The 576,716-nt window shown below is 34.9% G+C and overlaps 14 protein-coding genes and 2 long non-coding RNA genes across 34 annotated transcripts in view; 5 read left to right on the forward strand and 11 right to left on the reverse strand.

The window, feature by feature from the left end:
• Window positions 1-5,506: 5,506 nt before the first annotated feature.
• On the reverse strand, window positions 5,507-9,178 carry LOC127965284 (zinc finger MYM-type protein 1-like). Its single transcript, XM_052566031.1, has 4 exons — window positions 8,245-9,178; window positions 8,057-8,127; window positions 7,816-7,881; window positions 5,507-7,586 (listed from the first exon to the last, which is right to left on the reverse strand). Exons 1-4 carry the CDS (start codon window positions 8,297-8,299, stop codon window positions 6,636-6,638), a joined length of 1,143 nt encoding a protein of 380 aa, XP_052421991.1. The 5' UTR covers window positions 8,300-9,178; the 3' UTR covers window positions 5,507-6,635.
• Window positions 9,179-9,351: 173 nt separating this feature from the next.
• Window positions 9,352-76,844, reverse strand: slc4a10b (solute carrier family 4 member 10b). Its single transcript, XM_052566028.1, has 27 exons — window positions 76,674-76,844; window positions 69,192-69,221; window positions 57,597-57,678; window positions 50,632-50,775; window positions 49,532-49,670; window positions 45,061-45,221; window positions 43,138-43,326; window positions 30,912-31,000; window positions 28,834-28,991; window positions 28,666-28,753; window positions 24,828-24,974; window positions 23,617-23,711; window positions 20,690-20,864; window positions 20,431-20,564; window positions 18,658-18,903; window positions 18,437-18,542; window positions 16,929-17,090; window positions 16,671-16,784; window positions 15,432-15,593; window positions 15,102-15,353; window positions 13,814-13,882; window positions 13,536-13,709; window positions 13,097-13,219; window positions 11,863-11,927; window positions 11,399-11,491; window positions 10,971-11,007; window positions 9,352-9,977 (listed from the first exon to the last, which is right to left on the reverse strand). The coding sequence occupies exons 1-26, from the start codon at window positions 76,719-76,721 to the stop codon at window positions 10,995-10,997; spliced, it is 3,258 nt and encodes a 1,085-aa protein (XP_052421988.1). The 5' UTR covers window positions 76,722-76,844; the 3' UTR covers window positions 9,352-9,977; window positions 10,971-10,994.
• Window positions 76,845-79,653: 2,809 nt separating this feature from the next.
• LOC127965283 (T-box brain protein 1) lies at window positions 79,654-95,160 on the reverse strand. Of its 2 annotated transcripts, XM_052566030.1 has the most exons (7): window positions 94,814-95,160; window positions 94,191-94,303; window positions 83,035-83,189; window positions 82,730-82,851; window positions 82,058-82,216; window positions 81,913-81,974; window positions 79,654-81,208 (listed from the first exon to the last, which is right to left on the reverse strand). In XM_052566030.1, the coding sequence occupies exons 2-7, from the start codon at window positions 94,199-94,201 to the stop codon at window positions 80,362-80,364; spliced, it is 1,356 nt and encodes a 451-aa protein (XP_052421990.1). In that variant the 5' UTR covers window positions 94,202-94,303; window positions 94,814-95,160; the 3' UTR covers window positions 79,654-80,361. The 2 variants fall into 2 exon arrangements, with proteins under 2 accessions (XP_052421990.1, XP_052421989.1); XM_052566029.1 differs by lacking the exons at window positions 94,191-94,303; window positions 94,814-95,160 and adding an exon at window positions 83,941-85,238.
• Window positions 95,161-110,893: 15,733 nt separating this feature from the next.
• LOC127965150 (TRAF family member-associated NF-kappa-B activator) lies at window positions 110,894-130,271 on the reverse strand. Of its 3 annotated transcripts, none has more exons than XM_052565755.1 (8): window positions 130,048-130,271; window positions 128,386-128,527; window positions 128,173-128,284; window positions 125,694-125,800; window positions 122,622-122,680; window positions 120,157-120,275; window positions 116,860-117,239; window positions 110,894-111,750 (listed from the first exon to the last, which is right to left on the reverse strand). In XM_052565755.1, exons 2-8 carry the CDS (start codon window positions 128,482-128,484, stop codon window positions 111,586-111,588), a joined length of 1,041 nt encoding a protein of 346 aa, XP_052421715.1. In that variant the 5' UTR covers window positions 128,485-128,527; window positions 130,048-130,271; the 3' UTR covers window positions 110,894-111,585. The 3 variants fall into 3 exon arrangements, with proteins under 3 accessions (XP_052421715.1, XP_052421714.1, XP_052421716.1); XM_052565754.1 differs by having other exon boundaries at window positions 128,386-128,610; window positions 130,048-130,234; XM_052565756.1 differs by lacking the exon at window positions 110,894-111,750 and adding an exon at window positions 114,580-116,370 and having other exon boundaries at window positions 128,386-128,610; window positions 130,048-130,237.
• Window positions 130,272-147,241: 16,970 nt separating this feature from the next.
• Window positions 147,242-207,525, forward strand: LOC127964711 (RNA-binding motif, single-stranded-interacting protein 1). Of its 3 annotated transcripts, none has more exons than XM_052565004.1 (14): window positions 147,242-147,474; window positions 168,406-168,584; window positions 178,943-179,001; window positions 182,693-182,784; window positions 189,735-189,892; window positions 191,632-191,711; window positions 193,827-193,942; window positions 195,582-195,631; window positions 196,548-196,635; window positions 196,715-196,765; window positions 199,096-199,206; window positions 200,514-200,594; window positions 201,816-201,894; window positions 203,214-207,525. In XM_052565004.1, exons 1-13 carry the CDS (start codon window positions 147,406-147,408, stop codon window positions 201,885-201,887), a joined length of 1,206 nt encoding a protein of 401 aa, XP_052420964.1. In that variant the 5' UTR covers window positions 147,242-147,405; the 3' UTR covers window positions 201,888-201,894; window positions 203,214-207,525. The 3 variants fall into 3 exon arrangements, with proteins under 3 accessions (XP_052420964.1, XP_052420963.1, XP_052420965.1); XM_052565003.1 differs by lacking the exon at window positions 147,242-147,474 and adding an exon at window positions 155,008-155,168; XM_052565005.1 differs by lacking the exon at window positions 147,242-147,474 and adding an exon at window positions 160,250-160,567.
• Window positions 207,526-212,399: 4,874 nt separating this feature from the next.
• LOC127965524 (CD302 antigen) lies at window positions 212,400-219,688 on the forward strand. Its single transcript, XM_052566352.1, has 6 exons — window positions 212,400-212,563; window positions 213,715-213,840; window positions 213,951-214,061; window positions 217,362-217,544; window positions 218,815-218,838; window positions 219,017-219,688. Exons 1-6 carry the CDS (start codon window positions 212,476-212,478, stop codon window positions 219,217-219,219), a joined length of 735 nt encoding a protein of 244 aa, XP_052422312.1. The 5' UTR covers window positions 212,400-212,475; the 3' UTR covers window positions 219,220-219,688.
• A 12,158-nt stretch (window positions 219,689-231,846) lies between these two features.
• LOC127965115 (uncharacterized) lies at window positions 231,847-233,845 on the reverse strand. The gene is made up of 3 exons (XR_008155258.1): window positions 233,740-233,845; window positions 232,850-232,882; window positions 231,847-232,711 (listed from the first exon to the last, which is right to left on the reverse strand). It is a non-coding gene; the product is annotated as an uncharacterized LOC127965115 (long non-coding RNA).
• A 6-nt stretch (window positions 233,846-233,851) lies between these two features.
• LOC127965113 (bromodomain adjacent to zinc finger domain protein 2B) lies at window positions 233,852-304,805 on the forward strand. Of its 8 annotated transcripts, XM_052565683.1 has the most exons (39): window positions 233,922-234,039; window positions 245,636-245,702; window positions 246,794-246,853; window positions 267,786-267,890; window positions 270,866-271,054; window positions 273,592-273,741; window positions 274,817-274,980; window positions 275,309-275,512; window positions 276,051-276,440; window positions 277,625-277,991; window positions 279,148-279,438; window positions 279,618-279,672; window positions 280,755-280,863; window positions 280,947-281,048; window positions 281,963-282,140; window positions 282,758-282,850; window positions 282,927-282,988; window positions 283,159-283,224; window positions 284,531-284,596; window positions 285,184-285,228; window positions 285,470-285,496; window positions 287,017-287,082; window positions 287,251-287,391; window positions 288,476-288,730; window positions 290,369-290,592; window positions 291,306-291,380; window positions 291,693-291,924; window positions 292,747-292,809; window positions 293,506-293,650; window positions 295,001-295,545; window positions 296,809-297,046; window positions 297,971-298,126; window positions 298,197-298,357; window positions 298,692-298,975; window positions 300,433-300,568; window positions 300,675-300,821; window positions 302,027-302,289; window positions 302,366-302,509; window positions 303,770-304,805. In XM_052565683.1, the coding sequence occupies exons 4-39, from the start codon at window positions 267,788-267,790 to the stop codon at window positions 303,921-303,923; spliced, it is 6,090 nt and encodes a 2,029-aa protein (XP_052421643.1). In that variant the 5' UTR covers window positions 233,922-234,039; window positions 245,636-245,702; window positions 246,794-246,853; window positions 267,786-267,787; the 3' UTR covers window positions 303,924-304,805. The 8 variants fall into 8 exon arrangements, with proteins under 8 accessions (XP_052421649.1, XP_052421642.1, XP_052421647.1 ...); XM_052565682.1 differs by lacking the exon at window positions 245,636-245,702 and having other exon boundaries at window positions 233,890-234,039; XM_052565687.1 differs by lacking the exon at window positions 245,636-245,702 and having other exon boundaries at window positions 233,890-234,039; window positions 298,692-298,867.
• Window positions 304,806-315,046: 10,241 nt separating this feature from the next.
• Window positions 315,047-479,205, reverse strand: tanc1b (tetratricopeptide repeat, ankyrin repeat and coiled-coil containing 1b). 4 transcript variants are annotated; one of them, XM_052565546.1, is made up of 27 exons: window positions 479,089-479,205; window positions 460,718-460,807; window positions 419,117-419,317; window positions 403,306-403,389; window positions 387,262-387,383; window positions 385,373-385,541; window positions 382,484-382,753; window positions 365,749-365,868; window positions 362,200-362,487; window positions 361,191-361,342; window positions 352,536-352,767; window positions 348,936-349,102; window positions 344,981-345,588; window positions 336,722-336,830; window positions 334,148-334,270; window positions 331,922-332,158; window positions 330,495-330,677; window positions 327,737-327,815; window positions 324,108-324,241; window positions 323,907-324,030; window positions 323,607-323,782; window positions 322,411-322,543; window positions 321,413-321,442; window positions 321,216-321,307; window positions 319,082-319,228; window positions 317,800-317,900; window positions 315,047-317,687 (listed from the first exon to the last, which is right to left on the reverse strand). In XM_052565546.1, exons 2-27 carry the CDS (start codon window positions 460,773-460,775, stop codon window positions 316,586-316,588), a joined length of 5,241 nt encoding a protein of 1,746 aa, XP_052421506.1. In that variant the 5' UTR covers window positions 460,776-460,807; window positions 479,089-479,205; the 3' UTR covers window positions 315,047-316,585. The 4 variants fall into 4 exon arrangements, with proteins under 4 accessions (XP_052421506.1, XP_052421505.1, XP_052421507.1 ...); XM_052565545.1 differs by having other exon boundaries at window positions 403,297-403,389; XM_052565547.1 differs by lacking the exon at window positions 321,413-321,442 and having other exon boundaries at window positions 403,297-403,389.
• LOC127965020 (uncharacterized) lies at window positions 433,609-436,634 on the reverse strand. Its single transcript, XR_008155237.1, has 3 exons — window positions 436,237-436,634; window positions 436,030-436,124; window positions 433,609-434,210 (listed from the first exon to the last, which is right to left on the reverse strand). It is a non-coding gene; the product is annotated as an uncharacterized LOC127965020 (long non-coding RNA).
• A 5,477-nt stretch (window positions 479,206-484,682) lies between the features above and the next one.
• Window positions 484,683-488,372, reverse strand: LOC127965565 (death-associated protein-like 1-B). The gene is made up of 4 exons (XM_052566389.1): window positions 488,215-488,372; window positions 486,631-486,718; window positions 485,711-485,774; window positions 484,683-485,181 (listed from the first exon to the last, which is right to left on the reverse strand). The coding sequence occupies exons 1-4, from the start codon at window positions 488,273-488,275 to the stop codon at window positions 485,062-485,064; spliced, it is 333 nt and encodes a 110-aa protein (XP_052422349.1). The 5' UTR covers window positions 488,276-488,372; the 3' UTR covers window positions 484,683-485,061.
• An 8,514-nt stretch (window positions 488,373-496,886) lies between these two features.
• On the forward strand, window positions 496,887-526,934 carry marchf4b (membrane associated ring-CH-type finger 4b). Its single transcript, XM_052564694.1, has 4 exons — window positions 496,887-498,124; window positions 517,898-518,053; window positions 519,080-519,272; window positions 523,614-526,934. Exons 1-4 carry the CDS (start codon window positions 497,801-497,803, stop codon window positions 524,063-524,065), a joined length of 1,125 nt encoding a protein of 374 aa, XP_052420654.1. The 5' UTR covers window positions 496,887-497,800; the 3' UTR covers window positions 524,066-526,934.
• A 4,593-nt stretch (window positions 526,935-531,527) lies between these two features.
• On the reverse strand, window positions 531,528-548,187 carry xrcc5 (X-ray repair complementing defective repair in Chinese hamster cells 5). The gene is made up of 21 exons (XM_052566289.1): window positions 548,086-548,187; window positions 546,632-546,745; window positions 546,371-546,554; window positions 545,259-545,307; window positions 545,048-545,170; window positions 544,618-544,803; window positions 544,415-544,529; window positions 544,190-544,328; window positions 540,267-540,379; window positions 539,877-539,939; window positions 539,041-539,178; window positions 538,875-538,965; window positions 537,188-537,318; window positions 536,160-536,356; window positions 535,041-535,128; window positions 534,178-534,247; window positions 533,829-533,938; window positions 532,741-532,837; window positions 532,603-532,670; window positions 531,978-532,052; window positions 531,528-531,810 (listed from the first exon to the last, which is right to left on the reverse strand). Exons 1-21 carry the CDS (start codon window positions 548,101-548,103, stop codon window positions 531,796-531,798), a joined length of 2,184 nt encoding a protein of 727 aa, XP_052422249.1. The 5' UTR covers window positions 548,104-548,187; the 3' UTR covers window positions 531,528-531,795.
• An 889-nt stretch (window positions 548,188-549,076) lies between these two features.
• LOC127964503 (transmembrane protein 169-like) lies at window positions 549,077-555,288 on the reverse strand. Of its 3 annotated transcripts, none has more exons than XM_052564723.1 (3): window positions 555,175-555,288; window positions 553,587-553,913; window positions 549,077-551,476 (listed from the first exon to the last, which is right to left on the reverse strand). In XM_052564723.1, exons 2-3 carry the CDS (start codon window positions 553,828-553,830, stop codon window positions 550,860-550,862), a joined length of 861 nt encoding a protein of 286 aa, XP_052420683.1. In that variant the 5' UTR covers window positions 553,831-553,913; window positions 555,175-555,288; the 3' UTR covers window positions 549,077-550,859. The 3 variants fall into 3 exon arrangements, with proteins under 3 accessions (XP_052420683.1, XP_052420682.1, XP_052420681.1); XM_052564722.1 differs by having other exon boundaries at window positions 555,179-555,282; XM_052564721.1 differs by having other exon boundaries at window positions 555,102-555,256.
• Window positions 555,289-559,741: 4,453 nt separating this feature from the next.
• On the forward strand, window positions 559,742-563,320 carry LOC127965577 (uncharacterized). Its single transcript, XM_052566415.1, has 10 exons — window positions 559,742-560,193; window positions 560,298-560,331; window positions 560,421-560,505; window positions 560,626-560,764; window positions 560,857-560,906; window positions 561,498-561,685; window positions 562,136-562,268; window positions 562,359-562,400; window positions 562,488-562,518; window positions 562,837-563,320. The coding sequence occupies exons 1-10, from the start codon at window positions 560,025-560,027 to the stop codon at window positions 562,980-562,982; spliced, it is 1,017 nt and encodes a 338-aa protein (XP_052422375.1). The 5' UTR covers window positions 559,742-560,024; the 3' UTR covers window positions 562,983-563,320.
• Window positions 563,321-565,669: 2,349 nt separating this feature from the next.
• The window catches only part of LOC127965402 (mitogen-activated protein kinase kinase kinase 13), a 55,979-nt gene continuing 44,932 nt past the window's right edge, over window positions 565,670-576,716 (reverse strand). For both annotated transcript variants that reach the window (XM_052566212.1, XM_052566211.1), the window contains exons 11-16: window positions 576,449-576,592; window positions 575,235-575,457; window positions 573,998-574,474; window positions 572,056-572,126; window positions 571,154-571,445; window positions 565,670-569,730 (exon numbers count right to left, since the gene is read on the reverse strand). In XM_052566212.1, coding sequence (XP_052422172.1) covers window positions 569,629-569,730; window positions 571,154-571,445; window positions 572,056-572,126; window positions 573,998-574,474; window positions 575,235-575,457; window positions 576,449-576,592 — 1,309 coding nt within the window. In that variant the 3' untranslated portion in view covers window positions 565,670-569,628. The remainder of the gene's footprint in view (window positions 569,731-571,153; window positions 571,446-572,055; window positions 572,127-573,997; window positions 574,475-575,234; window positions 575,458-576,448; window positions 576,593-576,716) is intronic.

Here is a 576,716-nt window from a genome sequence, read left to right on the forward strand (position 1 = left end):
AAAACTATATATTGATAATATAACATATAGTTAGTTTTTACCATCGGAAAATCATAACAGGTGCGCCCCCCGCTGTTTCGTACTGGAACTTACACAAAGCGACGAGTGATCCTCGTCACCTACATAACATATATTTCTAAGAAATACTCTCCGCTCGTCCTCAAATGCATAAAATGTAGTAAAACATGGTTTTACTACAGTAATGTAGTAGTAACTAAAATAAAATTACAGATCACTGTGAAATCTTTATATTTTATCATGCAGAATGTAATTCATGATTCATTCCAAGGCTTCATTTATTTGATCCAAAATACAGCAAAAACAGTAATATTGTGTAATATTTTTACAATTTTAAATAACTGTTTTCTATTTGAATATATTTTAAAATGTAATTTATTTTTGTGATCAAAGCTGAATTTTCAGCATCATTACTCCAGTTCAGTACTCTTTAGTGTCACGTGATCCTTCAGAAATGCTTTTCACTGCAACTGTACTTTTCACACTATTTTTATTTATTTTTTCATTGCTGGCTTATTTTAGGGAAAGTGTAGTGAATAAGAGACCAACATCCCTGGTCCACCACAGTATCAAATTTTTGCCAGGTAGGCGGATACATGTTGGATATGTTATTGTAACGGTATGGCTATAGTTTCTTATAATCTGGAATTGAGTTGGACATAATTACTTAAATTATATTTCAAAAAAGTTTGTCAAAAATACTTGACTCATTGCTCACCTTCCCCTCTTCTCAATGTCATTCATAATCATGTTAACCAAATAATACAAATAAGCTTATAAAACCAAACAGAATAGCTAAAAAAGAGAATATATATAATTGATATAAAAAAGGGAGGGGGGTGCCCTTTTTCAGTTTCAGCACATGCCCCTCAAAAGGTCTGTGCACGGCCCTGATAGACAGTAAAAGAAATGGACACAGTGACCCCATTGGAACTCAATTGAGACAAGTGAAGCCCATTTTTAGAGTTTTTTAGCACTTCCATTTCTGACGCGCAGACTCAAACTAAGCTTGATGACGTCAGCAACTTGTCTGAAAGGATGTAAATCTTCTAGTAGCTGTGCGTGCAAACTGCCATCGTTGATCTTGCAGAGACGGCGAGCTTGAGCGGGGAGTTCTTTGGCGTGAGTGAGCAGGAGTAAGTATTCTGATCCTATTTTTACAAAAACTGTTCCTACGGGGCCATAATGTAACATAGAAGGTAATGGAGCCCTTTATACATTGTTGTGTATCTATAGAAATAAATAATGGACAAATGGAGTCTTTAAACGCCTCAGATGTAAAGTTATTCGCTGTCAAAGTGACACCAAAATGAATGGGAGTCAATGGGAATGCTAACCTAAGTGAAGTTCTGCTACAAGATGGCAGCACCCGGCCGACTTCAACTTCCGGTCGACTTCCTTGCCGCCTGGTTCACGAATCATTTGAGTCAGTGCGGGGATCGCAAATCATTTGAATCATTTCGGGAGTTCGTAGCGGGTTCGCAAATCATTTGAGTCAGTTCGGGAATCGCGAATCATTTGAATCATTTCGGGAGTTTGTAGCGGGTTCGCGATTCATTTGAGTCAGTTCGGGGATCGCAAATCATTTGAATCATTTCGGGAGTTCGTAGCAGGTTCGCAAATCATTTGAGTGAGTTCGGGAGTTCAAAGCGGGTTCGCGTTCACTTTTATCATCATGGAAATTTGTCTCCCGCACTTTTTCGGGCAAGGGTGTTCTTATAGAGTTTTTCAAGAGCTGGTGTGAATAAATATATATTTAAACTTAAAGAGACAGGATAGTCTGCGCATTACATGATGTTTTATTCGGACTAAGAAGGCGAAATGAACATCACGGACCGCTAAACTCTCCTGCAGTGTGTGTTTCATTCATACTCAAAGCCGGAGGGCGCTCTCGCGCAGAAAGTCATAACAGGAAACTCCTAATATGGACAACAGTGTCCAGCTATCGCTGTTAGAAAACAGTTGTTCTTGGTTTTGTTTTGTTTTTTCCAAAAAATCTCCAGCAGGTGATAAATAAAGTATATGAACCATGTAGTGCTAATTGCAGTGCAATAGCATTTATAACAGTATAGAAACTATTCTGCCTTATTATGTGATAAAAAGTGTTTGTAGTGTATAAACAAATCATTATTATTTGTTATTGTCCAGCAGTTACAGATTTCTAAGCCAATTAAAAGCTAGAAATTAGAGAAAAATGAAAGTTGCCTATAGTATCCACTACCAGTCAAATGTTTTTGAACAGTAAGCTTGTTAATGTTTTTAAAGAAGTTTCTTCTGTTCACCAAGCCTGCATTTATTTGATCCAAGTTCTGCAAATCAGTACAATTTTGAAATATGTTTACTAGCCTATTTAAAATAGCTGTTTTCTATTTGAAAATATTTCAAAATGTAATTTATTGAGAATTCAAAGCTGAATTTTTTTGCATCATTACTCCAGTCACACAATCCTTCAGAAATAATTTTGATATACTTATTTGCTGCTAAAAAAAAAAAAAGATGAAAAAAAGAAAAACTTATATTATGATAATGTTGAAAACAGCTGAGTAGAATTTTTTCAGGTTCCTTTTATGGATAGAAAGTTCAGAAGAACAGCCTTTATCTCAAATAGAAATCTCTTGTAAAATGATGTCTTTTGATCAATTTAATGAATCCTTTGCAAAAAAACATATATACATACTGACTACGATTTTGAATGATATAGTCTAATATTGCAAAAGCTTTTTATTTTACATAAATGCTGATCTGTGGATCCTTCTGTTCATCAAAGAATGCTGAAACAATTCTCATCTATTTTGAATATTGATAATCAGCAAATCGGCATATTAAGAATGATTTCTGATTAATGTGACACTGAAGGAGGAGGAATGATGCTGAAAATTCACCTTTGATAACAGGAATACATTACATTTAAAATATATTCAGACAGAAAACAGTTATTTTAACTAGTATAAATATTTCACAATATTACTGCTTTTGCTGTACTTTGGATCAAATAAATGATGGCTTGGTGACTTCTTTCAAAACATTAAAAATCTTACTGTTAAAAAACTGTTGACTACTAGGCTATATAGATTACAGAAATGTTATATCGTAATGTTATCGTATCATACCGTAATATATATGTGTGTGTGTGTAATATCTGTCCTCCTCACTTCTGAAAAAAATGGCTATGCCCCTGAAACAAACGATGAGAGGCCAGATGTTATGGGTTATATAGTTGGTGGAAAGTAAATAATTTATTTGAAATACAATACACGAGTGGAACAAAGCAAAGCAAAAGGACAATGCTTTAGTGGACATGATAACCATGGATTCACAGCCATTTTCAGTGGTGGAGGATGAGGGCTTCAGGGCATTTGTGAAAAAGCTTGGGTCACTATATGCTTCCCACAAGGCATGCACTGAAGGACATAGTTGCTGTATGGTATGAAGATACTTTTTATTTCACTGTAGAAGAAATAGCAGGAACAAAATCTCCAGAAAAGTCTTAATTAGTTCCCACACAGTTCATGAAATACAAGTTCAAATGAAGGTAATGCTTATTTCATAACCCCCCCCAAAAAAGCATATAAATAAAAGATCCCAAAGTCACACCATACAGAGGATATAGTGAAAGTTCATTCAAGTTAATTTACAGAAACATCAAAGCAGTCAAAAGAACCAGATATTATAATAATACAATAGGACTTAAGCGTAAATCAACATTTTAATAAACTGTTAAAATATTTTCTTGATAACAATCACTCTTGTCTTTCAAAATCAAGCCATCTTTGTGTGAAGATTAAAGTCATACAAAACAAATATACATATTAATAAAAGCCAAACATTTGAATCAGTTTATGGTAATATTACAACAATATGTACAGTATTGTTCAAAATAATAGCAGTACAATGTGACTAACCAGAATAATCAAGGTTTTTAGTATATTTTTTATTGCTACGTGGCAAACAAGTAACCAGTAGGTTCAGTAGATTCTCAGAAAACAAATGAGACCCAGCATTCATGATATGCACGCTCTTAAGGCTGTGCAATTGGGCAATTAGTTGAAAGGGGTGTGTTCAAAAAAATAGCAGTGTCTACCTTTGACTGTACAAACTCAAAACTATTTTGTACAAACATTTTTTTTTTAGCAATCCTGTGAATCACTAAACTAATATTTAGTTGTATGACCACAGTTTTTTAAAACTGCTTGACATCTGTGTGGCATGGAGTCAACCAACTTGTGGCACCTCTCAGCTGTTATTCCACTCCATGATTCTTTAACAACATTCCACAATTCATTCACATTTCTTGGTTTTGCTTCAGAAACAGCATTTTTGATATCACCCCACAAGTTCTCAATTGGATTAAGGTCTGGAGATTGGGCTGGCCACTCCATAACATTAATTTTGTTGGTTTGGAACCAAGACTTTGCCCGTTTACTAGTGTGTTTTGGGTCATTGTCTTGTTGAAACAACCATTTCAAGGGCATTTCCTCTTAAGCATAGGGCAACATGACCTCTTCAAGTATTTTAACATATGCAAACTGATCCATGATCCCTGGTATGCGATAAATAGGCCCAACACCATAGTAGGAGAAACATGCCCATATCATGATGCTTGCACCTCCATGCTTCACTGTCTTCACTGTGTACTGTGGCTTGAATTCAGAGTTTGGGGGTCGTCTCACAAACTGCCTGTGGCCCTTGGACCCAAAAAGAACAATTTTACTCTCATCAGTCCACAAAATGTTCCTCCATTTCTCTTTAGGCCAGTTGATGTGTTCTTTGGCAAATTGTAACCTCTTCTGCACATGCCTTTTTTTTAACAGAGGGACTTTGCGGGGGATTCTTGAAAATAGATTAGCTTCACACAGACGTCTTCTAACTGTCACAGTACTTACAGGTAACTCCAGACTGTCTTTGATCATCCTGGAGGTGATCATTGGCTGAGCCTTTGCCATTCTGGTTATTCTTCTATCCATTTTGATGGTTGTCTTCAGTTTTCTTCCACGTCTCTCTGGTTTTGCTCTCCATTTTAAGGCATTGGAGATCATTTTAGCTGAACAGCCTATCATTTTTTGCACCTCTTTATAGGTTTTCCCCTCTCTAATCAACTTTTTAATCAAAGTACGCTGTTCTTCTGAACAATGTCTTGAACGACCCATTTTCCTCAGCTTTCAAATGCATGTTCAACAAGTGTTGGCTTCATCCTTAAATAGGGGCCACCTGATTCACACCTGTTTCTTCACAAAATTGATGACCTCAGTGATTGAATGCCACACTGCTATTTTTTTGAACACACCCCTTTCAACTAATTCAACTAATTGCCCAATTGCACAGCCTTAAGAGCGTGCATATCATGAATGCTGGGTCTCGTTTGTTTTCTGAGAATCTACTGAACCTACTGGTAACTTGTTTGCCACGTAGCATTAAAAAAATATACGAAAAACCTTGATTATTCTGGTTAGTCACATTGTACTGCTATTATTTTGAACAATACTGTATGATTTTAAAATGATTTCTCATCTATTTTGTTCTAAATGATATTATAAATGGCAGACGTTAAAGGTTTTAAATGGAAATTATTAATTGCATGATGACCTCAACATGCAAAACCTTCATTATTAGATGGACCTGCACTTCTAAAACACTATTGTTCTATTTTGTGAAAAGGTAATGTAGTCTGTATCTACAGTATCCAGTGAATGCTTTCATTCACTTACAAGAGAGGTATAAACTCTGATGGAAATAATATTTACAGAGGCAGCATTCTACATTTTTGTGCAAAAAAAAATAAAAAAAAAATAAAAATAATGTATATTATTAGCTAAAATTAATTTTCTATGATTAACACTGCATTAATGCAAAGGTCTTAAGCAAAATATAACAATTTTCTGATATTGCATGTGTATCAAAAATCTACAGGAGCCTATGTTTCATGCTTTTTAAGCATCTCAAAAGTAAACTCACTGTCTATAATAATACTGACCCTCAAGCAACCTGGAGTAAAGTGTCTTGCTTAAGGACAAAATATGGAAATGGTAAATCTAGTTGTGAATATACCAAGTATCATCAAAAAGCTGTAACTTTATACAGAGGCGTAGGTTTGATTTTGAGATTGGTGGGGACATTCCCGGAAGCTGAGGATTCAGGAAATGAATAGTATAACAAATAATGACAAGGAGGCAGTTTGGCTGACTTATTAACTTTACTCCGCTTATAGTGTAATGCAATAATTAATTATGTAATGTTACAGGTAACAAATGACAAGGAGGCAGTTTAACATACTTATTAACTTTACTCCGCTTATAGTGTAATGCAATAATTAATTATGTAATGTTACAGGTAACAAATAATGACAAGAAAGCCGTTTAACATACTTATTAACTTTACTCTGCTTATAGTGTAATGCAATAACTAATTCTGTAATGTTACAGGTAACAAATAATGACAAGGAGGCAGTTTGACAGAGACTTAACTTCACTTAACTTTGTGTCTACTGTCTTGTTCCGAATCCTTACTATTTGAAGTAGCCAAACACATGTCTGTCATTAACAGAAATGAACTGTTGGCATATTTGTTTTACATCAACTTTGTCCAGTTTGTCCTGGTGGACATGGCACACAGCAATACTGTTAAGTCTGACCACTTAGACAACTCATAGGAATATTTAGCCTCAAGAGGACATCCGCAGCCACCCTAGCAATTTCTACTCCAGTTGTCCCTGGAACTTCATATAAACCGACAAAAACCTCTTGTGGTATCAGGTCATGGTCCACATATCTAAAACAGATAGATTCTTGCTCTACTCCTGAGACATCTTGAGTGCCATCTATGATGAGTGAGTACTGCAAAACTGGTAGAGACTGGATAGAGACTGCAATACTTCTGACAATACAATTTCCTAACAATTGCAAAATCTCATTTTGCACTGGAGGAGAGGTATAGTCATGACAACGGGATAGCCAACTAGAGAGACTAGCATCATCTTTGGCTTTAAATTTCAAAAGCTGAAATAGATTCCCATCTTGGGTCTCATGGCCTCGCAGTGCCAGACCCTGCCTAGCTAGGTACTGTACTGAACTTACAATATTTTGCAGGCAGTGCCTAGCATTATCTTGTTGCTTTGCCCAGGCACTTGAGAGTTGTGAATCTACTGGGTTTGCTTCTTGAGCACTAACTGTGACTGCATGATGATGCGATTTGCTATTCTGGTGGCGTTCAAAGCTAACAAGAGCATTCTTCCAGTTACTAAATCCCTTAGAGGAAAACGCAGGGTCTGCTTTTTTGGACAGTGTATTTTTCTTTATTGTGTATGTTTTCACACAGTAAAAACAGAGAATTCCCTTCACAGTGGGGCTATAGTGAAGCCATGGATACTGCTTGTACCAATTTTCCTGAAAATGGAGGACCCTATTTGACAGCTTTTGAACTGCAATGTTCTTGGGGTGAGGTTGGTTTGGCTTGATGTCAAAGTCCATAATATCTCCAGTTCTACACTGTTCTTCATTGTTGTCACTCTGTTCTTCGATGTCGTCACTTTCACAGTTACTCTGTCTATTGCTGTCTACAGATGGATCAGCATCCTTAAAAATACACCACAGTACACAATTAACCACTCTGTATCAACTACCGCATATGAAAAATACATCTACACTATGATAAGGCTAGTAACCACTTTATGCCCATATTATTAAAACCATGTATGATGAGTGATTAATAAACCTCTAAATATACCAGTGCAATATCAATGTAATACAAAACAAATATCTACATTTACTCTTATGATTACATTGTTACCAGCCTAGCCCTCACCTGTGACCCTGCCTCTCCACTTGCCTCTCTTCCTGAGCTACTACCTAGCAGGACTGTTTCTGTCACCTGATAAAATGAAACAATGCATACAAATGAACAATGCAACAACTTGTGCCTGATCAAAGCGCTCATTTCAAACTCACATTGACGAACTATATAGCAGATCATCTGCCTAACAATTGTCTCAATAATAAATCTCACTATACTAACATGTCAACATCATGTCAAAACTTGACCTCACCTGTGACCCTGCCTCTCCACTTGCCTCTCTTCCTGAGCAACTACCTAGCAGGACTGTTTCTGTCACCTCAGCTGGCAAAACAACACATTGACAGAATTAACAGGGAGAGAAATCTTAGAAAAAAAATGTTTTACAATTGCCGATGACTCTACCCTTTAGCAATTGAGAAAATATTTTAAATGACTTACTTGTATTTGTTTTAAAGTAGCTCCTAATATCTAACTTTCTTTTTTTAGCTGCCATCCTGACTCAGCACATCAAAAAAAAAGCCTAATTGACAAACACATTTGTTTCACTATATTAGTAAGCTCAGGACATTGCAGACTTCCACTTTTTTATCAAGTTCAAAATTCATATTTTACACAACCCTTACAGAAACTTGTGCAAAACACTAGACTTAAATAGAAACATGATTTGTCAGATTTATAAATCTTTTTAAATAGCAAATATAAAATAGTTGTCATGATCTTTTAGTGTAAGTGCCCATCACAAAGTGTACATACACACACACGCACACATTTTTTGTACTGTACAAACTGTGTAAAAAAAAGTCTACACGAACCCTACCCATCACAGAAAACTTTTTTGCATTTTCAAAAACATCAGTTAGATAATTTATAAGCTGTTTTCCTCATGTGAATAAAAAAATCCTTGTCCCCATAAGGATTTCAAATATTGCCATCGTTGTGGGGCATTTTACCCCCACAAGGGTTTACCAGGACATACAGAGACAGAGACAGACAGACAGACACACACACACACACACACACACACAAAACACCCAACCCCACACACACACAGTTTGGGTTGGCTACTTATCCCGCGATTGTCATACATTGAAAAAAAACTGCACTGTCCCAGAATCAATATTTGACGCGATTTGTCCCGTATTTTGGTTCACATAGCTGTTGTTTTCTTTCTCCCTCACTTACCGCATCTAGGTTTCGGAGGAATTTTGCCGCTTCTCACAACCGAATTAAGCTACAGCCTCTCACAAGTTAGAAAGAAAAAGCACAGCCAATCGGATTAGCGATGTGGGTTCGCGAGGCGGGACTTCTACGAGATCACCAATTGTTGTGTACCAGGAATTGCGCTTTTTTCACAGAACGCTCTTGTAAGAGTGGTTTTATATATAAATATATTTTAATTTATATATAAAATTTGTTTTATATAAATATATATATTTTAAAAATCTAAATTATTGCAAGGGACAAATCAGTGGTCATTGGATATTGGTAGGGACACGTCCCTAGCGTCCCTACTAAATTCTACGCCCCTGACTTTATATGAACAGTAAGTTTCTTTGCCACCCCAAAACATGAATACAAAAACTGGTGCATGTGATTTAATGATAAAATACCTATTAATTGCTTACCTACAGTAGATATTCTCTATATATTTAAAACTGTACCTTTAGGGATGTGAAAATTGTGCAGTAATGCTATTTAAAAAAAAAAAATACAAAACATATAAAATACTTAAAAGAGCATTTAAAATAAAAAATTTAAAATAATTTCCATTTCTGTCACATTTTCTTCTAATTTCTCACACAACAATCGCCACTTTGCTGGTATTACTATATGTACAGGATTTACATCTAGAAGCTAAAAAGCTTATCATTGTGATGTAATTTTAAAATACAGAAACGCAAGACAGGGAGCTGAGGTGTCAAGTTATTAGACTGTGCGTTTACTTGTAAACTAGCAATACTTTAAGTTAAAAACTGCAACAACAACAACAAAAAGTCTTCATAAGTTAATTAAATCTGTAAAAACTTACAGATAAATTAATTACTGTTAATTTAAACAATACATCTATTTGGATAGCTAGGTGTGTGTGTGTGTGTGTGTGTGTGTGTGTGTGTGAACACAGTGAATCTTCTTTCCATCAATGCTCCATGTGCACGTTCTTATTAGACAGGCTGCAAAATGACATAAAAAGGGAATTAGTTCACTTGTTTTATCCTAAACTACAAAAGCTCTTTAATGCACAATGACTATATTAAAATGATTAAATGTTTATCAGTTTAGCTAATTCTGTTTATTTACTCCACAGAGAAACTGATTTTCAACAGTACTATACAAGTCTATTAAGACAGACATCTCATGAGCTTGGAAAAAGTGTTATTGATTATGGACTTGTATTTTAGCCGGAAGCAACAGTTGTTAAAATGCCTTGATGGATTTGTTTCTTACAAACACACACACAGCTTTTTACATCATAAAACATTAATTGATGGACTGGAGTGGTGTGTATTGTAGATTAGTGTGATGTTTTTATCAGCTGTTTGGACTCTCATTCTGACGGCACCCATTCACTGCAGAGCATCCATTGATGAGCAAGTGATGCAATGCTACATTTCTCCAAATATTCTTTTTGATGTAGAAACAAACTCATCTACATCTTGGATGGCCTTAGGCTAAGTACATTTTTGGATTAACTTTTCCTTTAAGTATTTATGTCGAAAATTATTTTTGTGCATAATATTTCCTTCTGATTGCATTGAACACATGATGATCTCAATAATAATCCATGTTTAGCAGCTAGCAGACCAGCTTACATTCACACATTACAATTTCACAGCTGATTAAACATTTTTCCTGTCTGAGTAGTAAAAAAAAAAACACGACAACAACAACCAAAGACGATCACATGCTGTCTATCTTTGTCTGACACTTACAGAGAGATGTGAATGATTTATTGTTTTCGACTGAGTAACTGGATGGAAAAATTGGGCTGAATTCAAACATTCTTGGAGAGACTCATAATGTAAATGTCTGTTCCAGATGGATCACAATCAAATCTGTCTAACGCCGCAAATTTGGTCAAAATAGCTGTTGCCATGCAAAGAAAGACACAATGAGATCTTAAAGTGACGTGGGACATTGCTATGAGAGCAGTCCAGTGTGCGTACCTTTGGGGATCAGCATCTGCGAGCTTAGGAAAGGGGACTAAAGAAAAAAAGTAATTAAATCAAAATGTGTTAAATGCTGAGTAAATGGATAAAAAACGAAATTACATATTTATTGTACATGTGTGTTTCCAAACTATCACAATGACATTTAAAGGTGCAGGACAACATTGTTTGATAGCTAGTGTACAGAAATTGTCCACAATCCTTCTAAATACTAAAGTAGAGTAATACAATTGTTTTAAAAACACTTAAAGTATTGATACATATTATTGGTTTGACTATTATTGATTGATTAACACTATCGGATAAAAAAAAAAACTTGTCTATGGCTGAAAGTTGTCAGTATTATCTTCTGTAGAGCTGCTTTATGTCTAAACATTACTACTGTACCAAATATCGAATATCGAAAATATCGAATAAATCAGAACCTTTTTGTGTTTAGATCAATTTTGGAGTTCCAAGTGCTTCCAAAGGAGCCTTTAGACATTTCATCAGTGATGTTTATAGTAGAAGGATCATCTCTGAAAAATAACCAATACAAAAAAATCATTCATATCAATAAAATATAACATAAATAATCATAACCAATCGTAAAACATAATTTGACTCGGCAATGGTGAATGCTTGACAACAACTGCTTATTCCAGTTATTCATAAATGCCAGTATATATAATTTATTGCCTTAACATATTAATTCTACTTCTTAAGTTTTTCTAAATGTATAGCAAGTCTCAAGCTAATTCTACTTCTCTATAATTACAGCATGTATTATAAAAAAATACATAACCTGTGGTGCCATTGCTGTCAAGTATTGGCCTATTGTTTTAATAAACTAACAAAACCTAGTATCGCTTGCTGTTGTGAGAATTAGTTTAGAAAATCTGGTCCATACTTGTAATGTCCCTCCAATGGCACTTGAACGATTCCTTCTTCCTCTGCCAAAATACTTTGCTCCTCCTGGCAGTAAACACAGGGAGAAGGAGCGAGAGAGAGTTTTATTCCCATCCAGCCAAAGAGAACTTCTGAGACCCTTTGAGATTAAATAACTTTGCTGAAGGACATTTTGGCAGATCAATTCATGTTCCATTTGTTTGGCATGAAATGAATGCATTCAGATGCTGAGGTGGGTGAATCGGGGTCTCTCTATAAGAAACGTATCATGGCAATTTTAGCAAGAGTAAAACATCAGATTATGTGCCAGGGGGTCAGAAAGTCTCTGAATGCAGGAAAAACAAACTGCAAAACTGGAGCACAAATCAGCCCTCCTCATTAAAGCAAAAACTCGCAGAAGAAAACTCATGCTTTTTCTTTCATTCAGCTTGCATAAATAGACTCAAGTCGTATCATTCACTTATACGGACATTGTCTTCCAAATGCTAATTACTCGTGTTTTTAGGGGTCGAACCAGTGCCGTTTTTGAAGCAGATCTTTATTTGTTCCTTTTTAAAAACAGCTCTAACTTTGTTGCTGTTTGGCAAGAAGTCACCAAATTTTGCATGGAGGTTATTTCGATGCCATGCTTTAATAATCTCAATTATGTGATGGATTAGTGCTGCCTAGCAACCAGAGGACCGAAATATTAAATATAATCACTCAGTGCATGCTGCTGGTCCATTTGAACAACAGATGTGAGATTTATGTTTCTTTGCTTAGATCCTTTGCCTAGATTTTTGTTTAAAACATGGACCACATAACTGATTTCCACAAAACTGTGCATGCATGCTATTTGGACATATTGGTAACTAAATGTGAAGTAATTATTTTTTTTTATGTTTCTTAAGCAGCATATCAGAATGATTTCTGAAGAATCATTTTAAAGCGTAATAATAATTCACATTATGTTTTTGATGTGTTTTTTACCTTAGTGACCAACTTCAAAATAATTTCCCATTTTACCAACCCAAAACTTTTCTGTTTACTTTTCAGGATTTGATTAGAGAAGTCTTGTCTATGTACAGTGTTTCCATTAAAATTCCTCTTCTGATCTTTGATGTCAGGCACATCTGTGCATTGCATTTGTTCTCTCCGCTTTCTGCTTGGACCTTGCAAACTGCCGCTTGCAGCCATGTTTCCAAGAGCTTATTCACAGTGAACATTGCATTTAGATAATAAACTGTGTAGCTCACCTCTCGCTCAGCGTCCTCCAGCTTCTTCTTCTTGCTCTCGGGCATGAGGTCATCGAGCCAGCTGAGCTCCCGCTTTGTGAAGATAAAATCCAGCAGCTTTCTAATGAAAACCAGTGCCAACACCTGCCGCGAACAAATCACTAATTCAATTATCACATATTACTCGAAAAATCAAATGGTTAAGAGATGCTTCATGAGGAAATTGCATGTACAAAGACGTGTTTGGACGACTATATGTCTACATGATCTTTCTGATTAGTATTGTGCCAACCTACAATAGATTTTTTTTTTTTACAAAACTACAAATATTTAAAAAAAAATGTTGCCTTAAAATGAGTTTAGACAAGGCTGAATAAGTAGACGTTTGACAACTAGTGTAATTTAAATGTGTACATAAATGACAGATAAAGCTGGGTTATATTAAGAAATAAATGTGTACCATCATGGGAAAGACGATGGCGGCTCTGGAGGTCTTGATGACCCAGAGGAGAACCAGGCAGCTGAGCTGGATGATGGTGAAGAGATGAACCTTTCGGAGTGGAACGTGCCTCAGGTAAATGAAGTCTGGCTGGTGTTTAGCTGGCATCCCGAACAATCTCAAACGATCGAAAAACTAAAACGGGAAATATACAGTAATCACATTTTCTCAATTTGGCAAGTTTAAAACGTTGCAAATGCTTTGATACTGTAAAGAGACATTGTCTATAATGTTTTTACCTGTATTCCTCTCAGTGAAGATGCACCCATGTAAAGGAAAACTCCATACAGCACCGGCATTGGAATAAACTAAGCAATACACAAAATAAACATTTTAATACCCAATTTATTTTACCCTGAGATTTTGTGCAAAAAATAAAAAGTACTTATTATAATTTTTAGCATTATATGACCATGCTTGAGTTTTAAAAGTGTTTTTAGTGTATAATGATCGCTTTTTAAATAATCAAGTAAAATTTCATTCTTGTTTTTATTATTTTTATTTTTTATTTTTTTATAAAATAGCCCTTCTACCATATAATTCAAAATTCATAATGCTAGCAAAACCCATGATGTGATTTCGATTCCCAAGGACATGCATGGACTACCCTTGTGAAAAAGAAGTACATTTTAGTACTTATAACGGCAATAATAACAATACTTAAGTGTGAACTTAATGCACACCTTAATGTTAGAACTGTCCCTCAATTTCCTAAATCGTGCACACAATTTATAAATCGAGGGAACTAAATAGTAAATCGTGCTCAAGATTTAACCTACTATTTTTTTCCTGCATGCCATGTGCGGAGTTTCATACTTAAATGCATCTTTGTATGTCATTTTCTAATTGTTTTTATAGTTTTATAATTTTTTTTGCTAATTCGTTCCCTCGATTTGCTCAATCATTAAAAAAAAATTAATATATATATATATATATATATATATATATATATATATATATATATATATATATATATATATATACACACACACTTTAATGTAATTTCTATTAAAACTGTATGTTCGCAGTTCGCAAAACATCTGTAATAATAAAGTTGCAATTGAGTACATATGAAATAATTGGCTTTAAATGTAATATTGAATAACACGCTACCTCTTAAATTAATCAAGTACTTTACATGTCAGTCAAACAGCAGTACTTCTTAAAAGCACAAAAAATAAAGATATAAAAAATATAAAAACAATAATGATTAAAAAGTGAAACTTTTAATTAAAACTTTGCTTTTTAAAAGTGTACTTAAGAAACATAGTGACCTAAGTGGCCTTCTATTTAAGTAATATTATATTATTTAAAAAAAATGGATGGATGGATGGATGGATGGATATAATTTGAATATTTGAATTAACTACAAGTTTAAATTAATTATATTTAAGCACACTTCTTTCACAAGGGTTTATGCATGACATGTAGAGCTTGAATGCAATGCAAATAATTTTGCATAAAAGCAGCAGCCAAATGCACAAATCTAAATGCGATTATGGATATCTTGATCCCCGAGCTCCAGACCTTCAGCACTGAGGTCATGAATACAGAGCAGCCCATGAGGAGGAAGATCATGAGGCCGGTGACCCGCTGCTCTCTGATCCCAAGGAACTTGGGCTGTTCTCCGGGCGCCGAACACTCGGACTCCAGCTTCAGACTGTTGACGTGACTGATGGACAGAACCGTCGCTGCCACGAACCACGGAAGCCCCATCAGAGAACAGACACCCAGCATCACGCCCACCACGAAAAGGTCCAGATGATAGCCACAGCCTTTCTGTAGAAGCAAGACGTCAAGCCGAGGGTTAACTCATTTCATTCAGACTTGAAGGCAGTTTGAAGGAACTAGCAGCACCTTCAGCTTGTGCTCCTTCCTGTTGATGATCACAGCTGTGATCTGCTGGTCCATAAAGATGAGGATGGTGCAGAGGAGGGCGGGAACGACTGTTATCACACACGTCCACCACGGGTTCGGACCCAGCGGGTTAATGAACCACCCACGATCGTCACGAGTTGGCTGGAAACATATTGCAAACTTATTCAAACATATTAAACTGGCCAAATCTATTCTTATCAACTCTATTAATACTTGTACACATATACATAGACTGTTATGTTACAGTTAACATATGGCTAACATAAAAAAAAACTTTTAACATTGTTTGGTTTTTTGTGAAGTTAGTGCATTGAACTTAATTTAGTTCAGTTGTGCATAACACTGCATGTTTCATTTTATTTTTACAGTATTCTGGGGGTTTTTTTCCACACACATTTTTAACTCAAATTTTATAATGCTATATTGTATATAAGGGTTGGGAATTGAAAATCAATTCCAATTACAGAATCGGATACCTGTTGCAAAATGTAAATTTCAATTCCACCGATCTATTTCTGTGTGTGCATCTTTTTTCTCTTTCTTTTTTTTCTTAGTTGTTAAAAATGTACTTGCCTTTGAATCATTCATTCAAGAGATTTATTCGAAAACACTGATTCATCCAATAATGAAACATATATACCTTGAGTAAGCCACTGAATCATTGCATTTTGTTTAGTTGTCTAATATATTTTTCTTAAGAATAAAAGCCCAATTTATCATGCATCTGTATTTTGCACACATTTTTATGGAGTCAGCTGATTTTAGTTCATGGTAATCAGCAGCAATTAAATGTTTTGCAAAAACAGCCATTGAATAAATCTGTTTAATATCTAAATGTTAGTTACCCTACTCTAATTGTATATTCCTTAATATATTCCCTTGACAACCCTTTGTATATTTTCTAAAAAGTTTTATTTCTATCACTTATTCTACTTTTACAGCCCTCAGTATCTCATTTGTGTTAATTAAATTTGATTAATATCAAAATAAATGTAATTAAATGAAATATTAGTGAACTAGAGTCCGATGTTAGCCTGAGAAAGCCTAGTCTGAAAGTTTAAAATGGTTTGAAAATTTTAAAATGGAAATTAAAAGCTTGAAGTTTGAAGGTTTTTAGATTAAAGTAGTTTGAAAAGCCTGGAGTTTAAATAACAGACAGACAGGCAGATAGATAGCTTTCTCAAGCCAACATCATAATAACTGAAACCGTAAACAAACCTTAAACACATTAGGGACCTTCAGTTTGGGGGAAGGCACTCCTAAAGCGTAATCCACCAGAACCATGGTAGCAATAGTGATGAAGACTGCAAAGTCACTGATGATGGCTCTGACCTGGAGGAACAGGATTTACAATCGTTATTCTCCTCCTCTCAGCAGCTGCAGAGACTCCACAGCATCACTAGAGAGCACCAGAGCGCACAGAACTACAGCATCGTGACAAACACAGCAGACGGTGGCTGGGAATGACTGCAGTACCTTGGTGGGGAAGTAGCGGCTGGTCTTGAACTCTTTGAGGAACGCTGACATGGCCACAGTAGAGAAGAAAAGGACTGTAGACCAGAAGAGAACGTCAGGAACGTACGGACCATGAGGCCCACAAGCCGACCCCACGAATTCTCCTTTCTTCTCAATGCAGTCCTGAAATGAAAAATGGGTTAGGCTTGCTATTTTATTTCTTAAAGCAATTGTTCACTCGCAACGACAGGATGGTGAGTATATGATAACAAATGATAAAATGAAAAAAATGCTGTGCATTACTGAATTTCTAAATCACACACACACACACACACACACACACACACACACACACACACACACACACACACACATCTGCTTAACATGCTGCTATTTTCACTCTTGCCCATTAAAAGATGAGCAGCAGCGATGATCTTTTTTTAGCTTTTACAGTGATTTATCAGATGTAATCCAGCTCAGATTTTCTTAATCTCACATAATAGCCCTGCTCCATCATGCCACTCAAACAAGACATTTTTAATTCCAATAAATCATAACATGCTTGGAATAACTTTGTTTAAATGTAAAGCAAATGTGGAGTTGATGCAATGCAGGTTATAAGACTAAAATAACAGTTGGCCTTATTCTCAAAATGTCTCATTTGTGAACAATTAGCTGATTTTGATTTTGTTGTTTTCACAAAATTATAGATCATTCAAATGAAATCATACACACGTGGTCAATGTTATGAATATTATGAGTATTTGATTCATCAGGCTTTGATGGCTCATAAAGTACAATATATTGAGAATATAAAGCTCAAACTTGATATTCAGAGCCCTAAAGTGATCAAAAATATCCAGTTATTGATACTGATATTTATATGGCCAAAAATAATAGAAATAGAATAGAAAGATACATTTCTGATTCCTGTAATTTAAATCAATAAGATATTATTATTATAGCAAATACTTACATAAAATGACAAATATCAGTTTATATGTATATAATAATATGTCTTCGTACTGTAGGTTTATTTATGATTAAAGCTCTGTAGTTTAAAACATATAATGGAGTGCAATAAAATTACAAAGAAATGTTCCTCAAAAGCCTGATGATCATGTTTGAAACTCACATTTGAACAGTATTCTTCTGAAAAAATCAGGAAAATCAAGTGAACTGAAGCTACTTTACTAAGTAAGTGACCAGAAAGTGCTCATCTTCAAATATTAATAACAAAAATAATGTTATTCTTATGGTTACATTATAAAATTCAGTACAGATTTTACAGCAAAACATCTGTACAGTTATACTAAAATACTAAAAAGTATAAAATATCAATCAAAAAACAGAAGGCATGAAGTAGATTGTGCACACGTGCACATCATGATTTTAGTAACGCTTTGATTGTGCTGAAAATTTATAGGCCTTAGAAATTTGATACAAATATCATACAGCAGGCTTTACAGGGTTAAAATTAGTTGTAAACCAGGTCAGGGATTCTCAAAAGACACAAATGCAACCCTGACCTGAACTTCCAGAGCCTCCCAGAAGATCTCCGGAGCTGAGATGTTGTTCTGCTCCCAGTATTGAAGAGTGGCATTGCTGGGGTTTGCAGGCTCAATACAGGAACATCTACAAGAACAGATTATTGAGGGGTTGTGTACGACAGAATACTGATCTTCTGTAGAGCACTGTAATCTACAGTATATTACTTTGGGTCTTTCATGCCATTCCAGCCAGTGTTCACCTGTAAGTGGTGAGTTTCTCCAGATTGTTGTTCATGTTAATGGGATACGTCTCTCCGAGATGAATGAGCTTCTCCAAGGCCTCGTAGATGAAGATGATGCAGATGAGAGAGGCGAAGGCTTCCTCCGTGAAGCGTGTGATGTAACAGACGAGGGAGCTGGCGTCAGTGGCCACCAGCAGCAGACAGAGGAAGGCCGTCCACAGCCCGATACACGCCCTGAGGGACAGGTACGACAGCCCATACTCCCTGCACACAGACACACATCTTAACACAGGCTGAGGCTTTGAGTCACTGGACAGTCTGGAGAGAGATTTCAAGTCTGAAGAGATGTTGGCCATGGTTAGGGGTTACTAAGATATTCTGAGTGGTTGCTAAGTGGTTTCTAGTCTGTTCTGGGTTCAAGAGCAGTGCTTGGCATTCCAGCTGTTTGCTAGATGAGATGATTGAACAAATGAACGAACGATAAACACACTATGAATGAACATTCGATGGATGGATGGATGGATGGATAGAACAAACGAATGAATGAATGAATGATGGATGGATGGATGGAAACAACAAACAAATGATGGATGGATGGATGGATAGAACAAACGAACGATGGATGGATAGAATGAACGAACGAACGAGGGATGGATGAATTTATGGATTGAAGGATGGATGGCTAGAACAAACGAGCAAACAACAGATGGATCGATGGATGAATAGAACAATTGAACGAACAATGGATGGATGATAGAACAAATGAATGAACGATGGATGGATGATGGATGGATGGGCAGAACAAATGAACAAACGATGGATGGGTGGATGGATGGATTGATGGGTTGATGGATTGATGGATGGATGAATAGAACAAATGAATGAACGATGGATGATGATAGAACAAATGAACAAATGATGGATGGATGGATGGATGGATGGATGAATAGAACAAAATCGAACGAACAATGGATGGAGGGGTAGAACAAATGAACAAACGATGGATGGATGGATGGATGAATAGAACAAACGAACGAATGATGGATGATGATAGAACAAATGAACAAACGATGGATGGATGGATAGAACAAACGAACGAACAATGGATGGATGGATGGATGGAAGGAATGAACGATGGATGGATGGATAGATGAATAGAACAAACGAACGGACGATGGATGGATGATAGAACAAATGAATGAATGACGGATGGATGGATGGATAGAACAAACGAACAACGGATGCATGGATGGATGGATGGATAGAACAAACGAACGAATGATGGATGAATGATAGAACAAACGAATGAACGATGGATGGAGGGGTAGAACAAATGAACAAACGATGGATGGATGGATGGATGAATAGAACAAACGAACGAATGATGGATGATGATAGAACAAATGAACAAACGATGGATGGATGGATAGAACAAACGAACGAACAATGGATGGATGGATGGATGGAAGGAATGAACGATGGATGGATGGATAGATGAATAGAACAAACGAACGGACGATGGATGGATGATAGAACAAATGAATGAACGATGGATGGATGGATGATGAATGAATAATGAATGGATGGATGGATAGAACAAACGAACAATGGATGGATGGATGGATGGATGGATAGAACAAACGAACGAATGAACAATGGATCGATGATAGAACAAACAATAGATAGATAGATATTATAAGTGTTTTCACTAAGCAATATAAAACAGTTTTTTTTATATATGTTTATTAATTTAAATATTATTAATAATATTTGTATAAATAATAGGCATACTTGCAGAATTTGAATAATATTTTCTCAAACACAAGGACAGGTCCAGTGCTGCCCAGAATAGTGAGAGGCTGGCCGGCAAAAAGCGAGTAAGCAATTCCAGTCATGGAGGCTCCAAACAGAGATTCTATTGCACTCTGGGAAGAAGGGAGAATGTGTCACAAAGAATCATGTTTACATGACTACACTAATACAGATTCAAATATTAATGACTAGCCAGCTAGGCCAATTAGATGAGCCTGATGCGTGCAGGTGTTCTTACTATGCGTCCCTCTGTGGCTTCTCCCAGCAGTCCTCCGAAGGTGATAACAGGGGACATGCAGGCGCAGTACAGGAACAGGAAAGAGGCCAAACACTGCAGGCTGAGCGCATCTGTGAAATCTGACAGGAAGTGAGGAGCCTTCCTCTTCACATCCAGAACCAATCCACCAAAAATCCTGACAAAAAACACCAGACACTGGATTACTGCCATCTGAGCTGCGCAAAGAGGTGGAAAACTGGCTTAGTCCGAATTCACAGTGTTACATTCCACAGAGAATTACATGCTAAATAAACACTCACCAGGCGATTTCATTTCACCAGGCAATTATTTTCAGGAAAATGTAACATTTTTCTTTCAAACTGTGAGTAACTGCCATGCAAAAAAATAATTTTTATAATAATGTATTACAGTACTGAAAATTATAGGAATTGAAAAAAAAAAAAAAAAAAACTTATGCATTGAATATGAGTTATTCTCCTGAAAACAATGTCACGGTGCAAAATTATTTTAATGCACCTAAAAATATGCTTTATTTACAACCTATTATTATTGATTTATAGATAATTTTATTTCATATTGTTTTTTGAGTGCAAATAATGTCTTGCATGTCTACCGACAGAAAGAGAAGTTGATCTATAGAATAGCTGGAGGTTTTTCTCCGTGTGCCGACACATGTGAAATATTCATCACATGAAGTCATGGTTTTCAGACCAGTGTTGCTTCACAGTAAGAAAGTCTGGCGTGTCTTGCATATGAGAAAACAGTTGCACTGTCATCGGGACAAAAATATATATTTCAATTTAGTTAATGCTAAATACAATTTTATAGCCTATATTAAATATTGTAAACAGTCAATGCGGGTGAATTGTGGAAATTTGCTTTCAACAAACATCAAAATAAGACAAAAAAAGAGATGTTAAACTAAAAACAGATCTGTCGCTCTGATAATACAAGGTCAAATCGAGACCATTGCATTCTGGTATACAGTATTTTCTGTAGCACAATTTGGCAAATATCAACCAGATATTTCATGCATATAGAAAAACTACATTTTTTTAAGGCATAAGTCTTTAAACAGAAATAAATATTAATTAAGACTGATCAGATATGATCGCCGTGAACCATTTGGGAGAAAAGAGCCATCTGAGAACAGAAGGGGGTTATTGTTGTGAAAGTCACTCAAAGTTGTGAAAACTGTCACTCAACAGGAAGAGTGTGACCAAATGTCAATCATGGCGTCTGTCCAGTTCACTGGAGAGTCGAAAACCTGGTCTTCGGTGGCACGGCTCTCGGTTACATTGTAGCACAGAACAAAAGCACCGTCCTAAATGATCTGCATTATTACGGTACGTGCCTTTTAACTGTCATAATGAACGCAACGGTGAGCCATCTGACCTTTTACAGCCATTTGACTTGGAACGTTTTATTTACATTTTAGAGGCTGTTCTTTCAAAGTTCATGCAATTAAGCCGTTGTGTTTAAGGCAAGACACTACAGCCAAAAATATTGTGCTTTCATGCAATGGTTAATTTTGAGCGTCTGGAGTATTTGGCTTTTCATAACGTATTGTTTCAGACTAATGGACAGAAAACATCCAGCATGCACTTTCAAGTGTTTTTTACTGCACTTTACTTATTTGCATCTGTAAAATTAATTTACAATACATATCCAAATTAGTTTTTAGTCATACACCAAACTTCAGTATTACTCCGATCTGTATTCTGGTGTTTTACAGAAGGGTTTGCTTAAATATAATTTTCCTGATTTTATACAATACATTTTTCCTAAAAGTTTTTTTTTTTTTTTTTTTCTGTCTGTTGACAATATTTTCTGATTTGAAGAGCGATAAAAAGAAAAGTTTTGAAAATGGCATTATTCAACGTTCAGATTTCTGTTCCAAAATGAAAGCAAATTAGTGCATATTTAACTAGATAATACTTTATAATTCATAATAAAACATTATTTTTACACAAAATAATTACACAAAACTATTATTATTTTGAATTAGTTTTTATTTTTTACATCTGTTTTATTTTCATATTCAGGTTTTAGTACTTGTGTTGTATTTTGCAATTTTTTTTATTAGTTTTTGTGGGGGATTTTTATGTCTACATGGTTTTTAATCACTTTTATTTAAACTAAATGAAAATTTATTTCGGTTTAAATGTATTTTATTTCAAATAGCATATATTTTTTAATTATTAAGGTTTTAGCTTTAACTAACTAAAATAACCCTGATAATTAGTGCTGTCAAAAATCCAAAATAAAAGTTTTAGTTTACATAATATATGTGTGTGTTCTATGTATATGTATTATATATACATAAAGCACACATGCACAGTTTCTATTTTGAAAATATTTACATTCATTTACATGTCTGCATTTAAATTAATATAATTTATATTATTTTTAAATATATATAATTCCTATATAAACATAACCTATTTTTCTGATATATATACACATGCATGAGTGTGTATTTATATACATAATAAATATACCCAGTACACACACATATATATATTATGTAAACAATAACTTTTATTTTGGATGCATTTAATCATTTAACAGCACTACTGATAATACAAAAATGTGTCAACTTGGTCTTAGATGTTTCTTCTTAAATTACTATAAAGAAAAATGAATACAGATCAATAAAATGTGAATAACAGCTCAGATAATTTGATAAATGTTTTCACATTGATTAAGGATTTCATATTGATTTTCATAAAATCTCTTTTGAGATTCTAGAAGACACAGGAAAAAAGTAAAGCATCTAAAAAGCAGGAGACTTCGGCAAACACCTCCATTTCCTCTAAATGGAGATATTAAAATGATCTCATCTTTGATATTTGGAAGGCTTTCACACAAACTGACATGTGATTGTGATGTGTCTACACACACACACACACACAGTCCAGACTGACCTCCCGGTGCGCTGCAGCTCAGGGCCTCCGTGTCCACCATGTTCCTTCGGCTCTGCCAGCTCTCCATTAGGCACTGCAGGGATCTTTCTCTTCTCCTGTCATATCAGACACACAGACAGAGAAGAGTGTTTGCCGTGATATTGCTCAGCCGTTCTGCTCAGTGTTGGTTCTGAATCTGTGACTGTACATGTTAAACTACTGCGATTATTTCAGTCCGCTTAACATGCAAACATTTGTTTTTAGACAGCTATGAAGTCATCATAACATCTGCATACTGAATTATGATCGATCTTGTGTTACGTGCATTTATTTAGATAATTTATTAGAATTACTTCATAATCAAATCATTTACTGTTCTAAACCTATACTTACATTCAGACATTTTGGCTGGTAACATATATATATTGCCCCTTCTCAAGGCTGAATGATTGATCAGACATACAGTAAAATTGTGAAATAATATTACATTTGAAAATAACTGTTTTATATGTTAATATACTGTAAAATGTAATTTATTCCTGTGATCAAAGCTGTATTTTAAGTGTCACAGTGTCACATGATTCTTCAGAAATCATTTTAATATGCTGATTTGCTGCTTAGAAATGGATTTACTATCACTTGTGACTAATTTAATTCATCCTTGCTTAATGTAAGTGTTAAAAAGTAGTGTAAAGGATTTTATTGTGCTTTTTTTAGCGAGAGAAGCTCCCCAAAAAGTCTTCTTTTTGTTTTCCGTGATAGAAACAAGTCATGCTGGTTTGGGACAGCATTACAGCAAGTCAGAATTGTAATTTTGAGGTCAGTTATCTCATTAAGGGGCATGACAAACAAATCATTTAGATCCTCAGGTTTCAGATGAAACACTGTATGCTCAGTCTGCAGGCTGCTCTTATATCACTGAACAGTCTTAATCCTCTCCTCAATATTTTCTAGATAGAGATTCAACAGCAAATGCTCCGTTTTAATCTTTAAAACCAGATGGAGACTCGTGGCCAGCTGTGCTTTTATAAATCATGTGCATTACATAAGTAAATGACTTACTGTACATACTGTACAAGTGGAAGAAAACACTGAATTTGACAGTTTTTCATTTTATATTAACCACAACAAAGGAGGAATATGTGTGATGAGCACTTCATGATGCTTTTCTATCCTACGTTTTCTTACTGTAAGTTTTTTCTGGTTCATACAGTCGTTTCTGTTCCACTGACCTGGGACGGAACGTTTTTTGGTGGCTCTATCCTGATGGACGGGTCCCATTCTCCTGGTGGCAGGACTGTAACTTGGTCAAGAAATTCATCAATTCCAGCAATCAGATCATTGCGGTCTTTAGCTTTATAGGCCACATCATGGAAAACCTATAACAAACAAAACCAGAACATTCTTGGTCAAAAAATCTATGGATATCGACTTCCACTACAAAAAAAAAAAAAAAAAAAAATATATATATATATATATATATATATTAGGGGTGTAACGATACGCGTATTCGTATTGAACCGTTCGGTACGACGCTTTCGGTTCGGTACGCGGTACGCATTATGCATACCGAACGGTTCGTTGGACTAATTAATTATATTTGGAAAAAAAAAAGAGAAATATAATGATATGCGTTCAACAAGGTAGCCCAATAACCCAAACGACGTAACAGGCAACGCCCCTGACACTCCCGAAGAAGAAAAAAACACCATCTTATATGTTTATGTTAGGCTACTCGCAGGCGCTCGCTCACTCAGTACGCGCTGAAGGCTCGTTGCAAAATGGCCAATGCGTTTAACAGACTAGAAAAAGAAGATGACTCTCAAACATATTGTTTGAGATGCATGATTCCATCTATGAGCTGCTCGATCAGAGTGACATGAGAGCCCCTCCTTAGAACATTATTTGTAAATCCATGTTATGGTAAGTGTGCACGTGAAGTCTTTGCACACTTTCTGAAATCCACACTGTGGTAAGTTTGCACACTACACTAGTGCTCTGCATTCTTTCTAAAATCCTATATAGTGAGGGCTTCGCGCGGTTGCTTCATTGCTTTAAAAAAAAAAAAAACACCAGCGTGAATACTTGAAACATGTCAACTCATTTACGCCGACATCACCTTATTGTGTCAGTATCTGGGAAAAGACGCAAAAAAAGAGAAACATGCACGCAACAAACTATGCCTGCAGCATTTAGACACCAGTATTATAGCTTACAGGGAATCCAAAGTGCACCCAAACACCAGACCTGTTGGTTATTTTAGGATCTTATATTTCTGGTCTGTTAAATGCATTAGACATTTTGCAATGAGCCTTCAGCGCGTGCTGAGTGAGCGAGCGCCTTAGGGGCCGTTCACATATCGTGCCTAAAAACGCATGGAAAACGCTAAGCGCGTCTTTCTCCTCCTTTCCAAAGCGCTCGGGCAGAAGCGCTCATGAGGCGTCTGTCTTTGCTAAGCAACAATGACGTGCTCTCTCCATGAGACGCGGAAATTTCAGCGAAGGATAAATGGATTTGCAGCTCTAAAAATCGCTTGCAGTAGCTCTGCTACTGAATTTATTTCAAAATTGCAATCCATATACAACTATGATCAGCTGTTCCTTCATCTTGGCTGAGTTTTCAACGTTGTTATGGGAAAGGATGAAGCTGATTGGTTAGTTCTTGTCACATGACCCGCGGTGCGCTTGCGGCATTCTGAAAAGTTGAGATGTTTTTGCATTTTGCTGTATCTAAAACGTATCGAACCAAACCGAACCGAACCGTGACATCAGTGTATCGTATCGAACCGAACCGTGAATTTTGTGAACCGTTACACCCCTAATATATATATATATATGTATATATATATATATATATATATATATATATATATATATATATATATATATATATATATATATATATATATATATAATAAAATAAAATAAAAAATTCTGACCTTTTTTTATATACATATTTATATTTTTCATGTATATTTATATTTATATAAATATATAACTTTGATTCTGGGAGGGAAAAAAGGTCATTTATTACATATACTTACAACTGCAATGAAAAAGATTTTTATCAGATTTTTTTCAGAATTGTATGATAAAAAGTGTGAATTACTTTTTATATTTCATGGCATAAACAAAATTGAGAAATACAGTAATTTCAGAAATTGGATGGAAAAAAGTCTTTGAATTAAAACAATTAATAATGAAAAAAGATTAGAACTGCGAGATGTACAAATTTATAAAATTTGATAATAAAAAGTCAGAATTATAAGATTTAAATTCTTAATTAAGAGAAAAGTCAGAATTGTGGGATGTAAACTCATAATTCAAAGGGAAAAAGTCAAATTTGAAAGATATAAACTCAACAAAAAAAAAAGTTAGAATTGAAAGATATAAACCCCAAAAAAGTCAGAATTGAAAGACATAACCTCAAAAAAGTCAGAATTGTAATATATAAACCCAAAAAGTCTGAATTGCAAGATGTAAATTCTTAATTATAAGAAAAGTCTGAATTGCAAGATGTAAACTCAGAGCTCTCACACACACACACACACACACAAAATTTAATTAAAAGATATAAGCTCAAAATTGCGAGATCTAAACTCAGAATTCAGAGAAAAATGCACTGAAACATTTTTGACACTATTATTCCATTATTCCTTTTGTGTTTCATGAAAACAATTTGGTAAATAAATGATTTACATTTTAAGATTAGCTATTTCTCTGAGACTTCTTATACTGGAAACCTGGTAGAAAAGTACATATTCACATTTTCACACTCTTCGATAATGTCTTAAGATGTTGCCTTAGCAACATCGAGCAGCAGCTTGGCACTAGGGTGGTTTTCTGGCTAATTAGCAGTCATTTGCATGTTATTAGGGCTGTTCTGGAAGTCTCCTCTGCACCTCCAAGACTAAGTGAGAGAGAATGTGCTGAGCTGTGAAAGACCTCAGGAGTCTCCAGCGCTCTCATCTCTGTGAGAACGCTTCAGTCCGCATCAGATCCAGTTAATTCAAGCTATAAATGTGAGGTGTTTTTACAGACAATTACATGATAATAGATGGAAATATTCAATTTTGAGATATATTTATTAATCTTAATAGATCATTCCTTCCATGTAGGACATTCCTTCTATTCATTCCTTAATTAATAAAAGCCAGTTCCTAAATAACATAATCTTACATATCATCTTACATCATTTTTGATACATTTGATGAATGCTGGTATTAATCGTTTTGTATCTCTCTAAAATTTCCTGTTAAATCAAATTACAGAAATTGGGATGATACAATTTTAGAAAGTATAAAATTCTGAATATATAACAAAAATTAAATATATATATTTTTTATTGAGATTTATGCATCATCTGAAAGCTAAAGCTAAAGCTAAATAAGCTTTCCATTGATGTATGGTTTGTTAGGATCAGACAATATTCCATTGATGTATGGTTTGTTAGGATCAGACAATATTTGACTGAAATACAACTTTTTGAAAATCTGGAATCTGAGGGTGCAAAAACATCTAAATGTTGAGAAAATCACATTTAAAGTTGTTCAAATGAAGCAATGCATATTACTGATACATTTATGGAAGGACATTTACTAAATATCTTCATGGAACATGATCTTAATATCCTAATGATTTTTGGCTTAAAAGAATTGATCAATGCTATGAATTGTTGTCTATTGCTACAAATATACCCATGCAACTTATGGTCCAGCGTCACATATTAAAAAATAAAAAAATGACTGAATCAAATGTTTTCAAGTTGACAACTTCATGTAAGAAGACTTTCCTTTTGAATATCTAGCCAGTTGGATTGTGTCACTCTGATTCCTGTTAGATCAAATGACATAACAACTTTTTTTTTTTTTAAATACATTTTTCAAAAATATTATACATTTTTTGATCAAATAATTTCATGTTGACACCTCAGACGTTCATTTTCATAAATGCAGCTCAATTAATCAGAGTTTAGAATTAGAACTCTTCAACTGATTTCAAAATATTCTGAATGCCAAAAAGTGAAAACGAGAACTTTGTTAAACTGTAAAACAAGTTCTTGCCCTCTTACCTCATCTGTCATTAAAGTAGCAATTGATCTGCCAATCTCGTGATATTGTGGTCCTTTACCCAGAGGCCCCAGCAGGATGAACAGGAACCTGACAGATCAGCCACAAAACACTAATGTCACTGCTGTCAGGTTATCAGTATGGACTACGCTGTCCAGTTCTATGCTCACCTGGTGGTGATGGGCACCTCTGCCAGGCCGTTCAGCAGTACAGCAGGAGAGAGGCGGACAAATGCCACGACAGGCCTGTCCAGAAACTCCAGCTCTCCAACCAAAACATTAGAGGCCTCTGCACCCGGAGGAATCTTCTTCATGAAGTGCAGGTCTATCTGCACACAAATCATCATGCAGAGTCATCTTACTGCAGCACTACTGTAGATGAGAAATGCACATGCACACCGAGACTAAAGCCGGGCATGGATATTTTCAACAGGTTTATTATACAGACCAAATAGATGTAAAAAATTTGAGCCATCTGTAAACTGAAAAAAAAAAAAACATTACTCAAATTACTACAATTAACTACAATTTTAATGAAAATGCAAAAAAAAAAAAAAAAAAAATTACTTAAAATAAAATTTTCTAAATATAAATAGAAACAGTACCTCAATAATATAAAAAAGCCATAATTATGCAACCCATCCATATCTAGGATTCTAAGTGATTATCACATCTGGATATGGAATATTAAAAAGCATGAGAAACAAATCCATAAAGCTTGTGGAATTCTGGTTCCTATGGAAATGAGTTCTTAGACTGGTTTCGGGTCAAAGGTCAAATGATGTACAGAACCACAGAGATTATGTATGTTTGCATAACGCAAAAGGCCATGTGCTGTGTAAGATTTCAAAATATTACTCTCTCTGTTATTGCAGCATTTCATCATGACCCCTGTGACCCCTGACAGCACTGCAGCCGCTCTCTCGTCTGTTCATGGGATCACAACATAATACTCACTTAATGCAAGAAACAGAACAGTCTGATGTCAGGTAAAGAGGGTTTCAAGCACAGTGTGTTTGAAGCGTAATCCCTCTTCACAGAGCAGGTCACACTGTAAAAGTCTGAAAACTTTAAGCTGCTAAACTAAATATGGTGAAATATTTATATGCAGTAGAATTAACAGGACATTTCACTAGAAAATGCAGTAAGATTCTTGTTATTGCAAAGAAAATTTAAGAACGTCCATGAAATGTATGGAAATAAATGCATGCTTGTGGAATTTTTCATTATATATTACATTTAGCAAGAACATGCATGTACTTTTAAGGGGGAAAAAAAGATTACTATTATATATATTGCGTTATACCATTATATACCAATTCCCTTAAAAGTACATGCATGTTCATGCATGCATGCTTATATATATATATATATATATATATATATATATATATATATATATATATATATATATATATATATATATATATATATATATATATTTTTTTTTTTTTTTTTTTTTTTTTTTTTTTTTCACAATAAAATAATCTGGTTATTTAAACTTCATTTTAAAAGTTGAGGGTTAAGTTTTTTTATGCTTTTGAAAGAAGTCTCCTATGCTCAAAAATCCTGAATTTATTTGCTCAAAAATACAGTAAAAATATTAATATTGTGAAATATTATTACAATTTAAAATAGATGATCTCTGCTTGAATATATATTTAATATGGAATTTATTCTTGTGAATTTTCATCATCATTACTCCAGTCTTCAGTGTCACATCATTCATGTTAAAAGCTGTTTTTGCTGCATGATATTTTTTTGGAAACATTTTATTTTCAGCTTTCTTGATGAATAGATTTTTTTTTAATCAATTTAATACATATTTACTGAATAAACGCCTTTATTTCTAATAAACACACATCCAACATATTTGAAATGTTGTATATCATGGTTTCTGCATAAATATTAAGCAGTACAACTGTTTTATAATTGATGATAATCACAAATGTGTCTATCACTGCATATTAGAATGATTTCAGGAGGATCATGTGACAATGAAGTACTGGGGTAATGATGATGAAAATTCAGCTTTGCATCTCAATAACAAATTGCATTTTAAAATATATTAAAATAGAAAACACTTAATTTAAACTGCAATAATATTTCACATTATTTCAGCTTTAGTTTGTATATTTTAGGACATGCATGCAGCTTTGGTGAGCAAAAGAGACTTCATTAAAAACATAAAAAAATGGTAATCCTTCCAAACGTTTAACACATAGTGTAGTTTAATTGTGCATCATTACCTTGCTGAAGTCCACAGCACTGTTTTCACGGCTCACGTCATTCTTGCCCTCTGTGGTCAGCGTTTGAGACTGCGGTGGAATCATCTGACCTGCAGACAGAGAGACTATCAATCAATCAATACTAATCAGCGTTAATCAGCCGATGAATGGAACGCAGCATAAGCATGGGAAGATTGAAATGATTGTGTTTATGAATTGGTGGGAGAGAATGATTTTAATGGAGGTCTGTCATGATCTCAGATGTGTTTGGACCATCACTATTGATCACTACATCCATAAAGAGACATGGCTCCTACTCATTTCACATTTTTGCCTCCAAAAATGGATATAAATAAATCACCAATCTTCAATTAATGGAAACTCAATTGCACTCTACTCTAAAGGCAGCTAAAGCAGCTTTCAGCACATGAAGTAGCACCAAAGCCCTCAGTTAAGAGAGCATCTCACATGGCATGAACAGATTTGAGTTTATTAGTCATGCTCGCTGCTGTTTTATGCAGCTTTGGCTCAGCGCTGCATGAATTACAGTACTAATGATGCTCTGTGCATCTGCACGGCACAGAACGAAGGGTCTGGTACACTTCATGCGTCAGCGTTAGCGTGTGGGAAGCTGGCAATCTTCCTAAACATAAGCCCTGTATAAAGGTGTTGAATATTATATTAGCATTCACCTTCCTCACACAGTGCAATCATCATTTATCTGCAAAATCACACTGCTTATCTACTGAGGCAAATCGTATAACATAACTGTATTACTATAATATCTGTTTACATTTGCTTTTATTTTGTAAATTCCTTTGGGAAAAATGCACAATGCATAAATGTAAATGAATCAATTTAAGCATCAGTCTTAAGTAAACTAAACAAACTAAAAGAAACAATAACTTGGCCTACATTTATTGAGTAGCATAAATGTAAGCAAGATATTGCTGCGTTCAAGTACTTAAACGCCATAGCTAGTTATGTTTTTGTGCAGAAAAAAAAAACTATGAAGTTTTTTTTTTTGGCATCTGTGCTAAAACCTAGAGGAAATGATGCCTAATTGACACTTAACTTTTACATTTTATCCTTGTATAGCCAAAGAGAATCATGGGAAATGTAGTTATGTCATCCAATAGAATGCAACAATCACAGTAATTTTCTCCATAAAGGAACTGATTTTAAAGCTAACAGATCATACAAGGCTGTTAATCGATGGTATACGCTTTTGTTGAAACCATCTACCTTCATTAATTTAACAACAATTGTGTTTAAAAGTGGAAATTTGAAAAACTACCTTACCCATGATTCTTCAGATAAATTTCTATCAGTCAGAGAATTCAAATAAGCAAATTGCACCAAAAAAACCCTCTTTAGCACTCCAAAGTTTCCCTATGCTCTCAAACGTCCTAAATATTTGTAAATATATACATACTACGCAATAAACATAACATATTTGTCTCGTAACTTTGAATGCCTCTCTGGTTTCAGTTGTGTTTTTGTTTATTTTGGTGATGTATAAATGAAGTCTTCCCATCTGCCTGCACTTGAGTCTTTGCCTCTTGCGATCTGTGACACTACGTCCTTAATAACAATGGATGAAAAGTTTAGAGCCCTACTGATGATTAAGTCTAGAGTGTGTCCACCTTTGTGTGTGGGTCCATGTACATGCTGAATTCTCCAATTAAATTTGGATAAGACAGAGATATTAATTATTGGACCAAAAAACACTACACAGGATCTTGCAGATTACAATTTGCAACTAGACGGATGTACTGTTACTTCCTCTACAGTCAGAAATCTGGGTGTCATATTAGACAGCAATTTGTCTTTTGAAAATCATATTTCCAATGTTACAAAAACTGCATTCTTCCATCTTAGAAACATTGCCAAGCGACGAAACATGTTATCCGTTTCTGATGCAGAAAAGCTAGTTCATGCATTTATGACCTCTAGACTGGACTATTGTAATGCACTTCTAGATGGTTGTCCTGCTTCTTCAATAAACAAGCTACAGGTCGTCCAAAATGCAGCAGTTAGAGTCCTTACCAGGTCAAGAAAATATGATCATATTACCCCAATTTTACAGTCTCTGCACTGGCTACCTATTAAGTTCCGTATCAGTTACAAATTATCATTACTTACCTATAAGGCCCTAAATGGTTTAGCTCCTGCGTACCTAACTAGCCTTCTACCACGCTACAATCCTTCACGCTCCCTAAGGTCACAAAACGCTGGACTTTTGGTCGTTCCTAGGATAGCAAAGTCCACTAAAGGTGTTAGAGCTTTTTCACATTTGGCTCCCAAACTCTGGAATAGCTTCCTGATAATGTTCGGGGTTCAGACACACTCTCTCTGTTTAAATCTAGATTAAAAACGCATCTCTTTCGCCAAGCATTCGAATAATGTATCTCTTAAATTGTGAGTGTAGTTGCATCTGATCAAATGAGCATTTTTATTAATTCGCTTGGGTTAAACTAATTTTAGTTTTAGTTTGTTGGATCAGCAGCTATGCTAATGATGTCTCTATTTTGTTTCTATGTTTTGCTACGGGAACTAGGATTTACACAAGCTCCAGTCTGGACCCAGAACAACTGAGAAGAGATGATGCTGACCCTCAGAGGACCTCAGATGATGCTAACCCTGAATCAACAAACAGAACTAACAATTATTGCTACATGTGTGACTACATCATATAACAATTATTAATCAATAATATTAATAATGTTCATCATCTTGCTGACTACCTCTTGTAATATTTTTTTCTAAAATTCCTGTCAAACGTGCACAAACTGACAGTCACCACCATAAGCTACTACTAAATATTGTAGAAACATTATTTTCTGTAAAGTTGCTTTGTAACGATTCGTATTGTAAAAAGCCCTATACAAATAAACTTGAATTGAACTGAATTGAATCGACAGGTAAAAAAAAAAAGCCTCAAGTCCAAATATTCTTTTATCACCAATTAACTGTTTGACAAACACTTCCTGCTTCGATGTCCAGATCTGAATAAAAAAAATTCTCAAACATGCTCCGAAGTGCCGATCTGAATCAACCGAGTGGCGAAGAGGCTCCGAAGTGCCGATCTGAATCAACCGAGTCGCGAACAGGCTCCGAAGTGCCGATCTGAATCAACCGAGTCGCGAACAGGCTCCGAAGTGCCGATCTGAATCAACCGAGTCGCGAACAGGCTCCGAAGTGCCGATCTGAATCAACCGAGTCGCGAACATGCTCCGAAGTCCCCATCTGAATCAACCGAGTCGCGAACAGGCTCCGAAGTCCCCATCTGAATCAACCGAGTCGCGAACATGCTCCGAAGTCCCGATCTAAATCAACCGAGTCGCGAACAGTCTCCGAAGTGCCGATCTGAATCAACCGAGTCGCGAACATGCTCCGAAGTCCCGATCTGAATCAACCGAGTCGCGAAGATGCTCCGAAGTCCCGATCTGAATCAACCGAGTCACGAACATGCTCCGAAGTCCCGATCTGAATCAACCGAGTCGCGAACAGGCTCCGAAGTCCCGATCTGAATCAACCGAGTCCCGAAAATGCTCCGAAGTGCCGATCTGAATCAACGGAGTCGCGAAAAGGCTCCGAAGTGCCGATCTGAAAACTTCGACCAAAGAATGTAAAAATGACTCTATTTCTCTAATAACTCTAATAACTCTACAACTCTATGAAAGACTCAGATCACGTATCTAAAAATAAATCTCTATAGTAAAAGAGAAATAATAAGAGGAGTGAAGTTTCCTACCATTCCGCTGTGTTTGGTCCTCACGCGCGTCTGACGCTCCACAGCGCATCTCCGCCCATCACACGCGCGTTTACAGCGCTAAATTAATCATCTTTGCTAATTATTATACATTTACTTCATTGTCAGCTTCATGTACTTCATTTATTATTGTTCAATGAACTGTTTGAAACAAAAAAAAGGTTTCAGTAATAATTCTAAATTATCAAAATCAATTATATAAAATAATGGTTTCTTTTTTAATATCCTTTAAAATATAATCTATTTCTGTGATGTGCAGCTGTATTTTCAGCATCATTCCTCCAGTCTTCAGTGTCAGATGATCTTTAGAAATCATGAAAATATGATGATTTATTATTAGAACTATTAATAGTTGTGCTATCAAATATTATTTTGGAATCTGCTATACTTTTTTCAGGATTCTTCGATATATAATTTAATTTAATTTTTATTATTAGAATTATCAGCAGTTTTGCTGCTAAATATTATTTTGGAACCTGTGATACTTTTTTCAGGATTCTTTGATGAAGAAAAAGTTAAAATTAAATAAATAAACTTGAGTAAAAGTACAGATACGCATAGTAAAATATTACTCCAGTAAGAGAAAAAGTACTCCTTTTTCAATTTTAATCAAGTGAAAGTACAAAAGTACTAAAAAATTTTATGTACTTAAGTAAAAATATATATATAGGTGGTTGAATACAAATATTTGTACATTATTTATAAAAATTACCTCAAGTTAGCACCAGCAAGCTTGTTAGCTAGACATTTAGCATCAGCTACAATATTTACTTATTTTCAGTACGGTTATGAATAAACATTCGTGTCTGTCTAACGTTACTCGTCTAGTTAATCCAAACAATATAACGTTACTGTTGATATAAAAACAGACGTCATGGTAGCATTTTAATAAAACTGTTAATATTACGGCAGCGGGGAATTTGGACATGCATGAGTTATTTTATTTAATCTGTGTTAGTTTAAGGTTATTTTATTTTATTTATTAACCTAAAACACAGAGACGCTGATTGATGTGTCTGCATCGTTTGCAGTGGAGCATTTCAGTGGGCTTAAACAGATCACAGCGGATTTAGTTCCCAAAATACTGACAATTTTGACCTAAATATGATTTTCAGTTACAATAATTAATCCTAAATTTCGACATTAATAACTTAGGGGAGAGCGGGGTCGAAAGTAACGTGGGACGAAAGTAACGAAGTGATTTTCTCCGAGCCTATTACTACATTTGCATGCCAAGCTATGACAGCTTGTTCAACACGCAACCCTTCAAAGAGCTGAGAAATATCACGTGATTTCGTCATCATTTCCCGCAGTTAGGTCCATAAAACTGTTTTCGACAACAAAAAGTAAATTATTGAAGTGGTAATTTTTTTTAATTAGTTGTGTTGTTTTTCTTGTTTCATGTGTCACAGTAATGATCAATCTACAGGTTATTTAGTGCTTTAACACATCCTAAAGTTTGCATTATCAAAGTTTTTTAGTATAGAAGTAAATCAGGTTTAAATGCCGAAAGTAACAGTTGTTACTTTTGTCCCGCTACAGTGGCAAGAAGTATTTATTTTGTTCCGGTACATGCTATTCTGTAAATTTATGTGTCTTGCATCGTTAATTAAAAAGTTAATGTCATATTATACCAAAAGAATATGTCTGAGTGAGGATCCGAAAGACAAACAGAGGTATGGTTTTATCCAGATGTTTATGAGAGGTCGTTTCTGGACATAGAGGAACATCTGGGCAGCTCCTACCTCACACTTACCTTAGTTATGTTTAGGTTTTAGCCATATCTAGCCTTTACACCTCCACTTATGAATTTGCAGTGTTTCCAGATGTTTTATTGCACATTTTCAATTTATGCATAAAAACAACTGGATGGAAACATGAATAGGCCTACTGTTACATTATGTTTAGAATTTATATTATGCTAATATAATTTAATTATTATATTGTTAATTCTAATGAAATTTTTTTATAAAAATACACTGAAAAAACAAATCAAGTTTGTACAGTCGGGTTTTGAGACATTTAATGAAACTTAAATTTAAAATAAAAATCTAAAAATGTAATTAAAATTTTTTTGCAAAACTAAAGGTCAAAATATGTTTGCAGTTACATATTAACAAGGCCATAGTCAGGTTTACTTAATAAAAATAAGAGTAACAGAAAAAAAATCTAGCTTATATTGTTGTGTTACTTTTGACCCACCTGTGTGTTACTTTCGTCCCAACCGATGGGGTCGAAAGTAACAATGTGCAACTTATGTTCAAAGTGAAATTATACTGAAGTCTTTCTACATTTCTACAAAATACCACCTGGTATTGTTAGACCACACTTATGAGTTACTGACCACAGCAAAAATAAATCTCTGTCTACAACGTTATCTTTTAAAATTATGTTTTTCTGAAAAATGGTACTTTCGCCCCTGCTCCCCTACTTTTAGCAACACCAGACGCACGCGTGCTCACAAGATCTGCCGGTTCTTACTTCTGGAGACTCGCACTAAACGGTTCATTTGAATCAGTGAGTGGTCGACTCCAGAACAGCTGCAATCGGATCGTTCGCATTTGTAAACGAATCGTTTGGTGCAATTCGCGATCCGATTTAAAAGTATATTTTGAAAAGACTCAGTTTGTTCATGATGAATCAGACACCGCTTCTGCGTGTCGGAGCAAGTGATATATTATAGGGAGTAACGATATGTTTTATGAAATGTAGTGAAGTTAAAAGTACGATCTTATGCTTTGGAACGTAGTGAAGTAAAAGTAAAAGTTACTCAAAATAAAACTACTCCAGTAAAGTACAGATAATTGAAAAATGTACTTAAGTACAGTAACGAAGTAAAGCTACTCCGTTACTGTCCACAACTGGTCTATGTCTCGTAACTTTGAATGCTCCTCTGGTTTCAGTTGTGTTTTTGTTTATTTTGGTGACGTATAAATAAAGTCTTCCCATCTGCCTGCACTTGAGTCTTTGCCTCTTGCGATCTGTGACACTACGTCCTTAATAACAATGGATGAAAAGTTTAGAGCCCTACTGATGATTAAGTCTAGAGTGTGTCCACCTTTGTGTGTGGGTCCATGTACATGCTGAATCTAACAGAGTGTGTTAAAAATGTAAAAGATTGGATGACAAATAGTTTTCTCCAATTAAATTCGGATAAGACGGAGATATTAATTATTGGACCAAAAAACACTACACAGAATCTTGTAGATTACAATTTGCAACTAGACGGATGTATTGCTACTTCCTCTACAGTCAGAAATCTGGGTGTCATATTAGACAGCAATTTGTCTTTTGAAAATCATATTTCCAATGTTACAAAAACTGCATTCTTCCATCTTAGAAACATTGCCAAGCTACGAAACATGTTATCCGTTTCTGATGCAGAAAAGCTAGTTCCTGGATTCATGACCTCTAGACTGGACTATTGTAATGCACTTCTAGGTGGTTGTCCTGCTTCTTCAATAAAAAAGCTACAGGTAGACCAAAATGCAGCAGTTAGAGTCCTTACCAGGTCAAGAAAATATGATCATATTACCCCAATTTTACAGTCTCTGCACTGGCTACCTATTAAGTTCCTATAAGGCCCTAAATGGTTTAGCTCCTAAGTACCTAACTAGCCTTCTACCACACTACAACCCATCACGCACCCTAAGGTCACAAAACGCTGGACTTTTGGTAGTTCTTAGGATAGCAAAGTCCACTAAAGGAGGTAGAGCTTTTTCACATTTGGCTCCCAAACTCTGGAATAGCCTTCCTGATAATGTTCGGGGTTCAGACACACTCTCTCTGTTTAAATCTAGATTAAAAACGCATCTCTTTCGCCAAGCATTCGAATATCTCTTAAATTGTGAGTGTAGTTGCATCTGATCAAATGAGCATTTTTATTCATTCGCTTGGGTTAAACTAATTTTAGTTTGTTGGATCAGCATCTATGCTAATGATGTCTCTATTTTGTTCGTGTTTTGACTAGGATTTACACAAGCTCCAGTCTGGACCCAGAACACCTGAGAAGAGATGATGCTGACCCTCAGAGGACCTCAGATGATGCTAACCCTGAATCAACAAACATAACTAACAATTATTGCTACATGTGTGACTGCATCATATAACAATTATTAATTAATAATATTAATAATGTTCATCGTCTTGCTGACTACCTCTTGTATTAATTTTTTCTAAAAATCCTGTCAAACTTGCACAAACTGACAGTCACCACCATAAGCTACTACTAAGTATTGCAGAAACATTATTTTCTGTAAAGTTGCTATGTAACGATTCGTATTGTAAAATGCGCTATACAAATAAACTTGAATTGAATTGAATTGAATCGACAGGTAAAAAAAAAAGCCTCAAGTCCAAATATTCATTTATCAACAATTAACTGTTTGACAAACACTTCCTGCTTCGATGTCCAGATCTGAATTAAAAAAATTCTCAAACATGCTCCGAAGTCCCGTTCTGAATCAACCTAGTCGCGAACAGGCTCCGAAGTGCCAATCTGAATCAACCGAGTCGCGAACATGCTCCGAAGTGCCGATCTGAATCAACCGAGTCGCGAACAGGCTCCGAAGTGCCGATCTGAATCACCTAGTCGCGAACAGGCTCCGAAGTGCCGATCTGAATCAACCGAGTCGCGAACAGGCTCCGAAGTCCCGATCTGAATCAACCGAGTCGCGAACAGGCTCCGAAGTGCCGATCTGAATCAACCGAGTCGCGAACATGCTCCGAAGTCCCGATCTGAATCAACCGAGTCGCGAACAGGCTCCGAAGTGCCGATCTGAATTCACCGAGTCGCGAACATGCTCTGAAGTCCCGATCTGAATCAACCAAGTCGCGAACATGCTCCGAAGTCCCGATCTGAATCAACCGAGTCGCGAACATGCTCCGAAGTCCCGATCTGAATCAACCGAGTCGCGAACATGCTCCGAAGTGCCGATCTGAATCAACCGAGTCGCGAACATGCTCCGAAGTGCCGATCTGAATCAACCGAGTCCCGAACATGCTCCGAAGTGCCGATCTGAATCAAAGGAGTCGCGAAAAGGCTCCGAAGTGCCGATCTGAATCAACCGAGTCCCGAACATGCTCCGAAGTGCCGATCTGAATCAAAGGAGTCGCGAAAAGGCTCCGAAGTGCCGATCTGAAAACTTCGACCAAAGAATGTAAAAAAATAACTCTATTTCTCTAATAACTCTAATAACTCTACAACTCTATGAAAGACTCAGATCACGTTTCTAAAAATAAATCGCTATAGTAAAAGAGAAATAATAAGAGGAGTGAAGTTTCCATTCTGCTGTGTTTGGTCCTCACGTGTCTGACGCTCCGCGGCGCGTCTCCGCCCCTCACACGCGCCTTTACAGCGCTAAATTAATCATCTTTGCTAATTATTATACATTTATTTCATTGTCAGCTTCATGTACTTCATTTATTGTTGTTCAATGAACTGTTTGAAACAAAAAAAGGTTTCAGTAATAATTCTAAATTATCAAAATCAATGATATAAAATAATGGTTTCTATTTTAATATCCTTTAAAATATAATCTATTTCTGTGATGTGCAGCTGTATTTTCAGCATCATTCCTCCAGTCTTCAGTGTAATATGATCTTTAGAAATCATGAAAATATGATGACTTATTATTAGAACTATTAATAGTGGTGCTATCAAGTATTATTTTGGAATCTGCCATACTTTTTTCAGGATTCTTCGTTGTATAATTTAATTTAATTTGTATTATTAGAATTGTCAACAGTTTTGCTGCTAAATATTATTTTCGAATCTGTGATACTTTTTTCATGATTCTTTGATGAAGAAAAAGTTAAAATTAAATAAATAAACTTGAGTAAAAGTACAGATAGGTATAATAAAACATTACTCCAGTAAGAGTAAAAGTACTCCTTTTTAAATTTTACTCAAGTGAAAGTACAAAAGTACTAAATTTTGTATGTACTTAAGTAAAAATATATATATATAGGTGGTTGAATAAAAATATTTGGACATTATTTATAAAAATTACCTCAAGTTAGCACCAGCAAGCTTGTTAGCTAGACATTTAGCATCAGCTACAATATTTACTTATTTTCAGTACGGTTATGAATAAACATTCATGTCTGTCTAACGTTACTCCTCTAGTTAATCCAAACAATATAACGTTACTGTTGATAAACAATATAAAAACAGACGTCATGGTAGCATTTTAATAAAACTGTTAGCTAATATTATGGCAGTGGGGAATTTGGACATGCATGAGTTATTTTATTTAATCTGTGTTAGTTTAAGGTTATTTTATTTTATTTTTTAACCGGATCATTCTCATTCGTAAACAAATCGTTTGGTGCGATTCGCGATCCGATTAAAGTTTATTTTGAAAAGACTCAGTTCGTTCATGATGAATCAGACACAGCTTCTGCGTGTCGGAGCACGTGATATATTATAGGGAGTAACGATATGTTTTATGAAATGTAGTGAAGTTAAAAGTACGATCTTATGCTTTGGAACGTAGTGAAGTAAAAGTAAAAGTTACTCAAAATAAAACTACTCCAGTAAAGTAGCCTACAGATACTTGAAAAATGTACTTAAGTACAGTAACGAAGTAAAGCTACTCCGTTACTGTCCACCACTGCATATTTTGTTTCTATAAACTACACATAAATTCATAGTTTTATATTTTCTTATGATTTTAAATGTCTAATTCACAAAAAAGGTACCAGCGATTATAACATTTGGATGTTCATATGTATTTGTCTCTGCAATGACATGAATGAAAACTTAAAGGAAAGCGTATCATCAGTGATTATTATTTTGGTGCCGTTTATGTGCACTCATCTAATAACTATGATCATTCTGACATTATCTGAATCCAGTATCTTATCAATATCTCCCTCCCAAAAAAATAAAATAAATAAATAATTACAGATTCAATACATTCAGAGAGTTCATTTTAATGAACTGGTTCAGCAAAATGATTCATTTGAATCATCACATAGTTCCTAGAACTTCTTGTATATCATTGTATGCTTATAAAGTATGTATTTTAACATAAGAATGTCACTAACTCCCTAAAATTTATCCTTGTTTTTGTGTCACAAATATGTTCATTTAATCATAATTTTCATTATATAATTATAATAAAATATATTACTTCTTAAGATTGATTTTTACATTTGTAAAAGTTGTAAATACTGGAGTACATTCAACAAGAAAACACTATTTCATGTTTATCATGTCTTACTTGCTTAATTGTGAAATTCTCCAGCAATTTCTGAGAGAAAACTAATTCTACATCATATTTATTCCAGTGTACTGTAAATTATGTGTGGCTTGTTGCTTCGGCAAAACTTCACAATCATCTTTAAAGGAACAAGCAACTAAAGGAATCCAGCCATGGCTAATGAAGAGGTTTTTAGCTTTACAACTTTTGCTAGTTGTTATTAATATAATCTCGGAGAACCATGCATTCTCAGAGCCTGTCTCAACATTTTAGACTACATGAATTTACTACGTGCATCCTATCCACTGAGATAACCACCTTCACACATTATGTTTTAGGAAGCGCTAGAGCAGAAGGGAAAGTCTCTCAAGGTAAACGTTGCCTGGATCCGGATCCAAGCCGTCGTCTCTGTCCAGGCTGAAGGAGGCAGTGGGGTTCTGGTTTGGGTGGGTGGATGTGGAGGATGGAGGAGGGAGAGGTGAGGTGAGGGACGCACTGGACGAGCAGCACAGAGGCCAACATGGAGAACAGGATGAGACCTGCCCATCACTCCCATCACAAACAACTGATCGCCACAGAGGACACTTAAAGAGATGAGATGAAGTGCCTGTCACACACACACACACACACACATATAGAGAGCAGACAAGACACTGAAACTCTGAGATGTGTGAGTTGATTTTTGGAAGTGACAGATCTGCAACATCATACAAAATCAGTCAGATGGATATGAACTGGACAATTTCAAAGTCTCAGAAGTGACAACCGCATTAAATAAGTAAACAGCCTAAATTATTGTTCCATTTACAACTCGTCTTTTTTTTTACAATTTGCAATCAATAAATAAATATTTTTAAAACAAATATTTATAAATATAAATATATGATTACATTTAAATACTTTTTTTTTTAAATGGTTAAGTTTTATGCTCATCAAGGCTACATTTATATGATCAAGAATACTTAAAAATCTTTTATATTGTGACATATTGTTACAATCTAAAAGTATGTTTTCTATTTTAATATACTGTAAGGTGTAATTTATTGCTGTGATCAAAGCTGGATTTTCAGCATCATTACTCCAGTCACATGATCATTCAATAATGTTTATTGATCATTATAAATGTTATAAATGTTTTTATTGTCACTTTTGATCAATTTAATGCATCCTTGCTCATAATAATACACTTTTAACCTATAATAGTATATAGTATTGATGCTATTTGCATATTGCATAATCAGACCTGCAACCTCCTTTATTTGAATACCGTTCTTGTCCATGCAGTTTGTCTCAGACTGTCTCTTGCCGATGTCGGCGAAAGAGCGGACGATGGGAATCCGATTGGCCAGTTTCTTCTGGTTCTGATGATGGTGCTGCTTCAGAAGAGCTTCTTTGACCTTCTTCCTGACATCCTCTTCAAGATGCCCAGCCACTTCCTGCTGGTCCAGCACCATTTCTGAGAAATCCAACATAAAGCATCACAAATGATCAGCAGCAGAAGAAAAAATGCTTTATTATCACAAGCCTAAAACACACACACCTTATTTTTAAAAAAAATGTTGATACAAAATATTTTTAAAATTAAAATACTTAAACTTTTATGGATATAATCAATATAAATATCACACTTGTAACATCACCATGGCATATTAACAAGTTGGCTATAATCTGATGTCATTTAGATGATCTTTTTACATTAATTGTAATTTTATACTAAAACGTGAATAGTGGCACAGATGTGCAGCAGAATAGATCCGCCAAATGCTATATTCTTCTTCATATGTGCCACCAAAGTGTTAATTATTCACTTCGAACCTGAATAATAAATAGAATGATAAATTCTTAACACAGCATATGTCTGGCCAGTGCTTGATACAGAGCTGGTGTAATCTTTAAATGGTTAATCTGTGCTAAATGTTTGGCAAGAACCTCATCTGTGTCTATTTTACAGATGTTCCTTGAACTCTGCATCAAGAAACTGACATTGATGTTGATGACGAGCGATGGAGCATCTGCTCAGAGATCAGGAAGATGCAGAACAGCTTTGAGTAATGCAAAACTCACACGCATAAGAGAGTGAGGTGCATACACTGTATAATTCATGACTGAAGAACATTTACACAGTGCAGTCACCTCTGGAGGCTTGTTCTATTGCATTGAAATGACAGAAAAAATACAGTTTGTATACAAACAGAATGATGAATTCTTCAACACACTTTGACCTTTTGTGACAACATGCCCCGATATTGTCCAGGTTACACACACACACACACACACACATATATATATATTCTCCTCTGTATCAAAGTGAAAATGCAATGCTCTCTCATGCTTAACTCATGAAATACTGAACACTAGAACCTTGTACATATGTGCTAATTACCTGAGTTTTAAACATTGCAGGTCTGTACACATGGCTCGAGCTCTCTTACACAAATCCCACAGAGATTAAAGTGTAAAACTCAGTTAAAGGTGCTCCTCAGTGGCATATGAGCACTGACACATCCTATTAGAACGTGCTAATTTGACAACGGAAGCTCATTTGACCAGAAATAGCAAACGTCTTATGAGAACAGGAAAGAATGAAAGGGTACATCTCATTTAAAACACGCTCAGGTCACAGTTCGCCCATGCAATCAAAACAGGAAAAACAACAAATTATATTTACAGAAAGAATATTAAGTCTATTTCTATGACCATTCTTTTGTTATTTGCATTTTTTAATGATTTTGCAATCACATTTTCCAAAAACTCTCATTATCCATATTGCATGTTTTATTTTTACATTTTCTAGAATGAATCATTCTCAATAGAGATTCTCATTTGTCCACTGCAGTTTTTACTGTTTTACAGTAAAAGATGCTATAATACAATGATTTCATTTTTTAAAAGTTAAATTAGTGTAAAGACAGTTCAGCAAATACTACAATGGTGTTGAAACGGTTTACACATTTTTAATTCACATTACAGTACTAAACTTTTTGCATTAATGAGAATTACTTGGGGATCTGCAATTCTCATTAAAATTATGTCTCAATGCAAACATTAAGCAAACCATTTCCTTTTTTTAAAATAGATTTTTCGGTTAAATGTGACCTAGAAATGACAGATTTCACCCAAAAGCCCAGTGTGTTTGTATTGAAATCAGTTTTACGATGATATGTTGCACTTCTTTAATATAAAACCCGACCTGCGATCTCCTCCAGAGAGCTGGCTCTCATGTCCAGCATGACGGTGCCGTTGATGATGCAGCTCCGCAGCTCAAAGAGACTGTGTAGAGAGAGCGTCGCAACGTACGGTTTACTCCAGCGCTCCCCTCCGTCCTCCACGTCCTCTTCAAACTTCAGCCACCTGGACAAAGAGACACAGGAGTAGTTCACTCAAAATATAAACATTTGCTGTAATCCTCAGGCCATTTAAGATGTAGATGAGTTTGTTTCTTCATCAGAACAGATTTGGAGAAATGTAGCATTCCATCACTGTTCACCAATGGATGCTCTGCAGTGAATGGGTGCCGTCAGAATGAGAGTCCAAACATCTGATAAAAACATCATAATAATCCACAAGTAATCCACACCACTCCAGTCCATCAGTTAATGTCTTGTGAAGTGAAAAGCTGTATGTTTGTAAGAAACACATCCATCATTAAGACATTTTTAACCTTTAAGCAAACCTTTCCTTCAGGACAAAATATGAGTTCATAGTTCCATCTCCACCCACATATTGGTTTAGAGCTGTTTGTTCAGAGTGGTGTGGATTACTTGTGGATTATTGTGATGTTTTTTATCAGCTGTTTGGACTCTCATTCTGGTGGCACCCATTCACTGCAGAGCATCCACTGATGAGACACTGATGCAATGATACATTTCTCTAAATCTGATGAAGAAACAAATTCATCTAGGTCTTGGATGGCCTGAATGTGAATGAATTGTCAGCAATTTTTTTTATTTGAAAACAACCATAAATGCCACCAGAATACCAATGTCTGTCGAAAATAAGAGCTGCAAGATAAATTTCAGAAATAACTGCACAACTTTCGTATGAAGTCCTTGTACAAATCCAGAAGAACCATAGTGCATTAGATGTACAATTCAGACTTTATTTCATGTGCCAAATATATCATATTTGTCCTTTTTTCGGAGCTTGACAGCACTATGAACTGTCATGAACATTACGCAGATGAATAAGTAATAACATAAATAAATATAATTCCTTATAACTTCTACTGAATAAGAAAATGGGAATTTGTGTTACCTCATTTGAATTTTATATATAAAGTAGTACAGTCTAAATGTTGTCTTTTCTTACTGAAGAAAAAATGAAAGAAAATCTCATGCTCAGTGGGCTTGCATTTAGATGTGATGCCATATGACAATGCAGAAACCATTATCATTATAATCGCATTATTTAGCCTTTCTGTTTGATCACACGCACACAAATATTATATAACAAAGCTTCTTTATATAACCTCAGCTCTCTTGGAATAATGCTGCTCAACAGATTTAATGCATTAAACATCACTCATGCTCAAACACATGAGAGCAGCCAGGAGTCAGTCTCTGAAAAACACTGAGCATTAACGCGTGATGTCAAAATATTGATTCATTATTTGTGCGCTAATAACAAATAAAGATTGCTGAGATGAAGAAAAGCAGATATCTTTTAAAAATAGATTAAAGCTTATGTGTCAAGTGCTTTCAAATGTAATTTGTGCCTTTATTATGAATCTGAAATAAACCATGCTGTGTTCTAAACAAGCGGAAATATCTTTCTTTTTCTTTTTTACAGATTTGCATGCATTGACCTATAGGTACATTTCCATATTTTGTGATGTCATTTCCTGTTCTTGGGGTTTCTTTTCACATGCATTGGTCATATGACAAAATATGTAAATTGCCTCGTGTGTGTTGTTTTTATTTTAAATTGATAGCAAAATTCTGGAAGACATAGTGCAGCAACTAAAATCGTCAACCTGTTGTCTTGACACACTTCCCACATCTTTTTTCAAAAGTGTGCTTGACTGCTTAAAAGCAGATCTCTTAGAAGTGGTGAATGCCTCACTTCTTTCTGGGACATTTCCAAACTCCCTAAAAACTGCAGTTGTTAAGCCCCTCCTGAAAAAGAGCTGGTATTGCTAGATCTCAGTGCTGCGTTTGAAACTGTCGATCATAACATACTACTAGAGAGACAGGAAAACTGGGTCGGGCTTTCTGGGATGGTACTTAAATGGTTCAGATCATACTTAGAAGGGAGAGGCTATTATGTGAGTCTAGGAGAGCATAAGTCTAAGTGGACGTCCATGACATGCGGAGTCCCACAAGGCTCAATTCTTGCACCGCTCTTGTTTAGCCTGTATATGCTTCCACTAAGTCAAATAATGAGAAAGAACCAAATTGCCTACCACAGCTATACTGATGATACCCAGATTTACTTAGCCTTATTAGCCTCATCTCCAAATGACTACAGCCCCATTGACTCCCTCTGCCAATACACTGATGAAATTAATAGTTGGATGTGCCAGAATTATCTTCAGTTAAATAAGGAAAAAACTGGAGTCATTGCATTTGGAAACAAAGATGAAGTGTTCAAGGTGAATGCATACCTTGACTCTAGGGGTCAAACAACTAAAAATCAAGTCAGGAATCTTGGTGTGATTCTGGAGACAGACCTTAGTTTCAGTAGTCATGTCAAAGCAGTAACTAAATCAGCATACTATCATTTAAAAAACATTGCAAGAATTAGATGTTTTGTTTCCAGTCAAGACTTGGAGAAACTTGTCCATGCCTTTATCACCAGCAGTGTGGACTATTGTAATGGGCTCCTCACTGGCCTTCCCAAAAAGACCATTAGACAGCTGCATCTCATCCAGAACACTGCTGCCAGGATTCTGACTAGAACCAGAAAATCTGAGCATATCACACCAGTCCTCAGGTCCTTACACTGGCTTCCAGTTACATTTAGGATTGATTTTAAAGTACTTTTACTCGTATATAAGTCACTAAATGACCTAGGACCGAAATATATTGCAGATATGTTCACTGAATATAAACCTAACAGAGCACTCACATCACTAGGATCGAGTCAGTTAGAAATACCAAGGGTCCACACAAAACAAGGGGAGTCCGCCTTTAGTTACTGTGCCGCCCGCAGTTGGAATCAGCTTCCAGAAGAGATCAGATGTGCTAAAACACTAGTAACATTTAAATCTAGACTCAAAACCCATCTGTTTAGCTGTGCATTTATTGAATGAGCACTGTGCAATGTCCAAACAGATTGCACTATATTTTCACTGTTTTATTTTTATTTTATTTTTTTTAATCATTTTTCTAACTGTTTTTAAATGTTTTAATCATTTTAAAAGTTTTAAAATTGCTTGTTTTATTCTTGTTATTTTTTTTTCTTCATGATTATTTTACTTTCTTGTATGTAAAGCACTTTGAATTACCATTGTGTACGAAATGTGCTATATAAATAAACTTGCCTTTCCTTGCCTTTATTACACTTCCCCAGTATAAAAGTACTGGGGAAGTCGTGGCCTAATGGTTAGAGGGTTGGACTCCCAATCGAAGGGTTGTGGGTTCTAGTCTCAGGCCGGCAGGAATTGTGGGTGGGGGGAGTGCATGTACAGTTCTCTCTCCACCTTCAATACCACGACTTAGGTGCCCTTGAGCAAGGCATCGAATCCCCAACTGCTCCCCGGGCGCCGCAGCATAAATGGCTGCCCACTGCTCTGGGTGTGTGCTCACAGTGTGTGTGTGTGTGTGTGTTCACTGCTCTGTGTGTGTGCATTTCAGATGGGTTAAATGCAGAGCACAAATTCTGAGTATGGGTCACCATACTTGGCTGAATGTCACTTCACTTTCTTAGTTGTTGTTGTTGTTGTTGTTGTTGTAATAGGGTTTTTTCATTTTAATTTTTATCTAGATTTTAGTTTGTGTTAATAATATGTTACAAATTTTTGTCATTTGTCATTTATTTGTTTTATTATTTTTATTTCTATTATACCATAGTTTTTGTTTGTTTTAATTTGACTTTTTTTGAAATCCTATCTTTTTTATTGTCAAATCAAATAACATAAAAAAAATAAATAAATAAAAATACTTTGGAAAATAATTATTTGGATATGTATTAGGATCATATTCTATGCAATGTTTACAGAAAATCACTTTTTACTATATGATTATTAGTTTTTATATTATTTATGTGCCATATTTACAAACACAAACACACATTTCTATATTTGTCATTTTTGTTTTCATTTTAGCTTAAGTTTTAGTAATATTTTAGTAAAGTTTTTATTATTATTATATTTGCCTATATGTTTATTTTTTATTTCATTTTAATTCCTAATTCAACTTTTTTATGACAGAAGATCTTTAACTGTCAAATCAAATAACCCCTCGAAAAAAAAGTTATATATAGAAATATTTAAATGAATTAATAAATAAATATACACTCATATTCTGTTCACTTTTTACTAGATGATTGCACAACTTTTTTTAGAAACATCTGATAAAATCAGGATGAAAGATTATGTTTTTATTTTCTTTAAAAAATCTGTATTTTATCTTATTAGACATTATTATATGTCCCATAAGTGCATACTGAATGACTGAATCCAGACAGATGAAGTCACATGACCGAGTCACATGGGTCAGTACCTGGCGGTCTCTCTCCACTCAGCATCCTCTCCGTCACGCAGGCAGATCTCATCCAGCTCGGTGAAGAGGTCATGCGGTATGTGCTCTTCATCCTCATCCTCAGTGCCCAGCAGAAACTGAACCCTCTGGGAGGGAGTATCTGTCACACAGCATTTCAGTGACTTCAATAAACCACCAAGATCAGTTCAAAAGCTCACATGGATAAAACAGGCAGCTAAAAGCTTCAGAGACCCCAAAACTGTTCTGTGTTCAACACACGTTTTGTGGATAATAATAATAAAGCATAGAAAAGAAGCAGCTGCTCTCTAGCAGGACTGAGTCATCATGATGAGCTGCTAAAAGAGCAACACACTGCCAAGAGCTAGAGAGAGAGGGAGACAGAGAGAGAGAGAGGGAGAGAGAGAGAGAGAGAGAGAGAGAGAGAGGGAGAGAGAGAGACAGAGAGAGAGAGAGGGAGAGAGAGAGAGAGAGCTTCAAAGAAACATAATACAACAGGACAGACCATCAAAGGGAAACAGAAATGATGAAAGGATATCAGAAGGAAAAGAGGAAGACAGCAAATAAACTGAAAAAAGGAAGGACAGAAAAGAAAGATACCTAAAAAAAAAGGTTCTTACTCAGTGTTTTTGTTTTTGCAAAACATCAAAATATTTTTAATTCAAGATAAATTTGCTTGCGATAAAAAGGACATGCATATTTAAATAAATTAATTACATTTATTTACATTTATTCAAAATATAATTTGCTTACCACACTGGCAAATCTTTTTCAATTTATTTTATTTCTGGGGTTTTTTATTTTATTTTATTTTTTATTTTTGCATAAATTTGATTAATTCTTTTTTATTTCTTTTTTTACATTTTAAATCATTTTGTGTCTCATATAAATGTACCTTTACTTAACCCTGTAAAAACATGTTAATAGAACAGTTTATTAAACCTTTTACTTGCTAAAAATGTATAAAATATCAATAAGATGACAGAAGTACAGTAGATTGTGTATGAAAGTTTTTTTTATCAGTTTTGTTCTGGGCTTTTATAGGGTTAAGAAGGAGAAAAACACTGAGTAAGACAGTCACTGAAGGAAGGATGGATGGCTACTGTATGAAGGCGATTCGTGTCCGTCTTCGACGCCCGAGTCTCTCTCCCTGCTCCTCTTTCTGTGTCGGTGTCCATGATGCCGATGACGGCGACGGGTTCTTCTGCCCAGAGGAACATGAACCCCGATATACAGAGTCCTGTGACCTGTCCGTCAAACACAAACACAAGCACTCAGAGACGGTGGGAAAACATAGAAAATGATTTCTGAGGTCACTTGCTAATCACCATTTTTTCAATGAAAGAAAACAGCACAGATCTCAACATAACTTTCCCTGAAGTTAAACCCCATACACACTGTAAAAACAGTGCAATCTATAAAAACTAAATATTTTAATAAGACATCCTTTTAAAAATGCTGGTAACAAATACTGGGCAAAATCATTTCCATATATTTTTAGAGCAATGTTTTCCAGCAGTGAATTAATTGCTTTGATCAAAAACACCACATTAAGTTTTTATTTTAATTTATTTATTTATTTATTATGTTTTATTTAGTTTGTTTATTTATAATTTAATACATTTGTGTTTTTTCTTTTTTTCTCTTGGGGTGGGGAAAATATTTTGTCATGATTCCCCTTGTATCTGCATCTGATTGTTTTTCTAAAAGTTCAATAAACAGGAAAAAAAAGAAACATTATTTTACTTTTATTTATATACTGTATTATTTATACTATAATTTATAGTATTTAAAATATAATTCCTGTATTATTTCTTTTGTAGTATTCTATTTATTTTAGTATTATAGTATTCTATTTTTATAGTATTTATAGTTTTTGCTTTTTATTTTTTATATCAGATTTCATTTAAATTTTAGTTTAGGATTTAGTAATACATTGTGTTTTTGTCATTTTTATTACTTTTTTATTACTCCTATTTTTTTATTATTATTTGATTTAGTTTTATTTAGTTATTTTAAATTATATAGTTTTTTAAATTATTTTAAGAAAATAATCAAATTTTCATCTAATATTCATATTTTATTTTAGCTTTATTTCAATAAGTGTTATTTCAGTAACAGTTACATACTATTATGTGTTCTGTTTTTCTATTAAAGCATTAGCTTTTATTTTCTATTTTAGTTCAAGTTTAAGTTTAAGTATGTTATGTACTTTCATCATTTTTTTTTTTTTGTTTTTTGTTTTTAATGTTTCTGTTTTCTATTTTATTTAATAATAATAATAATAAAGAAAGTTTTTTCAGACAATTTTTAAGTAATATTTTCCACCATTGAATCAAAAAAATATATACATTAATAATCAACATTTATAATTAACTGTGTTCATTCCTGGATGGGTTTTCTTTTTAATGACTCTGAGTTGCAATGCATGATGGGATTGTATTTTCCATAAATGCAGTGCTGCTTTAGTTTTCAGTCTTAAGAAAGCTGCATAATTATGCTGTGACTCATTTGGAATAATTTTCCTTCATAATTATGAATTATAAAGCACAATTATAAAATAATTACACAGTGCCTACTTTTTGAAACAGATGCTGCCTTAAACATATGAAACCTGCTGTCTAGGTTTTGAAGTGGATAATTGACTCGAAACACTTTGGTGTACTATTTTTTGGTTCAATAATTACATTTGCTAAACATATTTAACCCATACAGTTATTCATCTTTTTAACAAGGCTTAAATAACAGACATCACTCAGTTTAATTTACGTGCTGGGAAAACATAGCATATATTTATAATATATTATTATATATCATCTGTCTGAAAACATAACACAGCTACACACCTTTAATATACAGTAATTAAATGTTTACAATATGGTCAAAAACAGTGTTATTTTCAGATTCCATATTAATGTTAAGTTTGTTATGTGCTTAAGAAATGTAATTCAGTTTCATTATTTTATTATTATTTGCCTAGATTCGTATTTGTTTAATTTATGTCAGTTTTACTTTTATTTAATTTAGTTTTAGGAAACCTTTCAAATTGGTGTTTCATCTAATTATGTTATGTGCTTTTGAAATTCATATTAGTTTTTAATCCTTCTAAATTTATTTATTTGGGCTTTACATTATCGAACAACAGTGTTATTTAAGTATTATTTATATACTTTTATAATATTTATACTATTATTTATATCATTTTAATTTTAGTTAAAAGTTTTTTGTAATATTATGTTATGTGCTTTTGCCATTTTTATTAGTTGCTTCTTTTTTTACATTTAAATTTGATTTAATTTGTTTGTCTACATTTAAATTAGACTTACTGAAGATGTAGCTTTTTATACATTTATATACTATTTCAGTAAACAAAAATGATTTTTATTAGTTTAGTTTTCGTTAAACACCATATCAGACTTGATGGTGAGCTCCTAACCATGCAGATCACTATAGCAACTGCCTAGCAACGCTTTAGCAGTGAATTAGCAAGTAGTGGGAAAATTGCCACTTTTTCTCACATTTTCTTCTTTATGCACAAAACATCCTCCATGCAAAAACATGTTTTTTTTTTGTTTTTGTGTTAGTTTTTTTTAGCTTTTACCATTTTGTAATATTATTATATTATATTATATACTATAAATTATATTTATATTAATTTGCTTTGAAAGTGGGCTCATTATTACATGGAATTGTGGGTAATATCCTCACAACACCAGCCTGTGCACTCAGTGAAACAATGTTTGAACAGTGAATCTATGGAGTCAATTTAACACCGTATATATATATATATATATATATATATATATATATATATATATATATATATATATATATATATATATATATATATATATACGCAAAACAATTAACGTTTTGCAAAAGAAAATAAAGTTTTGCAAACAAAAATTCAAGTATTGCGAAAAATACATTTGCTTTTTGCAAACAAAAATTAAGAATTGCAAAACATAAATGAAACAGCACGAAAGCAATGATTTTGCAATAAATATTTTCCATGGTCATATCTATTAATTTATTTGCAACGCTGCTTTTATTTTGCGTGTCAGTCTAGTTTGAGCTTGCAATACCATTTTTCCTTTGCACTTCACTTTTGTGCACGTCACTCTTTGTGGCACTGTTTTGACGTGGGAGCAGAGTCAAGGGACGGGGCGTGTACAACATGACTCCCTGGAAGTGACGTCATCGGCCCGAGACGCAGCTCACTGATCCAGGTCCTGTCATGATGAGAAGAGACTTTCGAGTTGTTTATTTCAATTCAGTAGCATCCCAAACTGACTCAAATGATTCGCAAACCCACTACGAACTCCCGAACTGACTCAAGTGATTCGCGAACCTGCTACGAACTCCCAAACTGACTCAAGTGATTCGCGATTCCGCTACGAACTCCCGAACTGATTCAAATGATTTTCGATTCCGCTCTGAACTCTCGAATTGATTCAAATGATCCGCGAAGCCGCTCCGAACTCCCGAACTGATTCAAATAATTTGCGATCCCCAAACTGACTCAAATGATTCGCGAACCCGTTACGAACTCCTGAACTGATTCAAATGATTCGCGAACCCGTTTTGAACTCCCGAACTGACTCAAATGTTTCGCGAACCCGCTTTGAACTCCCGAACTGATTCAAATGATTCGCGAACCCGCTTTGAACTCCCGAACTGACTCAAATGATTCGCGAACCCGCTTTGAACTCCCGAACCGATTCAAATGATTTGCGATCCCGCTCCGAACTCCCGAACTGACTCAAATGAACGCTTCTGTGCGCTGGCTAAACTTACACTTGCAGTTAACCAAATGAAACAATACACATTTTAATGCTATAAAACTGTGCACATAGAGAGAAATAGCCTAAACAGCAGATGTTTATGTTAACAACTTCTTTAATTTGAGAAAATGCTGCTAATACACATATACATTTGTTAATAAATTAAATAAAACAAAAACATGAATGTTTAAATGCTACCGAATAAAAATAAACGATCCACTCCAAAGTCTCTGCTCATCATGACAGGACCTGGATCAGTGAGCTGCGTCTCGGGCCGATGACGTCACTTCCAGGGAGTCATGTTGTACACGCCCTGTCCCTTGACTCCGCCCCCACGTCAAAGCAGTGCCACAAAGAGAGATGTGCAGAAAAGTGAAGCACAAAGGAAAAATGGTATCTCAAGCTCAAACTAGACTGACACTCAAAATAAAATCAGCATTGCAAATAAATTAATAGATATGACCATGGAAAATATTTATTGCAAAATCATTGCTTTCGCGCTGTTTCATTTATGTTTTGCAATTCTTAATTTTTGTTTGCAAAAAGCAAATGTATTTTCCTCAATACTTTAATTTTCGTTATATAATTTTTGCAAAACGTAAATTTTTTGCGTATATATATATATATATATATATATATATATATATATATATATATATATATATATATATATATATATATATATATATATATATATATACGGTGTTAAATTGACTCCATGTGAATCTGCCTGCTGCTGTCACACATCATGAAGACTGAAATCTGGAAAGCTGCTTTCACATTTGCATTTGCATCCTGTCAACACACTATAATGCTGAGTGATGAACTAGTGATGTTTTCTTGACCAAACATAGTATATTCATAACCCTCATGAAATCAACATTGTGGCTTTTAGTTAATGTCTGTTAGATATAAAGTCAAATAAATACACATTTAAAAAGTGAAAAATTTACATTCTGTTGACTTTTTCCAAATAATCAAATTAAATATATTAAAATATTAACTAAAATATTATCTAACATAATTATTATACAATTAATGCCTATATTAGGCCCCTGCAACAATTAATATTCACAATTAAAATAAACATTCTCTTTACTTTTAAAAGTATTTTCATGATTAATATTAATATTATAAAATAATATATAATATTATTAGCATGTTACTCCAAATGCACATTCTTTTACTTAAATAAATATTATATTATTACAAAAAAATACTATAATATTGATATTAAAGTGCATCCCCTTAACAATTAGTTAAAATTAATATTACAGAAATTCTATTTACCTTAAAATATGTAAATGATTAATAAAATAAAATGATATAAAATAAAATATTCTATATTATTAAAATACTTTTACTATTTTTTTTACACCCATGTAAAAGTCATTAGATTAATATAATGAATAACTATATTATAACATTAATTATATTATTGATATCAAAGTGAACAAAATAACATTTAAAATGTAAATTATATTTGCTTACAAAAACATAATTATTATTAAAATTAAAATATTATATAAAATATTTATTAGTAATAGTAATTATTAGTAGTATGCTACACACCTGTGACAATTATTATAGATAAATTCTAAATATTTAAAATGTACATAAAAAAAAATATTATCATTATTAAAAATATTATACAATGTTAGTAGTAAGTTACACACCTGTAACATACATTTATTTATTCTTTATTCATTTATTTTTTAATTACGATCTGACAAAATGTAAAAACCGAGCTCACTTTGGATAAAACACCTGACAATTACATACAAACATATCATCCTGCTTCAATAGAAAATATATGAACGCAAAAAAAAAGAAGCCTACACTCATCAAGACATGAGGTCTTCAAGTTCATCAGCTAAAATTAGAGATGCATGTTCACAATTAATGCAAATAAAGCAGGCACAAACATAAACAGAAGAGCGTGTGATTATTTATGACGTGTGTAGGACATGGAGCCTCTATTTAGACACTAAAAGACTTGATGACCCATTTATTATTTTAATTTGGATACTGTAATTATTCTCTGCCTCTTTCTCACCAACAAACACAGTAGGATGTAAAAATAGGGGCTGACGTCATCCTTGCTTCCAGTAGCTGCTCTTTTCCCCCGTGAAATGCTCTCAAATACTAGCTCTCCGTCCTCCCACAGTCTTTTCTATTCATGACATCTCAGAGGCAGATAAACACACACACCCACAGACTTTCCTCTCCAACTAACATGAAGCTGCTCTGAAACAGCTGGTTATTATTGTGTGTGAGAGGCTGAGCAGTACATCTGTACATGACTGATGAAGCATCACAGCTGATCATTTAATACACTGGAAGCTGTTTAACTGATGCTAGACTTCAGCAACGGGACAATGAAAGAATCGGTTAGAAAATCCTGCCTTCTGAGGATTTACCCTTTATGTGTGGATTTATTAAAAGACCTTTACCTTCTTTCATCTTCTTTGTTTGCTTATTTCACACCATGCCAAGACAAACTGGTAGTTTTAATATTAATTGCAATTAATATGTATATTTATATCAATGTTAATATTAAAGTTAATTCAATTGAGGAATTTTTATCAATATTGTCTGGTTATATGCGTGTACAGTATATGCAGATTAAATATATTGGACATTTTTCGTCCACTCTCTTGATCTGCCACATTTGATATATTTTTTCCTCTAAAGTTGCTCTGTGTACAGTAAAAATGATTTTTCTTAAGTAAAAAAAAAAAAAAAAAAAAATGAATAATACTAATATTTTGTGCTGTTTTCTATGTAAACATATTTTAAAATGTGATTCACTCCTGTGATGCACAGCTGTATTTTCAGCATCATTACTACAGTCTTCAGAGTCACATGATCTTCAGAAATCATTCTAATAAGATGATTTACTGCTCAAGAAACATTCTATTCATCAAAAAGAATCATGAAAAAAAAAAAAAATATATATATATATATATATATATATATATATATATATATATATATATATATATATATATATATATATATAATATATATATATAATCCATAAGTGATTGATGAATAGAATGTTCAAAATAACATTATGAACTTCATCAGTTCCTCCCAGGAATTCCTTTAAATTCTTCTAAAAAACTTTAGAATGTTAATGCCTTAGAATTTGGGGCAAATAAATTAATACTTGCAAGACAAATAAAATTAACAGCAAAAAACTAAATCGCACGTATGATATTTTATAGATTTAAAATATCTCCAAAAACATGATTTTGATTAAATTCTTAGTATGTATTTACCTTCTAGCTCCTCCTTCTCCAGTCCAGCTTTAAGCATGGAGCGAGTCCCTCCTCTGTCCACCACGGCCTCCTCATCGTTCCTCTGTGTGGAGAGAGAGAGAGAGAGAGAGAGAGAGAGAGATGTCAGTGTGAAGGTCTGTCTCAGAGTGACAGGTGCAATGGATGAGTGTCACTGACAGATGCATTTGTCCCGGACTGTCATACAGACACACTCAGACCACACACATGATGTCTTAAAGTCTTAAAACTATTAACACAATTTCAAAATATTAATAAAAACTATAATATCTCAATGATGTTAAAATAACACTGGCAGTATGTGATTATTATTAATACTAAATTACTAAAACTAATAAAGAGACAAAAATCACATTTAAAATGTGCATTCTATTTACTACTAAAATTATTTAAATTATTGTTTTTATATTATTAGTTGAAAAAATTTGATGAGACAATCTAATAATTTAAGGGTGATTATGGGTAGTTGCTAGGACATTGTCATATAGTGTGCTGAGCTCCATACAGGTTTGAAATAAAAAGTGAGTATCTAATGATAAACAAAGAAATATGATTCCCATTCATATGCATTGCTTGAGGACACTGCTGCATTTTCATCCAGGCCCTGGATGTTTTATTTTCTATTAGGAAATGAAAAAGTAATCCAATTACAATCCAGTTACCATGGTATTAATGCAGCCAATAGCAGCAGCCCCTCCATGAAATCAAACCGACTCATGTTCTTCAACAAAGGCGATGTTTTCTTGTGAGTTTCATATTGAAAGCTTCACCAAATGTGACAGCGTAACTTCACCTTCTCTTTAAAATCAAATAACAAAAAGTCAGTGCTAGACAGGTATCGGGACAACATGAGCACCTTAACATGAACAGCATTTATTTAAAAAAAATATTCTAACATCATGAATATCTTTAGAGTCACTTCTGGTCAATTTAATGAATCCTTGCTGAATAAAAATACTAATTTCTTTCTTTTCTTTTTTTTTACTAACCCCAGAATGTTGAAATGACGATACATTTTGCTTTGAATGCAAACAATCGCATACATATCAAACTGCTTTTCCTCAAGTTAATCAATCAATGTTGGTTTGATTGTTAACAGTATAAGAGTTTCAATGTGATTATTTAATGCAGGTTTTAAATGTAGCAAACTTCAAATCATTCACTCATGGTATCATATATTTCATGCAGAAATACAACTAGATTACAATTACTCATCGCTCAGCTTCAGCACAAAACAAATTAGTGTCATAATGAGCTCTTGAGGGAATCTTTAATTAGTGCAAAAGAATATCTGCAAGTCTAATAAACAAGGTTAAAGCAGTTTCTAGTCAAGATTCTCTTCATGTCAGTGCATAACGAAAGCAGGCTGGATTTGTGCATTTGTCCTCAACAGAGAGAATAACTGACCAGCTGCTAATCGCAACAAGCTGGTGTTTTAGCGCCTCATTACTGAGAAACACGCAGCATTAAAACAGATGGTGCCGAGCCAAGATCAACCCTCAGAGCAATTACATTCAAGCAGAAATACGCCAAAAAACAACATGCAATAGTGTTGCACACATACACGCAAACTATGCTGGAATAGTCATTTTCAATATGTCAACATTTACACGAGCACTCAAAAGTTTACAATGATTTTGTTTTTAAAAGAAGTTAAAACTTTTCTTCTGTAAGGATGCATGAAATTGATCAAAGGTGACAGTAAAGACATTTGTAAAAAAAATATTTAGATTTTAAATAAATGCTGTTGTTTTTTTACTTTACATTTATAAAGTATCCTGTAAAAATAAAATAATAATAATATCACGCATGCTGTGTTTAAGATTTAAAACTATGGGCATAAAAAAATAAATACACAACAAAATGTCTAAAACTTGGACTAAAACTAAAATGAAAACAGAAATATAAAAACAAATTAAAAAATATTAATAAAAACTATAATATCTCAATTATATTAAAATAACACTGGCAGTATGTCATTATTATTAATACTAATTTACTAATATTAATAAATAGACAAAAATCACATTTAAAACGTACATTCTGTTCACTAATAAAATATTTAAATTATTGTTTTTATATTATTATTTGTAAAAAATTTGAAGAGACAATCTAATAATTTATGGGTGATAATGGGTAGTTGCTAGGACATTGATCAAAGGTGACAGTAAAGACATTTACAATGTTACAACATATTTATATTTCAAATAAATGCTATTTTTTTTACTTTACATTCATAAAGTATCCTGTCAAAAACTTTTTTTTATATATATATAATAATAATCAGAAATGTTTCTTGAGCAGCAAATCAGTATATTAAGATGATTTCTGAAGATCATGTGACACTGAAGACTGGAATGATGATGAAGATAGTAATACAGCTGTGCATCACAGAAATAAATTGTGTTTTTTGTACTGGCCTTTTCAGTGCTGCCTTTGCATTTTATAATATACATTTTTTATATATTATTATTTTCTTGTATATCTCCAACAATTACATTTTTTTCTTTTTTTTTTTTTAACTAAGAATAGCCTACGTTAGAAGTTATTTTTTAAATGCATTTTTCCCTCTCTATCCACTGGTGGAGGATGAGGAGATACCCCCTGACTATGTAAGCGCTTTGAGTGTCTAGAAAAGCGCTATATAAATGTAAGGAATTATTAATTATTAATTATTTAACAGCATTAACTTAAAATGCAAGACAGTCCCCCAGTTATTTTAAATTTTAATGTTATTTAGCAATTTTTACTGTATTTTTTTGATCAAATAAATGCAGACTTGGTGAGCAAAACAGATATTAAAAAACATTTAAATTCTTATTGACCTTAATCATTTTAATGGTATAAGGTATGCATTTTCTTGGAATTATTGAATAAACTTCATTAGAAATTTTTAATACAGGACTGAAATCAGGGCACAATATAATCTTCATTTATATGCATCAATAGCAATAATCACACCTTTTTCTTAAACATTTTAACATGAAAAATTGCTCTACATTGGCACAGTTTTATTGATAACAGAAATTAATCAGAGACTGAATCTGAGTTTTTAATCAAAGTGATTCACTGAATCAGGCATTCTGAACTGACTCCAACACAAAACTCTAGCAGTATTTTAGCTAATGATGTTTAAATCAAAGATGTTATTAACTCAAGTTAACCTTGACTTCTCAAGTAGGACCAGATACATGCTTTTACTTTAATTCTGACATTAATATAAAAGATTGGCACCAGACTGCTTCTAAAAATAAAAATAAAAAGATAATGCGTGTGATTCACTTTAGATGAAAGTATCTGCCAAATGCACAAACATAAATGAGATGCAAATCATTTCAAATCCATTCATCGTTTCACCTGCTCTGACAGCAGCTCACTAAAATCCATCCTAAATGTCAAAACTAGCAGCCTAAAGTCACGTTCCCCAGGGCCTCCAGGTAATACAGTGTGTGTGTGTGTGTGTGTGTGTGTGTGTGCAGTCAGTTGATGGTAGCTACAGTAATTCACACAGACGAGAGCTCAAGCCTCACACCCACACACTGAAGTATTGAAGGAACAAACCCAAGGGCACCTTCTTCCTAGACGAGGGAGTGTGTGTGTGTGTGTGTGTGTGTGTGTGTGTGTGTGCGTGCGTGTGTGTGTGTGTGTGTGTGTGTGTGTGTGTGCACGCATATGCACACGTGTGCGAGTGTAATTGTGTATTATTCTTGTGAACTTATGTAAATGTGTGTAAATGAGCACAGAACTGTAACTTTGAATCATATTCACTTACAGCACAATCATACTGAGACATGCTCTTTTGTTTGTGTCTAAACGCTGGTCTGTGGTTAACACGGTTTAAAGAGACGTTCCAATTTTCCCCTAAAACATAAAAAAATAATCCTGGCATATTTTGCATCTGTTATTTTATGTCAATAATCATATTTTCTAAATTGTTTAGAATCAGCACGAATCTGTTCATTGTAAAAACAAATCCATAAATCTGGCTTATTATGGAAAAGCAAGACTGAATGATTAGGGGATTGAAACAAATGGATTAAACTGATGATAGTGATAAACTGGTATATACATAGACCAATATATATGCATATATATATTTAAAACTGTGTAATCCAAATGCATCAACATTTTATTTGCAATTAAAATAGACATTTTAAATTTAGATTTAAAGACACTCCACAGATGTGAATTTTGAAAAACATTTTGCACTTTAAAAATATAAGTTTGTGAGCATGTTGCTAAATAACAACCGGATACAATAGCTTAAAGCTTTATTAATGACTATGAATCATTAGCTAAGCTAGTAAATTCAAATAAAGTCTTATAAAAAAGAGATTTCACTCTCTTTCACTTAAGGGGTTCAATCAGATGAGTGCTTTTTGCCCTGCCTAAAATATGAAAAGCATGTAATCTGCATGAGGTCTAACTTCTTTATTCTGAATCCTCTCTTTTTATGATAAAACTGCCACACGCTCTCCTTCTGCTGCACACATCCTACACTGTAATCCTGTAAAGAGACGACACACTACACACACTCACAGGTTCATGTGAGGGAACAGAGCAGACACAAGCCTCAATACTGTAAAATAAAAACGAGATCTCTTTAAAGCGGAAGTGATGAGCAAAAATAATGACACTGTCCATCTGCCATTGGTCAAACGAACAAACAGTCCCACACCAAACTCACACCAGGTGCTCACAGAGTTTCAGAGTCACAATATTTACATTTTTGAAGTTTAAAAATATGAGGGAGTCAGTACTGAAATACAAAACAAGTATTTTAAAAAGTCCCTAAAACTCCAGGCTAAGCTTTAATATCTCAATTACAAGAACAAAAAGTGATTAAATAGAGAGGAAATAGAGATCCTTGCTAAATTCCTCCCAGATGTTTCCCCGTGACGAAAAAGCCCATAATTAACAAAACAGTGAGAAATGTCTATATCGTAATATATGATGTCAAATGTTTCTTATCCAATTTTTCAAAGATCTGAACTGCTATCCACATTAATTTTTTACAATATCTCTATATTATTACAACAGGACGACTTTTATATTTAGTTATATTCTTAATTAATTCAGGAAATGCACTACCGTCCAACATTTGGGGGTTGGTAAGTATCCAAAAAAAGAAGTGTCTTCTGCTTCTGCAAGGCTGCATTTATCTGAGCAAAAATACAGTAAAATTTTTAAATAGATTTTAAAATGTTATATATTTCTGTGATGCAAAGCTGAATTTTCAGCATCATTACTCCAGTCTTCAGTGTCACATGATCCTTCAGAAATCATGCTGATTTACTGCTCAAGACACAGTTCTGATTATTATCAGTGTTGAAAACCGCAATGTATTGAAGAATAATGTCAAAACTTGAAAGAATCATAAGCCTCTATTAAATACCCCTGAGCTATGACAGAATAACCTCTGAGCAATGAAATGTGGGTCTCATAAAGCTGGTCTGTGAGAAGGCTATAAATAACAGCAGTATGTTCTGCATCCAGCAGTCAATACAAGTCTCCAAGCGCTTAAAATAAGCACTTTCCTGTCAGATCGATACACAGTGCAGGTTCCATGTCACCGAGCCAGTACTTCAGGATGCCTGCACACTCAGATCAATGCAGCTGCCGGCAGCAAAGCCCTGCAATGTCATGTTTACAAGGCACCGGGCTGTTATGAAGAACACTTCTGGACCACACCTTTCACTCTACTGACTTTGCAAAGGTTCATATGAATATCCAGAAACACAATGAAGATTTGATCTAAGAACATTTTGCTAATGTTCACATTCAATTAAGAGAACATTCAGAATGTTTAAAACAATTTTTTAAATTTTTGCAAATGTAACCAAATGTTCCATTTTGTCATATGGAAAAAACTTTATGGAAATCTTATTTTATAATGATGTTTCAACCTAAAACAAGTAACATCTAAAAGAAAAAAAAAAATATATATATATATATATATATATATATATATATATATATATATATATATATATATATATATATATATATATATATATATATATATATATATATATATATATATATATATATATATATATATATATAATTTGTGTGCACATTTCCAGAACATTTTTCAAGACCAGATTAACTCTGTTAATCTCAAGATTTGTCGATTAAAACTTTCAGAAAACCTTTTTCAGAACATTGGCCGAAGTTCAAACATTCTTTTTAAGTTTTGAAAACATTCTGAATATATATTTTATGTTTATATTTAATGTTTGTTTAGCAAACGTTACGACAAATGTTACATTTTGATCATTTCGCAAACATAATGAGAATTGTACTTTTAAATATTACCTGAACATTCTAAATCAAGTAACATTTAAAAATGGAATTCAAACAACGTTCTGTGAACATTGCATAACATTACTGCGCTAATATTTTTCAACAATTTTAGGACGATTTTTAAAGTTATATTAATTCTACTGGTATAAAATAGTTCAAAGAACCTGGTCAGAAGTTTAAAAACTATTTTGACATCCAGCTTTTAAATTATTATTATTATTTTTTTTTTTTTTTTTTGCAAATTTTGTTTCTGCCAGCATTATGGAATCATTCAATTTAAAATTTTGCAAATACTATGGGAATGTTACATTTTAATGTACTCTGTACATTTTGAAAAAAAAGTTACATTTAGAAAATGGAATTCAAAAAAGTTCTGTTAATAAAATTTTTGCACTTAAATTCTGAGAACCAGAAACTAATAATATTATTAATAACTATGTTGCCACTTTCCAGAAGTACACTTGTTCATCATTTTCAAAAGAAAAAAACATTTTGTGAGAATGTTCCGTGTTAGCTTGGAATAAAACAAACTAAACATACAGTTCATAGGCAGAATTGTAGATTTTACTTCACTATATTTCAGAAAAACCCTACCATAAACGACACATAAAAAACTAAACTCAGATTGCCCTGTTAACATGTCAGTCACAGACGTTTCATTTCTTGGCCAGATGAAGCTGCAAAGTGGACGAGACTGATCGTCTGGTCTCGTTCTTCATGGCTATATTCTCTTGTGGATCAGATAGATTCCAGCTGGCTGAAAGAGACTGCTTTGGGATAATTTTAGAAGCAACGTATCTGCAAAATAACACATGAATAATTACAGCTTTTGTTTTCTTAGTATTCAGGTCCATTATTACTGAATATAATCTCATTTTTTATGGAAATTTCCAAAGAAAAGAACTTTGGATTTTTCCCAAGATAACAGGAGCAATCAGCTTAATTTTAATGCTGTTTACTAACAGAAAATGGACACAAATTGACATGAAATCCTCTTAGCCACAGGAAAAAATACTTTTGTGCACTTGAACCTCGTGAAAGCATAAACTCACAGAAGATTGTGGGAAAAGTAAAATCTTTTGGACCCCAACGTTCCTCAAAACACATTCCACAATATAAAGAAACTCACACAAGCTTGGACTGACATGAGGGTAAGTATATGACGACAGACTTTTCATTTTTGGTGGAGCTATCTCTTTAAAGCAGCATGAGGGCAGTCAGAAAGCGGAGAGATTAGCAAACATCCTGTGATGGTTCACATTGATTTAATTGGATGAAGCAGATAATCATCCTGAACATCCTCAAAGGGCAGATGGAGGAGAATATCACTATAAGCTGCAGCACAGCAAATCCACAGAGAGCAGTTCAGTGTAGTAAATGCTGAAGCAGCCCAAAGCATGAGGAAAGCACGTTCACTCCTGGCCATATTTGCAACACCTCCAGCCACATGGGCATCCAAGACCAAGTCTTATATACTTCAATGGATAAAATCTCAAAAACTGCTTGCCAAACTGTCCCATATATTGTTTCCTGACACCATAGCATTAAAAAGGCGTAAACTGTATAATATAACATGAAGTCAATTTGCAAACTTTAACTAACATTTATTAAAAGTTACAGTATATAAATGTTAGGATATAATGTTTATGAAACATTCTTATAACTTTATTAATATGATATACATTCTCTTAGAACAACATCCTCACAATGTCCTCATAATGTTATTTGTACTTGTTGAATGCTCTAAGAAAAGTTTTTTGTAGCCATCAAATGACATTCTATATTCTAATAACAAAACCATAATGCATTGCTACAAGCTTTTAGTTATGCAAGACTAAATACGATGCAGAACTATATACAGTAAACATAAAGTCCCATCCCTAACCCGACCACTCAACATAAGACAAGCAAATGAAAATATTTAAATAAGATACAATGGACAAATTAATATGAATTAGCCACCGATTAGCAACTTAAAATATTTCCGTTACTTGAAATACAATTTTCAAAAGTTGCATTTATTTTTACTTCAGATCATTGCCAAAGTAACATTTTTCATTTTCGTTCAGTTTAACTAGAAGAGCACAAATAAAACGAATTAATAGAAATGAATACATTTTATATAGACAAAAAGTTATAAAAATTACAAATACACATATCAGCGATACTGAAATAACATTGGTGTTGGCTTAATGTTTGTAAAATAGTAAATTTTTCATTTAACTGAAGCATTTTTTACCTATAATTTTCAGCATTTAATGACATATATTTTTAGTTACCATTTCTTTCACTTTGTATGTCATCAAAAAAATATATATTTTTTGCATTATGGCATTATTGTGTTTTCCATAAAAGAAAATGTTTTACCAGAAGAAGGCTTCTTAGAACATTTTGGAATATTATAATATTTGGAATAATGCCTTAAAATGCTGTGTAGTTAATATTTACACTCTCAGCTATTTTTTTAGAAGGCAAGGGACGAAGCAGTGTCAGAGATCTGTGCAGGATTTATGGGAGGTCTTGACCGACATCTGCCGCATGTAACCTGCTTCTGACTGTAGCAGCAGAGGCTTCCTACACCCCTCCTCCACAGCACTAACCATGCATCTGATCAATGACATTCAGCCTGCAGAAAACACGCTGCATCCTCTGCAATAAACAGACTACATCACCCACAATTCTGTAGTGCACTGCTGCAGTTTGCACTATTGCACACTGTTCAAACAACAGCTAAATGTGATTATCTAAATCACACATATCATCTGGCAATATTAGTACTGCAATACCAAAATCAAAGGCATCATAAAAATCCATGCATTTTGTAAATCCTAGAACTTGGGAGTGTTTGCATTGAGCAGATGCCACTAGAACCTGAACTCCAGTAAAAACCAGTATACGGCTCATACCTGAGAGTCCAGTCGGCTGTAAAGATCCAAATTCTGCATATCCCTGGTGTTTTTCACTCCAGACTGAGTCAGGACGGTTTCACCTCATGCAGCATGCGCTTCAGCTGATGTCCAACTTCAGCGCATTCCCACACAAACACACACTCATGCACACACACCACACACAGCGATTACAGCAGTGACATCAGCAGTGTCTCTCCCATTCAAACACACTGTCTTTATCTCATTCTGTCTCTTTCTCTCTATAGGGAGGAACTGCTTCTCATCCCGGTGTTGCACCAGTGTATTCTGCTCGCCTCCTCCCCAGAGGCATGCTGGGAGTGGACTGCTGACCTTGTTCTCTTGCTCTCTATCTCTCTTTATCTCACCTATGAGATCTAATATACCTGGAGAAAACTATCTGCTAGCATTTCCATTCATATCAGTGGCAGTTCTTGACTCCCTGGAATAATTGTTTGATCCAAAAATAAGACTCGTCAATCTAAAGTCACAGGAACACAACAACTGACTGATTGACCCTTCATAGTGACTATCCTGAGCTGTGACATCACAGCAATCGATCTTTGTTTTTTTTTCTAAGACATGATAAAGTTAAATAATAGCACAAAATCAAGAATGGCATTTTCCCGGATATATATAATATAATTAATATATAATATAAATTATTGAATATAAATATATACATGTAAATACTCACAAACATTTTCAAAATATATACTGTATGTGTGTGTATTTATATACACATGATAAATATAGGATACATATAACACACAGATGTATCACATAAATAAAAGCTTCTATTTTGGATGCGATTAGGGCTGCCCTCGACTAAAGATTTTTCTGGTAAACTAGTAATCATTCATTTTAAGCATTATAGTTGTCTAATCGCATGTTTATTAATAATCCATTTAAATAATTATAATAAACCTTTAATTGCCTACATATCCTAATAAGCGCTCAAGCACACGCATAAAGCGTGCCACAGTAACACAAGTAATGATTATGAATGTGTGTCAGGGCAAAACAGTAAGAAGGCATTTGAATAACTCGCTAATAAACAAGTGCTTTCTTTGTTCAGGGTTTAAGAGATGAAGTCGGTGACACTGAATCGTCATCTCAAAAGCACATTTGTATGTCCTGCCGGATGTACTGGATTACCACAGAGACCAGCTGTTAACGATCTGCGTGACTTCGCCAATGTGGATTTTTTTTTCTGCGATATAGTGCATCTACATATAGTGCATCCAATATTGACTAGTAATATATTTGTATTTCATTCAATACTTTTTATGAAATTTAAAGTGGCGAGAGTTCTTCAGATATGTCACGGGCTTCGTTTTTGTGTTTAAAACCAGTGAGAAATGTGATGATTTGTGATACGGAGAACTTGAGACAAGTTCAACTTTTAACATGATGTTATATATGAGTTCTTCTGAGTACGTTTTAATACATACAGCAGGAATGATGTCTAGCTGATAAATTATAACTACAAAATTGTGTTTCCACAGCTGTTCCAGGTCCACAATTTGTAAAAAACCCTACTATCCTGTGTGTGGAAAGCAATACTCTGTAAACTGTTCATCCTTCACCTTTGTGTGCCCCTGTCTGAGGAAAGTACAAGGCGTTTGCTTGTGTAACACAGATTCAGCACAAATATAGAAGCAGATCAAACGCTCTCAGACGAGAGGAGATGTCAGTGTGGTGCATTTCGCTGATCTTCTGCCGGGATTTTCCTCATTTCAAAAATGTGCTGTCTACCAAAACAATACATAAATGATACATTTCATGAAAATAACCTCCAAAAAGCCAACGCAGCTCATCTAATAATTCTTCATTGTAAGATCAAAGGAGAATGATTTGGAAGCATGCCATAAAGCTCTTATAAGCTACTAGATTACTGTATCTACGCATCTGGTGATTTTTCAAGGTCTTTTCTGAGTAAAATCCTGCAGATTTGAGCATGTGGTGAGCAGATTGACAGATGACAGATTTATAACTTTTATAACTGTCTAGAAGCTTCAGTGCTGCTGAATCCATGAGCTGCAAACTGAGAAACAAATGACACGAGGAAGAAACTGCTGCAGCAGGAATTCATACTGTGATTTTAAGCTTTGACTGAGTTTTGGATTGGCAGTGATTTCTCCTTACTCATTCACTGTGATTAGATTGAATAATGTGAGATGCATTGAAACTTATTTATGCTGACAGCAGGTTCTGGAACAGCATTCAAGGACCTTCGGATCCTAATATTTTGGCAGTTTCATTGTCAGTCCAATTCATCCATCCATTTATGTTCCAGTCCGGTATGTGTGATATATCAACCATCATAATAAACCAACAAAGTGTATTAAATATTTCAACTCACCACACTTTGTCTTCCAGGAGACGTGACCTCCTGCAAAACACAAATATTTACAGATCAAATTCCTGTCATTTGTTTTGACTCACTCTAATAATTGCTGTTAATTAATTAACACATTACAGCATTTACACATATACAGGACTTCTTCATAATCTTCTGGATTGTGTCAGCACAATGATCTATGTGCACACTGTTAAGTAATATTTACATGTTGTTGCTTTGTTTTTACAGTATGCATTAGGGCTGCACTCTTTAGGGGAAATCATTTTTTTTTTAATAATAATAATAAAAATAATAATGATTAAAAATATAGTAATATTTCTTATTTGTTTTTGTCTAGTCATTTTAATACTTCTACTACTAATAATAATAATACAGTTATAATTTTTTAATAATAATAATTGTTATTATTGTTATTATTATTATATATATTATTTGGCTTTTATCTAGTAATTTAAAAAGTATTAATACATTACAAGACATAAAAAACTGTAAGAAATATTACTAAGTTGCTTACGTGTAAATGAACACAGTGCTGCGTTTTACTCTGACACATGCAGTGCATATATTTATTTATTTATTAAATCACAGTTTCTGTGATTTAATAATCACACTATATTGTGATTTCAGTTTTACTTTGACTAATCATCTGGCCCTACTATGCATTTAATTTTTTTATATATTATTTTTAAGTAAAAACACAGTAATGAGGGGTTAGTAACTTAAGTGTATTTTAAAATATAACCCATAACATCCCTGATTAATCAACATTAACTTTACAGTTAAAAACCAAAGTGAATCAAAATGATGCAAATGCATTTAATTCAGATTTAAAATGACGTTTGCATGCTTTCATTTGCATCTTAACTGACAAAAGCATATTACAGGAACACCATGTAGTTGAGCATTCACAATCACGCATATATCTGGCATTTTGGACAGCAATGAGTGAATTTCTTCTGGTTTTAAGTTTATTTTACCCCATAAAAAAGAGAGAACATGTTTAACAGAGGAAGTGCCAGGACATCTTCCCTTTCAAACACAATAATCCTGAATATCCAAAGAGCACCTATTAGTTTTAAAACAACCTCAGAAGCCTTGCGTACATGCTTAATCTCTGCTAAAGGCCATTATATGAGCATCTAGTGGATTATCCAAAAACACTGCTAGAAGACTAAGGATAGAGTTTTATTCTACTATTTCATACATATCAGTACATTCATACTGAGATTACGAGCTCTAGACTGCAACAACCGATTAGTCTAAACAATATGCTTAATTGAATCTCATCTATCATCGTCTCAGAGGCACAATTTACCTGCTTCAGAGTGACATAATCGCTATCAACAGTTTCACGTTTATTTTACATTAAGCAAAATTAAGCAGCTTTGTCCGTCTGCTCAGGACTCACGCTAAGTGGGAAATATTCTTCAGTGTAATCTGAATAATAAAGCTTAGCTTTGTTTTAGCAAAGAGCTTTGCAAAAGCCATCATTATATTGTCCAGTGATACATGACAGATGAAACCTTTGAAAGATCTTCTTCATGTGCTAAACTTTCATATATTTGTGGTTTAGACATATACAGTTTAAAATGCAATAACTGTTTATAAGTTCATAAATCATGAAATGCGCTCAATAAATATAGTAAATTAAGACCAAGTACTAAATTACTTAATTACCTTAAATACATGTCTACATGTTCATGACTAGTTTTTATTACATTTTTTGACCTTAAATATCATGAATATCAATACTTTAACATCACACTCCATTTAACATTTCAACTAACCTAATATAATATATATAAAAGATATTTTAAAGTAAATTACTGACCTTTACACATAATCATAAGAGTCTACAGGGGTCCTTTTTATGATGTCATTTCCTGGTTTCTGCCTTTGAGACATGACCCCAAAAAATTACATCACGCTTTGATTCAGCAGACAAAAGTTTTAATATTAATAATATTATAAATGTACATAAAATTATATTTGATATTATAATATTGAATAATATAACAATTATTAAATATTTAAATATTTATATTTAATTTGTATTCTATTATATTATTTGTATTATATGTATATATATATATATATATATATATATATATATATATATATATATATATATATATATGTTATAAAATATTTTACAGCATATATAAAATTGTCTTTCTGCTTTGATTTGGCAGACAAAAGTTCTAATAAAGATATGATGTATTTACAAAATTATATAAACAATTAATCAGTTGATAAATAAAATATGATACATTTATATTGAATAATATTTCATATTGTCACAAAGCGGTAAGGGAGCTCTGTGGAAAAACAGGATCTGGGTCCAAATGTAGGTGAAATGACATTTATTTAACAGAAAGGCAGACAATAAAAAAAAACAGATCAGAACGTATAAACAAAACAGTATCAGGTGAGGGATACAAATTCAGCACCAACGTGCTTGCATCAACCTACACACAACAAATAACTACAATTACAATTCAGCCAGGCAGAGTGGTGGGAGTGTGGTGTATAAATAGTCCGATAAGGAACAGCTGAAGGTGTAATAAGTTACAGGTGTGTGGAGTTTGGGGAATGGAGTCCGGGAGGATGGGAGATGGCAGTTTCTGATTGTGAGAGGGAAAAATGCAGGGACTGGACTCATGACAAATATAATATTTTAATAATTAAAAATATTTATATATTAAAATTTTAAAATATATATTTATAGAGAAAAAATATTTGAAAATGTTATATATTATAACAAAATTATTATATTTTACATGTATATGAATTTGTTTTACTGCTTTTACCCCAAATTATAAAAAAATATATAATAACAATAATAAAATAATAACAATAATTAAAAAAAAATACACCAAACAACTTAATTTACTATCAAATAAAAAAATTAATTGTTTATATATTTTGAACAATTTAATAGATAAAGATAGAAAGAGTCACAAATCCTTAAATAGCACTTGCTGTAAATGAAAAGCATCACACAAATGACTGATACTGCAGATAATCCTAATTACACATGTGCTGATGTGCTTTAAAGGGGTCATATGATGCGATTTCAAGCTTTCCTGTCTCTTTGGAGTGTTACAAGCTGTTCGTGAATAGATAAGATCCCTAAAGTTGCAAAGACTAAAGTCTCAAACCCAAAGAGATATTCTTTATTAAAGTTAAAGCTGCGGTAGGGAACTTTTGACGCTCTAGCGGTTAATAAGCAGAACTGCTTGCGTCTAGCTGAAGAACATCGTAGCCGGAACTACTTCTCTCTGTTTATGTCTATGAAGAATCACAAAGGTACTGGGTTACTCCGCCGCGGTATCCCCGAAGCAATCTAAAATAGTCCGAATATAAACACTTATTATAGGTGCACCCTAGTGATTCAGGACAAGCTAAAAACACGGTTTGGAAAATGGATTCATGGTGTACTCGCTTATTATATACATTTTTCTACATTTTGAACACAAACAAAGTTACGGACCGCAGCTCTGATTGGTTATTTTTTACCGGGAGCGATGTATTTCTGCAAATGGCAATAGGACAACTGGGAGGAGCCAGAGGAGCTCGATTTTTTTCACAGATTATCCGTCTCATATTCTACTGTCAGGACATAATGACAGGTTTAATAAATATGTAAAAAATATATTTTTACAAAAGTTCCCTACAGCACCTTTAAGACCTGTCCACACCCTCCTAAAACACCTTGTTTAAACACGCCCCCACATGTCTACGTCACGATGTGGGAAAAATTTGCATACTGCTGCCCAAATGTTCACACAAAGAAAGAAGGCGTACCTTTGATTCTCGCTGTGGTCACTGGTGCCAATGTCATGGAGAAACTGTTTCATTGTGAAAGCTAAACTACTTTGTTTGGCCTTCCAAAAGAGAACATGGTTTTATGTTTATGCGGCACGATGCAACACAATGCGTAAAAACACAGTATAAGTCATTATAATCCGTAATTATATCCCCACTGGATGCAACAAATGTCTTGTTTTTAATGGGTTTTATTGTTTTTTCTTGTTGCGCCAGTGTTCTGACCGGGACACAGCATCACAGTATGTTAAGGGCCATAACATTTCCGTCACACGCTTGAGGCATTCGGCCAATCACAAAGCACTGGATCACTGGCCAATCAGAGCACACCTTGCTTTTCAGAATGATGAGCTTTGTAAAAATCTACGTGTTTCAGAAAGGCGGAGCATAGAGGAAAAACAATAAAGTACAGTATGTGAAAAATAATGTTTTTTTTTTTACCTTAAACCACATAAACACATTTCATTACGCCAAATACAAAATAATGTTCTTTTCAGCAACGTCATATGACCCCTTTAAACACAAACCTGATCAAGACTGTATAAGGGTCATTCAAAAGCTGCTTTTCTGCCATCACTGGATTACTAAATAAAAGAAACGTTCTGAGCTGATTAGAGGTGCTTGTTTGAATGATTAAACATATACTTTCTGCATTTTCTGGTGTAGAAAGCACAAGTCTCCAACAAACACAGACACACTCAGTATTTCAGGGTCACTGGATTTGGCCTAAACGGACTTTGAATTCAGTGCGGTTTTACTTCTCTAATATCTTAAGATCATAAGTCCTTACTCTAAATCTTTAGTTATATATCATGGTATACTAAAGTTAAAACTGTAAAGCCTGACATAAATAATAGTCAGAAAAATCCTTTTTTTCTTTTTTTTTTTTACTCAACAGTTTATTTTTTGTTGATTTTCATTATAGATAGATACATCAGGATTTTATGACTCATATACTCTGTGATAGTGAGAATACAGAGGAAGAACACCTCAATTTTATTCAGAGGCCCAAAATGAGCCAAAATATTTGGTACAGAAGAAGAATTTCTGAGATCTTCATAACAGCATAACAGAATATTTACATAAAATGATACAAATATCAGTTTTCACACTGAATCCCCAATAATATGTCTTAGTAAGATGATATTTCAGTTCTTAGTTTTATGATCAATTCCATACAATACAATAATTCAGAGAAGCCTGATGATCACATTTGATAATCACATTTCAACTTGATTTTTGAAAAAAAAAAAAAGATCAATGGATAATCAAGTAAACCAAAACGTCTTCAGTCCAGTAAGTGTTCATCTTCTTGCATTTACTTCTGTAAGTTAATGGTGGGATTCATCCGTGATTTAAGCCCTTTCTGTATCATACTAGCTGAAATACATATTCAGAAACTTCTTCATCTCACACAGTCAGAAACCTGTCTCAGAAATGAACCACAGCCAGGCTTGGAAGCAATTTGTCACGTCTAACAAAAATAGAGTCCACTGCATGTGGACAAGTGCAAATGAGCTCTGGCCTGAGATCTGGACTGCTATTATGAAGCAAACAGGGTTTATTGATGCAGGAATAATGTTTTACTGTTCTACGTTTAACTAAGCCACATTTATATATCTGTGTGGTGATCTCACAATCTACCGAAACCCACTTTAGATCAGGTGCTCAACTGGTAAGTTTTTAACCCTATATTAATAAATATAAATATATCTGGTTTTAAGAAAATTTTGGGTCACAGTTTGATGCCCAAAGGAAAATGAGCCAAAACCAGTTGACTAGCATCTGTTAAATGCATTTAAGACTTTCCTGATCTTGGGTTGTTGAGCTCATATAATTCACTGATATTATATGTAACTGATGGGATGTCATCATTAAAACCTTATATACCATTATATATCTGATCTTTGGCTCCGGGGTCACAGCGAGTCTCATCTGACTTGCAACATAAAAACGACACTGACACTGCTGCTCACATGTTTGGGATCAGTAGGATTTTTATTGTTTTTTTTTTTTTTAATTCTGCTACTCAATGATGCATTTATTTGATCAAAAATACAGAAAAATATAATAATATTGTGAAATATTATTGGAATTTAAAATAACAGTTTTCTTTCTTAATATACTTTAAAATGTAATTTATTCATGTGATGCAAAGCTGTATTTTCAGCATCATTACTCCAGTCTTCAGTATCACATGATCTTCAGAAATCATTCTTATATGCTTATTCATAATCAGTGATTAAAACAGTTGTGCTGCTTAATTTTTTTTTATTTTTTTGGAACCTGTGATACCTTTGTCAGGATTGTTTTGTTTAATAAAAAGTTTAAAAGAATAGAATGTATTTAAAATATAATTATTTCGCAACAATATAAGTATTTGCTATACCTTTGTATCAATTAGCACATCCTTGCTGAATAAAAGCATACATTTCTTTTAAAAAAGAAATGAAATAATTTTACTGACCCCAAACTTATGAAAAGTAGTGTATATTGTGACAAAATATATATTTTTCTTTATTTCTGTATTTTTGATCAATTAAAAGCAGCCTTGATGAGCAGAAGAAACTACTTTTAAAAAATATATAATAATAAAAATCCTTCTAATCCTGAACTTTTGAGTTGTAGTGAATGATGTATGTGTAATGCTAAATTTAAATACTAAATATTGAATACTAAATAAATATAATGAATAATAATAATATCATAAACATATTATTATTATTATATTAACAAAACATTTTATATATTTAAAAAAAATTTTTAAAAACAAAATATATCAAATGAAAATTCTAAATATTTGAATTTGAATAACAATTATAAAAAATAACAGTAAAATATCTGTACATTTTGAGGAATAAATGTACTTATTTGATATGAAAATCTAACAATGCAAGAAAAAAATATCATAATCCTATTATGAAGCCCATTAAAAGTACAATAATTACGTAGTTATACTTATATTTGTTTTTACATTTAATCAAGTTATCATGACAACAGCGTCTCATTACTGTACTAAAGTATTATTTTTACTGTACTACAGCAAAAAGTTACTGAATTACAATCAATTATTGTATTGCAGTAAGAGTATTATAATTATTAAAATAAAATTAAAAATTAATAAAAGTCCTTCAAATATTTTCATGATGTAGGCTACTGTATAAATATTTTTCAAATTCACATTACAGTAATTAGAATATAGCAGGAAAGTTGGCCTATGCTTAATCGTTATGAAAAATACAATGTAGACTTCAATAGGCTTCTTTTTTCATGCATAATACAATCTTTTATTTCTGCTGAAGTTCACTTATGGTACAAAACCACTTTCTCATCAAGATCTAATTTAATGATGTTTAATTCATCTTGCATGTAAAAACGTTAAAATAATGTAAGATGAACCTCTGAAAGTATTAGTAAAATGCGTCCTGATCTGCAACGTGTACTGCAGCAGAATGCAACTGTAACATGCGTGTCGATCTCTTTCGAACTGCAGAGGCGCATAACATGCACGAGCGTAATAAGTCATTCATTCACAGTCAAGGTCTGTCGCGCAAAAAAAATGCGCAATACACACCTCATACACGCACGCATCATACGATCTTACACGACGACGCGCGCTGCAGTGCTAACACGGCTGATTAAAGAGCGTCTTACCGCGGGCAGCAGAGGTTCCATTTGTGCGCCTTGGTCCTTCAAGTCCATCTTCTGTACCTGTAGATCAGCTCCAGTGTGTGTAGTGCGCAGTGCGTGCAGCGTCGCCGATCAGCGCAGATGATGTGCTCACATATTTAGTGCAGTCATATTATAACAGTGCTCACTCATAAGGGCGCGTGTAGCTGCTGTGTGACGCAGAAGTGGGTAGTAGCACTTAAACTCCACAGAGGAGAGGGCATTATGTTATAGTGCCTCGAAATTTGTCAGGACTGGGCCTTATGAGAGCGATTACAAAGGCATTTTCAACAAATAACTTCTAGTGCTCACGTGTGTTTGCATCTTAATAACTTGGAGATTTTAAGTCAACAGTCTAATTGCACAATTGATTATCTGAATACCAGTTTCTAAAAGGGATAGTACATGGAAAACTACATTTTTTGTCATTTCCTGGCTTATTTCAAATAGAAAAATATTAATAAAAGATGCGTTTTTGTCCATATGAGAGTTTCAGAAAGTTTTTATGCATCACAGAGATTAAGAAAGTCAGAAGTTTGGAAGATTGTGGTTTAGCAATTGGCAATTTTCATTAGCTTATTTGGTTTGCATCCCAGCGTAAATAGTAAAATGATTAGCATTTTTATTTTATTCGGTTGACTAGATGGTTTACACCTGTTCTGAGAAAAGTCTTGTGAGATTTACATGCGATAGTGAGTGAATAGATTTAACAAATAAATAAATATTTTCAGGAAATTTCTAGTTCCGGTGATTCCCAGTTTACCGTTTCATGACTATATTGCTTTGTTTATGTATAATGACAACATCCCATACTGACAACTTACCTCTATAGTGTGACAACATGCCCCCTTGTGAGATCAGTATTTAGTGAGCACCTTTTTTTCCTGGAAAGTAATGGTAAAAATGTTCAATAGCTTTTTTTTACTAGACTTTAAGGTTTGATTGTACACAGAAACTGACTTTCAAATATACAGTAAATCTACTCTGAGAAATACTGGAGTAAAACTGTGCAAACAGGTCTCCCCTTATAATACAATGTCTCATTATTAAATATTTACACTTTCTTCTTTACAATAACTCAGTGCAGTGGTTTCACATTTTTAGCCAACAAAACTACCGCTGTGCTTTTAAATCTGTCATCTGCACTGTCATTGTGAGACCTGCACTAGGACTCAACTTATTTATAATTTAGGTGAAGCCGAAATAATAGAAATCCTGGACCATCTTAAAGCATCTACAGTAAAAGCCACCTGCTCATATACAGGATTTGGACATTTAAGTCAAACTTGTGTTTCAGTTTAACTGCATTAGACAGTACATTCAAACCAGTTATCATTTGTGCTCCAATGCTGTATTGGTACTTCTCTGGTAAATTTTCTTTTATAACTTTTGCAAAGATTGAGGTGTTAACTTTTCTTCTTTTTTAAATAAATGCCTCATTTTTGTATATTATATAGATATACTAGCATTCAATAATATTGCATAGTACATTGATAATAAAAGTGTATAATCACATATGCAACCATATAACACAAGTGTGTTTTGGTTTCATAAATACGATGATGTCGCCATCTAGAGTTCGCAGTTGTGTAATACAGGTTTACAGCGGCTGATCTAAGAACGTAAGATATGGCGGCCTTTTCCTTGAAGATTCGGTTTTTGAATCAAATAATGAACTGTAAATTAATATCATATTTAGTCTATATTTAGGAAGTCTAAAGGAACGGTTTTAAAATGTTGCTTTACTAGGCAGCGTCTCACTGAACCACAGGGAGGCAGCAAACTATCAAAAAGCATTTCTCAAAACGATGGCATACGGTCACACTACTCTTAGCCTACTTTTAATGCTATATATCTGTGCATGGCTAAAAAAGTAAGAGTGGTATGGCAGTATGTTATCCTGAATTATTGCTCATGAGAAGAATTAGAGGAGCAGGAAAAATGTGCAGTACTGCATACTCAGGGCCAAGATTAAGGTGTAGTCTTTTATAACACACATTTTATAAATCTGTTCAAAACTCCTTAAAAATAGCTTGTGAAATGTTGATGGTGATTGCAAAATTGTGTGGTATGTACTTATGTGAATCACGATATTGTACACAATGTGTGCTTTTGGCAATAGTTGAGTGCTCATTTAGATTCATAGATATATGCACGCCCATCAAGGTTAGAGATTTGTGTGAAACAAGACACTATTATTACATGTAGTCATGTTTTAATGTGTGTGTAACATACGCTACTGTGGCCCCAAAAGGTAATGTATGTGGCTGCAAGACATGCTTAAATTCATAAACGCAATAAAATATTATATCTAAGATATTATTTTACTAATTTTCAGGCGCAGTTTATATATTTATGAGAGTAGGTTATATAGTTAATGCATGCCAAATAATGTTCTTTTAAAAATCAGTTAACTAAAAAGATCACTACACTGTCTAACTAAATTAGACAGGCCCATTTTTTAAAAATAAATAAATCCAGGGCATTTCTGTCCGGACAACAGGTTAATTTCTGGCCCTAATTATACAAGAGCAACTACATGGCTATGCACTAAATAAACTGCACAAATATTACATTCTTAACATTGAATATCTTATTTTACAAATTTGTGCTACATTTAATGCATGGCAGTTGGTTTGATGTGTATTTAATATAATGACACTGATACATTAACCTTATGTCTACTGTAAATATATAGTAGCCAACTGCATTTTTCCCCATTTAAAAAACGCATTAAATAGTAGCTTATGAATAGGGTAGCTTATCTAAAGCTACTAAAAATTTTGTTATGATCGATTTTCTGATTTGTTGCATTGCACGACTATATTTTATTATGAAAATGCATCGTAGGCCTACAAGCAACAAAATTGACATTGTGACTGTGGTTATCGATATGCCTCTCTCAGACATGTGGCCTAGAGAGAAATTAAACATATTCGGTTTCGAAATCAGCTTAGTTGGAGTCTTGTGTACTTCGCCCGGGGTTTCACATTCTGTCATATTTATTGCAGTTAAGCACACAAACAGTTACATGACCTTTACACATTAGCAGCTTATGAAATACAAATGAATGGCTGGGTTGGTAATAGGCAAACGTGAAATGATAGCCTATGTTTTTATCTCTTAAAAACAAAATTGTACGCAGGTGTGGTTAAAAATATACGTCCACAAAATGAAACCACGAACTATGATATTTACGAACAGACGACGCGACTCTAAAAGCAACATCAATATAAGCTTACATAAAACCCGACATGCGTCCGCCATATTTCCAGTCAGAGGGACTATACGACTTGTATCCTTATTTTTTCAAACATCAAAATATTTAATAGGCCTATATGTAGCTATTCGAACGAACGAACGTCTAACTAAGTACATTAAACAAACCTAACCCGGTTTTCTCTAGGCAGGCCTATTGTACATCAACATTCAACGAGAAGAATCACAAACGGATAGATAAATACAAATATGTACAGTACTTTCATACTTACAATAGGTTTGACAGTTAGAACCTTAAAAATGTCATTTGGGAACGAAAACCGCTTACATCTCTGCTCGAGTCACAGGTTTTCGACGCGACCAAGATAGTATAGGAATAAATAAACAAGCACATAAATAGGAATAAATAGATTATAAGTCACTCGTGAATCCTTTGGGCCATGCACGAGTTTTTCTAACTGTGGGGGTAAAAGCTGTAGTAGCCGATGTCCTTGGAGCAGTTTTTCTCGCATTCCCTCGGCGTCAACATTTCGGATTTTAATGGAGACGATGTCTCGGAAACCGGCGTGGCAGATGGCGAAATCCTCCTCCGCTTGGCTTGCTCAAAAATCCCAGAATCGCTCGAATCGATGGATTTAATTGAGGACGGGGTTTCTATCCAGCTGGATTCAGACAGGTCTTTGGGTTTGGACTCGTCCGCGCCGCCTAGCGGTGACCTCTCGGGCGCGATGGCGTCTCCGTCCTCGAGACCAGGGACCAGGTAACCGGAGGAGGTTCGGCTTCCCACGGAGTTGGACGGCCAGCATGACAGGACCGAGCTGGACTTGCTGCAATATTGCGGTGGCGTGCGGGGACCCCACCCCGGCGGCTCGCCGTAATACCCCAGGGGTCTGTTCGAGCACCCCGCGCCGGGCAAGGGCAGCGCTTTCACTCCAGCAGCTGCGTACGACAGAAGGGTGGCCGCGTTACCGGCGAAATCGGCAGCCGCTGCAGCATCGTATGCCGAGGCGGCAAAGTCCAGTCGGTTGTTGGCAGGGGTGACAAACCATCGCTGCGGGGAGGCCACCGTGGTCTCCTCGGTTTGTTGCGGGGAGAGCAAGCTGTTACTAAGTGGGACGCTGCGGTCCGTGCCAGGAGCGCCTCCGACGCCAGGGTGAAAGCGGGACTTGGCATACGAGCTGACAAATTGGTCCTGCAGGAAAGAACCAGCCATGGCATATCTTGCGCTAGGCATGATCTGAGAGCGCGGAGAGTCACCCGGGGACGGCGTCAACCGATCGATGTCGCACCCTGTGTAGACACTGGAGAAAGATGGTGGACAAACACGTTAATGTTGCATATGAGAAGCGTAGATAAGCGTAAATAAAGCGTTGCAAATATGCACGAGAGCATACGATTTTTCCCCCCCTCACAATTTTCCGTTCTGTGCGTAATTGCGCGAATAAACAAATTAGCACTGCGCACGATCAATCCACTGCACCAAATTATAATTATTAAAAACAAAATAACTAAACTGTTGTTTTTCTCAAAACTTTTCAAAATAAACATTGCTGGCCAAAACACACAGCAAGCGTTAATGCCACACTGAGATGCTGTGAAGGGAAATTCAGATTGTAGTCTAGAGATTTCGCCAGGCCAACGCACGAAACGCACGCAAATGGTTATTAATACATCAGCCAATGGGAATTAAGAGTCAAAAAAGAGTCATATTTCATAAGAAATCCCAGCAGGACTTAAAAGAGGACATAAAACAAAAATCACACACGATTTCTAGATCTTGCAAGAATAATAACCTGCCAGAGTTATATGATCTTTATTACTGAGAAATGGAAATTCGCACGCATGCACATATGCGGAATATATTTTGGTTAAGATCATAGAAGAAAAATGTATTTCACGTGTTATTTAATATTTTTTTTTAGTATTTGATTAACCCTGATAACATTTTTTATTGGTGAGACAGGATAGAAGGGTCACTATTTAAACAAGAGAAATCGAAACTTACGTGTCATAATTGTCACGGAATCCCTTGGCAAATGGATTGTGGTCGATTTTTAGCTGCGTGATCTATAAATGACAGGAGATTCAAACACTTAAGAACGTCTTACCTCATCAAAACATTCGAATTTTCAGAAATCAAACTTTCTTACGTCAGTATTTTGATATGCGGTGACCGCAATAAACTGCGTCTCCGGGAACGTGAACGTCTGCACGCGCCCTGGTTGGCTCGTGTCCTCGGTTCCGTCCTCGTTCACCTGCACCACATGCAGTCGAGGCTGGTATTTATGCAGAGACTGCAGTACGACCATCTGCAGGAATTCAAGCGAAAAAACGAGTGTCAGGGAACATCTCCTCACGCGTCTTTACGCGTCTGTTGTTCCGTTTCGAACAGCAACATTAAACTAATTTAACAACATTTTACCAAGTTTTGTCAGCTTATTACAATGTAATTCATGGCTAAATGTAAATTACCCCGTTTAACTAAATTAATTCAGAAATATAATATTATGGCTGGAAAATAACGTTTCTACATGGTTACAACAAAGAATGTTAAGGTAACATTTTCATTTTAAAATGATCCTGCCACAAAATCACACATTTTTATATAACACTAAAAAATGTTTTTGGAGCGGATTGTAATTCAACACGATTTTAGCCTAATTTGCAACTGCAAGAATAGCTAACAATCATTAATTTTTCTCTAGACATGAAACGCACAGCATTGTGGTTAATATTTTATATTCGCAGTCTGAATGCATGACACATTAGGAAAACTAAAAAAAAAAAAACTTTTTTTTTTAATCTATCGATAAATAACTAACCTGTCCCGTGTTGTTCGTTGCTCCTTTATTGTTGGTTAGTTTCAGTTTTCCAAAGGATATCTCTTGACGCATCCAGTGCGCACCAGTGTTTGGCGAATCCGGGTGCATGTACACCCTGTTCCCTGATTACAATATAATTGCAATGTCAGTTCTGAGCCAGGACAACAACGAAAATAATAAATAATTAAAAATAAACTCAAATCAATTTTAATCAGACAGACAGATAATAATAATAATAACAACATTTCTAATTATATAAACAAAGGCAAAAAAAAAGAAGAAGAAATAAAACCATATTTGTTTACCTGTAACATTGGTGTCCGCTTTGCCGCACGGGACCCATTTTCCTCCTTGAAAGCGCCAGTGGTTCGGATCCGCGAGAATCACGTCCACAAAGATATTGTAATGCGCCGTTGGGTCGAGGCCAGATATGTTGAAACTCAAAAACGGGAACATTCGCCTGAGGGTGTAGAAAATGTAAAGTTTCAGTGCACAATACTGCAGGTCTGCTAGCCAACGCGGGTTTGCAATCTTTAATATGGAATATAGTACATTTTCTAAGAACATTTAATCGAAGGACAATTAATAATAAAAAAAGAATAATTAAGTACTAAACGAATGTAAATATTTTGGAATAGCATATCTAAAAATAATATTTGATTATTAAAAGACGACACTCTTAAAAATAAAAAGGTGTTTCACGATGCGATAGAAGAACCTTTTTGTCTAAACATCTAAAAGAGCCTTTCTGTTTCACAAAAGTATCTTTGTGGCGAAAGAATGTTTTTCAGATTATAAAAAGGTAAGAAAGAGATGGTTCTCTACAGAACCTTTGATTGAATGGTTCTCCTATGGCATCGCTGTGAAGAACCTTTTAAAGCACCTTTATTTTTAAGAGTGAAGGATACAGCAGGAAAATTAAATGGATTTAAATACCTAAATAAATAAAACGAATAATAAAGAAATACAAATGCATTAATGAAAATAAACAGGCGGATCAAATTAAAAACATTTAATTTTTTTTTTTCTTGGAAAAACAAACTACAATAAAAAAATAATTTAAATATCTTAAACCTCTTTCGGAAGGAAAAAAAAGTGCATTCCATGTAATTTGCCCACCTTAATTTGTTCCATTGATATTTCCGATACGAAAACATAAATATGTGCAAAATAGCCTAGTAGTTTCAAACGGACAATTGCCCATCACCTACCGTCCCTGCTTGGTAATAATCATCTCCGTTTGATGTCTGTGAAATTTAATCCACAGGGCCCTGTTGCAGAGGTAAACCTGCGCTTTGCCGGGCACGAGCCCAGCCTGAGCGGAGGAAAACTGGTAGAAAGCCGTGCCTTGGTACGCGTGTCCGTACTGCTGCGCGTATGGGTAGCCCGCAGTCGGATAGCCTTGCGGAGAAGAGTTGCTCAGCAGACTGTTGTAGGCTCCGTTCGTGATGACCGGGTGGTGAGCCATGTACCGGCTCGGGCTGCCGATGGAGAAAGCCGGGTGCGTCGGTGCATGCTGACCCGGGTAAGGAAACATGGTGGTGGGACTCGGCTGCACTTGACTGGACTGAGACAGGAGATACCTTTCTCCCGCAGATCCATCGAAAGTGTGACGACTGTCGCCGACTCCGTCAAGATCAGGAGAGAGTTTGCCTCGCTGGACGTCCCCTGATGAGTCCTTGGAGTCCGCGAAATTGTCTGCCTCTGACTGATTCGTCATCCCAGCGGAGTTTTTTTTCAGAGGTGAACTTCTCTCCAGGTTGTCGCCGATAGATATAATAGGATAGTCCTGCAAGGCGAGCTCAGATGCTTGTGCGTTTGGGTAGCCACTGCCCACAATCATGCATTTCTTGGAGCGCGCGAGAGCTGGCGAGATGCAACGCTCGAGCTGCATCGCTCGATGACAAATAGCAATTAACGCGAGCGCGAGAGAAAACTAACGCCTTCCTGCGGTTCGAGCTACTTTGTGCAAGTCGGCAAATTAGCCAATTGACACTAGCCTGCAATCAGGAAAGGCTTTGCTTTTCAGTCCTCGGTCTGCATGGTTAATGAATCAACTTTTGCTATTGGTTAACACGAGACGGTAATTTAATTAGACAGCACTTAATTAGTGTAATCAAGGAGGCTTACACGCCACAGTGTATTCACTTCTGCTGGTCATCCATGTTTGTATACTATAGTCTGTGAAAATTTGGGCTCTCGTGATTCTTCAGGAGCGCACTAAGTAGTGCAAATAAACCCTATTGTCTTCCCTTCGAGGCCATTGTGTGAATACGGTGGAAGTCGGCAGGTTTAGCACAAAAACTTAATTATTCATTATTTTAAGCACTTGAAATGACACGCCTCGCGCACTACCTAAAATGTTTGCGTTATGGCGTGAAATATTGGCTTTTTCTTGAAGATCTGTTTACTGCTCCCAAGACATGTAAATATTTGATGTGGATGGACTACTTCAAGTTGCGCATTCAACGCTTTACGCTTCAAAACATGCCAGAAACAATCAAATCAGGCAGGAGTCGAACACATTTTGGGGGAAAAAATGTGTTTGTCAAAATTTCTTTCATAATATATATATATATATATATATATATATATATATATATATTGAAATGATTTGTTATGTCTAATAAAGCACATAGAATAATTAAATGTCTGTTTTCCCAAATGCTTGGGAGCAAAGCAATAACAGTTCTATTTTGCATCTTGTAAGATGCTGCCAATACAAGGTACGATCAATTACAATTATTTAGATGTTCATTTAATTGCAGACGCTGTAATTAGTTCTAAAATGCATGCAAATGGAATCTGGATAATATTACCTTTAAATGGCACTACCTTTTTTTAATATATTTTTTTTCCTTCATATATACATATATATGTATACTGTATGAATTATTATATTGGCAGCGAGAGAGAGAGACGTGATCTTGGGTGTTTATATGTTGGCTGATGGACACTTCTGAGGTTTGTGGATCAGAGCCAAGCGAGTTTTAAAGAACCTTTCATGGAGACATACATTTAATGAGATTTGAATGACTGTCGCTCTCTCCCTCTCTCTCTTTACATAAGGAGACGTCCGTTTCCATAAATATCCAGTCTTTATGCATGTTGGCTAGTAACGATGTAATGTCATTATTCGAGGAAAAAATAATGCATGCAGTGTAAGCAGGGAAAATGATTTTGCAATTGTTTAACGCTTTTCCAAAACGCGATGGTTGGTGGCGTGCATTTATTTCCCTCACAAATCAGAGCCTACAGTTAGCTTTCAAAGTTTTACCTAATCACCTCTCAGTTGTGCCTTATTCTAGAGTAACACGTATGTCAGCATCCCAGCGGTCATCTGATAGGAGTCAGATCGTCCTCCCCCTCAGCAGCCTGAAATAGGCTCTTCTTATCAGAGCATCTCACCTGTCTCACTGGCACAACCGACTCTCCCCATGCACGACCGATTAGAAAGCACTGCTGAAGTCTCTGATGATGAGTCTCGGAGACCTCGCTCTAGCACCGCGTCACGTTATCCCTCGCGTTCTGGCCCTTTAAATAACGCAAAAACACACTTAACGTCGCAGCATCAGGTTGAAACATTTTAAGAACTGACTGTAAACAAAAATATATCAAAAACAAAAGTTACATCAGCGGTTTTCAACTGCCTTTGATTCAGATTTTACCGAATGCATGCAACAAAAGTGTCCTTAAAATCAAAACACTCAAATTTATTAATATTCCCATTAACTGCACATGCCCAACAATATTCACAATTAAGATGAATAGGGAAAATTAAAATTTTGTAGATGCATCTGATTTACAAAATGATGGATGAATTTGCCCCAAAATATTATAGAGTTTGATTGGGTGGCATCCACAACAAAAGAAATGACAACTAGTTTCTCATCACTAAGAAAGGCTGGTTATGCTAAATGTGCTCAATTATGCTTCAGTGCATGTTATTATTTGCATTAAGCATGTTTTTGTTCCCTGCTGTTGCAACCCACTGATCGTATTACTTCTGTTTGGGGGTCGAAAAACATGATTAAACGGTTACGCATTAACACGATTTGATATATAGTCACATATATAAAGTCACATTTTTATTACTTTATTACACAGGGTTTAATGTCTGTCAAATGGAATCAGATGAGTAAAAGTAATCTGAGGGCGTTACATAATGTACGATTGCTATTAATTTTTACTAGTGCTGTCAAACGATTAATTGCGATTAATCGCATCCAAAATAAAGGTTTTTGTTTACATGATATACTTTAGTGTATATTTTTATGTATATATAAAAACACACATACAGCACATATTTATAAAATGTTTACATGTATATATTTACAGTCATATAAATTATATGATATATAAATATTTAATATAGAAACATAACACATTTTTCTTAAATATATACATGTAGTATATATATATATATATAATAAAATGTATATATACACACATATTATATAAACAAAAACTTTTATTTTGGATACAATTTATCAAGATTAATCGTTTGACAGCACTCATTTTTACACATAAATCACAGAGGACCCAAAACATAGTGGAGTTACTAACAAGCTCCTCGCATTATTTCCTTTCATCTCTGTTGATGAAATCTTTCTGTATTAAAGCCTACCTGCCATATTTAGCCACACAGGTTTATACTGTGAACCTTATAATATCCCATCTTATTCGCAAGGCAAAGAAACCATGTGTTTAGGGGTGCAAAACAGCTCCTGTCTCCCAGAAAGGATGCAGGCAGAGGTGAGTTGCTCTGAGATCTAATGAAGAGGCTTCCATCTCCGAGGCTAACAAGAAGGGTCATTATAACAGGGCAATGGGGTCCAGTAATCTATTCTCCTGAAACATGCATGCACGGACTTGTCTGCACCCTACCAGCAGGGCGAGCGGCCATCATCTCATCCTCATTACCGGATTATTTGCCTTTCCTCCCTTTCTCCTTCTCTTTAATAGGCTACCGGCAGGCTTTACTCTGAGGCCTTATTGTTGAATTAACCGTGTATGCGCCTGCCTGAAGAGTTTGTTTTTCTCCCCCTACTTGTTTTTGTCCTCTCCTTTTGTTGTGTATTAGCCCCCTGTACTTTGCACTTATTAGCACAGTCAGTGGCCACAATCGCCGAGGGGCCGTCGTGATTAGGAACGGTAAGGCCAGCCGCTCCCTCGGGGGGTCATTGTGTTGGATGGAGAGCTTTTCCATCATCAGGTGGGTACAAACATACTGCGCTGACCCAGGCGAGCAGCTGTTGCACGTGCGCGCCTCTAACGAATTTCACTAAATGCTTTTCTGTTATATACCAAAACAGATTTGGCAAGAAGATCCGGAGAAGATGATAATCTAATGACCTGGAGGTGATGATATTGAAAGAACCTCTAATAAAGCCTCACCTGCGAAAACAGCTTGTATAGATGACATCAATCTGGAGGTGTTTACCTGAGGTCACGTCGCAGATACTTCACCACGGCGTTCATTAGTCGTGCAATGTCTAGACTGAAACACAATGCAAATCTGATGCGACCTAAATCAAGACAATGCCAAGGACGAAATATTATTACCTGAAAATCACATATTAAAGTTCTCAAAGGTCGGGTCACATCACAGATTCTTCATCACAGCATTTATTAGTCATGCAATGCCAACAACTGGCTTGATGAAAAAGCCAAACATCTGATTGAAGCTTAAGGCAATCAAAATCAAGACGATGCCAAGGACAAAATATGAAAATCTTATATTAAAGTTTTTAGTTTTTAAAAATTGGGTCATATTGGAGATTCCTCACCACAGCGTTAATTAGCTGTGCAACGCCTAGATGAACATGGCCTACATCGGCCTTAACAAAATGCATGCAATTTAATCTAAACCAAGACAATTATAATGACAAAATATTATTATGCATGCAAATCAAATATTTAAGTTCTTGCAGGATCTTCACCATTGCATTTATTATTCGTGCAATGCCAACAGTTACCTAGATGAACATCGGACTGAAACACAATGCAATCCGATGCAGCCTAAATCAAGACAATGGCAAGGACAAAATATAAAAATCACATAGTTCATGAAGATTAGGTAATGTTGCAGAATATTCACCAAAGCATTTATTAGTCATGCAATGCCAACAAAGGCCTAGATGAAAAAGCCAAACAATGGATTCAAATGCAATGCATCTATTGCAACCTGATTCAACACAAAGCCAAGGACAACATTTTGAAAATCACATATTGCAGTTCTTGAAATCTGAGTGATATTGCAGATTCCTCACCACTGCATTTATTAGTTGTGCAATTACAACAAACGCCTAAATGAACAAGCCAAAAATAAGATTGATGAAAAATACATCTATTGCCTCCTAAACCTAAATTGCAGATTCTTCACAATGGCATTCATTAGTCGTGCAATGCCTAGATGAAAAGCCAGATTTAAATACAATGCATCTGATGCAAACTAAATTATATTAAGACATGGGCAAAATATTATTACCTGAAAATTATTTTCATGCTTGTAGCAACACAAGGTCATGAGTTTAGATTCCCAGGGAATGCTTGAACTGATTAAATGTATACCTTTAATTTAAGTCACTTTAAATGTATCTGCCAAATGCATGAATGCTAATGTAAAAAAAAAAGATAATATATTAAAGTTTTTGAAGGTTGGTTAAGGACCGCACAAATCAAGAGGCCATGTCACCAAGGAACGTGTTTGCCAGCCAGGTCTAATCGAATCACTGTCAATGACAGATCGAGGCAGCTTCTGTAAGTGAGCACTAGTCTGGGGACTTTACCTAATGCCCGGCACTGTCACATCAATGATGTGGTCACCGCACAGCAAATGACAACGAAATTATTGCCAGCCTGGATACAGGGACAGTGAAGGCCGTCCCAGTCAGAACAGATTGCTTTCTTTGGAGAATATAAGAGGAAGGCGGTGAGCTGATGGACAAACACGTCGAGAGGCCGAGGTTATTTGCCATTCATGACAGGTAGTGGCTTACATTACAGTGGCACTAAAAATTTCATGGGAATGCATTTAAGATGGCCCTTGAGTTATTTATAAGTTGTTTGCCAGATGCCAGATGAAATTCATACGAAGAAGTCAAGCCGAAATATGACGTCTTTCTTTGTCGAATTGGGAGAATATTCAGAGGGCACGTTCTAATCAACGCCTCGGCTCTCTAATAGGCGCGGGCTGCATTGTTTGATGCTGACATAACCACTGACCGCCGCGGTCCCCCGCGGTCGCAGCTGAGGCCTGTCAGAAAGCATCAGCCAGCTCTTTGGAAAAGAAAGACGGCTGGTGGGCTGGCGTGGGCTGTGTGGACAGTTGTGGCTTTTAAACCCTTATTAGCCTCTGTGCAGACGACTCCGGGCCCATGTCGTCCCTTGAGAAGCACTCCCACACCTCTCATTATTGATGTCCTTTTAGGTCTCCTGCTCAGGTGTCACTGATGTTCTCCTTGTCATACCTAGCCCTGCCTAGTAAAGGAGCCAGATTTACCTGGACTTTGAATATATCTTTTTGCTCTCGAATTGATGCAAAATCGACATTTATGCTGCCCTGATTGGCGTTTCACCCAATTATCTGTGTGTGGCCTTGTTTTCGAGTTATTATGCGTACAGCATTCTGTTATTTACGAGCGAACAATGAGTTTTACGCACAATAAGTTCCTCAAGTTTTTAAGAGGTGTTAATTGAACAAATGCACCTAATTAAAGTAAATCAATAAAAGTTCTTTAATACAAAAGGTGCCTCGGAGAGAGTAAATTAGAGCGATTTATTGGCTTTATTTCCACACCTGACACCACAAAAGCAATGCTAATGAGGACAGTGGCCTTTCAGGTAGGCAAAAGGTCTGTTCGGTTCACTTTGCGACAGTATAGCTTTCCTGAACTTGAACCTTGTCTAATTATGATGTCCACATAATCTGCAATAACAGACCAGTGCACGCCAAATTAATTCACATTTTAATTAAGAATTCTAATAAAAAATAGATAGCTGTTGCTTCCAGCATTGGCTTGTTCTACTTTTAGCTTTCCCTGTAGCAAGTCACTCCAGAGGTGATGCACCATGAAGGGAAAAAAACAATGAGCACCTTGACTTTTCCAGATGAAAACATCTCAGATAATGAACATTTTCACATGAATACTCTTCTGTATGCATTCACTCTTTTTTTAATAGTGAATACATTACACTGGTTCTGATCCAAAAACTAGTGAGCACCTACAGTATGGAGAATTTTAAGGCATTATATGCACGTCCAACTCAAATATGACATGCTGAACAGCAACCAAAAAAACCTTTTGTTTTAAATCTGTATTTTTTTGTAGTGTTCTGAAAGAGCAAAGCTGAACCAAAATGTTTTTTGTTGTCAAATAAAAAAAAAAAAAATAGAAAATTTCAATATTAGATATTAAGACTTTTTTTTAAATATTGTGTGAATCATGTTTATATTTTGTACTCCATAGGCAAATATGTTTCTTCTTTTAAGCACAAGCCTTGCTCAAATGTTGCAAGTTTCATGCTTAAAAACAAGACAAATATTTCCGAAGGGGGTTAAAAATTAAAAATGTAAAAAATCCAGATTAAGATGTATTTTACAGCACAGAATGAACAGTGGATTGGTGATACTGTTATATTAACATCATGCAAACACAGGGTTTTTTTTACACGGTGTCTAAAAATTCAGTTCAAAATATACTATTGAATGCTCTATATTTTTTTAGAATTTTACTCAACTTGGGTGATACGTATTTTAAACTACAAGAAAAAAAAAAGTAGAAATATTGTTTAAAGCATTGGTCATTTTCGTCCAGGACATTATATGTGCATTTCCTTTAAAGCTCTAAAACAAAACACAATGCAATGCATATTTCAAAATATGATTAAAACACCTGTGAAAAACCAATACAGAAACTCTATTACAGCCCTATTTTTACAGCCTTTTCTTAGACTGTAATGTTTATTAGAGCGTTGGCTCAGCAACATGTCAAACTACTGAAATAAATTTGGCTTTCTAGGTTTTCGGAGCTCCTGTGACATTTTAAAAACGCTATAGGTGTTCGTTTCATTTTTACAGACGTGCTTTACCAGTTTAGCATGATGTAGTATAAAACTCAAGCGTGCCTGCTGTTTGCCAGATCAGCGGTTTGATAATCATCATAGCTGTTAAGATGCACAGTTACATTTATTTCTCACATCTCTCGCACTGTCAGTCAACCTACTGTACAGGGCATGCGAAGCTAAATCACTGATGTGTAATACAAGGCTAAATGATATCACACACTGAAGAAAAGGCCTAATGTCCCAACTAAAACTGACTTTTATCACCTGCAACTGACCTGTTATCAGCCGCTCAGTGTGTCGCTAGTCTCTTGAAATATTTATCAGGCCGTATGACCCAGGAAGTGCAACGGGGGTTTGTGACCATTTTGTTGTTGACGCTGCCACGTGCTGTCAGACGTCTACAAGTGAAGAACATCAGCCACTGTCCCCTGCAAGCCCCAAGTCATGAAAGATTCAGAGCAGGTCTACTTTTTAAGCCATTTCTGATGAAAAGCTCGGAAAAATGAAACTGACTTATGCCAAATGAATATCACTGAGTCGCTGTGATTGTGGCCTTTGATGTTTGTGGGGTCGAAATTATTTATAAAACATCAATTTTAGCTTAAGACATGCGATGGCTCAAAGCAGCTGCATTTTTCATCAGCCTCCTCGGAGGATTTCAACATACTTGCCCAGACCCTAAACGATAGAAAGACCTTTCTAGTCTCTGTGTTGTGCTGAGTTTCCCCAGTAATACACCGATCCTAGAATATATAGGTGTTCAGTTCTAGCTGTCCTGAGTGCTGCAAACTTTGACTGGTTGTCAGAACTGCACATAAGATAAAACAGTAATGCACCAAACAATTAATGGCTGGCAAAGATTTTGCATTCATAGTCTCTGCAGACTTGCTGTTCAGTGCATCATGCATGCTTATGTAGAATAGCATTGTTGCATCACAAAAAAAGCAAGAAAAAATTGAAAGAATCTTCATGCATACATGCAATACTTTATGCATGCAAACTTAGACACAAAAGTTTACTCAATGCATTACAACCACGCAATTTTGTGGTTCAACTTTTATGTGCATTTTCACATTACTGTGGTTGCACGAAGCAGCAGCAATCAAATGCATAATAGGACATTTCTGTGTTATAATTGAACTTACTATACTAACTAAGAAAACTGACTGTAGAAGAAAACTATTTGTGCTGATAGAAACCATAGCGCATCATGTGGCAATGGCAAGAGTGCAACGTGTCCTTCAAGTGCAGTTTTACATGTTTCTGACATATAGCAATGCACAAAATCAAGACTGCAAAACTACTTCAAATACTTGCATAAAGCATGTATTTGGATTATGGAATAATCAATCACACCAAAGTGAAAATTAGAAACGGTCTTTGCATCAATCAAAGCAATGTGCAATATTTGAATGCTGTGGTACCTCTCTGATGAAAACAGTCTTGATTTGTGCACCTGTAAAATACTTATATTGTACAATCATGGTATCTATCATAACTAGTTTGAATACTTGAATGAAGTATTTGTTTTGATTTAAACAAATTATAGAAGAATCAAGCAAACTAAATTGAACCATGCATCAATCAGATAGCAATGCTAGAAACATAAATATATAAATAAATGACTCTGTGTGTAATACTTGAGTGCAATGTCACCTATGAAACAAACAGTCTTGATCTGTGCACCTCTCAATATTAAACCATTTTCACAATAGCAATCGTGACATGCAATCAATGCAGTACATTTAAAAACCTCCAAAGCAGAAAATCAAGGAACTAGTTGAAATAATTGCATAAACCATGTTTTAGTTCAAACAAACCGAAGAGAAAATTAAAGAACGGCCGTGCATCAATAGCAATCTATATGAATAAATGGCTGGATGTGCAATATTTAAATGCAGTGACACCTCTCTGATGCAAACAAACAGTTTTGATCCATGCACCTGTCAAAACCCATATTGAGCAATTTTCACCATAGCAATCGTAGCATTAGTGTAGTACATTTGAAACCCTCAGTAACACAAGAGGAAAAGCGTTGTCCTTGCACTCCGTCTATAAAAATGAACCCTTAGCCAATTTCTTTGAGCTGGGTAGTACGCCTGCCTCCTCCTCCCCGTGGCAAAGTGAAATGGAATTGCCTCTCACATTCAAAGACAGCTCAGTGGAGGTGATAATAGAGCTACTCCCTGCTGTCTACAGCCAGGAAATAGGAAAGTGGCATATGGGGCCAGGAACCAAACAGAACAGGAGATACAGCCTGGCAAGGAGGAGGGAGGGGGACCAAAGGAAAGGTTAATGATCATTCCAGAATTCTAGTGGGAGAAAGTCTTCTTGAAGTTGAGAGAGTGGGGGACGGGGAAGAAAGAATCGAGTGCTTATTTCAGAAACTTACCTTCGCCGCATGCTTCATACACACAGTCGTCAAATTGGATGCAACTTCTGAACGCAATGTGAGGACGTTGTGATGAATATTTTGCAGCCAAAAGTGTGATGCATTTTGTCCACCTTAGGCAGAGAAACAGTTTCAGTTAGTTAAGCATGCATTTGTTGTACCATTTATGAAAATTGTTTTATATAGTGCTTTATACAATACAGATTGTTTAAAATCAGCTTCACTGGAAAATAGCAGAACCAATGATACAGACCTCTTCAAAAAAAACTCAAATTATGCTCTAAAGCAAAAAATATGATAATTATTCAGCTCAAGTCTGTTCAGTGTTGATTCAGTTCAGTTAAATCAAGTTCATCAAACATTATAAAACAAGTTCAGTTTAGATATAAGCAGCTCTACAGAGGTGAGTTTAGTGTGATTCAATTCAGTTCAAAAATAGCATGGTAAAATTAATCAATTATGAGATCTGATTCAACTTGAAAGGGAAACTGAAAGTGGAATTATGCTTGCAACTTTTTGGATTACTTTGAAAAACGATCATTATTTTCCCATTTGGTGATGCAAGTGGGATTGCAATTACATACTTCATCTTTCCAGTACAACAAAAGAAACACAAAACTTACCTTGAATCGCATGCAATGCTTCCAAAGCAACCACATCACCATCTGAAACCATTCTGCTCATTTGTGCATGCAAACCTCCACAGGTAACACTGCCCAGCTCTGCCTGTCAACACACAACAACACTCTGGACTCATGCTGCCCTGCGAGTGACAAGACACCGTCTGAGACAACTGGTATAATGCGGACGAACAAGGTCTGAGGTTTCACCAGGGTGCGAAAAGAAAGCCCAAAACAATAGACAGTGATTAAAATGGCTCTATTATGCACTGCTGCAAACAGGAGCGAGCTGAGACTGCAGAGGACGGCAAGAGAGCATTAGCAGACAGAGAACTCGCTTGCAGTTACTCACCCTGTTACCACACCTTGGCGAAGGCGGTTTGTAGCCTCTCAGCACTTCAGAGCGGATAGCAGGCCTTTAAGTATCAATTAAACTAGCAGTGGGATTAGCCACCTCATCATCAGGCAATTTGCACTGTGTTGCTCCTCTGCTGTGCCTTTGTTCGTATTCAACTGAGGCGTTTTTTAATCTCTCTTCAATGACAAAGATATTTGAAGAAGCAAATGACAACTGTTGAAGGGCACAGTTGAACTGTTGAGGTGCTTGAACAGATTAGAGTTCGCTCTTTCTCTGTTCTTATATGTGTGTATGCATGAACACCCACATGCATGCTAACAGGCCAGATGTGCTAAAATGCAGATAATCGATGGTGCGCATGAAGCGAGCACACAAATACAATATGCATGCATATATGCATATATAGAACAAATGCCCACATGCATGTCTCTGTACATTTTACATTTATGCATTTGCATCACTTATCTAAGGTAACTTGCACTGCATTCAAGGTGATCTTTAACCTTAAGTTTATGAAAATCTAAATAGATTTCACAACTAAGAAAGAAATCATCCACACAATAAAGCTTGAAATGAGCCTGTATGTACAATTATATGCTGAAGACAAAGGTAAACATGCTTCAATGGTACATAAGCACATTAACATTTGAGGTGATAACATGAATACTACTGTACATGCATGCATATTTCAGCTTTTGGTGTACTATTGATTTTGTTTTTTTGTGAGATCAGTCTTTTCTTTCTTACAGCTATTTAACCAAAAGATACTTTGTGAAAGCATGTTTTTTGAAAGCAAGCAAGTTGTGAAAGGGTTGTGATAAACTTACATGCCAAAGGTCATGGGTTCGATTCCCAGATAATGCATGTACTAATAACCAGTGCTGTGGGCCGGTACGCACTGGTACTTAGTACCGGCACTTCCAAATATAGCTCTTGAGCGTACTGCCACCTCCCCATGCGCCAAGAACGTGCTTTTAGTGTACCGGTATGTTCATTTGGACATCTGTTTTAATAGAGGTTTTAATCCTTTGCCTGCGCGGCCGCTTTTCAGAGCACAATGCACGCTTCCTAATTCTTCCTAGTTCGGAGTATGAAGCGTGAATCATTTGAACGAGTTTGGGAGTTCGGAGGGGGTTCGCGAATCATTTGAGTCAGTTTGGGGATCGCAAATCATTTGAATCAGTTCGGTAGTTCGGAGCGGCTTCGCGGATCATTTGAATCAATTCGAGAGTTTGTAGCGGGTTCGCGAATCATTTGAGTCAGTTCGGGAGTTTGGAGCGGGATCGCGAATCATTTGAGTCAGTTTGGGGATCGTAAATCATTTGAATCAGTTCGGGAGTTTGTAGCGGCTTCGCGGATCATTGAATCAATTCAAGAGTTCGGAGCGGGTTCGCGAATCATTTGAATCAGTTCGGTAGTTCGGAACGGCTTCGCGGATCATTTGAATCAATTCGAGAGTTCGTAGCGGGTTCGCGAATCATTTGAGTCAGTTCGGGAGTTCGGAGCAGGATCGCGAATCATTTGAAACAGTTCGGGAATTCGTAGCGGGTTTGCGAATCATTTGAGTCAGTTCGGGAGTTCGTAGCTGGTTCGCGAATCATTTGAGTCAGTTCGTGAGTTCAAAGCGGGTTCGCGAATCATTTGAGTCAGTTTGGGAGTTCGGAGCGTGAATCATTTGAGTCAGTTCGGGAGTTCGGAGCGTGAATTATTTGAGTCAGTTCAGGAGTTTGAATGCAGTAGGCCTAATGCAGTAGCTCTTTCTAATGGTATTTTTTCTAAATCCTTTTGCACATTTTATATATGTTCAGTATTTCTTTCTAGCTCAAGCAAATCCACAAACTAATAAAAGGATTTATTATTAAGGTTGCCTGTTGACTGCTGTATATAAAACCCCTTCAGTATAGTTGTTGTTACCTCAGGGGATGAGGGGAGTCATCAAAAAAAAAAAAGAAAAACAGAAAAGAATATAATAGAGTACCGGCACCTTTTTTGGGCCACTTAAAGCACTGCTAATTACTAATAAAACAATGAATTCAATGGAAGTCACTTTAGGTAAAAGTGTATTGTGAATGCATGAATTTAATGTAAACAGACAGGCATGTGAGCATTTGCATTCAAGGTAATCTTGGATCCTAAGTTTATGAAAACACACCCAATAGCACACCTAAGACTGAAAATATTCACAATAATGTCTGAATGTTGTATGCGCTCAGTTACTTGCCATAGACATGCACACATGCAAATACAGATAATGTATGGTGTAAAAGCACATACAAGCATTGCAACACTTTTAAGAAAACTTTAATGCGAGTTCATGCTTTCACTGGGGATTGAACATGATTTTGGCTGCCATTTGTACTACAGATTTAAAATATCACAACTCTTTCATGACATCCTTTTACAGTGCAATCACTAGTTACATAAAACGAGCACATACATATGTACAAAGAGAACACATATTCAAACATGCATCGCTTTTTTTCAGGCTATACTTTCACATTAGATTTTATTGGTGCAGAACTTTTAAAGGCAATTTTCTCAAAACACATGATAGTAATTTGTATGTTGATGATGAAAAAGTAGCATTGACCCAAATAATACAATGTGAAAAGAGGCCTGCTTGGGCAGGGTGGTGGAATCGAACTCAGGTCCAGACCAAGCAATCGAGCCAAGTGTGAAAACAGCCTCTAAGACTTGCATTTCACTGTAAGGCTTTGCAATCAGGTTTCAGGCCACCTGCAGCAGCAGACATGGGGCACAGGTGACATATAAGTCATAGAGACAACATTCATCTTTCAGGAGCCAAATCTCACCACAACGAGTTATCACCAGAACGCAGAGGTGACATGACAGGGCCTTCAGAGGCAGATCGATCAATAACCTTCAGAGCTCATATGCTTTCCATTTCAGTGAGATCAGAGTCTGGCAGATGTCAGTGCTGGATGTTGCTCTGAGATGCTCCAAAACTGAGATTTAACTTCAGTGCACTGCAAAATAGGGAATTTAAACAAAAACTATTAACAGTATGTTATCTCGAATGGGTGCCGTCAGAATGAGAGTCCAAACAGCTGATAAAAACATCACAAAATCCACACCACTCCAGTACATCAATAATTGTTCTGTGAAGTGAAAGGCTACATGTTTGTAAGAAACAAATTCATCATTAATGCACTTATTTATTTATTTTTAAATGTGCTTTTCCAGTGATAAAGTCCATCCCATGTTGTCCTCTCACATTAAATCCCACGTATTTGTTTAGAACTGGTTTGCACTGTTTAAGCTTGTAAACCTGATTCAGACTAGATTAAAAAAAATATTGCATGGCTTAATCAATATTATGGATAGAGGAAGCAACAGTTCAAAGTTAGAAACACCTTGATGGATTTGGTTTTTTGCAAACAAACATGCAGCTTTTCACTTCTCAAGACATTAACCGATGGACTGGAGTAGTGTGGTGTAATTTCTTCTGAATTATTGTGATGTTTTTATCAGCTTTTAGGACTCTCATTCTGACGTTACCCATTCACTGCAGAGCATCCATTGATGAGCAAGTGATGCAATGCTATATTTCTCTAAATCTGTTCTGATGAAGAAACAAACCCATCAACCAGTTTTACCTGAATGTGTCAAACATTTTGACAATGCAAAGGTTTCTACAACATTTGTTTTTATTTTAACACTGATGTTCAAATGTTAAGAAATATATATGTGATATTAATGAGGTAGGAAGAAAGTGTAATCAAACTTTTCACGACCTGGCTAAATGTAGTCAAAACCAATCATATACAATGAAATGCAAATATCATAGTTTACATTTTCAATGTGGAAAGTTAATGTTAGATTGTCACATTTCAATCATAAATGTCTTAGATATAATGTGGCTCTTTTTAACTTCTAAAACTGGCAATCTACAAAATTAAGTTTGAATGGAGTCTGTAGATTACATGATTCAGGTTGAATTTTCTGCCAAATTGTAATGCTCTTAGAGTGTTTTGAAAAAAAAAAATACAGTGCTGCCATGCAAGAGTAAAAATAAATGAATGATTAAAAACTGCTCTTGCATTACTAATAGTGAGGCTACTAAACCAGTCTCATGTCATTGGCTTTAGGTTTAGCATCTTTTTGGCTCCTCTATCAATATTGTCAGGCCTACACATGATGAAATCCAAGCCGTTGCTGAAATATTCAGCACTGAGGTTTTTATTTGTCCCTGTAGAGAGACAGTGTATGATTTAGTAATGCAGATGGAAGAGGCTGCCAGCACACGTCTCTCTCTCTCTTTCTGCCATCATGGCTGAGGAGCTGAGATTTCTGGATGGCACTAACATAAGCCGTGTTTGATAGCTGTCCAGCGTCTGTGTGCCGTTCAGATATCTGCAATCATTCAAACTCAAAAATATAAAGTAGGCACAAACATTTTAAGATCCCTTCTACTGCTTTATTTTTGCTCTTATTTATTTTAAGTCAGTTCCACTTGAATGCTGCTATTATGCAACATTATTAAATGTTCATCCATAGAATAGTTGTATACCATATACTGTATTTAACATGCATATGGTAGATGATTTTATCTAAGTTAACTTAGATCAGAAAGTTAATGCAAATGCATGAATGCATTTGGGAATGTTTGCAATCACAAAGAACAGTTTCCTTAAATTGTCTAAACCAGATGTGTTTTTATAAAAAAAAATATGACCTTGACATACCTGTTTAGAGTGTGGCTCCGCTATGACAGTTGATCTGAAAGAGAACACTGACCACACTTGCATTGCATTACCAATTACAAATTATGCACACAATGCATTACTGAATGGTGGACAACTTAGGTAGTATGTATTTTGTGCTTAACAGTGCATTTTAAAGCAATCGTTTGCCCAATTGTTCTCAAAATGTACTCACACTCAGGACATCCCAAATGTAGATGGGTTTGTCTTTTATGGGAAAAGATTTGGATAAATGTAGCATTTACATCACTTGCTCAGCAATGGGTGCTCTGCAGTGAATGGGTGCCGTCAGAATGAGAGTCCAACGGCTGATAAAAACATCACAATAATCCACAAGTAATCCACACCACTTCCAGTTCATCTAATAAAATACTGTGAAGTGGAAAACTGCATGTTTGAAACAATCCATAATTAAGGCATTTTAACTTCAATCTAACTTCATTCTATTCATAATGAAACAGGAGAGAAATCTGCACAGATAACGCACCGTTTACAAGCAAAGACAGTCCAAACCCAAACCCTAAACAAATATGTGGGTGGATTTTAATGTGAGCGACAACATTAAAATAGACTGTTTTCACCGGAGAAAGCATTATTATGGATCATGGAGTCATATTTTGGTCAGAAGCAGTGGTTTGAAGCTAAAAACGCTTTGATGGTTTCACAACTTTTGGTTCCAAAAGATATTAACTGAATGACTGGACTGGATTATTGGATTATTGTGATGTTTTTATGAGCTGTTTGGACTCTCATTCTGACGGCATCCATTCACTGCAGAGCGTCCACTGGTGAGCAAGTGATGTAAGTATATTTTTGTTGCCTGGTAATTGAACCCACAACCTTGGCATTGCCAGCTTTATGCTCTACAGTAAAAGGAACCAGAAAAGTGCTAATTTAAATTTAGAGAAATCAGAGGTCCTTAAAAGGCACTTCAGATGGGAAATAATGGATTTCTCAGTACTTTTCACACCTGCTTCTCTGCTTTAAATCCAAACTTGGCATTTATATCACCACAACAGCAAGACTAGTGAAATGACCACAACTCTTGCACACGCATCCGCTCTATTGTGTGCACAGCCAACGACTGTGCAATGAATCTGACGTGACCTACAGGACGCAAACACAACAGAACGAAAGCAGGACTCACAGGAAAACAACAGAAACCGTGGGTGCTCAGGAGGTGTGGGGTCCCTGACGTGCAGATTAGGGTTGTGGGAGCACTTTGCAGGTTGTTGTCGCAGAAAAGCCAGCGGAGAATTGCACTAGCTCATCCCTAGATAGACGAGTGTGTTAGCAGAGTAGGCAACACATTTGTTTTGCACTAAATTAAAAGACCTTAAGAAAAGGAAAAAGGCAAATGAATTCGGTCTTTATAATCTTCGGTAAATCAATGCATCTAAAAAATATTTTAAAATACATATAGCAAAATAAAACAATTTGAGTAACATGCATTTTTTTCTGAATACGTTTATACTCATTAAAAGAAATGCATCTGTTTATAATATTGTTTAATTTTGCTATAATTTTGCTTTTTTGTTGTTGTTTTTGCATATGCACAAATCAACTGTTTCTTTCAAACAGGATTATTTGATTTTGATGATATACAAACACTTATAATAAAAAAGAAAGCTGTGGCCCTGAATTCTCCCGGTTGTGAGTTTTTATGTCAAGACTAGAGTTTCCAGCAAAGAGATTGCACTTAATTTGAATAATAAAATAAAACAGGCCTAAAATACTTTTATCTGATAGTTAATGCTGAATGTACTTAAGGCTGTGCTTTATTGTCTAAAACAACAACAACCTTGTTTACAGTCACAATATAACACAGCCTCTCTTGATAATCTATTGAGACACAATTATTTGCTTTCCACTTGTTTCTAAAACACTTTTGTGTCAAACTTCATCTGAATCAATTTAAAGTTATACAAAGAAAGACTTGTGTGTTTCTTCACGAAACTGAAAAAGCCTCATCACTGAATCCCTTTAATTAAACAAAAAAGCAACAGGCTCATGTCACGAGGAATTAAAATCTCCTCAATCTTATTCTTTACAGAAACACTGTAACTTTCGGAACTCTTAAAGAAAAACTTACCACCGAAAAAGAGCATTTGCTGAAACTAAACTGCAAACATCAGCCATCCTGAAGATTTAGGTTACTGACATCAGATGCATACATTAGCACATGTGATACATCCTGAGAAAGAAGTAGGACAGATATTCCTCAGTAGGCCTTGGCCTACCTGAAGAACTAACAATAGGCCTAATAGTCAAATTAAAGAGCGAAAGACTAGAGATTACAGTCTAAGATTGGAGCATGGGGCATTTCAATAAACCAGTTAATGTGTAAAAACTATTTTTTGAGTCTTTTGGGGGCAGAAAGAGAGCGTAAGTGCAGCTCCGGGAATCAAAATAAAGTGTCCAGCTTCTGACTCACTGCGAGTAAATCTGACCTGGCCTGTAGTAGGCCTATTTTTTGATTCATCATTGTCTGGGAGACTTTCAAGGAACTGAAGGTTTGTGATAGTCAGTCGTTTAATGGCCTGTGCCGGTTCAGACAGAGCATTAATGATTTTGTCCTCCCACTAATACCACATGAGGTGTCAGTCATACACTCCGCCGCCTGCCAGCTCTTCATCCGAGCGCCACTCGCACCTCGGAGTGTTATACTCGTAGTTGTAGTTTAAGGCACACATTTGCGCACGCTGTTAGACAGCTCGCATCACCTTTGGCTGCGGTGTGAACCTCTATCAATTATGCATCTTTCCTTTGATGATTGCATTCCGTTAGAATAGCTGCTAATGAATCGCGAAACGACGCAGTCGCGCGCACGTGTGCTATTCAATTTCGCCAAGCTTGATGTGAGGACGCGGGCCGAAGAAGGTGTTTCAGATGGGCTTCCAGTCATTAGGACCTGGCAGCGGTGCTTCTCTCCTTCTTTCTCTCTCCTACCTGTAAATGGACTCGGAGGAAAAACAGTGACGGGGCCCGGTGAGAATTTCACTGGGGGCCTGAAAATTCACACCCGCCCAAGGTGTTGTTTAGGCGTCTGATAAACATGTGAGAAAATAATAGGATGGGGAGGAGAGGGTGCTTTAACCAAGGAGACCAGAGTCAAGATCTAGATTTCTGAATAATTAACTTTGTGATCAAGACGATATCAGTCTGTTAGTCTTCATTTGTTCAATAGGAGCAACAAAAGAGAGGAAGAGGGAGAGGGAGCCAGGCATGAGAGAGAAAGAGAGAGTGTCTTGGAAACCAGAGTTGTGGATCTAATTGAGGCTGCAAGCGGCCATATGGACTAGTGTGAAAATAGCAAACGCTATCAGTAACGGAGAAATACGAAAGGGGAAAAAAAGAAGAACAAGTCGAAGAATATCTTCGATGCAGCCGGAGCCAAAAATCCCTCCAGCTGTAGGGAAAAAAACGAACATGTTTCTCCAAGCCATCTTTGCTATTCTGATCGCGGCGTTCTTCGCGTTCGACGCACGATGAATGACTGAAGCGGCCTTAAGATGCTGAAACGCACGCATGCCAGCTATAGGAGGCAGGCCAAGAATGAAAAACAAAGTGCATGTGAGCCTCTCCTCCCAACGCGCCTGATGTTCCGAGGCTGCCTGTTATCCGAGGTGTTAATTGGCAAATTCGGTACAAGTCAAGAGCGTGTTCCCTGCCGTCCTCGCCCAGCTAGGCTAGGTCATTAAGCCGAGAATGGATTCTCTCATGCTGCCTTAACCCTTGCGGCGCATTGCATCTCTCCCTTCCCTTCACTTCCTCCTCTTTTAAGCACCTAGAAAGCTAAGGGAAAAGCCATATTATATATATATATATATATATATATATATGTGTGTGTGTGTGTGTGTGTGTGTGTGTGTGTGTGTGTACAATGTTATGAGTACATTTGCATGAAAATAATAGATTAATAATAATAATAATAATAATAATAATAATAATAATAATAATAATAACAATAATATAGATGGATCGCAGTGCGCCTTGCAATGCATTTGATCAGGGAGCACAAATACTGGCAATCGAACCCATCTTTACTGGTATATGTGGCTTCATAAAGAACATTTAACCCAGTAAACGTTCTCAGAATGTTCTGACGAGGTTCTCTCAAACTTGGCTTATAATCAGACCGTTACAGAGCATTCGTTCTACATAAATCCGTTTTGGTTACTAGCCTATTTGTTTGTTTTGGAACATTCACAGAACATTGAAAATGTTCTGAAAACGTGACGTCAAAGTTATGAACAAACGTTTTTCCAGTAACATTAATAAAATATTTATTACGAATTATCTGGTCGTTTTTTAAAACCCGTTTGTTACGTTCATTGAACATTCCAAACGAACGTTCCAATAGTTGCAACATGATAATGCAATGTTCCCTTAAAATGTATATAGCCAAAAAATGTTTTCGAACATTCAATAATTAACGTTTTGGTAGCTCAATTGGAACGTTTTTAAAAGGTTCCAAGAACTTATTATCGTTGGCTGTATGGGGAAATCCATGGAACCTTTTTGCACAAAATGTTCTATATAATGGAAAACTGTTAAGGTTACCTTTAGGTTATAAAATGTTCTACATAATAAGAAAAAATACATTCAAAAACGGTGCTTCTATCCATGGCATCGCTGCGAAAAGCTCATTTTGGAAGGTTTATTTTTAAAGCATCGAACCGCATGACTTTAACAAGCTTGAAGCGAAGCCTGAGACGGTGTAAGAGGCCTTCCTTTCTGCTTTAGGCTGCTTCCTCACAAACGGTGGCGTCCTCTGGGGTTCCGGGTGCGATCTCACCAATGCCTCTGTCATCACTTGCTGTGACTGCCAAATCCGTGCTCCAGAATCGGGGGGCTCGAAACAAACACACACAGCAGACAGGACTGCTCAGAGACCTACGGAAGGCAGCCTTTCGCTTCAACACATTTCGCCTGACATGAGGAGGCTTCGCGTCGCATCCTGAACCGAGAGGGACCGGCGCGTTGCTTGTTGGGTAACATGTAAACCGCGGGGTGGCCCTCTCCTCTCTTGCCCTTACATTTGGTCTGCATCCCATGCATTCACATGTGTTTATGTAGGAAGTTGTTGATTGTCTGCACGACTTTGATATCCATGGAGAGATGGCCATCGAGGCTAGAAAATATCGGCCAGCTGACCTGCGACACCTGTTGAGATCGACTCTTCTTATAATGCAGATTTCTCACAGATGCATGACCGCACTAGATGTAATACGCAATTCTCATAATAGATACACTCTTAAAAATAAGAGTTCTTTCCATGGACATCCATTGAACTTTATAGCGAAAAAAAAGTTAGGCCTGTTTAGATTTTTTTATGTTCTTCAGTCTAAGAAAAAATAAGTATTTTTTTGTTTGTTTGTTTGTTTGATTTTGGGACAACCAATTCCTCCATGCAATTTTATTTATTTTTAAGAGCGTTTCTAAAAATAAATAAATAAATAAAAGCCAATCTGAGATATAGCTGTCCTTTTCTTTTTCTTTTTTTTTTTTGCAAATAGAGAAATGCAAATATTTTACAGATGTAGAACTAAAAAGTCCCGAGAAAAAAGCAAAATAAAATGCATGCCAAATGCAAGGAAAAGTGACAAGAGAATAGCAGTCAAACATGACCCTAGATTTCACAACAAACATAAATTGACACTGCGATTGAATCCTCAATTTTCAGGTGTTTGCAAAAAAAGGCAACAACACCGAGCAGTCATTATAAACACTGCATACAATACTGTGGGAATATACTTCCTCTGATCAAACTTTGTCAGTGGTGATGCTGAGACTGCCTCTGACTTCCTGTTAATTAACACTACATATTAATTCCTCCATCTTTTTCCCCCTCTCCTCTCCAGACTGTTATTTGGCAATAGTCTGGCAGTGCTGCAGACACCGAGTTATACTCAGCTTTCCAAGTTTGGTTGTTCAAAAAGAAATAATCAAGATCACGTTGATAAGTAATTTTTTCTTTAATAGGGGAATGTGTAAACGAAAGGTTTTCTGATTCTTAAAATGCCTATTATTATTATTTACGATTTATTTTACTATCTTTTTATGCACGATCTGCATAAACGAAACTTAAAAAAAAAACTATGGATTCTATTTTTGATATAGCCTACGCATGTTTTCATTAATCACGTCATAGAAGCCGAACGAATAAATTCAATAAATACATCCTCTATGTGACGTCATAACGATTTCGATGCAGGAATATTATTCCTGCTATTTTTAAAGATGTTGTAAAAGTTATGATGTCGCAATAATGCAATTAAAGTCGTGCAGTGACTCAATTAAACGTGTTAACAGTTGGCGAGTTTATTCGCGAAACGAGCAAATCTAAGACAGGTCTATAATCTGGTTTGTAATTTCCGTTTGCATATTAAACATTTTAGTATTTTAGAGAAGTGCTGTTTTCTTCCTGGGTTGATGTATTATTAATAAATGAAACACAAATTCTGTATTGTTCTCATAACAAGTTTTTATTAGTAGTAGTAGTAGTAGTATTTATGTGGTAGCCATTCAGGCCTTAAAACAATCCATATCTCCCAAGAAACATGAACGATGTTCTACTGCTATAGGACATAAGGAAACATTAATTGAGGAAAGATTAGACACAAATGAAACAGCAACAGATGTTTCAAATGATGCTAATTTAATGTCATTATCCATGTCCCCATTTCTGTACTTAGCGATAATAGCATCGAAATTAATTAAATTAGAATGCTCTACATTTCCAACATGGCTTTATAGTTTATGTCATTAATATAAAATATATCCCATAAGCATAGACATAGATAGATAGACAGACAGACAGACAGATAGATAGATAGATAACCTTAAGGTGTAGATTGATTCATTCATATTAAATATTTTTTCGACTAATACAAAATAAAAGCAGTTTAGATGCATAGCTACATGCATATATATATATATATATATATATATATATATATATATATATATATATATATATATACACACACACATATGTACATTATGTATATGTGTGTGTTTTTATATACAGACAAAATCTTTAAATGAGATATATTTTAAATTAGTATTCAAGCAGTGCAGTCCTTTTGGTGCAGTCCTTTTACTTGAGGAACCTTTTGGCTCGTTCACGCGTTTTGGTGGAGCTTGGGCCAACACCAGGTCTCTGTCTCTGTCTCAGTGTTTTCCTCGCGCTGGAATGAAGCTGTTCTCCGCTGAACTGCGCGGCGGCGCGCGGCGCGTCTGATTAGCATGCGGCAATAATGAGGGTGAGCCGGGTTCCATTGTTCTAACACCTCCCCTCTCCTCCGCACCAATCTGTCAGCGTTCAGCCTCAAATGCTGCTCTCCACAAATGAATTGGATAATTAGTTGCCCCTCACGAATGCTGCACTCTTCTCACCCCTGATTGCTTTCACCTTTTTGCTCCTGGCAATTTTGACACCTCGTAATCAGCCTGCTGCTTCTCCTTCTCAATCTATATAACCCTCGTCTTCCTCCTCCTTCTCTTTTTTGGGGACTTTAATCCAAATACGCCGTGTAGCCTAGCTATATTGCAAGAAAGTGCGCAGATGAATGGAAGGCCTGCTTTACTGCACATAATGGACGCGAGGTCTATAGATCCTTTGAATAATCAATGATATTTCTGTCGACATTATGCTGTCAAAATTGAGTGAACAGCAAGGACAAAAAAAAAAAGAAGAAAAAAAAAACAGAAAAAAAACACATGGACCCAGACACTGTCAGTACAGCTTTCCTCTTCCAAATAACGAGCACTGACAACGTAATTATGTACAAGCATCTGTCCACGACTCCATAGAGAGAGAGAGAGAGAGAGAGAGAGAGAGAGAGATCATTAGGGAGAGACGAGTTCATATTTGCTGCCTTTTAGAATAAATTCATGCTTTGATGTGAGAGATGAGAATTTGAACGCTCTGTTTATCCAAGTTGGGTCGTGTATTATGCGCAACACATTGTGTGCTTTCGACATGCAATATTCAGCATTGCAAATAGAGCAAGAGCACGTCGCGTGCCTCGGTTGTTGTGTTGTTTTTGCAGTAGCAAAACAACGTGTCGTGCAAGACATTGCAAAATTATGTTTCATTGAAGCGAGAGGAATTATGGAGGACATGGATGAAAGAACATGTTTGTGATGACTTCCTATGTTACAGGCTACCTTAAAAAGTTTCCTGATCGCAGATTAATCCGATAAATTAATCACTAAGCAGTTCACTATGGCTGAAAGGGAAATAGCATACTAGGCCTAGACTATTCGTACTATTTTGTGCATATAAAGATATATTTTTTAAAAAAAAAGTTGGTATGCTAGTATTCCATTTTGCACCGAAGTAGGCTAAGCAATTTTCTTTGAATGTGCGAGACTTCCGGTTCATTAGCTGCTCTAGGTAGCCTAAATAACTAAGAGTAAAGTCCAGTAGGCTATAAACAGTCAGTTTGCCCTACAAGCCATTATGTTTATGATTATGGTAACATAATACAATAATAACAAATAACATTTTGTAATATCAAGAAGCATAAAGGACGTAGCATAACCGGAAGTCTCGCATATTTCAGTTACAAATCGCCTCACTGCTCTTACTCATAGCTATTTATTCAGATACTGCTAGATTAAAATATTGAATTTGTTTAATAAAGTAACTCTCTAATATTAATTTAAAATATGTCAAGATGCTGTATTTTTAATCTTTTTTATTATTATTATGGTGTTTATTAATGATACTGTGAGAGTACATTAACTTTACTTTTTTATAATCCATATGTTTCAAGAAGTGTACATTATTTATTATTTAATGTATTATTTAATAGAACAACAGTAATAATATTAATAATATGCATATTGTTTAAAAATGACAAAACACTAATTTTACATATTTTTAAGTTAGATCATTTTAATATTGAATACTAATATGTTAATGTATAATATTATATACGTTATATTCTATAATAATAGTTTCAGTTATTTTAATTGATCCCACAGCGAAATGCTTGAGAAATAAGGCCTTAGTGACAAAATATAGATATTTTATGTTCATTTATTTATATATTTGGCAACTAGCAGTAAATAGAGCTGTTCATTCATGACATCAATTTGTAGGCTGACCTGACCTGGATAAGTCATCATGGCTTCCTTAGGGAATATCCTATGGGTTTGCAAAAACAGCCTTCCTCAGATTAAAGCTGCTAAATAAGAACTACAACAGTTTTCAGATTTGCAAAGCATGCAAACTCACATTCTTCTAAGAAGATGTGTATTATTTATGTTGCAGAACAAAACCTTTAAAAGATTGTTAACCACAGATCTTATTTTATTCCTAAACCAAAAACCCAAGGGACTTGAAAAAGCTGATTCTCTTTCAGGTTTTAGATCCACAAACTGAACAGCTCTAGAAGCAAGATAATGTACAGGAAGCTGGTCATGATCTCAAAATAAAACCTGCTTTGTGTTGTTGTGTTTATTTTGCGATGATGACCAGCTAGTTGTGCATTATCTCTCAAATCAATATTTTTAGGTAATCTTTTCTTCAGCGAATCAGCGAACCAGTCTGCAGTGTGAAAAACAACAGCTAATAGTTCCTGTTCGTCACACCAGCTCATCTATGCAGTGTGTGTGTGTGTGTGTGTTAGCAGGCTTTAATTTGAGTTGCTGTGAGGTCTTCACTGCACACATGTGCGACTACACACATTTCTGCTCAACGCATCGTCATTGGAATTAGTGAAAATTATTACATTTGTTTACAAGACTGCTAATTATCCACACACACACACACACACACACACACACACAAAGTCCAGTGCAGCATCAAGGACATGGTTTAAGATCCTTTAAGATGGTTTAAGTTTATGCATTTGTTAAGCTGGCATCAGATAACGATGGGGAAATAAAAGCTAAGATTAAACTGTTCCACATGCATCCATAGCTCGACTAGAGAGAAGAGCTCAAGATGAAGGATGGAATGTGTTAAATGCTATAAAAATAATGTAAAAATAAATATTTTGCAAATTAAATGCTAAATCTAATGATTTTAAGTTGGGTAGTAATAATAATAATAATAATAATAATAATAATAAAAGCAGTAATTATTATTATCAATAATAAAAATAATAATAATAAAATTATTATTATTATTATTAATAATAGCAATATAACAATAATATATATATATATATATATATATGCTTTTCAGCTAGTGTGAAAAAGCATTGTTAGAATTACATATTACTAATAAAAAATAATATAAATAATAATTATTATTATTATTACTACAAAAAAAGATTATCAGAAAATATATTTGCATATTTGTTGTACTTATACATTTAATAAACAACAACAACAACAACATTATTATAATAATACAATTATCTAATTTTCTGCTAGTGATCAAATATTTTTTATTATCTTATAGGTTTAATGTGATCGTATGAAAACAAAATGAGAGATTGTTTTTGTTATTTAAGCAGCTAATTCGCTCTTTGCGTTAGAAAACATTCAGTTCATATTTCTCCATTCATCTCAGTGCTTTTCGCTCATGTTCATTCATGTGAATAAACCACATGACCTTAAAACAGGCCTAACAGCGATCAGGCCGCAAAATAATGCATTATAATTCATAAGATAATTGTGCATGCAATCACAAATTGAGCTTATATTGGATACTGCGTGTAGAAACAAAGTTTCAATTAACCCGAAATACCTGTGCAGAAGTGCTTTCGTAAACCAGATGGTGTTTATCGTCGAAATAATTATCCAAGATTATTCTCATTCTGAACAGATTCCCTCATACAGGTGGTATGCATTAAAATTAAGTGATCAAATTTAAGCAATTAGGAGTTATATCTTCCACAATGCTTCAATGGAACATTTTTCCAGCGATTGCTAAATTTACCAGCTAAAACTAAAACGAGTGCTAAAAAAAAAAAAAAAATGCCCCAGCCTGACATTTGTCCTGAGGACACAGGTTTTCAATTATATAGTGACTCTTAATGTGTGTCAGTGTGGTTTTATTGCATTCACTTTAAACAGAAATATAAAAAAAATATGATATTACAACTTAGTTTGGAGGAAAGGATGCATAGAATGATTCTAATTTAAAAAAGCTTTGCTACAGAAGAAAAGCATTTGTGTAACTGGATTTAAACTCAATTTAAGTGGCTCCAGTGACAGTTTCACTTATTCCTGAACATTGCAATAAAAAAATGTAACATATTCATAAACAGGGCTTGAAGCTGCCTGAAATCCGTAGAACTGTAAAATAATTCTAGAAATTGATATTTGGTTTTTAATGTGACATAGCACAGATGAGAGCTGCGTTTCCTTTAGGTTGCATTTGAAGAAAAGTACAACGGTGAGATGTTTAGCTCACGTAAACAGCGTTTGCATCTCTTAGGTTGCCACATCAACTTAAATGGCTTTCAAAAGGAAGCACGTCTTAACTCTACAGAGTCATCGGAACGCCTCCAAACTAATATGTGGCTAAAAAGATTAATTAAAGACATAAACACCCTAAAATGAACCGTTTAAAGTTCTCCTAATTAAATAAAGGCTGTGCTCTCTTCATCGTGTCACTGGTGGACGTGAGCAAATGTGTTCAGACGGCCAGCACGCTACTCAACAAAGCCATGAATAAAGGCTGCTTCAGTCCGGCGGTGGCCCTTGTCTGTGTGTGTGTGTGTGTGTCAATCGCCAGCTTTGTTCTTGAAGTGTGAATTGAGGTGGCTATACATGTGATTCGGGGGGACATCATCCTCGCAAAAGGCACACTTCTCTCGGCTGTTCATCTGCTGAGTGTCTGTCCCCGGCGCCTGGGCGGACAAGTCCTGGAGGTCTGGAGTCCAAAAGAGCTGGACACAGACAAAGGACATTAGACAGCAATGAGGGCAACTATCCATTTGTTACTCTGGCATCAGATAATGATTAAACTATTCAGCATGCATCCGTAACTCGACTAGAGAAACACACTCAAAGTGCAGGATAAAATACCTGAAGATGATACAAATAAATAAATAAATAAGTGTGCAAAAGATTTGCAAAAGATAATGGCTTTATGTGGCATAGTTGTGTAATAATAATAATAATAATAATAATAATAATAATAATAATAATAATAATAATAAAACAATATAATATTTATTATAATATTACATTTCTTCCAGAATCCTCAGCATATTTATTTAATAATAAGATATATATAATATATATAAATAAACATACACAAACACACATTAAAATGATAAAATTATGAAGAAACAATAATGATACAATGTAATAAAATTATTCAGCATGCATCAGTATCTAGACTACAGAAATATACTGAAATTTCAGGATAAAATTCCCTGTTATAGTAAAATTATATTAAATAAAATTATACAAAAGAATTATATATAAGAAATGTAAAAAAAATATTGTGTAATGAAATACAGAGGCTAATGCCTTCTCGTGATGTAGGTGTGTAATAATAATAATAATAGTAAAAGTATACATACATACACTTTTGTTACTGATAATACACACACACACACACACACACACATATATATATATATATATATATATATATATATAGATATATAGATATAAAATAATACTGAAAATGAAACACAAAAGCGAATACCTTTGAATGATGTAGTTGTGTAATAATAAAAATATTTTTTTATTTTAATTTATTTACATTTTTTTTTTATTTCTTCCATAATCTTCATTTTATTTTATTTATTTCTATGTATCTATCTAACTATCTATCTATCTATCTATCTATCTATCTATCTATCTATCTATCTATCTGTTAACAACAATAAATATAACACAACGATGGTAATAAATCATCAGATATTCTACAAGTGAAAGAAAGCATTTTTTGACATTCTGCACAGGCATATGACAAACAAAACAACTGTTTATAATCAGTCTGTTATCGTGTATTAAGGTCTGCCCATGTGTAAACAATTCATTTAGCCATTTCCTTCAAAATGTCTGTTTTGCCAACACTATACATTTTTCCCTTGCTCTTAACAGACGAGCTCAGGTATCTGCCATGCTTTTAGGCTCAAAGACTGCAGAAAAGAACAGTCCAGAAACCAGTGTAATAGTAAGACAAACACAGAAGACGAGGTAATATGTGATTCACAGCTCTCGGTGGTCTTAGCACATCCTAATTGACATCCTAAATGGAATAGCACCATATTCCTGTGCAGATGTGAGCCTTACACCATAGGTGTGAGTTTCACCGTTCTCCGTATGGCCAGGTAAAAACAATACGCTTCTTTTAGGTTTTCCTTATATGCGTTAAATTAGATTTCCTCTGCAGTTTCGCGAGCTGCAAAATATGCAAAGTTTGCACACCCCTTCTAGAATCTGTAAGATGTTTAGCATTTAAAAGCAAAGCTGCATTCAGATATTAACATTTATTCCACAAGACTAAAACCATTTGATTTGAACAGGATCATAGAGTTCACATTCCCTTGATTCTTAATATCAGTGACTCTTTGTGTTCGATTCGCACAATTGTTCTCGATCTCAGCATCACTGTTCAGAAGACGCACACAGAACGTCAAGAAACTGAAGGATTTCGGTCTTCGGGACAAACCAGGGACTCATACAGCTACAAACGGCTAAAACAGTCAATGATGCTCAAAGCAGCAACATATGATGTTAAGAACCAAGAGCGTGGAAACATCTGAGCAGCATTTTTGAAGAAATTCACATTTTGTCCGGTGTAATAAATTCAAAATATATGTTGACCAATAATAATAATAATAATAATAATTATAATTCATTTTTAAATGTTAATAATAAAAATAATTATTACGATTATATTAACAATATTTTATTAATGCATATTTAAAATATTTATAATAACAGACATTATAATTCTATATTAAAAAGAGTTCACAAGGAGTATATAAACTTGAGCAGAACTGTATATAATGTTTATCTTGTCAATTTTGCATGTATTATGCTTTTAAATAATTACATTTTATATCTACCACTACTATTAACAATAACAATAATAATGGCATTAATAATAATAATAATAATAAATATTTTATGATATTACTTATAATAAATAAGTAATATTTAATGACAGTAATATATAATATTTTACATTTAAATAATCCCTTTTACATTCACCTATAATAATACCAATAATTAATACATAATCAATATTTTAAATTAACAATACACATTTAATATTTAATAACAATAATAAATACACATTTTACATTAAATAACAGAATTAAATAATATATATATATATATATATATATAATTATTAATTATGAAAATAATTGTAATAATAAATTATGATCCCCATCTATGAAAAAAGTAAGTATGTGAACTTGAATGAATAATTAATTATGCATAATAATGTTGCCAATTTTTGTGTAGTATAAGTTTATATTTATATATATATATAATATATGTTTTATAGATATTAACCTGTAGTGTAAATGTCTCCCCATATACACACTATAACCCAGTGAGCTGCCTTCTGTCTACATAGACAGCTGACTTTTAAGGGCTTGTCACTGAAATGAGCCTCACAAGTGACCAATGGTGAACACTCTGCAAACACTAGGTAACAAATACCACACTTGCATTACTAAACTAACTACACAATGTCCCCTATAAAATAAGCATAAACTTAAATAGCAAACACTGGGTAAAGCAGGTTAAAGTAGATTGAAGTCATTTTTATCAACACTTTTAGTTTTAAATGAAATGCATTTAATGCTCATCACAATGCTTTTTCAATAAGCCTTTAACAACTTGGATAGCAAAGACATTATGCTTTCTTTTAGTAAAAATGGCAAAACCTATAGACATTTCAGCATTTTAAGGCATCATAAACATTTGCCTTTTAAAAAAGATAAGCAGAATTACTGGTGACATTTTATACAGACTTCTATGCAGAGATGAATAATGATTTAAGGAACAAAAACTGAAAACAACGGAACAGAAAACTGGAATTTCTCCTAAAAACCAGCGACCAACATTTTCCACGGTAAACTTTCAGACTGACACCACTTCCTGTTGCATGAATCCGGTCTTTCCCCACACACTCTTATGAGGGGAAAAGTTCACCGGTCCAGTACTGTACTGTACAATACTGACATTATTAATGCAATGTTGTCTGAACATACTGTAAATACGAGCTTGCACCTTACTACAGCACAGTGATCTCTCGTTTTTAAAAAGAACATTACTAGCCACTTTTTCCATTTCATTCAAAACCAGTTACCATTTGGGAAGGAGGCCTCAAAACACCAGAGCTGAAAATATGGCTTCTGCTCACAAATGACCAAAATTAAAAACATTGTTTGTATTGAATCCCTTCTAAAATATATCCTAAGATATTTTATGGCAAAGTTGCATTTGTCCTTTGCGGACAATCTGCGATAAGCTCTTTGTTTTCCGTGTTATTTTAATATAACTGGACTAATATTATAGTTTGTGTTAATATTTACAATTAGATTTTTTTTTAAATATATTTTCTGATTTTATTTAATAAAAAAATATTTATATAATTTATTGTTGTCGTTTTTTATTTAGATTTTTCAATATGTTAATACAGTTTTTATTATATTCCAACTAACAAAAATGTATTTTATTTTATTTATTAATTTTTTAGATTACGGGTTTAGTTTTTTTAATGCCATGCCAGGTATTTTTGTATTTTCTTTTTAGGCTATTTTCATGGCCAAAACCGTACTTGAGTTAAGATTTAAGATGTATTTTTTACCCCAAAAATATTACATTTAATTTCGATTAACTTGATTAAAAACCTTTTCAGGGGTTCCAAGTCAAGATAAATCCTAATTATAACAGTACCTTCTGGTACTTATTGAAATGCATTCGTATTAAAAATGAAGTGCTGTGTATTTCTATTGTAAAGAATCGTCTCCTGTGCACTTCACATAAGGAACACTATTTATGTGTCACATGGATTAGCATTTGAAACGAGTCACTTCTGAGGCTCCACTGTAGTTAGAATGCTGCCTAGGTAGTAAACATGAAGGCAGCTCACTAGGGTTTGGATTTTAAAATGCTCCAAAAAAGAAAAAGTCTATCTCTTTTATGAGTGGCATTGGCCAAATTCAATGTAATGTTTCAAAATTTAAACTCGACTGGGTGAGAAAATCTTAAAAATGACTGCTGTTACAGCAATTTTCTTAAGCAGATGTCTCTCACATCACTTAGATAACATTTTTTACAATTTAAGATGGCCTAAAATGTTGCACTTCTTATGGAACAGTTCAAACAAAAATGAAACGTTACACAATCTCGGGCCATCCAAGATGTAGATGAGTTTGTTTCTTCGTCAGATTTAGAGAAATGTAGCATTGCATCACTAGTTCATCTGCAGTGAATGGGTGCCGTCAGAATGAGAGTCCAAACAGCTGATGAAAACATCACAAGTAATCCACAGCACTCCAGTCCATCAGTTAATGTCTTGAGAAAAGCTGTGTTTATAAGAAACAAATCCATCAAGATGTCAAATCTGCACAGATCAAGCACCGTTTACAAGCCAAAACAGCTCTAAACAAATATGGGGATGGATTATGATGTGAGAGACAACAGGAGATTTATAATGCATTATAACAGATTATGGACTTTTATCCATAGCTTTAGCCAGAAGTAATAGCTTACAGTCAAAATGCCTTGATGGATTTGTTTATTAAAAACACACAGCTTTTGTCTCCTCAAGATATTAACTGATGGACTGGAGTGCTGTGGATTATTGTGATGTTTTTATCAGACTCTCATTCTGACGGCACCCATTCACTGCAGAGCATCCATTGATGAGAGAGTGATGTAATGCTACATTTCTACAAATCTGATGAAGAAACAAACTCATCTACATCATCTACATCTATTTTTGGGTGAACTTTTCCTTTAATAAAGTTACCAATCAGCTTTCAATGCCTCCTGTCTGTGAGACTTCATCTTACCTGTTGGGGTCCTCGTACATTTTCGTGTGATGCAGAAGATGCAGATGTGTGAGCGGATGAAGAGGGTGCGGTGTATGAGGGATAAGACTCCTCCCTCATCGTGTGCATGCTGTCTCCCAGGTCCGGCCTGTGCAGGGGCAGGTCCACCCGTTTATCCGGCGTACTGTTGAGGAAGTCGTACTCATCGTCTGTGCTCGGGGGAAACTTCACACTCAGGCCTCTTAGGGAATCAAAAAAGGGTCCGTCTGGACCGGCGCCGCGTGACGCGAGGGATGTGGAGGTCGAAGAATCGACGGCTTCTGACCTCAGCGGTGAGGAAAAAGGAGCCTCGGCCTGTTCTGCTGTGTCTTCAGTGCACTGGATGGGCATGGAAAACTGCTCTGGAAACAGAGAGGAAATCAAAAAAACCTTTATGCCTTTAACCAACACCAGCGCTCGTATCATGAAAAATATATTTGCATTGATCTTTTGAACTAAGAGAGTAATGCAACATTTCTGTTAACCACAGCTACACAAAAGGTCCTGCTGAATGCATACTGTAAAAACTTATTTTTGAAAGGTGCAAATAATACAAATAACAAAATGCTTTAAAATATTATGCTTGCTTAAATGCATTACTTGCCGATTCTTTCTATCTATTTGGGGGAAATACTAGCAATTTCTAATTGAGAACTTTTTCAATGCCTTTTAAAAAATTATAATAATAAAATAAAAATGCATATTAAAATCAAGAACTAATCATTGCAGTTTTTGCCAAAGCTTTCCAGGAAAGTGGCATCAAATCTTTGGAAGAGTCTGTGAAATAATCATGTGGTGTCATAAACAAACACTTTTTTGTGTTTAATTTAATGTCAAAGTCACATTGCATAGAAATGTTGGGTAAATGTACAAAATAATGCAAATGCATCAAGCAGGAACTCAAATGGAAAAGGGCCTCATGTAACTTATGCAGAATAATCTCAAATTTTCCTTGCATTCAGAACCCGAATATAAACCGGCTGTGGTTTAATATTAAGACATCAAGCATTTTCTCTCATCAATCTCTTGATCATATATGTGTATATATATACACATTAGTATGCAAAAGCAAAAGAAAGCACAGCAGTGATATGCACACCATGTAACGCTGACTATTAATGAGGAACTCTGTCAATTTTAGCACCAAACAATGCAGTGAGAATTGCTCTACCATAACAACTGTGTCAGCCGCTGCCATTGCAAGGCAACACCGGCCAATTAAAATCAACTACAGAGCTTGAAATTCAGCATCCTGATCCAAGTCTGTGATCACACCGTGAAGGCAAGTGGACCTAGCATCAGATTCAGGTACTACATTCATAAAGATTATTATATTACAACTATTCTAACTATTTTTGTATTCTTTCTTCAGTGAAACAAATAGATGTTTTGTGGAATCTCTGAGCTGCTCTTTTCCATATAACAAAAGTGAATGGTGATATTTACTTTAACGCCCCAGATAGCCAAAAAAAAAAAAAAAAAAAGCACCATAAAAGTATGATATTCTAATATTTAACCTATCTTTAACTGTTATTTGTCTTTATCCGCTTGGGCATTGTTCCAACTTCCGACTGCAAAAAGCATTCATTATTGCAGACTGCAATGCATCAATATTAAATATGCACAACTGCAAATTTGACAACTACAGAAGAGGAAACGTTCATATGGCTTAAGACGACAGAAAATACAGAAAACAAGTCATACTGTCTGCTCGAATTTATTTATCACCCTCCTCGATCATTGTCTAGAAAACAGCAGCTTACACATTCTGCATAACATCTTTTGCAGAATAACTACTATACATATGTTTTGATATGGCTGAAGTCTAAAATCTAGTCAGGTAGCTTGTTTATTTGTTCTCTTCTCAAAAGCACTCAAAAGATTGGTGGTTATTATTTCAGTAATAACTAAACCGGTAACACTTTTGAATGACGGTCCATTAGTTAATGTTAGTTCACTACTTTAGTTAACATGATCAAAGCAAGAACAATCCTTCTACAGCATTTATTAATCGTAGTTGATGTTCATTTCAACATTTACTAATGTATTATTCAAATCAAAAGCTGTGCTTGTTAACCTGAACCTGACAGGTGCCAATAAATCTGTTATTTTGACTGTTCTTGTATTGTGATGTAACCAAAAGGACTTTTCTTTTGTAAAATCAGAATTATTAAATCCAGTGTTGTATGTGGTTGACAAGTTTAGCTTTTTTGGTCCTTAAAGTGTTCTTATTTTACATGACAGAGTTTAATTAACCCTTTGAAGAATGAGTAAAGAACAACTTCCAACAGATTTCCATTGCATTTGAATTCATTTTACAAAAAAAAATAAAAATCCGCTCCCAGCCACTAGAATACGGAAATCATTTTTACTGTACCCTTTGATTACTCCTCAGCATTTTTGTCTTGTTTTCAAGTGCAAATGTCTGGAGATTCGTTAATCAAGATGCATTTATTTGAGACGCAAATCAACTTAATTCATAAATGCAAACTGTTTTTCATGCACTACTGACAGATATGAACTAATATATATATATAATTTTATTTTTTATATTTTTTATATATATATTTTTTTTTTGCAGTGCATGCAACATCTAATGCCTTGACTTTGTTCATTTAAGGCTTTCTGACCTAATGCAAGAATTTTAAAACACTTGCATTGCGATTACTGATATATTTAGGGTTTTCCTGAAGCCCTAACCCTGAGTATAAGCAATCTGCTATTATTAATGCTTTCTTTAGCAAACACCCCTAATTAGGTTTAATATGTCCTATATGGACTTTCCATGGGGCAAAAACACTGTCTTTTCCATCATGCAACCATGTCCAAAAATACATCTCACTGCCGTACTGTTTTCCAAGTGATTTCACCAAGGACATATAATTGTGTAATAGTGTGCTGCTTCAAAATAACATTTATCAAAGTGATAATTGAACATGCTTATCTGCTCGGTCTATTTTAATGCTGCGTGGAGGTCAGAGGTCATTGGAGCAAAAGGCCCTTACACCATAGCTTTGCGTCAAGTATTTCTGCTTTTAATTGTGGGAAGGAACAAACAATGAAATGTATAATTACTAGTATGCTGTATTAGTCTACTAGCTATATAATTACTAATTTGTTGTGACATTTCGAAAGTAATTGTAACTCCAGTTTTTATTTTACCTAATTTAATTAGAAATGGAAAGAAACAGACTTGGGTGGTGAGGTGGTATAACAGCTATAATTTAATAAAGCATATTAGTCTGAAATCTCAAATTAGGTTCTAAAACATGACTTTACCATTAGCGGTCTCGTTCCCTCTGTGGATTCGCTTCAGGTGATCTTTCTGCTTTCTGGTTAAAGTCTGAATCCTCTGGAAAGTCCCCTGGAGTTCCTGCCAAGTGTCCAGTGCATTCTCACTAATCCAAAGAGAAACAGAAAGCACATGTCTGATGGGGTCTTTCAAAATGATACTGATCTAAAAACAACAACATCAGTGTTAAGATTAGAAAAGAGAGAGAAAAACACTTTTATCCAGAATATCTAATGACTCAGACTCCACCGGGAACTTTTTTTTACTTGTGCCAAAATGCAAACTTTAAAAAGCAAACTCTTAATTTTTTTGACTTTTTGGGAACAGTTTTATAGTCTTTACTATCACTTGTTATCAGTTAAACACATGCTTGCTGAATATGATTGCTTTTTTTCTGTATTTCTGATCAAATAAATGCAGGTTTGATGAGCATAAGAAATTCCTTTAAAAAAAATGAAGCTTAGTTATGTGTACAAACTGAACCGTCCTGTATGTACATATTAATATCTAAGGTAATCTTAATGGATGAAAATGTTATTTTTATTGTTGTTAATATTATTTTACTGTTTTATTTAATTTTAATCTCACAGTTACACTTCAGTAGATGAACAGAAGTGCTTTTATCATTTTTTTCCTAGTTTGATATGAGCAAGATTTCCCGCACCCATTTAATCAATATTGACTACAGATATTGTCATATTATTAATATCAACAATATAATATTATGTATTGCACTGTTGCCATAAATTATGACATATACACTTCAGTTCAAAAGTTTGGCATTAGTAAGACTTGTAATGTTTTTTTTAAAGAAGCCTCTTATAATCACCAGGGCTGCATTTATTTGATCAAAAGCACAGAAAAATAAACAGTAATATTGCAAAATGTTATTACAGTATTAAAAAATGTTTATATTTTAACATTTTAAAATATTATTTATTACTATGATGCAAAGCTGAATTTTCAGCATCATTACTCCAGTATAAAGCGAAAACGATCCTAAAAAAAATATTTTAATATGCTGATTTATTATTTTTAATTATTAACGTTGGCAACAGTTGTGCTGCCAAATATTTTTTTCAGGATTCTTAGATTTTATTTTTATTTTTTAAAGAACAGCATTTATTCAAAAATAAATAAATAAATAAATATATATATATATATATATATATATATATATATATATATATATATATATATATATATATATATATTTTTTTTTTTTTTTTTTTTTTTTTTAAACAATATGAACAAATATTTCACCCACCACCACCACAAAAAAAAAATAATAATAATAATAATAATATTCCGAGGATCATTTTACCACCATCTTTTAAAGGGTACCTATTATGCAAAATGCACTTTTCCATGTTGTTTGAACATAAATGTGTGTTGGCAGTGTTTGTACACAACCCCCCTATAATGATAAAAATCCACCTGCTCCTTTGTTTTTAAATATAAATCTCTATAAATCATGAGCAGTGTCTCCGAGTTTACTGATCACAGGATCTGTAAAGTGTGACATCACACTTCACAAGCCCCGCCCATATGTTGACTGACAGCCATGACTCCGCCCTGAGTGAGCCATATATATCTCCACGCCAGAGCATTTCAAAGCAGCATTCAAGTAAGAAATGTCTTCTTATTAGAGCTATAGAAGCTGTTCAGTCCAGTATTTTATTGTTTGGGTCATATTTACAGTGTAGTCTCAAAAAGCGGCCAGTATAGGGACTGTACATTATGCTGCTGTCACTTAATACACCGATCTAATATAGACATTCGATTTCTTTCCCAGCTGTTTAACTTCACAGACATAACCGACTGTGTTTTTGTAACTTAAGTGTGTTTTTAACATAAACGTGGTTGTAAAAAGAGGTATTTTAGTACTCACATTAGTGTTTGAGCCACTCTATGTTTCGGATGTGTGTGTCCAGAAAAACATATCAGGAATGTAATCTGATATGGCTCTAAAACATGTGATTTCAGCACAATATACATATTAATCAAAACCAAACCTATGTTTTTTTGGCAGAGATCTGGGATATTTCAGAGACATTTTCCCCTAGTTAACTTATAATAAACCATCAAGTTTAACTTCTCTCCTTCTAAATGTCATATAACATGACATTTACAAACATGTAGACATGTCCACCTCCCCTTTTTCCAAACTGACCCCAGATCAGTGGAAAGGCAGACGTATTTAATGAGCACGGGGCATCAGGGGGGTTTTTACTGGATCAGTTTTGCTCTTTCCTTTAATGTTTTTTAGACATTATACAAGACATACTCTGCAGGAACAATACTGACCTGCTAATTCCAATAAACAAACTCCTCCGAGCTGTTAATCAGTTGTTTTAGTTCAAGATTAAACCCTTTGTCTGGGTGCCCATGGGACTGGAGTGTAAAATCCTTCATTAAAAGTGGACTTTTTAAAGCGATATGATTTATGTACCTTTTCATCTCGCAGGCAGCAGATATTGTATGCGGAAGCATCCTGGAGGATTCGTTTATCTGCACAAGAACAAAAAGATGCACAGAATGACAAAACGGTTTCATAACATTAGTTATGTTATTATTGGTTTCATAACATTAGTTCTAAATATAATACAGTATGTTCAAACACACACACACACACATATACATACAAATACACTCAAACGCACTTATTTTTAAAATGAAAATTAAATTAAAATTAAAATATCTACATAAATATATATATATATATTTAATTTTACTAATTAAAATGAAGCCTATTTTTAAGACCATTATGATTTTGTGACATTATTTTTCTTTGTTTGTTTTTTTTTTGTTGCATAATACTTTCCTGTGCTCGACCAGATCTCTAAACAGTCTAATATTTATTTTTATAGTGTATTAAGCAAACCATTAAGTTATGTTTTTTTTTTTATTTTATTTTTTTATGTATCTATCTTTATTTTTTCCCTTCACATCAGCAAAGGCTATGTTCATGGCAAACTAAAAAAATATTTAAAATTGTCTTAATTTTTCAGTACTTTAATGAATTGTATACAATAACTTTAAAATACTCTTTAAAAAATAAAAAATAAATAACATTCCCCCCATCCCCCAAATTACCATAATGGATTTTTATTTTTTTACATATGAAAAAATAATAAATTAAAATTATATATATATATATATATATATATATATATATATATATATATATATATATATATATATATATATATATATATATATATATATATATATTAGGGGTGTAACGGTTCACAAAATTCACGGTTCGGTTCGATACGATACACTGATGTCACGGTTCGGTTCGGTTCGGTTCGATACGTTTTAGATACAGCAAAATGTAAAAACATCTCAACTTTTCAGAATGCCGCAAGCGCACCGCGGGTCATGTGACAAGAACCAACCAATCAGCTTCATCCTTTTCCGTAACAACGTTGAGAGCTCAGCCAAGATGAAGGAACAGCTGATCATAGTTGTATATGGATTGCAATTTTGAAATAAATTCAGTAGCAGAGCTACTGCAAGCGATTTTTAGAGCTGCAAATCCATTTATCCTTCGCTGAAATTTCCGCGTCTCATGGAGAGAGCACGTCATTGTTGCTTAGCAAAGACAGACGCCTCAGGAGAAAGACGCGCTTAGCGTTTTCCATGCGTTTTTAGGCACGATATGTGAACGGCCCCTAAGGCGCTCGCTCACTCAGCACGCGCTGAAGGCTCGTTGCAAAATGTCTAATACATTTAACAGACCAGAAATATAAGATCCTAAAATAACCAACAGGTCTGGTGTTTGGGTTGGATTCCCTGTAAGCTATAGTGTCTAAATGCTGCAGGGATAGTTTGCTGCGTGCATGTTTCTCCTTTTTTTCGTCTTTTCCCAGATAGTACTGACGCATATATCCCAGATATTCCCGCTGTTTTTTTTTTGTTTTTTTTTTGTAATCCCGCTGGTGTACCCTGTCATGTTGCAGATGCGACATACCGTTGTTTATTTATCCACCACTCTCTTGCCATCACCATTATAGCTTAAAGGGAATCCAAAGTGCACCCAAACACCAGACCTGTTGGTTATTGGAGGATCTTCTCATTTCTAGTCTGTTAAACGCATTGGCTATTTTGCAACGAGCCTTCAGCGTGTACTGAGTGAGCGAGCGCCTGCTGAGTAGCCTAACATAAACATATAAGATGGTGTTTTTTTCTTCTTCGGGAGTGTCAGAGGTGTTGCCTGTTACGTTGTTTGGGTTATTGGGCTACCTTGTTGAACGCATATCATTATATTTCTTTCTCTCTCTCTTTTTTTTTTTTTCAAATATAATTAATTACTCCAACGAACCGTTCGGTATACATAATGCGTACCGCGTACCGAACCGAAAGCGTCGTACCGAACGGTTCAATACGAATACACGTATCGTTACACCCCTAATATATATATATATATATATATATATATATATATATATATATATATATATATATATATATATATATATATACACTGTAATGCAGTAAAATAACAATTAATAATATGTGCATTATTATATTAAATTTTTATATTAAAATAATTACTTAATACATTATAATATATTATTAATAACATATGTACATATATATATTTAACCATCAAGTAAAGGCAAAACAACAAATTCTACCATGATATATAGATATTTTACAATTCATAAACAAAAAAAATGTTTTTCAGCTTTAAGAGAACTGGGTGGATAATATGTGCTTAATTGTTGTGAAAATAATGTCTCAACCAAAAGGGTTTTGTATGACTCAACTAGCAGAAAATACTTCTAAAAAGACCATTAATAAGCTCCAAAGTCTGTACAAGTTCACAAAAAAACTTCTTGCTTCCTTAATTATGGTGCCTTTGAATGCATTTGCTATAGAATAGCATGCTTCGTTACATTTACAGGTCAAGCTCACTACAGATCTTGAATGGAGGCCATTATCTACCCAAGATTAAGTTCAGGAAAAGGAGAAAGTAGCCATTTCAAACTGTTATGTCTATATCTTTCAGTAACAGTCATCTAAAATAAAAAGTGACACCTCCTTTCATAAGAGAGAGCTCTACTCCACTGTTGTGCTCTAGTGCCCCCTGTGGGTCACAACGTGCATAGATTAAAACAATTGAGAAGAATTATCACACTGGATTCAATTAGAGAAACATTCTCACTATGGACAGATAGCGATGAAAAATGATATCAAACTGTGAAGAGAGAGAACTACATCTTTTTCACACATTTCTCACAACTTAACCCTCGAGTGAACTGTGCATAACTAGCAAAGCGCGGCAAACTCAGCTATTAGGTTTGTCTGTGCTTACAGGCGGGTAACGATGATAACACAATATAAATGCTGGGAGGTCTGAGGTCACGGTCCGTTCGGAACAATTACATCACAACCAAAAGTGCATTTGCACAATAACTGGGAAAAGAAAGTGGGTGCATGCATTTGGACAAAGAGAGGAAATGCAAAACTCTGAAATCAAACAGAGTCACATCTCTGTATAAGATAAATCACCCACCAGGAAATGGTTAGTCCTGTGGGAACTGGATGAGAGGTCAGAGCGATGATCGCTTGGTGACAAGGTTTCTGCTTCCTGTTTTCTGTGCGCAGGCCCACAGTCCTCCCCTGAAAAAATACAAAAAAAGCACGGTTATCACAGTCAAATCAACAATAACAAGAGTAGTATATATTTATTTAATGCCACGTCAGAATCGAAGGCTAATTTGATGGAAAAAAACTAAATAAAGTTACATAACACAAGATTTTTTACTTTAACATACGATACTTTTTCTGCCAAAATGATTGTAAATAACTCTTTAAAGCGGGTTCACTTCATAAATAGTTTTCTACATACATTAAAAGCTGGACGGTGCAATAAAATGTGCAATAAAAAAAGGGGAATCTTGAGTAGGATCTTCACCTTTACGCAAAAATGCATGAGTCAGTCTTGGCTAAATGCCACTTGATCAAATCTAGTTTTCAAAGAAATTGATGCATTTCACGTAGCCTAATTTATTACTTGTACATCTGTACACTCTTCTTTCCACTAATTTAATATATAACGATTAATAATAGATCCCATCTCTGAGGGATGTGTTTACTTCCTGATTAAAAGCCTCCTTTGTATCAGCATCAGCTCATTTCCTGAAAGCTCAACATGGCCTGGAACCCAGCAAAAAATACTACTATCTATCAAAGCGTGATCCGTTTATAAAGAGTGCGTTACTTGAACGCATGACTTCGAATCCTTTTCTTGTGCATTTTTAATATATTTTCAAAGCAAAGCACGTATTTCAGCTGTGAAAACTGAACACACTTTCGAAATACGAATTGCATAACATTGCTGTCCGGTCACCATTGCTGCAGTTACACCATTTTCCACCTTCGAACCATCTGTAAATATAGGTGAGTGTAAAGGAAATTGACTCTTTATGTCCAAATACTGCTGTGTATACATTAGGATGAGTCGTGACCTGAATCCATGTTTAATTTCCAACAGTAACAAGAACACTCATCACATCGAAGCATGCATGTGATCGGTAACCTCAGCTAAAATAACATTTGACTCTCACACGAAGACTACTATCACATCTAATGATCTGATATGTGTATTAAAAATACTTAATTTTCATATGCATTATGCATTTTGTCGGATGCTTTTATCTTAGTTTATACAACAAATTTGTTAATTTTTGTACAATTTATAAATAGAACAAAGACATTCAATTGGCATAAAACACTATCAAATTTAATCATGCCTTATTAAAATGTGCCAAACAAAATGAATGCTAATAAAAGTATTACATTTTTAGGAATGCATTTTATATTTATACATTAAATAAATGTTTATGCATAAAAAAAATTATATAATATATTAATAAATAAATAAATATATATATATATATATATATATATATATATATATATATATATATATATATATTTTTTTTTTTTGTAGATAAAAATAAATTGTGTCTAAAAAAAAAAGAAAAAAAAAAGTTAAAAACACCTCATAAAGTTTCTCTGTCCAATGAATCTAGACAAAGGGAATTAAGTTTGAAGAAGTTTGAGCATCAGATAGTTCCCATATTTACATCTGTGTTACTTTACAGTTTAAACGACTTATCTATTATATGAAAATGTGGAAATAGTCCTAATAAACATACGAGATGTGTGTACCGCATCGTTGGTTGATTTACAAGACAGTCTTATCTTAGTATTTATTGTGTATACTAGGCAAACCATTTAGTTTTGAGTTATTTATATTAATTTATTAATTATTGTATCCCATCTCAGAACCAAAAGCTATATTTAAGGCAAAGAAATAAGATTTAAAATAGTCTTAATAACAATACTTCCAATCAACTGTATACAATAATTATTTTTACAAATATAATAAAAGATAATAAACAATTATATACAATACAAACTTAAAAAAAGAAAAGTTCATTAATGTATTATTAAGTAAAAACCTAGTCTTTGCTAGTCTTCCTCATTTTAAAGCAGGGCACTTTAATAAAATGTTTTTCAGTCAGGGACGACTTACACAAATCAATAAAGGCAATAAAACACAAAAAATAGTCATAAGGGTCAATTTTTCGAGATTTAGTTTTATGCATCATCCAAAAGCTAAATACATAAGCTCTTCATTGATGTATGGTTATGTTATGATTAGACAATATTGGTCAGAGATACAACTATTTGAAAATCTGGATTCTGAGGGTGCAAAAAATACTGAGAAATCACCTTTAAAGTTGTCCAAATTAAGTTATTAGCAATGCATATTACGAATATATGAATATATTCACGGTAGGAAGCCTTCGATGACCAAATATGGTCATGGAACATGATCTTTACTTAATATCCTAATGATTCTGGCATAAAAGAAAAATCTATACTTTTGACCCATACAATGTTTTTTTTGGCTATTGCTAGAAATATTCCCCAGCGAGTTAAGACTTCTTTTGTGTCGTTTAGTTCTGAATGTAATTTCCAACCTGCTGCATGTTTACGCAGGGAGTTGACCTCAGTTTTAAGATGCGAGATGGTCTTGGCCTGCTCCTCTATCTGTCTCTCCAGCTGCTGAGTGTGTCGCTGATACTGCTCGGTCTGCAAAAGCAATAGGTTAGTGTTTGCACGCTCTCACGCAGGCAAGAGCCATTCAAATACAACGCTTCTGATGGCACCAACCGATCCTTCACAAACAGCACCTTGTGCTGAAGCTCCTTTCTGGCCAACTCTTTCTCGATGGACGCGTTGCGGTACGCTTCGAAGGCTTTGTTGAGCTGCTCACTGATGGTCCTGTCCATTCCGGGGCCTTCAGTAACATCCCGAACAGGGCGGTCCCGGGCCCTAGTCCCAGGCACACACAAACACTTACACACCCCTTCTTTAACTCAGAGGAGCGAGATTAGCCCTGCACCTGTCAGTGACGGCTACAAACACACACAAGCTTCATCAACACACAGAGACACTAAAAGCAGAAAATCTCATGCAATGCAAACATTACATGAATGTGATAAACATCATTCACTATAATATTAAATTGCAAATCATTGTAGATCTCCGTTAATGTAACACACCTAGGCTGTGGGGTAAGTTGTCACAATGGAAACTTGATATTTAACATCCTATCGTAAGCTTTTCTTACACATTTTTTTTAATCTCAAAAAAGCATGTAACATGCAAAAACAAATGTATTTTATTTAAACACATTTACACTTATGAATGCACTACATGCATTATATTTTTCTTTCAATCTTTTAATTGCACAGCCAGTCCGAAGTTTAACACGTGTGTTTAAACTCTTTGACCTAAAGGATTTTGGATGAACTTTTGAGATTTATTTTATTCAGTTTTTCCTCTTTTCTATCTTCTTTTTACATTTCACACTGGCTTTGGTGAAGAATAAACTATTTTAGTTTTTTTTCTGCATATTTTAAGTAACATTCATGCCTTTTAATAACAATAACAATGTTAGATTCAGTTTAAGTGTAGTATAGTCTTGCCAAACACTGCAGAGATGGAAAGAAATGTCAAACATGACTAGGCTCAATCACTTATAAATGCATGAGAAATCATTTGAAATGCCTAAATGAATTTGTTTAAAATAAACTTTAATATCTGTCTCTACAGCGAGCCCGGGGCTGATTGTCACATGTTTGCTTCTTCAAGCCAATTTCTATATAGATTCAGCCCTTAAAGTCTTATCTACAAAAACATATTGAACATTAATTCCACCATTATTACCCAGGACAAAACATTCGGCTCATTTAACACACACATATTGGCTATATGGGGCAAGTTGTCCCAAAGGGAACTTGACATTTAAGACACTATTGTAAGCTTTCCACACATAAAATTATTCTTTAAAATGCGGAAATGTAACAGGCAACATGCCACAATGACACACCATTGCTTTAGCCGCTTAATATTGTATAAAATCCCAATATATCTGCCCTAATCTGACTGATTTATACAAAATACTTTGAGTTCAAACTCATTTTCTTGTCTATTGTGTTCACTTGTTACTCAACAGATGAGAAGGTGATGATCACGTAAACCAAGCATTTGTATAACTGGAGTTTTGACTTTAAATGAATATATAGACCTTGTGACAACTAGCCCCGGCGTAGATACCAATGGAGTGCTTCAAAACAAAGTTTTCCAGTAAGCTTGAACACTTTCAGTTTTAGTAAAACAAGTCAGAAACAGAAATATAACAGCTAACACAATCACACTTCCTAATGACAGACAACCTGGGGCGTTTTCGAGCAACTAAAAGTAAAAACATGCTCATATCTGAACATCACCATATCACAGTGAGTGAATGGAGTAAGTGCACTCATTAGTGTGCAGCACTGGCGTCTTACCTTCACTCCGAAACAGTCCAGACTCATAAAGCTGAGCGCAGTCTGGACATCGCGACGCTGCTACACGTATATCTACGCGTTCAACGAGAGGAAATGAACTATTTCGTACAACCGAACATTTTGTATCTTTTACAATGAGCTGGAACTTCCCTCGGGGAATCCCCGCGCGCCTTCGACTTCCGCCTGCAGCCGCTCCAGCCAATCAGCGGCGAGCGTGCGTCTGTGCCTGTGTTTGCGCGCATTTGGCTTGTTATAAATATCACTGTGCTCGTGCATCCAGTCTGATCTGTTGAAACACACAATAGCATATTCATATGCGTGTTTGTTGTTGGCATGCATGATGTGTTTTGCACTGTTTGGACATTACAAATGTTCAACTGTGGACATGAAATGTATATTATTTTTAGTGCGTAATTTGCAGTTTTTTTTTTTCAGAGGTCAAATGTAGGCCTATTTTCTTTTGTTTCTTTCTTGTGATGTCCCTCACAGTTGTTAGTATGAAACATGTCTTTTACAACGCATAGGCTATCCAATGCCAGGAACACATAAACTTAATATATGGTCAATTTATTGTATTAATATATGATTTATATTCTTTTGTCATGAAGATGCTTTTTGGCCTTTGCACATGCTTGTATATCCAAGTTTGCATTGCTTGCATATGTTTTTATAAATGCATATTTAATGAGAAGATTAATTAAAATAGCACTTTATTTATTCTATAAACATCTCTGTATACTATCTATCTATCTATCAATCTATCTATATCTATATATATCTATATCTATATCTATATATATATATATATATATATATATATATATATATATATATAGATAGATAGATAGATAGATAGATAGATAGATAGATAGATAGATAGATAGATAGATAGATAGATAGATAGATAAGCTTATTTGCCAAAGCAAATGTTTGTTATTTTCATTTAATTTGCCATGATGGACTAAAATTACTAGAATAAAATAAAATAAAAATATATTGTTTTTTTTATTTATTTAGTAAAACTACATTAAAATGAAAACATAAAAGATATAAATAAAACCTAATTAAAAATAGTAATAAAAACATTACTGTAACTGTACAGGCTACTGAGATAAACTATATGTTGCTTAAAATCCTGTATAACTTATTTAAAGTTTTATATCATTTATCACTTTCACACTTTTAACATTAAATATTTCATCAAAATCAACAAAAGTGTCAAAACGACATCATCATCCTGTCAGGAAGGGAACTTATTCAGTACAAATAGATGTAAACTCTCTGATATTTTATTGATTTTTTCAGTAGGAGGCGATTTAAAAAAAAAAAAAAGTCAAAAGATCTGAAAGCACAATTATGTCACAACATACTGCATATCACAGTGCTTAGCTACAACATGGCATGATATAATCTGTTAACCCTATAATGTTTCAAATGCTACAGAATTGCAGAATCGGCTCTTCTAATTATAGATGAACCCTGGAGAGGATGGTGAGATTTCCCCTTGCAGCCATCCGTACAGTCAGAATATAGGGCTCAGGTAACGAGAGCCACATCCTGTCAACTTACCCCACTGACAGCTTCGTCATCCACTGCACTGTCAAATCACACAGATGAAGGTTTTTAATAATGAAGCCATTTTGCTGCTGTCATCATAAAGTGACTCTAAAAGCCTAAAGAGGCTCATAGAGGGATGATTGAGTTCATAACTGTTGGTCTTAGTCAGATGGGGGTTTTAACTTATGCAAATAGCATGCATTTCATTGCATTTGCACTTCTTTGGCCTGCTGAACTTTCAGCTTCTCGTGATTCAGAATGTAAATAAAACTGGCCCGAGTTGTGATGCGATGCCAGTCACATGACCTCTAGAGGGCAGTGTTGCTCATGTTAGCGTCACAGAACTAAAACTAAATCCACTTGTTTCTTGAAATATATAATATACTTTAATTGAACTGAAATACAATTAAACTTCCACTTATTTAATTTCAGTTTATTTAATTCCCAAGGCAATATTTCCAATTTTCATATAGTTTAACTTGATGTACTAAAGTAACAAAAACAGAAATAAAATCAATAAAAATAAAAAAATAAAAACTATACAGACATAATAATAATAATTGACAAAAACACACAGCACAATTACTAAAACTTTAACTAAAATTAAAATGAAAACAAATAAATAAAGTATTAAAATCTGAAATATTAAGATAACCTAATCATAATTTAAAATAATAAGATCAAACATAATAATAATAATAATAATAATAATAATTTTAGGGTATAAGACTATGGGTATAGAAGCCACTGTTATTTTTGGAGGCTAATATTGTTATTCATTAATGTTTTGAATCAGTTTTTATTTTTTCTGTTCATTATAAAGGTTTTAGTCATTTTGATTAATGTTTTAATATGTCTATAGTTTTAAATAATATATATTAAATAAACAATAACATTTATTATTATTTTCTTTTCTTTTTAAAGCTGAAATAAAAAAGGGTTTAAGTAGTTTTTTATTTTACTTTAATATATTTTTAATATATTACAAATATAAATTTAATGAAATTTTTACATATTAAATATATTCATTATTATATATTTTATTTAATTATTGTTTATTTATTTTTATGGTTTTAAAAAACATGAGCAAAAAATGGTTTTAAAGTCTTCAGGGGGCTTTAGCCCCACTGTACCCTATAAGAAAAGTATTGCATTTAGTTAAAAGTGCATGTTTGGAAATCAATTTTTGGTTTTTGCTGCCTAGCGTTTCTCCTTTCCTTTTTTTCTGGAGAGTATAACATCCCTCTTTTGCTTTGTTAATGTTTTAGCAGCTGCATATTAATTGGCTTTTCAGGTGTATTTCCCATCTCTGTTCTCCCAGGGCCAGATGCAGAGCCTAAGGCCACTGTTTAGACAAGTGTTTGCTGTGTATGTAGTTACAACTTGTTAAATAATTCAACATCCAGCTTTCATATTCAGAAAATTTTTGCAGCTCTGATGTTGGTGCACACTCAGAAAAAAAAGGTACAAAAGTTGTCACTGGTGCTGTACTTTTTCAAAAGGCCCACTTTTGTACATTTTAGGTACTACTGTTCCTTTAGTGTGGTTTTGCAAAGAAAATGCACTTTTTTATCACATTGAATTAAAACTAAAAGTTTTTTTTTTTTTTGCTAGCACAGCGTATAACGACAAAAATGTTTTGATGATTGTACTTTTTTGGGATGTTTTCCCCCACCTTGTTACACTTGTGCAGTTGCCTTTCAGAAAAACTGCTATACATTACTTCTGAGAGTATATTATTATGTATTATCTTGGAGTCAATCTTTTTGTCTACTTGTTTTCTTTCAGTTAGCGCAGGTTTTGTATTTATTTTTTGGAACTGATCGATCTTAGGCCTCAATGATCTGAGCTTATGCATCTCAGTTTTTGAATGAACATGTCTAAAATTATCCAAAAATAATCTTTAAAAAAAAAAAAATTATGTCAAAAGATCTGAAAGCACATTTTTTCCAAACTGAGGTGCACGTCTACAGCCAATCAATGACAAAAAGAAAAACAAACATTCCAAACATTATTGGAATTGGTTACTTTGGTCTCTGAATATTTAGAATGTTCAGTTTTTAAAGGTTTTAAGAATGCCTTTTTTCTGGTTATACAAACATTAGCATTGCATTTTGGAATGTTACATTTGACTGACCTCTGAATGTTCTGAAACAAGTAGTAGCTATAACATTTAAAAAAATTAGAAAAAAAAACACTCCATGAATGACGTACACAGTGTTTTTTAAGCTAGTGTTTTGAGAACATTATTGAAAAACAGATAACTTTTAAACAACATTCTATTAATGTTACTGAAAATAAGTTTTTCAGAGGACGTTCTCTGTTAGCAGTTTCAAGTTTCATTCAGAACTTTTAACAGCCATAGAACTTTTCAGATGCACAAAAGGTTCTTTAAAGTGGAACCATTTTCTTCAGATCATAGAAATGTTCTTCACACTAAGAAATAACACTTATTTTAAGGAGTGTTCACTAATACTTTAAAAAGCAAAAACAGTCTTTTAATGGCATTCCTGCGAAACCTCACTTTTGTCAGCTTTCAATAGAAGTGTCTCACACAATCAGCTTTTGAAGGAATGTACGATGAAGATGAAGAATGTGCCCCACCTCAGCGGCACGCAGAACACCACCTTAAGAGAAACGTTTAAACAGCACACACTCCTCACATGCTTGACATTCCTGTCACACACTGACATGGATCTGTTTACTGACAGGAAGTGTGAGTCAATCATAAAAGCTGCTGTTAGAAAACATTCCCCTGTAGACACCTGCATTCAGGCGACAGACGTCTCAGTTTCAGTGATCGATCCAGGTGGATGCGAGTTACTATAAATGCCCAGGTGTTTGAATTATTTTTAATGCAAACAGAGACAGGCTGCAGAAATGACACCATTTGCTTTCCTTGTGAAAAAGAAGTGCACTTAATTGCAGTGAATATGCACTTGTAGTGTACTTCAGATCTTGCAGCTATATTTTTTAAAAGCTGTGCAGATCACGCATAATATTAATAAAATGAGAAGCCACTTTCATTACACTTAAAATACATTTTGTGCAATAATGTCTAATTGAAAGTATTGTTTTAAAAATGTGTTTTAAATCTTTTCATTTTAAGAATTAAGCTTATTTGGATGTGTTGACTGACATAGCTACTACTGTAAATACAAAAGTGTGCGAAATGTAACTACTTTTAAATGTACTAAATTGCAACTTCATCATTACAAATATATTTAAGTGCATGGCACAAAAGTTTCAAATGCAAATAGTTATAGTCTATTTTAGTTGATTATAAATTTTCGTCAGTACATTCAACTGCACACTTATTTTAAAGACAATAGAAGTAATTATAATAAAGATATACTATAAGAAGAAGTGGGCACTCTGTCTTATGCATAAAAGTTTAAGTTTAGCTAACTGGATTTAATCATGTAAAACATGATCATTTATTTGTAAATAACATCACTTAAGCGTCTGAAACACATTACATTCAGTTTTCAGTAAAGTATATGCAACAAAAGCATGTTATTTACATAATAAATAATCATTTTAAACATATACAAAAGTGTACTTTTTGACAGCTGAAAAAGGGGGTATTTTGCATGATTTTTCCCCCTTGTGGTTCAGAGTGTTTTAGGGCTCCTTGCAGATGCAGTACTGATGCAGTGTAAGTGAAGATCAGTTTAGGAGTCTGACACCTGGGCTACTGTCTGAGACACCATCCTGAATAATTCATTACAGTACTGGGATAAAATTTGAGGTGAACTGGCTGGTCTGGCTCTCTGAAGCAGCTGTATTTCTCTTTGTGTTGGCATTAATTTTAATGTGTCCAAATGACCGTTTGAGCACTGCTCTATGATTATATGGGACTTGCATTAGTGTGAATACATTTGTTGCATGTGTGCAAGTGGCTCAATGGTTTTATTTACACCTAGAAATAATGTACACAAAAATATTTATTTCACGGTATTAATTTTTTTATTAAACACAACAAAATGTTAATACAAAATTGTAAAAATGTAAAAAAAAAAAAAAAAAGATCAATTCATTAAAAACATTTAAATCACTTTATTTATGCATATAAGTAAATAAACACATTTTGAAAAATTAGTTTTTATAATGTACAAATATACATTATTTACATAATTACTGTATACAGTAAATATATAACATGCATAAGTAATGATATTCTTAATGAATATTCTAAGAAAGTTTTTAAAAATGCATTATATTGAGGATGTCATCAAATAAATGCATAAATAGAGGGACAAATGTATTTTTATACTGCATAAATCTATTACAATATTCATAAAAATATACCATAACTAGAATATACATTATATGTAGGTTGAAAAAGATTTAAAAAAAAAAAAAAAAAAAAAAGGAAAAGCATTTGATTGTATATGAGCCACAGAAATTAATTCCATGCATTAAATAAATAAATAAATAAATACATTTATATTATGACTATTATTTATGAAGCATGCAATAAAGATGGTTTAAGATGGAAACTGCATACTGTAAATTAAATATTGACGGAGCAATATATTGTCTAATTGTTGTATCTAATCGTTGTGCTAAAATGAAACTAATCTAATTCCTTTAAAACTTGAACTCATCAGGTACATTCAGTCTGTTTTGGCAGTCAACCAATCCAGCTGACCTGCATTAGCACACAGTAACCTGAATCTACAGTGATTATCAACGAGGCCTGTCAATCATTAATCCACGGGCATTAAGAGCCATTAATCGGGGTTGAATTGGGCGATGGACGGTACAGACAGACTGCTGCAAAGAGTCCTGACAGAGAGAACAGTGCTGGGTCACCAGGTTCAACTTCAGCATTTGGCACTACATTCTGGCAGCATGAGAGGTTAGCAGGACAAAGGCCAGGACTTGGCTTCACAAAATTGGCAATAAAATGCACCTTGCATGAAATGGGCCACCGAAGTCTGTTTTGAGCTTTAAAACTGAGACGTTCACTGCCTTTGTACATCATAGATCAAGTCAGGAATTTGTCCATGTCACATTTCACCTATTAGAAAACAAGAAATCATATTGTGTATAGATAAAATGATGGGTCATTCATGATTTTGAAGACAAATTGCAAATGAACATTTGCTGTGAATTAACTAATTCTCATGCCATCCAAAATCAGATTTAGAGAAATGTAGCATTTCATCACTGTTCATCAATGGATCCTCTGCAGTGAATGGGTGCCGTCAGAATGAGTGCTGATAAAAACATCACAATTATCCACAAGTACTCCACAGCACTCCAGTCCATCAGTTAACATCTTGAGAAGTGAAAAGCCATGTGGTTGGAAGAAACAAATCTATCAGGCATTAGACTGAAGCTTCTGGCAAGAATTTGAGTCCATAATTCATAATAACACTTCCTCCAGTAAAAAAGTCTCCTGTTTTCCCTCACATTAAACTCCACCCACACGTTTGTTTAGAGCTGTTTTTAACTGATTTGGCTTGTAAACGGTGCTTGATCTGTGCAGATTTCTCTCCTGATTCAGACGAGATTACCTTTTCACTGGAGAAAGCAATATTATGGATAGAGGAAACAATGGCTTGAAGTAAAAATGCTGGATTAGTTTCTTATAAACAGACAGCTTTTCACTTTTCAAGACATTAACTGCTGAACTGGAGTGGCGTGGAGTACTTCTGGATTATTGTGATGTTTTTATCAGCTCTCATTCTGACGGCACCCATTCACTGCAGAGCATCCACTGGTGAGACACTGATGCAATGCTACATTTCTACAAATCTCGTCCCATTTTCATCTTGGACGGCCCAAGAGTGTGTTCACTTTCAGCAAATTTTCATATATGGCCGAACTATTCTATTAAGCAATTCTTGCAATTCACATTTACTCTAATGCCGTAAAACATTTAAATTTTTGTCATAATGAAATACAGCACTGCTGCAAGCTGTGGCAGGAAGCTGTAGGCAGAATAAGTACTGATGAAGAATTTCCCTTAGCTTCTAGATGCAAAGCTCCTGTGTGACACTCAATGCCTCTCTGCTAAAAATCACTCATAAGCATTTTTGTGGCCTGAATCGCTTTGACTGCTTCATCTGAAGATCTGTCGTGAAAGGTGACATTCTTCTGGCTGCCAAGAACCTTTGAGGAACTATCCATATATAACATCCACATAACCTCTGAACTAGTGACAGGATTTAGTATAATTCACAAGAAGAAGAATTCCTGAAAAACTACTGAGGGAAGAGTTAAAGGGACAGTGCAAACAAATATGACAACAACAGCAATGTTTGTTTCTGTGCTATAGGAAGATATAAATATAAATCAAATATATAGTACATGCAATGAATATTTTAACTACATACAATGATATAAGAATTATGCAATGTATTGAGGATGGCATCAAAGTAATATAAACATGTGACAACATGTTTGTTTCCATGCAAGGAATATTGCAAGATTTGGCCGTATTGCATGCATGTCGTATGAGAAAACATTAAATAGGAAAAACATTGAAATGTATGTGGGTCACATTTTTCTTTTCTTTTTTTTTTGGTGGAACACAAAAAGACACATTTTGAAAGAACAAGAGGTCAGGTACCCTTACGAAATATATTTACCAATATATTTCTTAAAATATATTGTGATATATTGTAATATATTATTTTCCCTTTTTATTTTCTAATATTTTATATATTTGAATACATTTAATAATATATTGATGATACGTATATTATATAATATATTGCAAAATATACAAATGATTGCATCTTTCAATATATTGCAATATATTGGAAAAAATAAATATATATAAGAATATATGCCTAATATATTACATGATATTTTCCAATATACTGCAATATATTTTTGTTTCATAAGGGTAATTACATAATTTTCATTTCTGGATTAAATAAATATCTAAATAGACTATTTATAGACTAAATCTTCTGCATGTTCTTCTAGGTTTACCTAGAATTACAATCTGAATTCTCCCTTTTGGACGAGTTTAAAGAAAACACAAATTTTCCTCTAATAAAGGTTTGCCATTATGAGTATTTTTAACATTATACACCACATTTTACTAACCATTAAAATCAGCTAAGCATCTCCAACACACTGTAGTGTGAATTTGACCTAATTTTAAAGAATAAGCTCCATCTGCCAGGATAAATCAGCAACACATGCTCTTAAAATCAACTTTAAATTTACATTATAAGCAGTTTCAGTATTAAGCAGAACTTCAATGCATTTAGTCTGCATGGTCCATAAGTGCTGAACTAAGGCCAAAACTTAAAAAGATGCATAACCTGGAGTTTAAACACAGTTTTCTCTCTTCTTACCTAAAACTCAGCTTAAAATGACTTTGCAATGATTGAAATGTATGAACGGCTTATTTTATTTCAGTTTTTTATCTCTGATAAACTGTGAAAGAAACATTTAAGTTGCACTTATGACTGATCCAAGGTCTTAGATGTCAATACATTTAGGAAACATCACTAACTGCTCTCCTTTAGTCGGATTTGAGAATCTCACAAAAGCAGCATCCCTCAACACTTTCTGCTCAAACTGTAGAAACTAAAGACTAGAGAGAGCTGATGAGAGGCAGTGATGTTTTCTGTAAGAGTATAGCTTGAATTTTTTTGCACTGGTGTGGACATAACAGCAGACAAAATACATTAGGCCCAATTGTTTGATCCAAATCTTTGTTGGATATTGGTAGGGATATGTCACAGCATGTCTACTACATTCTACACCCTTTAATAATCATTACAATCAATGTCCGACGGTCCGATTGTAAGTGAATTTTTTTTGTTTTAGGCTCCGAAGTCATGAATCAAAAGATTCACAAACCCACTCAGAAGTTCTGATCTAAGTCAAATGATTCGGGAATTCAAAGCAGGTATCGCAAACCATAATTTCAGACTTCGTAGCGCAGATGGCGAATCATTCGATTCATGAAATGATTCACAAACCTGCTCCAAAGTCCCTGTCTGAATCAAATGAATCATGCTTCATGCTCCGATGTCCCGGTCTGAATCGTACTTGACGTGCTTCAAAACAGTGAATCATTTTGTGTCGCAATGGTTCAGCTGATTCAGAGTTTCGTAAAGCCCTGTTTCACCCATCATTATTGGCTACATGCTTTTTTATAAATCATTACAAGCGTTGTTTTAATTCGAAGATGAAATGCACTTTCAAATTTTGTAAAGGAATCAATTAATTAAATGATGAAATCCATGGTGTAAACAACTCACTCAACTGAATCATTTTGTCCCTTGCTCTTTACCACATCTTCAGCCATGCTTACATGACACTGTCAGTACTAATACTGGCTCAGCTCTCTAGTTTTATGACATTAAATTAATTAAGCAAAACAAAATTTTAACAAAAATCCATATTTCTATTCTAAAGATACATCTACATATAGTTGAGCAGCTTAGGCTACTGCTAACTAAACGAGATGCACCTCAAAAAACGTGCTAAATGACAAGCAGATAAACATTAATCATAACAAAGAGAGTAAACTTTATCATTCAACCGAACTGTGCTTTTATATAGAAAGAGTTTTTCCTGGAAATTTCTTGTCATAAGCTCTGCGTAAATGCTAACTCATAATTTGCACCAGTGTATTTGTGAAGTGACGTTTTAGTGGGTGTGAAACCACGACCACAGCCTGAGACCACCAGCTCTCCTTACCGCTCTCCGTCCACGTGTCACATTTCTTTGGCATGCAATTATTATGCACGTGGAGCTGAATTTATACTCTGTAAGATGACATGTTTTCAAGTGCCTGGTCCGGTGATGACGAATCAGCCTGTAATTGCTCTTAGGTATTTTCCAGGGGAAATCTTAATTATTCAAACATGGAGACATCACAGATCTCAAAAGTGGATCAAAATTACATGCAATGCTTTTTTTTTTTTTTTTTACTCTTCGCTAGTTGAACTGTTTCGTGCATGGAACTCAGTTTTTGTTGAGTCCGTGTTAGTGTTATGATTTCATGGGTAGACATGAGTGTAAGCAATGGGTCACGCCTGACTGCTGTTATCTCCAGTCATCTAGAGTTACACATTTTGTCAATGCCTGTTCAGTCAGACACTGAGCAAAGTCAACTAACAATACTAACAATAAACCAATAGTGCAAATAAAACCACTCTCATGCCATCCAAGATGTAGATGAGTTTTTCTTCATCAGATTCTGAGAAACGTAGCATTGCATCACTTCCTAACCAAATGATGCTCTGCAGTGAATGGGTGCCGTCAGAAGGAGAGCTGATAAAAACATCACAATAATCCACAAGTAATCCACAGCACTACAGTCCATCAGTTAATGTCTTATAAAGCAAAAAACTGTGTGTCTGTATGAAACAAATCAATTAAGGCAATTTTAACTTTTCAATTTTTAACAAAAACAAGAAGAGATGACTCAACAGTTTGATAAAAAAAAATAGTTAATAGTAAACCTGGAATCTGTTCTGATGCAGAAACAAACTCATCTACAACTTGGATGGCATGAGGGTCAGTACATTTTAAGCAAAGGTAATTTTTTATTTATAAATTTTTTAGGTGAAATAGTCCATTAACATAAGCAAATAAGAAATTTAGATTTAAATGAATAAAAAGTAATATTAAAAAAGTTAACTTTAACATATAATAAGTAGTAGCATAAAAAAGTAAACAAAAATGACTATTGACAGACATATTGGCTGATAAATTCTTCAATATCAAGTAACTTTCGTTCAGTGGTTATAAAGAAAAAAAATCTTGTACAATTTTATTTTGTATATCAGCATAATCTCTAGTTAGATTGTTTATTTAAGAAGAAAATGCATATTAATTAACACTACTGTAAATATGCAAGTATTATGCAAATTGTCAACTGTAGTCTGCTGGCCAGATGTTATATCATTAGTGTATAAACATTAAAATAAAAACAGAAAATTACAAACATACAGCCATTTTAATAAAAAACTGTCCTCCCTATTTTTTTTTATTGCAAAGCCAAACCTTTAAGCATCAAGTGAAGAAGTTATTTTAATAAATATAACAATCTTACAAAAAAAAAAAAAAACAGAACTGACTAAAGGAAGTACGCCTGAGTGACATCGTGGCATCAGCCACTGAAAAATGCAGAGTTAGTGAAGAAAGCAGCAATTAATGTGTTTAGAAATGAAAGGGTCTCTATCTCTGTTTCTCTTGTCTTTCTCTAGACAGTCAGGGTGATGCAGAACGACACGCTGACATGCCAGAGCCGGCTCTTTCCCCCACATGCCTCTGAGAGCGCAGAATAAACAGACTGCTGTAGGTCTGGGATCAGACAAAGGGCACGGCTGAGAGCCGGCTGTCCCACGGGAGCGAGACGTAAAGAGGAATCTTGCTCTGGAATGCAGAGGAAACACATAAGATCGTATTTCACGGAGGCACAGGATGAGCCGAGGGAATGTTACAGCTCTCCCGCTGTTCAGGAATAATAGTGTCTATCTAGTTTCTGAACGCTGAATAGACACTGATGTGTAAATGTGGGCAGCCGTGTGTTAATGTTTCGGGTTCGGAAATACAGAAACACACTAGAAACCACTGAGAACATCTATCAACACCTTGGTTATAGTCGTGGTGGGGAATTGTGTATACAAGTCGCTTATAAAGAGAAGATAAAGATTTGACTTAGGTGGACATTTAAGTACACACAACAGAGAAAGAGACAAAGAAAAAAAACATTTTAAGGAACTTAGTCATTTGGCTTGGATTTGAACGTCTATTTTTGGTGATGACTCAACTGGCGTCATATTGCTGAGAAGTTTCATTTCTTTGTGTCATAATTAGAGTATACTGTGCTAACATGCCCAAAACTAAAGCCCAGATCACACAATATATGTACTAATAAGTCATTTAATTTACTGTTTACACATGCACATATATGTGTGTATGTGTGAGAGAGAGAGAGAGTGTGTGTGTGTGTGTGTGAGAGAGAGAGAGAGAGAGAGAGAGAGAGAGAGAGAGTGTGTGTGTGTGTGTGTGTGAGAGAGAGAGAGAGAGAGAGAGAGAGAGAGAGAGAGTGTGTGTGTGTGAGAGAGAGAGAGAGAGAGAGAGAGAGTGTGTGTGCTCTTGTTTTTGTGACATATCAGGACACAACTCTGTATAATGACATGGGTATGACACAGGTATTACAAGGAGAGGGTGACTTATGAGGACATAACCCTTGTCCCCATTTTTCAAAATGCTTATGAATCATACAGAATGAGTTTTTTTGAGAAAGTAAAAATGCACAAAGTTTCCTGTGAGGGTTAGGGTTGGTGTAGGGCCATAGAAGATACAGTTTGTACAGTATAAAAACCATTACGCCTATTGGATGAACCCATAGTGTGTATGTGTGTGTGTGTGTGTGTGTGTGTGTGTGTGTGTGTGTGTGTACTGTAAGAGACAATCACAGCTTTTGCTGTATGCCGGCTTGGTGAGCAGAAGATATTTCTTTAAAACCATAAAAAATCTTACTGTCCAAAGATATATTTATATATAGAAACACAATTATTTGTTCAGCTGATGTTTCATGTCCACAGTGAGTTAATTTTCATGGGGTTTCATGGCTGGAAATTACCATTTTGAAGTTCCCTGATATATAACGCAACACAATGGGAAACATAGGAATGCAACCAAGGCTACTCAGAAAATCTTTGGTACTTTTTGCAGGTATTTTCCCCCATTGTTCTTCTGCTTAGGGATTTAAAAAACATCAGTAGTTTTGTCATGAACCAAAACAATCAGATCTGAGATAAATCATATTTGATTTGAAGCAAAATTTATATGAAACAGCATTAAAAAGTCTTTTGCATTTAAATTATATTATGAATGAATGCAGTGTGGCTTTGGCACTGAATTTTCATGTTGGTGCACACACAGACAGACACACACACACACAAACACACATATATATATATGTATAATTTGACTTGCTGAATTATGACTTTTGTTAAAGTGAAACTTGAGCAGTCAGAGCTTTCTTCTGAGATTTTCCCTATACGGTCATTTCCTGTCACACGAATGTGTCACAGATTCTTAAATCAACTGATTCTTGTGTCATTGACATTGTTCTATTGTCCAAAGATGTTGCTGCTGTTTTCTAAACTTCCTGGGGGTGTGGCCTTATGGAGTGGGCCGACCAATGAGCTTGCACCATCACAAAGGTCACAAAGCTGATGGACAAGAGAGAAAAACAAGCTGAAGAATGAGAGCTCTGCAAAAAGCCATGACAACACAAAGCACAGGTCAGCAGAATGAACACATGCGTTCACTGAGCCGTTTCTTCATGTGAACCTTGACACTTAATATGTTCCTGCATTTGCCCCCAAATCAAGGGAGATTTATATAACGGTGTCCATAAACAGGAAGAAAATCACTAACAAGATCAGCAGTGACAGTAACTGAAGATCAAACCGAGATCTTTGCACAACTTCAGCTGAGGAAAAACGCCCTAGTAATGTCATGTCTCAAAAATGATCTGTGTTCAGTTCAAAAGTAATTTCTCATTCAGTTTTTCCACTACCAACTCATCTTTTATTCATATGTTACGTCTATATTATATGACAACAGTTTTTTCTTATGGGTCTATTTTGGTATTTTTTAAACATAAAGAAGAACGCCATCAAGTCAGCAACTATTAAATGTGTTTAAACTTATATTTAGATGTGCTTTTATTCATTTAGTTCAGTGGCCCACAGCTGATTTTACTTTGGACATTATGTGGTGGAACCAACGAGCTACAAAAATAGTTTATAATACAACAAAAAAAAAAAGTCCTTTAAAATTATGACATTATATTTATATTTACCACAAACTGCAAAGCCCCTACACCATTCAAAATTACCAATGACATGAGCTGAATTATTTAATATGATGCAGTTTTTTGTATGGTTTTAATATGCCTGTTGTGTTGTGTTCATGTGAAGTCCTTGTTTCAGGACCATGTGATATCTTTGTTCCCTGACTGTGTCCAGATGTCTAGCATATTCACACCCATGTGATTGTGTTTGTTATGCTGTTTATTTGGTAAATTTTGGGGTTTCCTTTTGCTGTGCATTTCTTTTTTTTTTTATTAAATATAATTTTTAGAAAAAATAAAAAAGATTTAAGGCCTTAGAATATAGAAGCATGTTTCTGTACCAAGATTATTGCAATTATTTATTTATTGCAATTTTTGACTTTTTTGAAGTCATACATGTGAAATATAAAGTAATTCAGAGAAAAAAAGATTGCAATATATAAACTCATATAAGATGTATAAGAAATATAAAAGTATAAAAAATGTGTAAGACTTAAAAAATTATAAATAAGATATAAAAATGTATTTAAATTCTAAGTTTGCATTTTTACTGAATTAAATTCTGTTTACACTTTGTTTATTTGTTTGTTTGTTTTTCTGCCATGGAATAAAAAATGTAAATGGTATTTGCAACTTGTTATCTCACAGTTATGCATCTATATCACACAGTGCTTACTATTTTGTTGCAATTTTGAAATATAAAGTCAGAAAAAGAATTGCAACAAATAAACTCAGAATTCTAACTTTTTTCTCGCAATTCTGAGTTTGCATCTAGAAAATAGTTTTTTGTTTCATGCAAAAAAAAGGGGGTAGTTGTGACTTTTTTGAGTTAAAATCTCACAATTTTGACTTTTCGTCTCAGGATTGCAAGTTTATATCTCACAATTCTGACTTTAGAACTTGCATTTTTTTATTTACTGTATTGTATAGAAATATATCTCAGAATTGTGAGAAAAACATTTGCAAATACATTTCTATTTTTATTTTTTTTTATATTGTGGCAGAAACAGGCTTCAATGTTTAACTCTACTCACCTGAACTATTACATCAAACACTTTGCCATGTATTGTATAAGCATTATCAAAGATGGTCCATATACATTTATGAATGGAGAAATCGTCCCTTTACAAATAAAAGACCTGCATATTAGCTGGACCCAGCTGATAAATACAGATTGTTGGGTTATTTGAATTTAACAGTAAACACAATATACGTATAACACCATGAGTGTGAACTGGCCTTCAAGCAGCTTTCCACAATCCAATCCATTCAAAATGGACAAGATTAACATTTATCTTGTTAGATGTTCTGTTTCACTCAGAAATTACTAACAATTTGTTGTTGAACAAAGGATATATACATCTGACTGCAATAAATGAGTGTATGTGTGTGTTCTATCTTAACGACGAGTGTTTCTATGATAAATGACTGCGTCACGCGCTCCATCTGGATGCTGGTATCAGGACAGAAAAACAGCAGCAGGACAAGAACAAAAAAAACTCAAGGTGACCTGAAGAGGCCTTTCCCACGCCATCACATCCTATTTTGTGATTACTGTGCATTCAACAAAAACATGCATGCAATAGCAAGAGCTACAGATGAAGAGCTACTGGTTTCGTGCATTTCAAATAAGTATAACAGAAGTTTGCAACAATGGTTTGAAGTCCCATTTTTTTGCACAATGTGCATCTGATAAGTTTGTAGGAGCACCGTCTGAGACTAATTGCAATGCAATTGAGACAATGGTCACATGTAAACTTGGAAAGGGGCAGCTATTCATTGAAACATTCAATTTCAGTTGCATAATGCGCCTGATTATATGACTATAGCTTTAGTCATCTTTTTCGCTTCTCTTTATCTCTGTCGTCTAGATTAAGGGGATTCACTAGCTCATGGCTTTTTACAGCAGGCTTTGGTCCAACCCTTCTTCGAAGGGCGCTCAGATATGTGTGATGCTTCCTGTCTCCTGAAGCTGAACAGGAAGCATCACTCACATGAGCATCTGGCCGGACTCAAAAATAGAGGCCTGCAGAAATGTTGCGAAAGCTGCATGTAACCTTCAGAGTTTAATTCACTGGCATTCAAAACCAGCCATGCTTCTAAAATGTAGCCAGTCTTTAAAAAACAGTGATTTGATTTCAATTAAAGTTATTATTTAATAAAGATGATGACAAAAATCTCAAGCTTTATATATTGTATAACAAAGGCTTTATTCGTGGAATTGTACAACAACAATAAAAAAACAACAACTATTAAACAGATTTAGAAACATGATTGCTCGATTCTGAACGTTAGTCAGATATTTGGCTACATGATTGATATTACACTCTTATTATGACCCTTTTTGCCATTTCATGACTATATCTGTGTTCGCTTTAAACGTTAACATTGTGACAATGTACCCCATATGTTGTGAAAAGAACTGTATTTAGTCAGTAAAACTATTCAAAAGTAGTTTCACTTTTAAGGTTTGTCATGGGGAATATATCCTGCCATAAAAACAAAACAAAAAAATGTGACAACTTGCCCCATACTAAGCTCATAAACAAAACGAGCAGGGTCACATAATGCTGACAAGCGGTTTCAAAATAGTATTATAATCTATACATTCTAATGTCTCGTCTAAACAAAACAATATGTGCACAAATAATTCAAACCCTTAGTAGGGTTACAATATTTTTGCATTGCTTTTTTTGCTGTATACTGCAAGTTTAAAGGCACTGAAACATTTCTCACAGACTCTCTCTGATGAATTCTTAGCCACTGCTTTAGATGCACGGTGTTTGGTTGCTGTTTATTAGTCTGTGTGGCAGACTTTCGAGCAGAGTTTGTGTGCACCGGAGGGTGGCTGCTCTGCTCTGTTTTGTTCTCTTTTGCTCCACCTCTCCTCTCCTCTTCAGTCCCATCGTTTGGACGTCGACAGCAGCGCTCGGTGTTGGTTATTCTCCGGGTTTCTGGTCTGACAGAAGTGACATTCACGTCTTCATTTACCGATAATCTTCATGGGCAAGGTGTGGAGGCAGATGTACCCCCAATACACCTACTATTACCCCCCTTACCTGCAAGCCAAGGTACGAAAATCAGTTTCACTTGATGATTGATATCGCATTTGTAAAGCCGAGTGCTGTGTGTCATGTTTTATCGGATACTGTGCGGTATTTTAGGGAATCGGTCGATGTTGCAAGCTACTGCTGTAACGTTAACTTTGTAGCATTAGGCTACTTGAGGGGATTCTCGGGCGGACATTTTAAATCGTTTTTTAAATCAGTCAACTCCACATATAACCTAATCGTCACTGCTTTATATGCAGTGCTGGTTTAAACTCGTTGTGGTCGTCGTTTATTTTGGCGTTATTGAATGTTTTGCTGGTGTTCTTGGCCAGTGAATTCCTGTGACATGACATCGCGCGCTGTCTGAACTCAATCTCAGTGAACTCTAGTGTTGTTGTGGTCGATTCTAATGTGAACTTGTTCATTTATCATACTAGTTTATACACTTTTGAATTTGTATATATATGTATTTCAAAATAATAGTGGTTTAATTGTAAGGAGACAGTTTATTTTGTTTGTTTACACAGTCAAGTGGTTGACCGATATGACCGATATATGTTAGCTAATGCCGATTTTACAATTGGCCTACAGAAATCGAAATTGTTTATTAAACGAACACTTACTATTATATTTAATAAAAATAGAATATATAAATATTTTTTGGAACATGCAGAATTCAGAGCAAGCCGAATGGCTGATATATTATAGCTAATTAAAATTAATCGTGGCCAGTGAAATAAACTCTTATTATAAAAATATATTGGATTGTTGAATTAATATTACTTATTAAAGAAATACTCTTTGACACAATATCTCTCTCTCAAATAGAAAAACAAAACTGAAAATGTTTTTATCCATTGACAAGGCTATTGTTAGATGTTGTTGAAACTGAAACTTTCTTCAGCTACTTCAGTCAAGTCAATAAATCCCAGTCATCGGGTGATAATCTTTTATCGATGGCGAAATATTAACTGATTGATTGCTCTTGATCTTCTATATTGTTTTAAATTGTGTATTTAGTGCAATCAGGTAAATTTTTTGACATTTTAGTGCATTCAGCTAAAAACCATGCCTATAGTCAGATGCTTGGCCAAATCATTCAAATATCATACAACATTTTGTATATATTTCCTCATTTGCTCCACACTCCATTAGGATCTTTTATTAAAAATGATATTGGTTGACCTGTATTTTTCAGTTTTTTTCCTCCAATGTTTTTAATATGCTAAATTAGTCATGCAGTTTTCACACTGTTTAATTTCATTTGTGTTAAAATGCTGTTTAAAAGAAAAACATAAGAATTGGCATGAAATATGGACTGTAGATACTGTATGAGGAAACATAAATCTTAAATGCTACATGTTTTTGTCAGTCAAAGCTTTGCGTGTCATGGTTAATGCAGTGGCTGCAAATGTTTTGTCTTATTAATATGGATGTGGATGAAAGTTCTGCTGACAGAATACGAGTTTCAGATGAGTATGAGATTTTGGACATTTTATGCATTTATATGCCCTCATCTCCTGCAAGGCCTCATATTTCAGTCTTAACAATGTCAGTGTGTCAACCCATCTTAATCTGATCTAGGCCTAATTGTAAGGAAAACATTGAAGACCGGACTTGAGTAAAGTTTGATCATTGAGAATTTGTTGGATAGTAAAAAGTGAATTTTACTTTTTTTTTATTTAAATCAGTCAAAATAAAATTATGTTGGTTAATGTTTAAAAAATTAATTAAGGCGGTTCTAAACAAACAGGAATAAAAATGTTTTTTTAAATACTCAACTTTGTATTTTACAGTGGAATATTACAATACCTAATTTTTATTTTGTTTTTATTTTGTATTTTTTATATTATATTTATTAATGGTAATAATAATTATAATAATAAAATGTAAATAATTCAATAATTAATAGTAAAACATATTTATAATTATTAATATTCTTTTTAATTGCATTTTAAATAGCAATCACAATTTTTTTTTATCAGATTTTTTCCACGCACATCATGCATCCCTCACATTAATTATGTCATCCAAAAATAAACGTTGATTCAGTGGCATAGCAAACTACATTTTGATATAGCTTTTCTTTATATTTTTGATATTGGTTTTCATTTTATTTAAATATTCAAATATAAACACAGTATTTATTCTTACACCTATATGCACTGACGAATCATGTACAGTAAGAGCTGGAAGTAAATAGGATAAAATCTTTAATTAGTTTAAATTGATTTGTGGCAGTTGATTGAAATGGAAGTATAGAAAGATATCAGTCTTTCTACTTTGAAAGAGAGTCAAGGAAGATTGAGGTTGCACAGGAGATGCTATGAAGCTATGTATTGTTGTATAGCATGTTGACTTTATGTGGGGCCAGCAGTATGTACATAAGCATCCTAAACCAAACACTGTAATATACTTACAGCTATACAAGACAGAGTCCATAAATGCTCCATAAACTCCACAGTCAAGTGGCCAGAATAAATAAACCACATTTTTAGTCCACACCAATTATCTTCCATCATCATTTCCATCTTATTTTTGTAATTAGGATTTCATTTCTGGTTCAGAAAGTTTCCAGTGTCTGTATTTTTTTTCTATTTTTGGGCACATGCCCTTGTAGGAGCTTGGAAGAAGTTGAGATGCTTTTGTAAGATAAGCTTTGACAGGGAAGGGAGGATGGGCCTTTTTTATTATTACAACAGCTTGATTTCTTTCAAGGCTGGAAGCCTACAGCTTTTGTCTTCATTTGAGAGGAGGAGAGGTAGTGGAACACATTTATATGGCTCTCTACTCCGCTGTTTACAGCATAATGTACAGCTCAAGCTACAAATTCATCATATGCATTGAGTTTGAGCAGATTTGATTGTGATTCACTATCTATCAAAAGGTTCAATCTCTCAAGACCTGTCGAAAACACACATTTCACACTATCATATTTTGCATATAATGAAGCATGCTTTAGGACCATTAGGGTTTTTGCATTATGACATTATTGTCATGCATATGTAATTATGCTTACATACCATAATGCATAGCAGCATTTTTAGTTTTCAATTTATGTTGATTTAAATAAAAAATAGTGTATTATAGGAATTTTAAGATTACATTAAATTTAATGTTATTGTTGTTGAACAAATGTCAGAAAATAGTGGCAAATATATGCAAATGGAAATATAATTAACTGAGATGTCAAAAGGGTCAAAACCGGTCAAAAACGTTCCCATCATACTGTGTTTCATTTTGTTTATAGAAAATGGAACATGTTTTTAAGAACCATTAATGTTTTTGCATTATGACATTATTTTTAAGCACATTCCTTGCCAAATTATGCTTACTGTAATGCATAAATAAATGCATTTACTTTGACTTAAAAGTTTTTGTGTAAAAGCCATTCATTGTCATTTTTCGATTGCATTAAATTCAATGTATTGTCATTAGACAAATGATAGTGCATAAGGGTTTAGAAAAGTATATGAAAATGCAAATATAATCTGGGAAGTGCAGAATAATAAATTCGGCAGTAGTGTGCAAATTGTGCACAGTCAGTGCAAAACAGTTTTTAGCAACAGTATAAATGGAAATACAAAAAAAAAATCTATGCATTGCATTATGGCATTGAGAAATGTGGGTGAATTTTGCAATAATGTGCAACTAATGTAATTGTAGTAAAATAAGCTTAATTTTCATTATGCAAAATATACTTCCTTTTTTCTCAGCATTTTGATGTTAAACCTGAACGTATTTTTATGAGATCGCGGTATGCATTTTCTTGAGAATGCATGAAATGGACTGGGAATTATGTAGCTCTTTGAGAAGCAACTGAACTGTAACAATTTATTCATGTTAAATTTACGTGCAGTTGCATTATCACCAGTGTTCAAAAATGCATTGTTAATAACATGAGTAATATTTAAAAAGCACCAGTTTTCATCCGTGTAGGTGGGCTGGCCGTGTCAACATGAGCCTGTGATCGAGGGGTGGGTTTTAGCACATTAACTGCCATTGGACATTACACACAGAGCCTGCAAACAAAGCCATTGTGAAGGGCCTATACAATGTTTACAATAAAGTCTGAAGAGTTGCCTGGCAGCAGAATGTACACAATTAACCAGCGCCGCGGCGGCCTCATTATATGCGTGCCGAGCTGAAAGAATCCCAATTGTTCTCCTATGATAGCCATTCTGGGAACTTTTTGACATGAGGAAAATGAGGGACCGGCTCACAATACTACCGACCGCGGCGGTGAAGCGCTCTGCCAAGGGCCTGTCTCACAAACACAGACGGAGAGCTGGAAAAGCCCTTCAGCTTAACTGACAAGGTCAATGAGAGCCACACAGACGCGTCTGGTATTAATAGACCTGCTTTGTTAGTTTGTGTAAACGGGCAATTCAGTAAATGTGTAAGTAAATATGTGAAGACCAGACGGGGTAAAAATGGTGGACTGTGGGATGACGCTATATAGTGAAATCTGACAGCCGGTTGAGTTTCTGCTATAGCGGAAGTTATTTGTGTGTGGGTATCAATGCACAGGATGAGTTTATGCCATGTGGGGATGATGATGAAACCTGATGCAACAATACAGAGCATTAAACGTTAAAGAATGATTGCATTGAAACTTTATTACTGTAAACATTTTGTTTTGATCATTACATGAGGCTCATTCAAACAAAATTTATAGCCCATCTTAGTTTCATAACCCTGCAGCACAAAAGCAGTCTGAAGTCTCTGGGGTATATTTGTAGCAAAAGCCAAAAATACATTGTAGGGGTCAAAATTATCAATTTTTCTTTTATGCCAAAAATCACTGGGATATTAAGTAAAGATCATGTTCCATGAAGATATTTTGTAAATTTCCTACCGTAAATATATCAAAACTTCATTTTTGATTAGTAATATGCATTACTTTGAATGCATAGTAATATGCATTAATTTGAACATCTTTAAAGGTGATTTAAAGGTGGCCATATATTGTCCGATCTTAACAAATGATACATCAATGGAAAGCTGATTTATTCACCTTTCATATGCTGTATATAAATCGTCACTTAAGGCTGTTTTTGTGGTCCAGAATCACATATTAGCTTGAATGTTTTTCAATCAAGTGTTTCATAATTATTTATAAGATAAGATATTTTTATCAAGTATTAATTATTTAATTACATTATCGAAGAAAAAAAACTTTGTTGTTTTAATGTATTTATTTGTTTTATTGTTTATTTATTTATTTAACTTTTTTAAGATGATGTGAAGCTGTTGTTGCACAAATATCAAAACTGTCATTCATTTTTTTTAATCAATAATCTGTTTTAATTTTTTTCTTTATTTTTTGGTACATTTAAAGAAGTATTTAATTCACGGTATTATCCATATATGTACACTAGTGCCAGTCAAAAGTTTGGGATCAGTTAGAATTGTAATGTTTTTTAGAGAAGTCTCTTTTGATCATCAAGGCTGCATTTATTTGATCGAATATACAGAAAAAAAAATCAGTAATCTTGCAAAATGTTATTACAATATAAAATAATGTTTTCTATTTTAATATCTTTTAAATTATAATTTATTTCTGTGATGCAAAGCTGAATTTCCATCAGCCATTAGCAGTGTCACTTGATTCTTAAGAAATCATTTTAATATGCTGATTTATTATGACTGTTGGCAACAGTTGTACTGCCAAATATTTTTTTTGGAAACTCCTATACTTTTTGAGGATTCTTTGATTAATAAAAAGTAAAAAAAAAAAAAAACGTATTCAAAATATGAATCTTTTCTAACAATTTAAATCACTTCTTTTAACACATCACATAACACAACACATAACAATTTAACAAATCCTTGCTGAATTAAAGTTTGAATTTCTTTCAAAAAAGATCTTTTTTTGAACTGTAGTGTAAATAAATGCTCTTCTTTTTAGCTTTTTATTCATCAGAGAATCCTGAAAAAATGTTCAGAGGTTCCAAAAAAAATATTAGTAGCATATCAGTTTCCATCACTGATAATAAATCAGAAAATAATAATGATTTCTGAAGGATCACGTGACATTGAAGACCTGCGTAATGATGCTGAAAATACAGCTTTGCATCACAAGAATACATTTGATTTTAATGTATATATTAAAATAGAAAAACTTTATTTTACACAATAATAATGTTTCACAATGTTGCATTTCTTTCCCTGTATTTTTGATAAAATAAATGCAGCCTTCATGAGCAAAAGAAACTCCTGTAATAAATATACAAAATTGTTCTGATCGCAAACTTTTGACCGATAGTTTGTGTCTATATATATATATGTGTGTGTGTGTGTGGATTCATTATCAGAGTTTACAGAAGCATCATAACTGACATGTCACTGTGTTTCCCTCAGAGCAATTTACATACACTTATTTTCTGCAAATAACCAGTTTACATATTAATATTTCACAGGACTGCGGGAATATTAATGCTGTGAATGCTGTGTTGGTTTTGATCCCAAAAATCTTCATAATCATCATGTAATTTTTCAATCTCCAGATGTACTTTGGAGAAATATCTTGTGTGTGTTGTGCTCATTTCAAAATTACATGTGTGGGATGCGGGAGCGAAATCTTGCTTTGTGTCATGCAAATACACAAATCATATTACAATCATGAATTTTAGAGGATCTCATTTGGCTGAATCTCTCTCAGGACCCCATTCCAATTCCAATTTAGACACAATCATACACTAAAGACTGCAACCTAACAAACTGGATGCAGTCGGCATATTTGAATAAAACTAGATCACTCCTGTTATCATCAGAGATGTCTCAGCATGCCGTGTTATGGTTTTTGCAAATAAATTACAAATACACATTCTAAGCATTCTGATCTTCTGGACTATTTATTAAAATCAGTCGTTCTTAATGACACCGAATTCATCCTAAAATAGACTAATTTTAATAACATATAACATTTTGAAGCGTTTGCATTACATATGCATGATATTGTTAACCTTCTCTCTCTGTATATATCATACAAAATATTATTTTACTATTATTTGAGCATGCATACAGCACAGGATGCGTCATCCCACAATGCATTGCCCTCAACCTTTCATTTCTAATGTGATGTAAATGAACTCGAAGTAAATGCAGCCATGATTTTAACATCAATTTTCATGACTCAGTATTTGCTTGAACTGCAAACTGAGTGTTTTCTCAGGAAAAGCAAGAGATAATAAATCTGTGTTCCTCAAAGAGAGAGGTCACCCTAAGAAGAAAATAAGAGAGGGAGTAAATGACAGAATTATCCCTTTAAATGCAATATGGAGTAGCTTTGCATTAAAGCAGCTCTATAATGCATAAACCTAAAAGTATTTTTTCTATACAAAATAAGCCCATCAAGGCTATGCATCGTGATGAGCTCATGACACATAAACATTTAGCATTGCATAATGCACTTTGAAACGCCGTAGGCAGTATACAGTGCATACTGTGCAGTAAGTTCAGTAAGTAGTAAGACAGTGTTTCATTCCCAGCAGCCCTGCACACATCCAAACTCTCTCTCTCTCTCTCTCTCATTCTCTCTCACTGACTATCCGTGTGAAACGGGCGTCTTCCTGTGCGACAGGCGCATGCACACATGTAAACACGCTGCTTTCGCAGTGACAAACTCGAAGCTGTCACTGTTGATGACTACAATGTGGCCCCCGTCTAGAAGATGGGGCCCTCGATTCGAGCCACACGACAGAGGCAGGAAGGTATGTAGGACGGCACTGTTTCAACAACAAATCGCAACATTTTATTTATACAGAGCTAATGGACCGAGACCGAACAATATAGGAAGTGACAGGCTGAAATGTTTCTCCATTATGGTGGAAGGCAGGGAGAATGTGTCGAATGTGGTCTGAACAAGTTGCACGCTCGCTTTAACGTCGCTCTTGAGAGTTGCATCGGAGTTCAAAAGCTTCTCGTTTAGCAGTTCAGTACGGAGAGAGACAGCGTGCATGTGTGTAAGTGTGCATGGAGTTATGCACATGCATGTGTGTGTGCTGCTCACGTGTTGTCAGGTAGGAGTGTGATATACAGTCGCTCTGATCGCCTGCTGTGGGGGAGGCGAACGCTTTCCTCTTCATTTGTTTTCTCTGCACATTCAGCATGGACAGCTGTACCGTGTCAAGCAGGGCTACTTTATGGCTGATTTGTGGGTTCCTTTCCTGTAAGTTTAACGCTCCTCTAGACTTTGTTAAACATCCTTGCTATTATAAACCAGCAGTTCTTAACTGGTTTTGCTTCTGGACTCTGATGTTTATCATGCAACGTCAACAAAAATGTCCTGAAATTGACCGAATTCATATTTTGCATGCTATTCCGAAGGATAAATATTTGTATGGGTACTTTACAAGTATATCCTACTTCATGTGCAGTAGCTACACTCATGTAAAGCAAGATATACTGTTGTGTATATAGCGCATCTCGGCTGCGTGATGGTTTATATCATCACAAATGTAACTGTTATCACTATACAACCCCGTTTCCACTACAGAATTAAAATAGATGCGTAATTGCAACATTTTAGCAATTCTGAGAAAATCATATAATATTGGAATAAAAAAATAAAACTTGGAAATGCTTATAAATCTGTTTATATCTCGACTGTTTTCTCCTGTCAAAATTGCGAGAAATAAAGTCTGAATTGTGAGATCAAGTTACAATTACCTTTTTATTCATTTATTTTTATATCCATGGTAGAAACCGTCTTCTATATATCATCCAGATCTTCATATTTATTGATATTTATAAGTCCCAACTATTTCTACATACAGTATTTTTCCGTAAAGCGATATATAATATAGCAAATATCTGCTGGTATCTTTGCAAACTGTAAGCTATGTATCTATCGTCCAACTCTAATCTGCTAAACGCACCTATAGGGCATGAAGATATTAATATATAACAAACATAAAAATCTGGTTTGTCTGTAAAGCTGCTTTGAAACAATGTGTATAGTTAAAAGCACTGTACAGATTAATTTGACTCGACCTCCCCATTTATTTCAGCTCTTGATGCACACTTTTTTTTTACGATGCAGTCGGTTCCTGGCCAATTACATCAAAATTCCTCCCTTGCGTTTTTCCATTACGATAATGTAAATTATGTTTTTCTTTTCTTGAATTTTGCTGAAAAAGGCAAGTTGGTATAGTAAGAAATCTGCTAAGAGTGTAAATGTCTGAAGTTAAAGGCTAATAAAAGAAAGATAAGAGTTGTTTCAGTTAAGTTTGTGTTCAATATTTTGCATTTTAAGTCAATATTTTTGACAGGGCGTTTCTAAATGTCTCTGCATGTTGTGCCAGGCTCTCGGTGAACTCACTCTCACTTTCTATCTTTCTGTATTTTGGGATGACCGTGCTAGACTATGGTCCCGTTTCAAATGGCTCCCTCTCACAGTCCTCTTCCCAGTTTACATTTTAAGCAAAAGTCAACTGTGAAGTTTGAACTGGCTCATAGTGGTTGCAAATGAAAAGATGTGCCATTTTGGACCAGGCATGTATGTGCCATGAACTTTAATTTGTATGTGAAAATATATAATTGCATTTATTTTCTAGAAACCATTTGTGTGTGTGTGTGTGTGTATGCATGCATTTATATTATGTTAGCTTATTTGCTCTCTCTTTTGTTGCCTTCTCATTTAATTTAGCCCTGACCCTCTGCTTTAGCTGAATCAGGCTTTCTACCTTATTTGCCTGTTGACATGCTGCCATCATCCATACAAACACACACATACACAGCAGAGCGAGTCCTTCCTTTGACTGCAGAAAACCACATTATTCCACCTCTCTTCTTATGTAATGTTTTCAAATTCATCCGTATCACTTTGTCTGTCTTGAAAATATCCGGATGCTTAAGCTAAGGGTCAGGACGCACGAGGTCGCAGAAAACAATTAATGCTCTGCTTGAATACATTCACATTGCAGCAAGACTTCATTTATTTGATCAGAATTGTAGTAAAATCTGTAATATTGTGAAATATTATTACAATTTAAAATAACCCGTTTAAATTTAAATATATGTTCAAGTGTAGTTTATTTCTGTGATCAAAGCTGTATTTTCAGCATCATTCCTCCAGTCTTCAGTGTCACATGATCTTCAGAAATCATGTTAATATGCTGATTTGATTCTCAAGAAACATTTCTGATTATTAACACAGTGTTAAAAACAGCTGTGCTGCCTCATAAATTTGTAAGGCAGTAAATATTTTATTTTTCAAGATTCTTTGATGGATAGAAAGTTCAAAAGAACAGCATTTGTTTGAAATGTTCAGCATTGTTTTTTTTATGACATTATAAATATATTTACTGACACTTTGATCATTTTTATGCATTAATTAAATTAATTTTTTAATGCTTTTGTTGTCTCAAATGCATCAATTGACTACAGTGAAACTTTTGCCCCGGTATTTAAAATATTTTGTCAGTTTTTATCTCTGTTTGTGGCATTTATTCTGAGAACTGGTTTATTTCTGACGTAGAAAGCTATTTTGTGTGTAATTGAGCCAAATCTTTGAAGCCTGACTGCTTTGTTTCTCCTCTGATCTGTGGCTGGTGTTGACGCACTCATGTTTGCTCTGTCCTGAATGGCAGATGTTTTCCAGTCTGGTTTTTCAGTCCACAAACAGGAAAAGGATAGGATCCAAGGGCAAAGATCTTCCCCCTGCTCTCTGTGTGATTGTAAATGACCTATTTATGTCCTAACTATCCGACTTAAACTACTGTCTAAGCACGATCGGCCAGAGCCGGGGAGTATTGATACCACAAGGTGTTTTCGGTGCTTCTAAGATCACATTTATATTCAAAACAGCGAGTGAAATGGAAAACTGATGAGCTCAGGGAAAGTTATTTAAGAAGACAACAGGAAATGCAGTGTTTAGGTGTGAGGATGAGCCTTACATTCATCACAGCCTCAGAGAAAGAGCAAGAGAGACGGAGAAACACGAGACGATCTGCGTACATTTTAGAAAATGAAATTTTTCTTTCTGTTTGTGTGTAAATGGAAGAGTAGCAGCAGAGAGTGAAGAAGAAGCATCATCATCATTAAGTGTTTCTCATGCATGTTCATCCATCTTTAATGCAATGGATAAAGTTGGTAATGAAGATCCAGATTGAGCGGGAGGAAGCTCATACTGTATAATGCATATGAGAGTTTGCATTTGTGCTGCTACATGTTTTGGTCACTACATCATTCCCAGACTTCCTTTGCTCTGTTATGTCATTATTTCAATGTGGTTTCTGGTTTGTGTTGGATCTCTGCATTAATTTGATATCATGATATCAGTACTAAACATCAACTTTTTAATTGATTTAAAAAAATGTAAAAACAATTATGCTGTGAACATCTAATGTCAACTTTGCATTTGTTGAATTGTTTCATGTTGAGGCAGATAGATAATAGAATATTAATTATGTATAATAATGATAATAATAATGATAATACTTTAAATATTTAATTTATTTATGATTAATTAATGAATTTCATTTAATAAAATTACTTAAAATGTTATGTGTAATTTTTAAAATGATTTTATATATATATACTAGGACTGTCAAGCGATTAATTGCGATTTAATTGCATAAAAAATGTTTTTGTTTACATAGTATGTAGTTTGTTTACATAGTAATTTATATGTGTGTACTGTTTACATTTATTATGTATATATAAATACACACACAAGCATGAATATATTTTTTAAAAAATATGTCATGTATATATATTAAATATATTTATATATAATAGAAATGATATGCCTAAGTAAGAATATATACATTTAAATATTTTCAAAACATGTGCTGTATGTGTGTTTCTTTATATATACATAATAAACATAAACAGTACACACACATATATTATGTAAACAAAAACTTTTATTTTGGATGCGATTAATTATTTGACAGCACTAATATATATATATTCTTTAAAAATATTAAATTAAAGTAAAATATAATGATATAATCTGATATAATATAATATAACAATATAATTTCAATTTTTTTTATAATTTACACATAAATACATAATTATATATTAAATTAAATGTAGTGCAGTATAAATATTTGTAAATAAACATAATTGAATAAAATCACTTTAATTCAAAATAAATGTGTAAAAAGTAAAGCACTCCTAAGGTCATCTGTGTCTAATTGTCATGAAAATTCTGTCACAATGCAAAAAAAGCTTTAATGGTCCTACAATACGCTTCATTTAATTAATGCAAAATATTTCTGGTTTCTTCCCTTTCTTAACAAGGTTAAGCTTGAGCTTGTTTTCATAAATGTCACCCTAGGTCTTCCAACCGTAGAGGAGAGTCACACACCAGCTCTTCCTGCAGTCAGATAAGACCAAAAAGCTATACATTGACTTTTTTTATAATATATTATATGTTTATTTAAGTGTGATTGTTTTTTTTACGTCATTTCCACTCATTTTGGCTTCTCGACCTAAACGCAGTGTTAAATCAGTTTGTATAACACATATGAAATTGTAAAACCACAAAAGCTGATGGCCTCACTCAGGAATGTGAAGTATTCGGGTCAAAGGAAACCAAGAGCTACCAAAGGGGGGTTGATGAAATGTAATATCCCCTCAGTTAAAAACCAGAGCATTGTGCACCTTTCACAGATCGTGCAAGTGCATGCATGCATGCTTAACATGCAATATGCATTAGTATTTGAGCAAAGAGTCTGTTTTGTGATGTTTTTTTAGTATTGTTTGTGTGCATGTCCCCCCTCCCAAAAAGAGCACAGTGGTTTCTTCCATAGTGGGAGGTGTAGTTCTGTGTAGAAGTCACCGCAGATCAATGAACTGAGTGAAACAGACGGGCTGGGCAAGCCGACTACAGCGAGCGACCGTGGGATATACGCTGCTCACCGTTCCTCAACACCTAATATTTCTCCCTCGTCGTCAAAGTGAGACTCTATGACATCGCTGCTCGCTCTCTATGCTTTATAGAGCCACTGATACAACTTTACCCTCCTGGATACACCAGAGCGAACGAGATAGAAACATTTGGTAGAAATTTATTCATCCGTCGGTGGATATTCGGTTGTTGAGGATGATTTTTGCTAATTCTGGCAACACAGTGAGGACGTCGCATAATCGTAAACAGGTAAAAGCTTCATTGTGGCCCTCGTGGTTATTTGTTGTCTAAAGTGGGGTTGTGAAGTCATAATTCAGAATGCGTTTGTGGAAACTATTATTTGCACTTTCTTGTTATAATAACCAGTTCCAGTGGTGATCAACGGATGGTAGACTACTTGTGTCCAAAAGCAGCACTTCCATGAAACTAATCCATAAAGAATAGCTGTCATTGGTTCCCTTCCAATCAGATGCTCCCCTCCGATGGGTGTGTTTTTGTCTTGCTAGCGTTTTATTTGATTGTGTTATGGCACCGGCTCTCATTCACAATTTTATCACACCTTTCCCCCTCCCGATCAAACCCGTCCCACCAGTTTAAAAATAGGCCTCTGTTTGATCAGGTTTTTACGTGTCTCATGCACGTCACTGCATTTTCTTCTGATGGGAACAAACATTCATAGCCCTGCCTGTCTGTGTTGGGTTTCAGTGGTTAATCTACTTTACTGTGCTGTAATGGTCAAAAGTCACAGCGCCCTCTCATATGACACTCTTCATTAAAGCCTTCTCTAATCTCACTCCATGCATGCATTTCACATGCACTACCTGCAGAAACATATGCTGGAAATATGCTTTTAATATGCTTTTATCGAATTCTGGCCATGCAGTGAGAATCTTGCATAATCATGACCAGGTGAAAATCATATTTGACTTTAATTGTGGCCCTCATGGTTAGTTGCTCTTTACAGTTTGCTAATGCAGTCTTTTGGTTGAAAGCTATAATCAAACGTGTCCGAGTCATATTTCAGTCTTATTTTTAGATTTTGCATTAAGACAATTTTAATGAGAATGTACAAAATAGAAACAGTTGGGGAAAGATTATTCATCCATCCGTTGTTGTGGATGATTTTTGCAAATTCTGGCCAAATAATGAGAACGTTACTTAATTGTAAGCATGCTAAAATCATCATTACAAAGTCATTTGATTTTTAGATTGTGCATAAAGAAAATGGCAAGCTGTAATGACAAGAACGTACAAGATTCATCCATATGTTATGGATGTTTTTTTGCAGGTAAAAATTATAATTTGACCTGAAGTGTGACCCTCATGGTTATATGTTTGGCTTTAAAGTGTTTTAGGTGAAACCTGTAAGCGAACATGCCAAAGTCACACTTCAGCCATATTTTTTGATTTTGCATAAAGAAAATGACAGATTTTCATGACAATTACACACATTTCCCTCTCAAATTCTCATTACTTTAATGCCAAAAAGCATTGACATTTATATTTCATGCTAGCTTTTGTCGTCACTAATTTAAAGGACTTTTTCCCACAATAATGCATTAAAACATTAAGATGGAATTAATATATCATAGGAACCACGCATGAGAATAATAGGAATCATAAAGGAGCTGCAAAGTATTCAATGATTTTAATATGATTTTGGGGTCAGATACGACCAGCTGGTGTTTCCTCGCGATTCACTCTTTTTGAGGTTGGTTTAGACGGGTTTAGGTGACCTTGTCATATCAGCGCAGCATGATGGGATTAGATAGTGTCGCAGTTTCGACCTGCAGCATCTGCGAAAGCCTTGATGATCCGCGTGTTGCGAAGTGCGTCGCCTAACGATGAAATTTGATTTATCAGCAGCACACTAAGAGATTGACTTCTTGATAGAAGAGGAAGGCGAGGGGGGTGGAGGAGGAAGAGGAAGAGGAAGGGTTTGGTAGTTACTCAAGAGGATTATGCATATATTCATAGGACATTTAGCAGCAGAGCAGCATCTCTAACAGGGTGAGGCCGGTTACTGGAAGTTCAGTGTATTTCCAGCACGGATATGATGGGCTGACTTGGTCTGCGGTGCTCTGATAAGAAGCCAGTCTCTCCCCACAGAGCTGAATAGGCAAACAGATGCCAGATACAAACAGGCTTTGAGTTCCCGAGAAAAGCCCGTTCCACTCTGGCAATGTGTGGGTTTCAGTCAGGGCAGAGGACCTTCGAGGGGAAACACTGGCTTCTCGTCATCAAAGATGTTCTTTGTCCATTTGTGGGCCGTGTTTGTGCCTTATTTCCTGTTTGCATGGCTGTTTCTCCAATGCAAAGATCAGATGAGCTGTCTTGTTTTGTTTCCTGAAGTACAGACTTGCTGTTTTCTTGGAGAGTGCATGTTGTTCAATATACTTTATGCATTTGAAATAAATGGAAATGTTGCACAGCTTTCGTTCTGATCTAAAAATCCACTAAATAATCTGATGTGACATGAAGTGCAGTTTGGGATGTCCAAATGTGACGCCGTTAAACTATTCATCCTGTGAGCGTTTAAAGAGATTAGCATGCTTCAAGGACTTCCCGCTTGACCGGCAACGTGACTAAATGTGCCGTTTTTCCAGCGTATCCTCTCAGAACACTTGACTAATAGCATTCATTGTGCTTTACAGGATGACGAGTTCATTTTCATCTGAAATCAGGGGTGTTTTCTCCAAGGCCAGGGAGGCAGTGAATTCTCCGTAAAAAATCGGAGGAGAATGTGATCTCCAGAATGATGGAGGGAAATCATGACGCACCCAGTACTATGCATTTCTTAACGTTTATATTAACATACGGATTGTTCAAACCAAGTCATGTCAAATGCTCCAAAAAATAAACTAAGGTAATACAGTAAAAAGTAGTACACGAATAAAGCAAAACCAATATTTTGTTTTAACTACTCGTTTTCAACAAGTAAATCATCTCTCTTGCCTTCTTTAGCTCGTTATGTTCACATTAACTATGAGCGAATGTAATTAGTGTGGTGTGAATGAAGGAATACAGGCTGAAATGACACAATGTGCTTGTTACTTTTGAAGCAATGCAAGAAGTGCATAAAAACTTGAAGAACTCAAATTAAACTGGATTGACTTTGATCCTAGCAAATGTTCTCAGAACTTTCTAGCAAGATTCGCTCAAAGTTATGAAGAAACGTTCTTAAGTAACATGAATAGAATGTTTGTTCAAAGGTCTTTAATAGTGTTCTCTAAAAATGTGTCCCGAGAGCCATCTTGTTTATGAATTCAGCCCGGAGTAGACAGACTATAACTATTAAATAGTGATGGGGTTATTATTATTATTATAATATGTATAGTACTGCTTGTTTTTGATGATGTTGTTGCTGAAATGGGGTTGGTTATGAAATTGTTGCTATATTATGAAATTGTCAGATTTTACTTTAACAAGGGCCAGTTACATTAAATATTTCTTATGTGTTTTTGTCTAGTATTTGTGCATCTGTGACTGTTCTGTGTTTATCTTGCTGCAAAACCCATTGCCCTATGGGGACAAATAAAGTCTAAAGTCTAAGTCTATTTATATGTCATTAATGGAATGTTTTTTAAACGTTTCTGCTTGTTTCAGAACATTCCGAGAATTTTTAAAAGTAACATTTTCAGAATGATACAATGGAATGTATCCTTAAATGATGTGAAACATATTTAAAACAAAAAAAGACATTTTCAGGAAACTCTGCAAACTTCTGGGATGTATGGGTTGCTTGTTAAATGTGTAGAGACCAGAAACCATGTCAAACCATGTCAGAAGTTAGCACACACAGCTGAACGAGGCCTTTATCATCCTGTTAAATGTTTAGTATCAGCGCAGTGCTGGAAGAATCCATATCAAGACGGATTTAGTGCAGCTTTTGAACTTTAATAATCCACAGCTGGCTTTTTAAACTCAAGCTTGTCTTATTTATCCAGTCTTGTGTTCATGTCTTTACAGAGCTGCATTGAACTATAGCAGAAAGAGCAGCCAAAGGGTTGCCAGGCCATTTTTAATAGGTCATTGACTTTGTTCTGACCCATAAATGCTGCCTTTGTTGTGTAGACCTTTAATGAAATGATATTTTGTTCAGCACTGCTAGATTTCATGGAGCTCAGGTCTGTGGTTTTCAGCACCTGCCAATATTGAGCATTTTTATTGCTCTCTCTGCTTTTGTATGGGAATTAAAGTGATAGTTCAGGCTAAAATTAAAAGTAGTCATCGCTCGCTCTCCCTCATGTCCATCTAAACCTGTATGACTTTCTTTTTTCTGTGAAACATGACAGAAGTACGTCCAAGCTTCTGTTTTCCAGAGTCGTGAAATGGATGGTGGTTTAAATTGTCACTCTCCTAAAAAGACAAACACAAAAAAAATAGTAGCTTATAAAATGATGGGAAATATTACATTTCAGCTATCACATGAACTCAAAAAACTAAATGTTGCACATAAATCATATAAACTACTTTTATGAAAATAATACAAAGTCTAAAGTTTTATGTAAATTTTGGAGTGAATTGTTCTTTTAAATGTGTGTGAATAATCTATTTGCATATAAATTGCATAATGCAGAACAGTTTTCTCGAATGACTGTCCTCCACTAAGCCAAGTCATGCTACATGTTTATTTCTTTAGAAACTTGACTGAATTATATATAAAATGCATTTTGAGTCATAATGATAGCTATGAAACATGCTATGAATGATCATGCTAAGATAATTGCATGCACGTCTTGCATCAAATATTGCCTCTATTTTATTGCACTAAATTTATTAGTGAGTTTAAATGGGTCAGATAAAGACAGAAGTGGAAGATTTATGGCTGTAAACGTTTCAAATCTTTCAGTGTGTTGTATGCCGTTTCTTTGTTATTATTTGTGAAATGTACTAGTGAAGACTCTTTCAAAGTAAATGCAACACCATATTTTCAATGCTCCTTCCGAACAAGGTTATGCCTTCAGATTAGATCCTTTTTTTATAGTAAGATGAGGAGTCCATGTGACATGTGAAATAATATCATGTGCACTACCATATAAAACAAATGGAATGTATTTTCACAATGAACTTTCTGTTAGTTTTATGGTGGTTCAGAAGTCGCGTAAAAGGCAAGATGGGAACAGTGGAGGACAGTGAGTTTTCCTCTCTCTGGATCTCGTCCAGTGAACTGTGTCACTGCTGCATTCCAGAGATTCCGAACACTTCCTCCTCCTTGTTACTTCCACAAAAGAGCGAGCGGGATATTCACAGTTGAACTGCTGAAGCACTTGAGCAGGAAGACCTCCACAGCTCAGAACATCTGTGTCCATAAAAAAGGACGGAAGTGATGTCTCTACCACACAAGAACTCTTTTATAACACGGAGAATGAAGCCAGAAAAGCATTGACCTCAACAGATCCGCAGCCGTTCAGAAATTCCCGAAGATTTTCAAAGCCGTTGGCTTCCTCACATTTTGGGGTTAAGCTGTTCTCATTAGACAAAAGTTTGAGTTTGCTTGATGTTTGTAGTTAGCAGTGGAGATGGTGTTTCCATTTGAGAAATCCATCTAGAGTACAATTTATCAGACTCTTTCGAACCTGACAGAGCTTGAGTATTTTGTGTTCACTTTTGTTCTCATTTCTTCTCGTTTGCTCTGAGAAATTTTGCATGTGTAAAAAAACATGCATGTTACACCACAACTCTTTTTTTTATATTTTACTACTACTATCATCAAAAATCATTATTTCATCCATGAGAAATCGATCCAAAGCTTCAGTTCTCAGTTTACGATGATTAATTCGACTTTTCCATAACTGATAGGGCTTATATATTTTGTATTGACTTTTGTTTTAGTTTATATTCCTTCCCTTTTGCTACGAGCAAATGCTTGATATTGGATCTGTGTGAAACATGTGTGATAAACCACAACTTTCCCTCACTATTATGACCAAAAAATATATATCTGTGAGAAATCAGTCCACATAGTTCCCGTTCTCACTGTGCAACAGTTGATCAGTGTTTCATTTGTTAGTGTTTTTTACAGTAGGGTTTTGTTTTACTTCCCTTTCGCTCAGATAAAATTGATGGAATTTGTATCTTTAAAAACATGCACGACAACCACAACACTTTCACCTCTATTATGACTAAAAAGAAGCAAAACCAAAAAATGCTAAAGTAAAAGTGTATGGCATCCTGTGTTCTTTTTTAGACTGTGGTAAAATAAAATAGTCACTCACTTAAATGGTTTTCTTAAAATTGACAGTCTTTGGTCTTTGGTGAAATCTCAATAAATCTATTCAAATCGATTAAAAATTATCTTTATTGCATTTGTGAGAACCAAAAAAATGCGAATGCAAAAGCATATGTGACCCTGGACCACAGGGTCCTCCTAAGTGTCAATTTTTCGATTTATAAATCATCTAAAATGTAAATAGATAAGCTTTCCATTGATGTAAAGTTTAGGATCAGACAATATTTGGCTGAGATGCAACTAATCTGGAATCAGAGGGAGCAAAAAAATCTAAATACTGGGAAAATCATCTTTAAAGTTGTCCAAATGAAGTTTTTTGCAATGCATATTACTTATCAAAAATTAAGTGTGATATATTTATGGTAGGAAATTGACTAAATATCTTCATGGAACATGATCTTTACTTAATATCTTTATGATTTTTGGCATAAAAGAAAGATCTGTAATTTTGACCCATACAGTTCTTTTGGCTATTGCTAAAAATATACCACAGAGACTTTTGGTGAAATCAAAGATTTTAGTGAAAATAATTACTCAAGGAATTTTCTTAAAGTAACATTTAATACAGTTAATACTTACAGTTGCATATATGGTCTCGGGTTTTAATTTCTAGATCTGTGAAATATCAACAAATCTTTTCAAATTTTGCAATCTGTTTCCAAAGATATTAATTTTTTTCCCAGTATATCAAGTTTGTCTTTTGCAACCTGACTGTAGTACTTCTAGACTTCTGTAGACTTTATTTCGAATAAGAGTTGTACATTCAAAGCAGTCATGCTGTATTACATCACTTTCATCTTTCAGTATTGCATCAGTTTTATTTAAACTTCTGATTTTGAGTTAAAATTGTTGACATGACTGGATAAAAAGGCTTTTTCTGGTGGTCATCCCTTCAGGAAATGGTTATTATTATCAGTTCCTCATAGAGTTGCACTTTGGTTCTTGTGGATGGAAAGGCGACAAGTCCGTGGGACAAGTGAAAACGTGAAGTTCCTATGATATTCACAGCATTGGAATATCATGTAAAATAAAAGAGTATATTTTTCTCTACAAATCTGTTTAAGATGTGCATACAAGATATATCCAAGATATATAATGACTGATCTTCTTGAAGTTGTTGCAGATCTACTGTGTCTGTGTTCATTTCTGTAATACAAGCAGGATTCACCTGCACTGAGATAAAACGAATGGCTTTAGGTCTGTTGCATGTCAAGCTCATCTAAGATCAAAAGGGTTCTGCAAATAGAAATGATTAGCGGTCACCGCTCGGCCTCCAGTGCCGCATTCGCTTCCTTTAGATTCCCGAAGCGTCCTCTCCATCAGCCGTGCTCCTAGGTCAGAGCTTCTGGCCCCTGTGGACCCACTTTATGCTGACAACTGATTTCTGAAGAAGAAGAGACTGCACTGCAGATATGGATCCCAGCGCTGCCAGATACTCATCCTCGCACTGACAAACATGAGCTGTGTAGCATTAGAGCGGAGCAGGTTCAAGAAACAGATCAATTCGTTAAATGGTTCTCGTTTGAATTGGTTTCAGTCATAAAATTGGTGGTTACTGAAAATCCGTTTAAAATTTAAGGAAATGTTTCATAAATTGAAGCATTGTAGTTTAAATAAATTTTGAGCAAAATACATGTATTGTGATTTATATATTTAATATACTTTGATGTAAAATTGCTCATGATGGATCTTGATCAAACGTCCCACTGTTACTGGAGTCATCTGCTTTCTGGATTAGTAGTCTGTTTTTTTCTGTCCAGTATATTTACTTATGTTTTCTTTTACTTTTTGCTTTCCAGTTTGCTTTGAGCTTGTTCCGCTCTGACCGCAGTTTGTTTTGTGTCCTCCCCTCCAGCCTCCTGTTGGCCCCGCCTCCCACCCGATGGCTCCGCCCAGTCCTGGAACCAACAGCAGCACCAATCACAGCAGCAGCAGCAGCACAGCCGGCTGGGAGCATCTCAGTAAAACGAACCTCTACATTCGTGGTTTACCACCAACCACCACCGACCATGACCTGGTTAAGCTCTGCCAGCCGTGAGTACCTCCTTATATTGGCCAAATATTGAGATAATGTCAGAAGGCCATAAATCAAAGGAACAGTTCACCCAAAAAAAATAATAATAATAATTGTTGAAAATGCACTCACCCTCAGGCCATCCAAGGTGTAGATGAGTTTGTTTCTTCATCAGATTTGGAGAAATGTAGCATTGCATCACTTTGCATTCACCAATGGATGCTCTGCAGTGAATGGGTGCTGTCAGAATGAGAGTCCAAACAGCTGATAAAAACATCACAATAATCAACCACTCACTCGCCATAAGAAATAGTTTGGAGTTTAAAACGATGGATTTGTTTCTTAGAAACATGCAGGTTTTTGTGAATGACTTATGGATTATTGTGATGTTTTTATCAGCTGTTTGGACTCTCATTCTGACGGCACCCATTCACTGCAGAGCATCCATTGCAAGCAAGTGACACAAGGCTACATTTCTCCAAATCTTTTCTGATGAAGAAACAAACTCATCTTGGGAGTACATTTTCAGGAATTTTTCATTTTTGGTGAACTATCCCTTTAAGAACCCTACTTTGAGAGGTGTTGACGAAGAGTGTGGCCTCCGGCGTCCCGGTTTGTCCGGATCTGTCTCATTAAGCCCAGTTTCACTGCGAGACGGCGGGTCCTCGAAATGGAGATCGATTACTGTGGCCGTTGGATCAACAATCCAATCGCTGCTTACAGGGTCATCGTCGAAGTGGATTCTCACTTCTTTCTGAAACAATGTGCAGTTATTGCTTGATGAATGCTTCAACATGTGGTTGAACGGCTCTGAGGTCGGTCTATCGATCAGAGACTCTCTGTTCAGAAATGGAGGCACATTATTGAGTGTAATTGCTTTGCTTGAGATCTGAGCACTGTTTCTCGCTCAATGCAAGTTCAGCATCTGTTGCATGATGCCAGAAAATCTGTTGCATTATTGCAGAAAATCATTTTGACTTATTTTAGTTTTTTTGTTTTTAAAAGGCATATAGAAAATGTAAGTCTATGGAGCAACACTTCCATTGTAAAAGCAGAAATCTGGAAGCTTGTGTTTGTTTTTTGTTATTAATTTTTTTATAAAATCTTATGATATGCTGTATATTACTGTTTACATTTTGCAGCAATACAAGAAATCAGGCACTTGTAAATTAACTTGTAAATTATCTTTATGAAGTGGGACAGTTTTCTAGGTTGACGTTCTCTTAATTATTGTTCTCTTAATTAAAGTTTGCATTAAAGTGCCTGGCAATAGCTATGTGCTTTTGATGTTAAAATTACAAGATTGGATAAAACTTTACACATTTTCAATGATTATCATACACTAGTCTCATGTTAACATGTTAAAAAAGTCGTATATCTACTTTGAAACTCATCTGAAACTTTTTCAGGATGCATGATATATCCAAATGATATTGGTTATCAGCTAATAAGAATAACTGTGCATGTTAATTTCTCCTACTTTTATATTTATATTACTTTCTAATGCTCTCTCAAAGTAAACTTTTAAATGTCATCTTTAGCAAATCTAAAAAATAATATTCATCCATAAATTCACTTGTAGCATCTAAACAATGTTCGATGTTTTTATTTTGTATTTTTTTTTTTTTACAAGTGTATTTATTAATACAATTTTAATAAGGGCCATTAATTTATTATAGGCCATCAGATAACCGGTTATTGGTCATCACTCAACATGAAAGATTGTTTTTAAAAGTTATCGTTGTCAGTCTATTGCCGCGTTTCCACCGAAATTACCCGGAACATTTGTACCAGGAACTTTTTTTCCCAGGAACTTTTTTCCCCCCAGACCCCTTGCTTTCTGCGTTTCCACCACGGTGTAAAGTACCGGGTAGATTAGGCAAATAGACTGGTGACGTAGGTCTGCGCGTTTCTCAATACAAAGTACCCCTGATTTAAAAAAAAAAAAAAAAAAAAAAAGGTACGCTGATTTTGGACGTGCATCATTGGTAGTTAGTTCTGACTTTGTGCATTCGACTGGGGACTGTGATGTCAGCGACTACGCGAATCCTGTAATTTTCCTCTCTGTATATTTACAATAAAACGAAATAGGATATAAAATACCACTGCCTCCTTTGGTTTCATTTAAGCATAATAACAGCTGCAGAAATGTACTTAGTTCAGGGATATGTACGTGTATATGCAGCCATTACAATGAAACGAAATATTATATTTATAATATTATATTATAATATTTTATTTTCATTTTAACATATAGATAAATTGAATACAGACCAAAGAAAACCTGTTAGATTTACCCCGCAGCTGAATTATATTTTATGTTTAACCACTGAAGACACATCAGAGCCAGCGGCACATATCAAAAGATCTATCCGAGATGAGGCTGTTTTCTGCGGATACATGAGGACTGAGCTCCCGCTGATCGAGTGGAGCTTACCGTCTCTGAGATCGGCGAAATACATTTTTAAATAGGCGCTGTCTTTATAAATAAACCATAGATTTGAGTTTTAAACAACTACATTCTCGCCTGAAATACTTTTAAAATTACATTTCATGACACAATAACAGTAATATTTGAAAATGATCCAAATAAATGGTGTTTGAATTCAACCAATGCTGCGTGAACTCAGATCGCTTTGGCTACTGTTATTTTCCCCTCAGTATATTTACAATAAAACTAAATAGGATATAAAATACCACTGCCTCCTTTGGTTTCATTTAAGCATAATAACAGCTGCAGAAATGTACTTAGTTCAGGGATATGTACGTGTATATGCAGCCATTACAATGAAACGAAATATTATATTTATAATATTATATTATAATATTTTATTTTCATTTTAACATATAGATAAATTGAATACAGACCAAAGAAAACCTGTTAGATTTACCCCGCAGCTGAATTATATTTTATGTTTAACCACTAAAGACACATCAGAGCCAGCGGCACACATCAGAAGATCTATCCGAGGTGAGGCTGCTCTCTGCAGATACATGAGGACTGAGCTCCCGCTGATCGAGTGGAGCTTACCGTCTCTGAGATCGGCGAAATACATTTTTAAATAGGCGCTGTCTTTATAAATAAACCATAGATTTGAGTTTTAAACAACTACATTCTCGCCTGAAATACTTTTAAAATTACATTTCATGACACAATAACAGTAATATTTGAAAATGATCCAAATAAATGGTGTTTGAATTCAACCAATGCTGCGTGAACTCAGATCGCTTTGGCTACTGTTATTTTCCCCTCAGTATATTTACAATAAAACTAAATAGGATATAAAATACCACTGCCTCCTTTCGTTTTCATTTAAACATAATAACAGCTGCAGAAATGTACTTAGTTCAGGGATATGTGTAATGTTATATACAGCCATTGCAATGAAACGAAATATTATATAGACTTGCCTTTTTTATTTTAATTTTAACATATAGATAAATTGAATACAGACCAAAGAAAACCTGTTAGATTTACCCCGCAGCTGAATTATATTTTATGTTTAAACACTAAAGAGACATCAGAGCCAGCGGCACATATCAGAAGGTCTATCCAAGCTGAGGCTGCTTCTCGGCGGATACATGAGGACTGAGCTCCCGCTGATCGAGTGGAGCTTACCGTCTCTGAGATCGGCGAAACACATTTTTAAATAGGCAGTCACTGTCTTTATAAATAAACCTGAAATTCTTTTAAAATTACATTTCATGACACAATAACAGTAATATTTAGAAAATGTTGATTCGAATAAATGGTGGTTGAACTCAACCAATGCTGCCTGAACTCAACCAATCAGAATGTTTAGCGCCAAAGTCCCGCCCCCGACAGTTCCGGAACTTTGAAAAAGTACCACCTCGCCAGCAGGGACTTTCTGAGGGGCATTTTTTTACCCGGAACTTTATTTAGTTCCTGGTTCCTGCAGTGGAAACACACCGAGTACCAGCCCAAAGTCCCTAGTTCCTGGGTAAAGTTCCTGCGGTGGAAACGCGGCTTATATTTTAATCGTGCATGCTAATTTCTCCCACTTTTACTATTACTATAGCCATCATCTGATGCTCGCTTATATAATACAGTTTAATTAAAAAACCTAGGTACATTAACAATTTACATTTAATCTTTAGCAAATATAAAAAATAACATTGAATTAATTTGTTCATACTAACATTGTAATGCACGAATTCACTTGTAGAGTATAAAACAATTGATTTTCAGTGTTTTATCTTCAATTTATTTATGTTTATAAATGTGTTTATTTATAGAATCTTAATATGCGAAATCTTAATTGATTATTGGCCATGATATGATAATTTGACAGATTTTTATCAGTCCAGAATTTGAGTATCAGTGCATCCTGTAGTATTTTTGAGTTCCTCCGTAAGTGCATTAATCCTGTTTTATAAACTAAAGGCTTATGTGACAAATAATTTAGCCACAAATGCATCTTGCAGTCCTTCACATTGACTGAACCTGAATCATTTGGCACATGCAGGATTTTATAGGAGTATCTGGGCCAGGGTGTTGGATAAAGAAAGCAGCACTGGCCGCTCTTTGGTCTTAGTATTGTAATTTCACTCAGCTTGGCACTGCGGCTCAATGATCTCTCATATTTCGGTCATTGTGTGTCAAGGGCTGCAGGATGACTTTCCCCTCTAAGAGCTCTGGGATGAATGCCATCAATAAAAGATGAGGCATATGCTCTGTCGCTTTGAGTCTATTGGATGATTTGAAGTGATTTTCGAGCAGAATCACAGGACTGGTCCTCAGAGGACTCCTGGGAGTAGACTGCACTGCTGCAGACAGAAATGACACTAAAGAACAAAACAATCCAATGTGAGAAAGCACACGGGGCTGGGAATCTGAGTTAGGGTGGGTTTGATGTCCAAACGCTTTGAGTAACTGTGTATCATGGCAGCTAATCATGTTTTCTGAACGTTTAATGCCAAAATCTTAGATAAATATTAATAAAAATAAAAAAATTAATACATTCAACTGACTATCCTACAAAATAATTTGTGAATTATTCAGATATATATATATTAAATAATAAAATAATATCTTAATTTTACAAATTTAAAATCAATTTTTTTTTTCAGTTGTGTTAAAATAATTTACAATTTACAATTTTTTGTAAAATATATTTTATTTGTATTTTGGTTAGATTTGAAGTCTGAAATTAGTGCAAAAACAGCTTTGCATCATGAAACAATATCTAAATGTAAAAAAATTTAAATCTATTTTTTTTTTTTCAGTTGTGTTAAAATAATTTACAATTTACACATTTTTTTAAAAATATTTTATTTGTATTTTGGTTAGATTTGAAGTCTGAAATTAGTGCAACAGCTTTGCATTATGAAACAATAGAGTTAAAAACCAAATTGTCAATATTATGATTTGCAAACGAAAGATACTTTGTCTCTTGTGATTGTTTTTAGTTTTATTGGAGTTAATTAGAAAGCTGCTGTGGTGTCAAGAGAATCTGTGGCTGTGATTGAGGCTCTGGATTAGCACCGGCGGTTCAGTGGTGTGATCATCTAACCCCTCGCTGTATTTAGCTTAATCTCATCCTGATGCCCTAAGCGATTTGTCCTTTGACCTTTCGGATGTGACCTTTTCCAGGTCACTTCCATTGGAACGATATGAGGTCAGAGGTAACGATGTCATAATATAAGCTTCTGGAGAATCAGATAATACGCTGGATCATGAAACATCAGATCAGTGTGTTGAGTCGATCCTCCATTTATTGGCTTTAGACGACTGTTGACATGATTCCTTGCTGCTCGGCATAGTTTTATGTGCTTCCATATTTTCCAGCTTTTTTTTAATGATATTTAGAATTTCGATATTGATGTATATCCTCTGAAAAGTGGAAACATGGATATTAAAAAGATTTATTTATTTCTATATATTTCAGCCATCAATATATTCTGTCGCTTAATGAGCATTTGACCGTTACTCTCACACACACAGACACACACACACACACACACACACACACACAACTCTTTATGACAGCCAATTAAAATAAAAGTTTAAATTTGACTTGAAGAAATTGTGACAGAAATACATTACCATTGCGTGGTAGAATGTATGTCTTACTGCTACTTCTACTAAGAAAACATAGTATGAAATTTAGTTAAACAATTAAAACTAAATCCAGAAACATTTCAATCAAGGACACAGAATGTAACGAAGAATAAAACAGAATTTGCGAAAAAATAAAATGCATGCCATAGGACCCTAAAAATGTGATTTTTGTTCAGTAAATTGCTGTTTACTCGTTAAAGGCTCATGATTTCAATCACTTAGACATCCTTTCTGATGAATATGGAATCTAATGAAATGGAATCTATGGGAACAGAATTTGGGAGAAAATAAAACCAATTTCACAGAGCCCTTTAAATATATCTTCATTATGTCAAATATCAACAAAATCCAGTCAATGTGCTTGTAAAGGAAAATATAATAAATGCATGCATCATTCAAAAGTAATAAATAGTATACTAAATGTTATATACAATAAAATGTCATATAAATTAATATCATTCGCTCATTGATTTCTATCTGAATCAAGATTCAGAAGAGCCGATGCATCTCTTTACACATGATGCTATATTTGCTGAATATGTATGTTTTGGCAGCCCAGAAACTTGCTTCATAAAACACACACAGTGTGAAGATGATCCGTTACTGGAATCAGTCCAGTCTGCTTTGTTTCTAGGGATTTTCTTTGGCCTCTAAAGCCCAAGTGCGTAGATAATGTTTATTTTGTTACATTCAGATTCTCTGTATTTTTTAAAAAGCATGCTGGGATGTAAAATATTTTTTGATTTTCGATTTATCCCGGTTGTTATTGAAGATACAGCAAAAAAGCATGTGAACTATGCTTGTGGATTGTTGTTGAGAGGATTTCACTCTCCAGAAAAAAGAAATCCAGTTAACATAAGCATGCATTTTCATGCAAATCAGAGGATATGGCTTTCACGACACTTTCACCTTTGCATATATCCAGAGTAGAGCAGATTAAAGAGCCGGTCCTTAAGGACACGCTGTCTAGCTGGAAATGAACCAAAACCAAAATATGTGTGTGTGTGTGTGTGTGTGTATAAAATAATAATAAATGAAATCCATATGCTAATTCACATTAAAAAAAAGCTTTTATATTTGCAAATTCGCAAACTTATGAACGAAGTTTGCAAATCCACAACCAGATTTACATTCATAATCTTTATGATTTGACTTGAAAGTAAAATTCAACAAATGCAAAACGCAGTTCATAAAGGCGTGAGTATGTTTGCACATTTCTGAATATTTCTGCGATTTGGGATTTTATTTTATTGTGCTGTTTCCTAAAGACAGGTGTAATCTGACTAGTTTCGCAATCTGAATTGAGTTTTGAATCTGCATTTGCAAATTGGTGTGCATGGATATCAATTTAGTGAATGCATTACTTTTGAGACTCTATATAAAAATAAAATCCTAATGCAATGTTTGTGAATTACCTAAAGTTAAATTAGTATTGTAAATCTATATTTTTTATTTAACATGCCAGTACTGTTATAGTCACCGAATATTGTGCATTTCTTGTTAATCTCAACATCGTTCATATGACCAATATGAAGACTGTATTCACAGAGCAGAACGGTCTGCTGATGTTTGCTTAAGCCGAGTAATGAAACACAGCCCTGAGCTCTTACTATGGAGATCAATACGCTTTTGGTGGAGGGAAACTGGAGCTCTATAATGGGATCAAGACTGGGCTTGAAACGGCAGGTGAAACACCAGTCACATTGTTCCTCCTCTCAGGAACGATATTCTATCCGTCTCTCGTCCTCTTCTGCACCGTCTGGCCTCTGCAATTCAATTGTAATAGATTTTCAGCGGAAGCTAATGGAGGGGCAGCCTATTAGGAAGGGTTTTTCCTTCTGATGGCCTCGTCGTTTTCCGGTAAAGCAGGCGATGAAGCACATAAAAAGGCCCATAAACGCTGTTGTGCTGTCTCTCTGGACAGCGAGATTAATGAATGACATTCATCAACTTTTCATAACGTGTTACAAAACCTAGTGAGCTGCCTACGTAAAAATAAAAAGATGCCTACTTTAGTTAATTTCCAGTGCAGCATCACTTCTGTTCTTCATTTAGAATGGATTAAAAATGTATTTGTACAGTATTTGTGTATGCTGTATATTTTTGTGATTATAGAGCGCTATGAGTCAGCTTCTGGAAGTAAAAATCCCCTTCGTTTTCTCCACTGGAGAATTGATTTTGTACGGTAACTTATAAATCATAAAAACAGGCCTACCGTGAGCTACGAGGATGTTAATCAATGGTAGATGCATTTGTTGAAGCCGTCAGCTGCATTATTTCAGCTTATTTTTAAAAGAATGGTGTTTAACACACACAAAAAACTACATTACCCATAATTCTACAGGGAAATCTTCACGGGAACAAGCAAATCACACCTAAAATAACATCTTAAATATTTTTGTGTGTATGTGTGTTTGTTTATGTTGGTCAAATATACAAAATTTGACATGTTCACATCACTAGTTATATATTTAGCTGTTTTTGTTTCAGTTATGTCATTCACAGTGCTGCATGGGATTGTAGTTCTTTCCCCCACTGAAACTGTTAAGTACAGTCTCGCACCTTTATCTTTCCGTCCAATTTGGCTTCAAACCAAAGTTTGTAATGTTGTGATCCTCCTACCAGTCAGCTGATTTGGTTCATGGTTTTTAACTTGGACTTTTTTTTTTTATATATATCTATGGATAAAATGAACATGGACACACTTGAACGGTTGTTTTAGGTGTAGGCAAAAAATAAACGTACTATATTATTTATTTATCTAGTTTTGCAACTTTTTATTTAACTGTGTTGTTAAAGATTAACCTTTAGCAAAACATATTAATCGTATATATTCACTTATTTAAAGATAAACATTTATAAAAAATAAAAAAAAATTATATTTTAAAAATAAATTATATATATATATATATATATATATATATATATATATATATATATATATATATATATATTTATTCATTTAGCAGTCGCTTTTTATGCAATTTTGTAAATTTCCTCACAACTGGTTGGATCGCGACTTGCTTTTTTAAAAAGCCCAGTGGGAAAAATGCAATGACATTGAAAAAGTGCATAAAAAACATTGAATTACTTTTTTAATGCTCCCACTTAACGCTTTCAAGCTTTTGACTGAAGCACGGCTTCCATGAGCGGCTCATAAAGAGGACGAGGAAGATGTGAGATCCTCATAATTAATGAATATTAGGTCAGTTGGTGCAAGCCCGTCATCCCCAGAAGAATCAGGGTCATCTGCTGTAATTGGATTTCAGATCTCATGAAGTCTTTCCTATTTGGTTGTTAATTGAAAGCACTTAATGACCCTTTTTTTCTCGCCATCGGTGGCTGTGACTCATGAGGTCGTATGTGAGCCCATGCTGTGAGGTCAAAGGTCATGTTTTCACTCACATGTGCCTTACAGCATTCCACTGCAGTTTTTATAGCCTCCTCATAAATCAATCACATTTCCCGCTCAGTTCTCCATCCAGAGACGACGTCTCTTCCAGAATATACCAGAATACAACGAAGCATTGTTAAAGATTCACTCCTTTTCAGTGTTTTAGGCAGAAAGTGTTACAGAGATCGTTCGGTCACTTGCCCACCATCTTCTTGTTTCAGATACTGTTGTGGGTATTTTGTAATACAGTAATGCATTCAAACTAGTGACATATTACATATATTCACAATATATTTAGCAGTTTTGTGAATGATTTATTTGTGCTGTTTCTATTCTTCAGGAATTTTATGCAAGTACATATCAGTATTTTTCTTTGTTTTATTTGATATGCTATTATAGTGTCAATATAACTAACAGTAGTATTATAGAATAATTTAATATAATATTATAATTTTCTGTTTTCATTTGAATTTGCAAAAATGTTTTGTTAGTTTTTGTATTTTTAAATACATTTATTTCATTTTTATTAAGTTTTGTTTTTTGTTTTTAATTAATTATTATATTTATAATTATATATATAGTCATATATATATATATATATATATATATATATATATATATATATTCATATATTTTGTTATTTTTAATTATTTTAGTACTTCGACAATAGACAAAATAAGAAATGTTACCTTGGGAGCTAGCGGAAAATTAAATGCCTGTTTTTTTTTATTTCATATAATGTTTATTTTCTTTCAAGTCATGACATAGTTTTTAATAGTTTCAGTTTTAGTTAGAAAATAAGCGTGGTACATATAGGTTAACTTTTAAATTGAGATTTGTGTGTGTGTGTGTGTGTGTGTGTTTCAAAACTCTTAACCCATCTCTGTTTGTTCTTGTTATAGATATGGAAAAATCGTATCAACCAAGGCCATCTTAGACAAAACCACAAACAAATGCAAAGGTATGTACGTGTATGTTGTGATTTCTGTGTTTAGTGTTTTAAGAGCTGTTTAATTCAGTAAATTCAGGATCATCACACTGTATGATTGTGCACAATAAATAAGTAAATAAAAATAATGTGTGCTTCCCCTTCCCAATACTTAAGAACCAAAAAAACTGGACATTCAGTTGCATTTCAATATTGTGCACATTCAGGCTTTATTCATTTACATAGATCTCATCATTTGACATGACATATTTTGTCATATAGCTCATGGTGTATTAACATTGATTATAAGTGATTTTTGACTGGCTTGCATCTTATACTGTGTTTTCAACCAAACACAAAGTGTTTTATCTGGTCTTCCGCTTGTGTATAATGCTTTTCATCAGAATCACATCATGATTCACAACCTTGATATTGTATATATGGGTAGATCGGAAAAAATCTGCCTTTTGATAATCTTCAGTGTATCTCAAGATGTATTTATTTCCCCTGAAATACCTTAAATGTGCGATACATATCAGAAAAAAACATCATTTCAACCTAAGTGTAGGTTTGAATTCGGCTTTGGTAAATAAGACAAAAAAGTATGACGTGGTTACATACACATATTGCTGGATCAGAATTATTGCTAGGGACAATTTAGTATCTGTAAGTTTGAGATTTAAACTCAGGATTATGAGAATAAAAGTCAAAATTGTGTGAATAAAGGTCAAAATGCATGCAAATACAAGTTTCTCATCTGTCAGCACACATTTGTGTTGTGTGAGTGTTTATGCATGCATTGGTGTGTGTGTGTGTGTGTGTGCTGGTATATGTGACCCTGGAGCACAAAGGCAGTCTTAAGTCGCTGGGGTCAAAATTTTCTAATTTTCTTTTATGCCAAAAATCATTAGGATATTAAGTAAAGATCATTTTGTAGATTTCCTACCATAAAGATATCAAAACTTTATTTTTGATCAGTAATATGCATTGCTAAGAACTTAATTTGGATAACTTTAAAGGCGATTCTCTCAATATTTCTATTTTATTATTGCCTCCCTCAGATTCCAGATTTTCAAATAGTACTATCTCGGCCCAATATTGTCCACACACTGATGGAAAGCTTATGTATTCAGCTATCAGATGATTTATAAATCTCAATTTTGAAAACTTTGTTGTGGTCCAGGGTCACATATATGTTTTATGAGGACACAAATATTTATAATAACCTGGGTACTAGAACGTATCCCACACTTCCTGTATCCCCATAAAACAAAACGCTTAAAAAACATGCAAAATTGTATGAAATTGAAAAATTGGCAGTAGTTTTCTGTAAGGGGTAGGTTTAGGGCGATAGAAAATACAGTTTGTACAGTATAAAAACCATTACGCCTATGGAGAGTCCCCGTAAACCACAAATGCAAGTCTGTGTGTGTGTGTGTGTGTGTGTGTGTGTGTGTGTGTGTTTGCATGCTCTGCACTGTGTCATTGTGCAGCTATGCTGGTGTGTGTGTGTGTGTGTGTGTGTGTGTGTGTGTGTTTGCATGCCCTGCACTGTGTCATTATGCATCTATGCTGGTGTGTGTGTGTGTGTGTGTGTGTGTAGGAAACAGACACCCAGTCAGTGTGTCGCTGTTATTCCTGTCTTGACTGAGGCCTCTGGGGTTTGTTCCAGGTCGCTGTAGTCCAGGATCTGGCTCTGTTCCTGGTTTTGGCACCTCGGGGGCACGACTGCCTCGGAGCGTGTGGTTAGTCACAGCGCTGTGGATTATTTATGTGCTGAGTAATTTCAGTCAGGCCTGAGGAGGAGGAGGATGTGTCCGACTCCTCTAAACCCTGATGGAAAATATTAACCCAGAGGATCACAGTGATGCACGAATGCAAATGATCGACCCAAGCCATAGTTTAACCAGAAGAGCCTGACTTTCACTTTCACTTCAAACTGCTCAGGCTTGAACATGGTTTTACTGGAAATGTAAAAATAAGCTTTATGTTTGGTTAATTATTCAAGTTTAGACTAGTTTTACAGTTACGTCTGTAGTTAATGATAGTCAGAAAAGTGTCATTTTTGATACAAAATATATATAAATAAAAGCCAAATGGATCTAATATGATACTTGAAGATTGCATGTGCATTTGTCAAGTTTCATATTTGATCCATTTGGCTTTTATAGCTCATATAAGATGATTTAGTGAGAATATGGAAGAAAATAAAAAAACAACTCCGTTTTATTTAGGCCCAAACTGTTACTCTTCAATAATGTTTTAATAAGGTGATATTGAAACGCAAGATCAAAACATTAAAAGCAATGCAATGCGGATCAGTTAAATTAAAACGTCTATTAAAATGTCTTCATAAAAAAGGTGTAGAAATCTGTTTTTTATTTTCTTTGTGTTGGCATATTAGAAAATATAAATGAGTTTTATATTTGGCTGAAGCGTTGGTTCCTCTTTTTTATTAAAACACTCTTTCATGTGATTTCAGAGCAAGTCCATATACAGTCTATGGTTATTACTTGTGCAGATGCATCATAGCTGTGTTTACTGAGTGTTTCTCTGTCACGTATATTTGAGCTATTAGTCAGGATGTTGTGCGTTTGTGGTTTGACCTGTTGTCTGAGTAAATATAGCAGCAGAGGAGTGTGAAGGGTGGAGCTGAACGTAAAGACTTGTGACTCTAATTGTTCTCATTAGAGGAAGCAAACACTGATAGTGCAGTGCTTCTCTTGATAAATGACCCACACTTACTGAGATAAGATGTTCTCTACATGCAGAGCCTGAACGTGTCTTTACCCAATACACACTCTGTGTCTGTGTCTGCGGGTGATTCCTGTATCATAAACACATCAGAGCTGATGTCATTGAGGATCCTTCAAATCTTGCATTTTTATTTTCTGCTGTCTGGAGTGTGTTTTTCTGTCAATCACGTCATTTCTTGGTACATGAAGTTCCTTTTACGTTTACAGGAATTGGGTTTCAGTTTTCATTAACCCTTACCAAAACATTTTGCACGGATAAATTTTATGCACAAAATAATTTTATGTTGGATACAGCATTACAGATTTTTTATTTTATTTTTTGCACAAAATACTAAATTTATGGGTGTTTTTGTCGAATTATTAATTTATCCTAAACTCAAAAATATCTTATAATGGAAGATAAAGTAAATAGTACTTGAACTTGACTAACTTTTATTTTATTTTATTTTATTTTATTTTATTTTATTTTATTTAATTTTATTTTATTTTATTTTATTTTATTTTATTTTATTTTATTTTATTTTATTTTATTTTATTTTATTTTATTTTATGTCTTGCGTTGTTTATTTGTTCCATTTAAAATGAAGGAAATTAAAGGAAAAAATATGCAAAACAGAATATATAATGAATATGTAAATAATAATAATAATAATTATTATTATTATTATTATTATTATTATTAAATATATATGACATATATATTGGTCCTAAAATATGATTAATTTTATTTATTTTTACTTATTTCTCAAAGATAATAATAATAATATATAAAAAATTACACATCAAATACCTATTGGTCCTAAAATGTGCTTTTTTTGGTTTATTTTTCTATTATTATGATTACTTGAGGTTGAAGTGCTACATGGGTGTTTTTAGTTTCACCCTGTTACTGGTCAGAACTGTGTGTGTCCTCCTCTGTTTCTGTGTGCTGTGTATTTAAGCTGATGTTGTGCTCGTCTTTCTCTCAGGCTATGGCTTCGTGGACTTTGACAGCCCTGCTGCTGCTCAGAAAGCCGTCAGCGCTCTGAAGAGCAGCGGAGTTCAGGCTCAGATGGCAAAGGTAAGGACACACCTGTTCCTGCTGTCACCTGCAGCGAGATCCGTCTGAGTCATGTGACGTCAGCAGACTGTGATGTCAGAGGCAGATGCCTGAGAGTGTAAAGAGACACACCTGTACAGGTGCAGCATCCAGACAAACAGGAGCCCGTCAGGAACCTGGCCAGATCTCATTTCACCACTAAAATCAACAGCAAACTAATTATAGCAGAATGTAGACTGCCTTCTAGATTATCAAGATAGTTTGTATTTTGTCGATGACTTTTTCATGTCATTTAAACACATTTTATTCCAAATTCTCTTCTCATTATTGCAATAATGATATGAAATATATATATAAATATATATATTTATATATTTTTTTTTAACCAAAAGTCCTATAAGCAAAAATATTGTATTACTGGGAATTATAAAAAAAAATAAATAATAAATAAAAAAAAAAAAAAAAATATATATATATATATATATATATATATATATATATATATATATATATATATATATTGTTAATGTTAATAAAAAACTCTATTGCTAATAAAAATACAATTCTAATAAATAAATAAAATAATATAAATACAATGGACTTAAAAGTAATAAGAAAATAATGATTATTTTTATGATTATGATTTTTTTATGGCACCACAAGTTATATGAAAAATTATTTGTTCTATAAAAAAAATTGGATCAATATATTTTGCATTGTGACGTTGACATTTTTCTGACAATAAAACACACTTTCAACCAAATTCTCATTATTGTAATGCAAAAAAAAAAGTGATGCATTACTTATGTTTTTGTTGTTCAGACAGTAATTTAAGTCATCAAAAACAAAAAACGGAAACATTTTATTACTGGATATTATTTAAAATATATATTAAGCTTATTATTATTAATACTAGAAATCTCCACTGTGAATAATGGTACATAAAAAAATAAAAACACCTGATTTTGAAATGCTCTCAGTTGTTATGAAAATAATATCATAATGCACAATGCATACTTTACCATGGACCAGAAAACCAGTCAAAAGGGGTTAATTTCTCGAAATTGAGATTTATACATCATCTGAAAGCTGAATAAATAAACTTTCCTTTGATGCATCATTTGTTATGATAGGACAGAGATATATCTATTTGAAAATCTGGAATCTGAGGGTGCAAAAAAAATCTAAATATTGAGAAAATCACCTTTAAAGTTTTTCAAATGAATCCTTAGCAATGCATATTACTAATCAAACATTACATTTTAATATATTTACAGTAGGAAATTTACAAAACATCTTAATGGAACATGATCTTTAATTAATATCATAATGATTTTTGTCATAAAATAACATTTGATAATTTTGACCCATACAATGTAATGTTGGCTATTGCTACAAATATTCCCCAGAGACTAAAGACTGCTTTTGTGCTCCAGGGTCACATATACAGTATAAAGACAGCTTTATTTCCAATTAAATTGATGTTTTTTTTTTAAAGTTAGTAGTTTATAAAAAAATGCATTGCATTGAAAAATGCAAAGACAAGGTTTAGGGTTATTGTTATGGTGATACATATTTAAATGAAATTATAACCCTAAAAAAATATTTTTGTTACTTGAAAGACAATATATATATATAAAAAAATAATAATAAACTAGTTGCTGAGACAACATTTTCTAATTTCTCATTTTATTTTAACTGAAAGTGCCAAAATAACTAAAACATAAATAAATACATTAATAAAAATGACAAAAGATTACACTTACACACACTTAAAAACGACAAAATTACTACAGTAATGTGGAAAGATAAATATAAAATCTAATCTAAAAGTAAAATGCATTTCAAAAAGCACACTTAAAATATGAACACAAGCTGTAATAGTATATCAGTGTTACTGAAATAGCATTGCACTGACTGTTCTTGGTCTTCTGTGACGACTCGCCAATAAATTTGCAAAGCATCAGAGCAGCAGAATTTGCATGCATGTTTATTTAAAGGGGAAGTGCATAATTAAAACTGAATTGCAGACTTTAAGTGACACAACTGGGTGGGACGTGAAAAATGTTAAACTGTATCAGAACTGACAGGGTTTTCAAAATGAAAATCACAGTTCAGATATATTTTTAAATAAAGATTTTTCTTAAAGAAATAATTCATCTAAAAGGTAGAAGTTCTGTCTCTCTTCCTCCGTGCACGGTGCATTAGAAATGGAGCAGCTTGGACAGGAGGCGTGTATTTGTCATGCTCTCTTTCTGCTGCAGACATCTTGGCTTGTTGTCCTTGGATGTATCTTCCTTTCACCTTGTTTATGATATAAACAGATGGTTAGAAATTAATATCTCAGACAGGAAGCCCCTGGAGTAACCTGGTGACATGACACTGTGTCTGAACCCTGCTCTCTGTCTTCGTTTGCAATGGAAAAACTGACTTATTTTTAAGTATGTACTTTATACTTCCTACTGTGTTTTAAAAAATATGCATGTGACTCATAGAACACAATATCCAACAATAAGTGGAATGCTTAATAATAAGGGTAGCTACATGAATAACCATGTACTAATGGGTAAAAAAAAAAGGGAAATTTGCTGAAAATGTCCTCACCTTCAGGCCATCCAAGATGTAGATGAGTTTGTTTCTTCATCAGATTTGGAGAAATGTAGCATTGCATCACTTGCTTATCAATGGATGCTCTGCAGTGAATGGGTGCCGTCAGAATGAGTGCTGATAAAAACATCACAATAATCCACAGAACTCCAGTCCATTGGTTAATGTCTTGAGAAGACAAAAGATGCATGTTTGTTAGAAACAAATCCATCATTTAGGCATTTTTAAACCTTAAAGAGAGAGTCCTCTGTCCATAATATTCATTTCTTTACTGAAAAAGGTAATCTCGTCTGAATCAGAGAGAAATCTGCACATATCAAGCACCGTTTACAACAAAAAAAAAGTCCAACACAGCTCTAAAGAAATAAGTGGGTGATTGTGATGTGAGAGACAACAGGAGATGTACTTTCACTGGAGGAAGCAATATTATGGACTATGGACTCATATTTTAGCCAGAATCAACCGTTTGAAGTTAAAAACACCTTAATGATGGATTTGTTTTTTACAAACACACAGCTTTTCACTTCACAACACGTTAACTGATGGACTGGAGTGCTGTGGATTATTGTGATGTTTTTATCAGACTCTCATTCTGACGGCACCCATTCACTGCAGAGCGTCCATTGATGAGACACTGATGCAGTGCTACGTTTCTCCAAATCTGATGAAGAAACAAACTCATCCTAATCTTGGAAGGGCTAAGAGAGTGCATTTAACACATAACGGCAATTTTTCATTTTTGGGGGAACTATTGCTTTAAAGATAAAGTCAAGCTGAGCACATTGCATTGCACATTGTGTTTTCTCTTGTGTACTGCACATTTTTGCATAGTCGGTCATAAAGGTCAGATTGTGCACAGCATACATACAATATACTGCAGGAACTGTAAGATTAGGATGCTGCTCTGAACACACTCTTCTTACTCTCACATATGGCCATGCATTCTCGTTCACACTCATATACTCTTCTTTTTTCTCTCACTTTCTCTCGTACCATCTGTGTCTGACACACACTTACTCCACACGCATATTGTGTGCTTTTTCTGTCGAAGTCACATGATTGGTGTTGAGTAAATTGTTAGCAGGTGACACACATGCAAGCCCACACACAGATAGCAATGTTTCCTGCACTGCTATTCAGATTCATACTGGTCTAGTGGAATATTTCACACTTGAATTCTCTGAAGATTTGCTGATTTATATTGTGTTTTTGTGCTGGAAATTGGTATTTGGCATTTATTGCAATCAGCTGATAGGGATGTGCATGTGCGGGATTGATGTAAAGGGGAAAGCTCTGCTTTTCTCAGCATCTGTACAGTGATATCAGCGTAAAGCTCTTAATGCCTGACCTGAGAGATGTAATTCAGCATTGCGTGCCTGAAGCGGCTCAGTGTCAGAACGTTCCAGCGCTGAGCTGATTTCCATGTGTGCACAGCCTCGCTCTGTCCGCTAATCTGAGGCCAGATGCACCAGCCCTGCATTACTTAACCTAAGTGTAGCATGAATATTGTTTTATTTCTTTCTTCTTTAGAGCACATATTGGAATAATAGTCATACAAATTTCATGAACTAGTGGAATTTTGCAAATGATACACATTTGGAACAAATAGAACATTGGAACATTTTTGAAATATTTAAAAAATAAACATCTTTTATTTTAGCTAGTTGCCTGGGCAATATTTCTCTTTTTCATTTAGTTTAACTTGATATTATTAAAATAACTAGAATAATAAAAACTATATAGATATATTTTAAATTGACAAACACTACACTTACTAGATTTTCACTCATATTAAAGTGAAAACAGAAAATGTAAGATAGATTAAAAAAAAAAGTAATAAATTAAATATAACATTAACAATAAGAGTAATGGTATGTCAATTATACAAAAAAAAAAAAAACACTGCAGCTAATCCAGTTTATTTTTTTATATAACAAAAATGTTAGATTTATGAAGAAATAATAGTCAGTTTATATTTGTCTTCAAATTGCACATATACTTTATATTTGAATTTATTTATACAAATATTATATATTTAATATTAATATATTTTTATATATTAATATATTTATGTGTTAAATATATTTGTTTGGTCAGAAAAATAAATTTTGCTAACCCAGGCAGCATTTATTTGATCAAAAATACAGTAAAATATTTTGAAATATTATTACAATTTAAAATAACTGTTTTCAGTTTGAATATGTATTCAGCATCATTCCTCCAGTCTTCAGTATCACGTGATCTTCAGAAATCATCCTAATATGATGATTTAACTACTCAAGAAACATTTCTGATTATTATCAGTGTTGCAATGTTGCGCTGCTTCATGTAATTTCATATATTTTTATTTTCAACATTTTTCAATGAGTTGACAGTTCATAAGAGCAGAATTGTAAAGTAAATGTCTTTACTGTCACTTTTGAATAGTTGAAAACATCCCTGCGTTAAATGCATTTTTAAAATTCAATTTTGCATATTAGTCAGGTAGTAGATTTTAATCCATGCTTTATTTTTGCCTCCAGAGTTTGTGTATGGTGCTGTAACGTGACCCTGAAGAGCAGAGCCAGCTCCGTTATGTGCCTCTGGTATTAGGTTTCAGTCTGGATACGTCTGTTTAAAGCCACGCCGGTGTTTTAGTTCTCCCTCTGGAGCAAGCCAAGCACATCCTCAATTATTTGCCATTCAAAAACAGGCCCATAAAACACCCGCTATTACCTTCAGCGTTCGTCCTTCAGTGTTTAGTTATGGACACTGTCATTCCTAATAGCTAATATTTTTTTAAACATCATTTTGGATCTCCAGCGCCTGTTTGCTGGAGCGCCGGCCCTCTGCCATTGTTTCCTAATGGCACTATGCTGATTTTTTCCTGTCAGCGTATTACTATAGTAATCCAATCCCACCTCTCCCTTGTCTCCTCTTTGCTCTGCTCATTTTTCCTCCATCTCTTAGGTGGAGATTGAACGCAGTAGGATGTTAATGAATATTAATGTAGCGGCCCTTTTGTCCCTGGAGAGAGTCTCTGCCTGTTTCGCTTTCCGTTTCTGCTGATGGAAGGGAAACTATGGCAGGAAATCAGTCGAGGTTTCACCGCTCGGTTGGGGGATGGCCGAGAGCCGCATGCAAATGAGCCGCTCATTAATATTAATGCTCACCCCGTTATTAGCAGGAGTGGCCGGAGAGGGACACATGCTTTCACTTTAGCCTCGTTTATGAATTTAATTCACCTGTACCATGTAAGTATTCAGATATTGTCTTCATTCGCAGTGCTGCTAAAACCTAGTGAGCTGCCTACTTAGACAGCATCTTAAGGCATTGACACGAAGCCTGTTCTAAAAGGGAGGCAGCAATGAAGGGATCATTTGCAGAGATTGCAATCCCATAATGCATCAGACAAAATAAGTGAAAATTTTACCAAATATAAAATACCGTTAATATACCGTTTTGTGTGTGTGTGTAATATTTACTGTTCTATAATAAATAAGTTTCAGAAAGATAAAATACTTTTATTATATAATATTTTATATTTTGTGTTTATATTTGAATACTTTTTTGTGTATATTAGACAAAACATATCTATGTGTGTGTATACATTTAGGTCTGTATTTTGCAGATATATAATACAAAATATTACATATATAGTAATATAATAATATTATTTTTGTAAATATATTGTATCAGATTATTATATATTAGGTGTGTATTAAATACTAAAAACAAATTGTATAATATAATATAATATAATATAATATAATATAATATAATAATCTGATACAATATATTTACAAAAATTAAATATTTGGTTAAATGGTTAATATTTGTGCTTATTATGCTGATTATATTAGTAAATGCAATTCCTCAAGATATGAAGCATATATATGTTTAAAAATTAATTATGTATGTGTGTATATAAATTTAGTGTAATTAACAGATGCCTAGATTGTCTATTCAGGAAATGTTATTGGTTGTCTGGAGTTCTGATTGGCTGTGATTATATTATGTATTTGGGGGGACCTGTAAGCAGGCGTCCATGCGTCCAGCTCGCCAGGTTTTGAAACAGGCCCGTTGTTTTGCATGGCAGGTGTGCATGGTCAGTGATTTCTGCTGTCAGATCTCCAGGTGTTCTGTCTTCCGTTAACTGATAAAGTGTGTGACATAGTAACTCTGACGAAACTCTGGCAGTGTGTGAATGAACTGAAACGATAAGATCTGAGATGTTTTTACAGGTGTGTAACCTACCTGTGCTAAAAATAATTATTGCACTGATGTTCCAGGTTCGGTAGGAGTTGAGCTCATTGATGAGAGACTTTTTCACCAGGAAAATGGCACAAAGCTCACTGTTTTTATTTTTTTTTTTCTCCCGACAGCAACAGGAGCAGGACCCCACTAACCTGTACATATCTAACCTGCCGCTGAACATGGATGAACAGGAGCTGGAGGCCATGCTGAAGCCCTTCGGACAGGTCGTCTCCACTCGTGTCCTGCGGGACACCAACGGAGCCAGCCGAGGGGTCGGATTTGCGAGGTGAGAGTCTAGTATCTGACCCTCGAATCACCAGATCAACTCTTATTGTCACGCTATCATTCTTTGTGAATTCCCCTCACCGTGGTTCAATCCGTGAGGGAACCAGGCGTCATGGAAAGCCCCTGGCGTCGTGCCCGCCGCAACACAAACACCTCCCATGACTCTTAGCGCCAGTCAGCTCCTTGAAAACATAGCTGTGCATCTGCCGTATCAGCCAGGAAACTGAACTCTCTCAACTTCTCTTTGCAAAATTTATGACAAGTACAAACTTGATTGCACCAACCTAAGTGTTATTCTCACGCACTTGAGTGAAGAAACGCCGAGAGAAATCTGAACTGCTTCTTCTAATCAGTTGGAGAAGAACGTTTTTCAAATCCCAGTGACATAAATATATAAAAAAATAGATTGTCATGATAAATGGATCCGTTTTCAAATAACGGAATAAATGCTGAAAACGGTTTTTAATGATAACCAGAATGCTTTGGCAAAACTTCCACGCAAAATGTCAATTACTACCCTCTTTTGATGACTTGATTGTACTAACCTAAAGGTTATTCCTGCAAAGTTTGAGTGGAAAACCCCTTAAATAAAACAAAACTAGTTCATTTAATCAGATAAATGTGTTTCCAGAAGTATTATAACGATAGAGATATAAACAATGAAAACTGCTTTTAATGATAAACACAGAATACATTGGCTAAACGTATGATTTTCATAGCTCTCCAATCTAAACATACACTAAAATGTTCATATTTTATCCTCTTTTGATTATTTGACTGTACTAACCCATGGGTTATTGCTGTATAATCAGATGAAAAGGTTTCGAGAAGTCATTTTTCAAATAACAACAATATAAACATAAATATTGTTTTTAATAATGAACACAATGTATATTGCCTAGCTCTGCATATCTAAACAATTATGATCATTTAATGTTGTACCCTGATGATATTCAGTACAAATCTCTGTATTCTGAAATTGATTACAATGTATTTGTTTGCAGTTAAAATGATCCAAACATGTTTTCCTCGATAAATGAACCGAAGCAAGATTTATACGCAGGGATATGACAAAATATGAAAATTAAAAGTAATGTTAGTCACACTTTATTTTAGTGTCCAATTCTCACTATTAACTAACCATTAACTATGACTTTTGCCTCAATTAACGCCTTATTTGCTGCTTATTAATAGTTTATAAGGTGGTTGTTAAGTTTAGGGTATTGGGTAGGATTATGGATGTCATGCATTATATGTACTTTATAAGCACTGATAAACAGACAATATGTTAATAATAGACATGCTAATAAGCAACTAGTTATTAGTGTGAATTGGACCCTTTACTAAAGTGTTACCGTAATGTTTAACTACATATATTTTTGCTAAACATTTAAATGCATAAAAATGCCATGGGGAGGCATTTTTGAGTGCATGCATTAATCACTGAATCAGAGCTTTGAACCGATTCACTAAAATAAAATAAAAAGCTAGAAGTGATTCACTGAAATGAATCGAACTTACTAACTGAAGTTTAAATGTCAGGAAAAGAAAGATCATGGAACTATATGACCAGCCTTAATCTAATGCATTCAAACGAGTGCATTATGCTTTATGTAATGCAAAATCCCTTAGCTTTCATTCATATGACGGTAACATGTGACAGCTGGTGCAGGTGATGGGAATGAAGTTAAATACGCAAACCCAGAGTGAAATGTGTAAAGCTTTATTCGGTTTCTCTAGGATGGAGTCGACAGAGAAATGTGAAGCTGTCATCTCTCACTTCAACGGGAAATATCTGAAAACACCAGCTGGAGTTATGGGTAAGTGTGCGTCTGCCTGCTTCACGTCTGCTTTAATGCAATAAAAAATGAAGCTACCCAACCTCATATTGTTTCCAAAATCTGTATGCCTTTCTTTCGTCCATGAGAGGAGAAGGTAGACTTCTGAAGGATATCCCTGCCGCTTTTCTCCATGTAATAGGAGTAAATGATTGAATTGTCATGTTTGGGTGAACCGCTCCTTTAATGTGTGTTTTGTTTGAGCATAAAGACACATTCATTCATTCTCTGGTAATGATTCTCCTCGGATGGGGTCTAAATGGAAACAGGCTTTCGGGCATGTGGCGCAATCGCTCAGCCATACCAAACGGCTTTCGCACGAATGTAGATTTAGACTCGCTGCACGAAATGCTGAAATTACAGAGCTGGGAGGAACTACACGGGCATGATGCAGCTTATTGATTCGTGGAGGCTCATTTGGGGCTGAAGGGAAAGCAATGTGTGCTAATTTTCTCTTACTGGCCTGGCGTGGCCTTTCTAAGCATTTTAATTGGATTATTAGACTGAAATAGTCTCCACTGACCGTGTCAGAAAGGCAGGAAGGGGATTATATGAAGACAGCGTCCAAATGAGATGCCTGTTCTCCAAGTTATTGAGGATGGAGCCCGGGGGTCTTGAGATGACGGCATATAAGAGTCACACTTAGGTTTACATGTGCACCAAAGAAACATTGAATAAAGCTGAAAATATATAACAGAAAAGGTCAAGCAACATCGCAATCTGCATCATTAAAGGCAATAAATGCATCCCATTTCACCTCCGTAATAAGATGTGTTTTTTCATGCAACATTGATATTCAGTGTGTGGAAAAATACTGGGTTTTATGCAAAAGAAATGAGGGATGCTCCAATGCTGAAACTGTGGCTGATGCTGTAGTTTAGATGTTATTATGGCCGAAAGCTAGTAATAAGCAGATATTGCATATCTATCTTCAAAAAGAAAACATAACTTAATAAACTAACTTAAAATTATGAAAAATCATTTCCGCCACATAAGAAAAAAGTACTTTGATAAGTCATAATTATGAAATAAAATTCTATGACATTAAAAGTTAAGGTTATTAAATTAAAAGTCATAATTATGAGATAAGAAAGTCTGTCAAAAAGTCCAAATGTTATGGCTGATAACCAATAATCGGAATAAAAAGATACTCAATATAAACATAACTTAATAAAATATTATTAACATAATTATTATTTGGACATTTATTCCACATATGAAGAAAAAAATGTATTATGCTTTGGACATAAAAAGTTGAAACTATGAGATGAAAAGTCATAATTAGGACAGTAAATGTTATGGCTGAAAAACAATAAATGGGAGATATTGCAAGTCTTATGTTTTTAAACTTAATAGATAATAAAAATAACTTCAAATAGTTTTGAAGTTTCTACCACACAAGAAAAACAAATCATAATTTTTTTAATTCATAGTTAGCACAACAAATGTTAAAATTACGTGATAAAAAAGTCAAAGTTATGACATTCTTAGTTATAGTTCAGAGATAAAAAGTCAAAATTGCCAAAACGTCATAATTATGACAAAAAGTAACAATGTAGACATTTTGTCATGATTACAAATTATCTCCCGATTATGGCTTTTTAATCTCATAATTATGATTTTCCGAATCATGATTTTTTTCTTAAGTGACAGAATAATTAACTAAAGCACGACATATTACAATAAAATATTGAAAAGATTTTGCTCTTAAAGGGTTAAACCTTTGTCTCTTTAAGTTATTGCTAGACAATGCATCTTAGATGTTGAATACACAGAGACGGATGAAATCGATCAGAGGCCGTGTTCACCTGTCGTGGTGCTGATATATTGTGCATTGATCAGACTGTGAAAAGAGGGCTTTATATACAGTGAGAGGGGGAGGGGCTTAAAATATGAGCCATTTGTGATGTCATCCAAGGAAAGTCGTTTCAGAGTTTGGTCAAATATATTTCCCATCCCTGTTTGATGCACTTAATAACATAAAGCAGTTCTGCTGGGGCTTAACAGAATCTCCAGCCGTTTCTGCGGTCACATTATGATGGTTTTGGTCGGGTGAGCAGTCAACATCACGCTGAGGGTTCATGTGTGTGTCTGCAGCCCCGTCAGAACCCTTGCTGTGCAAGTTTGCGGACGGAGGCCAGAAGAAGCGGCAGAGTCAAAATAAATATGTGCAGAACGGACGAGCCTGGGCCAGAGACGGAGAGACCAGACTTGTGAGTACTGCTCTTCTGCTCTCTCCACCATGGTGTGTGTCCGGATCGCTTTGTGCAGCCATATATCACCTGCCACAGCTTTGTTAGTGAACACACTGTGTGTGTGTGTGTGTGTGTGTGTGTGTGTTTACACAAGCTACACCAGTACAGTCATATATTACATGAACTACAGAAGTGATACTGAGACGTATGTGTGTGTGTGTGTGTGTGTGTGTGTGTGTGTGTGTGTGTGTGTGTGTGTGTGTGTGTGTGTGTGTGTGTGTGTGTGTGTGTGAACTGCTTAGTCACCTGTCATTTCCCATCATGACACTCATGCTGTTCCAAAACATAGAGAACTGAAATGTGCCTTTATAAGTGACTGATTTTGTGACAGGAGACTCACACACAGATATTTAACTACTTTTTGAGATTGAATGAACTGTATTTATAATAATCAGCATTTCTTTTGCCTTGTCTGACATCTTGAAGTTATTTGTCCAGTATTAATATAATACCCAATTATTATTATTTTATTATCGTTATTTATTATTTTATTCTTATTTAATATTTTGATTTTATTTATTTTTTTGGCACAGTACTCTTCAGAACAGAATTAAATAATAAATAAAATATATAATCAGCATTTCTTTTGCTGTGATTTGATCACATGGCATTCTGTTTATAAAGAAATGTCTTTCGTTTTTTTTTTCTATTATTTTATTTATTTATTATTTCATTTTTCTTATTCTGTTATTTATAAAATATTATACTCTTGTTTATTGTATTGTATTATTTTATTTTATTTTGAGCATTCAATTTTAGGATTCAATTATTAGTTTTTATTATCAAAAGCATTTTGAGATTTGTTTTTAATTAGTCATTAACTAGTCCCAAAAAGCAGTGATCAAACTAAACCGAACTAAAAATACAATTATATATATATATTCATATATATTCAGTTATTTAATATAATCCACATTTCTTTAGCTTTATCTGCTGTTCAATTGATTTTGTCACAATGCATTCTGGGAATTACCAGCCTTCAAATATGATGGCTAAAAGTACAGCCGTTATTGACATCTAACTTGGTTTTGGAGCAGAGCACGTCACATGACCATTCGTAAAGAAAATCAGAAGTAAAATGTCTCAGATCACATCAATTAATTGAGTCGATAATCACAGTGCAGATCATTTCATTAAACCTTCTGCAGTTTCACAGGTTTTATCTGTGCATTGCACAAAATTTGACTGGACAGACTCGTCAGATTCTGTCCATGCCAGGATAAAATATTATGTTGAAATGGCTGTGACAACTTTAAACATGTGGCTTCAAACTGGAGGAGAAAGCAGTGGTGTCATTAGTTTCCAGGTCTGTGTCATTTGACAAGTACAGTAGCCACAAAACACCCCAGCGCCACACTTAATGACATGATGTCAATGCATCAGGAAACAAAATATCAAAGCAAGTCTGTATCTGTGCTGAAATGCTGCAGGAGCTTAGCTTTTAAACTGAAGATCATTTCTGCTCAGTTCAGTTCTTCGCAGATTCACATGATTCACAAGCTATAAGTGGCACAACACTTTTGACTTCATTTTCAACACTTCAATCAAAGCAGCTATGAGTTGAGCAGTGTGTAATTATGTTGTATTTCTCTCACAGACTGGCATGACTCTCACGTACGACCCCACCACAGCTGCTATGCAAAATGGGTACGAGACACCAAAGAGCCATTGTTATTCTAGTGTTATTTATACACTAATGTAGTATTTTTGAATTAGCTTTTATTTTTATATTCTTTGTTTTATTTTTGATTTAAGTTCATGTTTTAGTGCTTACTACTTTGTGGTTTATTTATTTATTTATTTTTGTTATTTCTATTTAGCTTTTATATATTTTATTAAATGCTTCTTCATGTCAGATTTTTTGGTTAATTGTTTTGTTGGATTTATTTTAATTCAGCTTTATTTTAAATTTAATTTAATTCGTTTAGTTACATTTTAAATATAGCATCATTTTGTAGTAAATTTGATTCATTTTTAGTATTTTTATTCCAGAACATCCAGTCATTAAATTATTTCGAACTCTGTTTTATTTTATTTTCTATTATTTTATTTGTTTGTTTGTTTTTAGTTGCCAAAGCAACATTTCAAATTTATATAAAAGTTTTAAAAGTTTTAAATATTTAGTCTCATTATTTTTTTCTTTGAGGGTTTTTATTTTATTTATTTATTTATTTATTTTATTTTTTTATTATTATTATTTTTTAATTTTTTTATGTATTTTTTAGATACCAAATAAAAATTTCTAACATTTAAAGTTGTACTTTTTTTCTCTCTTAAAAGGTATATATACATTTTTATTTTTATTATTTTCAGCTTTTTTCCAATTAATAAGAACAATTTTAGTTTTAATAGTTGTTGAAAATGCCACGTTCACACAAATAATGAGTAAAATAGTCAAGCACTTAATACTTATTGATGCTTTTCAGTACAGAATGAATTATATTTATATACTTCCATAACAATAAATCTTAGAAGGCAGCTTAATCATACTCAAGGTCATCATGCTATATTTACAACCGGTCATCAATAATTATTGAAATATACTGATTTCATCTTTCTACAGATTCTATCCAGCCGCCTACAGTATTACAAACAGAATGATCACACAGACCCCTCTTTCTCCATACATCTCCCCTATGTCCACATACCAGGTAACATGTCAAACTCTACTGCTTACAGAGCGATGGATGCATCTTAAGGGACGCTGATAATCTGTATTTGATTGTTCAGGTACAGAATCCATCCTGGGTCACCCATCAGCCCTACATCTTGCAGCATCCGGTGAGTCTCTGATTGTCATGAGCAGTGTGTGTGTGTGTGTGTGTGGGAGAAATACTCTTGAACTAGCTCATGACTGCTCATAGACTGAGAGTGTGGGCGACGGGGACAGAGAGTCCAAACAAACACACATACTAACAGCAGAAACCACAGCAATTCATGCATTCATTCTGAGTAATCAGAAGCGATCTTATGCCAAATAAAATTTGTTAATAAGCTGGTACTTAGGCACAACATCAAAGGTCTGCATGCAATCAGAATCGGTCTGAAGTTTACATTTATAAAGAAATGTTTCTTTTTATTTCTAATGCTAATAGTAATATAATAACTGGCTATACTAATAATTATAATATTAATTATTTTATTTATTCTTTTAATTCTTTTTATACTTTGTTCTGTTAATTATTTGTATTTTAGTAATAATAAAATAACTGGATAAACTAATAACTGTAATATTTTTTTAATTTAATTTTATTTATATTTATTTATTTATTTATTTATTTGTGTTTTATTATTTATTTATTTTTTACTTATTCGTTATTTAAAATTTATTTATTTTATATAATACAAAATAGCATAATAACAAAACTAATGTATTTGTCTTTAACTTTAGGCTGTCGTATGAACAACCAGTTGGAAATTAGGCAAATTTAAGTTTCTGTAACCTTAGCAAATGTGCATTTGTAACATTACTGTGGAAAAGTAAAATAATAATAATAATATTGTCATATGTATTTTGTGGTGATCAAAATCATAGGAAAACAAGTTTGTTACTTTGTTACTTCATTACAAGTAATACAATAACTAAACCTAAATAAATGTAAACAAATAAATAAAAATATATAATAACAATAATACTATATAGACATATGTATGTATATAATGACAAAAATACACATACATTACACAAACTACACAAACATAATTATAAAGCTTTAACCTAAAAGTAAAGTGAAAACAGAAAATACAAAAATAAAATAAAATTCAACATATTAACAGAAACTATTATATACTATTATGATACTAATATAATAACCTTGCTACAAAGAACAGACACCTTGGTTTTAGTCGGATATTTCATTCAGTAGTTTCTTTGTTTGAGAAGCTGCTTTTAGAAGCAACATGAAACGGTTTTGACGTGTTTCCTACTTCTGAAGAAAGGCAGCGGCCGTCACTGTTGTGCAGGAAATACTGTTGTGAGTGTGTGTTTGCATACATGCATTAACACTGAATCACACCCAGATGTGTGTGTGTGTGTGTAATAAGTGAAGCTGCATGAATGACTCTGTCATACAGAGAGGGTCTAAATGAGACTCTGTCTCTGTTTGTTTAGGAGAGGGTGTGTGTAATGTATATCAGTAATGTGTGCTATAATGACTGCTATGAGGCAGGACGTATAGAGCTGAGTGTGGTTAATCAGAAATGAGGAAACTGTGGCATTTAAAGGCCAGTAAAGGCACGGATGGCACTGAGTCTGACTCACTTATCACGCACGTCCCAGAGAGACCTAGGGCCCTCCAGTCGCCTGCCAAGTGGGCTTTATAGGGTGTTGGGACATGTTAAAAGAGATCATAGGGTGCGTGAACTCTCAAATAAGTCACATTTACTTCATATTAATAATCACATGCATTATTTATCCCACATTTAAAAGAATACCATGGTATTACTAGTATTAGGTTTTTTGGTGAATACAGCAAATTATTTTATTATTGAAATAAACTAATTTGCATACATACAATCATTAAATTGGTTATTTCCAACTTTTTTGTTAGAGCATTATTTATTTCATTTTCGTCAGCATACTGCAAATGCTTGAAAATACATAATACACACATTGAGTAATAAAGTTAAGTATTATTTATACTTATTAATTGTATTTTATTTTGTTCAGTTGGCAAACAGCATTTTTTTATTTTTACATTTTTCATCTATTTTTTATTTTATATTATATTTGTGCTACAAATGCTTGAAAATGCAAAGTACACATGTTGAGTAAAACAGTCAAGTTTCATTTATTTATTCATGTTTATTTTAGCCAATGCAACATATTAAGTCTGTTTTTTTTATCTAATATTTATTTAAAAAAAATATTTCAGTTAATTACAACAACATGTCATAGTTTGAATTAACAATTACAGGCACTGGAAAATGCATTTATATTACTTCATATGCTTGAGAATACATAGTACACACACACATATCAAGTAAAATAATCATACTTATATTGATTTATTTCAAACTGGCCAGTTGTAAAAGGAAATGTATGAATGTGTCTTTCTTGCTTAAACTTCCTAAATGAATAAATGTAGTGTAACTCTCTCATTGTGTGGTAGGGAGCAGTGATATCGCCCTCTATAGATCACTCCATGTCTCTGCAGCCCGCGTCCATGATGGGACCTCTTGCTCAGCAGATGAGTCACCTCTCTATGGGCAGTGCAGGAACGGTGAGCACAGTCAACACTTGAATGCTTACATATGTGTTGTTTTATTTCTTCAAGATCGGCAAAATCATTTCCAGCTGTTAAAGTCTGTTTGTGAATGCAGATGGAATGCAACAGCATTTGCATACACTGCATACTGCCTACTCTTTTTTTTTTATTGCAAAACAGTAGGCAGTATATATATATATATATATATATATATATATATATATATATATATATATATATATTAAAAAATTCTATGGTAAATTGCTGTCACATTACCTCATCACATTGCATATGAAATAAAAAGTAATTTTGCATTTTAATCAAACTTCCCTAATTTCCTAACATTTGGAACCCAATAGAATTATTAAAATAGGCATGCAATATTACTTTTCTCATTACATTTTAAAAGGTCAAATGCATTGAGTCAAGTGAGTGTTTTGCATTATGGGATCGGTAATCCTAATTTCCTAAAATTTGGCTTTGTATTCAGGGATAGTTTTTATTTGGATTTTTTATTAAACTTTCATATTTTCCTAACATTTGGCAACCCAGTAAAATAATTAATAGAAATATAGAATTATTGAAATTCATTTGTGATATTATTTGTCATTAAACCTAAAAATGTCAAATGCATTGAGTCAAGTGAGTTCATTGGATTATGGGATTGGTAATCCTAATTTCCTAACATTTGGCAACCCAGTAAAATAATGAATAGAAATATAAAAATATTGAAATTCAGTTCTGATATTTATTTGTTATTAAATCTAAAAAGGTCAAGTGCATTGAGTCAAGTTGAGTGCATTGCATTATGGGATCAATTTTTTATGAAGTGTGCATTATTGCATACTGCATATTTTGGCAAATGCATTAGGTCCGAATATGCATGCATACAAATTTGCAGGCTGTGCACGGTATACATACTACATACTGCAGAATTAGTATGCTATTTATAGCAAGCTGCATGACTAAACTTGAAAGCCACCTACTGGTGAATAATCAAGTTGCAATTAAAACATAAAATGGAAAAATATTTTCTGTACATATTTAAAAATGTGTTTTTATGTTGGAAGTTTTAGTGTAATATTTGTGTGTGTGTTTAACAAAAGACAGATCATTCAGCAAATACTGGACAAAGGCTACAAAAATGTATATATTTAAACATGCTGGCAACACATGACTCATGCACAACTCAGCAGAAATGCACAAAAGAAAGCAAATATAAAACTGCTGATGGAATGAGAGCACAAAACACAACGTGTGCAGATTTGTAGCAGCATATGTTGGTGTGTTCATGTGAATCTCTCGTCTCCCTCTCTCTGTAGTTTATGCCAGCTAGTCCAGCTCTCCAGGGGCCGTATATCCCTCCATACACTCACATGCAGACCACCGCCGTCTCAGTAGAGGTGGGTTCATAAAGAAAAACACTTTCCCAGACACAGATTTAACCTCGTCCTGTACTGAAGAACTTCCTGAATTCACAATCACCATAAATGGAGAAAAGTTCAGGAACAGACTGGGCTTGTGCAACTGTGCTGAAATGCTCTGAAGAGAATCGCACAAAACCTGTGAAGAACATCTCCAGGGAACAGGACTCTAAATCACTTAACTCCACTCAAAATCAAACAAAAGAAATACTTTGGAAGAAAATAAAGCGTGTCTTTAGGAACAGTGTTTTTTGTTTAGTTTTTTTACACTGTGAGATTATTTTCATGCACTTTCTCTCTAAATCTTCATTACTTTGATGCATAATAAAAATAAAACAATAAAAGTAATAATAATAATAATAATAATAATATTTAAATTGAAGCCCAGTATACATACATTATAGTAGTAGCTTATGCATTGCCTGATGTATATTAAATATTAAAATAATAAATTGATCAATTAAATTTACAGTATAATTAATAATAATACATTTACAGTAATTTTACAGTAACGCAGACCATTTTAAAATTTTTCATTGCTTTACACTGTCAGATTATTTTCTTGACACTTAAGTTAATTCTCCCTAAATCATTATTACTGTGATGCATAATAATAATGATAACAATAACAGTAAATTATTATTTAAATTGAACTATTAAAGTTTTTATACTTTGCAGTATTGTGGGTTTACTTTTCTGTTAATTTCAGCAATAAAATATGTAAAATAAATATATTATAATGATAAACAATTAATTACTGTATTATAAAAAAATATATTTTTACAGTAAACCAGATTATTTTACGACAGTTAAGCACTTTCTTCCTAAATCCGTATTCATCTGATGCATAATGGTAATAATAAGAATAACAACATTTATTTAAATTGAAGCATTGCAAGAAAATTATTATATTATAATTTATTTATTTTTACAGTTTGTTTTAAAGTAAAAAAGGAATAAAAAAAATGAATGAGTAATCTAATGTTCTCTTATTTTAGGAGAAATATGATGATGTTCTGTGACGTTCATCCCTAATAGTGCATGTAATCATTAAAAGATGTGAAGAAAACTACTTTCAGTCACTGATATTCTGACTTATATTACATTCGCACTGCAGATCTCTGTTTTGATTTAAACTTTCATGGTTTTTGCTAGTTTGGTGCATCAATGCAAGAAAATAAACCGCATGTTTTGTTGTAGGAGAACAGTCCACAACCTCAGGTGGAGTCGTCCAGTGATCATTCACCTTATACCTATCAGCAGGCCAAGTGATGAAGAGGTAAAAAAATCACACATACAGACAGAAGTCAAACCCGAATCTATCTGGTTTGTGTGAAAAGCTCAGGATGTCCTGTTTAAGATGCACCAGAACTGTATATTCTCAGAGACGTTCACCGAACAAGTGTCCTCTACAGAGGATCAAAATGCCTTTCTGGGTTCAAGGAGGATGAGACCTTGTGCATGATTCTTATCTAAATGTTTAGAGGTCATTTCAAGTGTTGCTGCATTATTGGTTTACATCTGTTTGAAATGACTGGTCTGGCAGTGTAAACAGGAATTGGTTTGAGTGCTTCTGTGTCACCTGCAGTCCTGCTTTTCTGATCCTGATCTGTGTGTTTTGTCTGAATTAAAGGAATAGTTCACAAAAAAATAAAAGAAGATTCGTTCATAATTTAGTCATTCCAGACTAGTGTTATTTTTTCCTGTACAGTAATAACGGATGGTGATTCATGCTGTCAAGATCCAAAAGCATCATTAAAATAGTCAATAGGACGTATTCGTTTAGACTGAACTTTTAAATGACACGGAGGAATCAATTGATCTCAGACCTGATGTGATTCATTCAAAAGCTTATAAAGGCTGGTAGAGAGAAGAAAAATATGAGGGTGGAATTACACGAGAACAAGTAAACGATGAGAACTTAGTAATATTAAATTTGTGATTACCTACCTGGAATTTTTTTGTTGAATATACATTTAATAGTAATGCTCAGATCCAGTGTTATTTTAAAAGTATCACTTAGATTCTTTTTTGTTTGTGTTGTGCATATCGCTTTAATTATTTAATTACATCAAGCTCAACTTCATGATTAACTGAGAAATTGGCTTTTATTCGGTATAAGCTTCTTCTGCTCACCAAGCCTGCATTTATTTGATTAAAAAAAAAAACTGTAAAAACACTAATATTGTGAAATATTCTAACAATTCAAAATAACTGTTTTCTATGTGAATATATTCTAAAATGCATTTTTTTTTCCTGTGATGCAAAACTTAATTTACTCCAGTCTTCAGTGTCACATGATCATCAGAAATCATTCTAATATACTGATTTGCTGCTCAGGAAACATTTCTGATTATTATCAATGTTGAAAACAGTTGTGCTGCTTCATAATTTTGCGGAAACCAGGATACATTTTATTTTTCAAGATTCTTTGATGAGTAGAAAGTTCCAAAGAACAGCATTTATTTGAAATCCAAATCTTTTTTAACATTCCGTGTTTTTAACTGTCACTTTTTATCAGTTGAATGCTTCCTCACTGAATAAATGTTCAAATTTGATACACGCAGTTGATTGAAGGTGTTCTTGTTTCTATCGTAGGGTTGTCCGGGTTCGAGAGAGAAGGAGAAGACTGCTAATTCAATAACAGCTTCCTTTGAAGGACCGGCTCTACAGATGAATCGACTTTTTGCACAGGTTCTACGATGAGTTCCTCGGTTTTTATAATAAAACTACTTCAACTATTTTGGTATAAGTTCCATTAGGTGCAAATCAAGGATTCATTTCATCAGAGGATGCTGACAAAGAAAACACAAATGAAATGGGAAGAAAAAGTTTTATTTTACTAAGGAAACAACGTTTATTTTTTACCAAGGATCGTCACATAGATGCAGGAACGTCATCATGGAGATTCTTCTTATTTTTATGATTTTGGATTTGTTTTCTCTCTCTCTCTCTCTCTCTATTTTCTTTTGTCCTGAAACAGACGTTTGTTTTTAGAGATCTGTCAGCCGGACATCCTGAGAAAGATTGCATTTGTGCTTGCGGTGTGAGTGTCGTTGATGTGTTTTTTGTCGTGTGCTTCATCTTTTTCGGTCTGACCGATCTGTCCGTCTTATACGATTTGCCTTAAACTCTTTCCCGTACAGTAGCCGAAGAAAAGACGTCCGGCTGCTGCCTTGTAAATCAGCTGAATAGGGCTTTCTTAGCATCGCGCAGAGGAACATTTCCGCCACGCTCGGATTTCGGTGTTTTGCTTTTTCCGATCTTTTAGAGTACATACTGTTTTGAGTGATAACGCTGATGGAGTTTTAATAGGATTTAATGTTTTTATAATCAGAGGCGATGACGAGTCTTTGGTTGTTTGAATGTGGTAGAAATTCTGCTGAACGATCACATTTTTGATATTTGCCTTTTCGTTTATAAATCTCGGTGTTGTAGTTTAGCTTTAGATGAACTTGTGTGGGAGGGGGAGGAGCTTTGACTCGTATTCTAATTAGGGGGCGGGAGGGAGGCGTGGCCTGTCAGTCAGATCGAATATCATTCAGAGTGCAACCTCCCGTGACAACTTCTTCGGGAGAGGTGAACGTTTAGATTTTAGTGCTTGTTTTATTATACCAGGCAAACAAATCTCGGCACTTTCAAGTTTACTTCACCAAAGACGGTCGGCGAGCGGATCACGCAAACGTGACGTTGTTTTCTCTCGAGGTGGGCCACACTGAGACTTTATGACAGACTGGGTTGTGGTTGTGGAGAATGTGCCTTCTTTGTACATATGCATTCATTTGTCTGTAGTTGGCGAGGTGCGGACACCGATTTGAAGGACGATTTGGATCTAGCAAGTGCCACAAACTAATCAAAGACATCACTACAGAGCGGAGACAACTGAAACTAAAACACGGAACGAGGACAGGTTGAAACGACGGCTCTGTTCTGAAACCCTAGTGAGCTGCCTACATAGGCTGCTGCCTTCTAAGGGAGCATCATATTTCATTAATGCATCATACACTGGCAAGATTGCAGTAAAATAACAGTACAAATATTAGTTTTTTTAAGTTAATGGATGGATTTTTCACTCAAAAGGCATTAGGAATTTGCCTTCTCAGTAAAGGATACGTGTAATGCTCCCTTAGAATTTTGCAAAAGTAGTGCACTTACTTTCTATGCTCCATATTTTGCATTATACACATTATATATATGTGTGTATATGTTTGTATATATGTAAGTTACACAGGGTCAGAATTGCATTAAGAGAAAAAAAAACACACAGATAAGTCAGTTTTATAAAAAACTGATTATGTTTATTGCATTATATATGTAACCCTGGAGCACAAAATCAAAACGAAGTTGTTGTTTTTTTAGAATTGTACATCATCTGAAAGCAGAATAAATAAGCTTTCCATTTCCATTGAGATTTGAAGATCTGAGGTGCAAAAAAAATTGATAGGTATATATATATATATATTGAGAAAATCACCTTTAAAGTTGTCCAAATGAAGTTCTTAGCAATGCATATTACTTATCAAAAATGAAGATTGTCTTAAGACTGGTTTTGTGCTCCAGGGTCACATATAAGTTATATAAGTCACAATGGATCAAAATTGCATTGTTGAGAGAAAAGGGACACAGAGAAGTCACAATTATGTTATTATTACATTCAGAAATAATGTAAAATACAGATAAAATGAAATGCTTATAAACACTATAAAAAACATGTATTTTAGTTCCCCTCACTCCACAACAACTCCTTTAAATATAACAGTATTCAGATGAGGAATAAAAAAATCTGAAGTATAAAACCAACTGAACTCATTATAAACATCAAAAATGAAACTCTAACCAACATGTTTCGCATGCTTGACATTCATTTCATCTATATATGATGAAACAGATGACAACAACATGTTTTAGGTAATAAGAAATGTGATTTTCTGGAAAATACAGATGGCAGCTCACTAGGCTTTAGGAAACAGCATTTGAAATAATAATTGCATCCATTACAGGAAAAGGTTTTAATTTTATTTTAATCTCACGATATAGTTTATTAAGGCTTTATTCACTGATTTGTCTTCCAAAAGACTGTGTTTTTGACCTGGTGGGTCTTGTTGACCAGTTATCTACCTCAGAGTTTTGTTGTCCTCTGTTTTGATTGGTCGGGCAGCAGGTTCAGCCCGCCCCTCCAGACCAAACGGCCAGCTCAGGAGCTGCCCACGTACACTTGATTTCTTTCAGGTTTTTTCTTTTGAAATACTATAATCCTCTTCTTCAGAAAAACAGATTTTTCTTTTTGTTATTATTCTTATCGTTCTAAGGAAAGTTGTGCGTTGAACGTGTCGTTTCGCATTCAGATTCATCGTTTCGAAAGCAAAAAAAACTGCTGCTTTTTCATCACAAGATATTCCAGTAGTTCATAGGAAGTAGACAATAAAGTGTGCACGAGAGAGAGACGGAGCCAATGAGAAACAGCGATGCTGAAAGTCACGGTTGTCCCGAGACATCCCTGTTGTGTGGAAGCTCGCTTCTGCCACGGAATAAAAATAAAATAAAAAAGGTCACTTTTTCTCTCACAATTCTGTCTTTTTTCCCTTGGAATTCTGAGTTTACATGTGAGAATTCTGATTTCATTTCCATCACAGAACTGCAACTTTTTATCTCAGAATATTGACTTTCTTTGATTTTTTTTTTTTTTTATCCCACAGCTGATTTGTTTTTTTCTGAATTTCAAGTTAATATCTCACAGTTGCAAATTAAAATGATAAGTTCTGACTTTTTTCTTAGAATTTTGAGTTTATACTGTATCTCACAATTCTGTTTTAGATCTTCCGCTCCCAGGAAATAAAAGATAAGAAGGTAATTGTGACTTTCTCACAATTCCGTCTATTCCTTTTTCATAGTTGCAAGTTTAATTCTCATAATTATAAAATTTTTCCCAGAATTCTGAGTTTGTATCATGCAACCTTGACTATTCTTCTTTGAATTCAGAATTCTTTTTTTGTTTTCACCACAGAATAAACAATAAATAACATTTTATCTCACAGTTTTGAAATGATCTTGCATTTATGTTTTTTTTACCTAGAATTGTTACATCATGGAATAAAAAATAAAAAAAAGGTAAATACAATTAAGTGCAATTTTTCTATCCCACAATTCCGACTTTTCTTCACAGAATTACAGGTGTTTATTTTGCAATTGCAAGTTAACATCACATAATTCAGACTTTTTTCTCAGAATTGCAAGAAAATAGTCAGAATTGCGAAATGTAAACTTGCAATTATGAGTTTAGAACTTACTATTGCTCGAAAAAAAGAATTGTGAGAGAAAAAGTATTTTTTAATGCCGTGTAGGAAACAGCTTCCATACAGTTGCTTTCAGACCGAGTCCAGACAGACTTTTAGCAGCGTAATCCGCGGTGCTCAGCTCACAGCCGAGCGTGTGTGTGTGTGTGTGTGTGTGTTTCTGTGGAGTTCTTGTGTGGCTCATGCTGCTAGTAACATCCGAATCCGAAGTGCCAATCTGTGTCTGGGTCAGAAAGTTGGAAAGACTTGTTGTGCAGAGAGAAATTGCTCATGAATATGAAAAACCATGTACTAGACAGCCATTAAGTTATATATAAAAAAAAGTAATAATTTATGAAGAGAGACGTTTTGTACAGACTGTTTGAAAAAATAAAACCAATAAAAAGATTTTCCTAGAGATGTGTATATGAGAGTTGATTTTGTAATTTACATGTGCCACACACTTGCCAGTGGTGTGTTCAGTTTATCAGAAACCTTCCTCTGTATTTGTTTCTTTTATTGTGTTTAAGCCAAAAAAGCTTTTTTTTTCTCCCCTTTGTTTCCAGTAGATTGTTAATGAAGCTTTATTTCTGTTCATTTCTCTGAGAACTTTTGAATAAAAACACATTTTTGTTTTATTCATGTCGTGTCTTTCATTCACAGCTGATGCAGACCAAACATCTTCTTTTGATTTAGCACATTATTTTGCATTAGGAATAATATTATTTGCTTATCTATTTGACTGAAGAAGAAATGCATCAGAATATCTAGATAATATGGAGATCAATCAAATATCATGGAGAGCATGGAGATTAATATTAAAAAGTCATGGACAATTCTATAGTGGATATTTTTCTAGTCGTCTGTAGCTTGAAATACGATTTATTTGGCTAGATGGATTTATGCATGCATTATTAAGTTGTCCAGAAGCATACAAACATCTATATTACTGTCTTTGTGAACCTGAAGCGTGAAACAGCAGATTTAATGAAAGGATGACTGCATTCAGTCGGAAACTGATTTTTTTCCATTGGCTTTTCTCTGCGGTTCATGCTCAGTTCTGAGAACAGGAGTTTTTCTATGAGTTTTCACTTCTCTCTCTGTCAGTAATCTACGGCTGGGATTTCCACAGGTTTATTTTGTTTCAGAGTTATAAAAAAGTGAAACACTGATTTCTGCTTTATACAGCGCAGCAGAGTTCAGAGATAAAATGGCCATTCAGTTCTTCAATGCAGAAATAATATTTCTGACAATAACACACTGCGCAAACCTTTTCTTTGAACATTATTATGTTGAGCTAAACTGGAATTATGCTCTATACTATAGGATCACCAAAGGAGGTTATAAGAGATTATTTGGGCAATACAAACAGAACAAGTTAGCCCCATTTACTGGAAGTGAATACAGAATAATAATAAGTTTCAGACATTTCTGGATGAAGTGAGTTGAAGCTGTTTCTGGGCTGGTGATCAGCAGTAGCTCATCTCGACCAGCAGGTGTCAGTGTTTGAGCAAAAGTCTCACAGCATCATCTGTTTTCAGTGTGTACAGTTACTACAGGTTTACCTGGAGCAACCTGGGTTAAAATTCCTTCATTTTCCCAAGACAATAAATAATAGAAGTAGCTCTTTTTTTGGATGCACCTGTAACACTTTACATAAAGTATTTTTATGTAATGCATTCTTAAAGTAGTTTTAATACAGTGATTATGCACCTTAAAATGCATTGTATGATCTCCTGAATACTTGTAACCACAGTTATGATATAATATGATACCATAATCTCTTTATTTTAACACTTTTAGGAAGTATAAAGCATAAAACACATGACAAACAAACCTTCAAATATTATAATGCATTTTAACTCTGGTTATAATTATATTTAAAATGATATAATGCATTACAATTTACATTATCAACACCTTTATAATGCAATGCCTTTATAAGATTTCCAGCTGTACAGTGTGAGTGTCAGGCATGCAGGTGTTTCTGCAGACATACGGACATGTCAGATGGTCCCAACTAGGTCCTGGAGGCAGTGTGTGTGTGTGTGTGTGTGTGTGTGTGTGTGTGTGTGTGTGTGTGTGTGTGTGTGTGTGTGTGTGTGTGTGTGTGTGTGTGTGTGTGTGATGACGCTCTACAGGAGGTCGAGAGCAGCAGACGTGGAGTGAGAGTTGGATGGCATCTGCCCGCTCTCTGCCACCTGTGTCCATTACAGAGACACAACCCAACACTCTCTCACACACACACGCACACACACACTCTCTCTCTTTACACTCGTTATTCAGTGATTAATGTACAACCAATCACAGACAGTCACGGCTAGGTTATTATTTGAATTTTTCAGCTATTTTCAAAATTACTAATGAGCAGCAACTGTAACTAAAACAAAAACTACAAAAAATCATTTTTGGTACTTAAATATATATAAAAAAAATAGTAATCGAAGTAGTATATTTTGCTAAAAATAAAAATTAAATAAAAGCTAAATAGAAATATTAAAATAAATAAAAACAATCCAATTGAAATAAAGATTAAATAAACTATAAATAATACATAAAAAAATGCAATTAGAAATATTGCCTTGGCAACTAACTTAAATTAATACCTTTAATTTAGCTAATAAAGCTATAATTAAAAAAATAAAAATAGAAGTATTTGAAGAAAAAAAGCTAATAACAAAATTACTGAAACTTAAAAAAAATCTAAATATCAATAAATAGGCTACTATATAAATACTGCTAATAAAGATTATAATAATTATTAAGACAGAAATGAGAGGTTGTTATTAGGGATGATGAGTTTTGTCATGAATATTGTAAAGATAGATTGGCTGTGTCTGGAATCAAATGCTCACTATATTGTAGGGAAGTGTGTGATTTTGTTTGTGCTCATTGTGCTTTTTTATTGATAAAAGAAAGTGGTGTTTCTTAGCCGTCTCTTTCTCTCTTTCTCTAGGTTTTAATTTCCAAACTGTTCTAAAGTGTGTTTCTGATGCAGAATTACAGCAGCATTTCAGATCAGGAGCTGACTGATGAAACCGTTTCCATTTCCTTTTTCCGTTTCTCATTTCCATTCGTTTCTTATTTTCAGACACTAAAACAAATCAACAAAAAACAACTGATAAAATCATGGAAGCTGTCAGCATTCCGTAGTATTTCTAATTCTTCTGTGTGTGTGTGTGTGTGTGTGTGTGTGTGAGGGTTTCAGAAGCTCTGGCATGGTTTGTGAATGTCTGGAGTGACAAAATGACACACGACATCTTCTCTGGATCCAATTCTTGTGTTTGAGACAAAAGTGTGTGGAGACTTTTATGGGGTTATGGAAATAGACACAGTTTGAATATAAAGTTGATAATAAATACTACACACTACCCCAAACCTTAAAGGAAAACTGCTATTTTAGTAACATTGATATATGCATACTTTTTTCAATATTGTAGTACTAATGTTTTGAATTTGCTTTTAATTTTAGTTTTCATTTCATAGTTTTAGTCATTTTATTACATGCTTTCATAGTTGTGTGTGTGTGTGTGTGTGTACCTGATTTGCAAAGGAAATATTTATGATTTTAAATAATTTAAAGTTCCTAATCTAATCTATATATATTTATATATTGTAAGTTGTAGTTTTAGTTAACAATGTCATTTATGAGTGATTTAGCATTTTTCAGATTAAAATTGCCCCAAAACAGTGAAAGTAAAAGTAAAAACAACAACATGTATTAAACACGTTTTTGTGTGTGTGCGTGTATATGTGAAATCAAAATCATTATACAAAATATTTAAAACCACACTTGCCTGTATATGTGCTTTAGCCTAATACTAATCTCTCTATAGAGAATTATACAATCAGTGGATGTTCCTCTTTCCAGAGCTGTTTGTGTGTTTAAAAAAATAAAAAATAAAATTCACCCAAGCAAACACTTTGCATCTCCCTAAGAATAAGCCAGAGAACAGCCCTCGAAGACTCAGTCCAGTAAATGTTCTGTCACTTTAAGAGATGATATGAGAAGTATCTGCTGATGATCTTCTGGATCTGAGTTGAATCAGATGTGTTTGATGAAGAGCATTGAGAAGCCTGCATCAATCCACGCAGCGACAGCGACATCTACAGGACGTGCATGACATCCACCGTTTTTGCACGTGAGATACAAAAATTATTAAAATAAAATATAAAATTATTGTCACATTAAGCTACACTTCCCATTTTCATTTCGTTTAACGTGACTAAAAAATAAAATAAAAAAATCAATAAAAAATAAATTTTGTTATAAAAACAATAAAAACAAAAGAACTGTCTGAAGACATTTTCTAAATAACAGCACTATTTGAATTTGGTTTTATAAATGCTGTGATATAAGCAGGTTTTCAAAGACAAGACCTTCAAAATCTTTCTTCAAAGAAAACTAAAACAGCTCTCAGCACAGTGTTGTGTTACTGAGGCCGAGCTGGCAATGATTACACATTTATTTCATTCCTGTTATTATTCTAAAGGCATCTGCTGAGAGAGAGACTTTTGGTTTGTTTAAACGACTGTGACTCTGTTCATTTTTACACTACGTGTCTCTTAAATTTAATATAGGCCAATATTCATAATATTTCCATGTCTGTTTCAAATGAAAGTTTATTCAGTAGAGTTTAGTCTAAAATCTTAAGCATGTGCCTGATTACAAATCAAAACTGTGCTTCTGATTCAGTCGACCCCGAAACTGAGCTGATACTAATCAAACGTATTTTTAATTTTTGTAATTTTACTTGTAATCATTTATGATATCATTATAATGCCTTATCCACTCTCATTTAATTTTAAACATTTTAATTCAGAATGGTAAACACCTAGAGAAGAATTTGCATCTTGGACTGAGGAGAACAATAAACATTTCTTCTGTTTGTTTGTTTATGCATTTATTTATCTTTATTTTCTGCATTTGGTTACTTAACTATTAGATTTAAAAATGACAGGCAAACAAACAACAGTCTGTTCTCTCTCTGAGCTCTTGTGTTGTGGAGTGTAATGAGGGCATCAGGTCACTGTTAGAGACATGGCTCAGGACTCACGTATACACATTCTTGAGGGATTTGAAGGCTGGAGAGACTTTAACTAGTCAGCTCCGACCATCTCTCTGAGCTTTAATATACAGAAATAAAGCTAGGTCATGCATAAGTCTCACATTAGATGTGCACTATACTGTACACCTCAAAACAAAAACACATTATATAACCTACAACAACAAAGCTGGTTTCAGAGGGGTTTTCACCTGGGAGACTAGCTAGGACAGCCAAAGACCAGCTTGGACCATCTTAAACCAGCTAAAACCAAATGACAAAATGAACAGGTTGCCATTTATTTAATCAATTTCCCCGAGTTTTTTATTTTTATTTTTATTTTTTATTTACTCTTCCCTATTTATATTCTATATCGTCTGTTTATGTACTGTATGTGGTTTATTTGAAATTGTCGCCAAAATTTAGTGATGAAGTAATTAAATCTTTCTTGTTGTCGATGTGTGAGCGCGCACGCACGTTTGTGTATGTGACGCGTTGAGCGCGTGGAGCCATATTATTCACTCAATTCGCTGTGTTGAAGGCATGGACTCCGTTTATCTTCATTTTACACTGTTTTATATCGTTTTTCTGACTCTTACGAGCCGGTTCGCGATAGGAGAGGACGGTGCCGGTGAGTAGTTGAACTAGTTTTAGCGAGTGTTTGATCTGTTTAGTGTTTAACGCAAAGCTCGTGACTGTTTGGTTTGTTTTAATGGCGAAGTAAACAACGGTGAAGTTCAGCGCGTGCATCGGAGATCTCCACTCCTCTCGCCATGAAAAAAAAAAAACACACTGTTTGTTTATTGCATTATATTTCAGCTGAACGTCAGTTAACTTCTCTTCATCACTGTCACGAGCTTTGACTACCAACTGAGTAAGACTGGAAACAAATCTAGTCATTGAAAGAGGAATCTCCACATGTTGTTTTGTTACCGTTAGCAGTACTGTAAAACCCTAATGCATTCCCCAAAGAGCTTTTTAGGTTTAAGTTACTGTCAAGTTTAACTGTTTTTGATGACATTGACAGAACTTTCTGGAAATATCAGGGAATTGGTTTTCGAGGAATTATTATAATTTTCTTGCATGCAAACGTAATCGAAATTAAGTCTTTTTTTCAGATATATACTGCAATCTTTTATAGTTATATATATAAAAAATCTAAACTCATATATATATCCGTATGCTGCCATACGACGTTTGCGCTAAATTGGAAGTCTTCTGGTGTCATAAGATAACTTCAGAAGTAATTACATTATCTAAACTTAACTAGTTCTATCATTTCTTGTTACCAAATGTTATTCAAAACTATTGCCTGGCACTATATTTGATTTAAAAGATATGAAACTTATTTTTATTTTTTCAGTACATTTGTAAATAGGGCATAAGTCATATGGATTACATTTATGCCTTTTTCTAACTTTAATACTCAGGTTTTTTTTTTGTTTTTTTTGGGACAAATAACACCATGAATTGTTTTTTTTAAAGTTCAAAATGTGTTATGTGGTCAATGAAAAAAAAAAAATCTGTCTTTACTGAAGTCAAATGCTGCATGACACACTATCACAGCCAGGCTATTAGTGAACACATTTGATGTTCATTGATTCTGAACCACTGAAATTTCACTGTGACAGAGCTACTCATGCAAGGAATTGAACCAGAATGTTCTTTCATGTGACAGCCGGTTTAAACAAAACCTCAAATTAGCACGGAAGAGTGAACTTTTACCACGTGTTGCCTTGGGGCTCTTGTTGAGATGTTAACTTTAAAGTCCTGTCCGTACAGACTGTCCTGCAGATGGACGCACATGGTTGCCGTTCAACCTCAACTGTTATCACTTCGTCCATGGAGAGGAGGATGTTGCCAAAAGCTACTCCATTCAAGATGCAAAGAACATGTGCAGAGGCTATGGTGTTTACTTTTTTACAATTTGCAAACTATAACACACTGAAGTATCTAAATTGTGGATTATTTTTAATGCACTATATGGTACAGTTTAACCTCCCCTATTATGTTTTTAGATCTGTTGACAGTGAAAAGTGCTGAGGAGAATGACTTCGTCGTTAAGTACAGTCCTTTTGTGTGGAAAGGTAAAATGAACATCTGGCTTGGAATGTACTACGACAGCGACGGTGAGTTTGATTTCCATCCAAAATATGCCTGCGTCTCAAAACCTAGTGATGTCTGTCTTTAAACATCAGAATTGGATATATTTGCTTTTCTTATGCAGTATCTTATTGTGAGCATTTCATCAATACAGGAAAAATTAAAAGTTATCACCTGTTCCACCTCTGAATCAACTTTCAAATCCCTTTTACTTTTAAAAAGATAAAAGTAACACCCACTTTTCAGGAGCAAAATAATTTCCTGAATAAATTCAAGTCCAGTCTTACATTTTCTTTTTCTCATTGAATATCCAGTTTCGTTCAGAAATGCACCAGACTACAAAAGTAAATTGAGTTGCAAATACAAAAATTGTTTTGATTGAGTATTGTTTTTTTTGTTTTTTGTTTTTTAACCAACGAAGTAAAAAATTTTGTGAAATGATTTAAATATATAAATTCGAAATTGAGTAACTGTCAGAATTAACAAAAAAATTCTACAGAATCATTTTTACATAGAAATGTTTGTATTTTTATGTGTATATCATTATTATGTTTTTGTTCTTCACTATGTAAATCTTATTTAATTGTTTGGGAAGCATTTTAAACACTTAATGTGCAAGTTCTGTTTTATTAAAGGCACAGGTTGTAGGACCAGCCACTAGAGGGCGCACTACCAAAACAATAACAATCGCGTGGTTTGATGACGCTAAGAAGGAGCGTGGAAGGATGGGATTTGTTGTCTTCTACCCAATCACTGACGGCCATCAGACGGAAAGATAAATCATGGATTTAATGCGAGTTCAATGATTTGCGCGAGTAGATTACAAACAAAGTCAATGCAAAGACGCGATCAGACGCGTCCTCGCGTGGGTCTAGAGACGCGATGCCCCGCGTTTGGCGTGTATGCCCCATAATACTAATCTTGTTATAGATAGTTATACGTTATAATAGCTTATGTTTTCTGTAAAGATACAAATCAAAACTACTCACTTGTCGAGTAAAACACAAGCGAGATCGGCATCTCTTTCTAGTTGAAGTTTGTCGTGAAGCTACTTCCGCATTTGTCCACGACACTGTTTCATGTGGCTTCTACGTCAAGTACAGGTGGTAACAAAGGGTAGCAAACGTCATCGACAGGTGATTGCGCTGCCCCGTGTCACTGTTTAGAATGGGGAATTTTCTCATGATTTACAAGTAGCTGAAAACATTAGAGAGATTGTTAGTAATGAGCTGGACAAAATCTTTAACACTAGCCTAGTGGTTTTTGGATATTTTACTTCAAATATCTTATAAATTGCACCTGTAACTAAAATAGAACTTGGACATTAAATAAAATGTTCTAATAATAAGATATATTTATAAAATAAAATAAAAAAATAAAAAAAATATTTAAGCTATATTTCCTCCCATTAAAGAAAAAAGAAAAAAAAGCGTATGCAGTTGATGTTTAAGCAGATTACTGGACGTGGTCCAGCTTCTCTACACTGGAATGCAGTTGAACCTGACTAATCTGTTCAGACCAGAGGTCTTGACAAAGAGTTGTTTACCAGACTGTTGCCTAGTCCGTGCTTTTAGCTGTGACCGTTAAAGGAGAAGTGCTCTGGAAAATCTTGACCAGTCTGTTTAGTTATTTTTGAGCTCTATGTCTGGTGTTGCTGACAGCTTGTATAACTTCTAATTGAGTGAATCATGCACGCTTGAAGTTTTAAGGGGTCAGTCTATGCCTTTATACCGTTTCTCTTTCTCATGTTATTTTGAGCTCTTCTTTTGTACATGAAATGCAAAATATACTATAAGGCCGAATGCTCAAGTTGTTCTCAATTCAAATGATGCATTTTAAAAACGCACTGCAAGTTTGACAACATTGACAGGTTTGAATGGTGAGTAAATGATGGCCCTTTAAAGTTCTAGTTATCTTTGTATCTTCAGGTTAAATCAGACCATATTCCATGCATATTGTACATGTAAACACATGAACTTTCTGAGCGGTCTTCCTCTAGTGAAGTTTTCACACGTATCATCTCACAACACAAGGAAATCCTGTTATTTGAGGGGCTGATCGGGGGTTTGCGGATTCAAAAATGCATCATCCACACCCAGAGCCCAGATGCTTTCAAGTCAAAACTATAAAAACATATTCCAGCCGCCACATGCTTGCATCAGTCTGTTTAGGCTTCATGATGAAAGAGCTCACTTGGGACTGAACAATGAACCAGAGGACAATGTGAACTTTGATCATGTGTTCATGGATCTGAAGGAATGACCTGACGTGACACAGATTCAGACCAGAGCTGCATTACGTTTCATTCATCAGGTGTTTACATGTGTTTTTATCCGCTGTCTAGCCTAAACATTTGGCTTTATGTCATTTAGGTGAAGTCATCTCCTGTAGATGAGGTTTCGTTGAAAGTGCAAGAATGTGTTGTGATAATTTTGCAAGCATCAGTTTGAATGGGTTGAAAATATGCAAGTCACTCCACGTCATTGTTTTCCAGCAAAAGCATGTTATAATTTCCAACTATTATTAAAAATAAAAAAATGCATCAATTATTTCTCAAATATATATATATTTTTAGGTCGTAAATGCAGTGTTATATGAAAAAAAAAAAACATTTTGACAGTAATTATAGCTGCATGATTAAGTGTTGATTATTCCTATGAAATTGTAATAGCGATTTATTAATTAATATTACATGAATGGTGCTTACATCTTTGTTTGAAGCAACTCCATGCAATGTTTTTATATGAAAATAAGCTGGAAACACTAACTGAAAAACTTTTATTGCTTTTCTATAGTATTAAGCCTCAAATGTTAACTATACACTGGATTGGTTTCCTCTAAAAAGCTAAAAATACTGTATGCATGGTATTATAGTGTTAAACTAGCACTGAAATAAGAAAAAACCTTTAAGATAACATGTAGAAAGGAAAAAACGCATCTTAAGAATGCAGAATAGCATAAGAGGACTTTGAATGATTAATTGCTTCTGTGAACAATTTATGTAATTGTGGCATCCGTAATTGTAATCGCGATTAGAAACAGTTTTAAATGAAGGTATGGGAGGAGCCAATCCTGTCAATCATAATGCATCATAAAGAATGTATAAATAGCTGCCTGTATCACTTTTACTCCAAATCCACTTTTAAGTCTTGATTTATTGATAGCTTCGTTATTGAGTATCCAGGTTTGAGTCTTAACATCAAGCTTGTTTGTTTACCTTCATTATATCTTGTGAAATATGTAATAAATCTGAGCTACCCTAAAATTGATCCTTATTGATGAGTGCATACTTTAATTTGATTGAAAACTCTCTGTGCGTCTTGCAGAGGATGTCTTTAAGTGGCATGATGATAACGGCGTGTTGCGCTATAGTAACTGGGAGGACGGTGGCTCTGATGACACTGATCTACCGCTCTTGGACACGTGTGTGGTTCTTCACGCCGACACGGGGAAGTGGGAGAACGTCAGCTGCACGGTTGAACCTGAGAATGGAGTAGTGTGTAAGACGAGTAAGTGCACGATTCCTGGATTAGGACAGCTGTACCTTTTTAGCTTATATGCTGTGTTTTTTTGTTTTCATTCAAATTGCTGAAAAGTTCCAGTCATTTTTGTTGTGTATAGTTGTTGTTGTTGTTGTTGTTGTTGTTGTTTATATTTTTGACCCTGGAGCACAAACCAGTTTTAAGTCTCTGTTTTATATTTGTAGCAATAGCCCAAAAACAATTGTATGGGTCAAAATGATCGATTTTTCTTTTATGACAAAAATCATTAGGACATTAAGGAAAGATCATGTTCCATGAAGATATTTTTTATGGTTCCTTCTACAAATATATAAAAACTTAATTTTTGATTAGTAATATGCATTGCCAAGAACATAATTCGGACAACTTTAAAGGTAATTTTCTCAATGTTTTCCTTTTTTCTTATTTTCTCTTGCACCCTCAGATTCTAGATATTCAAATAGTTGTATCTCAGACAAATATTGTCCTGTCCTTACAAACCTTAGATCAATGGAAAGCTCATTTCAGATGATGGATAAATCTCAATGTAGAAAAATGTACCCTTATAACTGGTTTTGTGGTCTAGGATGGCATATAGTTTTTTTGTAATTCTATTTTATTTTAGTTATTTTAGTGCATGAAGTTAAACTAAATAAAAATGACAAATATAGCTTTAGCATTTAATATGTTAACAGCATTTTCTTTTTAAAAATATATTTTTATCATTATCATTTCAGTAAATCTATTTTATTTTTAAGTAACCAACATGCAATAATTTTTTTAGTTAACTATAATAACCATAAACTATACAGCATTCCATGTTATAATTCTGTGGCCAAATTACTCAATGTAATTATTAAATCCATTAAAAATTATAAAATAATAAGATAATTAAAGCATTTTAAAAATGTACTACTCGTTAAATGACGCAACAGATTGTAGCTTTTGTTAATGTGATTCATTTTTATCATTGGACTTTGATTTAACCACAAGATCCTGAAAAGTCACTCTTATTAAGTCACAGTTGATTTCTTGAATTTCTAGATCTTGCATGTTCAAATATTTATCGATTTATTTTTGAGTAGTTTGGCTTTCCATAGGTTTCTGGTGTAGGGAATGATGTACTATCATACTTTTGCTAAATTAAATTAAAATGGTAAATTTTGTGGAAAGACGGTTATGGTTTCCAGTGTTATTGAAGGTAAACTTTAGGTATGTTTTGCCCATTAAAAACTTTAAAGTGTAATTTGACCTTCACTGTCTGTGATGTGTTTTTCAGAGGCAGTCTGGATAAGCCCACCTCGTAAGCATGATCTTATTTTCCTAATGTCTGTCCTGTAATCCTGCTATTATATCTGTACAAAATTGAGTTTTTCTAAGAGTCATATTGCCCCTAATTGTGTTTTGATGAGTTGGAAGCCCTCGTGATCATCTAAAGCATCAGAAAGCATCTTGTGTGTGTTCTTTCTTCTGATCTCTAGAGGGCAGTCCTCTTCTGTTAGCTCTGGTCATCATCAGCGTGGTGCTGATTCTGCTCATCTCTACAGTGGTTTGGTTGTTTCGTCAAAGAAGCGACCCAGGCTCGTCCATCCTGAACCTGATCGAGTACCATCTGCCCTTCAGATCCCCTTCCTCCGATCAGGCCTGCTTGGTAGATGCTGATGAAATCAAGGAGGTACCTTAGTGTTTTTCATCCGTGCCCAGGTGAGAATAAGCAGCAGGCGTTCATGGGAGTTTCAGTCATAGATCAGTTGAATTCTGTCCTCATCACGAGACTTTGAATCATTTGTTAATGTTGTGTGCGTGCACCAAATTCTGTTTCTGTTGTGAGATTCACAAAATGGGAAGTTTCGTCAGATTTCTCCCGTTGTGGTAGGACCAGTATTTATTTTCCAATCATACGTGTTTGTCACTGCTAGTCCTCTATAAGCACCACAAGTTTGTAGACACAAATACTTCGTGATTGCCAATCGCAGTATTTTTTTAATGCTGTTGTAATTGTTTTTATGATTTTATTTGCCACTAACAATCATCTGTATCTATATTGTAATGAATTAATCTAAAGGTGTAAACGTTATCCACACGTAAGCAACAAGCCATAGAGAAACGAATCAAGTGTTGGTCTTTCAAAATGAATAAAATATTGTCAAACATTTCAGTTTTCTGTTTCTTTTTTGTGAAACCGAACAATAAAACAGTAATTGATATATGCAGAAATGCATGATCGTTTTATAATAGCTCTGATTTTAATGCTGCTGTAAGCATATTCAGGCTAAACTTTCCTGAGACGTGCAAAATGATGAGTGGGCAGTTAATAAACCGAAGACGCTGGTTTTGCTGCAGCAGTGTCCAGATGTTTCTGCAGATGAATGTGTGTAACGAAAGAGCGATCAGGATGAAGTGGGTCAGATAATCGAGGGCAGATGAATTACCCTCTGGGGTTTTTATAGATCACTGTCATTGTTCTGTCCTGAAAGTGTCAGTTTCCCTCTGTATCTCCAGCTACTTCACCTACACTTGTTTGTCCATGTTATGACTGCTGCTGCATTACCACTGTCTGTACATACAAATTTGTATTTAAACCACCGTGGCACACAATTTGGGGTCGATAATCGACTTTATAGGTTTTTCCTGTGTCCTCAATGTCACATTCCATCCTGCGAGTTATCAGTCATTAGTTTGGTGGAAAAAAAGTTTCAGGATTAGATTGTACAATTAAAAAATAATTATTATTATTTTAGAAGAACACAATAACTCTTCTCAAAACCTAAAGCTTTCTTAAATTTATTTTACTCTTTTATATTTTTTTTATAATATTATAGTATAGTAACATATAGTTAGTATCATTATCATTTTTATATTTTATTATAAATTTAAATTAATTTATTATAATTTAAATTATTTGAATGATTTTTAATAACATCTTCGAAGTAGTTGCACCAGTAAAAATAATAAAAATCCTCAAAATATGACTTGTTAGACTCTTTAGGCTTGTTAAATAAATTAATACATTCATCCATTTAAATGTATTTGTTTACTAATTTGTATTTATTTCAAATGCATTGTTTATTTATTTAGTTAAATGCATTTGTTTTAATAATGTGCGTATTTATTTAATACATGTATTTATTAAATAGTATGCCCAACACACTAGTGTTGTAATAATAATTTGCCATCAATATAGGCAGTAATTCACTGAAAGATTTTCCGCAGCCTTTAAACTGCTTTCAAGGTTCTGTGTTTTTGGTGATCAACCCAGATTTTACTGTCCCCTTCTGGTCAGCACATTACAGGTTGTCACTGATGACCGCTAGAGGACGCTATGACTCATGTTATCATCCTGGTGATAGTCTGTGTGCAGGCCAGTGCACCAATCAGAGAGGAGATTTCAGGCCACTTCTCAGAGCGCCTGGAGTTTACAAAATGTAGAATTAGAAATGTTTAAAGTTTTCTGATATCACCATGATTTTTCAGGATGAGGTCTTCACATTACATGCCCATGTCTGTATGTCTAATATGACTAGATTCTACCAAAGAACATTAATTTTGTGCAAAAATATTGTAGACTTGTTTTTTTTTTTAATTCTTTTTATTCTTTGTGGTTGTTGGAGGGTGTTGACGGGTTGCTGTGTGCACAATATGTGATCACTATTGTGTTATGTGGTTGTGAGTGGTTGTTGGTGTGTTGCTTTGTGGTCACTTTGGTTTCCTGTGCAGTTGCCAGAGTGTTGCCATATGATTTATAAGCTGCTCTTTGCTCTGTGTTGTTGTCAGAGTGTTGTCTTATGGTTTCTAAGGTGTGGTTGTTGGTGTGATTTTATGTGGTTTTCAGGGCATTGTCATTTCAGAATAATGCAGGTCTTATTTGTGAAAGTTACTAAAGGAGTTTTGTGTGGTTGGTGTCATGTTGATATGGTTTCTAACGTGCTGATTGTTCTGGGTGGTTGCCAGAGTGTTGCCATATGGTTTATAAGGTGTACTTTGTGGTTGTTGGTGTGACTTTATGTGGTTTTCAGGGCATGGTCATTTGAAAACAAGAATGCAGTTCTCTGTGAAAGTTCATGTATTTCAGTCATGTCACGTGTCCAGTCTGGATCAGGATGTTGAAGTGTAAGGAAGCTGCTGTTGCCATTGTGTCTTTTTTCCACAGTTCTCAGTGCAGGGTAAAAGAGTTCAGAAGAAGCCAATGCTATGCCTCTTTCACACAGATTCCCACAGATAAAACACTGCTGTTGACAGGAACTGAAAGTGCTCACCTTGCACATATTTCTAGGGTTTTATGTTTATGTTGGGTGAATTAGTAATGACCTGAAGTCACGTCAACAACGACAAACTGCTGTGAGATGGAACGAGGATCTTTGACGATTAGAAAGACACAAAGTCTGATTTCTTATTGCACTTGTGGTAAAAAAGCTAAAACTTTGGAGTCTTTAGGACTGATTCATTTAGTAAGTAATGAAATCTTATTCATCATATTTCATGTCATATTTTGGTGTTAAGACTACAAACAAACTAAATGAAGTCAGCTACACCAAAAACTGGATTGTTCTTCGTGGAGAAGGCATGTCCTGCTGTTCATTATGAATCTATTGTGAACTGATGGGAAAGACTCAATATCTCACTGTGTCTTTGTGCTGATGGGAAACACTGTTCTTATCTCTTGCATGGTTTAGTGGATCATTTGGCAAGTAATTGTCAGGGCAAAGTCCACCTGAAGACACACACACACACACACTTTAGTTTGAGCTTCCTGTGTTTGTATCCAGTCTTATGAAACCTTAGAAAACACTAGACTTGGTGTTACAATGCTGAAGAATTTGTCATGTAGTTGCCAGAAGGTGTTATTCGTAGTTGCTGGTGTTATTAAGGTTGTTGATACAGAATGTGGCTTTTGTGGTTGCTTTTACATTTACATTTAATCAATTGGCAGAAGCTTTTATCCAAAGCGATTTACAAATGAAGAGAAACATAGAAACAATCAGACAAAGGAGAGAGCAACAGTGTGAAAACTGCTACTTGTTACTTGTGTCTCTATGTGGTTGCAAGGGTGTTAGCAATTCTTATGGATCTTGTTGCTAAAGTGTTCTGATTGGTTGTTAGTGTGTTGCTATATGGTTGCTACAGTGTTCTTGTTTGGTTTGAGTAGTTGTCTGTATGTTGCTGTGCTGTTGCTATTGTTTCGTGGGTGTGAAGAGCAGAAATGCTGTCAGACTGCAGGCAGCTGAGGATTGTTTTGTGGTTTTCCCAGGGTTCAGCCTGCTGTCTGGAGCTCTTAGGACATGACAAAAGCCAGGTCAACAAAGCCTAATTTATTAGAGAAGGACACAATAGCTGCTCTGGGAGAAACGGGCAGTGCGGAGGGGAGCCTCCTGCAGAAAGAGACCGAGTCTAATAATAATAATGAAACAATAGACAAACCCTTGAGTGACTCGGCCATTTGTTTTCTTTCAGATTTCGACTGGGGAGCGGGATTCTTACAAGGGTAAAACTCACAAAAGTGAATCATATTTTACCCCGTGATCAAAGGGAAGAATTGAGAAATTAAATTTAGCTTAAATTAAAATCTAAAATATATTTTTGCTTAAAGAATATAAATCATTTTTTAAGATTTGTTTTTTAAATATTTATGTAAATTATTTTTTCTGTGCTTTTTAAATATATAAGTTTAATATAAAATAAGTGCATTTTTCAAGAATTTTGTGTATGTCCATCGTCATTATGTTGTTTTACATGTGTACGGGCATCAGCAATCCTGTTCTCTGTATTGGCATTTAGTCATCACATATCATTAATTGCATGACAATAAAGCATATTTTACCCCCACAAATTTTCATTATCATAATGCAAAACGATCTAATTCTCATGAAAATGTTTTCTATAATATGCATAATTCAAATAATGTGTACATAATGACAGTGTTTGTACTAAATTTTATTTATAATGATTAAAATAATTTTGCAACATACAATTACTTTATTACAGAAAATAAAATGCAAAAAAAACCAAAACATTTTTTAATTATCATAATGCAAAAAATTTAACTGGCCTAAAATAGACTTTATTTATTCATTAATTCATCTTGATTTTATTTTTTAATTAACTTCTGTTTCCATCCTAAGTAAATTGCGGTGTATTTTGTGATTTACTGCTCATCTGGTGACCCTTCCAAGGTCTGATTAATTTCATTCTATCAAAAAATGAATCCCTCCTGCTGCTTAAAAACTATTACAGCAGTGGAAATGAACGAATGATGTGTCTCTTGCATAGCATTTCTCAAATTGTATGATTTACATGATTAATTGAACTCTTGGTACAAATGCAGAACAAGCCAGAGTCCTTTAAAAAGATGCCACCTGCTTCCCCTTTAATTACACGGTGTCGCACAGCGCTTGATTTTTCATACAGACCTTTGTTTTTGTCTTTTTACTTTGCTGTTCTCCAGGAGATGGATGGTTTCAGAGCAGCATATATAATATGGTGAGGCTGACACTATTATGATTATGGCTGTAATGACCTGTTTTTGATCAAATAACACCGAAGGCATCTCGTTTGCACATCTCTCGCTTTCTCATGCTGATGCACAGAGGAGGAAAAGGTTAGTGCTGACCTGACACTGCTAATTAAAAGGGACAGCGTTCAGTGTTAATATGACAGGACACAAACCGACAGCTGGCATGGAAATGTGCATGCCAGACGCTGTGTGCACACCACCAGACATGTGCCGCTTTCTCACGTCCTTTGTTAAGACAATATGGTGTTTGCACACAAAACACAATGACAGATTTTACTCGTCTTGAAAGGCGGTTGCTAGCAAGTGTCTAAATGGGACTACAGAGGTTGTCAGGGACATTAAACCTCTGGTGCTCTTTGGTCATTATAGAATTTGTTTTTTTCTTCATTTGAATGCCATGAAACTTGGTAAAGGTTGCCAAATTTCCAGGAAACTATGCCAAAATGTCCAAAATGTTCCATTGCAAATGTTTTTAAAATTGGAAATCTGGAATGTTTCCTGGAAGTTACCGGAAATGTTCAGCCTCTTTCCAACACAATTTGAAAATAGAATTTTTGTGCATTTTTTTTCATAACAATAAACTTTAAAAAGAGACCAAACTTGAGTCTTTGCTCCAAATCATTCAAGATTTTTTTTTTTTTACGACAATTAAAGTGTTCAGGTATATCCCTCAAAAAGTAATAAAAAAAGGAAAAGATAAAAGGGGAAAATGGATTATAACTACTGCATAAATATAAATACCGTAAAATCCCTTTAAAGTACAGAATTGAAAAAAAAGATCAAACTAAAATATTCACATGGCCACACAAATACACAGCTGCTTTAAGAGGACAAACAGCTAATCAGGACAAGTTAAAATGTCTAAAACCTCATTCAAAGTGAGTTTTCCCTTCACGTCTGGTTTGGTTGAGCTTAACTGATGATTATTTCTTAACAATAGTGCTTCTTTTTCCTTTTGTTCTGTTCTCGTGCTCTACCGTCTCCAGCATGGCCTTCATCTGTGAACATGCTCCAATTAACAGAGCCAAAACAAGCAGAAGCATTAAGACTGCCGCCCACTGGAGGAGCCACGGATGCAACCAAGAGGCTGCTGGGTAATACAAGTCCTGTGATCCTGCACTCATTCATCTCGTCAAATCAACACTGCTCTTGCTGTTTGCTGGATGATATGTGATTGCTTAATGGAGCATTCCTTCTCAGGTCTAAATGTTGCCTGACAGAAGCTGGGGATTTTCCAGGGTCATATGATAACACTTAATTCTCGCAATGGCTTGATTGTTCTCTTGATTTGGATGATTAAATAAGTCATTTGGTATAAATAATGTTCAGTTTTGTGTGTGTGTGCTTGTGTGTGTGTGTGTGTGTTCCCAGGTAACACTGAACGTTCTCAGAACTTTGGCTAATGTTCTAGGAACGTTCTCTTAAAGTTCCAGTAACATTAATATAATTTTTGTTTAAAGTTATCTGACATTTAATAATGTTCTCTGGACGTTACTATAAAAACAATATTTACTGTACTTCGTTAATAGGATTTTTTTTTCTGAAATGTTTTAGTTGGACATTCATATAACGTTTTTTTTTTTATCTTATTGCTAATTTTAGAATGTTTTTATAGAACATTTAAAAATAACATTCCCATAATGTTTGCAAAATGGAAAGATCCATTATATTATATATTTTATATATATATATATATATATATATATATATATATATATATATATATTTGTTAGCTGCAAAATTAAACCAAACCCTGGTTTCCAAGATGGATTCTGTCCAATATTACTGCATGCCTCTTGGTTAAATATCACCACCATGGTCACACTGTGGTTTTTTTTTTATTATTACTTGCATGGTTTTTTTTTTTTTACTTCTAGATTTACATCTTATGCTTTTTCTTGAATAATACACTGTAAAAAGTGCCAAACTACAACTGTTACTTATTTCTACCCAGTATAACCCATAAAATATGAAGTTAATATATTTAAGTTCATTCAGTGATGTATGATCAATATTGATAATATTTTTGATCTAAAACTTTTTACATATTACCTACCACTTGAAGACATTTCTAGTGTAAGGTCATTTCAACTGTTGATTTATTTACATATTTGCAGGGGCGGATCTACCGGGGTGGCATAGGGTGGCAAACAGGGGTGGTTCTAGGGTGAGTGGAGATCTGGGGCTTAGCCCAGAAAAATCCATGTAAATCCAAAGATTTACCTTATTTAAAATATACAAAAACAATAAAAACAAATTTAAAACATTTTATTTAAAGTATTGAGGAAAATACATTTGCTTTTTGCAAACAAAAATTAAGAATTGCAAAACAAATTAAACAGCACGAAAGCAATGACTTTCCAATAAATATTTTCCATGGTCATATCTATTAATTTATTTGCAACGCTGCTTTTATTTTGAGTGTCAGTCTAGTTTGAGCTTGCGATACCATTTTTCCTTTGCGCTTCACTTTTGTGCACGTCACTCTTTGTGGCACTGTTTTGACGTGGGGCGGTCCTCAAGGGACGGGGGCGTGTACAACATGCCTCCATGGAAGTGACGTCATCGGCCCGAGACGCAGCTCACTGATCCAGGTCCTGTCATGATGAGCAGAGACTTTCGACTGGATCGTTTATTTTTATTCAGTAGCATTAAAACATTCATTTTTTGTTTTATTTACTTTATTAACATGTATGTGTATTAGCAGCATTTGCTCAAGTTAAAGAAGTTGTTAACATGAACATCTGCTGTTTATTTCTCTCGATGTGCACACTTTTATAGCATTATGTGTATTGGGATCGCAAATCATTTGAGTCATTTCGGGAGTTCTAAGCGGGATCACGATTCAATTGAATAAGTTCGGTAGTTCGTAACGGGATCGCGAATCATTTGAGTCAATTTGGGGATCGCGAATCATTTGAATAAGTTCGGGAGTTCGTAGCGGGATCGCGAATCATTTGAGTCAGTTTGGGGATCGCAAATTATTTGAAACAGTTCGGGAGTGCGTAGCGGGATTGCGAATCATTTGAATCATCTGACTCCAGTTTGGGAGTTGGAGCGGGATCGCGAATCATTTGAGTCAGTTCGGGAGTTCGTAGCGGGTTCGCGAATTATTTGAGTCAGTTTGAGGATCGCGAATCATTTGAATCAGTTCGGGAGTTCATAGCGGGATCGCGAATCATTTGAGTCAGTTTGGGTTCTAAATCATAGCTGTATATGGATAAGCATTTGTAACTAATTTAGTAGCTAGTTATAATTACATTTTCCACGCTTGTTTAGGTGTGAAATGTGAACTCGTATTTTTTGTTTTAATGATGTGCCTTTTAACAGTATCAAGTATATTCAAAAACAAAACAAATCGTACCTAAAAAGTGCATGCATCTAGGCTAATATAAAGTTACATGATGAAGTCATACTAGTGCACGTGTGCATTTTGAGTGCGTTCTTTCACTGCATTATACAGTGTATTCAAATGAATTTATGAATGCATCTGAATGATCACAAAATTCAAGATATGAACCCTTTGTGCCAAAAGGGTTCTTCCTTGTCATTATAGAACATTTTTAGCATGAAAGGTTCTTTGGAGTTGAGTAAAGAACCCTATGGTTCTATATAGAACCCCAATGATCCCTTTCTTCTAACAGTTTGTTGTCATAAGCAGGGTTGGTTCTAGGGTGAGTGGAGATCCATTTTATTTTAATAAATCAGAAAGATTTATCTAGTTTAAAATATACATAAACAATAAAAACAAATTTAAAACATTTTATTTAAAGTTTATCCCTTGTATCCTGACACATATGCTGATGTTGTGTCTCTATCTCACTTTTTTTTTTTTTTTTTTTTTGTCTCTGTTTCTGTTTTATTTTATTTTCCAATCCTTTTATTTTCCAATCCTGACTGGCTACACTCGTCCTGGTAGAACAGGGATAAGAAGCAAACATGAAGCAGTGCACTGACATACTCTTACTCTATAAAGATATACCGGTCAAAGGACTTTATCTCTGTGTTTAAAGCCAAGTATAATTATAAACGCAGGGCTCTATACACTTATATTTTTGAAGGAGGACTTACACAGCACTTACAAATTGCATAAATAATCATAAGAAGGTTAATGTATCAAATATACAATTTGGAATAGGCTACAGAAATATGAAATTATGAAAAAAAATTAGAATGGTACTTTGCCACTAGGTGGCGGCACGCCACTGCCTTAATGAGTGAGTCAGTCAGTCATGTAATCAATGGATTCGTTAGAAACGGATGATTCATTCAGAAAAAAAGTGTGTGTGTGTGTGTCCCCTACAGACTGTGCTGCGCAACCGTTAACTGTTCAATGTTCAAAATGTGACGTTAAATCAGACACAATTTAAAACCGAAAAATAAATATAAAAGTTACACATACCTGAAGTAAGCTGTTGTATCTTGGCATTCAAGTGTTTTGGCTGGGGGGGGTTTACCTACTTCCTTTTTTTTTTAAGAAGAAGAAGATTAATTTTGAAATATCCATTTTAATTTTCGAATAAATTGATCTAGTAAAATACTACATGCCAACAAACCGCCTGCCTCCAAAAGATCTCATTTCATTGGCTGGATCGTACAGACGCTCATCGATGGTTGGCCAGTTTACATGTCAGTTAAAAGCACTAGACTCAGTGGGCGGTTTTCGTCGGGTGTGAATGACAACGCTTACTTACTTGGGTAAATTTACAGACACTGTGGACTTGAGTCTAGAGATATTTATTTATTTATTTAAATTCTAATATAAATTACTTTATTGGGCATGAAAACTCATTGATGGCATGGTGGTAATAAAAACATTCGGGGCTTTACTGAAAACATTCGGATTCACAAATGATTCGCGATCCCCCTCCGAGATCCCAAACTGACTTAAATGATTCGCGATCCCCATAACTGACTCAAATGATTCGCGATCCTGCTCCGAACTCCCGAACTGATCCAAATTATTTGCGATCCACAAACTGACTCAAATGATTCGCGAACCTGCTACGAACTCCCGAATTGATTCAAATGATTCGCGATCCCGCTCCAAACTCCCGAACTGATTAAAATGATTCGCGATCCCGCTTCGAACTCCCGAACTGACTCAAATGATTCGCGATCCCGCTACGAACTCTCGAACTGATTCAAATGATTCGCGATCCCGCTTCGAACTCCCGAACTGACTCAAATGATTCGCGATCCCGCTACGAACTCTCGAACTGATTCAAATGATTCGCGATCCCATAACTGACTCAAATGATTCGCGATCCCGCTACGAACTCCCGAACTAATTCAAATGATTCGCGATCCCGCTCCGAACTCCCAAATTGACTCAAATGATTCACGATCCCCAAACTGACTCAAATGATTCGCGACCCCGCTCCGAACTCCCGATCTGACTCAATCTGCCTAGGTCACCAACTCCCAGAGGGGGCACCATCCCAGTTGCTCCAAGAAAAAAAAAATCCAGCAAAGAGAAAAGAAAACTAAAAGTAAAAAAAAAAACAGACATAAAGTTGGCTTGACGTTGGACATTGGAAAAGTCTCAAATTTAGGAACCATCTCTAAAGGTACATGCGATATTGGTTTACACTTTTCTAACGTCAGTAGCATTTGAGGAGAATGACTTAATAAAAACAACTGTAATTGTTCGTGTAGCTGTCAGCTATAATGCACAATTTAATTAAATGTTTGATATTTATTAAAATAATCTGTAAATCATATGTAAATAATGCTACTCTTTCACATGGGCTCAAACGCAAATTTAAAGCTCAAAAGCATTTGAGGAAAAAGACTTGCAGTCATAAAACAATTGTAATGTGTTCTTTTAGGTGTCAGCTACAATGCACGCCTTATACATTTTTTATATATATTAAAATAAAGTATAAATCATTTAGGTAAAATGAGGCCCGTTTATCATTTTCAGGCAGAATCCTGTGAAAGTTTGTAAGGTTCCCTTACGAAAATTACCCATGGTTTTAACAATAACACCACAAATCATTGTTTTTGTAGCCAAGGTAACAAATTAACCATGGTTTTGTTACTTCAAATAATAATTTACAAAGTATTAATATACTGTAATATTTTTTTTTTTTTTGTTGTTGCTATAAAAATAGACCTAAGCCATCAATAGCCTTTAAAATGACTTAAAATGCATTATATAAAAAATAATGATACAAAATAAACTATTTATGTACATATGTACATTTATGTATATATATATATATATATATATATACATCTGCCTTATGTTGCCACCCCTCAAAAATTCCTGCCCCCTTCTCGCCACCCCATCAATATTTTTCTAGATCCGCCTCTGCGTATTTGTTAAGAGCATTAGGTTCTGATCAGCCTTTTAGTTTCTAAATATGACTGTATTCTCTTACAAATCAATTAGACTCCGTTATTAGGTTTGTCTGAGAGGTCACTGAACCTGACCTCTCTTTTCTGTTACTATTATAAAGTCAGAATCTAATTTCTCTGTGTTTCACATAATGTTTAGGGTAATATAAATTAGTAATGATTTATCCATGAAAAAAAAAAAATCTAACTCAAATGATCTTTTTTTCACACTGATCCTTTGATGCCCAATCAAAATTTTCTGTTTTTGTTTGTTTTTAAATGTATGAATTATTAATATGCATATGTAAATTGTGCAGTGAAATAAAAGGCTATTTTTTATTCATAAATACAAACGCAAAACCACCACTGAGAGATGAATCTTTTGAATATTTGAATACATTTTCCATGTCAACAAGCAGCTGAATTGTCGCTCATCTAAATGAAACACACTACAATCTGACAGTTATTAATTCCTGCCGCTGTCAGATTCATCTGCAATAAAAGAGCAATTACTCTATTTAAGAGAACATTTACCAGAGAGACAAAGCCACAATTACTCTCTCTAATTTAATGCAGGTTAAAAACACAATAGCAAACAAACGGTGTAATTGTGTGTTGCTTAATTTAACCTTTTTTAGTTAAAAATGTTAACAAATTAAATAAACTGTTTAAATCTTTGGTGACTGCTAAGAGGCCTGCTTAAGAAGACTGTATATGGGTCATTCCTTTCTTTCTCCAGTCCAAATGATTCAGACAAAAGATGTTTTTTTTTCTTGTGACATTTTAAAGCAGTTCTCCCAAGAAAATTGCTGAAAATGTACCCCCCATCAAGCCATTCAATATGTAGATGAGTTTGTTTCTTCATCAGATTTTGAGAAATGTAGCATTGCATCAGTGTCTCATCAACGGATGCACTGCAGTGAATGGGTGCCGTCAGAATGAGAGTCCAAACAGCTGATAAAACATCACAATAATCCACAGCACTCCAGTCCATCTGTTAATGACTTGTGAAGAAAAAAACTGCATGTTTATTTTTAACTTCAAGTCATCACTTCTTGCTAAAATACGAGCCCATAATACCAAATGTATCTTTTTCCAGTGAAAAGCTGTGTCTTCTGAATTAGGAAAGAAATATGCACATCAAGCACTGTTTACATGCAAAAGATAGCTCTAAACAGAATAAAAAAATTGCTTCTTCACTGGATGAAGTGTTGTTATTAGAATACAGACTCATATTTTAGCGCGCGATGGTTTAAAGTTAAAAACATCTTAATGATGGATTTGTTTCTTACAAACACCGTTTTTTTTACTCATCAAGACATTAACTGATGGACTGGAGTGGTGTGTATTATTGTGATGTTTTTATCAGACTCTCATTCTGACGGCACCCATTCACTGCAGAGCATCTATTGATGAGACACTGATGCAATGCTACATTTCTCCAAATCTGATGAAGAAACAAACTCATCCATATCTTAGATGATCTGAGGGTGATTTTTTTTTCTAGCCATTTTTCATTTTTGGGTGAACTATTTTTTTTTAAGTAACCTCATTTGTTAACCAATATCATCATCCTCCAGTAAAGGAAACATATTATAAAAACATTTTTTATAAATTTTGTGATATTTGTGGCATTTGTTGGTTAATGCCTGTTTGATCAAATTAAACCTGAAACAAGAATGATACAATATAATGTTTTCCCTCAACCCTTCCTTTTGTCTTCTTCCATTTTTTTATGCTATGGCTCTTGTTTTTTGTGTGTTTTTTTTCAGGGGGAAAAAAGAGATTACTCTCTGCATTCCCTTGATGTGTCTACAGAAAATCAATAACTCTGACTGCATGGGCTCTGGTGGACAGTGATGACAACTCCTCAGGACGCACCGCAGTCTAATGTGGAAAAATAGGAATTAAAACAAAATAGCTACATTGATTTGTTTTCCATCAGCCTCTGGAGAGATAGTGTGCAGCGTTGCTCTCAGTCTCATTATACTTTCTAATCAAGACTCTTTTAAAAATCCTTTTTAAGGAGACAGGCAGATTTGCCCTTCCCCCCGTTGCGCTGCTGCGCCTCGCCGTCATTGTGCTTCTGCTTATTACTTTACAAATGACCGAGGTGAGGCTGACATTTTCACTGCATGCAGAAAAGCTCGGTATGCACGGCCTCTGCGGTAATGAATTTGCTTTGAGCTTTCACTTCCCCCTCTGCTTTTCCCAATCAAGATTCCCCAATACAATTAAAATCACAGCATCTCACTGCTGTGACAAATGCATCTGAAGAAAGGCGAGCTGGTCCCCGACGCCACTCCAAAAGCAATGCACAAACCTGAAAAGAATACGAGGGTAAAATCAATGAACTTGCAGGAGCCACGGAAACCTGCTTTAAATTCTGCCAGCTGAATAAGGATTTTTTTTTTCACATCTTTAATTCAGGAGTGACTTTGTCAGTAAATTGGTTTCTTACTGTTAACAGGAGCGAGGTGTGAAATCACAGGCCCTGTGGATAAAAACACCATATCAATATTTCAACAGTTAACTTGGTAATTTTCACCTTCTTATAAAAATATATCGACCACATTATTTTGTGCTGGTAAAGCAGTCTAAATCTAAAAGGTGTACTCTTAGCCATGATTTTTTTTTTCTCTCCAAGCAATGGTGCTTTTTAATATGATGCTCATTTATTTATTCATGAATCCAACTGTTTATAGAAAGTCAGCTTTAAAGCAGCTTAAAATACTTAGCTGGTCTCCCAGCTTCGCTAAACTGGTTTTAGAGGGGTCCGGTTGGTTTAAGTCGTGTTCTCACTGCATTTCATGACTTCATATGTCGCATTCAGTGCTGTTGTATCTGACTGATAAACACTTCAGGTTTTTTCTTTTCTTTCCTTGTGTGTATTTTCCTTATATTTCCTTAATTTTATTTTCTTATGTTGGCATTTAAAAAAAACTTTGCTAACTGAAATCTCACATTTATCAAGCAATATATATATGTGTGTGTGTGTATGTATGTGTGTGTATATATATATATATATATATATATATATATATATATATATATATATATATATATATATATATATATATATGTGTGTGTATATATATATGTATATATATATATATATATATATATATATAATAAAATTACCTTTATGAAGGGTGTTACATATTTGAAAGCGTGATTATTATTATTATTTTTAAGTCGGTTAAAAAGGTAAGGAATAAAGGAGTAGAGATTCATAATGATTATTTTTTTTGCCATTGTTTTTCAAGCGTTTCTGAAATCTATTATCTAATCTTAAAAAAAAATTCCAATATCCAATCCTAAAATAGAGAGAAACAATTAAATTCTCCTTACTCAGATAAAACAGAGATATCGACCTGTCAAACGGAAGGACTGTGTGATCGTAGCGCTCTCGGTCTGAGTGAAAAAGCACAAATGAAGCACTGAAATGTTGAACAAGCGCTTCGGTGACGTCACGCCGCTTCCTTCAAGTGCAGTCGAACGTGAAGCTTCACTCCGCCGTTAAACATTCACGCGCGCGCACGAGTCGAGAGCGCGGCTCCGCTACGACTCTTCAGAAACCGGTGGGAAATTATCAGTTAATGTACCTTTTACAAGATCGCCGGATTATTGATCTCAAAGTGAAAGGAGAAGGTGAGTGATTTATTTTATTAATCTGAAGGAGACCGACCGCGCGTCCTGGTTTGTGTCTAGTAGTACGTTTGTACGTTACTTGCTGTTTGTTGTTTGCCAAATTGAATCAGGTTGATAACGGTCACAAACTCACCAAAAGATCACTTTTTGATCTCAATCTCTCGTTAAAGTCATCGGGTATAGAATATGTACATAGCATGTCAAAGTATTTCAATTAAAACGCGGATATTCAATCTTAAAAATCGTGTGTGAAGTAGTTTTTCTGTCATGACTGGGACGTCAAGTGCTCTTTGTGTAACTAGCATCACCTGATTGATTAATGGTAACTTCGTTGACAGGTCCATGATGCTTTTCATATTCAAAATCAGAACTTTAAAATCTAACGTTATATATCTTATAATGTTAGTGTGTATCTTGACTGTTCGTTCGCCGTTTAAGTTTAGCTATCAAATTGTCTTCGCTAGTTCATTTCAGTGATGTATATTTAAATACGTTAACGTTAGGCTAACGTTACAAACACCACGTCTGTTTGTTAAAGTGAGTTTATCATAAACCAAAATAATGAGGCTGAAAAGAACTGTAAAGATCGTTAAGATGATTTTCTTTCTTTCTATTGATGTCGATTGCACTTATATAGAGGAGAGAAACATGAAATTTTTGCACAGTATTCAACACTCTGCTTTGCTTTGAGACAGAAAGTCGTCTTTATCTGTTGGTCTGCTGTATGTGTTTTCTGTGAATAGTACATTAGCCAAATCATTCAAGTCAGAATGAAAGGAAACAGCTGGGTGGGAGAGGTTTGATGTTACAGATGCTGTTCAGTGTTTGATGTTTCAGCCTGTGTGGATCTACAGTATATGACTGTCCTTGTTTTTAAATGTTTTATTATTAGATAATGCATGCAACATAGCTGATGAAGGTGGTGGTGTATAAAGTCTTGATATTGATAGGCCTATTATTTTCTACAAAAAAAAAAAAAAAAACAGAGATTGGGAATAATTAAAACTAGTCTGTATCTTGAAGATACATTCGAGACTTTTGTGATTTTATTGATTTATGCATCAGGAAAAAAAAGCCTGAACAGTTTTATAAAGTTTCATTGTGATTCATTTTATCCGCTTGCTTGCTTGTAAACAAGAGGTTGTTGAAACGAGTTTCTATATCGAGCCAGATCACCTTGATCGGTTCCACTTTTGAAGTGTAGCATGCCTCCGTAATCACTATTTAAATGGAATGAGGTATTGTAATGTTCATTTGACCTCTTGAAATTTTAGTTGTCTTGTATAGAGATTCACTGACAGTGAGAAATGTTGCATGTGATCGGACCTTGATATCTCTCAAGTCTCACAATCCAGAGATGTGATTCAGATTCATTTCAGTGACTGAGACCATTGCTATTGGCCATGGACATAAAACTGGATGTTTTACTATTATAAATAAGACCAAGTTAGAGGAAAATGAATAATAGGAATTACAAAATCTTACAATAATGAGATCTTTGCTCTAAATTGTCATGACAATTTCAAAATTCTGCTTTTTTGCTTTTGATTTTGAGGTATTTGTGATATTCGCCCTGTGTGTTTCCCTCTCTCTCTCCATTTGTCGTGGCCTTTTTTTCTTCAAATGCTCCTATCTTTTGGCTGAACAGACGATGCCAGAGATCCGAGCGTCTTCCTAACAGCATGACATTGTGCTGTAAGCCACAAGGGATCCGTGAAATGCGCTTAAATCTCACCGCATTTGAGCTCTCAATACCAGCTGCATGAAGTCTCGGCACTGCTTCATAAGACCCGTTTCAACACAAAAAATATAAAAAAAAATGTTTTTCTAAATTGATTCTGTCTGAGCAAACCGATTGACTTGAATGCATGTTGGAAAAGCTGAGAAAGAAACCAGCTGAGCTACTGTCACACTACTGAAATATGCATTTAAGTTAGCGGCAGTGCTACTTTTAATTAGTCGGAGCAGCGTTCAGGATAGTTGTTATTGATGGTAAGTGCTTTAAAGCACAGTTCTGCGTTTGTGTCTTTGAGCTAATGCGTGGCAGCAGCTGTATTGCTGAGTGTCTGCTGTTCTTCGCATCTCTACTGGGAATGCGCATCTCTTCTCGTCCTCGCTGATGCATCGACCTCGCAGCTGCCGGATTGTGTAAAGATGCTTGGAAGCCATTAGTGGAAATGAATTGAAAGGAACAGAAAGACCCTCCTCTTTTCTTTTTTCCTTCCTTGCTTAGACACACACACTTTGAGACATGGATTATACTAATGCATTCTCTCAAACTCACGTTTTGTAGTGCAAACAAATGTCTATTGTTGGTTTTTGTAGAGCTACAGTTGAACACAAAAGCGGCCTGTGATGTACTTGTTTCTCGGCTGCAGGAAGAATCTACAGCTGTCAGGACTTGTTTTGTGGTTCTACCTTTATTTTGCCAGTTGAAAGGAAAACACGGTTTCACAATTAAAGGCTTCAGTGATAAAGATTCTGAGTCTCACGGCTGAAACCGGTTTCAGAGCATTTCTCAGAATCATTTGTGAAAAACACTTGCGTCGTTTTTTTTTTTTGAACATTTATTTTGTAAATAATAAAATCAACATGACCTAACTGCAGATCAGGCAAGGTTTATTCTGTTTGTTACAGTAGTATATCAATTCATATTTCATGGGAATTTAGTTTTCCTTTGAAAACGTGCATAGCAATACACATTAGGTGTTCAGAAAGAGTTTAGTCACCGTGAGGTAAAGAGGAAGTACAGATGCTATTATGCAAGAACTAACAATAGCAGAAGAAGTAATAAAGAGTAAAGTGTGTCAAAGAGTATTTACTTTATGTGCTGATCCTTCTGAAACATTGTAACAGACTCAAGTTTTTAAAATAAGATTCTTTATCTTTTCAGGGGTTTTTTTTAATCAGAAAAAAATATTCTACTAAGAAAAAATTAAGACTTTGTCTGTCAGAAAGAGAGAATAATTTTGGCACATTTTGCCCCAAATGCTTATTACTGTACTTGAACTTTATTTATTTGGTAATTCTTGATCGTGGTAAATCACTTTTTAACATAAAACATTTTAATTATTTAAATCACTGTGAAGGCAGTACCTGTCTACTAGGTTAAGCAAAGTTAACAATATTTTTCCATAATATTAAATAATATTTGGTTAATATAATACATTATTTCGATTTCATTAACCAGAATTTGCACATAAAAATGACATCAAAATGTTGCTCAAGTTAAAAAAAAAAAAAAAAGATCCTTCACCATTTCCCCCCCCCAAAAAAACAGTATTTATTTTGACAATCAAGCACACTTTGATATTATACTATCAACTAATATTTGTTTAATAATAGATTATTTGCACTACAATAATAAACATTTGAAGTAATAAACATTGTCATAAAAATGACTTCATCAAAAAGATAAGTGTATGTTTTTATTATTATTATTATTATTATTTTTTATTTTTTTTTTCCTTTTCTTCATTTGGTGCTTGGACATGTTGATAGTTTTCATGCGATTCACCCACACAGCCTAATTGACTTGTAAATCTAATATGTAAAGATCCTGCTTTTGAAATGCATCTCTTTAAAGACCTACAGGGATTGGGAGGAATTAGATTATACTGACAGTTTTGTGAATTAATCTGGCCAGAGATTCAAAAAATAAAGCAGAGTTACAGTCAGAAGGTCAACACAGATTTATTCAATACTGCCATCCTTGAAAGTGCAACAACCACCCATGAATACAAACCGCGCTGCATCATAGTCTGGTATTTAAGGGATGAAAAATAACACCGTGCCATTTGAATGTGCTGCATGTTATCAGGCTCCGCTCTCCTGGCAGGCAACAACATTAGCTCAAGGTTACAGTAATCCTGCTTGAAACAGCACTTTTAAATGCTAGCAGAATCACTGCTTAGATTCTGATTATTCAGAATGTTTTTCAATGCAGAACAAACACTGTGAAGCTTGTGATCGCAGTGGACAGAGACTATAAGCGTGCTGTATCATTTGTTTGTTTATCAGCTTTAATTTAATATAGTGATGATAAACCCACAAGAGGCTTATGTTGCAGTTATTAATATTTCTTTTGAGCAAGAATTTGAGATTGGAACCTGGTTTATAGCTTTTATACAACCGCAGTATGATAAAAAAAAAAAAAAATTCAATTAAAGCTGCAGTAGGTAACTTTTGTAAAAAATTTTTTTTTACATATTTGTTAAACCTGTCATTATGTCCTGACAGTAGAATATGAGACAGATAATCTGTGAAAAAAATCAAGCTCCTCTGGCTCCTCCCAGTGTCCTATTGCCATTTGCAGAAATACATCGCGCCCGTTAAGAAACAACCAATCAGAGCTGCGGTCCGTAACTTTGTTTGTGTTCAAAATGTAGAAAAATTTATATAATAAGCGAGTACACCATGAATCAATTTTCCAAACCGTGTTTTTGGCTTGTCCTGAATCACTAGGGTGCACCTATAATAAGTGTTTATATTCGGACTATTTTAGATTGCTTTGGGGGTACCGCGGCGGAGTAACCCAGTACCTTTGTGATTCTTTCATAGACATAAACAGAGAGAAGTAGTTCCGGCTACGATGTTCTTCCGCAACACAAAAGCAGTTCTGTTTATTAACCGCTAGAGCGTCAAAAGTTCCCTACCGCAGCTTTAATAGTTACGTAACAGTAAAAACTGGATTGATTATTTTGGACGGACAGAAATTCTTAAGTCTATTCACATTTTACACAATTTTTTTCTGAGGTTTTGTGCTATTTTAAATTTTATATATATTATATTTATATATATATGTATATTATTGTGGCACAATCTAGAGCTAAATAAAAATAAAACAGAAATTGAAGCTTAGTGTCATTATCAAATCACAAAAGCTGTGATTAAAAAAAAAAAAGTTGTCAAAATAAAAGCTTAGAATAAAGAAATTAAGCCAGCTGTAAATATAAGTATTGTCTGCAGCAGTGCAGCGATCGTTTATGTACTGCAAACGCGTCCTGTGTGAAAGCACATCGAGGACTGCATACGCACTGCAGACGGAGTATGTGTGAAACAGGCGTGAGGGCCGTAGCTGGGGTCAGCGGGGACCCGGTGAAGGTTGTACCAGTGGGCCCTGTTTGAAATTGTTTAATTTGTATGTTTGCTTATTTTTATTTATTTGTGCTATTTATACAATGTTTAAGTTTTTTTTCAAGTTTGTAGTTGTCAAGGTACAGAAACCAAATAATTAAATGTAAAATAAAATAGCACTGGATAGTCTTCAATGTAAAAATGAAATATACAATCAAACCTACATTTATTCAGACACCTTCAACATTTCATTTCTATATATATATATATATACTGTTCGTTCAGGTGCAGGAGGGACTTCGAGGAGAACTTCACAGAAGAGAGCTTGGTTCAGTGTCGCTGTCCGTGTTACATGGCTCTCGATCTCTCTTGTGGTCACCGAACACAGCGCGAGTAACCAGCTACTCTGTTCAGCTTTTCCGCGTCTTGTGTTTGGATGCTTTAATGTTTAAATCAACAAGCGGAAAGGCTTCAAAACACGTGAGAAAGAAAAGCTTTCATGACGATGCGCAGCAGTGGCCCGTCAACTGTCCTGAGCATCTTTTTAGGCTGTCCTCAGCCAGTCAGTTATATAAAATATCAAGGTAAAAGTCATCATAGCTTGCTTAGTATAGACCCAGCTCCCAACCCAACTTTGAGAATAGATTAACGGCGCTATATTTTTTTTTATCGCCCGATAAGAGTCTCCCGTTAATGCAGCACATTAACGCCGATAACGGCCCACCACTATATATATATATATATATATATATATATATCTCAAAAATAGCACACAAAAACAAACTGTGATTGACTGCTTTTCATGTTGGTCAGGTGATCTTCTCCAGCCTCAGTAGCCTTTTTTATTTTTTTTGGCCAGAGTTGGTTGCAAATTGGACAAGACTTTTACCAGCAGTCAGAAATCTTTGTGAGACTAGGTTTTTTGGTTGATCTTGAAAAAGACCATTTATTTAACTTCAACATAGTACATGCATTCGTGTCGTCATGTGCACAGGTCTTCTTTGAGGGGTAGTCCACGTATGTGTTTTACTGGTTGGGAATGACTAATCGTAGTGCTGTTGAGAATGAGGTCATTGGATGAGGCTGTAGGGGAAAATGTTCTTCCTGGTTAGAAAAAAAGGGGGATATTGTGTGCATTTAAAGCAAGTGAACCACAGGGCCGTCAGTAATTAGGGCAGTTTTCCTGATGTGAGTTTGTGTCTGCGCTGCACCATCCATCTTTCACTTCTCGTGTGCTCTTCCACAATCTTACGCTCATTAATCAGGATGCTGGGCGCCTGCAGGGGGAATCAGGAGGTCTGTCTTCTGCAGAGTCGTTTGGGGGTCTGAAGACAGCAGTTAGGCCCCCAGTGCAGCAGAATAAATGTGACACTGCTTTGAATGCATAATTCAATATCTCCTCTTTGTCTCTGGTTGATGTTTTGGAAGGCTGCAGACATGACATGAGTCTTTTTGTGAGTTAAGTATAGTCTCAGTCTCAGACGGCACACCCACGACCGCCCATGATCCGTTCACTGATGCGTGATGCACACAACCCAAAAGCACTTGTTAAAACTGCAAGCTCAGATTGTCTGACATTGAGCAACTTTGAGTCGAGTGCACTAGTCACTAGCAGGATTACTGGGGTTTGTCCTGTTAGTGGCTTTTAATCTTCAGAAGATACTTAGTTTTGTTTGAGGGGCTTGCTAGACATGTGAACACAAAAAACAACAACTGTGTTTGGTACTTTCATGTACAATTGGACTGTTCTTGGCCAGAATAAATGGATAAGATGTCAGGGCTGCACAATTAAAGTAAAAAAAAAAACTTATGTTATTGCCATTTAGGACATAGAAAACTCACACATAGTTATTTATAAAAAAATTAACCACCACAAAACTACAGTGACTGTTAAGATTTTCTCTACTGTTTTTAAAATTAATAGACAACAATATTATCCAGAGAGATGTTTAACTGATGTATTTAAAAAAGGTATCTCCTGAATATTTTTTTTTCTGGCATGAACTTAAATGTCTTGTAAAGCTGCTTGTTAATTGTATGACTAATGTTATTTATTCAGTTTTCTCCATTAAGATAGCCCTGCAGCTGACACAGTATTTAAAAAAATACAAATACTAATAAATAATATAATTTTACATTATCTAAATGGTCATAGTGATTTACTATTAAATCCGGGTTTGTATTGCATTATAAGACTACACAATTTGGAAAAATGTTGTGATTTATATATGAAGATGGCTATCTAATAATATAACAATTAGCCTAATAATAATAAAATTATGTGCAAAGTTTAAAATAATAATGGTGATAATATTGATTTATCATTTTTCATTTAAACTGTAAAAGTATGATACTAGTATTTCTTAATCTCAAAACATCAAACTTCTGTTTTGATAATGAACTGCATGGTGCCCTAAAAGCCCTTCTCATTAGAAGTATTGGAAGAGGGTTTGTCTATGTAATATTACCAAATGCATGTTAAAGCGTCTCTAACTCCGAGCACATGCAGAGATGGAGTTTGTGCGAAGCAGCATTTACTGTGAAACGAAGTCGCTCTGAGATGGGTTCGTAATCTTGGAAAGCCATAACATTATTTCAGTTTTATTTTGATGAATTGTGCAGCCCTCCCAGATGTTATGTTGTTAGTTACAGGTCTAGCTTTGTGATACTAGGTTAAGTTTAATACTACTGAGTATGAGACATTAAAAGCATGGTCAATGACCGTCTGCCTCTCTCACACTTATTTTTTCCTTCTCTCTTTTTATCTCCATCGGTCTGTCACTTAATTATCTGTTGTAAATGGATGTCACATGTCCTATGCTCAGTGAAGGACTGAGGATTCCTGTGGTGTTAAGAGCTCATGTGAAAATGCCAGTTCTTTTACCTTTACTTATTACTGCTTAGCTCTGTTCGTCATAGGCTAACAGTTGCAGTAATGTCTGGTGAGAAAAATATCATGTCTGATATTGTAATCAAGTGTCTAAAATATGAGAGTAGAGCTGCACGAGTGATTGTCATGAACATCTCGACAGTAAAGCTGGGTCTGTGATTAGTAGTAAATCTCCATCACCTGCTTTCAGATGGAGCTGCATTTACTACACCGAGCTGTAGTTCTCTGACAGGCTACGTAAAAAAAATTGTCATGTTGAATCAATGAAAGCAGTTAAATCTTCTGTTTATTCAGCAACCACTATAGGGATTTCCTGGGTTTCTTCTGCGAGGTGTATTTGGAGTTTCCACGTGAGAGCGCCCTCTGGTCTTCAGATGGAGATTTACTACTGATCACAGAACCGTGCTTCACTGAAAGATAAGCATAACAACTGCAGCTTCTGTCTAATCGCGTTTTTGATTTCATTTCGATTTATCGTGCAACCCTATATGAGAGATTTCCACATTTACGATTTGTGTCTGTGCACATGCACAATGTTAAAAATGAATGGAAAAAGATCAGAAATTGATTCGATGTAAGTGAGTTTGATTCAGTATTTTGTGTGGCTGTAATGATTTACACTTTCTCTTCCAGAATATTAATTTTTAATAGATTATTAGATCAGACTGACATCTTATGACCATTAAGGTTAGGAATAAATGCCAACAGAACAGACCAGTGATAAGATCGCTGCATTTGTGAACATCCCATTATGGAGATTCATGTGAAGGTGACCTGTATGTGAAATGTGCTGCTCTTGTTTTTTTTCCTCTCTGAAAGCTTGCGGCCCTTTTAATAACCTCTTGCTCACTGTGGACCTATTCTACTTATTAATTACTGACTTTACACCGCAGATCTCCATGACGTGTTTACCTCATCCACACACACACAGGTGTTCATCTGTATATTACAGCAGCATGTCATATCTGATTTATAACTCATTGATTCTTGAGGGATAAGGCAACACATTTTACCTGTCATTAGTGAATGACAATGGAAATATATCCGGTTAATCAAATTTATTCAGAATTGATCACTAAAATGTTTTAGTAACAATTAATATCCAATCAGTACATTTATTTTTTACTTTTAAAACCACGGAGTATACCAAAGTGATGTGCAATTTACTAATTAAATAAAATTAAATAAAAAAAAAATAATAAAAATATTATGCTGCTTTAATTCTACCGACATCATACTGGTATTTTTTCTGCAAGTACTTTATCCATTAATTTGACACTTTTGGAAGTGTGATCTGCCAATACCGATTTTTGCCAATTCTTTTTTATGAACTGTTATTGACAGCATATACAAACAAAAATGTCTGTTTTAATGAGTGAGCCATTCATTCATTCATTCATTCAAATGGCTGATTCATTCAGAAACAAGGCAAGTACATAAGTTATTTGAAACTTTAATTAGAAACTTTGCTTGCTTTGGATATTTATATAATCACTTTTGTAAATTAAATTTGATGCAGAAAACAAAACAAGCTGATTTGCAGATCAGTTATGGACATGATAGACCATGGTTATTATAGTAAACTAAACTTAAAATCATAAAAAAAAAATAATAATAATAATATAAGAATGAAAATTAATAAAATGAATGAAGACTATGTAGATGTACTTTAAAAAATAAATTAAGAAAGTGATGAACTCGCCTCTAATTTATTAAAATATTTCAAAACATGAACATAATCTGTAATTGTGTATACTAAAATGGCACTCTGATAGAGAGGCTTTGAAAGCTCTTTAATCAGCCAGTCACAGTGCTATGGAGCCACTACCTCCTCTTATATCTGCCTGTGTTTTGCTGGTACTCAAGCTTTAGAAGATCAATGTGAACCGAACAAAAGAACAAATGAGACACTTAATCTGGTAGTCACTGTATAAAAATTAGTTCTTAACATAATATATTGATCTTGTCAGTGAGTCAGTTTTTATTTTTTTGGCATGGCCCTTTCTTTCCTTCCCTGTGAAAGTACCTCTGGATTCTTGAATTTCAGGTCAATTCAGGTGTGAAGAACTCAAACAGAAAGTCTTGAAATGAAAGGTTGGGGTGTGATATTGTTCCTGTGTCACCAGGAAATCATATAACTTCATGATCCATCACGTCTGATGTACTTAAAGGTGGGTGGGGTGTGGATGAACAGGAAAGTCTCTCTTTTCTCAACAGCTGTGCCTTACTGTCATTATGAGTCCTGTCTCATGAGAAGACAATGTGTCTTTCTCTTTCTCTTTTAACAATGGCAGCGAGGCAATCTGTAACTCAAGCCATGTCTTTAATTCTGCGCTTCAAAGAGTTTATGTGAAGAGCTTTTCTAATAAAATATGGCCTTCATAAAAGAATCCTTCTGTCAGTAAAGAGCTGTCGTAGTATGGAGCTTCTTAATAGGACATCAGCACTTTATGAACAGCTGTGTTTTTGAATTTGAAATTTGCATGCTTTATCTTATGGGAAAATATAATTGTAAGTCGTCATGCACACAACAGCATGAGTTATCTGATGAAATGCTCTGTATATGGAAATATCCCTCCCCTAATATGCCTCTGCTGCTTGTGTATAGCAGAATCACGATATAAAAAGGGATTCATAGTTTTGCTTCTGCAGGACTGCTTGTTGTCTATAATATTTATATACAAGTTAAAAAATATTAATATAGTAAATTAAAAACAAACATAATTAAAAAATGTATGTTTTAGTTTTTCTAATTTAACTTATCATTAAAAAAAATGTATGTATATGTGTACATTTGTGTGTGTGTGTGTGTATGTGTATATGTATATATATATATATATATATGTATACACACACACACACAATTTATCATTCTAAAATATTTTTCCCAAACTCAATCTATGCTTTATAAGCATGGTTTCTATACTAAATGAACATAAAGAAGAATATTTTTTTATAAAGTTAGACATTTTCATTTGTACTTTTTTTTTTTTTTTTAAGCAATGTTTGAATGCACTTTTATTTTAGACCATTTAACCATCAGACAAAAATCTTTCTCAGTCAATACATGAGCGTGAGCTAATTAGATGCCTGTTGTAGGATATCTATGAGGATTTTTTTGCATTTTCCAGCCAGTAGCAATTAGTTTTTTTCCTTTCAGCTGTTTTGTTCATCTGGTGGTAATTTCCATAAATGCCAGTGTTGAAAGACCATATGGAATGACGTGATTTTCATGTAAAGCTCATGTCAGTCAGTTTCACTGTCTCTGTCTGTCTGTCTTTATCTGTCTGCCTCTCTCTAAATGTTTTCTGTAGTTGGTAGTTTGAGAGGGTTTCCCTATGCCTGCTGCTAAATGAAATCAAATTCAGTCCTGTGATGGTATAAGGTTAGTTAAATTTGACAGGACAGAAACTTAATGAACATTCATTAACGTATTGCAAACAAATACTTGGTTTGCAAAGCATATTTTATAATAGTTTTCAGAATAGAGTGATTTAATATTTAAAGATTTATTATAAAATATCATGCAACTACGTATAAACTATACTATAATGTTTTGTTATAGTATTAATTTATTTTATTTAAATGTACTTTTAAGTAAGATATGCCCCTTTTTTCCTTTTCTGGGAGGAGTTTCAAGTGGGTGTTTCTGTGAAGCCTTTTCTGGTCCACCATACAGCGGCTGACTTTGAAACAGGTGATTTATTGTGCTGCGTAAAGATCCTGATGTTCCTGAATGCTGTTTATGTCTTGTACCACTGTTTGAAGGAAGTGTCTTCCAGAAAGAGGCAGATTTAAGTTCATTTGCAACCCGAGAAGGTTCAACCTGCTCGGCTAATCTTTAAAAAATCTTCAGGTATTTCTTGACCCATCTTCACTTCTCATCTTGTGACATGGCTATGACCTTTCTTTCTTAAGAAAGTTCTCTACAAGTGCCTGACACTTTGAACTTCTGGAGAATCCCAGTAGGTTTCAGTTCATGAAAATGTTGACACTAGAAACTCAAGGGTCTTTGGTGTCTCTTTGGTTAATTCATCAAGTCTTTTGCAGATCATTTGCACCTCCTCCCCTCAGCACCTTTTGAAACCCTGTTGACTATAGTTAACATGATTTTTGTCACACTTTTTTTTTTTTGACTATTCATTTTAAGGAGCATTGATTCATTGAAGATTTTTTTTTTTTTTAATACCTTACTATTTGAAGTTGTGAGATGTAGGCTAAATAAATGTTGTTTGTAAGATAGACTCTAAAATATTGTGGCTTTATTTCAAATTTCGTATTTGTAGTGAATGAGAGGTACATTTACACAGCAAGATATGTCTTGTTTAGCCCTATTCACACCAATAACAATAACTTTAAAGATAACGATATTGTCTGATTCTAAACACATGCACGTCTGCCTCTTTAAACTCTCGAGCTCAATACAGCAGGATTGATTCTGATTGGCTGTCATTGTTTTTATCTTTCATCAGCAAGAAAAGAAATAGTTCTCAAAGTGATTCCAATGATATTGTTTCTCTGTGCACTTTTAAGTGTTGTGAACTCTGCTATTCTTTTATGTTTTTTAGAACTGAACAAATGAATCCCTTGTACTGTATGTATTATCCCTGTTGGAAATCCAGCACATGCTGGTTAGGTGTATTCAAAACATACCTAACCAGCATATTAAGGATTTTCAACAGAGTTATCATTGGAAAAAACCCAAAACACATTTCACCTTTAAAAGAGGAGTAATATTTTTTTTTTTTTATCGGTTATATTAATACTTCCTCATGTGTTTTATTCCAGGTTCCGGAGGGATGATGTCACCGTGATGTCACAGAGCTGAAGCAGAGGCCGTCATTGACAGTAAGTAAAACCTCACACACACACATACTGAAATCCACACACAGTTGTGTATGTGCGGTCCAAAATCCAATCAGCTGATCTTTATGGCAAAATAAACCGTGTTGTGAAGCTGGAAGGATGTGGTGGGGATTTCTGCTGCGTCTGTCCTTCAGTGCCGTCTTTGCGAATGATTGCTGTGATGCGATCAGAAGAGACGGCTCATTAGGTCAGGAATGTGTTGAGCTGTAATAACACGCTCCTCAGAGAGAGCAGAGCGCACCTCTAAGGTCAAAGCCAGCAGGAGGCTGCACACAGACTCACAGGAGAGAGTCGCTCACTGGCTCTCATGGCTGTGTCTGAAACCAGCAGCAGTCAATGCCTTCACAGAAAGCTGAGGAAGCTGCCAAGACATCGTAATGTCACGTCTAATCATGTAGAGGAGGGACTCCCAAACGTATATTTGTTATCCGGGCAGCAAAAAAAGTTGCTTAAAGTATCCTTGATTATTTTGAACGCCACGTTTGCATTTTCACAGTTCTCGGTTAAAGGTCACATGCAGGTAAACAAATAGTTAATTTCATATATTTAATATGGAGTGTTTTATTTTTATGTGCTTTAACATTTTTATTTAATGATTGCATTTAATTATAAAAAAAATTCCTGCAGTTCCCTCACAAACCTACCTGTAGAACCAGACTAACATTTTATGAATACTGTGTGTGTGTGTGTGTGTGTGTGTGTGTGTGTATATATGCATGTATATATGTGTGTGTGTGTGTGTGTGTGTGTGTGTGTATACTGTATATTGGGTCTTTTTTATTTTTTATTTTCTTTTAATTTACGTTAACTATTTTAGCACTTTGTTTAGCAACAAATTATCTAGTAAAACCACTACAATATTTATTAATTTTTTTTTAAATTTAGTTTGTTATAAAAACAACATATAAAAACAATTTTATATGCTATTTTTCATTTTAGCAACATTGAAACAACATATAGTTGAGATTTTTCGGTATGATTGTGTCACTGGATGCGTTCAGGGAGGAGGATGGAAAAAGAGAGGTGTTTTATAAAGTTCTTCTCGAGCACTGCTGAGATGATTGTGGCCTGAGGTCACAACAGAACCTTATGAGATTCATCTCTGGAAAAATCAATCGCGCCACTAATCAGTGTGTGTTGTGGTGCTGTAATCACGGTGAAGTGGCGATTCATTAGAGGAGAGTGTGTGGAATCTGTGGGGCTCAGCTGGGATGAAGCTAAAGCAGGTCAGATGAGGTCGACCTCCTTAAGTACCATCACAAACACACAGATAGAGTTGTCCACATATGTCCATCTCTGAGGATCCACGGAGGGAAGGGTTCCAGCCGCCTCTGGTCCCTTCAGCTTCCTTCCTTCTGCTTTTGTTTTTTTTAATGGGAAACAAGTTTTGAGTTTTGAATGATACAGTGTTTCATAGTGCTGTGAATTCTTATCTGAATAGATCATGGAAAATTTAAATGTTCAGACAGAGCTTTTATTAGTGTCTCAAAACCGTGTTAGAGGTGAAATGTGTGATTCATTTGAACAAATCTGTTCAGACTGTCAGTGAATTGATTCAAGCTCTCATTCAGTGATTCATTTGTCATCACACGGTGTTCACAGAAGTCTCAGATTTTTTTTATATTAAAATGCTGTAGCAAAGTTGTATGTTATTGCATTATTATTTTACCTATAATTTGAAAATTAGAAAATCAAAAAAACTAATTGAAGCTGTTTTTTTTCTTCTTTTTCCAAGGGAGTTTTAATTTCAATTAAATGTTAAATGTGAGAAGTAAAATATAATATTAATAATTCATTTATATATAAAATAAATATTTATTATAGATTAATAAAAAAAATAGTAAAAATAAATATTCATACTATTATATTATATTGATTTTATTTTTTTTGCAATATTAGGGGCCCTAATTTTAGTGAAATGTTTAATGTAAGAAATAAAATGCATTAATACAATTTCTGAATTCATAAATATATAAATATTATTATAATGTTGCAGTTAAAATTTAGTTACATAATATTATATTTTATATTTTAAAATATTGAAATTAATATTGCATTGAAGGTGTTTTTAAGTAAAACTTCTTAATAAATATCTTAACATTGCCACACTTTAATGAACAAAGTGTTAATTAATAATTTTGATTTATAAAAATGAAAGTTCTTCTAATTTGACCAAATTTGAGCAAATGTATAAATTAATTAAAAAGACCAAAAATATAGTTTTTAGACCAAAAGAAAGAAAGAAAGAAAACGGCTTCACAGTGCAGTAAACTTCTATCTGAAACAATCATGGAAATCTTGATCCAAGCTGCTGCAGGAACTGATTCAAGTAGCATTGAGTTGATGCAAGTAGCTTCAACCTTGTTTTCTTTCCTCTGTAAAATTGACTCAAGTAGCCGCTGGAAAATTCTGCTGCTTCAGGGATGTGTGTCTGAAATAACTCCAGTAATATCCACTCTCCTCTTCGAGGTGCATAAACGGCACTTAGCGGGATGAGAGCGATGCCCGCGGTGCTGAGAGAGAATATCTGTGCCGTCAGCTCTTCTCGCCGCTCGCAGAGGTGACGCCAAGGTGAAAGCAGACTTGCAGAATGGTTGGAAATCATTGATATTCTGACTCACAGGCTGCAAATGGCTCGGTGGCAGATGGAGTCTTTGTCAGTGAAGAAAAATGGTAGCGAGGGAGTAGAGGCGCTGTTTCTCCCCCCATGGAAGAGTGAGTATGACCTTCTCGCTCGGGGGAATCCAGCGCCACTACTTGATCAATTAACAGTCTCTCTTTGTTTACCAGGGATGTGGAAGAGGATCAGATTATGCTGTTTTAGGAAGTGATTGTGAACACTGGTAGTGTCTCGGTGTATGTCTCTAGGCAAGTGCGGAAAGGGTTATTAGAATTAATTACATTTTTTCATTATTGAAATACAGAATTATAAAAAATAAAGGAAATACAAAAAACCGTTTAAGAATTGGAAAGTTTGATTTAATTTGAACAAATCTGTTTGATTTCTTTGAATCAATTCAAAATCCCATTCAATTGTTTTTCATCACTCTATATATATTGAGGGAGTTGGTGCAGATTCATAAATAAAAGTAAAAATATTTAAGATATAGAATAAATGAAAATATTTCCAAAAACATCAAAAGACCAAAAACATTATTTTTTTTTCAAGCAATGCAACTATTTTCTCCTTTCTTCATAATTATAATACAGTGACGTTTATTGCTCTTTATGCATTAAATGTGAAAGAATTGCGTTATGCACAAGGTTACTCTCATTAAAGCCGTGTTAATATTTAGCTCACAATTACCCGCACAATTATGCATTTTGTATTTGCATGAAAGACAGTACGGTAAACAATGTGCTGTTGAATTTAAAAAGGAAAAAGGTAATTGTTTGCAGCTCTTGTTTACCCGATCTTGTTTAACAATTAGCATAATTAATGGACTAAAGTATCCCGATCATTAAACAAGATTTTTAATGGATTAATGATTTAAAGGCTCTTTTATGGAGTGAAGTAATTACCCAGCATTCACTGTTCAAACACAGAGCACGTTTTTGTGCTGCTGGGTGAAGGAGAGATTAAGCATGCTGTGCATTTGAATTCTTTGTTTTTGCTTTGAAATTCTAAAGGTGGTTTTCCATCTAAACAGATGAAACAGGAAGTGGTTCAGTGACGGTTGCAGGTTTGTTATCGTACAAATATTGGTTCTAATTTCTCTGACATCCATATTCCATGTTGAGAATGGGAAATCGATGAACAGAAACAGCCATGCGGAGCGCTCTGGTGTAATGTGCATGTATCGCAGGTTGATGGTTGATTTTCATTAGCGGCCTCATTGTCATGCGCGCTGTGTCTTCCTGCACCAGAATGCACATGGTGTCGTACTGCGGCTTGTCATTGTTTGAAAATTGAGTGGATTTTAAAGATAAATGTAATGCTTTTTTCCCATTTGGGAAATTCAAATCAATTAAGATATAGATCATCAAAAGTAAAACTAAATGCTTAAGATATAGAATATATATGGAATGCATTGATAGTTCTTCTAATTTGGAAAAGATGTATATATATATATTGGTATATTAGATAAATTGGTATTCATGCATTAAATGTGAAGTTCTACTTTTGTTTTTCTGTAAAAACAACATATTTTTATGATTATTTAGGTATATTTATGATTTAATAAATTACATGAATTTTTTTTTAATAAGTTAAAAAAAATCTGTCATAGGACTGTTGGATGCATATATTTAATAGTCATACAAGAAGTTTATTGATGCTAAGAATAATCCTGTTTTCTCAATTGCATGAGCGTAAGGCTGCAGGTGACAACAGAGCTGTAAACTAGCCGTCCAATCAGATCGCATCCTTCTGAATAAATCACTTCAGATTAGAATTGGTGATAGATGCCCTGGGAATTTTCTCTCATGTTGTGCTACTAGAAGATGTTTACTGTCAGCACTGGGAATTAGTTGGGCATGCATGATCTTTTCCTGTTGATTTTACATCAAGCAATAGACGTGCTGATGCTATGAATAATTTCTTTTTAAAGGGCTGTATTTTTTAACTATGCATCTTAACGTTTGCAGTCATTTGCGTTAAAGTGGCACTATAATGTGATGAATCCTTCACAGTGTAACAAGCACGCAGCACTCTTGGCAGCGCTCTCTCTGCTCTTTAGAGATGAATGAGCGTTGGCCAAGGGCAGTGCCAGTGTGTTTGATGGTGTTGATGATTTATGATTACTTTAACAAGGCAATTTGTTCCTTAGCATTTAAACCGCAGCAGTGCATGCTTTATTGGAATACATCATTGAGCTGTTGACAGAAGATGGGCTTTGTAAAATATATACAAGCATTTCAATAGATGGATTAAAGTTTGTGCCATTCAAAATTATGTTCGAGATAATGTTGTAAAATATAAAATGCATATAATAAAACAGCTTGAGGTATTATGAGCAGGTTATGTTTGTTAAAGGATTAGTTGACCCAGAAATAAACATTTGCTAAATGAACATTCAACATGTAGATGAGGTTATTTCTTCATCAGATTTGGAGAAATTTAGCATTTCATCACTTTTACTGGAAGTAGCAATATTATGAATAGAGGACTCTTTTTCAGCCATAAACAATAGTTTGAAGTTTAAGACGTCTTAATGATGGATTTGTGTCTTACAAACACACAGCTTTTGGCTTCTCAAGTCAAGACATTAACTGCTGGACTGGAGTGCTGTGGATTATTGTGATGGTTTTATCAGCTGTTTAGACTCTGTTTGGATGGCACCCATTCACTGCAGTGCATCCGTTGCTGAGAAAGTGATGCAATGCTACATATCTCTAAATCTGTTCCCATTAAGGAACAACCTCATCTACATTTTGAACTGCCTGAGGTTTAGTTTGTTTTCAGCAAGTATTTGTTTTTGGGTGAACTATTTCTTTTAAGCATGAATAGCAGCAGATGTGCATCCGTTTAGCTGTCAGTGTCCTATAAAGAGAGTGATGTCTTTGCATTAACAACTGGATGCTTAGTTCATATCTACGCAGTGGTCTCTGTCTGAATCTTTCATGTGTGAATGTGTGACTCCTGTGAGTAACTGAAATCTGTGAACAGAATGAGCTGAAACTCTCTGAAGAGGAGCGGTGACCGTATTGAACTGCAGCTGCTGTGGTTTCTTGTCTTCCACTGGAGACGCCAAGATGTTTCAGAGGTTAAATTTGATTTACTTTGAACATCTGTCTGAAGCAGCTGTGAGCGGTGAGCATCGAGCTTCACAGTATTTCTGCTTGTGTATCAGGGGAGTTTTCAACCTGATGAAAAAATAAATATGGGGGCTTCACAGAGTTCGCTGCTTGGCACTTATGAAACATGATATTTAGGGCCTTTAGCTCAGTAACAGATCCTTGGCATTTTACAGACGTATTGCTTGATTGGATTTAGATTTACCATTAAAACTTTCCGCTCACCATAGATGTCTCCATGATTTTTAAATGGTTTATTTTGGTATGGTGAAAGGGTTATCACAGATAAAAAAATGTACTGCATATACAATAAACTTTAACTGGAAAAAAAAAGTCCCTTTCCAATCTTCATTTAGGTTCTTGAGCTACTAAAATCAATAAAATAATACAAAAAGTAAAAATAAAACATGAAACTAATAAAAACTAAAACGTAAGCTAAAATTAAATTGCAAAGATAACAAATCATTCAAAATATTAAACAAATGATACTAGAATAACACTCATCAGTGAAACACATTGTTTTTAGTTGAAACCATGTTTATTCTCATAATTAATGTTTTCTGAGTTGTATTTTCTTCAAATTTACGTAGTTTTTAGTAGTGTTTTCACACATATTTTCCATTTCTGACTGTAAATCTGTAAAGTGAGAAGTCATTTTTCTGTCTTAAAAAGCCATGATTTGATATCATTGTCTAATAGTTCTGTGGTGGGATAATAATAAGGAAGTATTAGATTGCTGATTATGTCTTTGTTCATGCTTTTGTGAGCTATTTTCTCATAGTCAAAGCCCAAATGACCAGCAACACCGTTATTTCATTGTCATGGGAGCCTGCTTTAATTTGCTGTGGTTTACTATTGAAATAAACAAATGAATTTTCCAATTTGTCACATAATAATAGTGTTAAAGGAATAATAAAGACTAATAATAAAGAATAAAAAATTTTCATGCAACAGCGGCTCATTGTGACAATGTCAATCCAGCTTTAAAAAGAGAAACAAAACAAAAAATAACAAAAATAAATGACACAGATGATGCCAAACACATTTATTTTTGAGTATTGTCATATCCAAATGTGTCATACAAGTTTAATGTGCAGATCAGGGAATGAGAATTTAAATCTAGTACACGAGTCATATTGACCTCTTAAATACTTAACTACCAGACATGCTTGAAAATCTTTCCTTTTCCCTGTCATTCCAAACCTGTTATTTTTTTAGCATTCTGTTTTTGAGTTATTCATTATTTTTTTGAATGAGATTTTATTTGTCTGTTTTCTGCTTTCATTGTAACATTCTTAAGGTTTTATTTTTTTTTATATTTATTTTTGGACAATGTTTGTTTTCAGAGAGGCTCTTTTTTTTATAATGCAACAAAATGTCAAATAAACACAGAGTTATTTGCTTGATGGAATGGGATTACTTTGACTCTATAATGCAGGCCTAGTTACACTAGGTATCAATCCGACTCCCTCTTTGTCAATAAAGTAGCATTTAGAAACCGCTAAAGGCAGATATGGGACAAACCTGACACCTGGATGCTTGTATTATGAACAAACAAGACCAGACACTCTTTTTATTTCATGGCACCTGAATATAAATGACTCTTCTCACTTTTATCTGTGAACACCATGCTTTCTCACCCTATGTGTCATTTAAATTGAATTCCTTTATGGATATGGAAAGTAAAGCTGCTTTTTTTTTAATCTCTAGTCAGCTCTTCAACCACATACTGTCTGTTGCGCTCTGACATCTGTTCTGTAACCAATCAGGGACATGTTGAATCTGAACACCAATCACAGTTTGGAGTATTTGAAGATGTGTCTGCTTGAGTTTAGATATGCAGTAATTGCAGGCACATGTAGGGTACAGTAGAGCAGCAGTCCGTTGGTAATCATCTTGATGAGAGAAAAGGGCCGTTTTTAGGTACTCATGGGAGAATATACCATTGTTGTTGTTTATGCATGTGACTGTTTCATCAGAACTAATTTCCGCATATAAAGCTCATGTTGTTCTGGGATTTGACTCTATTGCAGAGTGTAAATTAAAACCATCTTCATGAGGTTCTGAGCTTCGCTCTTTATTGACACTCTGAATTAACACAAAATCATTGCAATAAAGACATTTAAAGGGGGGATGAAATGCTCGTTTTCACTCAATATCCTGTTAATCTTGAGTACCTATAGAGTAGTACTGCATCCTTCATAACTCCAAAAAGTCTTTAGTTTTATTATATTCATAAGAGAAAGATAGTCTGTACCGATTTTTCCCGGAAAAACACGAGCGTCTGGAGGCGTGACGTGTGGGCGGAGCTAAAGAATCACGAGCGCCAGTAGGCTTTAGAGTTGAGAGCATGTGGAAGCTGTGACAGCTGTGAAGGCTGAAACTGAACGAGAGCAGCAGCAGCAACGACTCGCTCCGAGCGGGGCTCGAACCCGGGTCTCCGGCATGGGAGAGGACGCATCAAAAACAAGGAGGCAGAGATATTTGAAGCAGTTTTACTCACCGCCTGCGGTTCCAACAAAAGATTGTGACCCTTTTTCGTTGGGACTGCATCATCCTTAAGAAATAAACGATACGCAAATCCGTCGTCAAACTGGGCCTTGTTTGTAAAACAAGCATCTTCGAAATGCAGGGAACAAACACTTGCACAACTCCGTTGATGCTCTGTAAAAATAAACTCCATCCACTGGTCCCTTAATGCGGTTTCTCTTTTGGTAATCTGTGCAGGGTTGTCTTGCCCTGGCAACCAAAAACACACTCCTTTTGTGACATTTGGCGACGCTCTCGCTCTGATCAGTGAAGTCTGTTGTGCTCTCAGTGCTCTGCTATACGGGAGCGTGCTCTTCCGGCAGAAGTGCCTCAGGACCCATATAAGGAAATTCCGCTCCATCTAACGTCACACAGAGCCATACTCGAAAAAAACTTTCCGAAACTTGTGACAAACCGGAAGGAGTATTTTGGGAACAAAAATACTCCTTCAAACGTACAACTTAATTTTTGAAACTTTGTCCATGTTTAGCATGGGAATCCAACTCTTTAACAGTGTAAAAAACTCAGTATGCATGAAATAGCATTTCACCCCCCCTTTAAGTCCAGAGTCACACAGGATGCTGTAACGTATTTTACCTTCAGCTTTGACTCAAAAAAAGAAAAAGTATTTGGATTTTAGTCAGTTAGATTTGAACATATCCATATGTAAATATGTATTTATTTTAGGATTTTAATATTTATAATATTTTAATTAAATATATGGGTTTTATGTTTGAAAATGTTACTACTACTACTACTACTAATTATGATAATTTAATGTTGTTTTTTTGTATGTTTATTATATTTAGATATTTATTATATATGATATTATATATGAAAATAGTGTGCACGGTTGCATTAAATATGTTAAAAATAAGGTAAATAATTAAAAACATTGTATCTGTTTCAGAACATTTATGTCTACGTAAGCCTTGACTCCAAAAAAAGATTAAATTGTTGATTTGAATCTGTTACATTTGAGCCAAATATGTAATTATTTAAATATACTTAAGTATTTTAAAGGGGGGGTGAAATGCTATTTCATGCGTACTGAGTTTTTTACACTGTTAAAGAGTTGGATTCCCATGCTAAACATGGACAAAGTTTCAAAAATTAAGTTGTACGTTTGAAGGAGTATTTCTGTTCCCAAAAATACTCCTTCCGGTTTGTGACAAGTTTCGGAAAGTTTTTTTCGAGTATGGCTCTGTGTGACGTTAGATGGAGCGGAATTTCCTTATATGGGTCCTAAGGGCACTTCTGCCGGAAGAGCACGCTCCCGTATAGCAGAGCACTGAGAGCACAACAGACTTCACTGATCAGAGCGAGAGCGTCGCCAAATGTCACAAAAGAAGTGTGCAGACAACCCTGCACAGATTACCAAAAGAGAAACAGCATTAAGGGACCAGTGGATGGAGTTTATTTTTACAGCGCATCAACAGAGTTGTGCAAGTGTTTTTGTTTGTTCCCTGCATTTCGGTTTGCACATCGTTTATTTCCTCAGGATAATGCAATCCCAACGAAAAAGGGTCACGATTGTGTGTTGGAACCACATGCAGTGAGTAAAACTGCTTCAAATATCTCTGTGTTGTTAACTTAGCTATCAGCGCGTAAGCACATCAAGTAAACAACATGCGATGTTGTCATCAAACTGCACTTTCCACATGTACAGCTTAAAAAAAAGACGACAAAGTGGAACTTAGTCATTTTCCAAAACCGCTAAGCAAATATATATACAGTTTCAGTACATACCACATAGAGACGTTGTTGCTGATGCTGCTCGTGTTCAATTTCAGCCTCTGGATCTGATTCTGGATCATAAATAAACGGCTGAATCTGACTGTTAGCCATGGTTTGTTTTGGTTGGTTTTGTCCTCACGGTGTCACAGCTTCCAAACGCTCTCAACGCAAAAGCCTACTCACGCTATTGATTCTTTAGCTCCGCCCACACGTCACGCCTCCAGCCACTTGTGTTTTTCCGGGAAAAATCGGTACAGACTATCTTTCTCTTATGAATATAATAAAACTAAAGACTTTTTTGAGTTATGAAGGATGCAGTACTACTCTATAGGTACTCAAGATTAACAGGATATTGAGTGAAAACGAGCATTTCACCCCCCCTTTAATAATAATAATAATAATAATTATTATTATTATTAATTTATTCTTTGTTTATTTAAATTTATGCATATTTTACTATATATGTGATATATTTGATTATGTATCATAAAGGACTAAATTGTTTAATAATTATAAAAAAATATTTAAAAAAATTGCAAATATTATCTTGACTCCAAGAGAAACATCTGATTTTAGTCTACATTTGAGCCTATCCATACGGAAGTTAACATCTAAAGCATTTATTAATCTTAGTTAATGTTTGTTCATGTTACCTAATGGAACTGTAATGTAAAATGTTGCAGTTTTGGTTTAATTTCATGGCATAGTGTTTTACCAGAGTATTTGTCTCTAAGGTTAATTCATAAGCCATTTTTATTTAGTATTTCATATTTGGTCCTATTTTTTCTGAAACCTTATTCAACATGCTTGGCCTCCACATTCTGATTGTAAATATTAATGTAAACGTGACTGAATCAAGAGCTTTACTGTATCGCTCTGTTCTGTCCGTTTCTCTCTCCTTCCTTGAGATTTGCTCCAGTACTCACAATAACTCAATAACTCATTTCAGCAGTCGTCCACATAAAACACGCATCCATTTTTCATTTTCACTCGTCCTTGGATGAGAGCAGAGGCAGAAAATTCCTTCTGATTCACTCTGTGTTCCACATTCTCAAAATACTGAATGAAGAAAATGACTTTTAATTGAATTGAGATTATAATTTTAGAAGTTTTGTCAGTGAAAGAAGCAGGTATGAAAAGAGAAGGGTCACTGAATAAATATTTATTTATTTTATTTTTTATTTATTTTTTATATTCACTTAAATATTACATAAATATTTTTGTGTTTGAATTCTAGATTATTTTATATTATTGAAAATGTTGTTAGTATTAATAATAATAATAATAATATATTAATTTTAGATTTTTATATATTAGTTTATATTACCAATATTGTTTATATTAATTTTATTATGTTACATATTTTATTATACATGAAAATTTTCAATAATGAGTGTGCAAATTTTTTTAAAATAATGACAAATTAGAAAAACACAAAATGAAATGCATCAATATTATAAATAATTAAATGCATGTTAATTTTATTATTATTATTGTTATTATGCTATTTTTTTTACATTCCTATTTATTTATTTTTTTTACATTTTGAATCATACATTACAGAAATGGCTGATTGGTTGCAATGATGCTTCCTGACACAAATGGTGAGAAACATATATATGATAACGTCAAATGGCATCTTTTTAGCTCAGACACACTCATGTGAACGTGTCACACATGTATAAAGTCATCCACCAGTGTTGAGAGACCTTCATCTCAAACTCCTGTTCACCTTGGTCTTGACTTTTTGATTTCTGTCTCCCACAGTCTCGGAGAAACAATGCTAAGTTCTATTGGCCCTTTTGCCCTCTTCTCTATAAATAGCAGGTCTGAAGTGTCGTCCATCCAAACAGCCTGCTGACATCCTGGTGCTTGAGGTGCTATTGAGGGTCAGGACTTTAAATCAGCTTCACTTCAGCTATTACTAAATAAATAGACTGAATAAGGGGCCATTCACCCAGAATGCGTTTTTCCATTCCATTTCTGATTATCACAACTTGCACCTTAAGACAAACTTAGAATTCGTATCTATAAATTCTGCTTCTTGCCCATTTCTATTATTTCTTTTATTGTTTTTGTCGTTATTGCATCTCAAAAGTGTTCTATGTTGCGCTTTTTTAAAAACCAATCCTGAGTCCTGCGACTCGCATGTTTAGATGCATTGGGTATAGTTTGTAAAAAAAAAAAATCTTGATGTTGCTAAAAATATGTCTAAAGTAAACCAATAGACCTGACACTTCAAGATCAATGTCAATTTTTTTGTTCTATTGCCCAGCCCTACTTTCACACAGTGAAATAATCTCTCTCTCTCTCTCTCTCTCTCTCTCTCTCTCTCTCTCTCGCTCTCTCTCTGATTTGAATGTGATTAGAGATGTGGAGTAAAGATGCGGTGGTTCTGCTCTTCTGCACCTTTCCTCCGTTTCATTAGGAGCTCTCTGTCTTCCTGTCTGTGATTGCCTGTCATTTATATTCCACCTGTTTGCATGTAAATCACCCCGCTGCACAGGGAGTCGCTTCTTGTTGTTTTCATGAAATGCGCCTGTTGACTATTTACTGTTGTGATTTGAAGTTTAAATTATGCAAGGTGATGCATTCGTAACACTTTGCTTTGTTAGCATTGTCGGAGAGGGAGAACACATCTTTACAATACTGAGGAACCAAGTTAGACAAACATTTCTTCAGTGTTTTCTATACATCCAATCATGGGCCGTAGCTTGAAATTAGTTTTTCAGTGGGTAATTATGATAAACTATTTACCTTTTTAAATGAATTTCACCGTCATTACACATCAAAACACAAACTAGTTACAGCAATCATGTACGTGTTTGTGTGTGTGTGTGTATGTATGTATGTATGTATGTATGTAAACTTTATTTCCAGACCCAGAGGGATCCATAGTACAATACAAAAACACATACATAGAGAGAAAAAACAAATAATAAATATACAAAAAGTAAAAATAGACCCTCCACAGTGTTCAGTGTCTAACATACAGACATGTACACCAATGGTTCCACAGTCTGGACGAAAATCTTACTGAACTTCGTCTAGGGTTAGCCAACACAGCAATTAGGTCATTTTTTGACTCAGACACCCTACCCATAAATCTAAACATTAAGTTACGCAATTTAAATACATGTAAACATTTTCAAACTATATACTTTATGTGTGTGTATGTACCGTATTTTTCAGACTATAAGTCGCACCTGAGTATAAGTCGCATCAGTCCAAAAATAAGTCATGAGGAAAAAAAACATAAATCGCACTGGACTATAAGTCCCATTTATTTAGAACCAAGAGAAAACATTACTGTCTCCAGCCGTGAGAGGGCACTCTATGTCTTCAGTGTAGACTACAGGAGTACTCAGCAACATAGAGCGCCTTCTCGCGGCTGGAGACGGTAATATTTTCTCTTGGTTCATGTCTCTTAGGGTGTACTCACACTAGCCAGTTTGAACCGTGCCCGAGTGCGTTTGACCACCAAAGCGCGGTTCGTTTGACTAGTGTGAGTGCTCCGAATCGTGCCCGGGCGCTGCTCGATTGGCCGGCCCTGGCCCGCTTGGAAGAAGTGGGCCAGGGCATGGTTCAGTTGGACTCGGGCGCGGTTCGCATGCAGTGTGAGCGCTAACCGTGCCGGAGCACGGAAGAGGACGCGTTGCGTCACGGTTTTGCAACGCTCCAAAAATAACATGGCAGGGAAAGGGTCGCTTTGGTCTACGGCAGAGGTGCAAAACGCATAAAAACTAAAAACTGCAAAGTCCTTGCTGCACTTCAGCTGGTACCTTGCAAACATCCTCATACGAGTAGCACGATTATGTGAAAATTTTCGCGCCACTAAGGCGACACATCTGTTTAACAACAGGCTGTGAGAGGGCTGTGGACCAAACAACACAAAATTATCTACAGAGAAAACAGAGCGATGCACTCCATTGTGTTCAGAGAGCGGCGGTCTTACTGTTTATCCCGAAACCGTCGCACCATAATGACGTAAACGTGCTCCGGCACGAATGCTGAAACCCTATATGTGAGTGCAGGCCAGAGGGGGAGTGGGGAGGGGGGACAATCGTACTCGGGGCCCGGTTCATGGCAACCGTGCCTAGTGTGAGTACACCCTTAGTTCATGTCAAATTAATTTTGATAAGTCGCACCTGACTATAAGTCGCAGGACCAGCCAAACTATGAAAAAAAGTGTGACTTATAGTCCGGAAAATACGGTATACATAATAAATGTACACAGTACACATTATGTAAGCTAAAATTTATTTTGGGTGCGATTTAATCATTTGACAGCACTTTTTATTAGTAGTATAGCTGATTTAACAGTAAACAATATTAAAAAAAATATATATTTTTTTTTAACTGAAGAAAAATGTTTGTTTCTGTTATAAAAATATTTTTAAAATAACTTTTTATAGTTTTTTAAATATTCGCTATATTGTAGTTGGCCTTTTTTTTATATACACATCCAACTGTTTTCAAAACACATTGAGAGACTTAATGAAGCTTGTTAAAGCAGACTTGTACTTCATTGATCAGTTGCCTATTTAAGACTTTCGTGGGCTTCAGTTCTCAATTTGACATAAATGCCTGTAATTTAGACTAATTACTCTAATGATCTTTAGGAAAAGGCTGTAATCTCACAAAAGACATGCTAATATTCAGCGCGTTGTAATTTCCCATCCATTGAATTCAGCAGAGGCCGAGTTAAGCTGAATTCTCCTCCATTTTCTCACTTTTGATTAAAAATAAATTGGATGTTTGCGCTGGTGTCTCATGACCCTAATTTGGATCTTGATATTGGCTTCTCAGACACATATGATGGTGTGATGTCACCAGAGGCAGGAATGATTTGAGCTGGCTGTAAACAAGCGTTTGTGTAATCAGGTGTAATAACCCTGTAGTAATTGTGTCTCACAAGTGTTCTCTGCAATCTTCTCTTATGAAAACATCTCTAGCTCATGTTTCAGCTCAACATCAACAGAGAGGAAAACTGAAGAAAAGGAGTTGCATGACAATTAACCATGTTTTTAAAGTCTTATATATGAAGACATTGACACTTTTTTTTTTTTTTTTTTCGGTAAGTTTTTACAAATAATCTATATATTCTTTATCCATAATATACTCTGTACAATGTAAATGAAATATTTTTTTCTAAATACAAATAATTAATTAAAATGGTTAGACTTAATTATATATCCAAAATAATTAAAATATAAAAATTATGCATAATCATAATAAAAATATTATAAATTGTATATAATATCAATATGTTTTTAATTGCTGATTCCTTTTACATTATCATGTTTATATATATATATATATATATATATATATATATATATATATATATATATATATATATATATATATATATATATATATATATATATATATAAAAGAAAGTCTAATTTTTTAATTCTTTACTGGTTTGGATCACATTTGAAATAGGATAATTTCAGTGTGATGTCAGACATTTGGAGCTCACTGTAATCGTTCTTTATATTTCGGGGTGAAGTATGAGCCAGATATGTTCTTGTAAGATGTTATGAAATACTGACTTTCATCTGTCTGCTAAACGTCTTTCATTGATTGGAGGTTTGAACTGGTCTCATACCAACATTAGGAGCGTGTTCTCCTAAATTTCCTGCTCTTTGTGAAAAGCGAGTGATAATAATGGATTGAAAGGAAGCGTTGTGCAGCGACGGTGCTTTTAGACTGAGGAGTAATATCACTTTAGAGCAGAGAGCTGATATTGAGGAGAGACTGGAGTCAGGAGGAGCGTCACTGCCGGGTCACATCTCTTTAACCTGCTCTTTTCTTCAATCTTGAATAAACACTTTCTTTATGATTCTCACGTGAAGCTGTTTAAAGTCAGCGTCATCGCTGCAGACTTCACTGACCAATTCTGATCTTGCAAAATAATGTTTTATAAAAACAAATAGTTTAAATGAAATATTCTGATTGGACATGCCATGTTCAGTGTTTTTACATTTAATTTAGAAGATGCTTCTATACAAAGTGACCCGCAAATGAGGAGTACAACAGAGCGATTCATCCTAAAGAGGCAATGACATGAGAAGTGCTAATAATGATAAAAATGTACTACTATTAAAGTCAACCTCAGAAAGGATTTTTTCAAATGTATGATCAATAATCATCATCTTTATCATATTATTATATCGTTGTTAATATTATTGTCTATCATAAATCATTAAATAATAACAACAATTTAATAATAATGACTTATTTTATAATTATTGTAATAATAATAATAATAATAATAATAATATTGTGGCGAGTGGGGCGGGGCCGAGAGGCGTGGGAACGAGGGGTGGGGCTCAGGTGTAGCTCATCTCCAATCACTACACCTGGCCTCACTCCTCGTTCCCACGCCTCTCGGCCCCGCCCCACTCGCCACATACCCCCATCGCCCCTCGCAGGCCGGGGGGTACTCCCGAGACTGCGCTCTACTCCCCCCCCCCCCCCCTTCCCTCCGGGGGAGACCGCTCACGGGGACCTGCGGGAACCTGGGGGTAGGACAGACGAGGCGAGAGAAAAGGAGATGGAAGGAGGAGCGACAGGGACGAGAGAGGGGAGAGAGGAAAAAAAAAAAAATCCGGTTCCCAGACGCACTGCTGCTCGGCCCTCCACCGACTGGGTGATCTCCTCCGCGGTGCCCGGCGGTGGCACTGGACGGCCCTCGGCGGACGGCACGACACTCCTCCGCCGCCCGGTGGACGGCGACGGCTCCTCCGATTTTGGGCAGCGGCAGGAGTCCCCCGTTCCCTGCCCCTCCGGATTCCGTCACGGAGGCGGCAGGCTCCGGCCCCCTGGCGAACGGCGCCGACTCCTCCGCTCCCTCACGGACGGCAGCCGCCCCTCCTTGTCGTGGGCGGTCGGCAGCGAGCTCGCCCGTCCCCGGCAACTCGCTCCAGCCCACCGCCTCGAGCGTCCCTGGCGGCACATACCTCGCCAGCTCGAGGGCACCGCGGATTCACCACAGCGGCGAGGGATCTTCAGCAGCGCGTCCCTCCTTCTCCCGGGCTTCGGCACCACTGTAATAAACAAATCTCCATATTCATCGGGAAGAAGGAGGCGGGAACCGGCGCACAATCAAAAAGCACTTTAATATCCAAAATAAATACAAAACGGCGCACCAGCCCCTCACGGCCGACTGGTGCGCATAAATAAAAAGCACACACATTAAAATAATGTCCCAGGCCTGGTCCTCTCTCGTCCTTCACGGTCGTCGCTCCAGTTTTATATCCTTCCATCTCCTACGTGGGACTCGATATAGCGGTGGGGCTCAGGTGTAGCTCATCTCCAATCACTACACCTGGCCTCACTCCTCGTTCCCACGCCTCTCGGCCCCGCCCCACTCGCCACATATATTTATAATAATAATAATAATAATAATAATAATAATAATAATAATAATTATTATTATTATTCTTTTTTTTATAACTATAAATATTATACCTATTTGTAGCCATAATAAAAACAATATTTACATTTTATTGTTATGCTTAAAAACATTTTACATTCATAACAATTAATAATGATAACTATTATAATTAATCATTCATAATTGTATTATTATTATTATTATTACTATTATTTGTATAGTTAGTCATCATAAAATTATAACCATCTTTATAATTACTCACTGTCGTCATAATATTTTTTAGGATTTTGTTGTTTATGCTAATATTATACATATTTATAAATATCAATTATAACTTAGTTATTAATCCTATTCATATCATAATTTTACTATTATTATTATTATTGTTATTATTATTGTTTTGAGCATAATTTAAATTATAGTAACTATTATTTATAAATATTATACATTTATAATTATAAAATTATTATTGTATTTGTAGTAGTAATAGAAAATAATAATTTAACATAATTAAAATATTAAACCTACATAATCATAATAAAATATGAATTACATGTAATTATCAATAATTGTTTTACATTTCTGTTATGTACAAAATATTGCTTACTCCTTTTACATATCATGCTTTTTACTTTAATATATAGTTTTATTAATAGAAAATAATAATAATAGTAGTAAATGACAGGCCTTCAGTCTCAGATAATCGGTGTCTGTTTTTGGTCTGATATCTCCAGGCTTTTTCTTGTGAATTGTAGTGGTTTATCTTCATGGCTAGGTTGGTTCTTCGAACACGGTGTGTTCTTTGGTCTCTGTACTTCCTGTTTTCCTCAGGCTTGATGTAAAAGCTAGCAGTAAGTGTCAGAGACGTGTGTGTGTGTAAAGAGCGCGGCCTGACCTCAGCTATCAGAGTCACTGCTCTTCTTTATTCAGTCTCTTCTCATCTGTCTGTGTGTCTCGACCGAGCTGTGCTTTGATCCTGCAGCGAGATGTGATCAAGAATAGAGAAAAGCCTCTTAACTTGTTTGTTGTCATGTTTCTTTACAGGTTCAGGGTGTTTCTGGTCCTGTGTGTCACAGTTTGTGATCATGCCGGGTTGTTTTATGGTGGATGAGTGTGTGATGCTCATGGAAAGACTATGTTTGCCAGGAAAACTGAAATCATATTATATATAACATATATAACAACTTTACAATAATGTTCCATTTGTTATCATTGGTTTATGCATTACGTAACATTAGCAATGAGCAATCCATTCATTCAAGTATGTATATAACTGTTACCATTGTATTAAAATGAACTGAGATTAATAAATGCTTTAGCAGTATTTGACACTTGTAGTTAATGTTAACTAATGTAGCGAAGTAATGGTAACTTTATTGTAAAGTGTTACTTAAAATGGTTATATGTGTAATAATCATTATAATCATTTTTATAGATTTAATATTTCTTTAAATATCTTCAAAATTGATTCTTGTTAGATTCTCATCACTGTAATAGAGTTTTATAATATATATATATTCATTCATTCAATATTAAAAATATTTTTTAATGAAATGTATAAAACTAAAATATTTTTTCATCAAATATATTAAATTAATATAAAATATATTTAATAAATTAAAATAATAAAAAAATCTAGCATGAATCACCAATAATATGTTTATAACAATTAATTGTCATGGAATTTTTTTTTCTTCTTAAAACTGGCATAATTTACATTAAACCAAATAGATTTTCTTTCTTTTGATTTTGGGCTGAAATATGGACATGTTTTTGGCTGTGTTTTTTTACCCGGTATCATTTGAGTGATCAGTGACTTTCACATGGACTCTTGTTAACAAACACAAGCAGCTGCCAGTCACTCAAGCCACACATTTGCTCTGGATGTTTACTCTTCCATCACTTTGACTCTATTATGTGTTGTGCTTCATCAGCTGTGTGTCAATATCTGCTGCACTTCATGTCAGATTAATTCAGCACTTCCTGCTCATTAAAGCCCTCGTCAATTTAAACCAACAGGACGTCTCTCTGTTGTTCATTTCTGATTTTTGGATATATTTAAGTCTTTTTCAGTCTTTTTTTTAATGCATCTAATAATTAGAATACAACATGTAATATGCATTACAAGTAAAAATTGAGTAATTATTCTAAATAAATAAATAAATAAATAAATGTGAAATGTGATCCTGTTAAAATGTAAAAAATAAAATGATTGCATATTTACAGGTTTTGTCATTTATTTTTGCTTTTAATACATTAGCATCTAAACATTAGAATGCAACGATGTAATATGCATTACAATGCATTACAAGTAATTATGCCAAATAAATTAGTTAATTTACATTTACAATGTGAGCCTGTTAAAATGAAAAATTAAAACATAAAATTACAAGTAAAAATGGAGTAATTATGAAAAAAAATCCTCTATTGCACCAAATAAGTAACTAATTCAAAATGGAAACCTCATTATCTCTGTGCTTTTTGAAAAATGATTTCTTCTATCTTATCAGTTTAGTAAAATGTGAACAAAACCTTTCCACTTATTTGCTGTGTTCAGTTTTCTTTTCAAATAAAGGATGAGATGTAAATTGGCTCAAAAGGAAATCATGTTTACCATTGCACTGAGGAAGAATTATGCGTTATGGAAAATGAGATTTGTTTTAAATATGCAAGCAAATTTCATTAAATCGTTTAGATGGAGTCTTTTTTGTTTGTGTGTAAAGACCCCTATCGCTTTTCTTGTGCAGTCTGTGAAGAATCACAAATGATTTTGTCAGTCGGTGTGATTTACTGTAATGCATGTGCACCCTAAGCGCTAACGAGGCTGACATTTACATTCTGCAGGAGATGCATCTCTGTGTGCACTGCTACAGGAATTAAACACTTACTCCGAGTTTGTTTCCATGCTTTATTTTTTCTTTCCTTTTCTCGATATTGAAAAGCTTCGTTAAATGACATAGCATTAAAGAAACATCTGTAGCATATATATTTAAACATTTTAAACGTTTACATTTATTTTCATTACATTAGCGTCTTACAACCTAAATGTAAAATAAATGTTAAATTGTTAAACAAAAGCCATTATGATGTATACATATTTGAAAACTTAAATCATATCTTTGTTTCGGTCAATTGTTCTGTGAAAGATTTTTTTTTAAAATGTAATTTAAAATAATATATTTCAAAGTGTAAATCAAAAACCATCATGATGTATAAACTTTGAAATATAGATCATATTTCTTTGTTTTTGTTTTTTTTGGGCATAGTCACAATGCAAAAGGAGGAAATTTATTTATTTTCTTTTAAGAAAGATGTTTTCTTATTTTGTAAATGCATATAATTTTATAGTAAAATAGGATTGCCACATTGCTTTATTTAGAGTGTGCTTGGACTTATTTTCTCACTGATGGCCCTTTGAATGACTAGAGATGCATTAGATTAGGCTAAACACATAATGTTTGTGTGATTCTGGTGATTGTGCTGATTGTTGCTCATGTTTTTTGTCAGATATGGAGTCAGTGGAGAGGCTGGTTTCCTCGAGCTCCAGTCAGACCTCCATAAGAGCTTCATCAAACCCAGAAACCTCAGCGACAACAACACACAGCAAGAGCGGTGAGAAACACAGTCACCCAGTTCAGTCCATAGGGACTACAGGTGGAAATTAGCAATTGTTGCTATAACCTGGCCCAAGACATATTTTCTTGTTTAACAAGTTTAATGTTTATTTGTGCATTGTCCCTGTTTCAAATAAAATAATTTCCATTCCATTTCCATTCCATTCCATCAGAATAAAAGTGCCAAATACACTGCGACAGAAAGAGTTCTACAGTGAAATATACATTATAATAGTACATCTAATACTATTTTTATTATAAACTTTTTACGAAATGTTACCATTTCTTTTGTGTTGTTGTGGAACACTTTGTTTGCAAAAAAGGTTAAATATTGACTTGATTATATTTTAAAATAATAGTGGTTGATTATCACCACTAATACATTTGTATTAAATCATAAGTCCAGAAAAAAAAAAATTTTTTTTTTATTGAATTCAATTGATATGCATACTTTTTGATTATAAAAATGTAATTAAACTATAAAAAAAAAAAAAAAGGTATCAGTTAAAATGTAAAACCGCAAACATGGAATTTTAGAACAACTTAGATTTCACATGAAATTATATCGTTTCGTGACTTCATTTAATTAAAACATGCTTTTTGATTACCAACATTTAATTTAACTTTTAAAATGGAGTCCAGAAAAATTAAAAAATAAAATAAGAATAAAAAATCTAAATTCATAGGGACATACAATGTAATTTTTGTTCAACTTTTAATCAATTGTTGTTGATTAGTGTATGTTTCCTGATTTCAGTTATTTAGACATGCTTTTTCATTAACAACATTTAATTTAAACATTAAAACCAAATTTTAAAATAATTTGTGGAAAAAAGAAAATAAATGAATTGATATGAAGAGTTACTTTATTAATGAACCCCAGCATGAGGCCTCTTGCTCTCTAGCCTGTATGAAATGATCCAATCAGAGGCAGCTGAATGTCTGCTGTTGATGTAGACGCTGTCAGATTAGCCTGACCACACAATAATATGCTAATTTATAAATTGTGATTTGTGCATGTTTTTTCTTCTGTCTCCTCGCCTCTTTGTTCTCGCTCATGATAAGAAATGCCAAGAGAGAATCCGTCGGTTTGTTCCATGCAATTACTAGAGCTTTCTCTCTCACTGATGAATAATGTATTTGAATTGCTGTTTTTACACGCACAAAAGCAATCAAATACAAAGATAGTTTGCCTCAGATAACCTGTTTTGACCAGAGTAATGAATTCAAAACAGAAGTCAAGTGTGTGTCATTATTATGTTTATGGTTGTAAATTTCACTCATTGCAGATTTTTTTTTTTTTTTTTTTTTTTATGTTTTCCTGGTTCATATTGTATATGATCTCAAAGGTGTTTTTTTGTTGTTGTTGTTGTTTTTGTGTGTGTGTGTGTGTGTGTGTGTGTGTCCGTTTTTTCTGAAAAATTAAGAGGACAGTCAATCTATATATTTATATAATGCAACATAGTATTTACTTTTTTATTGGTAAAATTAAGGTGTATAAAACTGCTTATTAAAGGTTATTACAAACATCCCGCCTCATTTTTAATAGTTTTTTTCTTTTTAACCCTATGGGTAAAATCATCCCTTTAGATAATAATTTATAAATCGACCGAGGAAAATTTCATGAGCATGACAAAACAGTAAAAGTTATCCTTGTTCAGGTCATATTTTTAAACATCAACATTTTTGCTTAACAAGAAAATAAAACAGGGTTTGAAACATTTGGTGAAATAAATACATTTCTGGCTGAATTATTGAAAGAGCAAAAATATTGCATGGTAACGCAAATAAAATTTCATACCTTTTCTTTTCTTTTAACTTCTTTCCTCTCTGCTTTGATTATTCGGCCGCTTGGAGTGCATTAATATTTAAAGGCTATTTGCGGATGTCATTGGCTCTTGCAGTGCAGATGAGGGGGACAGCAGGAGGGGATGGAGAACGGGCTTTTGGACATTTCTTCCAGCCATTTATTTCCCTCGCCTCGTCCTGTATCGACGGGCCGGGCCTCAAAGGAGCTGACGCTAAATATGCAGCTCATTAGAATGAGATTCAAAGCAAAGATGTGTCTTTTTTTGCCTGTAAACGGCCATCACAGCAGCTCGGGGAACGAGGGGTTTTTGTCTCTCGTGAAGGGGGTTTTTCCTGTGTCCAGCTTTTGTGCTCTGACTCTATTCTTTGCGAATCCCTCAGGAGTTTTAGCAGTAAATGACTTCAGGAAAAAGAAAAGCCTACTATAGCCCACTTGAGCAGCCGAGAAAAAGGGAATTCATTGGTTTACTAAACATGTGAATGTAGTGACTTTTAATATATGCATGCGGTTTATAGAACCTGTGCATCAGTGAAATACAGTGACGTGGATTGACAGTGTGTTATATCTCAAAAACAAACCCTCAAACCAGCATTACTTTGCATTTCATACAAATCATGCATTTAGTAGGGATTTACCATTCATGAAATTAAAGCCAAAACAGATATGGCTTGGTGAGGATATCAAACCGAAATTCAGAAAGTAATTTTCTTTCTTTCTTTTTCTTTTTTTTTAAGTGCTGCGTTTTACAAATAATTTAGTTATAATTATATAAATATTAGTAATAATCATTATGAATATTTGTATTTTATAATAATGGGTTTTATCTATTATTAAAATACAAAATAATAATAATAAACCATAATAAAATTATTATTATTATTACTATTATATAGCCACATTGATATATAATCACACAATTTTGGCCTAATTATGCAGGATTAGAAGCAATCACATCAAATCTAGAATGTGATTTTTCCTGATAAAATGCTATTTGAAACAATCACAATTTTCTTTCTCTTTGTTGTATCTATGAATAACTTCTTAAATTAATTGTAATGATGTAAATCTACTCACATTCTCTTCTAATTACTGCGGATGGTCTGATTTCTCTGACAGGCTTTATGTATCAGACTGAGTGATATTTTATGATTTCTTTCTCTCAGGTCATTTGTTCCAAATGGTTGGCAACCAGGGTTTGGGGATTTCTTCAGTTTCCGGTGCCTTTCCCATGATCCATCACCCAGTCTTCAGTCTGCACTCCTCTTCTCCTGTCCGCTCTGAATTCGGAGGTCTGGGAACTCTGGGATTGTCGGCCGCTCTGGCTGCCCGCTCTCAGATCAGTGCTTTACCAGGTATGTTTAGAAGAAGTCATTAGCTTTTGAAAAATGTGTTGTGTTTCTTGATTTAACTTAAAAAACAAATGTTTATTATACAAGTATAATTTTTATATAAATCGAATAATGCATTAATTCATTCATATAATAAGTATAATATAATTTAAATTATATGTTTATGTATATAATGTCATGTGTATATAATATTTATTATTATTTCATAATTTCTAATTGTAATTAAAAATTTTGAATTTTAATTATATAATACACATCCTGTTGGACTGTAACTTTTAAAATTCTGCCAGAAAATGTTTTAATTTAAAAACATGTTTTAAGTTTAATATTTTGTAATGTGTTAATGTGTATTTTAGATTATTTTTTTGGTCCCATGTCAAGTTAAAATGTTTTTCAAATAATTTAAAATTCTATGTATTATGACCTTGTCTAGGAGCTAACAAGGCATTAAAAAATCAATAAACTAATCAGGTTACACTTTATCTCAAGGTGTCCTTGTAACAGTGTAATTATACATTTAAGAACTGAGTTATATTTATTAATTAACTTCGTGTACTTTATTGTTATGGTTAGTGTCAGGGTTTGGCTCAGGGCTACTTATCAGTAATTATCCATAATTTATTGTTTATTGTTGTTAATATAATAGTAGGTACAGTTCATGTAACGTGTAACAAGGACACCTTAAAATAAAGTGCATATATATATATATATATATATATATATATATATATATATATATATATATATATATATATATATATATATATAGTTGCTATATCTCAGCAGTAAAACATCTGGATCCGTTAGAGTAAATAAAACCTAAAACATATCACAATGTAGTCGTTATTTGTTTTCAGGAAGGGGTATGAAATCTGGACGTGTTTTTGTGAGCACGTAGGCAGCATGTTTCACGTTTATAGTGCTTTCCATCAGTCCCGCGGTCCACGCTGAGCCCCTGACATTTATAAAGACCTGAATGCCTCTGGTCAGAGCTCTGCTTTGACCTCCTGCAGCGTCTCCAGCCCCTCACACTTCATGACACACAGTGATTCTTTTCTGGACAAGATTGTTGCTGTAAAAGAGATGGCAATTGTGCAAATCTGAAGGACCATCAGACACTGAAACTGTCAAATCAAGCTTTTTAGTTTGTTTCTTATATTCATATGATGCAGGACATCCTTTACTATTTGTCATAAAGTGGTTGTGTACAGAAGCGAGTGTTTTCAGCCAGATCTGTAAGCCATGAGTGTTGGAGAAAAGGGGGTGTGATGTCTGCTTTAGATTTACCGTGTTTAGTGCGTTTTTTAATAAAGGCCTGAAATGAGAGCGGATGGAGTAAAGCGCCGCTGTTAGGAGATGAAATCAGATGCTTGTAATCACAAGATGGATTTTCTCCAGCTCTGGATCATTTAGCGTCACTCACTGACTGTTTGTATAGATTTGTTTGCTCGCTGAGGATTTACGAGCTAGTTTGGTTGTGGTTCTGGCACAGCTGAGGATAAATTAAAGAGGTTTTTGTGCTTTTTATGGATGCTTCAAGCAAAAGTGAAGCTGATTTAGTGTCCTGTGTTGTTGATAAGTAAAGAAACAAAATGCAGAAATGGCACTTTTGGGCTTTAACATTATGAAGTATTTTGCATGTCTCTATTTTGCATGTAAATATTCTTTAAAATACCTATTTTTATCATAGCTTTCTATACAGTATGAAGTTGTTTGTGTTATTCATTTTAATGGTATACATACAGTATAGTCAATGTTGGGTATAATGCATTACAACTAACTCGAGTTATGTGATAAGATACATTTTTAATTTACAAGAAAATATCTGAGTTTCTTGACCCCGTGACGAGAGAGATCAGGAGTAAGTGCAGAGGTGTTATGTGTGCTTTGTAAACATGTTACTGTAGTTCTAGACTAAACATCAACATGCATTTACTCATCTCACTTCAGTACAAAACTGATTCATTATTCCTCAAAATGAATCAAAGCACTGAAAAGAATATGACGCAAACACATATTATTCATGCATTTTCTTTTCTGCTGACATTCAATGATCCAGTTCGACACTAATAAACAAAAATAACATCATAATTAGATAAAACTTTGTTGTTTTGTTTTGCCTGCTGCTGAAGAGTGTTGAACCTTCTTCTCCTGAAAGAGCTGAAATGTTGGTCTGAATTTACATTTCCTTCAGCCTTATTCATTACAAGTTTGGTGTGAAAGGGTTTCTTTTACGGATGCCAGGACCAGAGTTATGCAAAATTTCTCATTATTTTCCAATTCTTAATAATTTGGAGTCATTTGGCACCTAAGAAAAGTCTTTAATGAACTTCAGCTGAAGCAACACATTAAACGAGTAAAGGAAGCCATTGACTTAAATAGTACTTTTTTATTGCTATTGAAGTCAACTGTTTGGAAGCCCACATGCTTTGAAATTTCTTCTTTGTTCTCGAAAGATGAAAGCGACTCAGATTTGTAATGAGATGAGGGTGAGTAAACAGTGGGTGAGCTATCCCTTTAAACTTGATCTGTTTCCACAGATTGGTGGCGTTTTGCAGATGCTCAGGGTCAAGGGTCAGGGGCCTTTTTCCCTCATCTTCTGGGTCTGCCGGCATTATTCAGCGCACCAGCCCTGAACCAAGAGCAAACCCTCCTTCAGTCTCACTCATCCAGACGTGCTCCAGTGAAAGGTGCTACATTTCCTCTCAAGTACTCTGTGTGTATTTTAATCCTAAAGGTAGTGAGCGGTTTACACAGACAGCATATTTACACATCTTTGAGCTCCAAACATGAAGACTGATCCTTAGTATAAGCAATATAAATATCATTTGACCCAAATACTGAGGAAGCATTGCTTTTATGCTTTTAAAATATCGATCAAAAATATACTCATATTTCATTTAACACATACAAGTATCTGTATTTGTTAAATCACAGTTTTTGCAATTTGTTATTAATAAAGTCAGGAAAATGACTAAAATATAGCAGAATGCTACTCATTTATTCAGACCTATTCTGGAGTGGGGAAAACAAACCTCTGAATTTAGTACTTCAAATGAAATCAGTGAATTCATTATGCATTATTTTTCCTGAAAATTAAGCACACATTATTTTGTGACCATTTACCCCCCAAGTAATTGTTACTGCAATGCAAAAAAATATATAGTTCTTATTCCTATAAAGTGAAATTTAAATGACATAATTTTTTTTATGTTTATAGATCATGGGAGCATTTATTATGCGGCCTTAATTTGTTTCTGGATTTAAATAAAAAAGCAAATTGTATAATTTTAAATATTATGTATATTTATATAAAAATACATGAAAATACAGCTTTGATCACAGGAATAAATTACATTTTTATTTGTATAAATTACAGTAGAAAACTATTTAAAATTGCTATAATATTTCACAGTATTACTGATTGTATTTTTGGTCACAAATGCATAAGAGACTTCATTAAAACATAAAAGAAATTGTGAACTTTTGACAATTTCTACACATTATATTCATATGATTTATTTATATATATCTGTTGCATTGGGCAGTATTACTGTGAGACAGTATTTACAGTTTAGTGTTTACCTCACACTGTCACTTCAAACTGTTATTAAACACATTTGAGATTTTATTTGATCTATTACATATAGATGGCATCTATTTACACCTCTACTGTACTCATGATGAACACAATCCTCACGTTTACAGTACAGAGTCATGCTGTAACTAAAGATGTGTTTGTTTCATACATGATGTTTTCTGAAGCAGGACTGAATGGCTCCATCAATGGAAAGGCCAAATCAAGCTCCACCTCTTCCACCCCCTCTCCAGTCCTCATCCCTCCAGATCAGACCAAGAGCCTGAAAACCAGCCCCAAACCAGCACTAAACCAGCTAGAGGAGAAGACTAGACACAAAACAAAAGACGAGGTGAAGACTCACTGAACGTGACATTTCATCATTATTTACTCACTCTCATGTCGTTAGAATAATCCACATGTTGTTATCTTTTCTAGTGGACTCAAATGTGAGTCAGTTAATTAGTTGACTTGTGTATTGTAAATAAAGGGGTTTAATGCTTTCCATATAGATGCAGCATTCATATCAGTGTGTGTTATAAATGCTGCTGTTGACACTTTGTGTCAGAGAACATCATCCACCTTTTTTTGGGACTATTTTTAGTCTGTCGTGTCAGCTGGATGGGTGTCAGAAAGGGCTTGTTTGTGTTGCTGTCGACTGACATTGCTCTTACTGACAGAAGCCGCGTAGCAAAGTGGCAGACGTCTCCATCAACAGCGACAGCCAATCAGCATCCAGCTCTGACAGCTCGAGCGATGCTCTTAGCAGCTCTGACTCAGACGACCTGGAGGACGACGATGATGATGATAATGATGATGATGATCAGAGTGATGATAGTGTGGACTCAGAAAAGTGCAGGAAAGATCAGAAAGGTATCCGTAAGGTATGTGTGTCAAAGTGGTTTTAATTTAAGTCTAACACAGAAATTTGAAATGAAATGAAAAAAGTTTAAAAATGCTAAAATGACTAAAACTAAAACTGATTTACAGACACATTGCAAATATTATAATAGTGTGGACACCACTATTGATTTACACAATGTATCATTTAAAATCTAGTTAACAAAAATGTAATCTCTGTATTTAGTTGTTTTTCTTTAAAACGAATTATTTAATGTTTATACCATTTTAATCTTTTATATAATAGAAAATATGGTAATATGCTATTCTAAGTGTAGCCTTTGATTCTATGGATATCATTTCAAATGTTATTGCAAAATGTATTATTAATATTATTATTACTACTGCTTAAATATAAAAACAAACAATAATAGTAATCATAAAAATAATTATAATGAAAAGATTACAAATATTAATAGTACTAAATAATCCACATTTAAAGTAATGCAACATTTAAAACTATGTTGAACAAAGCTGTGACATCATTTTATGTTAGAATAATTTGTAATTCTGCTTTCCCAGGAGGAAGTGCACACAGACAGGAAGAAGAGCCGTCACACACAAGTCCAGGGTTTGCCTTTGTCCCAGCAGCCATTGCACCTCCAGTCCTTCAGGACAACAGAGGAGTCCAGAAATCAGGCCAGTGTCATCCAGGCCACAGGTCAAGCATCCAGTGCTAAACCGCTTGCACTGGTCACGCAGCGACGCAGGGACAGAGACGCACCGTCCCCGAGAGACCTGCCCGCCTCCCACTCGTCCTCTCCAAAACCACCTTCCCTCGTCCCGTCACCCAAGCCTCTGTCTCTGTCTCCCGCTCACACACCGGCCTCCTCCAAACCCACTCCTCTGCAGTCAGAGCGTCTGAAGACGTGCAAGAATCCCCTCGACGAGACCCTGCTCAAACTCAAACAGGTGACTTTCTCTGAAACACAACGAGATAAAGAGCATGCATGCATGTGATATTTGCTGATCAGTGTTGGGAAAAAACTTGTTTCTGAAACTGAACTTAGTCTTTTTTTTGTTTTTATATTATTTTTTTAATTCAGAAGTCTCTTCTGTTCACCAAGGCAGCATTTATTTGACCCAAAATTAAATTACAACACCATTGCACTGAAGAATGTTTGTAACCAAACACTTGATGGTAGCCATGGACTGAAATTTTGAAATATTATTACAATTTAGAATAAGTGGTCATTTTAAAATGTATTTTATTCCTCTGATGTGCAGCTGTATTTTCAGCATCATTCCTCCAGTATTCAGTGTCACATGATCTTTAGAAATCATGAAATATGATGATTTACTGCTCAAGAAACATTTCTGATTATTAACACAGTGTTAAAAACAGTTAATATTTTTTAAGGAGACCATGACACGTTTTTTTTTAGAATTTACAGGATTAAAATCATGTTATCGTATTATTGAAATGAATTATAACTTTTATTCAGCAAGGACACATTAAATTGCTTAAAAGGGACAGGAAAGACATTTGTAAGATTTCAAATGCTGTTCTTTCAGACTCAAACATTAATGAAAAAATTTATCGCTGTTTGCACAAAAATATTAAGCTGAAAAATCGCTGTTTTCAACATAGATACCAATAAGGACCATAATGAATAATTGAGCACTGATAATAATAATAACAATAATAAAGCAGTAAATCCGTATATCAGAATGACTCTGAAGACTGGAGAAATGATGCTGAAAATACAGCTGCACATAACAGAAATAAATTACGCTTTACAGTATACTGAAATAGAAAAACACCTATTTTGAATTGTAACATTATTTCACGTTATTACGGTTTTGCTGCATTTTTTTTTTAATCTGATAAATGCAGCATTGGTGTGCACCTCTTTCAAAAAAAATAAAAAAAATCTTACCAATGCCACATTTGTGCATAATTCAGTTCTCAGATTGACAGTTTTCATAATAAACAATCTTCTGCATTATAATAAAAACAATAAATCCTAAATTCAGTTTTAGTTGCATGTTTCAATATTTGTGCAAATGAAGAGGCAGCATTCATTTCAGTGAGTCAATGAATCATTGTATATTGAATCACTGAATAAGTAATAGCGGTATCTCTGTCCCGTCAGTCATCTCTACCTCAGGCCTTTCCTCCAGCGTTGAGAGGTGCACCGGAATCACAGAGCAGCCCCAAACTTCCCTTCAACCGTCCGTTTCTCCCCTCACTTCCTGCTGAGAACCAGCATCCCAGCGCAGAGCAGGACGCTCCCCTGGCCCTCATCACCAAACCTCGCTCCCAGAGCACACGCACCCCTGATAACCCCCCTGCCTTCAACACTCCCATCAACCTCACCACCACCTCGCTGAAGAGAGAGAGACCACCATTGGTGGAGCACCTCAAGGGGGCGGAGTCTGAACTCCCTCACAGTAAAGACTCTGATGATTCGTTAATGGAGGACGAGGATGAACATGACGCTTCAAATGACAGTCTCTCAGGTCAGCATGATGGAATCATCCAGATCAAGTATTATGCTTTAACATTAGATAAATACAAGTTATTAACAGAAACATCTGGTGAATGTTCATATTTGCTTATCCATTATTACAATTTAAATTAATTTACATTACACACACACAAAACATGAACATACAATGCATTTAACAACAGTCACAAACTGTAAATATAGGAGTGTGGAAAAGCATTTTTTTTAAGTATCATTAGCTGGGTTTGCATCACCCTGCTTTTATGTGCATTTTGAAGTATCGCATCAGAATCGAGTGACGAAAACACGGAATGTCGAATAAAAACACCTTAATTGGTTTTTGGTGGTTTTTGACTTGTGTGAAAAAGGGTTAATGGGAATAATGGGAGATGGAAATGAAAAAAAGTCATGTGACTTTGTGCTATTGGACCGTAAATCCTGACTAACCAGTAGAGCGATCTCCTTCCACAGTATCTGAAATGTTTGGATGGAAACCTGGCTATTGATACAATTAGTTTAAATTTTGATTTGTAATGTTTTGAATTGGGTTTGAATTTTCCTGTTTCCTCTTTAATTTAAGGTTTTTGTCATTTAGATTTTTTTTCCATCATTATAATAAAAAAAAAAATGTCTACATAGTTTTTATTAATTAGTTTTATTTAGATGTAGTTATTTTACTACAAATTAAACTTGACAAAAAAAAGAGAAATATTGCCTTGGGAACTAGCTCAAATAAATTAAATTGTGTAATTTAATATTTTATTTGAATTAAGCTGATGTTTATTTTATTTCGACTAACACTTTTGTTGTTTCTGATTTTAGTTTCAGTTAACTAGAATAAGCCTGGATCATGAGTTTGATTCCCAATGAAATTGTATGCCACAAATGTCTTCAAATATAAGCATCTTTCCAGTGCATACATGTTTATGTAAAGCAGACACATTTATCTCTCTATTTATTTTTGGTTTTGTGCAGTTGCCTGTAATCCTGAACCTTGCAGGTTGACACAAACATATATAATATAAATATATGTTCACGCATTTTGCAGCACATCAGGGGGGCCAAAACATTGCATGCATGTTTATGATCCTAAATGATTAAAAAGTCATATGCAACATAATATAAGTTAATTTTTCCAAACACTCGCCATATCGTTTTGTCTTCTGCAGACTCTGACAGCAATTTAGACACTGATTCTGATGATGATGATGATGATGATGATGATGAAGATGGTAAAGATGAAGAGATGGACACAGATTCAGAAATGGACAGAACACCACTCAAACTCCCCAAAACCTCAGTGTCTGTACATGACTCCTCCCACAGCACTAGTCCCGCCCCTCTCAATCTACAGGTTCATAAAACACCTGCCACACCCACACCAGCCATTGTTACCAGCTCTGGAAATTCAGCCAATCACAGCCCAGCTCTGTCGTCATGCAGTGTGGCCACACCCACAGGTATTTCAACAATTGTTATGCCTGTGTTTGTTATTATATTTAAATTAAATAATATGGTATCATATATATCGGCTTTATTTTGGCAATCAGACATACAAAATCCTTATCAGTCAACCACTAAATTTCTACTAAAACAGCTAGTGTATGTTTATATATTTGTGTATCTGCTATGTTTCTAGGGAAAAGGAGAAGAGTCACAGATGAATGTGCGCTGCGGAAACCTCTTGAATATGGGTGAGTTTTGACCTTCCAGCCATTTCATGTTACCCTTATTGTCTTTTTTTGTAATGCCAAACATTTGTATGCATATTAATATCCTTTTAGGCCCAGAACATACAAGGTTTCTTCTAATTATGCAACTGTGTCTTTCATTAACAAAAACGAATCTGGTTTAATGACACAGACATTTGAAGGACACTCTATCGCCCCCTTAAGTACAGAGGTGTGTTACTACATCATTAATGCAAGAACAAATATGAAGGACATACAACAGGACTGAATAAAAGTGAAGAAGTGCTATTTTAACTTTTACTTTTTGCCAGGTATGCTAAAGTTAGTAATTAAAAACACAAAGCATCCATCTGTGCGAGCAATATATTTATAAATATAATCAGATTTATTTTTGTATTTCTTTTAGCATATCAGTATTTTTCTGGCATAAAGACAATGAGATTCTGAAATGGACTGACAACTTTAGTTTAGTTACAAAGTACATTTTAAAACAACAGAAGGTAGTATAAAACGCACAATAATATAAATATCAACATATGAATAATGTAAATATAAAAATATTAATAATATAAATATTATAAAATGCATATTTATTTTCTTTAATTTTACATATTATTGTCATTACATGATATGTAAATATTAAACATTACATTTCATATTTAAATTGCTAAAGTTGTGCTTAAAGACACTAAAAGATATTAAAATACACTTAATATTCAGTAGTATATTCATGATAACAAACTTGAACTGGATTGAGTTGAATAGTTTTCTATAAAGCATATTTTTTTTAAAAGTTAAATTAGGTTAATAATTTGATGAACTTGCACTTTTATTTATCTAAGCTGAATAAACACTGAACTGAATGTGACTTGATTTGACTAAATGCAACTAATAAAACGCCCTAATTTTTTAAACCGTGTTGAAAACAGTGATGAACAGCAGCTAAATGTCATTGAAAAAAAAAAAAGGAAGGTTGGACAAACTTGGCCAGTTTTAATTGGAAATCAGCTTATAAATGGCTTACTTACCATTGTCTCATTTCTACAGTCTTGAGCATGAAATGAAATGCCTCTTTCTGTGCTCAGATGGCAGAGGGAGACGCGCATCAGGAACATGTCTGGGCGTTTGCGTGGAGAGGTGGCGTATTACGCTCCATGCGGCAGAAAGCTCCGACAGTATCCTGACGTCAGCAAGGCAAGAGATGATTGAAAACCAAATAGAGTTGCTATTTAATGACTGCTGCTGCTCTGTTGATCTTACGCTCTCACTCCTCACAGTATCTGACCAGAAACGGGATAAGCAACATTACACGTGATCATTTTAGCTTCAGTGCTAAAATAAACGTTGGTGACTTCTATGAAGCCAGAGATGGACCGCAGGTGATTCCCTCAGTTGTGCTGGGCTCTTATTCATGTCTGTCAGGTCAAACAGGCCCTGTGTAGGCTGAACAAATGAGATTTAATTTGCTGTGGGGGAAGTTACATTGTAGTGTACATCTGGTGTTAAAGTGTATTGTGGCTTTTGTTTTAAAATAATGCAATATTAATATTCAAAAATATTAATGATTAATATTAGATAATATTATTAATATTCATATTCTATCATATTCATTATAAATATGTAATATTCATATTTAGTAATACAAAGTGTTAAATATATAAATATTAAATGGTTATTTAATAATATTACTGGTGATAATTTTATATATTATTGTCATTATTATTATTTTTTTGTTGTTGCTACTAATTATAATAATAAAATAATGCAAAATCTTATTATAAATATGATTTTTTAAATAAATATATTGTTTTACTAAAATTAATGATTAATTTACTAAAAATGATGTTGTGTAGTGTTAGTGTGTTTTGATTAAATTAAATATTAAATTATTTAATAAAATAACCCTTTGAAGCCACAACAAATCATTTTAGATATTAATATTAGTATTATTATTTGTATTATTATTATTATTATTATGTTGTTACATAATAAGAATTTAGTTTTTAATATAATTTATATTTATTTTATTTACTAAACAATAGAGTTAGTGTGTTTTGTTTTAAATATTAAATTATCTAATAAAAACTTATTAAAGCAACAACAAAACATTTATATTATTATAAACCAATAATAATATTACTACTTCTAGTACTACTATTACTACTTATATATATATATATGTGTGTGTGTGTGTGTGTGTGTGTGTGTGTGTGTAATAAATTATTATTACTATTTGACTTTTTTTTTTTTAAAGAATAATTAATTCTCTAAAGCGTGTTGTTGTTTTCTTCAGGGGTTACAGTGGTGCTTACTGAAGGAAGAGGAAGTGGTAGCAATGAAAGGTCGTCGGGGTGGTCTGAAGAATCTTGACTCCGCTCGCTCTCGCAGGAAAAGCAGAGCACCAGACGAGAGTGAAGCTGATGCTGGCAGCTGCTCTGAGGCCAAACTACTGCGCAGACTGGAGGCCCAGGGTAACACAACATCTCATCTGTTATAGCAGCGATGTGACACTTCAACATTACCTACTGGAAAGAAGATTTTAGAGGGTTTTAAAACATTTAGTTCACCCAAAATGACACATTCAGGGATTTTTTTGAAGAATTTTCACATTCTCTATACAAGGTTTCTGTAGGTCTTAAAAAGTATTTATTTGCTCTTCCACATATTAAGAGTCTTAAATTGATAGTCATGGTGTTAAATATTGCATGCACTGCCAAAACTGTAATAAAAGATAACTCAGTAATAGGAAAAATTTAATTTAAATTATAAGTCCACAAAAACAGCCTCCTTTTTACATTTTATCATACATTTAAAAGAAGTGGGGGGGGGATATTTATGTATAATAAAATGTAAAAAGAGTTATCATGGTTTCATATACGAAGTAATTTAAATAGACTGATGCATCAAAACAAAAGAGACAGAAGAGCGCGATGCAAACAGCTTTATGGAACTGCTGTTTGTTCCCAAAATGTTCTTTAAACGGTTTTAAAAGCTCTTAAATTTACCTTCATAAAACTTGCCGAAGTCCTGTCAATAGTTGGAGCAGCTGTGCATGAAATGAGCTCTAAAGCTGTGGTGTATCTGTCAGAAATTGCGCGGCAGGCGGCTCAGATGAAGCTGATGCGTAAGCTGGAGAAGCAGGCGCTGGCACGAGCGGCTAAAGAGGCCAGGAGACAGCAGGGTGAGCCGGAGTTTGCTTTGGTTTTTGATTTCTAATGCGCTTGATGAACCCTTCACCTTTTCCTATGAACTTTCAGCAATCATGGCGGCTGAAGAGCGGCGGAAACACAAAGAACAGATGAAGATTGTGAAGCAGCAGGTGTTTTCTCATGACGTTTCTTCTTGACCTGTAGTTTGTTTGTGTTTTTGTGCATGTATTGCTGCCTGTACCTTTATGGGTGTTTAGTAAGATGCTCGTTGCTTCACGTTTCATCAGTGAAAACCCAGATCATTCAGCTCATTCTCCCTCATTCCTGCTTTGTTTCACAGGAGAAGTTCAAGAGAATCCAGCAGGTCCGTTTGGAGAAGGAACTCCGTGCTCGGCAGATTTTGGAGGTACTTGTATGTCAAATTTAAAAGCTTATACACTGTACAGTGAAAATAATCGAAATATAATAGAGTAAAATTTTCAGCTATAGTTTAATCATAAATGTATGGAAATTCTACAAGCTTTTTCCTCAGTTTTAATAACTGTACTGTTATTTTGAAGTGTGGGAAGTTTTGGAGGTACTTATAAATGAATAAATACATAAATAAAAATATTTATATTACTTTTTTTAAACTTTAAAGTGACTCTGGACCACAAAACCAGTCATAAGGGTGATTTTATATGTAATCTGAAACCTGAATAAATAAGCTTTCCATTGATATATGGATATGTTATGATAAGACAAAGTTTGGCCGAGATACAACTGTTTGAAAATCTGGAATCTGAGGGTGCAAAAAAAATCTAAAAACGGAGGAAATCACCTTTAAAATTGTCCAAATGAAGTTCTTAGCAATGCATATTATTAATCAAAAATTAGGTTTTTATGTATTTGCAATAGGAAAATTACGAAATATCTTCATGGAACATGATCTTTACTTTATATCCTTATGATTTTTGGAGATAATCAATAGTTTTGACCCATGCTGTGTATTTTTTGGCTATTGCTACAAAGACTGAAGACTGGTTTTGTGCTCCAGGGTCACAAATATAGTGACACTTAAATACTTGAAAATAATAAATGATCTACATGCAAGACTAGGTTTAATTTAAAAAAGATATATATTTGAAACGTCGCAGAAAGTGGTGGAAAAGCTGCCAACTTACCTTGCTATTATTTTGAAGTGTGGGAAATATTTTGCATAAATCAGATTGAAAATAGTACATGTTAGTTTTGAGGGCTTTGCTATTATTTTAAAGTGTGGGAAGTAGCAGTAATTAAACAAGAAGCATGTCTGGCTCGAAAGGCACCCATGTTACTCCTGAAATTGAGCAGATATTCATCTTTAAGTGTCCTTATTTATCTTTAACATGTAAGGACAAGCAGTTAGCATTTTGACACTCTTGGTTATCAACACTAACTGCTTTTTTTAAAAAATCTTTTATTAATCATTTTAAATCTGCTTTTTTATCATGTCTGTTGGTTTGAATGATGTTTCCTTTACTTGGGGAAAACAAAATCACCCTTTTAATACAAAAATAAATATGGAACGTCCATCAAATATTATTAGAATAGTCTGAAAAGGATTGAGATATAAGTTTATCACATCTTTAATTCATACTGTACTAAGCATTCAAATATTTACTAGTCAAATATTTTATGCTGTTATAATAATAATGTATTCATTTATCTGTCAAATATGTTTATGCCAACAGGCTAAAAGAAAAAAGAAAGAAGAGGCGGCAAATGCCAAAATACTAGAAGCTGAAAAACGAATAAAGGTTTGTTGTCTTTTTTGTAGCGTTTGATTTGACTGAATTATTTATTATGAGCAGTTTCTGATTCAGGTTTCACCGTCTCTCCTTGCTATATATTACATATGTTTACTTAAAAACAATGAAAGTGATAAGAGTGAAGCCAAACATTGGGATAGAAATACACCATGCGAGTGATTAGATCAAGAACTGTTACAATTGAGCTGATTCTGATTCAGTAAAATATCTGATGATGTTCAGGTCATTGTTTTATATGGTTAGAAACATCATAGGATGCAATAAATATGCACTAATAAAAAAAACCGGACTAGTATAAATTTTTCTAACCATTTGAGTGTGTTTCTGTGAGAGATTGAGTGAGACCTGAGACAGCAGTGGGTCTCCATTTCTCATTTCACATTAACACTCCTGTGCCCCTCCACTGTACGCCTGTCAATCAAAACCCAGGCTTTCCAATACACCTCGGAAATAAATGGAGAAAATCCTATCTGTTTATGACATCCCTCCATCTGCATCTCTTTCTGTCTCCCATCTCAGTATTGCAACGGAGGAAATATTTGCAGGTTTTAATTTATTTTTATCTCCGTCTGAAGGAGAAGGAGCTGCGCAGACAGCAGGCCATCATCCTGAAGCACCAGGTATGAGCAAAACTGAATAATAACTCCGGTCTCTGCTGCTTTTATGTGATTACTTTAAAGAAATAGTTTAGCCAAGAATGAATTCTGTCATTATTGTTGTAAGAATGATCGTTTTTTTGGCTCAGCTATTGCTCTAAATGTATTGTGGGTAATCGGTCTACTGGGGAGTTGCTCAATGAGGTCGAATGCATTGATTTATATTCTCATTTTTGTTCTTGCCTTGGCCAACTCTCACTGGCAGGAGTTGGAGAGACATAGACTAGATATGGTATGGGTATGTTTACTTTTCTACACCTAACACATTGTGAAGCGCTTGTGATTCGGGTGCTTTGCTCCGTGTCGCATGTGCAACTGACTGCTTTTACTGCGCTTGCATTTCTCCTGCATGAAACCCTGCCTTCGTCTGAGACAGAAATGGGCTCTTTTCTGAAACCTAGTGAGCTGCCTATCTTGGAAGCATTTTTAGACATCGTAGAGACGGTGCATTATTTTAGAGAGGGCAATCCCATAATGCATTGCAAGAAGAATGCATTGAAAAATCCATCAAAGCTGGCAGACAAAATGAGAGAAATTACAGTAAACTATAAGTGAATTATAATTATAATTATTCATACAGCAGTGTTGTTTTACTATTATTTATATGCTATTTTAGTATTTATTGCTATTTCGAATTGGCTTTTATTTTTATATTTCCTGTTTTCATTAAATCTTCCTGAAAAGGCAGCTCACTGTTGGAATCTGTTAACCGATATCCGTCACGATATTTCCATCTGTGTCGGTGGTCCACGCAGCTTCATATCATCAAGCCTTCAATGCAATATCATAAACATTCATCCTGATTCTTGCTTGTTTTTCATCTGCGCGGCGTCTAGTGTTTGTGATCTTTGAGAACATCCAGCCCCTGAAGTGCACGTTGTTTTTGATTTAAAACGGGCCATACAATAATTTCTCTAAGCAGCTGAAACCGTTTCCCAGTTGGATCGTTATGTTTAAGTCTGTAGTTTCTTGCATCGTGTTTAAAGATGGTTATACTGAAGACGTTCAGAGATTTCTGTGGACTCCTTCATGTCTCCTCCTGTCTGTCCTGCACTAAAGACCTGTAGAGACCTGATGGTTAATATGACTCGTGCTTCATAAAGACATTCAGGAAGTGGAGGACTGTTAACAGATCTGTTGTAGTTCTGCAGACTCTCAGCTCTTAACCTGCTGAAGCTTCACTAAATCTTCATGCTTCTGCAATTCAGCGTACAGTGCATGTGTTGTGGTTTTGTTTTTGTTCTCTTATTATGTCAAACATGTTTCTTATTTGCTTTATTTCATTCTTTGTTCTGTTTCATCATTTTGTTTCTCTTCTTTTTTTGACGTTTTACAAATTTATAAATTTGGTTTATTCGTTCATTGTTTTTTCTTTTTTGTGTTCATTCTGTCTTTCAATTTTTCTGTTTGTTTTATATTTTTTCATGCTTGTTTTTTTTTCCTATTTGTTCTCTTTTCTGTGTTTTCATTTTTCTTTCATACATTTTATTTACTTTTTTGCATTTGATTTCTCTTTTCTGTTTTATCTTTGTGTTCTCTTGAAATTGTTAAATTTTAATTATTTTGTTTTTGTTTTTGTTTTCGTTCACTTTCATCATTTTATTCTTGCTTTCATATGGTTTTATTTTAATGTTTTGTTTAGTAATTCATTGTTTGTTCATTTGCTCTCTTTTGTGTCTTTCATTCTTTCGTGTGTAGGTTTGTTTCTTTCATGCTCTCGGTTCTTTCTCTGATGTCTGATGTTTGTTGTAGGAGCGGGAGAGACGTCGACAGTATGGGATGTTGATGAAGGCGATAGAAGCCAGGAAGAAAGCGGAGGTGTGTTATACAGCTCCTTTTCATCATTTCATGTCCTCTTATTCTCGGTCTCCTTTAATGTCTCTGTTCTCTTCAGATCCTTCATCCATTCAGTCATAGAGACTATGAATGAGTAGATCAGTCTTTTGGCTCACAAGGCTTGTCAAATCTTCTTAAATGTTTCTGCAGGAGAAAGAGCGACTGAAACGGGAGAAACGAGATGAGAAAAGACTGAACAAGGAGCGCAGACTGGAGCTGAGACGGCTGGAGCTGGAGATGGCCAAAGAGCTGAACAAACCCAATGAAGACATGTGTCTGTCTGACCACAAGGTGAATCACAGCAGCCACTGAATCCTTCTTACACAATACTAAATAAAATCATTACGTGCATCATTTCTGCACAATTAGTGGCATCAAACTAAATTGCTACATTTTGACTTTTCCTGTATACTACCTGCTAAAAAAAATTTATAATTCCATGTCTTATTATTATTATTTTTATTTGCTGTTCAAAAAACTGTAAAATTGTGAATTATTTGATTTTAAAATAACTGCTTTGTATTTGAATATAGGTTAAAATCAAATTTATCGTCACATAATCCTTCAGAAATCATTCTAATATACTGATTTACTGCTCCAGAAACAATTTCTGATTGTTATCAATGTTGAAAACAGTTGTGTTGCTTCATATTTTTGTGGAAACTTTATTATTTCAACAGAAATTAGTACTTTTGTTCATCAAGGATGCATTAAATTAATCAAAAGTGACCGTTATAATGTTACAAAAGATTTCTGTTTTGAGCAGCAAAAAAAAAGTTTTCGACATTGATAATAATAAGCACCATTATCAGTAATTTTAGCACCTATAATAATCAATTCTAATCGGATTAAATTAAATCATCTTTCTGAAGATCATGTGACACTGAAGGCTGAAGTAATGATGCTGAAAATTCAGCTTTGCATCACAGAAATAAAATACAGTTTAACATATTCATATAAAACATTATTATTTTAAATTGTAATAATATTTACAATTTTTACTGCAGTTTTAATTAAATAAATGCTGCCTCGGAGAGCAGTAGAGAAGGCTTTTAAAAACATTAAATTGTAATAATATTAACAATTTTTACTGCAATTAAATCAAATACAGTAAATGCTGCCTTGGTGAGCAGAAGAGACTTCTTTAAAACATTTACAATTTTAATAATATTTAGAAATTATTACAGTGTTTATGACAATCAAATATCACATAAATCACTACTTGGTACTCACAGACTTGGTGGACACCATCCAGAACACCAAAGCAAGCACAGACACAATAGTTGAACTATTGATTAAAATAAAATCCTTCACTAGTAATGTGCTGATCTTGAATGAATTGAGTGTGTAAGTGTGTTTCTCTCTCCACGTGCAGTCTCTGCCAGCGCTGTCACGGATAGCAGGTCTGCTGCTGCCGGGAGGATGTTTCTCAGACTGTCTTATGGTCATGCAGTTCCTGCGCTGCTATGGAAAGGTCCTGGGGTTTGATCTCAGCGCTGACGTGCCGTCGCTCGGCGTGCTGCAGGCAGGGCTTCTGAACGTGGGCGACAGCATGGGCTCCGTCCAGGACCTGCTGGTGCACATGCTGTCTGCTGCTGTCTGTGACCCAGGACTCCCTGCAGGACACAGGGTGAGACCCTGATCTATTGATCATTCACTTCAGTGGTGTGTGATGACTGGTTGCTTTCAACTGATTTCCTGCTGAACTCTCACCAACTCAACTGCAGTGAGCAAACTTAGAGAGCTGCACGGTTCTAGATTCTCAACTGAGAAACACAATTATTATTATTTTTTTTATTTTTTTTTGTCTCTAGATAACACAATTCTCCCACGACTTAAAAAAAAATAAAAATAATGTGTGGTAAATATGAAGTGCTGCAGTCTATTTAAAAGTGTTTAATTAATTTGAACGAGTTATTAAACATTTTAATATATGTGACCCTGGACCACAAAACCAGTCATAAGAGTCAATTTTTTCAAAATTGAGATTTATACATAATCTAAAAGCTGAATAAATAATATTTCCATTGATGTATGGTTTATTAAGATATGACAATATTTGGCTGAGATACATCTATTTTAATATCTGGAATCTGAGGGAGCGAAAAAAAGTAAAATTGAGAAAATTATCTTTAAAGTGGTTCAAATGAATTTCTTAACAATGCATATTACAAATCAAAAATTAAGTTTTGATATATTTGCTGTAGGAAATATACAAAATATCTTCATGGAACATGATCTTTACTTAATATCCTAATGATTTTTGGCATAAAAGACAATCTATAATTTTGACCCATAAAATGTATTTTTGGCTTTTGGTACAAATATACCCCAAACTTTAACCCAAACATGGTAACTGTTCTCTCTGTGTCAGCGACAGCGCAAACACAGATTTAAATGTTCCAGTTTTTAAAGGTTTAATAAACACGAGCGAACCAAACTCGTGACTCCAATCATTTATTTCAAGCTATTCAAAAAGAGCCATTCATTTAAAAATTCCAACATCATCTGTAAGTTTAGTGATGGGTGAAACCGAGCTTTTGGAAACTGAATCAGTTCGTGTCACTGAATTATTCACTGTTTAGAAGCGCTCCGATCGGATCGTGAATCATTTCATTCTCATCATTTTGATTCAGGACAAGACTTCAGAGTGCTTATTTATTTATTCTTTATTCAGATCATAACGAACTGTTTTGATTTAGATCTGAAGTCCCGAACTGAAATGTTGGTTTGCGAATCATTATTCAGGTTGGGACTTTGGAACATGGATTTTTTTTAAACAGTACAAAACAGTGGTTATCAGTGGTTATTTTTATATTCACTTGTATTCAGTTTTTGCAAAAAGGAAATTATCTGAAAAGCAAAACAGTAATTGATTGTCAATCAACATGATTTGATCTCATATTTTTAAATTTGATTTATTTTTCTCATTTGAATGTCTTATAATCATCACAGATGTGGGTAAAAATCTGTCTGATCCTTATTCGTGCACGGTTTCTGCTGCTCTTCTTCAAGCTGAATATCTCTAATAAAGAGAAAGGGGTTCAGTTCAGCCCCTCAGCAGATTCTCTGCACTAATCTTACATGCATTCACAGTCTTAATAAAAAGCCTCTTCCCCGCCTTAAACTCCTAAATGAAACGATTTAACCGTGCCTTCAGATTATCATGAATATTCAGTTCCCTTCGAGCGTAACTGGCTGCCTTTGTCACACTGAATTCCTCATTGCATCGCTCTGTCCTTTTGTTTGGATGTTTTGATCACTACAGGCAAAGACGGCTCTGGGAGACCATGTGACTAACGTGGGTCTGAACCGGGACAATGTGTCCGAGGTGCTGCAGATCTATATGGAAGCTCACTGTGGACAGACTGAACTGGCACCGCTGGCCGAGAGTTTGAAGACCAAAGCTTTCCAGGCCCACACGCCGTCTCAGAAAGCCTCCGTACTGGCCTTCCTGGTCAATGAGCTGTCCTGCAGCAAGAGTGTGGTCAGGTGCGCTCATCTCACTTCAGTAGCTCTGCATGTGTATGGTGGAAGTGGAAAACTGATGCTGCACTAAAGAATGAATGGAGCAGGAAAAATGCCCATATACATTGTGCAATGGCAGAAATATATATATACTTTAAGGGCACTTTGCATGCATTGTTTACATTTTTTTAAGAAGAAAAAATGTTTTCTAAATTATACATATTAAAATACATATGTTATGCTCATTTGCAAGTGTAAATTAGCTTAATAAGGGCGTTGTAATATCTTGTTTTAGCCACAAATTTAACCATTTGTTTATTTTATATAAATTTGCAGGTAAATGTTTTTTTTTAAATAGGATTTTTCACGAAGCAAACAGTGGTGGTTACAATATAATAAGCATTTTGTTCCTTAGTATTTTCCAGTAAAACACACACACACACACACACACACACACACATATATATATATATATATATATATATATATATATATATATATGCATACATAGATTGTTTAACTAAATAATGCTAAGGGAAAAAGTGGTTATTATATTGTAATGACCACTGTTTGCTTAGTATTTTTCCAGTAAAATAAAATATAGCATGAGATGATTTATAGAAAAATATATAAAACATTTTACAATTAATGGAAGATTTTAGCTAGCCAACCAAGCTGCTTAGAAATTTGAGTGTTTCATGCACAAGATTTACATTTTCTTTGTCGTCTTTGCACAGTGAGATGGACAAAAACATTGAGAATATGACTAACCTGCGACGAGACAAATGGGTGGTCGAGGGGAACCTACGGAAGTAAGACACTTGATTACACTCATCAGTTACACACATGCAGTATTCACTTACTGATCTTAAACGTATAATGCAAAACTCTAATCACATTTCTCATAGCAGACGCTAGTCTTCCCGTGGTCCTTGATACACAGTTTACTTTTTTGAATATGACAAATATAAAGAGACACTATTGCAATTCCATTCACCTTGCATTTCAGTACTCAACAATATTTTGATCTAGTTCTGATCTATAGATCTAGTTATAATTGAATTATGATGCTCTGTTCAGTTAGATTGTCATGCATCTTTTTTTGGGCTGTTGTTGTTTTTCAGACTGAGAAGCATCTATGCTAAGAGGACGGGAAAGCGAGAGAGCAGCGTTGGAGGAGAGGAGGGTCAGTCCATCAGTACGCCTGCGAACAGCCGTAAACGCAAGCGCAAAGGAGGAGAGAGTGATGAAGACGATGAGGAAGATGATGACAGCGATGAACAGGGAGAGGAGGATGAGGATGAAGATGATTTTGGTGGGAAGAAAGGGAAAAAAGCAGAAGCATGTGAAGATGAGGTAGAGAGCTTTTTTTTTTCTTTGTGAAAAATATATAGAAATGAAGAGGAAAGCCAAAATATGAAATGCCATGGATGATTGTTTACGGAGTAATCCACTGTTTTGTAAAGGGGACCAAAATTACAATTGGCACCTGAGATTTGGACCCAGATTTCAGGGTGGGATAATGTACTTTATAAACATGGCACTCCGCAGTATTGTTATTTATATTATACATGTTATTTTTACACCGAGATTGGCGATACTCATTGCAATAAATACTAATGGTGAAAGTCCAAAAATTGGAAAAAGCACTTTTCCCCCCAACATTAGCATGCCTTTAACTCAAAAAGTATTAAAGATATCATAATATCCTTGTAGATTTTAATTCTTGACTACCTTTTTTTTTCAATATCCTAATATTTATGGCTGTACATGGTTAATTCCCCGAGAGATGGAGATTTTGATGTGGCTTTGTGTACAGATTGTTGAATTTTATCCAGTTTTCAATGGCTGAAAAACCAAATTTGGTCACTTTCCATGTAGGGTTATGATCTATTATTTTCCTTCTTAATATTCAAAATTAAAAGCGGGCGAAGTATCTGAAATTTGATTTGATTTGACATGGAATGACCCTAATGTACAGTATGTGTTCAAAATGTATTCATCCGACATTGGATTTTCAGTGTTTTTTTTTTTTTTTTTTTTTTTTTTTTTTTTTGCACTTAGCTCTTAAATTTGTTGAATTTGTTTTTACGGAACCAAAACTAATTTCTGGAAAGAAGATTGAACTCATGGTGATGTTTTAGCAGCATGTCAGCTGTTCTTGGTCTTGTTTTGCAGGATGAAGGTGATCAAATCACAAGCATTGAGGAGCTGGAGAGACAGATCGAGAAGCTCAGCAAGGTAAATGAACATCAGATTTGGGAGGTTTTTGTTAAATATCATATTTAGTACATCAGGCTTTTGTGGCTCATATAGAATGAAATACTGAGAATATGTGAAAAATTAAACATCTCAGTTTTACTGAGGCCCAAACTGAGCAAAAATAGCAATTCGGTGCAGATCCTGATATTTATATGGCCAAAAAGCAAGATTAAATTCTGATGCTTGTAACGTAAATCGATGAGATCTCTCTAACAGTATAGCATAATGCTTACATAAAATGATATCAATATCATTTAGATGCCTTAGAAATTTGCTTTATAGAGTTAAAAGGTCTGTGTATGAATAAATCCTAGGGACTGAATGTTATTACATCAGCCGAAAATGCATAACCAACCAAATAAAGAGAGACAGAACAAAAAACGTCTTGTATGTCGCCTGTAGAGGACATCAGGAATCAGTTATTAAGAAAATGAAGGCAAGACACCACAGGCAAAATCTCATTCAATTCATTAAAAACAAACGTCCTCCATAGAGGACAGAAATGAAGAGCTGGCTCTCAGGAGGATAACAGGCCTATACTTGCTTTAACTAAATGTGTTCTGCTGAATGTGTGGAGATATGACAGATTCATTACTTGTCCACATGCATATTTCCAAATAGTTTTAATAAAGCAAGATGAAGTCGAATGCATCTGTCGTATTGATTGTGTTTCAGCAACAGACTCAGATCCGTCGGAAGCTGTTCGAAGCCTCTCATTCCCTGCGCTCCGTGATGTTCGGTCAGGACCGTTATAAACGACGCTACTGGGTTCTGCCGCAGTGTGGCGGGATCTTTGTGGAGGGACTGGAGAGTGGAGAGGGTGAGAGAATGAGCCTGAATAAGATCATTATGTGAAGACAAGGGCATCAGTCAAGATTACAGGACATGACAGAAACCGGGTCCAATGTTTAAAACCCAAAAAGATATTAAAGCAATAGTTGAGAAAAATTGAATTCATTTGATTTACTCACTTCAAATCTAGTTTAATTTGCCTGTAAAATTATATAAGACTTCTTTTTAACATTAAGACTGTCAAGCCATCATTTAGACTGTGCCTTGCATGGAAGCCTGTATCCTCTACTGTATAAAAAAATAAGGTTACTGTAACTTTAACAATTTTGAATTTTTCTCACAATTGCAAATTTGCATCTCTTCTACTTTTTTTTGTCTTTGACTTATATTTCTAAGAATTAAGAGTTTATATCTTATTTCAATTTTGACTTTAGAACTCACAACTGCGAGTTTGAGACCAACTTTCATTAGCAAAGGGAAATATTAAATACAAAAATTAATTCGAAATGGTAAAAAAGTTGCTGAAAATTCAGCTGTGCATCACAGAAATGAATTACATTTTAAAGTATATTCAAATAAGAAAACTTTCTTTTAAATTGCAATATTATTACACAATATTACAGTTTTTTTACTGTATTTTCGATCAAATAAAGGCAGCCTTGGTGTGCAGAAGAGACTTCTTAAAAAGTAATAATAATTATTATTGCTAACTTTTGACTTGTAGTTAATATATACACATATATAATATATAAATAATATACAGTAAATATTATGGTGTATAAGAAAGGTATGTGACCCTGGAGCACAAAAGCAGTCTTAAGTCTCTGGGGTATATTTGTAACAATAGCCAAAAAAACATTGTTCGGGTCAAAATGATCAATATTTATTTAATGTCAAAATCATTAGGATATTAAGTAAAGATCATTTTCCATGAAGATATTAAGTAAATTTCCTACTATAAATATATCAAAACTTAATTTTTGGTTAATAATATTCATTGCTAAGAATTCATTTGGACAACTTTAAAGGGGATTTTCTTAATTTTTTGATTTTTTTTTGCACTCTCAGATTCCAGATTTTCAAATAGTTGTATCTCGAATAAATATTGTCCTATCATAAAATAACCATACATCAATGTAAAGCCTATTTATTCAGCTTTCAGGTAATGTATAAATCTTAATTTTGTTCACATATAAGGGCCACATATAAGCAATATTTAAGGAATATATATAAAATATTTTTAATTATATCCTCCTTTTATGAGGGAATATGACCATGACAACTTTTTTTTATTTTTTTATAAACATGGCCTGTTATTCTATTGAAACAAAGCATTGTATAAATGTGCTGCTGATGATGATAACTTGTGCTCCTTCAGGTCCTGAGGAATTGCAGCGAGAGCGTGAGAGGATGAAGAAAGCTCACCTCGTCCAGGTCAAAGAGGAGCCGGCAGAGGAACCAGAAGAAAAACACGGCACCGCTGAGATGAAACCCGAACCTCCGCAGGATGTAGATTCTCTCAACCTCTTCCTGCAGAAACCGGATTCGTTCTCCAAGCTCAGCAAGCTGCTGGAAGTAGCTAAGATGTCTTCTGAGGTCTCTTGTCAACAATACAGCAGCCCAAGACCGCAGACTACATTACCCAGAACCCCTAACCGTGACGTTAAACCTGATCTCAGTGATTCGTGTCTCCTCAACAACACCTACCTCACTAATGCCCAACAGCAGATCCGTAACGAGCAGCTGTATAAGGTTCTGACCGAGAGAAACGCTCACTGGTTCAGTCTGCTGCCTCGCTCTCCATGTGACGTCTCGTCTCTGACTGAAGGTCCACCTTCAGCATCATCTTCCTCAGCTCAGACCACAGCGGCCTCTGCTGGCTGCTACAGCACTGCCAATAACTTTCCATTAGCAGCACTGCAGGTATGATCCTATGTTTATACATCATCGTATACAGCATGCAAAGAGTGCTCCTTTTAAATCAATTAAAAACTCTCACTCATTCGTCACGATCTAACAAATTTACAAAAATTATTTGACTGTAACTACGCGATGAAACGTAAACACCTCTGATTGGTCATTGGCCAGAAATCAACAAACGTGTCCAAAAGAAGAAGATGCACTGGATTGTTTGTCAAGTCTGTTTTGCCATGCTATTATTACTAAGAAAACAGGTTATGGGCAGCTTTTCCATCTAAAAGCAAGCAGAAGCAACAGCAGGCAGGTGTATGAGTAAGACTATAATACTTAATGAAGTCACTTATAATTGTGCAGGTGTCTAGTCGGAAGATGCCTGTTATAATGTCATGATCAAGGCTCTGGACTCTCAGCATAACTGTTTTTTTTAACAAACTATAAAATATTTTATATAAAAAACTTATACGACAATAAGACAATTGACAATTTAAGACAAATAGCTTGTTTTTCATTTAATTACATTAATGGTATAAGTTAAGATTTACAATAAATATTTTAACTGCTACTATGTAAAAGCAATACTGCATTAAAAAGCACCTTATTTGTTAAGTGTTTTAGTTTTGTGCAGAACAATGCAATTAATCGCAGACAACCATGTGATTAATCATGATTTAAAAAATAATAATAATCATTGACCAGCACTAATATATATGTTTTGTAACAATTTATACATTTATTGTAAATTGCAATTTGTTCTATATTTTATTTCAAATATTATTATTTTTAATAAAAGAAAAAATATATAGGGCTGCACTACAAAGTACATGAATTATAATACACTTATAATTATTGTTGTTGTTTTAGCTCTTGATTATGAAAATGTATATTGTGTAATGAATTATATAAATATATTACTTTTGTAAACTACTCTTGTTCTGTAAAATGTTATATAAATAATATATAATACTATATAATATGTATATTATAATTTCATATAAAATGAAATCTAATTTCTCAAAAATGTTGGGAATTATGCAAACATGTAAATAAAGTAAACCTAGCACACATTGCATTGCCAAAATCCGTGTACATAATTAAATTGCAGCCTTTGATTTGATAATCGCACTTGGCTGTTTTGCCATTTTAGTTTTATTTAGATTAATCGTGCACCCACAATTATTTTATTTTAGTTTGACATTTGGTTTAATTATAAGCACCAACTCATGCACCTCGTTTGGGAACCTAATGTATTTTTCTCATTCTGTGCAGTTGCCCATTATAGATTTGCCCTTCTGTGCTTGGTCCAGTGGAAATTTGAGTCCAAACGTGCCGTTCTCTGGTGTTTCCATGGCTCAGATGATCCGAGGCATTCCCCAATCCTCAAACCTGAACGTCTATACGAGTGATTCTCCAGAGTCTCCAGCAGAGAAACACATCTCCACACCCTCACCGCTCATCGAGGTGCCCAGGAACCAGGATTACCCTTCACCTCAACCTATTCCTGAAGGTAAGGCTGAGACAACATCATGAGAGAGCAAAGAGTTTGTTTAGTATTATTCTTATTTTTTTTTGCACAGCCGTCTGATTCCTCATCTCGTCATGAGATGATTAAAGATCCATTTTCAATTTTAGGAAAAATATATGCAGGTGAATATTATAAATGTAACTCTATTATATCTGTCTTCTGCTCACCAAGGCTGCATTTATTTGACCAAATGCATAGGAAAAACATGGATGTTGTGTAATATTATTACAATTTAAAATAACTGTTTTCTGTTACAATATACTTTAAAATGTAATTTATTACAGTGATCAGATCTGTATTTTATAACATAATTACTCCAGTCTTCAGTGTCACATGATCCTTTAGAATTATTATTTTTATTATCAAAACCGTTTTTGCTGCTTAATATTTTTGTGTTAATCTTGACACGTTTAAATTTTTTTGGGATTCCTTAATAAATATAAAGTTCAAAAGAACAGTATTTATTTGTAGCATAAATCTTCTGTAACATTATAAATGTCTTTATGTGAGTTAGTGAATTTAATGCATCCTTAATCATAATTTTTTCTTTTCTGACTTAAAACTTTTCAATGGTAGTATATTATAAATGTATATATACAGTAATAATAATTTAATGTAAGAGTTAATATTTTAATTGTATAAAACTTTAATGTAAAATGTAAAATAAAATCTAAAACGAGTATGAAAAATAAACAAAAAGAGGTTACTAGATTTTACTGTACTTCATTTATTACATTAAATATTTGTAATCTACTTTTTTATTCCAGCGACTGAGTGTTTGATTGAAATAGTAGTTACTCTATTGAAATCATCTCCGTTATCTATTAAAAAATGACTAATATGGAGATGTATATTCTTGAAGCAGGCCGATCAAAGCTGTATTTTTGTGTTGTGTTTGTCTTGTAGAGATGTTGACTGGCTGGTGGAAGGTGACTGATGTTGAGGAGTTACGATCTTTAGAGAAAGCGTGCCACTCCCGAGGGATTCGAGAGAGAGCGCTGCAGAAGCAGCTGCAGAAACACATGGGTTACATGGGGCAGGTCTGCAGCAGGAACAGAGATGGTAGGAGCTCGTGGTGTCTCTGTTTGAGATGCTTGGAGTGCAGTGCTCTCAGCTTTCTCTCTGTGTGCAGTGACTGTGATCGACGTCTCTGAGCTGGAGGACAGTCAGGTCTCTGAGGACACCGTCCAGAGCTGGTGTGTGGAGGAACAGGCCATGGACATGGACATCAGTGTCCTGCAGCAGGTGGAGCAACTGGAGCACAAGGTCACCTCAGCCAGTCTGCAGGTTAAGGTATGAAATCTGGATTTTAATCAACATTATTATACATAATCAATCCTCTTTTCTTGTCTGTGCCTATGAGAGCTTTCATGTTTTAGCATAAAACATTTTATTGATGCTTTTCAAAAAGGAAAAAGGCAATAAATGTTTAACAACTGATAAAATAAAATGATAATAATAATAGTCGCTGATATTAATAATATAATTGATTAATTATATTATTTAAATTTAACATGTATGTTCTATATATATATATATTATTTTTTTTTTTATTATTTTTTTTTTTAATGTTTCAACACTGCAGTGTTTAAACCGTATGAAAGTGTTATGTTTGTTTTTTGGACAGGGTTGGATGCATCCAGCGCCGCAGTCACAAAGTGAAGACCTGCTGTATTTCGAGCACAAACCCGTCGTGCAAAACTGCAAAGACAAAAGCGTCCGCAGCATCACACGTCGAGCGAACAACCCTCTGGATATAGCAGTGACACGTCTGGCGGAGCTGGAGAGGAACATCGAGCGAAGGTACCTGAAGAGCCCTTTAAGCAGCACCATTCAGATCAGACTGGATAACGTGGGAACGGTCTCAGTACCGGCCCCTGCGCCCTCACCTGCTAGAGCTGATGGGGACGGGTAGGTCTTCCAGATTCGTCTGCCGCTCTCCACGCTTCACTGTGGCTGTGTGCATCTGTGGGTTTATGGCTGTGCTGCTTGTTTCCCATTTACACTGCAACCTTCACTCTTTGGCTTGTGAAGCATGAGCATGAGACACTGTCTACATCTACAATAACCACAGCATCGTGACATCCAGTCATCTGCCTTCCACACGCAGCGCTTCCTAAAGAGACCGCCACAGAAAGGGGAATAAATAGAGCTCCAAATTATTCTACATAAATAAATAACAGCAAACAATAATAGTAATAATAATAATTCAATTGGAATAAATGTATTCAATGTACATCATTTGTTGCTGATTTTTATTATTATTCATTATTAATAAAAAATATTGATAATACTGTGATTTAATTTTATTTAACTGTATTAAATTATTCTACTGAATTTAATTATTTGTTCAATTATTTTATTATTATTATTATTATTATTATAGTATTATTATTCGTTTACATTATCAATTAATTATTCATTGTTGATATTGTTAATAATAATAATAATAATGCTATTAGTAATTATAATGTGCTGTATAACTATGTATTTATTTATTCATTTTAACAAATGGTCAGCGATAAGAGGAGTGATAATCTTAGGTAAACTAAAATACTACATAAGAGTTACGTAATAGGTAAAAAAAAAAAAAAGAACACAATATTATTATTCATAATTAGTCCTAAGGTCAGAGTTCGGAGTAATTAAAATTATAATAGTAATACTAACCAGGTTGCAAATTTAGCCTAAATAAAGCCTTCACTCAGTTGGGGATAAAAATCAACAATGCACCAAATCAGAAAAAATCGGCTCTTCACTTTTTTGTGAGAACTTTTGGAAAATTCTAAGGAATCTGATCATCACAGATGCAAGGGGAAATGCTAAATAATTGCATTGTTCTTGAAAACAGATTAATTAATTTTTTTTTTTTTTTTTTATATATTTTGCAAATGCAAATGTTTATGACCTCTAAATGCTTTCACAATTGGTGTGTGACAAAGATTATTTTAGACCCTGGTCTTATTTATTTATTACAACCTTTTAAAAGTCAATGTTTTTGTTTTATTGCATTTTAATATTTCATTTAATAATTTAGTTCTAATGCATTTTATTGTATTTTTATTTGGTAGATTCAAAAACATCCGAACATCACTAAAGCAAAAAAAAATAAATAATTGCATTGTTAAAAGGACAAATATACATACTTTTTTCCCCCCATTGTATTATTTTTAATGAATTAAAAGAAAATGCAAAACACTCTTTCATGGCCAGTAAGAAATATGTATGACCTGTAAATGCATGTACTAAATGCTCTCCCAATCTCCCAAAATACATTTTATTATCTCGTATTTTGTTGAATTGTAGCATTGTATTCTGTGTTGCTGTATTGCTTGTGTGCAGTGCTGTAATCAGTGTGTCTGTGGCAGGGCTGAGGAAGATCTGGCTCCAGGACTGAGACAGTGGCGTAAAGCTGTGGCCGAGGTGCACAGTGCCAGTCAGCTCTCTCTGTGTCTGCAGCAGCTGCACAAGTCCATCGCCTGGGACAAGTCCATCATGAGAGTGGTGAGTGCTGGGAGTCCACAGCTTGTGTGGCGTGATGGGAACGGAGGGTGAGATCTGTGTGGTGTTTAGTTTGAAGTGAAGTGATCCAGATGTGTTTCTGGCTCAGTACTGTCAGATCTGCTGTAAGAGTGACAGCGAGGAGCTGCTGCTGCTGTGTGATGGATGTGATCGAGGATGCCATACGTACTGCCATAAACCCAGGATCAGCAGCATACCAGACGGAGACTGGTTCTGCCCGGCCTGCATATCACAGGTGCACACTTCAGTAACACTCAGTGTGTCGGTGCAGGAAATATCAGAAGAATATTTTCAGAAAATGTCAGTTCATACTGAACAAAAACACCATGAAAGTATAATAAAAGTAGTCCATTTGACTAATGTTTAAGTGTTCAGTTAATAGTATTATTATTATTATTACTACTACTACTACTTGGCACACTGACAACAACAATATTAATTAATAATGATAAATACAAGATGTTTTTGAAACATTTTTTACATTTATTTTTTCATAAATAGCAATAATATAATAATATAAAAACATGAACGTATTAGTAAAATGTATACTTCATTATAATATAATTATTTTATTTATTATTATTATAGTGTCACAGTTTTAATAATACATTTTATATTATAATATTATCAAAAACATATATCATAAACACAATATTTTTTTACTGCATTCTTCATTATTTTTATTAACTACAAATTTTACTACTATACTTATTAGTTTTATAAATGATAGAATTATTACTACTAGTTGTACTAATACTTATGACACGACAAATACAGTAATAATAATACAATTCTTTATTTAACTGCAAAATGTATTGTTATTTTTATATATATATATATATATATATATATATATATATATATATATATATATATAAACAATGTAATAATAAATTATTTTGTGTACGTATATATATATATATATACGGTCAGAGTTCGAATATAATATAATAACTATTATTTTTTTATATTTTTATTAAAATATTTTTACTGCATTTTGGATAACTTTTACTCTGAATTTTACTGCATTTATTATTATTATAAATCATAAAATTAGTCAAGAGTTTGAGTAGTAGTAATTTTCTAAATTATTACTGCACTTATCATTTATTATAAAACTTAGAATTAAAACATTTATAATATTTACAGTATTTGTTATTGTCTCCTATTTTAGTTTTGTATTAGGACCAACTTTTGGGAAATCACTGGAGAATTTGGCTTAACAATGAACCATTTAAAACCATAAATATTATATTCCTTCCCAATCCTTCCATCTGATTTCAATTCTTAAGCACACATGCATTTCTAAATAAACTTAAATGTGTAGCTAGATTTAAAGGCCATGAATGCTGCAGGTGTCTGGTCCTCATGAAGTCATCAGAGTCTTCCGCCTGTGTTTGGAGATCTAGTTTCCTCACGAAAGCGTTCGTCTCTGTGCAGGCGAGCCGTCAGTCCCTGAAGACCAAGCAGGCCGTGATCCGCTCCAGCGGAGGCCTGAAGAAACCTGCTGAGGCCAAGCGGCACAAGAAACCGTCTGTGACTGGAGACTCGGAGGAGACTTTGAGCAGCGCCAACAGCACACCCAGAAAACTGTCAAAGGACATGAAGAAGAGGAAGACAGACGAGAGTCCTTCCACTAACTCGGCAAAGCAGGAGAGTCCCAAAACATCCAGAGAGCACAGTAGAGACCTGTCCTTGTGCAGGTAGTGTACCAGAGCTTCAGTCTTCAGCCAGTGTCCTTCAGTGTGTGTGTGTGAATCAGCGATCGCTCTTTTTCAGGATACTGTTGGCTGAGCTGGAGAGCCATGAGGACGCCGGACCCTTTCTGACACCCGTCAACCCCAAATCTGTCCCGGGATACCGCAAGATCATCAGGAAGCCCATGGACTTCTCTACTATCAGAGACAAACTCTCCAGCAGCCAGTGCGTATCACCAGTTAACTAGTCATTATAAACCACTTATTAGTTGATTATACTAAAATGATAGTATGATAGTATGATAGATTTTTATTTGAGATTTATTGATGATGATGATGATCATTTTTATTTTATTAAGTAGATTGAGACTAGTCATATATTTAAAACACAATTTTAATTTTTTTTTTGTTTTATATTGTATTCACTATTATTTATTTATTTAAAACACTATTTTTATATATATTTGTATTGTTTTATATTTTATTCACTATTATTTATTTATTTAAAACACTATTTTTATATATATTTGTATTGTTTTATATTTTATTCACTATTATTTATTTATTTAAAGCAAATTTTTTACAAATATTTTTATTGTTTTATATTTTATTCACTATTTATTTATCTATTTAAAACACTATTTTTTTAAAATATTTTTATTGTTTTATATTTTATTCACTATTCATTTATTTATTTATTTATGTAAAATACTATTTTTCAATATATATTTTTTGGTTTATATTTTATTCACTATTTAAAAAACATTTACAAATATTTTTATTGTTTTATTCACTATTATTTATTTATTTAAAACACTATATTTATATATTTTTTTAAATTATTTTTGTATATTCACTATTGTTATTTTTTTTATTGTATTTCACTTTTTTGTTTTATAGTAGACCATAATTTTAACCAAACAGTCATTTGAGTTGAGTAGATCAAGTAATTTTTTTTTTTTACTATTTTGGTGATTTATATTTATTATTTTATTTTATTTTAACATTCATTCGAGTCAAGTAGATTAAGTAATTTATTTAAAAAAAACATTATTTTTACCATTTTTTTATTTATTTATATTTATTAATTATATTTTAACATTCGAGTCAAGTAATTTATTAATTTTTTTAAACATTATTTTAACCCTTTTTGTGATTTTGTTTATTAATTTCATTCATTTGAGTGAAGTAGATTAATTTATTTAAAAACACATTTTCATGCTTTTGATAATATACATTGATGATACTAATAATAATTATTATTATTTTTAATAATATTTATTTATTTTTGTGTTCCTTTATTTTTTTTACTTTTTATTCTTAGTGGAATGATTATTTTAACCAAACAGTATTTTTGTTTTTGTTTTTTGTATCCAGTTTTTCCCCATTTTTCATCAATATTTTGCACTAAACAGTTTATATGCACCAGTATTTAATACCTCACTATTTGCCATCACAATCATAATCTTGACTTTTCTTACCGCAGGTACTTGAATCTCGAGACTTTCATCATTGACGTGAACCTGGTGTTCGATAACTGTGAGAAGTTCAACGAGGATAGTTCAGACATCGGCCGAGCGGGACACGCGATGAGACGGTTTTTCCAGAAGAGATGGAGCGAGCTGCTGAGACACGACTGAGACCAGCGTCCTTCACAAATCAAGTACAGGGACACAACTGTGAGAACAGCAGTGCTTTCAAAAACATCTTGTAAATATGTTCAGTTTTTTTCTTTCTTTTTAAATAAACGTTAATATTATAGTCCGTGTACTGTGTATGAAATTTGTTTTTAATTATTTATGACTAAAAAGGTCTTTGCTTTTTATGGAAAAAGAGACAAAACTGCTTTAAAAATCAAAATTGAATGTGTTTTCTTGATCAGATATGAAACAATAAGCTGTTAACATAATTATGCGCCGAAGATCCATTCTGGTTTCATTATAAAGCTGCATTTAGGTAAAAATGTCTATGCTTTAAATCACAAATTCCTAAACAGGCCATCGTGACATATGACTATTAATGTTTAATATCGGTTCTGAATATTGTATTAAGACTCCAGCATCGTTTATGCCTTTTTAATAGTTGTATCTTTTCATGCGTTTTAATACGGCACTTTCTGAAAACAGCAGTGCCTTCAGAAATCCACCGTTTTTACAACTTCTCCAACCTCAATCTATTCTGATGCACAAGCGTTCATCCAGTTTGCGCTGGATTTTTTACATCGTTATTGCAACAATAAAACTGATTTAAAAAAATCCTCCAAACCATATCTGGAAATCAGACGGCGTAGCAAACGCTCTTGCATTGTGACGGCCAGTGTTGCGCTACAAAAGAGCTGTTGTGATGAAATCTAGTTTACATGATGATTAATGTAATGGACTGCAGTGATTCTTCTGCTACTGAAGTCACTATACTTGAATTCTCCTGTGTGAAGATATTGCCATGAAGGTGTAGCGTTCTGTTTTGTAGGAGTTTTATTTTCTCTAGTTTGTGTCGAATATTTAATAAAATGTTTCCAAGCAGCCTGGTTGTGTTTAATCTGTAAGTGTGCATTTATTTGCATTTGTTTCAATGACTGTGCGTCTCTTCTTACAGCTGTATTTCTGTCTCTTCTTCTCAAATCTACTCCTGCAACAGAATTATGATGAGTCTTTCCTTTAGTTCATTCACTGTTTTGTCTATTTTTATATTTAAATTTGACTTTTTAACTTTCATTTGTTTTAAAAAAGCTGTATATATTTTTTTTTCTTTTGTTTTTCTCTTTTTTTCAATTTATCCTGTCATTGTAGTCAAGTAGATATCAAGTAGTGATATACTTGAGATATATATATATATTATTTTATCCAATTACTTTTTGTTATCCAATTTTTTGTTTATCCAATTTACTTGCTTAGTCAAGTAGATTATTACTGCTTATTTAAAAAACAATATTTTCAGGCTTTTAGTGATATATTTATTGATAATAATACTAATAGTAATTATTAATTTTATAAACTGTCATTGTAGTCAAGTAGATTATGACTAGTCATTTATTAATAACAATAATTTCAGCCTTTTATTAATATACTTATTGATGTCCGGCGTGTTCGACGGGGCTGTGGCGGTCAAAGACGCTGTAAAGTTTCAAATTTCATTTGTCAGTTTAAAAAAAATAAAATAAATGTATTAATGTTGAGACGTAATGCATAAATAAGTACAAAACAATGTAATACGTAATTTATTTATGCATAATAATTAATAATTATTTATAAATAATTTTTGACAATTTTTGTATTTTTAATTTATTTTTTATTTTATTTTCTTACACCTACATTATTTTTAACAAGATTCCACGTATGCATTAGATCTAACTGCTGCCATTGTGTCCTCGGATAAGCTTCAGTGATCTCTCTTCTGCTGTAGATGGTTATGACTCCCTCTGCTGGACACTGATGGGACTGACCTGCAGCCTTGTGACAAAGTCTGAGGTTTTTCTATGAGCATGAAGTCTGGTGGATATTAATCTCATCAGACTGATGCCCGTTTAGACAGAAAAACACCATAACTGTCATTAAAATAATTCAATCTCAGAACTTTATTTATTTATTTGCCATTGTTATGCTCTTATTTGAAATTAGAATTGCTCCATTATGGTCTGCACATTTAAAACAAAACAAAACAATGTAGCCTATTTTTAGACCTAAATGTAAGATTTTTTGAATTGCGTATAACAAGTCCATCCATTTGATTTTTATTATTAGTTTTACAAATATTTTATTTTGAATTGGCTATTTGTGTCAAGTCAAACTAAACGAAAATGAGAAACGAAGTCTTCACAGTTAGCGGAAAAAAGGTTATTTTTGTATATTCTCTTTTATTTCGGTTTATGTTTGTTTTAATTCAAGTAACAATTTTTTTTTTAATGGTTTAGCATTAGTTTTATAATTACTCTGCAAATAATCCCATTTTATTGCACAGTTTAGGGATTATTTTGTTTATATTATTTAATTTAATTTAAAATATATTATAAGGGTTTTCTTGGTATTATGATGAATGCATAATGCATTATTTAAAAAAAAACCTTTAAAAATGTTGTATCTCATGAATATTCATAAGAACAGTTTTAATGTATTATAATATTTGCTTATTTGTGGTCAAAGCTTTTGATGATTTATAACACATAAACTAATGGTTTGTATTTATCATAGTGTATTGTGTTATACATATGAAGTTATATAATGTACTTTATTTAAAGCAGACAAAGACCACGTATAAGTAAAAATAATATTTTTTCTCAGACAGCCATAAAATCAGATATCAGATCTGATGAATGTGTAACTTTTGACATACTCCAAAACAGTCTTTCTGTTCAGGATCAGTTTATGGCAGGAAATAATTAGAGTTGTTTACAAGTATAATTATATTCCCATTATAAATGACAGGAGTGAATATACTGTAATTATCTTTACAGGGAACTCAAACATCAGGATAATCTTGATTAGTCGTGTGTGTGTGTGTGTGTGTGTGTGTGTGTGTGTGTGTTCAGATGGCCAGACAGTCAAGTTTCGATTGGCCTCTGGTGGGCAGGATAACAGACTGAGGATATGGATTATTTCCCAGCATGCAACAGCAGGTACCCTCTGTCTCCATCACTTGCACCCGGGCATTCAATGTCAAAAAAAAAATGTTTAAAGTGAGGGAAACAACGACTGAAAATATTCTCCATGATTTTGACTTTTTTAAAGCAATTGTAGGTGTGTATCTTGCAGTTCTGAAACAAGGTCAGAATGTTTAGATAAAAAGTATATTGAAAGTGTATGTAGTATATTAAATCAAATACTTAAAATTGTAATAACATTTTATATTGATCAACTTTCATAATAGAAAAGGTTATATGACCCACAGTAATATCCATAGATGCAAAAATAATGAATAAATAAAAACCAAAATCCAGATGTGTTCAAGACGTGGATTTGGATCTAATCTGCTTTAGGTGTGAATGTATAGGAGTAGTTCTGAGACGGGACGCTTCTGATTGATCGTTGTAGCTGTGATAGTTTTGTTGAACATCCTCTGTTTAATCCCTAATCCTCAGCAGCACGCGTCAGAGCGGGCTTTGTGTGTCTGTCGCTGTGGCCTGCTGGGAATCTTCACACACACTTTAGTTTTACGCACACATGCAGATAAGCAGCAGTCAATCACGGGGGCTGCTGGGATATTGTGTCTCACTGTCTCGCAGGAGTGTGTGTGTGTGTGTGTGTGTGTGTGGAGGCAGAACGTGCATGATGTTTGATTTTCTGACTGACGTGACCAGTGTTGTGTTTCAGAGTCTGAGTGATTGATGTCATTAGTTGATCTGAAGTGAATGCTGAACTTAAGTCAATGGTTTAATCACGTTCATGTGTCCTTGGCAACATATAATGCATCTGTGGTCTCGGTGTTGAAAAGAAACAAATATTTGTATTAATGAAGTTTTAATGTGCACCTAGAACGGCTGCAGATGAGGCATTACGTGAATGGCACTGGGACTATTTGTTTTAATCGTGTAATAGATTTGAACTAAGAAATCGTGCTACACACATGTATTTGCCATGACTTGATTGCATTACAAAAATTAGTTGAGTAAAGAAAACACAAGGCACATGCATTTTCAAAACCCAAGTTTTCTATATATATTGCGATATATCGTAGTATATACTAATGTAAAATCTAATATTGGGAGCTCAACCAGGTATTTATATGTATGTATGTGTATATGTATATTTATATATACATGTACGTACGTACCTACGTACATACATTATATAATATTTTTGAAAGAAGTTTCTTCTGCTCATCAAGCCTGCATTTATTTGATCAAAAATACAGAAACAAATGTAATATTGTGAAATATTATTACAATTTAAAATAATGTTTTTTAAATGTATTCTACTTTAAATTATCATTTATTTCTGTGATGCACAGCTGATTTTTAGGATCATTATCACATGATCCTTTAGAAATCATTCTAATATTATGATTCATTATCAAAGCTGGACACAGTTCTGCTGCTTAATATTTTTTCAGAACATGTGATACTCTTTTAGGATACTTTGATGAATAAAAAGAAAAAAAAAAGAAGCTATGTTTTTAAAATATAAATATTTTGTAATAATAATATACACTACTTTTCAGTAATTTGGGGTCAGTCTTTTTTTTCTTTTTCTTTTTATAAAATTAATACTTTTATTCAGCAAGGATGTGTTAAATTGATAAAAAGTGATAGTAAATAAAATATATTAGAAAATATATTATTAGAATATAGATTGTTAGAATGTTTTGTTTTATTTTGAATAAATGCAGTTCTTTTTAACCTTTTCTTCATCAAATATATTAGACAGCAGAACTGTTTCCAACACTCATAATAAATCAGAATATTAGAATGATTTCTAAATGATCATGTGATCGACTGATGTTACATGTGACACTGAAGCTGGAGGAATGATGCTGAGAATTCAGCTTTGCATCACAGGAATAAATTATTTTTTAAAGTATATTCAAATAGAAAACTATTATTTTAAGTTGTAATAATATTTCACAATATTACTGTTTTTTTCTGTATTTTTGATCAAATAAATGCAGGCTTGATGAGCAGAAGAAACTTCTTTCAAAAACAATAAAAATAGTAATGTTTCCAAACTTTTGGTCTGTACTGTGTGTGTTTGTGTGTGTGTGTAATTGCACAGGGTATATTTGTACTGAACATTTTTCCCCACCTCACTTTTTGCACATTGGGTCTATTTTGTAACGATGACTGGAATGGAATTGCCTTTTGAAAGAAGGAAAATGCTGCTCTTACATAGTTAGACAGTTCGCTAGGTTCACAACAGTACTTCGAGTCACTAGATAGCTTGATCTGTTTTCCCACAGTGCTTCAGTGTGTGTTAATGCACGGGTCAGGAGATGTGTCTGCTCCTGTGCTCTGCTGTGCGTTCTCATTGGACTGGGTAAGCCCCGCCCACTCATCACATCACTGCTGCTGACAAACACTAGCTCACTTTTATTTATTACTTTTTTAAATTCTGTTTTGTTTAGTAGAGTTTTTGAGCTTTATTTTGCACAGTGTGAAGAGACAATATTTTAGCATATTAAAAAAAAACCTATAGACAAATGACCACAAATGTTTAAGTTTAGCTGTATTTACTGCACAATATATATTGGTTTTTGCCTACTATTCAGAGTTATTTTAGTTACCTTAGCATTATTTCCTGTAAATACTATTATAGTATTTATTAACATTTTTATTTAGATTAAATTTGATCATTTGCTAGTAATTTTTTATATTTTATATTTAGCTTTAATTGATTTTTGTTTAATTTTTAGTAACATAAAATTGTAATTAAGTTTATTTCAGCCAAGTCAACATTTCTAATTTGTGTTTGTTTTTTTTGTTTTTGTTTTGTTTTTTTTGTGTGTGTGTTTGAGATCTAATATTTCTATTTGATTTGATTAGACACAGTATATTTTATGTTGCATATTTAGTTTGACACACTTTGACCAGCAGATGGATCTGTGGCATCAGAGTCTGATCTCAGTGTTTAATGCTGGATTTCAACACTTTTGAGGAACAAAGATCTGTCGGAGTTTAGATGCTGGTCACAAACAACACAGCATGATGTAAATATGGATTTTATTTGGCTCTATTTTCAGGTCTGTGGATAAAACGGTGACCGTCTATGAAGCGGTGAGTGATTGGCTCCTTTATTCTTACGGTTTGAGTTTATTGCATCAAAAATACTGTTAACAAACCACAAAATGCATCTATTAATGAACACAGATCCAGAAAAAGAAATGTCACTTGGACAGTTCTTGGACTTTCTTTCATTATGCATTAACCACAAAAATCTTTTATGTATATACAATATATATATATATATATATATATATACAGCATCATTTACCAGCAAAGGTTTGGGAAACAAACCAGAGTTTGATTAATGAAAGATTATTTATATTTAAATATTCCAAAACCATGTGATTTAGAGATCCATTATTTATGCTTTGCCAAAATGCAATTAGTTTTTGTATTTACTCATGCAGTATCATCTGTCTGGCGTGATGGATGTGTTTCTGGATGACATACAGTATGTGCTGACAGGTTTATAAAACACATCATAAATCTGTCTGTCCCTCTCACTGTCACACACTTCATCTTCTTATTAATTGATCGATCAGAGTATGTGGTTGAGATGCTCTGTCACCTGCAGCTACTGCCCCAAACACATGATGAACGTGTGTGTGTGTTTGTGTGTGTGTGTGTGTGAACAGCATCACAGAGTCTCTGAATCTCTTCATATGAATCCAGAGTCACACTGCAGATTAATACAGAATTCTGATACAGAGTTCCGTTCCGTTTGAAACTGAAATTAGAATACCTGCAACATTCCACTTCAAATCCTGTAGAGTTCCGTAATAGTTTCCAAACATTTCAGTCATTCTGTTATTAATTCTGCATTCGGTTTTGCTGTGAGTTCATATTAATTTAAAGAAACAATTTTACATTATGGCATTACTGAATGAACAAATCAGTAATTTAACATTTTTGAACGAACTGTCTGAATGAATGATTCAGTGACTCGCACATAGACAGTCGCTTGCTTCATTACTGATTATGTTTGTGCTGTTGAACAAATTTGTGAATGATGCATTTACCCAATCATATATGAATCATTCACAAATCTTGAACTATTCATTCAGGAATGAAACAAGTGACCGTCTATTAGACTGAATATCAGATGAACATTGTTTTCATAAATCATGTATTTCATTCATAACTTTTCTCATTCAAAAGCTCAGATTTATTCAAGAATGAAACTACTTTCTGTGAGAGTCACTGAATCATTCCTGGAAAGTATTCAATTAAAAAAAATGATTCATTCAGGAACGAAACAAGCGACTGTCTACGAGAGTCTCTGAATCTTGCACAAAAACAATTTGTTCTAAAACACTGATTCATTCAGGAATGAAATAAGTCTATGTGAGTGAATTACAGAATCGTTCACACAAATGATTCATTTAAAAACACTGATTCATTCAGGAATGAAATAAGTCTATGTGAGTGAATTGCAGAATCGATCACACAAATGATTCTTTTAAAAACACTGATTCATTCGAGATTGATTCATTCAGGAAAGAAAGTTGCTTTCTATATATTCAGTGTTTTAGAACAAATCCTTTCTGTGAATGATTCAGTGATGGTCACTTGTTTGATTCCTGCATGAATCAGTGTTTTTAATCGAATCGGTTGAAAGAATCAGTGATTTCGTGACTCATTCATAAAACAAGTCACTTGTTGTAATGCTGTAATGTGCAGAAGTGTTTTTAATTTAATTTTTTTGCAGTATATTCACACATATATTTTCACAGAAGTTTGTGTCTGACTAAATGGACTTTTTCTATTATTTCTGTGTCTCTGCTGTAGATATGTGTCTGCATGCCGTGGTTTGCCTCTGGCTCTAAGGATCAGACGGTGAATATCTGGAGAATTGGAGATGAAAGTGCTGAAGCGTGTAAGTCCACCTGCTTGTGCTGAATACTGACACTGTTTGACCGTCTGAACACTAGATCAATGCTCCCCGTTCAACACAAGGGAAGCTTACTGAAATGTTATAATGTCCATTATCATAGAAAAATAATTTCAGGAACTATTTACAATAAAATGACATTCATTTTTGCTTTCTCTTAGTTTTCCAGCTGAACCATTGATAATGTCGGTCCAAGGTTAGAGCTTCTCACCATTAACATTCACCAATAAAACAAGAGAAAGAAGCACGTTGTTTATTTACAGTGCATGGTTTTATTAAATCAGAAAACTGAAGGTAAAGCTAAAAGGATGAGTTATTGACATACCAGCGAGGGAGATTTTGACATGTGCAAAGTAGTTCACAAAACTGATCCGAACGATACATTCACAAAGCGAACAAAATCTAATTCTCAACACACAGACAATGTGCTTCATGCTTTCATACTAGTTCAAGAAAGCTAGAAATCATTATTATTATATATTTATATTATAATTATACTATTATTATTATTACAAAAAATATTGTGAATATTGGTATTATTTGAAAATAAAAGAAAAGAGGAAAAAAAAGTATTTCTATTACATTGTTAAATTTTTGTTCTTTTCCCTATAGTACTGTACTCCTAAGGTGTATTATATAATTTTTATTATTATTATTTATGCAAATCAATTATTAATTTATTAAACTGTATACAACTTTATATTTTTTTAAGATTTTTATTTGGCTTAGTAATTGATTTATTTGAAGCTAAACATTTACACAGTTTTTCTGTAAACTATATAGTTTTATTCTAAATTGTACACATATACAATACAGATATACACACACACACACACACACACATAATTAAAATACCAACAAATTTACTTAGCAGAACTTGTCACCTAAAGATGCAATGCTTCAAACTGCCTGAAGCAGCTCAGGTTAATTCTGACTGTCCTCTGTAGGGAGTTGATTGATTGGTTGAGTTTATCACCTGCATTGATGAAGGCTGCAGTTTGAGCCAATCAGATGCTTCTGTTAGTCTCGTGGTTGTCCGGTGGGGTCCTCAGGAGAAGCTGGAGCTCTGCGCTAATGAATGAAGAGCTGCTGCAGTCATCAGAACCTGCTGCTGCGGTGAGTCCAGAGTCTGACTACATATTGATCACACACGCTCGGTTCCCACAGCTCTCTCCAGCTCCTCGTGCAATCAGCAACCTCTCCATTGTAAATGACAGGTGATGCATGCTGACAGCGCTGTCTATGAGAGACACAACTCTAGTGCTGCACTCGCGGTCTTGGCCACTTGAGAGCGCGTGCACCTTCAGATTTCAAACTTAGCAGGATGTTTTCATTCCCTTAGAGCCGTGTTACACACTTCATTAAAGGTCCATAATAGGGGGACTATATATAGGGTGTTAACACACACACACATATATATATATATTAGGGCTGGGTTTTGACACAAATTTCACAGTCCGATTCGATTCTCATTCAAAAGCTTGCAAGACAAATTGTGTTTGTCACCTTGAGAGGGCCAGATATATTTGGAGTTATATACGGAAGCATAAAGCAAAACCAAAAACAGCAAAATCATGTTGCTCAACAGTTTTCTCTGTCCTGTAGAGTCGGTGGGTCTCCGGGCTGGAGTCCTGAGCAAGATTAAGATCTGAGATCTTCACTGCTGGACTCTGATGTTCCTCTGTCTGATCACCAGAGAGCTCATGAAGGACCCCGTCATCGCTGCAGGTCAGTGCAGGACACAGACACTAATTAGCTTGTCCTGATTAATCTAGAGGTAAAATATCTTTAGGTTCACCAAAGAACCTATCAGTGAACATTTCAGAAAAGAACCATTTTTTCAAATATTTTAAATCGGAAATATTCCATGGATCTTCACAGGGGTCATGAACTGACTTTATGAAAATCACGTGTGAATTGTCTTGTTTGTAAATGAATATGTGGTAAAATGACATGAAATGAAAAGTGACATGAGACTAGAACTTCATTAAAAATAAAATGTATTCTCTTCCTAATGTTAGGATCGGAAGAAAGGCAGTGCAAATACTGCAGTCTTCTTCTCTTCAGAGCATCTTTATCATTTGCTTTCTACATTCGTCTCTCTCGTGAACACTACATGTGTGAATCAGTGGGCGGGGCTAAACAAACAGTGATGTAGCTCATCTTCTGTGGAGGCGGAGCTTATCCACACTGTGACATCATCGAGTAGAACATTCCAAAAGCTTCAGTAACCTCAGACTTAAAGCTGTCGTTTTGGCGGACTGCCTTCAATATAAGCTGTTTTTAGACTAAAACCTCAAATTTACAGATTGTTTTCAAGTACAATAACCTCTTCCTTGTCAGAAGATCAAGGGGATTTTGGTTCATCCGTTCATGACCCCTTTAAAGCTCATGGAATCATGAATACCGATAAAGAACCTGTACTTTCAGTAACGTAGATAAAAAGGTCTGGTCTTCGACACTGCAATAATTCTCATTGACAACATTAGCTTTAATAATCGAAGTATCAGTACGACATCAACAGTCGTTCAACAGCTTCATGTTCATCTCTTGGTGAGTGAAGCTCTGTGTGTATGATGGGCTCAATAGTGTTGTTCGGCGCCGTAGAAGTCAAGCTAATGCACCTTGATTTGAATAAAGCCTTTCAGTGGAGGTCAGAAAGACTGTGTAAATGCATTTCTACTCAAAATAGCAGAGCATTCCTGGAAAAGCTTTTAATGGTTGATTCCTCATGGTTTTTCATCATAAAGTTAACATGTCAGTGTTAATAAAATATACAGCACAATACCAGCATTGACCGATTTTACTTCGCATGAGCATTTTGATCGAAAACTTCACTGCTTCAGATTAATGCAGAGAAATAAAAAAGTACTTACTGCTCTGGTTTATCTTTAGGTCTTTATTTATTTGTATTAAACTACTAAAATTGGCTTTAATAGTGTGTGAGAAATAAAACGTAATGTTAAATAAAAAGTGCATCAGTGAGTGATCACAAACGAAGAGACGCACCAGTTACAAAAAATATATATATATTACATTAATAAAAATAACTACTGTACATAAAATGTATTTATTGATGGCTTTAATATTGTTTGTGTGAAATAGAATATAATAAGCTAATAAAGGATGTCCAACAGATTGATAATTTATATTAAAAAATATATATTTATCTGAACTAGCTTGTCCAAATTACAATGCAACACTTCATAATAATAAAGCAATATGTTTTCCAGTGGGATTTTCTTTTTATTATTTTCCATAAATGGACCATGGCAGGAATAAATTCATTTTTTAATACAGAACGCAGTAACAGATCACAACTCATGAGGCACCAATTGCAATAAAAAATTATATATATCTATATCCAAATAATATCTGCCCATCTCAAACTTATGACTTAATATTTTTCTCCACTTCCTTCACATTAACTTTAGCATGCGCTCACACCCAGATGGCCTCCGTGCTTTCATATTCGTAAAACATTTGTTTCATATTTCTTTTGAAAGTAGCTGTGCAAAAATAACTATATAAAATATATTGCTTTGACAGATACCAAGCAGGAGGCGCCGTAAATAAATTAATCCAGACAGGAATAACAAGCAGGAGAGAATAGAGTTTAACATCGTAGGGCAAATTCAGATGTAATGTACAAACATACAAACAGAGCAGGTACAGCTTTAATAACATCACGCCAACCTAAAATGCATGAAGAACACAAAACACACTTTTAGTAAATGGTCCAAATACGCCATCTTCACATAAAAGGTGAAAACTACACATTACAGTAATATTTACAGTACATCTGATCGCTGTCATCAGTTCAGGTGACATTAACCCCTTGTGCACAGGTTCAGTTCTCAATCAGATCCTCAGTGCTGTCTGTGAATCAGTGTGACTTCAGCTGTTTGCGGTCCCTTAACAAGGGCTTATTAAATCTAAACCATCATCTGGAAGCTGGAGCGGTCCATGTTCACAGGACTTACAGAAAACACGAGTAGAAACAGACCCATGAATCAGTTATCATGTAACCGAACCTTAGAATATAAATGTCATGTGTTTCCGAGTGAATACGGTGTTTAAATCTTGTTATATAACTGTATATGCCACTGTAACACCTTGAAATTTGGCTTGAAATTTTGTAGACAAATAAATTGTGCCTACATATGAATTTCTTTATAAAACTTAAGTTTTAATTAAAATGGATAAGTTTGAAACCGTATTATACTACAAAATGGAAAATGACGAATAGGTATGCATCCAAAACCTTTGACTGTATATAATTATCTATCATTTATATATATACATCTTAAATACCAATCAAAATTTTGGAGTGGGGAATATTTTTTTAATGTTTTTGTAAGAAGCGTCTCCAAAGCTGATCAAAAATATGGTAAAAGAATGGTGAAATAAATGTTTTCTATTTGAATATATGTTAAAATGTAATTTATTCCTGTGATGCACAGCTGTATTTTCAGCATCATTCCTCCAGTCTTCAGTGTCACATGATCTTCAGAAATCATTCTAAGATGCTGATTTACTGCTCAAGAAACATTTCTGATTATCAGTGCGGAAAACACTTGTTTTCAGGATCCTATGATGAATAGAAAGCATTTATTTGAAATTGAAATCCTTTGTAACATTATAAATGTCTTTACTGTCACTTTAGATCAGTTTAATGCATCCTCTCTGAAATGTTTAGCATGGGCAGTGGTGTGTCTTCATCTGAAGTGTGTCGTCTAGGGTTGTTGCATATGAACATCCTAAACATTGGACTCGATAAAGGATCTCTTTGGTTTGATTGCCGCTACATGACTGGAGGGGTTTTCTTGGGTTAAGCCGGGCTGTTTGCTCATGCTGTCTGTGAATGAATGTGCCATGGCCAGAACCGGTTTGCTTTCTTTATAGCAGAACTCTTTAGCGTGCAGACTCCCGTTGCGCAGGCCCTTGAGCGGCTCGTAATAAGCACCGGACGGTTTGCTGTACTCAATCTCACCGGTCAGACCCGCAGAAGCCACGAGTCCTTCAGTGGAGTGACTCTGCCAGCCTCGAGACGCCACCGGCTGCTGAAATCGAGCCGTCTTGTCCATGATTCCCATGAACGGACGGGGTTTGTACTCCACAGAGCCGGTCTGGCTGATCTTAGGCTTGTCCGCTGCGGTCTTAGTGCGCACGTCTGGGCCTTGCACTTTCCCGCTGTCTGATAAACTGCTGCTGGACGCCAGGCTGCTGGTGGAGCTGGAGACCCTCATGCTGGCGTCCTTTCGCAGCTCTTGACTTTGAGCTCCAGAAGTGGTAGGAAGAGCCGTTCCTTCCAGAGTTTTGGACGAGTGCATCTGGACGTCTGTATCGTTGTTTGTGGGCAGTAACGGGCTGATATCAATGCCTGGGCCAGCCTTTAGGACGCTGGAGATATGTCGGCTGGGAATGGGGCTGGACGGAGCATACTGCGACTGGCTCTTGGTGTGTGTCGGCCGTGTGGCTCCGGCCTGTAAGGAGCTGAGATGCTGGTTGGTTTTAACGATCTGTGCCTGTTTGCTGGGCTGCAGGACGAGGCTCTTCTGGTGCTGGTGTCGGAGGCTTTGCCTGTGAGGCGGTGAAACCGAGCGGCCGTTTGAAGTCCGGTTCAGTGAGTAGATGTTTTGGGACCAGGCCTCAGTGTCGTCGTCCTCCTCCTCTTCCTCCTCGTCATCGTCGGCGTGCTCCGGGTCGGCCGGCAGGCTGCTCAGACTCTGGTGTTTGCTCTGGCTGCGCTGCATCTGTTTGCACTCGTCCTCCACGCGCGCCAGCAGACGACAGATCTCACGGTTGTTGGGGCAGAGCTTGGTGGCCTCGTGCAGGTCAGCTAATGCTGCGCTGAACTGTCTGTGAGCAGAGCGTTCACATAGAGATGGAGAGAACATTTTAAAAGCAGTACTTTGAAATGGAAAAAAAAAAGTGCACAATACACTTTGAATTTTGTGCATCATGTCCTCACCTGCTGCTGCGTTTGGCTCTTGCTCTCGCATAGTACGCCTCATACGATTTGGGTTTGAGCTCCAAAGCCTTGGTTGCGAACTCCTCTGCCATGCCAAAGTCCTGTCAGAGAGAGAGAGAGAGAGGTGAACATCAGGCCATCATCCACTTTACACTCCCACCGCAGCACGGCTGAATAGCTGCAGATTGCTCCGAATAATAGGTGATTTAATGAATGAACTCTTCAGCAGTTGTTGATTGTCATCAGTCAGAGGTGCAGACTGGAAATTGGCTCTGTTTTGTGTTCGGAGACCTTTTGGAGCCGGGCTATTACTTCTGAATAGACCTTCAAATCAATTCAGGCCCTCGGAGTAATCTGCATCTCTCTCTTCTTGAGGTGTCTGACATCTTGAGCAGCGAAAAAACCCTCAATCTGACCGATCCAGACCAGAAGAACCAGCACACCTCGGCGTGAAGCGTAATGATGACTGGTAAATATTAGAAAATTTGCCATTTATCCAGAATTTCTATAGTTGAGTTGTTGATCATTTAAATTAGGGATCGAATAACTCTCAGCATCAATATCAAAAAGGCACATCAGAGGAGTCAATGTTTTTATAAATATATTTGATAATTTGCACAGGAAATTATATTGTATATTAAATATTGGTATTTTCCTCTTTTTCAGTCAGCAACGATATTATTAAACAGTTTTTATTAAGTGAAATAAATAAAAAAAAAAAAAAGAAAATTACTATTAGCGTTGATATCACAAAAAACATTTTGGCAAAAGTTTAAATAACAAATGCTACTAAATTATAGATGCATTTTTAATTTGTAAATTTATTAATAAAATTCTGGATAAAAAAAAAAAAATGTTTTTTAAATTTTCAGCCTGCACCGTTGTTGTTGACTAAAACATTGTAAATAAATGAGAAATTGAACAAACAAACTTAAAAATATAAAAACAAATGAGAAATGCTAACTTGGCAACTAACTGAAATAAATTAAAAAAAATACTACAAATTAAGCTGAAAAATAAAAATGCAAAACAAAAGTAACATTCATATTTCGAATTTAAAATATGAATAATCCTAAAATAACACTGCCTTGTATTTGAAAACTTTATCTTGTGAGTAGTAAATATATTTTCTGATGACTGATGTTTGTAAACCCTGATGTCAGCATTAATCTCTGAATGTTATTAATGTCTAGCTCCTGTTGACTTGATGTGAAAGTGTCTGCAGTCTGTGAATGAGAGCAGGTGTCTGGTGAGGCGTCTCTAATGATCTCTGGTGTCTTACGTTGGTTTTCCGGCGACAGCGAGAGAGATTGAGGTACAAAGACACACGCAGCTCCTTAAAGGCCTTGAGTTCATCACCGAATCCCTCTCTGGGAAACTTCCTCAGTGCGTACTGATAGCGCTGAGCCGCTTCCTTCATCTTCCCCCTCTGAGAGAAAGAGAGAGAAAGAGACGCAGCCCATCAATCACACATCGTCTGCTCTGATAACCATCACTCAGTATGTCATTATCTCCTGGATTAAAGCTCAGCTCTTTGTTAAGGCGTGCGGAAATAATCGTTCTCAGTTTTATTTTAATAAGCGTCCAGACATCACACATCAAAACTTGATTATTATTAGTCAGTCTCAACACTGAGCTCTCAAATATCACTGAAATTATGCTAAACCTTTCTCACATTCCATCCACCCTATACATATAAACATGCATAGTAAAAAAAATAAATTAAGTATCGTATTTTCCGGACTATACAATTCTTTTCATAGCTTGGCTGGTCCTGCGACTTATAGTCAGGTGCGACTTATTTATCAAAATTAATTTGACATGAACCAAGAGAAAACATTACGGTCTCCAGCCGCGAGAGGGCGCTCTGTGCTGCTCAGTTCTCCTGTAGTCTACACTGAAAACAGAGCGCCCTCTTGCGGCTGTAGACGGTAATGTTTTCTCTTGGTTCTTGGGTCTAAATGAATGTAACTTATGCCGTGTTTCCACCGCAGGAACTTTCCCCAGGAACTAGGGACTTTGGCCTGGTACTTGGTGTGTTTCCACCGCAGGAACCAGGAACTAAATAAAGTTCCGGATAAAACAATGCCCCTCAGAAAGTCCCTGCTGGCGAGGTGGTACTTTTTCAAAGTTCCGGAACTTTGGGGGGCGGGGCTTTGGCGCTAAACATGCTGATTGGTTGAGTTCATGCAGCATTGGTTGAGTTCAACCACCATTTATTCGGATCAACATTTTCAAAATATTACTGTTATTGTGTCATGAAATGTAATTTTAAAAGTATTTCAGGCGAGAATGTAGTTGTTTAAAACTCAAATCTGTTGTTTATTTATAAAGACAGCACCTATTTAAAAAAGCATTTTGCCGATCTCTGAGACGGTCAGCTCCACTCGATCAGCGAGAGCTCAGTCCTCATGTATCCGCCGAGAAGCAGCCTCAGCTTGGATAGACCTTCTGATATGTGCCGCTGGCTCTGATGTGTCTTTAAGTGGTTAAACATAACATATAATTCAGCAGTGGGGGGGGGGATTGCTGATCTAACAGGTTTTCTTTGGTCTGTATTCAATTTATCTATATGTTAAAATGAAAATAAAAAAGTAAATTTATATAATATTTCGTTTCATAGTTCAGGGATATGTGTATATGCAGCCATGACAAAGTACATTTCTGCAGCTGTTATTATGCTTAAATGAAAACCAAAGGAGGCAGTGGTATTTGATATCCTATTTCGTTTTGTTGTAAATATACAGAGAGGAAAATAGCAGTAGCCATGGTCAGCTGACTGATGTTATCATGTACGCTGCTGTTTGCAGATTTACCGGATTCACATCATCACGAACATCACACTCCCGAGTCAAATGCACAAAGACTGAACTACCGAGGATGCACATCCAAAATCAGCGTACTTCGTATGGAGAGACTCGCTCAGACCTACGTCACCAGTCTATTTGCCTAATCTTCCCGGTACTTTACACCGCGGTGGAAACACAGAAAGCAACAGGTCTGGGGGGGGAAAAGTTCCTGGTACAATTGTTCCGGGTAATTTAGGTGGAAACGCGGCATTATAGTCCAGTGCGACTTACATGTTTTTTTCCTTGTCATGACATATTTTTGGACTGATGCGACTTATAGTCCGAAAAATATGGTATATGTAAAATTATATTAATTTTAATATATGCTTTTAATAATAATAATAATACAATTACAATATTTGCTTAAATATGATAAAATTCTAAAATATTATTATTTAGAATTATAATAAGCATTTATTTCATTTCATCCTCCCTCTTGCATTTTTTTTCCACTGTTAATCCCATTTTTATTTTAATAGGTATTCAGTAATTAATATCATGGATCAAATTTATCTTGGGCTTTCAAACATGTTTGTGTAATTAGGCTAAACTTTAATCTGTCCTGACCTTATACAGCAGGTTGCCTTCCTCCATCAGCTTCTGCAAGAGGATGATGAGGATGTCGGGTTTGGAGGTCGCCATCGCCCAGGCTGCGTTACCTTGAGAGAGAGAGAGAGGTGGAGCGTTACATCAATCTGATCCTGAAAACACAGCTGAGCAGAAGAATGGAATTGGCGTGAAATAGAGTTACCTAAAGAGTGTACCTGTTCGATCATAAGGTGACGTTCTGTAGCCTGACCAGGGTTTTAGTGAAAGCAGTTAAGAGAGAGAAGAATGAGAAACAGAGCAGAACGAGGCATGCAAAGAGAAAATACAGCATCACTCGTCCACAGCAGACGCCACGTGTGCGTCACTTTTACACCAACACAGAGCTTTAGCTGGTTTCCACTGAAGAAAAGAAAGTTCTCTCATCAGCCTTAGTCTGGTGAAGCCTGAAGAGCTAGCTCTGTCACGCTCACACTGTTCGTGTATGTGTCCTTTACAAATCAAATTAAATTGAAACATTAAATGTAAAAAAAAAAATTTAAGGTATTTTCATCAGAGCAGGGCTATTTTTGCATCAAGATAATATATATATTTTTTTATATACATATATTTTGAATTAGTATTTATTTCTTGTCTTTTTTATTAGTTTTTATCCATTTTTATTTCAACATTTATTTTAACACAAGAAGTTAAACTAACTGAAAATGAGAAATGTTGCAACTAGCTGAAATAAAATGTTACGTCAAAGAGGTTCAGCTGACAAAACAACAAAAAAAAACCTGGTGTAAATAAAGAAAATTCTTGCTACGCTTCAGCCACTTTCATTAAGGTTTTGATGATTATGATGAGTTAATTATGTTATATGTGAAGTGCAGTTAAATCAGCTGAAGTCAGTGGAAACAGCTGGTTCTGAGAAAGACTGACACACACACACACACACACAGAGCAGGGTCTGTGATGTAAGAGCTTCAGGAGGAAAGATGTGATTGGCTAATGAACATCAAATGCTCGGGTTTCAGTGATTTAATTCAAAACTCTTCATTCTTCTCACTGTAGTTTACTTCTTGCATTAAAACATGAAGCTCCAACAACTACTCAGTCAACATCTCTGATTGACAAAAAACCCTTCATGCTTTTATATTTCACAGCAAATAAACACTATATATATATATACTGCCAAAAGGCAACATCTGGATCCATGTGGTCCAGGTCTCACCTAGTTTGGCTCCTTTCTTCAGTAAAGTCAGCACCACTGAGGTGTTTCTGCAGCCGATGGCTCGATCCAGCGGCCTCATGCCACTGTAGTCCACATGTTCAATCACAGCGCCCTTCTCAACCAGATAGTGGACCTGCACACACACACACACACACACACACTCAAATCATCCGCCAGAAACCGTGGCCAGGATGCTGAAATTACAATGACAGGAAGTAATAGTTTTATGACAAAATACACTAGTGTTCAAAAGTTTGGGGTCAGAATACTTTAGAACAATATAATAATAATAATAATACAAATAGAATGTATAAACTGATCAAAAGTGAGAGTAAAGACACAATGTAACAAGAGATCCATTTCAAATACTGTAAATGCTTTTCTTTTGAACAAGCTTTCTATTAATTCAAAAATCCTGAAAATAAATTACATGTTACTGTATATTCACATAGAAAACAGTTATTTTAAATTGTATTAATTTTTAAAATTTTATATTGTATTTTGAGCAAATAAATGCAGCTTTGGTGAGAAGAGCAGACTTCTTTCAAAAACACTTAACAAAATAAATAAAGTATTCTGACCCCAAACTTTTAAATAGTAGTGTATAAATCATTGACTAATTATTGATAGTGTGTTTCCTACTATAAATTCCTCTATTGGTTTGACAAGTTTCATGTTCAACAAAGTATGTTTTTTGGCGTATTCAGTAGCTTGATGCATTTGGATTGAATTAACCCCTGCTTTATGTCATTTACACCAGAGAGTGACTGTAACATGCAGTGAAGCATAAATACAGAAACTAATCTAGAACACACTTTTTAAATGATGTGAATGAGTGTTTAAATGAGTGTTTTCAGATCAGAATTAAACTGTTATCCTCACTGAGCTCACAGTTTGTCCGGTCATGTTTAACTGCAGCCTCTTCATTTGAGAAAAGAGCCTGAACGTCCTCTTTTTATCGACAACAAAGTAAAGAAATCAAATAATTATATGCATCAAAATAGATTGCCAAACAGCAGAACAAACCGTCCATCACACAACTTTACCTTACAATCACATACAGTAATTCTGCATCCAGTTTGTTCATTCTATCCAAATGCATCAAGCTACTAAATATAACATGCCCAAAAGAATCCGGATCCAGTGCATCAGTCCGCTCCCTGTCTGATCTGATCTGTGATCCGTTATTCACTCACGATGTCTGCGTCTCCGTAGAAAGCCGCCAGGTCCAGCGGAGTGCGTCCGTTCTTGTCCGAGTGGTCGATAACCGCACCCTTCTCCACCAAAAACTGAACAACATTCTTGTGTCCTTTCAAACACGCCCAGCTGAGTGGCGTTAACCCTTCCTTGTCCACCGACGCTAAAGAGGCACCTGGGAACAGCAGAGGATGTTTGCTGGAGACCTGCCACTATTTTTCCCCTCTTTATTCTTTGTTGCATTATAAACGGCAGCGACTGCTAGAGACTGTACTGGTGCATTTGTGCACGTCCCTCACCTTTAGACAACAGGAAGTCGGCGGTGCTGAGATGCCCCTCACAGGCGGCCACCATCAGCAGCGTGCGGCCCTGTTTGTCACTCACATTCACATCCGCCCCGTGCTGCAGCAGCAGCTCTGCGATCTGAAAGAGAGACGTCCCTGCATTGAGCATCTTTCCTGAACATGTTTGTGTCGTCTGGGTGTTGTGCAGGGTCTCACCTGCCAGTGTCCCTGTCGGACCGCGCAGAAGAGCGCACACGCTCCTCTCCTGTTCACCTGCTGAACCTGCGCCCCCCGCTCCAGCAGGAAGCTGCACACCTCCATCTTCCCCCGTCCTGCGGCCGCGGTCAGAGCTGAGAGAATAAAGAGGAACGCAAACACACATTAGGAGTTTTCACTGAATGTTACATGATATTATAACTCATTAAATAGTGGCACATACAATGCATGCTTCTAGATTTTTGGGGGGAGCTTTGCAAGTGTGATTTCACAAAAAAGGACAGTAACTATTTTGAGTTTATGATGCATCCTGGGTGTTTTATTATGAAAATGTTTCATGAAAGAAGAAAGGAAAATAGAAGAAAATTAATTATTTATTGCTATAGGAAAAATAATATAAAATATTAATATAAATAATCAATCAATCTTTACTACGTACAAATAAAATAATGAAATAAACCAATAAAATAACAAATTAAATTTTGTTTAATCATTTTGAATAATAAATAAATTACTTAATGTATTAATACATTTATATAATGAAATATTAGATATTAAATTATTCAACTTAAATTGATTAATAATACATTAAATAATAATACTAATTGTACAAAAATAATTTCAAAATAAATTAAGTAATATTTAATATTATTTTGTATTAAAATTATATATATGCACACACTCACACATTTCAAATAGTATATGTATTAATTGTAAATAAACTAATACAATATAAATTGATTAATAATAAAATAATTATGAATAAACTAAAACCTAAATCATTAATAATAAATCAAATATTTACATTTAAAATATTTAATATAACAATAAATATAATAATATTATAATAATTAGAAAATAACAATAACATGAAATAATACATGAATTAAGTAAAGAACTGCACTGGGAAGAATTTCCAAGTAATTATGATGTAATATAACAACAACATAAATACATTTTGTTTATGGTTGGGAAATTAATGCATTAATATTCAAAGTGTATCATGGGTGTGTATTAATCTAGCACTGGAACTATTAGTTTTATAATCCAAATCCACAGATCATTGATTAGAGAGGGATCTCTCTGTCCTCATAACATCTCGGCTCTGACGGGGTCGTCTAGGGGTCACATGACTAACAGCTCTCTGCAGTCTGAGCAAGATTAAAGGATCGGGACTCTACACATCCACACAGCATGCATTTAGAGAAGATGCCTGAGCCCTCAGAGAGACGTCTTCAAGAGCACTGCTTTACGTCACTTACACAAGACAGTGACACAGAATCATGGAGTCAAGCATCAAAACAAGAAGGGACGCGTCCTAAACTAATCCAAAGCATGGGAAAATACCCCAAATAAGCACAGACATTAATTTTGGAAAGTTGTTATACCCTGTGTGAGCCAAGTCAGTAGGTTTTACTCTCATATTTTCATTATGGTAATGTGTATTTAGCTCCAATCCTAATCAAAGAAGCTCATCGAGCTAGAGAAGCACGGGGAAGTGAGTTTGAGGAATCCTTGTGTATACCAATGTTTTGCAGAGCAGATCTAATATCCCACACACTCTTATCTGTGTGTGACAGCGCTGCTCATCCATCAGACAGAGAAGGGACGTCTTCAGAGAAACCAAACGACTGTGACACCGCATCTGCTGACCTGAGCAGAACCACACAATCCCCCACAATGCATCTGTAAACACTGTGACTCTGCGGTCTGGATCTGACACACATCAAAGATCTTAAATCAGAGGAATCCAGATCTCTCTGATCTTCTGACATAAAAGACTTCACTGTGCTGTGAAACAGAGGGTGACACGGGAGTGGGTTTTCAAACCTTTCCCGTCCCACTACCAAAAAATCCCATCCTGTCCCATGAAACAACTGTGGGAAAATCCCGTCCTGTTTCAATCCTGGAAGAATGACTCCCATTCCCTCCCTTACCCGTGTTGTTGTTTTTTGGCATCTGTCAGTTGCAGTAAATAAATATAAAGAAAAAATACAGCACAGATCACAGCATGCCCACTTTAGTTGAATAAAAATCCAAAATTTAGTTATTTGCCATTTTATTAATCAGTATTAGTTCACTCAGGGAAATACACATCTGAACAGAAGAAAACCCAGGAGTTTTTTATAATGGATGCGCTGGAGAGGGAAGCACAAGACAAGACGTGTTTGCAGATCTGATAATGGAAGTGACCTTCATCTGAGCTGTGTTTGTTAGCGGGACCAGCTCTGAAGATTAAACAACACAAGAGCACTCAGAAGAAAACAGATCTCGACTCTTCTGCTGCTGAAGGACCGCTCTCCGAGCCTAGCCTCTAATTTTCATCATGAGGAATGATTTCAAAGAAATGAATCCATATTGTTTGGTGCACAAGGGTTCAAATTCAGAGTTCCTACTGTATTTTAATATTATTTTTAAGTTATTGATTATAACTGGACTTTTAAAAAATTATTTTACAAACATTAGCACTGTCAAAAAAAAAATCTTTAGCCAATAAAATATTTTAGAGTGAAATTTATATTTAGATACTTATTTAGGCCTGAAAATGCATAGTGAAAGAAATTATAAAGTATTATCAGTATTATAAAATCAATTAAAAAAATAAAATTATAAAAAAAATAAAACATTAAAAAAATAAAAATAAATTTAAATAAATGTAAAATATTAACAGCAATTCCTTAAAAAAAGAATAATAAATTAAGATTTTTGTTTTCCATGACATGCCTGGAAATTTAAATAATTTATATAATATTTTCTCGAAAGCCGTGGGGGAACCCATGTTGAGTGAGAAAGTGTCTTGTTTCAGGTTTTCGGAGGTGAACAGCCGCCTGGGGAAAGACACTCTTATCTGTTGAATATCTGTTTGGGTTCAACTTTTTGTAGACGTCCTCAATGCACACACACAAGTGATGCCGAGATATACATGTATTTCTGTGTGGCCTTGTGATGAGGAACCAAAACATGCCTGACATCTCTGTACGATAAATCATACTGTAGCTTTCCATCTCAAAACTCCTCCTCAGGGAAAACAGAGATGATCCTAAAACGACAAACTTCTAGAACTTCAGACAGATGAATGCATTTAAACACATGACCACACACACACACACAGTTTGTGTACCACGACTGCAATGTGAGTTGCACAATAAATGTTCTGTATGTAGCAATTAAATAACCAAACATTCATAATAAAAGACCATGTGATGATGCACTTATTAGCTCAAGGTCTTGCATTTATCTCTCTCTGAAATGCACAGTTTGTCTCTTCTGGATAATTCATTTCTCCCTCTATCTCACAATACATACAATACAGCAGTTTCTCTTCCTTTACAGCGGCACTTAAAGCCAGCGAAGGCCACACTGGATGCAGAGCTGTGTAATTAAATCAGAAGAACGCCCACGTCTGACCTTAAAATTGTGATTTAAAATTACAATCTGTAATTTGATATTTGACACCACCCACTATCATGCAACGTCTTATTTTAAAATAGTTTTAACTGGATTCATTTCGAGTATTTAAGCTTTTAATCTTCAATGATTACTAAAATATGTGACGGAAAAAAGGCAATTAAAACAGAAGCAGAAATCATGACAGTTGAGAGATAAAACAAGACAAGGACTGAACGTACCTGTTTCACCCCACAGTGTGTCGTGGGCATCCATCTGCACCTCCAGCTCATTATTCAACACCAGCAAGGCTTCCAGCACCTGAACACCAAAACACCAGCTCACATCACTCAAACAATACTAGAGCAGAAGAGCAAGTGATGAATCCTGCACGCATGAAACCAGGGTCAAAGTGTGGCTCTGCTGAAGCTGACCTCCAGTGGCTGGGCATTTAATGAGGAATGTGTTACATGATTAAAACTGATTATAAGAACGGGAGTCTGAGTTATTATATTTAACTTAAACTAAACCATAAAAAATATTTGTGATAGTTAAGTAAAGTTGCTAAATTTAGTATAGAAAATTTTTATTTTATTTCATCTGTTTGCCAAGGTAACATTTCACATTTGTAATCAATACATACATAAAAAAAATAATAAATGAATAATAAAAAAAAAAATTATAGAAAAAAATTCAAATTCTAAAAAAACAAATACATATTAAAACTAAAATGATAGAAAACAGAAAATATAAAAATTATATAAGAGTATATCAATGTTTCTAAAATAACTCGACTGTTGCTAAAGTGATTTAAAATAAAAACATTAATGCTGGGTACAAAAACAAGGGGAAAAAATGAAATGGTGTCATAAGGACAAAGACATATATTTAATAAAACGAACAGTTTTATGGCTGGTTCATTTTCTCATTTCACCCACTAGTGATGAGATTAACAATAACTCTGGACTGGGGTCGATCAGCAGGAAGTTGAATGAGTAAGTTCAGACTGAAGCGTTGGTGCTGGATCCAAATCAAGAAACAAAACAAAGCACAAGAGCTTTTCCCTCTGCTTCTTCATCGGCTCTAACAGCTTGACCTTAGAGACCGGCGTGTTGCTATGGCTGCTCTCCCATGGCAACCGCATCCTCACAACATCTCTAAGATTTATTATACTTCAAGGTCTTGAGTTCACTCCACATACATCCACAGAAACTCCTTATATGTGTGCATAAATGTGAGTCTGTGTGTGTGGATGCACTAGGACCAGGATGGAGATGTCTATTTGACATATTTCATCATATAGATCGATTTTAATAATAGTGTGGTTGTTTTCACACATGCTACTGTCAGACAGTTAAAGTACAAAAATAAAACTGAAATCAGCTCTGAAACACTGACTGTATGTGAAGAAGAACAGCTTCCCAAAAAGTGAATAAATCAAATCTGCTGCTACATTGCACATAATATTTTACCTAAAATAACCAGCATAAAGTATATGAATTATCAAATTAATAAATTGATTTTTCAAAATAAAATTTAAGGCTTTTTAATACCTGCACAAACAAAATGAATACTGTATGAGCAATGTCTATGGTAACATATAAAATGACTCAAAAAAAAACAAAACATGATTTACAGGTTCTTTACAAGTTACTAAAGTTTTCTATAATGATAAACCTCACATTTCAGCCATTAATGTCAGATTAAAGTTAGAAGTAGCTATTTTAAGTTAAGTTTTACTTAAGATAAAACAAACCCACACACACAAGTATAAATTATCTTAATTTAAAGCGAGCACACACACACACACACACACACCTCACTTTGTAAATCGTTTGGATTTTTGTAGGCACGTTAGAAATTTTGCATTGTTCGAAACAATATCAGCAAATTGCCAGCAGGTGGCGCATTTGAAACGGTATAAAACCATTTGTATGAAGTTCCTTGTTTTCTTTTTATGTCCTTAAATTTGAAGTGACAATGTCAATAAAGTTTTTGTTTGGAGGAAACGACACATCATATTCATGACATTCTTCAAATTGGTCATTTTAGTAACATGAAAAACAAGTTGGTTATTCAATTCGGGATTAAAAGATACAGAAAACGAGCAACAAACATTCCTGATTATTGACTGATGATTTCACTGAATCTCGCTGTCTACACCGCAAAATGAATTTCTTGTTTACATAATTTCTGCTGTTTATGATGCCAATATTTAAGAGTACAGAATATGTGCAGTGAGCTCAATGTGTGATTTGTTATAATGCCTATTCACCTAACCCTAACGCTGGGGAAAAGACCTGCATAAATAAATTTGTGAGCAGAAACTTGTATGGATTGTGAGCAGATCTTAAAGGTATATGCCACGATAAACACTTTTCATTCTTTTTCACTTTAAATTGCGACAGTCTTAAAGATTTACTTTAACAAAAGAGCAGACTCTTCCATGAAGAATAAATAAAAACAGGAGACTACCATTTAGTTCTTGTTTTACCAATAATTTGTAATTTTCAAGCCATTAGTCTATTCCTTTTACTGAATATTTTCAGTTTAAAGCATTCATGCATCAAAAAGTTTGCACACAACAGCCTGAGCCACTTTGAAACTATGTTATGTAAAAAAACAAAAAAACAAAAAACTATTCAGTAAGAAACAAATTACTATGAAGCCAATGGAACAGCATTTTCAAGCACTTTATCCAAAATCCAATAATTTTTTACGTTTTGAAAACAATGCATTAAAATTCAAGCTTTTATAAGGATTTCAAGCACTCGTACGAAACCTGATTCATACTAAACTGTACTCTTGTGCATCTTGTGCATTATTTACAGCTGCTTTTGTATGTGATGCTGATTTGATTTTATAAGTAACAGATGCTATTCATTCAGCTTTTGTGACACACTACATGTTTTTAGGTGGTAAGAAAAACAATTTGCTCTCATAAAAGTAAAAAATGGCCCTGTAAATATTGCACCATAATAGAAAAGTGTGTGAGCTCACATGAATGTGTCCCATACTGCAGGCGGCGATGAGCCCCTGCTGCAGGGCTTTGTTCTTCAGACTCAGGTCCTGCTGACCCTCAGTGCTCCAGCTCAGCTCCAGCAGACACTCGATGACCTCTGAATGACCCCGCAGGGACGCATGCACCAGCGCACACTGGCCGCTCTTGTCCACGTGATCCACCTGAACACAAACCACAACATCAACACGGAGGAAATTAATCAATACGCACGCAAATCTAGACATCTCACATATTAGTCTTAGGTTAGAGTTATTGATTAAAACTGACCCTGTTTTATTATTGTTAACTAAAACCAAAATCATTAAAACATATTTACATTAATTGAAATAAAATAATATTTTATTTTTATTTCAGCTAGCTGCCAAAAAGCACTTTTTTCTATTTTTCATTTAGTTTAACATGAAGTATTAAAGCGAATTAAAACTAATAAATGATTATTAATAAAAACTATACAGACAAATTATATAAATGTCAAAACTGTATTAGAATTTTATCGCCAAATAAAGTGAATACAGGAAATGTAATAGTAAAATCTCATTCAAAAACCATAAGAGATTTTAAATTATACTAAAATAACACTGCTTTATACACATTAGTGTCGATGTTTCACTGGTGCATATTATTTCCAATGCAACATTTGCATTTCCAAGCAGTTGAGCAGAAAAAATAAAGTCCTGTCCCACATTTTCTTTTGTTAAAAGATCTTGATTCACTCAAAAAGTAAAATGGATTTTTAATGACACTTTATTTTGACATTTTTAAATGATAGTTTAATAATCATACAAAAATGAATCATACAAAATGCTCTTAAATTAAATATATTTGTAATTATATATATAAATGAATTTAAGTACAAATATATTATAAATACAAATGTATGCACCATTAGAATTTTTTAGTATTTCAAGCCCGCATTAGTACATCAAGGCCGCATTTATTTGATCAAAAATACAGAAAATTTGTAAGAAAAAAAGTTTCATTTTAAAATAGCTGTTTTTTATTTGAATATCTGTTAAAATATAGTTTATTTCTGTGATGCGCACCTGTATTTTCAGTCTTCAGTGTCACATGACCTTCAGAAATCATTCTAATAATATTTATGATCAATGTTAGAAAGAGATGTGCTGCTTAATTTTTTTATTTATTTATATGGGAATTTGTTGCATTTGATGAACAAACAGCATTTATTCAAAATAGAAATCAGTTTTTTTAATCAATATAAAATACTCTTTTAATAAAATAAAAGAAGAAGGAAAGAAAAAAAAAACAAGTGCTGACCACAAACTTTTGAATGGTAGTGTCTATATTTACAAAATACTTTTAAATAAATGCTATTGTTTTTACTCAAAGAATCCTGAAAAAGGCATCTGAAGTGAATGAATTAACCCTTTAGATCTGCACTGACCGTGGCTCCTCTCTTACAGAGAAGACTGACCAGCCCCAGATGACCAGCGGCCGCTGAGTAACACAAGGAGCTCATGCCGTTCTCTGAAACCACATCCACGTCTGCTCCGAACTCCAGCAGCAGGCTGACCATCTCCTGATGGCCCAGGTGAGCCTGGACGCAGAGGACCGGGGCGTTGTTCAACACCTCCGTACGGTAGTTGACATTGGCTCCACCCAGCATCAGCAGACGGCTCACCTACGGACAAACCAGACCGTTCAGAGACTGACGAATGATGCTAGAGAGCTCAAACAGAGTCTGAATCAAGAACAAGAGACAGCATCCACAAAAACAAAGTCCCTAAAATCCAGAAAGACAGAGAGTGATATCTTCCTCCAGCCCTCACGTTGTGTCTTTCTTTGTAAAACAATGCCTCATCCTGTGTTTAAAGTTCACTATGAACAAACTGCTGATTGGTAAAGCAGGCTGATTACGATTCACGGGTTCATTAAGTGCTTCGGCGCGCGGCGGCACATTGTGTCCCAGTCATTAATCAGCCTGGATTCTGCTTTTGATAAGGGAATGAATAACAAACGTTTAATCAGCAGCGGCTGCACGGCCCCAGAGCGCCTGGAAATTACATTTGTTTTATTTACCAAAACCACATGAGAACGTTTAGATACCACCTTGAGGAAAAGAGAGAGAGACAGAGAGAGATAGAAAGAGGAGGCCAAAGATAAATACAAAATACAGCTGCATGCTGCAATTACAGGACCAAACTCAAACAGTCACTGAAAAACTATTTAAAGAGTTCAAGGACGAAGAGAGAAAACTGTTAACTCTTTGTATAAAGCAAGTTAGCAGAAAGTGAAACACCATGTTAAATCACCACAAGATGAGGAGAGAAAATAATTACTCCAAAGGTTATGAGTCCTGGAGGGATTTAAAAAGAAATTACTGTTTGTAGCAGTAGAGGGTTTTATATATAATTGTATATAAATGAACGATATATCGCACTAAAAATGTAAACTATTTTAGATTTTTTTAGTTTTATGACATTTAAGCAATTTTTTCTCTCCAAAATTCCAAATAAAAGCAATACAGAACCACAGATACTCGTAACATGTAGCAAAATAAACACTGTAACTGCTTTAAATTTATAAAGTTTAAATTTAAATTTATTCATTTAAATCTCAAAACGTGGAAATATTAGTGCAGTTCTGATTTGAAACTGAAATTGTAAACAAACAAACAAATATTTATTTATATATATTTATTTTTCTGTTGATTTTGAAGTGAAATGCAAATAAATTTAAGCATATTTATATTTGTTCTTTTTCTGTAGATTTTTTCTTATTTTTTAATTTCTTTTTAGTGTTGATTTTGGAGTGAAATAAATACATGTATTATTTATTAAATTGTTTTCTGTTAATGTAATGGTGAAATCTGATCTGGATAGATGCAAAAAAAAAAAAAAAAAAAAAAAAAAAAAACACTTGAAAAAAAAAAAAGCGATAAAGAAACCAGAGAGTGTTCAGTGCATTTGTCATTGTGAGTGATGTGTGTTTGCTTCATTTGCTCAATTCAATTCAATTGTTTCATTGCTGTATTACACAAGTCCAGCTCAGAGCAATCATCTGGACGGCTTTTCTCTTTAAATGACCTTTAGATGATTAATTAACACTGAATCTAAAAGAGTTTGATAATTACTTAAAATGCCAAGGCTTCTCATCAGCTTCATCTTTTTATAATCTTCAGATCATTCGATGGAGTGAAGACATGCAGCACTAATCTGACAATTAACAGTGGATTTGAAAGTTTGATCAACACAGACATAATCATGACACTGTTTTGCATTACAGTAATGAGTCTGGAAACCTGCTGCCATCAGCTAATCAGCGCCCGGGTCATTCCCTGTTCATTAAATACAGGAAGTCACCAAAATCCTTTCAGGTCTATTATATACACATATTAATGAGTAAAAGAAGTGATGTGTCCGAACGCAGTCCTAATGATGACATCTCATTATAAAAGCTTGCACATGGAGCTGTAATGTCACTCAACAGGGAGCAGGACTCATCGTAGGGGTCAAAGGTCAGAGAAAAACTCTACATTCTAATTGGTTCTCCATGAGTCATCAGTGTAGATACAGTCACACATCAGCAGCAGGTATTATATGAGGAAGACAGCTACACACAGTCTAAAAGTAATGTGGGAAAACATCTGGAAGCGAGACTTTGTGCTGACCTTGACATTGGGTGTGTAGAGGTTCCTAAGGGAAGCCAAAGCAGCTGAAAGACCATCAGTGCTACAGCTGATCCATAAGGCTTGAAGAACACTGGACGACACACCGGTCTTCTTACTCAGACCCTTCAAATGAGCACACATGAATACAGTATTGCCAATGTTACATCATAAATGTCAAAATCATTATTACAGATGTGTGTATTTCAGTGGTGGCAAAATAAGCTTGTTAACGCAGGCAATTCATTTTATAACGCGTTTAAAAATAAATATTTAATGTAATTAACGCAGGTGTGGGGGTTGGTTTGGCCACCCAACTCAAAACTGCAAAAGAATTACATTTATTTAGAAGCGTAATGTCTTTACAAGCTCATCAAACGCGCGACTTTTCAGATGCATGACTTCAATTGCATGCACAAATGTGCCGGCACACTCTGTATTTGGCTATATTAAAGCGCTGTATCATATTCAAACCCAAATGAAACTATGAGAATGCAATGTCATAGATATGTTGTCAGTTAAGTCATGAAGTTATCAAAAAAGCAGATTACAGTTGCCTTAAAACTGTGCATGCAAGTATTAATTATTTATTAGTCTCATTTAAAGCAGGATCAGATTTGCATCAAGTTCAGCAGCGGCAGCTCTTAAAGTAGCAGCAGCTGATGTCTGTTAATTAAAATATAGAATTAAAAAGAGGAAATCAATAACTTCTGTAGTTTTAAGCTTGGTATTTATTTAATTTATAATTTAGTGCTTGATAACTTTATTAAATTAGGCTATATTTTCTTGCAGAAGGGCACAGGTAGCTTTGTGAGATTTATTATAATGGATTTATGCGAAGATTGTCTTAAGTTCACTTAAATTAGAAGCTATTTTAAGTGTAAGTAATGTTAAATTGATAGCTCTTAATTATACTGTGATGCCGAATGGCTACAGTCAATTGTTAAATAGCATTCATAGAGACATCGGTAGTATTGGTATCAGTGATACTTCCCTTCAGTCATAAAAAAAAGATGGCTTTATGATCATGATATTAAAATTGATGATTTAATGTGAAATTATTGCAATATAAAAGTATAATTAAAAACTTAATGTTAGGTGGGATTAATCGCAATTAATTAATGTTTGTAATATAATTTAAATACATATATGTATATAGTAGGGGTGTAACGATACGCGTATTCGTATTGAACCGTTCGGTACGACGCTTTCGGTTCGGTACGCGGTACGCATTATGTATACCGAACGGTTCGTTGGAGTAATTAATTATATTTGAAAAAAAAAAAAAAAGAGAGAGAGAGAAATATAATGATATGCGTTCAACAAGGTAGCCCAATAGCCCAAACAACGTAACAGGCAACGCCCCTGACACTCCCGAAGAAGAAAAAAACACCATCTTATATGTTTATGTTAGGCTACTCAGCAGGCGCTCGCTCACTCAGTACGCGCTGAAGGCTCGTTGCAAAATAGCCAATGCGTTTAACAGACTAGAAATGAGAAGATCCTCCAATAACCAACAGGTCTGGTGTTTGGGTGCACTTTGGATTCCCTTTAAGCTATAATGGTGATGGCAAGAGAGTGGTGGCTAAAAAAACAACGGTATGTCGCATCTGCAACATGACCGGGTACACCAGCGGGATTAAAAAAAAAAAAAAAAAAAACACCAGCGGGAATATCTGGGATATATGCGTCAGTACTATCTGGGAAAAGACGAAAAAAAGGAGAAACATGCACGCAGCAAACTATCCCTGCAGCATTTAGACACTATAGCTTACAGGGAATCCAACCCAAACACCAGACCTGTTGGTTATTTTAGGATCTTATATTTCTGGTCTGTTAAATGCATTAGACATTTTGCAACGAGCCTTCAGCGCGTGCTGAGTGAGCGAGCGCCTTAGGGGCCGTTCACATATCGTGCCTAAAAACGCATGGAAAACGCTAAGCGCGTCTTTCTCCTCCTTTCCAAAGCGTTCGGGCAGAAGCGCTCATGAGGCGTCTGTCTTTGCTAAGCAACAATGACGTGCTCTCTCCATGAGACGCGGAAATTTCAGCGAAGGATAAATGGATTTGCAGCTCTAAAAATCGCTTGCAGTAGCTCTGCTACTAAATTTATTTCAAAATTGCAATCCATATACAACTATGATCAGCTGATCCTTCATCTTGGCTGAGCTCTCAACGTTGTTATGGGAAAGGATGAAGCTGATTGGTTGGTTCTTGTCACATGACCCGCGGTGCGCTTGCGGCATTCTGAAAAGTTGAGATGTTTTTACATTTTGCTGTATCTAAAACGTATCGAACCGAACCGAACCGAACCGTGACATCAGTGTATCGTATCGAACCGAACCGTGAATTTTGTGAACCGTTACACCCCTAGTATATAGACAAATAAATGCATGCATGCATAAAACTGCTACACACAAACTCCATCTTTGCGATTGCTGTAAGTTCACTTGTAACGTGCATTTAAAAATGCAACAGGACATGCCTAGATAAAATCTCATTGATTTAATAACTGAAAACAAAAAATAAGGCAGCCAATAACTTTTTAACAGATGGATAGATGGATGCATCAGGTACCTTGAAGATGTGTGCTTTCAGGATGTGGTGTCCCAACTCCATAGTCTGCTGTCTGTTTAACTTCCCCTCCTGCCTCGACAACATGAAGGCCATCAGTGCATGTCCACTCCTGCAGAGAAACATGTGCATTTATGAAGGAAGAAGATGAGAAGCACAATGATTGCCAGATCCAGCTGTTAAAACCCTCAATTAGATTATACATAAAAAAAAAAGAGGAAAATATCACTTTTTATTTCCTGGCTTATGTGGATGCCACTGGCCGAATTAAACATGCAGTGAAAATAAGTGTGTGGTTCACTTTTCATGTCAATTTCTGCCTTTATAAATTCAGATTTGTTCCACACTTTTAACGAAGAATCAATTGCATATAATTAAAGGTCAAATCTTCCAATCTCTGAGATGAAACGAGCTTCTCGTGAGGTAAATCTCTGACTAAAAGCTCTGTGTAATGCAGTATTTGATGCAAGGCTGTGAAAGAGTCCAGAGTTTGGTCTGTCTGTAACAGCGCCCCTGTAAAACACAGAAGGGTGGAATAGGCTCTCGCTGGTGTTAATTAAGCGAGCTTCATTAAAAGGCCACGCATGAATGCAGCTGGCTTTGATCAGCGCTGCATCTCCTCTACATTAAACTCATTCTGTCGCCTTTCTTTTCTCTCTCTCAGCAGCCGAATAACAAGGCAGGGAACCTTTTACAAGTCCCTCTTTTTCAGAGCCAACTTTTCTAGTCTGAACCGGGAGAGGGTTCAGGGAGGAGAGTCGATGGACCAATCAGAGCGCTCGGACACACCGCAATGAGAGCAGGAGAGAAAAAAAATTACAGAAAAACTGTATCATTTATTCATTAATTTATGCATTACATAATATAATAATAAATTAATTTATAATATGCATTATAAATTGTATAATATATCCTATTATAATGAATATTATACACAAACGTATACATAGAGCAAACATAAATAAGGATTTTGGAATGGGAGGACAATGTCTGACAGAGGAGAGCTGGCTTAAGTAACATCAGAAAGTAGATGTAATAACGGACATATCCTGGGAGCTAGGGTTATGATCAGGAAAACTGAGAACCAGTACAGGAGAAACAGTGTTATACTCCGGAAGAGATGACGATCAGCACTTTGAAGGAGTAGCCATTATCTTTAAGAAGGGTATCGAGATATGTTTGATAGAGTGGAAACCTGTTAATAACAGACTCATTAAGATCAGACTGAGAGGGAAGCAAATTAACACGACTATCATATAGTATTAAACGATAGCGATAAAGATGTAAAAGACAAATGTCATGAGCAGCTACAAGCTGTGTTGAAGGAAACACCAAGACATGGCATGAAGGTTGTGATGGGAGACGTGAATGCACAAATTGGAAATTGCAACCAAAACTATGAAATAGCCATGGGAAGAGAGGGCTGCGGTACCATGAAAGAAAATGGAGAGGACTGATTGATCTCATCATTGCAGGGACGCTCTTTCCTCACAGAGAGATTCAGAAGATGACCTGTTACTCTCCTAATGGAACAACAAGATGTTAACACCAGGTGGAAACATGTCAAAGCAGTGTATCTCCAGACCAGCGAAGCATGCTGGGGTTTCAAAGGAAGAAAATAATGGATCCCAACAGAGGCCATCAATACCAGGAGAAAACTGAAGAAGATGCTCAATCAGAGAGACTGAAAGAGAGATATCAGCTGAACTACGACAAGTAAATAGAGAAGTGATGAGACTGGCCAGATCAGATAAAAGAAGAAGCAGGAGAGAACAAGAAAAAGTATATAAAATAACCAAGGTGATCTGTGGCAAATATTGTGGAATTAGAGAGACACCAATCAAAGACGAAAATGGAAGGAAGAAATTATGGAAACCATAATGTCCCCTTAAAAACAGGACAGGACTACATGAATGCAGAACTGTTCAAGGCAGATCCAGAGCTTGCATCCAAGATGCTTCTCCCACTCTTTACAGATACATGGAAAGAAAAAGAGATACCAACAGACTGGTCCAGAAGTCATCATTGAGAAGATCACCAAGAAAGGGGCACTTAGCAATAAGTGACGTGGATAACGCTTATGTCCATACCATTAGGGATGCACCGAAATTTCGGCCACCGAAAATTTTCGGCCGAAAATGGCCTTTTCGGTTTTCGGCCGATAGACTTTTATCACCAAAACAACACGGCCGAAATGTTGTGATGACGCAAACAGAAACCGCGACCTGCACGTGCACCAGCATAGCGCAGACCACGAGCTCCACGCGACATTCACTTAACACCAGTGAGAACATTCTCTCTCTTCGTATTCCTTTATTCGCAGCACTAAAACATATCCTAACAAAGAGATTAAGACGGACCACGAAGTAAAAAAAAAAGAAAAGTACAGTCTTATAGAGTCTGTTAGCACACGTCTCACTGAGATCTTTTCGGATCCTCTGCACTTCATCGCGAATGTGCTTGATCTGTGTTATAAAACCATTACTTGGATGCGGAAATAAGGCAGCGCGCACGAGAAATGATCCAGGCCGCGCTGGATGCGGAGAACCCGCGTGGAGACGGAGAAGCGCCAAGCGCAGGAGACAGATCAGAGCGCAGAAAAAAAGACTCGTCTCTGCACCAGATGAGTGGCATGCACCATCGCTGTCTGATATGTTCAGTGGAATTCTGCAAGAAAGTGTCTCAAATATTAATAATACGTTGGCTATTTTGTTCTTAGGCTACTATATATATATATATATATATATATATATATATATATATATATATATATATATATATATACACACACACACACACACACACACACAAACATAATATCAGATTGTAGCCATATTTATGCTAGATTTTCTGCTAGATTTCTGCTTTAATTTGATAAAAATGTTCATTTATGCCCTGGCCCTATTTAAATACACTCTCTCAAATATTTCTCAAATGTCAGGCAGATGACAAGCTCAACTGCTCAACAGCTAGATGGTTATCTGTCTGAAGTCCCCATCCCCAGAAGTGATAACAGTCTTGCCAACTGGAGAAGTGATGCACTTTCTAGTCCTACAGAGAAAAATTTCAAATGCACTTCACCTAAATGCACTTTGTTTTTATGAGAGAACTGTTCATTTTAAAACCTTTCTGCAGGCCAGTAGGCCCCTGTACATTATTATTAAATATAAACATGAGTGGGATAAATTTTTAGTTTGAATTTTATTTTCTACTGTGCATTGTTGCAATGTGCTTAATAAATATTTGCATCATTTGTAATTATGTATTTTTATGTTTTTTTTTTTTTAATATGTTATGTAATTGTAATTATCTTTGAAACTTTAATATTAATTTATGCAATTGCAATGTCTTAATTTTAGTAAAGTTAGTACACGGTCATAGCAATAAATGCAATGCTACTAATAATTGGCATATTTTCTTTCGGTGTTTCGGTTTCGGTTTTCGGTCTTGGTTTTCTCTTTTTCGGTTTTCGGTTTCGGCCAAGAATTTTCATTTCGGTGCATCCCTACATACCATGTAAGATCCTAACGAAAATCAGTTGACCAACATCTTCGAAAAGAACAGGCAGTTTCCGGAGAAGAAGAGACTGTACAGATCACCGAATCATCATTGAACAGTGCACAGAATGGCGGAGGCATCTATACATCAGCTTTCTAGATTTTGAGAAAGCTTTTGACAGCCGCCACAGAGACAGCCTTTGGCGCATACTACGCTCATGTGGAATACAACAGGACATCGTTCTTCTCATCAAAAGCTTCTACAACAGCTTTACTTGTAAGATGGGAAATAGCGACCATCGTTTTCGTGTCAAGACTGGAGTGAGGCACGGCGGTGTGATGTGGGCATTCATTTTTAACATTGCCATTGACTGGGTGATGCAGAGAACTGCAGAAAACCAGTCAAGACCTGTGAGGTGGATCTGGGTTTGATCTCCAACACACACCAGCACATTCAGGAGAAGACAAACCATATTAATACATGTGCTGAGCAGATCTGAGGTTCTGAGGTTCAGATCTGAGGTTCAATCCGAGGTGATGCATATAGAAAGCTGAATGGTGTCTGGAGGTCCCAGCAGTGTCACATAAAGACTAAACTGAAGGTGTAGCAGAGCTGTGTGCTTCCACCATGTTATACGGTTCAGACTGCTGGAGGATGACAGACATCGACCTGAAAGAGATCTCCGTTTTACACACAAAGAACTTTAGGAGAATCATTCTGAATTTTCTGTCCAAACATCATCTCTAATAAGCAGGGCTGTATTGGAAACATCATCATGAGAAGAAGATGGAGGTGGATTGGTCACTAAGGAGAGATCTGAAATATTACCCGCACAGCCCTTTTCTGGACACCAGAGGGCAAACGTGAGAGAGGCAGACCAAAGAAGACCTGGCGCCGGATGTAGAACGTGAACTAAAGAACCTGAACCACACTTGGGGCACCATCCAGCAGCCGGCCCAAAACAGACAGGGGTGGAAGACTTTTGATGCTGCACCTCATGCCAAGGGCAAAATATATATAAAGATAAATTATAACAGCATAATTTATGCATTTTTTATATACACACCCACAAATTAGAAATAAGTAAATAATAAGTATAATGTCAAATTAAGTATATACTGTGTGTGTGTGTGTATATATATATATATATATATATATATACACACACACACACACACACACACACACACACACACACACACACACACACACACACACACAGTATATATATTTGTGCTGTCAAATGATTAATTGCAATTAATCACATCCAAAATAAAAGTTGTTGTATACATATTATGTGTGTGTATTGTGTATATTTAATGTAATGTATATAAATACACACATGCATATACATATTTTATAAAAATAGGTTACATTTATATATTAAATATATTTATATATGATATAATTTATATTAGTATAAATATTCAAAAATATATGCTGTATGTGTGTGTCTTTAAACATACATAATAAATATACACAGTACACACACATATATTATGTGAACAGAATTGTTTGACAGCACTAATACATTTATATATTTATATTAGTGCTGTCAATCGATTAAAAAAAATTAACTAATTAATCGCACAATTTTTTACAATTAATCGCGATTAATCGCAATTAAAAGACTGAAGCTTTTTGGATATGTAAATGTAAAATGTAAATAATTAATGTAAACTCAAGACAAAGAAACTATTTAAATTCAAAATATGATTGTTTATTGGAATTTTTGTTTAACTTGTAACACAGATTTTCTCATGTAAACAACATACCTGCAATAAACCATCAATATCCTCCAAATTAACTGTTGGCTTGAAAGCCATATTTATTACAGAAATAAAAACACAGGCATGTAAGTACCATTTGAATTTCAAAACAATCAATGCCAATAAAAAACAAAAATGATTTCCATGTTGAATTCTAAGTGGACTGCAAAAAAAATTCCAAAGTATAGTCATTGCCAGTGCTTTAAGTGGGCCAGTAGGCACCAGTACTCAGTACTGCCACTTCCAAATATAGCTCTTGAGCGTACCGCCACCTCTCCGTGCGCCCAGAACGTGCTTGTAGCGTACCGGTACGCTCATTTGGACATCTGTTTTAATAGAGGTTTTAATCTTTTACCTGCACTGCCGATTTTCAGAGCGCCCTTCACAATGCAAGCTTCCTAATTCATCCCACCCAGAGCAGAAACTACATTACCCATTCACCCTTAAGTTATACAAGTGAATAGCGCATGTGTCGCTTTTCCCACTGTTAAGCGTCAACAACTCAACGTGGCCGGAGAAGGTGTGTGAAACTCGTTGTGAGTTATACTAAAGCAAAATCTTGAGTATTTATTGTCTGATAAACATTAAAAACTGTCTGCGGAGGTTGAGTCGTCCTGCAGCCCCCGCTGGCTGTTCATTGGCTGCAGCATCTTTTTTCTAAGTTCTAAAAAAATACCGTAGACGGCAAGGCACAAATTTAGATATTCATTTATCTAATTAATCTATAGCCTATGCACAAAGACAATATGATCTTTTTGTCCCCTTTTTGTTTTAAAGCTTGATGAAGAGAGAGAGCGCAAGTTGCTGCAGCTGCGAGGAGGACAGTGATGCAAGCGTACAGGAGTGATTGACAGTTCGCGGCACTGTGTACAAAAAATACTCCGCTACACAATTATTTCGTTATTTTCATTTAAGCTTATTAACGTTAGCGTTATAGAAAGGTCTGATTTACGCACTGTTACAGTCATTGTTTTTTTTGTTTTTTTTTAAACAATGACATTTGAGTTCATGATTTTAATGTTGCTGTTTCTTGTGGCAGACTGAATGAAGAGTAATATTTCTTGTGGCAGACTGAAGAGTAATCCGGCAGAGTTTTATACTGAAACTTTCCGTCTAAAAGTCCTTCCTTGGTCTTATCCATATTTCTTTGCACGTTGAACACACATAGGCCACAACTGGAAATAAAAAAAAAACTGCAACCGCGTTAATTGCGTTATTTTTTTTTAACGCGTTAAATATTTCAAATTAATCGAATGTGTTAACGCGCTAATTTTGACAGCACTAATTTATATATATATATATATATATACACACACACACACACACACACACACATGCATACACATACATGCATATAATATGAAAATTTGAAGATAATGATAACCAATACAAAATAATAATGATAACTTTAATGCAAAAGTACAAATAAAATCATGCAAAAATCCCTTTATTAGATTTTTTTGGCTTTGTTAGATTCACCTTCTTCTGTCTGTAATCAGAGATGGACTGGTGATATATTTCAAAGTAATTAAATGAGAGGACACTGGATGTTCTTAAATCAGCACTGGCTTTCATCATCTCCTCAAGCAGATCATGAGATTTCATTAGTCCACTGTGAAGACAGATCTGGCATCTCACACACACACACACACACACACACACACGCACGAGCACGATCTGTCTGTGTATTATTTTATTTTATTTCTCTTATTTTAATGAAGCCAGTAAATTCAACTGTGTGTCTGGAGCTGAACAGAGATAAAAGAGAACAACATACTCATATAACAGTCAAACATATGAATCAAATGAAAATGGGTTTTTGTGATTTTTCAGCTTTTTTGGGGGTGGATTTGTTCTTGGACTTACCTACAGATGCAGATTTGAACACAGTAACACAGTCCAGCTACTGGCTCTTCATTAAACTACAGTGTCATTAGAGCTGGCCAACTGAATATTCACAATGTATTTGCAATGAATTTGCAGACAATGTAACTTTAAGCAGCATCGTAAAGATTGCAAGGATTTTACGATGCTTTTTATCTGGACATTAAGTCTAAAGACTGTGTCATTATACTTATGGGTATGAGAGTATAAAGACAGAGACGTTTCAATAGAGGATTTCAATTAACCCTCAGTAACAAAAACAGCTTTAGAGTTTGATTCATTTAAGAGAATCTGGTCGAACTGATTCAATCACTTAAAAACTAGAGTCAGCAATCATTTAAGCATATACCAGATTCATCTATGTGGCTACAATCACTTGAAACGATGAATTTGTGGTTGTGTGACATACTTAAATTCATAATTACATAATATATAGCAAAAAAAAAACCATCATTTTTTATTATCATAAAAAAGATGGTTTATCAAGAAATGTATTACTTAATTATATTATTTATAATGTACTCGAATAATTTTAAAATGTAAGCTTTTTTTATATTTGATTAAAAGATAACTGATAGTTTCTCAAAAATGTATGATAATTATATTATTTATAATGTATTAAAATGCTTTTTTAACATTTAAAATAATAATCTATAATATATTCAGGCTGGAAATATTATATATAGTCCATATTATATATTTATGCATTTAGCAGACGCTAACTATGTATATACATATTTACATTTTCAGCCTTTTGAATATAAGAAATTATTATTAAATATCTTTTTGAAATGATTAACTGATATTTCTTTTTTATGAGAGATTTAAAATGATTATAATTTCATGACATTGATATGTGATTTTTTTTAAACATATTACTTTAGAATAAATTTGAATAATTTATGTTAAATTATAAAAATATTAAAACTTAAACGAAACATCCAAATATATGAAACAAACATATTAAACCAATATAATGATAAAAAAATATTATTTATTAGATTTATTAGTTTATATTATTCATATAAAACGTCAACACTACTGTACCTATCTATACTGTAGAAGCTGAAACTCTCCGAGACATCTGTTGAGACTCAACACTGAAGCTCACCTGGGCTCACACAGGAAGTCAGAGCTCTCTCCATCCGCTCTCCACACCAGCCACTCTCTGAAGGACGGGTGGCAGAACATCCGCGTCTTATCCCTGCGTTTGATGAGGAAAGACGAGAGCGTCTCCATCCTCTGCTGGAAGTCGTCCCACAGCAGCTCTCCTCGCTCGCTGCCCGCGTTCAGCGCCTGAAACAGCTGCTCGTCCGTCATGGGGTGAAGCGACGCCAGCGCCACGTTGAGAATGGGAACGGCGCGCTCGAACGCAGAGTTGCTCATGAACTTCATGTTGCACTGCAGCAGATAGAGCTCCGACAGAGACACGGGCACCACCTTGTAGCCGGCGCTCTTGATGACCAGATGACCCTTCTCAAAGAGGTCAAGGGTCAGTTTGAGGTACAGGTACGAGCCCTGGCTGCGGGAGATGAGGTGGGAGCTGACTTTGCCCACGATGACGGGGTCTGCTTTGCCGTTGAGGGAGATGTTGTTGAGGATGTTCTGGCTGGTGTTGATGCGGTGCTGGATGTAGGCGTTCAGGTCCGTCCCCATCTCCTTGTTGTCTGGGAACTCATCCAGACTGATCTTAGAGAAGGGCAGCAGACTGGTGATCTCCTGAAAAGACGAGATGCAGATGTCATGACATGCACCCAAAACCTTTCCCAGAGGAGGACAATGTTGATTTTCTGCCTGATGAAGTTTTGAATACAGTTCAGTTTATTGTTCTCCCATGAAAACTGAAATTATTTTTAAGTAGGTATTAAAATCTAAGTAGGTTACATTTTATTTTAACACGTGCACATGTGCTCTTGATCGACTGAAACATGGTTTCTCCAGACATCATGTCACTGACAAATACTTGCTTTTTCTTTACAATCACATACACACACACACAAACAATTATTAAGGTCCACAAGATCAACTGGAAGACTGGTGAAACACAGTCACTCACACACACATCTCTACAAATCAATAGGGCCAATAATCCTGTTATATTGCAGCAATAACACAGCACCGCAGAGATGAGAGCGAGAGAGAAACACAATGAATTTTACATCACGCAGGAGCCTCATATCAAGCCACAACACACTTCCTGTGAGACGCTCCTGATACCTGAAGAGATGGTCATCATCACACACAAACCAACAGAAGAAATCACACACACCTGATTATTAGATCAAATGATCAAGGCATGTTCCCCACACATGCACATTCATATGCACCAATATTCACCTACATATATTTTTACCGTATAAAACCCACTGTATCATGATGCTGAAAAATCCACTACATGCCTTCTGTCGACTGATAGACAGTTTACATTTTTTTTAGCATCTTTTCACTGTGAAATCTTTACTGAACTTTATAAATGCAAGAATAACTTTTATATTATTAGAAATGTTTCAAGATGTTCATCAGACCTTTTTAAGGAACACTTATTTATTATCTTTCAATCCTCGTTTGATTGCATTGCATTATATGTTCTGATCACTGAAATATCATCTTACTAAGACGTATTATTGGATATACAGAGTGATGACTGATAGATTTTATGCAAGTATCTGCTGTACATCAGAATTTCCATCTTATCTTCTGGCCATAAAATCCTGGTTTACCAAATATTTAAAAAAAAAAAAAAATCACATTTTTTTATACATATATTTTGGCTAATGGTTCACTAAACTGTACCTTTAAAAAAAAATGTAACGATTTTTTTCCAGACTATTATTTAATATATCAGGTTTTACAGTGTTAGTACATCAAATGCATGCAATTGAATCAGAGTTCTGAATCGATTCAGTCAAACTCATTAGGGTGAGTCTAATGCACATTTTCAGTCATTAATATAGAAGTGTTTTCAGAGAGAAAGGCTCTGATTTTAACTTCAGCAGAAAAACTTTGGTGTTCAAACTGTCTTTTTCAATGTGGAATTGCATAAATCACTCAAATATTCAATATCAAGTCTTAAGTATGTATTTTACATAATTAACATATATTAAAGTGTTTGAATGACATATACTACAACATTATTAAAGTCTCTCCCGCTCACTAAGACTGCATTTATATGATACAAAATATAGTAAAAACTGTAATATTGTGAAAAAATTGTTAGATTTTAAAATGTTTTCTATTTGAAATGTTATTTCTGTGATGCACAGCTGTATTTCCAGCATCATTCCTCCAGTCTTCAGTGTCACATGATCTTCAGAAATCATCCTAATATACTGATTTACTGCTCAAGAAACATTTCTGAAAACAGTTGTGCTGCTTTGATATTTTTGTAGAAACTGTGATCATCCTTACTGAATAAAAGTATTCATTTCTTTCAAAACAAATAAATACTTACTGACCCAAACTTTGGAAAAAAAAATGTATGTAAATATTATTTATAAGTATTGTACTACTTCAATTAATAATGAATATAGTAATTAATTATGAATCTTCCTTGGGTTCATTTGATGAAAATAACATATGCATTGACTACTTTTACTTCAGCAGTTTTTACTGTATTTTACTGCATAAACATGTTATATTACTAGTCTACAGTGGCATACTGGATATATAAAAAATGAAATATTTCAGAGAAAATACAGAAATCTCAAGATATACAACAAATACTTTCAAAAGGCTGAAAACCATTGCAAAGTCCTATTGAGTGCCAGACTAGCTCTCCTCTCTTATAGTGACAGCTAAAGCAGAACGCATTAGAAGGCTTTCATAAGTACACACACACACACACACACACACACACACACACACACACTCTCTCTCCAATCTGTCGTCTGACACATATCAAACACTAGATGATTCTGCTCTGCTAGTCGAGCACTACCTATCAAACTGTCAAGACGCAGCCAACACGAACACTGTCTCTCTCTCTCTCTCTCTCTCTCTCAAATGCACTCCCTTTTCCTTTTCACCTCCTCCTGTCTGGATTACTGTCTAGCTGTCCTACCGTCTCACTTAAAGGGTCATTGTTCCTTATTAGAGCTACAAGACTCTCCTGCCAAAAGTAACACGATGAGGTGGAGAGAATCTGAGATGGGGAACGTAACACCCAACCTGATCTGAGCAGATGAGAAAAATATTCTGGCAAACCAAATCAAAGGCATGCGAAAGCACACACCTGTGGTTGATCCACAACTGTTTTTGTGTTTTGTGATGGTTGTTCATGAGTCCCTGGTTTGTTCTGAACAGTTAAACTGAGAACTGTTCTTCAGTGAACCACACACAGTATTAACAAACAAGGGTTCACAAACTGTTGAATGGGGTTATTTGAATAATTTCAGCTGTTTGTTTTTTCTTGTGGACTTTATGTAAACATCTTATGTAAAATATCTTAGGACAGTACTAAATAAAAATAACATGCATTTTGTATGATCTCTCTTATTTTGTATGATAAAATGATTCACATTTTCACAGATTCTGCAAGAGGTTCCCAAACTTTCGCATGTCACTGTATCCTGCATGAACATATTCTACATCCCTAATCCTACAAACACCTAAAACTAAACAGCAGATTAGGAGTTTATTGAGGCAAAATTCATAGTTAATGATTTGTTAATAGTGAGAACTGGACCTTAATATAAAGCGTGTCCAACTATTTTCGATATCATTTTTATTTATTTTGATTTTGGGTGAAAAAGAAAGAAAAAAACCCCTTGAAATTCAGCTTCATGCCTCAGCAGCCAGTGATTCACTGTGCAAAACACAAACCATATCTATCCAAACTGCCATCAAAACCTGTCGAATCTGTCATATTTTCCCATTTAGTGTCGTTTTGTTTATGGTTTTGAGGATGAGGATGTCACTCAATTTGTCCATCTGTTAAACTGGACTATATTCTCTTTCCTAGTTAAGTCATTTACGTCGTTGTTCATTTATTTATATGATCAGTTGCATTCTATTATTTGCACAGATTTTCATCGATTTTCCCAGTTCAGTATATATTCACGTCTCACCAGAAGGCTTGTTCTCACAGTGACGATCAGTTTGAGCCAGTTGGGGAACTTGGAGATGATCTTGGTGATGAAGGAGGCGACAGTGTCACCATAGTCCGGTTTGTGAAACTCGGCCTCGTTCAACCCGTCAATCAAGATGATGCAATCTTCCTCTGCAATCTTCCTCTCTGAAAAACAACATAAAAAGTGCATGCATTACATACATTATACAAAACATTAACTAAATACAGTACATGCATTATACAAAACATTAATTAAATACATTAATGCCAAATTGCAAAGTGTTATAAAGCTAAAGATGAGCTTTTATTGGATATGTATATAAATATTGCATAATAAATCTCATTTTCTGGTAATATACTGGTAATGTCAGCTCATGTTAATTATCTAACCTAAGTGTTACCATAATAATAATAATAATAATAGGAAAAAAAACAATCAGTCAGCAGTTGATTAGTCTTGCTGTAGCGGTTCATGGCTTACGGTCAACAAGAGAGTCATTTTGTGCATTAATTAAAATAAAAAATGTCACAGGTATGTGTTTTTCTGCAGCTTCAAAAGCAGCTCGTCCAGTTGGAGTCAGAAATATCCATTAATAAATGGTAAAATACCAAGAAAGAGGCTCAGAGAGAGCAGAGAGCTTCTGCACTAATGAGTCTCCGGTGTATGAGCGAAATCTCTGACGCTACTTTACATCTGAATCTTGAGTCCGACTCGAGATGAGAACAACGGCTTGTTCTTTTCTTTGAGTTATTGTGGTTTTTATATTTATTCTGCCACTGCTAAAACATGAGGAAGTTTTCCATGCACTTAAGCAAGCAACTTCTTCAAATGAATCCATACAATATGAATCACTCTACAACAGAATGAAAGTGAGACGTAATGACGAGCACGGATCAGTCCACTTCACAATTAAAGTCTTCAGATGTGGCGTGTCTTTGTCACCCTCCGGATCCATCAGGAGTCACTTTAATAATTCATTACACATGAGATCTGAGTGACTTCCCAGAGCCGAGCCATCGCAGCGGAATAACACAGAGACGGAGAAATAGTTCTTCAGCGAGCAACTCATCAAGAGCTGCACTTCCTCTGCTCTCAGATATGATTTGATTGAGGAATACGGCCGAGCAGCATCCATAAAGCATCTCTGCTTTTAAAGCTCCACCACAAATCTCTGCGCTGACTTCTTCATGGCATGATGGAGAGATTCAGCCCAACGTTCAATAAAACACTGTGTGGCTGTGGCGTACACTCAGAAAAAACACATAATCAGTACATGACTTATTTTGTAGGAAATATTATTATTATTATTTTTTCTTAAACAAGATCAATTTACTTGAAGCAAGACTGCAAAATGTATTAAGACTCGTTTTCAAAGAATACATCAATAAATTATAAATCTCATAATTTTGATTTTATTCTAGATTTTAAAGTTATATCTTTCCACAATGCAAGCAATCAAATAAATAAATACTGGACATTTTATGTTTTTTGTTATTTTATAAGCACAACTCTATTGTAGTATCTAATAATAATAATAATAATAATAATAATAATAATAATAATAATAATAATTAATTACATTTATATAGCACTTTTCTAGGCATTCCAAGTATGTTGATATATAAATATACGAGAGATTATATAAATATGTATCAATAATTATAGTATGATTAATTAATTTTATATTTTAAAATAAAATAAAATATATATATACACAAACACTCGCTCTTAAAATACTAACATTAAAATATGTAAATAAATAAAGATGTTTATTGGGCTACAAACTAGTTCCTGTTATTTTACTACATATTATAATAAGTGTATTAGATTTAATTTTATAACAAGGCAAAAAAAATTACTGAAGAAACAAAATACTAAATTATTCAAGAAAACATATTCTATAAATATATATCAACTATTTATTTTCTATATAAATATATATATATATTTTGTCTACTGAGCCGCAAATTGTTTCGCATTTTATTTATTTGTTACTATATACAGTATTAAAATACGTGTATAAAATGTAAACTTTTACCGAGGCAAGAAAATCCCAATAGAGAAACCTAAAATAAAAATGACTTAAAACATTTTTTTTTTTTTTTGCAACGAGGGGAGAGCAGAAGATAGTTTCCATCAGGGTTTGTCGTCTCTCCTCTTGAGGCCGTATTGATCAGCATCTTCCATTTCCATCACACAAACACAGGGTTTGTTTATCTGCGTCTGAAACCTACACTTCTACAATAAAACATCGATCGAGACTGGACCTCCACATAAAACAAACCACAATGACCTTGAGATCTCAGAGACTCGGAGAGAGCCTGCGCCTGAAGAGAAAATAAACCTGTAGGTGATGGAGAGGAAAACCGAGGCTTTCATTCCTCTTCATCATACGTGAGAGGGAGGGCGTCTATAATTAAGAATTTCTGATTTCTGTTAATGATTCCAGTGTTTCTGAAAGAATGTAGACAAACTATTAACGAAACCAAACGTCTTGAAGATCTTTCGGTTCCAGTATTCGCTTTACAAACTGAAACTATTTCTGAAAGTTCAGTAGATTGAATTCATTCCACTTCTAAGAAATCAACGTTGGCCAGTACATGAGAGCGTATGTGCTAGCAGGTTTGGGAAAACGGATTTCACTGCATTTAATGCAACAACCAAGCAAATAATCTGACCATCTGCTAAACATGGAGAACATGACATCTGACTCATCCGGTGTGATACAACACATGATGTTCCTTCTGTCCAGATAACCTTCTCTGAACTGTAACGGATGCAGGAAGAGCTCAAATATTAATCACTCAATTATGGCATTAACATCAACAAGAAGCCACATTCGCAACCTACTTTAATTAGTGAAATGCACTCAATAGTACTCTCTGGATGCAACTGTTTTCTTTACTATAATGTGCAACTGATGGAGGAGAAAAAAGAGAGAGAAAACAGCCATGATATGGAAATACATTTAATTGTGCTTTCTGATCATACCACACAAAAGTGATGTTCTTCATCAGTATTTTTGTCTTGCTTTCCAGTGCAAATGTGTACTTATTCTTAAATCAAGACAGACTGAGAAAATGAGTTAAAATATTATGTCTTACTTTCTGAGACATTGGTCAAAATGAAGTGAATTTATGATCAAAACAAGACAAATATCTGCCACTAGGCTCAGAAAAATCAACTTAATTCAAAAGAAAGTTTTCAAACCCCACTGACAGATATTTATTCTTCAACTAACGTCATTTTGCATCTCCAAGTAAATGTATTTTGTTATAAGGATGTTTAAATTTGTACTGGAATACTGAGGAAGACCTTTTTTTTTTATTGAAGTGCATGCAACATTTAATGCCATAACTATGAATTTAAGACTTTGTGCACCAATTATTCCACCTTAATTTTTGGAAGGGAAAATATATATTTTATTTAAGACCTGCAGAAACCCTGTAATAACATGAATTTCAATAATTTCTTATTACACACACATTTTTCTCAGACTAGCTGGATTGCATTGTCATTTGAGCCGAACACATGTTTGCAAATGTTTTTAGATCATCAATGCTTTTCTGCATTCGTTGTGGGGGAAACAGGGCGTACCTTTGCGCAGGTTGACGAGGGGCTGCAGGATGCCCCTGCGGAAGGCAGCCATGGGGTCCTGCACACAGGAGCGCAGACTGAGCATGCTCTGCAGGTGCGGCTCTTTCAGCATCAGCTCTCTGTATGCGCTCAGCTGCTGCGCTCGGCACAGGAGAGCAGCCACGCTGTGCACAAACTCAGGAACCAGACACGTGTACGTGTTATCAGCCTGACAGTAATGATACGCCACCACCTGCACAGAGAAAACAACAGCCTTAGAAACTTCAGATGCATCTGATTTACATTTAAAATCATGCAATACATATCATTATATACAACATATATTGCCATATTCATTTATGCAATTGCTCTGAAATGGCTATTTTTCTTTAATAAGAGGAACAGTTATTTTAAACAAACAGCACTGTAGACAGAACAGATCAAACTCTTTTGAAAACTTTTGGTACTGTGACGACTGGCTGCTGAACTGAACAGCTTGAGATCTGTGAGCCCTTGAGGAGCTGCTCTCAATCCATGTTGATTTAACTCTGAAGCCCAATATCACGCCACTGTTTGCACTTGATCAATAATGCAGCTCACAAATGAGAGTCTTTCTGACCCATCACTGCAATCCAGTCATCCTGCAGCCATAAATGATAAAACTTCACCAGCCTAACGGATAAAAACACCAGGATCTGAACTCAGATGGACAGAGATCATCAAATGAAAAGCTAGTTTGCATGCACAGCATAAACCGATTTAATCACAACTTTACAAATATCAGAACATCAGAGGAGTTTACAGTGATTTTACCATGGTTAAGTGGGCCTAAAAATACCTATTTTCGACCTCAGTTGGCTTCTTTCGTAATTCTTTATTGAATTCTTCTCTTGAAAAATCTGAAATACCCAAAGGAGGCAATGGATCTAAGAGAATGAAAGTGAAGTATTTCTCTGTGAAGTGATGTCCTTCACAGAAGAAACGCTTACGGAGTGAGGAAACCTGGCAGAGACGGGTGACACAGCAGGACATCTGAGGGACACTCTTAATTTGTCCTGATTTACTGCTGAAAGCTGTGTTTGACAGATGGGGATATTTCCCATCTGGACAGGTGGGGTTAATAGGAAAGACACGCTCCTCAGCCTGAGATGAGGTCTGGGGAAAGAGCATCAGTCTAAAGCTCCTTCAGGTGGAGGGACCATTAACTCGCTCGCTTCGAGCCAACACTTCCAAAGTGCACATTAACTGGCTCAATCTCTTGATTGCTGTGCATTTCCCTCGACCCTTCGACACGCTGATTAGACCATCATCACGCAGGATTCAGACAGCCAAAGAAATCTTTGCTTTGAGACACTTAGCTTTAAGTAAACCAGGAGCAGAACTGGATATTCCACTTTATAGATCTTTAAAATAATCAATAATTACAACTTTTGGACTCACAAAGTCTACGTCTTCTATATAATAAATATAAGTAGTTTAATATAATAATACAATTATAATCAACATGAAACACTGCATGCAACCCATTTCATTTCAAATATGGTCATGAAAAATTGAGTGAAATTTGACATAAAAAAAGAAGAAAAATAGCATAACAGAAGAACTATATGGAACATTATGTACAGACTATTTTATTTCTGAAAATGGACATTTAAAACAACAATATATAATATAATATAATATAATATAATATAATATAATATAATCAACATGAAACAATGCATGCAACCCATTTTTATTACAAAATGAATTGAAATTTTACTGAAATGCAATATTCAAAGGAAGGACTATTTGGAAGGATATTTTATAATAATATATAATATTACTATTATAGAAGCTAAATCATCATAAAACATGCATGCAACCCATTTTACTTTAAAATTGACATTTAACACAACATAATATAATATAATATAATATAATCAACATGAAACAATGCATGCAAACCATTTTACAACTCAAAATTGACATTTAAAAAAAAATATACTATACTATACTATACTATACTATACTATAATATAATATAACATAAAATAATATAACATAATATAATATATTGTCTGGGGAGGCAGTTCTTAGGCAGAATATGTTGAAAGTCAATAGTCTGGTGTGTCTAGAAGATCGACCGCCTGTGTGTTTAATTGCAAACAGGTATTAAAAAGGTATTAAAAAGATAAAGTTAATAAATTCTCCATCAACACAGCCTCAACTGCAAATACGTGAATTAATCAGTCAACAAACTAATGAAGAGAGCTGTACTAATCAGCTTGCGATTGTGACAGATGCATGCAGGGATTGATTGGAATACACCCAATTTCATTAGCAAAACACCACACACTCATCTGTTTAAAATGTAGCATTACGCTGAAAACTGATTAGTGATGAGCCTCTAATTAAGTGCTTTTGTCTTCTCTGTGCATGCTGTCTGCCGCACGTTTGCGCTCCCTGAGCCTCGGTGCACACGTGGCTGCAAGTCTCTTTAAATGCGACCGAGTGACCACCCTGCTCACCTGTTGCCATGGTAACACGCGAGGGACGGCAGGTCCCCGGGGAACATGGTTGATGTATCGTTTAGCTCACATTGTGTTTGACAGAGGACAGCTCGGCCGTTTAAGACGGAGACGCACGGGGCTCGACTGAACCCCTAAAGCACCGTGCTTCAAGTCCCTGGGAGATGAAATGCAATATTAGATGAGGCTCTGTAGCACACCCTGTCTGATGTCCCTCGTCGCCGTTGAAAGAGTCTGTTTGTCAGTAATGCATACCATTACCTTTAGAAAACACAAGCTGGGGTGATAAAGATTCAGAATACTGTTCATTGCATATACTGAAAATTGGTAACACCAAATAACTAAAAGCAGCTTAATCAGAAAATTGGATGTTTAACCTTCCCAGCATTCATCTTATGTCATATATTTGTGAGTGAGAGAGTAATGAAATAAAATGAAATAAAATAAACTTTTGGTTGAAGTTGACTGAAAAATACATTTCAAAAAATAGAGGATTTGTACATAAAATACAAACCTCACATTTTAATTATTGAAAATAAATTACAAAATAAATACAATAATAAATAAATAAATAATTATAAAATAAAAAAAATAAACTCTTGGTTGAAAAATTAATTTAAAAATAGACGATTTGTACATAAAATACAAACTTCACATTTTTATTATTGAAGAAAACTAAGATAAAATAAAATAATAATAAAATAATGATAATCCTTTAATTTAAAATGATAGAGGTCAGTAGAAGTCACAGGGAATGCAAAAACTTATGTATAACGTGAATGTAATGTTTCTTTGGATACATGCATCTGATAAAATAAAATAAATTAAAACAATAATAGTAGGTCTAAACCTTTGGTTCAAGTTCTACATAGAATACAAAATTCATGTTTTTATTGCGTCAGAAAAATAAAACATGTAATAAAATAAAATCCTTTTGTTTAAAGGGTACATAACATACACAGTTTCACCTAATCTCATGTCAATCTTGAGAACCTATAGAGTAGTACTGCATCCTTCATATCTCCAAAAACTCTTAGTTTTATCATATTTATAAAAGCTTTCCTTTCTCTCCTGAAGGCAACAACTCTGAACACACAAAACAGCATTGTAGCCCCCCTTTAAATGGTAGAATATCAGTAGATGTCATGGGTTCCAGACCCAGGGAATGCAAAAATCTATGTATAACTTGAATGTAATGCAAGTTTCTTTTGATACATGGATAAATCTGCCTAAAAAAAAAAAAAAAAAAAACACGCACAAAAAAAAAATGTATTACCAAATAAGTTGTAACCAAGCTTCTAACCAAAGCTCTTGGCAATAAACCCTGTTGCACAACGCCTGTTGTGACCACACCATAAGAAAAGCTGGATCAATATAGAGGAGGTCCAGCACTAGTTTAGTCATTTAATGCAGAGATTGTGACTTCAGCAGTCACGGAGAAGAAGAGAGAGGGTCTTTGGGTTCACGGCATCTCAACAGTCCTCTGCATTTCAAAAGACTGGATCACGGCGTTCCAAACAACAGCGCCGGCATCGCTCCAGTCCCTGCTCTATCAACTTCAAAAGCAGACTCAGACATATCGAAGCAACACATCCTAAGAAACACAAGACGGCATCGCCGGGATTGTCTCACTTCAAACAACGAGCGCTAATGAGCGACCTCACTGCCTCACACTCCAGGACCTGCAGCACAGATGCAATGATTTCACATATTTACCAGTGGAACAAATCAGCCTGCACCACACAGTGAATAGGTCAGGGAAGTAAATAAATCTCCAGTGGGAATAGAATAACAGGCTTCCAACACATTTGTGATTGTAATGATAGGAAGATTAATTACTGCACGGTAAGAAATTCAACTCTGGGAAACAAAGTGTTCTTCCTTCCCACAGAAACGTTCATTTTAAACACGTTGAAGGATAAAAAATTAATGCAAACAAAAAATACAAGTTTGGGGTTCAGTAAGACATTTTTTTTTAAATAAACTGATATTTTTATTTGATCAAATTGATCAAAAGTGACCGTAAATACATGTATAATGCTACAATGGATTTAAAACAAATGATTTCTGAAAGATCGAGTGACACTGAAGACTGGAGTAATGATGCTGAAAATACAGCTTTAAATCACAGGAATAAATTATATTTTAAATACTATTTCACACAGAAAACTTATTTTAAACTGTAAAATTTCACAATATTACAGTTTTTCCTGTAGTTTTGATCAAATAAATACAGCCTCAGTGAGCAGAAGAGGCTTCTTTCATTAAAGAGCCAGTAAGATGAAAATTCTAAGCTTCCTATCACTGTTTATAAGTCCTGTACATTAGGTTTAAATCCATCCAAGGTTAAAAAAACATTGTCATTTTGTCAAAATATCATTTTAAAATTACCTCAATTCTCAGAGATCCCCAAACGGTTCGCGCAAAGCTGTTCAAAAGATTCAGTTTCCTTAAACCCCACCTTTCGGTAGCATACTGTGTTCTGATTGGTCAACTAACATAGTCAGGTTTGATTGGTTGTTCCGCACACACCTCCACGGTAAACTATGCGTTAGCATCTGTTTGGGGTGAATTATGTCTTATTCCTCTCATCGCGAAGCAAACAGTAAAATAAAAAACTTGAACAGTCTAGCTGCTTTTTCTTCTGTGTGTGTGTATTCAAGCCGCGCCTTCAGTTTGAATCTGAATAGTGCGTTCAGCGCGGGGTCGTGGTCACATTGGATTTAACGAAGGGAGACATGAAAAACAGACATCACGTTGTTTTCATATGGATTACTTTATCACAGAATATCTGTTTTCCGCAGCACTTGTTTAGTTTTAAAGTAGACATGTCAAGCTTTCTATAGATATCTCTGGTGTCTCTTCGTTGAGTATTCACGTGTTTGTACATGACGATCAGCGCAGACAAAGGCTGCAGACAGCACACATACTGATAAGACGCTCGGGAGAAAACAAACACATAACTTCATAATCATACTTCGCGTTGTGATTCGGAGATGCTCGTTGGTCTAAATAAAGTTGGTAATGAACCATCTTTTATGGCCAAACGCTTTGAAAATCCTGCTGTACTCACCGAGATTAGAAAAGCAGTCATCAGTGAAATGTTGTGAACACAACAAAAGGGATTTGTTGTACTGCTCTGGTATTGTGGTGAAAATGAATTTTAGCCATTGGTTCTTCTGATCTTCATTCTTTGGCAGTGAAAATAAAACACACTGTCTCCTCGACATGATGCTCTCACACCATACAGAGCGTCTGTGTGTGTGTGTGTGTGTCTGTGTGGGGGGTGGGGGCAGCTCAGAGTTCAGTTTCTCTCAAGACGGTGGGCGGAGATTATTATGCAAAGTGTTCCTAGTGACGTACATAGAGATGGGCAAAAGATTTGAAATCTATAACGACTCGTTTCAGCGATTCAGAGTCGACTCCTTACTTTAGAAGCCAATAACTTTATAAATCGTGTACTTTTTGGTTTAATTATTTGCACATTGTTTACACTGATGGACAGCTACATCATACACTGCAATACAGGTAATTTCTGATTTCCCATCTGTGTGGCTCTTTAAGTTATCATTAAAACATTAAAAACAACCCCAAACTTTTGAACGGTGTTGCAGTTTGCTACAATTCAAATTCAGGAATCAGGCACTTTGAATTCAGTTCTGAATGGTGCTTAAGTCTGAAAAACGCTTAAGTGTTTAACAGAGTAAATGAGACCTGTTACACAAAGACACAAAAAAACAGCGTCTGATGTAATTCTGCATCCTCCATCATAAACATGTCAGTGCGAGGGGAAACAGATCACCAGACCTCCATTAAAATCCCCACACATTCATCACAATCCATTAGCAGCATTACTGCATGTGCTCTTCATACAAGACACGTGAAACAACACATGTCTGTCTGAGGCAGTCTGCAAAGAGACAAAACACCACAACTAACTGAGAAATCAGTTCATTATCTATTAGTCTGGTCTCTGCAATGTGCACAGAGAAACTTTAGCCACCTTGCTGTTGCATAAAACCCATTTCTATAAACAAAACACATGTGAAATCATCTGAGGACACCGAATGAGTCACTGCTAATGAAAAATAAAGCATTCAGCGCAAACGGTCCAAAGCATAAGAGCACTTTAGATTAAATGCCTGAAAGAAGCTCAGAAGAATACAGTTTTACAATTATATAAGTGGTCAGTCTCTAATGTCTGGAGCAGACAGGAGACCGCTTGAGATGTTTTTGTAAGTACATAACTGTTACATAGTTATGATGTAAAGATTTCTATTTTGCAAAATATTTTTGCACAAAGAAATTGCTCAAAATTGTGCTCATCCTAACAATACGTGAGTAAATGTTGGAGTGCGCATGCAAATTAAACCAAACGGGGAAAGTTTGTTGAGTAAGTCCCTGCTGGTAAATGCTATAACTGCACAATTCTGCAAGCAAAACATTTCCATTTCATTTTTTACATAAGCTTGCATGTTAATAAAAGGCTATATTCTACTTTTTGCTTCAAAAGAGCTTGATTTTTTGCCACAACTGTTATGAAAAACAACAAAAGTATATATTTTTATTATATTAAAACATTACATGTAAGTAAAGTATGAAACGCAGTAATAAATTACAATATTCAACAATGAATAGCTGCAGACAAATCAAATATGTAATATTACAGAGGGATACAAATATGTGTTTAAAATTTTTTATAGGTGTCCTATAAAAACAGAGTCAATGGCTGGCAGTATTTTACTATAAATTAACTGTGAAAAGATTCATAGCAAATCTCAGTCAAAATGTGATCGTCTAACTCTAATATGCTAAATGCAACTATAAGACAGGAATATATTAAGAGATTTGAAATATTAACTTTGGTGTATAGTTAAAAACACTATACAGATACATTTGATGATTTGAAAAAGCTGATTAAATGTATGCTGATTAAAAAATACCTTGCACACAGCATAAACACTGCAAATCCCTAGATGATGTATTTAAGCACCTGGTTCTCTTTGAGAGGCTCTCACAAACATTCAGTTGACTTTAAATGAACTAGAATTCATTTTGACCTCGAGCAAATACTACAAAGACTTCAAACTGGCACACGATTAAATGAGAAAATTAGAGCAAAAGGTAAAGTTGGAAAAACCAAGGCAGTTCACACAGTTCATCTACCAATCACCAATCAGTGCTCGAACGTGTCAGATCAACATGGACTAGATTTCAGGATGTGGATCAATGTGCAGGTATTAGTCGTGAAATACAAGCTTCAAAAGACCGGACAGCTTTCTCTCACCACATTTTCTAGAAAATGAGAGAAATGATGGCATAGCTGGGCTGGCGTCAAAAGAATGATTCTCCAAACTCTTTCTCTTTAAATGAACAGATGGAGGAATGATATGTAATACTTTTCATTTAAATGCACCAATACATTATATAAACAATGGTTAGAAACAGACACTTTTACTAAAACATACAAGAAATGCCAAGCAGAGTGACTGGTGACGCAAATTAATTTGATTGATTATAACGGGACAGTGTGAAGTTCACTCTACTCAAGTTCAAATTAAAACACTCTCATACTCATGAGGCACAAGACAACTACATCCACAAGTCCACAGCACTCAAGTCCATCAGTTAACCTATGGCAAAGCGAAAAGCTGCGTGTTTGTAAGAAACAAATCCATCAAGAGTCCATAATCCATAATACAGCAACCTCTCCTCCAGTGAAAAAGCTGTGTTGTCTGACTCAGGAGAGAAAGCTGCACAAATCAAGCACAGGTTACAGTGCAAAACCATTCTGAACAAATATGCAGCTTGATTTTGATTTGAAGGACAAAAGGGGGTTTTAGTTGGAGAAGTGTTATTATGGATTATGCACTTGTATTTAAGCCTGGAAGCAATGGTTTAAAGCACCTAAACGATGGATTCAGAAGACTTTTGTCTTGTTAAGACATTAACTGATGGACTGGAGTGCTGTGGATTATTGTGATGTTTTATCAACTGTTTGGACTCTCATTCTGACGGCACCCATTTACTGCAGAGCATCCATTGATGAGACACTGATGCAATGCTACATTTCTCCAAATCTGATGAAGAAACAAACTCATCCTAATCTTGGATGGCCTGAGAGTGAGCATATTAAATAAAAGCATCATGAAAAAGCAGTGTGTACCTTGGCAGCCAGGCGTCTGACGGCCTCCTCGCGGCGCCGCTGCAGCTCAGGTGTGCTGGGACAGCTGCTGGATCGCAGGGTGTTGGTGGCGCTGGGCGGAGGGGTCGGCTGAGGCGGCTGACTCAGAGGCAGATCTGAACTCGGCTCCCCACCTGAACATGTGACAGATGAATATCCACATGAGCACAAACATCACCAGCTGCTGCGATCCTAACATCAATACACAAACATCTCAAACTGTCTGGGATCATGGACAGAGAACCTTTAAAACAACTTAAAATACAGTATTTTAACATTCATTTAAAAGTGGGAATTTCAAATAAAAATACACTGGAATTATTTTTTTTGACTGTTTTGAATATACAAGGATCAATGCCGTTTTCTCTCAACTGTCCATACAAGTTTTGAACATGCAATTTAATGTCTCTTGCAATTAAAAAACTAAATGCAAATATTTTTAACACAATTGATAACATTTCTCAAAAAAAAAAATCAATCAAAATCAATGATGTAACAAAACATTTCTATTTTTAATAAATTAATAAAATGATGGTTTCTGCAAAAGTATGAAGCAGCACATCTGTTTTCAACATTAATAATAATCAGAAATGTTTCTTGATTAGCACTTGAGCATTTAAGAATGATTTCTGAAGATCATGTGACACTGAAGACTGGAGGAATGATGCTGAAAATTCTGCATTGCATCACAGAAATAAACTTCATTTTACAATATATTCAAATAGAAAACAGTTATTTTAAATGGTAAAAATATTTCACAATTTGACAGTTTTTACTGTATTTTGTATCAAATAAATGCAGCCTCTGTGAGCAGAAGAGACTTCTTTCAAATGCATTAATAAATCTGACTGACTACAAACTTTTGAACGAAAGTGTCTCTCATAATTTGACGGTAGTGAATGCATAAAAAAAAAGATTTCATGAGCATTTTACACAAGCATTTGTGCCAGTACTCTAGCATGTGTGTTGTGAAACAAGGTAAAAAACTCACTTTCACTTTTCGGAGATGCGCTTGGGCTGTTGGATGCGATCTGACGCATGCGGCCACCATGGCAGCTCAGGGCCACCAGGCGGGAAATGATGGCGGTTTTGCCGAAGCCCACGTTGCCCACGATGATGGACCCGAGGCTCTCGCCCGATTCGCTGGGCCTCAGGTCATCCTCCAGCTGCTGGAAAAGCCAATCACGGCCCACGAACACAGAGTCTGTGGTGATGCTGGGAACCTCAAACAGCAGCGGCTTGAGCATGATGTCAGTGGGCTTGTATGGAGCAAAGCGGGCTGAAAAACACAGAGAACATGCAGGTTTACTCATATGCAAACAAAACCTTTTTTTTTTATTTAGTTTAAGCTTTATCTGCATGTCTTTTTCTTGCTAGACCTTAGAAGAAAGGTAATACTTAATAATAAAGCTATTTCATTGCAGCAAATGTGATAAAAGATCACATAATCATAGCTTTTTAAAACTACTGACAGTTAACCTTGCTAAATATGTGCTTTAAACACCCTCAATGTCACTTTAGACTGAGTTTTTACTGTGCATGAGGCAAAATATGTGTGAAAGTACATAAAGAAGCCATAATGGTATGAGGGAATAAAGCGCTGTGACATTATATTACAGACTTTCATCACTTTTAGTAGCTGTTTGTGTGAATATAAATAAACAGGGCTGTGTGTAGGATATCTGTGTCTCACTGATATTGTGACATTAGTGTCGTATATGCACACTTTTATTGTAGTGAATCTATGATATAAAATAAATATGCTGAGCATGAAAAGTAGCTTGTTTGAATAACTGTTGAGTGGCATAAAAAGTCACAAACATGCAGCAGTTTTATTTAGTTAATAACTGATTTTTGGGTTAATCTCACAAAAAAAAAAAGTGGATAAATAGAAAAAAATAAAATAATGAATTTGCATTAAAAAGTTTAAGTTTTGCTTTAAATAAAAAAGAAAATTTTAAATATTGTCTGGACGTTTTGCATTTTTGGAATTAAGATTATTTGCAAAGGTGACAACTAAAAAAAAACTTGACTGTTTTATTTAAATCAACAATTAGTCAAAACTAACCTCTAGAACAACTTGAAGCTGCTCATGTTATGATCACACTGATGTTAGTTCCTTTAATATTATATAATATAAATTATGTATTTTTTGAAAAGTCCAGAAAAAACTGAACTGAAACTACTGAAACTCATTTAGTTCATGAAATCTTAAAATGCATTAGAAAGAACGAGATAATAAATCAAAGGCAGTTTGATGAAACAAACCTGTGTTGTACAAAAATAAAATAAAACACAAAATAGTTCTGCTGCCGATCATTCTTACATTAATCTTGCCTGACTGTCTCTCTCTCTCTCTCTCTCTCTGTCTGTCTTTCTGCCTGCCTGCCTGCCTGTCTGTCTATCTATCTATCTATCTATCTGTCTTTCTGTCTGTCTATCTGTCTTTCTGTCTGTCTGTCCGTCTGTCCGTCTGTCTCTCTATCTATCTGTCTGTCTGTCTGTCTGTCTGTCTGTCTGTCTGTCTGTCTGTCTGTCTATCTATCTATCTATCTATCTATCTATCTGTCTTTCTGTCTGTCCATCTGTCTGTCTGTCTGTCCGTCTATCTATCTGTCTGTCTGTCTGTCTCTCTGTCTATCTCTCTATCTATCTATCTATCTATCTATCTATCTATCTATCTATCTATCTATCTATCTATCTATCTATCTCTCTCTCCGTCTGTCTGTCTGTCTGTCTCTCTCTCTCTCTCTCTGTCTGTCTGTCTGTCTGTCTGTCTATCTATCTATCTATCTATCTCTCTCTCTCCGTCTGTCTGTCTCTCTCTCTCTCTCTCTCTCTCTGTCTTTCTGCCTGCCTGCCTGCCTGTCTGTCTATCTATCTATCTGCCTGTCTGTCTGTCTGTCTGTCTGTCTCTCTGTCTATCTATCTATCTATCTATCTATCTATCTATCTATCTATCTATCTATCTATCTATCTATCTATCTGTATGTCTGTCTGTCTGTCTCTCTGTCTCTCTGTCTATCTATCTATCTATCTATCTATCTATCTGTCTTTCTGTCTGTCCATCTGTCTGTCTGTCTGTCCGTCTATCTATCTGTCTGTCTGTCTGTCTCTCTGTCTATCTCTCTATCTATCTATCTATCTATCTATCTATCTATCTATCTATCTATCTATCTATCTATCTATCTATCTATCTATCTATCTATCTCTCTCTCCGTCTGTCTGTCTGTCTATCTATCTATCTATCTATCTATCTCTCTATCTGTCTATCTCTCGTTCTATCTACCCTCACACACACATGGCCTGCACAAGCTGGAATAAGAACCACTGGAGCTGAATGCTGCACTGATAGGAGCTGATGAATCTCTGCAGCCACTGGCTGTGATTGAATCAAACCTCTGATGTTCCTCATTATTTATCAGAACATTCAACAAGGTCAGAATAACAGCTCAACACCAGGACACACACAGCAGCTCCTGCAGAACACACATTAGCTCGACCCTCAGGGTACACCAGCATTTATATAAGAGAAAGAGACAAACAGATAGACAGAGAGGAAAAACACAAAAACACATGTATTTAACTATGTTCTATTTCATTATTAATGGATTTAACCATTTTAAACACTTCCTTTCACCACAGGAAGTATATGGAGAGGGTTTGCTTATTTACATCCAAGTCCTGAATAGGTAAATAGATCTATCTAACAGAAAGTCTCTCAAAATGTTGTTTTTACAGATGACAAAATATAACAAACTAAAAGAGCTGTTTCAGAATGTACAAGGGATAATTTCACCCAACCAGTAAAGAAAATATTTAGGTAAAATGTTATTTAACAATTAACAAAAAATATAAACACACACCGAAATAAAATAAAATAGATTGCATTTATACTTTCTTTTTTTGGGAGGGGGGGGGGGGGTCAAAATGTATGCCAAAATCAAAAAGAAGATTGAAAAATATTTTACATAAAGTAAATTAAGCCTTCAGCAGCCTAAATTCTCATCTTTGTTATAATTGTTATTATTTATATTTTTTAATTATTTAAATACATTTGAAAAATTAAAGACAAAATTAGAACAAATAATATTATTTAAGGCAATTTAAATAATTTTTTAAGGTGGCACCTGAAAAAGCACCTTAATGGAGGGATTGTCTTCTTGGATCAGCCTAAATGATGAACAACAAATCATAGTCCATAATATAGTTTTTACATACCCCCCCCCCCCCCACTATATTATCACTGATGACAATTTAAACAATGTTTTTTGGATGAATGAGACTTAATGTTATTCATTTTATTCATTGTGTTTCTCCATGAGGGTAATAAGAATTTGGGGTGAACTTGAACATGTGACTTATGCCAGAATACATGCAGAAAATATCTAAATATATCAAAATATAACATAAAAACAAAATAATTAATCAATAATAATAATAACCATTCTAAAAATAAGCTTCATTTTCTTTGTGTTCTGTGTTTTTTTTTTAGGATAAAGAGGATAAATCAAGTTGCATGATGGGATTGTGAGCGCACCTTTGTCGTGTGGAGCTCTTCCGCCGGTGTTGTGCCAGGGCAGGCGGATGGACGTACGCAGGGGGGTGTTTCGCTGTTCATCAAGATAACTCAGGTCCTCCAGCTTAGTGGAGCTGGTCGCTGCACACAGAAAAACAGCAGCTAAGCATTATGGGTAGAATCAATGCATAATAATAAGATCAAGACCAGGTAATCACAGTGTGATGATATAAACGGTAATAGCACACTCTTATCAGCCAATCAGATTCGAGGACCAGAAATAATTGTATAAATATTATACATATAAGTTTTGACTATAGTTTTAGTTAACAATGACGATTAGTGAAATCATGGGATCTGTTATTTAAAAGTGACCACCGGCTACACCACACTGGACTGTAATAATAACTGTTTTCAAACAGGTTTCCCTCTGTCTGATATTGGAGGGAAAAATAAGATGAATTGCTGTCATATAAAGAGCATGAATGTGAAACAGATGCACACTGCAGTTCCCTACAGATTCAGGTCTGGGTTAAAGATCGCTGACCGCAGCGCTCACATTGACCATAAACGTGAAACGGTGGCGGGAGAAAGATGACATCATCCCGAATGTAAATCAATGGCAGGGACCGTAATAAGCACAGTAAAGAATGAAAGGCGAACAGAACCAGGTCACTGAGCAAACACACACAAACAGACTAAACAATCAGAGACGTTTCTAAAGCAAAGCAACCCATTTAAATTAAACAGAAGTGAAAATCATGAAAAATGCAAACATCGAATCTCGCAATATTTCACTTTTTGTCAAGCTGTGTGACAGAAGCATGTCATTGAGTGCTCGGCCTCTAATGTTCATCCATGCATCACTGTCTGAAACTAATGCACCAGCAACCTGCTCTGAAACTACTTTCTGCTCTGGATACTCACAGACTGACTGTTCTTCAGCAGCCCCGCAAACCTCAGTTTCCTCAGGGCACCTCCATGTTCAGCCATTCACATTCAACTGGTGAACCGCACCGCAGCCCGAGTCTCTCTTCACCGCATCGCTGAACGCATCCACAACCGCAATCCCAATGAAAGAACGGAGAGAGATGGAGGAGGAGGTCTCTCTATCTCTTTATCTCTCCTCTCCTACAGAGCGACGAAGAAATAATCTATGATTCTCCCGGAGAAAAAGACTGAATGCTAATCAAGCAGAGCTGGAGGAGAGTTTGGACAGGAGGGAGACGGGTGATGGAGGGAGGAGCTGGAGGTGCGGAGCGAGTGAGGGAGTGAGTGAGTGAATGAGCAAATCAGCTGCGCACCTTTCTGACATCAGGGTACTGCTGCATTTCTCATTCACATTCAGCTTTAAACAGCCTCACTGTGCCACAAGCAGTACTACAGACTGGGGCTGGGTATATGGCAGAAAATCTTTTTTTGACCAATTCAAGATCTCAGTTTTGAGTTATTATCATTATTTGTCATTTAACGAATCAATATATCTACAACATGATTTAAGTGATGCTTTCTTTACTATCTAGTTAAAGAAAGCTCTATTCCATGTGCACTACACATCAAGTTGTCAACATCGTGTAAATGTTAAACAGATTACTTGTGAAATATCTCTGCAGAAAAAAATGCATGTAATATGAAGGTAACGCAAGAAAAACACACACAAAAAAGTTTCAATAAGTCAAGTTCGCAACTTTTCATTTTCCGTCGGTCTAAGTTCACATTGTGACTACAGAAGAGTCAAGTTTTAAATAGGAAAAATATAGAAACTATTTGGTAATTTTTGAGCAAGATGCTAATGGTCTAATCAGATTCAATGATCTATGCTAAGCTAAGCTAATAGTGCTACTGCCAGACGCGGAGATCGGCTGAATGGATTCGGTAAAACTCAATTCTTAGAGAATGAAAAAATTAGCATATTTTTTTAAAAAGTGGAGTGTTCCTTTAAATACCTCCTTAAATATAAACACTACAAATTCAAATTTGAAATTCAATTTTGTGTTCAGTTTATCTAAATTTAAATTCAGAAACTGTTTTGGAATTCAGTAATTATGAACCTAGTTATAATTACCTGCAAAAACATTAAAAATATAATAATTTATTATTTATTAATACTAATTAATAAGAATGCGTTCAATTGACCAATTCCAAATTCAGTTGATCTATTAATTAACCTATTAATAATAATTAACTATAAACACATTCATAATGAATTCTTAATAAATAATACTTGTAAGTAATTATCAGCCTATCAAAAATAATTACCTTTTAAAAACAGTAAAAAAAATAATGATTAATTATTAACAATGAATACTAATTAATAAAGAAGCATTAAACATTAAAATCAGTTGATTTGATTTGGAAATGTACTAATGATTGAACTATTCATAATATTTAACTACAAAAAACATTTATTATAAGTATTAACTGTTAATAATTAACATCAACAAATAAGTATGCATTAAATTGATTAAAACAAAAATCAAAATCCAAACAAAAAACTAAATCAGTTCTGAATGGTGCGCAATCCTTGTGGAAAAAGCAGCTTTACCTGCTTGAAATAATATCAATATTATGCAAATTAAAACAGTAATGTGCTTTCACATGAAGCCAGGAGAGATACAGTAGACTATTACTTTACATAATAATATTTGCCGACAGGAGCGTGGGCGAAAAGAGGCTCCTGGACAACCGCATTTAATTTACACAGAACCAAAGTCTGAATCTTAAACATATTTTATCACTATAGTTGATATAGTGCCTCACAAGCTCTGCTGCAGTCTTCAGGAAATGTGAATCTAGTTTACTCTGTGACTCCGGTCAAAGCAGCGCCGCGTATCTGATGTACAACACAAATGCATATTGATAGCCCATCTGTTTTTAAAACCCAAATGTTTTTGCATCTGCATGCGTGTGTGTGTGTGTGTGTGAGTGTGTGTGTGTGTGTGTGTGTTTGGGCTCGAGTGCAAATGGCTGATACCCAGTGAATCATTCCACAGTGGCAGAGCTAAACCTCGCTGAGAGAGAAATCTAATCAGACCGGCTTTAGTAGCAGACTGGCCCGTGACCAGCTGCGCAGATTATGCCCTGTTCCTCTGCTTTCACCGAGCAATATGCTGTTCCTATTGTTTACATTAATTAAGGAGCCTAGCCATGAATATGCATAACTCAGATGATGTCATTGCTTGAATATTCATGAGGTCAGATGAGTGGACCTTTTGAACCGGGTGATGTTAATTAACACGCTTGATTCATGTTGAGAAGTCGTGTGTGTTGAGATGCGGGGTCAGATGCTCCTTCACTGCACCGTTGGGAAGATGCTAATCGATCTTACAAACACAGTCAGGCCCTCAGGACTCGGAGTTGTTGTTCAGCATTAATGAGTGATGTTGACAAACGAGTAACACATGGGTGAAAGTTTCAGCTGGTTCAACTGATTCAATTGGCTTTAGTTCAGCAACTATATCACTCTATTGGTCACTGTGTATTCTGAACGATATCTTTAAAAAACATTTTTGAAAAAAGCCTTAATGCTCATTTAGGCTGCATTTATTTAATTAAAAATACAATAAAAAACAGAAAATTTTGAAATATTATTACAATTTAAAATAACTGTTTTCTATTGCAATATATTTTAAAATGTAATTTATTTTTGTGATGCAAAGATGAATTTTTAGCTCCAGTCTTCAGTGTCACATGATCCTTCATAAATCATTCTAATCTCCTAAATGCTAAAATTTCAGGTTGCTTTACATTATTGTGAAAACCGTGATACATTCAAAAGTTTGGGGTAAGTAAGATTTTAATAAGAGATTAATACATTTAACCTGCAGAGGATGCATTAGATTTATCAAAAGTAACAGTAAAGACATTTATGATGTAAAAAAAGATTTCAAATAAATGCTGCTTAAGAATCTTAAAAAATGATTAATCACTGTTTCCACAAAAAAATATGAAGCAGCACAACTATTATGAACACTGATATTGACACTTTACTTTTATTATAGTAAAAGGATAAATTACCATGGTAGCCCTCAACACATCAGACAATTGAAAGTGGATGCCTGACAGCTTGCTACATACCTCAACAGACACTTGTGGTGCCAAAAGTCCGATTGATTATAATGGAAGCAATCTCAAAACCTTCTCCGAATTACAGCCAATGTGACCTTTTCTAAGTGAAGATGTTCATGGACAAGCCACTGTCAATCACAGACAGAGACAGGAAAGCATGTGGTGACACTAAATATGACAAGATGAAGGTGAAAACCACACAAATGCACTGAGCTGTAAAATGACATACTCGCTTAAACAATCAAACCGTGAAATGAGATATGCAGAGCACTTCATAAGAAACATCATGACAGGTTAGGAGGTATGTTTTAAAGTGGGAGGCAAAAAATAATAATAATATGAAATAATAAGTGAGATATTAACGAAGTCCACAAACACATAAATGTGGGAGAAAATAAAAAAATAAGCCAGGGTCAAATTTTTAAATGGAACTCAAAAGACAAAATATGTTTTGATTAAAAACCACCAAAATTCTTGTTTTTTTGTGCTGCTGGTGCCTCAATCAATCAATAAACTACATATTTCAACCAGAATTCAAAAGAAAAATATTTTGCTTAAAAAAACAATTATATTGAGGCAGAGATTGAATATTGTCAAAAGGCTGAATAGTTCAGACAGCAGCTCAGTGGAGCCACAGCTGAGGACACCAGTGATTCCAGATGCACGGTCACCACAGTCCTCCAGCTGTCACCAAAGAGGAAAGCGGAAACAATGCAAATGTGTATGGCACATGTCTTCTCCCAGGACAGGATCCAAAGCCACAGAGTGTGACATTCACCCACAAACCCAACCAAGAACACCACCAGGGATCATTGCTCATGACCATGTGACCTTCTGTGACCCAGAGTCCTGGACACCAGCCGGAGAACCGCTCCAGTACCAACTACTCTCTCAAATCATCGTTTGCTGTAGTGTGTCAGTTTACATGTCCAAACATTAGTTTTGCCATCAATTGTAATAATCCAATGAGATTTTTGTCTGACAACAGCCAGTCTGACTGAGGTTATAAACGGAGAGATTTTTTTATTTTTTATTATTTAATTACTTTTCCCTTGAAAAAGTAAGGGATTACTCTTATTTTTTCTGTAATTGAATTACAGTTACTTCTTATGTAACTGAAAGTAATACTTTATAGACTGTAGAACATGTACATTTTAAAGTGACCAATTCAATTCAAATTCACCCTCATGAATTGAACAGGAGGCAGTTGTTGCATGTGTGCATCGCGGCAGAACCATCTGGACGGATGGATTAAGGATGCTCTAAAGTTTCTGGAAAGCTGCCTCTGCACAGCAGATGAAATCTTAACCGTGCGTCTCTGTCGAGTCTCCCAAGACCACAGTGCAAAGAAGAAGAACGGCAGAATTTCATCTATTGCAGAAACACCATCTGCCTCTGTCTGCCTTCATCTTCTGAGAGAGAGAAGAAAGAGAGGGGCAGAAAGGAAAGAACATAGGCATAGATGCTTCCTAACTGCTGCTTCATATCGATACAAGTCCTGAGAGGAGACAGAGAGAGGGGTTTGATATCTGAAAACCCCTGCAAACCCTCCACCACTGCATTGATTCAATGATTTACACTAAAGCCTTCTGCTCGCTCTGTTGGGCTTTAAAAGACTATTCAGATTCAGTAACATTATCACACTATTTAATGCTTTGACACTTCAGTGCATTCACTTGTTTGCATGTTTTTTTAAACCATGATCATGAATTAAGAAATAGCTCCCACGACTTTTTAATTTGTTCGCTGGTCTTAGTAAATCAAGGCCATGTTGTACAAATTTATTCCCTAGTTTTGATTTAATTTAAATGAGGGAACTTATCAGTACAACTTACCCACAATTTACTAAAAAGTGTGAATGGAAGTACAATTTGGACAACATTTATTAAAATGTGGAAAACAAATGATCACAATTTGGCCACAATTCACTAAAACGAATGAAATAAATTTACCAAAATTATGGAAATAATTAGTGCAAGGTCATTTTTTAACCATTTGAGGTCTAAGTGTATTTTTGGGGCCTGGAGAAGTTTTGTCATGCCCTGACATTTGTGCTTTTTTTAGTTGCTTATAAACATCTAAATGGCTGAAGTCTAATCTCACTGTAATCAGCACAAACTGGGCTATAATAATATATGAGCAGCATGTATGTACAGTAGGGGTGTCCCCGACTAAGGATTTTCATAGTCTAATCATATGTTTGGGGGCAGGGCAAAATACATTAACAAGAGTCAAGTCAGACATTCAACTAACATAATTACTGATGTTAACACACAGGGAAAATGTGTAATCAACACCTTGCAGATATAAACGGGGTAAATGTTTTATGTTTTGATGAACAGATAGCTAACACTTAATGTCGGCGAAACCGTAACAATGAACAATTTAATTTTATTACAATAGTGCTCTGCTCTCATTATAAAGTTTGTCTAAAACGTTAGCAGTTAATGTTCTGCATTTCTGTTTTGAGCTGCACGCACTGATGATGACCAGTAGAGTGACACATTTGATAGCAAGTTTTTAATCAATAGGATTCAACTCATAATTTCATATAGAATACGCTTCGTTATTTATACAAAATAACAATTAATACTTAAAGGCTATTCGCAAAATAGTTTTTGTTTAGTTTAAAAGAAGACATGTCAGGCTTTCTATAGATATCTCTCATGTCTCTTCGTTGAGTATTCACAGAGTTACAGTTCATTTTAATGACGTGTTTGTACATGAAGATCAGCGCAGACAAAGGCTGCAGACAGCACACCTAGTTTGTTATCTTTGTTTTATAATTGCACAAAGTTTTGTTGTTATGTCTGTATACAAGAATAAGTAGACCCTTTACAGATTCGATTGATTGCTCTTATCTGTACGATCAAATCTGAAAGAGTAAATTATGTTCTTTTTGGGGTTATCAGGAGAAAATGACAACGCGTATGCGCGTTAATCGACAAAAAAGGGTTAATAAATCAAGGCAACAAATTAGTAAGAGGTTATGATTTAGTAAAACAAGGGAATGAATGAATTATGAGGCCCTGATTTACTAAAATTAGGAAATGTATTAGCTCAAGGCCATGATTTCTTAACATGAGATAATGAATTAGTACGAGGCTACTTTTTAAAGGGGTCATGAACTGAGGAACCATTCCCTTGATCTTTAGATATATAAGCATTCATTGTGTTACAAAAACATCCTGTGAGTTTGAGAACTCAAAACAGCTTATATTGAAAGCAGTCTGCCAAAAAGACATCTTGTGGAATGTTCTACTCTATGATGTCATAGCGTGGATAAGCTCCGCCTCCACATAAGATCATCAATATCACTGTTTGTTTAGCCCCGCCCACCGATTCACACACTTATTCTAAAAATCTTGATAACATTATAAGTGGATCTCAGAGAACAGTACAAAATAAGAAACAGAAGTAGTTCATGACCCCTTTAATAAATCAAGGGAATGAATAAGTACGTAGGCCAAGGTTTACTTAAATTAATGGATGAGTTAGTTTAACTTGGCAATTTAGTACGAGGCCACGATTTACTAAAACAATAGAAAGAAATAAGTGCAACTTGGCCATGATTTACCAAAACAAGAGAACAAAATTTAGCAATTTAGCCCCAATTCAGTAAAGTGAGGGAAACAATTTGTACGCAGCCACGATATACTAAAATGAGCGAACAAATCCATTCAGTGTGACTAAGATTTACTAAAACCAAGAAATAAATACAACTTGACCACGATTTACTAAAATGAGGGAAAGAATTTATACAAATTTGCAACAATTAACAAAAATTTTATTTTTACAATTTTAATACAATTAAAGCTGCGGTAGGTAACTTTTGACACTCTAGCGGTTAATAAACAGAACTGCTTGCGTCTTGCGGAAGAACATCGTAGCCGGAACTACTTCTCTCTGTTTATGTCTATGAAGAATCACAAAGGTACTGGGTTACTCCGCCGCGGTACCCCCAAAGCAATCTAAAATAGTCCGAATATAAACACTTATTATAGGTGTACCCTAGTGATTCAGGACAAGCTAAAAACACGGTTTGGAAAATGGATTCATGGTGTACTCGCTTATTATATACATTTTTCTACATTTTGAACACAAACAAAGTTACGGACCGCAGCTCTGATTGGTTGTTTTTTACCGGGAGCGATGGAGTTTCTGCAAATGGCAATAGGACACTGGGAGGAGCCAGAGGAGCTTTATTTTTACACAGATTATCTGTCTCATATTCTACAGTCAGGGCATAATGACAGGTTTAACAAATATGTAAAAAATATATTTTTACAAAAGTTACCTACAGCACCTTTAATACAATTTTGGCAACACATTTACTTAATTGGTGATCACAATATATGGTATCATTATATTTTCTTCCATACTCCATAGCGTGATACTATATATATATATATATACATATATACATATATATATATATATACACATATATATATATATATATACACACATATATATATACACACATATATATATATACACACATATATATATATATACACATATATATATATATATATATACACATATATATATATATATATATATATAAATGTGACTCAACTCTACAACTCCCTAGGTTTAGGTTTAGCCCTGAAGATGTTTCTTTTCCAGATCCTGTTTTATATCAATTTCATTTCTGAGCTTAAAAGACATGTTTTCTATCATCTTTCACGTTTTGAAAGATCTGCACAAAATATTTCAATTTTCTATCATTTTTAATCTTTGAACACGCTTGCTATCACGTCTGCAGCTTCGGTGGCTGTATTTCAGACGTTAAGCACACTTGGCATACAGAAGGTGAGGAGAGACGTTCTGCAGACATGCCCTGCTGTGCCATAATACAATTATAGATTTATGTCCGTTATTTTTGGAGGCTTACGGGCATTAAGAGGGCGATCGAATGGAGTCAAAAGACCTCCAAGCAAGACCGGACACAACACAGAACACACTGTTATCTGGCTCCATGAGTGCATGTTTGTTTGCGAGGATGCACGTGGCCGCATGTCCAGTTGTTATGTGCTCACTCTGTAAAAGACTTTGTTTTTCCTTTTCCACATATTAAAAAGCAAATCGGCTTAATTAGCTTGAGCTCTTTGCTTTCTCGAGTCTAATTAAACTCATGTAGCGCCACCAGTTGGTTTGTGTATTCGCTGTTAAATCTCATTAGCGCTGTTTGCAAAAGCTAGAATCACTATGACTAGTGTTCATACATGAGGTTACAGGGTTTATAAAACACCCGATGAAGTGAACAGACTTATTATTTTCACTTAGGATGCATAAAATGTAACTAATGACAATGTCAAATAAACGCTATTCTTTTGAAATTTCTATGAAAAAAAAATAAATAAATGGTTTTCAACATAATGAGATGTTTTTTGAGCAGCAAATCAGCATATGAGAATGATTTCTGAAGATCATGTGACACTGAAGACTGGAGGAATGATGCTGAAAATACAGCTACGCACCACAGAAATAAATTACAATTGAAAAAAATATTCACATAGAAAATTGTTAATTTAAATTTTTCCTGTATTTCTGAGCAGACTTGATGAGAATTTAAAATATTACTGACACCAAACTGTATATCCTTATGACAACATTTGCCCTTAATATTGATGTATATAATCTAAAATGACTCATGAGAAATAATAATAATAACCAAATATCAGATCTCCAATCAATCACTGATTCATTCAAACGGACAGAACTGGATCATACCAATTTTTACAATGTTTCTTCTTCTAAAGCTTAATTAAGAGAAACCAAATCTCTCTCTTAAGCCATAAACAAACAGAACACAAGCACACAAAGACAGATGGAAAGGTTTAGTCAATACACTGCAAGTGCACAAACCTGCTGAATGTACTTTACATGCATTATTGTGGGATTGTGGTGGTAAAAAAACTTCCATCTCAAGGGGGAGATGCAAACCAGATGTGCTATTATTCAGGTAATAAACTCTTACCTGTCAACAGCTAATAAATGTTGACAGCTTAACTTGCTCAGCAAAATGCTCTTCAAACTTTTGCTTGAGCTGATAAACAAAAAATGACAGCAGTAGCAGAGAAATGTGAATATATCACCCAAGTTTACATTAGAGAGATGAGTTTTGCACACTCAAGTTCTCATCTGTAAGATGAAAATTCATAGGCAAAAAAACAGCAGCAGCACCAGGATTGACACGGGTGAGATTTCTGAGTCATTCTAATATCTGAGCGGTTAAAACGGGGTCTTTGTTTTCTCTGAGAGCGAGAGAGAGAGTTCAGTGTGGTCTTAATGAGCTGTCCGGTAAATGGATCGGTTGCCTGGACACAAATGAAGTTCAGTGGCAGAAATGAAATGGAATGATTATTCACTGAGGTCGTGAATCCCAGACAGACACTAAAGCAGCAGCATCTCCACTGACAGCGCCATTTACTCCACAACACTTAAAGAGACAGATCACAAAAATGGATCATTCTTTTCATGTCACTCCAAAATGTATGCTGTCCAAAAAATATAGATCAACAATTAAAATACAGTGCAGATGGAATGTAAGAACTTTCTGGGAACTGTTCAAGTGCACCAGAGACACTCCTAATTGAGATTGTAGATAGAGTGTCAATGGTCAATTTGAGAGATAGGTGGCGGTAATGCACTTACAAGTCTGCGATCCGCCATAAACCAAGACGACGACACATTTCTTGCATAGAGCAATCATTTTGTCTTTACACATCAATGTATCGTCACAAGCCATAGGGTTTAATTTGGTTTTGTCTGTGTATTATTTTTTTTGATTTATTGTATGTTTTAGCCATGATTCCCATATTATATGACTAATAGATTGTAACAATTTGTTTTAAAAATCTCAGTTTGTGTTCTACTGAAGAAACAAAGTCACTCATATCTTGGATGCTGTGGGGGTAAGCAGATAAACATCAAATGTTCATTTTTGGGTGAACAATCCCTTTAAATCTGAAGTCTTTAAGTTTTGCCTCTTTGTCGCCATCTCTGTTTGAAACCTGCAAATGCAGTTATTTGCAGAATACTTTTTTAAATGTGGGTCGTGCACCATGTGGCTGTTGGAATCACAGTTTCTAGCCTATGTCTTTGAAGCATGACCCAAATAAGAATTTTCACCGTATATTGTCATCTAAACCAGTGGTTCCCAAAGTAGGGGTCGCGACCCCACGGTGGGTCGCGGGACCCCGGCGCAGGGGTCGCGAGATGATTTCGATATAGGCTTTATATATTTTTGTTTCAAGTAATTTAACTCTTTCGCATCGCACGTACGATCACACCGGTGTGATCAGTCTAGGCTAGTCCCTGGAGTGTACGACCACACCGGTCAGTGCATGACGTGAAATCTCGCGAGTTGGCTGGCGCTCAGCCAGAGACAAGTGCGCTCAGAGCTGTCATCACAACTTTTCAGTGTTTTCAACCACATAATGTTTATTTTAGGTTTCAGACATATAAGAACTAGAAAAAACAATACATTTAGAGTTTGTAAAATACACACTGATGTCAAAGGAAGAGGCAATAATAATCTTTTTCATTATAATTAGACACATTTCATTCATATCAGATACACATTGTGTAAGTAACTTTAAAGTTTACTCCATTATTCTCCCAGTTCACCAGCCACTTACTTTTATGTATTTCGGGAGAAGTGGATGAATTCACGTGTTGTAAATCCAACAGATCTGATTCTCTGAACTGCGTCTGCGGCACAAACTAGGATGGCGGCGCCCATCGCGCATACAGCTCAACTAACGCGATCGTTATAAAGGTGTTTAGACAACAAAACACTTCCACTTGCATATATTTGACAATCGGAATATCAGCTATTTCATGCCATATCTAACAAATTTGTTAATATTTTGAATAAAAAAGGAAAAATGACAAAAGCAGATCATTCATTCAGCTCTGTTGTTGCTGCGGTATGTCACGTGACAAGCAATGACGCGTCACCATGGAAAGCATAAAGTGACACATCTAACGGATTAGCATGAGTCTGTGTGTGTGCGTGTGTGTGCGCGCGAGCGCACGGGTGTGAGCACGCGTGTGAGCAGCTCAGACTTACTCGACTGGTTACTGATGGCAGAATAATGAACGAGTTCAACCCAACATAGCTGCACAGTTACTTTCCGAGAGAGAACAGGTGGATATCGAGCAGCTCATGCAGAATTGTAACACTGATTTTGCAAGCAGAACAATAAAATATAACTTTGTGTGCTTTGAGGCTGGGCATAAAATCGATTTGCTGTACATTCGCGGGGCAGCAGCGCATTTATCATGGGGTCGCGGGCTAAAAAGTTTGGGAACCCCTGATCTAAACCAGTAAGTGACAATTCTGCCACTTTTGTTCTGACCAACTGAGGGAAAAAACAGTACAATATACTAGAGTCAAAAGAACAATCTGTTCACAAATCAGATTTCACTATGGCTTGTTACTTCATATAAAGCAATATACAGCATTAATTTTGCACACATACATCTGCGATTTCAGAACACTACATGCATGTTTAGAAAAGTGCTCTATCATGTTGTTTTAGAACAGATTAAGCGTCCTGTTGAGTGTCTCACTCTCTGCTCCATTTACATGAACTCGACACACGACCAAAGTGTCTAAAGTAAATGGAGGCTGTGTCCTCGGTGAGCTTCACCTAATGATGCTGTCTTTGCCTGTCCTTCCCATCTGCCCCTCGAAAACCAACACTAATGCAGCAGAACTATGACATCATCATGCCAGGAGCTGGATAAGAGAACCAACAGCATGCACTTACATCAAATATTTGAACAAGTGAATGACGACTGCAAATAGGATTAACCAGTTCTTATTTAGAAAAAATACTTTTACTGAAAGAAGGGGTGGGCGAGTCTATGTAAATCGTGAGATAACAGTTCAGTAATCAGGCGCTGTTAGACAGCCTTTTTAGTCCGTGCTTCATGTGTATGCGTTTAGAAAAAGCGTACGTCAGAACAGCGCTCTAATAAAATGTTTGACCCACAAGGCTTTAAAGCACATGCAAAGAATGTACTTTTGTGATTGCGAATAAGTGCAGTGTCCTGTGAGAGTAACTCTATCTGCGCATTAAATCATCATCTGCACGCGCTCACTTTGAAACAATTTCTTGTTAACATCTTCCATTTATCGCCGTCTCGTTTGTATTTGCCCAGTTTGTAGAAAGCCAGCCAGGCGTTTGCAAACACGGGAATTGAAGACACTTGTACAAACGCAGATGGGTGACACGAGTGGAGATGTCTCCAGATCGGCGATGTATTGTTTGGTTTTCAACGAGGTCCATCGACCAACACAAAATTAATTTGCTGAACGCAGAATAAACTATGTTCCTGCGCTCAAACCTGCCAATCTTTGTATTCTGCTTGTTATAAGTATGTGATGTCATGTGCACTACCGCCGGTGGAAATAGACAAATAGATAGTCATATCGCACAACACTAACAGAAAGATATTCTTGAATGTCTGCATTCTTGCATAGACAGTATGGCATATTACAATACTCTGACAGTGTTTACTGCTGCACTGAATCAATGCTGAGTGCTATTTGAATCGATCTAATGATTTATTCACTGACTGAATCTTTCAGAGTGGTTTTTCACTCATTGTTTCAATTTAAGATTTGAATCAAAATCCAAATAGTTCAGTAGCAAGTAGTTGTAAAGATATACATTCAGAAGAGCGCTCTGCTGGTACTTCAATTAAAATATCAATACAATTAAAATAAAAAAAACCTATGCAACCAAAAAAAAAATATTATTTTTATTGAGTTTAAAATAATTGTAAAAATTATAAATAAATAATTCCTTAAATTAATAAAAACATTTTTTAATTAAATAAAAAAATATATATTATTATTATTTTAAAAAAAGAATCATTAATGCAGACATTACCATATTAGAGTCAAGCAGAATATAAATTGGAACCAGAATCATAAAATTCCTGTTCCCATCTGTAGCTGTATTCTGTTAGTGTCTGTGTGTGTGTGTGTGTGTGTGTGTGTGTGTGTGTGTGTGTGTGTGTGTGTGTGTGTGTGTGGTAACATGACGTTGGCAGCTGTGAATGCAGTGAAGTTACAGATCTATCAAACGCTCAGTAAAGACTAATGCTTTATTCACCAAGGCCAAGCAGGGTGTGACATGAGTAAAAGCAAGCAGGTGTACAAAATGAAAATGTGAACACACACACACACACACACACACACACACTAAAGAAAACATACTCTAACCTTGACAACTGCAGATGCTTTATGGTGCCAACCGGTTTTTATTGTTTCACGTCGACTCGCTTAGTTTAATGACTGACGGCTTTTTATGAGAAAGGTTTCTGCACCTTACCTTACACAATATACTCACACACCACAATAAACCCAGACCAAACGCCCACATCCACCTCTCTCACGAACACCTCAACAGCTTCTGCAGACTTCAAAACATCAGCCTTCATCACAAACATCAGGTTTTGAGAGAAATGCAAGCCTCATATTTATCCAAACACCAAATCAAATCAAGACAAATCGTCAAAACCAGGATCATGAAACCCATCAACAAAATTTCAAGGTCACAATTTACTTCAAAATCAAATTAATAATAATAATCATCATCATCATCATCATAATCTAAAAACATTGATTTAAGCTATTTTAGGATAATTAAATTTGTAAGCATTGTGAGCATGATTTAAGACAAACTTAAATTCTTATTACTTAAATGCACTATAAATACAGAAATATTGCCTACAATTAACAAGCATTTAAATAAAATTCAACAGAATGTCTAATGTTTTGTATGTATTAAGCAGATCTTATTCAAGTCTTATTGTGCAGTATTCATTGGTGCAAAATAATTGATGCGCATTCATAATATTTATATTTTACATGCACTTAACAAATAAATGCAAATAAAACATAACAAAAATTAATAAATAAATTAGACAATCATTTTTTGTTGTTTACATAAAATAATCCATTTAATCAATAGTTCACAATAGTATTATTCCTTTGACCAAATATTCGGTGCAACAGTTTGTTGCTTTGTTTGTCTCGCATTGTGCAGTTGTCTTCAGATTACCTGAAAGTAGCATGGGAAAATCAGCCTGGAATTAATATTTCTAAAGAGATTTGGAAGGAAGGACTGAAACTAATTCATACCTGCTCTATTAATGCAAGATTACAACTTACAGAGTCTAAAGTGCTGCATACGTTACACTGTACCTAAACTAAACTCATCAAATTTACCCTTCAGTTTCTCCATTAGGTGATCGATGCAAGCGCTCAGATGGGACGCATGCTCATATTTGTTGGTTTTTGCCTTGAGATTTCTGAGTTTTGGAAGAATATTTGTCGGTGGCATTCAAATGTTTTTGGAGAAGATATCAGTCCAGAACTTGAATTTTTTTTTTTGATGTTCTGACCATACATTAGCATTGACACATCTCTTATGTTTGGTATGGAGGTGGCTAAAAGGGTGAAGTCCACTCTATCACCCAGATTTCAATAATGGCATGCTAAAAGGGCTTTGTTTCTCTAAGACTGATGCATTTAAAAACTATTTCTTATTAAAATATGTTGCCCCTTCCTCACTTTTTTTTTAAGAACTGAAATTTGTTTGGACACTTCTGTTATAGATAACTTGGATATTTTATTATTATATTCAATTTTTAATGTTTTGTCTGACTTTTCTTAAAGGTGTGTATCTGTGTTTGGGTGGGGTTTTACTGTATTTTCTTCTGTGTGGTTAGTTCAGGCATGGCATGCTTTTTGTGTACAGTTTGTGGGATTTTGTTTTGTTTTTAGAAAAATGTCAGTATTATAAGTTTCGAATGGTTTATCAAGCTGACTTTAAAGCCAGTGCAACAAATACTACCATGAAATATAAAATTAAAAAAATATATCATCATATTACAGCAATGCAAATTACCGTATTTTTTAAACTATAAGTCGCACCTGAGTCCAAAAATACGTCATGATGAGGAAAAAAACATATATAAGTCGCACTGGACTATAAGTCACATTTATTTAGAACAAAGAGAAAACATTACCGTCTCCAGCCGCCAGGGGGCACTCTATGTTTTCAGTGTAGACTACAGGAGAACTGAGCAGAATAGAGCGCCCTCTCGTGGCTGTAGATGGTAATGTTTTCTCTTGGTTCATTTCTCTTGGTTCATGTCAAATTAAATTTGATAAATAAGTCACACCTGACTATAAGTCGCAGGACCAGCCAAACTGTGAAAAAAAGTGCGACTTATAGTCCGGAAAATACGGTAGATTTTCTTTAGCATTACAGTAATGCAAATTAATTAAATTCGTAATTCTTTCTCTTGATTTCAGTGTGAAATACAACGTGTTTTTGTGAAATTCACCCATCTGACAGAGAAGCGGGAAAGATCACGTGATCAGTCGGAGGAATGTGGAACTGATGCTAAAGACAGAAGCCGGCCAACAGCACACACACACACGCAGCAGCTGCCCAACATATCTGCTTCCTCAAGGAGCAACAGGAGAAAGAATGTGCCTCCTGATAATGAGCTCTCTCACAATCTACAACACACACACACACACACACACACTCTTACACTGGTGGCAATGTCTTCCCATGAGTCTCTGCTCGGCTTCATTCCAGCAGTCACGCGTCAGTCATCGCCTCAGGAATCACAGGATTTCTCTTACCTGCGACTGAGTTCGGCCGAGGCATCATCAGACTGGACGAGTTCTGCGTGGGATACTGGACGGGGCCCTCGGACGCTACGGCTCCTGAAGTCTTCTTAGCCGTGGAGACGCTCCGTACCCCTGTCCCAGATGTTGAGGCTTCCTCCTCGGCCACCGGAGAGCACGTGTCTGGCCGCACATGCTGAGCGCAGCTCCTTATGCTGCCCTCTTTACCCCACTCCAGACTGGAGCCGCTGCGGTCGTCATTCTCTGAAGAGCTGGTGATGGTGGCTGGACGAGAGGAAACTGGATTACTGACACTGTGTGCACACATGATTCTGACTCATTCATTTAAACTGATTCTATTCAGCTCAAATCACAGGTACAGACAACAAACAACCCTTAATAACAAGCTGCCTGATTACGTGTACTCTCCATTTTGATTTATCCTAAGTTCACACTATAAATGATATAGTGTGGATACAATACAATACAAATTTTCATTAATTTTCATTGCAGTAATTTGATTTTTCTTACATTTTTATATGTGCTATATCATTTATGAGATAAAAAGCTAGTTTCTCATGTAGTTTTACTTTAGTTTGTGTACTAAAATAACTAAAAAGGTACATACAAATTACATAGACATAAAATAATAACTATTAAAATGATTAAAAAACACTATTTAAACTTAAAATGAAAACAAAAAAGAAAATATCACATAAAAACAAGTTTGCGTGTATATATATACATATATATATACATACATATATATATATATATATATATATATATATATATATATATATATATACATACATATATATATATATATAATTAATTAAAATTGTCACTTAATTTTAAATCTAGCTTAGCTTTAGTGTATGTACTTATTAACGATAACTGAAATAAAAATTAATAAATTATAAACACAAACTTAAAAATATATATATATATATATAAAAAAAAAAACTACTAAAAGAAAAACATTTTTTATTAATAATTATAATAGTATTTAATACAGTGTATAGATATATCTTGTAATGCCAGTCAGTCATAATTAAATAATAATAATACATTAATTTACACATTCCCTTAAAGGAATAAATAATAAATAAATAAAATAAATGCATCAATTCCAGATATTTCCAGAAATTGTTAACATTCCAGGGTTTTCATGACTTTGAGAAGCCAGTTAAACATTTCTTCATTGTTTGAAATGTTTCCGAATCCTCAAGCTCTGTTTATGTCCAGGTTTAAATAACAGATGTTCAATATGGAGTCAGATGTGTGCAGCTCACTGTATACGTGTCTGTAAGTGCATCTAAACAGCTGTTCACACTGTTTGGCTTTTCCTTCTGCTGATTCTCCACAAACTTCAAAGTCACGAGAGCATCAATCACATCCTGAGCGGGTCACACAGGCCAAACACACTGCTCTACATCAACAAACCAGCAGACCTGCTCTTTCTCTCATCCCACAGACAACAGGCCTAACGCGTTCAACACCAGCAGAACCAATTCCTGTGTTCAAGAGAATGGATTTAACAAACAATTTACACATGCTTCTTCTGTGTACTACATCTAAAGGACAAAATAAACTCCTAGCAAGCTAGATGTCATTGCAAATGGGCTTTAATTCAGGGTTAGATGCCCCTTTCTAAATACAACTTTGTGGGAATAACGAATACTCTCTAATATTTTCTCAGAAACTAGGACTGCCAGCCCATAATGCTGCATAATTCAAAGAGAAATGTTGAAGATTGGAGCTCAAAAACGACTTTCTGAAGCGGCCAAGCTGCATCGACACCCCACGATTGGATCTACAGGCCATCATGAGCTCTCAATCTCCACTTCTAATGAGGCGATGAGACGCAAAACTGCTGAAAGTGTGGTACATTTCCAGTTATTGGGTGAGACAGAAATGCTCAGGTCACACGTTACCCCAAAATCTAAAATATAAACATATTTTCCACACAAATTCTTATTACCATAATGTGTAAAAATCTCATTCCCGTTCATTTAATATCACACTTTAATAAAATCGAAATCAGTCAGGACACTTTTTTAAATTATATTTTTTTATTAATAATATGTAGTAAAAACAAATACTACAATAATGCATGCTTACATTTCTACATCAAGAATTTTATAAATAAACTTAAAAGAAATACCTTATAACAAATGGAAATTAGATGATAAAAAAGGCTTTGTTGTATTTATGCAAATTATCATGTATTTATTTATTTGTCTATATATGTTGATATTAATATTTAAATATAAAACACTTCATTTTTATTATAATTTTTGTATTTATTTTTTTATATGATTTTTTCTTGATTACATAATTTCTGAACATTCATCGAAACTGTTTATATATATATATATATATATATATATATATATATATATATATATATATATATATATATATATAATTTTTTGAATAAAATTGTAGGTATATGTATAATGGAATTTTTTTAAAGACTAGATTATGCTGATTTTAATGGGAAAAAAATAATATTGTGTATAACCAGTGTTATTTTAGTATTACTGAAAGACTACTATAACTTTTATGAATATTTTGAAACTAGTTTTTATTTTTATACTTTCTATTTTTATTAGAATTTTAGTTACAGTGTTGTTACTTTTATTGTGTGTTCCATTGTAGTCTTTGTTTATGTCTACATACATTTTATTATTCTTTATTTCAGTTTTAGTTATTTTCTAATTAAACTGAATTCTAATGAGAAATTAAAAAAAAACGTTTTATTTCAGTCTGAAGCCTTTTTCTGGTTTCAGTTTCAGTTTTTGTGAACTGTAATAACCCGGGACAGTACTGAGATTCTTTGACTTTGTGCCAGTGAGGTTTTGTGGGTTGGATGTTGATCTGGAAGTGTGTGTTTCTCACCGATGATGCCGCTGTCTTTGCTCTCGAGGGTGGAGCTGGGGCTGGTGAGGGCTCCACAGGCCGGGTGGCTGCTGTTACTGTTTAAGGTGGAGCAGGGGCTGTCTGTACAAGGGGACGCCGTGCTGCTGGTCAGAGTGGAACACGGACTGATTCCCTGATTCACTGGACACTGCAGAGATAACAGAGAGACACGCTGATGTAAATGCAGTAATAATGCACACTCTTATCTGTGTTACAGGATATGGAGGGGTAAAAGAGAGAGAGAGAGAGAGAGAGAGAGAGAGAGAAGGGTTATAACTCCAATGTTAACAGCTAAATCAATCTCAGAGTCTGATGTTTCTCTTCAACCAAATAAAAGCAGCCAGCAGAAATAAACAACTGATGAGGTAAAAATCCCTGACATGCCACCAGAGCCTCATCCAAGAACCCTTCACATGACTCAATCCAGAACTGACTGGAGAAAACCCACCTATAATTATTATTAACCACCGATAAATTACTGACATGATGCACAAGGGTTTACAGTGCTTCTCTAAACCGCATTTCAGATTTTAAGGGTTTTTGGACACATGACAACAAAATGGCTTCCTGCATATTAATTATAATATTATTAAACATTAAAATGGATTTATTGTTTAGTAATTATAATTAAATATGAAGTATTATTTAAAGATTATTATAATTATGAATTAATAATTAAATATTAATATATAATGTGTTATTATTTTATTTGTATTACTATTATAATTATTAAATATTAAGTTAAAAAAATTCAGCTTTCAAATGTTGAAATGATATTGTCTTGACCATTTTTTTTTTTTTTTTTTTTTTTTTTAGCTTCTAAATGCTAATTATCTTTTCTTCTAATACAATCTCCAGATGATAAAAAAAAAGACAAAATCCAACTAGGCATTATTTACTCCACAAAAATGTCAAACAATTTTGTAAGATGACAACAAAATCTCTTCCTGGATGCTGATTAATATTTAAATTTTAATATTTAAATATAAAAACTATTTCAATCTTATGGTAATAATAATAATACATACATAAATATTTAATTTGAAAAATACTCCTCTTTTTAATATTATCATCATTTATGACTATTATTAGCTTTTAAATGTTATTTATTTTTTGACACCCATACACACGCGACATTTGACATCAACTTTTTTGACATTAAGACCCACTAACATCATCATAAACCATTTCGATTCAGACTTTAAAAACATGTTCATCCTAGAAGAGGTGCTTTCATTTCAATATATCTCAACATATTTTTGATTAACATAATAGATCCAGACTAAATGAAATGAGTGTTGAAAAGCCTGAAAGAGACAGACTGTTTACGTGCTTCTCTCAAGACCCAAAACACCATCAGCCCCTCTGAGTCACCGCAGGGACACGAGTCAGTCAAGGTCACAAAACCAATGAAAGTTCCTTTAAAACAAACTTCCAGACGGCAACCTCATGAAACAGATTAAAGACGCTCGTCCGAGAACAAGCGACGCAGATCATTAGCAACTCTCAAAGACACACATTGTTGCTTCCCTCTTCACCCAATTCCCACACGAGCCATTGTGATTTATTAAACAAAAGCATTGCACATGAAGGGCGTTCGTACCACAGCCTCAGCCTAATTATCTCATTCTCATCTCAACCCTGACAGAGCTGAACTATTTCTGGAGCAGACCTCCAGTTAGCAGGACTCAGGTTTCTGGTGGCCGGCTCTGCAGCGGTTCAGAGCGAAAGGGAATGACTTACTGTGGAGGCACACAGACACACTCCTCATCGCGTCTCACACTGACAGACGGCTTTAATCCAAGCGGTTTTCTTCCTGTCGTCTCACAGTCTCGTTCTCTCACTCTTGCAGCGGCTGTGGAAAATACCTTTTTTTCATTCTTGTCGTCCATAGGTATGCGTGAGGAGCCCGGGATGCCTTCGCCCAGCAAGAACCCCAAGCGTGTCATCAACTCCTGAGCGGCGGGGGAGGGGCCTGGACCGGCCGGCTCTGAGAGAGAGAGAGAGAGAGAGAGAGAGAGAGAGAGAGAGAGAGACATTACAGGATCTGCGCAGATAACACAACACTCATTCACTGCCATTCTCTGAAACAGGCACAAAACGGGAATCACACAGAAAGTCATGAGTCAGAACTCAGACGGACTCGGTTTACTCTCTTAATTCATGTTTCTGGTCTTACTGTAAATTCTGCATCTTATTCTACAGGGAAAAAAAAATAATTAATTTTAGTCTACCTCTGAAACAACTTTCCTTTACTGATGACATCACAAATGCCTCACATTTTTAACCCCTCCCCCTCTCCAATCTGATACACCATTTACGAATACGGTAACAACCAATCAATCCTTCATTAAAGTGTTTTAAATTTAAACCATCACTTCTGGCCAAAATACCAGTCCATAATCCAACGCTTCCTGGAGTAATAAAGTTCATCTCCTGTTGGCTCTCACATCAAAATACAGCTGCATATTTGTTTAGAGATGTTTTGGACTGTGAACGGTGCTTGATCTGTGCAGATTTCTCTCCTGATTTAGAAGAGATTCATTTTTCACTGGAGAAAGAAATATTATGGAAACAGGACTCGTATTTTGGTTAGAAGCAGCTGCTTGAAGTTAAAAACATCTTAAATGGTGAATTTGTTTCTTACAAAGACTCAGCTTTTCACTTCATAAGACATGAACCGATGGACTGGAGCGGTGTGGATTATTGTGATGCATTTATCAGCTGTTTGGACTCTCATTCTGACGGCACCCATTCACTGCAGAGCATCCATTGATGCAATGCTACATTTCTCCAAATCTGATGAAGAAACTAACTCAAAACATGCATCCTGAATACAGTACTATTTCAGCAAATTAAATTTTTTGGATGAACTATCCCTTTAACAGTGATAAACAATGATGGACAAAACAAAACTAAATATGAAAGATAAGAGTGAACGTCTCTAAAGACAGTTTATGAGCAAATAATGACTCAAATGTCAATCTGCACCTCCAACAACTCACTTAAGTAAAGACTTAGAAAAGAACACTGTGGTACAGAAAAAGATCAAATGCATGCATGAAGATAAAAAATAACAGCATGAAGCAGACGAGGGTGAGTAAACAGACTAAACTGTCACTGCCTGTGAACTATTTCTTCAGTCTGTATGGAGCAGGAAAGAATATGTGATGAGAATGAACAGATGAGAGGAGTTTGTTATTAATATCCATTTTCTCATTACTCTTTCATCTCTCATCTCAGTGCCACACATATTAATAACAAGCATTCCTGTAGATTCAGAGCGCTCGCACACAAATCTTTCATTCAGCACACAGGTCTGGAGCTAAAAGAGCCTCAAACAATGTGTGTGTATATTTAGAAAATTTGATTCCCAAATGTGTATGCCAATTCACATTCACAAACAAATGCTCATTTTGATTTATTTAAACTCACATCTGATTGGCTAAAGAGAATGTTTAAAAACACAAACTTGTAAATCTGTGCCTCACAGAAAAGTCTGCAAACATATGGTGACAATTCAACAATCAGAAATATTCAGAAATGTGGATACTTAGAAATGCATGAATTGTTTTTTCATTTGAAAATCTTATTTTGTGAAAGGAAATTTGGTTGTGCACTTGCAAACCTTATTTTGTTAATATGAATTAGATTATTAGGTTTGCAAATATATAACCGTTTGCTTGAGAGAGTAAATTAGCCTACGTTTTTGTGACTCTTTGCAAAAAACATAAATTTTGTTTTATCTCTGTATGAAAAGCCTGAACAGCGCAGAAGAAACTACACTCTATTGCATGTCTCCATCACTGGCGTTATTGATTTTACCCACAGATCCACAAACACCATCACACACAAGACACCAGCTACCCTTAACACGGCCCAGCTGAGCTATTTCAGGAAAACACCATGGCCTGAGATCCATTTCACAAAACACAAGCTATTTCAGTGCCTAGATGCCTTGAACAGAGAGACTGATTCACTTTGGTAAGAGAGCAGCACACGAAGATCTCTAAAACATGCTACTATTACAATTACATTTAGGGCCGTTACATAGTCAACGCGAGAAACGAGAGCAAGCAACGCGAGCGACGCACTCCCTTTCATAGTCTAAACAGTGAACGCAAGCGTCACGGGTGATGTGTGTATGCAATACACCACTCACGCAACAGGGGGTAGTAGAGTTGGGTGACATTAGTAGAGTCGGGTCGCGTGATATTCAGATCACAATGGCAACTGAAGAGGAGTGTATTCTGTTGCTGATTTTACATCGGCGGCAACAAAGGCAACGCAGAGATAGACTGTGGGAAGTTCGGATAATTTTTCCTCTTCGCCCGCCATTGTATTCAAACCTTCTTCTTCTGTAAACACAATATACTTGAATTGATGTACAATACTTGCAATGTCGCCCCCACTGACAACGCATAGTATTGCGTGCATCGGCATGTCGCGTATCAAAAACTTGGACGACACATTTGGCTACGCACCGACACATAATGGCGGCCGAAGCGTAACGATACATAGCCTCGGGGACGCGTATGCGTACAGATGCGTTGACTATGAAACGGCCCTTATAGTTATTAGTTTTTAGTTCTTCTCTGAAGAAGAGGATTTGAATCAAGGATTGAATTTGGAAAAATTTATAAATTGACAATTTTACTTTAACAGTAGTGAAAAGGGAGCAATTATAAAAATAATAGTTGTTCATATATAATATAGATGATATATATAATTAATATTTTTTTAAGTGCAATAAGACAAATACGAAAGAGATAAATTAAACTAACTTTTCAGTTTTTAGTTTTAATATGTATTACGTTCCACGTGGACTTGTTTCTCTTTGTTTTTGTGTGTGTGTGTTCATTACTTTCAGGTGGTGCTCATTGGTTGGTCGGCAGATGTGTCGTTATCCCACACGTCATAGAAGCTGGTGGACCAATCCGATGGCGCGCTGCCGGGTTTAAAAGGCCCATTCACAAGGAGCACGAGAGATTTTTTTCGCCAGCTCATGTGAATTGATTTGTTCCTTTGCTCCAAAGTCATGAACTGTTGTTAATGTTTGAGTTATGCCTAGTCTCTGTGATGTGAGTAATACTCCTTCGTGTTTGTTAATTCTGACGTTGCATTTGCTTGTGCGTGTAACATAATATGTTTAGCGCTTTTAATGTGTTGCTACTGAGTTTATTCTACTGATTGTGGAATGTACAGCGTGAACCTACGGTAGGCAGTTTGTTGGTATTGTTAGCTAGGCGGAGAGTGATCGCCACTGTTGTATTTACGTTTGTTAGTTAGAATAGTTTATCTAAGGCGGCGAATCCGCTGAAGATTTCGGGGTTTATTTCTACATTTTACTTTGCTAGTTAGTTTAGAGGTTGGGTAAACTAGCTATGGTATTTATGTTTTGATTGTTTAATTAATTTGGCGACACTCTTGTATTCTATTCTTTATTACTATGTTCACCTTTTACATTGTTTGTTTTGGTCCTGGTAACTGCATCCACTAAAGATTAAACGTCTTGTATTACTGAAGTCTGGTCTTTCTGGTTGTTTTTACTGCTCGCTTTCATAGCAACAGTAACTCACGCAAGTGTTGCGCAATCATCCCGTTTAACATCTTTGAACACGTAACAATATATTATAAAATGTGATGTTATTCCTGTGATGCAAAGCAGAATTTTCTTCATCACTACTCCAGTTTTCAGTCTCACATGTCATTTAGAAATCATTACAATTTATTTGACTCAAGAAACATGTCTGATTATTATCAATGTTGAAACCAATTTAGCTGCTTCATATTTTGTGTGGAAATGGTGATGCACTTTCTCAGGATTTTTTGATGAAGATTAAGTTTAATGAAAAGCATTCATTTGCATTTTTCAAATATATTAATTAAAATTGTTAATGCATTTATTAAATAGAAATAATTTTAAATTTCTTCACTCACTTTTTGTCACTTTCATGCATGATTAATTAAAAATTATATAAAAAAAAAAATCTTAAGTGGTCTAATTCTTTCCACAAAAATATTAAGCAGCATTGATAATAATCAGAAATGTTTCTTGAGCAGCTAATCAGCATATTAGAACGATTTCTGAAGGATTATGTGACACTGAAGACTGAAGGAGGAATGATGCTTGGTGAAAAGCGACATAAAAAAAAATCTTCCCGATCCTAAACTTTTTGAACTGTAGATAAAGTCAATGGAACCTTTCATTCATGTTACAAAAGATGCAAACAAAACCGATTTTACTCCGTAAGGTTTTTCAAATGGCTTATAAGCAATAGTAGTACTTGCCATAGTGCAGTTGGGTGATGTCGGACACCAGCGTCTGAAGAGCACAATTACTCCCACAGACGTCATCTTGACATTTAAAAACAACACACGAGCCAACATCCCTCTCAAACGTGTCTCCATGTCTCCTCACCGCCGTCTGCTTTCATTCATGCTTGAGTGCTGCAGGGACTCATTTACATGCTCCCAAAAACATTTCAGCACCGCTCTCGTCTTCCAGAGAAGAGCCCAACAAACGCTCGCTACTCGTTCATCCAGCCAAAACATCTGCTACTGTGAATGCCAGTGTCACAGCAACAAGCTGTTAACAGGTGCCCTTTCCACCCAACATCCCAGCAGACCGCCATGTTCAGAATTCAGAATTAATCTGAAATCATGAGCGTTTCTTCACTTGCTAGCTGTGAGCTCTGACACTGGTCCAGCTCCTGAGCTGATTTCTGCTGGGCAGTGTACATAAAATCCATATTGTTTCGTCCTATTGACTATAAACAATCACTATATTTTAGATTCTTTCCAAATATTTCACCTAAAGAGTCACTGTAGTTAAATATATTCAAAAGAATCAACGTAATAATAATAATATAGTACACACAATAGTTTTTCCAAAAGGTTTTCCACTCAATTAACATAAGAAAACTGGAGTGATAATGCAAATGAATCAATAACACAAGAGCTTTGAATCGATACACTGAAGTAAACAGACTAATGAACTGATTGATGGAAGTAAATCGAACTCTTCAAAGGGGTCATACAATGCTTTTTAAAGATCTTTATTTGGTGTATTTGTTGTAACAGAATATGCTCTAATGTTTAAAAAACACATTATTTTTCAAATACTGTACATTATTGGTAGGTCCTCTATGCCCCGCCTCTCTCAAACGAATCTTTTTCTACAAAGTACCTCTTTCTGACAAGCTCAGTCTGCTCTGATTGGCCAACTGACCCAGTGCATTGTGATTGGCCAAATACCACAAGCAAGCACTCATTGGAAGTGTAACGCCCCTTTCCATAATCGTGAGCTTCATCTTTCAAAATAAATGTAAAGACAGTTAATACACAGGCTTGAAAATAAAAGACATGGAAGCAGTTTCTCATCTCTAAAGTGAGCAGAGAGAGTAATAAAGCTCTTTAAACACATCAAACAGTATCATAACCGATCAACAAAGTCTGGCCCACAATCTTTGGTTTTACATGCCATTTAGAGAAAGGTTTATCTAAAAGAGATAAAAATAATAATAATAACAATAATATATATATATATATATATATATATATATATATATAGAGAGAGAGAGAGAGAGAGAGAGAGAGAGAGAGCGAGAGAGAGAGAGAGAGCGAGAGAGAGAGAGAGAGAGAGCGAGAGAGAGAGAGAGAGAGAGCGAGAGAGAGAGAGAGAGAGAGAGAGAGAGAGCGAGAGAGATATGGTGTAGGATTTGGTTTGAAGACATATTCATTCAGAAATCCTCAGTTAATTTTAAAAACAATTACAAAGAAATGGCAAGTAACAAACTGAATAAAACACAACTATGAATTAGAAAGACTGAAAAAGTATTATATTGCAAAAGTGCTCCAAAAAAAATAATATATATATTTAACCATTTAGTAATTATATTATTAAAATATTAAATAATAATATATTTACAAATATTATTAATTATTTGTTATATATATGTTTATTTTTTTATATGCGTGTCTGCGACTTTCACCTAATCAAAAAATCTGAATTATTACACAGACACACACACACAATAATATAAAAGCACAGGGATAAAAATGGACTTTTACTCTCTGAAGATGCAAATTAATTCCGGCATTTAACTGGATCTTGTGATTTTCCCAAGTGCTGTCTAGTTTTGTATGTATTATGCAGACGGTCTATGAATGGACTGTGGGTGGGCCGGGACGAGCCGTCTGAGACCGAGACACAGACTACACATCACTACACCATTTTCTAAACTATTGAAACTCATACACCATCTTTACTTTGAAGAGTGTGAAACACCTTTACTGCAGCGCTGCAGAAACACATTCAGGATATACGTATGAAAGGAAAATCATCATTTCCTCATGTCGTTAAAAAGCACATTTCTTCTCAAAAGGGACACAAAAGAAGCTTTTCTATAAAATAAAAGTTAATGAAGATGTTGTCAAGCTACAAAACAGCAATAAAGGTTTAATAAAAGCAGTCCGTATGAAACCTAATCAGGTTTAGAACAACAAAAGCTTGAGTGAATGATAAGAGGCAAATCTAATTTTTAGGAGAACTATTCCTTTTAATACTCCCTGTTAGCTTCTGGGGACCCGATGTAAAACTCTAGCTTTCATCTGACAGACGTTTATATACACAAACACCTTCATAAAACAGGACTATTGCTTAACATTAACAAGTCAGAGCATCCCATAAAACTGAGCACATAATAGTCATGAACAAACCCAACATGTTTAATCTACAGCAGGCCCCTGGAGCGTTTCGGGACAGGGCTAAAAATAGTATATTGTGCGGCAGAGAAAGCAGGTACCAGTCGTGGCCTCGGGGAATGTGACACGGCGATGACATCATGCATGTCCATCAGGGACAACACGGACCAAATTTACCCCCATCAGACTTCTAGATGTACTATAGGGAGGACGTGTGGAGGACATCGTCAGCGTCTTCTCATATGTGGACATATAAAGAAACAAATGCTACTCTAACACACACTGCTCTCTTTCAAACACAGTATCCATTCTCATAAATCACTTGCATAAACTGTGCGTGACTTGATCTGAGTTTTGCAGATCAGATATTAGCGTTTGAAATTAAATCCACACAGTGTGTCTCCAGGAAAAAAAACACACAATCTAACTAGGAGGAGGTTCGGATAACATTTAAAAGATGTGGTGCTGCTCAACAGAAGGTCATTTTATCGTTCATCGTTTGTTTTCATCACGGGTGTCATGAGTGTGTGACAGATGTGGCATTTATAAGCTGCAATAGATGTGTCATGAAAAATAATAAGTAGGAGTGTGCGATGTGACGATTTTTGATCGTGGACTATTATAATGTCTCCACGATCTGCTTTTGAAAAAATATCGTAGTATTGTGCTACAGCGCACCTCCGTCTCAAAAACTGTACAATGTGACAAATTCACATCAAAATGTTAACTCAGCAGATGAGTTACTCTCACAGGACACTGAACTTATTCATAATCATAAAAGTACATTATTTACATGTGCTTTAAAGCCTTGCTGGTTAAAGATTTTATTTGTTTTCTGTACTGAAGCAAGCTTTTCCTGAGCGGGCCTCCTGTCCAAACTGAGCAACTGACGGAGAAGGGCTTTGGTTATGAACAAGAAGCTGATGGTCGCTCTAGTTGAGCTCCATGATCATATATGTCATATATGACTCTGGAGCACAAAAGCAGTCTCAAGTCTCTGGGGTATATTCGTAGCAATAGCCAAAAAAACATTTTATGGGTCAAAATTTAAAATTTTTCTTTTATGCCAAAAATCACTGGGATATGAAGTAAAGATCATGTTCCATGAAGATATTTTGTCAATTTCCTACCGCAAATATATCAAAACTTTACATACATCAATGCTTTTTTATTCGACTTTCAGATGATGTATAAATCTAAATGAAACAAAAAATTGACACTTAAGACTGGTTTTGTGGAGATAGAATGCTGGGCTTTATGCTGGTGTGGCCAGATGCATTCCTCTCCTCAGTGAAGACACATGAAAACACACCTGGAATTTGCAAGAAAAGCACCTAAAGGACCCTCAGACTGTGAGAAACAATATTCTGTGGTCTGATGAACCTCAATTCCATGCATCATGTTTGAAGGAGACAGGCTCTGCTCATCACCTGCAGAGCAGCATCCCAGAAGTAAAGTGTGCTGGTAGCTGTTTTTCAGCGGCAGGGACCGAGGGACTCGTCAGAGTAGAAGAAAAGCTCAATGCACCATACATAGAGATAGCCTTAAAGAAAACCCAGTCCAGAGCAGTCATAACCTCGACCCCAAGCTTATAAACAACTCTGTGAAAGTCCTTGAGTGGCCGAACCAGAGCCTGAGCTTTAACCCAATCACATATTTCTGGAGAGACCTGAACATGTGCATCTGAGCCTGAGAGGTGAAGAGATGAAGAGAAGAATGGCAGATAACTGACAGATGCTGATGAGCAAAGTTTGTAGCGTCATGCCCAAAAAAACTTGAGGCTGTAAAAGTGTTCCAGCTAAGAACTGAGTTAAGGGTTTGAATAGTTATGTGAAAAAAAAAAGTTAAAGCAGTTTAACATAAGGCTGTAACATAAAACGTGAAAAAAAAATAAGGCACTGTAAATATATATATATATATATATATATATATGACCATTTATTGACTAACTGAAAAATGTTGTGTTTACTTTTCGCTCTTACATAATACACACTATTTTCCATTTTAATACTGTAAAGCTGCTTACACTAGGGTTGGGCGATGTCTACAAAACTGGCATCAGATGATGTCTACAGTGAAACATTGTGATGGATGATGACATCAGGGGGAAAGGGGAGATTAGGGGGTGTGCCCGAAGCTCGAATCCGTATTCAGAAAGGCAAAGAAGACAAATAACAATTGCTAACAGTTGTCTGTTACATTACAGTAGCAAAGTGTTCCTGTTGCGATTAATTGCTCATGCTTTTATCACTGTATACGGTATTAGCACGGTATTGCAATCATAATACAGTATAACAGGTTTAATAACTTTTTAATAACAATAATAACTGAACATTTAAATACAATAAAGCAATGCAGAAAAATAAAATTAAAAGTTTTACACAGATTAATGAACTATAAAGACCCATAGGTATAACTTTAAAATCTCATTAGTTAACCATTCACCTTTACAATGAGCAACAGCTTCATTTGCTACAAAAGTTATAAATCTTTGTAAAAAAAAAACAAAAAACAACAACTCTTAGTTCATGTTAACTCATTAAATGACACAGTTGCAACTTTCGATTTTAACATGTTATTAAATATTAAAATGAAAAAAAAAGATTGAAATGAAAAAAAAAGTTTGAAAATAAATAGCCAATTTAGTCTAAATATTTAAGTATTTGGCGCTGTCATGAACACCATAACAAATCCACAAATCTGAATGACTATTTGGGAAAAGTATTCTTAAATGCATTCAAATTCTGAACAATTTGTAATATATAATTATTCACGGTATTTAGAAGTGCCCACGATAACAATATCGTGCATATTAATTACCGTGATATATCGCATTACCGAATACAGGTACATGTCTACTAACCACATAAACCGAGTAAGGAGAGATGAGGATGATAGCGCATGACTTGCAAAATGTGTAGTAAGTACTGCTGCTCCGTAGTATAAACAGAGTACGTGTGATTGTGAATCTCGAAAGTGAAGGTTTCAATGCCAGGCATAATAGCAGCTCAACATCGTTATGTCGTATCAGTCATCGGCGATCGATGATGGTATCCCTATTTGACCCAATCTGCATTGTATAAGGCGCAATATAAATGTCATGAAGACTCATATGAACTAATATGCATATTGAGAAAATTATATTTCTCTGTTATATTTCACCTCAACAACTCTCTCTCTCTCTCTCTCTCTCTCTCTCTCTATAGGATGAATGTGTCACACAAATGTGCACCCATACAGTAAATGTCTTACATGATGTGGTGGTTAATTCAGCACCAAGCGTCCACTCACTTTCATTCATACAATTCTCCTAACTGACCGTTTTAAGAAGGCAGTTCACATTTCCAGCAGCATTCATGAATTGGTCCCTACAGGCCTCAACTTCCAGCATGATCTCCATCACAGTCAATCAAGTCCAATCAGCAACATTCTCTGCTTAATTAATGAGCTGTGTGAGCTAAGTGGTGGGTGGCAGGTATTACTAGGAATTAATTACAACACGGCTCTGCTTGTAGAAATGTTCAAAACGGTTTACTTTTCTGTGTAAATGTCCTCTCTTTGAGTAAGAGCCAAATATCGATAACCAATGTATCTTAAATGCTCTTGCTTTAGGACATCAGGTGGAGGAATTCAACGAAATGTCCTATTAATATTAACGTCTCACAGCTCTGGCCTAGCAACATGCAAATTTAACGTCACAGACTGAAGACTAGACTGTTTCTTTAACGTTGATATTTTCATGCATTTGGCATAAAATAAGGCTATTTTTGCTGCTATATTAACTATACGCTATAACAGTGTCGTTATATTTATTTAGCATTGATTTTTCTGCTGTCTGTGACCAGTTAGAACAGGCTTGAACCCATTTCTGGGTATCGACTAACCAGTTGAGAATTAACGAACAAGAGAACTAAAGCAGTAGAAGTTTGTAATTCTGTCTAAGGCTGCTCATTATGAAAATCCTCACGTTTATGACACATTTCAGCATTGAAATGGTTTGAAACGCAGCCCTGAAACACAGAGAGCTTCACAACCGTCTGATGTTCTTACAGAAATATGACATCATCTAAGGGCCAGTGTCAGATTTTAGCAGGACTTTTCAAGAAAATGAACAGAGTCTACCTGCGCCACAGGAGTTTCAGGGATAAAATTTGTTCTGAAGCAAAGGTCTCGAGAGGCAGTCACAACTTTGCAAACAATATTTATGTCCTTCATTTGATTTTTTTTTTTGATGGCGTACCTCTCAAAGTGAATTCTCCTCTCAGAATATCTTCAGACGCAAGAGCAGACCACACAAGAGACTCAATTACGGAGATGCAATTACGTTTTTGCACAGATATAAAGAAGTCAAAGAAACCCAAACTTTCTTTTGGAAAGCTGTGACATCTGCTCTACTTCCTGTCTGGAGATGCAGGTCAAGGAGAGCTGTGAGTGTTTGTGTATGACTGAACACACACAACAGTGAATGAATACAGTTCATCATTCAAAAACAAGAAGATTAGAAGATACTAGAATATTATAAAGAGAGAGAAAAACCAAAGACAGAGAGCTGCTCATCTTCAATAATGTGCACTGCTAGTCATCAATAATGAAAACCAGCAAAATTATTTCAGTGTCACAGGAAAAATACAAATAAATAAGGCATAGAAAAGCATTTATGCATGGTAAATATTCTCCAGTTAGCCACTGGATATACATAAAATGACTCCGAAATAACTGGGCTGTTTAAATAATGTCACAACTGAAAGGCAAGAACCAAAACAACACCCTCACCCTCATGAGAGATTTACAGACCATTAAAGCCCAACAGAACGATACGCAGGCAGCACGAGTGTGTGTGAGATCTGCTGGAGTGTTTACAGAGACCCACGACACGAAATGTGTGTGTCTCATTAAGAGCTGAACACACGCACACACACACACACACACACACACACACACACACACAGTGCGAGAGCTTTAATGAACACATGATGAATGCAGACCTCTCCACTTTACAGCGCTGCTCAGGAGGAAGTTCACAATGAACAGCTTCAGCGGGAAACGCTCAAAAAGAGGCTTCCAAGGCCTGCTGAATCAGTTCTTTTGCTATTTTCTGGTCCTAGGTGGGATCAGAGTTAGAGTTTTGCTTGTGGTCTTGGTCTTAGGACTGGATCTGGCGTGTGAACACGAGCACTTCTAGCTGGACAAGCCAATCAATGATTGCAACCGAGTGCAAATCAATATTGCAGCCAGTGTTTGCTTTCAAATAGTTCAGAGATTAACAATATAAAAATTCTGCCCAATACTAAGAAGTCAATAAATAAATAATATCTAATATCGAACAACCCAATGTAGGCTGATTCCAATAAACAGTTCTTTCAGTTCTTGCTCTTGGCAGCAGTTTTCTGCCTCAGTTTTGGAGCGCTCTGACTTCAGGTGATGAGGAAACAAGTGCATGTTAATAAATAAACGCCTACCACACTTTCAGTCAAAAAGCTAAAAGTCTGGCAGCAGGACAGAGTAATTAACCATCACTATGAAGCACACACACACTGGGGCTAATTATGCATTATTAGTGAAGCATGCTGACTAATTCCACATGGCACTGTTTGCTTTCTTCCTTCAGCTACACTTTCACTGAATGTTTGGGAGATGAGGCGTGAGAACAGGTCTTTACAGACAGAGCCGTCACATTCCCAGGAAGGTAGGGAAGACTTGGGAATGCCGAGAGCTGTTTGGTGTCCTACTGGTCTCTGCAGTCGTATCCGCTTATGAAGCCGGAGATACAGAGACCTGCAGGCCGTCGATCCACCGCAGACGTTATGCTGCCTTCATAGTGCTCCTGGGAAATGCTTACTTACAAGATCGGAAACGAGAATTATGAGTGCAAGAGTTATAAAACATTTTATGAACTGAAAATAATTGGAGTAAAACTAAACCTAAATACTAGTACTAATAATATAACAGTCAAATAAATTATCCTGTGCATGTGTTAAAACACTCCCCTCCTGAAGATGGCGATGGGGAGTTAAAATGCTAATTCACTGGGTTTATTAATTGTTTCCTCTTTGGGATACAGTTTTAAAAGATTTTAAAGTCTGTGTAAACGCAATTAAAGTGTAAATAAAGATTTTTTTCACAAGGTTTTGTTTATTTAGATGTAAATTACTTTCAATGCCAACTACTCAACTGCTGTTTAAAATTTTAATTACTACAACTGAAATATTATCTATAAAATCTATGAAATCTATGAAATTGAATTATCTATATTTATTAAAACTAAAATAAAAAAAAACATGAAAAAGGGAATCCTTGAATAAAATTACTAAAGCTAAAATCTAAAACAAAATCCGTGCAAAATGCTCATGAACTAATTGCTTAAAATATGAAATAAAAAAATATAAATGTTTAAAAAAAATATTTAACACTTTTAGCTATTAAAATAGATAAAACTATAAAATATAATATAAAGATATAAATATAAAATAATATATATAAAAAATTCTATATATATATATGTCAATGAACTAATTATCTTCATGAACTGATTAATTATAATTGATAAGATAAAAAAACTATAAAATACAATTATTAAATAGTTTTTTTTTTTTTATAATAAATATAAAATGTCAATGATTCTGACATATCCATAAAATACCCCAAACTGTCATAAATTAATTGCTAAATTCAATTTCAACCAAAAATAAAAATCCCACTTGTTCAGAATTTATATGCATTTTCCGTAAATATCAATGATCTTCCACCAGGCTTTTTTAATCAACACACACTTAACAAGGACAGTCATGGCTGATGTATATGATCATTTCAACCTGACTGGAAGGAGATGTTAAACTGGAGCCGGTGGGAATGTGTAGAGATGCTATATATAAACTCTCCCAGGGTTAAAATAACATATGACAGACCTCCATGTAAACAGTGTTGACCTGTATATGTGTGTGTGGAGGTAGATGAGCTAACTGGGTGGTGTCACTGAGATATCACAGATATGCAGTAAATAAACCAGTTAAAAACCAGGCCAGATTATACTGCTCCTACTACAACATCCTGAACTATTCACACAAATCTCAAGAATTTCACTTACAATTACTAACACAAAGAGCACGTTCAGAATTCACATCAACTATTTCCCAAAGAACAAAATGATACAGTATGCAAAATGAGCTTGATTTCCAGTGTGCATTGCAAATTATATTAAGCGCAGTTCTCTTTTTTTGACACGCGACTTAGAAAAACCAAAACTGAGTAATTAACTTGCTAAATAAAACCCAAATGTGTTGTGATGCACTAAAAATATTTTTTATCGAAACACAGAAACCGAATTTAAAGTTTATTTTCATCGAAAAAGAAAAATAATATTTATTTAATAATCAATTACTTAATCGAATTTATTTAATCATTAGCAATCAAATAAATTGCATAGAAACACTATAAATTGCACATATTTAGAAAGAATAATTAGAACAAATATATATATATATATATATATATATATTTAGAGATCAGTGTGGCCAATATATACCTATAATTACTAAAGCTTATATAAACTTTAATTTTAATTATAGAAAAAAAATTCACTTTACCCAATATTCCTCAAACTTTGATAAAAAAAATATATTTAGATTTTTACAAATATAATTAATTATTAATTGTTCATCAATGCATTTAATGATAGCAAATGTAATTCAAAAACAATGCTAAAATGCATTCAAAATTCCATAAAATATATATTATAATATTTAGATTATTTAATAATATTATATTAATGATGCTGTTATTGATTAAAATGATAAACCGGAGAAGTGCTAGTTAAAAATCACTCTCCAAAACCCATTTCAGCCAAAACAGAAACTGTGTAAAACTTGTCCGTGCATCACTGGTTGTGAGACATCAGTATGAATCTACAGCACCACAGAAAGCTAACTTCTCAGTTCGTAAGCATCAGCTGTCTCTCCTGCCGTGTCACCCGTCTCTGACGTCATGTGAGTGAGCAGAGCGATACAGAGTGGGCCACAGACAGCTGGCATTCGACTGGCGCCATCCTGCTGCACACAGCTGTTTGGAAAGCTCTGATGTCTCACGCACTGCTGTGACCAGCACAATCCAGTGTCCAGTGATACGGAGCTAAAGATACACACACACACACACACACACAACCCTACAGCAGCCCAGCACAGAAACTACACACACCATTTCTGTTACATACAGTGAGTTTATAATGTCATAATTCAAAATGCATATGCTGCTTTGCTTACATGCATAATTTAACACAAAAACAGATACAACCATGGAAAACATCTTGAGTAAATAAATAAATGGGTTCCCATGTTTTCGACAAATTAATTTCCATAACTGTCCTGGAGCTGTGTTTTTACAGCATAAGGATTTCGCTAGATATTTAGACATAAGGGTGGCCAATATTACACTCGTATATGAAAAATACAATGTGAATATACCAACTGTAATGCGAAACATACTAAATACAATTAAAGAGTCTTTCTGTCCAATACTCATTCAAAACTCAAATTAGCTTAGATATTTTTTATTTATATTTAATGATAATAATAATAATAATGATAATAATGGATTTTTACCAATTTTACTTATGTAATGTGGCATTTAACAGTAAAAAAAATGTTCTTTTTTTTATATAAAAAAATAATATTAAATATCCCTATGGCCAATATTATGTTCGCATAAATGTATAATTTAGTTTAATGATTGCAAAAAATACATATATTTTATAAATATATAATTGAAGTTTGAGTTAATCTTGGGTAAAATGATATATATATATATCCTTTTACCCAAGATTAACTCAAACTTCAATTGAACATTTTATTATAATATTTAGAGTATTTTAATAAGTATTATTATTGTTATTTTACAATTGAATGGCAATTTGTACATTTAACCCAATAGTCAAATAAATAAAAATATAATATTTAGATTATTTTATATGCATAATTGTATGGTAATATTAGATCGGAGCATAATATGTATATTTACTACAGAAATTAGTGTTTAATTCTTCATTGACTCATGACTATTTCCCAGTCATCTGTGACTGTGGGAAACCTGACGTCCTCAGCAATCTTCTACTCTAACCAATGAAAACAAACCGCAAAACTTGATCCTGACATCAAGCCCAAACACACACGTCTCTGAAGTAAATAACAGCACGTGTCGTCACTCACCAGTCGTACCATCAGGAAGCTTACTCAGCGACGACGTGATCGCATTTCCAGGAACACGAGGACTCTCCACATACTTGGGCTTTCGAACAGGTCCTTCAGAACAGAAAGAGAAACAAAGAGACGTGTATTATCAGTCTTATGTGAGGGTAAAGAGCGGTGAACTCAGGCTGCCTACGCCAGCTGCAGCAGCAATCTCCACAGCTCTGGGAATGTAAACCACAGCAGGAAACCAGCGCTATTTAACTCTTAGGAGATGGGTGTGAGATCTCTGTGTGATAACATGTGTGTTTCTCTCGCCAAATCTGGTTCTCTTGTGCATGCATAAATGAAAAAAAAAAAAAACACTGTGCTTCCTCTACAAGGGTCTCAGACTCTATTTAAAGACATGAAATGGCATTCCCAAACAATTTGACTTATATAATATGAAACAGAGTAATACATGTGCATTTGGACTTTAGACGATTTTATAGATTAATAATTGACTGAATCATGAAGTTACATACCAGAATGGAGTCAGCTGATTAGAGAGGAAGGTTGGAAAAATAAACTACTGTTCAAAGGCTGCTATTATTTGATAAAAACTACAATAAAAATTGTGAAATATCATTAAATTAAAGTTTTTTTATGCGAATATATTGTAAGATGTAATTTATTGCCGTGATCAAAGCTGCATTTTCAGCATCATTCAGTGATCATTCTAATATTGCTTTAAAGAAACTGATACACTCCTTTCATGAGTTTTTGATTCATAGAAAGCAGGGGTTAAAACAAAAAAAATCAATAAAATCCTGAGAACTTTTTTCTTGGGGTTAGGGTGAGGGGTGGACACGGTTATTTTGCAAACAAAAACCGAAAATGATTTTTCTTGAAACTACACTCAGACTACAGATTAAGAAAGGATATTTGAAACAGCAATAACAAGAAAAGGTTACTCACTACAATATGGTGCAAACACATGTAACATTTAAGATGCTTTTGATATCAAGTTTTAGCTTGTTAGCTTTGTCCTTGACAGGTAAATTAAATACTAGGAAATTAAAATAAAATAGGAAATATACAAAGACAATTTACTATAGAAAACTAAAGTTCAGTTCAATTAACAACAACATTCAAATGGTCCAAGAACTGGTAACTTAATAAAATTTTGCACTACTTTTTTGGTATTTGGTATTTTTTTCTATTATCTTTTAAATCCTAATAAATAAACTAATAAAACAAAATGGTACAAATAAAGTGCAGCACATGCAAATAATTCAATGAGTGTGGCAACTTTAACATTTGAAATGATACTTTGGTAAAGTTATCGCTTTCCTTATTCAAACTGATTTTTTATCATGAATATATGATTTGACCTGAAGAATGAAAGTTATATAATACACTTGGAAAATTATGAGTTTATCACACTCATATCTTAGACAAGGTGAGGAGAATTGTATGAGGTAAGTCAATATATTTTAATAATCATTTTCTGAGACCACATGCACAGATAAAAGAAGCACAATACAAACAGAAACGCATATTAAGAAAGTAAACTGGGTTAACAGCTGCCGCTAATAATTACAGCAACACTAATGTAATGTACTGTCCAAAACACTGCGTAAGAAAACCTCCTCAGGTTTTAGATAAAAGGCATCTAACACCCAAAAGGTCGTGCCATCCTGAAATTCCTCTTGGTTGAGCGGATAAAAGAAAGCGCCCCTCAAATCCTGCTCGACCCCAATAAAGCTTGTAGGTTTAAGTACGTTCCTCTGTTTATCGTGGAAAAACCCTGGTGAGATCAAAGACCCCGGCGGTCCGTGTAAGATCTGACCAAATAAAGTCATGGAGTAAAGAGCAGCCGCAGGCGACGGGAGCCCTTAAATCTAGCAGAGACATCCATCAGGCTTCATCTCCGCTCTGCACCTGCATTACTTTGACCTCCAGGAAGCAAACACAGCGCTCACAGATGACAAATGAAATGGCGATGTGCGTAAAGACAGACATAAATCAGAGATAGATGTCTTCAACTCATGAAGTGATTCAAGTGAAGGTATTAAAGTCAACATCAAATCATAACTGACACTATTTACTTTCTGCATGCACACACTTACTGTTCATACTATGAAGATTGATGCAGTGAATAATCTTTTATCTAAATGCAATTACCTCATCATAAAATTTATTAATTATTAATTTATAATACATGCATAAAACCCAAAAGTGACTGAAGTTACCTAACACATTTTGGGGGTGTATTAGTGTAAAAAAACAAATTATCCTACTTTTACACATTAAAGTAAAGTAAACTACATAATTAACATAATATTAAGGGAAATGTTAGGGGAAACTGTGCTTCCTGTGTAGCCTTTAAAGCATCTCTACTGACACACATACAGAGATTAATGTGTGAGTGTGTCCAGATCTCGACAAACACACACACACACACACACTCTTCCGCTTGCATAGGTATGTACACTGCCATCTATGGACACCTGCAGTGAAATGCAATCAAATGTTGAAAGGACGCACAACACAAGTTAATTTTTGTACTAGTACTGTAATATGTGACCCTGGAGCACAAAACCAGTCTTATGTCGCTGGGGTATATTTTTAGCAATGCAACCATGAACTGGAAGTATCAGCTATGATCAGCTGTTTAGCTGAGCTTTCGATGTTGTCATGGAAAGGTCAGTTGTTTTGATCACATGACCTGCGTTCGCTTGCAGCATTCTGAAATGTTGAGATGTTTTTTTTTGTATCTCACTACGCCATGGCATAAGCGCGTGCCCAGACAAACATGCGCGTCGCTTCTTTTAAGAGCACGCGTCCAAACCACAGCCAGGTGGTCGCTGAATAAAACTCCTACAAATACCACGGAATCACGGAACAACGTCAGCAACTCTGCATTATTTAATCCTATGACCAGTGTTCGTAACAGCTGCCATTACTTAGATATTTGCAGCTCCCTAAATACAATGGCAAACTGTTTTATAGATGAGGCATTTGCGTTTTCCATTTTGACCAACAGACTTTCTTAGTCATAGTTGCACACACATATAGAGCAACGTGTTAACACTTTCAAAGTGTATGACAATATTTCAGCTAAGTCAATTAGTTAAACGATGCTTTCAAAACTTACCAGAGTAGGCTTCCAGCGCTCTGCTAGTGGGGGAGGGGCAACACAGAGCTGCCTGTGGACGCCTGTCTGTAAATAATGCTGAGAAAAAACTATCGGCGAACGCAGCAGCCACGTATCGGCCGATGCCGATACACGTAAAATCCTCAAAAATCGGCCCTATTTGGAAGGCCAAACAAAGTAGTTTCGCTTTCACAATGAATCACACAGTGAGTCCACGTAAAAATAAACCTTTTTTAAACTGTTTAAATATAGAACTTTATTCAAGTTATAAAGCTCTATATATAATTAATATATAACTTCTTAAGTTATAATACAGGCTGTTATTGTTCTGGTGAATGTCTGTTTCTGATATCATACAAAAGTGTGTCCCCCTATGAAAATAAATGCCTCTCCATTAAAGATTTTCTGGCAATGGCACTGCACTCATGTATTTCCTTTCACATAATTCTTGTACAAGTTTTGGCTTCAGGGGAGAGAGAATAAATCCACACACACACATCTGTGATTAAAATGCATGAGTCTCATCTCTCTGGTGGAGAGCACAAACAGGTATTAACTCAGTCTGAGGTCCAACAGCTTACATCTCAGATGAATGCAAATAAAAAGCCAAAGAATATGAATGAGAAGAAGAATGAGAGAGGAAAAAAACGAATCACTGATCACGGTCATACTGCTTTCTAAGATACCTTCTGCTGGAAACATCCAATCAAGAAGTCAATTCCACAATGCACTGCAATGATTGCAGAGAAAATGTATACATACACACACACACACACACACACACACACACACCATACACAAAAATACGTACTTTAAATATAACGATTTTAGATAACATTAAAACATTTATTTTAATGTATTCAAATAGAAAGCAGTTATTTTAAATAGATACTTCCCATCCAATAAATTGCGATAAGCGATATGAAACAAAGTCTCAGTTTTTAAATTCTGTCTATTGTATTGCACTATTTAAAAAATAAATGCCATTTTGGCGCTGTTTAATGTGGAGTGGAAGATTGCTGTAGTGCCTCAGTTCAACAGATGCTGCAGTGCGAGGTGCACATGAACTGATCATCTCCTCCACATTAATACTAGTTATAGCACAAAATAATCTTGATTAAACATCCGAAGGTAAGTTAAAAGAAAGAGGACAACTTTACAATCCGTATCCTGTCTCAGCTGCGCAAAGACATCAATATAACAATGTCATGTAACTTTTTATGACAGCCATCATTTAAATGATTATTTAAACAAAAACTAACTGAATTAGAAATATTATAATGTAATTGTAACTTTATTATTTTAAAAACTTCACTGTGTAATTTTAACAGTTGTATGCTATAGCTTACAAATCAGTCAATTTTCAAATTCAATATTATAGTAATGTATTGCCAAAATTTGATAAATATCCAAAATAATCAATATTGAATCGAATCGGTCATCAAATCGAAAGCTTGAGAATTAGAATTGAATAGAATCGTGAAATGTGTGTCAAAACCCAGCCCTAATATATATGTATATATGTATGTATATATATATGTATGTGTATATGTATGTATATATATATATATATATATATGTATATATACACATACATACATACATACATACATATATATATATATATATATATATATATATATATATGTGTATATATATGTATATATATATGTATATATATATGTATGTGTATATGTATGTATATATATATATATATATATATATATATATATATATATATATATATATATATATATATATATATATATATATATATATATATATATATAGAAAAATTTAATTAAAATTACATTTATGCATTTAGCATACGCTTTTATCCAAAGCGACTTACAGTGGATTCAGGCTATCAATTTTTATATATCATGTGTTCCCGGGGAATCGAACCCACAAACTTGTGCTTGCTTGCTTGCTAGCGCAATGCTCTACCAGTTAAGCTACAGGAACACTATATATATATAATGTGTGTGTGTGTGTGTGAGAGAGTGTATATTAGGGCTGTGCGATTAATTGAAATCGAAATAAAATCGCGATTTGAGTGTGCATGATTTCTAAATCGCATTATAGATTTTCTGTAGCCCTGACCTCCTGCAGTATGTTATCTGAACCAATCAGGATGCAGCGCACCTGAGTGGAGCGCGAGAGCAGAGCACTGAGAGCAGACTCGGCATATGCCTAACTCCAGGTTCACACACTCTGTCTGGGATGCGTAGCCTTTTTTTTTTTTCGAGCCCATGTTAACGGAACAGAACGTTCACACTGCACACACCAAAAAGACGAGAACAGAAAAGGTTATAAATAGAAAGGTGCAAAAAGATTTAATATCTTGCGCATGAGCACAGAGAGGGTTGTGAGTGCACAGGACACAGGTTGAGCGAGAGGAGACACATTGTAAGGCAGCATATATCTGATCCTTATACAGTCTACGATCTGAGCACGCGCATCTGGTTTTGTTAACAGAGCAAATGAAATCTGGGTGCGAATCAGTGATGCGCGGGTTGATCCAAAATGAGCGGGTGCCTGCTGTTATGAGTCATTCAAAAATATTTTTAATGATATCCGGGTCGCGGCCGCATTTTTGAAATACATAGGCCTACACTTTATTGGCTGAATAACTGGCATGAAGATGACGCACGAGCTCAGTCTGCACGTAGAGACGGAGGCGGCAAAGAAGACTGCATGGGTAGCAACAGCGCTGTTTTTGGTCAAATATGATTTTGACGACTTCATTTAGTTTTGTTTTATACAAAACTAGTTTTAAAAGATTTTCATTTTGTATAAATTGTATCTTAATTTTGATAAATGTTTTATCAATCAGTTGCCCGTATTTAATAAATAAGAAGCAGATATATAGCCTAGCAGACAATGTAATAAGGTGCCGGCACGATCACTTGCATTGCATGTGAATTAAACTCAGCGTGTGCCTCACAGTCCGAGTTGCGGGCAGGTTAGTTGAAAACGTCGGTCGAGTGCAGGTTATTAATACATTGACCCCCGCATCACTGGTGCGAGTGGATAGATTCGCGCTTGCGCAGTATTTTAATGTGCTTTTGCGTTACAATAATGCACTCTTGTTGCTGCTTCTGAACCGCTTACACATAACTTACTGTATACACACTGCACATGCGTACAGAGACCCTTGGGAAATAAATATATTGGGCAAAACATATAACACCTGAGGCACCACTACAGTAAGCTAGAGATAAAGCTCTCATTGGTTTTCTTTTGGAAATATGTTTAAAATTTATAATGAATGCATTTATGACTGTAAAGCGTGTCTATGTTTGTCAAAATTGTGATTAAAATCGAAATCGCTAAATTTTTTAATATATTAAGAGATTTTCATCGCCTGCAACTTGACTTTTGTGCTCTACTCATGTGGGTAGATCCACAGACTTTAAAAGACATGGAGCAAAGTCAAAGACCTCATGACACGCTCACATTTGAGCCGTTCTCCCCAGACACAAGATCTTCTGTACAGACAACAAAAGCCATAGAAGAAAGACAGCGGCATGACAATACTGCTCTTTACTCTGAAATATCAGCCATCTATGAATCGCGTATTCAGACTGAAGTGACGTACACAGTTGGAAGTTCACTTTTGTGTAGTGAAATACTGAACAGAGGAAGCGGTCATCCAGATCTGCTCTGAGGATGTTTTATTGCATTGGCCGGTGATGTCACACCAACACCACCAATGCCAAAGTGAGCTCCAATCCAACATGTAATCAGCCAGATGAGTCTGGTTCTGCAGAACCTTCTGACCTCTGAAACGTTCAAAAATGTTCACTCGTGCGGCAGTTTAAGATGGTGTTTCTATAAAAGTGCATAAAATACATGATCGAATCTTGAGGACACGATTATTTGCAGATTTTTTTCATCAGCTTACTGCTGACTAAAAATTATTATTGTATAAATTAAAAAATAATTATTTATTAAATGATAATTATTTCTGATGTTTTTAAGCGCTGCTTTTGACATGGTTAACCACCAGATCCTCCTATCAACCCTACTGGCAAATGGCATCTCAGAAACCACACTTCAGTGGTTTGAGTCTTACTTATCAGATAGGTCCTTCAAAGTATCTTGGAGAGGTGAGTTGTCCAAGTCACAACATCTAACTACTGGGGTGCCTCAGGGCTCAGTTCTTGGACCACTTCTCTTCTCTGTCTACATGGCATCATTAGGTTCTGTCATTCAGAAACATGGCTTTTCATACCACTACTATGCTGATGACACTCAACTCTACCTCTCATTCCATCCTGATGATCCGATGGTAGCTATTCGCATCTCAGCTTGTCTAACAGACATTTCTTGCTGGATGATGGACCATCACCTTCAACTCAACCTCGCCAAGACAGAACTGCTTGTGGTTCCAGCAAACCCATCATTTAATCACTGTTTCACCATCAAGTTAGGCACATCAACCATAACTCCTTCAAAAACAGCCAGAAGCCTTGGAGTTATGATTGATAATCAGCTGACTTTCTCAAACCGCATTGCTAAAACTGTCATATCCTGCAGATTTGCTTTATTCAACATCAAGAAGATCAGTCCCTTTCTTTCAGAACAAGCTGCACAACTCCTTGTTCAAGCTCTTGTTCTGTCCAGGCTGGACTATTGCAATGCTCTCATGGCAGGTCTTCAAGCCAGTTCTATCAAAGCTTTACAATTAATCCAGAATGCGGCAGCAAGATTAATTTTTAATGAGTCATAAAGAATAAGTCACACCTCTGGCTACCAATAGCTGCTTGTATAAAATTCAGGTCATTGATGTTTGCCTACAAAACTACCAGTGGCTCTGCACCCATTTACCTAAATGTATTACTTCAGACTTATGTGCCCTCTAGAAGCTTGCGTTCTGCAGGTGAACGTCGCTTGATTGTGCCATCCCAAAGAAGCACAAAGTCACTTTTATGGACTTTTAAATTAAATGTTCCCTCCTGGTGAAATGACCTCCCCAACTCAATCCGAGCAGCTGAGTCCTTAGCCATTTTCAAGAATCGGCTTAAAACACATCTCTTCCATCTTTATTTGACCATCTAACTTTAGCACGCACTATACTAATTCTATTCTTAAAAAATATTTCTAGTCTTTTTGTATTCTATTTTCTTTTAATGTATTATGCAATTGTGTGTGTGTGTGTATATATAGGCCTCTTACACTAGCTTGCTCTATTCTTTTTCTATTCTATCGGTTTTCTTTTTATTTATTATATTATTTAAAAGCCCTTGCTACATGTACTGTGTTAACCTAACTGAGACTTGTTATAAGACTTATATTTCATTGCTCTTTTTGTTGTTCTTGATTGCTTCCACTGTCCTCATTTGTAAGTCGCTTTGGATAAAAGCATCTGCTAAATGAATAAATGTAAATGTAAATGATGTTCCATAAGCACCCCCTGCAGTCAGACAGCAGGGTTACATTTTCATTCATTCTGTCTGCCATTGTTATTCAGACCAATGTGAACCAAATCTTTGTTGTAAATCTTAACTGGCTGATGGAAAACAAGCTAGTTTGCATTCTAGAAATCACAACACTTCAGATAATAATGTAGCCTATGTAGAATTGTTCATGGACAGATTAAATGCCTATAATTTATCATTTTGACTCAGCCTTTTCTGTTTTTTTTATAAAATATTTTTTTAGACTGAAAAGTCTAAACTAAACAATGAAAAAAAGTGGGGTTTGACATTTTATAAAGCATTACTGCATAGACAACATGTAAAAAGTCACCCAACCTATATTTTTTGTTGAAGTAAAACTGATTTCATTGTGTGTGGGGACACGGTACCAGCACATTTTAATTATTTTTATTTAGTCAGTTATTTAAAGGGCTTAAAAAAAAAAAAGGAAAAAAAAGATGTTTTGTTTGTCATATTTTGATAAGAGAAAGTAAAAATGAAGAAACATTTAAAATATTTTACAAACAATTCATATTTTAATTGTAGCACCTGGAGACACAACGTAAATGTATATCCACTCAAAGTACAGAAATTATTTAAAATTCACAAATGTTCAATTAATTGTGATATTATGCTAAAAAGTAATATTATTGTCATCTTTAATACGTTTAAATTTTAGCCAATAAAAACACATAAATAGGACAGACAGACAGAAAAACAGATGGACGGACAGACAGACAGACAGATAGATATTTGTATAAAAATGATATAAAATACAAAATATCTGTCTGTGTGTGAGTGTGTGTGTGTGTGTGTGTGTGTGTGTGTCTGAAAATGTAAAACAGATAAATAATGCATGCACGAATTTAATTGTAGGAATGCGCTTCCTTATACATCTCTATAATGTACGTCTGTTTTAGTAATTGTGAGCCAGATGGTAATGCATTTCTGGATCTGTCTCAAAGTACACACGAAAGCTGAACACATGCAAGACATGTTAAATGGACTAACAGCTAGACAGATGGTTTAAGTGTGAAAGTCACAGTGCCGGAAGGAGCTTGGGGTTTCAGAACTGAGACTAAGATTATTGCTGTTGATTACAGTATAGAGCAGTGATTACAACATTTCTGTGTCACATTCTTAAAAAAAAAAACACAAACGGGAACAAAAAACGTCTTAAACATTTTGAATCAGATTTGCTTTAAAACAGCAAAACACGCTTTATTAATATAAACTGTAGCTGAAAAGTGTATCTTGAGGGACTAAACAAATCTTCAAGCAACCCGACATCTTGAGAGATACTTCATCTACCATCTCTCTGAAGACCTTCTCAACATCTGCTAACACCATCCTCCTCCAACCATCCTCCTTTGCTGTTACTCAACATGGACCAGAAGGAAGAGTATTGCTGACCTTCAACACAAACTCTCCTCCAGCAGAGGTCAGTAAGGAGGCAAAGAGGATGAGGTGGGACACATGTGGCTCTCTCCTGATGAAAGCAGCACATAATATGTGCAAGCCTCACATATATGGCTTTAATAGGAACAATAACCCGCCAATTTGGGGAAATAGTGGTTTAGCTTAAAAGGAGGCCGCCACAGTTCAATGTTATTACTTGAGCTGTGCGGAAATGTGCTGCAGGACTGGTAATGAAGCTCTGAGTGCAACGCTGAAATCAGAGTCTATTTAAAAGCGTTTACGCTCTGAGTTTGGCTGAACTCATATCACTGTACCTCCCAGTGAGTACAAGATAACAGAGGGTGAGTGCTTCATTGAGCTGCGGTTTCTGTGCAGTGTTTCTCACAGAACTGGAAAAAATGCTTTCAACTATCTACACTATTCTGACTGAGATCTATCTATGCAGATATGACAGGGTCATAATGCTTGTTTGAAGCAATGTTTTAAGGGAAAAGATGATAAATCTGCATGCATCAAAAGTGGTAGTCTGGTGAACATGCAATGTATCATTTACTTTTACTCATTTAATCTAATTTACAAAACAATGATAAAAAAATCATCTTGATTATAATTGACTAGTTCTTAATCATATAATCATAAGAGCAACCACAGTGCTTTAAACAATTAAATATATCTGCAATAAAATCAAATAAGTTTATTACACACACACACACATATCAAAAAAACAAAAGATGAATAAAAATGAACAATGGTTTATCTTTTTTAAAATCATAATTGAGATTGTAGATAGGGTGTCAATGGTCCATTTGAGAGATAGGTGGCGGTAATACACTTATAAGTCTGTGATCTGCCATAAAGCAGAAGAAGAAGCCTTACAAGCTTGCTGCTGTGAAGCATGTTCACAAGAGTTGTGCACAGACTAATCGTTTTGTGTCTTTACACATCAATGTTTCGTCACGAGCCGCAGGGTTTAATATGGATTTGTCTGTGCATGTTTTTTTTACTCTCATAGATTGTTACCATTGCCATGCATTATATGACTGAGAGACTGCAATGACTGAAGCTAAAAATCTTAATTTGTGTTCTACTGAAGAAACAAAGTCTCCTACAACTTTGATGTCCTGGAGGTAAGTAGATGAATATCAAATTTAAATTTTTGGGTGAACTATCCCTTTAAAAGCATCCCACAATGCACCTGATGAAGTTAGTTAATTTCCAGAGCGAACAGAGCTCGACTCTAGACAAAGAAGCAGTTCAAATATAAGACAGACTTCATTTATGTCACTAAATAATTTCCTTTGTGTTATTTCACATTACTATTATTCTAACATGAGAAAAATAGTCATAAAAAGATAGATCTGAACATCCTCTCCCATAAATACACACACACACACACACACACACTCACACGTGCAAACACACATAGACCCCCTACACACTAGTTTGCCTAGAATAGCTAACTTCATACAAGTACCTGTGCTTTTTGCGATGAGCTCATGTCTTTTTTCTCTGTGGTCTACAGTGACCACACACTGTCCACATGAAACTCATCAGCCGGCCTTTGATGCTCTTAATTACAAAAACCATTCCCAAAGATTCCCATTCGGTCATTATCATCCAGGGTTTTAGACAATAACTCACACATTATCCATCATGTTATTACTTCCACAATCTAAACACAGGGGTGTCGGAGTATAAGGTTCATCAAGAACCTCATTTTGGTTATTTTTAAATTCCTCCCTGTGAGGATTTTCCCAGAAAGTCCTGTGGTTGAACAGATAAACAGTTTACATGATATAAACACTGACGTTATAATAGGAGATACAGTATAAGTCATGCATGACTAAAGTGATTTGAAAGGATTATTATGGGTTAGGAGTAGGAGATATTTATTTTATTGCCATGTCAGCATCGTAGGCTATTCGTGGAAATATTATGGGTTAGAATGACAAAAATGTTCAGTTCATTTTGGTGAAAAGAATTCAGCTAACTTGAAAGAATCAATTATTGTCTGAGCATTTTTCATTTATTTAAATTCCATTTTTCCCTATTTTCAAAAACTTTTATCATCACTCAAAAACATTCAGCATAGCCTTTTTAATTGTAAGAAAATATTTTCTCTGTTTATGTATATGTATCGTTTAGAGCCCGACCGATATGGATTTTTGGGGGCCGATGCCGATGCCGATATTAACTCGAAAAGAGCCGATTTATAAGCCGATATTTTGATTTTGAAAATAAACTGGATATTAGACCCATTTCCTATAAGCTGCACTTACATAACATTCAATGGCAAAATATCTGCCTGTTCTATGTATGTGGGCTGTATAAACCATTTTCCAGAAGGGATTTATGTAAAAAAAAGCCTTAGATTACGGTCTCAATCACTAAACAATTGCACATCAAAAGTATATATTTTTTAACGATCAAAAAACAGTCTGATTTTAAACATTTAACACTTTTACTTTCTTCCAGTTGAAGCTGATTTTAACAGTCTGTGTGTGTACTGTAAATAAATTATAATACTAAAGTTAAAGTTAAAGTATTTGCAGAAGTAGTCCCACACTTTTGCTGCTACATCATTCACCTTTTCAGCCATCTGTAGGGCAGAAAGAGAGACATAGAAAGAATAAGCATGTGTATTAATAATATCACCATGTATCATTACTCATGTCATCATTAGAATTATAATAATAATAAACAGGGATCTCCTACATAGGCAAAAATGAGAAATATATATTTTTTTTTTATTTGTCAAGCAATAGGTATTAACCTCCTTATATTTAACAATATTATTTCAACATTTTCCTGTTATGTCTGTAAAGCTGCTTTGAAACAATATGTAAGAAAAAAAAAGAAAAGAAAAAAGCGCTTGTTCAGCTCACATTTATTTACATGTCCCCTCTGATTTAATCATTTCTGACGCACCTACTGTAGTTACTGTAACTACACTATATTTGCTCTCACAGACACATTCACAACGGACCCGTATATCTTCTCCTCTTCTCTTTGTGCAGTCTGAATCAAAATGGTTAACGTTAGTGCCATGAACACACCGCTGTCAATTTTGAGAAGAACCACCTTCAAACAAGTTAATAGCAAGCATTTAAGGGGCCTGCTAAAAAGGAAGCTATATTAGCGTTAGAGTAACGTAACCAGCCTGAATTCACCAAATTGTTCCCTGGGCCTGAGGGTAGCCTCTTCTTCCTTGCTTCTCTCTTAATTCTCATCAGCAGGACTAGCGCTATCGCTCGCTTCTTACAACGGGACAGATACATGTTTGCTGCTGACCGAAAAGAGGAACAACAGACTATGAAAGAGCTCCCGCTAAAAGTTTTTAAAACTCCGCCTACGCCATAGCGCAGAGCAGGGCAAATCGCGTTGTATCTGAAGGGCAACGCTAAACCCAGCGGCCAAGCGCTGTGCAAACCGCGTCCTGTGTGAAAGGCCCATTACGCGGTCATTATGTGGGGAAACACACCGCAATAGAATAAGCACTAAATGCTAACTTTATAGTTCGACCTCTTATTAACGTTCGCGCTCTTCCACTGATAAACATGGTATTAGCTTTGTGGTTAATCTAATATAGCAATGCATTAGCGGCTGTAAGTGATGTTACAGAATATTTAGAAGTGATAATGATAGGACCGTTAACTAGAACTACCACACCGTTTTTATATACAGTGTATGAACTAAATCTACAATCATTTCACATGACGAACGACAGACTCACCTGGGTGGCTTGGCTGATCGCTTTCTTCTTTGTGGATTTCTGGCGCTGTTGCAACTCTGGAGCTGCAGACCGCCCTCTGGTGGGCAAACTATGCAACACTCATAACATGAGTGAAGAATATGAGACTGTTTCTCATGTTTCATCGGCCGTTATAAACGCCGATGCCGATTTAAATGCAATTAGCTCATATCGGCCGATAATATCGGCCGGCCGATATATCGGTCGGGCTCTAGTATCGTTATATTGGTGAAAATATGCCACATTAAGAAGTTTGGGGTTAGTATACTTTACTTTTTTTTACATTATTAAAATAATTCTCTGCTCACCAAGGCTGCATTACTTTGACAAAAACACAATAAAAAGTGACATTACAATATAAAATATCAGTTTTCTGTGTGAATATAATATTCAATATTATTTATTTATTTGACCAAACTGTATTTTCAGCATCATTCCTCCAGTCTTCAGTGTCACATGATCCTTCAGAAATCATCCTAATATACTGATTTACTGCTCTAGAAACATTTTTGATTATCATCCATGTCGAAAACAGTTATGCTGGCCAATATGTTTTGGAAACTTGATTCTCTGATGAATAGAAAGTTCAAAAGAACAGCATTTATTCGAAATATAAATCTTCTGTTACGTTATGAACGTCTTTACTTCCGCTTAAATCATTTAAGGGATCCCTGCTGAATAGAAAAAATACATTTTTTGCAAATCTGTAATACAAAGTAGAATAATTCAATATGATTTTTGCTTTAGCTCATTTAAAACTACATGCAACTGTCCCAACTGTCCCAACCAACATTTTTGAGATTTGTGGATGTCAAAACAAACCCTCAGTCTGTAATAAATCCCTCCCTGAGGATCTGGTACTCCAGAGGGATCTCATTTGGACGTTTATCTTTCTTTAATTGTCAGACTAATAATGTGCAAAGGGTTAATTCATTCGAGCGTGTCGCCTGCTTCCGGTGCCTTCAAAGCCTCGATCTCCTTTTCAAAGAGAGCTGCTGAATCCACACACATGAGGAGCAGATGTGAGCGAGAGGCCAAAGTGACCACTGAAAGGATTTCAATCCTCCAAAGACGAGCAGCAAACCCTTGAGGATCTCAGCTGCTCATAGCCTTGTCCTTAACACCTCAGACTGTGTTAACACACACACGTGTTTGTATACACACACTTTAACTCAAACAACATACAAATGAACTTTAACATTAAATACAAAAAAAATAAAAAGTCAAAACTAAAATGAACAAGAAGGCACAGTAATACAGCTGGATGAACTATTGAAAATGCAGAAACAGAAGAATACAAAAGTCTGCAACCTTAGTACCTCAATATGAACTCAAATTCCTTCAAGATTGTTATTTTTTATCACAATCAAGCACATTTTCCCACCAATTTTCATTATCATAGATATGTATATAAAAAAAATTAATTACTGTGATACAACAAAAAAAATCTATAATATATAAATCTAATCTAATATAATAAATAGGTCTGAATACATCAATTTATATACTGTCTTTAATTTATGCTGATTTAAAAAATAATAATTGTAATAAAATTAAAAACCTGAATTTGGTAGAAAATAATTTCATAATGCAAATTGTTTTATAATACTAGATTCATCTTATAAAAAACTGATCTCATTAATAATTGTAACACCAGTTAAAATACATTATAATACTTATCTATTTATTATTACACAGAAAAATATAATGCACTAAAACACGACAAAACAACAATTCCAGGTGTAACAAGGAATCTGCACATGTATGCATTTTATAATTATTTATAAAATATATAATGCATAACAACATTTATTATGAATACCTTTATAATGCATTATTCATAAGGGTCCATGTGATCAAAAACAGTCCTAAGATACACATATAACCTTTATTTCTTTCTTTTGATTTCAGGGTGACCTGGACATGTTCTTGTGAGATTCACTCAGAAACTTGTGTTCAAGTCTGTAATTCCAGCAGCGCTAGCAAAACCAAACTGAATTACAGAACAGCAGCTGTTGCCAAACCAGTGCAGGCCATCGCTCAGCCAAAAAACTGCTGATGTCCGGACATCTCAATGCTTTTAAATGGATAAAATGATAAACATCCCACCTGGAGACTTCTTGCTCGGGCGAGCTGCCATCATGTACGTCTGCCGGGGCAGGAGAGGGGATGATGGGAGGGACATGGAGACCCCTTTAGCCAGGCTGAGTCTGAGGCCTTCATCTGTGGGCGGGAACGGACGGACACCCACGGGATCCTGCATCTCACCGCTGGGACACCTGCGCTGGGCACTGAGCAGGTACGGCTCTCCTGATAACACACAAACAACAAGACCTGTTTTAATGTCCTGTTTCACATATTGATATTGCACATCCTCTAAATATTGCCCAGCTTCTTCACAGAGCAGAAGACACTGTTAACAGATTGAAAAACATCTTAAATAATCAAGTTAACATCCCCTGTGAAACTGACAGGCACGTTTAGTTGACTGACACTCTCCTAAAGACTGATTCAGTCATCTTAATAAAAAAAAAATAGTTGAGTTTAGATTACAAATGTGGCAAAATCCACAAATGGTTTCTACTGTAAACCCTAAACACCATTAAGAGGATGAAAACTAACTAGCAGAGCTCAATAATAATACAGAACAATGGGTCTCAGATAGATTTGCATTGCATGCTATTCAATGCTTTACTGTTTTTTATTATTATTTTCTTGCTTTTAATGTTTAAAGAACTGCTGTTAAACCTGATGAGCTGGGATTGTTTTGTGCCACTTAAGGGGAAATAACTAGAGGCTTCTGGGAAAACTCATCTATTTGCTATTTACTATTTGAATGGAATACTGTGCAGTGTATACTGAATACTGCCTACTACTGTTTACAAAAATACACATTGAAATACTTTTATACACTATTTAAAAATGGATTATGCAGTAACTAACATTTCAAACAGTAGTTTGCAACAATTTCGGTCACATGACCTCATCAGCCTCTGAGTAATAATAGTTAACTATAACTTTGTTACTTGGTGTAAAATATAATATATACATGAAATTAAATAAAATTCTAATCATTTACTTTAAATTGACATACGTACTAAAATGACTACAACTAAAAACTAAAAAAAATTATAAAAAGTATATAGACATATTTAAATAAAATAATAATAAAAATAACAAAACACAATAACATTATTAAAATACAATTCATATATTAAATTCATACAATTTAACTTGATGTACGAAAATAACCAACAACTAAATATTAAATAAATATTAATAAAATAACAACAGTAACTAAAACTTAATTTTAATAAAATGTAAACTAAAAAGAAAACCGATTATATAAAAATTAGTTTAAAATATTTATTACAAATATAATAGTATCTCAATGATACTAAAATAACCCTGACCAGCATGCAGTTATCTAATAAAATATAAGTTTTATTTTATTTTTTACTTATTAAAATATTATTTTAATTAGAAAATAGATTAAATTATTTTACATTTTATTAATTTTATTAATTAATTGTATTACATTTGAATCCAATTTTGAAAATGTCTTAATCAGCAGCGAGATTAAACTACACATCAAAATACAGAGGTTTAAATCACAAAGTTCATTTCCAGTTGATGGAATGAGACAGACTGTCAAGTTAAGTGCAATGCATTATGGGATACAGTATCTCACACAGTGCGCTTTATTGCATACTGTGCATTTTATTTATCTGGACATTCAATGCATTAAGTGCACATACCTATTCTATTTACTGTAGAAACACACAGTATGACAGTAGATTATTGTGAACAGTGTCTCTTCTCCCACTCACTCTCTCCCACTGATGAAGAGCAAAACAAAGACGTCTAGTGTTTGAAAAGGCAACGAAATAGTGAGAAATGGAAGAAAACAGGAAGTCGGAGTGCCCTAGTCACACCTCCGCTCTCTTTCAACACCCACTGGGGTCACGAGTGTCTGGTCAGAGCAACCTCTGACGAGAAAGCTGACCGATGAGCTCACAGCTACAGAAAAGTGTAAGCTGCAGTTTATTCTGGCCAAAAACACCCACTTGGACAGGAAGCGATCATCTGACCGACATGCAAAATCTCTCAACACAGTGCCTTTCAGCAGTGAGTTTAGGCAAGGTCACGTTTTCATGTTTCTATAGTGTTTTATAGAATATAGAGCAAGTCAAATCAGCTGCACAGTAATAAAAAGGAAAAAGACAGTATTAATGTTTCAACTGCAATACATCTCTATAGTAGATCATGTTTTCGTTATTCAGCTCAATTCAGTTCATTGTTGATTCAGTTAAGTTCAATATTGGGTCAGTGTTGCAAAGAATTATTTATATTGTACAAGTCAAACTCAATGGTACCTGAATGTATTCTGCATTAAAAAAAAAATCCTAAAATGTATGTAAAAAATTAAAATGAAAATAAAAAATATTAATATTTGTTATACAAAAAAGGAATATGACAAAAGAAATAAGATAGGGGAAATTTAAGAAATAAAATCAGAGTGCAATCAGTAATGCTAGACTGTTGTGGTTGTCAGCATGTGGTTATCTAAAAAGATATTATTTAAAAATTATTATCCAATCTTAATCTGCAGTCGAAAAAGTTAAAATAGTGGTGCCAGAGCTGCCATTACTTACTCTACAACAAATGAAAAACATTTAAAGCATTTATAGGAATAAGGAGGAAAGAAATAATGAGGGACAAAAATGGTTTTAAAAAAATTTAAGAAATACAATTAGAGAGTCATCAGTAGGATATAGCAGGATTGCATTAACTATTTGAGTTTATCTGAAATAGCAGATACAATAAAAATACAGATGTGGCGGAAAAACTAAAATAATGGAACAGGAGTGTTCTCAACTGGCTTTATGGAAAAATGTAAAGAAATAATTTTTATTGCAATTTGTAAGATATTGATTTATTTGTGGCACCTGCCACAATATCAAAACTCACCACCACAAATAGATTTTCCAAAAGGCTTTGACTTCATTGAATAAACATGAGCACGGCACGTTTCAAAATCAAGAACTGATGCGGATGTTTCTATATCACTGTATTTCATTAGGAAACTGACTGTATTTAGAACATTTTTGATTTCATTTTCAGTTCATCTGGCATGTAATGCTTGATAATAGTGTTGTCACAGTACCAAAATTTCAGTATTCGGTACCGATACCAGTGAAAATCCATGGTCCAAAAATATGCTAATTAAAACCTGATAACTGTCACTCACGTTTTTGAAGATAGACATGAATGTGCATGATACAAACCTAAATTTTTATAACTCATGATTGAAAACATTTTGTAACATGATTTTGATGTACCATTTACATGGAAATGCAATGTCTGATTTTAAAATGGGTTTTGAAGGATAAATTTTGAGATTTGATGTTTTCAAGTGATATATAACTTCTGATGATTTCTAAAATGTGATAGAGAAAAAGGCAACGAGGAAGTCTTTTTTTTAAACAAAGGTCAAAGCTCCTTTTGTAATGTAGATTTCTGAGGGTGCACTCTTTTCATAAATTCATCTATTACTTTTCCTACATAATTTTTAACTAAAAATATTGGTAAAATATATATTTGGGAGTCTTAGACCTTTCCAACGATATATAGTTTGTCAAGATTAAATTAGATTTGATTGTAATATAGTATAGTCAACGTAGGTGTCCCGTATACGGGACGGGGTGACATTTAACAGGTTAAAAAAAAAAAACTTTTTAGCACTAAAAATAATACCAATGCCATTCTTTATACTGATTTTACAATTGTGTTTTTGTAAAAGTTATATAATTATGAAAAACAGTAAACAATTTTTACCCAAATTTAATTTGTCTTTTAATTTATGAAATTTAAACACATTTTATTTTGTGCATTAGCTCCGCCCACTACCGGAGAAACAGGTGTGTCTTCTGCTTGTTCGAAAATGAATATGAATAATTCTAAATGAACTCCATTATTTTGACAGGAGAGGACAACAAAGAATAGTTTACATATAGCGTGTTGTTTAAGAGTGGTAAGACTCTCGCTCTCTCTCTCTTTGCATGTGTGAGAAACAGCGCTATCAGTAAAGCGACGGTGAGTCGTGCGCCTTCACACAGAGTTTACAGAGCATCAAATATAGGTGTGCTGTGCATCCACTGACATGAACTGAAAAGTTCAGATCGCTTGAAGGAGAGAGAACTCTGAAGCTCAGATGCTGAAATTAATGCAAGTGTCATGCGCTTCAGTCTATGTAGTAAACAAACCCGCACGTCTCTGCCATTCATTCATTCACACAGAGACGCCCAGAACACGGATTAACATTTACAGATACTGGTACATATGGAGATTTGATTTGATTAATTTACGCTAACTTTGACAAATTTCATGACTGTCCATATTAAAATGTAAGTTTCATTTTCATGACTGGATTTTGAGATTCCTTTGCGGAAATCATAGCGCTGAACCGGGTTTGAACGGGACCTCGGTACTACCGGTACTTAAAGAAACCTTGTACCGTCACATTTAAAAATTTTTAGTACCGACTTGGTACCGAAGTACCGGGTCTTTTGACAACACTACTTGATAAAGCAGCGTTTGTGAGCTCAGTGCTGCTTTGAAGCTGTTACCAGAAACATAACTCAAAACAAAAGAAGGATATAGGGCTTACAGTACTGCCATATCAAATTTACTTGCAGCCTAAAATGACTCTGTTGACCTTTAGTGATATGATGCCATACTAACCTGGAAAACTAAGCAGTGATTTCTTCACACAACTGTTTCCAGTCAGACTCATGCAGCTTGAGGTTTGTGTGAATACTGAATGTGCAAAGTCACTCAATCACCATGAAATCACCATGAAACCAGTGCAAGAGTGAAATCATCCCTGAGTTCATGTTATTGGCCAAAACCTCCTGTGCTATAATTCACACCATATTAGCCAAAGAGCTGTAAATCCTTCATGATGGCAATCCTCTGTGGCTTGGCAAAGAGAGACTTGTGTCACGAATCATTTGCAAAAACTATCAATTATATGGTCACTCTTTCCTTCCTTGAGACAATAAAGACCAACATCTTCCTTTACAGCTTGAAGTAAAAACTATAGACGTCTATTTCTGCCATAGAATAAATATAAGAATAAAAAAGTAACTCACAAATGTAAAATCAGGATGTAAACTCAGAATTCAGAGAAAAATAGCCATAAATGCAAGATGTAAACTTGGAATTCTAAGAAAAAGTCAGAATTCATCGTTTATTTTTCAAAATTCTTTAAATTCTAAGAAAAATATTCAGAATTTTGAGATAGAATGTCATTATGATCTTTTTTATTCCATGGCACAGCTTTAAACCACTTTTACCACTTTGAGTTGGATAAGAGCAAAACAGGCGTTATGAGAAGCAGGTGAAGGGTCGTATTTTAACATGATTGCAGAGCTGTATTGATCAAACTACACTTGTCAAAAATAACAGTGTTTTGAGTGATAGCTGGAATCAAGCAGCTCTCAAAAACACAGACAAATGACTTTCAAGCCTCTTTCATTGAGACAAAACAATGCTGAAGTCAAGCCTGACATTTGAGGAGTCTTCTGTGAGTCATTCTCTCTAGCAACAGACCACAACACTGAGACTGCATCTTTCAGACAGAAGGATGTACTCTTCATGTCATGCTAGATGGGTATCAGGACTGCTCTGTCATTTCCTACAACCACAGGCTGGAAAACAAGGGACGCCACAAGAAAAAGAGTCCACGGAGGGGTATAAAGTAAGTGAGATTAAGTGTTACAAAGCCTATATGAACATACATGCTACATTTGAATTCAGCTGAAAGAAGATGCCTTAAAGTAAGCATAACTACACTGATTTCCTTTGGGTGCCTAAAACGCTGTCTATGTAGGCAGCACACTAGATTTTGGAAAAGTGCCTGAGACAGTCTGAATCATGACAGATCGACCACAGACGGCTTTCGAGAAACTAAAGGGAAGACAGACTGAAGCGAAGAGACAGAAAAGTAGAGAGAAAGGCAGTTTGAGAGACACTAAAGTAAACTAACCAAACCTAATTTGCTCTTTGGATCCAAAGCAAACCACACGCAGCAGACCGGCAATTTCAGCTGCGCTCAAACCCATGAAACCAGGCCTAACTAATTATACTGGTGAACGGACAGCTGATTATAACCTCTCTAGACTTTCCTAGCCAGTATAGACTGAGACTTCTAATTATAATAGTCTGATTATATTTATAAAGACTCCGATTAGACCAGGACTGATGTTTAATAAACGTAATGCACAAGGGAGAGGTTGCAATTTTATTTATAGTGAAACCTCCACCACAACACATCTTATACTGGTGCATATAAATGTAAAAGTGATTAAATATCACTCTTCCACATTTTCATTCAGTTAAAAAAAAGGGCAAAAAAAGATTTTTACTGTATTTTTCTTTTTACATTAAATATTTTGGGTCTTCCTGACTACAATGGCTGTTTGATTAAAATGTCAATAAAAATAAATACATAACTAATAAATGGACAGATAATTAAATAGATCATGGATAGATAAATAAATAAGAATCAAATTGTGAGCAAAATCATATGCTAGTAAATATTACTAATTCAGTGAAAAATAGTAAAAAAAAAATTTTATATACAATTTTTTTTACTATATTTTCTGTATTTTTACAGCATCTGACTTCTTACACTATTTGAGTCTGCCTGACTACAATGATGTTTGCTTAAAAATACAATAAAAAATACATAAAACAAATAATAAAGACAGACAAATAAATGATCATAGCTAAAATGAATAAATAAATGAAAAAATGTAAGCCGTTTTAGAGCAAAACCATTTTAACAAATTTTTACGTGTTCATTAAGTGTAAAACAGTGAAAAAAACAAACCTTTTTAAGCTAGATTTTTACATTAAATATTTAATCTATCTGACTACTTAAAAATGTAATTCTAAAATAAATAGAAAAAGATGGATGGTTGAATAGATGGATAAAATTATACCATTTCAGTGCAAAATCATACTTCATAATATAAATACAATGAAAAGACTGGATATATCAATATTTATTTTTATTATATTTTATATATTTTTGTATTATTATTTATAATATTGATTATTTAATTTAATATATTATTTCTATTATATTTCTATATTTGCCAGCCCTAGTGTGTTCTCCTGAAGTATTCTGAGGTGAATATCTTCAGATCAGATGTGAGGGTGTATCTCTGGCTTCTGTGAGTCTGCTAGTTAAATAAATCTGGCCTCAGGAATGCAAGTCGTCATTGTTAAAGCTTCTAAACGCTGAAGAATAAAAGCCCACCAGCCCCTGCTTCACCTCCCCTCACACACACACACACACACACAGACTGAACAAAGGGACGTAACCTTGAGAGGCATGAGCTCTATTCAGACAGAAAGAGCCGTTTAGTATTCACTCTGGTGCTCGGCTTGTCACACATACAGTAAAGCGCCTGTGGAGAAGATCCTGAGTCACAGCCTGAGTTTGAGTTTCATCACTGACCTGTGGAGAGCTCACATTCACTTCAATTAATGCATTCTTTTGTGATCATGGGCTCTGCTCACTGGGTACAGGGCATGTGTGCAAATATGAGTGTGTGTGTGTGTGTGTGAGAGAGATCAGCCAGATAATCTGGCAATAATTCATGCAGATTCTCTTTGTTAAATCTACAAAGGTGACTGACTGAGAATTTGAATGAGCGTCTGAAACCCTGGAGATACTGAACAACAGCAATGACAGAGAGAGAGAGAGAGAGAGAGAGAGAGAGAGAGAGAGTGGGTGACGCAACACAAGTGGATGAGAAGGACAGAGGAAAGAGCTGAGAGATAAAAGAAAGAAGAAAAGAAAAGAGAGCAGGGGCACGTATCAAAAGTAATGGAAAAACGAAGTTACAAAAGAGGAAAATAGAGGAAGAGGAAAGAGAAATGGAATATAATTAGATTATTATGAGGAAAAAGTGTAAGAAGGAAAGAAGCAAGAGGCAGAAAGAGAAAGAGAAAAGAAGAAAAGGAGGAAGGAGAAAGAAGAAGAGGAGGAAAAGACAGATGAAAGGAAGACGAGAGACAGAGAGGAGAAAGAAGATGAATCAAGAGCAAAATGAAGAGTAAAGGGAAAACAGAAAAAAATAATGAAAAAGTGGAAAAGTGGAAAAGAAAGTGGAATAATGGAGTGAAAGAAGATATATTAAGATTGTGGAAGATGAAGAAAGTGAGGGGGAAAGAATAAAAGAGATAAAGAAGAGGAGAAAGAAGCAGAAAGATGAAGAGCAGACAGAAATAGAGAAAAAGGAAAGAAAAGGGAATTGAACCATAAGAAGAGAACAAGAAGGAAAATTGGAAAATGAGGAAGAGAGGAAGAAGATGCAAAGAAAGAAAGTGGAAGTGATAGAGTGCTGTATTGATGTGATGTGAGTCTGGGTCACACAGTATGTTATCAGACTTAACTCACAATAGAACCACACACACACACACACACACACACACACACACACACACACACACTATAGAGATCCATCCAGACAGCTGATGCTTCTGTCACTAACACCACAACAACAGACACAACAGTCACATCCATTCACAAACACACTCTAGGCTGATGATCCCTTATGCTTTCAACTAACTCAATCCGAGCAGCTGAGTCCTTAGCATCTTCAAGAATTGCCTTAAAACACATCTCGAACACAACCCTCTAACTTTAGGACTCCCTAGTCTAATTCTAATCTTTTTGTATTATATTTTCTTTTCATTTATTATGCAATTATGTGTGTGTGCGTGTATGACCTCTAACACTAGCTTGCTCTATTCTTTTTTTATTTCTTGCATTAAAAGCCCATGCTTCATGTACTGTGTTAACCTAACTGAGGCTTGTTATAGCACTTATATATCATTGCTCTTTTGTTGTTTTTGATTGTTTCCACTGTCCTCATTTGTAAGTCGCTTCGGATAAAAGCGTCTGCTTAATGAATAAATTTAAACTATATATATATATATATATATATATATATATATATATATATATATATATATATATATATATATACCTACATTTCACAACTCAAACTCAGAAATCATTCAAATAATATCTAATCAATCAATTATTAGATGAAGACATCATATCTGAAGTGCACACATACTAAGAACAGGACAGCTAAGTTCCCCCAGCAGAAAATAGCTGTAATACACAGGAGACAGGAAAGCCACGATCACGTCACTGAAACATCTTCTATGGGAACATATTAGACGGTTAATGCGATGAGATTTCACAAGCAGACAGACATCTGAAGTCAGAGCAGCTCAGCACTGGCAGAACAGTCTGGAGCCTCTTTCCCAGAAGCCCCAGGGGCTCAGAGACGAAGGGGCACGACATGTTCCAGTTCTCTACATAAACGCTCAATTTCAGCTGGGATGGGAAGAGAATCTCAGTGCAGAGCGGAGACTTACCCTCATGTTTTATATGAGAAAGAATGTACAACTCTTGGTAACCGAACCAGAGTTCAGAGTAACTCGGTTCTGTAAATAGAGCACCATTTCCAGTATCTTGCTACTTTTAAAATATATAATTCAGTTATTCTCTTTTGAAGCTATACGTTTAAATAACAATTCAGGCATATTTAAAACCTATCAGTCCACTCTGTGGTCATCTTGGCTACAAATGCGGGCATCTGTTTCTTACAAGTACAGCTCCAGTCTACCTAAAGAGGAAAGGACGGACATCTCCAAAACAGTGCAAAATTACTAATTATTTGTCAATAAAACATTCCAAACCTGCATAAAAAGTAGGGGAAAATGTGGTTCTCAAGCTTAAAAATGCAATTATCATGGATAATAATAATAATAATAATAATAATAATAGATATCACACAGATTTCTATTTAACCGATTTCCTATTTAATAATTACAAACAAACATTTTTTTATTATTATTAATATTTATGTGTATGTGTGTGTGTGTGTACTTATATACATAAGCATGCATGTGGATGGAATCCCATTTAACCTCAAATCAGCACAGAAAACACAGAATAAGTCTGTAAATTCTCTGCTCTTTGAGGATTTGGCAGACGCTTCGGGAACTCAAGGAGGTAAAACCTCAAGCTATCAGCGAGGCTGAATGTGGTCTGTCAGGGCTTCGATGAAAATCCTTCCACTACAAAACATGACCTTAGTTTACTGATGATGTCTAAGGACAACATCTCTACACGTCTCCTGTAAATCTGTTGTAAATCTCCTATGCATCTTAAAAAGACGTTTTGCAAGGCATGACAGAATTGTTTTGCAGCTTAAAGGATTCATCATTCTCCCACTTTCAAGTCATTCCAAACCCATGTGATTCTCATCTCCATGGAACAAAAGGAGAAGTTCTGATGAATGTTCTTATTCTGTAAACTGGATCAAATGATTCATTCAAAAGAGTCAACTCTAATGCTCGATTCATTCATGAACACCACACTGCAGCTTCAAAGGACAACATTTTTGTGTTCAATGGAAGAAAGAAAGTCCTGCAGGTTTGGAATGACACAAGGGTGAGCAAATGATGACAGACTTTAAAAGATGAAAAGCTAGTTATTAGTCTTGTTTAACATTATCTTAATTCTGCTTTTAAGAATATATTTAAAGGATTCACTCACAATAAGCCACATAAGCCATGAGGAGTGACAGTAAGAACTGAGATTACCGCAGTTTTGACAACAGTTAGGCTCTGGAAGTAAAATCCTATTTGTTTTCTGCATTGGGAAATTAATTTTCGGGAGAGATGCTATGAGGGGCCAGGAGCTCTGAGGCGGTTTCTGTAGAAGGATCAGGAGCATTAACACAGATCATTAAGCATAGTGTGGAGCGCAGATCAGTGTGGGTCAACTGCATGACCGGACATCAGGAAGACAGTTCAGATGCTTTAAGTGGAGGTAAATGAAAACAAATGCGGCTCACCTCACACCATATAATCCATCAGTAAACAAGCAAACGCTGCAATGAGAAGCCTTTCATAAGACCTGAGCTCATTCATACACTGAAAGTTTAGGAATTTTTGACTTGTATGCACACCAAGGCTGCATTTATTTGAAATAAAACACAGTAAAAATGTTAAAATTGTGATGTATCATAAAAATTGTAAATGGCTGTTTTCTATGAGAATATATGGTCAAATATATTTATAAGCTGAATTTTCAACATTATTACTCCAGTCTTCAGTAACACATTATATTTGTAATTCTATTTGATCTATTTAAATATTTTTCTATTTTTATTATATATTTGAAAAAAAAGAAATGTTAATTGTGTTCTCAACTTGTTCTTAAAAAAAAAAAAAAAAGAGTAGTAATACTGTTAAAACCTTAACGATACCCATCCCTAGTAAGCATACTTGCCAGTAAACTTAGTTCTAATTCACTTACACGTCATTAATTTTTCACAATTTACACAGACGTTATACAGAAACTGTAGCATTTTTATTCTTTTTCCGATATATATATATATATATATATATATATATATATATATATATATATATATATATATATATATATATATATATATTGTGTATTTATTATTTATTTTAAAATTTATTTTTGTTACGTTTTATTTGCTTTTAAATTTTTTCTGTGCGCTGGAATTTTCACTGATGCAAATCCCTTGTGTTTATATAAGCATACTCTGCAAAAAATACAATTCTAGTTCTGAAATAAAATCTTTTTTCACATCATAAACATTTACGGTCACTTTTGATCAATTTAATGCATCCTTGCTAAACAAAAGTATTAATTTCTTAAAAAAAAAAAAAAAAAATCAGTAACTTTGAATGGTAGTGTGTATTGCAGGCATTGTTCTGAATTGCTTCTTATCTTATATACCACAAAATATTGTAAAACTACCCTCACCACATCAACATCAGGATAAGTGTTCGCAGGCGGTGAATGTGAATCAGAGGAAATATTAACCTCCCACAACTCTTTGTCATTAGGAAAAGCACAATGACACTGGGTCAGTAGTTCAGCCTGGCCTCTGAACGCTACACAGACTATTCATCAACACACACAATCACAGCCGTGTGAGACCGAAGAGCACAAACACACAAACTCATGACAAGCACTTCTGTGCATGGGAACGGAGCGATTCTTTTCTTACTGATTCCATTCACAATTATTTTATATTCAAGTCCAACGTTTTCAATCTGGGGCTTTCCCTAAAAAATTGGCACAGAAAATACTGCATGTACATGCATGAGTCATTTCAACACACTGCTGAAGTGATATATTGTCTGTAACAACAGCGTTCCCGTGTAATCCTGATCAGGGAATGACATCACTCCTGTTCCCTGCCAAATATGAGGTGGCTTTATTTGTTTAGCTTCTTTGTGTCTCCTTTTCTTTTATTCTTAGGTTTCAAAGGCATCTCCAAGGTCATGGACGCCTGCGGGACCTTGGAGGAGAAAGAGGGGAAACGAGACGTGCTCCACCAGTCAGAGATCTGGATGCCAACTGGCTAGCTGGGAACCAAAGGCCAGAGATTAGGACGTGAAGCCAGACAGCTGACTGTCGACAAAGTCTGGTGAAGTTTACAGCATATTCTGGCCAAGAATCACACTTAGACATGAAGAGACTGACAGACATCAAAAAAATACAGCATAATCATAATAGAAAGACAGATATCTAACTGAAATGAACACTTTAATTAAAATTGTATACACTGTAAAAAGTTTAACTATTATTTACTCAATTTTTTTGGTGAAACATTTTTACACTCAAAAAAATTGAGTAAATTTTAAAGCTGTGAAATCAATGAAATGTACTGTTTAAATTGAGTAATTGTAAGTAAAAAAATTAAGTAAATCTGAATAACTGAATAACTTTATATGAGAAATAAAATTAATTAGATATAATCAAAATTATAAAACACCACAACTGTAATTCTATGTAAAATAAACAAAAAATATTGAGTAGATATAATTGAAATATTGGATGAAATTTAACCAAACAAATGTGCTATGTTTACTACATGTAAAAGTGAATTTAACTTAATATTGGACTATAAATGATCAAAATGTTGCATTCACTTTTTTTTTTACACCATTTACCATTTACAATTAATATAATAAAACCAAATAAAGAAAGAAACACATTTTTTATTAAACATTTATTTATCAATTAAACATCAGACAAAGTCTAAAATCAACCTTTGAAAAATTTTATCCATTTTAATATTCCAGTAGATTGCAAAAATTAAAAACTGTAAAGCAGCCATAAGGGAAATGATTAAACCTTATGAAACATTTCATCCATCTTAGTATTCAAGTAGATTACATGTAAAATATGATAGCCGTAAGAGAAATGACATCTTACTTTGCTCCTGGTGCATACCAGCCATTTGCAGTCACACTCATTACCACTCATTAAACCATAAAAAAAAAAGCAACACTTACATCAATATTAAAGGAATAGTTCACCCAAAAAGATGTTGTCATAATGTACTCGCCCTCAAGTTGTCCCAAACCTGTAGAGTTTCTTTCTTCTGTTGAACACAAAAGATATTTTAATGAATGTTGGTTAACAGACAGTTGAAAGTTGCCATTGACTTCCATGGTAGAAAAAAAAAAAAAAAGGCTACTATGCAAAGTCAATGGCAACCTTTAAATGCGTTAACCAACACTCTTTAATACTTGGCTGAATGTCACGTCACTTCACTTAAAATATCTTTTGTGTTCAACAGAAGAAAGAAACTCGTACAGGTTTGGGACAAATTGAGGGAGAGTAAATTATGACAACATCATCTTTTTGAGTGAACTATCCCTTCAACAGAATTAATCCGATAACAAAAACACTTCCATCAGGAATACCCATTCTGTGGGATGATCATGAACCACTACTGTGCAAGAAGATCATTTTTTAACCTCTGAACATTAACAGAGTTTTGGAGAATCCAGCTCAAGAAACAGTTTTTGGAACAACTCAAGTGAGTACAGGTCCTTCTCAAAAAATTGTTATATTATGATAAAAGTTCATTATTTTCCATAATGTATTGATAAAAATTAAACTTTCATATATTTTTGATTCATTGCACAACAACTGAAATATTTCAGGTCTTTTATTGTTTTAATAGTGATGATTTTGGCATATAGCATTATAATATAGCATAAAGCAAATTTTGCACGTCATTCGGAAATCAAGGTGCCAGAGTCTGGAGGAAGACAGAGGAGAAGGAAATGCCAAAATGCCTGAAGTCCAGTGTCAAGTACCCACAGTCAGTGATGGTCTGGGGTGCCATGTCAGCTGCTGGTGTTGGTCCACTGTGTTTTATCAAGGGCAGGGACAATGCAGCTAGCTATCAGGAGATTTTGGAGCACTTCATGCTTCCATCTGCTGAAAAGCTTTATGGAGATGAAGATTTCGTTTTTCAGCACGACCTGGCACCTGCTCACAGTGCCAAAACCACTGGTAAATGGTTTACTGACCATGGTATTACTGTACTCAATTGGCCTGCCAACTCTCCTGACCTGAAAGCCATAGAGAATCTGCGGGATATTGTGAAGAGAAAGTTGAGAGACGCAAGACCCAACACTCTGGCTGATCTTAAGGACGCTATCGAAGCATCCTGGGCCTCCATAACACCTCAGCAGTGCCACAGGCTGATTGCCTCCATGCCACGCCGCATTGAAGCAGTCATTTCTGCAAACGGATTCCCGAAGTATTGAGTGCATAACTGAACATAATTATTTAAAGGTTGACTTTTTTTTTGGTATTAAAAACACTTTTCTTTTATTGGTCAGATGAAATTTGCTAATGTTTTGAGAATTTGGGGTTTTCATGAGCTGTATGCCAAAATCATCAGTATTAAATCAATAAAAGACCTGAAATATTTCAGTTGGTGTGCAATGAATCTAAAATATATGAAAGTTTAATTTTTATCATTACATTATGGAAAATAATGAACTTTATCACAATAAGCTAATTTTTTGAGAAGGACCTGTATTTGTGGGTCTTGGGATATCTCAAATCCAATGCATTCGTGACTCCCAAAAGATAGCAGCAGGCTCTGCTGAGATTCCCAAGACTGCGGAGGACAGTGATGCCCTCAATCACAACTCCTACATCGCTGACTGCCCCATCATTGTCCCGAAGGATGTAGATTTTTATGACCTCCTCTGCCAACTCTGCGTGTACGAAGATGGGTAGATCAGCTGAACCCTACAGGCAAATTTTAAAGATAACTGGTTAGAGCTAACATTCAAACCTGAATGTTACAAGAAAGTGACAAATACACAAAACAAATAGCACCTGAAGAAGCAAACATTCTGTTGGACCATATGATAGGTAAAATCTCAAACAAAGTTTACTAGGGGGAGGAGTTGCAAAAATTAACAGCATTCTTCTTAACAAGAGGACAGGTTAATTTTCTACATAGGGACATTTATTTTTAACAATAAACCTAAAAGAAAAATGAAAAGAGACTAACTGTGAGCTTCTATGCTTTAAATCAATGCTATAGGCTTTTATTGAGGTCCGCATTATTTCAACCAATTTCTTTATAAACATGTTTAATATTTAAGTAAAATGACTAATGGTTTTGAAACAAAAACGCTTGTTTAATTGCACTACTTGAAAAAAAATATGCATTGCATTAACCCTCACACTCAACCCTTAACCCTCTAAATAATTCTGTGGCTTAGTAAATATTACAATAATATTTAACTTTATGAACTTAATAAAATCTCTGAATATTATAAGATTGTAAATGTGTACCTTGAAATGCAATGTAGTTGCTTTGGATAAAAGCGTCTGCCAAATACATAAATGTAAACATAATAATTGACTAAAAATACAACAGTTAATTTTATCTAAAATGTACAGTTATATTTTATCTTTTTTTTCCACTAAAACAATTTAGTATTTGACTAACAAATTGTTTATTTATAATACACATAATATATTTGTGAAATTTCTATCAAACTATTTAAGGATGCAAAATTAAACTTATCTGTTTCAGGGAACAAAAATATTACTTTAATTAAAATTAAAACAATGTACCCCTCCCCCAGCCTCCGCTGTCCTTCAATACCCACCAGGTCTGGATTTGTTTTGAAACAGCTGCGGTGACTGGAGTAATGGAATGAAAATTCGGCTTTAATGTATATATGTATGTATGTATGTGTGTATATATATATATATATATATATATATATATATATATATATGTGTGTGTGTGTGTGTGTGTGTGTGTGTGTGTGTGTGTGTGTGTGTGTATATAAATATTATATCAGTCTGGCGAGTAACCCTAAAAAAATTACCAGCCAAATAGCCATAGAGGGTAGGGGGGGATAATAGACGGTTGTTTTTTCTGCATTATTTTTTTTTTTTAAATAAATGCAAGCTTAATGAGCTTAAGAAACTTATTTTAGAAACATTAAAAAGCTTACTGTTTTCAAACTTTTGACCGATATTGTATGTGATCTAGGTTTCAGTGCACTAGAATGATTTTACAACGGAGCAGGCCTTAAACTGGCTGACTCCCTATAGTGGGAGCTGATTAAAACGCACCAGTCTATGTTATGTCCACGCCATTTTAAATACTTTTGCATGGCGTATTTTTAGTGGTTATTTAAGAGCTCATACTTGAGTTCATGTAGTAATTATGATGTTTTACAACAACGTGACAGCTTTTTACAAGACAGAATGTCATTTGAAAGTTCATAAATGATGTGTTCCCTTTTGACAAGCCACTGACCCCAAAGGGGAACCTGTACAAAATCGTTTTCCATTGGGCATGTATAGTTATAGTTGCTGGACCACGGTACACTTATCGTTAGACTTTCAAATGGCGGTTAAACGGTGATCCAAATAGTACGAAAGTTAATCCACTCCAAAAAAAAAACCCTAACATACATATCGCTGCCCCACTAACTAACTTAGAAAACTACACTGTTATGTACACGTACACACGGTCAATGTTTAATCAACTTTTGAATAAAGTATTGCAAATATACATCGTTATAAAATGACTACTTACAGGAAATTCGAGTAATGCTGTTCACGTCGTTGCTGAGAAAAGCAGTCCTTCAGTGACAGGTGCCTCTTGCTTGAGCCGCGAAACTCGTTAAACTTCTTAAGATGTCGCAAACTACAAACACAATTGTTAGGAAATCCTTAATAATTAACTTCTGAATTAAACATCACAAACATATTTAGTTTAAGCTGGCTAAATTACATAACGTACCCCGATATGAGAGGAGTGCGGGTCTTGCCGTTGCTGAGGAAACTCAGGAACGCCGTCCTTCAGGTGACCTCGATTAAGTTACGAAACTTGTTGAAGATGACGTAAAATACAAAGACAATTGTTAGGAAATGCTTAATAATTATTAACTTTATAATAAAGTGTTACAAACGTAAGTAGGATTAGCTGACTAACCTTACTTAACCAGGAGTTGTGAGGAGTATGGTTAGTCGACGTCTCTGCTGAGGAAAGCAGATTTTTTTTTTTCCTGCGGAGCTGCACACGTGATCACTTTAGCCGCGAAATTTACTTAATTTATTTAAACCGTTTTTTAATAAGCTGGAACTTTATTTAGGAAAATTGGTAGGAAATACTTAATAATTTTAGTTTCTAAAACAGATCAGTACAAGTAAATAATTATCAAATATTTATATTAGAATTCACCAGAAATATTGAGGGTATGTTAAAAATATAATTAGTTAGTTAAATACTTATATTATTTAAGTTTATTTAATGAAAATAAATATGTAAATTTTAGAGAAATTATTTGTTGGATTTTTAATTATTATTTTTAACCTGACCCACTCAAAATATCACTTAAATGATTTCAAAAGATTTTATTAAGTAAATATAGCTCTTTATTTTTGTGAAATTTACTAAGCCACTGAATTATTTTTTACAGTGTACATATAATTTTAATAAAAACAATACAATTTTATGATTTATATATAGTATATATTTTTAAGTTACCATATTAGGGCTATCAATCGTTTAGACTTTTTACACTTACGATTAATCACACACTCATCACACATATATTTCTAATATACTTCTTATATATACCGGATCTTTTTGAACCAGTTCACCAAATCGAACTGAATCGTTTTAAACGGTTCGCATCTCTAATACGCATTAATCCACAAATGACTTTAGCTGTTCACTCTTTTAATGTGGCTGACACTCCCTCTGAGTTCAAATAAACCAATATCCCGGAGTAATTCATGTACTCTAACAGTACACTGACTGAACTGCTGTGAAGAGAGAACTGAAGATGAACACTGAGCAGAGCCAGATAATGAACAAAACACTGACTCGTTCTCGAGTCAAGAACCTGTTGCATCGGTTTTCGGATCATTAGTAGTTCTTCCGGACAGTTTGATTCAATAAACCGGCATAGCCACATTAAAAAAGTTAACAGCTCAAGTCATTTGTGGATTAATGCATATTGGAGATGCGAACCATTTCAAACGATTCAGTTCGATTTGGTGAACTGGTTCAAAAAGATCCAGTTACATCGAATGATTCGTTCGCAAACCGGATATGACAAATTGCTTTGTTTTAAACTCTCTCACAACAGACACGGAAGAGAAGACAATGCTGAATAAAGTCGTAGTTTTTGCTATTTTTGGACCAAAATGTCTTTTCGATGCTTCAAAAAATTCTAACTGACCCTCTGATGTCACATGGACTACGTTGAGGATGTTTTTATATTACCTTTCTGGACATGGACAGTAGACCGTACACACAGTTTCAATGGAGGGACAGAAAGCTCTCGGACTAAATCTGAAATATCTTAAACTGTGTTCTAAAGATGAACAGAGGTGTTGGAACGACCTGAGCGTGAGTCATTAATGACATCTCTTTCATTTTTGGGTGAACTATTCCTTTAAGTGAACTGAAGAAAGCTTGACTGAATGACGTAAAGACAACATCATTGGCCTGTTATTTGACTCTGACATCAATGCGGTTCTGTATTACATAAACAAAAGAGTTTTGAAATGAGATCTGAGAACATTATGTGAAGGAAATTGAATGCTGTGGCATGTTAATGTGTTGTAGTGAATCCTGTCATTATCACTGTGCTGCTGCTGTTGATTTTGTCTCGGGGTGTGACGGCTACCTGCCAGTTTTCTTCCCCGATGCATTAATCTCTGACAGAAAAACAGCAATAATTCATCTCACAGAATGTAATAAGATTTAAAAGGATCATGACTTGAGGAATCAAATTTTCCCGTTGAAGCATAATGTTATAAAGTTCCAAAAACCCTCTGCCATAAGCCTGGCGAAAACATCTGAACATAAAACTACAGGACTGCCAACATTTACACACCATGAATCTGTCACAACATGAGGACGTTTAAACAGAAGTCATACAGACACAGTAGCAAAAGAATGCCTGTTTAATAATTATCAGAAATACAATCTAAAATGGTCATAAATTTTTTTTACTAGGGCTGTGACGGTGGCAGATTTTTACCACCATGGCGGTAATGGACCAACAACCAGCAACTTTTGGTGCTTTTGTCAGTGTGGACATGTGCCAAATCCTGCTGGAAAATGAAATCAGCATCTTCAAAAATCTGCTCAGCAGAAGGAAGCATGAAGTGCTCCAAGATTTCTTGGTAAATGGGTGCAGTGATTTTGGTTTTCAAAAAACACAAGGGACCAACATCAGCAGTTGACATTGCACCACAAATCATCACAGACTGTGGAAACTTAACACTGGACTTCAAGTAACTTGGGCTATGAGCTTCTCCACCCTTCCTCCAGACTCCAGGACCTTGGTTTCCAAATGATACACAAAACTCGCTCTCATCAGAAAAGAGGACTTTGGACCACTAGGCAACAGTCCAGTTTTTCTTCTATTTAGCCCAGGAAAGACGCCTATGACGTTGTCTGTGGTTCAGCAAATTCCTCGACACGTCTGTGTGGCTCTTGATGCCTTGACCCCAGCCTCAGTCCATTCCTTGTGAAGTTCACTCAAATTCTTTCGATTTCGCTTCACAATCCTCATAAGGATGCGGTTCTCTCTGTTGGTTGTGCAGCTTTTTCTTCCACACTTTTTTTCCTTCCACTCAACTTTCTGGTAACATGCTTGGATACAGCACTCTGTGAACAGCCAGCTTCTTTGGCAATGAATGTTTGTGGCTTACCCTCCTTGTGAAGTGTGTCAATGATTGTCTTCTGGACAACTGTCAGACCAGCAGTCTTCCCCATGATTGTGTATCCTAGTGAACCAAACTGAGAGATCATTTTGAAGACTCAGGAAACCTTTGCAGGTGTTTTGAGCTGATTAGCTGTTTGGCATGCCACTATATTCTGATTTGTTGAGAGAATATTTGAATTGGTGGGTTTTTGTTAAATGTGAGCCAAAATCATCACAATTAAAACAACCAAAGACTTAAACTACTTCAGTCTGTGGCATTTAATTGATTAAATACATGAGTTTCACAATTTAAGTTGAATTACTTTTCCATAACACTGCATCTGTATAATGTAAAATGATCATTAAAATAAAGGTTAACTTAAAAAATTTTTTTAAAAGAAACTAACAGCAAGTTTAACTCTAACTCTAATGATCAAGAATGGTCTTAAAAATAAATGCTGGGAAAAATAAATCATTATCAAACAACTAGCAGCCTGTTTAATTGGAATAAATGGTCATAACTAAATGTTGGCCAAAAGTAAAACTAACAGTCTATAAATAACAAAATTATGAATTAAATATCTTAAAAAATTAAATCTAATTCAAGAGTACTTTCTTTTTTTATTTAGGACTTATATAATCACAATGTTGTGTAATGAATAAGTCTAAATGTGTCAGTATTAAACAGCTGAATTCAAAACAAAACACTCATAGCAGCAAAACATTGAATGAATAAGCCATTTTTAAAGCTGTTTTCAAAGCATGAGATATCCATACACCTGTGACCTCTATAATTCTAGATTACTACACCATGTAACCTGCAACCTGCAGTTACACAATGGATCATCGCATCTAAATCACTTGCAATCAATGAAGCTGTCAACACTGGGAGAGCTCGTCTGACACACAGAGCTTCTGCTTAGTGTCAGACTTAAAAAAATGGATTTGGTCATGTAAGTGGTATAGTAGACTCTCTACCATTGCAGACACTGGCCAGACCAAACTCCAAGTAAACAGAATTTAAAAATACACAGAAATCAACAGAGGAAGAGCTGCTGAAGCAGCAGAAGCCTCTGAACACCCAAGAGGCAGCTATTAGCCAGGAGTTTATGTAACCACAAACACAGTGTCTATGAGGTCTGGGACTTCAGGTGTGTCCCAGCACAACGCTCACATTACCAGACAAGCAGAATAACAGCTCCATGGGAATGGACATGAGTCAGGGCCACACTCACGACAGCTGTTTACAAGACCTTGGCAGTCAACAGATGGCAGACTCGCTGTCAACCTCTCACCTTTCCTGTTTGTTCTCTCATTCTCTCCTCTTACATACACTCTCGGTCATTCCCTGATGCGTATCATTGCATACAATAAAGGCATGCTGCATTCGTATGAATATTTGTGTGTGTGTGTGTGTGTGTGTGTGTGTGTGTAAGAGACATTCTTAAATTTCAGAAACACTCATCTAACTCAATATAACTGAAAAAAAATAATGAAGATCAAATAAGACTTCTGCTTTTGAAATGTCAAATAATCACAAGAGTCAGTATGAAATATTACATATAACAAGTAATTGCTCTTAATGCACCAAAAGAACAAATATTATATGTAATGAAGTCACAGACTCTGCATGTAGACTGTGTGGTGTTTTTTGTTTTGTTTTTCTCAGAAAGATTTTGGATGTATATCCAGCTGAAAAGATTCAAACAATAAATTAATAAAAGATTCAAACAATAAATTATATTTTGCAAAACATTAAAATAAAGCATATTTTAGGACATTGGCATAATGTGTTACCATATCACAAATATATAATAATTAAGCACAATTTCTCTCCAATTATTTTACTGTAATGCAAACAAATATTGTTCTCACTACAGAAAAAATTAAATGTAAACTACTTACATAAAAGTAATGAATTGTCATATATATATTGTTTTTACTTAAATTATAGTTTATTTATAAATTACAATAAAAAATGAAAAAAAAAAACTATTGTAAGATTTTAAATAGGCCATATGGAAATAAGTTAAAACTGTTAAAAATGCCACGTCAACTCTATGATTATGTAACAATAAAATGCTATATTGTCTTTTGTCTTTTTTATGTATATAATATAATTTCTATTAATATATTTTGGGTTGAAATATGACTGGGATATTTTTGGTAAGCAGGGCATTCTGGGAAGGCTGGTCCAGATCACATGTGGCTGTCACTTACTGTCATGCGTCTCAGGTCATCAGGGGTCACATGAACTACACTGTGGTTTAGGGGCTCTCCACACACACACACACCTGTGGCTCCCTGTGCAGACGTGTCTGCTACTGTCAACAAACAGTCTCTAAAAACCACTGTGACGCAGATGAGATACAGGTACAGCCGCATGTTAAAGGCCACAGCTGGAGTGAACGGGTGGAATTTTCCAAGAGGTTTCCTCTTTATTATCCTTGGATCAGTGAGCTGTACAACACAGGATGGTCGAGTGTAAAGAAAAAACATTCAGGTCCAGATATAGCTTGGGTAAAATCAGGGCTACAGTCAAACATGCCTTCATGTCAACCAGTAAAACACACAATTATATTCAACTCAATAAAATTATGCTTCCTAATATCCTAATACTATATACACCAAATGCCTTACCCTGTAAAAGTACTGTTTACATTTGCTCTACAGTGTAGGACTGCAACAACAACAAACAAAAAACTGTGAAAGTACAAAGCAGAACGTGTGGAATTGTTGTCATACAGAGTAAATATAAATATATATATATATATATATATATATATATATATATATATATATATATATATATATATATATATATATATATATATATATATATATATATATATATATATATATATATATATATATATATATACACACACACACCACACACAAACACATATACACATATATATACACACACGTCCAAACAGACCAGAAAGGTTCAGGCGGCAGGTTTCAGCTCTCACATGAACAACAAAGACATGAGGCTCCTGACTTAATGTGCTTAAAGAAAGCTGGAAGGGAAATTAATATCCTGTCCACAGGCTGACCTGGAATCTCAACTATTCTGAGAAAATATATCTTGTTTAGAGGGGAATTAGATGATCTTAGATGAGAATGTGATGACAGGAGAAGCAGTACATTTCACAGGAACCACCATGTCAGCATGTTATTAATATTCTCTGTCCATCAAGATGATCATCTCAGATTCAGCCACCAAAGATTAGTTATGACACAGTTTCAATGTTTATATTTTTACATTAAATTGGAGTAGAAACATAATTCTATCATTGAAAATATGATATAAAACTTGTGTGCAATCTTAATGTTTAAATACAATTCAGTTTTTATTTGAGTGCTGATTATTAAATAAATGTTATTCATTGATCGATTAATAAATAAACTTTTTTTTCTGGTTATCAGCTAAATTTAAATTTTAGGTGAATAAAAATAAATGGTAATACTTTACTTGAAGCCTGTATATATAAGGTATTTTACAATTTTCTTAATGCATTAATTACCATATTTTCCGGACTATAAGTCGCACTTCTTTTCATAGTTTGGCTGGTCCTGCGACTTATAGTCAAGTGCGTCTTATTTATCAAAATTAATTTGACGTGAACCAAGAGAAATTAACCAAGAGAAAACATTACCATCTACAGCCGCCAGAGGGCGCTCTATGCTGCTCAGTGCTCCTATAGAGCATCACAGTCCCGCCCACAGCCGGTGCCAGAAGTAAAAATGCAATACAATTTCTGCATTGACAGTTGAGGTATAAGCCATAAAAACGTAACCATACATGGTAGGCTTAAAACCAGCTACGGCTGTACTAAGCGATAGTATATGCTCATATAAATGCCAAAGGTTCATGGGGCACTTACCTTGTTTTGAGATAAATGCCTTTTATTTGCGATGTCTTTGCTAAGTACTTCATTACCCACAATCCTGAACAATCCCACAATGATGCATCTGATTGGTGGAGCTATGTAACCGTCTGGTAAACCCTGCAAAGGTCCGTGAAGACTGAAGATCATTAATAAAAAAATTAAATAAAATAAAAACCTGTGTTGTGTTTTTGCACGGTAGAATTATCAGTGCAATCATGATCGCCATGGCTGCTTTGAAAGTTTTGCAGGGAGGTTGGTAACTTTAGTTAGCATTAGCGTCAACTTTAGCTAGGCTACTGTAGCCTTTATATGGTATGAGTCATATCAAGCATTTCATAATGCCACTGTCAAAACAATATTTAGCCTAGGCATGCCTTTTTGTGATGTTTAACGACTGAGCGGTGATTGCAGTCAGGTACAAAGCACTGCACCATGTTGCTGACGTTATCATTAACCACTTTCACACATACAATATAAAATACAGGATGATAAATATAAAAATCAATACACAATACAAATATGTAATGGCAATACAAATATAAAATTTAAACAACTATTTACACGATTAATACTTAAAGAACTGCTATTACTGGACATTCACTATATAAAATAAAATTCACTGGAGGAAAAAGTTCGGGCGGGCGGCCGTCATCAGATTTGGAAGTCGCTCAAAAGGCTCGTTCGCGTTTGTGGCTTCAGTCGATTTCAATGAGGCGCAGTGGTTTATGGGATGAGTAGTTCCTGCGCTCGAAATGAAAATATATACACAGTCTTGTACCTTTGACTTTTTTTGGATTTTGTCTCAATTTTTTCACTCGAAATGATTTTGGTCTGATGCGACTTATGCTTAGATGCAACTTATAGTCCGAAAAATACGGTATGTCTTGCAATGCACCTTATAATGCATTAAATGATCAAATAAATAACTGCATTGACAGTAATACATCATTTTGACATATTTTTTAGGATGTATAAAATAGTATAATGCATTTTAACTTTGTTTAATTTTTTTATATTACATTGCACTTACATTACAGATGCTTGTCATATAATTAGAATATTATCAAAAAGTTGATTTCACTAATCCATTCAAAAAGTGAAATGTTCAAATGTTTTTTCTTTTAATTTTGGTGATTATCACTGACAACTAAGGAAAATCCCAAATTCAATATTTCAGAAAAGTAGAATATTACTTAAGACCAATACAAAGAAAGGATTTTAAGAAATCTTGGCCAACTAAAAAGTATGAACATGAAAAGTATGAGCATGTACAGCACTCAATACTTAGTTGGTTCTCCTTTTGCCTGAATTACTGCAGCAATGCGGCGTGGCATGGAGTCGATCAGTCTGTGGCACTGCTCAAGTGTTATGAGAGCCCAGGTTTCTCTGATAGTGCCCTTCAGCTCTTCTGCATTGTTGGGTCTGGCATATTGCATCTTCTTCTTCACAATAACCCATAGATTTTCTATGGGGTTAAGGTCAGGCAAGTTTGCAGGCCGATTAAGAACAGGGATACCATGGTCCTTAAACCAGGTACTGGTAGTTTTGGCACTGTGTGCAGGTGCCAAGTCCTGTTGGAAAATGAAATCTGCATCTCCATAAAGTTGGTCAGCAGCAGGAAGCATGAAGTGCTCTAAAACACAGTGGACCAAAACCAGCAGATGACATGGCACCCCAAACCATCACTGACTGTGGAAATTTTACACTGGACCTCAAGCAACATGGATTTTGTGCTTCTCCTCTCTTCCTCCAGACTCTGGGACCCTGATTTTCAAAGGAAATGCAAAATTTACTTTCATCAGAGAACATAACTTTGGACCACTCAGCAGCAGTTTTTGTCTTTAGACGCTTCTGACACTGTCTGTTGTTCAAGAGAGGATTGACAAGAAATGCGACAGCTGAAACCCATGTCTTATATACATCTGTGCAAAGTGGTTCTTGAAGCACTGACTCCAGCTGCAGTCCACTTTGTGAATCTCCCCCCAATTTTTTTTAATGGGTTTTGTTTAACAATTCTCTCCAAGGTGCGGTTATCCCTACTGCTTGTACACTTCTTTCTATCACATCTTTTCCTTTTCTTCGCCTCTATTAAAGTGCTTGAACACAGAGCTCTGTGAACAGCCAGCCTCTTTTGCAATGACCTTTTGTGTCTTTCCCTCCTTATGCAAGGTGTCAATGGTCCTCTTTTGGACAACTGTCAAGTCAGCAGTCTTCCCCATGATTGTGAAGCCTACAGAACTAGACTGAGACACCATTTAAAGGCCATTGCATGGTGTTTTGAGTTAATTAGCTTGTTAGAGTGTGGCACCAGGTGTCTTCAATATTTAACCTTTTCACAATATTCAAATTTTCTGAGATACTGAATTTGGGATTTTCCTTAGTTGACTGTTATAAACATCAAAATAAAAAATAAATATATCAGCCTGTGTGTAATGAATATAATATACAAGCTCCACTTTTTGAATGGAATTAGTGAAATAAATCAACTTTTTGATATTCTAATTATATGACCTGCACCTGTATATATAGGGCTGCACTATATTGGAAAAAACTCACACTGATATAAGGTATCCCCGACTAAGGATTTTCATAGTTGAATCGGAATTTTCTAATCTTGCCGATATTCGACTGATAGCCGAATCATATGTCTGGGGGCAGGGCAAAATACATTAACAAGAGTCAAGTCAGACATTCAACTAACATAATTACTGATGTTAACACACAGGGAAAATGTGTAATCAACACCTTGCAGATATAAATGGGGTAAATAATGTTTTATGTTTTGATGAACAGATAGCTAACACTTAAACATCAGCGAAACCATAACAATGAACAATTTTATTGGATTAGATTTTTTAACAACAGTGCTCTGCTCTCATTATAACATTAGCCTAAAACGTTAGCAGTTAATTTTCTGCATTTCTGTTTTGAGCTGCACGCACTGAAGATGACCAGTAGAGTGACGCATTTGATAGCAAGTTTTTAATCAAATCGCTTCGTTATTTATAACGCTAATATTAAGACTTATAGGCTATTTGCAAAAAGTGCCCAAATGCACATGAACATATCCACAGGGCTCTGAATTTGAACTCCTTTTGTGGAAGTGTTCTTTACGAAACAATGTGCAGAAACATTGCAACTAAACAAAAAAAATTCATAGTGTTTTATTATAACGGTCTTCTCATTATAATAGTATGTAAATAACTGTAAATATTGTAGTTTGACCTGCCCGTGCTGTGCGTTGAAGAGATATCACCGTATTACTACAATGAAGCACTTGACTCAAAATCAAATGCATCTTACATCAGGTAAATAATAGATCCACGATATATATATACACTGGCTGAAATGTTTTTAAATCACTTGTACCCTACCTGTTCGAATAAATCCAGTCTGTGCCTGTGTCAGTTTGAGTCTTGGTAAAGTTTGAAATCCCTGCCGCCAAGATGCTCCTCTCTCAGTCACGGATAATAAATGTGAAACATAAATCTATAGGGTTGGTTGGATTTATTCACGCACTTTAAAATATTAATTTAAAGCTTCCTTCTTTTCAGATTCTTACAGCTTTATCATAATAGGCTGCACATTAACTTTTTGGGAGAAAACTAGTAGTTCTATGTGAAATCAGACATTTGAGCTACCCTGTATAGTCACAATGGCATAATCAATAACACCCCGCGAATATTCAACTGTTAGATTGGTAGTTGAATCAGGCTCCTCGAATCAAAGCATCGATTCATCGACTATTCGGGGTCACCCCTACACTGCGATATTTTGTTTTTCTGTGATATATATTGCGATATTAAAAACAATCTTCAAATGACTTGAATAACTCTACAAAGATAAAAATTTAATAAACAGGGCTTTATGTTTTTAAACAAGTCTAACAGTATTCAGGTACAGAAATTGAATAATCAAATGTCAAATAACACTGCATAGTCTTCATTGTATAAATTCAATCTAATAAGCCTGTGTTAATGTTACAAAAGGGATTTTTCTCTCTGTGATTTGTTGTTTGATTAATATTCATGACACCGAAAGCCTCCGGGAAACATTAAACTGCTATGAACCAATATACTGTCACACATCCTGCGATGTACCTATCTTGGATGTGCACGTCGCAATATCGATGCCGATATATCGTACAACTCTAATTATAAATTCCTTTTTAAATGCATTATACATAAATGCTTTAAATAAAGTTTTATCAAATTAGTTTTGGTGCGTTAGTAACTAAGACAAAATCTGAAATAAAAATAATAATCTTAATATGAACAACTATTTCTCATTAGAGACCAAGAAATATATATATTTTTTTTTTTTTTACTCTTACAGTACGTAAGCTGGTTTCTGGCATGGGATACTAAATTTAAAAGGGCAAATTGCAACCTTTATATCACAATTCTGACATTTTTTACTCGTAATTTTGAGAAAATACATCAGAATTAAAAGACAGAAACTCATAATAGTTTAATTCTATGGTGGAAATGCTTCCGTATTCATGTATCTTTTGTGTCTGAGGAATCTTCAGAGAAACGCTAGTGTGAAAGTTGATACCTAAATGAAACATTTTTGAGAAGTCTCCTGAGCCATGAAAGAGCACCATCCGAGCCCTAAGATCTTTTTCTACATTCTCTACTGACTTTCCACTAATAAATTCTACACATCCGGTCCATTTTACAGAGCTTAAATTAGCCCATTAATATACTGCACCCTCACTCTCCTCAGCCAGACCAAAACAACCTGAGAAGATCAAAGAAAGCGATGTGTTTCAGACCCTCAGAATTCTGGCCACAAACCAACCAATCTGACCGCAGCCGACTGTGTCCACCAACACAAAAGAGACACACACACACACACACACACACACACACACAGCTGAAACAACAGTGTTGGTGTAGGCACACACTGACTGCATTGAGGTCACCAGAGGTCACCGCCAGACAGAAACGGTTAAACACTGTCCTCTGCTCCTAATTTATGACCATTCTGCTGTGGAAAACACACAAAAGTTTTTGATTTTGTTACAACGGGGGACTTGAGCTAAAGATGACCACAGTGGCTACATTCAGAACAGCAAACTAACTAGGCATGAGTTTTAGACTACAGATTTTCATAATCAATTAACACCACATCATATGCATTGAGCACATAAAAACACTCCAGTAATTATGTTATTTAATTACAATATAATTCATAATATAATTATATGTAAATAAACATAAAATGAATTTTTTTTATACAAAAGAATCTCAGTGAATGCAACTATTGTAATAATAGTTGTTTGTTATGATTTTATAGTTAACAAAATGCAATTATAATAATTTTTTATTAATATTATTATTATTTCCAAGTGTGACCACAATAGCATACAACAGCTTAAAATGTTTAGCTTCGGATAATGCATACTGTTTCACAAACTATTTTCAAAAACAGCTAACACTATAAGGTATACTGTATGCATTAAGAACACAGACAGTGATTCAAATACAAAAGCACTGCACTTGGACACTTGGATCAAATATTCTGCTGATAACATCACATTCACTCGTGCCATCACACCAGTCCTGCATTGCTCATCTCCACACCACTGTTACTGGGAAACTTCCCAGAGGTCAAACACACCGATCAATAGTTCACGTGTCCTTGTGACTGTTGGTGTAAGGTCATCAGCCTTTAAGTACAATAAAAACAAACGCACACGTCCACAGGGAGTAGAAGAGGCTAATATATATATATATATAAGATAAATACATTTAATCATTTGCATTTTACTAGATTTATTCAGAAATTATTACTTGCATCTTTAAAAATGATTTGCACTTTAAAAAAATTGTTATTTGGTGAAAGAAATAAAGAAAAAAAGTCAAATGAGAAGACATTTCTTTTTTTTCTTTTTTTTATTCTCTTAACAACAAAGCATCCACTTCAAGCCACCCTGAAGGCTTTTCCTTTCACAGAAACATCCGGAGAGAAAGCCCTATCTGGAGTTAATATCTGCATCAATGAGCCGCCAACAGCATCAGCATTGTGCAGCGATAACAATGCCACACAAAGACATGATGTGTGTAAAATGGAATGATAAATGAACGCTGATGTTGTTTAGGGTCATAAATGGGATGCTCAAACTTCAAGCTCAAAAAACAAGCTGCATTTGGAGATTATTGCAAAAAAACATACAACACACAGACAAAACAAGTGAAAATGCACAGTGAAATAAACCCCGATAGGATGATAAAGCCAGTCTTATATCATCATGAAAGGGTTTATTTTACAATAATGATTTTCTTGTGTTCTCATTTTACATGTGACATCTAATAGTATACAGTCACTTAGGATTGATTGTTCCTTGCATATGGATCAGCAATTCTTCAAACGATCGCTTAAATATCAGACTCTAATCAATGGGACCAGAGCGATGTCTGACTGTGGCTGAATTTCCATTTCAAACTCATATGAATCTAGTCAAATCAAAAATATAAGTCACCATATTCTTGTTAAAGCACGCTGAAAGCCCCTGCAATCATTTATGAGGTCAAAGGGCAGAGGCTCAGTTGAGGTGCTGCAAAATGCCTCGGGCGAAACTGACCTGCTAATAATAAATGTAAATGTCAATGTCATGTTCAGATGTGAACCTGGAGATTATGAGGCATTGCAGGTGAACAGACCTCAGTGTTTCACTAGTGGCCTCATAAAACTGTCCCTTCCCATGGTGCACTGCAGTAACTGGAGCACATCTGTGACACTGCAAGTCCCAGATCAAGGTTAAGAGTGATGCAAAAAATATGTCTCTCACATCAAAAATTAACTACAAATAATCACAGAATTCAGTCACAAATGTAGATTTTACTGTACAATAGAATGGCACCGAATTTGGAAAGTTTTAAATAAATAAAAAGCAGCACTACACAGTTATTCAAATTGTAATGTTCACTACAAGCCCCATAATTAATTAAAATAAATTATGACAGAAATATTTTATTATTGAATAGTAAAATTCACTTCTCAAAGTAATAATAATACAATTTACAACATTAAAATATTATTTGTTAAGGAATATCACACAATTAGTAATTCTTCTGTCGTGCAGCACTTATATATATATATAATATTTTATATATATATATAAAAATGCAATATGTTCCAAAGGAATTATTTTATTCAAGTTTGATTACATTTTTAAAAATAAAAATTATTGTTAACATTTTATGAATGCATCTATTTATGATAAATAAATACATCACAGCTAGATGAAGTACTATCAAGATCAATAACAATTAAAAAAAATGTTCATGTTTAATTTATACAAAAAAACCTCTTAAATCAATAAATAAAATTAAAATTGTGTTGTCAAGGAAATTTTACACTTTTATTTGATTACATATCTCGATTTATGACAAATTGTATTAAACAATTAAAAAAAAAAATAAAAGAATAACAAACAAAAAAAATTGGGAAAAAATGTAAAGTAATTTTAGAGAAAGAAAGAACTATTAATAGTGTTCCTTGGATGCTTACCACAAATGAATCATTGGGTCTGATTTAACAAGAACATGTAGGCTATTCATTCAGTAGCTCACAATGATTAAGAACAGTGATGGCAGCTGGAAATGTGACCTTTACTAGCCCCAGAGCTGATCAAAGACTCCCAACACCTTTAAAACTCAAACCCCACTACCGGAATACTTGAAAAACAGGATGAAAAAGACAAAACCACAGATATGTTTCAGATGTGTGTGGAAAGCCCTCAGATGTGGTGTGGATCAAAATGGAAAAGTGTTTAAAAAAAGGCAACCTCATGCAAGCACAAAGAAAAAATGCATGATTATGTTCATGCCAGATACACTGGAAAAATTAAGCGTGCACACACACACAACACACACCTACTGAGCTTATAAGTGACCAATTTGGAACATTCTACATAAACAGAAACTACTGATGTTGCTTAACTAATAATCATTAAGTAAAACTATTAAAACGTTTTTTGTTGTTGTTGTTAATTTAAATAAAGAAAATGTATTTTTTTTTCTTTCTTTTCTTTTGCCATTGTTGTTTTGGTTTCCACTAACTTTTGTATGACATTTCCTGATCCCGCCCCCGTCTCTCTCCCACCTCACAAAAAAGCAAGAAAAAAAAATAATTAATATATATATTACTTTTGTATATTGAAATGGATCATAAGCAGAAACCACTGATGTTGCTAGGTTAGGAATCTGAATTAAGTAAAATTAAAACTTTTGCTCATTGAAATAAAGAATTATTTAAATAAAACATTAGAAGATGTGACAACTGCAATAAAATCACATAACCGAACTGATAAAAATGTAACTACTGTAAATTTGTAAATTCAAAAATAAAAATGATTTCAAAATAATAATGAAAAAATATAACAGTGTATAAATAATACTAAACTACTACTTAATGCAATAATATGCATAAACATACAGCACACACTAATATTGAATCTATTTTGAATCTTTATTGACTGAACTACAACTCATTAATACTTTTTTTTTTACATTTGGGTGACGTATACGATGCATAGAGCTTGTTCTAGTGAATTATGGGATGGCCTACTCCCCTGAAAGATGTGACGCAAATTAAAGTTGCATGCGTTTGTTAGTATCCCTATGCTTTCTTAAAAAGCTGCCTACGTAGGCAGCCCACTGGGATTTTGGAGCAGGCACAGAGAGAGAAAATAAAAGATTAAAGGGCTAAATCTGAGATTGGAGATTGCGTGGGATAATGGCTGTGGTGTTTGGCATCAGGGAAGAGTTTCCATGATCCCTTTCAAACTCCCTGGAGCGCTGCTGCAGGCCAAACCGCCAACATTTGCTCCTCTACCGTGCAGTTAAAAATGATCAGGGCTTTCTCCCTCACCCATTACCGTTACAAATCACCATGGGCCTGTAACATTTCAAGACGAGGCAGACAGTACGAAGTCAATATTCCAGAGACGCTGTCTGTTAAACCTGAGGGTCACATTAGTCAAGAGCTCCGTTTGAGATCTGTTCCAAAAACTAGAGAGCTGCCTACCTAGACAGCACTTAATAGGCACATTTCACACAAAAGTTTCCAAAAGGTAGGCTGCCTTTTAAGACTACAATCAGATTAGTTACTACATTTTGGTCAAATTGCATGTTGGTATAAATGTAGTTTAAATAGTTGAGCATAGCACTTGTAACACCAAGGTCACAGATTCTGTTCCCAGGAAAAGCATGAACGGATCAAATGTATACCTTCAATGCAATGCAAGTTGTTTTGTGTTGCATGTACCACCCCATAAATAATGCAGTCCCCTAATGCTTTGTGATGAGCTCAGTATAAATATAATTCTATTTTACATTGATAATACTGAAAAGTATCAATAAATGCATTCAACAATGAAAAATGGACTAGTTAGATCAAGTCACATCACATCTTAAAAACATTAAATTAATTAATTGGCCGTATGAGTATCTGCTGTACATCTGAACGGATTTAAACTTCTTTACAAGGAAAGCAGGGTTATTAGCTTGTCTTCAAATCTCTGTGAGTGTGATTTCTTCTTTTACTTTATCAGAGAGTGTAAAACTATGCTAAAACCTAGGAAAATATGGTGAATACTGATCTGATATGAGGCCACATTACATAATAATCCTATATAATATACTACTACAACTACACTTACAGTACTACTCCTACTACTAATATATATATATATATATATATATATATATATATATATATATATATATATATACACATTAGTGCAGTCAATTAGATAAAGTTAAATAATTAATCACACATTTTCTCACATTAATCGCAATTAATCACATTTAATCCCACCTTTTTTTGCATGTGACAATTGAATGATTCAGATCATATAGATGCAGGGAAAGAGTTTTTCACATCACTGTGGATGAATTTTGGCCCACTCTTCTTTGCAGAATAATTTTAATTCAGCCACATTGGAGGGGTTTCGAGCATGAATGGACTGTTTAAGGTCATACCAAAGCATCTCAATCAGATTTAAGTAAAGACTTTGACTTGGCCACTCCAAAATCTTCATTTTGTTTTTCTTGAGCCATTCAGAGGTGTACTTTCTGTCCTGCTGGTGCTTGCTGCTTTGGGATCATTGTCCTGCTACATAACCTAAGTACGCTTGAGGTCACAAACTGACGGCCAGACATTCTCCGTCAGAATTTTCTGATAGAGTGCAGAATTCATGTTTCCATCAACTATGGAAAGTCGTCCAGGTCCTGAAGCTGCAAAGTAGCCCCAGATCATCACACTACCACCACCATGTTTCGAATGTTGGTACGATGTTCTTTCTGTTTTTATACTGTGTTGGTTTTATGCCAGGTACACATAAAACCAACAAACCACATATTTAATGGGACACACACCTTTCTAAAAAAGTTCTAAATGTGTCATATAAGATATAATATAAGATCTTTTTTGGCAAATGTGAGACAAGCCTTTATGTTCTTTTTGGTCAGCAGTTGCTTTTGCCCTGGAACTCTGACACGGATGCTGTTTTTGCCCAGTCTCTTTCCTATTTATGAATCATGAAAACTGACCTTAATTGAGGCAAGTGAGGCATGCAGTTCTTTAGATGTTGTTCTGGATTCTTTTATGACCTCCTGGATGAGTCGCTGTTGCGCTCAGAGTATTTTGGTAGGCAGGCCACTCCTGGGAAGGTTCACCGCTGTTCCAAGTTTTCTTCATTTGTGGATAATGGCTCTGACCTTGGTTCGCTAGAGTGCCAAAGCCTAAGAAATGGATTTATAACCCTTTCCAGGCTGATACATATCAACTTTGTTTCCCATCTGTTCTTGAATATCTTTAGAACGCGGCATGATGTGTTGCTCTTTGAGCATGCTTCACTTTGTCAGACAAGTCTTATTTAAGTGATTTCTTGTTTCAACAGGTCGGGCAGTAATCAGGCCTGGGCGTGGCTAGTGAAATAATGTGGTTCATCACAGTTCTTTCATGATTTACTAGGAGGGGGCAATTAAGAGATGCTTTTTTTTTTTTTTTTAAAGAGTCAACCACTCCCCTCTAAAATGGCTCATTCTAACACGCCCCCGTGTCTACGTCACTGTGTGGAAAGATTTGCATAATGCTGCCCAAATGTTCACGCAAAGAAAGAAGGCATAACTTTTATTCTCTCTGTTGCCGCCGCTGCCATGTCGTGGAGTCACTGTGTGTTTCATTGTGAAAGTGAAACTACTTTGTTTGTTCTTCCACACGAGGACACTAATATAAATCAGTGGTTAAGTTGTATTTCAACACAAATGCCTAGTTTGTAACTGGCTTTATTAGTTTTGTCTCGTATAGTCATGTCTGGATCACAAACTTATCTTTCTATTTAACCGGATGTTCTTACTAAACAGAACCAGTTCACCGAATCGAACTGAACGCAATAATAATCCGGAACGCAATAATCCACAATTAATTAAGTTATTCAATTTATAAACATGTTTTACCCTGCATGGGAGACAGCACATGTTATGGGGCATAACATTTACGTCACACGCTTGAGGCATTCGGCCAATCACAACGCAGTGGATAGCTGGCCAATCAGAGCACATCTCGCATTTTCAGACTGATGAGCTTTGTAAAAATCAACTAACTTCAGAAGGCGGGGCATAGAGGAGAAATAATATTGTACATTATATGGAAATAATGTGTTTTTTTTTACCTTAAACCGCATAAACACATTGCATTAACCAAACTCACAAAATAATGTTCTTTTTAGCTGCATCATATGACCCCTTTAAATTTAGTTTGATGATCTGAATATTTTAAGTAGAGGTCGAGCGATTTTGCCGACACTGATTAATTAGTTTTTAAAATGAATACTGAACAAAAACTAAAATAGTCCTTTATTAAAAAAAGAAAAACAACAACTACTGAACCATAGTTGTAGTAGTAGTAGTAGTACTAGTAGTAATAAAAGTAATAATGTTAATAGAAATAGTAAATGTTGAAATTACCACACTCTAATGAAATTCTTATTTTTATTTTTTTTTGCATTCAGTTATTTTCCATAAAAAAATTTCTCGACTCCTTTTTTATAGTTAAATTAAAGTTTAATAATCTTAAAGCAAGTCTAATTAATTAAAATCATGAAACTTACACATTTTCACATCAATTTAACAAAAATGTAACAAATTACATGTTTAGGGACCTATGAAAATTTCTTATTGTTACCAAATTCTGAGTTTTAGCATGTCTAATTATTTGAACGCATAAAACAACTTAAATTTATTTATTTTTCTTAAAGAAAAATATTTACTATTAAAAATGTTAATGTCCTGGCAGTGACAAATAACTTGTTTTATATTTTATTTATTTACATTGTTTTACAATAATGATTTTAACTGCTACTATGTAAAAGCAATACTGCTGTAAAATATATATATATACACAGTGTTTCCCCTGCCATTATATTAGGGTCTTTTCCTGACCCATTTCCCTCTTTCTTGTATCAGTGTACCTCTATAAAATGCAAAAAGGTCATTGTTTAAGATTTCACTGTAATAGACACCAACAAAAAAACTATTACAAAAATAATAGTATATTTATTACAATTGTACAAATATATACATATGGAGAGAGTGGCTTAAGGTCTTTTCCCTGAACCCGTTTCCCTCTCAATAATTTCACTAGTAAATGAAATAGTATCATAGATATTTAAACTTCTAGGGTGTTTAAGGTGCTCTGGTGCTGTAAGTGTTTTTGCACACTTTGTGTTTGTCCCAGTTTGCATCTTTGCTTGCTTATTGACTGCACAAGACTGGAACAAGTGAGGGATCCATCCACAGGACTAATCCTCCGTTGATTGGCTGCGGGACATCTTCATTGTCAAGCCCTGCTCTGCATTCTAAGACAGTGTGAAGACATCAGTAATTCAAGACTGAATCTGAGCTCTGAAGCCTTTCAGAATGGCAATGTGATATTCAGCAAACTGAAAAAACAGCCTCCACTCCTCAAATTCAGACAACATGTGCTGCTATTCATCTGGAGTTTGTAGTGCACATGTCCCAGCCGGCCTGGATGTAAATATGCCAGTAATTCCCCACCGGGACATCATCAAATGACAAGACAGCAAAGCGATTCCATCCTCAGCCACATCAAGAGCTGACAAAACATGTCATTTCTCATTCAAGGCAACAGCAGAGATGCTGAACGGCCGGAACAGCCCCAGTGGGATTGAGAGAGGGGAAATGGATAGACACAAAGGACAGACAGATCTGTGACTTCATGAAGCATTTCTGACTGGGAGACCGGGTGGGATTTCTGTCGAAATAATCAGAGCGTCCCATCTAATAGGCTGATAACTAATACAGCACCAAAGGAAAAGGAACCAGAGGACTAGTCTAGACTAGTCCTACTAAATCAGTGCAGTAAAAGCATAAAATATAACTTTACAAATGTAGGCCCTTATGATTTGTGCAATGCATAAAATGTAGACAGAATCACAGAATCGAGTCATAATAATCAAACTGCGATATGGATTAGTGTCTGTGAATTAAGTATTTTTAATATCGAAAATATGAATTCTGCATGTTCACCAAATCATATACACATTACACCATAAAAACAGACTTGCTATGGCCCTAAAAATTGAATTTGTTGAACTTTTAATTAATCGTTGTTAAATTGGGTAAGTTTCATGATTTCAGATCATTAGCCATAACTTTGATTTCATTTAAAAATGTTAACTAAATACACAAAAACTAAAAGGAGCAAATAGAATCCAAAAATCTGAAATTAAAAAAAAAGTAATTTGGGGAAAAAAGAAAACAAAATTTGGTAAATAAGTAAATATTAATTTCATATGGCCCTAAAATTAAATTCTCAATAAATTGTTGCTAAATTATGTAAGTTTCATGAAATCAGTTAATTAGACATACCTTTTGATTTCATTTAAACACTAAAACTGAATCTCAAAAAATTAGAAAAAAACAACAAAAAAAAAACATTTTTGGTACAAATTCATCAGGACATGAACATATTCAGTGCCCAGAATTTACATTGCGCTTTTAATATATAAAAATTTGCATACTAATATATATATATATATATGTTTCTTATACATTTAATTTAAATTATTTACATGTATTCAATATGCTATTTTGGCAACACCAAAATAAAATACTGAAAAAAAAAGCTAATTAAAATGGGCTTAAAAACTGAATATTACCGTGAACTGTGCAGGTCCATCTATGAGGATGTTGCACAACCTGTCCAGGCAGAGATCTGTCTAATTTGACAAGCCTCTACAAATTTACAGATGAAGGGCAGCAGTGGGGGGAAAAAAGGGCATGAGCTGATAATAAATTATAATAAATTAAAGTGAGGAAAAATTAATCTGCATGTTCCTGCCGAACAATCAACCACTTACAGTTAACAATTAATTTGTGCTTTTGTTGTTCTTTAATTCACTTGTACTTTAGTTATTTAAATGGTCATGCTGTTTCAAAACTGTGGATACACAATTATATTGTTGTTTTAAATTGATGATTTATGATTAGTAACAAGGATGTGGAATAACATTTTTAAACCAGACAGAAAACACTGGTGCACTTTTTATGCAATCAATAAAAAAAAATACATCAATAGAACTATTAAAATAATTATTACTTTCAGCCATACTTTTAAATGACTCCTGAGAACATCAATTGAAGAAACCCACAATCAAACATCAGTTCATACAGTAGTCACTGTACACACACGGTTCATTTACAGGACAGACAACCACACAAATTCACAGGAAAAAATAAATCCCACAAAGACATGGAGGCAGAGCTACAGTATTCTGAGCCAATTAGCTGAGACTTCTACAATCCCTTTCATCTCTACTAGTGTGCCAGCAGCACGACACAAACGTATAAGTTCACCATTGTCTATATACATAAAGCTAACATGTCACAGCCTGATTTGAAATGAAGCCCTGGACAACAATAGACACAAAACAAAAGCAGTGGCCTCACATGAACGTTGCTTTATCATTTTCCAATTATCTACAGCTAGAGAATGACACTAGTCTGAACCCTGGGGCTCTGTTCTAGTGAGCTAAGATGCTGTTTGTATAGTAAGCTGCTTTCTAAAGCAGCTTCATAAATGAATTAGCACCTTAAAAATAAAATAACTGATCTGTGTTATAGAAAAAGCACTCCTCACATGAAGCAAACAGGTGACTTGACCTACTCAATTTCAACTGAGTTGTTCACACATGGAATTAAAAAGATGGTGAAATACAAGGATAAGCATTTTTTAAAATATATAACATACAAATAAAAAACAAATATTTTTAATTAGACTTAACTAATTTATAAATTGTTTTCAGAACTGACTACAAAATATTATATGTATGTAATTTATAATATATCATTACATTATATAATATAGTGTGTGTGTATGTGAGCGCGTATATATCAGTATAACAAAGTTTTATGATGTCTTTAATATTTGTTTTATTTCAATCTGAATATCAATTTTTTTTTTTTACTATAGTGGAATTAAAACACTGAAATTAACAAACATTGTAATGTTTGTTATATAACAATTATTAAACAAAAAAAAAATGGTTTATTAGTTTTTAAATAAGTGTAAGTTATATTTCTCATGCCTCTTCTTTTTGGATTTTAGATCTGCAAATGAAACATGCGATGCTGTTTTATAATTTAGGGCTGGGTACCGAACTTCGATGCCTTTATGGTATCGAACGAAAAACTTTGATACTATGAGTATCGAAAAATTATTTATCTTTCGGTGCCAAATTTTGGTTCCAAAAGCCAAGCGGCATTTTTTTTTTTTTTTGCCAAACGGCTGTGTCTGTGTGAGCTTGTATCATACGTGCATGTAAGGACCCAAATTCGCCGTGATTGGGGGACGGGGAGGATTTCTGAAAATACTCGCAGTCACACAACACAACTGTAGTTGTTTTTTCTCAAAACGTTTCCGGCAACACTTTATTAAAGTCGTTGTCGAGTCAGCAAAGTGCAATATATGCAATAATAGTATTGCAACCAAAGCCGGTGTTAATGAAGCATTTGTTTGGATGAGTGCTTTGCCCTCCCTCCCGGTTTAGTTTGGTCTACTCTATTGCGTATCTTGAAACACGCCCCCTTTCACGTCGTCTAAAAAACAGAGAGAGAGAGAAAGATTTATCCGGTACAGCGAATTTCTTTAAGCAGCAGTCCACTGTATACGTTCACTTAAAACATAACCGACTGTGTTTACGAGAATACTTGCAGAGACAATTATTTTGATATAATTGTTTGTGTTCATTCAGAAGTTACAATACTCGAAAGATGAATTCATTCTCTGTACGCGCATTGTCTGAAATGCTGCTCACAGCGTGTGCTTTGAATGAGTGAGCACAAGCTCCGAACGTGCACAAATTGTTTAAAAAGCTTGAATCAGCAATATTAAGAAACAAATGCAAACGATCGGCTACGATTAAAGATTGACTCAAAAGAATCATCGGTTCACTAATCGGATCATGAACTTGCATTACCGAGCTGATTATCTATTATTGAACATCTCGAATGAATAAAGACTTCAAGTTCATCTGTAAAGCACATAAAGGTATCGTTTGAGTTTATGAACTTCTATTTCTTGCATGACTCGTATGGATCTGCTAACTAAATACAAAGTGTGAGTTCTAGAAGAATGTTTGTGTCTTGATGAGCATGTATCGCTCACTAGAAGTCGCTAAATGAACAGCTGTTGTTCCTTTTTTTTTTTTTTTCAACGGAGGATCAGTTGCCCTATTGGTTAAAATCCCGAAACTGTTTACTTAAATATAAAATTAATAAATGACATAAAAACAGTGGCGTTTGCGTTATGATGTGGTGGGCTGCTGTGGGCCAGAGAGCCTGGGCAACTTTTTGGTCCCAGTCCGCCGCTGAATGGCACACCCCTATCCAAAAAAAACAACCAGTTGTATTAATAATGTTATCCTGAGTGTGAAGTGTTACCAGAATTTGTTTTAATTAAAGTGAAAAATAAAAGTTGTGTGTTTAATGTATTTGTGCTGATGTTGAAATGGAAAAAAGTATCGTTAGGAACCGGTATCGAAACTGAGGTATCGAAATTGGCACCGGATCGAAAGATTTTGAACAATACCCAGCCCTAGTCTTGATGTTTCCTATAATGCCTTGAAATGCCACCTAAACAGGCAGCTCGCAAGGTTTCGAGCAGAGCCGCTGTATTTGGGTCTTTATCTTAATTCCTACTTTTCTGTAGAGGCCAAATCACCATAAATATTTCCATAGCGACATCCCATGATCCCAGGGAATTCAAGAGTACACATACGCACTCATCTCCTCCTAATTCTCCCGCAGCGTTCAGCGCTCTTGCACACCTGTTTCCACAACAGTGCCATAAACCAAAAACCACATCATAAATCCCAGTAAATAAATGCCACACTTTGATCAGCTACATGCTGACAGATGCATATCAGCCACATGACATCATCAGCCAACCTCAGACTTCCCCGAATTCATGTATTGCCTCAATTAGCACATATTTACAAGTTGTATGAATCAACAAATTAGCTGCAAAATGCCTCACTGACTGACATGAAATGTTTCCAAGGTGGAAAAGCTACTAAACTTTGGTAATCAGAAATTATAGATACAGAATCAGTTCCATGTGTTCATACCTGTATCCTTCTTATTTTTCCCGCCATCTCTGCTCTTCTTCAGCACAGCCTTGAACATGGCGTGACTCCAGGAATCCCTTCACGACTACACTGTAGAAACACAAGAGATTTTTCATATGAAGCAGCAGGTTCATACACATTCGCTTTATTAAAATCAGAGATATTGCAGTCTAGAGTTACACTCAAAAATCTCTGAGAAACAATGCATGTCAGTGTTTCTATGAATACATGCTCTTTAAATCCCAAGAGTTACACTTTATTAAATGAGGACACAATACTCTTAACGTCTCAATAATGTAAACAATATTACTGCCCAGATATTCTATAAAGCTGCTTTGAAACATTTGACTTAAAACTTACACTGCAAATATGTGGTACAGAAACAGTTTTCCATTGCTAGTGAAATTGCTAGTGAATACATTGGATTAAATGCAAAATATTGAAGTAGTAAAATTGAAATTGCATTTTCTTGTCAAAGTACTCCAATAGTTTTATTGACAACTTTGAAAAGTGTAGAACATTTGTACTACTTGCTAAAGGTTAATATTTATGATAAAAATAAAAAAACTATGGTAATATGATAAAATAAAATAAAATATGGTAAAAAAAAAAAAAAAAAAAAACTTAAACACAAAAATTTTTATATTTGTGGTGTCACTTCCAAGATGAACAACAATTATTTCACTTTATTAAAATTGAATGTACTGGTTTACCAAAATGACAGCTGTGTCAGTGAGGAGCTTGAGATGAAATATAAAATATGAGATGTGTTAAAAAAAATACATTAAAAAACACACAAATAAACAATAACATCACTTACGAAGAGAATATTTTAATTGTACATAATTCTCAATTAAGAGCCTGATTTGTAAGTCACTTTGGATAAATATCTGCTAAATGTATAAATGTAAATGTAAACAAACTAATTTTACCACAACAAAATGTTATCAAGTTAACAGTTGATAGAAAAGTGGTGGTTCAGAACCAAAAAAGATCAAAACAACAGAATTATTGTGTGCATATACATAATGTCCACATTATTAATAGAATCATCAAATAAACAAGTGTATATGTAGAGAGTGTATTTCAACAGAGTTTATTTTATAAAGGTCCACAGGGCTAAAAGGTGCTCATAGTTTAAGAAATGCATTACAAATAATTATGTATATATATATATATATAAAAAAAGAACAATCTAAATAAGTTCTTGTATATTTTATTTCAGGGATTTTTCCCACAGTCCACCCACTGTAATGTGTGATTGCTGGTGGGCCGGCATGGAAAGAATTCTTCAATATTTGCACAGAGCGGCTCTGCTCCACTATCTTGTTATTCCGGAAAACAAGATGTTGGATTCCCAGCATTCCACTTATAATTGATGCTAAACAACTGAACTTGGGCTTCCCGTGCCACTTGTCATGATAGCGCTGAGGTTCCTACACCACTTGCATGTTGTTTGTCACAACTAGCAGCATGGGTCAAATGCATTATGACACCTCGATCTATAAAAAAAAAAATAATAATAATTTTACAATTTTGACTAGTTTCTCTGAACTCTGAGTTTAAAATTCTGTTTTTGTTTGTCTTTGTTTGTTTCTGGGGGGGGGGGGGTTAAAATTTTTTACTTTTTCTATTGACTTATCACAATCATCAATTATTTAAAAATTCTCACTTTATTCCTCACAAATTTGTATAACAGTTCTAAAATTCCAAAGTTCGCAACTTTTTTCTTGTAATAATGAGTAAAAAGGTTGAATTTCAATATGGTGCTTCTAGTTTGTGTAAATTAAAGTGGGATACAATGCTTGTTACTAAGAATTTTTTACACTGTTAAAGAGATTCTCATGCGAAGCAGGGACAAAGTTTTTTTTTTTTTTTTTTAACAATTTGGACGCATGACGGAGTATTTCTGTGCCAAAACTCTTACTGGGTTTGTACAAGTTTCGGAGAGTTAATCGGCATTACTACACGGGACTTGGTCAGGAATAATGTCTCCAAAGAAGTGTGTTTTTGGTGGTAAGGGAACGATAACTTTGTTCAGCTTCCTAAAGAACCCCAGCGTTATGTAAACAGTGTATACAGTTTGTTTTCACAAGTGTGTTTGTTGACAAACGTTTTATAAACAAGGCCCAGTCTGACGCTGGATATGCACATGGTTTGAAACTGAAAGATGGAGCGGTCTCAGCTATAAAAGCTCCCTGTCATTATTTAGGAACTGCAGACGGTAAATGAAACAGCATCAAATGTCTTTTTTGTTGCCATTCAGCGCTCAAGTACATGTCACTCTTTAGCTCCACCAATGGCGCACCTCCAGGAGGAGAATCGTAAATCTGTATCTTTCTTTTATAAATATAATTAAACTAAAAACTTTTTGAAGATATATAGGATGCAGTACTACTCTATAGGTACTCAACATTAGCATGAGATTGGGTGAAACTGTGTGTGCTATGTGCAACATTATTATTACCACAATTTTATTTCTTTTCTACAGAAAAATTAATGCTTGACCAATTATATGATCTCAATTATGTTCTGCGTGTTTTATTTTTGTACTACAAATGATATTATCATGGCCCCCTCTGAGAAAACTATAACAGTGAAATATAAAGTGTGTCTGACAGCTCTGCTCAGATGGGACGAGACAAGGTGAGCGGTCTGAATCTGGAGCCTTGCTGAACTCACAGCGGAGGCCACAGCACAGAGATCAAGCATGAAAAAAGCCTGCAGGTCCCTCCCCAGGAGGCAAGCAGTCGTCCAATACGCATTGATTGTAGCTCTTGGATGAGAAGGCTTGCTGTGGCCTCATCCAGAGTGAGAAGTCAAAAGTTGAGGAGAGAGACTCTCGACATGCAGTACAGAAACCAAGTTAAAAAGAAACACTGGACCCCACAAGAGGTAAACAAATTGGGTTCACACTGCTTATCTGGCTGAAAACTGGCATCTGCGGGCAGCTTTGTTGTTGAGTTTAACGCACAAGGGTCAAAGAGTTCAAAAAAGTGCTGTAAATAAGCTTGGATATTACTGCAGACAGCTTACACAGCACAAATCTTATGAAAATAAAATCTCAGAGTTCAGTTAAGATGTAAATGTAATAAATTATTCACAATCACACAATCCTTCCCTTATTTTCCACTAATTCCACAAATTGTTTGCGTAAGAAACAAACCTTGGTTTTATAATAAATTAACTTCAAATGTCTGTGCCATTAAACTGCAAATATTATTATACACATTAACTAATTTAAAGATTTTTTTAAATATTACACGCTCCCAGAAGTAAATCAACATTGTTTCAAATTACTCATTGTTATTTTACATTAACTTAACAAAATAAATTGAAGTGATAAATATTATACCGCCACAATAATACAGATTATTTTACTATAAAATAAAAATAAAACATATTTATTATTATTATATAATAATTAGTAATAAGATAAACAATCATAATAATAATCAATTTAATAAAAATAAAAAAATCAAGTATTTAATAAATATATATATGTTAGAATAATAATTTTAACAGAATTATCAATATTATTTTACAAAACAACAGTAAAATAATTTTTTTTAAATTTATATTAGAATTTTCACAGATTTATGCAATTCACATGGGTTATACTTTTCAATTCGGAAAATATGATAAAATCACAAACCTACTATCTGATATATAGCTATTAAGTATTAAACGAAAGAAAATGAATAATGAAGTGAACAACTGCGTTTTGGTGTAGATTATGGTTTCATAATTTATCAAAAAATACTCAAGACAAACTCTGAATGTGATCTGTCTGCGTATGAGTTTTTCCATACTGGCTGTTGTTCCTGTTACAGGATAGTGAAGCACATGCAAGCAATTACAGACGTGTGTCTCATTCCAGACAAGCTCCCTCACTCCATCCATCTCCATGAGATGAGAGAACAGGAACTCTGCCACCTTCACAATCTGTATAAGTTGAGCTGGGTGACATATGCCAAAAAATATACCATTCGTTATTTTTCAGCCATCTGACAATCTTTGATATTTATGTATCTTTCTTGGAAAAGGCTTAAAACTGAGGGTGAAAAAAAAAAAAAAAAAGAGTCTTTCAAAAAAAAATACCAGTAGATTCAAAATGTTTAAGTAAAATACAGTAAAAAATAAATAAATAAAAATGTAATCAAACAAAATTTCAATAGTTTTTTCCAACTGATAATATTTATATATTAATACTCTAAATTGTTTTATTTTAACGTTTTACATTTTCATTTTACATGTATTTGTAATCATTTTAATAATTTTGTTGTGTATCATTTTTATTGTTTTTTTTGGGGGGGGGGGGGGGGGGGTCTATATATTTTTTTATAGTTTATTTAATTTAATTTTTATTTTATTTTAGTAAATCACGTTAAACCATATGAAAATAAAATTAGAATAAAATAAGTTAATTTATATAATATATAGTTTGAATTTCAGTTTACATTTATTGTATTTTATTTTACATATTATTTTTCCCCTTTAGCTTCAGTATTAGCTTTAGTTTTAGTTAACTATAATAACTCTACCCTGTTCGACCACTGGTTCCAGATTTAAGGTCAGGAGTTTCTGAAGGGTCTCAAGACTGAAGACTGATAGCAAGAGGTCCACAAGTCCTTTCATCACTTCCCTCACATCTGATCCGACCCAGGAAAGAAATTGAATCAACATGTGGCGCTCTGACCGAACAAAAACTTCAGCAGAACAATCTCAAGTGTGTAAGATGAAGATACCATATCCTGAGGAATGGAAAAAAATCTCAGGGCAGTTCCACCAGACTATCTCCACAGGAATGAGTATGTGGCAGGGTTACAGGTCGTCTGTGCTCTATAAAGCTGCTTTATCTCACTCTCGTTCTAAAGGGGGTCTTACTGCTCCAGTGACTGGGCTATATCTGCATTATCTCTCTAAAGCCGACCCTCGGTGGGCCTCTCAGCAGCCCATTACAGACTGAACCACCACAGAGACCATGAAAGTCACTAAACAGCAGAGCAAAGGAAAGCACCCTGGTTTAAAGGTGAAGTGTATAATTTTAGCACCACTAGTGGTGGCAAACAGAACTGCAAAATCAACTGTCTTCAAACAGGTTTCCCCAAACACAACCACAAACTGTTGTCAGCCCAATCAAACAAACAGCAATATTTTGACAGTGTCACAATAATATTTTATTAAAATAAAATAGTTCAAGTTTAGTATAACTGTGCAATAAAATTCACACTTTAAAAAAAATGAAGGAAAAATTTAACTAATAAAATAAAAAATGGGAATCATATACCGGTATAATAAAAAATGTTGGAAATTGATCACCTAGTATTGAATTTTTAATTGTGGATGTTTATTTTTGACTATTTTAATGGTTGTAGATGACTTCTGACAACAAACTTATTAACCTAGTTAACTAACCCTAACTAACTAAGCCAGGTTATAAAATATTTAACTCATTAAGATGACTATTTAAATATCACCGTATAATTATAGAGATCCCACCTCTATTAAAAATATATGTATAACATACATATATATATATTTTAGGGCTGGGTAAAAAAATCGATTTTTCGATTAATCGTTTTTTAAAATGTGGTCGATTCAAAATCGATTCTCAAAGGCCATGAATAGATTTTTTTCCATATTTATTTCCGCAGACATTGAACGTAAGATTAGCGTTAATCTAATTACAAATCTTCTCCACTAGATGTCACCCTCTTATGTGTCTTGTGCGATGTTACCAACGAACCTATCATTCATTCATTCAGTTTAAAGCAGTGGTTCCGTCACGAATTCAAATGCGGCTCACCATATGCTGAACACATTTTCTGCAATGTGCGTCAGGTCATGTTCCCGTTCGCGTCTTACAGACTGCATCTTAAAGCCTCTTATACTTTCTGCGTCCGCGAGTCCGCTATGGACCGCTATGCAGGCATGATGTAAACATCACCATCGGAGAGTGTGTACCGAGCCTCTGAGCAGACAACCGCGCAGACAGGTGCGCGTGGTCAGTTGTCTTCAAAAGCACAATTGCACATGTTCAGGCAGTGTGAATAAGCCCATTGCCAATCGAACCAATCGGGCCGGGCTCGGGCTTGTGCAGTAAATGAGCGGTCATGTAATGTGTTTTGATTAGAGATGTTCCGATACCCTTTTTCTCTTCCCGATACCGATTCCGATACCTGGGCTCAGGGTATCGGCCGATACCGAGTACTGATCCGATACCTGGGTGTATATCTGTATATACAGCTGTATATACTACTAGCCCTGTGTAAATTGCTAGAATTTTTTTATGGTGTGCTTCAGACAGATCCCTCAATAAAACATGAACAAATACATGGTGAACTACTGTATTTATTACAGTATTTTTATTATCTAACATGAATTTGACAGTATTATTTATTTTCTTATGCAAAAAAGAACTTCAAATGCAGCCAAAAATCTAACACCGCAAACTAAAAAAGGTATTTAAGTTTTACAATATAACTGTATAAAAAAACTGCAACAAATAAGTCTAGGAATATAAAAAAAGATCTATTAATCAGATAATCTCTAACAAGTAAAAAACAAGTAAAAAACAAGCAACCATCTAGGCATAATTATTATTATTATAGAGATGTATTATTATTACTGTAGGCTACAACAGTAGCTTTATATATTGTCAATTTACTCATGTAAACCAAACATTTATTTTAATGGGCTGCCATGAAGATCTTTGAGTGTCTGTGTTTATGACATGACAGTATTCTCAAATGAAACGGTAAATTCTCATGAAGTGACGGTTTATGCGTTCGTGTCCTCATGACACACAGCAGAGACTACAAAACAGCGAGCTCTCGCGCATCTGTGCCAGTCACCCACAGAGATGTAGATTTTGCGGGAGTAATATTTAAATAGTATTTTGCAGTTTAATATTCACAGACACTAGTATATATTCGGCTACTGTCTGGAGCCCTGCGTTTTGACTTACACGGAAGCGACTGAACGCAGCTGCCGGTACTGAATATACTCGAGAGTCTGTAACTACCGGTACTACAGAGACATACTGCTAACCACTGATCTATAATATAGTAGCGGCTTCACTGTCTTTTGGCAGTTTAGAATGTGATGAGTGATTCAGTCATATATAGATAAGGGCTGCTAACGCGTTTTCATTTCTTCTTCGCTGCTCTAAACAGGGGTTGCTTGTGGCAACACAGCACAACTTCCTGTGTTTTCAATGCATTTTGAGCAGCGAAGAAGAACCGTGCAGCGGTTAGGCAAAGCTTGCGGTCATAACTAGGTCTTTTTTAAGAAAATGGTATCGGATCGGTATATGGGTTCATGTACTCGCCGATGCCGATGCCAGAATTTGTTGTGGTATCGGAGATATTTCCGATACTAGTATCGGAATCGGAACAACTCTAGTTTTGATTAGTGCGAGAACCATGCGAAAATGTATGCTGAGTAGTTGAAACGGAGGCTTGCTTCTAACGATTACGTTTTGGTAGCCATGTATAAATGACTCATTCCTGACAAAAGGCAAAAGAGCTATGTGCTGCTTACATTTGAATAATGTCGGGTTGTAAATGGGTTCGGGCTTTTAAAAAGCTGTCAATCAAAATGAACGTGTCGGGCTCGGGAAATGTCGGGGTTAACTTTTAAGGCCCGATTACAGCTCTAATAGAAAATCGAATCGAAAATCGAAATCGAATCGAGATCAAATCAATTTGAGAGCTTGTGAATCGAAATCGAAATCGAATCGATCTGGAACATCTGAATCGATACCCAGCCCTAATATATATATATATATATTATGTCATATTTAGCACTTTACACTGGAAACGTTTCTTCTTTTATTCTTCTTTTATTTGTAGATTATTAAAATGTCTCATGCCTAAATTCACTTAAGTAACACAACACTGATTTGACAAAAGATAAAAACTTTTGTGCACGTTCTTTAAGACAAAATAATAGTAGTGCATTTATTATCACCCATGCCTGAACTAGCCAGAATTTTATATTATTGCATCTCTATGGAAAACTTCATAATTCACGGTTTATTTTATGAAATATTTATTCAATACCGTGTATTTTGGAAGAACAGAGTGAAACAGTGAAACAAAGTCTTTCCCTGTTTTCTGCAATCATTTTTAAAGAACACCTGTGGAAAACTGTTTCTAACTAGTCCAGAATAGTCGAAGCTCTTGATTCCACCATGTCACATTTCTACCCCACCTTAAAAACACACTATACAGCTCTACAAAAGCAGGTTGAAGTGTTGACGGTAGCATCTGCAGAGCGTGGCATTGTTCTGCTGTTCGCCTCTGGCTCGTTCCACTCACACACTGAACCATCAGAGCACAGATGAGTCCTCCAGACTCACACTATTACTGCAGGTCAATCACAAACCGTCGCCAAGATCCACTTATTTACACACTTCTTCATTCTCTTGCTCTCCAAGCAACTCTTTTCAATGAGCTATTCGAAATGAGTCCGTGTCAGGCCTGCTTCTGTGACCGGGTCACTCCTACTAAACAGTGCACTTTCATGTCTACATCACCCATTCTTCTTGTTAAAGTAGTGCCTATTTATGCTATATTGCATGTATTATTTTCATTCATTCATTCATTAATTCATAAAATAAGCATGTCTTTGACCGAAATTCTAGAATCGTAGGCAAGCAAATGTTGTATGTAGCGCAGCAAATGTTTATGATGTCAACCTAATTTTTCTTTCTGACAACAAATCAGTTGAATTTGTCAAGCTCGTAATCGTGATTTCCTAAGTGGGAAATAGGAAGTTTCCAAAAGTACGAGAAGGCAGCTTAAGTCATCATGCGACTGTTTTGAAGTAACAAGGCGGAGAAGCGCTCTCAACCCACCAAAATGGAGTGCATCGTTTTGTTAATTTTGTGGTTTATTATTTTGGATCACTTGGGACGCAGTGACACACCATTCATGACTTCTGAAGTTCACAATTTGCATCTCAAGTAAATCTTGATTGAAGGATGTTTATATAGTTGTACTAAAAAAACAAAGCAAAAATACTGGGGCAGGGTTTTCCCAGTTTAGAGAATTATACATCCTCTGGCTGTCAACAAATCTCAGACAGTCATGTGCAAACATTACTGAACAGCATCCATTAGGGCTTTTAGTCTACACTCTTAAAAATAAAGGCTCTTTATTGGCATCAATGGTTTTATGTAGAACCTTGAACATCTATGGAACCTTTCAAGTGCACAAAATGTTCTTTATAGTCAAAAAAGGTTCTTTAAATTTTTAAATGTTCTTCATAATGTTTCTTTTAGGACCTGGGGAATATTAGGACCCCAGGATATTTGGGGAAATACTGATATCTGTACACAAATTCCTTCATATTTCTGTACAAAGAAATATAATTTCTATCCAACTTTTTCTTCAACGCAGAAGTTAGCCTATGGGTGAGACTTCCAGTTCATTAGCCGCTATAGGGTAATTAACGAGAAGAATAACAATGAGCAGAAAAAAACAGTAAAACTGTTTGCACTACAAACCAGAGTGTTCATAATTAAGATAATACATTTAAAATTATATAAAGACACACCAACTTTTAACATCAAGCAGCAAAACGGACTGTTTGGTTCAGCTAACAATAGCTGGCTGGAATGGATGCAGATGAGACCAGAAGCCAGACCCACAGAATTTACAAATGATCGCACCCATTTTTAGGACAAGAAAAAGGTGGACTGGGCCCTATGATTTCTACAACGTGAAAAACACAGGCAGAATCATGGAATCCAATCATAAAAGCGAAATGTACTATTTCACGTGGAATGTCACAGAATTTGCCAAATTTGGATGGATAAATGAAGAGTAGGACAGTATACTTGAATCAAACCGCGACAGACTAGCGCCTATGAATATTACTTTACACACTAAAGCTTGTGGTGTTTTCAGCCTTTGTGGTCTCAAAATATGAGTAGCGTACATGAACATATTAATATCATTTCTAGAACTACTATGATTGTCACTTTGTGAGAATTTTAATTTTATCATATCCTATACAAACAGAAACCTAAATGTTAATGTAAAAAGAGTTAGTTTTTTTGCATGCAACATTTAATGCCACAACGATATAACTTAAGACTTTCTGCTCCAATTTAAGACCTTTTAGGCCTTTAAAGTAAATTTAGTAAATTTCACAATTAATTACAAAGAAAAGCAAAGTAACAAATTTACAGTCTTAATTAAATGTTTTGAACAAATGTTTTCTTTGCAGTAGTTTTTATATTGAATTTATCTTTGCCCTATATCACTTGACAGCATCCTCTCATTTATAAAATAATTTGATAAAAGATCTGATGAATTCTTAAAAAGTTACAGAGCTGAAAATATACTGTATAAAAATAATAATCTGACCTCAAATTGAGTACTTCTTTAGTGGTAAGAAAATGACAGACATGCTTTTCTGAAATGGAAAATTTGATAGTTGAAATTGCTATAATGGAAAGAGACTGAGAATAATGGAAATATTAATAGGGACCGTTAAATGCCCATTGACCAAAATAGCCAGAACAAGATAACAGGTGAACGCAGACCGAGGGAAGAATTCTTTACCTTGAAACAGGAAATGAGCAAGAAAAAGACAATAGCAGCCAGAGCGGGCGGTATCTCAGCTCTTTAGACGGCCATGAAGCATTCACAATGACATGAAACAAAAAGAGCAACAATTACGTTCACTTCAGTCCATCAAACAGCTCTGGGAAACAAGGAAAAGATGCCTGTGTGACCGGAAAATATGGAAATATTCCACAAATCTCCATCTATGCTATTAATATTCACTATCAACAAGAGAGTTAAACAAGCAATGCTATCTTTCTTCATTTAGAAAAGGCCATATTCTGCACTTGTGATTGCTCCACTTTTAAGAATGCAATTAATAACATAACAAGATTCACACTTAAAAAAACGTTATTAGTGAAAAAAATAAATTTACAATTAGATAAAATAAAATAAAATGTAAACTTTTTGCTCTGGAAAGCAGTATGATTGACCTGGATCTGTAAGCACTTGAACTAGGACCATATGAAATAAATTTTACCAAATTTCATTAACCATTCATTAACAGAGAACTAAATGAGGATGTAGAATGTTTACAGATACTAGTCCATATTGTGATTTGATTTAAGTGTAATGACCGACTTACATCACATTCCACGTGAATTCCGTTTTTATTACTGGATTCTGTGATTCCGTCCGCATTGCGGAAATCATAGGGCCCTATTGAACTTAACCCAAACTAAGGGAAAGTCATAAAGCTTCCCTTCCCAACTGACAGGAATGATCACAGGTCTAAACAGAGCACAGACAACTCAGAAACAGGCTGTTTTCAACACCCCGAGTTAAGTGACTCACTCGCCTCTTGAATGCAGAAAATGAAATCATGCTGATGCTGGTGAGTTTAGATTTGACTCCCCTGCACTAACATCCCTTTACTTATCTCCATACGAGAAGACAGACTCTATGAGTCAACTACAAACATGTTAATTAGGATCTGCTGTTGTTCCAGAGAACAGGCAGGACATGTTTCAGGTTTAAGACACCTAAGGGGCCACTATTTTGAAGATATTTTATATCTTCTGAAAGGCAATAAACAGAATTGACAACAGCATTTTTGGACTGTATCTCCCATAAAAAAAAAAAAAAGATATGAAATTGGACTTTTTAAAGCTGGCAAATATTTTTCTTTTACTGCTTTTCTTATTATTTAATTGTCATCTGAACTGAGCAGGTAACATCTTACAAAAAAACCCAAAACCTTTTCATTTGATAACGTAATATCGCTGATTTGAACATCAGTATTAGTATAGGGACTTGGATCTTGAAAGATTTTTTTAAGTCCCCATACTACTACTGATGTTCAAATCAGTGATAATATTATGTTATCAAACGAAAAGGTTTTATTTATATTTTTTTGTAAAATCTTACCTGCTCAGTTCAGATGACAATTACTTTGCTGTAATACTATTTGAGTTATAGGAACTTGGTCATCTTAATGACCTGAAAAGTGTGAGAAGAATACTCTTGCTTAAAGTTGAGACTTGTTTTCACAGTCAGTTTACAGTTGCACCTGAGGCTGTGGAAACTAAATCTACCTGACAAGACAGCATTCATTCACTCCAACATACACACACACACACACACACACACACACACTAGAAAAACAGAGTGCTTCTTCCATTCTCCACTCAAAGAACCCTGGAACTCAATCCAGACGGTCTCCACCTACAGTAATGCATCACCATCATTATCAGTAGAAGAATCAAGAGTACACAGCTATAGAAAGGAAATCAATCGTCATGACTTAAGGCCTTTAAATGGATCAGCTACAGATGTAGGTTATGGCTATCTGACTGAAGTCAAATATTAACTTAATCTGTAGAAAGTCTACTGGCAATCTCTAACTGAAGCACAAAAGATATGATCCCTTTTTTTAGAGCAAAAAAAAGGTGTATATATATCTCAATATTTTGACGAAATGTGAATATATCATAAATATATTCCATGAATCATCCAGCTCCACCTAAAATATGTTTCCAGTGATGGAAAGTTAAGCAAGAGTGCTGTATGTGTAAGAATTCCCACACATTCTTCTTCGAAATTCCACGAGTCTGAAGTGTAAATGAGTGAATGTGAGCGGTTGATAAACACATCACAGGTGATCAGCTACGACAGCACACAGATAAGGCTATGGGAACTTTCTAGCAGGTCAAGAGCAAAGGAGAAAGTTCGCAAACCAGTAGGTATTGGGGTTTAAAAGAAGAGTAACTAATATCTGTGAATCTGAAATAAAGAATGAGTTTGCACCAGGTTGTGATGAGCTGCAAATGTTTTCTATCTTGGCTGCATGTCAAACCTGACGTGAGTTTCCATGAAAAGCCCTTTAATGTAAAAATCATGGACATCTAAGCCCTTGTGTTGAGTAAATCAGTGGTTCACAAACGTTTTATAGCGGTGTACCCCATTTCTTCCACTTAGACTGCAGTTATTTGCCCCCTTAAATTGATTTACATGTGCAGTTTTTACCTTTAAAGAGGCAAATATTTTCTTTCCTTATTAATTGTGTCATGTTTTATGTCATATTCTTAACATTCCATTAAGTGTATTATTAATATAATAAATAAAGCAATAAATGATGGCAAGTCGCCAATACAAAACCGCTTTAATTCATTCAGTAACTAATCCATTATTAGTGTTTGTGTGGCTCAGTAGTAGAGCACTGCGCTAGCAGCGCAAAAGGTTGTAGGTTCGATTCCCAGGGAACACAGCCTAAATTCACTATAAGTCGCTTTGGATAAAAGCGTCTTCTAAATGCATAAATTAAATTTACATTTTAATTTAATCACTGAAATGACCAAATAATTCAAAACCGCAGATTAGTTTACTAATTAAACACGTCTGTATGTTGAAGTCGTTCACCAGATTATATGGATTTCATTGGAACTATTAATTATTTTGTTGCAAAAGAGAACAAATATGACAATATATATTTAAAATGTAGGCTACATTTAAAATGTTCACTGAATATTACCTTTTTTTGTTGAACTGTTGTAAAAAAAATTAATTGCACATTTGCTATCGTTTGGATATTCAGGGAAATTTTGCATTCTTGCTGGTATCTTAAACATGAAAACAGTAACAGGACAGAGTGTGTGTATCGAAGAGAGTTTAAATCGATCTCAGTCTCAGCAGCACGATTTGCTAAAGCAGCACATTCAATGCTTGTGCAATGCTTGTGTGGATGCAGTCCGTTTTGACCATAAAAGATGAGGTAAGCTGATTGGATATCATGTACTTGATCGTTTATGGCACTCCCATTTTCCTGTTTTTACATTAGAAGCTGCATTTTGCTTGTCAGAAATAAATGTTCGGTTTTAATGTTACTTTAAGTTGGGGTAGAATTAAATTAATGCCAAAACTCAATTTTAGTCATGTAGCACCCTCTGTCATCTCACGTGTCCCAGTTTGAGAACCACTGGAGTAAATCATAATAGACCCAAGCAAAAATAATTTGGCAGATGTTGAAAAACCAATGAGCTCTGTTATGAATGAAGAATAAACATGACCGAAATCTAAAACAAGTCAAACTCACAACACTTGACTTCTAAGAGTTCAGTTGGATGGTGGTGAAAAATTGGAAACTGATAAAAACAATCTCTGTCATTGCGTTTCCGACCCAAAAGATATTGGTGGCTCTAAAGGGGGTTTGGCTGAGAGATCCCCAAATTGGACAGAGGACTATCCAGACCATCATCAATGTGCCAAACGTCATAACTTTCCTGTAAATGTTCTACAGGATGCCATAGACATCAATGGCAGAGGAAACAGAATAATACAATGCATACAAAAACAATAGAGGTTAGACACCACGTCTGGCCCTTAATTAAGATGGAACAGTAAACTATAGTGGCGGAAATGGGGAGGATATCAATACAGTGGCAACAAGGGAAAAAGTCTCTGTCCCTGAGCCATCATGGCAGTGCTCTACATTTCACAGCCTGGTACAGTTTATTCTGCACATTCCCACACAGCGAGCTCACCGCACGTCCAAAAACGACAGCCCAACCAAAACACACACAGCGCTGCAATTCAATATAAGAATCTGAGACCTTGTTTGAGACCTAACTGGTTCAAGGGAGTTAATTCTAAGAGTAATAGACCTTTGACCACACTTTTGGAAAGTCTGGTGTACAATGTAGGTGCGAGTCAAGAACTGCCCTGTTAAACAGGATGAAACTATCTAACTGACGTGAAATGACCGATAAGGGATCCTTTTTTTCTGTATGTGATGGGTTTAGCTGAAATTAACACCATAATAACTAGAGGTAAAATGATATATCAATATGGATAGTTGCATCAAATTACTAAAAACTATTTATATTTTTACAGAAAGAGAAGACTTGTTTGACTGTTAAAAAGATAAAAAGACGTCAAACTGTTTCTGAACTGCCATCAAATAAATTTTATTAAAAAAATGTTTTTAAACATTTTTAAGTAATTTTTCTGTATAAATGTATTTCAACAACTAGAATCCTTAATTTTGTTGTGCATGCCCTAGATTTGCACATTTTAGAAAGCATATATATCAAAAATATTATTGTTGATTATAATTTCTAACCAGACATAACAAAAAAATATTATTATATAGTTCTGCTTGTGGATGTTAAGTTTGCTTGCTTTAACCTTACCAATAACTCCTAATTAGAAAGATATTGTCATTAGCATCATTTAGATCCACAATCAAGATAAACATAAACTGTGCTCGGAAATACACAGCATTAAAGCATGTCGACCTCCCACAAAGCACTAGAATTAGTTTATTATTTCCAGACTGACAGCATCGGAGAGCCCCACTGAAAAAGACAAACAACACAGCTTTTGTTTTGGACGTAACACAACCCTCTCCCTGGCCACTAGCACAATGTTATTAAATGAGCATTTCTCTGCAGGCCACCAGAGTCACCCCAGCACCATAAAAACATCCCATCATGATCTATGGCCCTGACAACCAGTCGCTGATGTGGATGGAGCCAGGGAGGGCAATTAAGAAATCTCTCTTTCATTCCAGTTGGCACCGCAGCACCATTAGCCCTAGAAAACTTCATTTTCCAACATTTGTTTTAAGCTTCAAAGTGCATTTGTGCCTTGCAGCTTTACTTAACACTTTATTTACTTTCCTTAAAGTCAATTAGAGATAGAAGGATGACTTTTGAACCTAAATCCCTACAGGTGCGTCATAATGTGAGTCACACAAACTCATTTATGTATTTCCAAATCACTCCAGAAGATCCTCTAGTGAGCACATGGCTATTTCAGCAAAGCAGGTGTGAAACATAATGGACATATTCATAAATGATATGGGTCCAAGACACTCAGGGCTAGAGGACTTTTAATGCCCCTCTCTGTATCTACTACATGTGTGTTTACATATGATACCAGCACCTGTTATTTGCCAGCTGGCTAGGAACCATGAGACAGAGTTCCCACACTTTTTTGACTGATGGCTTTCTATGACTTTTACAGTCATTTGTGATTATCAGATAAGAATCGTCCAACTTCAGCCAGTCAAATCAAATTACAGCACTAAATAACGCATTTCTATGGACAAAATGCATCTAAAATTAGTGGGGGAAACCGAATGAGCTCCTGCAGGAAAAGTACATGATCCAAGCTGCCCAAAACATGAGAAATCTTTAATTTAAGCTTCACGCTAAAGTTATCCTTATCTCTAAATGTCACAAATTCACACAAGCTTTTCCATTTTTGCATAAAGGACACTTGGCAGAATGTGGAATAGAGCGTTTATGTCAATAATTTTTTTATCGAATTAATTGAAAAAATAATCTGCCACCCAATCGATTATCAAAATACTCACATTCAAAAAGAGACAAGAGCCGAGTATGATTAGACTCATTAAAGATTTAAAATACCCATTACTTTTTAAATTTTTTGTAAGTTTTAAAACACAGTTTTAAAACGTCCTGGTTTTCCATGACCGTGGGAAGTCTGTACAGTCGATCCATGGTAAGCTTTCCTAAGGGTAGGAAAAGGAGTGTCTTCTGTCAACAGCACACAACCAACCCACATGACTCAGCTCCATAGAGGAGAAGAGGGCATTAAAACTCCATCACAACACTGATGATGAGGGATTTCTGCCTCTCTATGATCCTAGTTTAAACGGCATGAGTTTTGGAACTTTTACAAATCTGACTAATTGTGCAAATAAAAATGGCACAATGCAACTGTAACAGACTTAAAAATAGCTGTCATATGAATGATAGATATATATATATGTATATATATATATATATATATATATATATATATTCATAGTATGCACAATCTTCGCCTGACTGGGATTTATAGAGGGATTTTATTTGTGCAGATTCTGGCGTATGCATCGTTTTATAAATCTGAAAATGTTTAAATCTGCACAAAATCTAGCTTTTGTGCCTATGTACATTTTTTAAGGATGAAGTCTACGAAAAGTTTTATAAATGAGACCCCAGAGCTGCTCTGAAAGAAAACTTTCTAAAAAAATTCCTAGGTTTATTTGAGAAAAACCATTGTCATATAAACTCTGAAACTCAAAGGTCCGCAACAACCAGTCAAAATAAAAGTCTGATTTAACTTTAAATTAATTATAAATATAATAGCACTGCAATGTACTTCAAAGGTACAATACCAACTATAATATTATCCTTTATAATAATTAATTTATTTAAACATTATTTTTTAAGGAATATCATGTTCGCCCACGTTTTAACTTTGTATGCCTCGGTTTCGCAGAACTTTGCCAAAAATAAAAGATGTTAAATTTTCTTTTGATAACACTTTATACCATTAATTTAAATGCTAAAGTGTGATATAGATATACAAAAGGTGTACAGCTTTATTTTTTAAATGAAATTAAACTTATGATTATTTTCAGAAGAGACTTCAATACTTTCATTAACATGGATTCAAGTTTGTTGTAACTCAAACAACTGACTTAACTTGACTCAAATAACTTATTCTTTAAAAGTCAGTGTTACTTATAAGAGTAATTGTGTAATAAATAAATTATCATATTATCAGATCTGAAACCGTTACAAACCGTTACAAACACATATTAAACAGAAAAACAATATGAAACACCAATATATATGCATTTGTTTGGGCTCTTAGACACCCCAGTGATTTATTAAAAGTAATTTTAAAGTTAACTTTTTATTTTATCCTTAAAATTACACAAACATATATTATGTAAACAAAAACTTTTTTTATTTTGGATGAGATTAACCGCGATTACTCGATGTTTTTACGATAATCGACACCAATTAATTCATTCAAGAGTCGATTCATCTGTCAGATTGAGTCAAGTGCTGGGAAATGAGTCAGACTGAGAGAGAAGTTTATATAAACTATGTGGAATAGCACATTATAAACCCACAGCGAGATTCAACATTATAATAAATGTGATGATGCTTCCCACTACAATCCATAAATCCCAGAGATAACCCACGGATTCAGATTTAACTGCCAGAATTCCCACTTCAAGAGAAGATGATCCTTGCAGGACACACCAATAATCCAACGACATATGTCAAAGAGTTTTCACCCTACATTAAGCAGTTGATAAACCACATCCACACACCCAAAACACCGCCGGTATCCCACGACAGAGAAGCAAACAAGCCTCGGCATATTCCCGTTCACTCAGGGATCAGGAATCGCCAGCGAGACAAACAGCGCCAAACTAATTTTCAAACTCCAACGGAACTCACGCGCCTCTGAAAAAGGATGTGGGAACGATTTAAACACTTCATTAACATCCACCGGCGGCAAAGGAAGATGTAAATGCTACATTACCTGATTTATGTCATGAATTATCCGTCTGGGAAAAGTTTTGAGGACTCCGCTTCTCTCTCTCTGAGTCTCAGAAAGTGACTCCTCCCTCCTCCGCGCGCGTGCACGAGCCATCACGACGTCGTCTGCGCCGAAGTATGTTTACTATCAAGGGGACTTCGTTCAGCTAGTGACGTATCTAGCACCAATGTTAGGGAGTAACTTTTTTATTTTTTTATTAAGGTATCAAATTCAATTACAAACCAAATAGAAAGAAAAAAGATGAGAGAGAGAGAGAGAGAGAGAGAGAAAACAACAACAACAAACAAAAATCACACCATAAGATAAAACAAAATAAAACAGGAATAGAAAAAAGAAGGATGAGGGTCTTATTCTAACAACAAAAACAAGTTTGCAAAAATCTTTAGTTCATTCTGCCAGTTGTTAGGGAGTAACAAGTTACATATATTGAAATTGCGAAATTTAATTAATTACAAAATAAATGTAACTGTAATCTGCTACAGTTATGGATTTCTAAAAAAAAAAGTGTAGCCTAATTAAAATACAGTTACTTACAAAAATGGTCACATCTGAATATTATCACACAAACTTAATTGTTTCTTTTTCCAAATAGTATTGACTGCTCTAATGTGAGGAGTTAAAGAGTTTTGGACACAGGACACATGCTTATTCGATCACTTTTATTTCCTATTTGGGTTTATGTAGGCTATATAGGCTACTTTATTTTAATTTTTTTGATGAACTATTTTTTTCCCTAAAGCATTGTTAAATCATGTGTTTCCTGACATAGCTATCAAAGATCTGATTTCAAAAACAATGTCATAGATATTAAACTACTGTATTTTGTTTTGATTTTAAATTTGTATTTAATCTCAAAGTAAAAAGAGGCGCTAAAGTCTTATTTTGTGGTGGCTGTGCTTTTAAATACAATCTTAATTCAAGTGATGAAGAGTAATACTGTAAGGTTAACCCTGCTTTAAATGTTTAAAAATGATTAACAGTTCAGTAAAGCCAACTTTACTGAACTTATAAGGATATTCAGGGGCAGATTGTACCCTAAAGCACCAAAAGAGGTGGTGCATCACTCATTTTTACACTGGTTATGGTGCAAAGTTGAGAATTTCTTTTCTTTAAAAAAAAAGAACTACATTTATCCTTGTGTTTTGGAAAATGTTTAGTCAGCTTGAAATGAACCCTGGAAGCAGAACCATATAAAAGGCCTAGATTTACCGCAGGAAAGATGCTTCTGTAGAGAATCCTATGGCAAATGTTCTGTTCCTGAGGTTCTGGCGGAGGATGTGATGAAGTCTTTAATGCAGTTTGACCTTTGCTGTTCCAGTGCACAGGGTGAATGCATGCACTTTAGCAGGATCCTGTGGGGATTCACTCATGTGGTGAGTCTAAAATAGAGCCAGATCTCCACAGCAGCTGTCCTGCAGATGTTTGTAATAATGAGAGTTGTAATTACAATTCAAAGTGAACTGGATATGCTCTTAAGCCCGAGTGTGCGTTAAAATGCATGTTTTTTAGGAATTAACTCAATGCTGACACCATCTGGAAGAGAGAGTATTTGCAAACCTATGAATTGTTTACCTGCAAAATTTTTTGATTATTGTCAATGTTGAAATATAATGTTTTTTTCAAGAGAACAGGATTCATCTGATATACAATGCATTTGTAACATTATTAAATGTATTTAAGGTCACATCTTTACATCTACCTCTTGTCAAGCAGATATTTATAAAGTCTGAGTAATTCTAACAACATGTGATAATCATGCTGTAATCTATAACCAACACACACACACACACACACCTGTTGTGGGCGTCCAGTGGCTCTGGTCCAGGTCTGCTGGTCGAGTCTGTGTCTGTGTCTGTGAATGTGAATCAGTTGCTGTGTTGTTCTGCTCAACAGCTGCTGACTGAGATGATTTGTGATGTGGTGGAGTTCCCACATGAAAGCTTCTCCTAACAAACGCTGCATGTGTAATACGTAATGTTAAAGAGGCAAAAATCCAAGAGTTCGGAAAGATGTTAAACACATGGTTAGATCACATTAAAGGGCCCATGAAATCAAAATGAGAATTTGTGGCTTTCAGTCCGTGTCTTTTAGCTTTGAGACTATCATCAGCTAACAGGCAACGTTCTGTCAAAGTTTTGTCAGCATTCTTCCAGTAACAATGTTTGTTCAGAGTTATCTGGTCTCTTATGATGTTAGTATAAACCATTATTTATTCATTGATTATGGCAAGTATTTTTTCTGAAACATTTAGTTGGACATTTGTCTGATGTTTTTTTTAAATGTTTCTTGTTTCAGAATGCTCAGGGAACATTCAAATGTAACGCTCCTATAATGATTACAAAATTATGTTCCCTATTTGTTCGCGTAACCAAACATTTTTTAATCATTTAAAAAACTGGACATTTTGAACGTTCAGAGAGCATTTAGAACTGCTGTTTTCATAACTTACTGCAAAATGAATTTTTTCTATGCATGCAGTAAATTAATGCATTTGCCAAATTGTGCATAAAATACTGAATTCCTCAGTGCAATACAATACAACTTGAGTTTCTATTTTAAGTGTGACATGAATTTGTAATACCCAGCAGCGATTTTCGCCATCTCTTTTCTGACTCATTTCGTTAGACTGGCATGTTAAGGCTTAATTCCATTCTGGACATAGACATCAATCGGAAAAGATGAAGATGCTTCATAAGTACACATTTCATGCTGTAGCTGGATTTTTTGAATATTGGAAACTCAGCATAGGGTAACCCAGGTACTTACTTGAATATATATATATATATATATATATATATATATATATATATATATATATATATAAAGCTGTAACAAATGCACTTTTGTTAGAAAGCGGTTCAACGGGGACAATGACATTGGAATATGCTTCATAAAAATACATGAATGCAAAACAAGCTGTGATGTGAAATATATGAGCATTAGAATCAGTCTCTGGATTCATTTGTGGGATATTTCTAAGCCTCACACTAGGCATTGCCTTTAATCTCTATGCATGCTGGGATTGTGCCTGTATGTGTCTCTAATTCACATACAGGTAAACGTGGATCATTTGCATTACATCTGATACCAATATAACCAGCCTGAATACATATTAGATCAAATCAAGAACGGAACAAGGCATACACTCTTAAAAATAAAGCTTCCAAAAACGTGTTTTGTTCATTGATGCCATAAAAGAATCATTTTTGGTTCTCAAAGAGCATTTCAGCGAACAGTTCCTAAAAGGACCATTTTGAAGATCATTTAAAAAATCTTAAGAACTTTTTTTGTTCAATAGATGTTCAAGGTTCTTCATAGAATGAAGATTATCATTGATGATTATTTTTATTTTATTTTAAAAAGTGTAGAGGAATTTTTTTTTTTTTTTTTTGCAAAGAACAAGAAATAAAGAAAAGTAGAAAATAGACAAATCTAAAGCATCTGGATATTTAATTACAAAATCAAAAGAAAATGTGAAATTATTATTATATTTTATGTGTTGCATAAAGAAAACGATGCCTAATTGTGTGTATTAATTTTTTTTTAAAGTTAAATTAAATTGTTATCTAAAATCAACCTTATTTCAAATCCTAACTCTTAATTGCTTTTTATAGTCTATTTTTTATGACCATATTTAGATTACTTAATGTATTTTCCTTTATTCCCAGCAAGTTCCTATTATAGTACTATACAGCAAGTTTTTACATAAGTATATCCATTTTTGGTTTTAGGTGAAACATGCTTAAGTGTCATGACAATAATTGTGCAATGCATTTCTAGACAACGTTTATATTTCTCAACAAACTAACTTTAAGCATCTTACCAGAAACCTTCAGATCAAATGTTTTTTATTATTACGAGCAACAAATTCAGTCAAGCATGTCCAAACTTGAATGAGTAGTGTTTATGATCCTCCCTTCTTGTCTTTATCCTTCCAGTACGTTTGAGACTCTCATTATTGGCATTTGGCCCGTTCACACACTCAATAGGGACTCTTTTGTGCTGTCTCCATTAGACGCCTAAACACACTTCCTCCAGCCCTCATCACACTGACAGCTCAAAGCCACCACACAGAGTTTCTTAACAGAGCGCTTCATGTCACAACCAGAGACTTTGGCCTGCCTTCCCTGAGAAATGTCACATTAGACAAAGCCATGATCTCACGCTTTATGAGAAACATCAATGAAGATTAAAGCACATCAATGGTAAAACTGTCATTACAGTATACTGTAACATTTCCCACCAAATATGTATTAAAGGAATAGTTCAGACAAAACTGAAAATGTGCTGAAAATGTCCTCACTCTCAGATCATCCAAGATGTAGATGGGTTTGTTTCTTCATCAGATTTGCAGAAATGTAGCATTGCATCACTTGCTTATCAATGGATGCTCTGCAGTGAATGGGTGCCGTCAGAATGAGAGTCCAAACATCTGATAAAAACAACACACTAATCCACACCGCTCCATCAGTTAACATCTGGAGAAGACAAAAGCTGCGTGTTTGTAAGAAAATTAATCTATCAGGCAGCATTTAAACTTAAAACCACTGCTTACAACCAAAATACATTTCCATAATGTTTCCTCCAGTGAAACAGTCCATCTCCCATTGTCTCACATCACAATCCACAAACATTTGTTTAGACCGTTTGTAAACTGTGCTTGATTTGTGCAGATTTCTCTCCTGCTTTACTTTTCACTGAAGAAAGCGTTATTATGGACCCTTATTGGATATTTTAGTCAAAAAGAACTGTTTAAAATGTGTTAGATTTCTTACAAACACAGCTTCTGTCTTCTCCAGATGTGAACTGATGGACTGGAGCGGTGTGGATTACTTGTGATGTTTTTATCAGCTGTTTGAACTGACGGCACCCATTCACTGCACTGGTGAGCAAGTGATGCAATGCTACATTTCTCCAAATATGACGGAAAAAGCTAACTGATGACTCGAGTGTAAGCAGATTTTGATTTTTGGGAAAACTTTTCTTTTAACATCTTTGTGAAAGTTTACCGTCAATGACAGTAGATTTAGTTCTTTAAGAGTATGCATTCTTAAGTGTAAATTCCTGAAAATAAACACCAGACCAGAGCTTTTTTCCTTTGGTTAAATCTGATAAATTGCTTTTTATAGAACTAACAAATATTGCTACAAGTGCGACTGAATCATATAATTAATAATGTTCATCGTCTGGCGGACTACGTCATATAAATTTTTCTAAAAATCCTGTAAAACGTGCACAAACTGACAGTCACCACCATAAGCTACGACTAAATATTGTAGAAACAATTTTCTGTAAAGTTGCTTTGTAATGATTTGTATGGTAAAAAGGGCTGTACAAATAAACTTGAATGGAATACACGCATAGAGATTTTAAATAGTATCTAAGTTTGAGTTACAGTAGCATTGGTTTTAAATTTGTGTTTGTTAAATTGTCTTTTTGATTGTGCACTTATCGTTTAGGAAGAGTTTATAAATACACACTTCACCCAAAAGCAGACCCAAATTTGGGTCTTGGTTCTGCGGAATGGATTCTATGCCACCTAACGGTCATGAAATGAAACTACAACCAACATCTCATTTGCAGGAAAAGTGAATTTTACTGGTATGAAAGCCTTTTGTGAGAAGAAACAAGTTCGTTTCATTGATTGTCAAAAACGAAGTTCAGAAACCCCATGCATATTTATGCTACAATTAAGTGCCTAGAATATCAACATTTGTTCAGGTCAGTCAGAAGGCAGTCTGAACTTTTCCAACAGCACAGCTTTAATTCACACTGGGTTAATGAATCTTCCACAACTAGTCATGAAGAAAAACTTTTGAAGCTCTAAAGATACAAACAAGATGATCAGGTCACATTACAGTAACTTTGATACATACATGATTCACCTACAAAAACATCCCGGTTGTCTTTCACATGTCATGTTGTCAGAAGCTCAGCAGTGAAAGCTATTTTGGCTCAAAATTTGCGTGGCTGTTGAATGCAGATGGAAAGGCGCGGGACATGAGGTTTCTCCACGCTCGGCCGGACTCTGCTGTGGCGCACAGAAACTGGAGTCTCTGGGAAATCATGACTCAGCTGCAAGAGATGAATGCAACACGCAATTAAAATTAATAAAAACACAAATACATTTTTGATGTGTGACTACCAGTAATCAAATGATTCGAATCAATCTCCAAATGAAATATATTCTGTAGCGGTCACTTTTGCAGCACTAGTTGATTGGCGCTGGTTTAGAGTCTGACACTTGCAGGTGAAATCCAGACACTCACAGATCACTGCAGTGGGTTGATGAGCTCTGAAAATAATCCTAGTTGGACTAAACTCAACCGAATTAATGATCCAGGTCCTATTTTCCACTCTCACTGCAATTAAAAATAGCAGAGGAGAGAAGAACTGCAACACAAGCACCGCAACTGTGAATCAGCTTCAAACTACAGAAGCTGCTGCATTTGTGTCCGGATATTACATCTGCTGCCATAAAATCCCTTTACATTAAACACTCCCTGCCTTCTGAAGCAGAATCCAAATTGAAATGCACTAAGGGACTGCATTATTTGCAAAGGAAGATTCATAGAAATTAATTTCTTCTTTTGATGCAACAAACCTTCTCAAGCGGACCAGCCAGCAGCAGACTCAGGTGCTGCATTCTGGAAGGAGTCGGCAGGGACCTGCACAACACAGATAAATATGAAACACTGCATGATTCACTGATTTCATGCAAAGTGCTGAAGAACATGTTTCTGCTTTATCACGGTTCAGACACCTGCAGTAAGACTAAACCCACTTTGATAAATGAACAAATGCATCATTTAATTTAATTTGTTTTTTTGTGTGTGTGTGGACTAAAATGCTAAAATAAAAAAAAATAAAAAGGTTCATTGATTTCATGGTGGATTTCAAGCTCCAAAGAATGTTCAGTAACACTTCGGTTTCATCATTAGATTTCTGCTGTAACTCGAAAACAACCATGGTTTATAAAAAAAATAAATTATATATATATATATTTTTCCTTGTAACACTTGATGGTTTGGTTAAATCTAGATTGAAAAGGGATTACACACACATCATTTCCAGTATGTAACCGCACGATTCACTGAGTTCATGCAAAGCAATGAAGCATGTTTAGCAACACTTTTTCTGCATCATCACTTTTTACATATTAAAAGATATGCAGTAATACTAACATCACTTACAAATTAAATACAAAATTAAACTTTGCACTTTAATCACTTTTGATATTTTGTTGCAGACTAGAACACAATATTTAAAAGAAAAGACCATCACACTCCGTGATCTGAATGTCAGCGTCAGCAGTTTAAGTAAACCACTGCATTCCATCTCAACGCAGCAGACCTTCTATGAAAAATATTCTTTCAAGATTGAGCAAGCTGGCAGAGAGCTCGAACGAGAAGGAAAGAGGCATTTAAAAACCATCTGAATTCAATTCAAAGTAACCTGCAGGATATGAAAGACCGAGTTTAGCATCTACATGTGTGTCATGTGATGGGTCAGAAGATACTCTACCTGGCTTTATCCACCTTCTTGGTCTCCTTCTCCACATTGGCGTTATCATCAGCGCTCTTCTTCACCACTCTCTTCCCTCCAGCTTTCACTAAAGCACAAGTTCACATATTTTCAGTATAAAACCTTTGGAAACGGTTACAGAAATGTGAACGTATTAGAAAAAGTATTCGTATTGGTTCCTCTCTTCATAATGCTTAGCAGTTAAACCCTTCATTCTAGCCAGTGTATGCACTTTGTCCAATAACTCTGCACTCATTTTTAACCAGTTCACTCCTATATAGGATATTCTGAGTAGCAAAGGGTCGATTGTTTTTTTTATCTTCACGAGTCCAGTCACACAAACCTAATCCAGTTTGTGAGTGTTTTGACTGGAGCCCTGTAGATGTCCACTATCATCATCTCGGTTCACTGGGCCTGTTGTTCTGAATATTTGGCAGGTCTGTTGAGGCCTGAGGGTGAGGAGCGTGTAAAAGCATGCTCAATAAAGCGGTCACATCAGTCTGATGAAGGTAATGAAGGCAGTGCAGCAGAATAAGGGGAGTGTTCAGTGTTTGTGTTTGTAAAGATATAAGCAGCCCAGAACATTGTGTGAAACAGTCATGTGACTAAACCGCATCGTTTTTCATAACAGAGGTTGTTTGTGTTGAACATCAAGCACAGGTGATCACCTTTGACCTTTAAAGATATAACCGTCATACTCAAACATGACTATGTTTATTCTGGCTTTAATGGGGAGTCAGTACAAAAGTCACTGTTTAGTTACTCGAGTTGCTTTAAACCTGTATGAGCTTTGTTCGGAACACAAAAGATGCTATTTTGTAGAACAGTTTCTGGTCTCCAATGTCATAAGATATTTTTTCCCATGCCATGGAAGTCTGCCAGCCACTGTTTAGTTAACCACATTGTTAAAAACATCTTTTATGCCCAACAAAATAATTAAGGTGTGGAACAACTCAAGGGTGAGTACATGATTTTTTTATCTTTGGGTGAACTATACCTTTAAATTAAACCGTGTTTATGCACAAGATCCACTAAAATATTAACCAAAAAAAAAAAAAAAAAATTAAAACGCTTTGAACAGTTTTTTTTAATGACTCTAAACAACTGCATTAAATTTTTAATGAGCAAAAATCCTGATAATTTGAACGCTTTCTAAACAGGCAGCTTACTGACGGAGCTTGAAAGTATTTGTGTGTTGTGATGGGACACTCAGGAAAGTTTGCTGAACGGTAAACCAAGTTAAACCCCTACAGAAGCAGAAACTGAAAGTGGAGTCTTCTGAACTCACATCCTGTGGCACCTAACTTTAGTAAGAAAACAAGGGCTGATGTTTATTCTCCTCTCACTGCAAAAACACTGGCTGAACTACACATGCACACGCACAGTAACGACGATAGTGAAACGATCAACACTTAATGATCAGTTAATAAAAGAAACTTACATTACGATCAATACAACTGAACCGCTTCAGCAAATACAAAATAAATTAAATTAAAAAAAAACAGGCTACCTATTAAACCAGCGCAAACAAGACAAGATTATTAAACGACTTTAACAGTTCCATATGTAACTAAAAGTCCAAACCTGCGGGCGGATGACCAGCTTTGAGCGTGTCTCTCGCTCCAGTTTTAGAAAGTTGCACCATCTTTAACTTGTTTCTCACAAACACTCTGTCACTCAGCCCGCCCACTCCCGCGCTTTTATACGCGCCAACCTCACTGACGTCACTTAGAACGCGATGGCGTGGGAACGGCGCGAGGCAGTCGCTTCGAGAATCTTTCTCACGTCAATAAAGCGCTTCAAATCTGAAAACTGAAGACAGTACGGTGTCTGAATCTATCCACATAGCATAAGAATCGACGTGACTTTCTAAAAGTGCCTTGAAACTAGCACAGTGTGTCAACATGCTCACAAGTGGGCGTTTTTCACTCGCTTTTCTAAGATTTGTGTTCAAATGGGCACCACAGTCGTGTAATTTAAATAGAAAAACTTTCAGAATACAGGTGCTGGTCTCATATAATTAAAATATCATCAAAAAGTTTATTTATTTTACCAATTCCATTAAAAAAAAAGTAAAACTTGTATATTGTATTCATTCATTTCACAAAGACTGATATATTTCAAATGTTTATTTCTTTTAATTTTGATGATTATAACTGACAACTAAGGAAAATCCCTAAGGAAACTAAGGAAAATTTGGCATATGTAAGTGCTGCTAAAGATGAGGGGTGGAAAAACAGCCTTTAAGATACCGTATGCATTCATTGAAATCTACACCAACGGATGAAGTGCAACACAAATAAGCACCTAAATGAGTATTTCTGATTTCTTTACACTAGTCTGAAAGACGACTGGAAGCTAAATATATCTAAACCTCAAAATTGACCAGTGCATGAAAATAATTATTTGTGTTATCAGAGTTGTATCCAACTTTTTTTTTTCCAAACATCAAAGCCAAGCAGTCAGATTTTTATTCAATGTCATGCATTTTTTAACACATGACACAGCACTTTAAGTCGTCAAACCTGTGCCTATTGAAGAAACTGTAAGGATGGGAAGAAGTGTTATCTCCTGAGGGCAGAGGCGAGTTTGAGCATGAAGTGCTCAGAGATAAACTTCACAAACAAGCACCATCAGCTTTATTATGAGCAGTGTCGCTCAGAGGAGGTGCAGCATATCTTGCTTTATAAAACAGATTTATTTACAACCGTTCATGACGTTTTCAGAGGAACAGCGTGGTAAAATAACTGTACCACACAGCCTCTTGTGGCCTAATAATTCCAATCACTATCTGCTGCTTATGAGCACATTGGATATTGCTGTTATTCTAGTATGACTGAGATACAATTATAGTTTTGTTTTATGTCAGTTTTTTACGTTTTGAATTTGAACCTCATCTGTCCATTTGCATTAAAGAGCTTTAATATACAAAGTTATACATTGGATGTGATGCATATTTGTCAGTCACACATAAATAGACAGATCAGATTTCTGTAATAGAACTAATAAACCGATTGTGTTTTAAATATACAATAACCAGATTTATATATTTAGTTATATTTTAACCATCTTCATACTTTAGAAGTGAGTATTTGTAGCCTTATTGTTTTCACAATGAACAGAGTTATGCTGATTCTAAGCCATTTGGATAAATGCATTTTGAAAATATGATCAAATTAAATAGATTTAATAATAATTGATAATCATAAACTATGTCAATATTTAAGTATAAGCTCATTTTTGAGTGCAGAAATCTGACCGGTTTCATTACTGACAACTTTATTAGTTTATGTTTAAACTGTGTAATCCAAATGGACGGACACATTATAAGCAATCCAAATACATAATGGCAGAATTTAGAGGAGACAACAATAGATATAAAGGGTGAAATGTACTTAAATGACATGAAAATAATGTAGAGGTTCTTAAACATGCTTTAAAATAAACAAATTGCAAATTCATTTTCTTCCTGCAAAATATAGCCTAATGTTTTTATTAGATTTTTGGTTGAAATGTAACCTGATACTGTGTGTAATATGTCTCTTATTTTCTTTATATATTCCAACCAGATGAACTATTTCCTGCCAGATGTGATGGATATGAGACACACATCTTGAATCTATTGTTTAATATGTCTGGAATCTGCCATGTTTGTTTTTGTTGAAGCTGAATGTGTTCCCTGGAGCAGCTTTATGATGGAGGAATGAATGCAGGAATGCTTCTTCATAACATAACCAGTCCAGCACCACTAACATCACAAACTATAGCAATATCAGTTTCTACACAACATAACATAGCTAAATAACAAAAAACATTCAGTGCCATGGATTTAGCTTTCAGTATCATCATAGTGCATATTTATATAAGTGACACCAACGTGTTTGTTGATGGTATTATTTGACACTGAGAATAATAATACAACCTGCAATACACGCACCGTCCAGCAGATGGAGGTGAAACGCGGAACAAACGGGTGCTGGAAGTGAAGAGAAAAGATCAGCAAGTTGTTAAAATAGCTTAAAATAGTCAAATAACACATGGGTACATGATGCAAAACCTGTTAAGGAAACAAAGAAAATTTAATTCCAAAATATGAACAAATGAAGAAAATATATTTTGCACATTAACAAAGATGACTGCATTCAAATTGTTTGCATTATTCAGCATAATGCACAATTTTACCTAAATCTCATTACTGTGATGTGATAAAACTAATATATATATATATCATTTAAATTGTAAATGATTTATATATCATCGAGGTATCAGTTGCACAGCTATTAATGTATGCCGATATAAATAAAATACTGTTTTTACTGTATTTTAATTTAATGTATTTTAATTCTAATACTGTAAGTAATAGAGTTTAATAATAATTAAAATAATTGTAATTATTTAAAAATAAATGCGATTAAAAAAGTCATCAAGTTTCATTTTTTTATTCCATGGTGAGAAAAAAAACTGAATTGCAAGATGTGAATTCATAATTTAGAGAAAAAGTTGTGAGATGTTAACTAGTTGCAAGTTATAAAGTTGAAGCAAGATATAAACAATTGTGAGTTAAGTCAGAATTATGAGATATAAACTAACAATTCTGAGAACATATCAGTCTTTTTTCTCTCCTTAGAACTGGACTTTATAATTCGCAGTTTTGACTATTTCTTCTGGCAATTGAGAGTTTACATCTCAGAAATGCATCATATAAACTTGCAATTCTGACCTTTTTTGTCAGAATTGTGAGTTATAAAGTCCAGTTTATATTTCAAATCTTTATTTCTTAAAATAAATTAAGTTTAAAATAAAGTTTATGTCAGAAATAATGATCCTTTATCGTTATGGGCTCTTAAAAGAAGTAAGATTAAAATTTTTCATGTCACTGCAGGTGACAGATGAAGGTTTAACTGAGGAAGAAGAGGTGAATGATGACATTAAGGATCACCCACACGATGACGATGTGATTGATAATGATTTTTCTTCTTTAAACGTTATTACATTAACTGTAATTGTCCTGTTGGCTGAATTTACCTGCTCTGGTTTGTCTTTTTAGCTAAAAAGTCTTGCACCGTGGCAATAATCAAGCCAGATGTGGTGGCACACGGCAAAGCAGATGAGATTATTATGAAGGTAAGATATCAGTTTAAGGGATAAATGAACCCCAAAAATTAAAGTTGTTGTCATTATTTCTCACAGTCAGTCATTTGAAACCTTAATGCTGTTAAGTACTTTAGCTTAAATTTATTCTAGTTATATTCAGATAGTTTTTATTTTATGTGATTTTGATTTTAGATTTGGATCTTTCTCTGCATTACCATAATGTAAATGTCAGAGGCACTGCTTATGTTCATGTGTCTCTCCTACATGAAGTCTCTATACCTCTTTTCCTGGGAATGGTGTACCTCCTGGCCTCTTCCACATCCGGTGGACCGATGAATTCCTGCCAGGCTGGGATGACGTCCTCACAGCCCCCGTCTTAGAAATGACCAGGACATGCGACGGGCCGCTCGATATACATAGGATGAGCTCCTGAAAGTTAGGCTGAAGAACACACACAAGCACACACACACACACTTCACATGACACTACACACCATCAGCAAAAACATTCAAAAACATGGTATTTTTAGACTTTTTCTTCGTTTGACCTCTGCGGCTTTTGGGTTGATAGAAGTCTTGAGCTTCTGCTTCACTCAGCGTTCTCTCCTCATGTGCCAAAATCACAAAACCTGCATCCTGAATCTAGAAACAAAATATGCATTCAGGAATAAAGAGTGTTCAGCTGTTTATCCATATGGGAAATATCATATGAATATAATCAACTTTGTACGTTCTTCATCATTTTTTTTTCTTTCATATTGTTCCAAACGTGTAAATATTAAATTACTAAAACCGAGATAAAAATAAAGTTAAATAGAAACATAAAAAACAAATACTAATAGAATTTTTAACAAGCATGTAACAAAATTGCCAACACTTAAACTAAAATTAAAATAACTATCAAAATATAAAAACAAATGCTAATATAAAATAAAATATTAATAAATAGTGTATACGTAATAGTTCATTTTATTAAAAAACTTACACATAGAAGTTAATTTAAAATAATAATAAATAATGTATATATATATATATATATATATATATATATATATATATATATATAGAATTGATATTAAAATAATAACATTTTGTATAATTATATTTTAGTTTTATACACAAATACATTATGTAATTTATAAAAAATATATAATATGAAAAGACTTGAATGTTTATTAAATAAGATATTATTATTAAAAAAATATCTTAAATTATTATATTATAATAAAACTTCCTATAAAAACTCTCAAAATGTAGTTGTGTCATCATGGCCTCTTTGTGTAGGTCTAACATAGAGTCTCAGTGATTCCCTGAGGTGTGTGTAATGTCATTTTGTAATTAAATATAATCTAAAAGTGTTACGAGGGCGTTGCGTTGTCGTTCCATGTTGCACTCACAGATTTGAGCTGTAACAGTTATAGCACAAACACATCCTGTGTGGACTCCTGCCTCCGGCCCAGAACCAGCAGCGAGACCATCTGCTCTTCTCTTTCTCTGCTTCTCCACCCTTCCATCCATCCTTCCTTCCTTCCTTCCCTGCTCTCCTCTCCGTTCTTCATCTTGTGTGCTCAGTACGGGACAGAGACTCTTCTGAACGCTCCACACGGCAGCAGTGACAGCGAGCAGGTCAGCAGGGAGCTGGCGTTCCTCTTCCCCAGCTTCAGGATGGTGATGGTGGACTCGGGCTCGGAGCGGGACGGGCCGGAACAGGGACATGTGGAGAGGACGCTGGCGCTCATCCGTCCAGACGCTGCCAGGGAAAACAGAGGCATGTGCCAACATTAGGTTTACACACGCAGGCAGATACTCCTGCTTTAAACTAAACTAACTCACAGACTGCCAGGTCAGAGTTTGGATGAACTTGACTCATGAACTTTTGATCTAAAGCCACAATGTAACACTTTAAATCAACCCACATATGAATGACATTTATTGATCACTACATCATTCCTAAACATCCATTTAAGTGTTAATTTTTATTAAATATAATATTTTATATAAATATAATAATTGTATAGTTTTTTTTCAGTTTTCACTTGAATTTTTGTTTAGGATTTTTTATTTTATGCTCTTTTTCCATGTATTCATATTTAGCTTTATTTATATTTAATTTATTCTAGCATTAATTATTTTAATTCGTATTAACAAAATGTAATCAAATTTATTCATATTTTAATGATATTTAAAATATTATGTTTTATATAAATATCAATGTTATAAGTTTATTTTAATATATTTTTTGTTTTCAATTTAAGTTTTAGCAATTTTAAATGATTTTGCCATTTTTATTATTATTTTATATATATATATATATATATATATATATATATATATATATATATATATATATATATATACCTTTGGCTTTACTTTTTTTTCAGTGTTATTTTTAATATTTTTTTTATATATATATTTCTATTTATCTTCATTTTTATTTCGGTTTTAGCACTTCAACTTATTTTTTCATTAGTTAGTTGCCAATGCATCATCTAGAGTTTTTCATATAATATTTAATATCAACTTTATGTTTATGTCAGTTAACTGAAACAAGTGTTAGTTTTGGTTAACAATCACAGCACTCCTCCATTTGTGTTATTTAGTCGTTTCATGACTTATATAACTCCACAATGTGTGAACGTGTCATGATAAAGAATGAGTAGATGTGTCCTAACTTTTGACTGCTAGTGCAGGGTGATTAAGCTGGAGCTCTTCCAGTCAGGGACTAAAGTGAGGATGTGTTTGAAGGAGAGCTCCTGGGCCAGATCCATGAAGCAGGATTCACAGAGAGAGCTCATGCTGTCTGAGGATCAGGTCAGAGATCATCTGGAGAGAAAGACCAGGTGAGCGTCATTCATCACACATCTGATGCTGTGGAAAGCGGTTTATTACTTAAAACAGCAGCAACCGTGATATCATAAAACATGCCAATTCTCAACATATACAGTACAAGCATGCATTATTAATAATCATTTGATTGTAGCTTATGTTATTATATAATAACTTCAGAACCTTTCAGACTCATCCAATCAGAATTCAGAACTAGCCGTTTCAGTTTTCTGTTACTAAAGGGATAGTTCACCCAAAAATGAAACTTCTGTCATCATTTACACACTGTTCCGGACCTGTATGAATTTCTTTAGTCTGCTAAATGGCTAGCAGTAACTGTTGCTATCCAAACAGTTGCTGGTACCCATTGACTTCCATTCTATGGGAAAAATACAATGGAGGTCGGTGGCTACCAGCGGCTGCTTGGTTATCAACATTCTTTAAAGTGTCTTCTTTTTTGTTCAACAGAAGAAACTTAGGTTTGTAAAAACTTTTGGGCGAGTATTTGATGACAGAACCACATTTTTGAGCATTTCTCATTTTTTGATGTCAAACAATATTATGGTTACCTAAATTTATTTACTAAAATTTGCAAAAAGAGTATAATTACAGAATCATCCCTTAATTAAATGTCACCTGGAAATATCTATCTATCTATCGATCTATAAAAAAAAAAAAAATTATTTTCAAATTAAACTTAATTGTAATCTAGTTGCTAATTGTGTCTCATTGTGTTACTGTGTAAAATCATTTCATGTTTATTTATAACAGATGTGTTTAAATGGTCAGTGGGCTCTTGATTGTTTCTCTGTATGTGGTTCTGATGGAGTCTGTGGGAGCTCCAGCATTAATCAGCTTCACGGCAGAGGAAGCTCAGAGGAGGCGGAGAGGACCACTGGAGGACACGCTCACCGTCATCAAACCAGACACCCAACACAAGCGTATCATATCAGCACAGCAGTCACCCGAACACTGACCAAAGAGTGGAGAGGGACATCATCAGCTCTGTGTTTGAGCTGTATGCTTCAGACTCATGCTTTAATACAACTAGATCACAGCACTTCTGACACTCAAGACTGTTCTGTGTCAGTGAAATCAGCAGCGTTTCAACACACTGTGCAGAATAAGGCAGCTTTGAGTGCTGAAACAGACAGAAAGACATTACATTTACATTTAGCAGATGCTTTTATTCATAGCAACTTACAAATGAAGACAATAAAAGTAATCCAAATCAACAAAAGAGCAATTAATATTCTGGTGCTATGGTCTCAGTTAGCCTAACGTAGTACATGTAGTAAGGTTTGTATATGTACATACATACATACATACATACATACATACATACATATATATATTATATAAACATATATAAACCTGAATAAAGCCTAAAAATGATTGATGCCATCAGTTTCAAACAAACTGATCAGGCTTTCACTAAATATTAAATAAGTAAAAAACGACAAGAGTGTTTTCCGTCCGGATGAGCACTTTTCACACATTTCTCCAGCAATTATAGTTGTTTAATAACTGTCATTTCACAGCTATTTTGAAATAATAATAATAACTATTTAATATCTGTAAATATTTACCCACTTTGAGTTTAAATTTATTTTTTAATAATTCTAAAAGCTACATTTGATTAGTTGTTTTTATTCTAAATGCTAAATTAAAGTGTCTATTTTAAGTTAAACAAACAAATAAAGATGCATTGAAGTCCATAAAGTTTCTATCTATGGTTTAATATTATTCATTTTTAAAAATTCAAAAAATACTGATCAAAAATCTAAAGACTGCATACTAACCTTACTGTGAAAGTTTGATTCGTTTTCTCCTGCACCATAGGCCTGAGAAACACAAGCACACAAAATAAAAACCAAGAAAGGAAATACTGACTGACATAAATCAGCCATGCAGTATATTTTTATTTGTTCATTTACTGATACCAATATTTACTGATATTTCTACCTGTAATTGATTTTTATTATAAGAGACTCGCTCAAGGATATCATACTGTATGCTAGTAAAGTTAAGGCCTGTATTAAATCAGTTACAGGTGGAAAAATGTGAATATCGGTATCAATAAATAAATAAAAATATACTACATGGCTGATTTATGTCAGTCACCAATTAACAGACTACAATCAAACATGCATTATTAGCATGGAAAATGCATTAAATTGCAATATATCTATGTTCAAATATTACAGTTTTGTAGTTTTAAGTAAATATTTAATTTAAAAAAAGTGTTAATTGAAAATGTTTGCACATAATAGCTATTATCAAACTGCATTGTGTTTTGGGGGTTTTAAAACACAAGGACCCAACTATGATGAACGTGAAATAATTTCATGCCACTTTAGCACCTTTATTTCTCTCTTGTTCATATTCTTGTCGCTGCAAATGGTTAAAGTTACACAGTTCTCTCTCTCTCTCTCTCTCTCGCGGGCGCGCGCTTGTGTGACGTCGCTCGTTCGCTGTCCCGGGTATCACGGTGCTGATCCCGTGGCATCAGCCGCTCCGAGCCACCGTCCAGCGGAACCTGAACTCGGATTACATGCGGCGTCCGCGCGGAGAAGAAACGCGGAAGGCATCGCTTTAACCTTTAGGCGCAGACACTTGAACGCGGACCTGAATGAATTCACGCCACTGAGGGATGCTTTAACACATGTGGCATGCGACTTACTTCGCAGGAGGACAACTAGACCCCAAACCCAATGGAATTAATCGATCTTATGGCTTCTGACACCTGCTTACTTGCTTACTTTTTTAAAACTTAATTCTGAATGCAATATACACGTGCACTTAAATATTTCACAAAAGCTTCTTTGTTTCTCCATTTAAATTGCAAAAGATTTTAAGTAACCTTTCTATAGCGCTTTATATAAAACTGATTGTGTCAAAACAGCTTTACAGTGTGGACAGAAAAATAGTTTGTCAATAATGCAAGAAGAGGACAGCCGTGTTTCCAGATAAAGTCAATTCATTGATGATTTAGTGATGTCACCGTTCAGTTCAACTCTCTTCCAATAGTGTCTGTGCAAATCAGTCACAGCTAAATTCAAGCTAGATTCCAAAAGTGCAATGAACTTAAAGCAGGTCGCCACTTTAATGCATCACTTAAGTTGCAATTGTAGAGGGTTGCAATGGCTTTCACGCATTCGCTCTTCACAGCCTAAAAACTAGCAGGGAGTCCATCAACGTGCGCTAACTGATCCAGGACAGAGTCGATTCTCCCTGTTCTCGGATGAAGCATGCTGAAGAGCCGCTGTTGCGTTCTCTTCGGTGACCTCAAGGTGTTCCTGCTCGGGCCACAGGCTCCTACAAACCCCATGAGCGGACAAACGGCCAGAATCAGCCCGTTTGCCTCGGATAACAACACCGCTTTACGAGCCCACCGGCTCCGGCACTGGAGTATCCCGTCCACGGAGGACGCCGAGGCGGCTGCGGACGGGTGCGCGTGGACGGGTGCCGCGGCGGAAGAGCTCCCCAAGGATCGCAAGGATGACAGATTCTCCTTCATCAGCTATGCAGAAGGAACCCCGGTGTGCAGGATATGCTTCCAGGGACCGGAACAGGTAGAAACCTACCCTACAGTTCAATAAAGTAAAAAGAAATGCAGTCTCTGGGGTATATTTGTAGAAATAGCCAACAATACATTGTATGGGTCAAAATTATAGATTTTTCTTTTATGCCAAAAAAATATTATGATTTTATGTAAAGATCTTGTTCCTTTAAGGTATAATATTATAAATGTTTTACTATATATATATATATATATATATATATATATATATATATATATATATATATATAAACTACATTTTTGATTTCTAATGTGCATCGCTAAGAACTTCATTTGAACAACTTTAAAGGTGATTTTTTTTTGCACCCTCGGATTCTTGATTTTAAAATAGTTGTCAATGGAAAGCTTATTTATTCAACTTTCAGATTATGCATAAATCTCAATAAAAAAAAAAACGAACAAAAAAAAACAGACCCTTATGACTGGTTTTGTGGTGCAGAGTCACAAATGATGTCATAAATCATATTATGTATGAAATATACTGTATGTTAACGTTCACCTTGGAGATTGAAAATGTTTCTTTTTTGAGACCCCAGGAGCCCAAATTCAGACCCAGAACAATAAAACCCACAGAAGAGGTGGGAGTTCAAAGGAGGAATCTTTATATTACCAAACTGCAGGGAGAGGAAGAGTAGATATAAGTCATGATCTGCAAGATTAACCACAATCTGATGTGATCAGACCACCTCAGAGAAAACCAGTGTTGAGCTGCTGCAAGAGCTTTTGAAGCACAGCAGCTGTGGTCAAAGAGTTCTCCTGTGTTCTGATTGGTAGATGATGATGATGAGTGGATAAAGACTAGAGCAATCAAAAAGTGAGAGAATGATCTGCTCACCTGGTTATGTTCGTGGATGTTTCGACGTGGAAAGCAGTTCTGAATGGAAATATTGATATTTTATTTGTTAACAACATACTTTTCGTACCTTAATTTCAGTAAATGTTATGAAATTACAGATCTAAGCCAATAGTAGCGCTAGCAGTGTTTGATTTGGATGGGAACTTCAGATTATGAACCATTTGAATCAGTTTGAGAGCTCGGGAGCGGGTTCGCGAATCATTTGAGTCAGTTCGGGAGTTCAAAGCGGGTTCGCGAATCATTTGAATCAATTCGGGAGTTCGTAGCGGGATCGCGAATCATTTGAGTCAGTTCGGGAGTTCAAAGCGGGTTCGCGAATCATTTGAATCAGTTTGGGAGTTCGTAGCGGGATCGCGAATCATTTGAGTAGGTTGGGGGATCACGAATCATTTGAGTCAGTTCGGGAGTTCAAAGCGGGTTCGCGAATCATTTGAATCAGTTTGGGAGTTCGTAGCGGGATCGCGAATCATTTGAGTAGGTTGGGGGATCACGAATCATTTGAGTCAGTTCGGGAGTTCGTAGCGGGATCGCGAATCATTTGAATCAGATTGGGAGTTCGTAGCGGGATCGCGAATCATTTGAGTAGGTTGGGGGATCGCGAATCATTTGAGTCAGTTCGGGAGTTCGTAGCGGGATCGCAAATCATTTTAGTCAGTTGGAGGATCGCGAATCATTTGAGTCAGTTCGGGAGTTCGTAGCGGGTTCGCGAATCATTTGAGTCAGTTGGGGGATCGGGAATCATTTGAGTCAGTTGGGGGATCGCGAATCATTTGAGTAGGTTGGGGGATCGCGAATTTGTATAGCGCTTTTTACAATACATATCGTTAGAAAGCAACTTTACAGAAAATTATGTTTCTACAATATTTAGTAGTAGCTTATGGTGGTGACTGTCAGTTTGTGCGCGTTTGACAGGATTTTTAGAAAACATTAATACAAGACGTAGTCAGCTAGACGATTAACATTATTAATATTATTAATTAATAATTATTATATGATGCAGTCACACATGTAGCAATAATTATTAGTTCTGTTTGTTGATTCAGGGTTAGCATCATCTGAGGTCCTCTGAGGGTCAGCATCATCTCTTCTCAGGTGTTGTGGATCCAGTTAAATATGTTAAATAAAAATGCACAGTTAAATAAAAATGCACATTTGATCAGATGCAACTACACTCACAATTTAAGAGATACATTATTCGAATGCATGGCGAAAGAGATGCGTTTTTAATCTAGATTTAAACAGAGAGAGTGTGTCTGAACCCCGAACATTATCAGGAAGGCTATTCCAGAGTTTGGGAGCCAAATGTGAGAAAGCTCTGCCTCCTTTAGTGGACTTTGCTATCCTAGGAACTACCAAAAGTCCAGCGTTTTGTGACCTCAGGGAGCGTGATGGGTTGTAGCGTGGTAGAAGGCTAGTTAGGTACACAGGAGCTAAACCATTTAGGGCCTTATAGGTAAGTAATGATAATTTGTAACTGATACGGAACTTAATAGGTAGCCAGTGCAGAGACTGTAAAATTTGGGTGATATGATCATATTTTCTTGACCTCGTAAGGACTCTAGCTGCTGCATTTAGGTCATGAATGCATGAACTAGCTTTTCTGCATCAGAAACAGAGATAACATGTTTCGTAGCTTGGCGATGTTTCTAAGATGGAAGAATGCAGGAATATTGGAAATATGATTTTCAAAAGACAAATTGCTGTCTAATATAACACCCAGATTTCTGACTGTAGAGGACTGTAGAGTAGCAATACATCCGTTTAGTTGCAGATTGTAATCTACAAGATTCTGTGTAGTGTTTTTTGATCCAATAATTAATATATCTCTGTCTTATCCGAATTTAATCAGAGAAAATTATTTGTCATCCAATCTTTTACATTTTTAACACACTCTGTTAGCTTAGATAATTGAGAGGTTTCATCTGGTCTCGCTGAGTATCATCAGCATAACAGTGGAAGCTAATTTCGTATTTTCTAATAATATTACCAAGGGGCAACATGTATTTTGAAAATAGAAGCGGACCTGGGACGGATCCTTGTGGCACTCCATATTTTACTGATGATGAATGAGATGACACCCCATTTAAGTCAACAAAATGGTAGCGATCAGACAGGTAGGATCTAAACCATTTTAGAGCCTGCCCTTGAATACCTGTATAGTTTTGTAATCGATCTATGAGTATGTCATGATCTATGGTGTCGAACGCAACACTAAGATCAAGTAAGACTAGAAATGAGATGCAGCCTTTATCTGACGCAAGGAGCAGGTCATTTGTAATTTTAACAAGTGCAGTTTCTGTGCTATGGTGGGGCCTGAAACCTGACTTAAATTCTTCATACAGATCATTTTTATGCAGGAAGGTGCTCAATTGAGCAGACACAACATTTTCTAAAATTTTAGACATAAATGGAAGATTTGAAATAGGCCTGTAATTTGCCAGTACACCAGGATCTAGTTTTGGTTTCTTAATAAGAGGCTTGATAACCACCAGCTTGAATGGTTTTGGGACGTGAACTAAAGATAACGACGAGTTAATGATATTGAGAAGCGGTTCTTCAGCTACCGGTAACAACTCTTTCAGTAATTTAGCGGGTACATGATCTAATAAAGATGTTGTTGGTTAAGATACAGTGATAAGTTTATTTAGCTCTTCCGTCCTTCGGATGAGACGTTAAACTGAGGTCCTGACTCTCTGTGGTCATTAAAAATCCCAGAATGTCTTTCGAAAAGAGTAGAGGTGTGACCTCGGCATCCTGGCTAAATTCGCCCATTGGCCTCTGACCACCGTGGCCTCCTAACAATCCCCATATCTGCTGATTGGCTTCATCACTCCGTCTCCTCTCCACCAGTAAGCTGGTGTGTGGTGGGCGTTCTAGAGCACTATGGCTGCCGTCGCATCATCCAGGTGGATGCTGCACACTGGTGGTGGATGAGGAGATACCCCCTGACTATGTATACATATATATATATATACATATATATATATATATACATATATATATATATATATATATATATATATATATATATATATATATATATAAATGTAAGGAATTACATTTATAAATGTAAGACATATATAAATGTAAGGAATTATTATATAAATGTAAGGAATTATTGTAAAGCACTGCAGTTTATCTTTGGGTGCGATGGAAGAAACTGAAGTGTTAGACGCTGTAGAATCTACATTCGCTATTGCATTTCTAATGTTATCTATTTTATCAGTGAAGAAATTCATAAAATCATCACTATTTAATGTTGGTGCAATATTTGAATCAGGTGGCGTCTGGTAATTTGTTAATTTAGCCACTGTGCTAAATAAAAACCTTGGATTGTTTTGGTTATTTTCAATGAGTTTGTGTATATGCTCTGCCCTAGCAGTTTTTAGAGCCAGTCAATAGCTGGACATAGGTACTGTTTTTCCATGCAATTCTAAAAACTTCCGAGTTAGTTTTTCTCCATTTGCGTTTAAGACTATGAATTTCTTTCTTGAGAGAGTGAGTATTACTGTTATACCATGGCACAGTACGTTTTTCTCTAACCTTTTTCAATTTGATGGGGGCAACAGTTTATAATGTATTAGAGAAAATAGTGCCTATGTTGTCAGTCATTTCGTCTGATTAATGCGTATTTTTGGGTAAAAATAGAGATAGATCGTAGCGGGTCGTTTAGTAGCAGGTTCGGGAATCATTTGAATCAGTTGGGGGATCACGAATCATTTGAGTCAGTTCGGGAGTTCGTAGCAGGATCGCGAATCATTTGTGTCAGTCCGGGAGTTCAAAGCGGGTTCGCGAATCATTTGTGTCAGTTGGGGGATCGCGAATCATTTGAGTCAGTTCGGGAGTTCGTAGCCAGATCGCGAATCATTTGTGTCAGTTGGGGGATTGCGGATCATTGGAATCAGTTAGAATCATTCCGGCTTCGCGGTTCATTTGAATCAGTTCGAGAATTTGGAGCGGAATCGCGAATCATTTGAGTCAGTTCGAGAGTTCGTAGCAGGATCACGAATCATTTGAGTCAGTTGGGGAGGTCGTAGCAGGATCACGAATCATTTGAGTCAGTTGGGGAGTTCGTAGCGGGTTCGTGAATCATTTGAGTCAGTTGGGGGATCGTGAATCATTTGAGTCATTTCGGGAATTCGTAGTGGGTTTTCGTAATGAACTGACTCAATCATTTGAGTAGAGCTGTAGTCAAGTCCAGCTTTGTCGAGTCCAAGTCAAGTCCAAGTCCAGGACTAGTCAAGACTGAGTCCAAAGAGGTTCGAGTCCAAGTCCAAAAGTTTTGAGTCCAAGTCAAGACCGAGTCCAAATGAAAGAAAAAAGTGTCCTCTTCAAGACCACATACTTACTACTGATAATGTTTGTGATACGAGAGTCAGCATATCTCCTATTCTAAGAAAATAATTTTACATTATCAGTTGTAATGATCAAAAAGCATGAGCAAAGTAACAACTCTGTAGGACAGGGGTCCTACAGCTAACAGGGGCATTACAGAAGTTCCTGGGCCCTATGCATAGGCAGTCCTGATGTGCTCCCATGCCCCCCAACCATGAAACTATCTAGGGAAAATAAAATATATTTCAGATTCATACTTTTCAAGGGCCCTCTCTTCCTTTGGGGCCCTGGTAATGAGTACTGGTTTTACCCTCAGTCCGACCCTGGGAGCTAAACTATAATGGACACCGGCCCTCTAGAACAGAGTTTGGAGCTGTAAGGTCAAATTATTTTTATGTACTTTATTTTCATTTTATTTACTTAATAATGCTGCTTTTGCTGACATTATGTCTGTGGTCAAAAATGTATTTGACTGATACCTTGGCACAGTGCACAAACACACGCAAAGCTCGGGATATAACAAATGCGCGCAGTTAAGGCTAGAAGGGATATGTTTGGCTCTACTGGGCATGCGCACATAAATACAGCGAAATTTTTGTCATTCTGTACTAGTGCTTCCATAGACTACTCGGGGCTGTCGGAAACAATCAATTACTCCAGCATGCATTAACCATAATGCATACAAAGTGTTTGAAAGTAGGACGTGAATTTTAGAATTACAATATTGCGTTGAGCTGTTACTATATGACCTTATCTATGTTGCATGTAAAAATAAAATATGTAATGTAATAATTAGGGTTGTGCCTGAAGCCGACACCTTATTCGGAATGGCAAGGATAATGGCTTAAAAAACGAATAACGGACAAGGAATAATTCTGCCTGAATACTCGGCTGAAGCTGACACAGTCTGGTGTTTGCTAGATAACAGGTGAGCTAGGGGATCAGCGCCAGAAGTGAACGAATGTAAACTTTATGAGTGAAAAGAGAGCAAATCAAACACCGCATTGTTGTCGGAGCGTTGCAAGAGTAATTTTACCTATATTAACATTAAGACTCGCTTAAAGTGCATAATGAAAATGTGCGCATTGAATAAATTCAGTCATGTTCAAATGATCACTAAACGTTTGTCATGACATCTTTCTGCTTGCATGAGATATTATTTTATAAATTAATAATTATTTTAGTTTAACACTACATACTTGTTCAGTGATAACTACGAAAAAAATATAAAAAGTCATAACGGTCTTGTCAAGTAACTGTATGATGTTGTAGGGCTGGACGATTATGGCCTAAAATCAAAACCTCGATGTCATGATGAAATCTCCATATTCATCCGGAAGAAGGAGGTGGGAACCGGCAGACAATCAAACAAAGACTTTAATTCAAAATAAACACAAAACAGCGCACCAGCCCCTCACGGACGACTGGTGCGCATAAATAAAAAGCAAAACATAAAATAATGGCCCAGGCCTGGTCCTCTCTCGTCCTTCACTATCGTCGCTCCAGTTTTATATCCTTCCATCTCCTCTGTGGGACTCGAGACCGGTGGTGGGGCGCAGGTGTCGCGGATTTCCCAATCACTCTACCGGCCTCGCTCGTTCCCACATCTCTCTGCCCCGCCCCACTCGTCACACTCAATTAATTGAACATTTTGCCTCGATTACGATTATTGAACGATTATTTATTTATTTATTTTTTGCCCTCATAGTTCACAGAAAATATGATTGACTATCAGCAGTTATTTTATCTATGTTCGTAACATTTCTTACTAGGGTTGGGTATCGTTTGAATTTTATCGATTCCGATTCTTATCGATTCCTAGTTTAGATTACAATAAGATAAAAAATCCAATATCAAAAAAATTAAGTCAAACATTTAAATGTCAAACATTTTTTACAAAGCATTCTGTTGCAGCTGAATAACATGAAAAAAAATCAGCAGCCTACAAAACACTGCAAGAAGAATTTTGCCTGTGATTAAAAAAAAATACCATAGCAAAAACAACTAGATTTATATAAATTTCAAATATTAAAGTGTTAAAGTAGTAAGATAGGTCAGTAATAAGAAAGGAACAAACAAATCAATTAGCAATATCATAAATAAATACAACTAAACTAAATTTCAGGTACATTTCTGATAATAAAAAATGTAAAAACACTTCATATATTTCTTTTTATAAATAAAATAAAGATTAATCAAGTAAAGTTATTAAATATATTCAGTCATGATCAGTGAATGATTTTCTTTTGTTCTTTGATTAACATTAATGACAGGCAGCGCGTTTACTAGCCTGTTGTCTCTTTAAGCAAAAATACTGCACATGTGTGTTTTCTTTCTCATCTGTTTATGTTCACATAAGACAAAAACGGCTGCGTTTATGATGATATACTGATGTAACGTTAGTTTTCTGTATCGTACTTTCGACTCAGAACAACCAGGGAGTCAGGGAGTTCGTAGCAGGACCGCGAATCATTTGTGTCAGTTGGGGGATCGCGAAACATTTGAGTCAGTTCGGGAGTTCGTAGCAGGATGGCGAATCATTTATGTCAGTCCGGGAGTCCAAAGCGGGTTCGCGAATCATTTGTGTCAGTTGGGGGATCGCGAATCATTTGAGTCAGTTCGGGAGTTCGTAGCGGGATAGCGAATCATTTGAGTCAGTTAGGGAGTTCGTAGCAGGATAGCGAATCATTTGTGTCAGTTGGGGGATCGCGAATCATTTGAGTCAGTTCGGGAGTTCGTAGCGGGATCGCGAATCATTTGAGTCAGTTCGGGAGTTCGTAGCGGGATAGCGAATCATTTGAGTCAGTTAGGGAGTTCGTAGCAGGATAGCGAATCATTTGTGTCAGTTGGGGGATCGCGAATCATTTGAGTCAGTTCGGGAGTTCAAAGCGGGTTCGCGAATCATTTGAATCACTTCGGGAGTTTGTAGCGTGTTCGTTAATCATTTGGGTCAGTTCAGGAGTTCAGAACGGGCTCGCGAATAATTTGAGTCAGTTCGGGAGTTCGTAGTGGGATTGTAAAGTTACATGATTAAGTCATACACGTGTTTTCATTTTGAGTGTGTTCTTTCACTGCATTATTTATGAATGCATGTAAATGATCACAAAATTCAAGATATGGGGGTTAGAATATATATATCATTTTATATAATTTTATTTAGTTAATTCATATCACACGAAGAGTGCCATTTCAGTTTTTCTCCAAAAATCAGCATGATTAAAATGTGATATTAAGTTACTACAAACAATAATTTAATTACAAATACAAGATGTTGCAGAACAATATAATATATGAATGAATAATAGCCCAAAGAACCTTTGTGCCAAAAGGGTTATTTCTTGTCATTAAAGAACCTTTTTAGCATAAAAGGTTCTTTGGAGTTGAGTAAAGAACCCTATGGTTCTATATAGAACCCCAATGAACCCTTTTTTCTAAGAGTGTAAAGTTTACGCAAAAATTTTGATTGAGTTCCAATACAATTAGTCCTATATTGAGTAATTGCACTACTAATTACAATTTTAAATTAAGACTCGTGAATTTGTAATTAATGTAACAGCAGCTGCGCCGTTTGTAATTTATGTGCAAGACTTCCAGTGTCATTTTAATCATATTTTCATTTATAACCCTGTCTATGAACACACCAGATTGTAGGCCTAACTTTACCGTTTTCAACTCTTTGGTATTCTTTAAGGGATGAACCGGAAGTCTCACACATTCACAGAGAAATAGTTCACTTCTGTGTTGCAAAATTAAGTGGATATAATATAAAATAGATAAGCAACACTTTTGGGTTTCTGTTACAAGTTTCCATTTTTACAAAAAATTTGAACTTCGAAAAAACATGTTTTCTTTTTATAAGGTTTGTGTTGCTTTTCTCCTATTAAAGTTTTTAATTTATAACAGACCAAAACATGTACTTGAAAAAAAAGTGTCAGCTCAGTTACAGCAGGCACTAGAAAACAATACAAAACACCCCAACAGTTATTAGAACTGTAAACACACACACACACACACACACACACACACACACACACAGATACACACACATCTATATTAATTACCAACAACTACTAATTAAAGTCCATTTACACCTGCATTCTTTGCCTGGGCCCAGTTAATTAAATATTCATGAGATAGAGCCATTGGCCACTCCCACAAGCACAATGCACAGATGTGCAGACAGCGCTTCAAATGAAACTTGTCAGTTTTTATGGTGTAGTCTAGTTGTATCACATAAGGTAGAAAAAAAGGTAAGAGTGCAATTTACATAAATATATTTTTCAAGATTTAAAACGTTCAAGACAAGGATGCTCTCAGTAAGTAAAATGATCAAACTTTAACGCCAGCGAAAGGATTCTCATACTTTTGACCAATGAATTTCAATAGCATGTCTTAATGATTTATTATATGTTATAAAATTATAACATTATTATGTTAATTTTGCATTAAATAATTTATTTTTTCCAGTTTAATTGCTATGACTTGCCCGAGACTGCACCTCCAAAGAAAACTTTTTATCCATGCATAACTAGATGATTTAGATTTCTCCAGAAATGTTTATGACTTTTAAAGATTTTATTCATTTCCATGAGTCCTGTTTGAATTAACCTTATGATTTTAAGGTCACGGCCCTGCAAATGGCAGTGGAGTATTTACTTTTCTTAATGCGCCTTGTTTTAGTAGGAAAACTGTAGCTCAGAGCAGGCCTCATAAATAATTCATGACGATATGCAAATTGCTTCCACTTCAAAGACCTCTGCACCGTCTTCACCCAAAGGGAAGGTGATTCACCAGAACTTACAACAGAACGACATTTAATTCACTGATACATTTGAGCTCGTGCCAAGTCAGGGTAAATGAAATACCGGCGTGTGTTGAGTGTTATAGCATACAAACTGTGCTAAATAACTCCCATGTTACCTGAGATGATCCTCACCTGCACTGAAAGAAGGAAACCTGAGGCGAGTCGACAGAGAGGGATCCACTTTCCTCCTCAGAGGGTAAAGAGCAAACACCTTTAAACACTAGTTACAGAGGACACCGCTGATATTTGTCATGCTACTATAAGATACACTGTGAAAAAAAAAATATATATATGTTTTTTCAAAATTGTAAAATAAAGTATGTTTTACAAGAATGTATAATTTCTGATTTGTTTTACTTGGTATTTATTTGCGCTTAATTGTGAAATGTACTAGCAATTTGAGTGTAGAGTTTCAAAGTAAATGCACCACTTTTATTATTAATGGAGAGGATAGCTTTTATATCTCATAATTCGTTTGACATAAAACAATTTTCACTCACACATTGTTTTTAAATGTAAAAAAGAACTAAATAAAAAAAAATTTAAGAAATAGTACTTTCTTGGTAAACAAACTCCAATAATTTCTTTTATTTACAACTTTGAAAAATAATTTCATAATGACACTGAAAAAAATATTTAATGCAGAAAGTTTTCACTCAGAAATTGCTAATAATTGTCACAAATATTGACAAATACAAGTAACATTAAATACATTTTAAAGAATTGTATTTTCTTGCAAAACGTACTCCAGTAAATTTTATTTACAACTTCAAAAAAATAATTTTTTAAATTGTACCTCTTATATTATTTGCGTTGTGTTTTGTAATTGCTTAAAATTAATTAATTTTGTTGCTTTAAAAAGCAATTAAATAACTGAATTGCTTAAAGCTAAAAAATAAGCTTTCTAATGTCTTATTTCCACTGTAATGGGGCACGTTGTCACAGATGGAAAATTTATTTTAAGTATTTCACAAAAGGTTAAAGCGTGTTAAATGAACTGCATCTCTTCTTCCTTGACAATAACAGCAGAAATGCTCAGCATATGTGTTTATTGCATTTATGAATCAGAGAAAGCTCCTCCGAGGTGCTTAGTGTTTTTATTAACCGCTCCATAATGACACAATTTTTAATTCAGATTTAAACAAACCCATTGTGTTCACGCAATTATAAGATTGCTGCCCCAAAGCGAGCAGCGTGATGTCTTTGAGAAGCTCTGCTGTACGTGTAAAGAGAGCAGACGAACCCGAGGGGATGATTTCAGACGATTGTTTCAGTTAGACAGTGATCAAATCTTCTCTCTTGTGCTTTCTGTGCGCAGAGACAAGCAGAACTGATGTCTTACAGATACTACATGATGGAAAGACATGTCTAGATGAAGGGCAGAGCTTTGATTTTCTGTCTTTTGTTGCTGTCTGACTGATTAATGCCTGTTTTCTGCTGATTCAGCAGGCTGTAGTTCAATGGCGCTATAAAAACATCCTGTTTAAATGTGTAAGACTAGCACTCTGTTATGATCTTTTACTGGTGTTTTGTTTTAAATGTAATGATTGTTCTTGAAGTATCAGGTCATATTGCATTAACCAGACAATCTTTGTCTTCGCAAATGCATCTCGACTAGATCTGGAAAGCACAAGAGATGACTTTGGGTTCAATGCAAGTTCAGCTCTAAAGCATTTACAGTTTGCTTCAAAAGATTTAAACATCATACTGTGGTGTTCAATTTGAAGGAGTGTAGAATTAGTACCTTGTCTGTGTAAACCTTTACCTTGAACCTCAATGTCACGATCACAATGTGAATGAGTTTGTTTCTTCATCAGATTTGGAGAAATGTAGCATTGCATCAGTGTCTCACCAATGGATCCTCTGCAGTGAATGGGTGCCGTCAGAATGAGAGTCCAAACAGCTGATAAAAACATCAAAATAATACACACCGCTCCAGTCCATCAGTTAATGTCTTGTGAAGCCAAAAGCCAAGAGGCAAATCAACCATTAATATGTTTTTAACTTTTGAATCAGGAGAGAAATCTGCACAGATGTGGATGGATTTTGATGTGAGAGCCAACAGGAGTTGACTTTTCCACTGGAGGATGCGTTATTACAGATTATGGACTCTTATTTTAGCTAGAAGCAATGATTTACATTTAAATCGTCTTAGTGATGGATTTGTTTCTTACAGATACACAGGTTTTCACTTCTCCAGATGTTAACTGATGGACTGGAGTGCTGTGGATTAAGTGTCAATTATTGTGATGTTTTTATAAACTGTTTAGACTCTTTAAATACTTTTTATTCAGAAAACAATATGTAATATCCTAAACCATTTTGTTTTTAAGTAAAAGAATCTTGATTTAAGAATGTGCAGATATCTGTCCTTGAAAACAAGACAAAAACAATGAAGAAAAAGTACTGTGGACACTATGCATGAGGATAGAGACAGTTTACATTCAGTGAGGTCTATATTACCTTTGGAGAGCGATTCCCTTGCAGTCTTATTTTGTAGTTTTTTTGGCTGGCATATGATCCCTCAGAAGTGTGCAACCTGCTGATGCCTTTCGTAATATAGTTTCATCATCTTCCAGCACCTCACCAGAAGTTCATGCATTTATAAAGTAACCTCACTTTAGTTTGGAAAGAACAATGCAGACACAGTATGTCAAAATAAATACAGGTTTTCACTAAATAATTAATGTACAAAATTATAAATCGCAAGCTTTACATTTCTGCTCTTTTAAACCCTCTGGAAAACTGTCTTTGTGCATTACTGTAACGGTGAGTTTTTTTTATTTTTTTATATGAGAACTTGTGTTGAACCCAGAAAATAACTTTCATCTAGTGAAGTGATCAAGTGGTGAAGCTTCTCACAGATTCAGACGAGAGAGAGAATCCATCTGCTGTTGAGATCCCTGTAGTATTATGTGCCTCACACAAACACTTTTACCCCAGAGAACTTCAGCTTGAGCAGCTGTACTGCCATCTTATCAGACGAAGAGATTTATGAGGAAGCCAGGGAAGAGTTTAGCTGTGTTTGAGAAGCAGAGAAACGTGTTAGAGTGTTCTTCTGTCATTTACAACAACAAACAAGTGTTATGGTACATGTCAAATTGTAGAAACAGTTAGATACAGTCACAGTCCACAATTAAAGGAAAAGTTCATCTAAAAATGTAAGTCTGCTGTAAGTGTAGTAAACTAACCCCTGGTCATTTAAGATTAAGAGGAGTTAGTTTCTTCATCAGGTTTGGAGAAATGTAGCATTGCATCAGTGTCTCATCAATGGATGCTCTGCAGTGAATGGGTGCCGTCAGAATGAGAGTCTGATAAAAACATCACAATAATCCACAACACTCCAGTCCATCAGTTAGCATCTGGAGAAGACAAAAGAAACAAATCCATCATTAAAACATTAAACATTAAAACCAGTGTTTCCGTCTAAATCTTAAGTCCATTATCCATAACGCTTCCTCCAGTGAAGAGGTCGTCTGGTTTGAATCAGGAGAGAAATCTGCACAAGTAAAGCACCATTTACAAGCTGTTTACAGTCCAAAACAGCTCTTAACAAATATGTGGGTGGATTTTGATGTGAGAGACAACAAAGGAAAAAGGAAGCGTTATTATGGATTATAGACTCTTAGCTATGCTGGAAGCAATGGTTTAAAGTTAAAATGCCTTAATAATGGATTTGTATCTTAAAGACAAACATGCATCTTTTGTCTTCTCCAGATGATAACTGATGGACTGGAGTGCTGTGGATTATTGTCATGTTTTTTATCACTCTCATTCTGACGGCACCCATTCACTGCAGAGCATCCATTGATGCAATGCTACATTTCTCCAAATCTGATAATAAAATAAATATTTTATTTTAGTCCACTGTTCAGTCGGTTGATGTAATAGAGAGCTTCAGAAGCGACATGAAGACAAACGGCTAGCACCGCTCTTCTCGATGCCTTTATGGCTGCACCGGATAAGGATGCATTATTTTGCATGCTGTAATCCTGTGGAGGCCTGGCTCTGTGCGTTCACAATAACACAGGTCTACACTCCACTTCTCTGCCACATTACATTCACATCACACTGAATGGAGGCCCAAATACTCAATGTCCCTCCAGCGAGCCAATGATGGAAAATGCTATTTCAGAACGGCTTAAGGCTGCGCTTATGTGCCGCCTTTTGTTGTTCGGTACATTCGTGCATCATTAAGAGTCAAAGGCAGCCCCTTCCCTGGCATATATTTTGTTATTTACGACAGATTCAATTCATTTTGCCTCTTTAGAGCAGCGGGAATGTTGCTGAAAAGTGGAAGTGGTTTGTAAACCAGAAAGCAGGGCTTACAAAAGGCCTTAGATGGCATGTAATAAGTACAAATGTGTAGGACGCACATATTTAAACACAATATTATTAGTTCAGGTTCCTTTGTTGTTGTTACTTAGAGTTTTCTTATTATTTTTTGAAAATCAGGATCGAATCTAGACGGTATGGCAACTATATATTTACAATTTTGTTTTCGCATGTGGAAAATTAGTTGTTTATCAGTTTGTTTAGCTAGCAACATCAACGCAGGACATGAAATCTCGTCTAATCCTGATGTTTTAATTCACATGGAACCAAATAAGGAATCAGTCTGACACATTTAGTAAAATGACCTACTTGCCATTAATCTGGAAAGTAGGTCTGATATGGATATCTCCGTATGGATTACTGCACTCGGCACTTTCTGTGAACAGAGTACTAATGATCAGTGCAAGAATGAGCTTAACCTTCAAACGTTCATCATCAACATCAAGAGGTCAAACCGCAGTAAATACTGTTTATATATATGTAACTGTAAAAAACAAAACAAAAACTAAATTCAACATTTTACAAGAAAATACTAAAGTTACTAAGTAAATAAGTAGAAAAACTGAAAGAGCATTTTCTTATAAAATGTACTCCAATAATCTTACAGCTTAAAAAAAGGTTTGACAGTATATATTTATATATATATATATATATATATAGGTTGATTTCATGTTCGTTGAAAAATAGATAATTAAACGTATCTAATAGTTCTCTAAAAAATATAAAATGATCAAATAACTTATATTTTTTGCCTTTCTGTTTCAAAAAACATAATAGGACACCAGACTGTGGAAAATCTAGAGCAGTTCAAATGCAACTTTCCTGCATACATTAAATGTTTTTTTGTTGATTAAACAGTTGTTTTAATGATAATTCTTAACTTGCCTTAAAAAAGACATAGAAATGCAGTTGTCAAACAGGCTAAAGCGTGTCATAGCTCTGACAGGAGCGCTGTTTTTAATCACACCAGCTATTTCATTTAAAGGGTGTCAATCAGTGACTCGGTTTCTCTCTTTCCTTGAAGTCTAGCTGAGAGTTCGCCTCGAGTCTCTCTCCACCCGACACCGTCTCAGATGTTTATTTATTTCCGAGTCATACTTATTCATAATTCAGAGTGGCACATGACTGACACAGATTTACGGGGGAGTTACAATCTGACTAAGGTACTTTGGGTTTTGCAGACCCGCGCCGCACATTAACCGTGACACGCTTCAAGCTTAATGGCTGTTTCTCACAGGAATGCACTGGAGCCGCCAACCGTTCTGACATGACGTGCCATTTTTATTCTTATTTGATCAAGCTTTCAGCTGCTCCTGGATCTGTTTAACACACCTGACTGTGTTTAAATACATTTTGTAGATTTATATAAAGTCAAAAGCTGCATAACTCAAATGAAACATAAAAAATGGCCATTTTAATGCTCCTTTGCAGCTCTCTAGTAAGTACAAACCTTCTTTAATAAAAGAAATATTACTAATCTAAGTTGGATTGTATGTATGTATATACACACACACACACACACACACACACACACACACACACACACACACATTAAGTACCCGCATACAGTACACTCATGGAAAGCAATCTAGTATACTGTACAATATATACAATTGCATACATGAGTACTATATGAATGTAATATATAAGCAACTTTAGTTATATTTCTTTAACTTAAGTTGAGTTGACTATACATCATAAGGGGCAATTTTTGAATGCTCTGCGACAACTTTATGTTCAACCATTCTTTAATGAAATGAATATTACCAATTAAACTAATGATTATATTACTAATCATACACAAACCCACATACACATACATACATATACATATACATAAATGTTGGCTGCGTGATTGCTTATATTCTGACAAAATGTAAACTATTGAATAGCTCTATAAAGTTGGATATACATCACATTTTCTCTCATTATGCTTTTATCACCAAATCTTGGATTCAATCTTTTTGTCAACTTGTGTTCTTTCAGTTTGTAACCGATAGGCCAAGTTGTTAAAAGTTGGATCATTTTGGCCCTTTTCACTCTGAAACTGAGCTGAATTCATTTGATATATCATTATTAGAAATGTATAAGCAATTTGTAGTTGGCTTGAGATAGTCTTAGTTCAATGTGATAAGAATAACTAGAATTTTCTGAAAAAAGGAAATGTCTGGAGTACAACACGAGGGACAGAATAGCCATCACTGTCCAAAAGAGAGTGACGCCACTTCATTAACAACTTCTGTTCACATTACATGCATTTACTGAACGTTTTCTTATCACTACCGTGAACAGGAGTGAAATGAACGGCATTGAACTCTTTATCCGTGGCGTGGCTCTCGGTGGAGTAAGGGAAACAGATTGTCACAGTTGTAATGGCCGTCTGGTTCGTGGCCTGAGAACACGGAGGTGGATTAGGCTGCAGGTTTGGACGTGCTCCCCGTCTCCTCCTGTGCCGCTCTCCTCCCATTGGCTGTTCCTGCTCTCCTCATACTGTCCGGCCAACTCGCTCCCACTAAGTCCATCTGCAGACAGGCCTGTGTCTGTCCCAACACTCCCGCTCTATTTCCTCTCGACGCTGTGACGGAGGTAGCGCTCCTCTTGGCTGAAGGTGCTTATGTAATACTCACGTTAAGTTAAGCTCGAGGCGGCTTTTACTGAGAGCTCCACTCAAGAAGCACGAATGAGATTTCTTGACTCTTTTGATTGTTTGTCCCAGACATTGATGGAGAATCTCAGGTCTTCTCAGGTGTTTCTCCTCGTCATTGCTCAAGAGATCTTGACAATATCTCAAACTGTGTTCAGATTTGGCAAGACACCAAAGTCTGCCATCAAAAGTCAGCGATCGCAAATATTTCTCATACTGTTAAGATCAAATAGTCTGAGCTGCTATCCATGCATCAATATACATGCTATTTTTCCCAACTTTATGAGTAATGATGTTAATGAAACAGAAGTCAGGCCTGTTGAAAATCCAGCTACTTGCTCATTTGTCTATTCATATTTTTACTCATTTTATGAGAAGTTTCTGAGATAAAGTTAATACTTTTTTTTTTTTTTACTGAGTCTGAGAACCCCATTAAGTCTCTAAAAGAGCAACCAATGAGCAATAAAAATGTTCCTCTAGGAGACACAGAGGAAATAATAATCACAAATGAGATTTTCATTAGATTTAAAGCTGTGCTGTGTGTTAAAAAGTAGCTCTTTTACAGCTCAGGAGACACAATGGAGTTCTCAGACATGTTTTATTCAAGTAGCAACTTTGTTTCAGATGTTTCTCTGAAAATTCCGTGAAATACAAATATTTGTCTGCTCGTGTCGATTTGCGTGTCTCCTTATTGAGTTTTAAAGTCGAGGACTCCATTATGTCTCCTGAGCTTTAACACCCAGAGCATTAATGCATCAGTTTAACCTCAGCTGACCTGATCTGTGTGTTCGGGTTTTGACACCAGAAACAGTTTTGAAACGTTTAACTCGCACTTGGTTTATACACTGGAGAGATATTAGAGGGCACGTTGTGTGTGTGAGTGTGGATGTCTGTCAGCGTGACGCTAGCGTTAGTGCTCGAGTGTTTGCTCGAAGGTGAGCGCTCACACTGCGCTGCACCTGGTCCTGTGTCTGCTCCTCCTCAGCTACGCCTCACAGACACGTCTACATCCGTCCGCATTACAGTTACACTCTCATCTACACACACAGCACAGGCCATGAGTAACACACACTAGAGGATCTGGTGCAAAACACACAGAGCTGCCTACTGACTATAAAACAGATTTAACCAGTTTTGCAGGGATGATGTTGCTTAACTAATTCTAGAATACTCTTGTAAGCATACATACATGCAGACTGCAGAACGGTCCATTTCTAATGAGATTGAATGGTAGTAAATTATTATTATTAAATTCATGCATTTAGCAGACGCTTTTATCCAAAGCGACTTACAGTGCATTCAAGCTATCAACTTTTACATATCATGTGTTCCCGGGGAATCGAACCCACAACCTTGCGCTTGCTTGCTTGCTAAAGGCAGTGCTCTACCAGTTGAGCTACAGGAACAATAATATTATAATATTATTATTATTATTAATCAAAATGAATATAATAGACAAAAAATTGTTCAGTGGTAAAAACACTTCCATGGTTCAACTATTAATTCCCATTATCCTAAAATGAAGCAGATCAATAAAATTTATTAATAAAATGTTTAATGATAATACACAAATATACAAGTATTTGAATAGCAATAACATTAACATTTAAATCAGGGGAAGGACGAAGGAAAATAATAAAAAAACTGAATAATTAATAATAATTCAAATGAATTAAAAAATGAAAAGCACATAGAAATATTTCTAAAAATTATATTATATACTTCTAATAATTTTGTGCTTCAACATTTGGTGCCAAGATTTAGTTTTTATTTTATTTTACTTTTTATTATTATTATCATCTTCAGTTATCATTCAGTTTATATTTTTGTGTAAACTGCAATCTTTCAGGATGCTTTGAATAGAAGGGAAAAAACTAAAAGCTCCTGAAGATCCAGTTTAATGTATATACTGCACTTAAACAAGCCACTCTGAATCAATGTTTGACTTTACTTCTCTTTTCGTTTTAAAATTCATACACTGTCCATGAGGAAGATAAATTATTTGTTCTGAAATCGTCAATTCACACAGTTTCATTTTTCATAATGCCCGAACTGTCAACTGCAGCTTCTAAGAACCAAGATAAAACATTCAATAAGTCTCTGGTATTGGAACAGTCTAGAGAATAAAAGCTTTTTAAAAATACATTTACAGCAAACAAAAGAAAAAAATACCACGATTAACCCTAAGTCTACAGTTGTCATATTTGATGCATGAATTTCGAAGGCCTCTAAATGATCAAAACTGTGCTGAGAAATCTACTCCATGCCTTCATGCTTTACTTCTTAGCAAGTAAAAGGTCTTTTAGCATCATCGAAAATAATCTTCAGCTTATACTTAACATGCTTTTTGTGAAATCTTTACTGATTTTCAAAACTAATTTTGACATTTTTAGTAATGTATAGTAATATTTAAAGATGAATGATTACTAGACTGAAGCAACATAAGTTTACTTGATACATTTGTTGGAAAAATCATGTTCAAATATGAGTATCAAATACAATCTTGCTTTTAAAGAACGTTTATTTGTTCATCATTGTATTGCATTGCATTGTTTTGATCATCAATCATTTAAATATCATCTTACTAAGACATGTTATTGGAGATATAGAGTGACAACAAATATTTACATGCATTTTAAGTAGTCTGTTATACTGTTGTAAAGCTCTTATTTTTTTCACTACAAACATAAGGATTTCATCACTTTCTGGTCATATAAGTTTCAGCATCTGCACCAAATTCCTACTCCTCAAATATGTGTGTGTGTGTGTGTGTGTGTGTGTGTGTGTTCAGGGTGAGCTGCTGAGCCCGTGTCGCTGCAATGGCTCTGTCCGCAGCACTCATCAGCCGTGTCTCATCAAGTGGATCAGTGAAAGAGGCTCGTGGACCTGTGAACTCTGTTACTACAAGTACCAGGTGATCGCCATCAGCACCAAGAACCCGCTGCAGGTACAACCCCTCGAAACCATGCCAGCATGATACTTTAGGAATTTAATTATGGATTGGGATTCTTCATTATTCTATTAAGAATTAGTTTACTTTTACACAAACTATCATTCAGAACTCTTAATATGTTTGAAAAAAATCTCTTATGGTCACCAGGCCTACATTTATTTGATCAAAATACTAAAAACAGTTATAATGTGGAATATTATTACAGTTCAGATTTTTTTTTTTTTTTTTTATATTTGAATGCATTTTAAGTTATTTCTGTGATGCACAGCTGTATTTCCAGCATCATTCCTCCAGTCTTCAGTGTCACATGATCTTCAGAAATCATGAAAATATGATGATTTACTGCTCAACAAACATTTCTGATTATTATCAATATATTTTTGTGGGAATGGTAATATATTTCATTTCAGGATTCCTTGAGGAGTAGAAACTTTAAAAGAACAGCATTCATTTGAAACAGAACACTTTTGTTACATAATAAAAGTATTTGCTGTCACAACAGTGTTGTTGCAAAAAAACAAACAAAAAAAAGAATTAATTATTGAAAAAGATGGTAATTCATTTACTGACCCCAAACTTTTGAATGGTAGTGCAATAGGCAAAATCAATACTGTATGTAGTGGTCGTATTATATTTTTTAACTGAAGTGCCATTTATAAAGAATATTACAAACAATAAAACTCCAAATGTGTATCTGTATCTAACTACACCATCACTGGGGTTTAGGGAGTCAGGAATCATGTTGTTGACCAATACAAACCTAACTAACTGTGCAGCTGATTCTTTTAGAGAATCAAAAAAGAAGAAAAGAAATTGTTCATAGCCATCTTCTGTTTTCAAATCATAGAACATTGGAATAATTTAAATGTAGCATTTAAAAAAAGAATTTTTGAATCATTTAAATGTAGCTTTTAAAAATGGAAGTGTATGTCTTGACCTTTAATCTTAAATAGTAGAAGAGCGAAATGCAGTATTACTGAAATCCCCTGCTCTCTCCGTCTCTTTTGTGCTTTAATGAAGTGGCAAGCGATCTCGCTCACCGTCATTGAGAAGGTTCAGATCGCGGCGGCGATCTTGGGTTCGCTCTTTCTCATCGCCAGCATCTCGTGGCTGGTGTGGTCGTCTCTCAGCCCTTCGGCCAAGTGGCAACGCCAAGACCTGCTCTTCCAGATCTGTTATGGGATGTACGGCTTCATGGACGTCATCTGCATCGGTATGTAATGTTTGTTTGGGGTCAAAGGTCAAGTTAGGTTCATCATACGTTCAGTCAGAATGAGTCTTTTATGCAGTTTTGTTTAGCACTTGTTTTACTGGAAAATAAATCTAATTTAATGAAAGTCACAAAATGTTTTCTAAGTACAATTAATACATGCAAGTCTCTTCAGAGAAGTCCACAGAAAGTATGAAATCCTTGACATACCGTTTCTGTAATGAATTGCATTTAATCGCAAAAACCCAACATACCTCTCATGATCTTGTTATTCACAATACACACCAGTGAGCATGAGTCCAACACAGCAGAGTTCAAATCTAAAAATAAATAAATAAAAAAAAACACTTAAAGCAACAGATTTAAAATCATATTTTGCATGAATATTAATACCAACTAGTTAATGTTTACTTCCATTGCAATGATTGACTCACGTCAGGGATATTATTATTCTCTAAAACTAAAACTGTTAAATTTTATTTTGGTACTTAAAACCAGAGGAAACTAAATTAAAATAGCAAAAAGTACTAAAATAACAAACTAAACTGAGATTAATAAATAAAAATGAACAAAGCATATATAGACATATTAAAAAAGAACTAATAAAAATGATAAAAACACATGAAAATTGCTAATTGTAAAAGTAAATAATACAATTTTATTCAACATATTAGCAAAAACTGTAATATATCAATGATACTAAAATAACTGACTCTCAATAAATGACTATAAAACATTACCGAAAATTAGAAATAGCTCTCCTCACAGATTTTCTGAAATACTGACTCACTCATGTAGTCACACAAACACATACGAGTGTAAACAGGAAGAGAGGGACGAATCTAAAGAATCTGTTGATAAATGATTCAGTTTGTTTGTCTTTGTGCAAACGGCAAATAAAACATGTGACACAGCAAGACTGTTTGTGTCGCATTCAGCCTCAGTCATTAAAGCAGAATACGGGATCTAAAGCAGTAGTTCACTTAGAAAAACTAATGTACTATACACTTTAAAAAAAAAGAAGATTTTTCTGAAAGATTACTGGAATGTTTTACAAGAAAATACTCCAGTCCATCAATTAACATCTTGTGAAGCCAAAAGCGTTTTTTTGTAAGAAACAAAACCGATATTCAGATTTTTTTTTACATTTTATTTATTACTTTAAACCATCTAGCCAAAATGTGAGTCCATAATAACACTTCCTCCAGTGAAAAAGTGGTCTGGTCTGAATCAGGAGAGAAATCTGCACAGATCAAGCACTGTTTACATGTAAGAACAGTCCACATCATCTCTTTACAAATACGTGGCTGGATTTTCAATGTGAGAGACAACAGGAGATGTACTTTTACACTAAAAGAAGCATTATTATGGATTATGGACTCATATTTTAGCCAGAAGTGATGGTTTAAATTTAAAACGTCTTGACTTGTTTCTTACAAACACACAGCTTTTGTCTTCTCAAGATTACTGTGGATTATTGTGATGTTTTTATCAGCTGTTTGGACTCTCATTATGACGGCACCCATTCACTGCAGAGCATCCATTGATGAGCAGGCAACATAAACTTTCAGCAAATTATCATTTTCCGGTGACTAACTCCTTTACATATCCAAATACAATGCAAAATATTATAGTTAGAGTTGGAGTTGAGAAACCAAAGTTGAGCCTGAATCACAATGACATACTTCCCAGAAAGGCAAAGAAAAGAGAGAACAAAGGCAGAAACTGGAGGAGAAAGTTAGTAAAGAGGCCAGGAGGAGTCATCAACCTTCTGCACTGAACACGTGAGGACACAAACATCTCTGAGCGCAGTCAGCTAACGCTGGACAAACACACAGAGAGAAAGAGCTTCAGGTAATGAGGAACCAGGCCAGACACAGCCATCTACTTCCATTAATATTACCTCCAGATTAAACTTAGATGGAAACAGGCATAAATCATAGAAAAACTCCAGGAGTTTTGATTAGTGTTTCTTCAAACAGAACCACAGATGAGATACCCAGAGCTCAACACACATACGCATGGATCCAGAGATTTATGAGTCGTTAGTATGAAATAATACATGCGCTGTGTTCATTCTGCCATCCTACACTTATTAACACTGCATTATAAGCACAGTATGCACACAGTACTCACACACATACTACATCAGCTGTTATTTTAACACCTCTTTCTTGAAATAAGTGTGTGTGTGTGTGGTCATGTAACAAAGTTGTAGCAAACTGCTACATGAAATGTATTTGTGCATATTGCATACCGTTATATAAATATATGGAAATATGCTAATATTTAATTCTAAACACAACCTTCAAGAATCATTCAGCTTTCTGAATCACTGAGCAAAAACTGAAATAATTCAACAGGCTGTTGGACAATTACTGTAGACTTAGTAGATACAGATCTTTGGCCTTATTCATCACTAACAGAACTAGTATATAGGACAGTATTTGTTTTTTACAGCACTCTGAGTTTGCAAAGTGCTATGGTGGGGTTTTCCAGTTAATTAACACTGAGAACAGACAATGATGTAATGATGTGCGTTTTCAGCCATCTAAAGTCTCACTTTCTTATAGTAGTCACTTCACTTCATTTCATTTTTTATTTTTATCTTCCTGAGGTTCAATTATAATGTTAGTAAAGGTGAGTAATCTTAGAATTGCAACATAAACTCAGAATTGCAAAATAAACCAGAATTGCGACATAAAAACATGGAATTGCAAAATAACTCAGAATTTTCAGATATAAACTAGAATTGCGAGATATAATTTCAGAATTACTACAAAAACTCAGGATTGCAAAACAATTTAGAATAGTGAGAAATAAACTCAGAATTGCGATATAAAAACTCAGAATTGCGAGATATAAACTAGAATTGCGAGATATAATTTCAGAATTACTACAAAAACTCAGAATTGCAAAACAATTTAGAATACCGAGAAATAAACTCAGTATTGTGACATAAAAACTCAAAATTGCAAAATAACTCTAATTTTGAGATATAAAATAGAATTGTGAGATACAAACTCAGAATTGCGAGATATAAACTCAGAATTACGAAAAAAACTCAGAATTGCAAAAGAATCCAGAAATGTGAGATATGAAAACTCAGAATTGCAAGATATAATTTCAGAATTGTAACAAAAACTCAGAATTGCAAAAACATTTAGAATAGCGAGAAATAAACTCAGAATTGCAACATAAAAACTCAGAATTGCGAAATAACTCAGAATTGTGAAATAGTTAAGAATATCGAGATATAAACTAGAATTGCGAGATGTAAACTCAAAATTGCGAAATATAAACTCAGAATTGTGAAATAACTCAGAATTTCGAGATATAAACTAGAATTGCGAGATTTAAACTCAGAATTGCGAGATTTAAACTCAGAATTGCGAGATTTAAACTCAGAATTGCACAATATTCAATTCAAGTTTATTTGTAGCTTATAACGCTTTTGAAGTTTTGACAATACAAATCATTGCTAAGCAGCTTTACGGAAAATTTTAAGTTTCTACATTATATTTAGGAGTACGTTATTAGTGGTGACTACGACAGAAATGTACAGTAAAAATCATGCAGTTAGTTAAAAGTAGCATTTGATCCAACAGACGGTGTACCCCATTAACTGCAATGATTATATGTTGCGATTAAACTTAAAGCAAAATATGGTAGCTTTGTATGTTGTTCCAGATAAATGTTTCAAATAAAAACCTTGGAGATATAAGCTATAATATAAGCTATAATCTGCTAAATACATAAATTAAATTAATTAAATTAAAAATTGTAAGATAAACTCAGAACTGCAAGATATAAAATAGAATTGCGAGGTTTAAAAGTAGAATTGCATTGCATAGAAATGTTCTGACTGACCGAGCCATGTTCGAAGCTGTTGTAAATTACTCTAAAAACATTTGTGTGTTGCTTGGCAAACACTTTATTTCAAACACAACTGTTTCCAAGGAACTACATTGTGTGGTGGAAGAATACTGTTTTTATTTACATCATTATACTTTATTTGCTTTTGCGAATTAATGTACGTATGGAATAATCGTTTTATGAAAGGAATAACCCCCGTGAAGCCGTGGTTTACAGTGGATTTATAACAGCTAAGGGGGTTTTAGGCACTATGCTTCACACCTTAACAACGCCCCTTAGCTGTGATAAATTCACTATAAACCACAGCTTCTTGGGCTTATTGCTTTAATGCAAGATATACTGTAAGATAAGATTTAAAAAGTCACAAACAGCATTTTTTTGTTTTGTGGCAGAAACAAGCTTCCATATAACTTAAGAATTATTGCAGAAACGTACAATAACCCAGATTAATCTTTTTTTTCTCCGCAGCTCTGATTGTCCATGAGGGCCCGTCTGTTTTCCGTATATTCCACCGCTGGCAGGCCGTCAATCAGCAGTGGAAAGTTTTAAACTACGACAAGAAGCGAGACAGCGAGGAGCAGAAGAATAATGAGGAACTGACTCATTCGCTGCTCCACCAGAGGGATCCGTCAGGAGCGGACGTCTCTCCTTCACCGTCTTCACTCATGGTTGCTGCTGGGACGCCGGCTCTTGACATGACCGACGGCACGACAAACACAAACACCACAGCGGCCGCGCAGGACTCCTACCAGACTGATGCGCTCGCAGACGGACCAGCTTTACTGGACCAGCACTGTCCTTATAATCTCCTGCATTTACTGAGTCATCTACGGCCGCACGAGCCACGAAGCCCAGCCAACAACATCAGCACAAACACCACTAAACCTAGAGAAGTGGTTATGAGAGTCACCACCGTCTGACTGGAGCCTTCTGATGGGACTCTTTTCAGGACAGCGTTGGAACTGTCGGATTATTGATGACTTTCACTGATACTAATAACAAACAATATGGGGTTTTAATTGCATATTCTGAGATCTAAAGAGCAGGTTGGACGGCTCATGAATTTAAAGGGACAGTTCACCCAGAAACGGACATTCCGTCATTCTTTGATGTTCCGAACATGTATGATGTCATTTGACTTCCTGTGGAACACAAAAGGAGAATTTATGAAGAATCTTAAAGAGATCAAGGTCAAGCTCCAAAAAGCATTGTGAAAATGAATTGAATTTGTGTTCTACAGTAAAAATAACATTTTTAGGATCATTGAGGACACATTTTGGTTTCACTGTTATGCCATTATACTTTATTTTCTATTTTCTATTTAAATTTTAGTTAAGAGTTTTGTTGTAACATGATCTGTTTTTGTGTGTTTTTAGTAGTTTGTTTAATTTAATAAAAAAATAATTGTAGTTATTTTAGTACTTCAATATACAAAAACAAAACAAAACAAAAAAAAAACAGAAAAATTCACAAAGAAATTATTCTGTATTTTTGTAATTTTGTTGTCATTTTTATTATTTTAAATAATATATATATAAATGTTTTAATATTTCAGCACTTAAAGTTGAACTAAATAAAACTTTAAAATGTTGCCTTTGCAACTAACTGAAATAAAATATATTTTAAACATTTTATTCCAGTTTATTATTAATTTTATAAGTTACAGTATAAGTTTATAAGTAACTAAAATGTTTTTGTTCGTAAGTTTTAAACACACATAATAACCTGAGGGGAGGGCTATTAAAGTTAACTAAAAATAAAATTAAAAAATTTTCGTAACATGAAATATAATAAATGCTAACTGGGATAATATATATATATTTCAGAGTTGCTAAGTGAACATTTCTCACCTTAAATTAGCTTGAAGTACTAAAATAACTAAAACTGAACCTTAAATAATAATGAATGAAACCTCTATAGACAACTACTAGTAATGACAAAACACAACAAAATTACTCAAACTTAAACTGCAATTAAACGGAAAAAGGAAATAATACAAAAGAAAAACATTTGTAAAAATTCTTTAAGAAACTATAATAGTATTTCAATTATACGAAAATAACACTTTGTTTTTGGGTGAACTATTGCTTTAAATAAACCCTTTTTTTTTTACATAATATTTACTTAAATATTTAATATAAAAAAATATATATCTGAAAAGAGAACATATGCACAAAAACCATTGAAAAGACTGATGGTATTTAATGTAAATTTAAATGAAACTATGAATATGTTTACAGTAACGTTACTGACGCTGCCACAGAAATGTCAAACGGAGCACATGACCCTTTCACTGTCAATAAATAATGAGTGACAGCTGTCAGTCATCACGCAGACGGATGGACAGCAGCTCGATGCAGATGAAAAGCACAAACTCTCACGCTTTTACTCTGTTCCTCTCATGTTTGCTGGTGATGCATGTTTTCATATTCACAACCTTTGTGAGGATATCAATAATCTCAAATCATTTCACACGGACGTCCTGCAATCATTGCCCCCTTGAGCACTTAAAGTCAACATGAAATCACAATTAACTCTATTCATTTTCATAATACAAATACTTCTACTGTGCACAAATAATTAGTGCAATTTATTCAAAATTAAACATGTTTGTCTTTTTAATGTTTCATCTACATATTCACCTGCTCAACTTTCCTTGACGTTATTTGAGATGTTATGTTGTTATAACTATATATTTTCTAGTAATACGTTTTTCTTGTTAAAACATTATCATGAGATGTTATGTTATTTAAACAAAATATTTTTTTTAGTTATATTGAATTGCAGCTGTTAAAATTTTTCTTGTAATAACAAGCCATAAAGATATTTTTCTTGTTAAAGTAACAGATTTTATTGAAATATGTCGATATAAAACATATTTTCTAGTCATAACAAGACTGATATATTTTACAGTTAAATTTTCTTGTAATAATGAGATGTGTCTTTAAATTAGCATTTTTCTGAGATGTTATGTCATTAAAAACTCAACGAATTTCTCGTAATGATGAGATGTTGTTCAAACTATATATTTTCTAGAAATAAGGTGATGCTGATGTTAAACATTGTTTTTGTGTTGTAATGATTTAATTTATTCTGAGAAAATTTACATTTTTAATGACCGTCAGGTTATTACAAGAAAATATGTGATTTTAACAAAATAAATTATGCTTAATAAAATAAAATATATATTTTCAGTGACATAACATCTCGTTATCGCAAAATAAAATGTACGTGACAGCAATGCACCACAGTAACAAACAGAGATTCATGTTGACTTTAACACATGGAGGACTGTCCCTTCAGTTAATATAGGGAAAATAAAAAATACAATTCTGTTAAAAACATTATATTTCAACCCACAGATAAACAGCTGATCTGAATCTGAAGGCCGGGCATTGTGGGTTTGATTATTAAAGGACGAGTTCACTCAAAATGTGTCATCAATTACTCACCCTCCTGTTATTTTCTTACTTTTTCTGGAAAAAAGGTAAACTGAACGTGGAAGCTGATTTTGAAGATTCACAAAAAGATGATTTATAGCACAAAAGGAAAAAAAAGACATTAAAGTATTAGGAAAGTTTAAAGAAAATGTTCACAAATTAGTAAATGTTGACAGAGTTGTTATTTTGGGGTGAATTCTTATTTTATGTCTAACTTCTGCAGTTTACTTGTATTGCCATTATATATTTCTATCAAATATCGACTTGAAGGTGGTGAGCTTAGATCCATATTTTTGTCATGTTGCCATTTCATATCTACGGAAATAAAATGAATATATGAAATGACAAACATCAGCATGAAGCTTTTACTAAAATATTACTCCGAAGTGTCTGAAGTCAGATATGATGGAGGACAGAGGAAGGTTTGACCCTCGTCGTCTCACTCAGATAACACTGAGCGCTGAATAATTCAGTCCATGAAGAGCTGCTATCAGACGAGTTTAAATAACAGTCCAGAGTTCGTCAGATCTACTACACTTCTCCTCCATTTCTTTCCAATTCCCAGCACCTTTAAAATTCAAAGCAGACATGGGTCAGTGTCAAGGTTACTAAACTAAAACCAAACTTAAACCATAAAAAAAGAATAAAAAAAAAAAGTGTTACTTGAAGTAAAACAAACATTAACTGGAATAAAGTGTGAGAGAGAGAAAAAACAAACAAACGTTTAGTTTAAGTCCAAGTAAAATAAATAACTAAAATTAAAACTGAAAAAAAAAAAATGTAATAAGAAAAGGGAAAAAATAAAATAAAAATGAATCCAAAATATTAATAAAAACTATAAAATATAATATAAATATATATAAAATTAATAAAATGAGAAACACAATAAAATTAATAAAACTTTGTAAATTCTTCAAAATGAATGTTTTTTTTTAGTTTAAGTAAAAATAAAATAAAAACTGAGTTATAAATGAATAAAATAAAAACTTATTAAAAGCTACAAATATTACAAATGAACAAAACCTCATCTAAAATTAAAATAATCTATATAAAATTTACTCCAAAACAATAATGAAATTATAGATATATTAAATCAATAAAATGATAAAAACAATTCCATTTATAAAATTAAAACAAAATAAAATAAAAATAATAATTAAAGATGAAAACTTTTCATTTAAAGTACTAATATAACTCAAATAAAAAACAAAATTAAAATAAAAACTATAAAGGTTACTAAAAAGTATCTCAATTATGCTAAAATAACACTGACCAATGTACAAAGAGCATAATAGTTTAAACACCCCATGACATCTTAGTCTATTCAAAAATGTTAAAGGGGTAATGACCTGAGATATTAAAATTCTCTTGATCCTTTGATATTTAAGATATTAAGAACTCAAAACTGTGTTGTTAGTCTAAAAACAGCTTGTGGAATGTTCTACTCTATGATGTCATAGTGTGGATAAGCTCCGCCTCCACAGAAGATGATCTACACCTGCTTCGATTTACGCAAGAGCAGCAAACTCAGGTCTATGCAGAAACCAAACCATAAACTTTATTTTTAACGAAGATCCTCACCACATCAGTAAGAACTTGGTCCTTTGTTCATGTCATTTTACCGCAGATTCGTTTACAAACATAGAAACACACACAAACTGTTAGCCAATCATAGCAGTGGGCGTTTACTTCAGAGTCTACAATAAGCCACGCCCATTCACACAGAGCGTTCAGATGAGGGTCAAAAACAGGACAGAAAACAGCTTATCACTTCTAAAATTGTTAAAGTCTTAACATTGTAAGTGGATCTCACAGAACAGGGTTCACTTATAAAGTTATTATTTTTCTTTCTGGAAAATTAATCAAAGAAGATACCCGACTGACAAACTCAACCTGAAATGCAAAAATATTCAACCAATCAAATGCTCTCTGGAATTAAATAGTCCCTTCCTCTGCATAAGTAGAAATGAAAGCAGCATGGAAGAGATTTTCAATTATTATAATTTTTTTTAAAGGCCTGGTTTTAATAGCTAACAAACAAACAGACATACACAGCAACAAACATACACAAACAAACATTCCCCTCACAGAAATCCACATTAAACTTATATTGCATCACATATTCTCTGATTTTCTGAGTCTCATAGTTTCTCTGGGTCACACAGAGTTTAAACATAAGAGTCTGAGTTCAAAATGCATCATTTTTGTTGTGGAATGATTTAAAAAATAGATTTGGCATTTCATAAGTCAAAGCTGACCTTGTCTTCTGGTAAAATCATCAGGAGCTGTATCAGAAACTGCTCCATGTCAGACCTGAGGAGAAGTTTGAAAGAGCCGACTGTAAGAACAGTGTCATCACAGGCCTGTTTCCTCCAGAAGTATCTTTCACATTCATTTTCTCCTGGGATTTTCTATTTTTGATCTCTATTTTTTAATAAAGAGTCATGAAACCAAACCAACAAATGAATCACATTAAAAACCTGATTTAAAAGTTTAAAAAAAATGCCACAAATGCCATGAAATTAAATGAAAAATGTGTTGTTTCAATCCAACTTTGGATGAAATATGGAACAACCAAGGTGTTGGGTTAAATTTGTACATTCATTTTTTTAACCCAGATATGGGTTAGTCCATATTTGACCCAAAGTTGGGTTGAAACAACACAGCATTTTTCATTTAATTTCATGGCATTTGTGGCATTTTTTTAGAGTGTATATATATATATATATATATATATATATATATATATATATATATATATATATATATATATATATATATATAATTATCATTACAAGCATGTAGACATTGGTAAATGTAAAGGTTATTATAATAAAACTATTACTTGAAATAAAAACATTAACTAATTAATTTCATTTAGTTTAACTTGATGTAAAATAACTAACGCTGAAATAAAATTGACATTGAATTTAAAATACAGATATATATGTACAAAAAAAAAACCTACTAAAATGAAAAAAATTCTGTTCAAATAATTAGAAAACTTTAACAATGTATAATGGAAACAGAAAATATATTTTGAAAAACATTTGTTTCATTGGAGGTGCACTATGATCAGTAGGTCTGCACATCTTATATGTAGATATATATATATATATATATATATATATATATATATATATATATATATATATATATATATATATATATACTGTACAGACCAAAAGTATGACCACACCTCATTCAAAGAGTTTTTTTTTATTTTCATGACTATGAAAATTGTAGATTCACACTGAAGGCATCAAAACTATGAGTTAACACATGTGGAATTATATATGGAATTATATACATAACAAAAAAGTGTGAAACAACTGAAAATATGTCATATTGTTGGTTCTTCAAAGTAGTCACCTTTTGCTTTGATTACTGCTTTGCACACTCTTGGCATTCTCTTGATGAGCTTCAAGAGGTAGTTACCTGAAATGGTCTTCAACAGTCTTGAAGGAGTTCCCCGAGAGATGCTTAGCACTTGTTGGCCCTTTTGCCTTCTGTCTGCGGTCCAGCTCACCCCTAAACCATCTCGATTGGGTTCAGGTCCGGTGACTGTGACTGTGGAGGCCAGGTCATCTGGAGCAGCACCCCATCTCTCTCCTTCTTGCTCAAATAGCCCTTGATGCCTTCAGTGTGACTCTACAATTTTCATTGTCATCAAAATAAAGAAAGCTCTTTGAATGAGAAGGTGTGTCCAAACTTTTGGTCTGTACTGTAAAATATATATATACATACATACATATATATACATAGTGTATATATACATGTATATATATAGTGTATATATGCTTAGAGTGAATGCAACTGCCAAGCTCTTTGGCAAAACAACTTTTCTGATTGGTGGATCTCACGTGAGGATTATGGGTAGTTTTGTGGCATCTACAGAAGCAGATATCATCACTGAAGAACCTCATGGTACATCGGTCTTGAAAGCTTCATACATTACCTTTAATAATCAAAGTCTCTCCGGAAAACAAGGATTTCCTCTTCAGAAGTGCTCTACTGACACAAACTCATCTGAAACACACTGTGATCAGAAAAGCATGAAATTCATTCCTCTCATCTTCCCTCTCGCTGTCGAGGTGGAAAGGGAAAAGCAGATTCACACGGACCGTCTGAAAACATCACAGATTGACTTCTTGTATCATCAATATATATTATTGCATAATGACACTAAACTGTACTAGAGACTGTTCTGTCATGCATTTAACCTCACACTTTCACAAAATCATTTGCTCTCAAATGTAATAAGTGGCATAAGAAGTTGTTTATTTAGAAACCAATTTGAACTTGCAATCTCGTCTTGATTGCAATACACACACATACAGTAGATTTAAGGGCTTCACAATTATGACAAAAATAAATCAATTATTCCCTTGAAATTTGAACTTGTAATTTAATTTCATTAAATGTAAATTAAATCATGAGCTTTTTAATTACAACTGGGAATAATAGGAGTTTAAAAAAAAGCTCTTGATATGTGACAGTAATGAAAAAATAAAAATGTAATCTCAATGGCTCTAAAAAAGTGTATATGAAAAACAAATAAAATAAAGATATATGTACTGTAACTGTATTCCAATAATAAAAATCACCACTGGAAATAACCAAAAAATATATATTTTTATGAGAATCATTAATAGTTTCTGCACTAAAATCAATTCAAAATGTTTCTAAAAATAAAGTTTCTAAAAAATAAATCTTGATATCAATTAAAAAAAATATACATATAATAATAATGATACTATTATATGTATATATTTCCTTTTTTTGTGGCACTGAAAAAAAAAACATAAATGTGTAATAAACAAATGTAATATAGATGTTTTAAAATAATGAAAATCACCATTTAAAAAAATAATAATAATAATAAAAAAAAAAACTAAAATAAATCCTGGATGCCCAGGACTAAATAGAACAGGAATCAAGATTTTAGTTTTATTTTGTTTGATCTTTTATTTGAGTTTCCGTATAAAAGTACATGGCCATTTATTTTCCTTTAGAAAATCCATCAAATACAGACTGTGCCACATTCAATAATCAAACTAGAGCGACATAATCATGCCAAGCACAAAGAACCTGATTTAGTGAAGCACTAGAACGTTTTGGAGATTTGTGTTTCATTAATAAACACAAGAAATGGCATCTAACGCAGAGCTGCTTGAGCTGGATGGACGCCGGTGTTGAAGACAACCTCTTTACATCATGTCCAGCTGCATCAAAAAACATCAGACAACAACTTAACATGCTGCCAGAAGTACAGGTCTGAAATCTCTTCTAAAGTATAAAGGAATTCATTTACTTACAGATCATAATTACTCTCACAAATATAAATGATGTGCTTGTTATTAAAACAAGCAAACAAGAATGAAACGCTCACCAGATCATCCACGTCTCCAGCGTCTTCTTGCACTGCAGCCGCCTGCACTTCCTCTTTCTGCTCAAACGCCAAGAACTAAACCAGCAAACACAGGGTTAAACGAATATAATAACACACAGACTTCACCAACAACCTCAACATGTACAACAGAGGTCAAAGCAAACACTAAATACATCAAACGAGACAAGATCATCCAAGATCAGGATGAGTTTGTTTCTTCATCAGATTTGGAGAAATGTAGCATTGCATCAGTGTCTCATCAGTGGATGCTCTGCAGTGAATGGGTGCCGTCAAACAGCTGATAAAAACATCACAATAATCCACAAGTAATCCATTTAATCCAGTTAATGTCTGGAGAAGACAAAAGATGCATGTGCTGTGGATTATTGTGATGTTTTTATCAGACTCTCATTCTGACGGCACCCATTCACTGCAGAGCATCCATTGATGAGACACTGGTGCAATGCTACATTTCTCCAAACCTGATGAAGAAGCAAACTCAAAACATGCATCCTGGATGACCTGAGTGTGAGGACATTTTCAGCAAATTTACATTTTTCAGTGAACTATTCCTTTAATTAGTTTAATTAAAATAAACATATTTCAAATGGACTACTGTAAGTACCTGGTTTGCATCTTGTTTGGAAATGGTGCTTCCGTCCACTTCATCTTTGCTAATGAGCGTCAGAGCATCTGAAAACAAAAGTGCATGTTGAAGGCACGAGGTCTTCAGTTTAACATGAGCAGAAGGCCGGTTCTTTACCTTGGACGAGCAGATCCCAGAACTCCTGAAGATTCCTGTCAGGAACGCTCCTCTTCAGGGACTGCATGTAGCTGTTGAACAGCTCTGCGTTTACGCTCTGATGGAGTAAATTGTGTGCAGGTGCAGTAAGATCAATTCTCTGAGCTCATACTCACAGTCATTAATAAAAAAAAAACTGATATCACGCAGTGAACATGCAACATCTGTTGCAAAAAGGGTGTCACATGTAAAAACCCTTTAGTTCCGGTCTCAGGTGATCAGATTATCAGTAGTCAGGTCTACCAATGGGGTCCAAAGATTTCATGCATGCACAATCTATATTGGACTATAATACAGATTTCAAGCATTTAAGCAGAAACACAATAGTGAAATGTTTTCATGATCATTAGTAACCACTGCATTCATTAACTAAAAGTAACATTTCTATAATTTATATGTACACTTAAAACAAAATGGAATGAAAATGTAAAGTTTAACTAAATTAAAATAAATATATAATCTTAAAATAATATATATATATATATATATATATATATATATATATATATATATATATATATATATATATATATATATAATATACATCAATATTTAAATCAATTTAATATTTATATTTAATATATAATTAACAAATATATAATAATGTTAATTTAAAACTTAGTGTTAAACAAAAATAATCTGAAGTATTAAAATTAATATCAATATATTAATATATTAAATAAAGCTATATATTGATTTGAAAAGAGTCTAATGTCGACACGTTGTTATGCTAAGGACACTTCAGTAAGAATTAAAAATACATATTCTCAGCATTTCTTTTGACTGGTACACAAACTTAGTTCTATTAATTTTTTTTTTATAATTACGAGTTTGCCTTTGCAAGTATGATTAATCATTAAAAACTGCTCCAGAATCAGGAGAGCACTAAAATCCTGTCTAGTAAGGCAGCTCACTGTGCTTTGGACCGGAGCCTCAGACTCCAGCTGAGCTCACATCATCTGAAACGAGTCCCAACATCCTCCAGCAGTGTGTTCTTCCTAGCGACCCGCAGAAAACGACTCATCCTTAAGGTGTAATTGAGAGCTCACCGATACGGACTGATCCCTGAAGGCCTGGATACAGGCGATGCTCTTCATGTAGTACTCAGGGTTTCTGTTGCTGAGTAACTGCTCGATCCTGTGGGTCAGCTGCTGGCACGCTGTCAAGGTCAGAAAACAATGATCACCAAAGCCACCGCGCTACCAACAAAACCTGCAACACGAGTCGTTTAACACCGAGCGGCTACTCAGTGTCTCAGAGACTGCTTTCAATCCACAGCGAGGCCTCGCAGACATGCCAGGAGCAGTACTAGCACATTTAGAGTATAGCGTGTTTAATAGCTGACACTTTTGTGAAGGCTGAGGAGCCAGAGTATCAGACTGAACAATCAAATCTCACCCTGATCGAAAGAAACGGTCTTCTGTCGAACCAGCGTGCAGAAATCTCGGACTGGATTGACGCTGCCAACCTGAAACAGAGAGCGTCTGTATTGTAAATCAGCGTGAATGCATGTTCCTCGTCTCATTGTGCTCATGCCACTGTAAATAACATCTTTTTCTGCTAATGCTTGATGGAAAAAGCAAGCTCTGCTCTACATCTTTTTCCATTTGGTATATCCTTTTCACGCTGAAAGGCATTTTACATCGACTTTAAGATTTATTTGTTTTTCGTACATTTGAAGGGAAAGCATGAAAAAAAAAAATCTAATTATTATACAAATTATTTAAATACATTATTTGAGTATAATAAATGCATATAGTGCACTACCATTCAAACTAAAAAAATATTTTATGCTTTCCAAGGCTGCATTTATTTGATTAGAAATACAGTCAAAATAGTGAAATATTATTACAATTCAAATAAACAGTTTTCAATGTGAATATGTGTTAAACTGTAATTTATTCCTGTGATCAAAGCTGTATTTTCATAAACATTACTTCAGTGTCACATGATCTTCAGAAATCATGCTGATTTGCTGCTCAAGAAACATTTCTGATTATTATCAATGTTGAAAACAGTCGTGCCGCTTCATATTTTTGTGGAAACCAAGATTCATTTCATTTTCTTAAGGATCCTTTGATAAATATAAAGTTCAAAAGAACAGCATTGATTTGAATCTTGCTGAATAATTGTATTAATTTCATTCAAAATGACCCCAAACCTTTGAACAACAGTGTATATAAATATAAACTTCTACTATTTATTGATTTTAATCTGAGTAATGTAGATTACTGAACAGATGTCACACATGAGAGTCTCACCGATGTGATGTTTCCTTCTGCGATCTCGGCCAGGTTAAACTCAGTCTCTTCATCCACTTTGACTTTCTTCACATCTGGTTCATCAGCACTGACGACAAACAGATCAACAACATCAATTACTACTCACTACTTTCAGATTAACGACACTGAAAACACACACACACACACACACACACACTCACACACACACACACACACACACACACACACAATGTGGGCGGAGCTTACATATTTTTATTACCCACCCCTCTGGAATACTTGATTTGGATTGGTTGATCACAAAATAAACTCCTCCCACATTAAGTCTAGTCCCAGACTAAAGTGTAAATCTGAGCTGTTTTAACTGAAAGAAACTGATCTTGAAATATATCAGTGCTTTTGTTTTAGATGCACAAATCTAATGTTTTTCTAAGCCCTGTCTGTGAAACTGGGCCTTTAAGACCTTTTCTTTAAACTAAAAAAAAAGACTAAAGCAATTAAAACAAAGTGAGTTTATCTTTAAAACAAGTTTTCGCCAATCGGCACAAAAAAAAAAAAAAAAAAAAAAATCAAAGCACAAATACACACACACACAAAAAAATTGTTAAAAAAATGCAGAATTTTGTCAATTTTAAGCACAAATACACTTAAAAATAATAATAATTTAAATGAAAAAAGCTGCAGAATTTTGTCCTTTTTAAGCACAAATATACTTAAATACTAATTTAAACTGATTTTTTTTTCAGAATTTGGTCAATTTCAAGCACAAATACTCTTAATTTTGCTAGATTTCTCAGAAAACAACAATTCATATTCATATTGCATTTCTAGTAAGTGTATTTTGTTTTAAGGATTTTAAGATATTTTTACTGCAAAACAACAAAAATACAGACCTTAGATACAATTTTTTTCAATTGCATGACTTCATCATTTTTCAGACTTTCTGTTCTGACCTTTTTAAGGCCTTAATTAGTGGAAGAGCAAATCAGGATGTTTTTAACACCTGCAGAAACCTTAATGAACATCAGAAAACCCCTGTCCAGCACAGTCTGTAGCAGCTGGCACGTACATGCTGGAAGTCATGAAGCACGTCTCATCGATTTCACCCACAGCTTCAGTGTTGATTTGATCCATTCTCACCTGCTGCCGAACACGTCTGCGCTCGTCTTCTGCTCTTTCTTCTTCACCACCACTTTCAGTGGGAACTTGGTCTTGACGTCCTGCAGAGGGGCCTGGCAGCGGGCGGACACAGCCTGGGGTCGCTCTAGGACCCTCTTCAGCCACGGCTCTACAGGCGGCAGGGGATCGTCAGGGTTCACCCCGCGGTGATGCAAGCACTGAGGACACAAGACAAAGAAAGATCAATGAGAGCCACCGATCCAGTGTCACACACCTCAATCACTGTACTACTGCAGGACCAAGAGAGGAGTGTGAGCGGGAATAAACATTAGGGATCAGTGCATGCAAAGTTTGGGGTCAACAAGGATGCATTCATTTGATCACAAAAGATTCCTACTGAAAACTCAAGAATGTATGAATAATGCTGAAAATTCAGCTGCAAATCACAGAAATAAATTGCATTTCACAATACATCATGACAGAAAACTGTTATTTGAAACTGTAATAATATTTCACAAATTTTACTTTATTTTCGATCAAATAAATGCAGCCTTTGGAGAGCAGACATTAAAAAACTCGTACTGACCCAAAACTTTTGATTTTACAATGAACAGCATTTATTATTCTAGGTTAAAATTAATACGTAAACTATGGTTTATCAATTTATACAACTTAGTAAGTGTTTAAGCATTTTAAAACTAATAGCATTTGTTTAAATTAATTTAGATTATATAAAAGTATTCTTAATTTTTGGTTTATAGTAGCTATTGAATGATACACTCGTTCTAAAATAATTAAAACAAATGATATAGGTAAATATTTTTATTTTGGACTATGTACTGCTGAATATATGCACATGAATGAAAATGCTTAAATATTATAATCAGAGTTTATTTAGTGCAAAACCTAGATTTTTTTTAAATCTATGCATGGCTCTCTTTTGCAAGTCAGTTTGGATGCAAGCATCTGTTAAATGCATAAATGCAAAAGCATTAGACTATGATGAGCGTATCAAATATTGTCATGTTGATAAAAACAGCCCATCATGCCTGGAAGAGTCTCTGGAACTGTGGGTTGGGAATGTCGTTGACTTCAAAGAGGTCCACGCTCTCTCCATCCTCATCCTTTTCCACCAGCATCATGGAGTCGATCAGTGCATCCACGGCTGACAGCTGAGAGTCTGAACAGAGACATTCACACAAACAACAACATCTAGATTCATCTCCTTTTGTCTGGATCTGCCTCAGAAGGGCAGCAGGGTCTCTGCAAGATTTATGAAGGTAAATTCAAGAATTCAAGATGTTTTAAAGACCAACTGTGACCCTGGAGCACAAAACCAGTCTTTAAGTGTCTGGGGTATATTTGTAGCAATAGCCAAAAAAACAAACAAAAAAAAAACACTGTATGGGTCAAAATTATAGATTTTTCTTTTATGACAAAAATCATTAGGTTATTAAATAAAGATCATGTTGCATGAAGATAGTTTGTATATTCCCTACCGTAAATATATGAAAACTTAATTTTTAATCAGTAATATGCATTGTTAAGATCTTCATTTGGACAACTTTAAAGGAGATTTTCTCAATATTTAGATTTTTTGCACCCTCAGATTTCAGATTTTCAAACAGTTGTATCTCAGATGAATATTGTCCTATCGTAACATAACCATACATCAATATTATCTATAATAAATATCTTATTTATTCAACTTTCAGATGATGCATATTTCTCAATTTCTTAAGACTGGTTTTGTGGTCACAATTAAAGAAAATTTAAGGAATGAACTGAAGGGAACACAATACATCAACATGATCTCTAAATGTAAATGTCTAAGGAGAAACACAAGAAGTTGAAACTTCTAAAAAAAATTTTTTTTTACCAAAAAAATAACAAAGCAAAATAACTTTTCCCATAGCTTCTGATCACTCAAAATGAATGCTCTTCCTCAGTATTTTTTGATTTGATGCCCAGTGCACGTCTAAACATTTTTAAAATTAAAGTGCAAAAACACCCATTGGCCAACTATAAACTCACTTAATTTTGCTTAATTTCTGAATTTCATATCTTCATTTCTGCATCTCAAGTAAATTTAAGGATGTTGATGTATATTTGTATCGGAAAGCAAGACAAAAATACTAACAAAGATATTAAATTGTATGATATTTAAAGATATTAAAATGCATATTTTCTGTGCACTTATTTACTGTCCATTGCACTAGTGTAAATGATGTTCATAGTTTCTGCTTATAGTGTACATTCACTTAATACACAATCAATCTGTATAGTATGTTCATAGTACACCTATCTGTATATCATGCTGACAGTATTTAAAATCTGTAACTTATGTCCATAATACTGCCTTATCTGTATATTTATTATTACATATTGTAGACACTGTATATCCTTATTGCACTCCGTGTTAGATGTCTTGTACCTTACATGTGCACTGACAATAAAGTTGAATCCAATCTAAATCCTATGCAATGCATGCATTATTTAATACTGTGTGACTTTACTATGAGTTTAGATTTAGTTTAGACTTTACTAAGATTTAAGAACATTTTTTTTTATCATATTAAGACTTTGCAGAAACCCTGAGAGGACCAAATAAACTTCTTATGCAGCATAATGCTGCACATTTCATCGATAAATGTCACAATTGCACAACAGGAAAGCTGCATGCACATCTGTCAGAAACTGGCTGCTGTATTCTGGCTCTTTTATCTGGGGGCTCACCGGAAGGAGTGAACTTCTTGTTGTTTTCCAACACTGGGAATGTGAACTGACGGAGATCCTCCATATACGGCAGCTGCACGTACAGCAGACACTGAGGATAAGAGACACCAGGAGTGAGTGTGCATCATACCGAAGTCTGCTTTCTGTTTGATGTGAACCCACTTACTTCATATTTCTCCTTTATGCACGGAAAAGCGGCGCCCACTTGAGGGTTGCTGCGACGGTCATAAGCATAACGTACAACCGCTGCCATCTCCAGACTGTCCAGGGCATGAATCAGAGCGGACAGCGCCACTGATGCATGCTGCACACACACAATAAAACATGATCTTAAATACAAAACATTTACACTAACATTTGAAAGTTTGAGGTCAATTTATTAATACTTTAATTCAGTAAGGATGCCCAAAAATATTGGGCGGCATAACTGTCTTAAACTGGTAATAAACAGAAATGTTTCTTGAGCAGTAAATCATCATATTTTCATGATTTCTGAAGATCATGTGACACTGAAGACTGGAGGAATGATGCTGAAAATACAGACTTGATCACAGGAATAAATTACAGTTTAAAACATATTGACATATAAAGATCTTTTTTCACAATTTTTACACCATTTTTTTAATTAAATAAATGCAGCCTTGGAGAGCAAAAGAGACATTTTGTCAAAAACATTAAAAATCATAGCAACCCCAAACTTTTGAACAATATTGTAATTTAAACACTAAATATACAATCAACATAATAATTTTTGTGACAAATGGACGTGAATAATATAACGCCACCTTAGATAAGTTAACGATAAATATTCTTAATTTCACACTATTTGACTTTTTTAAAAACCCCTAAAACTGTGTTTACTTCCAGGTTTAAATGAAAATAATTTTAGATGCATCTTCAGACGTTTTCGTCACCACCGTATGTATTCAAACTTCACAATTACTAACAATTATTAACCTCCAGTATAATTGCACAACAAACACAAAGCTTTGTAAAGCTCACCTCATCGTCTCTTGCTGCAAAAACTTTGACAACTTGGCTTCCCATAAACTGATGACGACGAATCTGCAGCAAAGCAACAAACAACTGTCACAGTACATTACTGAGGGAAGAAACAAGGCAAGACACATCAGTACACTTCAATTAAGATTACCTGCTAAAATAATCATCATACTGACTTGACAACGTGTTATCAGTAGATTCCTGTTTTCAGGGTTCTTGCACTCTTTACAAGTTGTATAGAGATTTGTAAAAGATTGCACTCACAAAGCTGAACTGTAGTCACTACAGAAAGTACAGTTTGTAAAAGTGCCCGATATTTCAGAGTTTCCATGATCATGTGATAAAATGCACTCTTTAGAAAAGTGTGCCATCTACTGGAGAGCATCTTACCAGCTCCTGTTTCGTGAAGCCAAGCACAGAAAAACACTTCCCATCAGACTTATATTTCATCTGGTCCTCGTCCACCTTAGAAAATGGCACAATGTCGCTTCCATACCGGAAACCTGTGAGAAACACAAGGGTCTTGTTTCTGAAGTCTCATTTATTGTCATAGCACTTTAGATGATAAGGATCGAGTCAAGCAGTTAATGTTGCAGATTTCATAAATCATAAACAAAACCAATGTAAGGAGTAAAGAAGCTCCACAGAAGACAACCGTGATTCAGCTCAGTTTAGCTTCAATCGGCATTTCTGCAAGTTTCATAGAGATATATTTAAGACTTTTTAAGTCCAACTAAAGACATTATAAGGACTAAACACAATACACCAATATGTTCTCTAAATGTAAACTTCTAGGGAGAAGAAAGCAACACTTTAAAAATACAACTTCTCACCTTGTTTTCTGTGAAGCTGATCAAAATTAAGTTTGATTAAAAAGAATAAGTCTCAGCCAATTGGCTTGTAAAAAAAAAAAAACTTAATGCAATGGAAAAATTAGTTTTCATTCCCCATTGACATATTTGTTCTTGCTTTAAGCAAAAGTGACAATTTTGTTCAGTTTCTCAGAAAAAGACTATTTTCATTTTGCATCTACAGTAAATGTAAGGATGTTTAGAAATTTGTATATAAATTAGGGGTGTGCCGGTTTCAGAATTGGTGATGACGGTTATGACGTGAGTCAAATGTGACGGTTCATAACATAACCGTCGGGGGGAGGGGGGGGGGGGGGGTCCAAGTTAATTGGTTGTTCTTGGAGATAGCGGGTTAACTCCGTGTCAGCGCGCGCTCTGATCGGTAAAGGGGCAGAGATTTCAGACCTCCGTTTATTAAGGAGATCTGTCACAAAACTCATCATCCGAGCCAACGTTTTTTGAGCAAATTTCCAAGCCGCACCCACCCGCCATCCGCTGATTGTTTTGGGGTCTATGGCGATGCAATGCTTTGCTGATGCGAGCCGCTACCGGAGAAACTGGTATGTCTTCTGCTTGTTCGAAAATGAATATGAATATTTCTAAATTTAATCCATTATTTTGACAGGAGAAGACAACAAAGAATAGCTTACATATAGCGTGTTGTTTAAGCGTGGTAAGACTCTCGCTCTCTCTCTCTTTGCATGTGTGAGAAACAGCGCTATCAGTAAAGTGACGGTGAGTCGTGCGCATTCACAAAGAGTTTACAGAGTGTCAAATATAGGTGTGCTGTGCATCCATTGAGATGAGCTGAAAAGTTCAGATCGCTTGAAGGAGAGAGAACTCTGAAGCTCAGATGCTGAAATTAATGCAAGCGTCATGCGCTTCAGTCTATGTAGTAAACAAACCCGCACGTCTCTGCCATTCATTCATTCACACAGAGACGCGCAGAACACGGATTTATATTTTAAACAACTTTTGCGGCTTAACATTTACAGATACTGGTCCATATGGAGATTTGATTATTTTATGCTAACTTTGGCAAATTCCATGACTGTCCATATTAAAATGCAAGTTTCATTTTCATGACTGGATTTCGAGATTCCGTCCTTGTTTTTTGCTTCATGGAAATCATAGAGCAAATTTCAAAGCCGCACCCGCCCGCCATCCACTGCTTGTTTTGCGGTCTATGGCGATGCAATGCTCTGCTGATGCGAGCCGCAAAAAAAAGCCATTGTCTGTTCTAGAAAGGATGCAGCAAATATATTTAATGCTAATGTATGAAGCATAGGCCTACGCTGAGTTTCATTTACGATGAGATGTGCTCTAGTTCACAGTGCAGTGCAAGTGAACGCGGCGCGCTGGTGCTTCCATGTCAAGGTTATCATTGTCTGCTTTACTTGCTTTTTATTTATAAAAATACATGCAATTGGTTGATGAAACATTTATTAAAATTAAGATAAAATTTGTACAAAACGAAATTCGTTTTTAAGATAGGTTTTCTACAAAGCAAAATTTTATGAAGTGGTAAATATCATGTCTGACGATTTACAAAACTTCATTAAGTGGTAAAAACCATGTCTCCCGATATATTGCGCATCTTATGATCTTATCTAAAAAATGAAAATAATTTTTGATAAAAAATGTTTGTAAAAAATATTTTAATGACACGGTTTTGGCGGTTATAGAGTTCTCATGACGGTGTTCAACTATAACAGCCGGTCTCACGGTTATATACTAACCGTCACACCCCTAATATAAATAAATAAATACTTTTTTTTTTTTTTTTACAAATTTTTCATGCAACATTTAATGCCATAACGTTATCAGTTTAAATCTTTCAGCTACAGTTTAAGACCCGTTTAGAGCCTTAATTGGTGAATTTTTAAAGTACCACAAATGTAGGTCTCATCGGATCGTTAAGTACACAATCAGATTATACCAATTTAGCCCAATAAATTACAAGCATTGCTTAACTTTGTTCAGTCGTTGGTGTAAAAAGGTTACACAAGCAATTAAAGAAAAAAATACTTGAGCAAAAAACATGGTCATGTCAAAGTGTCTGAATAGTTTTTGGTCCCAAATTTGTATCAACTGTACTGGATATTCCTCCGGATGAAGAATATTTTGGGTATAATATCTCACACTTCATTTTGCTATCCTCACTTGCACAAATAAACAACAGTGTCCTGTACTAGGGGTGTCAAAACTAATAATTTCTACAATGCATCGCGATACAGATGAGGACAAATTGGTATCAGTTCAGTAATAGACCATAACCGATTATAATGTACTGATGCTTTTCTGATGTGCCAACTATTATAAAAGCTGACATTTGGCCACATTTCAGCTTTTATGCACAACCTTGTAAACACAAAATGGAGAAGACACACACTGTGTGTAAATCATGTAGCGCACAAAAAAAACATACGCAGAAGGTAATACATATAACTTGAGAAACCACATCAGCCGTTTTCACCCTGAGCTTTTAACACTCATCAGCGCAAAGTATTTAGCATTTACTTTTGAGTATTTGTTCTAAATGCTCCTGTTGTCTTCTGTGGCCAGACTTGAGGTTTTTTCGATGTTCGATACATTTATGAAGCGTGTATTCTTTGAGCAGGTAAAATTAAAGGTTCAGTTCATATATCTGACTGCTTGTATTTATTGACAAAATTGTATACACAAAGTAAAATTGAGGATGCGGTGCATCGTGACATTGAACTGAACCAAATCAAATCAAAATATCAAAAATTATATCTGGTCTCTGAATAAGTGGTAAACCCATATATTGCCAATGCCCATATTTTGCTTTTTATTTTTTATAAATATCGGCACCGATATGTTTTTCTGCTTGGCAGATGTGTTCGAGGCAGGACTTTTATTTTGATGACTTTTATTTTATTTAAACTCATGATTTCAAATTATACTGTGTTTTATGCATTTGCCCAATGTAATATTCATGTCATTTTCACTGTGTGCTATGTATGAAAAATATGATTCCCAATATACACAAACTTCCCAGAATACTAAGTTCCCTATTGGTTTTTAATTATATTTGTATTACATATTTATGTATTTGTGAAAAATACTGTCATCTTAAGTATAAGCATGCTTCTATTACACATTTACTTTTTAATCCACTGGTAAATTTTTTCAAATTTCTTATATATTAATAATAATAACAATTTAAAAAAAAAACATATCGGCTTTAAATCGGCCTCCCTGCTTTCCGGGATATCGGCATCGGCTGTCGGTCGACCACTAGTCTGAACAATTTTTGATATGACTGTATGTGCATATTACCAAACAAACTATGTTCATATGTTTGACAGGACTAAGAAACGCAGTTTTTAATATTAATTGATTAATTGACAGGTAAACATGTGGATGTGGTCTGTTAATGGCTACAAATGACTGCAAAAATCCCATCGAATGTGTCATTTACAATCTTTGTTTCCGCACCTTGGATAGTGTCATCCCTCTGAACTTCAGTTTCATCATCGTCGTTCAGACAGTAAACCGTTTCTCTCTTGACGTCGTCTCGCTGGTGACTCTGAGCATCTACTATGGCCCAGGACTTCTTCACCTTCTCCTCCGTCACCTTCGACGAACAAACACAATATTAGGCCGAGTCACAGCAGGAGAGAGACATCAACACGTTTGGATCATGATCTGCTAGGAGCTCACAGCCTTGTATCCGACGATGCGGATGGTCAGGGAGCTGCCGATGGTCAGCTGACACGGCCAAGCCATGGGTCTCCTGTCGATGCGCTTGAAGATGGACAGCTTCTCCAGAGCATCACTGCAGCGAACATCAACACTGTCACTTCATGATCACCAATGCACTTTATCAGGTTTCGAATTTGTTCTGTATTGATATGAATGCATACCTAAATGTGTAGACCTCCTCCAGGCCGTCCTCGTCCTCGAGGCTGGTCATGATGTTTTTGACCATCTTCAGACCTTGCGTCTGCTCTCTGCTCAAGCCTTTTCCAGGACGGGCAGGAGCTGCTGAGGGTCCCGGTCCATCCCCTCCACCATCCGCTCGCTCCTCACCATCCACAGGGAACGGCAAACTGAACAGATCAAACAAAACACGGATCAGAGCAAAGCTTGAGGTGGGAAAAACAACCAGAAATTTGACTGTTAGCATCAAATCTGCATCACTCAAACAGGAAAAGATCATCTAACTTTATGTTTAACACTTGTGACATATATAAAATGATATTTAACCATTCAAAATATCTAGTACTTTCGCCTTAGTGTAGAAAACATTGTAATTGTTGAGCCCTGTTGTTATTATCAGTGCACGTTTCTTACAAGAACTGCAGGGTGACGCCAGCTTTCTTCAAGCTGTTGATGATAACGTCCAGCTGGTCTGTCGAGGTCTGGACGTTCAGATCCGTCAGCAGGACAATGTTCAGACGCTCAAACTTCTTCCCCCTAAAAAACAATATAGAGTGTGACAGCAGCATAGAAACTTCTCAACTGTGTTTAAGTAAACAGACAAATGTGTGCCCAAAGATCTCACATGGTTTCCTGCTGCAACAGGTCCATGCAGACGACCAGAGCATCAAGCCCTGATTAATCAGTCAAGGACTTTACAAAACTGCATTAATGTGTAACAAACTAAATGTAACATTATTAAATTAGATTAGAGATTCAAAAACTTTTTTCCTCAGCTAAATCCCTTTGAAGTAAAATATTTAATTTAATAATGTACTTGTAAGTAATATTTTAATAATTTAACAACACACTCAGATGTTCACAGTGCACTGATGCGGGTCACATGGCATGCAAGTAAACAAACTAGATTTTTTTATAATGTTTGTTTATATCCTTCTTAACGCCATTACAAATATTTCTTATAAAAAATAAAAAAAAAATCATTTACATTTTTATATTATGTTATATTATATTATATATTTCATGAATTGTAACAACACATAAAGGAAGAGACAAAACTGAAAATCTGCTGAAAATGTAATCCAAGATGTGGATGGGTTTGTTTCTTCATCAGATTTGGAGAAATGTAGCATTGCATCAGTGTCTCATCAATGGATGCTCTGCAGTGAATGGGTGCCGTCAGAATGAGAGTCTGATAAAAGCATCACAATAATCCACAGCACTCCAGTTCATCAGTTAACATCTAGAGAAGACAAAAGTTGCGTGTTTGTGAGAAACGAATCCATCAATAAGACATTTTAACTTTAAAGCTATGAGTCCATAATCCATAACAACACAGACTTGGCTTGTGAACGGTGTTTGATCCATGCAGATTTCTCTCCTGATTCAGAAAAAGCTTTGAGTTAAAAACGTTTTATGATGGATTCGGTTCTCACAAACACACAGCTTTTGTCTTCTCCAGACATTAACTGGATTACTTGTGGATTATTGTGATGTTTTTATCAGACTCTCATTCTGACGGCACCCATTCACTGCAGAGCATCCACTGCTGAGACACTGATGCAAAGCTACATTTCACCAAATCTGACGATGAAATAAACCCATCTACATCTTGGTTAACCTAAAGTTGAGAAAAGTTTATCACAATATGATTTTTGGGTAACTTTTCCTTTAACCGAGCACCTCATGAGATCTATAGCATGTGTTGTTATCTGTGTAGGGTAACAGGAAGGATACAGTCCGCTTGCTGACCACCCGGTTGCAGTTGGCTCTCAATCTCCTCGAGCAGCTCAAAGTCAGGCATCATGAGGTGCCGGTGGACCGTGATGTGCTCGTACTGGCCGTCTGTGGCCAAGCGGTTCTTAGTGTCATCGGTCCCAAACAGCACCAGACCCACCTCATCTTTATTCTCCGCAAACACCTGAAACACAGAGGACCTCGATCAGGCTCTTTCTGCAGCAAACAGATACTACAAATGAATGGAGAAGAAGTACAAACCTGCCGCTGGATGAACTTCTGGATGACTCTTTTGGCCTGTTCGAAGGGCGGCTCCTGGCCAGGCTCGGAGTTGCTCATAGAGAAACCCACATCCATGCAAAGCACCAACGCTGACTGCACAAACAGATGACAAGACAAAGATGAACATGCATGAAGGAAAATAACTCTTTATAGAGAATAGTCTCACATTTCACATGTTACAAAAAAGTTCATCACAGGGATTTGGAACTGAGTGAAGTGAGTAATGAATATATTGATAGTAATGAGCTATTTCTTTAACATGTTAACTGTCACTGGGCCCATTTGCCATTACATGTTTTAAACAGTAGTATCTTAGTCTGAACCTAAAGTAATCTTGACAAACTATATTTCATTGGAAAGCTTAAAGACTGTAGTTTTGATATTTGGTGATTGATTTTTTAAAAATAAATTTTACTATAATGCAAGTCCAGGGATCTCGTAGCATGTCTTTTATGTGTTTTTTGAGGTTGAATTGAAATCAGATACTGCCATACTGACCCTTTATACTTCTGATTGTGATGTCTACTTCATAAATATTGAGCAAAGTATGGAAAAGCATGTTTCAGGTCACTCAAACCATTTATGGAAATGAAGGTGCCCTTAAATGGTTACTTATGGGGTTCGATGGTCATCTAGTGGAAAAGCTTGGTACTACGCCCAAACAAAATCTCATTGAAAGCTCATTTTTGAGATAGCAACCTCAAAGTTTGAAAATAATTTGTTCAGGTTTTGATTTTCTAGCAGTTTTAGAGTAAAACATATTTTGTAAAAAAAATATTTTAGATAAAATATAAATATTAAAGCTATTATATTTTATATTTTCATAAACTTAAACATAAACTTTTTTGTTATATAATCCTTAAAACTTGTTTCACTTCTACAATAATCTTTAAAAAGTGACCAACCTTAAGTCTTTGGACCAATGCATTCAAAATTCATAACAGTTTAAGTTAGAAATGTCATTTTCACGGCTATGTTCAAAAAGTGGAACCAACAGTTAACAGGTTAAATACTAGATTATATCACAGAGGATACTAAAGTTTGCATTAAAAAAACGAAGAAAAAAACCCCGGCATTTGAGGCATTCGTCTTAAGATCTTCTTAGCATTAACTCTTTCTGTATGACAACAGTAGCATTATTCAAACTTATAAACCATGTTTATTTTGTATTTCAGACGACGGATGTCTGTGGAGAACACATTTAAGATAAAGCTGAACATAAAGATAAGTTACTTAAATAAATCAACCATTACACTTTGTTTTCTACATGCTTTCAACAAGAGCGAGTGCAACTCTCTGCAGTGTGTAAAGTGCATACATGCCACCCGAAAACGTAATTATATCTAATGAAATCTACATAGCATAAAAGGAAATACTCCTTATTATTAATAATATTAACACGAGCTCAAGGAATAATGACGGAAGCGAGTTACCTTCGCTGCTCGCGCCATCTCTCTGGTTTCCGTCTGTTATTGTTCCGGGTGAGTACAAGAGCGGGTGATACAAGGTTCCGCCTCAGACAGCGGAACAAAATGATTAAAAACAACAACAAAAACTTTGTGTCCCCACACTTGATGAACGCTTTAATATAATTAAAACATAGTCTGAATACGTAAACGTAAACAGCGTCGTGCTTAGACTCAACCTGTAAAAGTGAAGCACCCAGAGATTATGTAAAATCACGTTATGGTGAATGGTAAACATTGTTATAGTCAACGGGATGTATCAGTTAACACTGCAGATATCTATAAAAAGACATAAAAATACATTTTCTTACATAAAATGAAACATGTCCAGTGTAGGTCAAACGTGTTTATAGAAATCCCGATATAGAGGCCTATCCTGTTATAATTTAATCTGTCAGATTGTGTCATGACTATATACATGAGGGGTTTTTAGTCTCACTTATGATAATCATAACAGTATTTACACATCAGTCTCAAAATGGATGGACGGATATGCATGTATTATTGTTGTGCATGACTTTATAATGACAAAAACTGAACGAATATATATATATATATATATATATATATATATATATATATATATATATATATATATATATATATCTGCTCTACAAGAGATCATGATTCATCAAAGCATGATATTATAGGTTCATAAACTGCCTAAGGATTGCATAGATGTAAATGTCACACACTTTGAAAAAAAATAAAAAAAAAATAAAAGGTTAGTAGAGATGATGTCCTTGTTGTGAGGTAAAAAATAAACATCAGAATATATATATATATATATATATATATATATATATATATATATATATATATATATATATATATATATATATATATATATATATATATACACATATATTTTCGCCAGTTAATTGCAAGTCATCCTAAATTATAAATTCAGCCAAGCATGTTCAACGTGTTCAACAGATGCACAAACCAGACATGAAAATACAGGAGTATTCATTTTATTATCTTCTTTGAGCATCACTGCACAATATAAATGCAAGTTCAAACGATTAAATCAAAGAGAAACGAAGAAAAACGTAATGAAAAATTGACTAACCAACCTAATGTTAGACAGAAGAAACACCATTTTCTCATAATGCATTTGATATGCAGTGATTTAAAATGTTATTTTGACTCAGACACAGTCTTTGTACTGGTTATGACTCTTATGAATATAATATTTGTAATAATTGTCAGCCCCCATAAACACAAACACACAACATTCTGCACATAATTTGCCACTTTTGTGTTCATTTATTAAATTCTCTGGGGCTCGTCATAAATAAAACTACTCACAGGATACACAGGGCTTCTCACAATCTCACAAAACATCTCACAGTTCACTTGAAGATGATTATATATGGCTTCATTTTACAGGGGGTTATGAAAAGCCTTTACTCCTCTGCTCTTTCAATAACCCATCTGCTTTATAGAAAAAAACAAAAACATTTTAAATATAAAAAGAAAGACATGCAAACTGTTTAAAAAATACAATAAATGAGCAAAGAATAAATAGTTTAGATGTACCGCATATGAAAGAATGAATGTCTTACAATATGAAAAAATGCTGTAAAAAAACAACAACTTTCTTGGTGAGCAAGAGACTAAATTAGTAAAACAAATTAGAGTTTGGCCCAGGATCCAAAATGAACACCTTCCAAGTGCCAATAAAAAATGGCAAAGAATAAATATTTAAAATGTACTGCATATGAAAGAATGAATGCCCCACAATATGAAAAAAGGACTAAATAAAAGTTTGGCCCATGAGCAGTAACACCACCCTGCATTACATCTGCTGAATGAAATCCAAATGATTCATGTCCTCCACGGAGCCAACTGCAACTATTTGTTCAGTTCTCAGCCCATTTTCTGATGCATTACGTTATTTTCTTCCTAATCCTGATTTCAAGGCAGACAGAATTCACAGAATTATAGCCTTATAGAGAGAAATGCAAACATGACCCGGATGTTTTCTCCTACGTGTAGATAAGTGTTTCACTACACCCCAAGAGTCACAGAAAATTACAGATTTAGCAAAAGTTATTTAAACATTTTTTACAGTACTTTGCAGATCACAAGTTCAATTCATCCTGAAGCATTACAATTAAAGGAATAGTTGACCCAGGAATGAAAATTTGCTGAAATATGCTCACTTTCAGGTCATGCAAGATTTAGATCGTTTCTTCATCAGATTTGCTTCACCAATGCATCTGCCAAAAGCTGCATATTTATAAAAAATAAAATATATCATTAAGATGATTTACCTTTAAACTGTTGCTCCCGAAAAAAAAATACAAGTCCTTAATCCATAGTAACACAACACAAATACGTGGCTGGATTTTGATGAGAGACACAACAGGAGAAGGCGTTTTCATAAGAAGAAATGTTATTATGGATTATGAACTCGTATTTTAGCCAGATGCGATGGCTTTAAACTTAATTCCTGGAGAGCCACAGCTCTGCACAGTGAACTGAAGTGTTGTGGATTACTGTGATGCATTTATCAGTTGTTTGGACTCTAATTCTGACGGCACCCATTCACTGCAAAGCATCCACTGATGAGACACTGATGCAATGCTACATTTCTCCAAATCTGACGAAGAAACAAACTCATCCTTATCTTGTATGACCTAACAGTGAGTACATTTCAGAAAATGTTGTTTCTGGGAGAACTATTATAATATATTATTAAAATGCAGGGCTGTGTAACCATCAGAGATTTCTAATCACACCGAGGATGTTTGCTGCGACTTTCCCCGCAGACTCCCAGAAATAGTGTCCGAGTCCAGCAGCTCGACCACGCTGTACGGAGAACAGTCCTCCAGTCCCAGCTTCCCACAAGCCCATCCGCAGAAACCCTTCTCCAGATCCCTGACCGACAGCCACCACTCGCTGAAGGCCCAGGACACCTGCACCACGGCCGAGTACAAGCCCAGCGACAGCGACAGAGCCACAATGAGCACGGGGTAGAAGATGATGAGGAACGGGCAGACCGTGATCTTATGGCAGAACGTCCGCTCCTCGTTGTACACCAGGAATATATTGTACCAAGTGAGAGTACCGTAGTAAAACGAGGTGATGAAGGACAGGACGAAGATGAAGGGAGCGCAGGAGAGGCTCCACAGGACAACATGGGGTCCCTGAGAAAGACCGAGACCACACGAGCGACTCGATCCCTCGCGAGCGTCGCATTCGGCATCCAGACGCTCCTTTGACCTGGCCATCTCCTGCAGCTCTCTCTCGGTGAGCGTGACGTGGATGTCCACCATCTGACCTTTCTTCTTTCCGCGTGTGATGGTCCCTGTGAGCGTCACGTAGCGGCTGTCAGTAGACACGGCCCAACCTGATGAAGCCAAGACATTTCATTTAGGATGAGACCGAATCCAGGAGGCTGTGGGATTTTTAATGCAATCCTCATTTGTGATCCTGGAGCACGAAAGCAGTCTGAAGCCTCTGGGGTATATTTGTAGCAATAGCAAATGTATGGGTCAAAATTAAAGATTTTTATTTTTTCTTTTATTTTTTATTTCCTGCCGTAAATATATCAAAACTTACTTTTTGATTAGTAATATGCATTGTTAAGATCTTCATTTGGACAACTTTAAAAGCATTTTTTCTCAGTATTTAGATTTTTTGCACCCTCAGATTTCCAAATAGTTGTGTCTCAGACAAATTTTGTCCGATCCTAGCAAACCATAAATCAATGGAAGCTTATTTATTAAACTTTCAGACGGTATAAATCAATTAAAAAAATTGACCCTTATGACCGGTTTTGTGGTCCAGGTTCAAGAACAAATGCAATTAATATTTAGTAATATTATTGGTTCAGTTGCAATGACACTATCAGGTAAGGCTTCATTATGATGCATTATGACACTAATTTCATAACATTGACAGTTATTGAACTAATCTGAATCAACATTGGACTAAATTGAGCTGAATAATGACATTTTTGTCATCCACTTTACAGTTGAAACTTGTTTCATAATTGATGAATTTTACAAAATTAACACTGTTATTTTTCTGTTTATTAATGTTAAGCTTCTTTGAAACAATCTGTAAAGTATAAAGGGCAATAGAAATACATTTGACTTGACAGGGCTAACATCACGAGGAATTAGAGCTGCAAGATTCTTGATACGAGAACTAAATTTTCACTGAATTAAGCTGCATAACGACACCAACTTTGCAACATTGACAGTTATTGAACTGAACTGAATCAACATTAAACCGCAGTACTATCTTTTTGTAGAGCTGCTTTACAGATAAAATAAAATTGGTTTAATAACCCATTCATTAATTTGTTATTTTATCTTTTAAGATAAAAGAGTTTACAGTATTTAAAATATTAACTTTTACATAAGTTTCACAACTCAAAACTTCTTCCCCACTTATGAAGAAATGGCATTTTGTCACCGTCCAATAAAAAAAAAAAACCTTAGAAATCTTTAGCCAATTTTGATGTTTGACCATAGACAGAATCGTTCACTAAGAGATGTGAAATGATAGAAGTCTTTTTAGGTTGTTGAAAGTAATTAATTCTATTATTTTCAGTTAATTTTGAATGTTTTCTTTGTGAGAGAAAGGTTGTTGTTGTTTTTTTTTGGGGGGGGGGGGGCATTTTTTATTGGCCAACAAAAATGTGATTATTTGTATGATCATTTAACATTATCAGTAAGAGTTAGGGTTATGGTGGGGAAAATCTAAAATAGGTCTGATTTATGTGCAGTTAAACTTTACTAACTTTTGACTTTACTGTTCAAAACAAGACTTTTAAATGTTTTTAAAAGAAGTCTCTTCTGCTCACCTAAGGCTGCATTTATTTGAACAAAAATACAGTAATTTTTTAAAAATATTATTACAATTTGAAATAAAAGTTTTCTATGTGAATATATTTTAAACTGAAATTCATTTATTTGATGCACAGCTGTATATTCAGCACCATTACTCCAGTCTTCAGTGTCACGTGATCTTCAGAAATCATTCTGATATGCTGATTTAATGCTCAAGAAACATTTCTGATTATTGACAATGTTGAAAAAAGCTGTGACACACTTATATTTTTCGGCATATTTTGATGAATAAAAAATTCCAAAGAACAGCATTTATTTGAAATGTAAATCTTTTGTAACATCATACGTACAGTAAATGTCTTTACAGTCACTTTTGATAGATTTAATGCATCCTTGCAAGTATTCAATTCTTAAGTATTCTTAAGCATTAACACACCACCTGGCCAAAAAAAAAAGTTGAATTTAAATAAAAAAAAGTCTGAATTTAAATAAGTATTTATAAATATTTAAATGTGTTTTGTATTCTGCTTGAGTTGCACTGAATTTCGGCATCAGTTAGGGTTAAATGAAACTGATTTTTACATTTAGTTTTGTAGTGGAAAGACATTGCTAAGTGGCTTAAGTGTCCGAAACCTTTTCTTACTAGATTGCATGCTTCACCTTCACTGCTGGGGTTGTTCAGGAACGTAGCTCCCTCTTCAGAGTTCCTCTCTCCAGCCTCGCTATCTCCTCCATGGTCTCTCTCTGGATCAGAGCGGTAGACGATGATGGACTCCGGCCGGTGCTCTCGCTTTCTCCTCTTCCTTCGAGTGCTGGTGCTTCCTTCATCCTGCCCTTCTGAGACCTCTGACCTTACAGACTCCAGCTGAGGGCTGGCAGACCTGAGCTGCTCCACCTGCTCCATGTTAGTGTCTCGCAAGCTTTGGGAGGAGATACAACTTCAGAAAGACTGGAGAAGGCTATTTACTCCATCCGAACATGACAGGCCTGTGGGAATGAGAGAGAAACATGATGCACAGTTGATATTTGGCACGCATTCACTCAAAAAGGAAACTAAGGAAAACATGACATTATTTTGCATTGCTTGAACTAAAAGGTAAAAAATATAAATGTATACAAGAGAGTCTATAAGACTATACTGAGGCAAGATATCACATATTTTTACAAAATCATACATATATTCAAATTGTATGTGTAAATTGTATTGGTTTTATTGAGAAATAATAATGAATTAAAACATGTTAATTGAAATAAAGCTAAAGTAATATTAGAAATAGAAATATTAGTTGGAATTAATTAGAACTAATTTGGAAATTTAAGGATTTATTTAGAAAAGGTACAATTGAAATGCTAAAATTACTAAAGCTGAAATAAAAATAATTATAAAAAAATTATAAAAGCACATTAGAATTAAAAATGTTTAGGAATTAATTAGAAAATTAAGAATTACATAGAGTATGCAAGTTTAGGTTGAAGCACTACAATTACTAAAACTGTAATAGAATAAATTCAATTTAAATAGAAATATTCAAAACAAAAATAAATAAAAACGCAAAGCACATAAAATTAGAGATGTGGCAACTGACTGAAATTAAAGTAAAAAATAAACACATGAAAGTAACAAAAGTACTAACTAGAAATGTTGCCATGGAAGCTAACTGGAATAAAATAAGTGTAGGTCGAAGTAATAAAATGTCTAAAACTGGAATAAAGATAATAGAATTAATAAAAATAATAATAAAAAGGACAATAAAGGAACAAAATTGCTAATGCACATAACAATAATAAAAACAATCTAAAGGATCAGCACATAACAAATGACTAAAACAAACAGGAATTTAAATGAAAACGGAAAATATACAAATAAAAGCTGATTTAAAATATTAATAAATTCTAAAAAGTATATAAAAATATAAAAATAACCCTGACATGTACAATAGCTTTGATGTTGCAAACAACAGCCCTCCGTTCATTCAGCTCTAAACAAAGACATGCACATGAGTAGTACAGTACAGTACAGTAAAGTGTTTTAATAAAACATTATATGAAACTAGAATCCCTTGATCAGAGCCCGCCTGAGATGAGTGTTTATTTTGATCGCTATTGTGTAATGCCTGAGAGCCTTTCTCTCAGCTGATCAGCTCTGGCTTTAATCACACCCAAACCCGGATCTACTGTAACAAACGTCTTCTTCACAACCACCAGAAGCTCCTGCTGGATTCATGAGAACTACATTTTTATTTCTTACCTACCAGATGTAAATGCATGAAATAGCAGCTGTGAAAACTCTTGCGATTAAATGCTTAGCTGCGTTAGCTGAGACAGATGCGCCTGGGCCACAGTGAACGCAAGCCACGCCCACAGAATCTGGAACGTCTCTCCTGTCCAATCAGACGACGCTAAATCGAAGCCCATCCTAGCTGAAGCAGCTGTGATCTCAGAGACGTGCAATCTGAATCTTGTGAACTACATTCAATATTTTATTATAAATATTTATTTTTAAATATCATTTTATTCGTATTTGTGTTTATGTCTCTGTCTGTGTAATATTAAATATGTTTATTTAATATAATAAATGCGTATTTAGTAAAATAACAAAATAAATGAAAATAAAAATTTACATAAATGTTGTGAATAAAAAGTTTTATGCTACTGACTGAGCATGGACAAGTCGTTGTAATTATTTATTCAGAAAACAAGTAACGACTCGTTTCATGACACGCTAACCAAATACTTAATTAATTTACTTTTAATATTTTGTTTAGCATACGGCATATTTATTATTAAATTTATTTGGAAATCATAGAACATATTTTTGAAAATTTTTATATATTATGTATATATATATATATATATATATATATATATATATATATATATATATTATGACAACAAACTGTTAGAAGAAAGGGATCACTGGTTCTTTACTCAACTCCAAAGAACCTTTTATGCTAAAAAGGTTCTATAATGACAAGAAAGAACCCTTTTGGCACAAAGGGTTCATGTCTTGAATTTTGTGATCTTTCACATGCATTCATAAATGCATTTGAATAAACCGAATAATGCAGTGAAAGAACGCACTCAAAATGCACACACGCACTAGTATGACTTCATCATGTAACTTTACATTAGCCTAGATGAATGCACTTTTTAGGCACGATTTGTTCAGTTTTTGAATAAACTGATACTGTTAAAAGGCACATCATTAAAACAAAAAATACGAGTTCACATTTCACACCCAAACAAGCGTGGAAAACATAATTATAACTAGCTACTAAATTAGTTAAAAATGCCTATCCATATACAACTATGATTCGCGATCCCCAAACTGACTCAAATGTTTCGCGAACCCGCTTTGAACTCCCGAACTGACTCAAATGATTCGCGATCCCGCTACGAACTCCCGAACTGATTCAAATGATTTGCGATCCTCAAACTGACTCAAATGATTCGCGAACCCGCTACGAACTCCCAAACTGACTCAAATGATTCGCGATCCCACTCCAACTCCCAAACTGGAGTCAGATTACTCAAATTATTCGCGATCCCGCTACGAACTCCCGAACTGCTTCAAATGATTTGCGATCCCCAAGTTGACTCAAATGATTCGCGATCCCGCTACAAACTCCCGAACTTATTCAAATGATTCGCGATCCCCGAATTGACTCAAATGATTCGCGATCCCTCTACGAACTCCCGAACTGACTCAAATGATTCGCGATCCCGCTACGAACTCCCGAACTTTTTCAAATGATTCGCGATCCCCAAATTGACTCAAATGATTCGCGATCCCGCTACGAACTCCCGAACTGACTCAAATTATTTTTATACATTGTCGTGTATCTTTAGAAATAAATAATGGACAAACGGAGTCTTTAAACGCCTCAGATGTAAAGTTATTCGCTGTCAAAATGACGCCAAAATGAATGGGAGTCAATGGGAAGGCTAACGCAAGTGAAATTCTGCTACAAGATGGCAGCACGCGGCCGACTTTAACTTCAACTTCAACGTCGACTTCCTTGGATCAGTGAGCAGCGTCTTGGACGGATGACGTCACTTCCATGGAGGCATGTTGTACACGCCCCCACGTCAGAAAAGTGAAGCGCAAAGGAAAAATGGTATCGCAAGCTCAAATTAGACTGACACGGAAAATAAAAGCAGCGTTGCAAATAAATTAATAGATATGACCATGGTAAATATTTATTGCAAAATCATTGCTTTGATGTATGTATTTTCCTCAATACTTAAATATATATATTTTAATTGTTTTTGTATATTTTAAACAAGGTAAATCTTTCTGATTCATTAAAATAAAAAGTCACATACATGGATTTTTCTGGGCTAAACCCCGGGTCGCGTTTTTTACTGTCTATGGTTTTTTTTGGGCTCATTAAAAAAATATATGGTTGCTTGTTAAAAGAGTTTTGTTCCCATTTTGATTTTTGTAAAATAACTTCTGATTTTTAATTTTTAAATAAAACATTATTTTCCGTTTGATATGTTGCAGGCTCATTTATTCGTAATAAATAATTGATAATAAATTGTCAAAAATACTGGGCTTGTTTTTGAAGCTTCGGTTGGTTTTTTGACAACAGAGTGACAGTTATCTCGCGAAATAACGGACGCGCACGAGCTCTGTTTAAAATACGTCGAAACGCACAGTATTCGCCTTAAATACGCAAATTTGCCTTATTTTATATCGTACGATTGAAAAATAGATCTATTTGAGTGATCAGTGTGCTATTTTTTTCAGGTTTTAAATGGAGGAGCAGACGGTAAATCAACTGGACAACCTGCTGCTTCAGTTAGGTAACGTATTGAGAACGCTTCATTTCATCATTTGTTTACATATTCTGATACGTTTAACTTGGTGTTTACTGTATACTGTAATATATAAACAGGTATAGAAACACGAGAACTTGCTCAGAAGAAGGATGACCTCAAACAACAAATACAAAGTAGGTTTTTAAAACTCTGGAAATATAAAAAGTTCTCAAAAAGTGGAAGAATCTCTCAGTTGTAAAGAAGGAAACAATTGCTCTGTGTTTTTAGTTTGTGAGTCCAACATTCAAGAGAAGAAGGATTACATCAGCACAACTCACAAGACCCTCAGCAGACTCAGTGAGGAAGTCCAGCAAAAACAAACCATGCTGAAGTTCATCAAAGAAAACACCAAGAAGTACGGCAAAGTGTGAGGCTGACAATATTGTTATTTTCAAGTCCCAAAGAGAGTGTAATATAAATATTCTGATATCAGTCTTCAGCGAACAGGTCATCTGCTGCTTCAATATGAAAAGACACTGGAAGCTGAGCTAGAGAAGAGACAGGACAGCTATAATCAAGACATGTAGGTCAAGCCTGACGTATAGTCATACAAATATTTCCATTTCAAAAGGAACAGTTCATTGACCTCTTAGACAAAATATGAAAAAGTCACACTTCATATTTTTTACATCAACCTTTTATTGCTCGTATATACTGATACAGTTAGATGAATCAAGACTTGTCTTAGCACTTTAATTAAAATTAAAAATAAAATTTATGCATTTAGCAGACACTATTATCCAAAGCGACTTACAATGCATTCAGGCTATACATTTTTTACCTGTCATGTGTTCCCGGGGAATTGAACCCCCAACCTTGCGCTTGTTAATGCAATGCTCTACCACTTGAGCTACAGGAACACTAAAAAATAAATTACACATTTCACATTAGCACTTGTGTATTATTGCCCTTTCGTTGGTTTTGATTGCATCTATTGTCCTCATTTGCACTGTAAAAATTTATCTGTAAAATATACTGTAAAAAATCGACAGCTGTGGTTGCCAGAATTATACCATAAAAATACGGTAACACCATTTAAAGTTTAACAGTTTTATACCTTAAAAAAATGCAGTACCACCGTTTTAGGTTTAACGGCCGTATATCGTAAAAAAAATATGGTAACACCGTTGTAGGTTTAACGTTTTATACCTTAAAAATACAGTAACACTGTTTTAGGTTTAACGGTTGTATATCGTAAAAAATACAGTAACACAGTTTTAGGTTTAATAGACCAACGCTACTTTTGCGTCATCGAAGGTTAACGCCCCTTTTTGGGGGAAAACAAACGGATTCCCCTGATACAGAACTCGCTCTAATTTCTTGATAGCAAAAATGGCAGAAACATACACACTCTCTTTGCCGGCCGAGGACCGCGAGAGGTATTTAATGAAGCTACTGGATACGGAGATTACAGAGGTTTCCCTTTGAAATGGTAGAAAACTGGATTAATATCCCCACGCAGTGGCCAAATATGGACATCTAACGTTCCCATTATCTCGTGGAATCACCAAGTAGCCTACTTTTGTCATTAACATACAGTATGATAAACTAGACGATGAGGCCATGTCAAGAGGAGTCGGTGGTTTACTTGGATCATATTTCACTTGATTTAAGCTATTGACAGTTTTGTTGTAGTTAGAAATACGAAGCTGCTAGTAAATACGTGATTAACGTTAACTCTCATTAGGTACGCTACCTTGGCTGTTAACTGATTTTAAGTTTCAAATATTCGCAGGCTAGGACTAAACAATATAACTATTATACAATATCTGTTTGTAATTGTGTCTGACAGGCCTGTACACATCAGAAACAATAAACATCAATAAACATAACAGCTAAGAGAAAAAAATGAGAAGAAAAATAGTTATTTCAAAGAAAAAATATCAAATTCTAACAAAATTTGAAGTGCAACATAGAAAATTCTCAGCGTCTGCTAAATGACTAAATGTAAATATAGTGAGAATATCTATAGGAAAAAACTCAGAGGCCAAACATGTGGCCAAAAAAATGCAATTTGGTGGAAATTCTGATGCTGGTAACATAAATCGATGAGATAGCAGATACTTACATTAAAATCATATAAATACTCACTAATATGTCTTAATAAGATGATATTTGCTGTAAGTGCACGCGTGTAGATTATGCGAAACAGGTTTTTCAGCAATCATGTGTATAATTCATAGGCTTTGGAAAATCAGATATCAAATATGACACAGTTCAGGGTTTAAAGGGTTAAAGATGCTTGGTCTTTGAAGGAAAATCTTCCAGGAGAGAATGGAGAGCTATAGGAACGTGTTTCAGCAGTATAAGGATCGATACTGTCAGAACTCGCTCGCTCAAAAACTGCTGAAGATTCAAGGTGAGAATGAGGAAATTGAGAGGAGGATCAGAGCAACCGAAGAACAAATATTGGAGAAAGAGAGAGAACTGATGGCAGCGCTGGGTAATTCACCTGTTTCCTCCTTAAGGACATCCAAAAAGTTGAAAATACATTTGAAAATACATTTTTTAAAATGTATTTATATGTCAGATCTTGTGTTTTGATAGGTGAAGATGAGCCAGTCACTGATGCTGCTGACAGGTATTTTATCTTCACAGCAGATTATTATTATTTTTTATGTCAAGTTAGTGGCTATGTTTTAATACACATTCTTTCTCCTATGAAAATAGTAAGTGTCAAGACAATGACATCTCTCAAATTGAAAACAGGGAGTCATTTGATGAAATGAAACCTCATCAAGACCTCATAATGCAGGTACTGTTCTTCTGCTGTTTCCTGCAGCTAAATCTACTTCAGAAAAATATTTAAACTGGCCCACTTCTATTGGTAAATTAATATGTTGAGACATGGCATTGTGAATTCTGTAACTTCTAGAAGCCTGAAGAATATGCAGATGAGCACATGGTTGCTGAAGGTCCTTCTGAGGAAGACAAGGATAAAACAGATGAAAGTGAATCTCAAACTGACACATTTCACCACGGACTATGGACAAAGACCGGAGAAACTGGAGAAGGTAAACCCCAGCAAATATTAATATATTGAGTGTATCACAAAATAAACCTCAATGAGCACATACACTGACCAATAACAATCCTTTCGTTTTAGATCAAATGCAAGAAGGTGATCAGAAGCAGTCAGAGGAGGTGAACGAACTGGTACAGTTGAAACTCAATAACCACCCTCACAACTGATTTTAAATGATTTTTTCACGATTATTTGATGAATAAAAAAGATCAATAGAACAGCATGGAAATAGAAACCTTTTGCAACATTATAAATGTCTTTACTGCCACCTCTGGTCAATTTAATGCATCCTTGCTGAATAAACGTATTTTCTTTATTTAATGAAAAAAAAAAAAAAAAAGTCACTTATCCAAATTTTTTTAATTGTTGTGTATCACGGTTTCCACAAAAAAATATGAAGCAGCACAACTGTTTTCAACATTGATAATAATCAGAAATGTTTCTTGGGCAGTAAATCAGTATATTATAATGATTTCTGAAGATCATGTGACACTGGAGACTGGAGGAATGATGCTGAAAATACAGCTTTGCATCACATGAATAAATACAATTTTACAGTAGAAACAGTTATTTAAAATTGTAATAATAGATAAAAAATACTGTATTTTTGATTAAATAAATGCAGCCTTGTCGCCCCAAAAAAAAAAAAAAAAAAAACATTAGCAAATCTTGCTTAGTCCAACCTTTATATATTCCTATCTGATCTGTTTGAATGAATGCAGGAGGGGAATATGAATGTTTCTTGTGCTTCTGAGCTCATGGTGGAAGTGTCAGAGGAGGAAGAGGAAGATTGTCTGGAGGTGACCACAGCAGATGCTCAGGAGGACACAGTGAACGACCGTGGCATCTGTCCTCCACCATCACCAGCTAGAATAAAAGCCATGCCAACCACCCCCACCTTCTCTCTAAAGTACGACCCATTCAGCGGTGTTTATGATGAAGCATCCTGTGCCTTTATATGCAGCAAACTGTCACTTCCATTAGTCTGAAGTCAACATTTGCAACCCATTTTACATCATGCATTTCTCTGGGATTCACCTACATTTACTTTTATTCATTTACCCAAAGCGACAAGCGATTCATCTTCAATTCAAGTAGGCAATAATTTGAGAAATATAAGGTTTCATGAGGTACATAAGAAATAGTGAATTAAGGAGAAGGAGATTTTTATTTCATTTCATTAATTGCAATTCATTCCTTTTTTTTATTGCACAACAAAAACCTGCACAAGAAGTGGTTGAGTGTATGTCAACCAAACAGCATTTAGATGAACTTATATATTGATTCTATCAATGCATGTAACATTCATTGATGAATCTAGTACTAGTTTGAGACCGATAACTGTCGGATCTGTTAACAGCAACAGTCCCAGTTCCTCACCTGGACGGCAGGAGGTCTCAGACACCAAGTCGCCCGCTTTTGTCTTCTCCATGAATTCTGGTCCCAGTACACCTGCGTTCTCTAAGCTGGGCTGTGATTTTGCTGCAGAAGAGGTGAACTTCAGAAGACTGACACATGCATCGTTTCTTCAATAAAAGCTTCATCGTTTCATCTGTGTGTATGTTTGTGTGCTTATGTTGTAGGCATCTCCATTTACCTTCACGAGCTCCTATTTCAGCGACAGGGTATTTATGGAGGAACTCTGACGTTTGTAATTATGATTGAACATTTTAAATGTCTGAAAGCTGATTCTGTGTTTCTGGTGACAACAGAAGTCCCCAGGATTGGCACCCAAGTTCTCAGGTGAAGAACGAACATGAGTAATATCTAACATCCAAACCTGTCAAGAATATAGCCATGTCACTGGGGTGGTACCTTTTCAAATGGTTCACCTTTCTACTTAAAAGGTCCATATTTGGACCTTAAAGGTACACATCTGTACCTAGTGTATCTATGAGTATCTAGAAGGTACTAAAGAGTATCTTTTGAAAAGGTACCACCAGTGACAGCTTTTGTACCTTTTTTTCTGAGGACACATTGCACACCAGCCACAGAGAAAATAGATTAAATAGATGAAAGATTAAACCATATTTACATCCATTAATATGGTTTCTCTGTAAGGTTTCCTGTTCGATGAAGCCGAGAGTCGTCAAGAGGAGTTTTCCTTCTCGTTCGGGACGGTGAGCCCTCAGCAGAACTCCTCCACACCGGACACGGCAGGTTCTGCGGATTCATTTCCATTTTCATTCAGCTTTGGAAAAATGTAACTTCATTAACATGAATCTCATTTCTATAGCTTTACTTCAGAAATGTGTTCAGATAAGAGTGTGTTAGAGTCTGTTGAAGTTCAGTTCTAGATCCTAGATTCGTTGTGTTGTGTTTGTGATCCTGGTCAGTTTGTTCAAGTTTGTTTTAACGTGATTCACAATATTCTATTTACAAAGGTCATTAGAATGCATTATTATACTAGTTAAACTTGAACATTATAATTATTAGAAAATTAGAGGAATGTTAATTTCATGAATGATGTTCTTATTAAATGTATTTGATGCTACATCGTAAATGAAAACATAACAATGCTATCTTCAAAGTTCAAAAAAGTCTATTTGTTTTTCCACCACTTACAGTACAACACAGAAAGTATTTTATATATATATATATATATATATATATATTATATATGTACTGTACTGTATATATTTCTTAAATGACTGGACAGTCCTTGTAACATGACATCTAGCCACATTACTACATTCATTTACATACAGTTGCGTGATTTTAGTTCAAGTACAACATGATCCTGGAACAACATTCCAATCAACCGGTCAGAATTGAAATATAACTTTTAGGCTTAAAATTAGGGTTATGTGCTTCTGCACTATTGTTACTCAGCTATCCATGTAGTTTTTTATGGCGAGTGTGATTTCACCAAGTACAACATGTTCCTGGATCAACAACATCCTTCCAGAATATGTTGATCCAGGAACATGTCTTACTTGGCTAAATCACGGCGGCCTTACATTCATAGACAGAAACACTACTGTAAATGAATATCTTACTGCATAATCTCCATCTGTATCTGTAGCACAATACATCAAACCATTTTATGTTGATGAATGATCCATGCTACAAACTAGAAATAGAGAAGATATAGTTTATGTTCATGAATTTAATAAAATCAGTTATAATTATCCTGGTAGCCTCCGGTAAAAACACAGGTCTATAATGATTAAACACACACACACACACACACACACACACACTGATATAATCAAACTTAATGTTCCAATCTGTTTAAACTGATTTTAACATTTTATAAAAGTGTCCATTATCTTTTGAGTCACATTCTTACATTTAATCAGTGAATTAGAATTAGAATTCAACACAGAAGCTGCATCTGAAGTGGCATTTAGATGTGTATATGAAAGACATCAATGTATTTAACTGCAATTACAAAAGCATAAATAATGTTTTGATATATTAAACATAACATTTTATATACTTATATTTGAAATGATAAAAAGCACTTTTACAAGTTGTTTGAACTGAAATGAATGTTGGCATTGTGTGTACACAACCTCCCTATAATGATAAAAAAAAAAAAACATCCAGTGTTTTTTATTTTTAATCTACAATACTGTTGTTGGATGTGATAATGAACATAGCAGTCGTTATTTACTTCCTACATCTGATCTGCTGAAGACTCAGTGGATTGCGTTTGTTTCTGAAGGGAATGAACCCCTGATCTACATAAATGTGTCTATGCTCGTGCGGATCATTCGTGATCCAGCCTCACCTCCAGAAGAAGTGAGTTTAAGGTTTTTTAATGAATCTTTGCAAATCGCCTTTACTAATAATGTGTTAATTAGCAAGTTTCATGATGAATGCAGCTAGAGTAAACAGTCTTTCAGAGAGCAGCTCAGAAGAGAGGGGCGGAGTCAGCGGAGCTCATTAACATTTTAAGGAAAATGCTACAAAATGGCTTGCTCTGAAAAAAGCCGTTTTTGTCGGTAAAAAGTTTTTTACACTACCATTGAGAAATTTTTACCAAACCATGTTAGAGACATTTAAATAAAGTAGTCATATGATCCTGCTAAAAAGAACATTATTTGGTGGAATGAAATGTGTTTATATGGTTTAAGGTTAAAAAAAACATTATTTTCCACATACTGTATATTATCGTTTCTCCTGTATGCCCCGTCTTTTCTGAAACGCATCGATTTTTACAAAGCTCATCAAGGTGTGCTCTGATTGGCCAGCTATCCAGTGCACTGTGATTGGTCGAATACCTAAAGCTGTGACGGAAATGTTACGCTCCTTAACATACTGTGCCCTGTCCAGCCAGAGTGATGAGACATAAACATAAAAATGTATAATTTCAGACTTATGTGCCTTTTGAAGATTCTGTTCTGCAAGTGAACCTCACTTTATTGCTATTTAGTTTTCTTTTTATTTATTATATTATACAAAAAAACCTTGCTATGTGTACCGTGTTTAAGCTGAGACTTGTTAACCGAAATACAACTTTAAGGGATGCTATAACCTAGAAACACTCTGTGCATGCTGGGATTGAGAATGGTTTGTTTTACACCTTATAAAGACACATTAAAATACTTTCAAATCAATTGCATTTTATAACAAATAAGCTATATATATATATATATATATTTTTTTTTTTTTTTTAATTCGGAAAATAAAAATTTTTCTCATTGGTTTCAGTCTGATTATGTCATCCTCTGTAAATTGCAAATGCAATATAATTTGTGAACTTTGAACATGCAGTGCACAGATATGTTATCTGGCACTTAAACTCTGTTCTGTCTCATACTTCATACATAAGTGAATGGGCATGAAATACTGTATTTATGGCTATATTGGATATATACAGCACATTTTAAACCACTCGAGTCATTCTAATCACACGATCAGAACAGAAAGAGCAGAGGCGGCAGAGTTTGGTACAGTACAGCAGTGTTTATTCCATGCAGTTGCTCTGCCTTGATTTTACAAGTCACTCCTGTCGCACTGTACACAGGCTATTACAGAAATCATCAGGATCGGTTGATCATAACACCATTCAAGATAAAGGAAAAGGGCTGAGACATGAGTAAGAAACAAACTGGAAGGAGGCTAATGAGCCCAGAGCTGAAGATATTCTGCACAAAAATAGTTCATTTTTAAATACCTGTATATGTAGTAGCAATTAAAAATGGTTAACATGAATAAGGACAGACGATGGCAGGAGAAACGGTACGGTTCATACTTTCAATGCTCTGTGATGCAGCCAAAGAACTGTATGACACTGGAATTATCTTCACAACCAGAACATGTGCGTGTCATTTATTACAACGATTAAATGTGACCCAATTATCTCTTGCTAGAAACAATGGTCTACGAGAACGACATCTGAAAAGTGTTCAGATACATAATAAATGTCCAGATATTCCCCCCCCTCGTTTTCCAGAATAACATAGAGGTGAAGAAAATATGGAAGCTTGTTTCTGCCACATGAAAAACTTTTTTTTTTACCTCACGAATCAGATTTTTTTTTTATCTGACTTTTTTTAAAATCAAAATTATTATTATTTTTTTTATATATGATTTAAATTTTAAGGAAAAAGTTAGAATAGCAAAAGAAACTCAAAGAGTTTATATCGTGCTATTCTGACTTTTTTTTTTTTACATTTTGCAATGATTTTTTCAAACCATAAAATATACAGTATATATATATTTTTTTTCAGACTTTTTTCTCGATTCCTTGTTTATTTCTTGCAATTATGTTTTTTTTCGCCCTGCTATAAAATAATTAAAATAAAAAAGTATTTCTGTTTATATTTCATGGCAGAAATGGGCTTCCATAAGAAAATGTCCAGATGTTGATTTCTATTCTTCAAGATGCCATCTCATCTCATCAGTAATACTTCTGAAGACAGTTCTAACATACATGAGACTATTATGAGATTATGAAGAAACAGAAATGAACAGCTAGTGCTTCAAAATAAATTAATGATCGTGTAGACCAGCTACAAAACAAAAAACAAAAACAAGAAAAAAAAAGACATTTTTAAATTAAATGAGAATCATAATTTACAGATTTGTGGTGGCGCTGTGGCCGGAAAGACTTCATACATCATCATACTTCATGCATCAGTCACTAAAAACCCAGGCCTGATCTTTAGTGGATCACGTAAACAGAGAGAATGAGGTTGGTGCGTGTTTTCGGTTCGCCTTCGTTACAATTAGTTCTCTTCATCTAAACACACCTTGTGTTTTTAGCACGTTACCATCACACTGAACAGAAATGACAAAAATTGTACAGTAATGGCTTATTTTGCCCCTTGTAGACATGAAATCAACATGAAAAGCCGTTCACAACCCATTTCGCTTCTGCAATCTTTAATAGTTCTTGGTGAAACTGGATTTTTATTCATCAGACATTGATCGAATAGTTAAAAATGCGCGTTATATACCAGAACGGAGATAAAAATGAAAAGCCTTTGCTTTGTTCATTTGCTGCAAACTCACAGCTTTTCTCATAAACTCATTGATAGTGTTGTTTTAATGTGGAAGTGCGTCTCGCAAGGCATCTTACTCTTTAGGAAGATTTCGGAAAATAATAATAATAATAATACCATTCACAGTTTACTTCACATGCCGTCTCCGGTTCAGAAACACATCCGGCTGCATTTACTGATGATGAACAAGGCATTTTAACTAGTGCTATAACATCTAGATCTAAACACAGGGTAAATATGAATGCAACAATTAAATATCAGACATGCCGGATGATGCAGTGTCCCTTTCATAAGGAAACGACAAATAAAAACACATTAGCGAGGGAGAATTTACACACAAACTACGTTCACACTAAGATTTAATCCAGTTTGTTTTGTTCACAAAAATCATGGATTTCAATGCAGTGCAAAATTTTCCAAATGACCGAGACAAGACAAACAAACTACTTTTTCATAGCGGAGAATAATTCGCACTAAAGCACTGAACCTGAGCACAAACCAGCAAAAAGCACCGGAGTACTTCCATTTCTTGCCTTTTTCTTTTATACAAAAAAAAAAAAGAATAATAATGAACTCAAGTCTGCAAAAATAGGTCTTTTACAAAGCACCTTCCCTCACCTGGCATCTGTCCAGCCTGCTAGACAGTCATCCTGAGCCAATGATTCTCCACAGCCTGAGCGCATTATTGCTGATTGAACAAACGAGCTCTGCTTCCTTGAACGGCACGCTAGAAACACACCGAACACGTTACAGACGCTTCAGACGGATGCTTTCACCAAAAATCACAATTCTGTCAGCATTTGTGTTGTCCCAAACTCATCTGACTTCTTGCATGGAACACAGACGTCATGTTGTGATACTTTTATGGTCCTTGTTTTTGGTCGTTTTGGATTTATGATCCCTTTAAAACTACAGGGACACTGCATCTCCAGAACACCATCACTGCTGCTCAAAAGACTGGAATAATTACGGTTTTTAATGTTTTTGAAATAACTCGTCTGTTCACCAAAGCTGCATTTATTTGATTGAAAACACAGTACAAATAGTGAAATATTATTACAAGTTAAATGAACTGTTTTCTAGATGAATATATGTTTAAAATGTCATTTATTTCTGTGATGCACAGCTGAATTTCCATAATCATTAGTCTTCAGTGTCACATTATCAACATTTCTGATTATTATCAATGTTGATATGTTTGTAGAAACCATAAGATAAAAAAGAAGAAATTAATACTTTTGTTCAGCAAAGATGCATTAAATTGATCAAAAGTAACAGAAAAGACATTTATAATGTTATAAAATATTTATAATTCAGGAAAAAGCTTGTTTTTGCTAAAACACCAGTCAAAATTGTTTTCATTATTGATAATAATGACAACAATTATTCATAATTAAGCACCAATAATAATGAAGCAGCGAATCATCATATTTTCATGATTTCTGAAGATCATGTGACACTGAAGACTGGAGGAATGATGCTGAAAATACAGCTGTGCATCACAGAAATAAATTACATTTTAACAGATATTCACACAGAAAACAGATATTTGGAATTGTAAAAATATTTAACAATTTTACTGGATTTCTGATCAAATAAACAGCCTCAACAAGCAAAAGAGCCTATTTTTTCCTTTTTCCAAAAACATTGAAAAACGTAATCTCTTTTGACCAGCGGTTCTCATCATAATTTTTCACGTCAACATAACGACGACACAAAAGAAGAAACTCTTTGTGGATGATGTCATACTTTCATACTCTCTCCGTCCGCAGCGTCTCTTCAAACACAGTCCTGAGATGAGGAAAAAGCTGCTCGGGTCCACGTCAAACACTGATTTGATCGTTCAAGACGTTGTTCCTCTAGAGCAGTTGTTCTTTGACTTCCTGTGCGTCCATAATAAAGGCGAGCAGCAGCAGCAATCTGATTGGCTGATCAAATGCCGACCAAGCAGGCATGCTGGGATATTCCCACAGGTCTTGAAAGTCAAAAAAGGGCAAACGAAACAAGGAAGGACACTGTTCCTGCTGGTGCTCAAACTAAAGTTTCTGTAAACTCAGGAAGTAGCAGGTGGCCAGAGCGGCTCCCATCGTGGAATGATCCTCAAGATACGCACTTAACACTTTCACTCACCTTCCTACAAGACATATATACACACACACACATTCTTCACAATCACCTTCTGACTGGGGGAAATCCAGTTCCTGAATTCGTTTTGCGTTTCCTCCGGCTCGTAATAAAATAAATAATGCGTTTTACTCTAGCTACATGATCAGTTCAGAGGAATCTGCCTGAGATGCTCAGAGAGAGAGAGAGAGAGAGAGAGAGAGGTGGATTATGGGAAGGGCTGATCAGACGGTCAGGTGTGGATTATTGCCGTGTTTCCTCCGAAGGCCGGCGCTCACCAGGATGAAGGTGCGCAGGGCTGCTTGTTCCTGATGGTGGCGTCAGAACATTCCGCATCCGACGTGTCACAGTCGGAATCTCCGAAATGTAGCGGATTCTGAGAGAGAGAGAGATGAACAAACAGGAAGTTCCATTTAAGATCATTATAATAGGCACATTTTAATTTCACTCTACAATTAACGGCAATTCCGCATCATTCAACAACAAAATACAACTAGAACAGACCATTTATTAACATTACTAATAATAAACACCATGCTATATGCCTGTAACTTACACAAAGTTAAGGTATACAGAACTGAAGATCAGTAAAAATACAAATAAAAATAAATATCCACGTTCTAATTTTAGGTGTGCGTTGAGCCTTATCAGAGAGGTGATGAAGATGGAGGAGTATCAATCTAGATGAAGCGTTGCGGTGTTCTTCATATAAAATATTGCAGAAAAAGAGAGCATCAATGTGGAGAAGATCTTGTTTACGTCAAAACTGAAACCAAGCCGTTCACACAGAACTCATATTTTGCGCATTTTCTAGAGGGACATCTATCAACGTTACACTCGTGTCTCACATGTTTAGAAAGCTGTGTAAAATGAATGCAAGTTCAACTTTGTAAAACATTTCTCGAGACTTTATGGTGGGTTTTTTCCCCATCCCACTGTAACTCATGCTTTTAAATGAAAAATGTACTCCAAATGTACTCCTTTCGCCTTTTTGTATTAAACTATGCATACATTTATGATGCAGTTTTGTTTAGTTTGTTTAGAACTGGTTTATAAACATTATTTGAAACATTATGCACTTTTCTTTTCACAGATAGTCATGTTTTCTTACGCTTTGAATAAAAGTACATTGGTAATATTTGGCTTGATGCGCCCTCTTGTGTCCTTTCTTTCTTTCACCCTGACTGAAATTATGCATTTTAAATTAGAACATAATTAGAATTCTGATAATATTTTTAAACAAATTTTGTATTTATTCAAATTTTACTCTACTTCAAATACACAGCATACATAAAAAATAAAAAAAAAAGAGTAAGTCTTTATTGTTTTTATTTAAAAACCAAACCCAAATATTTTTTTTGTGACTGCTTATGTAATTGTAACTGTTTAATCAATGAATTGCTTAATTTAAATTTTATTTTAAATTTTATAAATTTTATCTTTTATTAATATTATTAAATATTAAATAATATTTAATTGTATTGCTTTTAATTTACTAATATATATAAAATAGACACTATTTCAGTAAGTTTTATTTTGTTCTGATTTTAACATGATTTATTTGGTTTAAAAATGACTCCAAATATTTCATTCACTTTTTTTGAGAGTTTATTTTAAATTATGTATTTATACATCATTGAGCATTACATTTGATTGTTTTTAAATTATTTATTTTATTTGTATTGATTTCAAATGATTAGCTTTCAAATGATTATCCTCATGAACCCTCAGCGCTTCCCGATTGAAATGCAGTGTTTGAGAGAAGAATGAGTCTGGATGAGATGAGAGCGAGCGTTTACCTCGTAGCTGTGCTCATCAGCACACAGCTTGCCCAGAGAGATCTGGGTCTTGACCCGGCGGACGGCGCACTCTTTATCGGACAGGCCGTCGGACTGCGTGGAGATGTCGATGGGGATCTCCGGTGTGTGGGACAGGAGCTCGTCCAGATGCTCCTCCTGACTAGCGCTGAGCTGCTCCAGCGGGCCGCTGTGCGAGTGATCGCTGGTGTTCCCCTCCTCACCGTCAGACACCGACAGGTTCTCCGAGCTGAAGGTGGAGTACGACTGGAAGCTGCTCATGCAGCGATGAGGTCTGGAAACAGAGCAGGAGGAAAACTACATTTGTGATCCAGTAGCAATAGCCAAAAATTCATTGTATGGGTTAACATGATCGATTTTTCTTTTATGACATAAATACAATACAAGTTAATTTGTATGAGGCTTTTCATGAAACGAATCATTGCAAAGCAGCTTTACACAAAATAAAAGGCATGTTATTAGTTAGTTACAAATGACACGTAATCAAATACCATGATGATATTTTGTAAATTTCCTACTGTAAAAATATCATTTTTGATTAGTAATATGCAATGCTATGACAATTTTAACTAACAATTTTAAAAAGCGTTTTTCTCAATAATTAGATTTTTTTTGCTCCCTCAGATTCCAGATTTTCAAATAGTTATATCTCAGACAAATATTGTTTGATCCTAACAAACCACACATCAAAGAAAGCGTATTTATTCAGCTTCCAGATGATTTATAAACGTCATGACCCTGACCCTTATGACTGGTTTTGTGCTCCAGGGTCACATTTAAAGTCTTATTCTGTGGCTAATGGTAGAGAAACACACATGATTGAATCGAGGCTTCTGGGGAATGGTGACAGTGATTATTAATCTCAATCATTAAAGCAGACTCACCGCTGCCTGCGTGGAAACTCCACCTCACTGTCCACCTCTCCTTCCTCTTCCTCAGACGACTCGTCTCCCGCCTGACAGACACACAACAGATCATGTGTTCAATCACATACACTAATAACACATCTGGAACATATGCAGAACAGTTTCATATCCCCATCATAAACTTTTTTAGAAATTAGAATAGAAATTAACACTTTTATTCAGCAAGAATGCATTAAATTGGTCAAAAGTGACAGTAAAGACATTTATAATTCTACAAAAGATTTCCTTTTAAAATAAATGAACTTTCTGTTCATCAAAGAATCTTGATATTTAAAAATTTTCAACAAAAATACTGGGCAACACAGCAGATAATAATCGGAAATGTTTCTCGAGCAGCGAATCATTATTTTAGAATTATTTGATCATTGAATTACAAATATAATGTTTATATTAATAATCAAGTTATGATTGGTAAAGCTAATGCGGCTATGAGCGTGACTGGAGCTGATATTTGTTAATAGAAATCCTTAATTAAATGGCAGAAAAAAAGACAAAAAAAAAATCAGAGCACATACACTTACTAATTAAAAGTTTGGAGTTTTTAAATGTTCACATGACATGCAGGCAAACAATTTAAATAATTAAAATATTTTTTTTATAATTTATATTTATTATTTTTAATTTAATTAATTGATAACTGTTTTATTTTTTATTTTAAAACTGTGTTTTTTTTCCCAATAATTATAAATATAAATTAGTAAAAAATTCTTACTGACAACTGGGCAAAACCAAGGATAGTGGCAAATGTTAAAAATGTAAAATTACAACTCATTAGTATTTGGGGTGAAAGTAATTAGTCTTTTAATATGTCATAAATTGTTTTTTGTTGTAAATATGCCTGACAAGATTGTTACACTGAATGACATTTTACTGGTTGTCTTCTGTAAATCAGGGGAAAATGTATGATATTTATTTTTTGCTCAGAAAAACAAAAACAAAATTGCAATTAAATAAAACAGACAACTTTTTGTATTTTTGGGGGGGGGGGGGTGGGGGGGACTACAACAGTTTAAAGCAGTATTACACTTTTTTTTTTTTATGGTTAAACCCTTTTTCGTCTTTGACCCATTACTTTTTATTATTTTGTTTTATTTAATTGTTAATTATTGGCTTTTTTATTATACTTTTTAAAAATAATCCTTTATTTTATGTTATTTAAAAAATATTATTTATTAATTTATCTTAACCTTATTTCATTTTTATTTTTTTATAAAGTGTTTTTCCTCTCACAAAGGTGCCACGATTTTAAAGTAAAAATGTTTAAATATCACTACAATTAAAAATAATCATTTTATATGTCAATATTTTGCACAATGTAATTGATTTCTTGAACAAGTCTGTATTTTCAGCATCATTCCTCCAGTCTTCAGTGTCACATGATCTTCAGAAATCAGTATTATATGATGATTTACTGCTCAAAAAACATTTCTGATTATTATGAATGTCGGAAACAGTTCTGCTGTCGAAACATTTTGTGGAAATGGTGATACATTTAATTTTAAGTTAAAAAGAAAATAATTTATTTGATAAAATGCATTTTTCGTAACATTAAAAATGCATTTACTGAAACATTAGCATATTTCCGGCCACTTGTTCTTTTTGTCTTGGTCTGAATGGAAATGCAGATCCATTCTTCACCACTAGGTGCGCTCACAAACAGCTTTTATAATGAAATGGAAATAAAATCGACCAATCACCGCAGAATAGCATCACACGAAAAAGGGGTTTGAAAAAATGTATCAGTCGTTGAGCAAGTAGGGTAAAAATAAATGCATACTATAAGACAAATGAAAGTGTTTTTGGACCTTGCATGCATGTCAACCTGTTGTTGGTGACTCCCAAAACCAATATATCAGCCTTACATTAGCATCAGTTTAAAGCAAGTGTGAATCAGGCTCACGTTTCTCAGGGGTCTGAGCGAGTGCAGCAGGCCGCTGGATCTCTGCTCCGGCTGCTCTCCTGATGCTTCTCCTCCGGCCGTGGGCTCCATCGGTCTCTTGACGGCGGGCGGTGTTTCTTCACCCGTGCTCAGCAGGGAGTAATGCGGGAGCTCGGGGTGGCTGGGAGCGGCCGGCGTCTCCTGACAGCGCAGGCAGCCGGGGAAGGGATGCTCCTGGCAGCAGGCACCGGAGCCCGAGGACGGAGGGACGGAGGACCTGCGGTGGCGTGAGTCAGCGTCCACGGCGGTGGAGATGAGGTCAGGGCTGGAGCCGGACAGCCTCCGCTGCAGATGGTCGGTCTGCGGGCTGCGGAGGGCGGCGGCCGGGCCGAAGTAGCGCAGGTTGTTAGCGCAGGTGGCTACAGCGATTACACGGTTCTGCACTGGTAACAGCGGACCCTCGAGTGGAGCGGGGGGATGGGGGTGGTAGCTTTGATCCTGCACAACATTTTTCCCAATAAATGAATATTATATTGACTTTCAAGACAATATTCCAAAACCTAAACAATGAGACTCCATGTTTATCTTACAATAAGATTTAAATTTATCATAGTGAACGTTAACTAAAATAGATGACTCTTAATGCTAATCCTTTTTGTGTGAAAGTCCAAGCTGAAACATGGCTAGATGTTCCTCCAATCAGAGAACAGGTGTGACTCTGGAGCACAAAACCAGTCATAAGGGACTTAAAAAAAAAAGAATAAATCAGCTTTCATTGATGTATGGTTTTGTTATGAAAGAACAATGTTTGGCCGAGAAACAACTATTTGAAAATCTGGAATCTGAGGGTGCACAAAAATCGAAATACTGAGAAAATCCCCTTTAACGTAATTCTTAATGCATATTACTAATCAAAAATAAAGTTTTGATATATTTAACGTAGGAAATTTACAAAATATCTTCATGGAACATGATCTTTATTTAATATCCTAATGTTTTTTGGCATAAAATAAAAATCTATGTAGTTTTGGCTTTTGCTACAAATATTTTGCCCCAGAGACTTCAGACTGCTTTTGTGCTCCAGGGTCACAATCCCTCACCGAAATTCAGGACCTGATTAAACATTGTCACACAGAGATCTGTGAAATACATTTACACGACTTTTCCAAAACCTTCTTGGTTATTTATATTTCCAAAACTTTTCCAGGCCTGGAAATCGCCGTTTTAAGGTTTCCAGGTTTTCCCTGATGGTACGAACCCTGTCCTGTAGGGGCTGCTGTTCCTCGGACGGGGCAGAGTTGGTTTTGAGGGCTCCTAGGAACTCGTTGTGACTGCCTTTGCTGTTGGCCCTCCGGTGGCGGGGTTTACTGCGGTAACGGGTTTTTCCAGGCGGGGTGGACACTTTTGGGCTTCCTGACAACGGGGACGGAGCCGGAAGAGGCTCGACGCTGGGAATGCCATCGGAGCGCAGCAGATCCGGCCTGCAGGAGATCACATGAACAGGGTTAAAGACCTCATGAAGAATTCATCACAGATACCATTTCATTCGGCACAGTATCGCTGACTTTAATTACAAATTATCCATCCGTGATTCCATATTCATGGAAAATAATCACACATTGACAAAAAGTTACAGATCAAGACACTTTTATACTATTTAAAACAATAAAAACACAATAATAGTAAAGTAAATGAAGTTTGTAGAACATTACGTTCATCACGTTGTTCAGTAAAACCCTTTTTCTGGAGAAATCATAAACCATTCCCAGACTTTCTTTGTCAGTCAAATCCTTCTGCTGTACAATATTTACTTGAAGTCCCCCTTAGATTTTAAGATAATATGTCAGTAATTTATCAACACATTTGCATTTGTGTTTGATTTATTTTTATTTTTACATATTTTTATTTATTTTTTATTCTAAATAATTATTAGTTTGTTTATTACTTTAGCTCATTTTTTTAAATTTTATTTTTGTTTTAATTCATTTACACTTTTCACTTTTCATTTTAAAATTATATTTTAATAGCTGTTTATACTTGTTATTTTAATAATATTTTTCTTTTCAATTGACTTTCATTCATTAATCTGAATGAATATAATTATTACTAATAATTAATTACTTTGAAATAACTAAGAATTTTTTTATTTGCCTTTTATTTTAAAATGTATTTTAACAATTGTGTTTAGTACTTAGAACTTAATTAGTACTTAGTCTAGAACTTAATTTAAGAAATTATTTAAGTTATTATTTATATGATGTATTATTTCAATTAATTATTCATTTGTTTTAAATTTAATAAAATGTTTAATTCATTGCTAGCCTTTCATCAAACTCACAATCCCCTGCAGTTCCCTCATAAACCCCCAGGGGGGCACACAACATATTTTATGATCTCTTGGTTAAACTATTAAACATATCATGATATAGGCACCACAACAGCACATGTGCTGCATCTTCACGGATCTCTCACCTCTTTGGCTGCTGTGTCCCGGGCTTATGATTCATGCTGCTCTTTTTCTTAATGAGCTTCTCAACGGCATTGGGCCGCACAATGGGCCGAACCAGGTGACGTTTGTACGTGCCGGGATACTTCTTCTCCACAGCCTGCTCCCTCCTGGAATAAAACACGGGAAACACTCAGATCCCCTAAAAGCAGGAGTGAGATTGGACTGAATGATCGTTGTGTCCTCATTCAGTGAGAATGTGGGTCACGCAAACGGCACGAGCCGGGTGCAGCT

The sequence above is a fragment of the Carassius gibelio genome, chromosome B9 (assembly GCF_023724105.1).
Source record: "Carassius gibelio isolate Cgi1373 ecotype wild population from Czech Republic chromosome B9, carGib1.2-hapl.c, whole genome shotgun sequence".
Taxonomy (NCBI): domain Eukaryota; kingdom Metazoa; phylum Chordata; class Actinopteri; order Cypriniformes; family Cyprinidae; genus Carassius; species Carassius gibelio.

Bases quoted from the DNA above. Each gene is read 5' to 3' on its own strand.
- LOC127965284 (XM_052566031.1), bottom strand. From the start codon at position 8,299: ATGGCAGCTAAAAAAAGAAAGTTAGATATTAGGAGCTACTTTAAAACA. The intron at 7,882-8,056 runs GTGAGGTCAAGT...TCATTTTATCAG, and splicing joins GTGGAGAGGCAGGGTCACAG to GTGACAGAAACAGTCCTGCT. The intron at 7,587-7,815 runs GTGAGGGCTAGG...TGTATTTTTAAG, and splicing joins GTGGAGAGGCAGGGTCACAG to GATGCTGATCCATCTGTAGA.
- slc4a10b (XM_052566028.1), bottom strand. From the start codon at position 76,721: ATGGACTTGAAGGACCAAGGCGCACAAATGGAACCTCTGCTGCCCGCG. The intron at 24,975-28,665 runs GTAAGAGGGCAA...TGTTTGTTATAG, and splicing joins CTACTTTAATGACAGATGAG to GTTTTCCATGATGTGGCCTA. The intron at 13,220-13,535 runs GTACACATTTAT...TGTTCGCGGCAG, and splicing joins CCATCGTCTTTCCCATGATG to GTGTTGGCACTGGTTTTCAT.
- LOC127965283 (XM_052566029.1), bottom strand. From the start codon at position 84,623: ATGCAGCTCGAGCGTTGCATCTCGCCAGCTCTCGCGCGCTCCAAGAAA. The intron at 83,190-83,940 runs GTAGGTGATGGG...CTACACCCTCAG, and splicing joins ATTATTACCAAGCAGGGACG to GCGAATGTTCCCGTTTTTGA. The intron at 81,975-82,057 runs GTAAGAAAGTTT...TGTCATTTATAG, and splicing joins CCGCATATCAAAATACTGAC to ATCACGCAGCTAAAAATCGA.
- LOC127965150 (XM_052565755.1), bottom strand. From the start codon at position 128,484: ATGGACAGGACCATCAGTGAGCAGCTCAACAAAGCCTTCGAAGCGTAC. The intron at 128,285-128,385 runs GTGCTGTTTGTG...TTGCTTTTGCAG, and splicing joins GAAAGGAGCTTCAGCACAAG to ACCGAGCAGTATCAGCGACA. The intron at 120,276-122,621 runs GTACATAAATCA...TCTTTGGATTAG, and splicing joins GCTGCCTGCGAGATGAAAAG to TGAGAATGCACTGGACACTT.
- LOC127964711 (XM_052565003.1), top strand. From the start codon at position 155,043: ATGCACACATGTAAACACGCTGCTTTCGCAGTGACAAACTCGAAGCTG. The intron at 155,169-168,405 runs GTATGTAGGACG...CCTCCCCTCCAG, and splicing joins CACACGACAGAGGCAGGAAG to CCTCCTGTTGGCCCCGCCTC. The intron at 193,943-195,581 runs GTGAGTACTGCT...TTTCTCTCACAG, and splicing joins GAGACGGAGAGACCAGACTT to ACTGGCATGACTCTCACGTA.
- LOC127965524 (XM_052566352.1), top strand. From the start codon at position 212,476: ATGGACTCCGTTTATCTTCATTTTACACTGTTTTATATCGTTTTTCTG. The intron at 217,545-218,814 runs GTAAGTGCACGA...TGTGTTTTTCAG, and splicing joins TGGAGTAGTGTGTAAGACGA to AGGCAGTCTGGATAAGCCCA. The intron at 218,839-219,016 runs GTAAGCATGATC...TCTGATCTCTAG, and splicing joins AGTCTGGATAAGCCCACCTC to AGGGCAGTCCTCTTCTGTTA.
- LOC127965113 (XM_052565682.1), top strand. From the start codon at position 267,788: ATGGAGTCAGTGGAGAGGCTGGTTTCCTCGAGCTCCAGTCAGACCTCC. The intron at 279,673-280,754 runs GTGAGTTTTGAC...TTCTGTGCTCAG, and splicing joins CGGAAACCTCTTGAATATGG to ATGGCAGAGGGAGACGCGCA. The intron at 302,290-302,365 runs GTAGTGTACCAG...GCTCTTTTTCAG, and splicing joins AGAGACCTGTCCTTGTGCAG to GATACTGTTGGCTGAGCTGG.
- tanc1b (XM_052565545.1), bottom strand. From the start codon at position 460,775: ATGTTCAAGGCTGTGCTGAAGAAGAGCAGAGATGGCGGGAAAAATAAG. The intron at 352,768-361,190 runs GTACACACTGCT...TTCTCTGTGCAG, and splicing joins TCAGACGCCTGGCTGCCAAG to GTGGTGGCGTATCATTACTG. The intron at 321,443-322,410 runs GTGAGACCTGGA...AACCCTGGTCAG, and splicing joins GAAGAAAGGAGCCAAACTAG to GCTACAGAACGTCACCTTAT.
- LOC127965565 (XM_052566389.1), bottom strand. From the start codon at position 488,275: ATGGTGCAACTTTCTAAAACTGGAGCGAGAGACACGCTCAAAGCTGGT. The intron at 485,775-486,630 runs GTAGAGTATCTT...TGTGTTGTGCAG, and splicing joins AAGAAGGTGGATAAAGCCAG to GTCCCTGCCGACTCCTTCCA. The intron at 485,182-485,710 runs GTTTGTTGCATC...CATCTCTTGCAG, and splicing joins TGGCTGGTCCGCTTGAGAAG to CTGAGTCATGATTTCCCAGA.
- marchf4b (XM_052564694.1), top strand. From the start codon at position 497,801: ATGCTGAAGAGCCGCTGTTGCGTTCTCTTCGGTGACCTCAAGGTGTTC. The intron at 498,125-517,897 runs GTAGAAACCTAC...GTGTGTGTTCAG, and splicing joins GCTTCCAGGGACCGGAACAG to GGTGAGCTGCTGAGCCCGTG. The intron at 518,054-519,079 runs GTACAACCCCTC...GCTTTAATGAAG, and splicing joins GCACCAAGAACCCGCTGCAG to TGGCAAGCGATCTCGCTCAC.
- xrcc5 (XM_052566289.1), bottom strand. The intron at 536,357-537,187 runs GCATGATGGGCT...TTGTGTCCTCAG, and splicing joins AGTTCCAGAGACTCTTCCAG to TGCTTGCATCACCGCGGGGT. The intron at 533,939-534,177 runs GTGAGATTTGAT...TGACCTTGACAG, and splicing joins GACCGTTTCTTTCGATCAGG to CGTGCCAGCAGCTGACCCAC.
- LOC127964503 (XM_052564723.1), bottom strand. From the start codon at position 553,830: ATGGAGCAGGTGGAGCAGCTCAGGTCTGCCAGCCCTCAGCTGGAGTCT. The intron at 551,477-553,586 runs GTGAAGCATGCA...TGGCTTCATCAG, and splicing joins GAACAACCCCAGCAGTGAAG to GTTGGGCCGTGTCTACTGAC.
- LOC127965577 (XM_052566415.1), top strand. From the start codon at position 560,025: ATGGAGAGCTATAGGAACGTGTTTCAGCAGTATAAGGATCGATACTGT. The intron at 562,269-562,358 runs GTGAACTTCAGA...CTTATGTTGTAG, and splicing joins GTGATTTTGCTGCAGAAGAG to GCATCTCCATTTACCTTCAC. The intron at 562,401-562,487 runs GTATTTATGGAG...TGGTGACAACAG, and splicing joins GCTCCTATTTCAGCGACAGG to AAGTCCCCAGGATTGGCACC.